Source organism: Phyllobates terribilis, unplaced genomic scaffold (assembly GCF_046119375.1).
Source record: "Phyllobates terribilis strain yellow unplaced genomic scaffold, ASM4611937v1 Scaffold_94__1_contigs__length_6153435, whole genome shotgun sequence".
In the NCBI taxonomy this organism is placed as follows: domain Eukaryota; kingdom Metazoa; phylum Chordata; class Amphibia; order Anura; family Dendrobatidae; genus Phyllobates; species Phyllobates terribilis.
The window spans coordinates 54,083-509,839 of NW_027362854.1; the positions used below are offsets into that span (position 1 = coordinate 54,083).

Below are 455,757 nucleotides of genomic sequence, written 5' to 3' on the forward strand. Positions count from 1 at the left end.
TGGACAGGTGAATGTGGCCAGGGACGGTATGGAGCCACTCCACAGCTTTTTTTGCTGAGAGTTGTATTTAGCTCGGTCAAAGGTCTGGCATAGAGGGAAACCATATCTATTCTGGGTGTCATTTCTCCGTCACCAGGTTCCGGACATTGACACACACGACCATGCCTGGCTGTATGTTCAGCGGTGAGAGCCACAGATCAGACTGCTGTGTTACAGCTTTCAACAACTCTGCAGCGCTGGGCGGTTTGTCAATTAAGTATTAAGCATGTTATCTTCAGCACAGCCTGTTGCTGCTTGGCCAAGACAGTGCTGCAGTGCTGTCAGCTTGTGACTGATGTGGTCATTTCGGAGATGGAGGAGGAGGTGCATGAGCTGAACAATGTGATTACATTGTTGCTAAATTGGTGACGCTGTTTTTTATACTAAAGAAAGATCCTATTGTTTTGGTTTTTTTTATGTATTTTTTTAAGACAAATGCATTCACCGGGAAATGTCATTTTAACATTTTACAACCTTAGCTGGTAATGTGGTGTGTGACACATCATCAGACACTTCCTGTTTTATTTATGATGGAGGGACTCTGAAAGTCATAAAGCCTATTTTTATAGGGACATCAGACGGCCCTTACTATTCTTAAAAGGCCAGCAGTCGGCCCTAGCTATTGTTAGAGAGCCATCAGCCGGCTATGCTTTGTTGTTCCCATTATTAACAAGTGGGTCTCCTATACTGTTATAGCTTATCCAGTGACTGCAAGGGCTGCCAGAAATTTGGATGCAACCCAGTACCCCTTTGAAGAGACATAGAGGAGGGTCTCAGTAAAAAAATGTTCCCATTATAAAGGATCGGGTCTCCTATAAGTGGTAATGCCCATGCTGTGACTGCAAGGGCTGCCAAAATTTGGGAAAAACCCCATTAAGAATTTAAAGACACATAGAGCAGGGCCACAGTAACAAGGTACGACATGTTCCCATTAGAAAGGAGAGGGTCTGCTATACAGTTATAGGGTATGCAATGAGTCCAATGGCTGACAATTTTAGGAAAAAACCCACTAAGAATTTAAAGACACACAGAGCAGGGCCACAGTAACAAGGTACGACTTGTTCCCATTAGAAAGGAGAGAGTCTGCTATACAGTTATAGGGTATGCAGTGAGTCCAACAGCTGACAATTTTAGGAAAAACCCCACTAAGAATTTAAAGACACATGGAGCAGGGCCACAGTAACAAGTACGACATGTTCCCATTAGAAAGGAGAGAGTCTGCTATACAGTTATAGGGTATGCAATGAGTCCAACGGCTGACAATTTTAGGAAAAACCCCACTAAGAATTTATAGACACATGGCCCCGGAGCTGGGCTCACTGAGTGACAGGACACCGCTCCTGAGCTCAGCTCCGGGGCCCGCTCGCTGGTGCGGCTCATTATCCCTGGCTCCTCAGCATCAGCGGTCAGAGAATTAAAGCTAGGGACACATAGGACATGTGAGTATAAGGATTTTATTATTTTATTCTTATTTTTACAGGTGGACACTGCGGGAGCAGACACTACTACCCTCATCATTGTCTCCTGCTGGTGCTGATCGCAGCACCGGTAGGAACCATGATGAGGGCAGTGTTCAGCACCCCGCGCATGGGAACAGTGCTAACTGTACAGTGATTCCCAGGCACCGTTCCGTGTGATCTTGATGCTGCTCAGGGGTGGCACATGGTTGCCACATGTGACACACAGGGAAACATGAGACACGGATATCTCTGGTACCGGTTTATACCGAAATATACGGACATGTGAAACCGGCCTAAATCGGCTGCGAAAAATCCTCCGAATAAACAAACTGCTCAATCGTCAGGTGAAATGATCTTTTGGGATGCACACAACATTATCATTCTTGGCACAAGACTTGTGCTGCCGAGAACAATGACAGCCAATGAACAATCGTCTAATACAGATCATTCAGAGTGTATCTGAAGCGCAGTATTCCTGTGTAAATTGTCTATTAACCCCTTAGTGACTGAGACAATTTGGACATTAATGACCAGGCCAAATTTTTGAATTCTGACCAGTGTCACTTCATGTGGTAATAACTCTGGAACGCTTCAATGGATCCCGCTGATTCTGAGACTGTTTTTAGTGACATATTGTATTTCATGATAGTGGTAAAAAATTTTGATATGACAATTTGGTGAAAATTTTGAAAATTTTGCAATTTTCAAACTTCTAATTCCTATGCCTTTAAACCAGAGAGTTATGTCACACAAAATAGTTAATAAATAACATTTCCCATATGTTTACTTTACAACAGCACAATTTTTAAAACATATTTTTTTTTTGTTAGGAAGTTAGAAGGTTTAAATGTTTTCCAGCGATTTCTAATTTTTCCAACAAAATTTACAAAACTAGTTTTATAGGGACCATATCACATTTGAAGTGACTTTGGGAGGCCGATATGACAGAAAATACCCAAAAGTGACACCATTCTAAAACCTGCACCCCTCCAAGTCCTCAAAACCGCATTCAAGAAGTTTATTAACCCTTCAGGTGCTTCACAGGAACTAAAGCAATGTGGAAGCAAAAATGAAAATTTTTTCATAAAAATTTTACTATAGCCCCAAATTTTTTATTTTCACAAGGGTAACAGGATAAAATGGACCACAAAATTTATTGTGCAATTTCTACTGAGCATGTTGATTCCCCATATGTGGGGGAAAACTATTGTTTGGGCACACAACAAGGCTTGGAAGGGAAGGAGCACCGTTTTGACTTTTTGAACGCAAAAAAGACTGAATCAAGAGTGGATGCCATGTCACATTTGGAGAGCCCCTGACATGAAAAACAGCAGAAACCCCCACAAGTGACAGCATTTTGGAAACTAGCCCCCTCAAGGAATAACACATTTAGATGTGAGAACAAATTTTTTTTTTTTTTTACAAAAACACTGTTTTAGCACCAAATTTGGACCCAACAATTTGTTCTGCAATTTCTCCCGCATGTGGCAGCATTCTATATGTGGATATACACTACTGTTTGAGCACCCGGCAGGGATCAGATGGGAAGGAGCGCTACTTGGCTTTTAGAGCGCAGATTTCTTTTGAATAGATTATGGGCTCCATTAGTTTAGCCCCTGAGGTGCCAAAACAGCAGAACCCCCACCCCCAGGTCACCCCATATTGGAAACTCCACTTCCTAAGTAGTGTTGAGCCACCCCCGTAGTGTTCGAGTTCGGTTCGGTTCGTCGAACACCCGTGTGTTCGCCGAACTGTTCGTCGAACTGTTCGTCGAACACCTTCGAACACCGTTAAAACCAATGGCAGGCAAACAAAAACACATAGAAACACATAGAAAACACCTTCAAAGGTGTCCAAAAGCTGACAAACTGCTCAGAAGACACAACTAACACATGGAAAAGTGACAAGTACATATAGTCATGCGAAAATAAAAGAGGTGGAGGAGTAAAAGGAGGGGGAGACACAGATATAGGCATGTCATGCCCTTCTAAAATCCAAAAAGTGAGAAGCCGACACGGCCAGTCCGCTCCTGCCCGTGCCACCTCCGTGTCGCCGGGTTTGTGCCAGAGCCGCGGTGAACCCTGATGGCCAGCCCCCCTCTCCCAATACTGGTGCCTGTCCGCTGGTGGGTCGAGCGAGCCCCCCTGTGGTGGAGGCAGCTCTAAGCTTTTTAATTTAAATTGTCTCTCTAATTTGAATGAATACACTTTAAATCCATTTACAAGGATCTATTGGAGGGCAAGTCTCATGCCAGCAGCCGCGTAATTCCAGCTCCAGTAGCGTCCACTAAAGCTGCTGCAGTTAAAAAGCTTTTATAAGGATCGAGCTCGGCTGTCCACCGCAAGGCATCCTACTGCCAGTCCCAGCCCCTATGCCTTGGGGTGCCTCCTGATGCTCTTCACTGAGTATCCCATGGTCCCGAAGCATTTCCTTTGAAAAAATTAAGTGTCTAAACTACAGGTGGTGTAGCTTGCTTAACAGCCGGGATAATCCGCTGACTAGCAGACACTGCTACTAGGCACAAAGTATTTCCTGGGCTAGATGCAGTTAAAAATTTGTAATTAGATACTCTCGTTGGATGCTGAGAAAGCATTCCATAGAGTCTCCTGGCACGCCATATATGATTCTCTTAAAAAGATTGGGGTAGGGGTCTAGGGGACCCTTTTATAGCCAAAATCACGGCCCTGTATCGCAATACGTCACCTAGGCTGAAGATAAATGGAACTGTAGCACCCTGAGGGCTCGGTTACTACAGAGGTATTGCACCTCACCCAGAGGTGTGATATCTCACTCTCAGGTAAGGATGGAGTGTGGATCAGGACCCGACACCTGCATGCATTACACCACATTGCCGTGGGGCAGGGCGACCAATATGCCCCTGAGATGGGCACGGCAGTCCCTGTCCCTGGCTGGAGTGGGGGGAGGGAACACTGAGGAAGGGGAACCCTGTAGTGCAGGAGCAGGGAGGAAGCAGTTCCTGGGTGCATTGAGAAGGGAGTATAAAAGGTGGGCACCATCTTAGTTCAGTGCAGAGAAGTCTGAGCAGAAGTGGCAGGGAGCAGGTGCTCTGCATGAGCTCTGCTCCGGAGGCGGGCCTAATAACAGAGGCCCAGGCCTGGAAGAGGGAGAAGGAAGGAAGAGGAGCGGAGAAGGCTCCAGGAACGAGGAATGAAGGGATCCCAGGGGTGCGGACGGGCGAGTCGCCACCGCACGCCCGAATCCACCTGCGTGGAGGGGTCAGGCCAAAGGGGGAGACCGGTCCCCGAACTAGTGGAGGCAGGAAACGACCCTCAGCTAGAAACCAGAGGCTCTGACATTTTATGTGGCGCAGCCCCTCGCTACACCCGCTAGGAAGGCACCACATAGGGTCAGGGAAACTGGCGCCAAGTTTACCAAGAGGAGGCCCGAGGCAGCCGGACAGAAGTGTTGGTAAGAAAGGCCAGACAAAGGACACACAAAGGGGTCCTGTGAAGTGCTCCAAAGTTATCTGGGAGTTGTCTGAGCCCCTCACCTGGTGAGCACAGTACGACGTGGGCAGCCGTTACCTGCAGACGTGGTCTGGATAATAAGAACTGTGAGTAAAGGCCCTGGACTGCATCACTGACTCCGTGTCGTTACTGCTGCTGCCCTGCACCATCACCCCCATCCCCCGCATACACTGCCCTGAGGCTATACTCCTCCCGTGGGGAGTTATGCTACGCTCTGCTGCACCCACAACACCAGCCTCAGCGGTCTGCCCTGTAGCGGCGGTTCACTCTGACCGCAATCCACAGGTGGCGTAGTCGGACATTTAAACATCAAAACCACATAAATAGTTCCGCCACTGGTTTGACCGCCCTGAGCCACGGAACCGGGTCGCCGCCACGAAGACTACAACCACCAGCATCCACCAAAAAGGGTCCGGCTCCGGGTGTCCCAAGGCCCAGGGGGTGCGTCAGAACATTTTCATCACCTTTCACAATCACCAATGGGACAAGGCAGGGATGTCCTCTGTCCCCTCTCTTATACATCCTAGTGACGGAGCACCTGCTCTCATCAATTCGCCATAACCCCAATATTAGGTGGATTGAGGTGGGAGGCACCGAGTACAAGTGCTCTCTATTTGCTGATGATGTCCTAGTATATATCACTCAATCACATATATCCATCCATGCTGTTATGGCTGAAATAGATCACTTTGTTACATGGTAAAATTTTAAAATCAATGCAGCGAAGTCTGAGGCCCTCGATGTCTCCCTCCCCAAATCCATATAGGATTCCATCCAGTCCAACTTTCCCTTTGCCTGGCCCTCACAGGGTATCAAATACTTAGGAATTCCTATTCATAGAGACCTCTCCCATCTATGTTATCTTAATTTTGGGCCCTTTATTGAACAATTCCATACAGCCCACGGTTGGCAAGTTAGAACTGTAAGATTCACTACGTGAACCGCTGGTGTTTTGTGGAAAAGCACATGTACACTGTGTTCCAAATTATTATGCAAAAAGTGTTTAGGAGTGATAAGGGAAGAATTTGTTTGTTTGTCAGTTAAACTCATTGATGGTGATGTGTGTCAGGGCTCTTTATATCACTGTAAGCAATTGCAAACACCTGTGCTAATTAGTTTGGCAGGTGTGTCCAATGAAAGGCAAGACTACTTAAGAAGGCTCTCTCACATTATTAAGCAGCCTACATTTTCTGCCAAAATGGGAAAGAAAAAGGATGTGTCGGCTGCTGAGAAGCAACAAATTGTGGAGTGTTTAGGTCAAGGCATGACTACAATCAACATTGTGCGATGAAGTGTCTTGGCAATCAAGAAGTATGTAGCTGATTCACAGTACACACGTGTGCGTGCTGATAAGGGCAAATTGAGGACTCTTTCCTACAGGCAATTACGTCAGGCTGAAAGAGCAGCGGCAAAAAAGCCTTGTCATAGCAGCAGACAAGTTTTTGAAGCTGCTTGTGCCTCCAACGTCCCCCGAACAACAAGATGCAGGGTCCTTCAGAGGTTTGCAGCTGTGCATACGCCATCCTGTCGACCTCCTCTATCCACTTCACACAAGCAGAAACGGCTCCAGTGGGCCAAACATTACATGAAGACTGATTTCAAAACTGTTTTGTTCACGGATGAGTGCCGTGCAGCGCTCGATGGTCCAGATGGATGGAGTGGAGGATGGCTGGTTGATGGACACCCCACGCAAACACGGCTACAGCGCCAACAAGGAGGAGGTGGAGTAATGTTTTGGGCTGGAATCATGGGGAGAGAGATTGTCGGCCCCTTTAGGATCCCTGAAGGCGCTAAAGATGAACTCCATAATGTATGTGGATTTTCTCAAACAGCACTTCCTGCCATGGTTCAAGAAGAAGAACCGTGTATTTCACAGCAAGATCATTTTTCTGCATGATAATGCACCATCTCATGCTGCACATAAAACATCTGCATCTCTGGCTGATATGGGCATAAAAGGGGACAAACTTATGGTGTGACCCCCATGCTCCCCTGACCTCTACCCCATTCAGAACCTTTGGAGCATCATTAAAAGGAGTGTCTATGATGGCGGGAGGCAGTTCACATCTAAGCAACAGCTCTGGGAGGGTATTCTGTCCTCATGCAAAACAATTGAAGCAGAAACCATCCAAAACCTGACAAATTCAATGGACGAGAGAGTTCAGAAGCTCCTTTCGAACAAGGGGTCCTATGTGAAAATGTAACATCACCTAGAATAAAGTTTTGAGTTGAAAACTGTTTGATTTCAGTTTCTAACAACCTGCTAATGCTTATAATTTCAAAAATGACCATTTTTTTGGTCTTTATTAAAATGAAAAGGTTGATCGAAAAGTTTGGGGGATCTAAGAGTGTGGCAACCCAGTAGTCATGATTACTTCGAATTCTGACAATATGAGGGTCATGCTGCAGGTAGTGCAGCAAGAAGGCACTTATGTGTCTTGCGCATCTCGGAGCCCCAAAATTATTTTCCGGGCTAGATGCAGCTAAAAATTATTTTTAATTTTAAATCTGGTGGAGCTTATTATAGATGGCCTAATAGGATCAGTGCTGCACACTGCTACAAAGCCCAAATTATTTTCCAGTCAAGATACAGATAAACATGATTAGTAATTTGAAAGCTTAAAACGTTTGGTAGGGTGATTTTAACCAATCATCAAGCTTTTACTCTCCCCAGGATGACACAGGGGTAGAAAAGTCGTTTCGGATCCATGATTTGTTCATCTTTATGAACGCGAGTCTGTCTACATTATCAGTGGAGAGCCCCGTGCGCTTATCTGTCAGCACACCACCAGCAGCGCTGAACACACGTTCAGACAGAACGCTGGCTGCGGGGCATGACAAGATCTCCAAGGCGTAAGTGGCTAGCTCCGGCCATTTATCCAGATTAGAAGCCCAAAAAGAGCAAGGGTCCAGTGACACAGTCGTGGCTTCAATGTTTACTTGGAGATACTCCTGTACCATCGTCTCTAGGCGTTGACTATGTGTCAGACTTCTTGTTTCCTGTGGCCTTGCAAAGGATGGGCTAAAAAAGTGGTGAAATGATTCCGCAAAATTGATGTTACCAGCAGATACTGTGGTTCTGTTACGGTTTGAGTGCTGAACACTTGACGGTCCCACGGTTGGCAAGTTGGAACTGTGAGATTCACTACGTGCACCACTGGTATTTTGTGGAAAAGCACATGTAAGATTCTGCAACAGTCTCTGCTGATACTCCTGCATGCGTGCATCCCTTTCTATGGCAGGAATAATTTCTGCAAATTTACTTTTGTACCGGGGATCTAACAGTGTGGCAACCCAGTAGTCAGGATTATTTCTAATTCTCACAATTCGAGGGTCATGTTGCAGGTAGTGCAGCAAGAAGGCACTCATGTGTGTTGCGCATCCAGGAGCACCAAGTCCCTGTTGTGTTGGTGGCGAGGTAACAATCATGCTTCCTTCCTCTGTCCTCTCCCCCCAACCTCGCACAACAGAAATGTGATCAAGGTCTCCCTCATCTGATGAGTCTTCCATCAGTTCGTCCTCCACTTCTTCCTGGGCTCCTGCACCTTCCTCACTAGTTTGGCTGCTACCATGCGCCCTGGTAAAACCATCTCCCCCACCCTCACATGCCTGCCGCCTTGGTGCTGCCGACCTTCTGGACCTTGCAGATGTTAGCCCTTCCGCATACAACTCCTCCTCCTCTACTTCCTCCACCTCCTCTTGTGCCACCACCTGACTCCGAATTCTGTTTAACATGTGCTCCAGCATGTAAATCACCGGAATAGTCATGCTGATAATGGCATCGTCAGCATTAAACATCTTCGTTGCCATTTCAAAACTGTGCAGAAGGGTGCATAGGTCCCTGATCTGAGACCACTCCTCCAGCGTGATTTGCCCCACCTCTGAATCTCGTTGGCCCAGGCTATACGTCAGAACGTATTGCACCAGGGCTTGTCGGTGCTGCCACAGTCGCTGCAACATGTGCAGAGTTGAATTCCACCGGGTAGGCACATCGCATTTTAGCCGGTGAAGTGGCAGGCCCAACGACTTCTGTAGAGATGTAAGTCGCTGAGCTGCGGGATGCAAACGGCGGAAGTGAGCACACAGCGACCGTGCCCTCTGCAGAAGGCCATCTAGTCTGGGATAGTGGGCTAAAAATTGCTGGACAACCAGGTTCAACACGTGAGCCATACAAGGCACGTGTGTGACATTGCCCCGGCGAAGGGCCGCACCCAGGTTTGCAGCATTGTCGCACACGGCCTTCCCTGGTTTCAGGTCCAGTGGAGACAACCATTCATGAAATTGGTTCTCCAGAGCTGACCACAACTCCTCAGCTGTGTGACTCACATTTCCCAGACATTTCAATGTAAAAACCGCCTGATGACGTTGAGCCCTACTGCCAGCATAGTAAGGAGGTGTGCAGGATCCCTTCTGCGCAGTTAGAAAGCTTGTGGCATGACCAGACAGGCTTTGGGTGCAGGTGGAAGACCGAGAGGAGGTTGAGGAGGCAGAAGCAGTGGAGGAACTTTGACATAAAGAGGATTGACGCACAACTCGTGGGGACGGCAAGACTTGGACAGCAGCCCCTTGTCCTGCTGTCACCATAGTTACCCAGTGCCCAGTCAGCGACATGTAACGCCCCTGTCCATGCCTACTCGTCCAAGTGTCTGTGGTGAAATGCACCCTGTCACACACAGAGTTTCTCAAAGAAGCGGTGATGCTGTGTGCGACATGCTGGTGGAGCGCAGGCACACCTTTCTTTGAGAAGTAGTGCCGACTGGGCATCTGGTACTGGGGCACTGCGACGGACATAAGGTCTCGAAAATCCTCTGTGTCCACCAGGCGGAAAGGCAGCATTTCTGTAGCCAAGAGCTTGCAGATGGTGAAATTCAACCTCTTAGCTTTCTCATGGCTAGGAGGAAATGGTCTTTTACTTGTCCACATCTGAGGGACCGAGGGCTGGCTATTGTGCTTAGACGGGGTTGATAAGGGTGTCCCCGGCAAACTGCCGGTCTGTGAGGAAGATGCAGGCGGACATGTTAGGTTGCCTTCATCCAAAGGTGGTGCTATCGATGTCGGACAGCGCTCAACACCAGCTGGTGTTACCACCTCCAAAGAAAATGATGACCTGCCAATCACGCTGGCTGTTACGGGTAAAGAGGTGGCAGGTCTGCGCCCCAAAACAGGTGTGACTGCTGTCCCCCCAGTCACAGAGGATGAAGAGGCCGCGGATGCACAAGATATGGCAGACGGTGGTTGGCCCGGCCGGCTAGGCCGCATTGTAGCACACTGAGCTTCCCACTGCAACTTATGCTTCATGTCCATGTGCCGGTTCATGCATGAAGTACTCAAACTATGTATTTTTTGGCCTCTACTTAGCTTTTGCTGACAAATGTTACAGATAACACGAGTTGGGTCATCTTTATCGATCTGAAAAAATGCCCAGGCTATGCAAGGCTTAGCACCCATGCGACCTGAAGAGCCACCACGACTTGTGGTGAGAGGCAGAGTTGTGTTTGAGGATGCAGTTGTTGACGTGCTTCCAGTACTACGTCTCTGTCCAGGAAGGCGCAACCTGACCTCGTCGTCACTAGCATCTTCCTCCACCTCCTCTGCTGACCTCATCTCTTGGCTGACTGTGGGTTGACAGTAAGTGGGATCTCCGACCTCATCATCATCACCCTGTGCGTTATCACACCCGTCGTCCTCAGAGCCAACCTGTTCCTGCCCTGACAAAAAACTAAAGTTGTCGCTCCAATCAGGTATTTGAGTCTTATCATCGTCTTCCTCATTGTCTCCACCAACAGGAGTTACAGTTTGGGAATGAGGGTCTACATTATGGTCAGAACCTTCTGCGTCTGGTCCTGGATCCGACTCATAAAGATTCTGGGCATCAGTGCAGATCATTTCCTTGTCTGGATTCACAGAAGCGCTGGAGTCGACCTCTGATTCCCAGGCTATAGTATGAGTAAACAGCTCTGCAGACTCAACCATCTGTTCTACCTCATACTCAGACGGGCAGCTGGAGATTTGGGAGCTGTGAGGAAGCAAGTGCGATTTGGGTGACACCTTTGAGGACTGGAGTATTTGTGATGTTGAAGTTGATGTGGAGGAGAGCCCACTTAAAGGAGCACTTGATATCCGTTGAAGCACCTGCTGTTTTTGTGCCTCATCTGGAATTTGTAGCGATTGGCGTGGCCGTAAGAAAGGGATCTTATCACATTGTCCGCTAAAAGAAGTAGACATTTTAGTTTGGCTGGAAGATGGTCTTTCTTCTGCAGATGTTACTGTTGCTTTAACACCTACCCCACAGACACAACCTTTTTTCCCCTTCCCAACACGCCTATTCCCCTTTCCACCAGCAGCAGGCCTTTTTCCACTCATTTTGGTGGTTAACTAATTCACAACTCTGGAGTTGTTTGCACAAAAAAAACAATGGATGGTAACCGAGCAGAGCTGAGTGGCCAAACTGTGGTATTAGGCCAAAACTATTGGCTGGGTTAGATGCAGAAAAAAATTATTTTGAATTTGCAACCTGATGGAGGTCAGTATAGATGGACTAATAGAGAAAGTCCGACACACTACTAGAAGGCCAAATATTTTTTCAGAGGTAGATGCAGAAAAAAATATATTCAGTTTGCAACCTCATGGAGGTCAGTATAGATGGATTAATAGAACAAGACCCACACACAGCTAGAAGCCCAATATTTTTTCAGAGGTAGATGCAGAAAAAAATATATTCAGTTTGCAACCTGATGGAGGTCAGTATAGATGGACTAATAGAACAAGTCCCACACACTGCTAGAAGCCCAAATATTTTTTCAGAGGTACTGTAGATGCAGATAAAAATTAGTTTTAATTTGCAACCTGATGGAGGTCAGTATAGATGGACTAATAGAGAAAGTCCGACACACTACTAGAAGGCCAAATATTTTTTCAGAGCTAGATGCAGAAAAAAATTATATTCAGTTTGCAACCTGATGGAGGTCAGTATAGATGGACTAATAGAGAAAGTCCGACACACTACTAGAAGGCCAAATATTTTTTCAGAGGTAGATGCAGAAAAAAATATATTCAGTTTGCAACCTGATGGAGGTCAGTATAGATGGACTAATACAACAAGTCCCACACACAGCTAGAAGCCCAAATATTTTTTCAGAGGTACTGTAGATGCAGATAAAAATTAGTTTTAATTTGCAACCTGATGGAGGTCAGTATAGATGGACTAATAGAGAAAGTCCGACACACTACTAGAAGGCCAAATATTTTTTCAGAGCTAGATGCAGAAAAAAATTATATTCAGTTTGCAACCTGATGGAGGTCAGTATAGATGGATTAATAGAACAAGACCCACACACAGCTAGAAGCCCAATATTTTTTCAGAGGTAGATGCAGAAAAAAATATATTCAGTTTGCAACCTGATGGAGGTCAGTATAGATGGACTAATACAACAAGTCCCACACACAGCTAGAAGCCCAAATATTTTTTCAGAGGTACTGTAGATGCAGATAAAAATTAGTTTTAATTTGCAACCTGATGGAGGTCAGTATAGATGGACTAATAGAGAAAGTCCGACACACTACTAAAGGCCAAATATTTTTTCAGAGCTAGATGCAGAAAAAAATTATATTCAGTTTGCAACCTGATGGAGGTCAGTATAGATGGATTAATAGAACAAGACCCACACACAGCTAGAAGCCCAATATTTTTTCAGAGGTAGATGCAGAAAAAAATATATTCAGTTTGCAACCTGATGGAGGTCAGTATAGATGGACTAATACAACAAGTCCCACACACAGCTAGAAGCCCAAATATTTTTTCAGAGGTACTGTAGATGCAGATAAAAATTAGTTTTAATTTGCAACCTGATGGAGGTCAGTATAGATGGACTAATAGAGAAAGTCCGACACACTACTAGAAGGCCAAATATTTTTTCAGAGCTAGATGCAGAAAAAAATTATATTCAGTTTGCAACCTGATGGAGGTCAGTATAGATGGATTAATAGAACAAGACCCACACACAGCTAGAAGCCCAATATTTTTTCAGAGGTAGATGCAGAAAAAAATATATTCAGTTTGCAACCTGATGGAGGTCAGTATAGATGGACTAATAGAACAAGTCCCACACACTGCTAGAAGCCCAAATATTTTTTCAGAGGTACTGTAGATGCAGATAAAAATTAATTTTAATTTGCAACCTGATGGAGGTCAGTATAGATGGACTAATAGAGAAAGTCCGACACACTACTAGAAGGCCAAATATTTTTTCAGAGCTAGATGCAGAAAAAAATTATATTCAGTTTGCAACCTGATGGAGGTCAGTATAGATGGACTAATAGAGAAAGTCCGACACACTACTAGAAGGCCAAATATTTTTTCAGAGGTAGATGCAGAAAAAAATATATTCAGTTTGCAACCTGATGGAGGTCAGTATAGATGGATTAATAGAACAAGACCCACACACAGCTAGAAGCCCAATATTTTTTCAGAGGTAGATGCAGAAAAAACTATATTCAGTTTGCAACCTGATGGAGGTCAGTATAGATGGACTAATAAAACAAGTCCCACACACTGCTAGAAGCCCAAATATTTTTTCAGAGGTACTGTAGATGCAGATAAAAATTAGTTTTAATTTGCAACCTGATGGAGGTCAGTATAGATGGACTAATAGAATGATGCTATGCCCAAAAGATTTTACTTCACTAGGTGCAGTAAAAAAATTGGTATTCTATACACAGGTGGTATATCTTGCAACACAGATAGGCTACTCCACTGACTAACACACTCTGCAATAGGCCAAAAAGGATTAGCTTTGCTAGATTCAGCCAAATGCTGTGAAAAAAACTTGCACAGCACTGGCACAGACCTGCCTGGCAAAAACTGATAGGAACTCATGTAACCTAGTCCTGAAAAGGACTGCAATTACAATTAGTCTTTACTCCCACAACCGATCTATTTAAGAGCACAGACCTCCCTGATAAAAGTCGTAGGAAATGCTGTAACCTAGTCCTTAAAAGGACTGCAATCACAACTATTCCCTACTCCCAAGCTATCTGTATATTTGTGCGAAAATTGGCTTGAAATTAACAAGGTATAGCGCACACAGCAACAGCGGTGCCGTCTAACACGCAGCTGCAGCAGTGAGAAAATGGTGGCGACGGGGAAAATGGCTTGGTCTTATAGGGCAAGGACATGTGACATACACTGCCAATGACACATGCCCTTGTTTGTGTGAAAAAAAGCACTTCGCTCCGTGTGTGCGCTGCTGATAGGCTGACAGATTGCACCTCCCCACTGTAAATGCGGGAAAGAGAAAAAAAAATGGAGATCTTCATTGTTCCTGCAGAGATCCATCCCCTGCCCCTCCCCCCGTCCCGCTGTACACTCAAACTGCGTATTAACATTAATTTTCATCATTACTGAGAAAAAATCCAGTTATGATTTTGGTGCACGAACAGTTATCGAACATAACCTCGAACAGCCGAATTTTTCTCAAATTGTTCGTGTTCGCCGAACGGCTCGAACACCGCCCAAAACAGCTCGAATTTGAGATTGGCGAACAGTTCGAGTAGAACAACGCTCATCTCTATTCCTAAGGAATTCATCTAGGGGTGTAGTGAGATTTTGAACCCATGGATGCCTCACAGAATTGTATAACATTGAGACATGGAAATTTGTTCTCAGTAGCGATCTGGGAGTCAGAGATGCTTCCAGGGGTCTTCTCCATGCTGTTCTCCTTCCATTCAGCACTTTTACCATCCATTTCATCATTTTCAGTGCCCCCCAGACCTCCTTGTAGGGTCTTCTGGAAAAATGCTTTGATTTCTCATTGACGCTCATTATACTCGTTACTTGAAATGAGCATCCAAGCATTAGAAATTGTTTAGGTCGAGTAACGAGCATCTGAGCATTTTAGTGCTCACTCATCTCTAATTTTTACCTGTGGATTTTCAGCATTTTATGCAATGCAATGCAATTCTGACTTTAAACTCTGAATGTCCACAAGAAAATTGACATGTTGAGGATTTCAAACACACACGGCTGGTCAGTTTACGCTATGTAAAAAAAATTAAACAGTGGACCCCAGGATGGGGGACATTATACAAGGAAGGGGCCTAGGATGGGGGTTATTATACCAGCAAGGAGCCCAGGATGGGGGACATTACACCAGGAAGGGGTTAAGGATCGGGATTATTATACCAAGATGGAGGTCATTATACCAGGAATGGGCACAGTATACCAGGAAGGGGTCCAGGATGGGAGAAATTATACTAGGAAGGGGCTGGGAATTCTGGGACATGGTTATACAATGGAGGACATTATAACAGGAAAGGGTCCATGATGGTGTCAGGATGGTGTACAATATTACAGTAAGGGGCCCAGTACAGGAGACATTACACCAGGAAGCCCCCATGATGGGGGACATTATACCAGGATGGGTGACATTGTTACCCGAAGGTACCAGAATGTGGAACATTATTACAATAAGGGGTCAAGGACAGGGGATATTATACCAGGAAGAGGCTCAGGATGGGGGACATTATTACTGGAAAGGGCTCAGGATGGAGGACATTTTACCAGAAAGAGTACAGGACAGGGGACATTATACAACCCCTGGCAAAAATTATGCTTGGTCTGAAAAAAATTACCCTTACTGAGTACCACATTTTTAATCTTGATTTCTTTTAGTGTTTCTTAAAGCCCTAAAGTTGCCATTTGAAATGACTTTAGTTTTGTGCCATGTCTGTGATCTGCTTTTTTTCAACAACATTAAACAACTGAATGAACATCCTCCGAGCCCGGTGATTCCATAATTTTTTCCAGGGGTTGTAATAGGAAGAGGCAAAGGATGGAGGAAATTATACCAGGAAGAGGTGTAGGTGGAGGTGACGCGCCCCCTGGGCCGTGGGGTACCAGGTGCTGGGCCTATGGATGCCGGTATGGGGGATATCACGGTGGCTGGCCCGGTCCGTGACCCAGGGTGGTCAGTAAAAGGGGGAATATGTATAGGGGATTTGGAAAGTTCTGGAGCCGTCCTCTGGAGCTGGTGTTACGGCAGCAGGGATGGTGTGGCTCTCCACAGGTAGAGCTAGCTCCAGGGCAGCGTGAGGTGTAATGGATAGTGGTGCAGGGAGAGACGGCAGGATGGTCCCGGAGGAAAGAAGGACACTCACACGGGGGTAAGCTTCTGTACCTTTACTGGTGATGTTGCAGGCACGGTCCAGGGTACTCCGGACAAGGGCGCACTTTTGGACTCTCCCTAGTGAGCGGGTATAGGGCCTCCTGATCCGTGGCTTTACTCGCTAAGCTTCTGACCTGCCTGGAGCTAGGCCTAGCTTGGTTGCTGTCTCTCTTTTGCACCTGCTGACCTGGTGGTAGGGCCTACTCTTGCAGATCACTCTCCCTGGATGCTGGGGCCTCCGTGACTCCTAGCCCTGGTACTGCAATCAGTATTTGGTGAACCTGGGACCTGTAGTCCTCCAGGGGTTCCAGTGGTTCCTACTGGGTATTGAGGGTCCCTGTAGGCGCGGACCCGGTGTCCGGTATATATCTCGGGGTGAGCCTGGTAAGCTCCTCTGCCCCCTTGGCTACTTCTTCCTTCTCCTCTATCCTTTGGCCACACTCAGGGCCCTCACTAGGCCTTCACACGTGCTGTAGGCCTTGGCTCGCTAAGCACAGCAGCCAGCTTGCTGCCTCTTCGCTGCTCTCTGAGCGTCAGCACGCTCTCTGCTCAACTCTGAGCTCTGTCCCTCTCTGTGTCTGAGAGACTCACTAACTAGACTGAGCTGCCTGGCTCCACCCTCCCTTTATATATCGCTGAAGGACTCCCTCTGGTGGTCTGAGGTGGTAGGGTGGAGGTGTGTGAATGTGTGAGGGCCTCTTGTGGAGAAGTCCATCCATGCACCCTTCTGGGTTCTGTGGCACCAGTGCACAGCAGGGCGCCACAGAGGGACATTATTACAGGATGGTGGTCAAGATGGGGGACAATATTAAAGAAAGCGGCCAGGATGGGGAATATTGCAAAATCATTGCAAAATGAGCAGAAATGCAGACATGCATTGCACACTTAGGTATAGTTGTGAGAAGAACCAAATTTGTTTATATTATGTGATGTATTGGAATTTATGAATGTGTCTATCATAATGCAATGGCAATCTGAACTGTGGGTACAGTATAGAAAGTATAGAGTAGTAAAGGCACAGACAAGTGATGCGAACAAAGGATGATTATTTCCTCCATCAACAGATGACTTATGAAATAATAATAATAATAATGAAACAATTTATATAACATAACCATTATATCCCTAAATGTATTACACTGTAGTAAAACAGATAACCTTTCCTAAGGCTAGGGTCAAACAAGCATATATGTCTCATTCATGGGAATTGGGTCGATTAGACAAATCACACTCTGATAAAACTCTAATTAGAGTTTTATCAGAGCATGATCATAGTGTGTTCCGATTCTGTTGGATGAGAAGATGGAGAACAAAATTTCTCCATCTTCTCCATTATGTCAGTCCATGAAAATCGGACTGCACTCAAATGTAATCTGAGTGCAGTCCAATATTTTCCTTCGACTCATAGACTCGCATTGCCAAGTGCGCTCCGAATTTTGGATCAAACTAGTACATGCTGCAATTGTTTTCCTCGGACCAGCTCTGTCTGAGAAAAAAATCTGACATTTGCACAGCCCTATACAATAATAATGATCTAAGTGCGATCCTATGTTTTGTTGGATCACACTAGGACTGATAATACGGTTGTCTGCTCAAGCCCTTAGAATAGGTCATCAATGTAAGAGTGATTGGGGTCTGACACACAGAAGCCCCACACAGGGCCAATTGTAGCTTTTCTGCAATCTAAAGGTCCGTTTACATGAACTGGCCAGTGGCACTATATGAACGCTGATCAATAAACTAAGTATCAATGGTTGTTTCAGTGGCAGTTTACGCAGGCAGACCAAAGCAAACGATGAAAACTGAGTGATCGATCATAGTTCTCGGCAGTGTGAGACCTGTTTATCCAGGACGATGCCAAGCTGAGAATGATGATCTTTTGTTTTGCACAAAATATAATTTCCCCCGATGAATGAGTGTTTTACTGATTTATGGAATGATTGGCAGCCTGATTACACGTCAAGATAACAGTGAAACCAGCGTTTTGAACAATGCTTGCTCCTTACTAAGTGGTTTGTCCCTCACTTAGGGGCATCTCCATTTAGAGTGTGATTGATTCTTATAATTGTTATTATTGTTTTTGCCGTTTTCATTTAAGGTATTTATTTCTATCATAATTCTGGATGATTACATCGATATGAAATGTTTTGCTGTAGTTTAATCATGGTTCTTTGAATTTCCCCATCATGTCTGGTGTAAGTAGTGACATTTGTTGTCCTATATTGCAGCCCTGTCTGCCTGTGAGATGGAAGCTGAGAGGAAGCTGCAGACGTGTCAGTTCTAAGCGCACACAGCTCTGCAGTGAGATCAGGAGAGCAGAGAGCGGCCATCACACATCACACTGGGAACTCCCCTTCATGTGAGATAAGGAGGCAGAGTTATCTTCCAGGCAGCGTCGTCCCCAGAGCCAGGAAGAGGTCATTTACATAAAGTGATAAAAGATGATTTATCAGCAACAAGGCATCAGATATGAGGCATACAGGCATCACTCTCCTCTGCAGTCCATAACCTATATGCCCATATTAATAGTTTACAGCAGGCCAGAATTGCTAATCTGGCGCACCGGGCATTTTCCCAGTGGTCCACGGATGTGTGCATCATAGTGGGCAGCAGGGCCCGCTGATCCGGCCACCGGCCCGCTCATCCGGCCACCGACCGGTTTTTCTGGCCGCTGGCCCCTTAAATCTGGAGGCACAGCCGGGATTGGGGCGCTCTGCGCCTGCACGCAGGGTTCAGTATTTGAACCGCTGCATGCGTCACATATAAGAACACATCAGCGTTCTCTGTGGGAGGAGAGCGCGATCCTCTCTCCCGCCTTTACAACACCGGCTGCAGCTGTTGGTGCAGCGCAGCCCGGTGCCGTACCGAATCAGGAAGCGGATCTCTGCAGCTCTGCTCCTACCTGGCGTGAGTACAGTGGCATGATGATGTATGCTGTTGTTTAGCCAGTAAAAAACATGTTTCTGGTACCCAGGGGTGGGGGATGATCTCTGGGGCTGGGGGCTTACATATGGGGCTAGGGGCTGACCTCTGGGGCTGGGGGATTACTTATGGGGCTGACCTCTGGGGCTGGGGGCTTACATATGGGGCTAGGGGCTGACCTCTGGGGCTGGGGGATTACTTATGGGTCTGGGGGCTGACCTCTGAGGCTGGGGGCTTACTTATGGGGCTAGGGGCTGACCTCTGGGGCTGGGGGATTACTTATGGGGCTGGAGGCTTACTTATGGGGCTGGGGGCTGACTACTAACTTCCGGGGCTGACTGATGTGTTTATGGATCTGTGATACATATTCAGCAGTTGCTGTGTGTCCTTTGTGATGTATATGTGTCTCCTGTGATGTGTGTTTCATAATATAGTATAATGTGGTCTTAATTATAATGTAAAGTTGTATATATACAGTACAGACCAAAAGTTTGGACACACCTTCTCATTTAAAGATCTTTCTGTATTTTCATGACTATGAAAATTGTACATTCACACTGAAGACATCAAAACTATGAATTAACACATGTGGAATTATATACTTAACAAAAAAGTGTGAAACAACTGAAAATATGTCTTATATTCTAGGTTCTTCAAAGTAGCCACCTTTTGCTTTGATGACTGCTTTGCACACTCTTGGCATTCTCTTGATGAGCTTCAAGAGGTAGTCACCGGAAATGGTTTTCACTTCACAGGTGTGCCCTGTCAGGTTTAATAAGTGGGATTTCTTGCCTTATAAATGGGATTGGGACCATCAGTTGTGTTGTGCAGAAGTCTGGTGGATATGTGTCACCCTGGCCTGGATGCCACAAGTGTAATTAAAGCTGTGTCTGAGAGCAAGGGGGAGGTTCTTTAGTCAGGGGAACATTAGCATGCAGTACCTCCTGTCTCAGGCCAGTAGGGGGAGCAGGCTGCCCCTATAAAAGCTGTTACTGGGGGCAGGGTTAGAGAGAACTGGATGGCCTGTCTCAGCACTGAGACTTGTCCCAGAGCAGAGCAGGGACAGAAAGTTGTATTGCACCTAAGAGGAAGTGTGGCAGGAGGAGAGCCACAAGCCAGAGACAAGAGGCGAAGAGAGCCTGTCTTGGCAGATAAAAGACTTACTTTACCAGACTTTGGTGTCTGAGGCTGGGAGGATTCTACATCCTCCAGCAGATAACCAGTCCGCAAGGGACTGTATATTCCTTGGCCTAAGAAGCTTGGAGGCCCTGCCACAACCGAAGGGACCAGTAAAGCCGTACAAGGCTGGGAGCAGAAAGGAACCCACGTCGCAGGCCAAACAGGTGAGAATACACGGAAAGCTCGGAAACGTGGGCTGTTACCCTATAACGAGGAGATAGCCAGAAGGAGCGCAGAAAGCACGGTAGGCCTACACCCTCACCCTGACCAGGGCCAATTTCCCCGTTGCTCTCAGACATCCAGGTCCCCTCCTAGCTGGGACTGTTTATGAGTCAGTTTACCTGTTTCAGTAAAGACCCTGGACTGCAACCTATTGTCTGTGTGCTCCTTCGCGCCTCCAGCACTACCGGTACTGGGACTCTCACCACCATCACTCCCGCCATCCACTACACTGCCCTGGGCCGCACTCTTCCCGTGGGGAGTCACACCACCCCAGCTGCACACATCATCAGCCCCAGCGGTCTGCCTTGCAGCGGCGGTTCCTAATGACCGCAAATCCACGGGTGGCGTAGTCGGACATAATCAACAACACATAACGGACTACCACTGGCCTGACCACCCTGAGCCACGGAACCGGGTTGCCACTACTACTCCCATCGTTCCCCCTATTGCCCGGATCCGAGTGCCCCACGGCCCAGGGGGCAAGTCAGATACACAGCTGATAGTCCTACTGAATAGACTGTTAGAATTTGTATTATGGCAAGAAAAAAGCAGCTAAGTAAAGAAAAACGAGTGGCCATCGTTACTTTAAGAAATGAAGGTCAGTCAGTCCGAAAAATTGGGAAAACTTTGAAAGTGTCCCCAAGTGCAGTTGCAAAAAACATCAAGCGCTACAAAGAAACTGGTTCATATGAGGACCGCCCCAGGAAAGGAAGACCAAGAGTCACCTCTGCTTCTGAGGATAAGTTTATCCGAGTCACCAGCCTCAGAAATCGCAGGTTAACAGCAGCTCAGATTAGAGACCAGTTCAATGCCACACAGAGTTCTAGCAGCAGACACATCTCTTCAACAACTGTTAAGAGGAGACTTTGTGCAGCAGGCCTTCATGGTAAAATAGCTGCTAGGAAACCACTGGTAATGACAGGCAACAAGCAGAATAGACTTGTTTGGGCTAAAGAACACAAGGAATGGACATTAGACCAGTGGAAATATGTGCTTTGGTCTGATGAGTCCAAATTTGAGATCTTTGGTTCCAACCACCGTGTCTTTGTGCGACGCAGAAAAGGTGAACGGATGGACTCTACATGCCTGGTTCCCACCGTGAAGCATGGAGGAGGAGGTGTGATGGTGTGGGGGTGCTTTGCTGGTGACACTGTTGGGGATTTATTCAAAATTGAAGGCATACTGAACCAGCATGGCTACCACAGCATCTTGCAGCGGCATGCTATTCCATCCGGTTTGCGTTTAGTTGGACCATCATTTATTTTTCAACAGGGCAATGACCCCAACACACCTCCAGGCTGTGTAAGGGCTATTTGACCAAGAAGGAGAGTGATGGGGTGCTACGCCAGATGACCTGGCCTCCACAGTCACCAGACCTGAACCCAATCGAGATGGTTTGGGGTGAGCTGGACCGCAGAGTGAAGGCAAAAGGGCCAACAAGTGCTAAGCATCTCTGGGAACTCCTTCAAGATTGTTGGAAGACCATTTCCGGTGACTTCCTCTTGAAGCTCATCAAGAGAATGCCAAGAGTGTGCAAAGCAGACATCAAAGCAAAAGATGGCTACTTTGAAGAACCTAGAATATAAAACATATTTTCAGTTGTTTCACACTTTTTTGTTAAGTATATAATTCCACATGTGTTAGTTCATAGTTTTGATGCCTTCAGTGTGAATGTACAATTTTCATAGTCATGAAAATACAGAAAAATCTTTAAATGAGGTGTGTCCAAACTTTTGGTCTGTACTGTATAGTGTAGAGATGTTTATATGGTATGGTGCTGTGTACATAGTGTAGTATATAGTTTGGAATCCACACTATATACACAGGCACATCCCTACACTATATAATATATATAGTATATAAACAGCTCCACTCTATATTCTTTTGCACAGTATATAGTGTGGAGCTGGGTATATAATTGATTGTAGAATATATTGTGGAGCTGTGTATGATTTGTATACTTCCCCTGCCCTGTATACATGGTGTCATTCTCAGTATCTGCTCTTATTATGTTTGCGTGTGTGTGTACATACATACACGCATAATATAATAATATATATATCTCAACAATCTGATTAATTGTCAAAAAAATGGAGGACTCTTCTTTATTAGCCCATGTGGTTATGTTTCGGATTCATGTTCTGTTATGGAACTGAATTGTCATCATAGAGGCTGGCATCTGCAGGGTACAAATGTATATATACAATGCACAGTACCACTCCTCCTGTCCTGTATATATACAATGCACAGTACCACTCCTCCTGTCCTGTATATATACACTGCACAGTACCACTCCTCCTGTCCTGTATATATACAATGCACAGCACCACTCCTCCTGTCCTGTATATATACACTGCACAGCACCACTCCTCCTGTCCTGTATATATACACTGCACAGTACCACTCCTCCTGTCCTGTACATATACACTGCACAGTACCACTCGTCCTGTCCTGTATATATACACTGCACAGTACCACTCCTCCTGTATATATACACTGCACAGTACCACTCCTCCTGTCCTGTATATATACACTGCACTGTACCACTCCGCCTGTCCTGTACATATACACTGCACAGTACCACTTCTCCTGTCCTGTATATATACACTGCACAGTACCACTCCTCCTGTATATATACACTGCACAGTACCACTCCTCCTGTCCTGTATATATACACTGCACAGTACCACTCCTCCTGTATATATACACTGCACAGTACCACTCCTCCTGTCCTGTATATATACACTGCACAGTACCACTCCTCCTTTATATATACACTGCACAGTACCACTCCTCCTGTCCTGTATATATACACTGCACAGTACCACTCCTCCTGTATATATACACTGCACAGTACCACTCCTCCTGTCCTGTATATATACACTGCACAGTACCACTCCTCCTGTCCTGTATATATACACTGCACAGTACCACTCCTCCTGTCCTGTATATATACACTGCACTGTACCACTCCGCCTGTCCTGTATATATACACTGCACAGTACCACTCCTCCTGTCCTGTATATATACACTGCACAGCACCACTCCTCCTGTCCTGTATATATACACTGCACAGTACCACTCCTCCTGTCCTGTATATATACACTGCACAGCACCACTCCTCCTGTCCTGTATATATACACTGCACAGTACCACTCCTCCTGTCCTGTATATATACACTGCACAGTACCACTCCTCCTGTCCTGTATATATACACTGCACAGCACCACTCCTCCTGTCCTGTATATATACACTGCACAGCACCACTTCTCCTGTCCTGTATATATACACTGCACAGTACCACTTCTCCTGTCCTGTATATATACACTGCACAGAACCACTCCTCCTGTCCTGTACATATACACTGCACAGTACCACTCCTCCTGTCCTGTATATATACAGTGCACAGTACCACTCCTCCTGTCCTGTATATATACACTGCACAGCACCACTCCTCCTGTCCTGTATATACACTGCACAGTACCACTCCTCCTGTCCTGTATATATACACTGCACAGCACCACTCCTCCTGTCCTGTATATATACACTGCACAGCACCACTCCTCCTGTCCTGTATATATACACAGCACAGCACCACTCCTCCTGTCCTGTGCATATACACTGCACAGCACCACTCCTCCTGTCCTGTATATATACACTGCACAGCACCACTCCTCCTGTCCTGTATATATACACAGCACAGCACCACTCCTCCTGTCCTGTGCATATACACTGCACAGCACCACTTCTCCTGTCCTGTATATATACACTGCAGGTCTTTTTTTTATTGATAGAATAAGTACAGTACATGTCAGAACAATAATACATTACAGGACACCAAACATATGAACAAAACAAGACGACAAATCACAGAAAATAGAAACAAAATAAATCCCCCCAGGAATATATACATATACAAGAAATAAATATTATAAAACCTATAAAACCTCCGGCCCAGCTTCATTCATACTACTATATACAATCCCACACAATGCTCACACTGTCCTATATACACATAAAACACCGTCCTATATACAAGATTATATACAATAAAACACTAAACCTAATATAACGTATATACAACCGGAAACTAACACTAACCTACTGGTCCCACTGCCTGACCTTACAGTCACACCCTTACCGCACCTCATTCACACCACAGAAAACCAAAAATAACAATATATACAATAGTGACATGAACAATTTTAAACCTTTTTTTGTTTTGTATATTTTTTTTTTTTGTATTTTTTTTTTAATATTTTTTTTGTAATTTTTTAATATATATATAAAACACACACCTACACTAACTATCCCGCCACCCCTGATCCAGCTCTGGCCACAAAGTTCAGGATTACTCCGAGCTAGGATCAGACCCCAAAGTTTTTCCCCAGGCGGGGCCTGGACCAGGCCAGATCAGTCCTCTTATCACCGCTGATGAAGAACTTCCCCAAATCCCCCACCCAACCTAACTAAAACCCCCTATTATACATTATATACAATATATACAGAACACAACCTACACACTCACCATCCAAGGCTCAAGTTCGATGCCGGCAAACCTTCTATTCAGGAGACAGAAATACAAAACTAAAATCTAGGGTGGAAAGACATCAGCCCACCACCAGGATATAGGAGTACTACCGGACTAAGGCACCCTGAAGGAAAAGCCCCTCCAGAGACGGGCCGCCCTCCGAGCACCCAGTCTTTCATACTCCAGAGAATGTACCTTCACCAGGTCACCTAGGATGTTCCTACAGACTTCATCTACATGGAGGATTTTACTCTGCGTCGAAACTAAAACTCGTGCGTTCCACGTGAAATACCTGACCACTGCGCTGACTATGAATAAAGTGTCTCGGTCCCTTCTCCCAAGGTCTCCGAACGCTCCATAGGCCCACCCGGGGTAGGACAGAGTAGCCAGCCACAGCCAACCAATGGAAGTCCCCACCCTGTTGTACACCTCTGTATTAAAGGGACAATGAAGCAGGAAGTGCTCCATGCTTTCCAGCACGTTAGCACAAGCCTCACAGGGGCAATTCCTGTCCTCGGAGCTCCTGTACTTCAAATTGTCCCTCACATACAGCTTACCATGGAAGCAGCGCCAAGTCAAGTCCCAGTACTTCTCGGGGATCCTGCTAGAATTTAACAAACTCAACCCAACCTCCAGATCCCGACTTGGGCAGTCTTTGAGGGCCAATGGACTCTGAAAATGAGAAAGCAAGACCCTCATATCGAGGAGTTTCCTCGGGAGGGACCTCACCTCCCACATTCCCAGACCCCACCGGCGGATTATTTTCAGAACCGGGGTAACATAAGCCGGGAGATGCCCGTGTGGTGTGCGAAGATCCTTCAATCTTCCCCCTGTCTCCCATTCCTGGAAGAAAGGCTGAAACCATCCCTTGCAGGAGAATACCCACGGAGGAGCCCTCTCTTTCCAGAGGTTTGACACGTTCACTTTCAAGAAGGTGTTCACTAGGAACACCACGGGGTTCACCATATTCAAACCCCCTAGTCTCCTCGTGTGGTAAGTGACCTCCCGCTTGACTAGGTTCAGTCTGTTACCCCATAACATCTGGAAGAACAGACTGTAGACCCGTGTCCAGAGAGGCTCTGGCAAGACACAGACGCTGCCCAGGTAGATTAGCAAGGGGAGCAGGAAAGCTTTGCACAGGCCAACCCTTTCCCTCAGGGTCAAAGAACATCCCCTCCATTGGTCCACTCTTTGGGCGACACCTTTGATTCTGCCTTCCCAGTTTTTCGTGGAGTAATCACCCTGGCCGAATTCGATGCCCAGGACTTTGGCATGTTCTTGGGGTTCGGGGAGGGTGTCCGGAAGATCAAACCCGGGATCTCCGCCTCCCAGCCAGAGACTCTCACACTTATCCTGGTTGACCTTGGACCCGGATGCTCCGAGTAGCGCTCCACTCGCTGCCTCCCCTTGCGAAGAAACAAATACGGTGACATCGTCCGCATAGGCCACCACCCTCAGGATAGCCTCCGGTGCCGCCCCGCCCATCCGCACCCCCGCCAACGGTCCACAATCGATCCTTCTGAGGAAGGGATCGATTGGAAACGCGTAAAGCAAAGGGCTAAGAGGACAGCCCTGACGGACATCGGATCCTACCCCGAAAGGTCGTCCAATCCACCCATTCACCAGAGGGAAAGTCTCAGCCCCTGCATATAAGGTCTTAAGCCTGTCCACAAACCCTCCAGGCAGACCATACCTCAAAAGAGTGGACCAGAGGTACTCGTGGTTAACCCGATCAAAGGCTTTTGCCTGATCCAAGGTCAGCAAGAACCCCTTCCAGAGGCCCGCCCTGCCTTGCTCCACGGCCTCTCGGACACCTAGAACAGCACTAAAAGTGCTACGGCCAGGAACGCAACAGTGCTGAACCTCCGAAAGGAGCCGGGGTGCAAACTTCACCAGCCTGTTGAAAAGTATCTTAGCCAAAATCTTCCTGTCCACATTGAGAAGTGCTATGGGACGCCAGTTCTCAATGCGTGACGGATCCTTACCCTTTGACAAAATGATCAAAGCTGACCTCCTTAACGATCTCGGCAGAGTGCCCGAGGAGAGACACTCGTTAAGCACCTGAGTCAAGAGGGGGACCAAAGAGTCCCTAAAGGTCCTAAAGAACTCGGATGTTAAGCCATCCGGACCTGGCGACTTTTTGGGCCTAAGCCCATCGATCGCCAGTCTCACTTCCTCTTCTTTGATCGCTTCTGCCAAATCGCCCAGCGAGAGGTCAGCCCCTGGCTCAGGAACAGATTCAGTCAGGAAAGCCGACATCCCGTCACGATCAAGCTCCCTCTTTCCCAAGAGGTGCGAGTAGTAGGAACTGACGACCTCCAAGATCACTGACCTGGACCTTCTCAGGGACCCCGTACTGTCCACCAGCCCCGTCACTATCTTACTATTCACTGACATCTTACAGTTTCTGTAAGGGTCGGGCGAGCAGTACTTCCCGTAGTCCCTCTCGAAAACCATAGATGCGTGCCTATCGTACTGACACCTCTTCAGCAAGGACTTCACTCTGGAGATCTCCTCGCGGCTACCTCCAGTCAAAACAAGATGCTCAAGTTTCCTCCTCAGGCTCTGATACAGGCGATCCCTGTTCAGGCTTCTGAAGTTCGAGAGCTGCCGGAAGAATCTCGCCACCCGATTTTTGAACATCTCCCACCACTCTGACTTAGTGTTACTTAGGCCCAGCAATGGTACCTGGCTCTGAAATAATTCCTCAAAAGAACGTCTTACAGCTTCTTCCTCAAGGAGTGATGAATTCAGCTTCCAATAACCTCTTCCCATCCGAGGAGTCTCTGTAACGTTCAGAGAAAACATAATCAAACAGTGATCGGAGAACTCCACCTCCACAACCGACAACAGTGAAGAGACGGCCTCCTCCTTCAAATAAAACCTGTCTAGCCTAGACCTGCACTGACTACCTCTAGAAAAGGTGAATCCCGTGTTGCCCGGGTTGTGCCGGATGTGGACATCCACCAGGCGAGCCTCACTCACTATCCTGTTTAACGCGACCCAGTCATAAGACAGCCGGTCTCCGGAACCTCCTCTATCACAGGATCTCGTGACATTGTTGAAATCCCCTCCGAAGACCACCTGCCGACTCGAAAATAAAAAAGGTTTGATCTTCAGGAAGAGACATTTGCGGTCCCACTTGGACTGGGGACCATAGATGTTAATGAGCCGAAGCTCTTGTCCCCCCATGGAGACATCTAGGATCAAGCATCTCCCCATTTCTAATTCGATCACTCGTCTGCATTCAACCGCTGCGGTCTTAAAAAGGACCGCCACCCCGCTATACGGCTCGGCCGCAAGAGACCAGTAGGAGGGCCCATGCCTCCACTCCCGCCTTGCTTTATGCAAGGTTGATATATCGGTCAACCTGGTCTCCTGCAAAAATAAAATGTCGGCGTCAAGTTGGCCGAGAAAATGAAAGGCCGTGTACCTTGCCGCATCTGACTTTATGCTGCAAACATTAATAGTTGCCAACGTCAAAGGGGTGGGTGCCGCCATCATGAATGGTTGAATTAGATAGCCTTTTTCTTCCCACCACTGACAGTCCCAACCTCTTCCTCCGATAATGACGGGTTTTTAGTGCGCTTAAGACAAACAGACTCGTCCATTCTCTCCTTACATACATTCTTTCCCCCGTCTGGTGGTCCTGGGTTAGTCGTCCCCCCAGAGGGCTTTGTATTTGCCCCCGAGAGGAAGACCCAGCCATCTCCTGTGCCCCAACCACCTTGTCCGCAACCTCCGGCCCCGGGTCCCCATTTCCCCCCTGCAGAGGGAGGTCCTGGAGAGCCCCAAACCGGTTGGAGAGATCCACCAGAGGGGGGGCGGCTGAACCCTCCAATGGCGCTTGGATCACGGCCAGAGAGTCAGAGGGGTCGCACTCCAAAGAGGCAGCTCGAGACCTGGTCCCCCTCCTACCTCTGGCCGTTTTCCTGTTACCCTTTTTCTTTTTCTGTGACCACTCCCCCTCTCCCTCATCTAGACTGTCACCAGAAGAGGGTTCCTGGGAAGACGTGGCGTCCTCTCGCTCTTCCCTTTCAAGTCTCTTGACCTCCTCGCTCAATTCACTGTCTTTAGGATCCTCAGCTGCAAGTGAAGTACCTGGGTCAGAGTTTAGGGACATTACTCCCTGCCCCCTGTCCCCACGGCGCTGCTCCTGCCGCCTGATGGTGGATGGCGGCAGCTTGCTCCTCACCGGTTCCCTGCCTCCCCGCCTCTACTGGTCCCTTCACCGGCAAGATTAGTCCTGGCTTTCGCCTGTCCCGCACTCGCCGCTTTCAGGACAGCATTGGTGAAGGAACGTGGAGAGCGACTGAACGGGTGACCGAGGTCACCACACAAGTTACACCTAATCCTGCGACAGGCAGCAGCAAGATGACCAAGGTCCCCACACAGTGCGCATTTCTGGGTGGTACACTGCGCACTGAAGTGTGTGGGGCTACCGCACCTGTGACAGACCTTAGGCTGCCCCCGGTAGAAAATCAAGATCCTATCCCTCCCCAAAAAGGTTGAGGAGGGGATATGGGTAATAGTGTTTCCAGAAACCTTCAATCTCACCATGAAGGTCCAGGCTCCTGACCAGATACTATGGCCATTCAGATTCTTTTCGGGAATATTGGTGACCTCTCCGTATCGACTCACCCAGGTCGTAATGTCCATACAGGAAAGCGACTCGTTACTAGTCAAAACGGTCACTTTCCTGACTGAATCTTGGCGGGTTACTGCCAGGGGAAAGAGACCATGCCATTCGGGGCGACTCCGAGCCAGCTCATGGCGAGACCAGAAAAGCTCAAGGCCCTCCGGTCTCACGAAGCTGACATCGAAGTAGGAGGTCCCGTAGGGATGGATCAAGGCAAAGATGTCATATGCCGCAAAGCCCATCCCCAGCAGGAGCTCAACCACCTTCCACCTATCAGGACAGGCATCCTTGCTTACCCACTGGAGACGGACCACGTTCCAATGTTACTCCTCTGCCCCGTTGTCGACAGAGACCAGACAGTCTCTGCCCCTCTATCTCGGAAGGCTGAAAGACCATGTCTCTCTATCCAGAAAGACAGATCAACCTCCCTCCCCTCTATAGTGATGGAGCTCTCCCCTCTCCTCAGGGCGTCCAGGAGCTGCTGTTGCAAGTCACCATCCCCAGGGCCACCAGACGAGGGCGCACTACTACCCCCAGCACTGACAGCTCCTGAATAGCTTTGGGCTGAAGCCCCCGCCAATGCTGGGGGGGCAGCGGGACCAGCACCTACTTTCCCCCCACCAACACCAATGCTGCTCCCACCATTCACTTCACTACTACTCCCACCATTCGCAGGACCATTACTCCCATCATTCACTCCACTACTTCTCCCACCATTTGCTGCATCACTACTCCCACCATTCATTCCACCACTACCCCCACCATTTGCTACACCACTACTCCCACCATTCCCACTACTCCCAGCATTCATTCCACCACTACCCCCACCATTTGCTACACCACTACTCCCACCATTCCCACTACTCCCACCATTCACTCCACCACTACTCCCACCATCTGCTCCACCATTACTCCCACCATCTGCTCCACCACTACTCCCATCATTCACTGCACCACTACTTCCATTCCCTTTACTTGTCACCCCATTACCTCTTCTGTTCTCTGCACCTTCCACAGTCACCTCCATTCCTTCCTCCCTTGTGTCTGGTGTCTCTGCACTCACACCTGCTGGGCCGGGGGAGGGGAGCACTTCCAGAGACTCCTTTCCCTGCAGCACCACACCCTTTTCCCTTTGGTTGCTGCTGGCTTTCTGCAGGTCGTCTCCTGGAGCGCCCTGCCCCCCTACTGCAGCATTTTGGTCCTTGTGCTGGGCAGACTGTTTGTTGGGCACCGCTGCCCGCCCTGCACCCACAGACTTTGGGGTCTTAGTGTCCTTTTTGGGCGCTGGGGCACACTGCCCCCCTGTCGCAGCAGTGTGCCCAGTGTTCCTCGCAGATGTGTTTTTCACATCCCTCCCGGCCCCCCCAGCCCCGGTGATAACTGGCTTAGCCGCAGAGGGCAGGGAGGGAAACTCCACAGAACTTCCTATGTCCGGCGCTGTGAGTACCTCCACAGCCTCGCCCTCTGCACTGTTCCCTGCACAGATGGCAGCATCGCCGGACATCCTTCTCCTCTCCCCACCTTGCCTCTGCCTCGAGCCCACTGCAGAGCCCGTGTCTTTAGGTTTGGTGGGGTTTAAACAGAAGGTGGCAGGCACAACATCAGACATTGGTACATACTTGTAACTCACAACCTCCTGTGCGGCTCCTCCGGTCTTCCTCTTCCTCCTCTTGGTCTCCTCCACTGGTTTGTTCTCACCGAAGGAAAACCGCGTCAGGTCCACTGGAAACTCCAGCAGTCGGATCTCCCTCAGCAATCCTCCTTCCTCCTCCTCCCCCAACACTCCAGCCTCTGCTGTCGGAGTCCTCTGCCCTGCAGGGAGACCACTTGGGCTCCGGCTCTGCCCCTCACTGGCTCCAGCAACTGAAACTCCAGTCACCTCTTCATCCTCCTCCTCCTCTTCACTAAGGACGCCGGTTGGCGGTTCTCCTGAGGTGTTTGTAACGGGTCTGGGAGGCGGAACCTCTGAGCTACTATACAAGGAGGCGGTCCTTGTAAGAGAGCGGGTGGCGACCAGAGTAGACGGGCAGACAGTCACAGCAGGTGACCGGGACAGTCTCTGAATGAACGGACAGGAGGTCACGGCAAGTCACCGGGGCAGTCTCTGAATGAACGGACAGGAGGTCACGGCAAGTGACCGGGGCAGTCTCTGGATGAACGGGCTGGAGGTCACGGCAAGTGACCGGGGCAGTCTCTGGGTAAAGGATTGGTACGACCTGTGGCGGCTGATGATAGACGTGAGCTCCCAGGTGAGTAGGCGAGAGTCTCTGGATAAACGGGTGGTCACAGCATGTGACGGCGGAGCCTCCAGGAAGACCAACAGACAGGTAGCAGATGAGCGCTCCCAGGTGAGCGGGCAGGAGTCTCTGGACAGGCGGGTGGTCACAGCACGTGACGGCAGAGCCTCCAGGAAGGCTAGCAGACAGGCAGCAGATGAGCGCTCCCAGGTGAGCGGGCAAGCTGGTCCATAGACAGACTGACAGGAGTTGGAAGGCAGACCGTCGGATCTCAGGCAAGCAGGCAGGTAGCAGATGAGCGCTCCCAGGTGAGCGGGCAAGCTGGTCCTTAGACAGACTGACAGGAGTTGGAAGGCAGACCGTCGGACCTCAGGCTAGCAGGCAGGTAGCAGGATATCAGGCAGGAATAAGACAGCAAGCTGACAGGAAACTGGCAGGTATCAGGCAGGTAACTGGCAACGGGACCTGAGGGCTGAAGCAGAGCAGTGAACAGTGCTACAACATTGCTCGGGCACCTCCATTTTGGAGGAGGTGCCTTTTATATGGGAGGTCCTCCGGCAATTGGCCGGGGACTCCTTAGGACGGCGCGCGCGGTCCCTTTAAGAGAGGGGGAGCGCGCGCGCCCTAAGCACACTGCCGGGGAAGGAGCGCGTGCCGGAAGCAGCGGGGAGAGAAGCGCAGGAGGACGCCGCGCCAGGAGCAGGGAGGTGAGAGGGACGGCGTCTCTGCCTAGAACGGGGCAGAGACGCCGATGCTACAGTACCCCCCCCTTTAGGCCCCCTCTTTTTTTGGCCAGAAAGAAATTTTTCAAGGAGAAGCGGGGCGTTGATGTTCTCCCTGGGTTCCCAAGTTCTCTCCTCAGGACCAAACCCCTTCCAATCTACCAGAAAAAAGGTTTTTCCTCTTACCCTCTTGGAGGCCAGAATACTCCCTACCTCAAAGATGTCATCAGCGGAAACCGGAGCAGGAGGGGCACCTGGATTTTTGGAAAAAAAGTTAAAGACAACGGGTTTGAGGAGAGATATGTGGAAAGAGTTGGGGATCCATAGGGTGGCCGGGAGTTTTAATTTGTAGGCCACAGGGTTAATTTGCCTGAGGATTTCGAAGGGGCCGATGAATCGAGGACCCAACTTGTAGGAGGGTACTTTGAGCCGCACATGTTTGGATGAGAGCCAAACCTTGTCTCCCGGACGGAATTGGGGCGGATCCAGACGTCTCTTATCAGCATATCTCTTCATCCGCTCAGAGGAGAGAAGAAGAGCGGACCTGGTGCTCTCCCAAATAGTAGAAAATTCGCTGACAAGAGACTCCGCAGCAGGGTTGTCCACAGAAACGGAGACAGGAAGTGGAATCCGGGGATGTTGGCCACCGACTATAAAGAACGGGGATTTGGAAGAGGATTCGCTCTCATGGTTGTTATAAGAGAACTCGGCCCATGGTAGGAGATCCACCCAGTCCGAGTGGTGAGCATCAACGAAGTGCCGGAGGTAGCTGGTCAAGATCTGATTGATCCGCTCCACTTGACCATTGGACTGAGGGTGGTAAGCGGAGGAGAAGTCCAGGGTAATGTCCAGCAGCTTACATGTGGCTCTCCAGAAGCGTGAGGTGAACTGAACCCCACGATCCGACACGATGTGGAGGGGCAGACCATGGAGACGGAAGATGTGGCGGATAAAGTCTTTAGCCAGCTCGGGTGCAGACGGGAGACCAAGCAGGGGAATGAAGTGGGCCATCTTAGAAAAACGGTCAGCGACAACCCAAATGACAGTACAACCGGCAGAAACAGGAAGGTCGGTGATAAAGTCCATAGCGATGTGTTGCCAAGGAGCACCAGGTACGGGAAGGGGCAGGAGATGGCCGGCTGGTAGATGTCGGGGAACTTTGTTACGGGCACAGGATGAACAGGCCGCGACGAAGTCTACCACGTCCTTACGCAGGGTAGGCCACCAGTAATGCCGGGTAATAAGTTGGAAGGACTTCTTTTGGCCAGCATGGCCAGCTAATTTAGAAGAATGTCCCCAGCGAAGAACCCTCTCCCGATCTGGCACAGCTACGAACGTCTTACCGGGTGGAAGACGAGTCAGATCCAAGGGGGCCACATTCATCACCTTGGAGGAGTCGATGATGTGCGTAGGTTCCTCCTCTTGATCGGAGGACAGGAAGGACCGGGACAAGGCATCAGCTTTGACGTTCTTGTCCGCCGGACGGAAATGAAGAATGAAGTCGAAGCGGACAAAAAATAACGACCACCGGGCCTGGCGAGGATTGAGTCTCTGGGCATTTTGGAGATATGCCAGGTTTTTGTGATCCGTGTAGATAATTACCGGGTAGAGAGCCCCTTCAAGCAGATAGCGCCACTCCCCCAGTGCCAATTTGATGGCTAGTGTCGGGGTCGTAGCGACATTCCACTCGTCCTCCAGTCACTCCAAATTAAGGCTATGAGCATGGGTCAACCATTCAAAGAATGAGTCAGACAACAAGCTGGTTCAAATTCAGAGCATGCTCAGAAGGCTACTGGCAAGCCACGATGTCAGCAATGTTCTGCTTTTATTTCCGCATGCACAAACCTAAATACACTACATAATGGGGAGGGGAAAGGGGTTGTTCGGGGCGGGGTAAGCCATAAATGGATTGTTCGGGGCGGGGTAAGCCATATATGTCTAGTATCCGGCCACTCCTGATTGGTCCACGTCTCCTTAACTCAGTCTCTGTTTTGGTTTCATTTCTCTGAAACAGGTGCTGGCTGATACCGGCGCCATCTCTGCATAAATTTCGATCTAAGTAACACGTAGCAAGGAAAGCTTATTGTTATAAGACACAAAATGGTGGTTAGTACATAAGCAAAGCGTATAAAAGTATAAAAGTAGAGAAAATATATATTCTTTCTTACCCTGACATTCCCCCCTAAACACTAAGCTTTCCCTTGCTTCGGGGCCTTTGAGACTGTCCATGTGTGGGGAGAGGGGAGGTGGATTTCTTCACCCAATTATCTTAGAAGCTGCCCCCTTATGGGACGCCCCCAAACAATTGAGCCCTACCCTAAATAACACATGGAGTTCTCCCAACTGACCCTAAACTAAATCTCTCAATTGGACTCTGTCATGGGGGGTCTGGTCAGGCTTGTTCAAAGGAGTGTATTTCTCCATATCTTCCTTACTGGTATCATCATGTAACAGATGTGGTTTCTTGATTCAAAAAGGTCCCGGAGGTTGGAACAGCATTGTTTATAGCTTTCCTGTATGAGGGGACTATGCAGCATACCATGTCATTCCTGCGCAATTCACTATGTCACAGTAATCAAATTGATACGTCTGGATTTTTGCGTGAGTATCTACCCAAAATGTGGTAGCTGTCCACCCTGGGACAGACAGTAAGCATATGGAAAGGATATAGAAGAAGGTAGTCATCTTTTATAGGCTCGTTTTGTCTCTCTTGCAGTGGGAGGCGTGAATCCAGGTGCTCCTGCCCTCAAGCTTCAGAGCTGTAGGAGTAGTCAGGATCACAGTGTAGGGGCCCTCAAATCTGGGTTGGAGACAGTCTTTCCGGACAAACTTCTTTACGTACACCAGGTCGCCTGGGGTGAAATCATGTACCGCATCACCTGTGGATTCTGGGAGAGAAGCACATACTGTAGAGCGGGTGTTAGTCAATTCTTTAGACAGAGCAATCACAAATTTTACTACTCTATCATGTGTTTCAGACAACTCTTGGGGCCTAATTTCTCCTATTTCAGGTGGGGTCCCAAACAAAATTTCATAGGGAGTTAGCCCATGTTTAGCTTGTGGGGTGTGTCTGATATGATGCAATACTATAGGGAGTAGGTCGGGCCAGGGGAGGGGATGATCTTAGGTCATTTTCAAGAGCTGGGTCTTGAGTGTGGAATTCATCCTTTCCACTTTGCCTGAACTGGCAGGATGGTATGGAGTGTGGAGGCCCAAATCTGTTCCCAACATGTTCCAAAGTTCTTTGTAGATATTTGCTGTGAAAGCTGGTCCTTGATCCGATTCTATGACTTGGGGAACTCCAAATCTGCAGGCAATTTCAGTGATCAGTTTCTTGGCTGTGACTTTAGCAGTCATGTTGACAACCGGGTAGGCCTCGGGCCAGGCTGAGAACATATCCACGGCTACCAAAACGTACTCATATTTTCCTGCTTTAGGCATTTGGATATGGTCGACTTGTATTCTCTGCCAAGGGTAGTCTGGTTTAGCCAGGTGTTGGAGAGGAACCCGTGCCGTACACGTTGGGTTGCAAGTAGCGCAGACAGAGCAGGATTTTGAGTATGCAGTCACAGTGGAAGAGATTCCGGGTGCAAAGTACAGTTTCTTGATACATGCCAAGGCTTGATTCTTTCCTCTGTGTGTAGGCCCGTGAGCCCATGCTGCCACGGCTGAGTACATGCGCGTGGGCAAGCAAGGTTTTCCGTCCACTTGATAAAGAGTTGAGTCGACCTTTAAATCTTTGCGACCTGCCAGCACGGCTCCCACCGCTTTCCATTGCTTGACTTCTTCAGTGGGGGTCTCCCTTTGTTCTTCACACAATTTTTCTTCAGGCATCCTGACTCCCCTGGATTCCACTCGTGTCTCCGCTGGACTTGTATGGTCTTCCGCCGGCTGTTCTTTGGCTCTTGCTCTAGTGAGCGCCACAGCTACGGTTTGCAGGGTCTCCCCCATCTCTTCTTCCTTTTCCTGCCACTTTGATGACACATTCTCCACTGCCGAAGTCTTGGCTGCTTGGTCAGCTAGGTGGTTGCCCCTGGCTTCCCTGGAATCTAGTCTTCCATGAGCCTTGACCTTGATAACAGCAACCTGAATGGGTAGTTCCAGGGCCTTCATTAGGGCCTTAATCCATGAGGCATGTTTCACTGGTGTACCTGCAGCTGTGATGAATCCTCTAGACTTCCACAAGAGTCCAAAATCATTGCGAATTCCATGTCCATACCTAGAATCGGTATATATGTTTGCCGTTGTTCCAGCTGCCAGGTGGCAGGCTTCTGTGAGAGCTACAAGTTCAGCTTCTTGTGCAGACATGTATGGTGGTAGAGCTTCAGCCTTGAGGACTGTTAGGTCTGTTGTGACAGCATATCCCGTGTGGAACTTCCCTTGAGGGTCTGTGAAACGGGATCCATCAGTCCATAGGTGCAAGGCAGGGTGTGCGAGCGGATGTGCCACCATATTCTCTGGAGCAGAAGTCTCTTCCTGCAAAATTTTTATACAATCATGAGATTCCACCAATGGACCTTCACCCTGTTCGTCTTCCCCCCTAGAAGGTGGAAGCAAAGTGGCAGGGTTGATAGTCAGACATCTGGTAAATGTTATATTGGAGGGCAACAATAGGGAACACTGCAGCCGCAGGTGTCTTTGGTTGGTTAGATGTTTCGGAGAGGTTTGTTGCAGAACAGCCGAGAGATCATGGCCAGCCTGTATAACTAGATCATGTCCAAGGACGATATCAGCTGACTTGTCAAGGAGGATGTGAGCAGCGTGGACCGCCTTAAGGCACGTGGGGGCAGTTCGAGCGACAGGGTCCAGGCGGGCTGAGTAGTAGCCTAAAGGCCGATACTTATGATCATAGCGTTGTGCTAGAACTCCAGAGGCATGACCTTCCGATTCAGAGACAAAGAGGTGAAATGGCTGAGTATAGTCTGGTAAGCCCAAGGCCGGGGCAGAAACAACAGCCTGTTTAAGGCGGTCAAAACATAGTCTGCGTTGGTGAGAAACTCGTGGATCTTCAGCATGAAGCCAGACGGAGCCTTCGTCCTTAAGACAGTCATACAGGGGTTGCATAAGCTTTGAGGCATCCGGGATCCATTGCCTGCAGTAAGTGATGAGGCCAAGGAAAGTCTGCATAGCGGAGTAGGTGGTTGGGAAGGTGATATCCATGATGGCTTGTTTTCTTTCTTCAGTCAGATGTCTAGCACCTTGTGATATACAATGTCCGAGGAAAATGACCTTGGGCAGACACCATTGGACTTTGCCTTTCGAGACTTTACAGTTAGCTGAGTGAAGAAACCAGAGAAGGGATGCTGACATCTCTGGCAAATTTTCTTCAGTGCCGCAGAGTAAAAAATCATCCACATATTGTAGAAGAGTGACCTGAGGGTTCTCTTGAACCCATGGCTCCAGAATAGACTTCATAGAATGAATGAATTGGTTAGGAGAGTCCTGGGCTCCTTGTGGAGTCCTGGTCCATGTAAGCTGTGCTCCTTGAAAGGTAAAGGCAAAAAGAAACCACGAATCTTCATGCAAGGGTATACTGAAGAAGGCGTTGGCCAGATCTAACACCGTAAACAAGGTGGCCGTTGGAGGCACCTGAGACAAGAGGGTGTTTGGGTTGGGTACCACTGGAGTTTCTAAAATGGTAGCTGCATTGACGGCTCTGAAATCCTGAACCAACCGGTATCTTGGAGGCTCTCCCGGAGCGGTTTTCTTTTTTTACAGGAAAGAGGGGTGTATTGCATGGAGATACACATCTGACAAGGACTTCTGACTCCAGGAGGGAAGCGATTTGGATACCCAAGCTTTGTTCTTGTGCCACCTTGATGGGGTATTGTGGCAACCGTGGGTACCTGTGTCCAGGCTTGAGGTGTACTTGGACCGGGGGAACCTGCAGGAGGCCAACATCCTCTGGCCCGCTGGACCACAGAGAGTGAGGGAACTGTGAGGTTTCAAGAAGAGTGTGAGGTTGTATGGTCATCATCATGAGAGGGAAGGCTTTGAGAACGCAGCGGTCTTCAGTGCCTTGTTCGGAATGAGGATCTCGCAGAAGAAGCTCCATACCATAGTTTCCGAAGGTAATAGTTGCCTTCATCCGCTCTAAGAGATCGGCTCCCAACAAATTAACGGGGCAAGTTTCTGAGACCAAGAATCTTGTGAGTACTCCAGTGAATGGTCCTGCAGACACAGGGACTGTGAGTGGAGAGGAAATATGTTGGCCTTCCACCCCAACATAGGTGAGGGTATCCGGTGATAGGGATACCGAGGGAGGGAGCTGTGTGGAAGAAATGACAGATGTGGTCGCCCCAGTGTCCACCAGAAACTTCAATGGTTGATGGTCCACTTGTAAAGTGACAGTCCCACAGGCGGCCGTGGGGTGCGTAGCCGGGAAAGTGGACACTGGTTGACCGGGCCGTCATTGGCGTGGGTGAGATGGTTCACGGGAAGGTCCATGGTTGTGTGGACCGTCATGAAACGAGCGGTCATGGTACTGTCTGCGGGTTGGACAGTCTCTGAGAATGTGATTAGGGCTACCACATTCCCAACACAGCATGCGTCTTTCAGAATCACGAGATTGTCTCTTGTCTCTAGGTGGCCCCCTGTCATTTCTTCTGTCTTGTTTTCTATATGTGGAAGGAGTATCATCACCTGTGCCTTTAACCATTGCCCACTTGATTCCATGTTGGTTGCCAGGGGGTGGGTAGCTTTCTTGAGCTTGATATACCATGGCAGGAGCGGCTTTCTTCTTTGGCTTAGTATCCTTTTCCATTGTCAAAGCTTTCCAAAAAGCCATGCTAAAAATGGAAAAGGATACTAAGCCAAAGAAGAAAGCCGCTCCTGCCATGGTATAGTCCTCACGTCAAGACGCAGGCCGCCCTGTTGGTTCAGCATTGTCCAAAACGCATGCTGAGTCTTGCAGCATATCTTTCCACAGATTCATCAGGGTCTTGTTGAACATCTTGTACAGACCCAGCTTGATCTGACAAGCGATCCTGAGCCCAGGCTTTTAACTGTTTCATGTATTCTAGGCCGGATTCATACGTACTAAGGGATCCTGCTTTTGTGGAATCCATGGCCTTTTGAAAGCTCTCCGTTTTCGGCTAAGTGAGCCTGGCATTCTGCAGCCAGAGTAGAACCAGCAGCAAGGGCAATTTTACGAGCCAATCCTCCAGCATGGCTCATACGGGTGTTTGCAGGGTTGACTATGGCCCCCACCCGATGTGTAAGGATGTCACCATAGCCTATTGACAGAGTGACGGTCGCGTCCTGATGGGTCTACTAGGTTCCGGGAGCAGCAGGGGTCCAAGACTTCTGAGGGACTGGGGGGTGGTGCTCTTTCAGCAGTTGCTTGGAGCAAGGGCCGGAGTATGGGTAATGAATGTGGGGTGGAGGATGCCATAGGAGACGTATGGAGTAAAGGGGGGGGGGGGGCTGGAGTATCTTGAGCCCATCCCTCATCTGGCTCCGTATCGTCTTGAGTAACAGTATGTTGGCGGAGGGAGAGCAGTCTGGCCTGAAATTCTGGGGAGTTGAGGAGGATATCCCCAGAGTTATGGGCGACCCCCATGGGGAACAGAGGGAGCGCCTCAGCATCGTGGACTGGAGCAGAGGGTATCACATTAGTTTCAGATGGGTGCTCTGGGACTGCGGGCTTTTCCACCCGTGCTGGCGGCTGGTAATAAGCACCGGACGGATCTAGTAGTGGATATAGGCCGGATTGGGGTTTCCCGGGCCGCCCACAACAAGTAAAAGGTGTAGTAAGATGGCTGTTGGAGGGAGGAGTTGGAGTGGGAGTGGGATTGTTCTTGGGGGCAGGGAAAGGTGTAGTAAGATGGCCATTGGAGGGAGGAGGGGGGAAGAGTTGGAGTGGGAGTGGGATTGTTCTTGGGGGCAGGCTGGGCATCGTGCCATGGGCGGCCCGCCCCACAGACACAGCAGAACTTCGCCCAGGGCGGGTTCTGCTCTCAGCACATACGACACGTCCATCCTTCCGATGAGTTAGCGTCGGCGCCATTATAGGGTGGTGGCTGAGGGCTCGGTGTAGTGACAGGCATCAACGGGGTTACGGCCAATTTAGGGTCACATAACAAATCACATTCTGCAGCTTTCATGTATCCGAACAAAGGCTCGGCATTCTCTGTCCCCCCTGCACCATCTACTCTTAGATGTGTCTGAGCCTGGTGCAGGTGTCCTTCATCACTCAACTTCCCTTATTTTGTATAACGCATTCCTTCTACACTGAAGGCTGAAGTCTGCCCGTACTGGGTAGTCTTATCATTTTATACAGATTCCTAACATTCTTAACAGCCTCCTTGCTTTCCCGTGACTCTAGTAGCTGGATAACTCCCACAGCACCATCCGGCAACTTGCCAGGTCTTTCAGATTTGAACATACGCAACATTTTCTTATAGAATGCAATGATCTGTCGCGACTCAGATCACTGATGCAGTCCACAGGTCGCCACCGGTCAGTGTAGAGCACTCCTCAATACACTGGTGAGATAGAGAGACACCTCAATCTATCCCCTTCTCTAACCTTGAATGGCGACTTTACAGTGCGACTCACCACGGCACCCTGATTACAGGTCACCACCCGTTAGTGTAGAGCACTCCTCAATACACTGGTGAGATAGAGAGACACCTCAATCTATCTCCTTTCCTAACCTTGACTTTGCAGCAGTCTCTGTGGTAGACGAAGAGCACTCCTCAATTCGTCACAGATTCTTTCTTCCTTACACTACAATCTAGGGATGGCTTGGAATCGACTATCAGTCACGGGAGGCAGCTATCTAAGAAAAGAACAGTGACCGGGGGAGGAGGAGGTGGTGTGCACACGAGCACGCGCAGGCATGCGACGTCACTCGGTCTCACAGTTGCTGGTACGGGACGTGGCGCGGGACGCCTGAGGTCTCACCACTCGACCGGTCACCCACCCAGATCCAACCTGACAACCCCACAGGAACCGCTGCGGCTGACACACAGGCAAGTGAGACATATAAAATACATCTCGACTTACCGTGTTCGATGGAGGTTGATCAGGCCTCAAATTCAGCCGTCGCGGTTACCACCAGGGAAGTCAGCAATATGGGTCCGGGAGGGCGGCGTACCGCTAGCCACGCCCCACGTTGGGCGCCATTTGTCGGGGTCGTAGCGACATTCCACTCGTCCTCCAGTCACTCCAAATTAAGGCTATGAGCATGGGTCAACCATTCAAAGAATGAGTCAGACAACAAGCTGGTTCAAATTCAGAGCATGCTCAGAAGGCTACTGGCAAGCCACGATCTCAGCAATGTTCTGCTTTTATTTCCGCATGCACAAACCTAAATACACTACATAATGGGGAGGGGAAAGGGGTTGTTCAGGGCGGGGTAAGCCATAAATGGATTGTTCGGGGCGGGGTAAGCCATATATGTCTAGTATCCGGCCACTCCTGATTGGTCCACGTCTCCTTAACTCAGTCTCTGGGCAGACAACAGTCAGTTGATGTTTTGGTTTCATTTCTCTGAAACAGGTGCTGGCTGATACCGGCGCCATCTCTGCATAAATTTCGATCTAAGTAACACGTAGCAAGGAAAGCTTATTGTTATAAGACACAAAATGGTGGTTAGTACATAAGCAAAGCATATAAAAGTATAAAAGTAGAGTAAATATATATTCTTTCTTACCCTGACACTAGCAATTCACGGTCTCCTATGGAGTAGTTGCGCTCCGACGAGGAGAAGATTTTGGAGAAGAAGCCGCATGTTACCATTCTCCCGGTAGAAGATTTTTGGGTGAGCACCGCTCCGGCTCCGGAGGAGGAGGCATCAACCTCCAAGTAGAATTGTTTATTACAGTCCGGACGGTGCAGGACGGGAGCAGAGGCGAAGGCTTTCTTTAGGGAAAGGAAGGCCTCCTCGGCTTCAGGCGACCATGTCCTGGGGTTAGCCCCCTTACGGGTAAGTGCAGATATGGGAGCAGTCCGAGACGAGAAGTGTGGGATGAAAAGACGATAGTAATTAGCGAAGCCCAGAAATCGCTGTATCGCCTTCAAACCTTCAGGACGAGGCCATTTTGGAACGGGAGAGAGCTTCTCGGGATCCATTTGCAGACCTGTTTGGGAGATGACGTAGCCCAAGAACGGAAGGGAGGTCTGATCGAAGAGGCACTTCTCGTATTTGGCATAAAGGTGGTTCTGCCGAAGCCTAAGCAGGACCTGACGAACATCCCTCCGGTGTGTGGGGAGATCCGGAGAGAAGACCAAGATATCGTCCAGGTATACCACTACGCAGGAGTACAAGAGGTCACGGAAGATGTCGTTGACTAGTTCCTGAAAGACCGCGGGAGCATTACAGAGACCGAAGGGCATCACAAGGTACTCGTAGTGACCGTCCCGGGTATTGAATGCCGTCTTCCACTCGTCTCCTTGACGGATACGGACCAGATTATACGCTCCTCGTAGATCCAGCTTGGAGAAGATCCTGGCACCCTTGAGACGGTCAAACAATTCGGAGATGAGTGGCAGGGGATATTTGTTTTTTACCGTGATGAGATTGAGTCCTCTGTAGTCAATACAGGGACGTAGCGAGCCGTCTTTCTTTTTGACAAAGAAGAATCCGGCTCCAGCCGGGGAGGTAGATTTTCGGATAAATCTCCTAGCCAGATTCTCTTCAATGTACTCAGACATGGCCCGGGTCTCGGCTGCAGACAACGGGTAGATACGCCCACGGGGAGGAGAGGTACCAGGTACCAGGTCGATCGGGCAATCGTATGGCCTATGGGGTGGCAACGTCTCAGCTTCCTTCTTACCGAAGACGTCCGCATAGGGCCAGTAGGGAGCAGGGAGACCAGGTAAGTTAGCTGGAGTAGGCTGAGGGCGAAGTGGACGGACCGGGACCAGGCAGGTCCTATGGCAGTCAGGACCCCATCGGAGTACTTCACCGGACCGCCAGTTCAATACGGGTTCATGTGTCTGGAGCCAAGGTAAACCTAGCAACAGGGAGTGAGAAAGTCCGGACAGCACATGGAATGAGATCTCCTCAGAGTGCAGCATTCCCACCTGCAGGGTTATGGGTTCAGTGTCGAGCAGGATGGTCTCCGAGAGAAGTCTTCCATCCACGGAGGCGACTGACAATGGTTCAGCCAGGGACTTGGTGGGAATATGGTATCTCTCTACCAGAGACTGGGAGATGAGGTTTCCAGCAGCTCCAGAATCCAGATGGGCGAGTTCAAAGAGACGGTTCTCTCCCCAAGCAATAGAGACCGGTAAGGTCAGAGACGGAGAGGGCTTACTCTTGTCTAGGACGACCTCTCCGAGTGGTCCTAGACACTGGCGTTTCCCGGCTTCTCCGGGCAGGAACGGATGAAGTGCTTCATACTGCCACAATAGAAACAGCTTCCCTCGGCTCGACGAGATTCTTGGCGAGAACCGACCATCTTGGTCTGGTCGACCTGCATAGGCTCAGGAGAGTGTACCTGAGGAGAGACGGAGGGAGTGACGGGTTTCTGAAAAGTAGGAGCTAGACGTGGAAACCTCCTCTCACGGGTGACCTCTTTGGCACGCTCCTGGAACCGTAGGTCAATCCGGGTGGCAAGAGTTATTAGGTCATCGAGAGTGGTAGGAATGTCCCGGCCGGCAAGTTCATCTTTAATACGGCCGGACAGACCCTCCCAGAAGACGGATACCAGAGCGTCATTATCCCAGGCCAGCTCCGAGGCAAGGGTACGGAACCGTATGGCATATTGGCCCACGGTGAGACTTCCCTGATGGAGGCGTAGCAGTGATGATGCGGATGAGGTCTTCCGTCCGGGTTCGTCGAAGACTTTCCGGAAAGCCGTGAGAAAGGCAGGCAAGTCGGACACCAGGGGGTCTCCTCTCTCCCATAGAGGATTTAGCCAGGCCAGGGCCTCCCCGGTGAGATGGGACATGATGAAGGCAATTTTGGCCCGGTCGGAGTTAAACTGGTGAGACAGGAGTTCAAAGTGCAGGGTGCACTGATTTATGAAGCCCCGAGCCTGGGCGGAGTCGCCTCCGAAGCGAGGGGGTGCAGAAAGCCGGGGTCCGGGGTAGGATACCATGTTATTAGTGGGCAGTGGAGCTGCCGGATTGCGAGTCATGGCGCTGGCGGTGGTTACAGGCGGAGCAGTCAGAGTGTCCAGGCGAGAATTGACATTCCGCAGGTGACCCAGGATGGACTCCTGTTGGGACCTCTGACGGGACAGTTCATGACACAGGTCCGAGAGCGAGGGAGCTTGGGTGCCACCGGGTTCCATGGCCCGAGCAAACTGTAACGGGTCTGGGAGGCGGAACCTCTGAGCTACTATACAAGGAGGCGGTCCTTGTAAGGGAGCGGGTGGCGACCAGGGTAGACGGGCAGACAGTCACAGCAGGTGACCGGGACAGTCTCTGAATGAACGGACAGGAGGTCACGGCAAGTGACCGGGGCAGTCTCTGAATGAACGGACAGGAGGTCACGGCAAGTGACCGGGGCAGTCTCTGGATGAACGGGCTGGAGGTCACGGCAAGTGACCGGGGCAGTCTCTGGGTAAAGGATTGGTACGACCTGTGGCGGCTGATGATAGACGTGAGCTCCCAGGTGAGTAGGCGAGAGTCTCGGGATAAACGGGTGGTCACAGCATGTGACGGCGGAGCCTCCAGGAAGACCAACAGACAGGTAGCAGATGAGCGCTCCCAGGTGAGCGGGCAGGAGTCTCTGGACAGGCGGGTGGTCACAGCACGTGACGGCAGAGCCTCCAGGTAGGCTAGCAGACAGGCAGCAGATGAGCGCTCCCAGGTGAGCGGGCAAGCTGGTCCATAGACAGACTGACAGGAGTTGGAAGGCAGACCGTCGGATCTCAGGCAAGCAGGCAGGTAGCAGATGTGTGCTCCCAGGTGAGCGGGCAAGCTGGTCCTTAGACAGACTGACAGGAGTTGGAAGGCAGACCGTCGGACCTCAGGCTAGCAGGCAGGTAGCAGGATATCAGGCAGGAATAAGACAGCAAGCTGACAGGAAACTGGCAGGTATCAGGCAGGTAACTGGCAACGGGACCTGAGGGCTGAAGCAGAGCAGTGAACAGTGCTACAACATTGCTCGGGCACCTCCATTTTGGAGGAGGTGCCTTTTATATGGGAGGTCCTCCGGCAATTGGCCGGGGACTCCTTAGGACGGCGCGCGCGGTCCCTTTAAGAGAGGGGGAGCGCGCGCGCGCCCTAAGCACACTGCCGGGGAAGGAGCGCGTGCCGGAAGCAGCGGGGAGAGAAGCGCAGGAGGACGCCGCGCCAGGAGCGGGGAGGTGAGAGGGACGGCGTCTCTGCCTAGAACGGGGCAGAGACGCCGATGCTACAGTGTTTAACCCCTTCATTTCTGAGAACCACCGCTGGTTCTTAAACCTTTCCAGGAAGGGACCTGCACTTTTCTCAATCCCCTCCCGGAGGAGCACTAACCTGACCACCTCGTCTCTGAGGGCTTTAAACCTCTGGGAGGTCGCGGGTCTTTCCTTGTTGGACGCCCGGGTGTTCAGGACCCAGGCCTCCCTCAGCTCCTCTTTCAGCTGGGTTAGTGCTTTGCCGGCGTCCTCGTACTCTCGCAACGTGGCGACCACTCGGGAGGAGAAGGAACTTGTGGACTCGCAAGAGCTCATCTCCCCCCAGGATCTTGCTGGGCTCTTGTTCCTGGGGCCTGGGGTGCCCCGGTCTCCCTCTCTGGGTGGGCGGTGAACAGTCTCGGGGTTGGAGTAGGTGGATGTACTCTTCCTCACCCTTCCCGATCTCCTCACTCCCTTCTGGGCCGGTTGTTGAGGCTCCTTCTCCCCCGCCGGCATAGACCGGGGGATAGGAGGCTGGGAAGCCATGCCGGCCTCCCAGTAGGCCTGCCTCTCCCTAGGGAGAAGAGAGGCAGACGACGACCCTCCTCCTGGAAGTGCTTGAGCTCAGGAGGCAGGTGCTACTCTCAGCACCACTCCTCCTGTCCTGTGTACTGTATATATACACTGCAAAGTACCAATTCTCCTGTATACAGTATATACACTGCAAAGTACCTGTATATATACATATATACAGTATAAATACAGTCCTGTATATATACAGTCCTGTATATATACCTGTATATATACAGTATATATAGACTGTATATATACAGTCCTGAATACAGTCCTGTATATATACACTGTACATATACACTATATATATACACAGTCCTGTATATATACACTGCACAGTCCCATTTCTCCTTTCCTGTATATACTGTATACTGCACAGTACCACTTTTCCTGTCCTGTGTATATATGACTCGCCCCCTGGGCCGTGGGGCACTCAGAACCGGGCAATAGGGAGACGATGGGGGTAGTAGTGGCGACCTGGTCCCGTGGCTCAGGGTGGTCAGACCAGTGGCAGTCTTTTAGATGTTTTAGATAATGTCCGACTACGCCACCCGTGGATTGCGGTTATTAGGAACCGCCGCTGCAGGGCAGACCGCTGGGGCCGATGATGTATGCAGCTGGGATGGTGTGACTCCCCACGGGAAGAGTGCGGCCCCAGGGCAGTGTAGTGGATGGTGGGAGTGATGGTGGTGAGAGTCCCAGTACCGGTAATGCCGGAGGAGTGAAAAAGCACACAGACAACGTACTGCAGTCCAGGGTCTTTACTCACGGTTAATATCCAAGTCACTTCTGCGGGGAATGACTGCCCGAGCCGTGCTGCGTCCACCAGGTGAGGGGCTCGGTCAACCCCCAGACAGCTCAGGAGTATGGCTCAAGACCCCCTTTTGTCCTTTCTCTGGCCTGCCTCACCAGTGACCCACTTTTGTCCAGCTACCGCGGACTTGTGCGGTTAAACGTGGGCCCCGTCCTCCGCTGTCCTATATGGTGCCTTCCTAGCAGGTTTGATGAGGTGTCGCACCAATAAATGATCACGACCTCCGGTCTTTGGCTGAGGGTTGTTTCTCCTCCACCAACTTGGGATCTGGTACCCTTAATCTGCCTGACCCTGCACCCTGGATTCTCGTGGGTTCTTAGGGTCCCTTCCACCTTCTTGTTCCTGAGCCCTTCTGTTTCTCTCTCTCTCTCTTCTTCTCCTTTTCTGTTCCTTTCTCGTGGAGCTGGGATGAGACGTAATCTCAGCTCCACTTCACCTCCTCTCTCTCTCTCTCCACTCTTCTCCTCGGCCTCTCACTAGGCCCACTCTGGAGTAGAGCTCCTACAGAGCCTCTACTCCCTGTCTTCTCTTCTCTGGACAGAACCTAGATCTAAGATGGTGCCCACCTTTTATACCTCCCTCTAGCCATGAGCCCAGGGGACCAGCAACCAATGAGCTCCTATCTACGCTCAGGAACCAACCCCTATCTGCCCCTACAGCACTGGGTGTTCCACCCCCCTCCCCACTCCAGACAGGGACATAGTTGGTCGTGCCTGCACTTCTGTCTAGTGGGAGCACCACTGAGCTGTCCCTCGGAAATGGGGTGTGTGTGCTGTATGCAGCTAACTGAGCCCTGGTCCATACTCCATCCTTACCCGGGAGTGGAATATCACACCTCTGGTCTGAGGTGCAATACCCCTGCAATACCGAACCCTCGGGGCGCTACATATACACTGCACAGTACCAATTCTCCTGTATATATACACTGCACAGTCCCACTTCTCCTGTCCTGTATATATATACTGCACAGTACCACTTCTCCTGTCGTGTAAATATACACTGCACAGTACCACTTCTTGTTTCCTGTATATATACACTGCACAGCACCACTCCTCCTGTCCTGTATATATACACTGCACAGTACCACTTCTCCTTTCCTGTATATATATACTGCACAGTACCACTTCTCCTGTCCTGTGTATATACACTGCACAGTACCACTTCTCCTGTATATATACACTGCACAGTCCCACTTCTCCTTTCCTGTATATATATACTGCACAGTACCACTTCTCCTGTCGTGTAAATATACACTGCACAGTACCACTTCTTGTTTCCTGTATATATACACTGCACAGCACCACTCCTCCTGTCCTGTATATATACACTGCACAGTACCACTTCTCCTTTCCTGTATATATATACTGCACAGTACCACTTCTCCTGTCCTGTGTATATACACTGCACAGTACCACTCCTCCTGTCCTGTATATATACACTGCACATTCCCACTTCTCCTTTCCTGTATATATATATACTGCACAGTACCACTTCTCCTGTCGTGTATATATACACTGCACAGTACCCCTTCTCCTGTCCTATATATATACACTGCACAGTACCACTTCTCCTGTCCTGTGTATATACACTGCACAGTACCACTTCTCCTGTATATATACACTGCACAGTCCCACTTCTCCTTTCCTGTATATATATATACTGCACAGTACCACTTCTCCTGTCGTGTATATATACACTGCACAGTACCCCTTCTCCTGTCCTGTATATATACACTGCACAGTACCACTTCTCCTGTCCTGTGTATATACACTGCACAGTACCACTTCTCCTGTATATATACGCTGCACAGTACCACTTCTCCTGTCGTGTATATATACACTGCACAGTACCACTTCTTGTTTCCTGTATATACATATACACTGCACAGTACCACTTTTTGTGTCCTGTTGTCGTGAGGCAACATTAGACTTTGGTTGGGTTAATATTGGTTTATTATTTTCAATATTCCTATGATAAAATAAGAATAAATATTGGAAAACTAATTTAAACATCCCAAGTATCCCCTATCCTGAGAACTTTCCAATCACTGGGGGTCCATCCACTGAGACCCCCATAATCCCGAGATCCAGAGCTCTGAAGAGCACCATGTTAGTGGGGCTATGGTGGATCATACACACTGCTGCACTATTCACATGTGGCTCATCAAATAACTCCTTAAAGGGAGTGATGAGGGGCACGACTAAGTAAAGCCAAATTTACTGATCTGGGGTAATGAGTGTTACAGTATGTGGGCTGGTGGTGTTTGTCTTGCAGAGCTGCTTTTTTGTCCCAGTCCGGCCCTGGTTTACAGAGATCAAATGGAGTTTTTTAAATTAATTTTCTCATTGTAATATTAATAGAATTCATATGAAATGAAGTGAAATATGTTGCAAAAGTTATTTTTATTATTGAAAAAAATATAAGATACTGATATTCAACTGTGAACTGGATACAAGGCACAAGATAAATACATGAATACAGTGCAGGTTGGATTACTTTGCCTTATTTCGGCTTTGTGGAATTAAGTTCATAAAATAAGCACCTAAAAGAAGAAATCACACTAACAAACATGTGATGGGGCATCTCCTTAATGTCCAAAAGTGATCTGGTTTCCCAATAGTATATATTTTCAACCATTTTATTTTTTAGAGAAAGAACTAATGCCTGATCCTTCTTCTGGAGGGATTGAAATGCCAGATCCTTCATTTTGATCAATTATTGTGTGCCAGATCCTTCTTCTGGAGGGATTGAAATGCCAGATTCTTCATTTTGATCAATTATTTTGTGCCAGATCCTTCTTCTGGAGGGATGACAATACCAGATCCTTCATCTTGACCGATTATAGTGCCAGATCCTTCTTCTGGAGTGATGATTATGCCAGATCCTTCATCTTGACCAATTGTTGCACCAGATCCTTCTTCTGGAGTGATGACAATGCCAGATCCTTCATCTTGACCAACTATTGCGCCAGATCCTTCTTCTGGAGTGATGACGATGCCAGATCCTTCATCTTGACTGATTATTGTGCCAGATCCTTCTTCTGGAGTGATGATAATGCCAGATCCTTCATCTTGACCGATTATGTCGCCAGATCCTTCTTCTGGAGTGATCACAATGCCAGATCCTCATCTTGACCGATTATAGCGCCAGATCCTTCTTCTGGAGTGATGACAATGCCAGATCCTTCATCTTGACCGATTACAGAGCCAGATCCTTATTCTGGAGTGATGACAATGCCAGATCCCTGATCTTGACCGATTACAGAGCCAGATCCTTCTGGAGTGATGACAATGCCAAATCCTTCATCTTGACCGATTATTGTGACAAATTCCTCGCCAGATCCTAATCCAGATCCTTCAAAAACTAAAAAATTCAATAGTTAGCAGCCATCAATTTCATAATTAGTTACTAAACAGCAAAAAAATATTAAAACTACAAAAGAACAAGCAGATTAGTATCCAAGAGCAACTTTGTGTGTTAAGGAACACAACGCGCTGGGGTTTATTCACGTGGGAAGAATTAGATTATAAAACAGCTCAATTGGGGATATTTATTAAAATTATCAGAGAGAGGGCATGAATTTACTAGTCTTTAAAAATGTCACTAATTGCAGCAAATGTATCACATTGGTGTATGTGCAACCATGGTAGAAATGCAAAAATTCAGCCATTTTGTTCCTTATGCCACTTCATAGATAGTGTGCACATGAACATCAAGTTAATATATATCACATTATAAATTTGTAATTACTTGTTAAATTATTACATTTGTTCTTAGCAGTAAACTATAATATATACAGTAATTATGTTTAGAATACTCTAAATATTATAATATATACTATTACGATTACAATACAGTTATATGAAAAAGTTTGGGCACCCCTATTAATCTTAAACTTAATGTTTTATAAAAATTTGTGTTTTTGCAACAGCTATTTCAGTTTGATATATGTAATAACTGTTGGACACAGTAATGTTTCTGCCTTGAAATGAGGTTTATTGTACTAACAGAAAATGTGCAATCTGCATTCAAACAAAATTTGACAGGTGCATAAGTATGGGCACCCTTATCATTTTCTTGTTTTAAATACTCCTACCTACATTTTACTGACTTACTAAAGCACTTTTTTTGGTTTTGTAACCTCATTGAGCTTTGAACTTCAAAGCCAGGTGTATGCAATCATGAGAAAAGCTACTTAAAGTGGCCACTTGCAAGTTGTTCTCCTGTTTGAATCTCCTCTGAAGAGTGGCATCATAGGCTCCTCAAAACAACTGTCAAATGATCTGAAAACAAAGATTATTCAACATAGTTGTTCAGGGGAAGGATACAAAAAGCAGTCTCTGAGATTTAACCTGTCAGTTTCCACTGTGAGGAACATAGTAAGGAAATGGAAGAACACAGGGACAGTTCTTGTTAAGGCCAGAAGTGGAAGGCCAAGAAAAACATCAGAAAGGCAGAGAAGAAGAATGGTGAGATCAGTCAAGGACAATCCTCAGACCACCTCCAGAGAGCTGCAGCATCAACTTGCTGCAGATGGTGTCACTGTGCATCGGTCAACTATACAACGCACTTTGCACAAGGAGAAGCTGTATGGGAGAGTGATGCGAAAGAAGCCGTTTCTGCAAGCACGCCACAAACAGAGTCGGCTGAGGTATGCAAAAGCACATTTGGAGAAGCCAATTTCTTTTTGGAAGAAGGTCCTGTGGACCGATGAAACCAAGATTGAGTTGTTTGGTCATACAAAAAGGCGTTATGCATGGCGGCAAAAAAACACAGCATTCCAAGAAAAACACTTGCTACCCACAGTAAAATTTGGTGGAGGTTCCATCATGTTCATTGAACATCTGTGGGATCATTTGAAGAGGGCTGTCCATGCTCGGCGACCATCAAACTTAACTGAACTGGAAATGTTTTGTAAAGAGGAATGGTCAAAAGTACCTTCATCCAGGATCCAGGAACTCATTAAAAGCTACAGGAAGCGACTAGAAGCTGTTATTTTTGCAAAAGGAGGATCTACTAAATATTAATGTCACTTTTCTGGTGAGGTGCCCATACTTATGCACCTGTCAAATTTTGTTTGAATGCAGATTGCACATTTTCTGTTAGTACAATAAACCTCATTTCAAGGCAGAAACATTACTGTGTCCAACAGTTATTCCATATATCAAACTGAAATAGCTGTTGCAAAAACATCAATTTTTATAAAACAATAAGCTTAAGATTAATAGGGGTGCCCAAACTTTTTCATATAACTGTATATACTATTACTATTACCTATGGTAATGACCAATAGAATTATTGGAAAATAAGTTACCCAATGTAAACTATCTACATTATGTGGAGGGCGACAATCGCAGAAGCCGTTCTTGTAGCAAGATTCATCAACAGATAGAAATATCTAACTGCTTGGTGTGTCCAAGAATGCTATCACACATAAAGACACATAATGCCGCCTAAGCTGTGCCCAAAGTAAGGTCTACCCAGGGATTCCCCATAGAAGAGTCTGTAATTAATAGTGGAATTAAATGAACACATTGATGTTGGATTTATATTCTTACAGGATTACAACAATAGAGCATAAGATATTACCATACAAATATTACATATAATAAGAAGCAGTAAGAAGTCAGACAATAGATACATATAATGGAACATTGTGCATTTGAGTGTTTAATTAATTGAAGACATTGATGTTGGATTTAGATTCTTACAGGATTAAACCACTAGAGCATAAGATATTATGATATAACTATTACATATACTAAGAAGCTGTAAGAAATCAGACAATAGATAAAGGAACTGGACTTACGAGGTGCAGAAAATATGGGGGTCACGCAGCAGAGGAGGAGAAGGTAAGTGGCCTGCATGGTGGTCCTCGCTTCTGTATGACTACAGGTAAGAAGTGAGGAGCAGATGGAAGAGGCCTCTTTATATAGGACTGGGACACTACATTTGGGGGAGGGGTCAGTGGTAATAGCTCCGCCCCCTTGTATCTAATGTAAATGACACTAATGGTTACATAGTAACATCAGATCTGGTGGTTACACTTCACATTACACATCGTCATAGATTATTTTATTTAAGTAGTAATTTATATTATTTATATTGTTGGTGACTTTTGTAAGTTTCTTCTGTTTTCTTCTGAATATACGGAGATGTATTGTGTAGCTCCAGCAATGTAATGATCTGTATAATTTGATTACTTTAACAAATATATATATTAGACTAAAAAGCATCAGGGCCCCTGCACACTATAGTATTACAGATCTGTACAATACAGCGACGTCCATAGAAAGTAATAACCAATCCTGAATCTGAAGCCTCATTCCTATATTACTATACACTGCAAAATACAATCCTATAACACTACAATCCTATACACTCCATAATGGATAATGTCTACTGTATATATCCCCTAAGACAGACAGATTTCCCCACTATGTATAACAATGCGGATAAGGTGAACGATACAAAATCCATGGAAAATAACAATCTTTATTAGAGCATAAAAATATATAGATATACAATTAGAAGTGATACTGCACAAAGATTAGGAGGAGGAGGAGGATTGCAGCCCAGTTATAGTATAACAGAAGTAATGTGCATTTTATCCATAGTGGGCATAAACCAAAGTGGGACTAAGTAACCAAAATCATAAGTGCCCACTAGGTACACAATGAGAAAGATCAATCAAATGTGATCAAGTGGAAATGATGGAGATCGGGCAGCCACCCACAGCTTGATGCGTGTTTCACCTATCGCTTCCTCAGGGGGGCGTTGTCATATACTGCAAAACAAAAGCCCAATAATTGCAAAATATCCTACTAATACTTCCATTCTATTAGTCCAAAAAGTAAAAAGCCTATTTGGTACAATACTTCTATTCAACAAACACTCAATCAGGTCAAAGAAGTATAGATGCACAAGTTTGATAAAAAGATTTGGAACTTTTATTGAATTATTTAAAAGAAATTTATAAAACACACATAAAGGGGAAGTGAACCAATGAAGGTGCCTGCAGTGCTAGTAACAAGGGTAGTCAATCATTTATTCTGTTTAACAAGACTTACAAAAGGAGATCATATCAATGAACCCAGTGATAAATACATGAAGAATTAAATAAATAAATAAGTAAAAGGATCAGTATCCAAAATTCATTCATCTAGTAAGCATTAGTGGATAACAAGTACATACCTTAAAGTATCCAGCATAGATAAATGTAGTCAAAATGCCATGAAAGTATATATCTATAAATATGTCAATAGGTCATATAGAGAGAAGCCATAAAGCCCACAAGTGGTAGACAAGTGTCAATATAGGGCAAAGTCAATCATGGCCCACAAAATACAGATGGTATCACCAAGCATAGAAATAAACAGATGGAATCATCAGGCATAGAGATAAACAGAATGTAAATAAAGACAATACAGCTGTCCTTACCTGCAGTTGAAAGGTTGTATTGTCTTTATTTACATTCTGTTTATCTCTATGCCTGATGATTCCATCTGTTTATTTCTATGCTTGGTGATACCATCTGTATTTTGTGGGCCATGATTGACTTTGCCCTATATTGACACTTGTCTACCACTTGTGGGCTTTATGGCTTCTCTCTATATGACCTATTGACATATTTATAGATATATACTTTCATGGCATTTTGACTACATTTATCTATGCTGGATACTTTAAGGTATGTACTTGTTATCCACTAATGCTTACTAGATGAATGAATTTTGGATACTGATCCTTTTACTTATTTATTTATTTAATTCTTCATGTATTTATCACTGGGTTCATTGATATGATCTCCTTTTGTAAGTCTTGTTAAACAGAATAAATGATTGACTACCCTTGTTACTAGCACTGCAGGCACCTTCATTGGTTCACTTCCCCTTTATGTGTGTTTTATAAATTTCTTTTAAATAATTCAATAAAAGTTCCAAATCTTTTTATCAAACTTGTGCATCTATACTTCTTTGACCTGATTGAGTGTTACTCCCATTCTAGTAGCCACAATAACAACGTACAACTGAAGCAATAAAAAAATGCCTTTATTAAAAATACATATAAAAACATAACAAAAGTAATTTCTAAAAATACCCATTAAATACCATGGGAAACAATTGAACTCCACAACAATAAATAAAGCTCATAGGATATGATGAAGGAGTCTATATATCATCTGATGTCTATACACATAGTATAGCACCTGCAGTATACAGGATAATATATGACTGGTATATGGTATACAGTGATTACAGAAGTCAGATATCATATACAGGATAATATGTGACTGTTATCTATTGTATAATTCCCAAATTTAACAGAAAGGAAAAAGGGACAAATTATTTGGCTTGCATAGTAGCAGAGTGCTTTGTGGAAAATTAATGACCATGCCTCGAACCATTTATTTCTATACAGATAAATGTACAAGGATGACCTGCATCTTCTAAAGCAGCAGAAGCCAAGGCATCCCGAAACAACTGCTGGGGTATCGGCCTGGGGGACATCCCTATACATAGCTAGTGTGACTGTGGATTAATTGATCTGTGATATACTGCAGTAACTGCACCTTAATCACAACATTTATTTAATCATCACACACTGGAATTACAAACCATGAGGGCTATGTCCTCATTAAAGAATACTGACACCTCGGATTGTTGTTGTTTTTTTTTTGTTGTTTAATACAAATCACAAATCTACAGAATCCAGAAATGTAAAATCAACTATCTACCTAAGACTAGCATCCTCTGTAATCAAAACCTTCTACCCCCATCTTCAGGACTTCTCTTGTGCTGCAGCAGTTCTCTGGAATGCACTATCCCACAGAATATGGTTAATCTAACTATGCCCTGTTCTCCCTTCCTTAATTTTCTCCAGAATCTGGTCCCTTCACTCATCTGTATCCACAGCCTCCATGCACTCTACAGCTCCTTGTATCTGTACTTATACAGATTCTGGCTGATGACTGGTTCATGTAATGGTATTTGAATTCCCCTGTTTATAATAATCATGGCCGGACCATACATGACAAGCACCTTTTTATCTTTTGTGTCACTCCTATATCTTCATAGACTGTAAGCTTGTTAGCAGGGCCTTCACTCCTCTTAGTATGTCATGAATTATGTGATAATCTGTATTGTCTTATTCAGTTTGTACATGTCTCTACTAAATATAGAAATTAAATAAAAAATATTATTATATATAACTCTCTTTGGCCCCCTGTAGTACAATGTCTCTCTTTTTGGTCCTCATTTAGAATAAAGTCCCCTTCTTTGGCCACCATTTATCATAATGTTCCCCTTTTGCTCCCATGGTATGATGCCCCCCTTTTTAGACAAAATTTACAATAATGTCCCCTCTTGGGGCCCCCATTTAAAATAATGTCCCCCTCCTTGGACCCCAATTAAAATAATGTCTCCCTCTGTGGCCCCTACTTAGGACAATGCCCCCTTCTTTGGCCTTTGGCTCCCATTAGGTGTCAAGTATTATACATATATATATATTTATATATATATGTATATATATATATATATATATATATATATATATATATATATAAAAGTATGTAGACCACTCTTCTTTTGCAAACTGTCCCAGGTCTCCCATATGTGAAGTGTGTCTCCTCCCAAGAGCAATTTTAAGAGCAATTTAGATCCGGACTAAGCAATGAGTCCGGATCTAAATCCACAGGTGTTCAAAAGGATTTAGATCCGGACTCATTGCTGCCACTTCAGAACTCTCCAGCACTTTGTTCCCATCCATTTCTTGGTGCTTCTTGAAATATGTTTGGGGTAATTGTCCTGCTCGAAGTCCCATGACCTAGGACGCAAACCCAGCTTTCTGACAATAGACACTACATTGTGACCCAAAATCCTTTGGGAATCTTCAGATTTCATGATGCTTTGCACGCAGTCAAAGCAATGAGTGCCAGAGGCAACAAAACAACCCCAAAACATCTTTGAACCTCCACCATATATGACTGTAGGTACTGTGTTCTTTTCTTTGCAGTCCTCATTCCATTTTTGGTAAACAGTAGAATGATGTGCTTCACCACAAAGCTCTATCTTGGTTTCATCTGTCCACAAGATGATTTCCCAAAAGGATTTAGGCTTACTCACGCACATATTGGTAAATTGTAGTCTAGCTTTTTTATGTATCTATGTCAGCAGTGGGGTCCTCCTGGGTCTCCTGCCATGGTGATTCATTTCATTCAAAAGACTACATATAGTTCACGCTGACACTGATGCACCCTGAGCATGCAGGACAGCTTGAATATCTTTGGAACTTGATTGGGGTTGCTTATCCACCATTTGGACTATCCTGCGTTGCAACCTTTCATCAATTTTTCTCGGCTGTCCACATCCAGAGAGATTAGCTACAGTGCCATGGGTTGTAAACTTCTTGATAATGTTGCGCACCATGGACAAAGGAACATCAAGATCTCTGGAGATTAATTTGTAACCTTGAGATTGTTGATATTTTTCAACAATTTTGGTTCTCAACTCCTCAGACAGTTCTCTTCTCCTCTTTGTGTTCTCCATGCTTAGTTTGGCACACACAGTCATACAATGCAAAGAATATGTAAATTTCTCAATTTTTTATCTGATTTCAGGTATGATTTCATATTGCTCAAACCTGTTACTTGCCACAGGTGAGTTTGAATGAGCATCATATGCTTGAAACAAAGTTGTTTACCTACAACTTTGGAAAAGTGCCAACATTTTGGTGTGGCCCATTTTGGGAGTTTTGTGTGAAATTATGTCCAATTTGCCTTTTTTGTTTGTTTTTTTGTGTTGTTCCATTACATACAAATGAAATAAACATATTGTAGCATCGACGTCTCTGCCCCGTTCTAGGCAGAGACGCCGTCCCTCTCACCTCCCCGCTCCTGGCGCGGCGTCCTCCAGCGCTGCTCTCCCCGCTGCTTCCGGCGCGCGCTCCTTCCCCGGCAGTGTGCTTAGGGCGCGCGCGCGCGCGCTCCCCCTCTCTTAAAGGGACCGCGCGCGCCGTCCTAAGGAGTCCCCGGCCAATTGCCGGAGGACCTCCCATATAAAGGGCACCTCCTCCAAAATGGAGGTGCCCGAGCAATGTTGTTTGCACCTGTGTCTCACCTGTGCTTCAGCCCTCAGGTCCCGTTGCCAGTTACCTGCCAGATTCCTGCCAGCTTGCTGCCTTTGTCCTGCCTGATATCCAGTCACCTGCCTGCTAGCCTGAGGTCCGACGGTCTGCCTTCCAACTCCTGTCAGTCTGTCTATGGACCAGCTTGCCCGCTCACCTGGGAGCGCACACCTGTTACCTGCCTGCTAGCCTACCTGGAGGCTCCGCCGTCACGTGCTGTGACCATCTGCCTTTCCAGAGACTCCTGCCCGCTCACCTGGGAGCGCACACCTGTTACCTGCCTGCTAGCCTACCTGGAGGCTCCGCCGACACGTGCTGTGACCATCTGCCTTTCCAGAGACTCCTGCCCGCTCACCTGGGAGCGCCCACCTGTTACCTGCCTGCTAGCCTACCTGGAGGCTTCGCCGTCACGTGCTGTGACCACCTACCATTCCAGAGACTCTTGCTTGCTCACCTGGGAGCACACATCTACCATCTGCCTGCTAGCCTACCCGGAGGCTCTGCCATCACAGGTCGTACCTACCCTTTACCCAGAGACTGCCCCGGTCACTTGCCGTAACTCCCTGCCCGTTCATCCAGAGACTGCCCCGGTCACTTGCCGTAACTTCCTGCCCGTTTATCCAGAGACTGCCCCGGTCACTTTCCGTGACCTCCAGCCCGTCCACTCAGAGACTGTCCCGGTCACCTGCTGTGACTGCCTGCCCGTCATCCCTGATTGCCACCCGCTCCCTTACAAGGACCGCCCCCTTGTATAGTAGCTCAGAGGTTCCGCCTCCCAGACCCGTTACACATATCTATACCAACACATGTGTAATTACATTAATTTTCCAGGAGCAATACTTCATTTTCTGGAACAAATTCAAGGGTGAAAAACACTATGAAAAAAGCTTGAAATCTATGACGCTTTTTAACAATGGATAAAAGATGTTAAGTGTGTAAAGTGAGGGATCCTTTAAGCTTGGGCATGGACCCCGGGGCCCCGGGCGGTAGCCCAGATTGCCCTCATTATAATCTGCCTATGGTCCTAAGTGTTCCCCGGATAGTGGCCCCGGAGCTGCGCTCACTGAGTAACAGGACACCGCTCCTGAGCTCAGCTTCGGGGCCCGCTCGCCGGAGCGGCTCATTCTCCTCGGCTCCTCAGCGTCAGCGGTCAGAGAATTACAGCTAGGGACACATAGGACATGTGAGTATAAGGATTTTATTATTTTCTTCTTATTTTACAATGGATCCCACTGATTCTGAGATTGTGTTTAGTGACATATTGTACTTCATGATAGTGGTAACCAATTTTGATACGACAATTTGGTGAAAATTTTGATAATTTTGCAATTTTCAAACTTTTAATTCCAGAGAGTTATGTCACACAAAATAGTTAATAAATAACATTTCTCATATGTTTACTTTACATCAACACAATTTTTAAAACATTTTTTTTGTTAGGAAGTTAGAAGGTTTAAAAGTTGACCAGCGATTTCTAATTTTTCCAACAAAATTTACAAAACCATTTTTTTAGGGACCACATCACATTTGAAGTGACTTTGAGGGGCCTTTATGACAGAAAATACCCAAAAGGAACTAAAGCAATGTGGAAAGAAAAATGAACATTTTACTTTTTTTCACAAAAATTTTACTATAGCCCCAATTTTTTTATTTTCACAAGGGTAACAAGATAAAATGAACCACAAAATTTGTTGTGTAATTTCTACTGAGCATGTTGATACCCCATATGTGGGGGAAAACTATTGTTTGGGCACATGACAGGGCTCGGAAGGGAAGGAGCACCGTTTCGACTTTTTGAACGCAAAAAAAGACTGAATGCCATATCACCATATTAAAATGAATGCCGTAATGCCATTATGAAAACAAAATGCCATATGAAAAAAGTGGATGCCATATCACATTTGGAGAGCGCCTGACATGCGAAAACAGCAGAAACCCCCCACAAGTGATAGCGTGACGTCTCTTACTCGAAAAAGCCCTTTTCTTTACCCTGGGAGATGGGGGACTCGGAGTCGGGTCCTGTGATGGAGAGATGGGGTGCAGCCGTGGCCCGGACCCGACCCGGACCCGACCCGTGCTCAGGGCCGTCACATTAAAAGAGATGGTGTGGGCTTATCCGGGTTGAGTGGCTGATTTACGACTACGCCACCTGTGGCACCTGGTGAAGGCCACCAGCGCCGCTGCAGTCCGCTGAGGCATAGTGTTACGGCGGCCAGAGTTATTACTACTCCCCACAGGCGGAGCAAGGCCTCAGGGCAGAGGGACAGGAAGGATGGAGGGGGTAGTAGTGGAGGAAGAACGGATGCCACGTCGCGCGGTGTAGCGCAGAATAAACAGTCCGGAGGCCATAGGGGTGAACTTCCAAGGCTTTACTCACATTAGAGATGGCAGAAGGAAGGCGACTCCCTGATCCCCACGGAGTCCTGCAGTCACCAGGGATGGGGGTCCGACAATCTCCGAGCAAGTCCAGCATTCAATCGGGACCCCGCACCAGAGTGTTCCTGAACTACAGACCGTATCCTCTCCTGTCTGTGTGTGTAGATAGGCCGGGTCTCCCTCTGAACTCCTCTCAGAACAAGGGCACGGGTGGCAGCTCCGCTCCTTCCGATACCCGATGGGATCCTCTGGGCCTACCGCGCTTTACCAACCAGGACATGGAGAAGCAAGGTCGGATGTCGGGGCCGGTACCCCTCTTGCAGCCGGACTCCCTCTGAATATATCAGATGGTGAGGACAGGTGGCGTACACTGCTCCGTCTGCATCCTCCCCGGGATCCATTAGCTGTGGAGCTACACTCTTAAGCTCCGGGCCTTCTTGGTCGTGGTCCTTGACCGGGTTGAGACATTCCTCGTCTGCAACCTGCCCCCCGTCCCAAGGCTGGGGTATGAGGGCTGTGTCTCCATCCACTGCAGGTCCACACAGGATCCACGTTCAGGGTGGGAGATCACAATACCTCACAGTAATTAACAGCACAAAGACCAAAACCAAAGATGGCTTTTTATTAAATATGAAATTTAAAGTGTCACTAAATTGTAAGTCCTCAACCCTCATCCACTAACTGGTTCCCCTCACTCTTGGTTCCCCAGTCTCCCTGTAACCAGGAGGGCAGCACCTGGTGCATACTAGCCCCCCTGGTGGAGAAATGTGGTGTTGGATGCAAAGGTTGGGTCCCGACCATCACGCTGTTCTTACCTCGGAGGAGGAACACTACACTCCATTACAGAAGTGCAGCATCCCTGTGGCGGTCGAACCTTCAGGGGCGCCACAGTTCTACAGTGGGATGTGCTACATAATGAAGTTTCTCTTAAGTGGCACTTGGAAGATGTCCTTATCACCCCGGTCAGTAAAATCTTTATAGTGGTGGCAGGATGAGCCTAACCTATCTCGAGGGGTTCCCTGGGTACCTAGGGTCACTAGAACAATTACCACAGATGCGAGTCCGAGAGGGTGGGGAGCCCATCTGGGAGATATGGTAGCCCAGGGGACCTGGTCAGATATTGAAAAGGGTCTCTCCTCCAATTCAAAAGAACTTCTGGCGGTAGACAAGGCGGTGAATAATTTCTTACCTTTCCTTCAGGGCCAGAATGTAAAGATCCTCTTGGATAATCTAGTTGCGGTAGCATATGTGAACCACCAGGGGGATACATGGTCAAGATCGCTGATGAGAGTGACAGATCATCTCTTCCAGATTACAGAAAGTCACCTCCTTTCCCTGATGGCCCTCCATATAATGGAAAAAGAAAACATGAGAGCAGATTTCCTAAGCTGCTATCCTCTGATGCAAGGGGAATGGGAACTAAATCAAGGAATTTTTACCCAAATAGCCGAAGATGGGGGGGCCTCCGGTCAGGTAGATCCGTTTGCCACAAAACTAAATCGGAAGACAAAGATCTTGTGTTCCCTAAATCCTCTAGCTGTGGACGCTTTCCTGATACGTTGGTATTTCAGCCTGGCGTATGACTCCTCCCCCCCTGGTTGGCTGTTCTTCTCATGGTAATAAGAAAGATCAGGGAGGAGAAGGCCAGGGTTCTGCTGATCGCACCCTTTTGGCCCAGGAGGCCCTGGCTCTCATGCCTGAGGAACATGTCCATCTCTGATCCTTGGGTTCTTCCAGAGATTCCATATCTCCTTCTCCGGGATCCGATATTCCATCCTCAAGCAACTGGCCTCCACTTGACGGTGTGGAACTTGAAAGGACACTGCCAAATCAGAAAGGTTTTTCCAAAGGTCTAGTAACCATCCTGCACAGCAGAAAACCTGTTACAACCCAGATTTATGCCACAAGTTGGAGAAAGTTTTTGTCTTTCTTTGGTTCTGGGGTTGATGGGGAAGGGGTGCCAATAGGACAAATCTTTGGAGTTTTTACAAAAAGGTCTTGAACTAGGGTTATTCACCAGCACCCTTAAAGTACAGATTTCTGCCTTGGGTGCCCTATATAGCTGTGATGTAGCTTGTAGCTACTGGGTTTCTCGGTTCATTAAGGCAGCTTTTAGATCTAGACTCATTATTAAAAGCAGCTTGGTTCCCTGGGATTTAAATTTGGTTCTAAAGGCCTTGACTAGCTCGCCGTTTGAGCTAATAGTCAGCAACCCTTAAATCCCTCTCTCTTAAGACCGCTTTAATATCTTTAACCTCGGCCAGGAGCATTAGTGACATCCAGACCCTGTCTATGGCCTCGCCGTTTACTCAAATTCTGGATGATAGGCAGGATCTGGTCTAAAAATCACTCTCTCTCCCTAAGGTAGCTACTCGTTTCCACAGACTTCAGGAAGTCCTCCTACCCTCCTTTTGTCCACATCCTAGTAACCAGAAAGAGGTGGAGTTACATACGTTAGAAGTGAGGAGATGTGTGGTTAGGTACAATTCAGTTACCAAAAGCTTTAGGAAAGATAACTCGTTGTTTATATCCTACCAAGGGGCTAGGAACGGTCTAAGGTCACGAAGTCCACCATAGCTAGATGGAATTAGGAGGCCATTTCTCTATCATATACAGTATAGACCAAAAGTTTGGACACACCTTCGCATTTAAAGATTTTTCTGTATTTTCTTGACTATGGAAATTGTACATTCACACTGAAGGCATCAAAACTATGAATTAACACATGTGGAATTATATATTTAACAAAAAAGTGTGAAACAACTGGGTTCAGGTCTGGTGACTGTGAAGGCCAGGTTATCTGGCGTAGCACCCCATCACTCTCCTTCTTGGTCAAATAGCCCTTACACAGCCTGGAGGTGTGTTTGGGGTCATTGTCCTGTTGAAAAATAAATGATGGTCCAACTAAACGCAAACCAGATGAAATAGCATGCCGCTGCAAGATGCTGTGGTAGCCATGCTGGTTCAGTATGCCTTCAATTTTGAATAAATCCCCAACCGTGTCACCAGCAAAGCACCCCCACACCATCACACCTCCTCCTCCATGCTTCACGGTGGGAACCAGGCATGTAGAGTCCATCCGTTCACCTTTTCTGCGTCGCACAAAGACACGGTGGTTGGAACCAAAGATCTCAAATTTGGACTCATCAGACCAAAGCACAGATTTCCACTGGTCTAATGTCCATTCCTTGTGTTCTTTAGCCCAAACAAGTCTCTTCTGCTTGTTGCCCGTCCTTAGCAGTGGTTTCCTAGCAGCTATTTTACCATGAAGGCCTGCTGCACAAAGTCTCCTCTTAACAGTTGTTGAAGAGATGTGTCTGCTGCTAGAACTCTGTGTGGCATTGAACTGGTCTCTAATCTGAGCTGCTGTTAAACTGCGATTTCTGAAGCTGGTGACTCGGATAAACTTATCCTCAGAAGCAGAGGTGACTCTTGGTCTTCCTTTCCTGGGGCGGTCCTCATGTGAGCCAGTTTCTTTGTAGCGCTTGATGGTTTTTGCAACTGCACTTGGGGACACTTTCAAAGTTTTCCCAATTTTTCGGACTGACTGACCTTCATTTCTTAAAGTAATGATGGCCACTCGTTTTTCTTTACTTAGCTGCTTTTTTCTTGCCATAATACAAATTCTAACAGTCTGTTCAGTAGGACTATCAGCTGTGTATCCACCAGACTTCTGCACAACACAACTGATGGTCCCAACCCCATTTATAAGGCAAGAAATCCCACTTAATAAACCTGACAAGGCATACCTGTGAAGTGAAAACAATTTCCGGTGACTACCTCTTGAAGCTCATCAAGAGAATGCTAAGAGTGTGCAAAGCAGTCATCAAAGCAAAAGGTGGCTACTTTGAAGAACCTAGAATATAAGACATATTTTCAGCTGTTTCACACTTTTTTGTTAAGTATATAATTCCACATGTGTTAATTCATAGTTTTGATATCTTCAGTGTGAATGTACAATTTTCATAGTCATGAAAATACAGAAGAATCTTTAAATGAGAAGATGTGTCCAAACTTTTGGTCTGTACATCTAGCGGCGAGGAAGTGCCAGAAGGGCTGAAGGCTCATTCCACCCCACCCCTCCTGGGCTGAGAAGACAGGTGTCTCGATAGAAGACATATTTAAGGCTGCTACCTGGTCCTGTCCCTCTACATTCCATAGACACGATAGGTTAGATATGGGTGTATCGGCTGACCTCACCTTTGGGAGAAGAGTGTTCCAGGCTGTGGTCCTTCAATAGATTACTTCATCTCTGTAATTCTCTCGTGGTGCTGTCATGGTCGACCGATAAAATCTTAAATTACATACCAGTAATGGAATTTTTCGGAGACCATGACAGCACCCTTATATTTCCTCCTTTCACGTTTGTGGGAACACTCCCCTTTTATTAATTATAATATCACACTCAATAGGTGTCGTCTGGTATGGCAATTTTGTGATTGTTTGCTGTGTTTATTAACCTGGCAGTCCTCTCAATGCTCTGTAATCCCAACTGAGGCGGGAGAGAGGTGGCGCCCTTTTAAGCCTGTAGGTTTCCTCTCCTTGGTGGGCGGATCCCCTCTCTCGTGGTGCTGTCTCTGAAAAATCCCGTTACCGGTAAGTAACTTACGACTATACATTTGATGGAGCAATCAAAAAGTTGTACCCCAAAATGGTATTAAAAACGGTCTTAGAAAATTGAAACACAAGCCAAACAATTTGTTTGCAAAGTTTAGAATTTTTTAAAAGCAGTAAAATGTTTTCGTTTTCTTCTGCACCATTTCACTTTATTTGGAATTCATTGCCCTTTTTTTTTCTATATGTTGCACAGTAAAGTGAATGGCGTCTTTCAAAAATGCTGTAATTTTGTCCCACAAAGTACACCTCAACCCTGCTGTATTGAATAGTGTCTGTGTTATTCACTATGTGATATGTGTTTTTTTATTGTATACTAATGTATAGTGACTAGTGATGATTGAGCGTGTTCTATGAACCCATTCAGCGAGCACGCTAACAGCCGTGACACTTGCAGGCACGGCGACCTTAAAAGAAATGCCGAGCATGCCAAAATACTCGGCGAGCACCTGAGCGTGCTCGCCGAAGGGGTTGATAGAACACGCTCGATCATCACTAATAGTGACCAGATGCCTCTAAGGAATCTTTTTTGGCCTCTGTTTTACTGGTGCTTGAAGTGCAAATTTTTGTAGCTCTAATGATTAAGTAATATGCAACTATGTGAACTGCAATTGCCAATTAACAATTTAAGGGTATCCATCAGATATACCCCTCCCTCCAATTCCCATTCATGACCATGCAGGATTTGGAAAGCTAAATCCATAGACACCTCTATATCTTTTATCTGTTGCTGCATTTCTGAGTGCTCTGGGTGTAACGGAGCACTAACCAAGCCTCAGCCTTCCAAGGTTGCTTCCCTGCCCAGCACCAGCCTCTTTATCTTGATTGATAGCTCACTGTCAGTTTTTTGGGACGTCAGGCACCAAGCAAGGAAAATCAGTGAGCTAGACACTAGCACTGGGAACTTTCCCTCCGTACATAAACAAAACATAAACCAAAAAAAAAGCAATTTGGCACGTTACTTAATTTATGTAGATTTATAGAATGAAATGTTGGATTTCGTACGAGCTCGATCCATGTTTTTTCACAGAGCTCATATCTATTATAGTCTAGGGCTGTTCACATATTTCTGTGGACCGCGTATTTTTCACCGAAACACGTTGACCTGTCGGACTTTGATCCAAATCAAAGTTTAGAGCTTCTCGGATGCAAAACAAAGCTGATGAAAGTCTGAATGAGGCCTTACTCTATTATTTATTTTTTAAGCAGCGTTCATTCCAGGCTGCTGTACACATGAAGAGGGTTTACACACCTAAAATACATATATAAAACACAGAAACAAGCTACCATTGACAGACTAGTATGGAGGGAGACACTGCCACTACGAGCTAACAGTGTGGATTCTGGTGTCTCGCTCCTTCCCTCAGGGTGTATTCCAAAAGCCTCCTCCAATAAGCAAGTTCTGGACAAGCTGCAGGTGGAGAGGGAGTGCGGGATTACGGTGAAGGCCCTGACTGCGTCTCTGTTTTACACTTACGAGGGAAAGAAGTATCTCCTGAACCTGATCAACACTCCGGTGAGTGTGACGTTTCTTCTTGATTTGTTTCTCTGTGGTCTTGTTGCGGATGTTCAACTGGTCACGGCGGTCGCGTGACCTGTCACATAACTAAATGATGTCATGGAAGGTCCTTTCACACCAACGCGAGCCGTACAAGAGACCTGACGCAGTGGAGAAGACCGGGGGCCATCAGAAGGTAAGTATAATGTTATTTTCTCCAATCCCCTCCATGACAGCACACCTGGAGGTAGCCTCCCCATCCTAACTAGGGACAGGAAAACAAGAGGTTAAATAGCCCCTTCCCGCTACAATCCCCAGTGTTTTCCTGTCCCTATGGGATGAAGAGGTTACCTGGGGTGCCTGCAGCCGGCAAGCAGGGCCCTATTAAATTTACCTGCCGGGCTGCAGCTCCCGTGTCTCCTTGAGAGCGGGACCCCCCACACACACACTCGCCTGCGTGTAAAGCCGAGTAGGGTTTTGGGGGCTGGGGGCCTCCTGTAGCTCCCCGGCCGGAGTCTCCTCTGTCCTCCATGGCGGCGTGCCGGAAGTCAGGCTTTTGGCCAGCGGGACGTCACTTCTGGTGCGTTCCACCGTGGAACGCATGGGGCCGCGGCGGGAAATTCAAAAGGAGAAGCCGCGGTTTGCCCTGAAAATGAGGATCCTTCACCAGATAGGTGAAAATTTGGCACTGGATCTCGGTCTCCCCTATAAAAGACCCAGATGAGAAGACTCCATTAAGGTAGGACAGAATATTCTGCTACTATGGAGGGTGCTGTTCCAAAGCCTGCGTCTGCAGAGCCCAGCGCTAACCCGGCCCCAGTAAGTACTAGGTCCTAGGTTATTCCCCACTCTCTTTTGAGCAGGATCCTAAATATATTTTAAATCTCCCCTTTTTTATTTTTAATTTAGGGAGACAAGGATCCGGCACCGATAGTGGGAGAAAGCACTACAGTTTGCAAATGTGCCATCTGTATAAAAAAGCTGGCTTCAGGGCACAAGAAACCCATATGCTGGAAATACACTGACAACATTGTGAAGGAAGAACAGCCTTCCCTTATGGAAGAAGTCAGGGGAATGGTTCGGCAGGAAATACAATCTTCCCTAGCCTCCTTCTCACAAGCCAGAGCTGAAGGTCCATCTCCCCCCAAAAGGAGAAAATATACGGTTAGGGAGACCTCTGATTCAGAATTACAGTCTATGGAGGAACCGGAAGAAGGGGTCCTAAGTGAAGATCATGAGGAAGATAGGAAATATTACTTTTCGTCTGAGAATATGGAGGAATTGTTGTCGCAGGTGAGAGACACGATGCAGGTGGAAGAGGAGAAGGAAACCCGTACAGTTCAGGATGAAATGTTTGGCGGTCTGAAATCCAAGAAGAAGGTAGTGTTCCCTGTGCATGACAACATTTGGAGTCTTATTTTGGATGAATGGGAGTCACCTGAGAAAAGGCTTAGTATGGCAGGAGAAATGAAGGTTAGATTCCCTCTAGATGAAAAGGCGGCTAAGCTATGGATGGAAGTCCCGAAGGTTGATGTACAGGTGGCAAGGGTTGCGAAGAAAACAACCCTTCCCTTTGAAGACTCGTCACAGCTCAAAAATCCTATGGATAGGAAGATGGACAGCCTTCTAAGGAAGGCATGGGAAACATCGGCGGCTTCACTGAAGACTAATATCGCTTCAACTTGTGTAGCTCGTTCCATGTTCCTCTGGCTCCAACAACTAGAGGAACATCTCTGGAAAGGTACCACTCAAGAGGACCTCCTAGCATCTCTTCCTTTTCTGCAGAAGGCCACTGGATTCCTAGCGGATGCCTTGGCGGAGTCGGTCAAGATTGCGGCAAGATCGGCAGCATTATCAAATTCTATGAGAAGAGCTCTGTGGTTGAAGATGTGGAGTGGGGACAACGCATCAAAATCTAAGCTTTGTTCCATTCCATTTAAAGGAGAGTATATGTTTGGGGCGGTGCTAGACGAGTTGTTGGAGAAAGCATCCGACAAGAAGAAGTCTCTGCCAGAGCCAAAGAATCCAAAAAGTTTCAGAAAGAGACCATTTCTTCTCCCTCAACAACAACAGCAGCAAGCATTTCAGTACAGAGGCAAGGGTAAAACTGGTCGCTGGAGTTACACAAAAGGGGGAAGAGGTAGGAATATCTTTCAAGGTTCTAGGCAGGACAGACAATGACGCCAAGAAGGTAGGAGGCAGAATTGCGAGCTTCCTTCCTCAATGGCAGCTTATTGATTGGAAAAGGATTTGTCGTGGCAACAGTAGACCAGCCAGAGGCTTACTACCACGTGCCAATTCATCAGGATTACAGAAAATTTCTCAGATTTGCTGTAACTCAGAACCGAGAGGTACTTCATTTTCAATTCAATGTACTCCCCTTCGGCATTTCGTCAGCACCCCGCCTGTTTACAAAGATCATGGCAGAGGTAGTAGGTTTATCTAAGGAAACTGAATATCTGCATCGTCCCATATTTAGACAATTTTTTGGTGATGGTTCCCTCGGTTTCAAGTTTGGAAAGAGACCTCCAGATGACCCTCCAGATCCTGGAATCCTTGGGATGGTTGATAAACTACCAAAAGTCAGATCTGATTCCCTCCACCAGGAAGACCTCCTTGGGAATTCTCCTGGATTCTCAGCAACAAGCCTCTTTTCTGCCAAAAGAGAAGCAGATTCAGTTGAGGTCGAAAGTTTATGCACTAAGAGAGGAGTGTCATTAAGATTCGCCATGTCCGTCCTCGGGTCCATGACCTCATTTATTTAGGCGGTACCTTGGGCTCAAGCGCATTCAAGGGTCCTTCAAAACTACATCCTTTCCTGTTGGGACAGATCTCCAAGTTCCCTCTCCAACAGAATTCATCTGCCAGAGAAGGTGAAAGCATCTTTAAATTGGTGGCTCTGTCCAGGAAATCTGGAGAAAAGTTCAGCATGGATTCAACTTCCCTTGTTATCCATCAAAACAGACGCAAGCAAAAGAGGATGGGGAGCAGTAGTCTCCCACATGGCCTTCCAAGGGGTCTGGTCGCAAGAAATAGCAGAGCAGTACTCAAACTTAAGAGAAATGAAAGTGGTGGAAGAAACCCTATGGGCAGCCACTACTGTGCTTCAGGGGTCGAATGTCAGAGTCTACTCGGACAATATGACAACTATAGCCCACTTGAGACATCAGGGAAGTACAAGAAACAGGAGGTTACAGATGATCTCCGAAAGGATCTTCCACTGGGCGGAGCATAATCTACTATCCTTATCGGCTCTGCATCTGAGGGGCTCCGACAACTATCATGCAGATCTTCTGAGCAGAAAATACATTCATCCAGGGGAGTGGAGCATGAACTCGAAGATATTTCAGATGATTGTTCAAAAGTGGGAATACCCAGATGTGGACCTGTTTGCGAACCAGGAAAACACAAAAGTAAGAGCCTTTTTCTCTTTGAAACCCGAGGATTCAGCAACAGGGATAGATGCATTCGCTCACCCTTGGAAAGTTGGGCTCGCTAATGCTTTTCCCCTGATTCTGTTAATACCAAGGACTTTACAAAAAATCAGGTCGGAAGGGCTCAAGACTATCCTAATAGCTCCAATGTGGCCAAAAAGAGCATGGTTCGGAACATTGAGCAGTCTAAGAATGGATGATCCATTGATGCTTCCTCGAATCCACGATCTGCTGCATTAGGGCCAGATTTTCCATCCGGCCCCTCAGAATTTGTCTCTAGCAGCTTGGCTTCTGAGACCACCCTCTGAAAAGCCAGAGGTTTCTCAGTACAGGTGATCCAAATGTGGCGCCCTGCTGTGCATTGGTGCCACAGAACCCAGAAGGGTGCATGGATGGATTTCTCCACAAGAGGCCCTCATTAGATACAAACACCTCTACCTTCCAACTCATACCAGCAGAGGGAGCCCAGATAGGGATATATATAGGGAAGGTGGAGCCAGGCAGCTCAGTTGATTAGTGAGTGCTCAGAGTCAGAGCAGAGCAGGCAGGCTGAGAGAGAGCCTGAGAGCGTGCCGACACTCAGATAGCGGTGAAGACGCAGCACGTCAGCTGCCTAGTAGTGAGGGCCCCGAGTTTGGCCGACGGCAAGGAGAAAAAGGGGAGTGAAACCAAGGGGGCAGAGGAGCACAATAAGCTCACCCCATTATATCTACCGGACACCGGATCCGCGCCTACAGGAGGACTACAAGTCCCTGACAAACCTGAAGGCTAGACACACACAGGATCAGGAACCACGAAGGCCCCGACGTCCAGGGAAAGTGGTTACCAACCAGAGGTCCTATTTCTGAGCATCTGGTGAAGTAAAAGCAGGACACATAAGCTAGGCCCAGTTGCAGGCTGGCCAGGAGCATACATAGGGACAGACACGGATCAGGAGGCCCTATACCTGCTCCCTGGGGAGAAGTCCAAAAGTGCGCCCTTCATCTGGAGTACCCTGGACCGTACCTAACAGCTGTACCAGTAAAGGAAATGAAGCAAATCCCCTGTCTCTGTCCGTTACTCCTGCTGAGCCATCGCTTTCCCTGCACCACAATGCTCAGCGCAACCTGCATCATTTATACTGCCCTGAGGCCTGCTCCACCTGTGGGGAGCCGTTCCATCTCAAGCTGTCCTGACATCTGCCTCAGAGGACTGTTGCAGCGCTGGTGATCCTCACCAGACACCACAGGTGGCGTCACAACAAATTCCCTACAAATAATTCCTTTTGGCACTGACCGCCCTGGGCCAGCCACCGCGATAATCCCCGCAGGCAGTCTTAGGCCCGGCTGCCGGGTGCCCCGCGACACCCCTGGGGGCGAGTCACATACACTGCAGAAAAGCAGAAAACCAGTCACAATTTCCATCTATGGAAAAATCTAGAAAGCTTTCAAGCTATGGTATGAGCCTCGTCCATTAGATCCCTTTCGGCCTGACGTGGCCAGAATCTTGGATTTCCTACAGAACGGTCTGTCTAAAGGATTAAGACCAAGCACGCTGAAGGTCCAAGTCTCGCCTTTAAGTTCCTATTTTGATGCTGATTTGGCCCAAAACAGATGGATTAAGAGGTTCATGATAGCTGCTTCTTGGATTAATCCAACAAGAGCTAAAATAGTTCCACCTTGGGATCTCAACGTAGTTCTTAGAGGCCTAACTATGCATCCTTTCGAGCCAATAGCCGAGGCACACATAGACAAATTGTCTTGGAAAGCGGCATTGCTTATAGCTCTGACTACAGCCAGAAGAGTGAGTGAAATCCAAGCCCTGTCTATCAGAGAGACTTATTGTCGTATTTTGGAGGACAGGATCATCCTCCAGTTGGATCCTTCTTTTCTACCTAAAGTGTCGTCTAATTTTCATATGTCTCAGCCAATAATTCTTCCGTCATTCTGTCAAAATCCATCAAATAGCAAGGAAGAAGAATTCCACGCGTTGGATGTAAGAAGGACTATAATCCGCTATTTGAGGCAGACTGAAACCTGGAGGAAGGATCAGAACCTATTTGTCCAATATGGAAGCCCCAATAAAGGAAAGAAAATTTCAAAAATATGCTAACAAATTGGATTAAGAAAGCAATTTGTGAAACATACATAGTTCAAGATTTGCCTCCTCTGAAATCTTTGAAAGCTCTTTCTACTAGAGCTATGTGGGTCTCCTGGGCGGAAAAAGCTAGTGCATCCATTGAGCAGATTTGCAGGGCAGCTACATGGTCGTCTGTCCATACCTTTGCTAAACATTATAGACTAGATGTAATATCTAATAGAGACTTAGCATTTGGAAGGAAAGTCCTTCAGGCTGTTGTCGCTCCCTAAAATTCATTCTTTGGTATTACTCCAGGTGTGCTGTCATGGAGGGGATTGGAGAAAATAGAATTAGACTTACCAGTAATTCGGTTTCTAAGACCCTCCACAACAGCATGGGTAGTTCCCTCCATTTCTTTGATTGGAAAAATCCTTAGTGTTAATACATATTTAGAGCATTCATACTGTGTGGTCCTTTGAAAACACTGGGGATTGTAGCAGGGAGGGGCTATTTAACATCTTGTTTTCCTGTCCCTAATTAGGATGGGGAGGCTACCTCCAGGTGTGCTGTCGTGGAGGGTCTTAGAAACAGAATTACCGGTAAGTCTAATTCTATTTTTTTTTTTTTACCATTTTTATTCTTTTTTTCAACTATTAACTTGTTCACACTATATAAATACATGCCGGTTGCAAGGATTTATATAGTGTGACCAAGTTGTCAAGCACTTTCCAAGTGATGCTAAAATCGCTTGGAAAGCGGTTGACAACCCGCATGCGGACATGCATGTGAAAAATGCTTCACTTACGTTTGTCCCTGGCAGGAAAAACGCATGTAAAATCTGCATGCGTTTTTTCTGCCAGGGAGATGCAGAAACACTCAGGAAAAATCCGGAGCATTTCTGCATCGTGGGCATGTGGCGCCCCTGAGGGTTCAGTCGCCACAGAGGTACTGCACCTCACCCAGAGGTGTGGTGTCTCCCTTCACTCAGGTAAGATGGGAGTGCTGCAGAGAACCCCCCAAAACACCTGCATCCAACATTACACTGCTTCAGACCGGCTGGAAGGGCAACATGCAGAGCGCAGCTGCTGAGCCCTGTCCCTGGCTGGAGTGGGGGAAACCCAAAGGTAGGGGGAACCAGTAGTGGGTGTGGGTGGAGGAAGCAGTTAGAAGGAGCACACAGTAGGTATATAATGGGAAGCAATCTTAGGGTGGCAGTTCAGAACAGAATGGTCAGTCAGTACAGTACAGACGGTCAGTGAGGACTGTCTGGGAGCAGAGGCTCAGCAGGAGCTCTGCTCCACAAGAAGGGCCCGGGATAGAGGCCCCGGAGGGGAGAAGGGAGTAGGCTCCATTCTAAGAAGGGATCCCAGGGGTACGGCGCGTGCAGGACAGCACCCATACGCCCCGCATCTGTCAGAAGACAGAGGGACCGGTTGCCCCATTCTAATCTCCAGGGGGTCAGGTTGGTCCCGGATCCGACGTACAGGAAGGACTTCAGCATACCCGAGCGGGATTGAGAGTGGGCAGCGCAGGGCAGCAGGGAGAAGGACCTAGTGTGAAGACGGTCAAAGTAGGAACACGAGAAAGTGGGGTTCTGCCAAGCATTCCTAAACTTCCTGAGGAAGGATTGAACCCCTGCCAGGGTGAACACGGCGCAACGTGGGAGGCCTTCACCTGTAACTTGCACTTTTGTGTTTCCTGAAGAACTGTGAATTAAAATCTTGGACGACTGCACTGAGTTGCCTCCGTCTATTCCTTCACTGGTGCCATTTCCCTCCCTGCACTACAACGCCCAGCGCACCCTCCATCTATTTACACTGCCCTGAGGCCCGCTCCACCTGTGGGGAGCCGTTCCATCTCTAGCTGCCCTAACATCTGCCTCAGAGGACTGTTGCAGCGCTGGTGATCCTCACCAGACACCACAGGTGGCTTCACGACAAATCCTATAAATAATCCCTTTTGCACTGACCGCCCCGGGCCAGCCACCGTGATATTCCCCAAAGCAGCCATACGGCCCGGCTGCCGTGTGCCCCGCGGCCCAGGGGGCAGCGAGTCACCACTTGGCGTCACGAACAGGATACGTGACCAGCCTGCCATCTGCGGGTAATGTGCGCCTAAAGAAGTGTTTTCTGCCTTGAATGTGGCGCCAGCCCCAGAAGAACGGGCGTCATTATGTGCGTGCTAAAGAACAACAGAAAGGAACCTCCCGTCGTGGGCCGGGTCTCAGAATGGCTCCAAAAGCAGGCCCTGCCCCTTGCAACAGTGACTGTCCGCATAGATGTGTCCGTCAAAGCGGGGAGGCCGACACAGGGAGTGACCGACAGCAAAGTGCCATGGGACCGCCCCCGAAAGAGGAGAGGTGGTGGAGAGAAGCTGCGTAAAGACCGGGAGGTGTCAGGCCGAGCTGACGCAGTCGCGGGAGCAGGTCGGAGTGATGTCCCTGTCCCAAATGCGGCTGGCGCTGCTCCATCCCTGGTCCCCCTGCAGCCTGAGGCTGATGACCAGGCTGGGTCAGCCTGCAGAAACCAGGGGTTCCCCCGGAGGGGGCCCCACTGTTAAACTGTTTTAGTTAACTGGACTGTACATAAGTTGCCCGGAAGGGTGCAGTTGACTTCATGTTTGCTACCCAGTTACCCATCAGGGTACAGAGACTGACAGGCTGAGGACTGTGAGAAGCCGGACGTTGACATTGTACATAGTTTAGCACTTCTTAAAGTGCATCCTATTGGTTTTATAATTACAAATATACCTCAGAACAAAAACCCGTTTGGCGTGGCGGAAGACGAGGTCCAGGATTGGATCGTCTATGCCCTGCAGCCATGCCTAGGGCCTACGTTGAGGGTTTGTGGACGGGTCCCTCATGCTGCTACTGTTGCACCCTGGTGCTGGAACTGTCTTGAAAATTGTTTTATATGACAATACTCTTATGATGTTTTATAATGTAACCAGTAACGTTAAAAGAAATGTGCCTCCCATAAAGGGAAGAAATGTTGTTTTATGGTCAAATATGCTGATGCATCTTAAAAATTTTGCATGTCAGTTATGACTGGTTTTGCTCTGTTCCAGCCCGCGGACGTGCTGTGTTTTACCGGGGGGGGGGAATGTGGCGCCCCTGAGTGTTCAGTCGCCACAGTGGTACTGCACCTCACCCAGAGGTGTGGTGTCTCCCTTCACTCAGGTAAGATGGGAGTGCTGCACAGAACCCCCCAAAACACCTGCATCCAACATGCAGAGTGCAGCTGCTGAGCCCTGTCCCTGGCTGGAGTGGGGGGAACCCAAAGGTAGGGGGAACCAGTAGTGGGTGTGGGTGGAGGAAGCCGTTAGAGGGAGCACTTATACAGTAGGTATATAATGGGAAGCCATCTTAGGGTGGCAGTTCAGAACAGAATGGTCAGTCAGTCTACCATTGGACCCTATAAGACGTTCTTCATCTCCCGTTGCAGTGGGGTTTTTATTTGTAAAAAAAAAAGACTGGGGGTTGCGCCCCCGCCTTGATTTTCGCGAGTTTAATCGGATCACGGTCTGGGATGCATATCCTCTCCCTCTCATCCCCGACCTCTTTAGAAAAAACTTTGGCTCCTACGATTTGATTAAACTAGACCTCAGGGGGGCTTATAATCTCATTCACATTGAGGAGATGAGTGGAAGATGGCCTTCAATACTCCTGAGGGGCACTATGAAAAGCTTGTGATGGCATTTGGGTTGACTAATGCTCCCGCTTTCTTTCAACACTGTTAGTGACATTTTTAGTCATCTGGCAGGTAGATCACAACAAACCAATCTTGATGACATATTAATTTACTTACCTCCAGTCACATCAGGTACATATCAGGCAGGTCTTACAGATACTCAAAGATAATAAATTATTTGTCAAACCAGAGAAATGTATGTTCTCCATTCAGGGTTAGTTCTTATCATTCACCGTTTTTGCATGGATCTGGCCAAAGTCCGGACGGTACTGGATTGGTATTATATTCAAGACTTAAAGGCATTACAAAGTTTTTTGGGTTTCGCCAGCTACTACTGTAAGTTCATCAAAAACTTTTCGGTAGTGGCCAAACCTCTGATGGACGATTTTGCCAAATAGAAAAAAAAAATTAAGATTTTATTATTTTACTTTCCATTCTTGTAGCTAAACACAATCCAGCTAAGTTTAAAATTGAAATGAAGCCCCTGTACCCCCCTCTCTAGGTGCTTCTGTACCAAGTCTTCCCTGGTCCAGGATGGTCTCTATATCACAGGCTCCAGCAATAACCTATTGACACATGATTGTGGCAGCCCTCACGTGCTGATATATCACAGTGCCAATAGAAGTGGGAAGCGGCACAGAAATCACAAAATAAAGGCAGTGTTTGTGGTAATGCAAGAATCCAGCAAGCAGAGTAATCCACACGTCATACAACAGCCCAACATGGATGATGAAAAGCTGCGTCTTCAGGCGTCTGTGTAAGAACATCATATTTTTGTTTTCCTTCCAGAATAAGCACCAAATGGAATAGCTGAATGCCAGGATACGGAGACCGGCGGGGGACAGGGAAGCGCTGTCCGCTGGATTTTGTGCTGGTTTCACAAGCGGTCACCCTGCAGTTTTCTCCGGATAATGCTGTGGAGACTTTTCACAACACATCTAATAATTGTGAACCTTCCACTCACATGTTTATTATCTTGTCCGCTGGTCAGACTGGGGGGGATGAAAGCTGGACAAGGGATGAAGAATGATCCTTATTACATATAATGGGTGCACTGAGCGATTGTGAAAAGTCGCAGAGGACTGAGAGCAGAAGGGCAGAGGGTTTCCTCTTCCTCACAGGGACCAGCACAGAAGCCGGAGCAGAAGGGCAGAGGGTTTCCTCTTCCTCACAAGGACCAGCACAGAAGCCGGAGCAGAAGGGGAGACAAGGGCTGAGCCACTTACACAGACAGAAAGCTGAGGAGAGGAGGGCATGTTATTACTCCAGGATCCGCTCCATTCATTCCCTATGTGGCATTCAAGCGCTGAGCTCGGCTTTTCCGGAGCCCCATAGAGAATGAATGGAGCAGCAGTTGATCCCTGACTTTCCACTCCTTCCCGATCAGACGATGGCTCGCAGCGGTCAGACCCCACGATCAGTAAGTGATCACCGAGCCTGTGGATAAGTGATAACTTGCTTTCTACAGACATCCCCTTTAAGTAATGGAGCATGCCAGCAGAGAAGGTGGGAGGAGGCGCTGGTTACAGGGGAAACTTTACCTCTGGAGGCCGCATTTAGGGCATGTGAGGGGCGGACACTTCCAATATTCATCATTACTGAACCCCCGCTCTGTGCGGCTCTTATCTGAGCTGCAGGGGACGCAGCAGTTACTAATCAGCCGCTCTCTGTTCACTTGCAGCCGTCCGAGCTCTGCTGTGCCTGTTAGGGGTGAAGTTCGGGTCCTTCGAGGCATCTACTATGCAGACTGCACAGCAGATCACAGCCCGAGCACAGCGTCTCCGGGTAAATCTCCACCTTGTGAGTTGCTTCTTGTGCAGCAGCCCCATGCAAGTTGCTCTGCTCTCCTCGGCCAGCTCCTGCTGAATACTGAGCTCCTCTGCCCAATCTAGGAGCTCAATAGCCCTGATCACGTCAGTGGCAGCCCAACGCTGCTGGATCAGATTTACAAATGGCAAACTAATCAGCCCTAGGTATTTCTAATAAGTGCAGAGCAGGCGCCATAAGTCTGACCGGTGTCCTCATAGACCTTTCCTCAGCCGGGGTCTAATAGGAGCAGTAAAATGGCCGTCATGGGGTCCATTGTTAGATCTCAGCTGCCATAGAAACTCATTGGCACCATGATCATGCCTCCCTCTCCTGTCTAAAGTGCCTAAATGCTGTGGAAGCCCCCTACTGTGTCATACAATGGATTAAGCTGCCAGGATCAAGGTTGGCTCCACTGTGGGCAGCTGAGGCAGGAGCAGGACTGTGTTACACAGCCACACTTCTGCCGCAGATCTTGTAAGGACCTGCCTGATGATAATGTGTCCTATAGAGCAGGTCTTGGTACCGGACTGCCCTGTACATATTTACCACTAGCTGGGAACCAGTTACTTACAAGGTCTAGTTTCGAATGTGTTTCCAGGATCTGTAGTTATCAGCATTTTATCCTTAAGGCCGAGTTATAATATCACTGTAACACTCTCGCCCTGTACCTGTATACCTGCCCTGTGTGCTGCACAAAAGTATATAACAAAATGTGTGTACACATATCTCCTGAATGGTATTACTGCTAGATCTCCTGTACATAGAAATATGAGGTTCTTAGCGCACATTTTGAGCAAATTGTGCGAGCCCATCTGCCAACGTCAAGGCGACCTCTTCAGATGGGTCCCTACACTAACATTACACTAACTTACTAACTGGGACTAGTTTTTTGTATTATTATTATTACCACCATTTTTACTATTTATTATTATTGCATTAATGCAATTAATTGTAACTGTTATAAAACGAATTAAAAAAATGTAATTCTAATTTTTTTTTATTAATCTTGTGATTCTAATAATGGTATTACTAAAATCCCTATGCCTAAAGCTGTTGATCCAGAAGAAGGCAAAAACCCCAGGACACCTTCAGCCAATTTGTGTCACAGGGGAAAAATTCCTTCTTGACCCCGGGAAAAGGCGATCAGTCCTAGGACCCTGGATCAAACCTAATAATGTTATTACAAGTTATATAATATTACACTAATTATTGTACTACTGGAGTTATTTTAATTTGTTTTTATAAATCTATTTGATATGGTTATTATTACATTGTGCTATCTTATTACAGTATTATTCTTCTTTCCTTTCACTACTAATACTGCCCTATACCTACAGTGTTGATCCAGAAGAAGGCAAAAACCCCAGGACACCTTCAGCCAATTTGTGTCACAGGGGAAAAATTCCTTCTTGACCCCGGGAAAAGGCGATCAGTCCTAGGACCCTGGATCAAACCTATTAATGTTATTACAAGTTATATAATATTACACTAATTATTGTACTACTGGAGTTATTTTAATTTGTTTTTATAAATCTATTTGATATGGTTATTATTACATTGTGCTATCTTATTACAGTATTATTCTTCTTTCCTATCACTACTAATACTGCCCTATACCTACAGTGTTGATCCAGAAGAAGGCAAAAACCCCAGGACACCTTCAGCCAATTTGTGTCACAGGGGAAAAATTCCTTCTTGACCCCGAGAAAAGGCGATCAGTCCTAGGACCCTGGATCACACTGCTATTCTACCTACTACTATTACTACTGTTATTTTATTACTTTCTTACTATTATCACTAGTATTATTACTCATATTACACTAATACGGATATACTACCACTATATTACTACCATCCCTTTCCCCCTAGGGATCTTAAGGTGCAGTTCTGTCCTCCTCCTCCTATTCTGTCCTCCTCCTCTTCCATCCTCCTCCACTTTCGTCCTCCTCCTCTTCCGTCCTCTTCCTCTTCCGTCCTCCTCCTCTTCTGTCCTCCTCCTCTTCTGTCCTCCTCATCTTCCGTCCTCCTTCTCTTCCGTCCTCCTCCTCTTCTGTCCTCCGCCTCTTCCGTCCTCCGCCTCTTCTGTCCTCCGCCTCTTCCGTCCTCCGCCTTTTCTGTCCTCCGCCTCTTTCGTCCTCTTCCTCTTCCGTCCTCTTCCTCTTACGTCCTCCTCCTCTTCGGTCCTCCTCATCTTCCGTCCTCCTCCTCTTCCGTCCTCCTTCTCTTCCGTCCTCCGCCTCTTCTGTCCTCCGCCTCTTCTGTCCTCTGCCTCTTCCATCCTCCGCCTCTTCCGTCCTCCGCCTCTTCCGTCCTCCTTCTCTTCCATCCTCCTCCTCTTCCGTCCTCCTCCTTTTCCGTCCTCCTCCTCTTCTGTCCTCCTCCTCTTCCGTCCTCCGCCTCTTCCGTCCTCCATCTCTTCCGTCCTCCGCCTCTTCCGTCCTCTTCCTCTTCCGTCCTCCTCCTGAGACGTAATAAATAGCATTAAAGCTGCAGTAATTATTTATATTATATATACACACTGCTCAAAAAAATAAAGGGAACACTCAAATAACACATCCTAGATCTGAATGAATGAAATATTCTCATTGAATACTTTGTTCTGTACAAAGTTGAATGTGTTGACAACAAAATCACACAAAAATCATCAATGGAAATCAAATTTATTAACCAATGGAGGCCTGGATTCGGAGTCACCCCCAAAATTAAAGTGGAAAAACACACTACAGGCTGATCCAACTTTGATGTAATGTCCTTAAAACAAGTCAAAATGAGGCTCAGTATTGTGTGTGGCCTCCACGTGCCTGTATAACCTCCCTACAACGCCTGGACATGCTCCTGATGAGGTTGCGGATGGTCTCCTGTGGGATCTCCTCCCAGACCTGGACTAAAGCATCCACCAACTCCTGGACAGTCTGTGGTGCTACGTGACGTTGGTGGATGGAGTGAGACATGATGTCCCAGATGTGCTCAATGGGATTCAGATCTGGGGAACGGGTGGGCTAGTCCATAGCTTCAATGCCTTCATCTTGCAGGAACTGCTGACATACTCCAGCCACATGAGGTCTGGCATTGGGCACAACCCCCATCTGTGGACGTCTGGCCCTCATCCCACTCTCATGGAGTCGGTTTCTAACCGTTTATGCAGACACATGCACATTTGTGGCCTGCTGGAGGTCATTTTGCATGGCTCTGGAAGTGCTCCTCCTGTTCCTCCTTGCACAAAGGCAGAGGTAGGGGTCCTGCTGCTGGGTTGTTGCCCTGCTATGGCCCCGTCCACGTCTCCTGGTGTACTGGCCTGTCTCCTGGTAGCGCCTCCAGCCTCTGGACACTACGCTGACAGACGCAGCAAACCTTCTTGCCACAGCTCGCAATGATGTGCCATCCTGGATGAGCTGCACTACCTGAGCAACTTCTGTGGGTTGTAGAGTCCGTCTCATGCTACCACGAGTGTGAAAGCACAACCAACATTCAAAAGTGACCAAAACATCAGCCAGAAAGAACTGGTACTGAGATGTGGTCTGTGGTCTCCACCTGCAGAACCACTCCTTTATTGAGTGTGTCTTGATAATTGCCAATAATTTCCATCTATTGTCTTCCATTTGCACAACAGCATGTGAAATTGATTGTCAATCAGTGTTGCTTCCTAAGTGGACAGTTTGATTTCACAGAAGTTTGATTTACTTGGAGTTATATTCTGTTGTTTAAGTGTTCCCTTTATTTTTTTGAGCAGTGTATATTTTCTCATGTCATGTATTTACTACTAAAAGTAATTTTTTACATTTAGGTTTCATTAAGTGTTTTACACCGACTATTACAGACTTATTGTTTCCCTGCACATTCAAGTTTTGTGTTTTCTTTGGGCATAGATCAGCTAATAGGCACTCAGGAAAAAAAAACAGATTAAAGATCTACAAACTCTCCCTTAAGACTAAGGAGCTCACTGATAGATTCTCAGTTAGCTAATTTTGCAGCCAGCAATAGACAGTGCAGCACAGAAGCTACAGAAGGCAACATTTTTAATGAAACTCAATTACAGAAATAGATTTTAGCCCCAAATACTTGCATTAAAGTAAAAAAAATGGCCCCAAAGCTGGACAACCGCTTTAACTCCTTACCAACATCTGCCGTACATGTATGGTATAAGTCAGTAGCGGGTGTATGGAGCAGGGTCAGCTCGCCCCGTACATGGCAGATAATGGCTGTGACAAACAACCAGGACCTGCCTCTAACAGCTGCGAGTGGAGCGAAGATCTGCCCACCACTGTTAACCTGTTCAGTGCTGCTGTCAATCTCTAACAGCAGCATTAACAGTGCGCCAGCATTGGGACGCGTCGTTCCATACGCCCACCGGCGCTCCTGTGACGCGATCATAGGGCGCCGATGGAATGCTATGACATCCGGGGGTCTGCTGAAGCCTCCGTGCCTGTCATCATAAAGCTTCATTTGGGCTGTAAAGAAGACCGTGGTTTTGCTATATGGAGCATTACTGTGGTATCGCTGTATATAGCACAAGCAATCAGATGACGTATACAAATACAGTGAAAAAAAGTATATATATATTTATTAAAACCCCACACGTTCAACTCACCTCCCACTAAAAATAAAGATAATAAAAATATACACATTTTGTGGTATGGTCTCTTTCAGAGAAATACAATCTATCAAAATATAAAAAAAAAACGATCAGTGAACACAGAAAAAAATTCAAAAAGACAAAATTGCATTTTTTCGTTCGCCTCAATACTGCAGAAAATCCTGTAAGAAGCGATGACCATGACATATGTGTCCCAAAATGTTATCAATAAAGTCCTCTTGCCCTTCAAAAAATAAGCCCCCACACAGCTCCATCAACCCGGAAACTGAAAATGTTTCGGGTCTCAGAAAAAATGGTGACAGCATCAAAAAAAAGTTTTTTTCTTTTGCCAAAACTATTGGAGAAGTTTGGTCTTGCTGTAATCACACTGAGGAGCAGGATCCTATTACCAGGTCATTTTTACCACACAATGTGCGCCGTTAAAACCGTTCCCAGAAAAACAATGTCAGGCTTTTTTTTTCGCACTTTTACTGCACTTGGAATGTTTTTCCCGTTTTCTAGGACTATGTGGTAAATGAATGGTGTCATTTATAAGGACAGCTCATCCTACAAAATAACAAGACCTCACACTATGTGGACAGATATCAAAAAGTTAGAAAAGTTGGAAAAAGCGGAGGAAAAAACAGAAAAAAAACATAAATTGGTTATGTCGGGAAGGGGTAAAGCTGAAGAAACGCATGTAAGAGCAGAATATGGAGGAAGGTCAGATATCACAGACTGGTGGATACTACCTGCTCCATCGCTGGCAGAATACTCCACCCCCATGGTGTCCGCTGATATCTTCTCTTGTAGCAACGTCTCCAAACTCTATAAAACATCGGGAACAGTCAGCAGAGGGTTTGATGATTGGCTCATATTGGCGATATACTCAGGGGCATTACTGGGGCCAGGGAAGATTGGGAATGAATAGCGTATTGACTGTTAGAGATGTGATCGCTTCCATTAAAGGGGATGTCTAGTTGGAACAAGTTATCACTGATCTCTGGATAGGTGATGACCTGTCCCAGTGGGAGCACCCCTTTATTATGTGGTATATATGGAGGATGTGATATCATGCAGAGTTCTAGCAGTATTACACTTCGGTCCGTTCTGCGTGCATCTGGGCCATTCCCTATGGAGGAGCGGAGCTGGGGGTAAATATCAGGATCTCGTCGCTGGATCCATCCAGATGGGAGATGTAACGAGTGCGGCACCCCCCACTGGTGTCTCAGCGTATTATGTGTTGGGGAATAATAACTTATTGTCTGGTAAATGTGCTGACTCCTGTCAGTTGTGGTCGCTGAGTGCGTGTGATGGGATGTGGCTCCGTCCGTTATATTATATCACGTCTTATACCTATAATCTCTCGCTGATCGCAGGTGTCTGTCTTCACACTCAGATGAGAAGGAACAAACTGACGATATAGGACTTTTTTTTTTTTCCCAAATTCAAACCGAGCAATCCTATTGGCTGAGTATGAATGCAGTTACCATGGTGACAGAAGTAGCAGCAGATTTAAAGGGACAAAACACTAATATTGTACTAAAGTGTATTTTATTATATATTTCACATAACTGACTGGGTACACCTTGGTGTGGGTGGGATGGCTTTTTTTAAATCAAAAACCATGTTTACTAAGTACCCTATATTATATATATTCACTATTGCTTTTTACTTACTTATAGCAGGGTATATGCTCATATTGTTTCTATCCTAAGTTTATCTATTTTCTAATAGAGACATGACCAGTCCTCTTTAGAATTTTATAGTGACCCCATTGAGGTCATGGACTGATATTGGGGATTGCAGAGTTGGGGCAAGGTGACAGGTGACAGTAAGTGACATCAAATGAAGGCTATGGTGCATACACAGTAAATCAGTCGTGTTATTCCACAGAAATGCTGTTCTATAAGGCTGTGTGCCCACGTAGCGTTTTTCAAGCGTTTATGCTGCGGAATTTCCGCAGCGGAAACGCTTGTAAAACGCTAGGTAATCCGCACCCCATGGTCCCCAAGGGGATTCCGCATGTTCTATGCACATGCTGCGGATTTTTCCGCAGCGTTTATGCTGCGTACAAAAATCCGCAGCATGTCATTTAATTTTGCGGAAGCGCAGCGGAATTCCCGCCATTGACTTGCATTGAGACGCACAGAAACCGCGACTGTACATTTTTACAAGCGGCTTCTATGCGTCTCTAAGTGCGGATGGTACCCAGTTCTGGAGGAGAGGAGACTCTGATCCAGACCTGGGTACCATTGTACCTGTAAAAAAAAGAATAAAATAACAAATAAAGTTTATATTCACCTGTCCGGCGTCTTCTCTCTGAATGCCAGCAGCGCTGAAGGACCTTCGGTGACGTCACAGTCATGTGACCGCAGGTCCTTCACCGCTCTGTCTCGCGATATGCCGGCAGCCGGGAACCAGCCAGGAAGCAGCGCTGCAGCCACGCCGGGGCCTCGGGGGTGAGTATAGCTTTATTTGTTTTAATTTTTACGGTTCACACTGTATAAATCCATGCTGTTTCCATGGATTTATACAGTGTGACCTAGTTGTCAAGCACTTTCCAAGTGATGCTAATCGCCTGGAAAGTGCTTGTCAATCTGCATGCGGAAATGCATGTGAATCCGCATGTGGATCCGCATGTATTCTGCAGGAAAAACGCATGCACAATCTGCATGCGTTTTTTTCTGCCAGGGAGATGCAGAAATGCTGCAGAAATTTTCTGCTTCATTTCTGCATCGTGGGCACATAGCCTAAAACACAAAATATCTTCATATGGTGAGGAGTTGTGTTGTGTTTTCATCATTTACATTCTAGCGTGGTGATCACATAAAATGTAAAATTCCTATTAAATAATTACTGAATGACAGTAGCCTGTATCCCTGGAGGACAAGTCATTTACCGCTTCACCAGGTTTGATGTTCTAATGCATTTAGATGTTTCAGTATTTGTATATATGTATATATATATTTTTTTCCCCCCTTAAGGGTATTCAAGCGCAGACAGTGACCAACTTCTTCCTCGCCTTTGAAGCACAGCTTTCAATTATTCCTGTCGTAAACAAGGTAAAAAGCTTAGAGCCGAACACTATCAGACTCCTTCAGTCCCACAGCAGGTAAATCTGTGAACATCGCCGGCACTCCTGCTGTTCCTAGTACCGATCCCTCTATGAGCGGCTGTGCAGTAATGAAGGCAGGATTCACCCCAAACTTGCTCGTCTTTTTTTTCGATTTCCAGTTCTGGTAATTAGTTATACACATGTATATATCCAGTGGTCAACTCAAAACCTGTGTATGGAAAATGAATTGTTTGCTGTATGCATCGCATTTGTAGGATGCACACTGTTCATTTCATTATGGAGCGGAGTAGGAGGAGACTTTCATTACTGTTCCCTTTACTTCCTCCCTGCTGATAGGAAATGCCATGCTGTTTGCTTGTGTCCTGTGATTACAGCAGCCTGCAACAGTTTTCAAGCGTGCACTTCCCGTCTCAGGCATCAAGCAGTAAATGATAAAATTAAAACGCTGCTATCCCTTTGTTAGTCACTTTTTTATCTTCTTCCCCCTTCTACGAATGCTGTAGTCCGTTATTCTAGAACTGCTCTAAAATGGTTCTCTCTGGAGTGTTGGGATTTGGGTTTAGGGTGGGTTAGGAAATTGAAGTTCAGATACTTTGTTCATGTTTTATACTATGGAATTACTATGTCATGTATGTTATTTGAAAGATGGAAAATTTGTATTTGGAGTTTTTCAATAAAAATTATTTGATTAAAAAAAAAATCATGAAATTAAAATTCCTCCCGTTCTTGAGAAAGAATAGGATTTTTACTAAGAGGTAAATTGCACGTTCCTTGTTTTACAGGCACTTTACATTTTTGCTAGTTTTGTGCGATTACACAATCCCTTTTAAAGGCCAGTGCCAGTTGTACATCTCTCCCTAAACTCTTGTTCAGCACTATATTTTATGCCAGTTTTATTATATGGTTTCTAGATTTTGTCCAGCTTTGATAAATAATTAGTATTTATACTTTTGCTTTTAGGCTGCGTGCCCACGTTGCGGATTACAAGCGTTTTTTATGCGGAATTTCCACAGCGGAAATGCTTGTAAAACGCATGGTAATCCGCACCCCATGGTCCCCAAGGGGATTCCGCAAGTTCTATGCACATGCTGCGGATTTTTCCGCAGCTTTTATGCTGCGTTCAAAAATCCGCAGCATGTCAATTAATTTTGCGTTTCCGCAAGCAAGCCTTGTGCAATGCATTAAAAACGCAAGGCAATTCCGCATGTGGAAAACGCGAGATAAACGCATGAAAAACGCGCGATAAACGCGTGCGGAATTCCGCATGCGTTTTTCCAGGAGAGGACTTGCAGAAATGAAGCAGAAATTTTCTGCTTCATTTCTGCAACGTGGGCACATAGCCTGAGGCTGAGTTCACACGATGCGTTTTTCATGCGTTTCCGCGGCGTTTTTGCAGTTGCGTAAACGCCACGGAAACGCATGAAAAACGCATGGTAGAAGGGCAGCAATGTTCCCCAATTGAAATCCGCATGTGCAGGTTTGCCTTGGTTAAAACTGCACAATCCTTTACTGGACTGGTCTACTAATGAGATTAAGTCTTGGAGTCCTAAGTGCTATGATAAATGTTGTAATGGTCGCATTGCGGCTGTGGAAAAAGGGGAATTATCTGTACCTATTCAGGATTTTTGGAAGGTTTTTTCAGAGGAGGAGTCGCAAGTTTTACCTCCTCATAGGGACTATGATTGCACCATTGAGTTTGTTTCTGGAGCTACTCTTCCCAAGAGTCGCTTATTAAATCTGACTATCCCTGAAAGAAAGGCCTTGGAGGAATACATACAGACGAGCTTGGCTGCTGGTCACATTAGACCTTCTAAGTCGCCTGTGGCCGTTGGATTTTTCTTTGTTAAAAAAAAAGACGGTGGTTTACGTCCATGTCTGGACTTTCGTGAAATTAATAAGATAACCGTACGCAATTCCTACCCATTGCCGTTAATTCCAGACTTGTTTAACCAGTTAGTGGGGACCAAGTGGTTCTATAAAATTGATCTCCGGGGGGCATACAATTTGTTACGAATGAAGGAGGGTGATGAATGGAAAACTGCTTTTAACACTCCGGTAGGTCATTTTGTGAATCTGGTGATGCCCTTCGGTCTTACCAATGCACCCGCGTTTTTTCAGAACCTTATTAATGACATCCTGAGACCTTTGATTGGCAAGAATGTGGTTGTGTATTTGGATGACATTCTGATTTATTCACCAGATCTGGATTCCCATTGGCAGAGCGTACGTGAGGTGTTGCAGTTATTGAGTGATAATTCACTTTTTGCTAAGCTGGAGAAATGTGAGTTCGCTGTGCAGAGAATTAGTTTTTTGGGCTACATTATCTCCAGCTAGGGCTTTGAGATGGACCCGGTGAAAGTTCAGGCTGTGCAGGAATGGCCTAGGCCTATTGGTTTGAAATCGATACAGAGATTTTTGGGTTTCGCCAATTATTACAGGAAATTCATTAAGAATTTTTCTATAATTGTTAAGCCACTGACTGATCTCACCAGGAAAGGTGCGAATACGGTCCAGTGGACTACTGAGGCCATTGAAGCTTTTGTGTATCTCAAGGAGAGGTTCAGTTCTGCCCCTATCCTTATGCAGCCTGATGAGACCAAGCCTTTTTTGGTCGAGGTTGATGCTTCTTCGGTGGGGGTCGGTGCAGTTTTGTCTCAGGAGAACAAGGATGGAGTACATCCCTGTGATTTTTTTTCAAAAAAATTTTCAGAAACCAAACTTAATTACGATGTTGGTAATCGGGAATTGTTGGCTATTAAACTTGCGTTTGAACATTGGCATCATTTCTTGGAAAGTGCTAAATTTCCTGTTCAGGTTTTCACAGATCATAAGAATTTGATCTATCTGGATGCTGCCAAACGCTTGAATGCCCGTCAAGCTAGGTGGGCACTTTTTTTTTCTCGGTTTAATTTTTCTGTTACCTATATCCCTGGTACTAGGAATGTTAAAGCCGATGCTTTATCTCGCAGCTTTTCCCCCATGGTTGGTACCGAGGAGGAGGAGAGCATTTTACAGGAAGGAGTTGTGGTAGCAGCATTAGACTCTGTTTTGGAAGAAGGGATTCTGAAAGCCCAAGAGGATGCCCCATCTAACACTCCTCATGGGAGATTGTTTGTGCCTAGAACCTCTAGGAGAGATTTGTTTGTGGGGTATCATGAGTCTCAGTTGGCAGGTCATCCAGGAATTTCTGGGACTAAGAGACTTATCAGTCGCAGTTTTTGGTGGCCCGGGTGGCAGAAGGAAGTCATCAAGTGGGTGTGTCAGTGTACGGTGTGTGCTAGGTCAAAAGCTTCCCATACCCCTGCTGCGGGGTTGCTTTGACCTCTGGAGGTTCCTAGTGCGCCTTGGACGCATTTGGCAATGGATTTTATTACTGACCTTCCTGTGTCCGAGGGTTTCACTGACATCTGGGTGGTCGTGGACCGTTTTAGCAAGATGTGTCATTTGGTTCCATTCATTAAGCTACCCTGCGCTAAGACACTCGCTAAGGCGTTTGTTAAGGAAATTGTCAGGCACCATGGCGTTCCCACCAACATTGTTTCTGATAGGAGACCTCAGTTTGTGGCTCGCTTTTGGCGTGCTTTTTGTGACAGGTTGGGAGTCCATTTGTCATTTTCGTCTGGTTATCATCCTGAGTCTAATGGACAGACTGAAAGAAAGAACCAGGATGTGGAACAGTTTTTGCGTTGATTTGTGGCAGACAATCAAGAGGGGTGGTCTGAGTTTCTGCCACTCGCAGAATTTGCTCTTAACAACCATACATCCTCCTCTGCTGGGTGTTCTTTTTTTGTTGTACTGGGAGACATCCGTCTTTTGGTTCTTTCTCCAAATTGCGGTCGGCGGTGCCGGAGGAGTAGAATTTTTCCGGTGACTTGGAGAGAGTTTGGACTAATGTACGTTGTAACCTTCAAGAGGCTAACAAAAAGTCCAAGAAGTATTTTAACAGGAAATGTAAAGAGGTTTTGTTTACTGTGGGTGACATGGTTTGGTTGTCCTCAAAGAATCTGCGATTGAGGATTTCCTCTAAAAAATTGGGTCCGAAGTTTGTGGGGCCTTTTAAGGTGCTTCAGGTGGTTAACCAGTCTGCTGTTAGGTTGGAGGTTCCCTCCTCCTGGAAGATTAATCCTGTGTTTCATGTTTCCTTGTTGAAAAAGGCTGATGTATCGGATAGGGAGGCCACTGTCACAGTTCCTCCGGTGGTGGAAGACGGCGAATATGAAATTTCTCGTATCCTGAATTCCAGAGAGGATAGAGGGAGATTGCAGTATCTCGTCGCTTGGAAAGGTTTCGGTCCCGAGGAATAACTCCTGGGTTAAGGCGGATGATGTCTCTGCCCCTAGACTTGTCAGAGCTTTCCACAGGAGATTTCCAGATAGGCCTGGGCCTGGAGGATCCGGAGGATCCTCATAAAAGAGGGGGTACTGTTAGAACCCTCCTGTTTGTTTTTGTTTCTATCTTGTGTTTTGCGGTCACGTGACCATCTTCCTATTTATTCCAGCTCCACCCTTCTGGCCTTGCTAGACTTCAGTGTTGTTTAGACTGTCTTTCTAGCCAGGTGCTTTTGTGCCTATCTATCTCTAGTTTGCTTGGTCCTCTGGACCTCTAGTACTTTTGTCAGTTTTTCTTTTGCTCTGCAACAACTTCTGTTAGGAGGTGTCCCATTTTTGTCCCAGTCCTTAGTTCTTTTAGAGACCCCTTCCTTTCTCTATAGGTCTCCGTTCAGACTAGCCGAGGACGAAGGCGGGTCTGTTCACAAGGAACAGGTTGCCTGCTACAACGTAGGGACTCAGCTTAGTCTTACTGTGGGGACAGCTCTCCCCTTCTTTCCCTAGTTTATGTTGCAGATCATAATAATCTTGGATCTACTCATACTTAACAGACAGAACCTTCAGTGTTTCTCACTCACACACCACCTCCTCATCTCGCATCCTATCTGTCAGTGTTCCCCAAGGTTAAGTCATAGGACCCCTGCTCTTCTCCATCTAAACCTTCGGCCTGGGACAGCTCATAGAGTCCCACGGCTTTCAGTATCATCTCTATGCTAACGACACACAGATTTACCTCTCTGGACCTGATATCACCTCCTTACTAACCAGAACCCCAAAATGTCTGTTCGCTATCTCATCCTTCTTCTCTGCTAGATTTCTAAAACTTAACATGGATAAAACAGAATTCATCATCTTTCCCCCATTTCACTCAGCCTCCCCATCTGACCTATCCATCAAAATCAATGGCTGTCCACTTTCCCCAGTCCCACAAGCTCGCTGCATCAGAGTAACCCTGGACTCTAACCTCTCCTTCAAGCCACATATCAAAGCCCTTTCCTCCTCCTGCCGACTCCAACTCAAAAACATGGATCCGCATATTCCTCAACCATGAATCTGCAAAAACACTAGTGCACGCCCTCATCATCTCCCGCCTCGACTACTACAACCTCCTGCTCTGTGGCCTCCCCGCTAACACTCCCGTACCCCTCCAATCTATCCTAAACTCTGCTGCCCGACTAATCCACCTGCCTTCCGCCTACTCCCCGGCCTCTCCTCTCTGTCAAATGCTTCACTGACTCCCCATTGCCCAGTGACTCCAGTTCAAAACCCTAACCGTGGCATACCAAGCCATCCACTACCTGTCTCCTCCATACATCTGTGACCTAGTCTCCCGGTACACACCTACACGCAACCTACGATCCTCACAAGATCTCCTTCTCTACTCCCCTCTTATCGTTTCTTCTCACAATTGCATACAAGATTTCTCCCGTGCATCCCCCCTACTCTAGAACTCTCTACCCCAAAACATCAGACTCTCGCCTACCGTGGAAACCTTCTAAAGGAACCTGAAAACCCACCTCTTCCAAAAAGCCTACAACCTGCAGTAATCATTGCTCCACCACACCGCTGCATGACCAGCTCTACCCTCACCTACTGTATCCTCACCCATCCCTTGAAGATTGTGAGACATCGCAGGTAGGGTTATCTCTCCTCCAGTACCAGTTTGCCATTGCGTTTTTGTTCAAGATTTTTGCAATTGTGTTTGCTATGTATAACCCCTTTTTCACATGTAAATCACCATGGAATAAATGGAGCTAGAATAATAAATAATAATAATAAAGTGCCACACACAGTGTCCTGGTATCTCATCCATGCTCTTTCTATTTTATCTTTCATTTGCAGAGATATTAGCAATGAAAGTATTTGGCACCTAATGAGTTAAAAAAAATTAAGTCCAAGTAGATGTTATCAGAGTTTTCACTGGGGGTGCGAAATTCTTCTCCCTGCATGATGCTGACCAATTATAAGCAGACGACAACACTGAAAAGAAAGATGATCACATCCCCACCATAGCTTAGAGCAGATTTCTCAGTGTCTAAGATGTAAGGATACAGACCTGGTCTCCTGGGCTAACCTCCTGCATGATTAGAGCACACAACTGACTAATACCTTTCAGTTAAGGTCTCTGTGGGTGAAGGGGCAGCACAAGAGAGTTTAGTTGTGCAACATTACAAACCTTTCTAACAGCTTTCCTCCTCTTATGGCACTCTCACCTCTGCTGTTCTGCGCCTATCCCAAACTGCCTGTCCAGAAATGAGAGCACAGTGTCAGTATCACACTTAGATCCGTTGTGCTCAACTTGTACTCATTCTGCAGTGAGATTAGAGCAGACTGTCATTGCATTTCACCATAGAAGTAACCCAGAACACACTGCTCCTGTGTGAGGTGTAATAACAGCCTAATATCACTGCAGAAAGAATACAAGTTGCTTGAGCACAGAAGACATAAGTGTGATACTGGCACACTCCATAATCAGGAGAGTCAATAAAAGGGTTTGTAATGTGACACAGAGAAACTCAGCTGTGCGGCTCCTTCCTTGTCTAAGAGCTGTTACCTCTGCTTTCTAATCATGCAGAAGGGTAGACCAGGAGATCAGGACTCTCCATCATTACACATCTTAGGCTAGGTTCCCACGATGAGCTTTTGGTGAGTTTTTGATGTTGCAGAATTTCTGCACCCATTAAGATAGGTTACTTGCATTATTTCTAAAATATGCAGCGTAAAAACTCACTGAAAACTCATAGTGAGAACGTAGCTTTATACCCTAAGAAACCCGCTTTGATCTATGGTGGGGGCGTGTTCTTCTTTTCTTTGAGTGTTGCTGCTTGCTTATGATTGGTCAGCATCATACAGGAGAAATCTGCTGCATATTTAAGGATTTCTCACAAGCCTCATTCGGGTAAGGCTGAGTGCCCACGTAGCGTTTTTCAAGCGTTTATGCTGCGGAATTTCGCTTGTGAAACGCTAGGTAATCCGCACCCCATGGTCCCCAAGGGGATTCCGCATGTTCTATGCAAAAATCCGCAGCATGTCATTTAATTTTGCAGAAGCGCAGCGGAACTCCCGCCATTGACTTGCATTGAGACGCATAGAAACCGCGACTGTACATTTTTACAAGCGGCTTCTATGCGTCTCTATGTGCGGATGGTACCCAGTTCTGGAGGAGAGAAGACAATCCTCCAGACCTGGGTACCATTGTACCTTTGTACCTGTAAAAAAAGAATAAAAAAACAAATAAAGTTTATATTCACCTGTCCGGCGGCTTCTCTCTGAATGCCGGCATCGCTTGAGGACCTGCGGTGACGTCACAGTCATGTGACCGCAGGCCCTTCACCGCTCTGTCTCGCGATATGCCGGCATCCAGGAACCAGACAGGAACGAGCGCTGCAGCCACGTCGGGCATCAGGGGTGAGTATAGCTTTATTTGTTTTCATTTTTACGGTTCACACTATATAAATCCATGCTGTTTGCATGGATTTATACAGTGTGACCTAGTTGTCAAGCACTTTCCATGTGATGCTAAAATCGCCTGGAAAGCGCTTGTCAATCTGCATGCGTTTTTTCTGCCAGGGAGATGCAGAAATGCTGCAGAAATTTTCTGCTTCATTTCTGCATCGTGGGCACATAGCCTAAATGCAAGAAGGTAAATAAAATTACCAAAATTTCCACAACAAAAGTGTAGCTCTACCTACAGCGTATTCACACCCAGACTATAAGATTATGGCAGGTCTCTGGGTGGATGTTTTTTTACACAGTAGTCAGAACCTACAACATTGTGGTGCCGTGCATTACATGAGCTATACTAAGGGAGCGCCTGTCAGCATAGAGCGAATACGTCCATATACCGACCAGCAGAAAGTGTAAGAGAAGAACTATAGAAGGATGGACCATAGTGGAGCATTCCGGACTGGAGCAACATAAGGAGCCAGAAGGCTTCCCCCCGGTATTCCATGCTATGTGCTCCTTATAAAGTGACATCTCTCCATAGACCCCTCTGTGAAGACCACCCCCTTATCCAGATGATACATTCTCACTTCCACCATATATAATGCAGACTGGACATTTTATTTTATTTTTTCAGAAAATCACCAATTTTGGGTCGTCAGCTGTAGAAGAAGAAATGCTTTACACCAGTGCTGGGAACCTATGGCAGCGTGCAGAGGGGGCAGCAGAGCCCTCCTGGGGGGCACCATGGCCGCAGCACTAGCGCTACTGGATCGGGCCGGCGGGGAGAACTCTGAGCCGCCGAGTGCCGGCACCAGCTCCGCTACTGCAGCTAGATGTGCGATCTCTCTCGGACGGAAACACATCGAGCTGAAGTGTATTGCAGCGCACGAACTAGCCAGGCCCGAGCGCTGCAATACACGCTGCCGGCCAATCAGAGGCCAGCGGCTGCCGGCCAATCAGATGCCAGCATGACGTCGGCCGGTCAATCAGAGGCCAGCATGACGTCGACCGGTCAATCAGAGGCCAGCGTCTGCCGGCCAATCAGAGGCCAGCATGACGTCAGCCGGCCAATCAGAGGCCAGCGGCTTCCTTCCAATCAGAGGCCAGCATGAATTCGGCCGGCCAATCAGAGGCCTGCGGCTTCTGGCCAATCAGAGACCAGCATGACGTTGGCCGGCCAATCAGAGGCTAGCGACTTCCGGACAATCAGAAGCGGCTGCCGGCGAATCAGAGGCCAGCATGACGTCGGCTGGCCAATCAGAGGCCATCGGCCGCTGGCCTCTGATTGGCCGGCAGCGTGTACTGCAGCGCGCACGGACCTGGCTAGTACGTGCGCAGCAATACACTTCAGCTAGATGTGCCGACTACAGGAGAGGACGCTGCGCGGGAGAAGAAGGAAGGTGAGGAGGAGGGTTTATTATGTGTTTTTTTGTTTTTTTAATATGGGATGCACAATGGCTGGGGGGGGGGGAGAGGAGCATATATACCAGGATTGAGGGGAGGGCCAGCATATATACCAGGATTGAGGGGAGGGCCAGCATATATACCAGGATTGAGGGGAGGGCCAGCATATATACCAGGATTGAGGGGAGGGCCAGCATATATACCAGGATTGAGGGGAGGGCAGCATATATACCAGGATTGAGAGGAGGGCAGCATATATACCAGGATTGAGGAGAGGGCCAGCATATATACCAGGATTGAGGGGAGGGCCAGCATATATACAAGGATTGAGGGGGGGAGCATATATACCAGGATTGAGGGGAGGGCCAGCATATATACGAGGATTGAGGGGAGGGCCAGCATATATACCAGGATTGAGGGGAGGGCCAGCATATATACCAGGATTGAGGGGAGGGCCAGCATATATACGAGGATTGAGGGGAGGGCCAGCATATATATGAGGATTGAGGGGAGGGCCAGAATATATACCAGGATTGAGGGGAGGGCCAGCATATATACCAGTATTGAGGGGAGGGCCAGCATATATACCAGGAATGAGGGGAGGGCCAGCATATATACCAGTATTGAGGGGAGGGCCAGCATATATACCAGGATTGAGGGGAGGGCCAGCATATATACCAGGATTGAGGGGAGGGCCAGCATATATACCAGGATTGAGGGGAGGGCAGCATATATACCAGGATTGAGGGGAGGGCCAGCATTTATACCAGGATTGAGGGGAGGGCCAGCATATATACCAGGATTGAGGGGAGGGCCAGCATATATACCAGGATTGAGGGGAGGGCCAGCATATATACCAGGATTGAAGGGAGTGCCAGCATATATACCAGGATTGAGGGGAGGGCCAGCATATATACCAGGATTGAGGGGAGGGCCAGCATATACACCAGGATTGAGGGGAGGGCCAGCATATATACCAGGATTGAGGGGAGGGCAGCATATATACCAGGATTGAGGGGAGGGCAGCATATATACCAGGATTGAGGGGAGGGCCAGCATATATACCAGGATTGAGGGGAGGGCCAGCATATATACCAGGATTGAGGGGAGGGCCAGCATTTATACCAGGATTGAGGGGAGGGCCAGCATATATACCAGGATTGAGGAGAGGGCCAGCATATATACCAGGATTGAAGGGAGGGCCAGCATATATACCAGGATTGAGGGGAGGGCCAGCATATATACCAGGATTGAGGGGAGGGCCAGCATATACACCAGGATTGAGGGGAGGGCCAGCATATATCCCAGGATTGAGGGGAGGGCAGCATATATACCAGGATTGAGGGGAGGGCCAGCATATATACCAGGATTGAGGAGAGGGCCAGCATATATACCAGGATTGAGGGGAGGGCAGCATATATACCAGGATTGAGGGGAGGGCCAGCATTTATACCAGGATTGAGGGGAGGGCCAGCATATATACCAGGATTGAGGGGAGGGCCAGCATATATTCCAGGATTAAGGAGAGGGCCAGCATATATACCAGGATTGAAGAGAGGGCCAGCATATATACCAGGATTGAAGGGAGGGCCAGCATATATACCAGGATTGAGGGGAGGGCAGCATATATACCAGGATTGAGAGGAGGGCAGCATATATACCAGGATTGAGGAGAGGGCCAGCATATATACCAGGATTGAGGGGAGGGCCAGCATATATACCAGGATTGAGGGGGGGGCAGCATATATACCAGGATTGAGGGGAGGGGCAGCATATATACCAGGATTGAGGAGAGGGCCAGCATATATACCAGGATTGAAGAGAGGGCCAGCATATATACCAGGATTGAAGAGAGGGCCAGCATATATACCAGGATTGAAGGGAGGGCCAGCATATATACCAGGATTGAGGGGAGGGCCAGCATATATACCAGGATTGAAGGGAGGGCCAGCATATATACCAGGATTCAGGGGAGGGCCAGCATATATACCAGGATTGAGGGGAGGGCCAGCATATATACCAGGATTGAAGGGAGGGCCGGCATATATACCAGGATTGAGGGGAGGCCCACCATATATACCAGGATTGAGGGAAGGGCCAGCATATATACCAGGATTGAGGGGGGGCAGCATATATACCAGGATTGAGGGGAGGGGCAGCATATATACCAGGATTGAGGGGAGGGGCAACATATATACCAGGATTGAAGGGAGGGCCAGCATATATATCAGGATTGAGGGGAGGGCCAGCATATATACCAGGATTGAGGGGAGGGCCAGCATATACACCAGGATTGAGGGGAGGGCCAGCATATATACCAGGATTGAGGAGAGGGCAGCATATATACCAGGATTGAGGGGAGGGCCAGCATATATACCAGGATTGAGGGGAGGGCCAGCATATATACCAGGATTGAGGGGAGGGCAGCATATATACCAGGATTGAGGGGAGGGCCAGCATTTATACCAGGATTGAGGGGAGGGCCAGCATATATACCAGGATTGAGGGGAGGGCCAGCATATATACCAGGATTGAGGAGAGGGCCAGCATATATACCAGGATTGAAGAGAGGACCAGCATATATACCAGGATTGAAGGGAGGGCCAGCATATATACCAGGATTGAGGGGAGGGCCAGCATATATACCAGGATTGAGGGGAGGACCAGCATATATACCAGGATTGAGGGGGGGGGGCATATATACCACGATTGAGGGGAGGGCCAGCATATATACCAGGATTGAGGGGGGGCAGCATATATACCAGGATTGAGGGGAGGGCCAGCACATATACCAGGATTGAGGGGAGGGCCAGCATATATACCAGGATTGAGGGGAGGGCCAGCATATATACCAGGATTGAGGGGAGGGCCAGCATATATACCAGGATTGAGGGGAGGGCCAGCATATATACCAGGATTGAGGGGAGGGCCAGCTTATACACCAGGATGTGGGTGAGCACATTCTCTATTTCTGCAGTCTCTTACCCCTGCTCCTGTCTGTGGCTGCTCTATGCTGCCCTCGCCTGCTCTTTGTATCAGTTGTTTGTATCAGTAAAACCTCAATATTTAGGATAAATTGCCGTGTTGGCACTTGGCGATAAATAAGTGGGTTTTGGATTGCAGTTTGGGCACTCGGTCTCTAAAAGATTCGCCATCACTGTTTTAAACCAATCAATGTGCAAATATCAACATTTTTGAGAAAATACAATACATTTGATCAGATGTCAAAAAATATTCCTGAAAAAAAAAATTGTGATCAGAAATCATAAAGAAAAATTAACTCTTTAATACCATTTTTACCAAAAATACATTGTAAAAAAAAAGAAGTGTAATTTTCTACAGTACAATATTTATTTCTATTTTTCTCAAATGAATTTTCATTTTAGGCCCCCCAAAAATTGAAAATCAATGTAAAAAGTGTATTTTAATACAATAAAAAAAATCAGGGTAATTGTTCAGTTGTATTGCCAGTTTTACAGCACGACCCGTAGCGATTTACGATCCCACAGGCCGATGAGCTACAATCTTCCTGAGAAAGGATTCATCAATGTATCAGATGCTTTCTTGCATGTTTCTACATGGAGCAATACACATATGTTCCATGTCCCTTCCTCTAAGAAACCTTCAATGAACCCTGATAGGATCTACAGAGAATAGACGTCCTTTACAGTGTTACACACTTACTCCATACTCAGTCTAATTTCATCATTCATTTTACTTTCTGCTTATAAATGCATTCATTAAAATAATGAATATCTGCATTGAGGACAGTAGAAGAACTAGTTTGTGTTTGTTCATCAAGATGCATTATCTTGGTCTCGTCTTGGCACTGTAACTGTTGGTAGGTAGGCAGAGTACTGGAGAGGTTGCTCCCGTCATTCAGAGAGTTGCTCCGATGCGGTGTTCTGTTGGTAGACTGACCGCTTTGTTGGTTTGCTATCAGGTGGTGAATCATATCGGTTATGAGATTGAGTTTATGATCCATTTGAGTTACCTACAAATATATAAAAAAAAATTCAAACAAAGAAAATAGCATAGATACAGACCACACTCCATACACATTTTACACTACCCATGAGCGCTGCCTGATATTGTAGCTTATCCCTAACCAAATCAATGGGGCACTGAGTTGCAATACCAGACACACCCCATGGACAAGAGAGGCACAGTTTTGGGGAGAAATAAAGTAGATAGATCCTTTAATGCAATATTGGTTAGCCATTTAGACATTGTTGTTTTAATTGAAAACTATAGTTGGTGCGATTCTTTTCGCAGCACTGGGTCCATCAGCCACGTCAGTAATCTTTGGATGCTGGACAGGAGCCTCAAGACCTGCCTTCTACCTTCCAAGATTCCCTGCTTCTCTTCTGATTAGCTGCATCTTTATGGTTACAGCATGATGCATATGTGACATTGCATCAGGCCGGCTAATCAGTAGAACAGCTGTGGATGCCGGGATGTAGGAGGTGGTTCTCAGGGCTCCGATGCAGCCGTCACAGATTATGGATGTGGCTGATGGACTGGGTCCTGCGAATTGACTCGCACCAACTCTATTGGAAACCTTTGTCAGATTGAACTACTTAATGAACTCAGAAAGAGCTTTCTGTCCACATCCATGAAAGTAGTAGCCAACACTTAAAGGGGTTTTCTACTACTCGGACATCTCCTTCTCCATATATATATTTTTGCCCTCAGTAAAATAATAACACCTATATTCCCTTCCAGTGTTCCAGCCGTGTCGGCATTGGCTCTCCTTGGGATCACGTGACATTGTTATGTCAAGTGATCCCTGCTGCCAATCAGCGCTGGCTTCACTCTTCCTGCCTCCAGTTATAGCACATACCTGTACATCCGGAGGAAGTAAGAGCAGCAACATCTCTCACTTCCTCTGGATGTATGCAAGTTGGCCAAAGGCGGGGAGAGTAAAGTCAGCATTGATTGCCCCTAGGAATCATGAGACATAATGTCATGCTGTCACGCAAGGTGTGGGAAAGACTAAGTGCAACACAAAGGGAAAACGGAAAGGGAACCCAGACTAGGGAAAGTGGGGAGTGGAGAACTCCTAGGCTGATCTAGTGTCACCCTGTCTCCACTAATGTCCCTTTATTGGTTCTTCACCAATCGCCGCACGCATACCTCAGCCTGTCTATCCCTGGCATTAGGCTCAGGCTAGGGAACAGAAAGGATGAGCACTAGTTGATCCCCACTGAACACTAAAGACAACAAGGGGGGATAAACAAGGGAAAATCGCTTAGCTTTACTCGACTCCAGACAAATGCGCACACGTTCTCTAGCACCAGAGAGATAGAAGTACTGCTCTTGCTCAAGCCTTCACAAGGGGCAATGAATATCGCTGGCACCTCCCTCTGGCTCACAACAGGTATTTATACATCCAGGCCAGGGTGTTAATTAGCCCGAGGAAGCTAGCCCCTGGGTCCTAGAGATACATATTCTAAGAAGTTGTCTGTAAGGCCAAATGAAGAGATCTCCTGCAACCAACTGCAGGATGACTGTCTGTCACTTCTGACACACCCATGACACACACAATCCCCAGGAGAGCCAGTGCAGACACCGCTGGAATAGTGCTGGCACTGGAGGTGAGTATAGGTGTTATTATTTTACTGGGGGACACACATATGGATTGAGAAGGAGTTGTCTGAGTAATGGAAAACCCCTTTAAGCCTCCATACACAATAGACTAAGCTAATAGTCTAAGGGGACATCCAGACTCTTCCCTGACAGATGAGGTCAGAGGAGGTAAAATTCAAACTGCCTGACCCTTAATGCCTGACCCTTTTGTTATTCAGGTGATAAGCTGCTGCCAGAGCCGTTTGGCAGTGATTTTCACAGTTCTCCACTTTGAAAACACATGAACATTTAACCAAGCCAAACCTTCTCGTGTATGAGAGTTGGGAGAGGTAGTGGACGGCCGAACCAGCAATCAACGTTCAGTTATTGTGTGTGGCCACCTTAACTTGTATGTGCAAGTCACAGATGACCACAGGTATTTAGACTCTCTGCAGTGTATGAGCAGCACTGTAGAATTGGTGTCTGGATGCACCATTATGTATTTTACACTTTTTCAGAGAGTGAGGAATATTCTGTATGTAGTATGTGGTAATTGTCTGTATATCCTGTACTCCATGTGTGTATGTGTAAGTAGTAGCTGTGCATAATATAAATATATATGGTTTTATCTTATTTTCTTACCTTGTCCTCGACACGGTTCAATCTTGACCCAATTGTATTAGAGCCTCGATCTTTCACTTTATCTGGAAATAAATAAAAGTAAAAAAAAGTCATTTTTAAATTTACTATTAGAAATTAGCATTTTTTGGGTCCACTGGCTTTCAACCAAATTTGTGAAACCGTTTATGATTTACAGTTCAGAGAATATAACATGAGAAACGATTTACCTATTCTTCCACAAAGCGATGAAATATGGCATCCTTATTCTGGACAACCTCTTAAAAAAGGCTTTCCCATTGTTACAAATGACGGCATGTTGCTTGGATTTGCTATCATATGGTGTCAGATTATTACCATTACTATTGTTAATTTCTCTAAAACATAGCATTTATTCCATTTCATAGTGGTAGGAAGTGGAATCTATCCAGAAAGAAACAGTGAGGGCTTCCCCAATGACTGGTCCAGTCTGTAAGAAACTAGAATCTCAATTTGCAGCCAGGGTGTTTCGGGGTGTTGCCCCTCAGCAGTGCAAAGCATGAGATCTGATTTAGCTGTGTGAGAGACTTCAGAAGGAAAAACTTTACCCCTTAGATCCTAGTGAGGAGAGTGAAATGCTAGAGTAAGGAGGCTTATAAACCATGCAATGGCTCCCCGGGGAGCTTACGAGCCTCCTTACACTGGCATTTTTTAGACAAATCATCTTACTTTTCCTCTAAGGATTCAATTTTCTTCCTTTTTTTCTATTATTTTATCACTGTTGATGACTCCCACTGATTTGCTATAGCAATGAGATGTGCACATATATACAGTACAGACCAAAAGTTTGGACACACCTTCTCATTTAAAGATTTTTCTGTATTTTCATGACTATGAAAATTGTACATTCACACTGAAGGCATCAAAACTATGAATTAACACATGTGGAATTATATACTTAACAAAAAAGTGTGAAACAACTGAAAATATGTCTTATATTCTAGGTTCTTCAAAGCAGCCACCTTTGCTTTGATGACTGCTTTGCACACTCTTGGCATTCTCTTGATGAGCTTCAAGAGGTAGTCACCGGAAATAGTTTTCACTTCACAGGTGTGCCCTGTCAGGTTTAATAAGTGGGATTTCTTGCCTTATAAATGGGGATGGGACCATCAGTTGTGTTGTGCAGAAGTCTGGTGGATGCACAGCTGATAGTCCTACTGAATAGACTGTTAGAATTTGTATTATGGCACGAAAAAAACAGCTAAGTAAAGAAAAACAAGGGGCCATCATTACTTTTAAGAAATGAAGGTCAGTCAGTGCGAAAAATTGGGCGAACTTTGATAGTGTCCCCAAGTGCGGTTGCAAAAACCATCAAGCGCTACAAAGAAACTGGCTCACATGAGGACCGCCCCAGGAAAGGAAGACCAAGAGTCACCTCTGCTTCTGAGGATAAGTTTATTCGAGTCACCACCCTCAGAAATCGCAGGTTAACAGCAGCTCAGATTAGAGACCAGGTCAATGCCACACAGAGTTCTAGCAGCAGACACATCTCTACAACAACTGTTAAGAGGAGACTTTGTGCAGCAGGCCTTCATGGTAAAATAGCTGCTAGGAAACCACTGCTAAGGACAGGCAACAAGCAGAAGAGACTTGTTTGGGCTAAAGAACACAAGGAATGGACATTAGACCAGTGGAAATCTGTGTTTTGGTCTAATGAGTCCAAATTTGAGATCTTTGGTTCCAACCACCGTGTCTTTCTGCGACGCAGAAAAGGTGAACGGATGGACTCTACATGCCTGGTTCCCACTGTGAAGCATGGAGGAGGAGGTGTGATGGAGTGGTGGTGCTTTGCTGGTGACACTGTTGGGGATTTATTCAAAACTGAAGGCATACTGAAACAGAATGGCTACCACAGCATCTTGCAGCGGCATGCTTTTCCATCCGGTTTGCGTTTAGTTGGACCATCATTTATTTTTCAACAGGACAATGACCCCAAACACACCTCCAGGCTGTGTAAGGGCTATTTGACCAAGATGGAGAGTGATGGAGTGCTACACCAGATGACCTGGCCTCCGCAGTCCCAATCGAGATGGTTTGGGGTGAGCTGGACCGCAGAGTGAAAGCAAAAGGGCCAACAAGTGCTAAGCATCTCTGGGAACTCCTTCAAGATTGTTGGAAGACCATTTCCGGTGACTACCTCTTGAAGCTCATCAAGAGAATGCCAAGAGTGTGCAAAGCAGTCATCAAAGCAAAAGGTGGCTACTTTGAAGAGCCTAGAATATAAGACATATATTCAGTTGTTTCACACTTTTTTGTTAAGTATATAATTCCACATGTGTTAATTCATAGTGTTGATGCCTTCAGTGTGAATGTACAATTTTCATAGTTATGAAAATACAGAAAAATCTTTAAATGAGACGGTGTGTCCAAACTTTTGGTCTGTACTGTACATATATACAGTTGAAACCAGAAGTTTACATACACTATATAAAAAGACACATATGCATGTTTTTCTCAAAATCTGACATGAAATAAGAATAAACCTTTCCCGTTTTAGGTCAATTAGGATTACCATAATTTTTAATATTTGCCAAATGTTAGAATAATAAGAAAGATAATGTTTTAACCACTTCGCTCCAGAGCCTGTTTTTGCCTTCGTGACCGGGCCAATTTTTTCAATTCTGACCACTGTCACTTTATGAAGTAATTACTCTGGAACGCTTCAACGGATTCCCCTGATTCTGAGATTGTTTTTTCGTGACATATTGTACTTCATGATAGTGGTAAAATTTCTTTGATATCACTTGCGTTAATTTGTGAAAAAATCGGAAATTTGGCAAAAATTTTGAAAATTTTGCAATTTTCAAACTTTGAATTTTCATGCCCTTAAATCAGAGAGATATGTCACACAAAATAGTTAATAAATAACATTTCCCACATGTCTACTTTAAATCAGCACAATTTTGGAACCAAAATTTTTTTTTTGTTAGGGAGCTATAAGGGTTAAACGTTGACCAGCGATTTCTCATTTTTCCAACAAAATTTACAAAAACATTTTTTTAGGGACCATATCATATTTGAAGTCACTTTGAGGGGTCTTTATGACAGAAAATACCCAAAAGTGACACCATTCTAAAAACTGCACCCCTCAAGGTGCTCAAAACCACATTCAAGAACTTTATTAACCCTTCAGGTGCTTCACAGGAATTTTTGGAATGTGGAAGAAAAAAATTAACATTTAACTTTTTTCACAAAAATGTTACTTTAGACCTAATTTTTTTTATTTTCACAGGGGTAACAGGAAAAAATGGACCCCAAAATTTTTTGTGCAATTTCTCTTGAGCGCGCTGATACCCCATATGTGAGGGAAAACCACTGTTTGGGCGCACTGCAGGGCTCGGAAGGGAAGGAGCGCCATTAGACTTTTTGAATGTAAAATTTGTCTGAATAATTAGCAGACGCCATGTTGCGTTTGGAGAGCCCCTGATGTTCCTAAACAGTGGAAACCTCCCACAAGTGACACCATTTTGGAAACTAGACCCCTTAGGGAACATATCTAGATGTGAGGTGAGCACCTTGAACCCCAAGGTGCTTCACAGAAGTTTATAATATTGAGCTGTAAAAATAAAATGTTCACATTTTTCCCACAAAAACGTTTTATATCCCTTAATTTTGCATTATCATAAGGGTAATAGGATAAATTGCACCATGAAATTTATTGTGCAGTTTCTCCTGAACACGCCGATACCCCATATGTGGAGGCAAACCACTGTTTGGGCGCACGGCAGGGTTTGAAAGGGAAGGAGCTCCATTTGACTTTTTGAATGTAAAATTTGTTTGAATAATTAGCGGACGCCATGTTGCATTTGGGGAGCCCCTGATGTGCCTAAACAGTGGAACCCCCCCACAAGTGACACCATTTTGGATACTAGACCCCTTAGGGAACTTATCTAGATGTGTGGTGAGCACCTTGAACCCCAAGGTGCTTCACAGAAGTTTATAATATTGAGCTGTAAAAATAACATTTTCACATTTTTCCCACAAAACCGTTTTTCATCCCTTAATTTTGCATTATCATAAGGGTAATAGGATAAATTGCACCATGAAATTTGTTGTGCAATTTCTCCTGAACACGCCGATACCCCATATGTGGAGGCAAATTACTGTTTGGGCGCATGGCAGGGTTTGAAAGGGAAGGAGCGCCATTTGACTTTTTGAATGGAAAATTTGTTTGAATAATTAGCAGACGCCATGTCGCATTTGGGGGGCCCCTAATGTGCCTAAACAGTGGAAACCCCCCACAAGTGCCACCATTTTGGAAACTAGACCCCTTAGGAAACTTATCTAGATGTGTGGTGAGCACCTTGCACCCCAAGTGCTTCACAGAAGTTTATAATATTGAGCCGTAAAAATACAATTTTCCCACAAAAAATGTTTTTCATTCCCTAATTTTGCATTATCATAAGGGTAACAGGATAAATTGCACCATGAAATTTGTTGTGCAATTTCTCCTGAGTACGCCGATACCCCATATGTGGGGGAAAAGCACTGCTTTGGTGTACGGCAGGGTTCGGAAGAGAAAGGAGCGCTATGTTGGCTGGGATAGGTGGCAGACACCATGTCACATTTGAAGAGTCGCTGACATGCCTAAACAGCAGAAACCCCCACAAGTGACCCCGTTTTGTAAACTACATCTCTCAAGGAATTCATCTAGGGAAGTAGTGAGTATTTTTTAATTTTTAAATTTATACCATTGGGCAGTGAAAAAAGCATAATTATATTTTTACCACAAAAAAATGTTTTACCCTCAGATTTTACATTTTCACACAGGGCAATGGGTAAAAATGGTGCCGAAATGTGTCACACAATTACTTCTAAAAGTGGCAATACCCCATATGTGGCTGTATTGTACCGCTCAGCCATACGGCGAGATCTGGGGGGACGGAGTGCTATTTGACAATTGGAGAACAAATTATTGTAGAATAGGCATTTGAATTTGGGAGCACAACATTTTCTGAATTTCTTTTGGGGGGCAAGGGCCATTTCGCTTTTCCAGAGCCTTTCTGCTACCAGTAACTTGGAAGTCCCTTATATTTTTAACAGATGACGGACCTGAGTGGGGACTAGCTTTTTTTGAGGACTGAGTTGAAGCTTTTATTGGGAACATTTTACGTAACATTTATCCGGCGCTCTAGGCTGAGCACTTACATCGGGGTTTCCATCTAAATTTCCAAGTGATGTAATTCAGATGAAACCCCTGCGGGATCCATTCACTATAATGAGGCAGCAGAGTTACTCTGGACTCCGTCTGGCCTCTGTTTAGCGGTGTCCTTTTTTTCAGAAGTGCACAAAACTGTGGCCAACCGCACTTTTATGCACGCCTAAAACAAATGACACCGTGGGATCCCAGGCCAGACGGCATCCACAGTGGCCTATATCTGCCTCATTAGAGGGAATCTTCCGTCATGGGTTTTGTCTGAATCACGTATTTCAGAGATTTACACGGAAACTCTTGTGTAAGCGCTCAGCGCAGAGCGCAGGATAAATGTGGGCAGAGCCTTACTGCGATCTTTGGGAGACATAATAAACAAATCAGTAGCCGGTGAAGAATTGGTTTTATTTATTTTTTACTCCTTTCCTCGTGTGATATAACTGATTAGATTACTTTATTCTTCGGGTCGGTGTGATTACAGCGATACCAGAATCATATCGGGTTTTTATGATTGACAGCTGTCACAGACTAAAAGACGCTTTTTTTTGCAAAATCTAGTTTTTGCATCACCATATTTTGAGAGCTATAATTTTTCCATATTTTGGCTGACAGAGTTATGTGATGGCTTGTTTTTTGCGGGACGAGTTGACATTTTTATTGGTACCATTTTTGGGTACGTGACATTTTTTGATCGCTTTCTATTCCGTTTTTTGGGAGGTAAAATTAACAAAAACCAACAATTCAGGAATTGTTTTTTGAGGTTTTTTTTTTATGCCGTTCTGCGTGTGGTAAAAGTGATCAGGCAGCGTTATTCTTCGGGTCAGTACATTTACAGCGATGCTACACTTACTGTATTTTTTTTATTTTTTGGCGCTTTTACACAATAAAACAATTTTATAGAAAAAAATATTTTTTTTGCATTGCTTTATTCTGAGCGCTATAACTTTTTTATTTTTCGGCTGATGGAGCTGTATGGCAGCTTTTTTTTTGCGGAACAAGATGACGTTTTCAGCGGTACCATTTTTATTTCTATTTTGCTTTTTGATCGCATTTTTTTCCACTTTTTGTTTGGCGATATGATGAAAAAGCATATTTTTTTGCCCCGTTTTTTATTTATTTTTATTACGGTGTGCACAGAAGGAGTTAATTAGTGTGACACTTTTATAGCTTGGGTTGTTTCGGACGCGGTGATACCAAATATGTGTACTTTTTTTGGTTTTGTAAAAATATACGGATTTATTGGTTTAATATTTTATTTATTTTGTGATTTTTTTTTAACAGTTTAAAAACTTTTTTTTAACTTTTTTTTACATTTTTACTTAGTCCCTGTATGGGACATTAATTTTTATTTTTCTGATCACTGATCTCATGTAATGTAATAGACATGTATTACATTACATGAGATCTTTGCTGACTGTTTCACACCGTGTCTCCTGCCAGGCTTCAGCTCCAGGCTGAGTCAGGCAGGACACCATATATGGCAGATCTGGAGTTGGTCATGTGACCTCCAGCTGCCATAGCTACCCCAGGTCCTGGAAGGTATCAGGGGTCGTCGGAGAGGTAAGTAAGACGACCCCCTCTCCTCTGTCTATCTTCTATATGCCGCGATCACTATAGATCGCGGCATATAGAACATAGCAAAGGGTTAACATCACTGGGACCTGATCCAATCAGGTCCCGATGATGTCCCCTGTCAGAGCTAACGCTCTGCACCGGAATCGCAGCGCTTGCAGGACCCTGGGGGTCCTGAGCGCTGCGAGACCACCCACCGTTTTTAAACGTCGGCGCTGCACAGAGCCCAGCAAGCGCCGACGTTTATCTACAGTGGGCGGTCGGGAACCGGTTAAATAATTTGCCTGCTCCAGTGGTTTTGGGGTTACCTTGGTTAAAATTGCACAATCCTGTACTGGACTGGTCTACCAATGAAATTAAGTCTTGGAGTCCTAAGTGTTATGATAGATGTTGTAACGGTCGCATTGCTGCTGTGGAAAGAGGGGAATTACCTGTACCTATTCAGGATTTTTGGAAGGTTTTTTCAGAGGAGGAGTTGCAAGTTTTGCCTCCTCATAGGGACTATGATTGTACTATTGAGTTTGTCCCTGGAGCAACTCTTCCCAAGAGTCGCTTATTTAATCTTACTATCCCTGAGAGAAAGGCCTTGGAGGAATACATACAGACAAGCTTGGCCGCCGGTCACATTAGACCTTCTAAGTCACCTGTGGTTGTTGGATTTTTTTTTGGAAAAAAAAAGGACGGTGGTTTAAGTCCATGTCTGGACTTTCGCGAAATTAATAAAATTACAGTACGCAATTCCTACCCACTGCCATTAATTCCTGACTTGTTCAACCAGTTAGTGGGGGCCAAGTGGTTCTCTAAGATTGATCTCCGGGGGGCATACAATTTGTTACGTATGAAGGAAGGTGATGAGTGGAAAACTGCTTTTAACACTCCAGTGGGTCATTTTGAGAATCTGGTTATGCCCTTTGGTCTTACCAACGCACCAGCTTTTTTTCAGAACCTTATTAATGACATCCTAAGACCGTTGATCGGTAAGAATGTGGTGTTGTATTTGGATGACATTTTGATTTTTGCGCCGGATCTGGAGTCTCATTGGCAGAGCGCACGTGAGGTATTGCAGTTGTTAAGCGACAATTCACTTTTTGCTAAGCTGGAGAAATGTGAGTTCGCTGTGCAGAGAATTAGTTTTTTGGGCTACATTATCTCCAGTGAGGGCTTTGAGATGGATCCGGTGAAGGTTCAGGCGGTGCAGGAATGGCCTAGACCTATTAGTTTGAAACCAATACAGAGATTTTTGGGTTTCGCCAATTATTGCAGAAAATTCATTAAGAATTTTTCTATAATTGTTAAGCCGCTGACCGATCTCACCAGGAAAGGTGCGAATACGGTTCAGTGGACTACTGAGGCCATTGAAGCTTTTGTGTATCTCAAGGAGAGGTTCAGTTCTGCCCCCATCCTTATGCAGCCTGATGAGACCAAGCCTTTTTTGGTCGAGGTTGATGCTTCTTCGGTGGGGGTCGGTGCTGTTTTGTCTCAGGAAAACAAGGATGGAGTACATCCCTGTGCTTTTTTTTTCAAAAAAATTTTCTGAGACCGAACTTAATTACGATGTCGGTAATCGGGAATTGCTGGCGATTAAACTCGCATTTGAACATTGGCGTCATCTCTTGGAAGGTGCTAAATTTACCATTCAGGTTTTTACTGATCGTAAGAATCTGATCTATCTTGATGCTGCCAAGCGCTTGAATGCCCGTCAAGCTAGGTGGGCACTTTTTTTTTCGCGGTTTAATTTTTCTGTTACTTACATCCCGTGTACCAAGAATGTAAAAGCTGATGCTTTATCTCGCAGTTTTTCTCCCATGGTTGGTACCGAGGAGGAGGAGAGCATTTTACAGGAAGGTGTTGTGATAGCAGCATTGGACTCCGTTTTGGAAGATGGGATTCTGAAAGCCCAGGAGGATGCCCCATCTAACACTCCCCATGGAAGGTTGTTTGTGCCTAGGAACTTTATGAGAGATTTGTTTGTGGAGTGTCATAAGTCTCGGTTGGCAGGTCATCCAGGAATTTCGGAGACTAAGAGACTTGTAGGTCGCAGTTTTTGGTGGCCTGGGTGGCAGAAGGAAGTCATTAAGTGGGTGCGTCAATGTACTGTGTGTGCTAGATCTAAGTCTTCACATGCTCCTGCTGCGGGGTTGCTTTGCCCTCTGGAGGTTCCTAGTGCTCCTTGGACGCATCTTGCTATGGATTTTATTACTGACCTTCCTGCCTCTGAGGGTTTCACTGTTATCTGGGTGGTCGTGGACCGTTTTAGCAAGATGTGTCACTTGGTTCCCTTCATCAAACTGCCCTGCGCCAGGACACTCGCTAAGGCTTTTGTTAAAGAAATTGTCAGGCTCCATGGCGTTCCTTCCGACATTGTTTCCGATAGGGGACCTCAGTTCGTGGCTCGTTTTTGGCGTGCCTTTTGTGACAGGTTGGGAGTCCATTTGTCATTTTCGTCTGGTTATCATCCTGAGTCTAATGGACAGACAGAAAGAAAGAACCAGGATGTTGAACAGTTTTTGCGTTGTTTTGTGGCTGACAATCAAGAGGGGTGGTCTGAGTTTCTGCCACTGGCTGAATTTGCTCTTAACAACCATACATCCTCTTCTGCTGGGTGTTCTCCTTTTTTTTGTTGTACTGGGAGACATCCGTCGTTTGGGTCATTCTCCAAATTGGTATCGGCTGTGCCGGAGGAGGAGAATTTTTCCGATGATTTGGAGAGAGTTTGGACTGATGTACGTCGTAACCTTCAAGAGGCCAACAAAAAATCCAAGAGGTACTTTGACAGGAAACGTCAAGAGGTTTTGTTTACTGTTGGTGACATGGTTTGGTTGTCCTCTAGGAATCTGCGGTTGAGGATTCCTTCTAAGAAATTGGGCCCGAAGTTTGTAGGTCCGTTTAAGGTGCTTCAGGTAGTTAACCAATCTGCTGTTAGGTTGGAGGTTCCTACCTCCTGGAAGATTAATCCGGTGTTTCATGTTTCCTTATTGAAAAAAGCTGATGTTTCTGATAGGGACGCCACTGTCTCTGTTCCTCCGGTGGAGGAAGAAGGTGAATATGAAATTTCTCGCATTCTTAATTCTAGATGGCATAGAGGGAGATTGCAGTATCTCGTCGCTTGGAAGGGTTTCGGTCCCGAGGATAACTCCTGGGTAAGGGCGGATGATGTCTCTGCTCCTAGACTTGTCGGAGCGTTTCACAGGAGGTTTCCTGATAGACCTGGGCCTGGAGGATCCGGAGGATCCTCATTGAAGAGGGGGTACTGTTAGAAAAAACTAACAGGAGGGTTCTATTTTGCTGGTCACATGACTTTTTGCCTATATTATCCAGCTCCGCCCTCCTGGCCTTGCAGGACTTCAGTGTTACATTTACTCTTAAGCTAGCCAGGTGCCTTGTACCTTACTCTGTATTTTGCTTGGTCTTTTGACCACTAGTACTTCTGTTTGTTTGTTTGTCTTTGCTCTGCTACAATTTCTGCTAGGAGGTGTCCAACTATATCCCAGTCCTTAGTTCTTGTAGGGACCCCTCCCTTATATCTATAGGTCAGCGTTCGGACTAGCCGAGGACTTAGGCGGGTCTGTTCACAAGGAACAGGTCCCCCGCTGCATCGTAGGGAATCAGCTTAGTCCTATGGTAGGGACAGTTTTCCTTTCTTTCCTTAGTGTTTGTAGCAGTTCATAACAGCTCCCTGCATTCCACCGGTATGGGGCCACTCAATATTCCCACCGCGTGAAGGAGGAAGACTTAACAACCATCATGATCAATCCCCTACCTCACCACAGCTGGGCCAAGACCCAAGATAGTGACCCTGCAGTCCGCATGGTGAAAGACCTGCTGACCCGAGAAGACGTCCGTCTAGATCCGGATGCCCCAGAGGAAGCCAAGCAGCTATGGAAAGAGAAGAGCAGGCTGTTCCTCTATGAAGGTAAGCTGTGCAGAAGACTCGTCAACCACCGGACGCACGAGCTGACCTGGCAAGTCGTCCCAAGGCGAGATGCAGCTGTGGTCCTGGAGGCTTACCATGACAGAGCGGGGCACTTCGGCTGGAAGAAACTGGAGTTCCTGCTAAGAGGACGGTTCTTCTGGATCAGCATGAGAGGGGCTGTAGAGAAGTGGTGCAGAGACTGTGGCCCTTGTAATCTAAGGAGGAAGGACCGCACCAGCCAGAAGACACCCTTGAGGCCCATCGTCACCAAGCAGCCTCTTGAGCTGGTAGCTCTGGACCACGTCAAATTGGCTCCAAGCCGGTCAGGATACGTTTATGCCCTGACAATCATGGACCACTATTCCCGATTTCTAGTGGTGGTCCCGGTAAAAGACTTGACAGCTCAAACGGCGGCCAGAGCCTTCCAGCAAACCTTCTGCCACCCACACGGGTATCCAGAACAGGTCCTGACAGACCAAGATCCTGCATTCGAGGCCAAAATCTTCCAAGAGTTCTGCAACCTCTATGGCTGTAAGAAGATTCGGACAACGCCTTACCACCCACAAACCAACGGGATGTGTAAGAAAATGAACAATATAGTCATTGATCTCATGAAGACGTTGCCCCTGGAGGAATGCAGCCTGTGGCCAGAAAAACTGCCGGACCTGATAGACTTATACAACCATATCCCGGTGAATGCTACAAACTGCACCCCGGCTTACCTGATGAGAGCCAGACCAGGTAAGCTGCCCATAGACCTGGAGATGGGAGTCCTAACACCCAAGGACACCTTCCCAGATGCGGACTGGGATACGGAAAGGCGACTGCAGTACAAGAAGGTACAGAAGAGTGTGGAGAAGAGCCTGGCCCAGGCGAGACAAAAGCAAGAGAGGCTCTTCAACCAACACGTCCCTGCTTGTCCCCTGGAACCTGGTGAGCAGGTTCTGAAGCGAAAGAGAAGGCTACACAAGCTGGATGACCAGTGGGAAAGGGAACCCTACACAGTACTGCAGTCTGATCACGACAACCCGAAGGTGTGCGTGGTCACTAAGGATGGAGGAGAAACCACTAGTACCGTCTCCAGAGACCACCTAAAAATGTGCCCCGAGCAACTCCGTAGTGCAGAAGAGGATCAAAGTGACCTTGAACCCGCAGAGGACAAGGAAGAAATGATCAGCACCATTCTCGGAGAATTCCCTCAGTCCTGGACTCGAATAAACGGTGCCATAGTGGTACCCGTCCTGCATTTCCTGCAACCGGCTCAGCAACAACCTACACCAGAGCAGGAAGGTGGAGAAGAACAAGCAGTTCCAGAGGCAGAAGGGCCTGTACCAGCAGCCCAGGAGAGTCAACCCTCTGCTGACAGTGAGCCTGCCATGCCTGCGGTAAGCCAGAGGACCCGCAGACAGCTGCCTGCCCTGCCTGTAAGTTTAGCCAGTGACTGCACCCCGAGCGCTAGTGAGAAAAACCAGGTTAGACCACCACCAGACAGTGGGTTACGTAGGTCAACCCGAAGCACTAAGGGGCAAATGCCAGCTCGCTGGAAGATCTAAGTGGATAATGTATGTATTTAATGTGTTATGTTGTACCCTGGTTATTAATTATGTTTTTCTAGTTTTTCTAGCTCATGGACTGACAGGTTATGGACGATGAATAACCGGAACTATCATGTAGATAGTTGCAGTTGGTGCCTCTTGCGAAGACGGCCACGGAAGAAAAACCTGTCTGGCGTGGCCCCGTGTGGTCCAAAGTAGGTAGTTTTGCCTTGCAGCCACGCCCAACGTTTGGGGTTTGCTTTGGACAGGTCCCCACATCGCTCAAAGACTTCGCCTTGTTGGGTGAAATGAATACCCGGTCGCGGAAGCGCCGTTTCCTTAAGGACAAAATGCACTTGTACATATGTTATGTTGTTGTTTATAACCTATATTTGTGTTTCCTGTTAGTCCCGGAGTACTAAGTTTTACTAGGGGGGAATGTGTCACCCTGGCCTGGATGCCACAAATGTATAATAAAGATGTGTCTGAGAGCAAGGGGGAGGTTCTCCGGTCAGGGACCATTAGCATGCAGCACCTCCTGTCCCAAGTCAGTAGGGGGAGCAGGCTGACCCTATAAAAGCTGGAACTGGGGGCAGGGTTAGAGAGTTCTGGATGACCTGTCTCTGGAGTGAGAGGTGTCCCAGAGAACGGAGAGCCAGTTCAGCTGAAGCTGAGGAGGTCGTGTGGCAGTAGAGGAGCCACGAGCCAGGGACGGAAGGCGAGGAGAGCCTGTCCTGGCTGAGAGAGAAACTGATCTACCGGACTTGGTGTCCGAGGCTGTTAGGAATCCAAGTCCTACAGCAAATAACCAGCCTGCAGGGGACTGTATGTTCCTTGGCCTAAGAAGCCCGGAGGTTCCGCCACAGCAGAAGGGACCAGCAAAGCTGCACCAGGCCAAGAGTAGAAAGGGACCCAAGTTGCAAGCCATACGGGCGAGAAGACACGGTGAGCTCAGGAACGTGGGCTGTTACACCACAAGGAGGGAAATAGCCAGAAAGAGCGCAGAGAGCATGGTAGGCCTTCACCCTCACCCTGACCAGGGCCAGCTTCCCACTTGTTCTCAGACATCCAGGCCCCCTCCTAGCCGGGACTGTTTTTGGGTCGTCTCACCTGTTCTAATAAAGACCCTGAACTGTTTAAGAGGCCTCCGTTTCCTGGCTATTGCGGTCAGAATCATCCCCTCCATCATCCATCTATATACTGCCCTGGGGCCACACTCCTCCCGTGGGGAGTTATACTACTTAGTGCTGCACACCTACATCTGCCCCAGCGGTCTGCACTGCAGCAGCGGTTAACCCTGACCGCAATCCACGGGTGGCGTAGTCGGACATTTAAAACCCTACAAATAGACTGCCACAACATTTGGTATGACCACCCTGAGCCATGGACCGGGTTGCCACTACTACCCCCATTATTGCCTTATTGCCCGGTTCCGGGTAACCCACGGCCCAGGGGGCGAGTCATATCCATAAGATAGGGCATCAATGTATGATCGGCCGGGGTCCTGCACGCAGCACCCCTGCCGATCAGAAGTTATCGGTGCTGGCGGCGGCGGCCACCGGCCGGAAGTACTTGCCTGCGGTGTTTGGCCATCCATCTGTAGTGGCCGCCGCGGGGTACTGCACATCCGCCTCCCATTCAATTGAATGGCAGTTTGATGTGCACTAACAAGTGCCGACCACTACAACATGGCGACCAGTCACCGGAAGGTAAGCACTTCCGGCCGGCGGCCACCGCCGGCACCGATAACAGCTGATGGCGGGGGTGCTGTGTGCGGGACCCCGGGCAAACATAAATTGATGCCCTATCCTATGGATATGGCATCAATGTGAAAGTAGTGGACAACCCCTTTAAAGCACAGTGGCCATGAGGTTTCTATAAAATCCCATCCACTTTGCTTGAACTGCAAAACACTCTGTTTTTGCCACAGCAAATAAATATTGTCAAAAACAAACCGAAAGCTCATTGTGGGAACATAACCCACAAGAGTACTATGGGGCCTGTGACTTCCTCCTCTATCATTCTTCCTCAGCGTCTGACGTCTCAGCACAGCGGGCCTGATGACATCACTACATGGCACCCACTGCCCTGAGATGTGCAGGCGCTTCAGAATGCTTGCTGCATAGACCGGAGCAGCGGGGAACAAGGAGGAGAGGTGAGTATTTTTTTTTTTTAAATCAATGAGCACATTTTGGTAGTCATAGTAATGTATAGAGGACCATGGGGAATTCATTATACTGTATGGAGGACGATGGAGGTGCATTATACTATATGGAGGACTATGGGGAGTGTATTATACTATATGGAGGACTATGGGTAGTGCATTATACTGTATGGAGGGCTATGGGTAGTGCATTATACAATATGGAGGACTATGGAAGTGCATTATACTACATTGAGGACTATGGGGAGTGCATTACACTACGTGGAGGACTATGGGAGTGCATTATACTATGTGGAGGACTATGGGGAGTGCATTATACTATATGGCGGAATATGGGGTGCATTATACTATATAGAGGTCTATGTGGAGTGCATTATACAGTATGGAGGACTATGTGGATTGCACTATACTATATGCAGGACTATGTATGTGCGTTTTTACCTGCAGATTTTCGGCATCTAATGAAAATCTATGGGGAAAATCCACACATAAAACTCAGCATACTCACAAGAGAAATTGACATGATGTGGATTTGATACACACACCGCAGCTCAGTTTACGCTGAATAAAATTAAAGCACAGTGGCCATGAGGTTTTTATAAATTCCATCCACTTTGCTTGAATTGTAAAACACTCAGTTTTTGCCACAGAAAACAATTAGTGTCAAAAGCAAACCAAAAGCTCATTGTTGGAACATAGGCCACGCGAGTACTATGGGGCCTGTGACTTCCTACTTCGTCATTCTTCCTCAGCATCTGACGTCTCAGTACAGCGGGCCCTATGACATCATTACATGGCATCCACTGCCCTGAGATGTGCAAGCACTTCAGAATGCTTGCTGCATAGACCTGAGCAGCGGAGAACATGGAGGAGAGGTGAGTATTTTTTTTTTAAATCAATGAACACATTGTGGTGGTCATAGTACTGTATAGAGGACTATGAGGAGTGCATTATACTGTATGGACTATATAGGACCATGGGGAGTGCATTATACTATATGGAGGACTATGGGGAGTGTGTTATACTATATGGAGGACTATGGGAGTGCATTATACTATATGGCGGATTATGGGGAGTGCATTATACTACATGGAGGACTATCGGCAGTGCCATATACTGTATGGAGGACTATGGGGAGTGTATTATACTATATGGAGGACTATGAGGAGTGCATCTTACTGTATGGAGCACTATGAGGAGTGCATTTTACTATATGGAGGAGTGCATTATGCTATATGGAGGACTATGGAGAGTGCATTATGCTATATGGAGAACAATGGGGAGTGCATTATACTATATGGAGGATTATGGGAAGTGCATTATAGTATATGGAGGAATATGGGGTGCATTATACTGTATGGAGGACTATGTGGATTGCATTATACTATATGCAGGACTATGGGGAGTGCATTATACTATATGGAAGACTATGGGGAGTGCATGATACTATATGGAGGACTATAGGGTTCAGCACACTATATAAAAGACTATGATTTTGCATTATACAATATGGAGGAATATGGGGCCCATTATAGTATATAGAGGGCTATGTGGGGGCTATTATAAAATTTCAAGGGCTATGTGGGAGCCTTTATACTTTGTGGAGGGCTATGTGAGGGCCAATATACTGTATGCAAGCAATTATACAGTGTGAAGGTTTGAGTGGGGACCATCATACCATGTGGAGGGCCGTGGGGGTCATTGCACTGTTTGGTTGTACTGTTTGGAGAGCTAGTGGGGGCCATTATACAGCATGGCGAGGTGTGGGGCCATTATACTGTATGATGACCTATTATACTTTATAGAGGGCTGTGTGGGGGCCAAAGCTGGGGGATCACACTGTGTCACGGTCACCATACTTTGCCGGGGGAGTTGAAGTCGAGTACAGTAGGGTCATCATTATGTGCATGTCCAGGGTACTGTGAAAGAATTCACATACTGTGTTTGTTGGGCACTTTTGTTGGTATCATACTTTAAACATGCAATGAAAGAGGAATCTGGGGCTTCAGTAGGAGGAAAATTACTTTCTAAAGGCTGGAAAGTTGTGAGATCTGCTCTTCTGTGACCCCGTCGAATGTTATTTTTTTTGTTGGGTGGGGGGCAATTAGCACTTCTGCTATGGGATCCCATGATTTCTATGTACACCCATGTCTATGGGCCTGTTTACATGCCAGTGTATTTTCACAGTCTTGGGGCTCATTCACCTGTTAGTTTCTGTGCTATTTTTTATTTTTTTCACAGGTAGCATGTGTACCTATGACAGTCTATGGGGATGCTCACATGCCCATGATTTTTCATTGAGATATGTTTTATATTGATTCAAGTGTCAGATCAAATTCATCAATGAAAGTGTCGGGGTCTGTTAAAAGATGGGCCAGAACTCGGATGAAGTTTGTCCGTTTTTGACTGACCGATGGGAAAAGTACTGATGTAATTCTGACCAACCTAAGGTAAAAATCACTGATTAAACTCGCTCCATTTTTCTCGTACATGAAAAAACCTGATGTCTGAATGAGGCCTAAGTGGTCCACACAAAATTATATACAGTATCACCAATGCAAGTCTATTAGGCCGCCAAAAATGTGGACAGCATTTGGATGTCATCTGTGTGCCAGTCATGAAATGGACTGTTGGTTATGAGAAGGGGGAGAAACATTCATCAGTTTTATTTTCAGCTGAGAAAAGCTAATGAACCCTGACCAAACTGTGATGAAACTGATCAAAAACACTCAGCATACTTACACCATTTTTGTGAGTAGAAGACATATCACTGTTGTATAATTCAGCACTTTACACACTACAGGGTTAACCCAACAGATTAGCTATGTAGCATCCAGAAGGCGGGAGGAGAAGAGTTAATATAAAGCTCAGTCCCAGGTTTGCCTTTAGAGTAATTAGCTTGGAGGAGCAGAGCAGCATGGAGCAGGGTGATGGCTCCACATTCCCTCTTATCCCTCAAGGAGGAGGATAGGAATTTGTCCTGATCCTCCTCCGCTGCAGCCGGCTGTGCAGGATGGGAAAGCATGAAGATGATGGGAATGTGCACTACACGGAAGGAAGATGTGTAAGGTAACTGGAACAATGAGGCCCACAGGGGAGTTACTGCCCTGTATGGAGGGGAACATACTATAGGTAAAACTGCCACCAATGGATAATGACCGATCAGTAAAGATGAGCAAGACTTTTGAAACTTACATTTGCAGAGTTTTCCCAGGAAATTCCATTCTCTGCAAATGTCTTCCAAAGCCTCTACTTGCCCTGAAAAACATGTATGACGCCATTCCCTTTTTTCCTTAACACACTAATCCCCTTCACTGCATTGATGTCGCCCTCTCTCTCTGTCTGTTTTCTATCATGTTTCATGGCTTTCTCTCCCTATTTCTATGGCTAGGCTGTGAGCTGTGATGTACTTTTCTCTATCCAGGTTCACCACAAAATGGCTGCTTCCTTTCCTGCTTCTGCTTTTATACTTGCTATAATAGTCCTTCTTAATTGTCTGAGCTATACTATGTTAGGCCTCATTCACATGTGCAGGGTTTAAACCTGTACGTGAAAAAATGGTACCGGTGTCCTCAGTTTTCGATCAGTGTTTTTCACCGATGGATAAAGAAATTACAAAGCTTCTCCTATACAATGTTAAACTTGTACAGGACACTGATGGCACACTGACAGACCCATAGACCACTATTGGACCTCTGTGTCATCCGTGCTGCCGGAAAAAAAATGGACATGGCTCTGTGTGTTCTGTATGGACCCAAGGGGTGTGTAAAAACACTGGTGTGTGAACAGCACCATACATTGAGTACACGTTCTATCCATTAAAACTGCTACAACTCGTGCGTGCAATGCAGATGAGACCTAATATGATGGCAGCAAGGCATTCTGGGAAAGCCCGTCTTCTCTGACTGATGCAATCTTCTGCAATGTCTCAAAAGGTGACATTCATTTTAGGCACAAAAATTCAACATGAATTTGATTCCCGTTGAATCGATTCGCTCAGATCTAGTCATCAGAAAATGTTTAAATTAGTTTGTTTTCCGTGTGTTTTTTTAATGTTTTCATACTTTCTTCTCACAATCTTGCAGTTCTCACACTGGCCACCAGGGCTATTTTAGACATTTACTTCTGTCCTTTCTGGAAGAATTTTCAGCAAAGCTTTTTATCAGAGGCCGGATTACAATGACCGGTAACATCCAGCTGATAACGCAGGTTCCACCAATCACAGTTGATGTCACACCTGACCTTACTCCCCTTCACCCAATGATCTTTGTACAAGCTCATTGGACGCTTCAATGCAAAACAGAGGCCCTGACTTCAGACCGGTGGTGTTCATGCTAATCTTGATGAGGTCGGTGTGCTAGAGTCATGCAGAGGTCAATGAATCAGGACTATCCGAGAACTAGCGAGCGCCTTGTGTGTCTCCATGTGTGCCTTGCCAATAATCTTACTCCAGTCAGTGACTGGAGTAAGATATGTCGCACAGAGAATGCCACAGCTTATAAAATTTTGCTGGTGCCCACTTTATCAGGGCTGGGTGAAAATGGAGTGTGAACGCTAAAAAGTCACAATTTCAGCCCAGCTTCGAGTTGCGCTAAAACTTCGTGACTTTTCAAAGCTTTTTACACTAGTATTCTGGCTTTGAATGAGGCCCATAGTGTCTAAGTGAGTTTATTGCTGTTAATGTAGATTTCCTGAAAGAACAGGACATATGAACATAGAATAGCCTCAGTGGTCAGTGTAAAAAATTCTAAGATTTCTAATTTTAAATATAAATTTTGATATGGGAAAATATTGCCAACTTTTTTGAATGCATTTAAACAAAACTTTTTTTATGATGCCTCCCCTTTAATTTTGCTTATGAAAATTTGGAGCTCTGAATCTGAAAAACTGAGCACCAACTACTATGAGGATTTACTGTTAGAAATGAATGAAAGGCAGATAAATTCAGAATAACATTTAATGTTTTATATGAATTTGACCCCTTTGCATATATGGGCGTAACTGTACGTCCGCGCTGAGGTGACTGCATGTGGAGGCGGCTCAGGAGCTGAACTCCTTCCACACGTGTCTGATGCAGACTGAAATAAAGGGGTTGTCCATTACTCAGACAACCCCTTCTTAATTACGGTTTCAATCATGTGAAATAGCAGCTATGCTCTCCTCTGGTGCGGGCGCCATTCCAGTGATGTCGGCGTCTGGTCTCCTGGAGCATGCATGACATATCACGGGAACCCTGCAGCCAACGCCATTCCAGTGATGTCTGTGTCTGGTCTCCTGGGGCATGTGTAGCACCCCGAGGGTTCGGTTGCTACAGGGGTATTGCACCTCAACCAGAGGTGTGATATTCCACTCCCAGGTAAGGATGGAGTGTGGACCAGGGCTCAGTTAGCTGCACACGCACACACTCCCCATTTCCGGGGGAAAGCTCGATGGTGCTCCCATTTTTGCAGGCACAACTGACCATGTCCCTGGCTGGAGTGGGGAGGGGGTAGAGAACCCAGTGGTGTAGGAGCAGAAGGGGACGGTTTCTGGAGCATAGGAAGGAGCGCATTGGGTGCAGGTCACCTGAGCTCAGCACAGAGAAGCAGATATAAGGTGGGAGCCATCTCAAGTCTAGGAGAATAGTAGGAGTAGTAAGAGAGAGAGCTGACAGGGAGCAGCAGCTCAGCCTGAGCTCAGCTCCATGAGGCAGGCCTAGAGAGAAGGCCGGGGCCAGAGAGAAGAAGAGAAGAAGGAAGGAAGGAGAAGAGACAGAGGAGTGGAAGGGCTCCAGAAACAAGAAGGCAGGAGGGATCCTAAGAGTGCAGAACGGCCAGCAACCATTGCAAACCCCATTATACCGGGTGAAAGGGTCAGGCCGTGGAAAGGTACCGGATCCCTAAGTTGGTGGAGGCGAATCTACCCTCAGCCAAGAACCGGAGGTTGTGACCATTTATTGGTGTGACCCCCCGCTAAACCTGCTAGGGAGGCACCATATAGGATAGCGGGAAGTGAAGGCCAATGCTTACCCGACACGGTCCGCGGTAGCCGGACAGAAGTCAGGACACTGGTGGGGCACGAGAGGCCAGAGAAAGGACAGAAGGGGGTCCTGTGCCATACTCCTGAATTGCCTGGGGGTTGACCGAGCTCCTCACCTGGTGGACACAGCACGGCTCGGGCAGTCCTTGCTGACAGAAGTGACTTGGATATCAACTGTGAGTAAAACACCCTGGACTGAATCATTGGACTCTGTGTGATTTATGCTGCGCCTGCACCATCACCCCCAGCATTCACTTTCACTGCCCTGAGGCTACACTTTTCCCATGGGGAGTTATCCTATCCCTGTGCTGCACACTAATACCAGCCTCAGCGGTCTGCCTCGCAGCGGCGGTTATCTCTGACCGCAATCCACGGGTGGCGTAGTTGGACATTCACAAAACTATAAATAGACTGCCACAGCATTTGGTCTGACCACCCTGAGCCATGGGATCGGGTTGCCACTACTACCCCCATCAGCACCGTACACTAGAAGGCCTAGTTCCGGGTACCCCACGGCTCAGGGGGCGAGTCACATGCATGACTAATCATTGGATCCCTGCAGCCAATCAGTGACTGTGACTCACCCCCTGGGCCGTGGGGCACTTGGAACCGGGCTTCAGTGTGATGATGGGGGTAGTAGTGGCAACCTGATCCCGTGGCTCAGGGTGGTCAGACCAAATGTTGTGACAATCTATTTGTAGGGTTTTGAATGTCAGACTACGCCACCTGTGGATTGCGGTCAGGGAGGACCGCCGCTGCAAGGCAGACCGCTGAGGCTGATGTAGATATGCAGCACAGGGATAGGATAACTCCCCACGGGAAGAGTGTAGCCTCAGAGCAGGTAATAGGATGCTGGGGGTGATGGTGCAGGCCGCAATAATAAAGGTCCAGAGTCTACTTCAAACAGTCCAGGGTCTTTATTGTAGGTGGTACTTATGACCCAACAGGAGTACAGGGTAGGAATGGGCCTGGGTGTCTGAGAACATTCAGGCGAGCCCCACTGGTCAGGGTGAGTGGGTAGGCCTACCGTTCTCTCTGCCCTTGCTGACTATCTCCCCCTTTAGTGGTGTGATAGCCCACGTCCCTGAGCTGGCCGTGTACTACGCCTGTATGGCTTGCAACTCGGGCCTTAGGTACCTGTTGCTTCTCTGTGCTGTACCAGTCCCTCTGTGTGGCGGAGCCTCCAGGCTTCTCAGGCCCAGGGATCTAAAATCCCTCGCAGGTAGGTTATCTGCTGCCGGGCTTGCAACCCTGACAGCCTCGGATCCCAGTGTCCGGTTATGTAGTTCTCTCTCTCAGGGTCCCTTCTGCCTTCTTGTTTCTGGAGCCTTTCTACTCCTCTTTCTCTCCACCTTCCTTCTCCTTCTCCTCTTCTCCTTCCTGGCCCCGGCCTCTTCTCTAGGCCTGCCTCGTGGAGCTGAGCCCAAGCTGAGCCTCAGCTCCCTGTCAGCCCTCTCTGGCTGAACTTCTTCCCTCTCTGAACTAACCGACTGAACACTCTCCTAAGATGGCCCCCACCTTTTATCTGCTTCACTGTGTCTGAGCTCAGGTGACCTGCAACCAATGAGCTCCTTCCTATGCTCCAGAAACCGTCCCCTTCTGCTCCTGCATCACCGGGTTCTCTCCCCCCTCCCCACTCCAGCCAGGGACATGGTCAGTTGTGCCCGCAATAAATGGGAGCATCTGCGAACTGTCCCCCGGAAATGAGGAGTGTGTGTATGCAGCTAACTGAGCCTTGGTCCATACTCCATCCTTACCTGGGAGTGGAATATCACACCTCTGGTTAAGGTGCAATACCCCTGTAGCGACCGAACCCTCTGGGCGCTACAACTGCATCACTCTCTCATCCTTTGAACAGAACTGACAGCCAGAGAGCAGCAGCAGATTACACTTCTTTAGGGTGTCCCTTTCGTCTGAAGGAAGTGAGAGTGAAATGGCTACTGACTGCGTGATATGAGGTCACTCGAGTCCTGGGAGACTAAGCGCAGACATGGGTAGAACAGCAACAGCACAAAAGGTGATTATAGCTGTTTTATATGTAGGAAATATTGTGATTGAGAGCTGTTTGAGTAGTGGACAACCCTTTCTATATAGCTGACATTTTATCTCTAACAGTCGCAGTCAGAGCTTCGTTTCGGCCGCAGCTCTTAACCATTTAAATGCCGCTGGCTCCCATTGGCGCTCTGGGATGAGGCCGATGAGTTAAAATGAAAGCTGGTGGCATGCTGAAGGTCCCTGTCTCGACTATATTTGAACTGATCTGAATCAGAGCTTTGAAGGAAACTGGTATTTTCACTATATAGCATAATAATGTGGTATTGCACCGTGTCATAGAAAATATTGCAATTTCTGAAGCCACTAGTAAAGGAGCATTCCTTCACCCCTCTCACCTCCTCTTCTGCAATAGGACAAAAGAGGGCAATCTAAGCAGCCCATATGCAGAATGCCCAGTTGACAAGTAGGAAAATTAGATGTAGCTGGATAGTGAACTATGGGGGAAGGCATCGGCGAGATCTTACAATATCCCACCGCTGCCACCAATTTGTCAGGGATTTGCACACACAGACTATCCTGATTACTCACTATGTAGTTACCGGCAAGCAAGCCGTGAGCGTATGGCGTACACGCCTCCGAATTTCAACGCATTGAATGTGTATATGCCCCCATACGATCATTGCCAGCTTCACGATAACCCAATTAATAGTATTCACTGCCACCACCGATCAGTTCTAAATACAGGCCTGATCGGACTCCTGCTTTCTGGTAGCATATGGCTTCGGGGGAGGAACGATTACAGAACAGAAGAAACAGGACTAATACATTTTATATTTAATCCAAAAGGAGGCAGGGTTTATGAAAAAATATACAAAGGATTTTACAAAGAGGGACAGTACAATACATATACAGTTACACAAAATAAAAGGTATTAATGGAAGAACTTACTAGACAGATCAGAGACTATTCAATTTACCTGGAGGAGAGGTGCTCCAATGGACTGTTATGGAGCAGGACCTGTGCTTACAAATATGTATCTCACGGCATGAGTATAGACCCATATTCAGCTGGATCTTTTATGCTGAAGGGGTGGCCCTGCCCACACACTCCCCTGTGATGACCTCACGTGGGCTCATCTCTGTCCATCATGGTTTTATGAAATCTATAATTTCTGCAATAACTTCTCACTGGTTGATCACAGAAGTTAGCAAGTGATGCCATCTTTTTTTAATGTGATTTTGCCTTGAGAAGAATATTGAAAATTTAACCCCATGTCAATCATTGTGCCCTGTTTGGCGGGATTATAGAGGTCTACAGCATACAGTTGTAACTGGACACTTCTGCAGCTAAGAAGGGAGGGGGCAGAGAGGCAGCGAGTGACAAATGTCTCACAGCAGCTCTCAGCCAAGAAGCTGCCACAGCAAGACCCCCTTTGGACCCCAGCCATGCAGCATGCCCTTTGTGTCAGATACAGTATTCCCATAACTCGGTATTGAATTATAGCATGTCCTAGTTATTCATAATCTAGATTTTCGAGATCCCAAGAGAATGGGAAATGTCACGGTCATAGAAATATTGAGAATCTCTTTCTCCCCCTCCGAAATCCCACTCACTCTTCCCTCCTCCCCTATCTACCATTTGTCAAAGGAGCAAGAGCTTACACTCTTCCCAATTGCCCATATGCAAATAGCGGGATCCACCAAGTGTTCAGGCTAATCACCATATAAAATGGAGACAGGAGTGATGAATTGACACCTGGTTGAAAAGGATACAGCTCCTAGAATTCCTTGGAAGCTTAGCTCATCTACATTTGCACATGTATTCAAGCTGCAGTCTGGTAGGCACTGAAATGAAATATGGAATATCAGAGTTTCTATAACACTGATTGTGATAGGATACATATTTTTAGTGGCAGGGTTAGCTAAGGAACAATATACATATTTTTCCTTATCTGAGAACAGTACGGGTGCGCTATGATGCAAGAAGGCAGGAATGACCAACCGAAGATATGTCATGTCTAGTCTCTAAAGAAAGGTAAATTTGTAATAAGAAATGTGATATTACATGGAAACTTCTGCGATCAACCAGCGAGGAGTTATTGTGGAAGTTAGAGATCTTAATAAAACCATGAAGTGGTGCCAAGCCCACAGTGAAGTCATGACAGGGGAATGTGTGGGCAGGGCCCCTTTCAGCATAAAAGTTCCAGCTGTAGTTGAGAATATAGTCATGCCGGGAATTATATATTTTATAAGCAGAGGTCCCATTGTCTGTGTAGAACTGTACCAATCTGACCTTACACGTCCTCGAGGGGGTGCGGAATGTCACAATGGTGCAAATGACAGATCCGTACCACGTGCTCCGTCTCACGTAATTGTGACGTCAGGCAGGTGGTGGGGTGTGGATTCATCAGTTCCGGCAGTGGTAGGATTCTGCGGGGTCCCTCCTGCTGCCAATTTCTTTGCATTGGTGGCAAGCGGTGGGATCAAGATAATAGTGTGTGTGTGTGTAACGCCTACTCAGACACTTAAGATCAGCTCAGCACTAGACAGTCCGAGTGCAAATACTGTAAGGTGTGTGTGGGTGCATCAGGTGGCAGTTCGGTGTCACTGACCATAGAGTGCAAGGATGGCCAGTGGCACCAGGGCCAAAACCACGGAGATGGCCAATGCACCATATGGTGTTGAGGAGGTGGAAGACCATGTTACTCTAAGAGAAGGGGAGTCCAACTTAGGCCCCCCAGAGAGAGATTCACCAGTGGTCGGTCCCGCAGTGGGCTACCCACCACCTGACCCCCTCATACAAGTTTCCCTAGCGAGTCTCCAGGTTGGAGACAGGGCCACCTATGAGACCCTCATGGCAGAACGTCAGCGGGAGCACGAGCACCAGAAAGATGTGTTCCAGCTCCAACTGCAGGCCCCAGCCAGTCGCAAGTCCCCTGAGATCCGAGTCCCGAAGCTATGGACGAATGACTTCTCCCTTCTGCACAAAGGAGGGGGCTTGGACACTTTCTTGCTGGCATTTGAAAAAAACTGCCATCAGTACCATCTGCCTGAGGAACAGTGGGTCCGGTTCCTAACCCCTCAGCTTAGGGGTAAGGCCCTGGAAATCTTTGGGTACTTGCACAGTGAGACCACCCTGAGCTATGAGGACTTCAAGCAGGCTCTGGTCTGGCAGTACAACTTGACTCCTGAGTCATACCGGAAGAAGCTCCAGAGTATGCAGTGGTGTCCTGCAGACTGCTGGGTCGATCACATGTGGGCCCTAATGAGAGCAGTTGATCCTCGTCCCAGAATCTGTCCACTGTTTTGTGTGTGAGTGGGGGTGGTGGGAGGTCCCTTGACAACTTTCAGACTGTTACCATAGGCCACGCCAGAGCAATGGGACTGTGAGACACTGGTGCTGAGATGACCCTTGTGCGGCCCGAACTGTTGTCACCCTAGGATTTGATACCTGATAAAACTTTTGCCGGCTCCGGGATTGGAGGCATCAAGCCGGCGCTGTCCATCGCCAAGGTGTATGTGATCAATGCTGTATGAAGTTGTATTCAAACGTTCAAGTAAAGTTCTTTTTTATAAAATGGAGTGGAAGTTCCCTAATGTGTGTGCGGTGGTTCCTGAGGTGGAAGAACCGAAGACAGCAGAGATCTGCGACCAAAACGTGAGTGTTACACACCACATACAGAGCACAGGAGAATTGGGACATGTGTCTTTATCAGGGAGCCAGAGTGTGGGAACACAGCAGCCCCTCACCACAACTACCACCCTGAGCCCCTAACACCTCTCTCCCCATGGGGGACGAGATCAATCAAGTCAGCTGTGATGAGGCCTCAGAATGTGGCCATACGGCAGGCTGGAGAAATTTGTCCTGTGAGGTTGTTGCAGAGGGGGCAGACAAGGGGCAAACAGCTGCAGAGGGGGAGCATGCCATGGAGGGCGGGGCAGTTCCAGGAGAGATAGGGCTCCCAGGTAAGGCCGCATGGTAGGGTTCCTCCACAACCAGGATGTTAGAGGGCCAGGGTAGTCCTTTTAGACCAGATGCTTGGTCAGAAGCAGAGGAGAAACGGGCGCTACCCGCGGTCTCAGCGGCCGTAGCCACTGTTGCTTGCAGTGGCGGCACCCGGGCCCTAGTGGCCCCTCGGGAGTCCGACTGCTTCTCCCCTTCCGACCAAGTGGCTGCCGGGTCAGACGGAGGCCAGGAGACGTGGCAGGTTTGTCTATTCTGGCCATGTCCAGTCAGGGGTTTCAGGTGGCGCTAGAGACTGACAGCCTGAAGCCTCGTGAGGAGCGGGCGGCACAGCCTCCCTCGAACTCGGTCCTCCAGTGGGTGGTCTGGGACCAAGGATGGCTATACCGGGTAGCAGTCCAGCGAGGCTCACCGGAGGCGTGGCCCAGGGATCGACAGTTAGTGGTACCCTATCCGTTCAGGGTGGAGTTTGTTGCAGATGGCACACGAAATTCCGATGGCTGGACATCTAGGGATCCATAAGACCAAGGCCAGGCTAGCCCAGCATTTCTAATGGCCAAGGTTGGGGGCTGAGGTAACTGTCTACTGCCGTTCGTGTTACACCTGTCAGAGGGTGGGGAAGGTGGGGCGGTGGCCCAAAGCCCCACTGGTAACTCTGCCCATCATCGAAGAGCCTTTCAGGAGGGTGGCTGTGGATTTGGCTGGCCCGATGGCCACTCCCAGCAGCTCAAGGAAACGCTTCATACTGATGGTAGTAGACTATGCCACCCGGTACCCGGAAGCGGTAGCCTTGTCATCCATTCGGGCAGACAAGGTGGCTATCGCCTTACTGAAGATGTTCTCCCGAGTGTGTTTTCCCCAGGAAATGCTCACCGACTGGGGAACCCAGTTCATGTCGCAGCTGATGGAGACCCTCTGTAAGCAAATACAGGTGCAAAATCTGGTGACCAGCCCATAGCACCCACAGACCAATGGCCTGTGCGAACTGGCACTCTGAAGCAGATGCTTAAGATGTTGGTTGACTCCTAGGGGCACGACTGGGCGCGGTACCTCCCACACCTGCTCCTTGCCTACCGGGAGGTTCCACGGGCCTCAACGGGGTTCTCCCTTTTGAGCTCCTGTACGACTGGCGTGCGCGGGGCGCCTGGCTCTGGTGAAGGAGGTCTGGGAAGGGGACTTGGCCTCCCCTGGAGTGTCAGTCATTGAATGTCTTACGCTTCCATGACAAAATGCAGGCCTTGGCACAGATGGTGCACGACAATGACGCGAGCCCAGGCCAACCAGAAGTGATAGTACGACCAAAATGCTTGTGAAAGGACCTACCAGCTCTCCATGTGCTCGCCAGAGGTAGCCTGACCGCCATTAGGTACCGAGATGAGATCCTCAGACCCCTTGTGAGACCTTATGCTGGTGCCCTGGGTGAAACCTAATGCAGGACAATGCCAGACCTCATGTGGCTGGAGTGTCAGCAGTTCCTGCAAGATGAAGGCATTGAAGCTATGGACTGGCCCGCTCATTCCCCAGACCGGAATCAGATTGAGCACATCTGGGACATCATGTCTGGCTCCATCCACCAACGTCACGTTGCACCACAGACTGTCCAGGAGTTGGAGGATGCTTTAGTCCAGGTCTGGGAGGAGATCCCACAGGAGACCATCCGCAACCTCATCAGTAGCATGCCCAGGCGTTGTAGGGAGGTCATACAGGCACGTGGAGGCCACACACAATACTGAGCCTCATTTTGACTTGTTTTAAGGACATTACATCAAAGTTGGATCAGCCTGTAGTGTGTTTTTCCACTTTAATTTTGGGGGTGACTCCATATCCAGGCCTCTATTGGTTAATAAATTTGATTTCCATTGATGAATTTTGTGTGATTTTGTTGTCAGCACATTCAACTTTGTACAGAACTAAGTATTCAATGAGAATATTTCATTCATTCAGATCTAGGAGGTTTTATTTGAGTGTCTCCTTTATTTTTTTGAGCAGTGTAGTATAAATATGCTCCAAGATAATTCTGCAGTATTTCACAGTCAAATCCAATGGGAGTAAAATATAAAAAATAACCTTTATTCAATATTTTAAAAAGATTTTAAGTGTCCAAAATCCGTCACAAATTTCCTAAAATTATCCTAAACATAGGACTATTGTGAATGGTTTTAATTTATCTCACCGGCTAACCATTTATATATATTGTCTTGTTGGGAGGCCAGGGATTAGTCAAAATTCCTAGGGGTATCTCTTTATTTATATGTATAACTCCCTTTTCAATTTGGCCTCTGGCTATTAGAAATCATGCCATCTCATTTCTCCTCATTGTGAGTCTGCAGTCTGATAATGGCATTAATAATATTCATTTTACCATGTCCTGTGCTATTCTCTTCAGAACGGCTTTATAGTGCTGCCGTCATATACCGGTGCGGTGCTTGTTTCTCCTTATCTAGGAGCTTTATATTGAGGTAGCCTGGCTAATCATCTCTTGTAGGACTTTCTATAGAAATGCTCAGCCCTACGCGTTTCATCATTCTTATGAGACTCTCATGGTCATCAGGGGCTCACAGTCTATGATCTTTTTTGGTTTGATAGTACGATAGTTTTGTAATAAACTTATCGGCAGGGTTGCCGGCAGCGTCTGGCGGCTAAACCAGCGTGACTTTATAGGAAAGTTGGTGCCACCTCTTGTGCGCCCCCCTTCTGTCATCCAATCGAGTGACTCGGGTGCGTTGCAGGCGTATCATGTTCCGATCATATAATCATGCAGGGACTCGTCTCATTCTTCCAGTAGGATCTTTTTCTCACAGAGATGTCTTGGCTGCACTGCGATCTCACAGTATTAATATGTCTTTTATATCTAGGGAAGGAGACTGGTATATTGCATTGCATCTTATAATGTCGTCTCTACGAGTTTGTTGCGATATGAGTTGTTAATAGTGTTTGTTCGTAGTTTGTCATTTGTTTTGTTTACAGACAGATCTGCCTGTTTCATGTGCTACCTCGTCCCACCTACACTTACATTGATGCAGAACTTCCTTTCATCGTGACAAATGCCATCTGGCCATGTCACTGCTTCCGCACCAGCAAACGCTTGCGGACGTCTATTTCCTCAAAGTTCATTTCATTTGATCGTATCAATATGTCCATAATAGAAATTGGGATGACTTTTATTCTGATTGTATCGATGTATCTGTATTATTAAGTCTTCAGATGAGTATTTTATAATATAAAAACAAAGGAAGAAATTCTGATGAAATTTGTCCTATTGTTATTGAACTTCAATTTGTTCAAGAGGTCATTTTTAGTGTTGAGCGAGCATGCTCGACACTGCTCAGTACTCGCCCGAGCATCTCACTACTCGGGATGTTCGGCGAGCACCGAGCATTTCCGGGTTACTCGGGCGGGAGCTCGGGTCTCCGCCCTGTATGTTTGGCGCTCTTTACAGAGCCAATGAACATGCAGGGATTGCCAGCCAGTCACTGTAATGCCGCAGCCATGTTGTTTGTGGGCATTACAGTGATTGGTTGGCCGCACAGCGTCACCTCGAGTATTTAAAACCGGGCGCCGCCATCTTGGACACAGTCGCTCCGGATCAGACAGTGTAGAGACAGCGCTGCTGATTTAGGGAGAGATATAAACTGCGAAATAGTTAGTGTAGGGTCTGTAAAGCCTGCAAAAGCAAACAAACAGTCCTTCTCAGGACTAATATCCATCCCAGATACCAGGCAGGCTGTATAGGAGACACAGTGGTTATACCAGCAAACGCTGCATTACAGTCCTGTGTGCTCCTGTTGCTGAAATTGCTGGACTTAGCTCCAGGTCTCAGGGGACAGGAAAAATCCTTTTTTTTTTTTTTTTTTCCTCCTTCACACTGTACAAATACCCATCTTATTAACCTTTTGTCCCCCCCCCCCCCCCAAAAAAAAAGCGTGTCTGATTTTTCAGACACAAATATATCTGTTGAAAATAGTCAGGTGTAGGCTAGAGAAACAGAAGTGGTGTTTTGCACTTCCACGGTTCAAACCTCTGTATTATCCACTTTGGCCCATTTGTATCTAAAAAAAAAACATGGTTTGAGTGTGTCGCTCACTGTTCAGCCGCAATTATATCTATTTAAAAAAGTCTGGTATACCCCAGTAAACAATAACTGTGGTTTTGCCATCCCACGGTAAAAAATCTCTATTATTCAGGTTTTAGTAGTTTTTACGTAAAGAAAAACAGTAATAGTTTCTCCCTGATTGTTCAGATTGTTTAAAAGAGTTGGGTGTAGGCCAGAGAAATAGAACTGTGGTTTTCCTCTTCCACGGATCTAATCTACTTTTTATTACCCTTTTTCCATTGATAGTGTGAGTGTAAGCTATTTTACTTCCTTTACAATGGGCAAGGCGCGTGGCAAGGGACGTGGAACTGGACATTCTGGTGATGGTTCGTGCAGAGGACGGGGCCGTTGCCAAGGTGAAAACGTGCCACAACCAACGCCACATCTTCTCGCTCCCACTTCTTGACCGAATTATTAATGAAGCACAGAACAACACCAGTATTGAGAACTGATCAGTGTGCACAGGTTATTAATTGGATAGCAGATAATACTTCCAGTTACATGGGCACCACCACCTCCGCTCTGTCTTCCACACGGTCAGCTCTTAGTAGCCGTGAGTCTCGACCGCATACTCCTCCTCACCCTGATGCTCCTTCCTCCCACCATGCTGAGTGTCGTCAGACAGCAATTGATCCCACACTTGGACACTCTGAAGAGCTGTTCACTGGTCCATTTCCATATTTGTGCCCCTCACCTGATACGCTTGTGGTGGAAGAGGAGATCCCATGTAGCGATGCCCAAATATTTGAACAGCCACGGCCAGAGGAAGTCGACGCTGCCAATTTGTCACAAGAGGTGGACGATGGCGAGACACAATTGCCAGAAAGTGAGGAGGAGCATCGTGGTGCGCAAGTGGAAGAGGAGGAGGTGGTGGATGATCTAGTAACTGACCCAACGTGGCAGGAGGACATGCAGAGTGAGGCCAGCAGCACACAGGAGGAGGGAGGCAGAGTACCTCAACAGGCAGGAAGAAGCAGTGTGGTGGCCGCAGACAGAAGGCAGGCAACCGTTCCCCGTAACACCAACACGAGGGACGTTGCCAGTACAAGCGGTAGGTCTTCCAGAGTCTGGAATTTTTTTAAAGACTCTGCTGATAGCCCCAAAAAGGTCATATGTTCCACCTGCCATGCCAGCATCAGCAGGGGTGACAAAACTACCAGCCTGACCACCACCAGCATGATCAGGCACATGGCAGCAAAGCACCCGACTTTGTGGGGCGAAACCCAGGGTCCACGACCAGTGTCAGCGGGTGTCACCACTGCTTCTTCTACTGTTGTGTGTGCAAGGCAATCCCTTGTCCATACTGCATGTAAAGATTCCCCCTCCTCTCAGTCTTCACTTGTTATGGCAGTTTCTCAAGAAACAGCATCCACGTCCACGTCCCACCGCACCGTTCAGTTGTCCATATCCCAGACCTTTGAACGAAAGCGGAAATTCGCAGCTAACGCCCCACAGGCCAAAGTCCTAAATTCGCACATTTCACGACTGCTTGCGTTGGAAATGCTGCCTTTTAGGCTGGTGGAGACGGAATCCTTCCGCAATCTTATGGCGGTGGCCGTCCCTCGGTACTCGGTCCCCAGCCGACACTATTTTGCCCGGTGTGCCATCCCCGCACTACACAAGCGCGTGTCCCAAAGCATCTGCCGTGCCCTCAACAACGCAGTTACTGGGAGAGTCCACCTGACAACAGACACATGAACAAGTGCTTGTGGCCAGGGACAGTACATCTCTCTGACGGCACACTGGGTAAACATAGTGGAAGCTGGGACCCAGTCGGACCTTGGGACGGATCACATCCTCCCCACACCGAGGATTGCGGGCCCTATGTCAGTCATAGTTGCCCCCATAGTGTATAGCTCCTCCTCCGCCTCCATCTCCTCCTCCATCTCCGCCTCCATCTCCTCCTCCATCTCCATCTCCTCCTCCTGTTCAGCCTCCTCCTCCATCTCCATCTCCTCCTCCTGTTCAGCCTCCTCCTCCATCTCCTCCTCCTCCATCTCCTCCTCCTGTTCAGCCTCCTCCTCCATCTCCTCCTCCTGTTCAGCCTCCTCCTCCATCTCCTCCTCCATCTCCTCCTCCTGTTCAGCCTCCTCCTCCATCTCCATCTCCTCCTCCTGTTCAGCCTCCTCCTCCATCTCCGCCTCCTCCTCCTTCTCCTCCTTCTCCTCCTCCTCCTCCTCCTGTTCAGCCTCCATCTCCTCCTCCTGTTCAGCCTCCATCTCCATCTCCTCCTCCTGTTCAGCCTCCATCTCCATCTCCATCTCCTCCTCCTGTTCAGTCTCCATCTCCATCTCCTTCTCCTGTTCAGCCTCCATCTCCATCTCCATCTCCTCCTTCTGTTCAGCCTCCATCTCCATCTCAGATATCACCACATCAGTTACAAGCTGGAAGCACTGCAGTACTGCCTCCGCCAAGTGGCAACAGGCTGTGCTGAAACTCATAAGCTCAGGTGATAAACCTCACACTGCTTGTGAGTTGTGGACAGCTGTGAAAGAGCAGGCAGATCTGTGGCTGAGACTGCTGAACCTACATCCCGGCATGGTCGTGTGTGACAATGGCCGTAACCTGGTGGCGGCTCTGAGGTGAGATCACACACGTACCATGCCTGGCTCATGTGCTTAACCTCGTGGTTCAGCGGTTTCTTAAATCATACCCCGAGTTGCCAGATCTGCTCGTGAAAGTACGCCGCCTGTCAGCTCATTTTCGCAAGTCTGCTACAGCTTCCGCCGCCCTTGCTGTGTTGCAGCAGCGTTTGCAGCTTCCAGCACACCGACTGGTGTGTGATGTCCCCACACGTTGGAACTCTACCCTCCACATGTTGCAAAGGATTTGTGAGCAGAAGAGAGCAGTTGTGGTGTACCAGATACAACAAGGCCGTCGATGTTCAGGTCAGACTCCACACATAAGACCTCAGGAGTGGACCTGGATGTCTGACATATGTACCATCCTGACAAACTTTGAGGAGGCCACCAAGATGGTGAGTGGCGATGACGCCATCATTAGTGTCAGCATCCCACTTGTCTGTCTTCTGCAACGCTCTCTGCAGAGAATTAAAGAGGAGGCATTGCAGCCAGAGTATGATGAGATGGATCAAGAAGCCGTAGTGGGCGATTACACACAGCCCAGCCTCATCTCATCCCAACGTGCATTGGGGGACAGAGGGAGAGGAGGAACAGGAGCTGCTATCAAGCGCTGTAGATGGTAGTACCTGTACAAGTGTTATACCGTTGGTTCAGCGTGGGTGGCCTGAGGACAGGGGGGAGGAGGAGAGCATGGTCCGTCGTCATCTTGGTGAGGACAAGGAAATCTTGCCCATTACCAGTCTAGCACGCATGGCTGACTTTATGTTGCGCTGCCTTAACTGTGACCCTCGCGTTGTCAAAATGTTGGGTGACAGTCATTACTGGTTGGTGACACTTGTAGACCCCCGCTACAAGGAGAACTTTCACTGTCTTATTTCTGAGGTGGAGAGGTCTACAAAAATGGGCCTGTACCAGAAGGCCCTTGCTGCAGAACTGTTAAAAAAAAAAAAAATTCCCATCTGAACACGCTAGCGGCAGAGGTCACAGTTCGTTGACCAACCAAAGCGTACAAGCGAGAGAGAGGCAACTCCAATCTAGTAGAGGCAGGGGAACACTGTCAACGTTCTGGGACAGTTTTCTCAGACCCTGAGGCGTGGGGTACTCTCACAAGGAGTGGAAAGTTTCAAAAGATGGTGAGGGAGTACCTTGCCGACCGTACCAGCGTCCTTCGTGCCTTTTAATTATTGGGTATCCAAGCTGGACACTTGGAATGAACTCGCTCTGTACGCCTTGGAGGTACTGGCCTGCCCTGCCGCTAGCATGTTATTGGAGCTTGTTTTTAGTGCCGCTGGGGGAATTATAACTGAGCACACTCTCCTGTCAACTAACAATGCTGACAAGCTGACCCTTATCAAAATGAACAAGATTGGGCCAGACTTCTCATCACCACCAAATGACAGCAGAGTAACATAAAGTCAAATCCATGGTGTTATTTCGGGAGGTGTATTCCCATGCACCACTTCACACCCACACATGGGTATACGCTTCCTCATTTCGGCTGTTTTATGTTCTCCTTATCCTCAGCCTCCACCACCACTATACCACCAGGGTGACCGTGGTCCGTGTTGCCATTATTGAAAGTTCCTCCGTCCTTATTTTTGTCAGCTTTTGCTTGGAAGGCATAAGCAAAGACTGTGGGAGACCCACTCCCCAATAATGGGAATACTATTTTTAAGATGCTGTACTGTCTGGCTCTTGTAAGGGGCATTAAAAGCATCTTGTTATACCACTCTAACCTCCACGTCTCTTCTGAGGGGCATTAACAGCGTCTTGTTATACCACTCTGACCTCCACGTCTCTTGTAAGGGGCATTAAAACCGTCTTGTTAAGCTACTGGGACCTCCACGAGTCTTTGAACGGGCTCTGCATTTCCTCCTAATTTTTTGAAGCTTTTGCTTGGAAGGCATAAGCAAATACTATGGGAGACCCACTCCCCAATAATGGGACTTATGTTTGTAATATGCTGTGCTGCATGGCTCTTGTAAGGGGCATTGCAAGTTCCTCATAATTTTTGGAAAGCCTTCCATTCACTGCTTAGGCTAACAGTGTACAGGAGACCCAGTTGGTATAAATGGAAAAAACTGTTTAGTTAAGGCCCTCTGACCTCCATGTCATTTCCAAGGGGCATTGGAGTGCCTCAAAATTTTTGGTAGGCATTGCACTCACTGTATGCCCTATAACTGTGTAGCCGAACTGCTCCTTTTTGTTACAGAAACATATCCTACAAGACATATGTGGTTGACTGGCCTGATATTGATGTGAATGGTCCCTGTTCCTCCTGCTCCTTCTCCTTTGCCACTACCTCATCCATCATTTATCACCTGAAGCTTTGTTTTAATGGGAGTCATAGAACTGTGATAGTAGCAGGAAAACATCCAGAAATCCTCGGAGGAGGTAGGATATGCGCCAAAACGCTGACCACCTCAGGCCTAGCCGCTACTACATACATGCGCTTGCATTCCAAGAAAACAAAGCAGATGCTAACTTGTATCATCATCATCATGGTCCTCACCTTGGCACTCTCAACTCCCCTGATGGAGAAGCCAGGGCCCACCAGAGGAGTCTGGTTCTCTGGTGGTCTCGTCCAATGCTGCCCTAAAGCAGGCCGGGCTAAGAAAAGTGTGTGGGGGGAAGTTGACAGGAGAAATAGGGGCGGCTGGGGACCGTTTATGCAAGCAAGCAGTATGGTATTGCAGCCTGGGGGTGGGTGGGTGGCAGGTTGCATACTTGCGCTTGCATTGCAAGGAATGGGAGAGGTACAATTGAACACTGCCCTGGGACAAGGACTTGAACGGGTATAGTTGCAAGTCTGCAACGACAGGTGCAGGGTGGGAGGCATCTTCGCATGTACCATGAACAGGGGTTTGGCATGCACACACTACAGCGGAATAGGCTGTCCTTCCCACTAAATGCACTGGGGAGGGCACAGGTAATGTTTTGGTATACGCGCTTAATCTTATGTATAAGGCACAGAGGGAAAAATAGGGGCGGCTGGGGACTGAGTTTGAATACCTTGCTGCCGAAGCAGCCATGAGGTAGTGGCCAGCTTCGGCCTCCTCCAAACTAAAAGGCCCCATTTCAAGTGCAAGCTAGCAGTATGGCATTGCAGCCTGGGGGTGGGTGGGTGGCAGGCTGCACACTTATGCTTGCATTCCAAGAAAACAAAGCAGATGCTAACTTTCATCATCATCCTGCTCCTCACCTTGGCACTCTCAACTCCCCTGATGGAGAAGCCAGGGCCTACCAGAGGAGTCTGGTTCTCTGGTGGTCTAGTCCAATGCTGCCCTAAAGCAGGCTGGGCTAAGAAAAGTGTGTGGGGGGAAGTTGACAGGAGAAATAGGGGCGGCTGGGGAACGTTTATGGACACCCGGCTGCCCCCAGGCGGCTGGGGACCGTGTGTGGACACCCGGCCGCGGGGCGGCTGGGGACCCAGTGTGGATGCCCGGCTACCTGGCGGCTGGGGACTGAGTATGGATTCCAGGCCGCCAACGCAGCCATGACGTGGTGGCCAGATTTCGCCTCCATATGCCTAAAAGGCCCAATTTCAAGTGAAATCAAGCAAGCAGTATGGTATTGCAGCCTGGGGGTGGGTGGGTGGCAGGCTGCATACTTGCGCTTGCATTGCAAGGAATGGGGGAGGTACAATTGAACAATACCCTGGGACAAGAACTTGCACGGCGATAGTTGCTAGTCTGCATCTTCTGACGCGGCAAGGATCATTTCTGATGGGCACACTTTTAGGCAGTGACCTGGGTGTCAGAGATGCTTCCAGGGGTATTCCCCATGCTGTTCCCATGTATTTTCAGCACTGTATGCATGTGTCACACAGCACATGGTCAGATAAGGTTGTAAAATGTTAAAATGACATTTCCCGGTGAATGCATTTGTCACGGTTGAAAGCAATACAAAAGTGCAAAAACGTCTAAAAAATGCTACTTGTTAACATAGCCCAAGGTGTGGAGGAGTATTTTTTTGGGGGGGTTATTTATTTTACCTTATACACAAGTCTTTACCCTGGAAAGGAAGTTCCTTAACATATTTCACAGTAAAGCAGTTTCAGTTTCATTTTTGAATGTTTTAAAAGACTGCCGTCAGTGCCGCGCCAAAAATGCTCAGGTCTCCCATAGACTAACATTGGGCTCGTTGCTCGGGTCGAGCACCCGAGTATCACGGCGAGCTCGGCCCGAGATTTGAGCACCCGAGCATTTTAGTGCTCGATCAACACTAGCGTGCACGGCTGCTGGTCCTCAAACCGGGTGGACCAATCGAAGCCTGGCGCGCCGTACACCCACTCAGGTGCCGGAGGTGGAGGCTCCGCGAGGGAACCCAGCAGAAGGTTCCTGACTTCAGTGCCCGGGAGTGGAGGTTCCGGGAGGGCAACAAGTGGAAGGTCCTCAGTCAGTGCCCGGGGGTGGAGGTTCCGGGCTGAGCAGCTGCTCCAGGGAGGGCATGGCGGGGTACGGAGAGTGTTGGTGTAGGAAGCCCAGGAGCAGGTCGGCGCTTGCAGCGCCCGAGACAGGGGATTTCTTCCCACCTGCTCCTGTGCTGCACACGGCCTCCTGGTATTCAGCGGGTTCCGCTGGGTTGCCGCTGCTGGCATCCTGTGCTGCTCTACACCGTGCTGCAAACTTCTCCAACAGCTCGCTCCTCCACTTGGTAACTGCTGCTTGCTGGGCCCGGTCCACTTGTTGGCTCAGCTCCAGAATCTCACTCTGGAGGAACTCCGCGTCCTCCGGGGATAACTTACTGGCTTCTCCCTCCAGGGTGAGGGGGGTCGCTTGCCACGGCAGCAGGCCAGAGGCGGAGGCTTGATCCTGACTTCCGTCCATGTTGTCTGCCGGGTGCGGTCTGTCTAGACTGGTTAAGACCACACCCTGTCTCCATTCCTTCTTTCCTCCTCCTCCTCCTCTTTCGGGGGCGGTCCCATGGCAATCTGCTGTCGGTCACTCCTTGTGACGGCCTCCCTGCCTTGACGGACACATCTATGTGGACAGTCACAGTTGCAAGGGGCAGGGTATGCTTTTGGCGCCATTCTGGGACCTGGCCCACGATGGGAGGTTCCATACTGCTGTCTTTGATCACGCACATAATGGCGCCCGTTCTTCTGGGGCGGGCACCACATTCAGTATCATTACACAGTTCTTTAGGCACACTTCACCCACCGATAACGGGTTGGTCACTTATCTTGTTCATGACTCCAGAGCTAACGCGCCCCCTGGCAGCTGGGCCTATGGATGCCGGTATAGGGGATATCACCGTGGCTGGCCCGGTCCGTGACCCAGGGCGGTCAGTAAAAAGGGGAAGATATTGGAGGATCTGGGGAAAGTGTTTGTGACGCCACCTGTGGAATGCAGCCAAAGGGAGCTGCCGCTGCGGAGCAGTCCTCTGGAGCTGATGTTACGGCAGCAGGGATGGTGTGGCTCTCCACAGGTAGAGCTTGCTCCTGGGCAGTGTAAGGCGGTGAAAGTTGCACTGGGCGTTGTAGTGCAGGGAGGGAAAGATGGCGCAGATAAAGAATGGACGGAGGCAGTGTGATGCAGTCATCCGAGTCTTTTCTCACAGTTCTTATGACAGTTCCATTGGTGCACTGTACAGTTGTCAGCCTCCCCACGTCGCGCTGCGTTCACCAGGCAGGGGTTCAGCACTTCCTCAGGTAGATTAGGAGCACCTGACAGAACTCCACTTTCTGTGTTCCTAGCTAGACAGTCTTCACACTGGGTCTGTCTCCCTCCTGCCCTGTGCTTCCCACTCTCAATCCCATTTGGGTGCTCTGAAGCCCCTCCTGTACGTTGGAGTTCCCGGACCTGCTTGTCCCTCACGGGGATTAGAATGAGGCTTCAGCAACTGACTATATAAGCCAGAAGCCTCCCAGCTAAGACCTGGAGTTACACGGCTGGACCAGGGGTCCGTCCCCTTCCTGCGGCTTACGATCCCTGTCTTCTGACAGATGCGGGGCATACGGGTGCCGTCCTGCACTCGCCGTACCCCCTAGGATCCCTTCCTTAGATCGGAGCCTACTCCTCTGCTCCCCTCCTGGGCCTCTAGCACTGGGCCCTGCTTGTGGAGCAGAGCTCCTAAAGAGACTCTGATCCCTGACTGTTCTCCACTGACTCCTCTACCGAACTCTCCTGCCACCCTAAAATGGCTCCCCTTTATATACCTACTACTATAGTGCTCCCTTAAACTACTTCCTCCACCCACACCCACTACTGGTTCCCCCTACCTCTGGGTTCCCCCTACTCCAGCCTGGGACAGGGCTCAGCAGTTGCGCTCATGCATGTTGCCCCTCCAGCCGGCCTGGAGCAGTGTAGTGTTGAATGCGGGTGTTGGGGTTCTGGGCAGCACTCCCTCCTTGTTATGTTCTGCTACCAGAGCTAAGGAAAGAGAGGAGATCTGTCCCTACGATAGAACTCAGCTGAATCCCTACGATGTAACAGGGAACCTGATCCTGCGATCAGACCTGCTAAAGTCCTAAGCTAGTCTGTACGGAGACCTATAGATGTGGGGAAGGAATCCCTACAAGTACTAAGGACTGGGAGGAAAATGGGACACCTCCTAACAGAAATAGTAGCAGACAGACGAACAAACAAAATATATAGAACATAGAGGTCCGTAGACCAAGCAAACTAACAGAGTTAGATACAGAGCACAGGCTAGCTAGAAAGTAGTTATACAATGAAGTCCAGCAAAGCCAGAAGGGCGGAGCAGGATAATATAGGCCAACAAGGTCATGTGACCAGCAAAGGAAAAAACCTAAGAGCAAGGTTCTAACACTCCTCACCTGAGAGAAGGAGACTCCACACCTCTGGGTGAGGTGCACTATCTCTGTGGTGACTGAACCATCAGGGGCACCACAATTACAAGTCCCATTGTTTTCTGTTTGATTAAAGTGGGCTAATATCTGGCTAATCTAGCTGCCCTAACAAATGTTCAGTTCAAATACCCGCTCCTTGTTCTCTAGGCACAAATTGCTTAGAGGCAGGCGATTACCCTCCTCCCCACAGAACACATGAGAACTCATCTGTATGTTGGGAGAGATGGCTGCTAGCCAAATAGTGTATGGCCAGGCCACAGCTATGCCACAAGGACTTGGCTGACTCCTTTTCAGTAGAGAGGAGCGGTGTTCGACTCGAACTGTTCGCCAATCTCAACTTCGAGCTGTTTTGGGCGGTGTTCGAGCCGTTCGGCGAACACGAACAATTTGAGAAAAATTCGGCTGTTCGAGGTTATGTTCGATAACTGTTCGTGCACCAAAATCATAACTGGATTTTTTCTCAGTAATGCTGAAAATTAATGTAAATACGCAGTTTGAGTGTACAGTGGGGTGGGGGGAGGGGCAGGGGATGGATCTCTGCATAAATAATGAAGATCTCCATTTTTTTTTCTCTTTCCCGCATTTACAGTAGGGAGGTGCAATCTGTCAGCCTATCAGCAGCGCACACACGGAGCGAACTGCTTTTTTTCACACAAGCAAGGGCATGTGTCATTGGCAGTGTATGTCACATGTCCTTGCCCTATAAGACCCAGCCATTTTCCCCGTCACCACCATTTTCTCACTGCTGCAGCTGCGTGTTAGACGGCACTGCTGTTGCTGTGTGCGCTATACTTTGTGTTAATTTCAAGCCAATTTTCGCACAAATCTACAGATAGCTTGGGAGTAGGGAATAGTTGTGATTGCAGTCCTTTTGAGGACTAGGTTACATCAGTTCCTATCACTTTTTGCCAGGCAGGTCTGTACTAGTGCTGTGCAAGTTTTTTTCACAGCATTTGGCTAAATCTAGCAAAGCAAATCCTTTTTGGCCTCTTGCAGTGTGTGTTAGTCAGTGGAGTAGCCTATCTGTGTTGCAAGCTACACCACCTGTGTATAGAATGCAAATTTTTTTACTGCACTTAGTGAAGGAAAACCTTTTGGGCATAGCATCATTCTATTAGTCCATCTATACTTACCTACACCAGGTTGGAAATTCAAAATAATTTTTATCTGCATCTAGCTCTGAAAAAAATGTTTGGCTTCGGCTTGTAGCAGTGTGTGGGACTTGTTCTATTAGTCCATCTATACTAACCTCCACCAGGTTGCAAATTCAAAATAATTTTTTTCTGCATCTAACCCAGTCAATACTTTTGGGCTAATACCACAGTTTGGCCACTCAGCTCTGCTCGGTTCCCATTCATTGTTTTTTGTGCAAACAACTCCAGAGTTGTCAATTAGTTCAGAGGTCCCCAACCGCCGGTCCGCGGACCAGGACCGGGCCGTTGGGGTTTTTCAGCCGGTCCGCGGGGAGAGGGGGCCCCTCCAGCCTCCAGCAGGGCCGCCATCAGGGCATGACTGCCCTGACTCCAGTATGGGGCCCGGCCGGTAGGAGCCCCCTCGGAGCCCCCCTCTTCTGCTTCTCTCTTGCTTATGGCGGTCTCTGTGAGCTTCTCAGCGACATTCAGCCAGCCAGGTATCCTGCCTGCAGTAGATGGAATGTGGCAATGGAACGCTGGCTGCGCGTGTCATAATAGGCTCTGAGCCTTTATATACCTGCGCACAGCAGCAGCCACCTTCAGTCTGCTGCTGGACAGCCAGCAGCAGCAGGAGAGGTAAGTAATCAGCAGCCCTCCTGCTAAGGGTAGACAGCTGCTCGTTCCACCCCACCCCCCGCCTTAATTGGTTCTCCTCCCTTCCAACGGTGTTGAGGCGGGTGGGAACAGCAGGGGGTGAGGGTGCTGTGTTTAAAGAGGTGGAGTTATGCAGATCTAAAACGCGTGGATTGCAGCAGCAGCAAGCCGAAAAGTGCAGGCATGTAAGGGATCTAGAGGTTGACAACATGTCTTCTTAACGGGAGTCCAGGAGCTCATCTCCACAAATGGACTCTTCAGGATCCTTGGGTGGCTCCGTAGTTCGAAACCAATTCTGGTTATCGCTTCTCGGCCTTTTGGCTAAGATCAAGTGTAGTATCTGTTCTTATCAGTTTAATATCTGATACGTCCCCTATCTGGGGACCATATATTAAATGGATTTTTAGAACAGGGAGATGGAAAAAGAGCTTGCTCTGTCCACTCCACGCATTGACCTGGTATTGCAGTATCTCCAGGACCGGTGCACCCCTTCTTTAATGCAGTTTCTAAAATCAGAAAGTATTGAATTCAATGTTTTTTGTTCATTTTGCTTGTTTGTCGGATTTTGGGATGGACTCTTTGGCTTTGCTTTTCTTCTCCTCATTGGATTTTTCATGTTCAAAGTTGCAGAAGCCAGATGACAAGCTCATTTTGGTTCAACTTCAGCAACTGTGCATTGCATTGCCATGTAATGTAACGCAATGCTATCTTTCTAGCTCTCCCTCTTTACTTCCTTTTGGATAAACAGACATATTAGGCAAGCATTTTGGAGCTTTCACCTAAATAACTACAGGTGGTGAGATAAGCTGCACAATATAATTGACCTTTCAGTATATTGTTGCACACACACCATCTATTTAGCAAATGCCCTTGTTATCAACAGCAGCCTTTTAAACTCACCTGAGCTAACAGGTATGTGCGCTGGTTACTCTGCTGCGCTTAAAATTTCTTTTTTGGTTTGCTACAATGCCTTTTCTGAAACGTTGTCTCCCTCTGCTGGAACACTGACTTCTTTCAATTAATGCCTGCAGACTATAAAAGAGAACCCAACCCAAAAAGTTTGGTTGATTAGTCTGTGGCATTCTGTTAAACTGTTGCTTATGGCGGTCTCTGTGAGCTTCTCAGCGACATTCAGCCAGCCAGGTATCCTGCCTGCAGTAGATGGAATGTGGCAATGGAACGCTGGCTGCGCGTGTCATAATAGGCTCTGAGCCTTTATATACCTGCGCACAGCAGCAGCCACCTTCAGTCTGCTGCTGGACAGCCAGCAGCAGCAGGAGAGGTAAGTAATCAGCAGCCCTCCTGCTAAGGGTAGACAGCTGTTCGTTCCACCCCACCCCCCGCCTTTATTGGTTCTCCTCCCTTCCAACGGTGTTGAGGCGGGTGGGAACAGCAGGGGGTGAGGGTGCTGTGTTTAAAGAGGTGGAGTTATGCAGATCTAAAACGCGTGGATTGCAGCAGCAGCAAGCCGAAAAGTGCAGGCATGTAAGGGATCTAGAGGTTGACAACATGTCTTCTTAACGGGAGTCCAGGAGCTCATCTCCACAAATGGACTCTTCAGGATCCTTGGGTGGCTCCGTAGTTCGAAACCAATTCTGGTTATCGCTTCTCGGCCTTTTGGCTAAGATCAAGTGTAGTATCTTTCGAAAAGGCGGTTTTGGATGTTGGCCGCCCTAGTAGATTGATACATTATGCACACTGGGGCTTAGGCGCTTGTTAGTACGCCAGTTGGCTAATATAGTCTTCTGGTGGAAAGCATGGCCCCCCAGGATCGACGCCATTGGGCCGGGGAAGATCGAAGTGTGAAGTGCCCCAGGAGTGGTGACCCTGGGGTGCCTTAACTCACTGGGATTGGGAACCCCACTTGAGTTTATGGCACATTTGCACTAGCACTTCAATATTTCTTTCTTCACACACACCCTTATTCCGGGCCTTCTGGCCTTAGGATGGGGAATTTTTCAATTCCCGGTCGAAGGTCCGGGCAGTATTATACTGTGAAACCTTCACTATTTATTTAATTTTTTTTGTCACTGTGTGTCCACTTTTTCACGTGTGTCCACGTCCTTACTAGGATTTTGTCGGGATGCGGTTCCCTTACGGGTTCCTCTCTTGGCAGGTCTAGGGGGGGAGTGTGTGGCCATCAGGTTCCGCTCCCCCCTGAACCCCCCTGGCTCTCCTCTTTCGGGAGAAGAGCATTGTTGGCTCCCCTCTTCCGGGAGGGGAGCACAGTCTTTGGCTCCCAGTGCCTTGCTCGGGTGAGAACTCGGGCAGGTATTGGGGGTAAGATTGGGTCGCCTCTGGCTCCGGCTGGAGGTGGCTATTTGTCCCTGTTCCTCGCTGTGGCCTTCTGGCTCGGAGGGACGGGGAATGGTTTGGGGGACCCTTCTCCTTTTGGAGAGGGTTTCAAGAAGATCAGCATCCTAGTGCACTTTTTTTGTGGCACTTGTCACTTTTTTAAGCGCACTCGGGTTTTGTACACGAATTCGGGCTTTCGATAAAAGAAAAAAATCTGTTCTTATCAGTTTAATATCTGATACGTCCCCTATCTGGGGACCATATATTAAATGGATTTTTAGAACAGGGAGATGGAAAAAGAGCTTGCTCTGTCCACTCCACGCATTGACCTGGTATTGCAGTATCTCCAGGACCGGTGCACCCCTTCTTTAATGCAGTTTCTAAAATCAGAAAGTATTGAATTCAATGTTTTTTGTTCATTTTGCTTGTTTGTCGGATTTTGGGATGGACTCTTTGGCTTTGCTTTTCTTCTCCTCATTGGATTTTTCATGTTCAAAGTTGCAGAAGCCAGATGACAAGCTCATTTTGGTTCAACTTCAGCAACTGTGCATTGCATTGCCATGTAATGTAACGCAATGCTATCTTTCTAGCTCTCCCTCTTTACTTCCTTTTGGATAAACAGACATATTAGGCAAGCATTTTGGAGCTTTCACCTAAATAACTACAGGTGGTGAGATAAGCTGCACAATATAATTGACCTTTCAGTATATTGTTGCACACACACCATCTATTTAGCAAATGCCCTTGTTATCAACAGCAGCCTTTTAAACTCACCTGAGCTAACAGGTATGTGCGCTGGTTACTCTGCTGCGCTTAAAATTTCTTTTTTGGTTTGCTACAATGCCTTTTCTGAAACGTTGTCTCCCTCTGCTGGAACACTGACTTCTTTCAATTAATGCCTGCAGACTATAAAAGAGAACCCAACCCAAAAAGTTTGGTTGATTAGTCTGTGGCATTCTGTTAAACTGTTGCTTATGGCGGTCTCTGTGAGCTTCTCAGCGACATTCAGCCAGCCAGGTATCCTGCCTGCAGTAGATGGAATGTGGCAATGGAACGCTGGCTGCGCGTGTCATAATAGGCTCTGAGCCTTTATATACCTGCGCACAGCAGCAGCCACCTTCAGTCTGCTGCTGGACAGCCAGCAGCAGCAGGAGAGGTAAGTAATCAGCAGCCCTCCTGCTAAGGGTAGACAGCTGCTCGTTCCACCCCACTCCCCGCCTTAATTGGTTCTCCTCCCTTCCAACGGTGTTGAGGCGGGTGGGAACAGCAGGGGGTGAGGGTGCTGTGTTTAAAGAGGTGGAGTTATGCAGATCTAAAACGCGTGGATTGCAGCAGCAGCAAGCCGAAAAGTGCAGGCATGTAAGGGATCTAGAGGTTGACAACATGTCTTCTTAACGGGAGTCCAGGAGCTCATCTCCACAAATGGACTCTTCAGGATCCTTGGGTGGCTCCGTAGTTCGAAACCAATTCTGGTTATCGCTTCTCTGCCTTTTGGCTAAGATCAAGTGTAGTATCTGTTCTTATCAGTTTAATATCTGATACGTCCCCTATCTGGGGACCATATATTAAATGGATTTTTAGAACAGGGAGATGGAAAAAGAGCTTGCTCTGTCCACTCCACGCACTGACCTGGTATTGCAGTATCTCCAGGACCGGTGCACCCCTTCTTTAATGCAGTTTCTAAAATCAGAAAGTATTGAGTTCAATGTTTTTTGTTCATTTTGCTTGTTTGTCGGATTTTGGGATGGACTCTTTGGCTTTGCTTTTCTTCTCCTCATTGGATTTTTCATGTTCAAAGTTGCAGAAGCCAGATGACAAGCTCATTTTGGTTCAACTTCAGCAACTGTGCATTGCATTGCCATGTAATGTAACGCAATGCTATCTTTCTAGCTCTCCCTCTTTACTTCCTTTTGGATAAACAGACATATTAGGCAAGCATTTTGGAGCTTTCACCTAAATAACTACAGGTGGTGAGATAAGCTGCACAATATAATTGACCTTTCAGTATATTGTTGCACACACACCATCTATTTAGCAAATGCCCTTGTTATCAACAGCAGCCTTTTAAACTCACCTGAGCTAACAGGTATGTGCGCTGGTTACTCTGCTGCGCTTAAAATTTCTTTTTTGGTTTGCTACAATGCCTTTTCTGAAACGTTGTCTCCCTCTGCTGGAACACTGACTTCTTTCAATTAATGCCTGCAGACTATAAAAGAGAACCCAACCCAAAAAGTTTGGTTGATTAGTCTGTGGCATTCTGTTAAACTGTTGCTTATGGCGGTCTCTGTGAGCTTCTCAGCGACATTCAGCCAGCCAGGTATCCTGCCTGCAGTAGATGGAATGTGGCAATGGAACGCTGGCTGCGCGTGTCATAATAGGCTCTGAGCCTTTATATACCTGCGCACAGCAGCAGCCACCTTCAGTCTGCTGCTGGACAGCCAGCAGCAGCAGGAGAGGTAAGTAATCAGCAGCCCTCCTGCTAAGGGTAGACAGCTGCTCATTCCACCCCACCCCCCGCCTTAATTGGTTCTCCTCCCTTCCAACGGTGTTGAGGCGGGTGGGAACAGCAGGGGGTGAGGGTGCTGTGTTTAAAGAGGTGGAGTTATGCAGATCTAAAACGCGTGGATTGCAGCAGCAGCAAGCCGAAAAGTGCAGGCATGTAAGGGATCTAGAGGTTGACAACATGTCTTCTTAACGGGAGTCCAGGAGCTCATCTCCACAAATGGACTCTTCAGGATCCTTGGGTGGCTCCGTAGTTCGAAACCAATTCTGGTTATCGCTTCTCGGCCTTTTGGCTAAGATCAAGTGTAGTATCTGTTCTTATCAGTTTAATATCTGATACGTCCCCTATCTGGGGACCATATATTAAATGGATTTTTAGAACAGGGAGATGGAAAAAGAGCTTGCTCTGTCCACTCCATGCATTGACCTGGTATTGCAGTATCTCCAGGACCGGTGCACCCCTTCTTTAATGCAGTTTCTAAAATCAGAAAGTATTGAATTCAATGTTTTTTGTTCATTTTGCTTGTTTGTCGGATTTTGGGATGGACTCTTTGGCTTTGCTTTTCTTCTCCTCATTGGATTTTTCATGTTCAAAGTTGCAGAAGCCAGATGACAAGCTCATTTTGGTTCAACTTCAGCAACTGTGCATTGCATTGCCATGTAATGTAACGCAATGCTATCTTTCTAGCTCTCCCTCTTTACTTCCTTTTGGATAAACAGACATATTAGGCAAGCATTTTGGAGCTTTCACCTAAATAACTACAGGTGGTGAGATAAGCTGCACAATATAATTGACCTTTCAGTATATTGTTGCACACACACCATCTATTTAGCAAATGCCCTTGTTATCAACAGCAGCCTTTTAAACTCACCTGAGCTAACAGGTATGTGCGCTGGTTACTCTGCTGCGCTTAAAATTTCTTTTTTGGTTTGCTACAATGCCTTTTCTGAAACGTTGTCTCCCTCTGCTGGAACACTGACTTCTTTCAATTAATGCCTGCAGACTATAAAAGAGAACCCAACCCAAAAAGTTTGGTTGATTAGTCTGTGGCATTCTGTTAAACTGTTGCTTATGGCGGTCTCTGTGAGCTTCTCAGCGACATTCAGCCAGCCAGGTATCCTGCCTGCAGTAGATGGAATGTGGCAATGGAACGCTGGCTGCGCGTGTCATAATAGGCTCTGAGCCTTTATATACCTGCGCACAGCAGCAGCCACCTTCAGTCTGCTGCTGGACAGCCAGCAGCAGCAGGAGAGGTAAGTAATCAGCAGCCCTCCTGCTAAGGGTAGACAGCTGCTCGTTCCACCCCACCCCCCGCCTTAATTGGTTCTCCTCCCTTCCAACGGTGTTGAGGTGGGTGGGAACAGCAAGGGGTGAGGGTGCTGTGTTTAAAGAGGTGGAGTTATGCAGATCTAAAACGCGTGGATTGCAGCAGCAGCAAGCCGAAAAGTGCAGGCATGTAAGGGATCTAGAGGTTGACAACATGTCTTCTTAACGGGAGTCCAGGAGCTCATCTCCACAAATGGACTCTTCAGGATCCTTGGGTGGCTCCGTAGTTCGAAACCAATTCTGGTTATCGCTTCTCGGCCTTTTGGCTAAGATCAAGTGTAGTATCTGTTCTTATCAGTTTAATATCTGATACGTCCCCTATCTGGGGACTATATATTAAATGGATTTTTAGAACAGGGAGATGGAAAAAGAGCTTGCTCTGTCCACTCCACGCATTGACCTGGTATTGCAGTATCTCCAGGACCGGTGCACCCCTTCTTTAATGCAGTTTCTAAAATCAGAAAGTATTGAATTCAATGTTTTTTGTTCATTTTGCTTGTTTGTCGGATTTTGGGATGGACTCTTTGGCTTTGCTTTTCTTCTCCTCATTGGATTTTTCATGTTCAAAGTTGCAGAAGCCAGATTACAAGCTCATTTTGGTTCAACTTCAGCAACTGTGCATTGCATTGCCATGTAATATGATGCAATGCTATCTCTTTAGCTCTCCCTTTTTACTTCCTTTTGGATAAACAGACATATTAGGCAAGCATTTTGGAGCTTTCACCTAAATAACTACAGGTGGTGAGATAAGCTGCACAATATAATTGACCTTTCAGTATATTGTTGCACACACACCATCTATTTAGCAAATGCCCTTGTTATCAACAGCAGCCTTTTAAACTCACCTGAGCTAACAGGTATGTGCGCTGGTTACTCTGCTGCGCTTAAAATTTCTTTTTTGGTTTGCTACAATGCCTTTTCTGAAACGTTGTCTCCTTCTGCTGGAACACTGACTTCTTTCATTTAATGCCTGCAGACTATAAAAGAGAACCCAACCCAAAAAGTTTGGTTGATTAGTCTGTGGCATTCTGTTAAATTGTTGCTTATGGCGGTCTCTGTGAGCTTCTCAGCGACATTCAGCCAGCCAGGTATCCTGCCTGCAGTAGATGGAATGTGGCAATGGAACGCTGGCTGCGCGTGTCATAATAGGCTCTGAGCCTTTATATACCTGTGCACAGCAGCAGCCACCTTCAGTCTGCTGCTGGACAGCCAGCAGCAGCAGCAGCAGGAGAGGTATGTAATCAGGAGCCCTCCTGCTAAGGGTAGACAGCTGCTCGTTCCACCCCACTCCCCGCCTTAATTGGTTCTCCTCCCTTCCAACGGTGTTGAGGCGGGTGGGAACAGCAGGGGGTGAAGGTGCTGTGTTTAAAGAGGTGGAGTTATGCAGATCTAAAACGCGTGGATTGCAGCAGCAGCAAGCCGAAAAGTGCAGGCATGTAAGGGATCTAGAGGTTGACAACATGTCTTCTTAACGGGAGTCCAGGAGCTCATCTCCACAAATGGACTTTTCAGGATCCTTGGGTGGCTCCGTAGTTTGAAACCAATTCTGGTTATCGCTTCTCGGCCTTTTGGCTAAGATCAAGTGTAGTATCTGTTCTTATCAGTTTAATATCTGATACGTCCCCTATCTGGGGACCATATATTAAATGGATTTTTAGAACAGGGAGATGGAAAAAGAGCTTGCTCTGTCCACTCCACGCATTGACCTGGTATTGCAGTATCTCCAGGACCGGTGCACCCCTTCTTTAATGCAGTTTCTAAAATCAGAAAGAATTGAATTCAATGTTTTTTGTTCATTTTGCTTGTTTGTCGGATTTTGGGATGGACTCTTTGGCTTTGCTTTTCTTCTCCTCATTGGATTTTTCATGTTCAAAGTTGCAGAAGCCAGATTACAAGCTCATTTTGGTTCAACTTCAGCAACTGTGCATTGCATTGCCATGTAATATGATGCAATGCTATCTCTTTAGCTCTCCCTTTTTACTTCCTTTTGGATAAACAGACATATTAGGCAAGCATTTTGGAGCTTTCACCTAAATAACTACAGGTGGTGAGATAAGCTGCACAATATAATTGACCTTTCAGTATATTGTTGCACACACACCATCTATTTAGCAAATGCCCTTGTTATCAACAGCAGCCTTTTAAACTCACCTGAGCTAACAGGTATGTGCGCTGGTTACTCTGCTGCGCTTAAAATTTCTTTTTTGGTTTGCTACAATGCCTTTTCTGAAACGTTGTCTCCTTCTGCTGGAACACTGACTTCTTTCATTTAATGCCTGCAGACTATAAAAGAGAACCCAACCCAAAAAGTTTGGTTGATTAGTCTGTGGCATTCTGTTAAACTGTTGCTTATGGCGGTCTCTGTGAGCTTCTCAGCGACATTCAGCCAGCCAGGTATCCTGCCTGCAGTAGATGGAATGTGGCAATGGAACGCTGGCTGCGCGTGTCATAATAGGCTCTGAGCCTTTATATACCTGTGCACAGCAGCAGCCACCTTCAGTCTGCTGCTGGACAGCCAGCAGCAGCAGCAGCAGGAGAGGTATGTAATCAGGAGCCCTCCTGCTAAGGGTAGACAGCTGCTCGTTCCACCCCACCCCCCGCCTTAATTGGTTCTCCTCCCTTCCAACGGTGTTGAGGCGGGTGGGAACAGCAGGGGGTGAAGGTGCTGTGTTTAAAGAGGTGGAGTTATGCAGATCTAAAACGCGTGGATTGCAGCAGCAGCAAGCCGAAAAGTGCAGGCATGTAAGTGATCTAGAGGTTGACAACATGTCTTCTTAACGGGAGTCCAGGAGCTCATCTCCACAAATGGACTTTTCAGGATCCTTGGGTGGCTCCGTAGTTTGAAACCAATTCTGGTTATCGCTTCTCGGCCTTTTGGCTAAGATCAAGTGTAGTATCTGTTCTTATCAGTTTAATATCTGATACGTCCCCTATCTGGGGACCATATATTAAATGGATTTTTAGAACAGGGAGATGGAAAAAGAGCTTGCTCTGTCCACTCCACGCATTGACCTGGTATTGCAGTATCTCCAGGACCGGTGCACCCCTTCTTTAATGCAGTTTCTAAAATCAGAAAGAATTGAATTCAATGTTTTTTGTTCATTTTGCTTGTTTGTCGGATTTTGGGATGGACTCTTTGGCTTTGCTTTTCTTCTCCTCATTGGATTTTTCATGTTCAAAGTTGCAGAAGCCAGATTACAAGCTCATTTTGGTTCAACTTCAGCAACTGTGCATTGCATTGCCATGTAATGTGATGCAATGCTATCTTTCTAGCTCTCCCTTTTTACTTCCTTTTGGATAAACAGACATATTAGGCAAGCATTTTGGAGCTTTCACCTAAATAACTACAGGTGGTGAGATAAGCTGCACAATATAATTGACCTTTCAGTATATTGTTGCACACACACCATCTATTTAGCAAATGCCCTTGTTATCAACAGCAGCCTTTTAAACTCACCTGAGCTAACAGGTATGTGCGCTAGTTACTCTGCTGCGCTTAAAATTTCTTTTTTGGTTTGCTACAATGCCTTTTCTGAAACGTTGTCTCCTTCTGCTGGAACACTGACTTCTTTCATTTAATGCCTGCAGACTATAAAAGAGAACCCAACCCAAAAAGTTTGGTTGATTAGTCTGTGGCATTCTGTTAAACTGTTGCTTATGGCGGTCTCTGTGAGCTTCTCAGCGACATTCAGCCAGCCAGGTATCCTGCCTGCAGTAGATGGAATGTGGCAATGGAACGCTGGCTGCGCGTGTCATAATAGGCTCTGAGCCTTTATATACCTGTGCACAGCAGCAGCCACCTTCAGTCTGCTGCTGGACAGCCAGCAGCAGCAGCAGCAGCAGGAGAGGTATGTAATCAGGAGCCCTCCTGCTAAGGGTAGACAGCTGCTCGTTCCACCCCACCCCCCGCCTTAATTGGTTCTCCTCCCTTCCAACGGTGTTGAGGCGGGTGGGAACAGCAGGGGGTGAAGGTGCTGTGTTTAAAGAGGTGGAGTTATGCAGATCTAAAACGCGTGGATTGCAGCAGCAGCAAGCCGAAAAGTGCAGGCATGTAAGGGATCTAGAGGTTGACAACATGTCTTCTTAACGGGAGTCCAGGAGCTCATCTCCACAAATGGACTTTTCAGGATCCTTGGGTGGCTCCGTAGTTTGAAACCAATTCTGGTTATCGCTTCTCGGCCTTTTGGCTAAGATCAAGTGTAGTATCTGTTCTTATCAGTTTAATATCTGATACGTCCCCTATCTGGGGACCATATATTAAATGGATTTTTAGAACAGGGAGATGGAAAAAGAGCTTGCTCTGTCCACTCCACGCATTGACCTGGTATTGCAGTATCTCCAGGACCGGTGCACCCCTTCTTTAATGCAGTTTCTAAAATCAGAAAGAATTGAATTCAATGTTTTTTGTTCATTTTGCTTGTTTGTCGGATTTTGGGATGGACTCTTTGGCTTTGCTTTTCTTCTCCTCATTGGATTTTTCATGTTCAAAGTTGCAGAAGCCAGATTACAAGCTCATTTTGGTTCAACTTCAGCAACTGTGCATTGCATTGCCATGTAATGTGATGCAATGCTATCTTTCTAGCTCTCCCTTTTTACTTCCTTTTGGATAAACAGACATATTAGGCAAGCATTTTGGAGCTTTCACCTAAATAACTACAGGTGGTGAGATAAGCTGCACAATATAATTGACCTTTCAGTATATTGTTGCACACACACCATCTATTTAGCAAATGCCCTTGTTATCAACAGCAGCCTTTTAAACTCACCTGAGCTAACAGGTATGTGCGCTGGTTACTCTGCTGCGCTTAAAATTTCTTTTTTGGTTTGCTACAATGCCTTTTCTGAAACGTTGTCTCCTTCTGCTGGAACACTGACTTCTTTCATTTAATGCCTGCAGACTATAAAAGAGAACCCAACCCAAAAAGTTTGGTTGATTAGTCTGTGGCATTCTGTTAAACTGTTGCTTATGGCGGTCTCTGTGAGCTTCTCAGCGACATTCAGCCAGCCAGGTATCCTGCCTGCAGTAGATGGAATGTGGCAATGGAACGCTGGCTGCGCGTGTCATAATAGGCTCTGAGCCTTTATATACCTGTGCACAGCAGCAGCCACCTTCAGTCTGCTGCTGGACAGCCAGCAGCAGCAGCAGCAGGAGAGGTATGTAATCAGGAGCCCTCCTGCTAAGGGTAGACAGCTGCTCGTTCCACCCCACCCCCCGCCTTAATTGGTTCTCCTCCCTTCCAACGGTGTTGAGGCGGGTGGGAACAGCAGGGGGTGAAGGTGCTGTGTTTAAAGAGGTGGAGTTATGCAGATCTAAAACGCGTGGATTGCAGCAGCAGCAAGCCGAAAAGTGCAGGCATGTAAGGGATCTAGAGGTTGACAACATGTCTTCTTAACGGGAGTCCAGGAGCTCATCTCCACAAATGGACTTTTCAGGATCCTTGGGTGGCTCCGTAGTTTGAAACCAATTCTGGTTATCGCTTCTCGGCCTTTTGGCTAAGATCAAGTGTAGTATCTGTTCTTATCAGTTTAATATCTGATACGTCCCCTATCTGGGGACCATATATTAAATGGATTTTTAGAACAGGGAGATGGTAAAAGAGCTTGCTCTGTCCACTCCACGCATTGACCTGGAATTGCAGTATCTCCAGGACCGGTGCACCCCTTCTTTAATGCAGTTTCTAAAATCAGAAAGAATTGAATTCAATGTTTTTTGTTCATTTTGCTTGTTTGTCGGATTTTGGGATGGACTCTTTGGCTTTGCTTTTCTTCTCCTCATTGGATTTTTCATGTTCAAAGTTGCAGAAGCCAGATTACAAGCTCATTTTGGTTCAACTTCAGCAACTGTGCATTGCATTGCCATGTAATGTGATGCAATGCTATCTTTCTAGCTCTCCCTTTTTACTTCCTTTTGGATAAACAGACATATTAGGCAAGCATTTTGGAGCTTTCACCTAAATAACTACAGGTGGTGAGATAAGCTGCACAATATAATTGACCTTTCAGTATATTGTTGCACACACACCATCTATTTAGCAAATGCCCTTGTTATCAACAGCAGCCTTTTAAACTCACCTGAGCTAACAGGTATGTGCGCTGGTTACTCTGCTGCGCTTAAAATTTCTTTTTTGGTTTGCTACAATGCCTTTTCTGAAACGTTGTCTCCTTCTGCTGGAACACTGACTTCTTTCATTTAATGCCTGCAGACTATAAAAGAGAACCCAACCCAAAAAGTTTGGTTGATTAGTCTGTGGCATTCTGTTAAACTGTTGCTTATGGCGGTCTCTGTGAGCTTCTCAGCGACATTCAGCCAGCCAGGTATCCTGCCTGCAGTAGATGGAATGTGGCAATGGAACGCTGGCTGCGCGTGTCATAATAGGCTCTGAGCCTTTATATACCTGTGCACAGCAGCAGCCACCTTCAGTCTGTTGCTGGACAGCCAGCAGCAGCAGCAGCAGGAGAGGTATGTAATCAGGAGCCCTCCTGCTAAGGGTAGACAGCTGCTCGTTCCACCCCACCCCCCGCCTTAATTGGTTCTCCTCCCTTCCAACGGTGTTGAGGCGGGTGGGAACAGCAGGGGGTGAAGGTGCTGTGTTTAAAGAGGTGGAGTTATGCAGATCTAAAACGCGTGGATTGCAGCAGCAGCAAGCCGAAAAGTGCAGGCATGTAAGGGATCTAGAGGTTGACAACATGTCTTCTTAACGGGAGTCCAGGAGCTCATCTCCACAAATGGACTTTTCAGGATCCTTGGGTGGCTCCGTAGTTTGAAACCAATTCTGGTTATCGCTTCTCGGCCTTTTGGCTAAGATCAAGTGTAGTATCTGTTCTTATCAGTTTAATATCTGATACGTCCCCTATCTGGGGACCATATATTAAATGGATTTTTAGAACAGGGAGATGGAAAAAGAGCTTGCTCTGTCCACTCCACGCATTGACCTGGTATTGCAGTATTTCCAGGACCGGTGCACCCCTTCTTTAATGCAGTTTCTAAAATCAGAAAGAATTGAATTCAATGTTTTTTGTTCATTTTGCTTGTTTGTCGGATTTTGGGATGGACTCTTTGGCTTTGCTTTTCTTCTCCTCATTGGATTTTTCATGTTCAAAGTTGCAGAAGCCAGATTACAAGCTCATTTTGGTTCAACTTCAGCAACTGTGCATTGCATTGCCATGTAATGTGATGCAATGCTATCTTTCTAGCTCTCCCTTTTTACTTCCTTTTGGATAAACAGACATATTAGGCAAGCATTTTGGAGCTTTCACCTAAATAACTACAGGTGGTGAGATAAGCTGCACAATATAATTGACCTTTCAGTATATTGTTGCACACACACCATCTATTTAGCAAATGCCCTTGTTATCAACAGCAGCCTTTTAAACTCACCTGAGCTAACAGGTATGTGCGCTGGTTACTCTGCTGCGCTTAAAATTTCTTTTTTGGTTTGCTACAATGCCTTTTCTGAAACGTTGTCTCCTTCTGCTGGAACACTGACTTCTTTCATTTAATGCCTGCAGACTATAAAAGAGAACCCAACCCAAAAAGTTTGGTTGATTAGTCTGTGGCATTCTGTTAAACTGTTGCTTATGGCGGTCTCTGTGAGCTTCTCAGCGACATTCAGCCAGCCAGGTATCCTGCCTGCAGTAGATGGAATGTGGCAATGGAACGCTGGCTGCGCGTGTCATAATAGGCTCTGAGCCTTTATATACCTGTGCACAGCAGCAGCCACCTTCAGTCTGCTGCTGGACAGCCAGCAGCAGCAGCAGCAGGAGAGGTATGTAATCAGGAGCCCTCCTGCTAAGGGTAGACAGCTGCTCGTTCCACCCCACCCCCCGCCTTAATTGGTTCTCCTCCCTTCCAACGGTGTTGAGGCGGGTGGGAACAGCAGGGGGTGAAGGTGCTGTGTTTAAAGAGGTGGAGTTATGCAGATCTAAAACGCGTGGATTGCAGCAGCAGCAAGCCGAAAAGTGCAGGCATGTAAGGGATCTAGAGGTTGACAACATGTCTTCTTAACGGGAGTCCAGGAGCTCATCTCCACAAATGGACTTTTCAGGATCCTTGGGTGGCTCCGTAGTTTGAAACCAATTCTGGTTATCGCTTCTCGGCCTTTTGGCTAAGATCAAGTGTAGTATCTGTTCTTATCAGTTTAATATCTGATACGTCCCCTATCTGGGGACCATATATTAAATGGATTTTTAGAACAGGGAGATGGAAAAAGAGCTTGCTCTGTCCACTCCACGCATTGACCTGGTATTGCAGTATCTCCAGGACCGGTGCACCCCTTCTTTAATGCAGTTTCTAAAATCAGAAAGAATTGAATTCAATGTTTTTTGTTCATTTTGCTTGTTTGTCGGATTTTGGGATGGACTCTTTGGCTTTGCTTTTCTTCTCCTCATTGGATTTTTCATGTTCAAAGTTGCAGAAGCCAGATTACAAGCTCATTTTGGTTCAACTTCAGCAACTGTGCATTGCATTGCCATGTAATGTGATGCAATGCTATCTTTCTAGCTCTCCCTTTTTACTTCCTTTTGGATAAACAGACATATTAGGCAAGCATTTTGGAGCTTTCACCTAAATAACTACAGGTGGTGAGATAAGCTGCACAATATAATTGACCTTTCAGTATATTGTTGCACACACACCATGTATTTAGCAAATGCCCTTGTTATCAACAGCAGCCTTTTAAACTCACCTGAGCTAACAGGTATGTGCGCTGGTTACTCTGCTGCGCTTAAAATTTCTTTTTTGGTTTGCTACAATGCCTTTTCTGAAACGTTGTCTCCTTCTGCTGGAACACTGACTTCTTTCATTTAATGCCTGCAGACTATAAAAGAGAACCCAACCCAAAAAGTTTGGTTGATTAGTCTGTGGCATTCTGTTAAACTGTTGCTTATGGCGGTCTCTGTGAGCTTCTCAGCGACATTCAGCCAGCCAGGTATCCTGCCTGCAGTAGATGGAATGTGGCAATGGAACGCTGGCTGCGCGTGTCATAATAGGCTCTGAGCCTTTATATACCTGTGCACAGCAGCAGCCACCTTCAGTCTGCTGCTGGACAGCCAGCAGCAGCAGCAGCAGGAGAGGTATGTAATCAGGAGCCCTCCTGCTAAGGGTAGACAGCTGCTCGTTCCACCCCACCCCCCGCCTTAATTGGTTCTCCTCCCTTCCAACGGTGTTGAGGCGGGTGGGAACAGCAGGGGGTGAAGGTGCTGTGTTTAAAGAGGTGGAGTTATGCAGATCTAAAACGCGTGGATTGCAGCAGCAGCAAGCCGAAAAGTGCAGGCATGTAAGGGATCTAGAGGTTGACAACATGTCTTCTTAACGGGAGTCCAGGAGCTCATCTCCACAAATGGACTTTTCAGGATCCTTGGGTGGCTCCGTAGTTTGAAACCAATTCTGGTTATCGCTTCTCGGCCTTTTGGCTAAGATCAAGTGTAGTATCTTTCGAAAAGGCGGTTTTGGATGTTGGCCGCCCTAGTAGATTGATACATTATGCACACTGGGGTTTAGGCGCTTGTTAGTACGCCAGGTGGCTAATATAGTCATCTGGTGGAAAGCATGGCCTCCCAGGATCGACGCCATTGGGCCGGGGAAGATCGAAAGCCCGAAGTGTGAAGTGCCCCAGGAGTGGTGACCCTGGGGTGCCTTAACTCACTGGGATTGGGAACCCCACTTGAGTTTATGGCACATTTGCACTAGCACTTCAATATTTCTTTCTTCACACACACCCTTATTCCGGGCCTTCTGGCCTTAGGATGGGGAATTTTTCAATTCCCGGTCGAAGGTCCGGGCAGTATTATACTGTGAAACCTTCACTATTTATTTAATTTTTTTGTCACTGTGTGTCCACTTTTTCACGTGTGTCCACGTCCTTACTAGGATTTTGTCGGGATGCGGTTCCCTTACGGGTTCCTCTCTTGGCAGGTCTAGGGGGGGAGTGTGTGGCCATCAGGTTCCGCTCCCCCCTGAACCCCCCTGGCTCTCCTCTTTCGGGAGGAGAGCGTTGTTGGCTCCCCTCTTCCGGGAGGGGAGCACAGTCTTTGGCTCCAGTGCCTTGCTCGGGTGAGAACTCGGGCAGGTGCTGGGGGTAAGATTGGGTCGCCTCTGGCTTTGGCTGGAGGTGGCTATTTGTCCCTGTTCCTCGCTGTGGCCTTCTGGCTCGGAGGGACGGGGAATGGTTTGTCGGACCCTTCTCCTTTTGGAGAGGGTTTCAAGAAGACCAGCATCCTAGTGCACTTTTTTTGTGGCACTTGTCACTTTTTTTAAGCGCACTCGGGTTTTGTACACGAATTCGGGCTTTCGAAAAAAAAAAAAAAAAAAAATCTGTTCTTATCAGTTTAATATCTGATACGTCCCCTATCTGGGGACCATATATTAAATGGATTTTTAGAACAGGGAGATGGAAAAAGAGCTTGCTCTGTCCACTCCACGCATTGACCTGGTATTGCAGTATCTCCAGGACCGGTGCACCCCTTCTTTAATGCAGTTTCTAAAATCAGAAAGAATTGAATTCAATGTTTTTTGTTCATTTTGCTTGTTTGTCGGATTTTGGGATGGACTCTTTGGCTTTGCTTTTCTTCTCCTCATTGGATTTTTCATGTTCAAAGTTGCAGAAGCCAGATTACAAGCTCATTTTGGTTCAACTTCAGGAACTGTGCATTGCATTGCCATGTAATGTGATGCAATGCTATCTTTCTAGCTCTCCCTTTTTACTTCCTTTTGGATAAACAGACATATTAGGCAAGCATTTTGGAGCTTTCACCTAAATAACTACAGGTGGTGAGATAAGCTGCACAATATAATTGAGCTTTCAGTATATTGTTGCACACACACCATCTATTTAGCAAATGCCCTTGTTATCAACAGCAGCCTTTTAAACTCACCTGAGCTAACAGGTATGTGCGCTGGTTACTCTGCTGCGCTTAAAATTTCTTTTTTGGTTTGCTACAATGCCTTTTCTGAAACGTTGTCTCCTTCTGCTGGAACACTGACTTCTTTCATTTAATGCCTGCAGACTATAAAAGAGAACCCAACCCAAAAAGTTTGGTTGATTAGTCTGTGGCATTCTGTTAAACTGTTGCTTATGGCGGTCTCTGTGAGCTTCTCAGCGACATTCAGCCAGCCAGGTATCCTGCCTGCAGTAGATGGAATGTGGCAATGGAACGCTGGCTGCGCGTGTCATAATAGGCTCTGAGCCTTTATATACCTGTGCACAGCAGCAGCCACCTTCAGTCTGCTGCTGGACAGCCAGCAGCAGCAGCAGCAGGAGAGGTATGTAATCAGGAGCCCTCCTGCTAAGGGTAGACAGCTGCTCGTTCCACCCCACCCCCCGCCTTAATTGGTTCTCCTCCCTTCCAACAGTGTTGAGGCGGGTGGGAACAGCAGGGGGTGAAGGTGCTGTGTTTAAAGAGGTGGAGTTATGCAGATCTAAAACGCGTGGATTGCAGCAGCAGCAAGCCGAAAAGTGCAGGCATGTAAGGGATCTAGAGGTTGACAACATGTCTTCTTAACGGGAGTCCAGGAGCTCATCTCCACAAATGGACTTTTCAGGATCCTTGGGTGGCTCCGTAGTTTGAAACCAATTCTGGTTATCGCTTCTCGGCCTTTTGGCTAAGATCAAGTGTAGTATCTTTCGAAAAGGCGGTTTTGGATGTTGGCCGCCCTAGTAGATTGATACATTATGCACACTGGGGTTTAGGCGCTTGTTAGTACGCCAGGTGGCTAATATAGTCATCTGGTGGAAAGCATGGCCTCCCAGGATCGACGCCATTGGGCCGGGGAAGATCGAAAGCCCGAAGTGTGAAGTGCCCCAGGAGTGGTGACCCTGGGGTGCCTTAACTCACTGGGATTGGGAACCCCACTTGAGTTTATGGCACATTTGCACTAGCACTTCAATATTTCTTTCTTCACACACACCCTTATTCCGGGCCTTCTGGCCTTAGGATGGGGAATTTTTCAATTCCCGGTCGAAGGTCCGGGCAGTATTATACTGTGAAACCTTCACTATTTATTTAATTTTTTTGTCACTGTGTGTCCACTTTTTCACGTGTGTCCACGTCCTTACTAGGATTTTGTCGGGATGCGGTTCCCTTACGGGTTCCTCTCTTGGCAGGTCTAGGGGGGGAGTGTGTGGCCATCAGGTTCCGCTCCCCCCTGAACCCCCCTGGCTCTCCTCTTTCGGGAGGAGAGCGTTGTTGGCTCCCCTCTTCCGGGAGGGGAGCACAGTCTTTGGCTCCAGTGCCTTGCTCGGGTGAGAACTCGGGCAGGTGCTGGGGGTAAGATTGGGTCGCCTCTGGCTTTGGCTGGAGGTGGCTATTTGTCCCTGTTCCTCGCTGTGGCCTTCTGGCTCGGAGGGACGGGGAATGGTTTGTCGGACCCTTCTCCTTTTGGAGAGGGTTTCAAGAAGACCAGCATCCTAGTGCACTTTTTTTGTGGCACTTGTCACTTTTTTTAAGCGCACTCGGGTTTTGTACACGAATTCGGGCTTTCGAAAAAAAAAAAAAAAAAAATCTGCTCTTATCAGTTTAATATCTGATACGTCCCCTATCTGGGGACCATATATTAAATGGATTTTTAGAACAGGGAGATGGAAAAAGAGCTTGCTCTGTCCACTCCACGCATTGACCTGGTATTGCAGTATCTCCAGGACCGGTGCACCCCTTCTTTAATGCAGTTTCTAAAATCAGAAAGAATTGAATTCAATGTTTTTTGTTCATTTTGCTTGTTTGTCGGATTTTGGGATGGACTCTTTGGCTTTGCTTTTCTTCTCCTCATTGGATTTTTCATGTTCAAAGTTGCAGAAGCCAGATTACAAGCTCATTTTGGTTCAACTTCAGCAACTGTGCATTGCATTGCCATGTAATGTGATGCAATGCTATCTTTCTAGCTCTCCCTTTTTACTTCCTTTTGGATAAACAGACATATTAGGCAAGCATTTTGGAGCTTTCACCTAAATAACTACAGGTGGTGAGATAAGCTGCACAATATAATTGACCTTTCAGTATATTGTTGCACACACACCATCTATTTAGCAAATGCCCTTGTTATCAACAGCAGCCTTTTAAACTCACCTGAGCTAACAGGTATGTGCGCTGGTTACTCTGCTGCGCTTAAAATTTCTTTTTTGGTTTGCTACAATGCCTTTTCTGAAACGTTGTCTCCTTCTGCTGGAACACTGACTTCTTTCATTTAATGCCTGCAGACTATAAAAGAGAACCCAACCCAAAAAGTTTGGTTGATTAGTCTGTGGCATTCTGTTAAACTGTTGCTTATGGCGGTCTCTGTGAGCTTCTCAGCGACATTCAGCCAGCCAGGTATCCTGCCTGCAGTAGATGGAATGTGGCAATGGAACGCTGGCTGCGCGTGTCATAATAGGCTCTGAGCCTTTATATACCTGTGCACAGCAGCAGCCACCTTCAGTCTGCTGCTGGACAGCCAGCAGCAGCAGCAGCAGGAGAGGTATGTAATCAGGAGCCCTCCTGCTAAGGGTAGACAGCTGCTCGTTCCACCCCACCCCCCGCCTTAATTGGTTCTCCTCCCTTCCAACGGTGTTGAGGCGGGTGGGAACAGCAGGGGGTGAAGGTGCTGTGTTTAAAGAGGTGGAGTTATGCAGATCTAAAACGCGTGGATTGCAGCAGCAGCAAGCCGAAAAGTGCAGGCATGTAAGGGATCTAGAGGTTGACAACATGTCTTCTTAACGGGAGTCCAGGAGCTCATCTCCACAAATGGACTTTTCAGGATCCTTGGGTGGCTCCGTAGTTTGAAACCAATTCTGGTTATCGCTTCTCGGCCTTTTGGCTAAGATCAAGTGTAGTATCTGTTCTTATCAGTTTAATATCTGATACGTCCCCTATCTGGGGACCATATATTAAATGGATTTTTAGAACAGGGAGATGGAAAAAGAGCTTGCTCTGTCCACTCCACGCATTGACCTGGTATTGCAGTATCTCCAGGACCGGTGCACCCCTTCTTTAATGCAGTTTCTAAAATCAGAAAGAATTGAATTCAATGTTTTTTGTTCATTTTGCTTGTTTGTCGGATTTTGGGATGGACTCTTTGGCTTTGCTTTTCTTCTCCTCATTGGATTTTTCATGTTCAAAGTTGCAGAAGCCAGATTACAAGCTCATTTTGGTTCAACTTCAGGAACTGTGCATTGCATTGCCATGTAATGTGATGCAATGCTATCTTTCTAGCTCTCCCTTTTTACTTCCTTTTGGATAAACAGACATATTAGGCAAGCATTTTGGAGCTTTCACCTAAATAACTACAGGTGGTGAGATAAGCTGCACAATATAATTGACCTTTCAGTATATTGTTGCACACACACCATCTATTTAGCAAATGCCCTTGTTATCAACAGCAGCCTTTTAAACTCACCTGAGCTAACAGGTATGTGCGCTGGTTACTCTGCTGCGCTTAAAATTTCTTTTTTGGTTTGCTACAATGCCTTTTCTGAAACGTTGTCTCCTTCTGCTGGAACACTGACTTCTTTCATTTAATGCCTGCAGACTATAAAAGAGAACCCAACCCAAAAAGTTTGGTTGATTAGTCTGTGGCATTCTGTTAAACTGTTGCTTATGGCGGTCTCTGTGAGCTTCTCAGCGACATTCAGCCAGCCAGGTATCCTGCCTGCAGTAGATGGAATGTGGCAATGGAACGCTGGCTGCGCGTGTCATAATAGGCTCTGAGCCTTTATATACCTGTGCACAGCAGCAGCCACCTTCAGTCTGCTGCTGGACAGCCAGCAGCAGCAGCAGCAGGAGAGGTATGTAATCAGGAGCCCTCCTGCTAAGGGTAGACAGCTGCTCGTTCCACCCCACCCCCCGCCTTAATTGGTTCTCCTCCCTTCCAACAGTGTTGAGGCGGGTGGGAACAGCAGGGGGTGAAGGTGCTGTGTTTAAAGAGGTGGAGTTATGCAGATCTAAAACGCGTGGATTGCAGCAGCAGCAAGCCGAAAAGTGCAGGCATGTAAGGGATCTAGAGGTTGACAACATGTCTTCTTAACGGGAGTCCAGGAGCTCATCTCCACAAATGGACTTTTCAGGATCCTTGGGTGGCTCCGTAGTTTGAAACCAATTCTGGTTATCGCTTCTCGGCCTTTTGGCTGAGATCAGGTGCAGTGATCTAACGGTTGCTGCCTTGGTCTTGGCTGAGAGGTGCCCGGGGTACCCGGCTCCTTGGCCTGGGGGGATCGTCTCACCTTTTGGTGGGACTTCACCCCCCTGCTGCTATTAGGGAGCTGGCTTAGTCCCCGGGCAACAAGTTGCGATCCCCAGGCGAAAGGCCGAGCCCGTAGTGACGGTAAGCCTTTGCCACTTTGGTGAGATGCCTTGTTCATTTCAATTTTCCACTGGCTCCGGCCAGATCAAGAACTCGGTGCGTATCGAGGTTCCAGCAAACCATGTCGGATATGACAACCCCCGTGAGTTCTATGTACAGATTTTGAGAGATCTGTTGAACGTGAAAGATCATGATGTTTACTGCCTGCAGGAGAAGGGGCAGAGTACATATATTCTCACGTTCTCGACCAAGGTTGCCTGCCAGCACTTTTACGAATGCGTTAAGGGGAACGTCAAAGGTCGGAGCGGTTTCTGGAATGGGAAACGACGCTTTATGGTACGCTTCAGACTTGACCCTGGGGGTGTAGAAGGCCTTATGCACCCCCCTCCACAGTGGTGCTGGGAAGAGACCATGGCTACCTCTTCTATGATGGACAACCATTCAGGTGTCGTAGGTGTGGTGACCTTGGTCACATACAGAGCGATTGTAAGAACGAGCGGATGAGTCAGTGCCACAATTGTGGACAATGGGGTCATGCCTCAAAGGACTGTAAGAACAGTAAGACCTGCAGTGGGTGCGGAATGTCTACTCACCTGTTCAGTAATTGTCCGATGCGGACAAGGTCTCGTGGTGGCTCTCGGGCGCCTGCGGCTAGTTCCGCAGGAGTTCCTGCTGATGCCAGCAGGGTCAGCCCGGGTGACCCCAGAAAAAGCTTTGTGGACATTACTAAAGGTCAAAAACAGTCTGACTCAGTCGATGCTCAGTCGGTACCTTTGCGGAAAAACCCGGCCTCTGTAGCCGAGGTCACGCCTTTGCCTACTCCTGCAGGGGTCCAGGTTTCACCTGGTGGGGAGATGGCACCTTCTCAGAGCGGAAATGAGAGGGAACCAAAAAAGAGGCGAAAATCTGGAGCTGTTGGTACCAATCCAGATGTCCATCCAGATACCCCTGCTGATGCCAGCACAGATGTTGGACCAGATGTCTGCCCTGATGCCAGTCCAGACGGATGCCCTGATGCCAATCCAGATGGATGCCCTGATGCCAATCCAGATGGATGCCCTGATGCCAATCCAGATGGATGTCCTGATGCCAACCCAGATGGATGCCCTGATGCCAGTCCAGATGGATGTCCTGATGCCAGTCCAGATGGATGTCCTGATGCCAGTCCAGATGGATGTCCTGGAACCATTCCTGATGGATGTCCTGTTGCCTGCCTGGATGATAGAGGTCGTGCAGTGGTTGGTGAACCTGTTGCTGGTCCTGATGGTCATCCTGCTCCGGAGATGATGTCCCTTGGTGCTCCTGGAGGGTCTGCGGGTATTCCACCTGCTGCAGTGCCTGGTGAGGATCGGGTGGATTCGGAGGATCGGATGGATCTCAGCGCCAGTGGTAAGAGAAGTCGTGAAGAGGCACAGGAGGAGCATAACCTGCCTCAGATGTCCCGTAAAGTCTTTCTATCTAGTGCTGCAAAAATTCTCAGCCCAGAGGGGACTAACTTAATTGAGGATTTCCTTCACCTTCTCTGTCACAAATTATTGATTCAGATTCAGAGTATAATGAATCAATAAAAAACACCTAACATGGCAGAAATCCGTGTTGCCTCACTAAATGTGAGAAGCCTAAAGAGCCCTGTTAGACGGGCTGCTTTGTTTGCTTGGTTACTGTCTCTGAACTTTGACATTTTTTTCCTGCAAGAATGCGGTATTGATCACGATTTGTCATACCCCAACTTAAAAATGGACTGGTCAGCAGGACCCTCTATTTGGTCAGGGTCCAATGAAAAATAAAGCTGCCGGGGTTGGGATTTTATTCAAATGTCAAAATGTTAATGTTTTATCCATCACTGAAATAGTTCCAGGTCGTGCCTTATCAACTCATGTTATTTTAAATGGTTTTACCTGTCGTCTTATTAATGTTTATGCATCCCCAGAGAAAAATGAGCGTGCTTCCCTTTTTAATGTCATCCCTTTGTTTTTATCAGGTCCGTCCCCTGTGATAGTGGGAGGGGATTTTAACTGTGTCATGTTGGGGGAGGGGAGGAGTGGAGGTGATACTAATGGAAGAACAGACAAAACATCCAGTCTGTTAAAACATTTGACAACGGACCTCAAATTATTAGATGCTTGGAGAAAGTCCTACCCTACTGACCCTGGGCATACATGGAGGGGTAGAGGGATGTCATCTTGTATTGATTTTATTTTTTCCTCTTCTGATGTTTTTAAACCTAGGAATGCTGGTCTAATAGAAAATATTTTTTCTGATCATGTATTACTATACAATGTATTGCAAACTCCACAGGAAGCAAAAGTTGGAAAAGGTATGTGGAAATTGAATGTGCTCTTATTAGAAGACGAACTGGTAAGGGCGGAGTTTTATGCAAAGTATGAGAGTTGGAGAAGACGGAAACACCCAAATCAGAGTATGTTGGGGTGGTGGGAGTGTGTTAAAACCCGTATTAAAGAATTTTTTATTAAAATTGGTAAAAGGAAGGCACGTGAAAAAAGGAAATGTTTTAAAGATTTTAATGTCAGGATGCAAACTCTCCATAAGCTTAAGGGGTGGGGAGTGCCTGGTGTGGATGGTGAGATTGCCAAGATCCAGACAGAAATCCAAAAATTCCTGGAACAAAAGGGTAAAGAAATTATATTTAATGCCCGTGTGAAATATTTGGAAGAGGGTGAGACCTGCTCAAGGTTCTTCTTTAAAAAAATGAGTGACAAAAAACAAGTGATTACTGAGCTAGAAGGACAATCTTCCACTGAGAGCATTTTAGAGCATACTGCTAATTTTTATAGAGATCTTTTTAGTATTAAAAATGTTGATGAACCTGCTTTTACAGAGAATCTTAATGTTTTATCCCAGTTTTTAAATAAAGATGACCAGATTTTTTTAGCTAAAGAACTTTTACCCAGTGAAATTGAAGAGACCCTTAAGAGTTTTAATAAAGGTAAGGCTCCTGGATCAGATGGCCTTCCTATTGAATTTTATCTTTGCTTTTGGGATCTAATTAAGGAGGATTTTATACAAGTAGTTTGTGAAGCCTCTAAGGCTGATTTATTACCATATTCATGGCGTAAAAGTATGATTACATTAATTTTTAAGAAAGGTGATAAATCAAAGTTGGAGAATTGGAGGCCTATTTCACTATTAAATACAGACTACAAGATTTTAGCTAAAGTTGTTGCTGGTCGTCTTAAAGCAGTTATTAAAAATGTAATTCATCCAGATCAGGTTTGTGGTGTCCCCGGGAGATCAATCTGGGAGCATCTAAACCTAATTCGTGATCTTATCTGGTTTCAAAAAGATAGAAAACAGCCACTAGCTATTTTATCTTTGGATTTTATGAAAGCGTTTGATAGGGTCTCCCACTTTTATCTTTTTAAAGTTATGGGAAAGATGGGGTTCCCTGATTCTTTTATTCAGAAAATTGCGCTTTTATACAAACAGTCATCTGCCCGGATTTTAGTCAATGGTTTTTTAACTAGAGAGGTGGAGCTTCTTTCCGGTGTTAAACAAGGTTGCCCCATGTCCCCACTTTTATTTGTCTGCTCCATTGAGCCACTGTTGTGCCTGCTGCGTCGGGACAAGGTGGTTAGGGGCATTTTTATTCCGGGTGGGGGTGGACAACAAGTTAAAGCCATTGGATATATGGATGACATATCTGTATATGGCACTAGCTCAGCATCTATTAACAGAGCAATTCTAATTACTGAAATTTTTAGTGCTGGGTCTGGGTTTAAGTTGAATATAAATAAATGTGACTGTATGATTATGGGTCAATGGGAGTCAGATCCGCCTAGGGTTCCCACACAAACAGTAGGAATCAAGATCCTGGGTGTCTTGTTTAATCCTGCTAATGATGGTATTGAAAACTGGGATTTGGTTTTGAATAAATTAAATCAGAAGATCTCTTTATGGCAAACTCGAAAACTAACAATGGAGGGCAAGATTCTTGTAATTAAAATGGTTTTGCTTCCTATCATTTTGTATGCCGCTATGGTTTTTCCCCCTAATTCTCTGTATCTTAAAAGACTTATGAAGCCCATGTTTTATTTTCTGTGGGGATCCAAAATGGAGAAATTGAGGAGGGAGGTGGTATGTAAAAGCAAGAAAAATGGGGGTAAAGGGTTCCCTGATTTAAAATTGTTTTTATTTATCAAGTTTTTTGTATTTTGTTGCAAAAGCTTGAATAATGTTGGGGCTTTCTCTTGTTTTCTTAGATATACAACTGGGTTTCTTTTCCGAAAGTTGAACTTCAGTATGACTGTTAATTGTCCTTTTCTCTTATCTCCCCCTAAGCATTACAAGATCTTGGAGAAGGTCATTTCAGAATATGATCTGACCCAAGTTGATCGTCAGCTTTTATTTGATCAACGTAAGTTAACAGTTATTTGTAAGGGACATGAGGAGATGGAGGATGTGTCTAATTTTTCCATCTCCAGGTGCCGCCTGGTGTGGAACAACGTGGCCTGTCCTGCACTTAGCAACTCACAAAAGGATTTAGCTTGGCAGGTTGTTCACCAATGTCTCCCTACGAGAGCTTTTCAGCATCATAGGGGGCTGGTGGCTAGTGCTAGATGTCCCAGAGAAAGATGCGCCCCAAACGAGTCAGTGTTTCATTTACTGTGGGATTACCCCTACGCACAAGAGCTATGGCAGACGGTGGGCACCCTCCTAAAATGGATATGTGGTATACAAACCCTAAATTGTGACATTATAATATATGGGATAATTAATTGCCCAACCATGAAACAAGCACGAGTCGCATGGCTTATAATAAACTGTTTAAAAGAAGCTTTATGGAAATTGCGCAATATATTATTGTTTAAACGTGAATTTATTCCTGTCAAAGATTGTATTGGGCTTGCTCTTTGTGAAATGTTTACATACTACCTGAGAGATTGTAAAAAGATGGGAATCAATGAAGCAAAAAAGCTATGGTGTTTGCAAATTTGGAATATGTATTTATTTATGTAAATTATATGCAAAACTGTGTTTTATGTTTTTTATGCTTTTAAGTGCATTTTAATTCTGACTCTGTATTAGTTTTATGTCATATTTTATTCCAGTATTTGTGATTTGTTTCAAATATTGTATCGGATATGTTCTTTGTGAAAAGTTTTCATACTACCTGATTGTAAAAAGATAAAGTTAAAAAGCTATGGTGTTTGCATTTGACATATGTATTTATTTATGCAAATTATATGCAAAACTGTGTTTTATGATTTTTATGCTTTTATGCGCTTTTTAAATCTGACCTTGTATTTGTTTTATGTCATATTTTATTCAAGTCTTTGTGATTTGTTTGTAATTTATGATGTATGTCTGATTTAAATAAAGCTTGTTTGAAAACGAAAAAAAAAAAAAAAAAAAAAAAATCTGTTCTTATCAGTTTAATATCTGATACGTCCCCTATCTGGGGACCATATATTAAATGGATTTTTAGAACAGGGAGATGGAAAAAGAGCTTGCTCTGTCCACTCCACGCATTGACCTGGTATTGCAGTATCTCCAGGACCGGTGCACCCCTTCTTTAATGCAGTTTCTAAAATCAGAAAGAATTGAATTCAATGTTTTTTGTTCATTTTGCTTGTTTGTCGGATTTTGGGATGGACTCTTTGGCTTTGCTTTTCTTCTCCTCATTGGATTTTTCATGTTCAAAGTTGCAGAAGCCAGATTACAAGCTCATTTTGGTTCAACTTCAGCAACTGTGCATTGCATTGCCATGTAATGTGATGCAATGCTATCTTTCTAGCTCTCCCTTTTTACTTCCTTTTGGATAAACAGACATATTAGGCAAGCATTTTGGAGCTTTCACCTAAATAACTACAGGTGGTGAGATAAGCTGCACAATATAATTGACCTTTCAGTATATTGTTGCACACACACCATCTATTTAGCAAATGCCCTTGTTATCAACAGCAGCCTTTTAAACTCACCTGAGCTAACAGGTATGTGCGCTGGTTACTCTGCTGCGCTTAAAATTTCTTTTTTGGTTTGCTACAATGCCTTTTCTGAAACGTTGTCTCCTTCTGCTGGAACACTGACTTCTTTCATTTAATGCCTGCAGACTATAAAAGAGAACCCAACCCAAAAAGTTTGGTTGATTAGTCTGTGGCATTCTGTTAAACTGTTGCTTATGGCGGTCTCTGTGAGCTTCTCAGCGACATTCAGCCAGCCAGGTATCCTGCCTGCAGTAGATGGAATGTGGCAATGGAACGCTGGCTGCGCGTGTCATAATAGGCTCTGAGCCTTTATATACCTGTGCACAGCAGCAGCCACCTTCAGTCTGCTGCTGGACAGCCAGCAGCAGCAGCAGGAGAGGTATGTAATCAGGAGCCCTCCTGCTAAGGGTAGACAGCTGCTCGTTCCACCCCACCCCCCGCCTTAATTGGTTCTCCTCCCTTCCAACGGTGTTGAGGCGGGTGGGAACAGCAGGGGGTGAAGGTGCTGTGTTTAAAGAGGTGGAGTTATGCAGATCTAAAACGCGTGGATTGCAGCAGCAGCAAGCCGAAAAGTGCAGGCATGTAAGGGATCTAGAGGTTGACAACATGTCTTCTTAACGGGAGTCCAGGAGCTCATCTCCACAAATGGACTTTTCAGGATCCTTGGGTGGCTCCGTAGTTTGAAACCAATTCTGGTTATCGCTTCTCGGCCTTTTGGCTAAGATCAAGTGTAGTATCTGTTCTTATCAGTTTAATATCTGATACGTCCCCTATCTGGGGACCATATATTAAATGGATTTTTAGAACAGGGAGATGGAAAAAGAGCTTGCTCTGTCCACTCCACGCATTGACCTGGTATTGCAGTATCTCCAGGACCGGTGCACCCCTTCTTTAATGCAGTTTCTAAAATCAGAAAGAATTGAATTCAATGTTTTTTGTTCATTTTGCTTGTTTGTCGGATTTTGGGATGGACTCTTTGGCTTTGCTTTTCTTCTCCTCATTGGATTTTTCATGTTCAAAGTTGCAGAAGCCAGATTACAAGCTCATTTTGGTTCAACTTCAGCAACTGTGCATTGCATTGCCATGTAATGTGATGCAATGCTATCTTTCTAGCTCTCCCTTTTTACTTCCTTTTGGATAAACAGACATATTAGGCAAGCATTTTGGAGCTTTCACCTAAATAACTACAGGTGGTGAGATAAGCTGCACAATATAATTGACCTTTCAGTATATTGTTGCACACACACCATCTATTTAGCAAATGCCCTTGTTATCAACAGCAGCCTTTTAAACTCACCTGAGCTAACAGGTATGTGCGCTGGTTACTCTGCTGCGCTTAAAATTTCTTTTTTTGTTTGCTACAATGCCTTTTCTGAAACGTTGTCTCCTTCTGCTGGAACACTGACTTCTTTCATTTAATGCCTGCAGACTATAAAAGAGAACCCAACCCAAAAAGTTTGGTTGATTAGTCTGTGGCATTCTGTTAAACTGTTGCTTATGGCGGTCTCTGTGAGCTTCTCAGCGACATTCAGCCAGCCAGGTATCCTGCCTGCAGTAGATGGAATGTGGCAATGGAATGCTGGCTGCGCGTGTCATAATAGGCTCTGAGCCTTTATATACCTGTGCACAGCAGCAGCCACCTTCAGTCTGCTGCTGGACAGCCAGCAGCAGCAGCAGCAGGAGAGGTATGTAATCAGGAGCCCTCCTGCTAAGGGTAGACAGCTGCTCGTTCCACCCCACCCTCCGCCTTAATTGGTTCTCCTCCCTTCCAACGGTGTTGAGGCGGGTGGGAACAGCAGGGGGTGAAGGTGCTGTGTTTAAAGAGGTGGAGTTATGCAGATCTAAAACGCGTGGATTGCAGCAGCAGCAAGCCGAAAAGTGCAGGCATGTAAGGGATCTAGAGGTTGACAACATGTCTTCTTAACGGGAGTCCAGGAGCTCATCTCCACAAATGGACTTTTCAGGATCCTTGGGTGGCTCCGTAGTTTGAAACCAATTCTGGTTATCGCTTCTCGGCCTTTTGGCTAAGATCAAGTGTAGTATCTGTTCTTATCAGTTTAATATCTGATACGTCCCCTATCTGGGGACCATATATTAAATGGATTTTTAGAACAGGGAGATGGAAAAAGAGCTTGCTCTGTCCACTCCACGCATTGACCTGGTATTGCAGTATCTCCAGGACCGGTGCACCCCTTCTTTAATGCAGTTTCTAAAATCAGAAAGAATTGAATTCAATGTTTTTTGTTCATTTTGCTTGTTTGTCGGATTTTGGGATGGACTCTTTGGCTTTGCTTTTCTTCTCCTCATTGGATTTTTCATGTTCAAAGTTGCAGAAGCCAGATTACAAGCTCATTTTGGTTCAACTTCAGCAACTGTGCATTGCATTGCCATGTAATGTGATGCAATGCTATCTTTCTAGCTCTCCCTTTTTACTTCCTTTTGGATAAACAGACATATTAGGCAAGCATTTTGGAGCTTTCACCTAAATAACTACAGGTGGTGAGATAAGCTGCACAATATAATTGACCTTTCAGTATATTGTTGCACACACACCATCTATTTAGCAAATGCCCTTGTTATCAACAGCAGCCTTTTAAACTCACCTGAGCTAACAGGTATGTGCGCTGGTTACTCTGCTGCGCTTAAAATTTCTTTTTTGGTTTGCTACAATGCCTTTTCTGAAACGTTGTCTCCTTCTGCTGGAACACTGACTTCTTTCATTTAATGCCTGCAGACTATAAAAGAGAACCCAACCCAAAAAGTTTGGTTGATTAGTCTGTGGCATTCTGTTAAACTGTTGCTTATGGCGGTCTCTGTGAGCTTCTCAGCGACATTCAGCCAGCCAGGTATCCTGCCTGCAGTAGATGGAATGTGGCAATGGAACGCTGGCTGCGCGTGTCATAATAGGCTCTGAGCCTTTATATACCTGTGCACAGCAGCAGCCACCTTCAGTCTGCTGCTGGACAGCCAGCAGCAGCAGCAGCAGGAGAGGTATGTAATCAGGAGCCCTCCTGCTAAGGGTAGACAGCTGCTCGTTCCACCCCACCCCCCGCCTTAATTGGTTCTCCTCCCTTCCAACGGTGTTGAGGCGGGTGGGAACAGCAGGGGGTGAAGGTGCTGTGTTTAAAGAGGTGGAGTTATGCAGATCTAAAACGCGTGGATTGCAGCAGCAGCAAGCCGAAAAGTGCAGGCATGTAAGGGATCTAGAGGTTGACAACATGTCTTCTTAACGGGAGTCCAGGAGCTCATCTCCACAAATGGACTTTTCAGGATCCTTGGGTGGCTCCGTAGTTTGAAACCAATTCTGGTTATCGCTTCTCGGCCTTTTGGCTAAGATCAAGTGTAGTATCTGTTCTTATCAGTTTAATATCTGATACGTCCCCTATCTGGGGACCATATATTAAATGGATTTTTAGAACAGGGAGATGGAAAAAGAGCTTGCTCTGTCCACTCCACGCATTGACCTGGTATTGAAGTATCTCCAGGACCGGTGCACCCCTTCTTTAATGCAGTTTCTAAAATCAGAAAGAATTGAATTCAATGTTTTTTGTTCATTTTGCTTGTTTGTCGGATTTTGGGATGGACTCTTTGGCTTTGCTTTTCTTCTCCTCATTGGATTTTTCATGTTCAAAGTTGCAGAAGCCAGATTACAAGCTCATTTTGGTTCAACTTCAGCAACTGTGCATTGCATTGCCATGTAATGTGATGCAATGCTATCTTTCTAGCTCTCCCTTTTTACTTCCTTTTGGATAAACAGACATATTAGGCAAGCATTTTGGAGCTTTCACCTAAATAACTACAGGTGGTGAGATAAGCTGCACAATATAATTGACCTTTCAGTATATTGTTGCACACACACCATCTATTTAGCAAATGCCCTTGTTATCAACAGCAGCCTTTTAAACTCACCTGAGCTAACAGGTATGTGCGCTGGTTACTCTGCTGCGCTTAAAATATCTTTTTTGGTTTGCTACAATGCCTTTTCTGAAACGTTGTCTCCTTCTGCTGGAACACTGACTTCTTTCATTTAATGCCTGCAGACTATAAAAGAGAACCCAACCCAAAAAGTTTGGTTGATTAGTCTGTGGCATTCTGTTAAACTGTTGCTTATGGCGGTCTCTGTGAGCTTCTCAGCGACATTCAGCCAGCCAGGTATCCTGCCTGCAGTAGATGGAATGTGGCAATGGAACGCTGGCTGCGCGTGTCATAATAGGCTCTGAGCCTTTATATACCTGTGCACAGCAGCAGCCACCTTCAGTCTGCTGCTGGACAGCCAGCAGCAGCAGCAGCAGGAGAGGTATGTAATCAGGAGCCCTCCTGCTAAGGGTAGACAGCTGCTCGTTCCACCCCACCCCCCGCCTTAATTGGTTCTCCTCCCTTCCAACGGTGTTGAGGCGGGTGGGAACAGCAGGGGGTGAAGGTGCTGTGTTTAAAGAGGTGGAGTTATGCAGATCTAAAACGCGTGGATTGCAGCAGCAGCAAGCCGAAAAGTGCAGGCATGTAAGGGATCTAGAGGTTGACAACATGTCTTCTTAACGGGAGTCCAGGAGCTCATCTCCACAAATGGACTTTTCAGGATCCTTGGGTGGCTCCGTAGTTTGAAACCAATTCTGGTTATCGCTTCTCGGCCTTTTGGCTAAGATCAAGTGTAGTATCTGTTCTTATCAGTTTAATATCTGATACGTCCCCTATCTGGGGACCATATATTAAATGGATTTTTAGAACAGGGAGATGGAAAAAGAGCTTGCTCTGTCCACTCCACGCATTGACCTGGTATTGCAGTATCTCCAGGACCGGTGCACCCCTTCTTTAATGCAGTTTCTAAAATCAGAAAGAATTGAATTCAATGTTTTTTGTTCATTTTGCTTGTTTGTCGGATTTTGGGATGGACTCTTTGGCTTTGCTTTTCTTCTCCTCATTGGATTTTTCATGTTCAAAGTTGCAGAAGCCAGATTACAAGCTCATTTTGGTTCAACTTCAGCAACTGTGCATTGCATTGCCATGTAATGTGATGCAATGCTATCTTTCTAGCTCTCCCTTTTTACTTCCTTTTGGATAAACAGACATATTAGGCAAGCATTTTGGAGCTTTCACCTAAATAACTACAGGTGGTGAGATAAGCTGCACAATATAATTGACCTTTCAGTATATTGTTGCACACACACCATCTATTTAGCAAATGCCCTTGTTATCAACAGCAGCCTTTTAAACTCACCTGAGCTAACAGGTATGTGCGCTGGTTACTCTGCTGCGCTTAAAATTTCTTTTTTGGTTTGCTACAATGCCTTTTCTGAAACGTTGTCTCCTTCTGCTGGAACACTGACTTCTTTCATTTAATGCCTGCAGACTATAAAAGAGAACCCAACCCAAAAAGTTTGGTTGATTAGTCTGTGGCATTCTGTTAAACTGTTGCTTATGGCGGTCTCTGTGAGCTTCTCAGCGACATTCAGCCAGCCAGGTATCCTGCCTGCAGTAGATGGAATGTGGCAATGGAACGCTGGCTGCGCGTGTCATAATAGGCTCTGAGCCTTTATATACCTGTGCACAGCAGCAGCCACCTTCAGTCTGCTGCTGGACAGCCAGCAGCAGCAGCAGCAGGAGAGGTATGTAATCAGGAGCCCTCCTGCTAAGGGTAGACAGCTGCTCGTTCCACCCCACCCCCCGCCTTAATTGGTTCTCCTCCCTTCCAACGGTGTTGAGACGGGTGGGAACAGCAGGGGGTGAAGGTGCTGTGTTTAAAGAGGTGGAGTTATGCAGATCTAAAACGCGTGGATTGCAGCAGCAGCAAGCCGAAAAGTGCAGGCATGTAAGGGATCTAGAGGTTGACAACATGTCTTCTTAACGGGAGTCCAGGAGCTCATCTCCACAAATGGACTTTTCAGGATCCTTGGGTGGCTCCGTAGTTTGAAACCAATTCTGGTTATCGCTTCTCGGCCTTTTGGCTAAGATCAAGTGTAGTATCTGTTCTTATCAGTTTAATATCTGATACGTCCCCTATCTGGGGACCATATATTAAATGGATTTTTAGAACAGGGAGATGGAAAAAGAGCTTGCTCTGTCCACTCCACGCATTGACCTGGTATTGCAGTATCTCCAGGACCGGTGCACCCCTTCTTTAATGCAGTTTCTAAAATCAGAAAGAATTGAATTCAATGTTTTTTGTTCATTTTGCTTGTTTGTCAGATTTTGGGATGGACTCTTTGGCTTTGCTTTTCTTCTCCTCATTGGATTTTTCATGTTCAAAGTTGCAGAAGCCAGATTACAAGCTCATTTTGGTTCAACTTCAGCAACTGTGCATTGCATTGCCATGTAATGTGATGCAATGCTATCTTTCTAGCTCTCCCTTTTTACTTCCTTTTGGATAAACAGACATATTAGGCAAGCATTTTGGAGCTTTCACCTAAATAACTACAGGTGGTGAGATAAGCTGCACAATATAATTGACCTTTCAGTATATTGTTGCACACACACCATCTATTTAGCAAATGCCCTTGTTATCAACAGCAGCCTTTTAAACTCACCTGAGCTAACAGGTATGTGCGCTGGTTACTCTGCTGCGCTTAAAATTTCTTTTTTGGTTTGCTACAATGCCTTTTCTGAAACGTAGTCTCCTTCTGCTGGAACACTGACTTCTTTCATTTAATGCCTGCAGACTATAAAAGAGAACCCAACCCAAAAAGTTTGGTTGATTAGTCTGTGGCATTCTGTTAAACTGTTGCTTATGGCGGTCTCTGTGAGCTTCTCAGCGACATTCAGCCAGCCAGGTATCCTGCCTGCAGTAGATGGAATGTGGCAATGGAACGCTGGCTGCGCGTGTCATAATAGGCTCTGAGCCTTTATATACCTGTGCACAGCAGCAGCCACCTTCAGTCTGCTGCTGGACAGCCAGCAGCAGCAGCAGCAGGAGAGGTATGTAATCAGGAGCCCTCCTGCTAAGGGTAGACAGCTGCTCGTTCCACCCCACCCCCCGCCTTAATTGGTTCTCCTCCCTTCCAACGGTGTTGAGGCGGGTGGGAACAGCAGGGGGTGAAGGTGCTGTGTTTAAAGAGGTGGAGTTATGCAGATCTAAAACGCGTGGATTGCAGCAGCAGCAAGCCGAAAAGTGCAGGCATGTAAGGGATCTAGAGGTTGACAACATGTCTTCTTAACGGGAGTCCAGGAGCTCATCTCCACAAATGGACTTTTCAGGATCCTTGGGTGGCTCCGTAGTTTGAAACCAATTCTGGTTATCGCTTCTCGGCCTTTTGGCTAAGATCAAGTGTAGTATCTGTTCTTATCAGTTTAATATCTGATACGTCCCCTATCTGGGGACCATATATTAAATGGATTTTTAGAACAGGGAGATGGAAAAAGAGCTTGCTCTGTCCACTCCACGCATTGACCTGGTATTGCAGTATCTCCAGGACCGGTGCACCCCTTCTTTAATGCAGTTTCTAAAATCAGAAAGAATTGAATTCAATGTTTTTTGTTCATTTTGCTTGTTTGTCGGATTTTGGGATGGACTCTTTGGCTTTGCTTTTCTTCTCCTCATTGGATTTTTCATGTTCAAAGTTGCAGAAGCCAGATTACAAGCTCATTTTGGTTCAACTTCAGCAACTGTGCATTGCATTGCCATGTAATGTGATGCAATGCTATCTTTCTAGCTCTCCCTTTTTACTTCCTTTTGGATAAACAGACATATTAGGCAAGCATTTTGGAGCTTTCACCTAAATAACTACAGGTGGTGAGATAAGCTGCACAATATAATTGACCTTTCAGTATATTGTTGCACACACACCATCTATTTAGCAAATGCCCTTGTTATCAACAGCAGCCTTTTAAACTCACCTGAGCTAACAGGTATGTGCGCTGGTTACTCTGCTGCGCTTAAAATTTCTTTTTTGGTTTGCTACAATGCCTTTTCTGAAACGTTGTCTCCTTCTGCTGGAACACTGACTTCTTTCATTTAATGCCTGCAGACTATAAAAGAGAACCCAACCCAAAAAGTTTGGTTGATTAGTCTGTGGCATTCTGTTAAACTGTTGCTTATGGCGGTCTCTGTGAGCTTCTCAGCGACATTCAGCCAGCCAGGTATCCTGCCTGCAGTAGATGGAATGTGGCAATGGAACGCTGGCTGCGCGTGTCATAATAGGCTCTGAGCCTTTATATACCTGTGCACAGCAGCAGCCACCTTCAGTCTGCTGCTGGACAGCCAGCAGCAGCAGCAGCAGGAGAGGTATGTAATCAGGAGCCCTCCTGCTAAGGGTAGACAGCTGCTCGTTCCACCCCACCCCCCGCCTTAATTGGTTCTCCTCCCTTCCAATGGTGTTGAGGCGGGAGGGAACAGCAGGGGGTGAAGGTGCTGTGTTTAAAGAGGTGGAGTTATGCAGATCTAAAACGCGTGGATTGCAGCAGCAGCAAGCCGAAAAGTGCAGGCATGTAAGGGATCTAGAGGTTGACAACATGTCTTCTTAACGGGAGTCCAGGAGCTCATCTCCACAAATGGACTTTTCAGGATCCTTGGGTGGCTCCGTAGTTTGAAACCAATTCTGGTTATCGCTTCTCGGCCTTTTGGCTAAGATCAAGTGTAGTATCTGTTCTTATCAGTTTAATATCTGATACGTCCCCTATCTGGGGACCATATATTAAATGGATTTTTAGAACAGGGAGATGGAAAAAGAGCTTGCTCTGTCCACTCCACGCATTGACCTGGTATTGCAGTATCTCCAGGACCGGTGCACCCCTTCTTTAATGCAGTTTCTAAAATCAGAAAGAATTGAATTCAATGTTTTTTGTTCATTTTGCTTGTTTGTCGGATTTTGGGATGGACTCTTTGGCTTTGCTTTTCTTCTCCTCATTGGATTTTTCATGTTCAAAGTTGCAGAAGCCAGATTACAAGCTCATTTTGGTTCAACTTCAGCAACTGTGCATTGCATTGCCATGTAATGTGATGCAATGCTATCTTTCTAGCTCTCCCTTTTTACTTCCTTTTGGATAAACAGACATATTAGGCAAGCATTTTGGAGCTTTCACCTAAATAACTACAGGTGGTGAGATAAGCTGCACAATATAATTGACCTTTCAGTATATTGTTGCACACACACCATCTATTTAGCAAATGCCCTTGTTATCAACAGCAGCCTTTTAAACTCACCTGAGCTAACAGGTATGTGCGCTGGTTACTCTGCTGCGCTTAAAATTTCTTTTTTGGTTTGCTACAATGCCTTTTCTGAAACGTTGTCTCCTTCTGCTGGAACACTGACTTCTTTCATTTAATGCCTGCAGACTATAAAAGAGAACCCAACCCAAAAAGTTTGGTTGATTAGTCTGTGGCATTCTGTTAAACTGTTGCTTATGGCGGTCTCTGTGAGCTTCTCAGCGACATTCAGCCAGCCAGGTATCCTGCCTGCAGTAGATGGAATGTGGCAATGGAACGCTGGCTGCGCGTGTCATAATAGGCTCTGAGCCTTTATATACCTGTGCACAGCAGCAGCCACCTTCAGTCTGCTGCTGGACAGCCAGCAGCAGCAGCAGCAGGAGAGGTATGTAATCAGGAGCCCTCCTGCTAAGGGTAGACAGCTGCTCGTTCCACCCCACCCCCCGCCTTAATTGGTTCTCCTCCCTTCCAACGGTGTTGAGGCGGGTGGGAACAGCAGGGGGTGAAGGTGCTGTGTTTAAAGAGGTGGAGTTATGCAGATCTAAAACGCGTGGATTGCAGCAGCAGCAAGCCGAAAAGTGCAGGCATGTAAGGGATCTAGAGGTTGACAACATGTCTTCTTAACGGGAGTCCAGGAGCTCATCTCCACAAATGGACTTTTCAGGATCCTTGGGTGGCTCCGTAGTTTGAAACCAATTCTGGTTATCGCTTCTCGGCCTTTTGGCTAAGATCAAGTGTAGTATCTGTTCTTATCAGTTTAATATCTGATACGTCCCCTATCTGGGGACCATATATTAAATGGATTTTTAGAACAGGGAGATGGAAAAAGAGCTTGCTCTGTCCACTCCACGCATTGACCTGGTATTGCAGTATCTCCAGGACCGGTGCACCCCTTCTTTAATGCAGTTTCTAAAATCAGAAAGAATTGAATTCAATGTTTTTTGTTCATTTTGCTTGTTTGTCGGATTTTGGGATGGACTCTTTGGCTTTGCTTTTCTTCTCCTCATTGGATTTTTCATGTTCAAAGTTGCAGAAGCCAGATTACAAGCTCATTTTGGTTCAACTTCAGCAACTGTGCATTGCATTGCCATGTAATGTGATGCAATGCTATCTTTCTAGCTCTCCCTTTTTACTTCCTTTTGGATAAACAGACATATTAGGCAAGCATTTTGGAGCTTTCACCTAAATAACTACAGGTGGTGAGATAAGCTGCACAATATAATTGACCTTTCAGTATATTGTTGCACACACACCATCTATTTAGCAAATGCCCTTGTTATCAACAGCAGCCTTTTAAACTCACCTGAGCTAACAGGTATGTGCGCTGGTTACTCTGCTGCGCTTAAAATTTCTTTTTTGGTTTGCTACAATGCCTTTTCTGAAACGTTGTCTCCTTCTGCTGGAACACTGACTTCTTTCATTTAATGCCTGCAGACTATAAAAGAGAACCCAACCCAAAAAGTTTGGTTGATTAGTCTGTGGCATTCTGTTAAACTGTTGCTTATGGCGGTCTCTGTGAGCTTCTCAGCGACATTCAGCCAGCCAGGTATCCTGCCTGCAGTAGATGGAATGTGGCAATGGAACGCTGGCTGCGCGTGTCATAATAGGCTCTGAGCCTTTATATACCTGTGCACAGCAGCAGCCACCTTCAGTCTGCTGCTGGACAGCCAGCAGCAGCAGCAGCAGGAGAGGTATGTAATCAGGAGCCCTCCTGCTAAGGGTAGACAGCTGCTCGTTCCACCCCACCCCCCGCCTTAATTGGTTCTCCTCCCTTCCAATGGTGTTGAGGCGGGAGGGAACAGCAGGGGGTGAAGGTGCTGTGTTTAAAGAGGTGGAGTTATGCAGATCTAAAACGCGTGGATTGCAGCAGCAGCAAGCCGAAAAGTGCAGGCATGTAAGGGATCTAGAGGTTGACAACATGTCTTCTTAACGGGAGTCCAGGAGCTCATCTCCACAAATGGACTTTTCAGGATCCTTGGGTGGCTCCGTAGTTTGAAACCAATTCTGGTTATCGCTTCTCGGCCTTTTGGCTAAGATCAAGTGTAGTATCTGTTCTTATCAGTTTAATATCTGATACGTCCCCTATCTGGGGACCATATATTAAATGGATTTTTAGAACAGGGAGATGGAAAAAGAGCTTGCTCTGTCCACTCCACGCATTGACCTGGTATTGCAGTATCTCCAGGACCGGTGCACCCCTTCTTTAATGCAGTTTCTAAAATCAGAAAGAATTGAATTCAATGTTTTTTGTTCATTTTGCTTGTTTGTCGGATTTTGGGATGGACTCTTTGGCTTTGCTTTTCTTCTCCTCATTGGATTTTTCATGTTCAAAGTTGCAGAAGCCAGATTACAAGCTCATTTTGGTTCAACTTCAGCAACTGTGCATTGCATTGCCATGTAATGTGATGCAATGCTATCTTTCTAGCTCTCCCTTTTTACTTCCTTTTGGATAAACAGACATATTAGGCAAGCATTTTGGAGCTTTCACCTAAATAACTACAGGTGGTGAGATAAGCTGCACAATATAATTGACCTTTCAGTATATTGTTGCACACACACCATCTATTTAGCAAATGCCCTTGTTATCAACAGCAGCCTTTTAAACTCACCTGAGCTAACAGGTATGTGCGCTGGTTACTCTGCTGCGCTTAAAATTTCTTTTTTGGTTTGCTACAATGCCTTTTCTGAAACGTTGTCTCCTTCTGCTGGAACACTGACTTCTTTCATTTAATGCCTGCAGACTATAAAAGAGAACCCAACCCAAAAAGTTTGGTTGATTAGTCTGTGGCATTCTGTTAAACTGTTGCTTATGGCGGTCTCTGTGAGCTTCTCAGCGACATTCAGCCAGCCAGGTATCCTGCCTGCAGTAGATGGAATGTGGCAATGGAACGCTGGCTGCGCGTGTCATAATAGGCTCTGAGCCTTTATATACCTGTGCACAGCAGCAGCCACCTTCAGTCTGCTGCTGGACAGCCAGCAGCAGCAGCAGCAGGAGAGGTATGTAATCAGGAGCCCTCCTGCTAAGGGTAGACAGCTGCTCGTTCCACCCCACCCCCCGCCTTAATTGGTTCTCCTCCCTTCCAACGGTGTTGAGGCGGGTGGGAACAGCAGGGGGTGAAGGTGCTGTGTTTAAAGAGGTGGAGTTATGCAGATCTAAAACGCGTGGATTGCAGCAGCAGCAAGCCGAAAAGTGCAGGCATGTAAGGGATCTAGAGGTTGACAACATGTCTTCTTAACGGGAGTCCAGGAGCTCATCTCCACAAATGGACTTTTCAGGATCCTTGGGTGGCTCCGTAGTTTGAAACCAATTCTGGTTATCGCTTCTCGGCCTTTTGGCTAAGATCAAGTGTAGTATCTGTTCTTATCAGTTTAATATCTGATACGTCCCCTATCTGGGGACCATATATTAAATGGATTTTTAGAACAGGGAGATGGAAAAAGAGCTTGCTCTGTCCACTCCACGCATTGACCTGGTATTGCAGTATCTCCAGGACCGGTGCACCCCTTCTTTAATGCAGTTTCTAAAATCAGAAAGAATTGAATTCAATGTTTTTTGTTCATTTTGCTTGTTTGTCGGATTTTGGGATGGACTCTTTGGCTTTGCTTTTCTTCTCCTCATTGGATTTTTCATGTTCAAAGTTGCAGAAGCCAGATTACAAGCTCATTTTGGTTCAACTTCAGCAACTGTGCATTGCATTGCCATGTAATGTGATGCAATGCTATCTTTCTAGCTCTCCCTTTTTACTTCCTTTTGGATAAACAGACATATTAGGCAAGCATTTTGGAGCTTTCACCTAAATAACTACAGGTGGTGAGATAAGCTGCACAATATAATTGACCTTTCAGTTTATTGTTGCACACACACCATCTATTTAGCAAATGCCCTTGTTATCAACAGCAGCCTTTTAAACTCACCTGAGCTAACAGGTATGTGCGCTGGTTACTCTGCTGCGCTTAAAATTTCTTTTTTGGTTTGCTACAATGCCTTTTCTGAAAGGTTGTCTCCTTCTGCTGGAACACTGACTTCTTTCATTTAATGCCTGCAGACTATAAAAGAGAACCCAACCCAAAAAGTTTGGTTGATTAGTCTGTGGCATTCTGTTAAACTGTTGCTTATGGCGGTCTCTGTGAGCTTCTCAGCGACATTCAGCCAGCCAGGTATCCTGCCTGCAGTAGATGGAATGTGGCAATGGAACGCTGGCTGCGCGTGTCATAATAGGCTCTGAGCCTTTATATACCTGTGCACAGCAGCAGCCACCTTCAGTCTGCTGCTGGACAGCCAGCAGCAGCAGCAGCAGGAGAGGTATGTAATCAGGAGCCCTCCTGCTAAGGGTAGACAGCTGCTCGTTCCACCCCACCCCCCGCCTTAATTGGTTCTCCTCCCTTCCAACGGTGTTGAGGCGGGTGGGAACAGCAGGGGGTGAAGGTGCTGTGTTTAAAGAGGTGGAGTTATGCAGATCTAAAACGCGTGGATTGCAGCAGCAGCAAGCCGAAAAGTGCAGGCATGTAAGGGATCTAGAGGTTGACAACATGTCTTCTTAACGGGAGTCCAGGAGCTCATCTCCACAAATGGACTTTTCAGGATCCTTGGGTGGCTCCGTAGTTTGAAACCAATTCTGGTTATCGCTTCTCGGCCTTTTGGCTAAGATCAAGTGTAGTATCTGTTCTTATCAGTTTAATATCTGATACGTCCCCTATCTGGGGACCATATATTAAATGGATTTTTAGAACAGGGAGATGGAAAAAGAGCTTGCTCTGTCCACTCCACGCATTGACCTGGTATTGCAGTATCTCCAGGACCGGTGCACCCCTTCTTTAATGCAGTTTCTAAAATCAGAAAGAATTGAATTCAATGTTTTTTGTTCATTTTGCTTGTTTGTCGGATTTTGGGATGGACTCTTTGGCTTTGCTTTTCTTCTCCTCATTGGATTTTTCATGTTCAAAGTTGCAGAAGCCAGATTACAAGCTCATTTTGGTTCAACTTCAGCAACTGTGCATTGCATTGCCATGTAATGTGATGCAATGCTATCTTTCTAGCTCTCCCTTTTTACTTCCTTTTGGATAAACAGACATATTAGGCAAGCATTTTGGAGCTTTCACCTAAATAACTACAGGTGGTGAGATAAGCTGCACAATATAATTGACCTTTCAGTATATTGTTGCACACACACCATCTATTTAGCAAATGCCCTTGTTATCAACAGCAGCCTTTTAAACTCACCTGAGCTAACAGGTATGTGCGCTGGTTACTCTGCTGCGCTTAAAATTTCTTTTTTGGTTTGCTACAATGCCTTTTCTGAAACGTTGTCTCCTTCTGCTGGAACACTGACTTCTTTCATTTAATGCCTGCAGACTATAAAAGAGAACCCAACCCAAAAAGTTTGGTTGATTAGTCTGTGGCATTCTGTTAAACTGTTGCTTATGGCGGTCTCTGTGAGCTTCTCAGCGACATTCAGCCAGCCAGGTATCCTGCCTGCAGTAGATGGAATGTGGCAATGGAACGCTGGCTGCGCGTGTCACAATAGGCTCTGAGCCTTTATATACCTGTGCACAGCAGCAGCCACCTTCAGTCTGCTGCTGGACAGCCAGCAGCAGCAGCAGCAGGAGAGGTATGTAATCAGGAGCCCTCCTGCTAAGGGTAGACAGCTGCTCGTTCCACCCCACCCCCCGCCTTAATTGGTTCTCCTCCCTTCCAATGGTGTTGAGGCGGGAGGGAACAGCAGGGGGTGAAGGTGCTGTGTTTAAAGAGGTGGAGTTATGCAGATCTAAAACGCGTGGATTGCAGCAGCAGCAAGCCGAAAAGTGCAGGCATGTAAGGGATCTAGAGGTTGACAACATGTCTTCTTAACGGGAGTCCAGGAGCTCATCTCCACAAATGGACTTTTCAGGATCCTTGGGTGGCTCCGTAGTTTGAAACCAATTCTGGTTATCGCTTCTCGGCCTTTTGGCTAAGATCAAGTGTAGTATCTGTTCTTATCAGTTTAATATCTGATACGTCCCCTATCTGGGGACCATATATTAAATGGATTTTTAGAACAGGGAGATGGAAAAAGAGCTTGCTCTGTCCACTCCACGCATTGACCTGGTATTGCAGTATCTCCAGGACCGGTGCACCCCTTCTTTAATGCAGTTTCTAAAATCAGAAAGAATTGAATTCAATGTTTTTTGTTCATTTTGCTTGTTTGTCGGATTTTGGGATGGACTCTTTGGCTTTGCTTTTCTTCTCCTCATTGGATTTTTCATGTTCAAAGTTGCAGAAGCCAGATTACAAGCTCATTTTGGTTCAACTTCAGCAACTGTGCATTGCATTGCCATGTAATGTGATGCAATGCTATCTTTCTAGCTCTCCCTTTTTACTTCCTTTTGGATAAACAGACATATTAGGCAAGCATTTTGGAGCTTTCACCTAAATAACTACAGGTGGTGAGATAAGCTGCACAATATAATTGACCTTTCAGTATATTGTTGCACACACACCATCTATTTAGCAAATGCCCTTGTTATCAACAGCAGCCTTTTAAACTCACCTGAGCTAACAGGTATGTGCGCTGGTTACTCTGCTGCGCTTAAAATTTCTTTTTTGGTTTGCTACAATGCCTTTTCTGAAACGTTGTCTCCTTCTGCTGGAACACTGACTTCTTTCATTTAATGCCTGCAGACTATAAAAGAGAACCCAACCCAAAAAGTTTGGTTGATTAGTCTGTGGCATTCTGTTAAACTGTTGCTTATGGCGGTCTCTGTGAGCTTCTCAGCGACATTCAGCCAGCCAGGTATCCTGCCTGCAGTAGATGGAATGTGGCAATGGAACGCTGGCTGCGCGTGTCATAATAGGCTCTGAGCCTTTATATACCTGTGCACAGCAGCAGCCACCTTCAGTCTGCTGCTGGACAGCCAGCAGCAGCAGCAGCAGGAGAGGTATGTAATCAGGAGCCCTCCTGCTAAGGGTAGACAGCTGCTCGTTCCACCCCACCCCCCGCCTTAATTGGTTCTCCTCCCTTCCAACGGTGTTGAGGCGGGTGGGAACAGCAGGGGGTGAAGGTGCTGTGTTTAAAGAGGTGGAGTTATGCAGATCTAAAACGCGTGGATTGCAGCAGCAGCAAGCCGAAAAGTGCAGGCATGTAAGGGATCTAGAGGTTGACAACATGTCTTCTTAACGGGAGTCCAGGAGCTCATCTCCACAAATGGACTTTTCAGGATCCTTGGGTGGCTCCGTAGTTTGAAACCAATTCTGGTTATCGCTTCTCGGCCTTTTGGCTAAGATCAAGTGTAGTATCTGTTCTTATCAGTTTAATATCTGATACGTCCCCTATCTGGGGACCATATATTAAATGGATTTTTAGAACAGGGAGATGGAAAAAGAGCTTGCTCTGTCCACTCCACGCATTGACCTGGTATTGCAGTATCTCCAGGACCGGTGCACCCCTTCTTTAATGCAGTTTCTAAAATCAGAAAGAATTGAATTCAATGTTTTTTGTTCATTTTGCTTGTTTGTCGGATTTTGGGATGGACTCTTTGGCTTTGCTTTTCTTCTCCTCATTGGATTTTTCATGTTCAAAGTTGCAGAAGCCAGATTACAAGCTCATTTTGGTTCAACTTCAGCAACTGTGCATTGCATTGCCATGTAATGTGATGCAATGCTATCTTTCTAGCTCTTCCTTTTTACTTCCTTTTGGATAAACAGACATATTAGGCAAGCATTTTGGAGCTTTCACCTAAATAACTACAGGTGGTGAGATAAGCTGCACAATATAATTGACCTTTCAGTATATTGTTGCACACACACCATCTATTTAGCAAATGCCCTTGTTATCAACAGCAGCCTTTTAAACTCACCTGAGCTAACAGGTATGTGCGCTGGTTACTCTGCTGCGCTTAAAATTTCTTTTTTGGTTTGCTACAATGCCTTTTCTGAAACGTTGTCTCCTTCTGCTGGAACACTGACTTCTTTCATTTAATGCCTGCAGACTATAAAAGAGAACCCAACCCAAAAAGTTTGGTTGATTAGTCTGTGGCATTCTGTTAAACTGTTGCTTATGGCGGTCTCTGTGAGCTTCTCAGCGACATTCAGCCAGCCAGGTATCCTGCCTGCAGTAGATGGAATGTGGCAATGGAACGCTGGCTGCGCGTGTCATAATAGGCTCTGAGCCTTTATATACCTGTGCACAGCAGCAGCCACCTTCAGTCTGCTGCTGGACAGCCAGCAGCAGCAGCAGCAGGAGAGGTATGTAATCAGGAGCCCTCCTGCTAAGGGTAGACAGCTGCTCGTTCCACCCCACCCCCCGCCTTAATTGGTTCTCCTCCCTTCCAACGGTGTTGAGGCGGGTGGGAACAGCAGGGGGTGAAGGTGCTGTGTTTAAAGAGGTGGAGTTATGCAGATCTAAAACGCGTGGATTGCAGCAGCAGCAAGCCGAAAAGTGCAGGCATGTAAGGGATCTAGAGGTTGACAACATGTCTTCTTAACGGGAGTCCAGGAGCTCATCTCCACAAATGGACTTTTCAGGATCCTTGGGTGGCTCCGTAGTTTGAAACCAATTCTGGTTATCGCTTCTCGGCCTTTTGGCTAAGATCAAGTGTAGTATCTGTTCTTATCAGTTTAATATTTGATACGTCCCCTATCTGGGGACCATATATTAAATGGATTTTTAGAACAGGGAGATGGAAAAAGAGCTTGCTCTGTCCACTCCACGCATTGACCTGGTATTGCAGTATCTCCAGGACCGGTGCACCCCTTCTTTAATGCAGTTTCTAAAATCAGAAAGAATTGAATTCAATGTTTTTTGTTCATTTTGCTTGTTTGTCGGATTTTGGGATGGACTCTTTGGCTTTGCTTTTCTTCTCCTCATTGGATTTTTCATGTTCAAAGTTGCAGAAGCCAGATTACAAGCTCATTTTGGTTCAACTTCAGCAACTGTGCATTGCATTGCCATGTAATGTGATGCAATGCTATCTTTCTAGCTCTCCCTTTTTACTTCCTTTTGGATAAACAGACATATTAGGCAAGCATTTTGGAGCTTTCACCTAAATAACTACAGGTGGTGAGATAAGCTGCACAATATAATTGACCTTTCAGTATATTGTTGCACACACACCATCTATTTAGCAAATGCCCTTGTTATCAACAGCAGCCTTTTAAACTCACCTGAGCTAACAGGTATGTGCGCTGGTTACTCTGCTGCGCTTAAAATTTCTTTTTTGGTTTGCTACAATGCCTTTTCTGAAACGTTGTCTCCTTCTGCTGGAACACTGACTTCTTTCATTTAATGCCTGCAGACTATAAAAGAGAACCCAACCCAAAAAGTTTGGTTGATTAGTCTGTGGCATTCTGTTAAACTGTTGCTTATGGCGGTCTCTGTGAGCTTCTCAGCGACATTCAGCCAGCCAGGTATCCTGCCTGCAGTAGATGGAATGTGGCAATGGAACGCTGGCTGCGCGTGTCATAATAGGCTCTGAGCCTTTATATACCTGTGCACAGCAGCAGCCACCTTCAGTCTGCTGCTGGACAGCCAGCAGCAGCAGCAGCAGGAGAGGTATGTAATCAGGAGCCCTCCTGCTAAGGGTAGACAGCTGCTCGTTCCACCCCACCCCCCGCCTTAATTGGTTCTCCTCCCTTCCAACGGTGTTGAGGCGGGTGGGAACAGCAGGGGGTGAAGGTGCTGTGTTTAAAGAGGTGGAGTTATGCAGATCTAAAACGCGTGGATTGCAGCAGCAGCAAGCCGAAAAGTGCAGGCATGTAAGGGATCTAGAGGTTGACAACATGTCTTCTTAACGGGAGTCCAGGAGCTCATCTCCACAAATGGACTTTTCAGGATCCTTGGGTGGCTCCGTAGTTTGAAACCAATTCTGGTTATCGCTTCTCGGCCTTTTGGCTAAGATCAAGTGTAGTATCTGTTCTTATCAGTTTAATATCTGATACGTCCCCTATCTGGGGACCATATATTAAATGGATTTTTAGAACAGGGAGATGGAAAAAGAGCTTGCTCTGTCCACTCCACGCATTGACCTGGTATTGCAGTATCTCCAGGACCGGTGCACCCCTTCTTTAATGCAGTTTCTAAAATCAGAAAGAATTGAATTCAATGTTTTTTGTTCATTTTGCTTGTTTGTCGGATTTTGGGATGGACTCTTTGGCTTTGCTTTTCTTCTCCTCATTGGATTTTTCATGTTCAAAGTTGCAGAAGCCAGATTACAAGCTCATTTTGGTTCAACTTCAGCAACTGTGCATTGCATTGCCATGTAATGTGATGCAATGCTATCTTTCTAGCTCTCCCTTTTTACTTCCTTTTGGATAAACAGACATATTAGGCAAGCATTTTGGAGCTTTCACCTAAATAACTACAGGTGGTGAGATAAGCTGCACAATATAATTGACCTTTCAGTATATTGTTGCACACACACCATCTATTTAGCAAATGCCCTTGTTATCAACAGCAGCCTTTTAAACTCACCTGAGCTAACAGGTATGTGCGCTGGTTACTCTGCTGCGCTTAAAATTTCTTTTTTGGTTTGCTACAATGCCTTTTCTGAAACGTTGTCTCCTTCTGCTGGAACACTGACTTCTTTCATTTAATGCCTGCAGACTATAAAAGAGAACCCAACCCAAAAAGTTTGGTTGATTAGTCTGTGGCATTCTGTTAAACTGTTGCTTATGGCGGTCTCTGTGAGCTTCTCAGCGACATTCAGCCAGCCAGGTATCCTGCCTGCAGTAGATGGAATGTGGCAATGGAACGCTGGCTGCGCGTGTCATAATAGGCTCTGAGCATTTATATACCTGTGCACAGCAGCAGCCACCTTCAGTCTGCTGCTGGACAGCCAGCAGCAGCAGCAGCAGGAGAGGTATGTAATCAGGAGCCCTCCTGCTAAGGGTAGACAGCTGCTCGTTCCACCCCACCCCCCGCCTTAATTGGTTCTCCTCCCTTCCAACGGTGTTGAGGCGGGTGGGAACAGCAGGGGGTGAAGGTGCTGTGTTTAAAGAGGTGGAGTTATGCAGATCTAAAACGCGTGGATTGCAGCAGCAGCAAGCCGAAAAGTGCAGGCATGTAAGGGATCTAGAGGTTGACAACATGTCTTCTTAACGGGAGTCCAGGAGCTCATCTCCACAAATGGACTTTTCAGGATCCTTGGGTGGCTCCGTAGTTTGAAACCAATTCTGGTTATCGCTTCTCGGCCTTTTGGCTACGACCAAGTGTTGTTGCTGGAAGACTCCAAAGCCTATCGCATCCTCGGCCTTGAGGCATCGGCAGTTCTACTGTCTTAAGCCTCCTGCTGCTATAGGGGGTGTGCGTGCTGAAGAGAACCAAGAAGGCGATCGACTTATCTGAATATGGCGATGGCGACATCGGCTACTCTCCGTTCTGCTGGAGCTGGCGACTTGAAGATCAAGAACTCTTTCAAGATTGAAGTTGAAGAGCGAGCCCGTGACAAGTTCTCCCTGTCTTTCTTCGTGAGGAAGGTCCTGCTTGAGATCCTGCAGGTGAAAAGGGAGAACATTCTGGCACTTCAAGATGCTCCTGGACGCTTTGTGCTTACCCTGACCTCTGAAGTGGCATCTCAGAATTTTTACCATCAGATCAAGCTGAGACTTCAGGAGGAAGATATTAAAGGACTGTGTTTTGTGACCCTCTGCCTGGCAGAAGAGAAGTCTGTGGTGGTTCATATGAGCAATCCGCATGTCTCTGAAAAGGATGTGGCTGCGTTTCTGCATAACTATTGCTCTGAGGTCCACTTTTCTCACAAAATCATGAACTCTGAGAGGTTGTGGACCGGAAAATACAAGTTCATCGTGAAGCTGAGAGAAGGTTTGGGAATTGGTGGACTCATTCATCCGCCTCAGAGCTTCCTGATTGGCAGAGAGAGAGGAAGACTCTTCTATCCAGGGATGCCTATCTTTTGCAGAAAATGTATGGACTTTGGGCATTCCTTTGAGAGCTGCAAGGAGGAGAACGCTCTTTGCAAGAAGTGCTATCAAAAAGGACATGTCACTCTGAACTGCCCAAATCAGATGATCTGTAATATCTGCCGTATCCCTGGGCACTCTTTTCGGGATTGTCCGTTGAGAAAAAAGACCTTCAGCTATGCAGATGCAGCTCGGGGGGGAGCCCCTCCGAAGCGGTCCAGTCCTGAAGAACAAACAGACAAATCCAAGGACCCTCCCGGGAACCCTTCTGGGGATCCGCCCAAGGACACTGCTGGGGACCCGCCTGGGGATAGCATTGTTCTCAAGGATTGGTCGGAGAGTCCAGATGGTCATGTGGTGGAGGAGAATCCAGCTGAGTCTGAAGTGGAGATGGGAGAGGAGTCTTCTAAGGAGGCTGGTGGTGAGGAGGAGGAGGAGGAGATTAACATTGACGTGGAGGTTTTGAGGAAAAGGAAAAAGGAGAAGTCGAGTTTGTTTAAGGGAGAGAGCGCCAGCAAAAGACCTGCTGGGCGTTTGAAAATAGTCCTCCCTAATTACTCACCTAAACCGATCATCTCAGTTCCTAAACCTGTAAACCCATCTGATCCGGTGAACATCGAGGAATTCTCAGACACGGACGTTTCTGCGGGTCCCTCTACCCCGGTCGGATTCATGTCAGATACGGACTCAAGCTCTGTTTAAATGATTTATGGCTACACTCAAAATTGCCTCACTAAATGTGAGGAGTTTAAAGGGCTCTGTCAAGAGAGCTGCTTTATTTTCTTACCTGATGACTTTAGATGCTGATATTTTTTTACTTCAAGAATGCGGCATTGACCATGACCCTAACTATAACAAACTAAGGGAAGATTGGGCGAACGGACCTTCCATCTGGTCCGGTGAAAATGGATCGCGTGCTACTGGTGTTGGCGTCCTGTTTAAAAACAAAGACTTTAAGGTTACCTCGTTCACTGAAGTTGAACCTGGACGTGCACTAGTTGTTAATGTGAGTTACTGTGGATCCGAGTTCAAGCTGATTAATGTTTATGCATCTCCGATTAAAGAGGAAAGATCCAGTTTATTAGATATCATCAAACTCTTTATACCTGGTCCTACACCAACTGTGGTTGGCGGTGACTTCAATTGTATCCGGTCTGATGAAAATAGGACATCAGGTACTAGAAGGAAAGACAAAACTGAGATGCAGTTAAAAAATCTAATCGACGATACTTGCCTGAATGATGTCTGGAGAGTAAAGAATACCTCTGAACCAGGATACACTTGGGAGAACAATCTTCTAAAATCAAGAATTGACTTTGTTCTGACATCACAGAGTTTTAAAGTGAATAAAGTGGATCTAACAGGTAACATCTTTTCTGACCACAAAACGTTAATTACTCACTTGGAATTGCCCAGTCTAGAGAAAGGGCGAGGTGTCTGGAAGTTGAACACTCTGCTGCTGGAAGATGAAAGTATAAAAGAGGAATTTTTGAAATTTTATAAAAAACTACAGGGGAAAAAACATTATTACAAAAGAATTCTAGAATGGTGGGAGTATGTGAAGTCTCAAATTAGACATTTTTTTCTCTTAGCTGGCAAAAGGAAGGCCAGACAGAATCAGAAATGGTTTAAAGACCTGAATACAAAACTGCAAACAGGTTACAAACTCAGAAATGCAGGGATAGATATGGAGGATGTTATTTTACAAGTCAAAGAAGACATTAAAAAAGCAATTGAACAGAAAGGCAAAGAAATAATTTTCAACGCCAAGGTAGAACATATGGAAAAAAATGAAACATGTTCCAGGTTCTTTTTCAAAAAATCTTTAGAACGCAAAGAATTAATTAAAGAACTTGATGGTGAAACAACTAAAGATGGACTGTTGGACAAAGCGCAAACTTTTTATCAAAATCTTTTTAGCGAAAAGAAAATTGACGCTGATTTTTTACCTGATGCTCTTAATTCATTGCAGAATCACCTTGAAAAGCAAGATCAAGAGTTGTTGATTGAAGATATCTGTGAAGAAGAACTGCTAAGTGCAATCAAAAGCTTTTCTAGAGGAAAAACACCGGGTACTGACGGACTACAAATTGAATTTTATCTTACTTTTTGGGAGATTTTAAAAGACGACCTGTTTGAGATTTTTAAAGCTGTCTTTTTATGTGACAAATTGCCTGAATCTTGGAGAAGTGGTGTGGTCACCCTGCTTTTTAAAAAAGGAGATAAGACTAATCTAGAGAACTGGAGACCAATCACGTTACTCAACGTAGATTATAAAATTATGGCAAAAATCATGGTGAACAGAATGAAGAAGGTGATAGAGAAGGTCGTGCATCCTGATCAGGTATGTGGTGTGCCTGGTCGTACAATTGCAGAAAACTTGAATATTATACGGGACGCAATTTGGTATCAGCAAGAGAGGAAGCAAAAGCTAGCTCTTCTGTCCCTTGATTTCCAGAAAGCGTACGACAGAGTCTCTCATAAGTACCTGTATTCTGTGTTAAAGAAAATGAAATTCCCGGATGTTTTTATTAAGCACATTGCACTTTTATATGATGGAAGTTTTAGCAGGATTTTAATTAATGGTTTTTTATCTTCAGAAGTTTTTCTAAAGTCGGGCGTCAAACAAGGATGCCCACTTTCGCCTCTGCTCTTTATCTGCGCAATCGAGCCTCTACTGGCAATGTTGAGGAAAGATAAGATGGTGAAAGGTGTACCCATACCAGGTGGAAATGGACTAAGTACTAAGTCACTGGGGTACATGGATGACATCACGATCCTGTGCGACTCAGAACAATCGCTGAGAAGAGCAGTAAGAACTACTGATTTTTTCTGTTTAGCATCTGCCTTCAAACTGAACTTGGAGAAGAGCGAATGTCTTGGATTCGGTGATTGGTCAGATGCGCAGATTCCTCAACTTAAAATAAGAAGTGATAAGATCAAAATTTTAGGTGTTGTGTTTACAAAAAAGAATGATGGAGAAGAAAGTTGGCAGTTGGTGAAGGAGAAAATGCAAAAGAAGATAAGTTTATGGAAACTCAGAAAATTATCAATGGAAGGTAAAAACTTGATCATTAAGTCTTTGTTGTTGCCGATAATGTTGTTTTTAAGTATGGTGTACCCCCCGAATGAGAACACAGTAAAGTTTCTCCAGAGACAAATTTTTCTTTTTCTGTGGGGATCAAAAATGGAGAAGGTTCGAAGAGAGACAATGTACAAGCAGCATAAATATGGTGGAAAGAATATCCCAAATATCAAAAATTTTTTGTACCTAAAGTTCTTTAGTTTTTGCTTCAAAATGACCAATCTAAGAACTCATTGGTCTTTCTACTTAAGATATGCAGCTGGAGATATCTTTAGGAAAAGAAAGTGGATAACATTGCCCCAAAATTCTCCTGTCCTAATTACACCGCCAAAACAATATGTCTTACTAGAAAAAACAATTAGACTTTATAACTTACCTGAAGTAGATGTGGAGATGCTGTCAAATTCAAGAAGACTGGCTCTAGAGACAAAGAGAAAAGAAACGATGACAGCAGTGGCAAACTTTACTTACACTAAAAGTGGAAGAATTTGGAGAATGACTTATGCACCTTATCTAACAAATGAATATAAAGACTTGGCATGGGCAATAGTGCAAGAATGTGTTCCTGTTAGATTTTTTCAACACAGAAGGGGATTGTGCAATACTGCAAGATGCCCTAGAACAGGCTGTGTTAGAGAGGAAACAGTTTTACACACCTTTTGGAACTGTTTTTATGCCCAAAATGTCTGGAAAGAAGTTGGAAGTCTCTTAAAGTTTGTTACTGGTCTTAAGTTTTTAAATCACGAAGTAGTTTTATATGGAAATTTTACATGTCAATCAAAAGAAAAAGAAAGAGTCATTTGGATAATGATAAATGGAATAAAGAATGCGCTATGGAAAGTCCGAAACATATTGCTTTTTAAAAGAGATTTTATAAGTGAAAGTGAATGCATAAAATTAGCACTAAGTGAAATATATATTTATTACCTGTTAGATCTGAAGAGAATTGGGAAAAAAAGAGCCAAGAGTCTATGGAACTTTCATCTGTGGAACCTTGTAGCATGAACAGATTATAAGGCAAGAGAAATATTAGAAGAGAAATAACAACTGAAATATAAGAACAAAATGAAAAAGAAAAAAATCTGTTCTTATCAGTTTAATATCTGATACGTCCCCTATCTGGGGACCATATATTAAATGGATTTTTAGAACAGGGAGATGGAAAAAGAGCTTGCTCTGTCCACTCCATGCATTGACCTGGTATTGCAGTATCTCCAGGACCGGTGCACCCCTTCTTTAATGCAGTTTCTAAAATCAGAAAGAATTGAATTCAATGTTTTTTGTTCATTTTGCTTGTTTGTCGGATTTTGGGATGGACTCTTTGGCTTCGCTTTTCTTCTCCTCATTGGATTTTTCATGTTCAAAGTTGCAGAAGCCAGATTACAAGCTCATTTTGGTTCAACTTCAGCAACTGTGCATTGCATTGCCATGTAATGTGATGCAATGCTATCTTTCTAGCTCTCCCTTTTTACTTCCTTTTGGATAAACAGACATATTAGGCAAGCATTTTGGAGCTTTCACCTAAATAACTACAGGTGGTGAGATAAGCTGCACAATATAATTGACCTTTCAGTATATTGTTGCACACACACCATCTATTTAGCAAATGCCCTTGTTATCAACAGCAGCCTTTTAAACTCACCTGAGCTAACAGGTATGTGCGCTGGTTACTCTGCTGCGCTTAAAATTTCTTTTTTGGTTTGCTACAATGCCTTTTCTGAAACGTTGTCTCCTTCTGCTGGAACACTGACTTCTTTCATTTAATGCCTGCAGACTATAAAAGAGAACCCAACCCAAAAAGTTTGGTTGATTAGTCTGTGGCATTCTGTTAAACTGTTGCTTATGGCGGTCTCTGTGAGCTTCTCAGCGACATTCAGCCAGCCAGGTATCCTGCCTGCAGTAGATGGAATGTGGCAATGGAACGCTGGCTGCGCGTGTCATAATAGGCTCTGAGCATTTATATACCTGTGCACAGCAGCAGCCACCTTCAGTCTGCTGCTGGACAGCCAGCAGCAGCAGCAGCAGGAGAGGTATATAATCAGGAGCCCTCCTGCTAAGGGTAGACAGCTGCTCGTTCCACCCCACCCCCCGCCTTAATTGGTTCTCCTCCCTTCCAACGGTGTTGAGGCGGGTGGGAACAGCAGGGGGTGAAGGTGCTGTGTTTAAAGAGGTGGAGTTATGCAGATCTAAAACGCGTGGATTGCAGCAGCAGCAAGCCGAAAAGTGCAGGCATGTAAGGGATCTAGAGGTTGACAACATGTCTTCTTAACGGGAGTCCAGGAGCTCATCTCCACAAATGGACTTTTCAGGATCCTTGGGTGGCTCCGTAGTTTGAAACCAATTCTGGTTATCGCTTCTCGGCCTTTTGGCTAAGATCAAGTGTAGTATCTTTCGAAAAGGCGGTTTTGGATGTTGGCCGCCCTAGTAGATTGATACATTATGCACACTGGGGTTTAGGCGCTTGTTAGTACGCCAGGTGGCTAATATAGTCATCTGGTGGAAAGCATGGCCCCCCAGGATCGACGCCATTTTCCGGGGAAGATCGAAAGCCCGAAGTGTGAAGTGCCCCAGGAGTGGTGACCCTGGGGTGCCTTAACTCACTGGGATTGGGAACCCCACTTGAGTTTATGGCACATTTGCACAAGCACTTCAAATTTTCTTTCTTCGCACACACCCTTATTCCGGGCCTTCTGGCCTTAGGATGGGGAATTTTTCAATTCCCGGTCGAAGGTCCGGGCAGTATTATACTGTGAAACCTTCACTATTTATTTAATTTCTTTGTCACTGTGTGTTCACTTATTCACGTGTGTCACGTCCTACTAGGATTTTGTCGGGATGCGGTTCCCTTACAGGTTCCTCTCTTGGCAGGTCTAGGGGGGGAGTGTGTGGCCATCAGGTTCCGCTCCCCTCTGAACCCCCCTGGCTCTCCTCTTTCGGGAGGAGAGCGTTGTTGGCTCCCCTCTTCCGGGAGGGGAGCACAGTCTTTGGCTCCCAGTGCCTTGCTCGGGTGAGAACTCGGGCAGGTGCTGGGGGTAAGATTGGGTCGCCTCTGGCTCCGGCTGGAGGTGGCTATTTGTCCCTGTTCCTCGCTGTGGCCTTCTGGCTCGGAGGGACGGGGAATGGTTTGGGGGACCCTTCTCCTTTTGGAGAGGGTTTCAAGAAGACCAGCATCCTAGTGCACTTTTTTTGTGGCACTTGTCACTTTTTTAAGCGCACTCGGGTTTTGTACACGAATTCGGGCTTTCGAAAAAAAAAAAAAAATCTGTTCTTATCAGTTTAATATCTGATACGTCCCCTATCTGGGGACCATATATTAAATGGATTTTTAGAACAGGGAGATGGAAAAAGAGCTTGCTCTGTCCACTCCACGCATTGACCTGGTATTGCAGTATCTCCAGGACCGGTGCACCCCTTCTTTAATGCAGTTTCTAAAATCAGAAAGAATTGAATTCAATGTTTTTTGTTCATTTTGCTTGTTTGTCGGATTTTGGGATGGACTCTTTGGCTTCGCTTTTCTTCTCCTCATTGGATTTTTCATGTTCAAAGTTGCAGAAGCCAGATTACAAGCTCATTTTGGTTCAACTTCAGCAACTGTGCATTGCATTGCCATGTAATGTGATGCAATGCTATCTTTCTAGCTCTCCCTTTTTACTTCCTTTTGGATAAACAGACATATTAGGCAAGCATTTTGGAGCTTTCACCTAAATAACTACAGGTGGTGAGATAAGCTGCACAATATAATTGACCTTTCAGTATATTGTTGCACACACACCATCTATTTAGCAAATGCCCTTGTTATCAACAGCAGCCTTTTAAACTCACCTGAGCTAACAGGTATGTGCGCTGGTTACTCTGCTGCGCTTAAAATTTCTTTTTTGGTTTGCTACAATGCCTTTTCTGAAACGTTGTCTCCTTCTGCTGGAACACTGACTTCTTTCATTTAATGCCTGCAGACTATAAAAGAGAACCCAACCCAAAAAGTTTGGTTGATTAGTCTGTGGCATTCTGTTAAACTGTTGCTTATGGCGGTCTCTGTGAGCTTCTCAGCGACATTCAGCCAGCCAGGTATCCTGCCTGCAGTAGATGGAATGTGGCAATGGAACGCTGGCTGCGCGTGTCATAATAGGCTCTGAGCCTTTATATACCTGTGCACAGCAGCAGCCACCTTCAGTCTGCTGCTGGACAGCCAGCAGCAGCAGCAGCAGGAGAGGTATGTAATCAGGAGCCCTCCTGCTAAGGGTAGACAGCTGCTCGTTCCACCCCACCCCCCGCCTTAATTGGTTTTCCTCCCTTCCAACGGTGTTGAGGCGGGTGGGAACAGCAGGGGGTGAAGGTGCTGTGTTTAAAGAGGTGGAGTTATGCAGATCTAAAACGCGTGGATTGCAGCAGCAGCAAGCCGAAAAGTGCAGGCATGTAAGGGATCTAGAGGTTGACAACATGTCTTCTTAACGGGAGTCCAGGAGCTCATCTCCACAAATGGACTTTTCAGGATCCTTGGGTGGCTCCGTAGTTTGAAACCAATTCTGGTTATCGCTTCTCGGCCTTTTGGCTAAGATCAAGTGCAGTGATCTACCGGTTGCTGCCTTGGTCTTGGCTGAGAGGTGCCTTGGGTACCCGGCTCCTTGGCCTCGGGGGATCGCTGCATGTAGCAGTGCGGCTTCACCCCCTTGCTGCTTTTGGGGAGCCGGATTAGTCCCGGGGCAACGAGGGGCGATCAGCCTGCCTGCTTTTTTTAAGTAGGCGAGGAGGATTTTTGCCACGTTTGGTGTGAAGATATGGACGGGAGAAGCCCAAATATGCTGACCTGTGAAGAGGTCCCAGTTTTTGCAAGATTGAAGAATGCAGTGCGGTTTATTTTTTTGGATCCAGAGAAGAAGAAGTCTGGCTTGTTTTTTTTGGTAGAGAAGATTTTGTTTGGACTATTGGAAGTTCAAATGAAACAAGTTTTGTCTATGTTGGAGTTCCCGAAGAGAGGGATATATGATGTTATTTTTTGTTCAGAAGATATCTTTTCTGACTTTTGGAAGAGAATGGATCTAGTGAAGGAAGATTCGATACTTGAAGGTGTTTTTTTTGTGTCGCATTTTCCTAGGAAGGAAAGGCTAATAGTAATAAGGATGTATAGTCCTTTCATATTGGAAGAAGAGATCATGACCTTTTTATCCCGGTACTGTGAGAAAGTGAGTTCTGCTGGCAAAATGTTTAACCGATATGGTTTTTGGACCACGAGGTGGAGGTTCCTGGTCAAGTTCAAGGAAAGTTCGGATGGTGTTGTGGTACTCCCACCAAGTAGATTCAAAATCGGGACAGTTAATGGAGATATGTTCTTTACAGGTATGCCGAAGTTTTGTAGGCGTTGTAAACAGTATGGCCATGAAAAGGATTCCTGTACATTACAGTGGTGTGCCAAGTGTGAAGAAGTGGGACATAAGGCAGAGAATTGTGAAAAAAGTAAGAAATGTAATCTATGTGGTGGCAGTGGTCATTTATATGATTGCTGTCCTGTCAATAAAAGGGAGGAGAAGTCAGTTGACAAGGAAGATGGAAAAGAAGAAGAGTCTGAAGCTGCCCCCCATGATGAAACGGAAGAGAACATATCTCAAAAGAAGGAGGAACAAATAAGAGATATAAGAAAAGAAGGTGATCATATGGAAGAAGATACTGAGAGTGATATCACAGACGTTGAGATTGAAAATACTAGCTTGGAAGAAGAAGTGGAGGTGGATAGGGAGTCAGAAGATCAGGAGGAAAGTGAGTCCTCCAGTCAGGATGAAAAGGAAGGTGCTGTAAGTAATATGGAAGAGGAGGAGGAGGGTGAAGAAACTAGTGAAGAAGAAAGAGAGGATGTCGCATGTGAAGCCAGAGAAGAAATTGAAGGAGTTTTGTCATCTGGGAAGGACTCTAGTAAAGCAAAGGATGTTTCAGAAAAAAATATGAGGGAGATGGAGGAGAGACAAGAAGTGTTGAAAATGCTAAAGAGTTGTGAAGGGGGGAGTCAGGCTAGTCTAAGGCGCAAAGTGTGGAATAACATTTATAGCGATATGCATCGTTTTTTTTCAACTTACAGAATACCTCAGTCGTTGGCTAAAGAGGTAGAAGAAGCTTGGGATGGTCGGTTTCTGGATGGAAGGCTTTTGAATGCCTTGGCAGCATATGGCCTGAAGAGAGGAATGTTGCCTTAAATCGTAATGGTAAAGATTGTAATGTTGTGATGTAAAGAATATGGAATAACTGTATTGTGATAATATAAACGTATATATATAAAATAAGATTGTAAAAATGGATATATGACCCACAATGATGGATAACAACCTAATACCATTTGGAAATCATTGCAAAGCATGAAATGGTAAATATGGGACTTGTAATCTGAGTGGAAAAAAAAAAAAAAAAAATCTGTTCTTATCAGTTTAATATCTGATACGTCCCCTATCTGGGGACCATATATTAAATGGATTTTTAGAACAGGGAGATGGAAAAAGAGCTTGCTCTGTCCACTCCACGCATTGACCTGGTATTGCAGTATCTCCAGGACCGGTGCACCCCTTCTTTAATGCAGTTTCTAAAATCAGAAAGAATTGAATTCAATGTTTTTTGTTCATTTTGCTTGTTTGTCGGATTTTGGGATGGACTCTTTGGCTTTGCTTTTCTTCTCCTCATTGGATTTTTCATGTTCAAAGTTGCAGAAGCCAGATTACAAGCTCATTTTGGTTCAACTTCAGCAACTGTGCATTGCATTGCCATGTAATGTGATGCAATGCTATCTTTCTAGCTCTCCCTTTTTACTTCCTTTTGGATAAACAGACATATTAGGCAAGCATTTTGGAGCTTTCACCTAAATAACTACAGGTGGTGAGATAAGCTGCACAATATAATTGACCTTTCAGTATATTGTTGCACACACACCATCTATTTAGCAAATGCCCTTGTTATCAACAGCAGCTTTTTAAACTCACCTGAGCTAACAGGTATGTGCGCTGGTTACTCTGCTGCGCTTAAAATTTCTTTTTTGGTTTGCTACAATGCCTTTTCTGAAACGTTGTCTCCTTCTGCTGGAACACTGACTTCTTTCATTTAATGCCTGCAGACTATAAAAGAGAACCCAACCCAAAAAGTTTGGTTGATTAGTCTGTGGCATTCTGTTAAACTGTTGCTTATGGCGGTCTCTGTGAGCTTCTCAGTGACATTCAGCCAGCCAGGTATCCTGCCTGCAGTAGATGGAATGTGGCAATGGAACGCTGGCTGCGCGTGTCATAATAGGCTCTGAGCCTTTATATACCTGTGCACAGCAGCAGCCACCTTCAGTCTGCTGCTGGACAGCCAGCAGCAGCAGCAGCAGGAGAGGTATGTAATCAGGAGCCCTCCTGCTAAGGGTAGACAGCTGCTCGTTCCACCCCACCCCCCGCCTTAATTGGTTCTCCTCCCTTCCAACGGTGTTGAGGCGGGTGGGAACAGCAGGGGGTGAAGGTGCTGTGTTTAAAGAGGTGGAGTTATGCAGATCTAAAACGCGTGGATTGCAGCAGCAGCAAGCCGAAAAGTGCAGGCATGTAAGGGATCTAGAGGTTGACAACATGTCTTCTTAACGGGAGTCCAGGAGCTCATCTCCACAAATGGACTTTTCAGGATCCTTGGGTGGCTCCGTAGTTTGAAACCAATTCTGGTTATCGCTTCTCGGCCTTTTGGCTAAGATCAAGTGTAGTATCTGTTCTTATCAGTTTAATATCTGATACGTCCCCTATCTGGGGACCATATATTAAATGGATTTTTAGAACAGGGAGATGGAAAAAGAGCTTGCTCTGTCCACTCCACGCATTGACCTGGTATTGCAGTATCTCCAGGACCGGTGCACCCCTTCTTTAATGCAGTTTCTAAAATCAGAAAGAATTGAATTCAATGTTTTTTGTTCATTTTGCTTGTTTGTCGGATTTTGGGATGGACTCTTTGGCTTTGCTTTTCTTCTCCTCATTGGATTTTTCATGTTCAAAGTTGCAGAAGCCAGATTACAAGCTCATTTTGGTTCAACTTCAGCAACTGTGCATTGCATTGCCATGTAATGTGATGCAATGCTATCTTTCTAGCTCTCCCTTTTTACTTCCTTTTGGATAAACAGACATATTAGGCAAGCATTTTTGAGCTTTCACCTAAATAACTACAGGTGGTGAGATAAGCTGCACAATATAATTGACCTTTCAGTATATTGTTGCACACACACCATCTATTTAGCAAATGCCCTTGTTATCAACAGCAGCCTTTTAAACTCACCTGAGCTAACAGGTATGTGCGCTGGTTACTCTGCTGCGCTTAAAATTTCTTTTTTGTTTTGCTACAATGCCTTTTCTGAAACGTTGTCTCCTTCTGCTGGAACACTGACTTCTTTCATTTAATGCCTGCAGACTATAAAAGAGAACCCAACCCAAAAAGTTTGGTTGATTAGTCTGTGGCATTCTGTTAAACTGTTGCTTATGGCGGTCTCTGTGAGCTTCTCAGCGACATTCAGCCAGCCAGGTATCCTGCCTGCAGTAGATGGAATGTGGCAATGGAACGCTGGCTGCGCGTGTCATAATAGGCTCTGAGCCTTTATATACCTGTGCACAGCAGCAGCCACCTTCAGTCTGCTGCTGGACAGCCAGCAGCAGCAGCAGCAGGAGAGGTATGTAATCAGGAGCCCTCCTGCTAAGGGTAGACAGCTGCTCGTTCCACCCCACCCCCCGCCTTAATTGGTTCTCCTCCCTTCCAACGGTGTTGAGGCGGGTGGGAACAGCAGGGGGTGAAGGTGCTGTGTTTAAAGAGGTGGAGTTATGCAGATCTAAAACGCGTGGATTGCAGCAGCAGCAAGCCGAAAAGTGCAGGCATGTAAGGGATCTAGAGGTTGACAACATGTCTTCTTAACGGGAGTCCAGGAGCTCATCTCCATAAATGGACTTTTCAGGATCCTTGGGTGGCTCCGTAGTTTGAAACCAATTCTGGTTATCGCTTCTCGGCCTTTTGGCTAAGATCAAGTGTAGTATCTGTTCTTATCAGTTTAATATCTCATACGTCCCCTATCTGGGGACCATATATTAAATGGATTTTTAGAACAGGGAGATGGAAAAAGAGCTTGCTCTGTCCACTCCACGCATTGACCTGGTATTGCAGTATCTCCAGGACCGGTGCACCCCTCCTTTAATGCAGTTTCTAAAATCAGAAAGAATTGAATTCAATGTTTTTTGTTCATTTTGCTTGTTTGTCGGATTTTGGGATGGACTCTTTGGCTTTGCTTTTCTTCTCCTCATTGGATTTTTCATGTTCAAAGTTGCAGAAGCCAGATTACAAGCTCATTTTGGTTCAACTTCAGCAACTGTGCATTGCATTGCCATGTAATGTGATGCAATGCTATCTTTCTAGCTCTCCCTTTTTACTTCCTTTTGGATAAACAGACATATTAGGCAAGCATTTTGGAGCTTTCACCTAAATAACTACAGGTGGTGAGATAAGCTGCACAATATAATTGACCTTTCAGTATATTGTTGCACACACACCATCTATTTAGCAAATGCCCTTGTTATCAACAGCAGCCTTTTAAACTCACCTGAGCTAACAGGTATGTGCGCTGGTTACTCTGCTGCACTTAAAATTTCTTTTTTGGTTTGCTACAATGCCTTTTCTGAAACGTTGTCTCCTTCTGCTGGAACACTGACTTCTTTCATTTAATGCCTGCAGACTATAAAAGAGAACCCAACCCAAAAAGTTTGGTTGATTAGTCTGTGGCATTCTGTTAAACTGTTGCTTATGGCGGTCTCTGTGAGCTTCTCAGCGACATTCAGCCAGCCAGGTATCCTGCCTGCAGTAGATGGAATGTAGCAATGGAACGCTGGCTGCGCGTGTCATAATAGGCTCTAAGCCTTTATATACCTGTGCACAGCAGCAGCCACCTTCAGTCTGCTGCTGGACAGCCAGCAGCAGCAGCAGCAGGAGAGGTATGTAATCAGGAGCCCTCCTGCTAAGGGTAGACAGCTGCTCGTTCCACCCCACCCCCGCCTTAATTGGTTCTCCTCCCTTCCAACGGTGTTGAGGCGGGTGGGAACAGCAGGGGGTGAAGGTGCTGTGTTTAAAGAGGTGGAGTTATGCAGATCTAAAACGCGTGGATTGCAGCAGCAGCAAGCCGAAAAGTGCAGGCATGTAAGGGATCTAGAGGTTGACAACATGTCTTCTTAACGGGAGTCCAGGAGCTCATCTCCACAAATGGACTTTTCAGGATCCTTGGGTGGCTCCGTAGTTTGAAACCAATTCTGGTTATCGCTTCTCGGCCTTTTGGCTAAGATCAAGTGTAGTATCTGTTCTTATCAGTTTAATATCTGATACGTCCCCTATCTGGGGACCATATATTAAATGGATTTTTAGAACAGGGAGATGGAAAAAGAGCTTGCTCTGTCCACTCCACGCATTGACCTGGTATTGCAGTATCTCCAGGACCGGTGCACCCCTTCTTTAATGCAGTTTCTAAAATCAGAAAGAATTGAATTCAATGTTTTTTGTTCATTTTGCTTGTTTGTCGGATTTTGGGATGGACTCTTTGGCTTTGCTTTTCTTCTCCTCATTGGATTTTTCATGTTCAAAGTTGCAGAAGCCAGATTACAAGCTCATTTTGGTTCAACTTCAGCAACTGTGCATTGCATTGCCATGTAATGTGATGCAATGCTATCTTTCTAGCTCTCCCTTTTTACTTCCTTTTGGATAAACAGACATATTAGGCAAGCATTTTGGAGCTTTCACCTAAATAACTACAGGTGGTGAGATAAGCTGCACAATATAATTGACCTTTCAGTATATTGTTGCACACACACCATCTATTTAGCAAATGCCCTTGTTATCAACAGCAGCCTTTTAAACTCACCTGAGCTAACAGGTATGTGCGCTGGTTACTCTGCTGCGCTTAAAATTTCTTTTTTGGTTTGCTACAATGCCTTTTCTGAAACGTTGTCTCCTTCTGCTGGAACACTGACTTCTTTCATTTAATGCCTGCAGACTATAAAAGAGAACCCAATCCAAAATGTTTGGTTGATTAGTCTGTGGCATTCTGTTAAACTGTTGCTTATGGCGGTCTCTGTGAGCTTCTCAGCGACATTCAGCCAGCCAGGTATCCTGCCTGCAGTAGATGGAATGTGGCAATGGAACGCTGGCTGCGCGTGTCATAATAGGCTCTGAGCCTTTATATACCTGTGCACAGCAGCAGCCACCTTCAGTCTGCTGCTGGACAGCCAGCAGCAGCAGCAGCAGGAGAGGTATGTAATCAGGAGCCCTCCTGCTAAGGGTAGACAGCTGCTCGTTCCACCCCACCCCCCGCCTTAATTGGTTCTCCTCCCTTCCAACGGTGTTGAGGCGGGTGGGAACAGCAGGGGGTGAAGGTGCTGTGTTTAAAGAGGTGGAGTTATGCAGATCTAAAACGCGTGGATTGCAGCAGCAGCAAGCCGAAAAGTGCAGGCATGTAAGGGATCTAGAGGTTGACAACATGTCTTCTTAACGGGAGTCCAGGAGCTCATCTCCACAAATGGACTTTTCAGGATCCTTGGGTGGCTCCGTAGTTTGAAACCAATTCTGGTTATCGCTTCTCGGCCTTTTGGCTAAGATCAAGTGTAGTATCTGTTCTTATCAGTTTAATATCTGATACGTCCCCTATCTGGGGACCATATATTAAATGGATTTTTAGAACAGGGAGATGGAAAAAGAGCTTGCTCTGTCCACTCCACGCATTGACCTGGTATTGCAGTATCTCCAGGACCGGTGCACCCCTTCTTTAATGCAGTTTCTAAAATCAGAAAGAATTGAATTCAATGTTTTTTGTTCATTTTGCTTGTTTGTCGGATTTTGGGATGGACTCTTTGGCTTTGCTTTTCTTCTCCTCATTGGATTTTTCATGTTCAAAGTTGCAGAAGCCAGATTACAAGCTCATTTTGGTTCAACTTCAGCAACTGTGCATTGCATTGCCATGTAATGTGATGCAATGCTATCTTTCTAGCTCTCCCTTTTTACTTCCTTTTGGATAAACAGACATATTAGGCAAGCATTTTGGAGCTTTCACCTAAATAACTACAGGTGGTGAGATAAGCTGCACAATATAATTGACCTTTCAGTATATTGTTGCACACACACCATCTATTTAGCAAATGCCCTTGTTATCAACAGCAGCCTTTTAAACTCACCTGAGCTAACAGGTATGTGCGCTGGTTACTCTGCTGCGCTTAAAATTTCTTTTTTGGTTTGCTACAATGCCTTTTCTGAAACGTTGTCTCCTTCTGCTGGAACACTGACTTCTTTCATTTAATGCCTGCAGACTATAAAAGAGAACCCAACCCAAAAAGTTTGGTTGATTAGTCTGTGGCATTCTGTTAAACTGTTGCTTATGGCGGTCTCTGTGAGCTTCTCAGCGACATTCAGCCAGCCAGGTATCATGCCTGCAGTAGATGGAATGTGGCAATGGAACGCTGGCTGCGCGTGTCATAATAGGCTCTGAGCCTTTATATACCTGTGCACAGCAGCAGCCACCTTCAGTCTGCTGCTGGACAGCCAGCAGCAGCAGCAGCAGGAGAGGTATGTAATCAGGAGCCCTCCTGCTAAGGGTAGACAGCTGCTCGTTCCACCCCACCCCCCGCCTTAATTGGTTCTCCTCCCTTCCAACGGTGTTGAGGCGGGTGGGAACAGCAGGGGGTGAAGGTGCTGTGTTTAAAGAGGTGGAGTTATGCAGATCTAAAACGCGTGGATTGCAGCAGCAGCAAGCCGAAAAGTGCAGGCATGTAAGGGATCTAGAGGTTGACAACATGTCTTCTTAACGGGAGTCCAGGAGCTCATCTCCACAAATGGACTTTTCAGGATCCTTGGGTGGCTCCGTAGTTTGAAACCAATTCTGGTTATCGCTTCTCGGCCTTTTGGCTAAGATCAAGTGCAGTGATCTACCGGTTGCTGCCTTGGTCTTGGCTGAGAGGTGCCTTGGGTACCCGGCTCCTTGGCCTCGGGGGATCGCTGCATGTAGCAGTGCGGCTTCACCCCCTTGCTGCTTTTGGGGAGCCGGATTAGTCCCGGGGCAACGAGGGGCGATCAGCCTGCCTGCTTTTTTTAAGTAGGCGAGGAGGATTTTTGCCACGTTTGGTGTGAAGATATGGACGGGAGAAGCCCAAATATGCTGACCTGTGAAGAGGTCCCAGTTTTTGCAAGATTGAAGAATGCAGTGCGGTTTATTTTTTTGGATCCAGAGAAGAAGAAGTCTGGCTTGTTTTTTTTGGTAGAGAAGATTTTGTTTGGACTATTGGAAGTTCAAATGGAACAAGTTTTGTCTATGTTGGAGTTCCCGAAGAGAGGGATATATGATGTTATTTTTTGTTCAGAAGATATCTTTTCTGACTTTTGGAAGAGAATGGATCTAGTGAAGGAAGATTCGATACTTGAAGGTGTTTTTTTTGTGTCGCATTTTCCTAGGAAGGAAAGGCTAATAGTAATAAGGATGTATAGTCCTTTCATATTGGAAGAAGAGATCATGACCTTTTTATCCCGGTACTGTGAGAAAGTGAGTTCTGCTGGCAAAATGTTTAACCGATATGGTTTTTGGACCACGAGGTGGAGGTTCCTGGTCAAGTTCAAGGAAAGTTCGGATGGTGTTGTGGTACTCCCACCAAGTAGATTCAAAATCGGGACAGTTAATGGAGATATGTTCTTTACAGGTATGCCGAAGTTTTGTAGGCGTTGTAAACAGTATGGCCATGAAAAGGATTCCTGTACATTACAGTGGTGTGCCAATTGTGAAGAAGTGGGACATAAGGCAGAGAATTGTGAAAAAAGTAAGAAATGTAATCTATGTGGTGGCAGTGGTCATTTATATGATTGCTGTCCTGTCAATAAAAGGGAGGAGAAGTCAGTTGACAAGGAAGATGGAAAAGAAGAAGAGTCTGAAGCTGCCCCCCATGATGAAACGGAAGAGAACATATCTCAAAAGAAGGAGGAACAAATAAGAGATATAAGAAAAGAAGGTGATCATATGGAAGAAGATACTGAGAGTGATATCACAGACGTTGAGATTGAAAATACTAGCTTGGAAGAAGAAGTGGAGGTGGATAGGGAGTCAGAAGATCAGGAGGAAAGTGAGTCCTCCAGTCAGGATGAAAAGGAAGGTGCTGTAAGTAATATGGAAGAGGAGGAGGAGGGTGAAGAAACTAGTGAAGAAGAAAGAGAGGATGTCGCATGTGAAGCCAGAGAAGAAATTGAAGGAGTTTTGTCATCTGGGAAGGACTCTAGTAAAGCAAAGGATGTTTCAGAAAAAAATATGAGGGAGATGGAGGAGAGACAAGAAGTGTTGAAAATGCTAAAGAGTTGTGAAGGGGGGAGTCAGGCTAGTCTAAGGCGCAAAGTGTGGAATAACATTTATAGCGATATGCATCGTTTTTTTTCAACTTACAGAATACCTCAGTCGTTGGCTAAAGAGGTAGAAGAAGCTTGGGATGGTCGGTTTCTGGATGGAAGGCTTTTGAATGCCTTGGCAGCATATGGCCTGAAGAGAGGAATGTTGCCTTAAATCGTAATGGTAAAGATTGTAATGTTGTGATGTAAAGAATATGGAATAACTGTATTGTGATAATATAAACGTATATATATAAAATAAGATTGTAAAAATGGATATATGACCCACAATGATGGATAACAACCTAATACCATTTGGAAATCATTGCAAAGCATGAAATGGTAAATATGGGACTTGTAATGTGAGTGGAAAAAAAAAAAAAAAAAAATCTGTTCTTATCAGTTTAATATCTGATACGTCCCCTATCTGGGGACCATATATTAAATGGATTTTTAGAACAGGGAGATGGAAAAAGAGCTTGCTCTGTCCACTCCACGCATTGACCTGGTATTGCAGTATCTCCAGGACCGGTGCACCCCTTCTTTAATGCAGTTTCTAAAATCAGAAAGAATTGAATTCAATGTTTTTTGTTCATTTTGCTTGTTTGTCGGATTTTGGGATGGACTATTTGGCTTTGCTTTTCTTCTCCTCATTGGATTTTTCATGTTCAAAGTTGCAGAAGCCAGATTACAAGCTCATTTTGGTTCAACTTCAGCAACTGTGCATTGCATTGCCATGTAATGTGATGCAATGCTATCTTTCTAGCTCTCCCTTTTTACTTCCTTTTGGATAAACAGACATATTAGGCAAGCATTTTGGAGCTTTCACCTAAATAACTACAGGTGGTGAGATAAGCTGCACAATATAATTGACCTTTCAGTATATTGTTGCACACACACCATCTATTTAGCAAATGCCCTTGTTATCAACAGCAGCCTTTTAAACTCACCTGAGCTAACAGGTATGTGCGCTGGTTACTCTGCTGCGCTTAAAATTTCTTTTTTGGTTTGCTACAATGCCTTTTCTGAAACGTTGTCTCCTTCTGCTGGAACACTGACTTCTTTCATTTAATGCCTGCAGACTATAAAAGAGAACCCAACCCAAAAAGTTTGGTTGATTAGTCTGTGGCATTCTGTTAAACTGTTGCTTATGGCGGTCTCTGTGAGCTTCTCAGCGACATTCAGCCAGCCAGGTATCCTGCCTGCAGTAGATGGAATGTGGCAATGGAATGCTGGCTGCGCGTGTCATAATAGGCTCTGAGCCTTTATATACCTGTGCACAGCAGCAGCCACCTTCAGTCTGCTGCTGGACAGCCAGCAGCAGCAGCAGCAGGAGAGGTATGTAATCAGGAGCCCTCCTGCTAAGGGTAGACAGCTGCTCGTTCCACCCCACCCCCCGCCTTAATTGGTTCTCCTCCCTTCCAACGGTGTTGAGGCGGGTGGGAACAGCAGGGGGTGAAGGTGCTGTGTTTAAAGAGGTGGAGTTATGCAGATCTAAAACGCGTGGATTGCAGCAGCAGCAAGCCGAAAAGTGCAGGCATGTAAGGGATCTAGAGGTTGACAACATGTCTTCTTAACGGGAGTCCAGGAGCTCATCTCCATAAATGGACTTTTCAGGATCCTTGGGTGGCTCCGTAGTTTGAAACCAATTCTGGTTATCGCTTCTCGGCCTTTTGGCTAAGATCAAGTGTAGTATCTGTTCTTATCAGTTTAATATCTGATACGTCCCCTATCTGGGGACCATATATTAAATGGATTTTTAGAACAGGGAGATGGAAAAAGAGCTTGCTCTGTCCACTCCACGCATTGACCTGGTATTGCAGTATCTCCAGGACCGGTGCACCCCTTCTTTAATGCAGTTTCTAAAATCAGAAAGAATTGAATTCAATGTTTTTTGTTCATTTTGCTTGTTTGTCGGATTTTGGGATGGACTCTTTGGCTTTGCTTTTCTTCTCCTCATTGGATTTTTCATGTTCAAAGTTGCAGAAGCCAGATTACAAGCTCATTTTGGTTCAACTTCAGCAACTGTGCATTGCATTGCCATGTAATGTGATGCAATGCTATCTTTCTAGCTCTCCCTTTTTACTTCCTTTTGGATAAACAGACATATTAGGCAAGCATTTTGGAGCTTTCACCTAAATAACTACAGGTGGTGAGATAAGCTGCACAATATAATTGACCTTTCAGTATATTGTTGCACACACACCATCTATTTAGCAAATGCCCTTGTTATCAACAGCAGCCTTTTAAACTCACCTGAGCTAACAGGTATGTGCGCTGGTTACTCTGCTGCACTTAAAATTTCTTTTTTGGTTTGCTACAATGCCTTTTCTGAAACGTTGTCTCCTTCTGCTGGAACACTGACTTCTTTCATTTAATGCCTGCAGACTATAAAAGAGAACCCAACCCAAAAAGTTTGGTTGATTAGTCTGTGGCATTCTGTTAAACTGTTGCTTATGGCGGTCTCTGTGAGCTTCTCAGCGACATTCAGCCAGCCAGGTATCCTGCCGGCAGTAGATGGAATGTGGCAATGGAACGCTGGCTGCGCGTGTCATAATAGGCTCTAAGCCTTTATATACCTGTGCACAGCAGCAGCCACCTTCAGTCTGCTGCTGGACAGCCAGCAGCAGCAGCAGCAGGAGAGGTATGTAATCAGGAGCCCTCCTGCTAAGGGTAGACAGCTGCTCGTTCCACCCCACCCCCGCCTTAATTGGTTCTCCTCCCTTCCAACGGTGTTGAGGCGGGTGGGAACAGCAGGGGGTGAAGGTGCTGTGTTTAAAGAGGTGGAGTTATGCAGATCTAAAACGCGTGGATTGCAGCAGCAGCAAGCCGAAAAGTGCAGGCATGTAAGGGATCTAGAGGTTGACAACATGTCTTCTTAACGGGAGTCCAGGAGCTCATCTCCACAAATGGACTTTTCAGGATCCTTGGGTGGCTCCGTAGTTTGAAACCAATTCTGGTTATCGCTTCTCGGCCTTTTGGCTAAGATCAAGTGTAGTATCTGTTCTTATCAGTTTAATATCTGATACGTCCCCTATCTGGGGACCATATATTAAATGGATTTTTAGAACAGGGAGATGGAAAAAGAGCTTGCTCTGTCCACTCCACGCATTGACCTGGTATTGCAGTATCTCCAGGACCGGTGCACCCCTTCTTTAATGCAGTTTCTAAAATCAGAAAGAATTGAATTCAATGTTTTTTGTTCATTTTGCTTGTTTGTCGGATTTTGGGATGGACTCTTTGGCTTTGCTTTTCTTCTCCTCATTGGATTTTTCATGTTCAAAGTTGCAGAAGCCAGATTACAAGCTCATTTTGGTTCAACTTCAGCAACTGTGCATTGCATTGCCATGTAATGTGATGCAATGCTATCTTTCTAGCTCTCCCTTTTTACTTCCTTTTGGATAAACAGACATATTAGGCAAGCATTTTGGAGCTTTCACCTAAATAACTACAGGTGGTGAGATAAGCTGCACAATATAATTGACCTTTCAGTATATTGTTGCACACACACCATCTATTTAGCAAATGCCCTTGTTATCAACAGCAGCCTTTTAAACTCACCTGAGCTAACAGGTATGTGCGCTGGTTACTCTGCTGCGCTTAAAATTTCTTTTTTGGTTTGCTACAATGCCTTTTCTGAAACGTTGTCTCCTTCTGCTGGAACACTGACTTCTTTCATTTAATGCCTGCAGACTATAAAAGAGAACCCAACCCAAAAAGTTTGGTTGATTAGTCTGTGGCATTCTGTTAAACTGTTGCTTATGGCGGTCTCTGTGAGCTTCTCAGCGACATTCAGCCAGCCAGGTATCCTGCCTGCAGTAGATGGAATGTGGCAATGGAACGCTGGCTGCGCGTGTCATAATAGGCTCTGAGCCTTTATATACCTGTGCACAGCAGCAGCCACCTTCAGTCTGCTGCTGGACAGCCAGCAGCAGCAGCAGCAGGAGAGGTATGTAATCAGGAGCCCTCCTGCTAAGGGTAGACAGCTGCTCGTTCCACCCCACCCCCCGCCTTAATTGGTTCTCCTCCCTTCCAACGGTGTTGAGGCGGGTGGGAACAGCAGGGGGTGAAGGTGCTGTGTTTAAAGAGGTGGAGTTATGCAGATCTAAAACGCGTGGATTGCAGCAGCAGCAAGCCGAAAAGTGCAGGCATGTAAGGGATCTAGAGGTTGACAACATGTCTTCTTAACGGGAGTCCAGGAGCTCATCTCCACAAATGGACTTTTCAGGATCCTTGGGTGGCTCCGTAGTTTGAAACCAATTCTGGTTATCGCTTCTCGGCCTTTTGGCTAAGATCAAGTGCAGTGATCTAGCGGTTGCTGCCTTGGTCTTGACTGGGAGGTGCTTGGGGTACCCGGCTCCTTGGCCTGGGGGGATCGCTACACTCATCGGTGGAGCTAAACCCCCCTGCTGCTATTAGGGAGTCCGATTAGTCCCTGGGCAACGAGAGGCGATCACCTTGTCACCACACATAGCTGTGGGGGGCAACTGTCGCCACACATAGCTGTGGTGGCAACATTTGGAGGATTAAAAGGAAAAACGGAAGGAAAACGGATTGTTGAGATGGAGTTTTGGAAAAAGAAGAGATGCTTACGTTTTTTTGTGAAACGGGAGACGGAAGAAACTTTTTTGGAAGAAAAATGGATTCTGGAAATTTTGAGGAAACATGAAGTTTTGGAGAAGGATATCTACTGTATGCAAGAAATAAAGCAAGGTAAAGTTTGTGATGTGACTCTAGTTTCTGAGGAAAAGTGCATTCATTTTTTCAAATGCTGGAGTGAAGAGGATTCTGGGAAAATTGGAGTAAGTGCATCATTCATGGGGAAACCGAAGAGTGTGATAATTTACATGGACAATCCGTTTGTGGAAATAGAGGAGATAATGTTTTTTTTGGAATCTAAATGTAAGATGGTAAAGTTTCAGAAATTATACAGGAACAAAGTTGGTATTTGGAACGGAAAGAGACGTTTTTTGGTGTGGACAACAGGAGAAGAAAATTTGCATAATGCGGTTAGAGCATGAGGAGGAAGAAAAGAAGTTAAGGGGTTTTGTTGGGAGGAAAGTAAAAGGGAAAAAGGGGATATTTAGTTTGGGAAACCGGGTGAAGTAATGTCAGTTGTGATTTGTTTGGAAACTGTTGAAACTGTAAAGGAATTGTTATGTTTAACTTTATATATATTAATTCAAATGGAAAAATATAAATATAATATCTAAACACGATGATGGAACTAAAATCTTGAGTTTAGTGATATATGATTTAAGATTATAAAACTTAATTTCTGAGTGTTTGGAAAAAAAAAAAAAAAATCTGTTCTTATCAGTTTAATATCTGATACGTCCCCTATCTGGGGACCATATATTAAATGGATTTTTAGAACAGGGAGATGGAAAAAGAGCTTGCTCTGTCCACTCCACGCATTGACCTGGTATTGCAGTATCTCCAGGACCGGTGCACCCCTTCTTTAATGCAGTTTCTAAAATCAGAAAGAATTGAATTCAATGTTTTTTGTTCATTTTGCTTGTTTGTCAGATTTTGGGATGGACTCTTTGGCTTTGCTTTTCTTCTCCTCATTGGATTTTTCATGTTCAAAGTTGCAGAAGCCAGATTACAAGCTCATTTTGGTTCAACTTCAGCAACTGTGCATTGCATTGCCATGTAATGTGATGCAATGCTATCTTTCTAGCTCTCCCTTTTTACTTCCTTTTGGATAAACAGACATATTAGGCAAGCATTTTGGAGCTTTCACCTAAATAACTACAGGTGGTGAGATAAGCTGCACAATATAATTGACCTTTCAGTATATTGTTGCACACACACCATCTATTTAGCAAATGCCCTTGTTATCAACAGCAGCCTTTTAAACTCACCTGAGCTAACAGGTATGTGCGCTGGTTACTCTGCTGCGCTTAAAATTTCTTTTTTGGTTTGCTACAATGCCTTTTCTGAAACGTTGTCTCCTTCTGCTGGAACACTGACTTCTTTCATTTAATGCCTGCAGACTATAAAAGAGAACCCAATCCAAAATGTTTGGTTGATTAGTCTGTGGCATTCTGTTAAACTGTTGCTTATGGCGGTCTCTGTGAGCTTCTCAGCGACATTCAGCCAGCCAGGTATCCTGCCTGCAGTAGATGGAATGTGGCAATGGAACGCTGGCTGCGCGTGTCATAATAGGCTCTGAGCCTTTATATACCTGTGCACAGCAGCAGCCACCTTCAGTCTGCTGCTGGACAGCCAGCAGCAGCAGCAGCAGGAGAGGTATGTAATCAGGAGCCCTCCTGCTAAGGGTAGACAGCTGCTCGTTCCACCCCACCCCCCGCCTTAATTGGTTCTCCTCCCTTCCAACGGTGTTGAGGCGGGTGGGAACAGCAGGGGGTGAAGGTGCTGTGTTTAAAGAGGTGGAGTTATGCAGATCTAAAACGCGTGGATTGCAGCAGCAGCAAGCCGAAAAGTGCAGGCATGTAAGGGATCTAGAGGTTGACAACATGTCTTCTTAACGGGAGTCCAGGAGCTCATCTCCACAAATGGACTTTTCAGGATCCTTGGGTGGCTCCCTAGTTTGAAACCAATTCTGGTTATCGCTTCTCGGCCTTTTGGCTAAGATCAAGTGTAGTATCTGTTCTTATCAGTTTAATATCTGATACGTCCCCTATCTGGGGACCATATATTAAATGGATTTTTAGAACAGGGAGATGGAAAAAGAGCTTGCTCTGTCCACTCCACGCATTGACCTGGTATTGCAGTATCTCCAGGACCGGTGCACCCCTTCTTTAATGCAGTTTCTAAAATCAGAAAGAATTGAATTCAATGTTTTTTGTTCATTTTGCTTGTTTGTCGGATTTTGGGATGGACTCTTTGGCTTTGCTTTTCTTCTCCTCATTGGATTTTTCATGTTCAAAGTTGCAGAAGCCAGATTACAAGCTCATTTTGGTTCAACTTCAGCAACTGTGCATTGCATTGCCATGTAATGTGATGCAATGCTATCTTTCTAGCTCTCCCTTTTTACTTCCTTTTGGATAAACAGACATATTAGGCAAGCATTTTGGAGCTTTCACCTAAATAACTACAGGTGGTGAGATAAGCTGCACAATATAATTGACCTTTCAGTATATTGTTGCACACACACCATCTATTTAGCAAATGCCCTTGTTATCAACAGCAGCCTTTTAAACTCACCTGAGCTAACAGGTATGTGCGCTGGTTACTCTGCTGCGCTTAAAATTTCTTTTTTGGTTTGCTACAATGCCTTTTCTGAAACGTTGTCTCCTTCTGCTGGAACACTGACTTCTTTCATTTAATGCCTGCAGACTATAAAAGAGAACCCAACCCAAAAAGTTTGGTTGATTAGTCTGTGGCATTCTGTTAAACTGTTGCTTATGGCGGTCTCTGTGAGCTTCTCAGCGACATTCAGCCAGCCAGGTATCCTGCCTGCAGTAGATGGAATGTGGCAATGGAACGCTGGCTGCGCGTGTCATAATAGGCTCTGAGCCTTTATATACCTGTGCACAGCAGCAGCCACCTTCAGTCTGCTGCTGGACAGCCAGCAGCAGCAGCAGCAGGAGAGGTATGTAATCAGGAGCCCTCCTGCTAAGGGTAGACAGCTGCTCGTTCCACCCCACCCCCCGCCTTAATTGGTTCTCCTCCCTTCCAACGGTGTTGAGGCGGGTGGGAACAGCAGGGGGTGAAGGTGCTGTGTTTAAAGAGGTGGAGTTATGCAGATCTAAAACGCGTGGATTGCAGCAGCAGCAAGCCGAAAAGTGCAGGCATGTAAGGGATCTAGAGGTTGACAACATGTCTTCTTAACGGGAGTCCAGGAGCTCATCTCCACAAATGGACTTTTCAGGATCCTTGGGTGGCTCCGTAGTTTGAAACCAATTCTGGTTATCGCTTCTCGGCCTTTTGGCTAAGATCAAGTGCAGTGATCTAGCGGTTGCTGCCTTGGTCTTGACTGGGAGGTGCTTGGGGTACCCGGCTCCTTGGCCTGGGGGGATCGCTACACTCATCGGTGGAGCTAAACCCCCCTGCTGCTATTAGGGAGTCGGATTAGTCCCTGGGCAACGAGAGGCGATCACCTTGTCACCACACATAGCTGTGGGGGGCAACTGTCGCCACACATAGCTGTGGTGGCAACATTTGGAGGATTAAAAGGAAAAACGGAAGGAAAACGGATTGTTGAGATGGAGTTTTGGAAAAAGAAGAGATGCTTACGTTTTTTTGTGAAACGGGAGACGGAAGAAACTTTTTTGGAAGAAAAATGGATTCTGGAAATTTTGAGGAAACATGAAGTTTTGGAGAAGGATATCTACTGTATGCAAGAAATAAAGCAAGGTAAAGTTTGTGATGTGACTCTAGTTTCTGAGGAAAAGTGCATTCATTTTTTCAAATGCTGGAGTGAAGAGGATTCTGGGAAAATTGGAGTAAGTGCATCATTCATGGGGAAACCGAAGAGTGTGATAATTTACATGGACAATCCGTTTGTGGAAATAGAGGAGATAATGTTTTTTTTGGAATCTAAATGTAAGATGGTAAAGTTTCAGAAATTATACAGGAACAAAGTTGGTATTTGGAACGGAAAGAGACGTTTTTTGGTGTGGACAACAGGAGAAGAAAATTTGCATAATGCGGTTAGAGCATGAGGAGGAAGAAAAGAAGTTAAGGGGTTTTGTTGGGAGGAAAGTAAAAGGGAAAAAGGGGATATTTAGTTTGGGAAACCGGGTGAAGTAATGTCAGTTGTGATTTGTTTGGAAACTGTTGAAACTGTAAAGGAATTGTTATGTTTAACTTTATATATATTAATTCAAATGGAAAAATATAAATATAATATCTAAACACGATGATGGAACTAAAATCTTGAGTTTAGTGATATATGATTTAAGATTATAAAACTTAATTTCTGAGTGTTTGGAAAAAAAAAAAAAAAAAAAAAAAAAAATCTGTTCTTATCAGTTTAATATCTGATACGTCCCCTATCTGGGGACCATATATTAAATGGATTTTTAGAACAGGGAGATGGAAAAAGAGCTTGCTCTGTCCACTCCACGCATTGACCTGGTATTGCAGTATCTCCAGGACCGGTGCACCCCTTCTTTAATGCAGTTTCTAAAATCAGAAAGAATTGAATTCAATGTTTTTTGTTCATTTTGCTTGTTTGTCGGATTTTGGGATGGACTCTTTGGCTTTGCTTTTCTTCTCCTCATTGGATTTTTCATGTTCAAAGTTGCAGAAGCCAGATTACAAGCTCATTTTGGTTCAACTTCAGCAACTGTGCATTGCATTGCCATGTAATGTGATGCAATGCTATCTTTCTAGCTCTCCCTTTTTACTTCCTTTTGGATAAACAGACATATTAGGCAAGCATTTTGGAGCTTTCACCTAAATAACTACAGGTGGTGAGATAAGCTGCACAATATAATTGACCTTTCAGTATATTGTTGCACACACACCATCTATTTAGCAAATGCCCTTGTTATCAACAGCAGCCTTTTAAACTCACCTGAGCTAACAGGTATGTGCGCTGGTTACTCTGCTGCGCTTAAAATTTCTTTTTTGGTTTGCTACAATGCCTTTTCTGAAACGTTGTCTCCTTCTGCTGGAACACTGACTTCTTTCATTTAATGCCTGCAGACTATAAAAGAGAACCCAACCCAAAAAGTTTGGTTGATTAGTCTGTGGCATTCTGTTAAACTGTTGCTTATGGCGGTCTCTGTGAGCTTCTCAGCGACATTCAGCCAGCCAGGTATCCTGCCTGCAGTAGATGGAATGTGGCAATGGAACGCTGGCTGCGCGTGTCATAATAGGCTCTGAGCCTTTATATACCTGTGCACAGCAGCAGCCACCTTCAGTCTGCTGCTGGACAGCCAGCAGCAGCAGCAGCAGGAGAGGTATGTAATCAGGAGCCCTCCTGCTAAGGGTAGACAGCTGCTCGTTCCACCCCACCCCCCGCCTTAATTGGTTCTCCTCCCTTCCAACGGTGTTGAGGTGGGTGGGAACAGCAGGGGGTGAAGGTGCTGTGTTTAAAGAGGTGGAGTTATGCAGATCTAAAACGCGTGGATCACAGCAGCAGCAAGCCGAAAAGTGCAGGCATGTAAGGGATCTAGAGGTTGACAACATGTCTTCTTAACGGGAGTCCAGGAGCTCATCTCCACAAATGGACTTTTCAGGATCCTTGGGTGGCTCCCTAGTTTGAAACCAATTCTGGTTATCGCTTCTCGGCCTTTTGGCTAAGATCAAGTGTAGTATCTGTTCTTATCAGTTTAATATCTGATACGTCCCCTATCTGGGGACCATATATTAAATGGATTTTTAGAACAGGGAGATGGAAAAAGAGCTTGCTCTGTCCACTCCACGCATTGACCTGGTATTGCAGTATCTCCAGGACCGGTGCACCCCTTCTTTAATGCAGTTTCTAAAATCAGAAAGAATTGAATTCAATGTTTTTTGTTCATTTTGCTTGTTTGTCGGATTTTGGGATGGACTCTTTGGCTTTGCTTTTCTTCTCCTCATTGGATTTTTCATGTTCAAAGTTGCAGAAGCCAGATTACAAGCTCATTTTGGTTCAACTTCAGCAACTGTGCATTGCATTGCCATGTAATGTGATGCAATGCTATCTTTCTAGCTCTCCCTTTTTACTTCCTTTTGGATAAACAGACATATTAGGCAAGCATTTTGGAGCTTTCACCTAAATAACTACAGGTGGTGAGATAAGCTGCACAATATAATTGACCTTTCAGTATATTGTTGCACACACACCATCTATTTAGCAAATGCCCTTGTTATCAACAGCAGCCTTTTAAACTCACCTGAGCTAACAGGTATGTGCGCTGGTTACTCTGCTGCACTTAAAATTTCTTTTTTGGTTTGCTACAATGCCTTTTCTGAAACGTTGTCTCCTTCTACTGGAACACTGACTTCTTTCATTTAATGCCTGCAGACTATAAAAGAGAACCCAACCCAAAAAGTTTGGTTGATTAGTCTGTGGCATTCTGTTAAACTGTTGCTTATGGCGGTCTCTGTGAGCTTCTCAGCGACATTCAGCCAGCCAGGTATCCTGCCTGCAGTAGATGGAATGTGGCAATGGAACGCTGGCTGCGCGTGTCATAATAGGCTCTGAGCCTTTATATACCTGTGCACAGCAGCAGCCACCTTCAGTCTGCTGCTGGACAGCCAGCAGCAGCAGCAGCAGGAGAGGTATGTAATCAGGAGCCCTCCTGCTAAGGGTAGACAGCTGCTCGTTCCACCCCACCCCCCGCCTTAATTGGTTCTCCTCCCTTCCAACGGTGTTGAGGCGGGTGGGAACAGCAGGGGGTGAAGGTGCTGTGTTTAAAGAGGTGGAGTTATGCAGATCTAAAACGCGTGGATCGCAGCAGCAGCAAGCCGAAAAGTGCAGGCATGTAAGGGATCTAGAGGTTGACAACATGTCTTCTTAACGGGAGTCCAGGAGCTCATCTCCACAAATGGACTTTTCAGGATCCTTGGGTGGCTCCGTAGTTTGAAACCAATTCTGGTTATCGCTTCTCGGCCTTTTGGCTAAGATCAAGTGTAGTATCTGTTCTTATCAGTTTAATATCTGATACGTCCCCTATCTGGGGACCATATATTAAATGGATTTTTAGAACAGGGAGATGGAAAAAGAGCTTGCTCTGTCCACTCCACGCATTGACCTGGTATTGCAGTATCTCCAGGACCGGTGCACCCCTTCTTTAATGCAGTTTCTAAAATCAGAAAGAATTGAATTCAATGTTTTTTGTTCATTTTGCTTGTTTGTCGGATTTTGGGATGGACTCTTTGGCTTTGCTTTTCTTCTCCTCATTGGATTTTTCATGTTCAAAGTTGCAGAAGCCAGATTACAAGCTCATTTTGGTTCAACTTCAGCAACTGTGCATTGCATTGCCATGTAATGTGATGCAATGCTATCTTTCTAGCTCTCCCTTTTTACTTCCTTTTGGATAAACAGACATATTAGGCAAGCATTTTGGAGCTTTCACCTAAATAACTACAGGTGGTGAGATAAGCTGCACAATATAATTGACCTTTCAGTATATTGTTGCACACACACCATCTATTTAGCAAATGCCCTTGTTATCAACAGCAGCCTTTTAAACTCACCTGAGCTAACAGGTATGTGCGCTGGTTACTCTGCTGCGCTTAAAATTTCTTTTTTGGTTTGCTACAATGCCTTTTCTGAAACGTTGTCTCCTTCTGCTGGAACACTGACTTCTTTCATTTAATGCCTGCAGACTATAAAAGAGAACCCAACCCAAAAAGTTTGGTTGATTAGTCTGTGGCATTCTGTTAAACTGTTGCTTATGGCGGTCTCTGTGAGCTTCTCAGCGACATTCAGCCAGCCAGGTATCCTGCCTGCAGTAGATGGAATGTGGCAATGGAACGCTGGCTGCGCGTGTCATAATAGGCTCTGAGCCTTTATATACCTGTGCACAGCAGCAGCCACCTTCAGTCTGCTGCTGGACAGCCAGCAGCAGCAGCAGCAGGAGAGGTATGTAATCAGGAGCCCTCCTGCTAAGGGTAGACAGCTGCTCGTTCCACCCCACCCCCCGCCTTAATTGGTTCTCCTCCCTTCCAACGGTGTTGAGGCGGGTGGGAACAGCAGGGGGTGAAGGTGCTGTGTTTAAAGAGGTGGAGTTATGCAGATCTAAAACGCGTGGATTGCAGCAGCAGCAAGCCGAAAAGTGCAGGCATGTAAGGGATCTAGAGGTTGACAACATGTCTTCTTAACGGGAGTCCAGGAGCTCATCTCCACAAATGGACTTTTCAGGATCCTTGGGTGGCTCCGTAGTTTGAAACCAATTCTGGTTATCGCTTCTCGGCCTTTTGGCTAAGATCAAGTGTAGTATCTGTTCTTATCAGTTTAATATCTGATACGTCCCCTATCTGGGGACCATATATTAAATGGATTTTTAGAACAGGGAGATGGAAAAAGAGCTTGCTCTGTCCACTCCACGCATTGACCTGGTATTGCAGTATCTCCAGGACCGGTGCACCCCTCCTTTAATGCAGTTTCTAAAATCAGAAAGAATTGAATTCAATGTTTTTTGTTCATTTTGCTTGTTTGTCGGATTTTGGGATGGACTCTTTGGCTTTGCTTTTCTTCTCCTCATTGGATTTTTCATGTTCAAAGTTGCAGAAGCCAGATTACAAGCTCATTTTGGTTCAACTTCAGCAACTGTGCATTGCATTGCCATGTAATGTGATGCAATGCTATCTTTCTAGCTCTCCCTTTTTACTTCCTTTTGGATAAACAGACATATTAGGCAAGCATTTTGGAGCTTTCACCTAAATAACTACAGGTGGTGAGATAAGCTGCACAATATAATTGACCTTTCAGTATATTGTTGCACACACACCATCTATTTAGCAAATGCCCTTGTTATCAACAGCAGCCTTTTAAACTCACCTGAGCTAACAGGTATGTGCGCTGGTTACTCTGCTGCGCTTAAAATTTCTTTTTTGGTTTGCTACAATGCCTTTTCTGAAACGTTGTCTCCTTCTACTGGAACACTGACTTCTTTCATTTAATGCCTGCAGACTATAAAAGAGAACCCAACCCAAAAAGTTTGGTTGATTAGTCTGTGGCATTCTGTTAAACTGTTGCTTATGGTGGTTTCTGTGAGCTTCTCAGCGACATTCAGCCAGCCAGGTATCCTGCCTGCAGTAGATGGAATGTGGCAATGGAACGCTGGCTGCGCGTGTCATAATAGGCTCTGAGCCTTTATATACCTGTGCACAGCAGCAGCCACCTTCAGTCTGCTGCTGGACAGCCAGCAGCAGCAGCAGCAGGAGAGGTATGTAATCAGGAGCCCTCCTGCTAAGGGTAGACAGCTGCTCGTTCCACCCCACCCCCCGCCTTAATTGGTTCTCCTCCCTTCCAACGGTGTTGAGGCGGGTGGGAACAGCAGGGGGTGAAGGTGCTGTGTTTAAAGAGGTGGAGTTATGCAGATCTAAAACGCGTGGATCGCAGCAGCAGCAAGCCGAAAAGTGCAGGCATGTAAGGGATCTAGAGGTTGACAACATGTCTTCTTAACGGGAGTCCAGGAGCTCATCTCCACAAATGGACTTTTCAGGATCCTTGGGTGGCTCCGTAGTTTGAAACCAATTCTGGTTATCGCTTCTCGGCCTTTTGGCTAAGATCAAGTGTAGTATCTGTTCTTATCAGTTTAATATCTGATACGTCCCCTATCTGGGGACCATATATTAAATGGATTTTTAGAACAGGGAGATGGAAAAAGAGCTTGCTCTGTCCACTCCACGCATTGACCTGGTATTGCAGTATCTCCAGGACCGGTGCACCCCTTCTTTAATGCAGTTTCTAAAATCAGAAAGAATTGAATTCAATGTTTTTTGTTCATTTTGCTTGTTTGTCGGATTTTGGGATGGACTCTTTGGCTTTGCTTTTCTTCTCCTCATTGGATTTTTCATGTTCAAAGTTGCAGAAGCCAGATTACAAGCTCATTTTGGTTCAACTTCAGCAACTGTGCATTGCATTGCCATGTAATGTGATGCAATGCTATCTTTCTAGCTCTCCCTTTTTACTTCCTTTTGGATAAACAGACATATTAGGCAAGCATTTTGGAGCTTTCACCTAAATAACTACAGGTGGTGAGATAAGCTGCACAATATAATTGACCTTTCAGTATATTGTTGCACACACACCATCTATTTAGCAAATGCCCTTGTTATCAACAGCAGCCTTTTAAACTCACCTGAGCTAACAGGTATGTGCGCTGGTTACTCTGCTGCGCTTAAAATTTCTTTTTTGGTTTGCTACAATGCCTTTTCTGAAACGTTGTCTCCTTCTGCTGGAACACTGACTTCTTTCATTTAATGCCTGCAGACTATAAAAGAGAACCCAACCCAAAAAGTTTGGTTGATTAGTCTGTGGCATTCTGTTAAACTGTTGCTTATGGCGGTCTCTGTGAGCTTCTCAGCGACATTCAGCCAGCCAGGTATCCTGCCTGCAGTAGATGGAATGTGGCAATGGAACGCTGGCTGCGCGTGTCATAATAGGCTCTGAGCCTTTATATACCTGTGCACAGCAGCAGCCACCTTCAGTCTGCTGCTGGACAGCCAGCAGCAGCAGCAGCAGGAGAGGTATGTAATCAGGAGCCCTCCTGCTAAGGGTAGACAGCTGCTCGTTCCACCCCACCCCCCGCCTTAATTGGTTCTCCTCCCTTCCAACGGTGTTGAGGCGGGTGGGAACAGCAGGGGGTGAAGGTGCTGTGTTTAAAGAGGTGGAGTTATGCAGATCTAAAACGCGTGGATTGCAGCAGCAGCAAGCCGAAAAGTGCAGGCATGTAAGGGATCTAGAGGTTGACAACATGTCTTCTTAACGGGAGTCCAGGAGCTCATCTCCACAAATGGACTTTTCAGGATCCTTGGGTGGCTCCGTAGTTTGAAACCAATTCTGGTTATCGCTTCTCGGCCTTTTGGCTAAGATCAAGTGTAGTATCTGTTCTTATCAGTTTAATATCTGATACGTCCCCTATCTGGGGAGCATATATTAAATGGATTTTTAGAACAGGGAGATGGAAAAAGAGCTTGCTCTGTCCACTCCACGCATTGACCTGGTATTGCAGTATCTCCAGGACCGGTGCACCCCTTCTTTAATGCAGTTTCTAAAATCAGAAAGAATTGAATTCAATGTTTTTTGTTCATTTTGCTTGTTTGTCGGATTTTGGGATGTACTCTTTGGCTTTGCTTTTCTTCTCCTCATTGGATTTTTCATGTTCAAAGTTGCAGAAGCCAGATTACAAGCTCATTTTGGTTCAACTTCAGCAACTGTGCATTGCATTGCCATGTAATGTGATGCAATGCTATCTTTCTAGCTCTCCCTTTTTACTTCCTTTTGGATAAACAGACATATTAGGCAAGCATTTTGGAGCTTTCACCTAAATAACTACAGGTGGTGAGATAAGCTGCACAATATAATTCACCTTTCAGTATATTGTTGCACACACACCATCTATTTAGCAAATGCCCTTGTTATCAACAGCAGCCTTTTAAACTCACCTGAGCTAACAGGTATGTGCGCTGGTTACTCTGCTGCGCTTAAAATTTCTTTTTTGGTTTGCTACAATGCCTTTTCTGAAACGTTGTCTCCTTCTGCTGGAACACTGACTTCTTTCATTTAATGCCTGCAGACTATAAAAGAGAACCCAACCCAAAAAGTTTGGTTGATTAGTCTGTGGCATTCTGTTAAACTGTTGCTTATGGCGGTCTCTGTGAGCTTCTCAGCGACATTCAGCCAGCCAGGTATCCTGCCTGCAGTAGATGGAATGTGGCAATGGAACGCTGGCTGCGCGTGTCATAATAGGCTCTGAGCCTTTATATACCTGTGCACAGCAGCAGCCACCTTCAGTCTGCTGCTGGACAGCCAGCAGCAGCAGCAGCAGGAGAGGTATGTAATCAGGAGCCCTCCTGCTAAGGGTAGACAGCTGCTCGTTCCACCCCACCCCCCGCCTTAATTGGTTCTCCTCCCTTCCAACGGTGTTGAGGCGGGTGGGAACAGCAGGGGGTGAAGGTGCTGTGTTTAAAGAGGTGGAGTTATGCAGATCTAAAACGCGTGGATTGCAGCAGCAGCAAGCCGAAAAGTGCAGGCATGTAAGGGATCTAGAGGTTGACAACATGTCTTCTTAACGGGAGTCCAGGAGCTCATCTCCACAAATGGACTTTTCAGGATCCTTGGGTGGCTCCGTAGTTTGAAACCAATTCTGGTTATCGCTTCTCGGCCTTTTGGCTAAGATCAAGTGTAGTATCTGTTCTTATCAGTTTAATATCTGATACGTCCCCTATCTGGGGACCATATATTAAATGGATTTTTAGAACAGGGAGATGGAAAAAGAGCTTGCTCTGTCCACTCCACGCATTGACCTGGTATTGCAGTATCTCCAGGACCGGTGCACCCCTTCTTTAATGCAGTTTCTAAAATCAGAAAGAATTGAATTCAATGTTTTTTGTTCATTTTGCTTGTTTGTCGGATTTTGGGATGGACTCTTTGGCTTTGCTTTTCTTCTCCTCATTGGATTTTTCATGTTCAAAGTTGCAGAAGCCAGATTACAAGCTCATTTTGGTTCAACTTCAGCAACTGTGCATTGCATTGCCATGTAATGTGATGCAATGCTATCTTTCTAGCTCTCCCTTTTTACTTCCTTTTGGATAAACAGACATATTAGGCAAGCATTTTGGAGCTTTCACCTAAATAACTACAGGTGGTGAGATAAGCTGCACAATATAATTGACCTTTCAGTATATTGTTGCACACACACCATCTATTTAGCAAATGCCCTTGTTATCAACAGCAGCCTTTTAAACTCACCTGAGCTAACAGGTATGTGCGCTGGTTACTCTGCTGCGCTTAAAATTTCTTTTTTGGTTTGCTACAATGCCTTTTCTGAAACGTTGTCTCCTTCTGCTGGAACACTGACTTCTTTCATTTAATGCCTGCAGACTATAAAAGAGAACCCAACCCAAAAAGTTTGGTTGATTAGTCTGTGGCATTCTGTTAAACTGTTGCTTATGGCGGTCTCTGTGAGCTTCTCAGCGACATTCAGCCAGCCAGGTATCCTGCCTGCAGTAGATGGAATGTGGCAATGGAACGCTGGCTGCGCGTGTCATAATAGGCTCTGAGCCTTTATATACCTGTGCACAGCAGCAGCCACCTTCAGTCTGCTGCTGGACAGCCAGCAGCAGCAGCAGCAGGAGAGGTATGTAATCAGGAGCCCTCCTGCTAAGGGTAGACAGCTGCTCGTTCCACCCCACCCCCCGCCTTAATTGGTTCTCCTCCCTTCCAACGGTGTTGAGGCGGGTGGGAACAGCAGGGGGTGAAGGTGCTGTGTTTAAAGAGGTGGAGTTATGCAGATCTAAAACGCGTGGATTGCAGCAGCAGCAAGCCGAAAAGTGCAGGCATGTAAGGGATCTAGAGGTTGACAACATGTCTTCTTAACGGGAGTCCAGGAGCTCATCTCCACAAATGGACTTTTCAGGATCCTTGGGTGGCTCCGTAGTTTGAAACCAATTCTGGTTATCGCTTCTCGGCCTTTTGGCTAAGATCAAGTGTAGTATCTGTTCTTATCAGTTTAATATCTGATACGTCCCCTATCTGGGGACCATATATTAAATGGATTTTTAGAACAGGGAGATGGAAAAAGAGCTTGCTCTGTCCACTCCACGCATTGACCTGGTATTGCAGTATCTCCAGGACCGGTGCACCCCTTCTTTAATGCAGTTTCTAAAATCAGAAAGAATTGAATTCAATGTTTTTTGTTCATTTTGCTTGTTTGTCGGATTTTGGGATGGACTCTTTGGCTTTGCTTTTCTTCTCCTCATTGGATTTTTCATGTTCAAAGTTGCAGAAGCCAGATTACAAGCTCATTTTGGTTCAACTTCAGCAACTGTGCATTGCATTGCCATGTAATGTGATGCAATGCTATCTTTCTAGCTCTCCCTTTTTACTTCCTTTTGGATAAACAGACATATTAGGCAAGCATTTTGGAGCTTTCACCTAAATAACTACAGGTGGTGAGATAAGCTGCACAATATAATTGACCTTTCAGTATATTGTTGCACACACACCATCTATTTAGCAAATGCCCTTGTTATCAACAGCAGCCTTTTAAACTCACCTGAGCTAACAGGTATGTGCGCTGGTTACTCTGCTGCGCTTAAAATTTCTTTTTTGGTTTGCTACAATGCCTTTTCTGAAACGTTGTCTCCTTCTGCTGGAACACTGACTTCTTTCATTTAATGCCTGCAGACTATAAAAGAGAACCCAACCCAAAAAGTTTGGTTGATTAGTCTGTGGCATTCTGTTAAACTGTTGCTTATGGCGGTCTCTGTGAGCTTCTCAGCGACATTCAGCCAGCCAGGTATCCTGCCTGCAGTAGATGGAATGTGGCAATGGAACGCTGGCTGCGCGTGTCATAATAGGCTCTGAGCCTTTATATACCTGTGCACAGCAGCAGCCACCTTCAGTCTGCTGCTGGACAGCCAGCAGCAGCAGCAGCAGGAGAGGTATGTAATCAGGAGCCCTCCTGCTAAGGGTAGACAGCTGCTCGTTCCACCCCACCCCCCGCCTTAATTGGTTCTCCTCCCTTCCAACGGTGTTGAGGCGGGTGGGAACAGCAGGGGGTGAAGGTGCTGTGTTTAAAGAGGTGGAGTTATGCAGATCTAAAACGCGTGGATTGCAGCAGCAGCAAGCCGAAAAGTGCAGGCATGTAAGGGATCTAGAGGTTGACAACATGTCTTCTTAACGGGAGTCCAGGAGCTCATCTCCACAAATGGACTTTTCAGGATCCTTGGGTGGCTCCGTAGTTTGAAACCAATTCTGGTTATCGCTTCTCGGCCTTTTGGCTAAGATCAAGTGTAGTATCTGTTCTTATCAGTTTAATATCTGATACGTCCCCTATCTGGGGACCATATATTAAATGGATTTTTAGAACAGGGAGATGGAAAAAGAGCTTGCTCTGTCCACTCCACGCATTGACCTGGTATTGCAGTATCTCCAGGACCGGTGCACCCCTTCTTTAATGCAGTTTCTAAAATCAGAAAGAATTGAATTCAATGTTTTTTGTTCATTTTGCTTGTTTGTCGGATTTTGGGATGGACTCTTTGGCTTTGCTTTTCTTCTCCTCATTGGATTTTTCATGTTCAAAGTTGCAGAAGCCAGATTACAAGCTCATTTTGGTTCAACTTCAGCAACTGTGCATTGCATTGCCATGTAATGTGATGCAATGCTATCTTTCTAGCTCTCCCTTTTTACTTCCTTTTGGATAAACAGACATATTAGGCAAGCATTTTGGAGCTTTCACCTAAATAACTACAGGTGGTGAGATAAGCTGCACAATATAATTGACCTTTCAGTATATTGTTGCACACACACCATCTATTTAGCAAATGCCCTTGTTATCAACAGCAGCCTTTTAAACTCACCTGAGCTAACAGGTATGTGCGCTGGTTACTCTGCTGCGCTTAAAATTTCTTTTTTGGTTTGCTACAATGCCTTTTCTGAAACGTTGTCTCCTTCTGCTGGAACACTGACTTCTTTCATTTAATGCCTGCAGACTATAAAAGAGAACCCAACCCAAAAAGTTTGGTTGATTAGTCTGTGGCATTCTGTTAAACTGTTGCTTATGGCGGTCTCTGTGAGCTTCTCAGCGACATTCAGCCAGCCAGGTATCCTGCCTGCAGTAGATGGAATGTGGCAATGGAACGCTGGCTGCGCGTGTCATAATAGGCTCTGAGCCTTTATATACCTGTGCACAGCAGCAGCCACCTTCAGTCTGCTGCTGGACAGCCAGCAGCAGCAGCAGCAGGAGAGGTATGTAATCAGGAGCCCTCCTGCTAAGGGTAGACAGCTGCTCGTTCCACCCCACCCCCCGCCTTAATTGGTTCTCCTCCCTTCCAACGGTGTTGAGGCGGGTGGGAACAGCAGGGGGTGAAGGTGCTGTGTTTAAAGAGGTGGAGTTATGCAGATCTAAAACGCGTGGATTGCAGCAGCAGCAAGCCGAAAAGTGCAGGCATGTAAGGGATCTAGAGGTTGACAACATGTCTTCTTAACGGGAGTCCAGGAGCTCATCTCCACAAATGGACTTTTCAGGATCCTTGGGTGGCTCCGTAGTTTGAAACCAATTCTGGTTATCGCTTCTCGGCCTTTTGGCTAAGATCAAGTGTAGTATCTGTTCTTATCAGTTTAATATCTGATACGTCCCCTATCTGGGGACCATATATTAAATGGATTTTTAGAACAGGGAGATGGAAAAAGAGCTTGCTCTGTCCACTCCACGCATTGACCTGGTATTGCAGTATCTCCAGGACCGGTGCACCCCTTCTTTAATGCAGTTTCTAAAATCAGAAAGAATTGAATTCAATGTTTTTTGTTCATTTTGCTTGTTTGTCGGATTTTGGGATGGACTCTTTGGCTTTGCTTTTCTTCTCCTCATTGGATTTTTCATGTTCAAAGTTGCAGAAGCCAGATTACAAGCTCATTTTGGTTCAACTTCAGCAACTGTGCATTGCATTGCCATGTAATGTGATGCAATGCTATCTTTCTAGCTCTCCCTTTTTACTTCCTTTTGGATAAACAGACATATTAGGCAAGCATTTTGGAGCTTTCACCTAAATAACTACAGGTGGTGAGATAAGCTGCACAATATAATTGACCTTTCAGTATATTGTTGCACACACACCATCTATTTAGCAAATGCCCTTGTTATCAACAGCAGCCTTTTAAACTCACCTGAGCTAACAGGTATGTGCGCTGGTTACTCTGCTGCGCTTAAAATTTCTTTTTTGGTTTGCTACAATGCCTTTTCTGAAACGTTGTCTCCTTCTGCTGGAACACTGACTTCTTTCATTTAATGCCTGCAGACTATAAAAGAGAACCCAACCCAAAAAGTTTGGTTGATTAGTCTGTGGCATTCTGTTAAACTGTTGCTTATGGCGGTCTCTGTGAGCTTCTCAGCGACATTCAGCCAGCCAGGTATCCTGCCTGCAGTAGATGGAATGTGGCAATGGAACGCTGGCTGCGCGTGTCATAATAGGCTCTGAGCCTTTATATACCTGTGCACAGCAGCAGCCACCTTCAGTCTGCTGCTGGACAGCCAGCAGCAGCAGCAGCAGGAGAGGTATGTAATCAGGAGCCCTCCTGCTAAGGGTAGATAGCTGCTCGTTCCACCCCACCCCCCGCCTTAATTGGTTCTCCTCCCTTCCAACGGTGTTGAGGCGGGTGGGAACAGCAGGGGGTGAAGGTGCTGTGTTTAAAGAGGTGGAGTTATGCAGATCTAAAACGCGTGAATTGCAGCAGCAGCAAGCCGAAAAGTGCAGGCATGTAAGGGATCTAGAGGTTGACAACATGTCTTCTTAACGGGAGTCCAGGAGCTCATCTCCACAAATGGACTTTTCAGGATCCTTGGGTGGCTCCGTAGTTTGAAACCAATTCTGGTTATCGCTTCTCGGCCTTTTGGCTAAGATCAAGTGTAGTATCTGTTCTTATCAGTTTAATATCTGATACGTCCCCTATCTGGGGACCATATATTAAATGGATTTTTAGAACAGGGAGATGGAAAAAGAGCTTGCTCTGTCCACTCCACGCATTGACCTGGTATTGCAGTATCTCCAGGACCGGTGCACCCCTTCTTTAATGCAGTTTCTAAAATCAGAAAGAATTGAATTCAATGTTTTTTGTTCATTTTGCTTGTTTGTCGGATTTTGGGATGGACTCTTTGGCTTTGCTTTTCTTCTCCTCATTGGATTTTTCATGTTCAAAGTTGCAGAAGCCAGATTACAAGCTCATTTTGGTTCAACTTCAGCAACTGTGCATTGCATTGCCATGTAATGTGATGCAATGCTATCTTTCTAGCTCTCCCTTTTTACTTCCTTTTGGATAAACAGACATATTAGGCAAGCATTTTGGAGCTTTCACCTAAATAACTACAGGTGGTGAGATAAGCTGCACAATATAATTGACCTTTCAGTATATTGTTGCACACACACCATCTATTTAGCAAATGCCCTTGTTATCAACAGCAGCCTTTTAAACTCACCTGAGCTAACAGGTATGTGCGCTGGTTACTCTGCTGCGCTTAAAATTTCTTTTTTGGTTTGCTACAATGCCTTTTCTGAAACGTCTCCTTCTGCTGGAACACTGACTTCTTTCATTTAATGCCTGCAGACTATAAAAGAGAACCCAACCCAAAAAGTTTGGTTGATTAGTCTGTGGCATTCTGTTAAACTGTTGCTTATGGCGGTCTCTGTGAGCTTCTCAGCGACATTCAGCCAGCCAGGTATCCTGCCTGCAGTAGATGGAATGTGGCAATGGAACGCTGGCTGCGCGTGTCATAATAGGCTCTGAGCCTTTATATACCTGTGCACAGCAGCAGCCACCTTCAGTCTGCTGCTGGACAGCCAGCAGCAGCAGCAGCAGGAGAGGTATGTAATCAGGAGCCCTCCTGCTAAGGGTAGACAGCTGCTCGTTCCACCCCACCCCCCGCCTTAATTGGTTCTCCTCCCTTCCAACGGTGTTGAGGCGGGTGGGAACAGCAGGGGGTGAAGGTGCTGTGTTTAAAGAGGTGGAGTTATGCAGATCTAAAACGCGTGGATTGCAGCAGCAAGCCGAAAAGTGCAGGCATGTAAGGGATCTAGAGGTTGACAACATGTCTTCTTAACGGGAGTCCAGGAGCTCATCTCCACAAATGGACTTTTCAGGATCCTTGGGTGGCTCCGTAGTTTGAAACCAATTCTGGTTATCGCTTCTCGGCCTTTTGGCTAAGATCAAGTGTAGTATCTGTTCTTATCAGTTTAATATCTGATACGTCCCCTATCTGGGGACCATATATTAAATGGATTTTTAGAACAGGGAGATGGAAAAAGAGCTTGCTCTGTCCACTCCACGCATTGACCTGGTATTGCAGTATCTCCAGGACCGGTGCACCCCTTCTTTAATGCAGTTTCTAAAATCAGAAAGAATTGAATTCAATGTTTTTTGTTCATTTTGCTTGTTTGTCGGATTTTGGGATGGACTCTTTGGCTTTGCTTTTCTTCTCCTCATTGGATTTTTCATGTTCAAAGTTGCAGAAGCCAGATTACAAGCTCATTTTGGTTCAACTTCAGCAACTGTGCATTGCATTGCCATGTAATGTGATGCAATGCTATCTTTCTAGCTCTCCCTTTTTACTTCCTTTTGGATAAACAGACATATTAGGCAAGCATTTTGGAGCTTTCACCTAAATAACTACAGGTGGTGAGATAAGCTGCACAATATAATTGACCTTTCAGTATATTGTTGCACACACACCATCTATTTAGCAAATGCCCTTGTTATCAACAGCAGCCTTTTAAACTCACCTGAGCTAACAGGTATGTGCGCTGGTTACTCTGCTGCGCTTAAAATTTCTTTTTTGGTTTGCTACAATGCCTTTTCTGAAACGTTGTCTCCTTCTGCTGGAACACTGACTTCTTTCATTTAATGCCTGCAGACTATAAAAGAGAACCCAACCCAAAAAGTTTGGTTGATTAGTCTGTGGCATTCTGTTAAACTGTTGCTTATGGCGGTCTCTGTGAGCTTCTCAGCGACATTCAGCCAGCCAGGTATCCTGCCTGCAGTAGATGGAATGTGGCAATGGAACGCTGGCTGCGCGTGTCATAATAGGCTCTGAGCCTTTATATACCTGTGCACAGCAGCAGCCACCTTCAGTCTGCTGCTGGACAGCCAGCAGCAGCAGCAGCAGGAGAGGTATGTAATCAGGAGCCCTCCTGCTAAGGGTAGACAGCTGCTCGTTCCACCCCACCCCCCGCCTTAATTGGTTCTCCTCCCTTCCAACGGTGTTGAGGCGGGTGGGAACAGCAGGGGGTGAAGGTGCTGTGTTTAAAGAGGTGGAGTTATGCAGATCTAAAACGCGTGGATTGCAGCAGCAGCAAGCCGAAAAGTGCAGGCATGTAAGGGATCTAGAGGTTGACAACATGTCTTCTTAACGGGAGTCCAGGAGCTCATCTCCACAAATGGACTTTTCAGGATCCTTGGGTGGCTCCGTAGTTTGAAACCAATTCTGGTTATCGCTTCTCGGCCTTTTGGCTAAGGTCAAGTGTAGTATCTGTTCTTATCAGTTTAATATCTGATACGTCCCCTATCTGGGGACCAAATGTAGCACCCTGAGGATTCGGCTGCTACAGGGGTATTGCACCTCAACCCAGAGGTGTGATATTCCACTCCCGGGTAAGGATGGAGTGTGGGACTGAGCTCGGTAGGCTGCATGCACTACACACATCCCATTTCCGGAGGGCAGACCAACGGTACTCCCACTTAGAAATGTGCAGGTACGACCGAGTCTGTCCTTGGCTGGAGTGGGAGGGGGGGTGGTACATCCCAAGTAGTGTAGGGGCAGATAGGGGGAGCAGCCTGGGTAAAGATAGGAGCTCATTGGGTGCTGGTCACCTGAGCTCACACATAGAGGGTGTATATAAGGTGGGCACCAACTAAGATCAGGGTCAGATGCAGAGAACAAGTCAGCGAGCAAAGGAGAAGAAAGACCCAGAGTGAGAGAGGAGAAGAGAGAGAGACCCAGAGGGGGAAACAGCAGAAAAGGACTCCAAGAACCCAACTTAAATCCCCGGGTGAAGAGTCGGCACAGGGTACCGGAACCCAAGCTGGTGGGGGCATAAAACACACCCTAGCCAGAGACCGGAGGCCGTGGGCAGCATCTGCCACGGCCACCCACCACATCCACCCCGAAGGCACACCACATGAAGGGTCAGGGAACCCAAGGCCAAGGGTGTCCCAACAGAAGGCCCGAGGGAGCTGGACCTAGGTGGATCACTGGTGGGGACGGCCAGAGAATGGGACAGAAGGAGAGCTCAGGGCCACGCTCTGGACTTGTTTGGGGGTTGGCTGGATCCAGGACCTGGTGGACGCAGCACGGCTCGGGTGGTCACTCGAAGCTGGAGTGACCAGTACAACATCTGCAGTAAGTAAACACCCTTAACTGCACAACCCGACTCTGTCTTCATTGCCGTCTGCACTGCACCACCACAACCCCCATCCTCTGCACCTGTCCCCCCTGAGGCTATACCCCTCCCGTTGGGGGTTATCCCACCAAGCTGCGCACCCACCATCAGCCTCAGCGGACCCTGCTGCAGCGGCGGCCACAGTGACCGCATCACAACGGGTGGCGTAGTCGACACAAAAGAACTCTTAATAACATCTGTAGGACTGCCACATAACACTGAGTTTGACGCCCTGGGCACGGGCCGGGTCACAGCCGCTCGGAGACTACAACCCCCCATCTGATCCGGTGCCGGGTATTCCCCTCAAAAAGGAATATGTCCCAGGGGGCGCGTCAACTTTGGCGTAGTCGGCAGGATTACGTGCCCGCAACACCCGGGTACTGCGTGCCTGAAGAAAAGTGCAAGTTTACCTCAGAAAGAAGTCTCCCGCCGGTTCCGGAGGGTCCACGCCATCGGACCCCATCACAGGTCGTTTCCCGCCGATTGTCCGCCATTTCCAGCTTGTTCCCGCCATCTGCAGAGTTTCCCGCCACTGGGCGACGCTTCCCGCCAAATCCGAAGATTTCCCGCCTTGGAAGAGCAGCGGACGCCATTATGGGCGTGCCAAAGGAGGGCAAGAGGCCGCCTCCCATCGTGGGCCAGGACAGAAAATGGCGCCAAAAGTGGAAACCGCCCCTACCAACAGAGACTGTGATGCTGGAGGTGTCTGTCAGCGTGAAAGAACTACCCCTGGAGCTGACAGTCACCGAGTTGCCCCGGGACCGCCCTCGAAGTGGGAGGAGACGAAAGAAAAGAACGAAGATGGGTGCCGCCTGGAGCAGTCTGGAGCGAGCGCACCCGGAGACAAGAAGTCTAACGAGCAGTCTGGAGAGAGCGCACCCGGAGACAAGAAGCCTGGAGAGGAGTAGCGGAGGAGCTTACCCGGAGATGGAGAGAAAGCAGAACAGCACCGGCCCGCTGGCCAGGAGTCTGCTAGAGACCGAGGAAGGAGAGCAGAGCAGCACCGGCCCGCTGGCCAGGAGCCTGCTGGAAGAAGAGCAGAGCAGCACCGACCCGTTGGTCAGGAGCCTGCTAGACACCACGACCCCACTAGGCCTAGTGGAGGTCCTTGCACAGCTCCCCCGAGACCGGGAGTGTGCACAGACTGCCCTGGAGGGCCTCGCACGGAGGATGGCCCGGGTACAGCGAGAGACATTGGCGAAGTGGAGCCGAGAGATGGCCCAGCAAACCAAGACCCGGAGCACGCCAACCAAGATGAGGAGACAGACCGCCTCTGAGGACGGCGCGGGAGGACCCAAGGCCGGAGACGGCGCCGAGAAGGGAGCCGGACGCAAGGAGGCAGGTAAAGGGGACGCCTATACCCCAAGCCGGGAAACCGCCCACCTGCCCCAGCTCCCCGTCGCAGAGCCCGAAAGTCCCCCTGCTGTGCCCGTAGCCGCCATGTCACCGCTATGGACTAGGCCCCGACCGGAAGCCGCCGCAGCGACCCCTGTGACGTCACGCGCCCCGACCCGGAGCGTGACAAAGCAGGAAATACCACCAGCCTGGTCGCAAGGCCTAGTACCCCCGGGCGCCGCATCACCAACAGCGCCCCCTACCTCCGCGGAGCCTCCGGCCTGGTCGCAAGGCCAGGTAGCCCAGGGCGCCGCCGTATTAACGGTGCCCTTCACCTTCCAGGTGCCCCAGGCCTGGCCGCAAGGCCTGGGCAACCCGGGCGCCACCACCACCGCGCCCGCGCCCGTAAAACCAAGGGTGCCACACCTGGGGGAGGACTTGTTCAGCCAGCTCACATGGCCGGACGGGCGGCCCTTCATCTGGCCCGAAGAATTCCATGAGCTGGAACGGCAGCAGAGACTAGGGCCCTTGTGTGAGCCCCTGATTCCGGCTCCGAAGCCCGTGGCACGGGTCTCGCCTCCTCTGGAAGAAGCCCAATTTGCGTGGGACCACACGGGAGAAGATCTAATGGGGTTCACCGGAGAAACCAGGGCAGCTGCAGCGGAGCGTGCTGAGTGTTGCCGACAGCAGCTCGAAGAGTTTGCGAGGGAGCGGAGAGAGAGGCGGGTCCGGGAACAACAGGCCCAAATAAAGAGCGCCGAGCAGAAGAGCCGGGCCAGGAGAGACCCCCGTGCAGCGCACAGTCCCCGTACCACCGGGACTGTAATAAAGTTTAACCTGCAGCATGGGTGGGGCTTCATCAGAGACAACAACACCCCCGGCGACGTCTTTGTCACGCGCAGAGACGTGGAGTCCCATCTGCCGGAGGGGCACAGAGGTCGTGACCTTTACAAGGGGGACGAGGTCACCTTTACCCGGCACAAGTGTGCCAAAGGACCTTACGCCCTCCACGTACACCGCCTGACGGAGGAGGAGTTGAGGTGCGAGGAGGAGGAGCAAGAGGACCCGGACGGGTCTGAAGTTACAACCAGCTACAAGCAAAGAGCAGGAGGAAGACGCCGTTGAGTGCGGCAGAGCAGTAGATGTAAATAGTTACCCGACCGGGTACCAAAGAAACTGTTGCTATGTGAACTGTTCACCCGTTTACCCTTAATCCCACAGGCTGAGGACTGTGAGCAGCCATTCCCTTCCCTTTACCTGGCCGAGGACTGAGAGCGGCCAACTTCCCCTGTATATAGTTGCGCTTCCTAAAGCGCCCCCTACTGGTTTTACAGGAAAACCAGTTTTCCAGAGAGACTGTCGCACTTTACCCGGTCACACGTTGCACAGTGACCGGAGGAGGAGCCAGAGGCGACGAGAAAGTTTTATATATATAATGTTTTATATATTTTATATGTTTATGAAAAATTTGTATGTTTTGGTGTTGTTTTATATCTTACAGCCCGAGGACGTGCTGTGATTTACCAGGGGGGAATGTAGCACCCTGAGGATTCGGCTGCTACAGGGGTATTGCACCTCAACCCAGAGGTGTGATATTCCACTCCCGGGTAAGGATGGAGTGTGGGACTGAGCTCGGTAGGCTGCATGCACTACACACATCCCATTTCCGGAGGGCAGACCAACGGTACTCCCACTTAGAAATGTGCAGGTACGACCGAGTCTGTCCTTGGCTGGAGTGGGAGGGGGGGTGGTACATCCCAAGTAGTGTAGGGGCAGATAGGGGGAGCAGCCTGGGTAAAGATAGGAGCTCATTGGGTGCTGGTCACCTGAGCTCACACATAGAGGGTGTATATAAGGTGGGCACCAACTAAGATCAGGGTCAGATGCAGAGAACAAGTCAGCGAGCAAAGGAGAAGAAAGACCCAGAGTGAGAGAGGAGAAGAGAGAGAGACCCAGAGGGGGAAACAGCAGAAAAGGACTCCAAGAACCCAACTTAAATCCCCGGGTGAAGAGTCGGCACAGGGTACCGGAACCCAAGCTGGTGGGGGCATAAAACACACCCTAGCCAGAGACCGGAGGCCGTGGGCAGCATCTGCCACGGCCACCCACCACATCCACCCCGAAGGCACACCACATGAAGGGTCAGGGAACCCAAGGCCAAGGGTGTCCCAACAGAAGGCCCGAGGGAGCTGGACCTAGGTGGATCACTGGTGGGGACGGCCAGAGAACGGGACAGAAGGAGAGCTCAGGGCCACGCTCCGGACTTGTTTGGGGGTTGGCTGGATCCAGGACCTGGTGGACGCAGCACGGCTCGGGTGGTCACTCGAAGCTGGAGTGACCAGTACAACATCTGCAGTAAGTAAACACCCTTAACTGCACAACCCGACTCTGTCTTCATTGCCGTCTGCACTGCACCACCACAACCCCCATCCTCTGCACCTGTCCCCCCTGAGGCTATACCCCTCCCGTTGGGGGTTATCCCACCAAGCTGCGCACCCACCATCAGCCTCAGCGGACCCTGCTGCAGCGGCGGCCACAGTGACCGCATCACAACGGGTGGCGTAGTCGACACAAAAGAACTCTTAATTACATCTGTAGGACTGCCACATAACACTGAGTTTGACGCCCTGGGCACGGGCCGGGTCACAGCCGCTCGGAGACTACAACCCCCCATCTGATCCGGTGCCGGGTATTCCCCTCAAAAAGGAATATGTCCCAGGGGGCGCGTCACATATATTAAATGGATTTTTAGAACAGGGAGATGGAAAAAGAGCTTGCTCTGTCCACTCCACGCATTGACCTGGTATTGCAGTATCTCCAGGACCGGTGCACCCCTTCTTTAATGCAGTTTCTAAAATCAGAAAGAATTGAATTCAATGTTTTTTGTTCATTTTGCTTGTTTGTCGGATTTTGGGATGGACTCTTTGGCTTTGCTTTTCTTCTCCTCATTGGATTTTTCATGTTCAAAGTTGCAGAAGCCAGATTACAAGCTCATTTTGGTTCAACTTCAGCAACTGTGCATTGCATTGCCATGTAATGTGATGCAATGCTATCTTTCTAGCTCTCCCTTTTTACTTCCTTTTGGATAAACAGACATATTAGGCAAGCATTTTGGAGCTTTCACCTAAATAACTACAGGTGGTGAGATAAGCTGCACAATATAATTGACCTTTCAGTATATTGTTGCACAAACACCATCTATTTAGCAAATGCCCTTGTTATCAACAGCAGCCTTTTAAACTCACCTGAGCTAACAGGTATGTGCGCTGGTTACTCTGCTGCGCTTAAAATTTCTTTTTTGGTTTGCTACAATGCCTTTTCTGAAACGTTGTCTCCTTCTGCTGGAACACTGACTTCTTTCATTTAATGCCTGCAGACTATAAAAGAGAACCCAACCCAAAAAGTTTGGTTGATTAGTCTGTGGCATTCTGTTAAACTGTTGCTTATGGCGGTCTCTGTGAGCTTCTCAGCGACATTCAGCCAGCCAGGTATCCTGCCTGCAGTAGATGGAATGTGGCAATGGAACGCTGGCTGCGCGTGTCATAATAGGCTCTGAGCCTTTATATACCTGTGCACAGCAGCAGCCACCTTCAGTCTGCTGCTGGACAGCCAGCAGCAGCAGCAGCAGGAGAGGTATGTAATCAGGAGCCCTCCTGCTAAGGGTAGACAGCTGCTCGTTCCACCCCACCCCCCGCCTTAATTGGTTCTCCTCCCTTCCAACGGTGTTGAGGCGGGTGGGAACAGCAGGGGGTGAAGGTGCTGTGTTTAAAGAGGTGGAGTTATGCAGATCTAAAACGCGTGGATTGCAGCAGCAGCAAGCCGAAAAGTGCAGGCATGTAAGGGATCTAGAGGTTGACAACATGTCTTCTTAACGGGAGTCCAGGAGCTCATCTCCACAAATGGACTTTTCAGGATCCTTGGGTGGCTCCGTAGTTTGAAACCAATTCTGGTTATCGCTTCTCGGCCTTTTGGCTAAGATCAAGTGTAGTATCTGTTCTTATCAGTTTAATATCTGATACGTCCCCTATCTGGGGACCATATATTAAATGGATTTTTAGAACAGGGAGATGGAAAAAGAGCTTGCTCTGTCCACTCCACGCATTGACCTGGTATTGCAGTATCTCCAGGACCGGTGCACCCCTTCTTTAATGCAGTTTCTAAAATCAGAAAGAATTGAATTCAATGTTTTTTGTTCATTTTGCTTGTTTGTCGGATTTTGGGATGGACTCTTTGGCTTTGCTTTTCTTCTCCTCATTGGATTTTTCATGTTCAAAGTTGCAGAAGCCAGATTACAAGCTCATTTTGGTTCAACTTCAGCAACTGTGCATTGCATTGCCATGTAATGTGATGCAATGCTATCTTTCTAGCTCTCCCTTTTTACTTCCTTTTGGATAAACAGACATATTAGGCAAGCATTTTGGAGCTTTCACCTAAATAACTACAGGTGGTGAGATAAGCTGCACAATATAATTGACCTTTCAGTATATTGTTGCACACACACCATCTATTTAGCAAATGCCCTTGTTATCAACAGCAGCCTTTTAAACTCACCTGAGCTAACAGGTATGTGCGCTGGTTACTCTGCTGCGCTTAAAATTTCTTTTTTGGTTTGCTACAATGCCTTTTCTGAAACGTTGTCTCCTTCTGCTGGAACACTGACTTCTTTCATTTAATGCCTGCAGACTATAAAAGAGAACCCAACCCAAAAAGTTTGGTTGATTAGTCTGTGGCATTCTGTTAAACTGTTGCTTATGGCGGTCTCTGTGAGCTTCTCAGCGACATTCAGCCAGCCAGGTATCCTGCCTGCAGTAGATGGAATGTGGCAATGGAACGCTGGCTGCGCGTGTCATAATAGGCTCTGAGCCTTTATATACCTGTGCACAGCAGCAGCCACCTTCAGTCTGCTGCTGGACAGCCAGCAGCAGCAGCAGCAGGAGAGGTATGTAATCAGGAGCCCTCCTGCTAAGGGTAGACAGCTGCTCGTTCCACCCCACCCCCCGCCTTAATTGGTTCTCCTCCCTTCCAACGGTGTTGAGGCGGGTGGGAACAGCAGGGGGTGAAGGTGCTGTGTTTAAAGAGGTGGAGTTATGCAGATCTAAAACGCGTGGATTGCAGCAGCAGCAAGCCGAAAAGTGCAGGCATGTAAGGGATCTAGAGGTTGACAACATGTCTTCTTAACGGGAGTCCAGGAGCTCATCTCCACAAATGGACTTTTCAGGATCCTTGGGTGGCTCCGTAGTTTGAAACCAATTCTGGTTATCGCTTCTCGGCCTTTTGGCTAAGATACCACATCTTGCCAGAAGGATTCTAAGCCAATCGTGCCCTTGGCCTTGAGGCATCGGCGGTGTAAAAGCCGTCTTAAGCCTCATGCTGCTTTAGGGGGCAGATACGCAAAGAAACCAAGAAGGCGATCGACCCTATCTACCTTTTGAAGATGGCATCAGCAGTAGCGGCCGCAGTGCGCTATGCCAGAGCTGGTGACCTTCGCATCAAGAACTCTTTCAAGATCGAAGTGGACGATGCATCCAAGGAGAAGATGACCTTGAAGTTTTTCGTGAGGAGAGTGCTGCTGGAGATCCTAGGAGTAAAGAGGGAAGACATCCTGGCCCTTCAAGATCGCCCCGGTTCCTTCACTTTGACTCTGGAGTCGGAGTATGCGTGCCAGAACCTCTTCCGCCAGATTCACCTGCACCTTTCAGATGAGGATCTTAAAGGACTCACCTTTGTCATCCTTTACTCCGGTGGAGAGAAGCCGCTCGTGGTTCAGATGAGCAACCCTCATGTTCCCTTAGTTAATATTATTTGCTTTCTTCAAAACTATTTCCCAGAACTGCGGTATTCCCACAAGGTCATGAATGAGGAAAACCTCTGGACGGGAAAGCATAAATTTTTTGTTAAATTTTGTGAAGATCCAAATGGCATTGGTGGTCAGCGTCATCCTCCGTCAAGTTTCCTGATCGGTAGGGAGCGGGGGCGCCTCTTCTACCCGGACATGCCCCTCTTCTGCCGGAAATGCATGTGTTTCGGTCACACTTATGAGAACTGCAAGGAGGAGGTGGCAATCTGTAAGAAGTGCTACAAGCATGGACATGCCACAATGGACTGTACCAATGAGATGGTGTGCAACATCTGCCGGGTCCCAGGTCACTCCTTCCGGGAGTGTCCTTTGAAGAAAAAGGCGGAAACCTATGCTGAAACGCTGGCAAAGCAACCTGCCCGTGTGCCTCCATCTGCTCCCGGGGGGCAGAGGCAACCCTCTGCTGTTCCTGCTCCTGCGGGTGCGTCTACAGCGCGGGGGCAGTCTTCTAGCTCTCCAGTACCTGCTCTACAGACCAAGCCTGCTAGTACATCAGGTGGTACGTCTGCACCTGCTGCACAGAGGAAGCCAACCAACCCTCCTGCTCCTGCTGCTAAGGGGGGTCCCACCGGTGCTCCTGTATCTACTGTGCGAACACAACCCCCTGTAGGCGGGTCCACAAGCACTTCAGTGCCTGCTGCACAGGGAAAACCTGCCAGTTCTCCTATTCCTGCTGCGCATAAGCCCACGTCTATGCAGAAACCTCCAGCTGAGAAACCTGTCCGTCCTGAGAGGAGGGAAGCTTCATCTAAGGACTGGGCTGCTGATTCTGATCCGGGTGATATGGTGGTGGAGGGGAGTCCCTCTGCTGAAATCGGGACATTTAGCTCGGAGGAAGAAGCAATGGAGCTGGAAACTCGTAGGAAAAGGAAAACAGATGATAGGTCTGATGAGAATGTGGCCAGGGAGACTTCCAAGAAGTGTCCATTAAAACCAAGTCTTCTGCAATACAAGCCAATGGCTCCCGCTGCCCCTCCTGAGGAGCCAAGGCCTTCAGACCCTATAAACATTTCTTTTTCGGACTCAGAAGTGCAGAGCCCGTTAACATCGGTGGGCTTTATGTCTGATTCTGACAGTAGTGTGACCTGAACTAACCTATCATGACCTCATCAATTAAAGTAGCCTCGCTCAATGTGAGGAGTATAAGGGGCTCTACAAGAAGGGCTGCTTTGTTTTCCTACCTGTCAACAGTGGACTGTGATGTCTTTTGTTTGCAAGAATGTAACATTGACTTTGATATGAATTATGCAGATTTAAGAAAAGATTGGCCTCATGGGCCCTCTATCTGGTCCGGAGATAATGAAAATCGTTCCTCTGGCATTGGAGTGCTGTTTAGGTCGCATGACTTTAAAATCAACTCTTTTGTGGACATTTCTTCTGGACGTGCTCTTTTCTTAAATATTAGTTTTAAAGGTGTGGACTTTAGACTTTTGAACATTTATGCTTCTCCGGTGAAGGAAGAGAGACATCAGTTGTTTGAAGATGTGCAATATTACCTACCTGGTTCATCGCCTCTGATGTTCTGTGGGGATTTCAATTGTGTCTTGCCTGGTGAAGGGAGAAGCGGGAGTTCCACCGTTCCTAAAAAAGACAAAACAGAGAAACAACTAAAGGATTTGTTAACTGATTTTTTTCTTAGAGACTCCTGGAAAGAGATCCGTAGTAATGATCCCGGTTATACTTGGGAGAACTCTTCTTCTAAATCTCGTATTGATTTTATTTTCATGTCCCAATATGTGAATGTCAAATCTGTTGTCTTAATCCCAAACATTTTTTCAGATCATAAGATGTTGCTATCAGAGTTAGAATTACCTGGGCTTGTCAAGGCAAGAGGAGTTTGGAGGCTAAATACAACATTGTTACAAGATCCTAAGGTAAGAACAGATTTTAAAGCGTTTTTTAATTATTTAAGAACAAAACAACAAAAATTTTTAACTCTGCTAGAATGGTGGGAATACAGCAAGATGAAGATAAAAAGTTTTTTTATCAAGGTCAGCATAGCCAATGCAAGAGAAAAGTCCGCTTGGCATAAAAGGCTTATTACTAAATTGCAGACCTGTTATCAACTAAGAGATGTGGGACTTGAAATGGACGATTTAATTGAAGCAACAAAAAAAGAAATTAAAAAGAGTATAGAGTCGAAGGGTAAGGAAATAATTTATAACTCAAAAATTGAAGTGATGGAGAAAAATGAAAAGTGCTCAAGATTTTTTTTTAAAAAAGTAGTTGCTGCTAAGGAAATGATAACAGAATTAGAGGGTGAAACTACAACTGAAGGTATGCTCAACCAAGCTCACCAGTTTTATCAGCAGCTTTTTAATGAGAAAACTATAGACCAGTCTTTTACTGAAGATGCCCTTAATTCATTAAAAAATAGTCTGAGCCGCGAAGACCAAGAATTGTTATGCACTGAAGTCACCTTGTCGGAAGTAGATGCTGCTATCAAAAGTTTTTCCTATGGGAAAACCCCTGGTTCTGACGGTTTGCCTGTTGAATTTTATCGTGAATTTTGGAATTTTTTAAAACCCGACTTGTTTTTAGTAATCAAAGAAGCTTTTAAGTGTGATATCCTGCCTATATCTTGGAGAAGTGGTCTGGTCTCCCTGATTTTTAAAAAAGGAGCCAAATCCCATCTGGCAAACTGGAGACCAATCACACTGTTGAATGTTGATTACAAGTTGATGTCCAAAATTTTAGTGAACCGTTTTAAAAAAGTTTTATCCAAAGTTATTTATGAAGACCAGGTATGTGGGGTGCCAGGAAGAGGAGTTGCGGAGCATCTCAATACCATCCGCGATGTCATATGGTACCAGCAATCCAGGAAGCAAGACTTAGCAATTTTATCGTTGGATTTTCAAAAGGCTTTTGATCGTGTCTCTCATTGTTTTTTATGGTTGGTTTTAAAAAAAATGGGCTTCCCTGAAATTTTTATCAAGCAAGTGGCACTTTTATATAAGAACTCTTTTAGTAAAATTTTAATCAATGGATTTTTGTCTAATGAAGTGTTTTTGCATTCAGGTGTGAAGCAAGGCTGCCCTTTGTCCCCAGTGCTATTTATATGTGCAATAGAGCCTCTTTTATCTATGCTACGAGAGGATAAAGTGATTAAAGGTGTCCCTATCCCTGGAGGACATGGAAGAGATGTGAAGGTAATGGGCTACATGGATGATATTACTATTTTTTGTTCATCACCTGCCGCTCTCAGGAGAGCTATAAGAACGACCAATTTTTTTTGTGAAGCCTCAGGTTTTAAGTTAAACATTGAGAAATGTGATTGTTTTGTCCGTGGCAATTGGGCGGATGTGTCCATCCCTGATCTCCCGATGCAGTCAGAGAAGATTAAAATTCTGGGCGTGATTTTTGATCGACAGAATGATGGAATGAAGAGCTGGGATGGAGTAAGGGACAAAATACAAAAGAAGATTGACTTTTGGAAATTAAGAAAATTAACAATCGAAGGTAAAGTTTTAATTATTAAGGCCCTTCTGCTTCCTGTCATGTTATATCTCAGTTATGTTTATCCCCCAAGTGACCTTACAGCGAGAAGATTACAGAGAATGCTGTTTGAATTTGTGTGGAACTCTAAGTTCGAAAAGGTGAAGAGAGAAACAATGTACAAGATGCACCACCTTGGTGGTAAGGATGTTCCCAACGTCAAACTGTTTTTATACTCCAAGTTTTTTAGCCTCTGTTTTAAATATATGTTTGCTTCAAGCCCTTGGGCACATTTTTTAAGATATGCAGCTGGCCACATTTTTAGGAGGCGAAAGTGGATATCCATTTCTTTAACAAGCCCAGTGTTGTTATCACCTCCACAACAATATGCCATCCTGGAGAAAGTTATCAGATTATATGGCCTAGATTCTTTTGAGATGGAGACATTGAAGAATGCAAGGAAGCTGCTGCAGCAATTAAAAAAGAAAGAAACTTTGACGCCCATAAGCCATTATTCATATAGCAGAGTCACTAAAATATGGAATTTAACAAATGCACCTTACCTGATGAATCAACATAAAGACTTAGCTTGGATGATTGTGCAGGAATGTTTACCGACTCGTGATTTCCAGTATAAAAGAAGACTTAGCACTATACAAACCTGCCCGAGGCATCAGTGCAATAATGATGAGACTACTATGCACCTTATTTGGAATTGTGATTTTGCACAGCAAGTGTGGAAAGACTGTGGTGAGCTTTTAAAATTTTTATCTGGTCTTAATTTTTTAAGCCATGAAGTGGTTTTATATGGGATTTTACCAAACATGACGAAAGAAAAAGAGAGAGTTTTATGGTGCACTTTGAGTTGTGTTAAAAGTGCTCTATGGAAGACCAGAAACATATTGTTGTTTAAAAGAGACTATATAGAAGTCAAGGATTGTATAAGACTGGCATTAAGTGAAATTTATATGTACTACCTAATGGATATGAAGAAGCTTGGAAAGAAAAGAGCCCTGAGTATATGGAACTATCACCTATGGAAGATGTTATTTTAAAGCTCTGAAGAAAAGATAAAGACTACGATATTTTAAATATAAACGCAAAATCTGTTCTTATCAGTTTAATATCTGATACGTCCCCTATCTGGGGACCATATATTAAATGGATTTTTAGAACAGGGAGATGGAAAAAGAGCTTGCTCTGTCCACTCAACGCATTGACCTGGTATTGCAGTATCTCCAGGACCGGTGCACCCCTTCTTTAATGCAGTTTCTAAAATCAGAAAGAATTGAATTCAATGTTTTTTGTTCATTTTGCTTGTTTGTCGGATTTTGGGATGGACTCTTTGGCTTTGCTTTTCTTCTCCTCATTGGATTTTTCATGTTCAAAGTTGCAGAAGCCAGATTACAAGCTCATTTTGGTTCAACTTCAGCAACTGTGCATTGCATTGCCATGTAATGTGATGCAATGCTATCTTTCTAGCTCTCCCTTTTTACTTCCTTTTGGATAAACAGACATATTAGGCAAGCATTTTGGAGCTTTCACCTAAATAACTACAGGTGGTGAGATAAGCTGCACAATATAATTGACCTTTCAGTATATTGTTGCACACACACCATCTATTTAGCAAATGCCCTTGTTATCAACAGCAGCCTTTTAAACTCACCTGAGCTAACAGGTATGTGCGCTGGTTACTCTGCTGCGCTTAAAATTTCTTTTTTGGTTTGCTACAATGCCTTTTCTGAAACGTTGTCTCCCTCTGCTGGAACACTGACTTCTTTCATTTAATGCCTGCAGACTATAAAAGAGAACCCAACCCAAAAAGTTTGGTTGATTAGTCTGTGGCATTCTGTTAAACTGTTGCTTATGGCGGTCTCTGTGAGCTTCTCAGCGACATTCAGCCAGCCAGGTATCCTGCCTGCAGTAGATGGAATGTGGCAATGGAACGCTGGCTGCGCGTGTCATAATAGGCTCTGAGCCTTTATATACCTGTGCACAGCAGCAGCCACCTTCAGTCTGCTGCTGGACAGCCAGCAGCAGCAGCAGCAGGAGAGGTATGTAATCAGGAGCCCTCCTGCTAAGGGTAGACAGCTGCTCGTTCCACCCCACCCCCCGCCTTAATTGGTTCTCCTCCCTTCCAACGGTGTTGAGGCGGGTGGGAACAGCAGGGGGTGAAGGTGCTGTGTTTAAAGAGGTGGAGTTATGCAGATCTAAAATGCGTGGATTGCAGCAGCAGCAAGCCGAAAAGTGCAGGCATGTAAGGGATCTAGAGGTTGACAACATGTCTTCTTAACGGGAGTCCAGGAGCTCATCTCCACAAATGGACTTTTCAGGATCCTTGGGTGGCTCCGTAGTTTGAAACCAATTCTGGTTATCGCTTCTCGGCCTTTTGGCTAAGATCAAGTGTAGTATCTGTTCTTATCAGTTTAATATCTGATACGTCCCCTATCTGGGGACCATATATTAAATGGATTTTTAGAACAGGGAGATGGAAAAAGAGCTTGCTCTGTCCACTCCACGCATTGACCTGGTATTGCAGTATCTCCAGGACCGGTGCACCCCTTCTTTAATGCAGTTTCTAAAATCAGAAAGAATTGAATTCAATGTTTTTTGTTCATTTTGCTTGTTTGTCGGATTTTGGGATGGACTCTTTGGCTTTGCTTTTCTTCTCCTCATTGGATTTTTCATGTTCAAAGTTGCAGAAGCCAGATTACAAGCTCATTTTGGTTCAACTTCAGCAACTGTGCATTGCATTGCCATGTAATGTGATGCAATGCTATCTTTCTAGCTCTCCCTTTTTACTTCCTTTTGGATAAACAGACATATTAGGCAAGCATTTTGGAGCTTTCACCTAAATAACTACAGGTGGTGAGATAAGCTGCACAATATAATTGACCTTTCAGTATATTGTTGCACACACACCATCTATTTAGCAAATGCCCTTGTTATCAACAGCAGCCTTTTTAACTCAACTGAGCTAACAGGTATGTGCGCTGGTTACTCTGCTGCGCTTAAAATTTCTTTTTTGGTTTGCTACAATGCCTTTTCTGAAACGTTGTCTCCTTCTGCTGGAACACTGACTTCTTTCATTTAATGCCTGCAGACTATAAAAGAGAACCCAACCCAAAAAGTTTGGTTGATTAGTCTGTGGCATTCTGTTAAACTGTTGCTTATGGCGGTCTCTGTGAGCTTCTCAGCGACATTCAGCCAGCCAGGTATCCTGCCTGCAGTAGATGGAATGTGGCAATGGAACGCTGGCTGCGCGTGTCATAATAGGCTCTGAGCCTTTATATACCTGTGCACAGCAGCAGCCACCTTCAGTCTGCTGCTGGACAGCCAGCAGCAGCAGCAGCAGGAGAGGTATGTAATCAGGAGCCCTCCTGCTAAGGGTAGACAGCTGCTCGTTCCACCCCACCCCCCGCCTTAATTGGTTCTCCTCCCTTCCAACGGTGTTGAGGCGGGTTGGAACAGCAGGGGGTGAAGGTGCTGTGTTTAAAGAGGTGGAGTTATGCAGATCTAAAACGCGTGGATTGCAGCAGCAGCAAGCCGAAAAGTGCAGGCATGTAAGGGATCTAGAGGTTGACAACATGTCTTCTTAACGGGAGTCCAGGAGCTCATCTCCACAAATGGACTTTTCAGGATCCTTGGGTGGCTCCGTAGTTTGAAACCAATTCTGGTTATCGCTTCTCGGCCTTTTGGCTAAGATCAAGTGTAGTATCTGTTCTTATCAGTTTAATATCTGATACGTCCCCTATCTGGGGACCATATATTAAATGGATTTTTAGAACAGGGAGATGGAAAAAGAGCTTGCTCTGTCCACTCAACGCATTGACCTGGTATTGCAGTATCTCCAGGACCGGTGCACCCCTTCTTTAATGCAGTTTCTAAAATCAGAAAGAATTGAATTCAATGTTTTTTGTTCATTTTGCTTGTTTGTCGGATTTTGGGATGGACTCTTTGGCTTTGCTTTTCTTCTCCTCATTGGATTTTTCATGTTCAAAGTTGCAGAAGCCAGATTACAAGCTCATTTTGGTTCAACTTCAGCAACTGTGCATTGCATTGCCATGTAATGTGATGCAATGCTATCTTTCTAGCTCTCCCTTTTTACTTCCTTTTGGATAAACAGACATATTAGGCAAGCATTTTGGAGCTTTCACCTAAATAACTACAGGTGGTGAGATAAGCTGCACAATATAATTGACCTTTCAGTATATTGTTGCACACACACCATCTATTTAGCAAATGCCCTTGTTATCAACAGCAGCCTTTTAAACTCACCTGAGCTAACAGGTATGTGCGCTGGTTACTCTGCTGCGCTTAAAATTTCTTTTTTGGTTTGCTACAATGCCTTTTCTGAAACGTTGTCTCCCTCTGCTGGAACACTGACTTCTTTCATTTAATGCCTGCAGACTATAAAAGAGAACCCAACCCAAAAAGTTTGGTTGATTAGTCTGTGGCATTCTGTTAAACTGTTGCTTATGGCGGTCTCTGTGAGCTTCTCAGCGACATTCAGCCAGCCAGGTATCCTGCCTGCAGTAGATGGAATGTGGCAATGGAACGCTGGCTGCGCGTGTCATAATAGGCTCTGAGCCTTTATATACCTGTGCACAGCAGCAGCCACCTTCAGTCTGCTGCTGGACAGCCAGCAGCAGCAGCAGCAGGAGAGGTATGTAATCAGGAGCCCTCCTGCTAAGGGTAGACAGCTGCTCGTTCCACCCCACCCCCCGCCTTAATTGGTTCTCCTCCCTTCCAACGGTGTTGAGGCGGGTGGGAACAGCAGGGGGTGAAGGTGCTGTGTTTAAAGAGGTGGAGTTATGCAGATCTAAAACGCGTGGATTGCAGCAGCAGCAAGCCGAAAAGTGCAGGCATGTAAGGGATCTAGAGGTTGACAACATGTCTTCTTAACGGGAGTCCAGGAGCTCATCTCCACAAATGGACTTTTCAGGATCCTTGGGTGGCTCCGTAGTTTGAAACCAATTCTGGTTATCGCTTCTCGGCCTTTTGGCTAAGATCAAGTGTAGTATCTGTTCTTATCAGTTTAATATCTGATACGTCCCCTATCTGGGGACCATATATTAAATGGATTTTTAGAACAGGGAGATGGAAAAAGAGCTTGCTCTGTCCACTCCACGCATTGACCTGGTATTGCAGTATCTCCAGGACCGGTGCACCCCTTCTTTAATGCAGTTTCTAAAATCAGAAAGAATTGAATTCAATGTTTTTTGTTAATTTTGCTTGTTTGTCGGATTTTGGGATGGACTCTTTGGCTTTGCTTTTCTTCTCCTCATTGGATTTTTCATGTTCAAAGTTGCAGAAGCCAGATTACAAGCTCATTTTGGTTCAACTTCAGCAACTGTGCATTGCATTGCCATGTAATGTGATGCAATGCTATCTTTCTAGCTCTCCCTTTTTACTTCCTTTTGGATAAACAGACATATTAGGCAAGCATTTTGGAGCTTTCACCTAAATAACTACAGGTGGTGAGATAAGCTGCACAATATAATTGACCTTTCAGTATATTGTTGCACACACACCATCTATTTAGCAAATGCCCTTGTTATCAACAGCAGCCTTTTAAACTCACCTGAGCTAACAGGTATGTGCGCTGGTTACTCTGCTGCGCTTAAAATTTCTTTTTTGGTTTGCTACAATGCCTTTTCTGAAACGTTGTCTCCTTCTGCTGGAACACTGACTTCTTTCATTTAATGCCTGCAGACTATAAAAGAGAACCCAACCCAAAAAGTTTGGTTGATTAGTCTGTGGCATTCTGTTAAACTGTTGCTTATGGCGGTCTCTGTGAGCTTCTCAGCGACATTCAGCCAGCCAGGTATCCTGCCTGCAGTAGATGGAATGTGGCAATGGAACGCTGGCTGCGCGTGTCATAATAGGCTCTGAGCCTTTATATACCTGTGCACAGCAGCAGCCACCTTCAGTCTGCTGCTGGACAGCCAGCAGCAGCAGGAGAGGTATGTAATCAGGAGCCCTCCTGCTAAGGGTAGACAGCTGCTCGTTCCACCCCACCCCCCGCCTTAATTGGTTCTCCTCCCTTCCAACGGTGTTGAGGCGGGTGGGAACAGCAGGGGGTGAAGGTGCTGTGTTTAAAGAGGTGGAGTTATGCAGATCTAAAACGCGTGGATTGCAGCAGCAGCAAGCCGAAAAGTGCAGGCATGTAAGGGATCTAGAGGTTGACAACATGTCTTCTTAACGGGAGTCCAGGAGCTCATCTCCACAAATGGACTTTTCAGGATCCTTGGGTGGCTCCGTAGTTTGAAACCAATTCTGGTTATCGCTTCTCGGCCTTTTGGCTAAGATCAAGTGTAGTATCTGTTCTTATCAGTTTAATATCTGATACGTCCCCTATCTGGGGACCATATATTAAATGGATTTTTAGAACAGGGAGATGGAAAAAGAGCTTGCTCTGTCCACTCCACGCATTGACCTGGTATTGCAGTATCTCCAGGACCGGTGCACCCCTTCTTTAATGCAGTTTCTAAAATCAGAAAGAATTGAATTCAATGTTTTTTGTTCATTTTGCTTGTTTGTCGGATTTTGGGATGGACTCTTTGGCTTTGCTTTTCTTCTCCTCATTGGATTTTTCATGTTCAAAGTTGCAGAAGCCAGATTACAAGCTCATTTTGGTTCAACTTCAGCAACTGTGCATTGCATTGCCATGTAATGTGATGCAATGCTATCTTTCTAGCTCTCCCTTTTTACTTCCTTTTGGATAAACAGACATATTAGGCAAGCATTTTGGAGCTTTCACCTAAATAACTACAGGTGGTGAGATAAGCTGCACAATATAATTGACCTTTCAGTATATTGTTGCACACACACCATCTATTTAGCAAATGCCCTTGTTATCAACAGCAGCCTTTTAAACTCACCTGAGCTAACAGGTATGTGCGCTGGTTACTCTGCTGCGCTTAAAATTTCTTTTTTGGTTTGCTACAATGCCTTTTCTGAAACGTTGTCTCCTTCTGCTGGAACACTGACTTCTTTCATTTAATGCCTGCAGACTATAAAAGAGAACCCAACCCAAAAAGTTTGGTTGATTAGTCTGTGGCATTCTGTTAAACTGTTGCTTATGGCGGTCTCTGTGAGCTTCTCAGCGACATTCAGCCAGCCAGGTATCCTGCCTGCAGTAGATGGAATGTGGCAATGGAACGCTGGCTGCGCGTGTCATAATAGGCTCTGAGCCTTTATATACCTGTGCACAGCAGCAGCCACCTTCAGTCTGCTGCTGGACAGCCAGCAGCAGCAGCAGCAGGAGAGGTATGTAATCAGGAGCCCTCCTGCTAAGGGTAGACAGCTGCTCGTTCCACCCCACCCCCCGCCTTAATTGGTTCTCCTCCCTTCCAACGGTGTTGAGGCGGGTGGGAACAGCAGGGGGTGAAGGTGCTGTGTTTAAAGAGGTGGAGTTATGCAGATCTAAAACGCGTGGATTGCAGCAGCAGCAAGCCGAAAAGTGCAGGCATGTAAGGGATCTAGAGGTTGACAACATGTCTTCTTAACGGGAGTCCAGGAGCTCATCTCCACAAATGGACTTTTCAGGATCCTTGGGTGGCTCCGTAGTTTGAAACCAATTCTGGTTATCGCTTCTCGGCCTTTTGGCTAAGATCAAGTGTAGTATCTGTTCTTATCAGTTTAATATCTGATACGTCCCCTATCTGGGGACCATATATTAAATGGATTTTTAGAACAGGGAGATGGAAAAAGAGCTTGCTCTGTCCACTCCACGCATTGACCTGGTATTGCAGTATCTCCAGGACCGGTGCACCCCTTCTTTAATGCAGTTTCTAAAATCAGAAAGAATTGAATTCAATGTTTTTTGTTCATTTTGCTTGTTTGTCGGATTTTGGGATGGACTCTTTGGCTTTGCTTTTCTTCTCCTCATTGGATTTTTCATGTTCAAAGTTGCAGAAGCCAGATTACAAGCTCATTTTGGTTCAACTTCAGCAACTGTGCATTGCATTGCCATGTAATGTGATGCAATGCTATCTTTCTAGCTCTCCCTTTTTACTTCCTTTTGGATAAACAGACATATTAGGCAAGCATTTTGGAGCTTTCACCTAAATAACTACAGGTGGTGAGATAAGCTGCACAATATAATTGACCTTTCAGTATATTGTTGCACACACACCATCTATTTAGCAAATGCCCTTGTTATCAACAGCAGCCTTTTAAACTCACCTGAGCTAACAGGTATGTGCGCTGGTTACTCTGCTGCGCTTAAAATTTCTTTTTTGGTTTGCTACAATGCCTTTTCTGAAACGTTGTCTCCTTCTGCTGGAACACTGACTTCTTTCATTTAATGCCTGCAGACTATAAAAGAGAACCCAACCCAAAAAGTTTGGTTGATTAGTCTGTGGCATTCTGTTAAACTGTTGCTTATGGCGGTCTCTGTGAGCTTCTCAGCGACATTCAGCCAGCCAGGTATCCTGCCTGCAGTAGATGGAATGTGGCAATGGAACGCTGGCTGCGCGTGTCATAATAGGCTCTGAGCCTTTATATACCTGTGCACAGCAGCAGCCACCTTCAGTCTGCTGCTGGACAGCCAGCAGCAGCAGCAGCAGGAGAGGTATGTAATCAGGAGCCCTCCTGCTAAGGGTAGACAGCTGCTCGTTCCACCCCACCCCCCGCCTTAATTGGTTCTCCTCCCTTCCAACGGTGTTGAGGCGGGTGGGAACAGCAGGGGGTGAAGGTGCTGTGTTTAAAGAGGTGGAGTTATGCAGATCTAAAACGCGTGGATTGCAGCAGCAGCAAGCCGAAAAGTGCAGGCATGTAAGGGATCTAGAGGTTGACAACATGTCTTCTTAACGGGAGTCCAGGAGCTCATCTCCACAAATGGACTTTTCAGGATCCTTGGGTGGCTCCGTAGTTTGAAACCAATTCTGGTTATCGCTTCTCGGCCTTTTGGCTAAGATCAAGTGTAGTATCTGTTCTTATCAGTTTAATATCTGATACGTCCCCTATCTGGGGACCATATATTAAATGGATTTTTAGAACAGGGAGATGGAAAAAGAGCTTGCTCTGTCCACTCCACGCATTGACCTGGTATTGCAGTATCTCCAGGACCGGTGCACCCCTTCTTTAATGCAGTTTCTAAAATCAGAAAGAATTGAATTCAATGTTTTTTGTTCATTTTGCTTGTTTGTCGGATTTTGGGATGGACTCTTTGGCTTTGCTTTTCTTCTCCTCATTGGATTTTTCATGTTCAAAGTTGCAGAAGCCAGATTACAAGCTCATTTTGGTTCAACTTCAGCAACTGTGCATTGCATTGCCATGTAATGTGATGCAATGCTATCTTTCTAGCTCTCCCTTTTTACTTCCTTTTGGATAAACAGACATATTAGGCAAGCATTTTGGAGCTTTCACCTAAATAACTACAGGTGGTGAGATAAGCTGCACAATATAATTGACCTTTCAGTATATTGTTGCACACACACCATCTATTTAGCAAATGCCCTTGTTATCAACAGCAGCCTTTTAAACTCACCTGAGCTAACAGGTATGTGCGCTGGTTACTCTGCTGCGCTTAAAATTTCTTTTTTGGTTTGCTACAATGCCTTTTCTGAAACGTTGTCTCCTTCTGCTGGAACACTGACTTCTTTCATTTAATGCCTGCAGACTATAAAAGAGAACCCAACCCAAAAAGTTTGGTTGATTAGTCTGTGGCATTCTGTTAAACTGTTGCTTATGGCGGTCTCTGTGAGCTTCTCAGCGACATTCAGCCAGCCAGGTATCCTGCCTGCAGTAGATGGAATGTGGCAATGGAACGCTGGCTGCGCGTGTCATAATAGGCTCTGAGCCTTTATATACCTGTGCACAGCAGCAGCCACCTTCAGTCTGCTGCTGGACAGCCAGCAGCAGCAGCAGCAGGAGAGGTATGTAATCAGGAGCCCTCCTGCTAAGGGTAGACAGCTGCTCGTTCCACCCCACCCCCCGCCTTAATTGGTTCTCCTCCCTTCCAACGGTGTTGAGGCGGGTGGGAACAGCAGGGGGTGAAGGTGCTGTGTTTAAAGAGGTGGAGTTATGCAGATCTAAAACGCGTGGATTGCAGCAGCAGCAAGCCGAAAAGTGCAGGCATGTAAGGGATCTAGAGGTTGACAACATGTCTTCTTAACGGGAGTCCAGGAGCTCATCTCCACAAATGGACTTTTCAGGATCCTTGGGTGGCTCCGTAGTTTGAAACCAATTCTGGTTATCGCTTCTCGGCCTTTTGGCTAAGATCAAGTGTAGTATCTTTTGAAAAGGCAGTTTTGTCCTTGGGCTGCCCTAGTAAATTGATGCATATTACACACTGGTTTGGTGCACTTGTTAGTACGCCAGGTGGCTCATAGAGTTATCTGATGGAAAACATGGCCCTCCAGGATCGAAGTCACTAGGCTGGGTAAGTGTGAGGGCTTTGGAGCAATGTGCCCCAGGAGTAGGCGCCCTGGTGGGAGTCCAAGCTTACTGGGACTGGGAACCCCAGAAAGACTTGGCTTCGTAGCACGCCGCACCTTTGCCAATCATACTTTCTGAGCAACCCCCCCTATTCCTGGCCTCCGGGCTAGGAAGGGGAATTTTTATAAACCCGGTCGGAGGTCCGGTCAGCTTTGGGCTGAGAAACCAACACAGGCTCCAGCTCCACTAGGGTGGCAGCCTAGATGGAAGCTGGGAGCACGAAAACGGCTCTTCTCCGGCTTCGGCTAGGGAGAGCATCGGAGATCCCTGACCCTCGCTGTGGCCTTCTGGCTCGGAGGGATGGGGATGGTTTATTGGGGACCCTCTCCTCCGGGAAGGGTCCACATGAATCCTCGCCTCGTGCGCTGTTTTGGTGTGACTTCGGTCACATTTTTCAGTGCCTTGGATGCAGCTTCAATCAAAAAAATCTGTTCTTATCAGTTTAATATCTGATATGTCCCCTATCTGGGGACCATATATTAAATGGATTTTTAGAACAGGGAGATGGAAAAAGAGCTTGCTCTGTCCACTCCGCGCATTGACCTGGTATTGCAGTATCTCCAGGACCGGTGCACCCCTTCTTTAATGCAGTTTCTAAAATCAGAAAGAATTGAATTCAATGTTTTTTGTTCATTTTGCTTGTTTGTCGGATTTTGGGATGGACTCTTTGGCTTTGCTTTTCTTCTCCTCATTGGATTTTTCATGTTCAAAGTTGCAGAAGCCAGATTACAAGCTCATTTTGGTTCAACTTCAGCAACTGTGCATTGCATTGCCATGTAATGTGATGCAATGCTATCTTTCTAGCTCTCCCTTTTTACTTCCTTTTGGATAAACAGACATATTAGGCAAGCATTTTGGAGCTTTCACCTAAATAACTACAGGTGGTGAGATAAGCTGCACAATATAATTGACCTTTCAGTATATTGTTGCACACACACCATCTATTTAGCAAATGCCCTTGTTATCAACAGCAGCCTTTTAAACTCACCTGAGCTAACAGGTATGTGCGCTGGTTACTCTGCTGCGCTTAAAATTTCTTTTTTGGTTTGCTACAATGCCTTTTCTGAAACGTTGTCTCCTTCTGCTGGAACACTGACTTCTTTCATTTAATGCCTGCAGACTATAAAAGAGAACCCAACCCAAAAAGTTTGGTTGATTAGTCTGTGGCATTCTGTTAAACTGTTGCTTATGGCGGTCTCTGTGAGCTTCTCAGCGACATTCAGCCAGCCAGGTATCCTGCCTGCAGTAGATGGAATGTGGCAATGGAACGCTGGCTGCGCGTGTCATAATAGGCTCTGAGCCTTTATATACCTGTGCACAGCAGCAGCCACCTTCAGTCTGCTGCTGGACAGCCAGCAGCAGCAGCAGCAGGAGAGGTATGTAATCAGGAGCCCTCCTGCTAAGGGTAGACAGCTGCTCGTTCCACCCCACCCCCCGCCTTAATTGGTTCTCCTCCCTTCCAACGGTGTTGAGGCGGGTGGGAACAGCAGGGGGTGAAGGTGCTGTGTTTAAAGAGGTGGAGTTATGCAGATCTAAAACGCGTGGATTGCAGCAGCAGCAAGCCGAAAAGTGCAGGCATGTAAGGGATCTAGAGGTTGACAACATGTCTTCTTAATGGGAGTCCAGGAGCTCATCTCCACAAATGGACTTTTCAGGATCCTTGGGTGGCTCCGTAGTTTGAAACCAATTCTGGTTATCGCTTCTCGGCCTTTTGGCTAAGATCAAGTGTAGTATCTTTCGAAAAGGCGGTTTTGGATGTTGGCCGCCCTAGTAGATTGATACATTATGCACACTGGGGTTTAGGCGCTTGTTAGTACGCCAGGTGGCTAATATAGTCATCTGGTGGAAAGCATGGCCCCCCAGGATCGACGCCATTGGGCCGGGGAAGATCGAAAGCCCGAAGTGTGAAGTGCCCCAGGAGTGGTGACCCTGGGGTGCCTCAAATCACTGGGATTGGGAACCCCACTTGAGTTTATGGCACATTTGCACTAGCACTTCAATATTTCTTTCTTCACACACACCCTTATTCCGGGCCTTCTGGCCTTAGGATGGGGAATTTTTCAATTCCCGGTCGAAGGTCCGGGCAGTATTATACTGTGAAACCTTCACTATTTATTTAATTTTTTTGTCACTGTGTGTCCACTTTTTCACGTGTGTCCACGTCCTTACTAGGATTTTGTCGGGATGCGGTTCCCTTACGGGTTCCTCTCTTGGCAGGTCTAGGGGGGGAGTGTGTGGCCATCAGGTTCCGCTCCCCCCTGAACCCCCCTGGCTCTCCTCTTTCTGGAGGAGAGCGTTGTTGGCTCCCCTCTTCCGGGAGGGGAGCACAGTCTTTGGCTCCCAGTGCCTTGCTCGGGTGAGAACTCGGGCAGGTGCTGGGGGTAAGATTGGGTCGCCTCTGGCTCCGGCTGGAGGTGGCTATTTGTCCCTGTTCCTCGCTGTGGCCTTCTGGCTCGGAGGGACGGGGAATGGTTTGGGGGACTCTTCTCCTTTTGGAGAGGGTTTCAAGAAGACCAGCATCCTAGTGCACTTTTTTTGTGGCACTTGTCACTTTTTTAAGCGCACTCGGGTTTTGTACACGAATTCGGGCTTTCGAAAAAAAAAAAAAAAAAATCTGTTCTTATCAGTTTAATATCTGATACGTCCCCTATCTGGGGACCATATATTAAATGGATTTTTAGAACAGGGAGATGGAAAAAGAGCTTGCTCTGTCCACTCCACGCATTGACTTGGTATTGCAGTATCTCCAGGACCGGTGCACCCCTTCTTTAATGCAGTTTCTAAAATCAGAAAGAATTGAATTCAATGTTTTTTGTTCATTTTGCTTGTTTGTCGGATTTTGGGATGGACTCTTTGGCTTTGCTTTTCTTCTCCTCATTGGATTTTTCATGTTCAAAGTTGCAGAAGCCAGATTACAAGCTCATTTTGGTTCAACTTCAGCAACTGTGCATTGCATTGCCATGTAATGTGATGCAATGCTATCTTTCTAGCTCTCCCTTTTTACTTCCTTTTGGATAAACAGACATATTAGGCAAGCATTTTGGAGCTTTCAACTAAACAACTACAGGTGGTGAGATAAGCTGCACAATATAATTGACCTTTCAGTATATTGTTGCACACACACCATCTATTTAGCAAATGCCCTTGTTATCAACAGCAGCCTTTTAACCACTTCGCGCCAGAGCCTGTTTTTGCCTTCGTGACCGGGCCAATTTTTTCAATTCTGACCACTGTCACTTTATGAGGTAATTACTCTGGAACGCTTCAACGGATCCCCCTGATTCTGAGATTGTTTTTTTGTGACATATTGTACTTCATGATAGTGGTAAAATTTCTTCGATATCACTTGCGTTTATTTGTGAAAAAATCGGAAATTTGGCGAAAATTTTGAAAATTTTGCAATTTTCAAACTTTGAATTTTCATGCCCTTTAATCAGAGAGATATGTCACACAAAATAGTTAATGAATAACATTTCCCACATGTCTACTTCACATCAGCACAATTTTGGAACCAAAATTTTTTTCTGTTAGGAAGCTATAAGGGTTAAAAGTTGACCAGCGATTTCTCATTTTTACAACAAAATTTACAAAAACATTTTTTTAGGGACCACATCTTATTTGAAGTGACTTTGAGGAGCCTTTATGACAGAAAATACCCAAAAGTGATACCATTCTAAAAACTGCACCCCTCAAGGTGCTCAAAACCACATTCAAGAAGTTTATTAACCCTTCAGGTGCTTCACAGGAATTTTTGGAATGTGGAAGAAAACAATGAACATTTAACTTTTTTTCACAAAACTGCTACTTTAGCCTCAAATTTTTAATTTTCACAAGGGCAGCCAGAAAAAATGGACCCCAAAATGTGTTGTGCAATTTCTCCTGAGCACGCTGATACCCCATATGTGGTGCAAAGCCACTGTTTGGGCACACGGCATGGCTCGGAAGGTAAGGAGCGCCATTTGACTTTTGGAATGGAAATTTGACTGGAATCGATAGCGGACGCCATGTTGCATTTGGAGAGCCCCTGAGGTGCCTAAACAGAGGAAACCCCCAACAAGTCACCCCATTTTGGAAACTAGACCCCTCAAGGAACTTATCTAGATGTGTGGTGAGCACCTTGAACCCCCAGGGGCTTCACACAATTTTATAATGTTGAAGGGTGAAAATAAAAAAACACATTTTTATCACAAAACTGCTACTTTAGCCTCAAATTTTTAATTTTCACAAGGGCAGCCAGAAAAAATGGACCCCAAAATGTGTTGTGCAATTTCTCCTGAGCACGCTGATACCCCATATGTGGTGCAAAGCCACTGTTTGGGCGCACGGCATGGCTCGGAAGGTAAGGAGCGCCATTTGACTTTTGGAATGGAAATTTGACTGGAATCGATAGCGGACGCCATGTTGCATTTGGAGAGCCCCTGAGGTGCCTAAACAGAGGAAACCCCCAACAAGTCACCCCATTTTGGAAACTAGACCCCTCAAGGAACTTATCTAGATGTGTGGTGAGCACCTTGAACCCCCAGGGGCTTCACACAATTTTATAATGTTGAAGGGTGAAAATAAAAAAACACATTTTTATCACAAAACTGCTACTTTAGCCTCAAATTTTTAATTTTCACAAGGGCAGCCAGAAAAAATGGACCCCAAAATGTGTTGTGCAATTTCTCCTGAGCACGCTGATACCCCATATGTGGTGCAAAGCCACTGTTTGGGCGCACGGCATGGCTCGGAAGGTAAGGAGCGCCATTTGACTTTTGGAATGGAAATTTGACTGGAATCGATAGCGGACGCCATGTTGCATTTGGAGAGCCCCTGAGGTGCCTAAACAGAGGAAACCCCCAACAAGTCACCCCATTTTGGAAACTAGACCCCTCAAGGAACTTATCTAGATGTGTGGTGAGCACCTTGAACCCCCAGGGGCTTCACACAATTTTATAATGTTGAAGGGTGAAAATAAAAAAACACATTTTTATCACAAAACTGCTACTTTAGCCTCAAATTTTTAATTTTCACAAGGGCAGCCAGAAAAAATGGACCCCAAAATGTGTTGTGCAATTTCTCCTGAGCACGCTGATACCCCATATGTGGTGGAAAGCCACTGTTTGGGTGCACAGCATGGCTCGGAAGGTAAGGAGCGCCATTTGACTTTTGGAATGGAAATTTGACTGGAATCGATAGCGGACGCCATGTTGCATTTGGAGAGCCCCTGAGGTGCCTAAACAGAGGAAACCCCCAACAAGTCACCCCATTTTGGAAACTAGACCCCTCAAGGAACTTATCTAGATGTGTGGTGAGCACCTTGAACCCCCAGGGGCTTCACACAATTTTATAATGTTGAAGGGTGAAAATAAAAAAACACATTTTTATCACAAAACTGCTACTTTAGCCTCAAATTTTTAATTTTCACAAGGGCAGCCAGAAAAAATGGACCCCAAAATGTGTTGTGCAATTTCTCCTGAGCACGCTGATACCCCATATGTGGTGCAAAGCCACTGTTTGGGCGCACGGCATGGCTCGGAAGGTAAGGAGCGCCATTTGACTTTTGGAATGGAAATTTGACTGGAATCGATAGCGGACGCCATGTTGCATTTGGAGAGCCCCTGAGGTGCCTAAACAGAGGAAACCCCCAACAAGTCACCCCATTTTGGAAACTAGACCCCTCAAGGAACTTATCTAGATGTGTGGTGAGCACCTTGAACCCCCAGGGGCTTCACACAATTTTATAATGTTGAAGGGTGAAAATAAAAAAACACATTTTTATCACAAAACTGCTACTTTAGCCTCAAATTTTTAATTTTCACAAGGGCAGCCAGAAAAAATGGACCCCAAAATGTGTTGTGCAATTTCTCCTGAGCACGCTGATACCCCATATGTGGTGCAAAGCCACTGTTTGGGTGCACGGCATGGCTCGGAAGGTAAGGAGCGCCATTTGACTTTTGGAATGGAAATTTGACTGGAATCGATAGCGGACGCCATGTTGCATTTGGAGAGCCCCTGAGGTGCCTAAACAGAGGAAACCCCCAACAAGTCACCCCATTTTGGAAACTAGACCCCTCAAGGAACTTATCTAGATGTGTGGTGAGCACCTTGAACCCCCAGGGGCTTCACACAATTTTATAATGTTGAAGGGTGAAAATAAAAAAACACATTTTTATCACAAAACTGCTACTTTAGCCTCAAATTTTTAATTTTCACAAGGGCAGCCAGAAAAAATGGACCCCAAAATGTGTTGTGCAATTTCTCCTGAGCACGCTGATACCCCATATGTGGTGCAAAGCCACTGTTTGGGCGCACGGCATGGCTCGGAAGGTAAGGAGCGCCATTTGACTTTTGGAATGGAAATTTGACTGGAATCGATAGCGGACGCCATGTTGCATTTGGAGAGCCCCTGAGGTGCCTAAACAGAGGAAACCCCCAACAAGTCACCCCATTTTGGAAACTAGACCCCTCAAGGAACTTATCTAGATGTGTGGTGAGCACCTTGAACCCCCAGGGGCTTCACACAATTTTATAATGTTGAAGGGTGAAAATAAAAAAACACATTTTTATCACAAAACTGCTACTTTAGCCTCAAATTTTTAATTTTCACAAGGGCAGCCAGAAAAAATGGACCCCAAAATGTGTTGTGCAATTTCTCCTGAGCACGCTGATACCCCATATGTGGTGCAAAGCCACTGTTTGGGCGCACGGCATGGCTCGGAAGGTAAGGAGCGCCATTTGACTTTTGGAATGGAAATTTGACTGGAATCGATAGCGGACGCCATGTTGCATTTGGAGAGCCCCTGAGGTGCCTAAACAGAGGAAACCCCCAACAAGTCACCCCATTTTGGAAACTAGACCCCTCAAGGAACTTATCTAGATGTGTGGTGAGCACCTTGAACCCCCAGGGGCTTCACACAATTTTATAATGTTGAAGGGTGAAAATAAAAAAACACATTTTTATCACAAAACTGCTACTTTAGCCTCAAATTTTTAATTTTCACAAGGGCAGCCAGAAAAAATGGACCCCAAAATGTGTTGTGCAATTTCTCCTGAGCACGCTGATACCCCATATGTGGTGCAAAGCCACTGTTTGGGTGCACGGCATGGCTCGGAAGGTAAGGAGCGCCATTTGACTTTTGGAATGGAAATTTGACTGGAATCGATAGCGGACGCCATGTTGCATTTGGAGAGCCCCTGAGGTGCCTAAACAGAGGAAACCCCCAACAAGTCACCCCATTTTGGAAACTAGACCCCTCAAGGAACTTATCTAGATGTGTGGTGAGCACCTTGAACCCCCAGGGGCTTCACACAATTTTATAATGTTGAAGGGTGAAAATAAAAAAACACATTTTTATCACAAAACTGCTACTTTAGCCTCAAATTTTTAATTTTCACAAGGGCAGCCAGAAAAAATGGACCCCAAAATGTGTTGTGCAATTTCTCCTGAGCACGCTGATACCCCATATGTGGTGCAAAGCCACTGTTTGGGCGCACGGCATGGCTCGGAAGGTAAGGAGCGCCATTTGACTTTTGGAATGGAAATTTGACTGGAATCGATAGCGGACGCCATGTTGCATTTGGAGAGGCCCTGAGGTGCCTAAACAGAGGAAACCCCCAACAAGTCACCCCATTTTGGAAACTAGACCCCTCAAGGAACTTATCTAGATGTGTGGTGAGCACCTTGAACCCCCAGGGGCTTCACACAATTTTATAATGTTGAAGGGTGAAAATAAAAAAACACATTTTTATCACAAAACTGCTACTTTAGCCTCAAATTTTTAATTTTCACAAGGGCAGCCAGAAAAAATGGACCCCAAAATGTGTTGTGCAATTTCTCCTGAGCACGCTGATACCCCATATGTGGTGCAAAGCCACTGTTTGGGTGCACGGCATGGCTCGGAAGGTAAGGAGCGCCATTTGACTTTTGGAATGGAAATTTGACTGGAATCGATAGCGGACGCCATGTTGCATTTGGAGAGCCCCTGAGGTGCCTAAACAGAGGAAACCCCCAACAAGTCACCCCATTTTGGAAACTAGACCCCTCAAGGAACTTATCTAGATGTGTGGTGAGCACCTTGAACCCCCAGGGGCTTCTCACAATTTTATAATGTTGAAGGGTGAAAATAAAAAAACACATTTTTAACACAAAACTGCTACTTTAGCCTCAAATTTTTAATTTTCACAAGGGCAGTCAGAAAAAATGGACCCCAAAATGTGTTGTGCAATTTCTCCTGAGCACGCTGATACCCCATATGTGGTGCAAAGCCACTGTTTGGGCGCACGGCATGGCTCGGAAGGTAAGGAGCGCCATTTGACTTTTGGAATGGAAATTTGACTGGAATGGATAGCGGACGCCATGTTGCATTTGGAGAGCCCCTGAGGTGCCTAAACAGAGGAAACCCACAACAAGTGACCGAATTTTACAATCTACTCCTCTGTATAAATTAATCTAGTGGTGGGAAAATAAGTAGGTAAATGGTCACTAAACCCATAGATGAATTCCCACAGAGGTGTCATTTCCATAATGGGGTCACTTCAGGGGGGATTATGCTGTTCTGGCACTTTTCAGAGTACCAGAGCTAAAGAATCCCCCCTGAAGTGACCCCATTTTGGAAATGACACCCCTCTGGGAATTCATCTATGGGTTTAGTGACCATTTTAACTCGATGGATGATTTCCAGAAACAAGCACGCAATGGAAGGTTTAGATTCTGGAGAACCCCCCCTGGAAATTAAGTGAGCTCTACTCGAATATGTCATTCACTAAATGAACCAAATGTTTGAATGACAAATTGGGATACATTTTTACAGTTTAAAAACGTGGTTCTGTGTGGTAGATTTTAAAGCAGTCAGTGACGCATAAGGCTGGCAATGATGGGCATTGTGGGCAATAGTAGCGGGTATCACGCCTCATTCCTCTCTTAGTACATACACGACATCTTTTCTGGGGGTTCCTTCTTGTTTCCGTTGCTGGAATAAGTGCAATAAAATGTCGCTCAGTGAGTCTTTTCACATCCTCAGATTCTAATGGATGAGCGGGGCTAACACTTTGAAAGACAAGATTTTCAATGACCTTTTCTTGATAATCAAGAAAAGGATCTGAATTTCCTGCTTTTTTGTACAACACAAAAGAATTGTATGTGGCCACCTGAAACAAATAGATAACCAACTTTTTATACCAGGTATAGGACTTTCTTGATACCTGGTATGGCTGTAGAACCTGGTCTGCAAGGTCCACACCCCCCATGTGTTTGTTGTAGTCAATGACTGACACAGGTTTTTGCTTCGGAGTGGTGGATCCTAGTTCTACAGTGGCCCTTGTGGCATCTGTGTGGATCGAGCTGAGGACAAAAATATCCCTCTTATCCCTATATTTCAGGGCAAGCAGCTCTCCGTTGCGTACAGCCCCTGACTGCCCCTTTTGGAACTTTTGGTTGACCAATGGTTGTGGAAACCCCTGACGGTTTTTACGGATGGTCCCACAAGCCCCGATGTTGTGTTCAACCAGACTTTTAAATAGGGGTATGCTGGTGTAATAATTGTCCACATATAGATTGTAGCCTTTTTGAAAAAATGGACTTATCAGCTCCCAAACAATTTTTCCAGATGTCCCCAGATAAGTAGGGCATCCTGGTGGGTTTAGTTGGCTGTCTTTCCCCTCATATATGCGGAAAGCGGATGTGTATCCGGTTGAACTTTCGCACATTTTATAGATCTTTATTCCAAACCTTGCCCTTTTAGATGGGATAAATTGCTTGAGGTGCAGTCTTCCTTTGAATTTTACAAGGGACTCATCTATAGAAATATTTTGTGTTGGGGTGTAGAGGCTTAAGAATTTTTCTGACAAATTTTCAATGATGGGTCTAATTTTATATAACCTGTCATGTTCTGGGGCATTTCTGGGCAGGCATTGACTATTGTCGTTAAAATGCCAAAACCGCATGAGCATTTCATAACGGGTCCTAGGCAGAATGACTGAAAACATAGGGGTGGCTTGAACAGGGTGGTTGGACCAGTAGGATCGAATGCTCGGTTTTTTAACAAGCCCCATGGCAAATGTAAGTCCTAAAAATTTTTTTATTTCCGGGACATTAGTTGGTGTCCATAAATTTGCCCTAGCATAGTAAGATCGGGGATTCTGGCTTATGAATTGGGATGCATATAAATTTGTTTGCACGACAATATGCTCTAGCAAGCTGTCTGTAAAAAACAAATTAAAAAAATGAATTGGTCCAAAATCTTCCACCTCCACATTTATACCAGGAATGGCGTTGAAATCAGGGCTGAATGGAGCAGCCGAATCCGAAGCCTCCCATCTGGGAAATGCTAGATCATGTGGCAAAGCCCCTTGTACACTGGCGTGCGCCAATTCACTAGTAGCAGGGACAGCGCTTGTACTGGGCAGTGTTCCCTGATTTGGAGACGTTTCTCCAGTAGCGCTATTTGCCCCTATTGTTGTACTGGTCCTTGGGCTTGAGGATGGACCAGAATCACTGCTCATTTCTGAGCTCTCAGTGTCGCCGCTACTAAAGCCCTCAAAATCCACATCGCCATCTGAGATTGCGCTGTCATCAGTGTCAGAACACAGCAGGGCATACACCTCCTCTGCGGTATAAGTCTGACGGGCCATTTTATTTTTAGATTTTTTGACTGGACTGAACGGACCGGACTGAACGGACGGGACTGATCTGACAGGACTGACTGACCTGACAGGACTGACTGATCTGACAGGACTGACTGACTGATCTGACAGGACTGACTGACTGACAGATCTGACAGGACTGACTGACTGACAGATCTGACAGGACTGACTGACTGGACTGATCTGACAGGACTGACTGACAGGACTGACTGACTGACAGATCTGACAGGACTGACTGACTGACAGATCTGACAGGACTGACTGACTGACAGATCTGACAGGACTGACTGACTGACAGATCTGACAGGACTGACTGACTGACAGATCTGACAGGACTGACTGACTGACAGATCTGACAGGACTGACTGATCTGACAGGACTGACTGATAGATCTGACAGGACTGACTGACTGATCTGACAGGACTGACTGACTGATCTGACAGGACTGACTGATAGATCTGACAGGACTGACTGACTGATCTGACAGGACTGACTGACTGATCTGACAGGACTGACTGACTGACAGATCTGACAGGACTGATCTGACAGGACTGACTGATCTGACAGACGCACTAACCCTAACTCTTACTTTCTTTTTTATTTATTTTTTTTTACTTTCACAGTGGCAAGGCTGACACAGCTCTTGTCACACTGTTTCTCCTCTGCTCTCTCACTGAGATCGGAGGAGAAACAGTGTATTTATCAGGCAGATCGCCCGGGAAAGTTTGTTGCTAAAACAAACTTCCCTGGTGATCTCTCTGATTGGCTGGTGTGACGCTGACATCATCGAGACCTGAGCCAATCAGGTCTCAATGATGTCAGAGGTCACAGCACCGGGATCCCCGCCGCTCCTGAGGTATGTGGGGGGTCCCGATCGCCGACCACCAGCTGTTGCTATCTTTTAAATGCCGCGATCGCTATGGATCGCGGCATCTAGAAGATAGGAACAGGTTAACATCATGGGGACCTGATCCATTCAGGTCCCCATGATGCCACATGTCAGAGCTATCGCTCTGAACCGGTACCGCAGCGCTAGCAGGACCCTGGGGGTCCTGAGCGCTGCGGGACCACCCACCGTTTTTAAACGTCGGCGCTGCACAGAGCCCGGGCAGCGCCGACGTTTATGTACAGTGGGCGGTCCTGAACCGGTTAAACTCACCTGAGCTAACAGGTATGTGCGCTGGTTACTCTGCTGCGCTTAAAATTTCTTTTTTGGTTTGCTACAATGCCTTTTCTGAAACGTTGTCTCCTTCTGCTGGAACACTGACTTCTTTCATTTAATGCCTGCAGACTATAAAAGAGAACCCAACCCAAAAAGTTTGGTTGATTAGTCTGTGGCATTCTGTTAAACTGTTGCTTATGGCGGTCTCTGTGAGCTTCTCAGCGACATTCAGCCAGCCAGGTATCCTGCCTGCAGTAGATGGAATGTGGCAATGGAACGCTGGCTGCGCGTGTCATAATAGGCTCTGAGCCTTTATATACCTGCGCACAGCAGCAGCCACCTTCAGTCTGCTGCTGGACAGCCAGCAGCAGCAGCAGCAGGAGAGGTATGTAATCAGGAGCCCTCCTGCTAAGGGTAGACAGCTGCTCGTTCCACCCCACCCCCCGCCTTAATTGGTTCTCCTCCCTTCCAACGGTGTTGAGGCGGGTGGGAACAGCAGGGGGTGAAGGTGCTGTGTTTAAAGAGGTGGAGTTATGCAGATCTAAAACGCGTGGATCGCAGCAGCAGCAAGCCGAAAAGTGCAGGCATGTAAGGGATCTAGAGGTTGACAACATGTCTTCTTAACGGGAGTCCAGGAGCTCATCTCCACAAATGGACTTTTCAGGATCTTTGGGTGGCTCCGTAGTTTGAAACCAATTCTGGTTATCGCTTCTCGGCCTTTTGGCTAAGATCAAGTGTAGTATCTGTTCTTATCAGTTTAATATCTGATACGTCCCCTATCTGGGGACCATATATTAAATGGATTTTTAGAACAGGGAGATGGAAAAAGAGCTTGCTCTGTCCACTCCACGCATTGACCTGGTATTGCAGTATCTCCAGGACCGGTGCACCCCTTCTTTAATGCAGTTTCTAAAATCAGAAAGAATTGAATTCAATGTTTTTTGTTCATTTTGCTTGTTTGTCGGATTTTGGGATGGACTCTTTGGCTTTGCTTTTCTTCTCCTCATTGGATTTTTCATGTTCAAAGTTGCAGAAGCCAGATTACAAGCTCATTTTGGTTCAACTTCAGCAACTGTGCATTGCATTGCCATGTAATGTGATGCAATGCTATCTTTCTAGCTCTCCCTTTTTACTTCCTTTTGGATAAACAGACATATTAGGCAAGCATTTTGGAGCTTTCACCTAAATAACTACAGGTGGTGAGATAAGCTGCACAATATAATTGACCTTTCAGTATATCGTTGCACACACACCATCTATTTAGCAAATGCCCTTGTTATCAACAGCAGCCTTTTAAACTCACCTGAGCTAACAGGTATGTGCGCTGGTTACTCTGCTGCGCTTAAAATTTCTTTTTTGGTTTGCTACAATGCCTTTTCTGAAACATTGTCTCCTTCTGCTGGAACACTGACTTCTTTCATTTAATGCCTGCAGACTATAAAAGAGAACCCAACCCAAAAAGTTTGGTTGATTAGTCTGTGGCATTCTGTTAAACTGTTGCTTATGGCGGTCTCTGTGAGCTTCTCAGCGACATTCAGCCAGCCAGGTATCCTGCCTGCAGTAGATGGAATGTGGCAATGGAACGCTGGCTGCGCGTGTCATAATAGGCTCTGAGCCTTTATATACCTGTGCACAGCAGCAGCCACCTTCAGTCTGCTGCTGGACAGCCAGCAGCAGCAGCAGCAGGAGAGGTATGTAATCAGGAGCCCTCCTGCTAAGGGTAGACAGCTGCTCGTTCCACCCCACCCCCCGCCTTAATTGGTTCTCCTCCCTTCCAACGGTGTTGAGGCGGGTGGGAACAGCAGGGGGTGAAGGTGCTGTGTTTAAAGAGGTGGAGTTATGCAGATCTAAAACGCGTGGATTGCAGCAGCAGCAAGCCGAAAAGTGCAGGCATGTAAGGGATCTAGAGGTTGACAACATGTCTTCTTAACGGGAGTCCAGGAGCTCATCTCCACAAATGGACTTTTCAGGATCCTTGGGTGGCTCCGTAGTTTGAAACCAATTCTGGTTATCGCTTCTCGGCCTTTTGGCTAAGATCAAGTGTAGTATCTGTTCTTATCAGTTTAATATCTGATACGTCCCCTATCTGGGGACCATATATTAAATGGATTTTTAGAACAGGGAGATGGAAAAAGAGCTTGCTCTGTCCACTCCACGCATTGACCTGGTATTGCAGTATCTCCAGGACCGGTGCACCCCTTCTTTAATGCAGTTTCTAAAATCAGAAAGAATTGAATTCAATGTTTTTTGTTCATTTTGCTTGTTTGTCGGATTTTGGGATGGACTCTTTGGCTTTGCTTTTCTTCTCCTCATTGGATTTTTCATGTTCAAAGTTGCAGAAGCCAGATTACAAGCTCATTTTGGTTCAACTTCAGCAACTGTGCATTGCATTGCCATGTAATGTGATGCAATGCTATCTTTCTAGCTCTCCCTTTTTACTTCCTTTTGGATAAACAGACATATTAGGCAAGCATTTTGGAGCTTTCACCTAAATAACTACAGGTGGTGAGATAAGCTGCACAATATAATTGACCTTTCAGTATATTGTTGCACACACACCATCTATTTAGCAAATGCCCTTGTTATCAACAGCAGCCTTTTAAACTCACCTGAGCTAACAGGTATGTGCGCTGGTTACTCTGCTGCGCTTAAAATTTCTTTTTTGGTTTGCTACAATGCCTTTTCTGAAACGTTGTCTCCTTCTGCTGGAACACTGACTTCTTTCATTTAATGCCTGCAGACTATAAAAGAGAACCCAACCCAAAAAGTTTGGTTGATTAGTCTGTGGCATTCTGTTAAACTGTTGCTTATGGCGGTCTCTGTGAGCTTCTCAGCGACATTCAGCCAGCCAGGTATCCTGCCTGCAGTAGATGGAATGTGGCAATGGAACGCTGGCTGCGCGTGTCATAATAGGCTCTGAGCCTTTATATACCTGTGCACAGCAGCAGCCACCTTCAGTCTGCTGCTGGACAGCCAGCAGCAGCAGCAGCAGGAGAGGTATGTAATCAGGAGCCCTCCTGCTAAGGGTAGACAGCTGCTCGTTCCACCCCACCCCCCGCCTTAATTGGTTCTCCTCCCTTCCAACGGTGTTGAGGCGGGTGGGAACAGCAGGGGGTGAAGGTGCTGTGTTTAAAGAGGTGGAGTTATGCAGATCTAAAACGCGTGGATTGCAGCAGCAGCAAGCCGAAAAGTGCAGGCATGTAAGGGATCTAGAGGTTGACAACATGTCTTCTTAACGGGAGTCCAGGAGCTCATCTCCACAAATGGACTTTTCAGGATCCTTGGGTGGCTCCGTAGTTTGAAACCAATTCTGGTTATCGCTTCTCGGCCTTTTGGCTAAGATCAAGTGTAGTATCTGTTCTTATCAGTTTAATATCTGATACGTCCCCTATCTGGGGACCATATATTAAATGGATTTTTAGAACAGGGAGATGGAAAAAGAGCTTGCTCTGTCCACTCCACGCATTGACCTGGTATTGCAGTATCTCCAGGACCGGTGCACCCCTTCTTTAATGCAGTTTCTAAAATCAGAAAGAATTGAATTCAATGTTTTTTGTTCATTTTGCTTGTTTGTCGGATTTTGGGATGGACTCTTTGGCTTTGCTTTTCTTCTCCTCATTGGATTTTTCATGTTCAAAGTTGCAGAAGCCAGATTACAAGCTCATTTTGGTTCAACTTCAGCAACTGTGCATTGCATTGCCATGTAATGTGATGCAATGCTATCTTTCTAGCTCTCCCTTTTTACTTCCTTTTGGATAAACAGACATATTAGGCAAGCATTTTGGAGCTTTCACCTAAATAACTACAGGTGGTGAGATAAGCTGCACAATATAATTGACCTTTCAGTATATTGTTGCACACACACCATCTATTTAGCAAATGCCCTTGTTATCAACAGCAGCCTTTTAAACTCACCTGAGCTAACAGGTATGTGCGCTGGTTACTCTGCTGTGCTTAAAATTTCTTTTTTGGTTTGCTACAATGCCTTTTCTGAAACGTTGTCTCCTTCTGCTGGAACACTGACTTCTTTCATTTAATGCCTGCAGACTATAAAAGAGAACCCAACCCAAAAAGTTTGGTTGATTAGTCTGTGGCATTCTGTTAAACTGTTGCTTATGGCGGTCTCTGTGAGCTTCTCAGCGACATTCAGCCAGCCAGGTATCCTGCCTGCAGTAGATGGAATGTGGCAATGGAACGCTGGCTGCGCGTGTCATAATAGGCTCTGAGCCTTTATATACCTGTGCACAGCAGCAGCCACCTTCAGTCTGCTGCTGGACAGCCAGCAGCAGCAGCAGCAGGAGAGGTATGTAATCAGGAGCCCTCCTGCTAAGGGTAGACAGCTGCTCGTTCCACCCCACCCCCCGCCTTAATTGGTTCTCCTCCCTTCCAACGGTGTTGAGGCGGGTGGGAACAGCAGGGGGTGAAGGTGCTGTGTTTAAAGAGGTGGAGTTATGCAGATCTAAAACGCGTGGATTGCAGCAGCAGCAAGCCGAAAAGTGCAGGCATGTAAGGGATCTAGAGGTTGACAACATGTCTTCTTAACGGGAGTCCAGGAGCTCATCTCCACAAATGGACTTTTCAGGATCCTTGGGTGGCTCCGTAGTTTGAAACCAATTCTGGTTATCGCTTCTCGGCCTTTTGGCTAAGATTAAGTGTAGTATCTGTTCTTATCAGTTTAATATCTGATACGTCCCCTATCTGGGGACCATATATTAAATGGATTTTTAGAACAGGGAGATGGAAAAAGAGCTTGCTCTGTCCACTCCACGCATTGACCTGGTATTGCAGTATCTCCAGGACCGGTGCACCCCTTCTTTAATGCAGTTTCTAAAATCAGAAAGAATTGAATTCAATGTTTTTTGTTCATTTTGCTTGTTTGTCGGATTTTGGGATGGACTCTTTGGCTTTGCTTTTCTTCTCCTCATTGGATTTTTCATGTTCAAAGTTGCAGAAGCCAGATTACAAGCTCATTTTGGTTCAACTTCAGCAACTGTGCATTGCATTGCCATGTAATGTGATGCAATGCTATCTTTCTAGCTCTCCCTTTTTACTTCCTTTTGGATAAACAGACATATTAGGCAAGCATTTTGGAGCTTTCACCTAAATAACTACAGGTGGTGAGATAAGCTGCACAATATAATTGACCTTTCAGTATATTGTTGCACACACACCATCTATTTAGCAAATGCCCTTGTTATCAACAGCAGCCTTTTAAACTCACCTGAGCTAACAGGTATGTGCGCTGGTTACTCTGCTGCGCTTAAAATTTCTTTTTTGGTTTGCTACAATGCCTTTTCTGAAACGTTGTCTCCTTCTGCTGGAACACTGACTTCTTTCATTTAATGCCTGCAGACTATAAAAGAGAACCCAACCCAAAAAGTTTGGTTGATTAGTCTGTGGCATTCTGTTAAACTGTTGCTTATGGCGGTCTCTGTGAGCTTCTCAGCGACATTCAGCCAGCCAGGTATCCTGCCTGCAGTAGATGGAATGTGGCAATGGAACGCTGGCTGCGCGTGTCATAATAGGCTCTGAGCCTTTATATACCTGTGCACAGCAGCAGCCACCTTCAGTCTGCTGCTGGACAGCCAGCAGCAGCAGGAGAGGTATGTAATCAGGAGCCCTCCTGCTAAGGGTAGACAGCTGCTCGTTCCACCCCACCCCCCGCCTTAATTGGTTCTCCTCCCTTCCAACGGTGTTGAGGCGGGTGGGAACAGCAGGGGGTGAAGGTGCTGTGTTTAAAGAGGTGGAGTTATGCAGATCTAAAACGCGTGGATTGCAGCAGCAGCAAGCCGAAAAGTGCAGGCATGTAAGGGATCTAGAGGTTGACAACATGTCTTCTTAACGGGAGTCCAGGAGCTCATCTCCACAAATGGACTTTTCAGGATCCTTGGGTGGCTCCGTAGTTTGAAACCAATTCTGGTTATCGCTTCTCGGCCTTTTGGCTAAGATCAAGTGTAGTATCTGTTCTTATCAGTTTAATATCTGATACGTCCCCTATCTGGGGACCATATATTAAATGGATTTTTAGAACAGGGAGATGGAAAAAGAGCTTGCTCTGTCCACTCCACGCATTGACCTGGTATTGCAGTATCTCCAGGACCGGTGCACCCCTTCTTTAATGCAGTTTCTAAAATCAGAAAGAATTGAATTCAATGTTTTTTGTTCATTTTGCTTGTTTGTCGGATTTTGGGATGGACTCTTTGGCTTTGCTTTTCTTCTCCTCATTGGATTTTTCATGTTCAAAGTTGCAGAAGCCAGATTACAAGCTCATTTTGGTTCAACTTCAGCAACTGTGCATTGCATTGCCATGTAATGTGATGCAATGCTATCTTTCTAGCTCTTCCTTTTTACTTCCTTTTGGATAAACAGACATATTAGGCAAGCATTTTGGAGCTTTCACCTAAATAACTACAGGTGGTGAGATAAGCTGCACAATATAATTGACCTTTCAGTATATTGTTGCACACACACCATCTATTTAGCAAATGCCCTTGTTATCAACAGCAGCCTTTTAAACTCACCTGAGCTAACAGGTATGTGCGCTGGTTACTCTGCTGCGCTTAAAATTTCTTTTTTGGTTTGCTACAATGCCTTTTCTGAAACGTTGTCTCCTTCTGCTGGAACACTGACTTCTTTCATTTAATGCCTGCAGACTATAAAAGAGAACCCAACCCAAAAAGTTTGGTTGATTAGTCTGTGGCATTCTGTTAAACTGTTGCTTATGGCGGTCTCTGTGAGCTTCTCAGCGACATTCAGCCAGCCAGGTATCCTGCCTGCAGTAGATGGAATGTGGCAATGGAACGCTGGCTGCGCGTGTCATAATAGGCTCTGAGCCTTTATATACCTGTGCACAGCAGCAGCCACCTTCAGTCTGCTGCTGGACAGCCAGCAGCAGCAGCAGCAGGAGAGGTATGTAATCAGGAGCCCTCCTGCTAAGGGTAGACAGCTGCTCGTTCCACCCCACCCCCCGCCTTAATTGGTTCTCCTCCCTTCCAACGGTGTTGAGGCGGGTGGGAACAGCAGGGGGTGAAGGTGCTGTGTTTAAAGAGGTGGAGTTATGCAGATCTAAAACGCGTGGATTGCAGCAGCAGCAAGCCGAAAAGTGCAGGCATGTAAGGGATCTAGAGGTTGACAACATGTCTTCTTAACGGGAGTCCAGGAGCTCATCTCCACAAATGGACTTTTCAGGATCCTTGGGTGGCTCCGTAGTTTGAAACCAATTCTGGTTATCGCTTCTCGGCCTTTTGGCTAAGATCAAGTGTAGTATCTGTTCTTATCAGTTTAATATCTGATACGTCCCCTATCTGGGGACCATATATTAAATGGATTTTTAGAACAGGGAGATGGAAAAAGAGCTTGCTCTGTCCACTCCACGCATTGACCTGGTATTGCAGTATCTCCAGGACCGGTGCACCCCTTCTTTAATGCAGTTTCTAAAATCAGAAAGAATTGAATTCAATGTTTTTTGTTCATTTTGCTTGTTTGTCGGATTTTGGGATGGACTCTTTGGCTTTGCTTTTCTTCTCCTCATTGGATTTTTCATGTTCAAAGTTGCAGAAGCCAGATTACAAGCTCATTTTGGTTCAACTTCAGCAACTGTGCATTGCATTGCCATGTAATGTGATGCAATGCTATCTTTCTAGCTCTCCCTTTTTACTTCCTTTTGGATAAACAGACATATTAGGCAAGCATTTTGGAGCTTTCACCTAAATAACTACAGGTGGTGAGATAAGCTGCACAATATAATTGACCTTTCAGTATATTGTTGCACACACACCATCTATTTAGCAAATGCCCTTGTTATCAACAGCAGCCTTTTAAACTCACCTGAGCTAACAGGTATGTGCGCTGGTTACTCTGCTGCGCTTAAAATTTCTTTTTTGGTTTGCTACAATGCCTTTTCTGAAACGTTGTCTCCTTCTGCTAGAACACTGACTTCTTTCATTTAATGCCCGCAGACTATAAAAGAGAACCCAACCCAAAAAGTTTGGTTGATTAGTCTGTGGCATTCTGTTAAACTGTTGCTTATGGCGGTCTCTGTGAGCTTCTCAGCGACATTCAGCCAGCCAGGTATCCTGCCTGCAGTAGATGGAATGTGGCAATGGAACGCTGGCTGCGCGTGTCATAATAGGCTCTGAGCCTTTATATACCTGTGCACAGCAGCAGCCACCTTCAGTCTGCTGCTGGACAGCCAGCAGCAGCAGCAGCAGGAGAGGTATGTAATCAGGAGCCCTCCTGCTAAGGGTAGACAGCTGCTCGTTCCACCCCACCCCCCGCCTTAATTGGTTCTCCTCCCTTCCAACGGTGTTGAGGCGGGTGGGAACAGCAGGGGGTGAAGGTGCTGTGCTTAAAGAGGTGGAGTTATGCAGATCTAAAACGCGTGGATTGCAGCAGCAGCAAGCCGAAAAGTGCAGGCATGTAAGGGATCTAGAGGTTGACAACATGTCTTCTTAACGGGAGTCCTGGAGCTCATCTCCACAAATGGACTTTTCAGGATCCTTGGGTGGCTCCGTAGTTTGAAACCAATTCTGGTTATCGCTTCTCGGCCTTTTGGCTAAGATCAAGTGTAGTATCTGTTCTTATCAGTTTAATATCTGATACGTCCCCTATCTGGGGACCATATATTAAATGGATTTTTAGAACAGGGAGATGGAAAAAGAGCTTGCTCTGTCCACTCCACGCATTGACCTGGTATTGCAGTATCTCCAGGACCGGTGCACCCCTTCTTTAACCCCTTAATAACATCTGACGTACTAATACGCGTCTGTGCCCTGGGACTTAAGAGCCAGACCCGTATTAGTACGTCATCGCGATCGCGCCCGCACACAGGCTGTGCGGGCGCGATCGCCGCCGGGTGTCAGCTGATTGTCACAGCTGACACCCGGTACTATGTGCAGGGAGCGGTCACGCACCGCTCCCAGCACATTAACCCCCGCGATGCTGCGATCGAAGTCGATCGAAGTCGATCGCGGCATTGTGGGGGCAAGGGGAGGTGATCGGCGATACTCACCTCCTCTTCCGGCTTCCAGCGCAGTCTGCAAAGGCTTCCCGGGTGTTGCCATGACGACCCGATGTCGTCATGACAACATCCGGGTCACCAGAGAGCAGGAAGATTGCTTGGACATGTGCAGTGCATCTCCAAGCAATCTTCACACTGTGCACTTCTGACAGCCTTCATGGCATAGGGATGGTGCTCCATTCCTGTGCCATGCAGGCGATCAGAAAAAAAAAAGTGAAAGTCCCAGAGTGGGACAAAGTAATAAAGTGTATAAACTGTGTGAAAGTGGAAAAAAAAAAAAAAAAAAAATGTGCAAAAATATTATAAAAAAATAAAAAAAATAATACACCAAAAATAAAAATATAATGTACCCATCAATAAATATTATTATAAAAAAAATAAAAAAAAAACAATAAAAGTACACATATTTGGTATCGCCGCGTCCGGAACAACCTGACCTATAAAACTGTCCCACTAGTCAACCCCTTCAGTGAACACGGTAAAAAAAAAAAAAAAAAAACCAAGCAAAAAACAATGCTTTATCACCATACCGCCAAACAAAAAGTGGAATAACACGCGATCAAAAAGACGTATATAAATAGAAATGATACCGCTGAAAACGTCATCTCGTCCCGCAAAAAACAAGCTGCCATATAGCTCCATCAGCCGAAAAATAAAAAGTTATAGCTCTCAGAATAAAGCGATACTAAAAAATATTTATTTCTATAAAATAGCTTTTATTGTGTATAAGCGCCAAAACATAGAAAAATGATACAAATGTGGTACCGCTGTAAACGTACTGACCCGAAGAGTAAAGCTGCCTTATCAATTTTACCACACGCGGAACAGAATAAAAAAAAAAAAAAAAAACAATTCCTGAATTGTTGGTTTTTGTTTATTCTGCCTCCCAAAAATCGGAATAGAAAGCGATCAAAAAATGTCACGTGCCTGAAAATGGCACCAATAACAACGTCAAGTCATCCCGCAAAAAACGAGCCGTCACATGACTGTCTGCCAAAATCTGGAAAAATTATAGCTCTCAAAATATGGCGATGCAAAAACTAGATTTTACAAAAAATGCGTCTTTTAGTGTGTGACAGCTGTCAGTCATAAAAACCCCATATGATTCTGGCATTGCTGTAATCACACCGACCCGAAGAATAAAGTCGTCTAATCACTTATACCGCACAAGGAACGGCGTCAAAAATAAACTCTTGAGTTAGGATTGGGCTAGGGTTAGGGCTGGGTTTGGGGCTAGGGCTGTGCTGGGGCTAGGGTTGTGCTGGGGCTAGGGTTGTGCTGGGGCTAGGGTTGTGCTAGGGTTAGGGCTGGGGTTGGGATTTTTTTCAAAAGTAAGAAAAAAAGATGACGAAATGGCGACTAGTGTTGAGAGCAAGTGCTCGCTACTTGAGTTTGCATCGGGTGCTCTGGTATGCATTTAGTATCGTGGGTATTTGAGTGACATGCTCGAGTCTCTGCCCCATATGCTTCGCGGCCAAAAAACTTTACGGGGATTGCCTGCCATGCACGAGCGATCCCCGCATGTTTTTTTTTGGGTGTCTAATAACCGTGAAACATGCGGAGCAGGGACTCGAGCATGTCACTCGAGCACACGCTGTACATGGTGCATACCTGAGTACCCGATGCAAACTCAAGTAGCGAGCACTTGCGCTCAAGAATAATGAAAACTTATTCAATATGATGACCTAATGTAAACAAATAATGTGCCGTACCTCTGGGTTCAAAATGTTCACTATACACCTTAATAAAATCTTTGAGGGGTATAGTTTCCAAAATGGGGACACTTGTGGGGGAGCTCCACTGTTTAGGCACATCACGGGCTCTCCAAACGCGACATGGTGTCCGCTAACAAATTGAATGGAAAATCGGCTCAAATTGTTAGCGGACGCCATGTTGCGTTTGGAGAGCCCCTGTGTGTCCAAACATTGGAGCTCCCCCACAAGTGACCCCATTTTGGAAACTAGACCCCCCAAGGCACCTATCTAGATGCATAGTGAGCACTTAGAACCCCCAGGTGCTTCACAAATTGATTCGTAAAAATGAAAAAGTGAAAATAAAACACTTTTTCATTTTTATGAATCAATTTGTGAAGCACCTGGGGTTCCAAGTGCTCACTATGAATCTAGATAGGTGCCTTGGGGGGTCTAGTTTCCAAAATGGGGTCACTTGTGGGGGAGCTCCAATGTTTGGGCACACAGGGACTCTCTAAATGCAACATGGTATCCGCTAACAAATTGAATGGAAAATCGGCTCAAATTGTTAGCGGACACCACATTGCGTTTGGAGAGCCCCTCTGTGCCCAAACTTTGGAGCTCCCCCACAAGTGACCCCATTTTGGAAACTAGACCCCCCAAGGCACCTTTCTAGATGCATAGTGAGCACTTGGAACCCCCAGGTGCTTCACAAATTGATTCATAAAAATGAAAAAGTGAAAAAAAAAACACTTTTTCATTTTTATGAATCAATTTGTGAAGCACCTGGGGTTCCAAGTGCTCACTATGAATCTAGAAAGGTGCCTTGGGGGGTCTAGTTTCCAAAATGGGGTCACTTGTGGGGGAGCTCCAATGTTTGGGCACACAGGGACTCTCTAAATGCAACATGGTATCCGCTAACAAATTGAATGGAAAATCGGCTCAAATTGTTAGCGGACACCACATTGCGTTTGGAGAGCCCCTCTGTGCCCAAACTTTGGAGCTCCCCCACAAGTGACCCCATTTTGGAAACTAGACCCCCCAAGGCACCTTTCTAGATGCATAGTGAGCACTTGGAACCCCCAGGTGCTTCACAAATTGATTCGTAAAAATGAAAAAGTGAAAAAAAAAACACTTTTTCATTTTTATGAATCAATTTGTGAAGCACCTGGGGTTCCAAGTGCTCACTATGAATCTAGATAGGTGCCTTGGGGGGTCTAGTTTCCAAAATGGGGTCACTTGTGGGGGAGATCCAATGTTTGGGCACACAGGGACTCTCTAAATGCAACATGGTATCCGCTAACAAATTGAATGGAAAATCGGCTCAAATTGTTAGCGGACACCACATTGCGTTTGGAAAGCCCCTCTGTGCCCAAACTTTGGAGCTCCCCCACAAGTGACCCCATTTTGGAAACTAGACCCCCCAAGGCACCTTTCTAGATGCATAGTGAGCACTTGGAACCCCCAGGTGCTTCACAAATTAATTCGTAAAAATGAAAAAGTGAAAAAAAAAACACTTTTTCATTTTTATGAATCAATTTGTGAAGCACCTGGGGTTCCAAGTGCTCACTATGAATCTAGATAGGTGCCTTGGAGGGTCTAGTTTCCAAAATGGGGTCACTTGTGGGGGAGCTCCAATGTTTGGGCACACAGGGACTCTCCAAATGCAACATGATATCCGCTAACAAATTGTCGGCTCAAATTGTTAGCGGATATCATGTTGCATTTGGAGAGTCCCTGTGTGCCCAAACATTGGAGCTCCTCCACAAGTGACCCCATTTTGGAAACTAGACCCCCCAAGGCACCTATCTAGATGCATAGTGAGCACTTGGAACCCCTAGGTGCTTCACAAATTAATTCGTAAAAATGAAAAAGTGTTTTTTTTTTCACTTTTTCATTATTACGAATCAATTTGTGAAGCACCTGGGGGTTCCAAGTGCTCACTATGCATCTAGAAAGGTGCCTTGGGGGGTCTAGTTTCCAAAATGGGGTCACTTGTGGGGGAGCTCCAAAGTTTGGGCACAGAGGGGCTCTCCAAACGCAATGTGGCGTCCGCTAACAATTTGAGCCGATTTTCCATTCAATTTGTTAGCGGATACCATGTTGCATTTAGAGAGTCCCTGTGTGCCCAAACATTGGAGCTCCCCCACAAGTGACCCCATTTTGGAAACTAGACCCCCCAAGGCACCTATCTAGATGCATAGTAAGCACTTGGAACCCCTAGGTGCTTCACAAATTGATTCGTAAAAATGAAAAAGTGTTTTTTTTTTCACTTTTTCATTATTACGAATCAATTTGTGAAGCACCTGGGGGTTCCAAGTGCTCACTATGCATCTAGAAAGGTGCCTTGGGGGGTTTAGTTTCCAAAATGGGGTCACTTGTGGGGGAGCTCCAAAGTTTGGGCACAGAGGGGCTCTCCAAACGCAATGTGGCGTCCGCTAACAATTTGAGCCGATTTTCCATTCAATTTGTTAGCGGATACCATGTTGCATTTAGAGAGTCCCTGTGTGCCCAAACATTGGAGCTCCCCCACAAGTGACCCCATTTTGGAAACTAGACCCCCCAAGGCACCTATCTAGATGCATAGTGAGCACTTGGAACCCCTAGGTGCTTCACAAATTGATTCGTAAAAATGAAAAAGTGTTTTTTTTTTCACTTTTTCATTATTACGAATCAATTTGTGAAGCACCTGGGGGTTCCAAGTGCTCACTATGCATCTAGAAAGGTGCCTTGGGGGGTCTAGTTTCCAAAATGGGGTCACTTGTGGGGGAGCTCCAAAGTTTGGGCACAGAGAAGCTCTCCAAACGCAATGTGGTGTCCGCTAACAATTTGAGCAGATTTTCCATTCAATTTGTTAGCGGACACCATGTTGCATTTAGAGAGCCGCTGTGTGCCCAAATATTGGAGCTCCCCCACAAGTAACCCCATTTTGGAAACTAGACCACCCAAGGCACCTATCTAGATGCATAGTGAGCACTTGGAACCCTCAGGTGCTTCACAAATTGATTCATACAAATGAAAAAGTTTTTTTTTTTTCACTTTTTCATTGTTACGAATCAATTTGTGAAGCACCTGGGGGTTCCAAGTGCTCACTATGCATCTAGATAGGTGCCTTGGGGGGTCTAGTTTCCAAAATGGGGTCACTTGTGGGGGAGCTCCAATGTTTGGGCACACAGGGACTCTCTAAATGCAACATGGTGTCCTCTAACAAATTTAACGGAAAATCGGCTCAAATTGTTAGCGACACCATGTTGCGTTTGGAGAGCCGCTGTGTGCCCAAACATTGGAGCTGCCCCACAAGTGACCCCATTTTGGAAACTAGACCCCCCAAGGCACCTATCTAGATGCATTGTGAGCACTTGGAACACTCAGGTGCTTCACAAATTGATTCATAAAAATGAAAAAGTGTTTTTTTTTTTCACTTTTTCATTGTTACGAATCAATTTGTGAAGCACCTGGGGGTTGCAAGTGCTCACTATGCATCTAGAAAGGTGCCTTGGGGGGTCTAGTTTCCAAAATGGGGTCACTTGTGGGGGAGCTCCAAAGTTTGGGCACACATGGGCTCTCCAAACACAACATGGCGTCCGCTAATTATTCAAGCAAATTTTACAATCAAAAAGTCAAATAGCGCTCCTTCCCTTCCGAGCCCTGCCGTGCGCCCAAACAGTATTTTTTCCCCAAATATTGGGTATCTGCGTGCCCAGGGGAAATTGCACAACAAATTTTGGGGTCCATTTTTTCTTGTTACCCCTGTGAAAATAAAAAAAATTGGGTCTAAATTAACATTTTTGTGAAAAAAGTTAAATGTTCATTTTTTTCTTCCACATTCAAAAAATTCCTGTGAAGCACCTGAAGGGTTAATAAAGTTCTTGAATGTGGTTTTGAGCACCTTGAGGGGTGCAGTTTTTAGAATGGTGTCACTTTTGGGTATTTTCTGTCATAAAGACCTCTCAAAGTGACTTCAAATGTGATGTGGTCCCTAAAAAAATGGTTTTGTAAATTTTGTTGGAAAAATGAGAAATCGCTGGTCAACTTTTAACCCTTATAGCTCCCTAACAAAAAAAAATTTTGGTTCCAAAATTGTGCTGATGTAAAGTAGACATGTGGGAAATGTTATTTATTAACTCTTTTGTGTGACATATCGCTCTGATTTCAGGGCTTAAAAATTCAAATTTTGAAAATTGCAAAATTTTCAAAATTTTCGCCAAATTTCCGTTTTTTTCACAAATAAACGCAAGTGATATCGAAGAAATTTTTCCACAATCATGAAGTACAATATGTCACTAAAAAACAATCTCAGAATCAGGGGGATCCGTTGAAGCGTTCGAGAGTAATTACCTCATAAAGTGACAGTGGTCAGAATTGTAAAAATTGGCCCGGTCATTAACGTGCAACCACCCGCGGGGCTTAAGGGGTTAATGCAGTTTCTAAAATCAGAAAGAATTGAATTCAATGTTTTTTGTTCATTTTGCTTGTTTGTCGGATTTTGGGATGGACTCTTTGGCTTTGCTTTTCTTCTCCTCATTGGATTTTTCATGTTCAAAGTTGCAGAAGCCAGATTACAAGCTCATTTTGGTTCAACTTCAGCAACTGTGCATTGCATTGCCATGTAATGTGATGCAATGCTATCTTTCTAGCTCTCCCTTTTTACTTCCTTTTGGATAAACAGACATATTAGGCAAGCATTTTGGAGCTTTCACCTAAATAACTACAGGTGGTGAGATAAGCTGCACAATATAATTGACCTTTCAGTATATTGTTGCACACACACCATCTATTTAGCAAATGCCCTTGTTATCAACAGCAGCCTTTTAAACTCACCTGAGCTAACAGGTATGTGCGCTGGTTACTCTGCTGCGCTTAAAATTTCTTTTTTGGTTTGCTACAATGCCTTTTCTGAAACGTTGTCTCCTTCTGCTGGAACACTGACTTCTTTCATTTAATGCCTGCAGACTATAAAAGAGAACCCAACCCAAAAAGTTTGGTTGATTAGTCTGTGGCATTCTGTTAAACTGTTGCTTATGGCGGTCTCTGTGAGCTTCTCAGCGACATTCAGCCAGCCAGGTATCCTGCCTGCAGTAGATGGAATGTGGCAATGGAACGCTGGCTGCGCGTGTCATAATAGGCTCTGAGCCTTTATATACCTGTGCACAGCAGCAGCCACCTTCAGTCTGCTGCTGGACAGCCAGCAGCAGCAGCAGCAGGAGAGGTATGTAATCAGGAGCCCTCCTGCTAAGGGTAGACAGCTGCTCGTTCCACCCCACCCCCCGCCTTAATTGGTTCTCCTCCCTTCCAACGGTGTTGAGGCGGGTGGGAACAGCAGGGGGTGAAGGTGCTGTGTTTAAAGAGGTGGAGCTATGCAGATCTAAAATGCGTGGATTGCAGCAGCAGCAAGCCGAAAAGTGCAGGCATGTAAGGGATCTAGAGGTTGACAACATGTCTTCTTAACGGGAGTCCAGGAGCTCATCTCCATAAATGGACTTTTCAGGATCCTTGGGTGGCTCCGTAGTTTGAAACCAATTCTGGTTATCGCTTCTCGGCCTTTTGGCTAAGATCAAGTGTAGTATCTGTTCTTATCAGTTTAATATCTGATACGTCCCCTATCTGGGGACCATATATTAAATGGATTTTTAGAACAGGGAGATGGAAAAAGAGCTTGCTCTGTCCACTCCACGCATTGACCTGGTATTGCAGTATCTCCAGGACCGGTGCACCCCTTCTTTAATGCAGTTTCTAAAATCAGAAAGAATTGAATTCAATGTTTTTTGTTCATTTTGCTTGTTTGTCGGATTTTGGGATGGACTCTTTGGCTTTGCTTTTCTTCTCCTCATTGGATTTTTCATGTTCAAAGTTGCAGAAGCCAGATTACAAGCTCATTTTGGTTCAACTTCAGCAACTGTGCATTGCATTGCCATGTAATGTGATGCAATGCTATCTTTCTAGCTCTCCCTTTTTACTTCCTTTTGGATAAACAGACATATTAGGCAAGCATTTTGGAGCTTTCACCTAAATAACTACAGGTGGTGAGATAAGCTGCACAATATAATTGACCTTTCAGTATATTGTTGCACACACACCATCTATTTAGCAAATGCCCTTGTTATCAACAGCAGCCTTTTAAACTCACCTGAGCTAACAGGTATGTGCGCTGGTTACTCTGCTGCGCTTAAAATTTCTTTTTTGGTTTGCTACAATGCCTTTTCTGAAACGTTGTCTCCTTCTGCTGGAACACTGACTTCTTTCATTTAATGCCTGCAGACTATAAAAGAGAACCCAACCCAAAAAGTTTGGTTGATTAGTCTGTGGCATTCTGTTAAACTGTTGCTTATGGCGGTCTCTGTGAGCTTCTCAGCGACATTCAGCCAGCCAGGTATCCTGCCTGCAGTAGATGGAATGTGGCAATGGAACGCTGGCTGCGCGTGTCATAATAGGCTCTGAGCCTTTATATACCTGTGCACAGCAGCAGCCACCTTCAGTCTGCTGCTGGACAGCCAGCAGCAGCAGCAGCAGGAGAGGTATGTAATCAGGAGCCCTCCTGCTAAGGGTAGACAGCTGCTCGTTCCACCCCACCCCCCGCCTTAATTGGTTCTCCTCCCTTCCAACGGTGTTGAGGCGGGTGGGAACAGCAGGGGGTGAAGGTGCTGTGTTTAAAGAGGTGGAGTTATGCAGATCTAAAACGCGTGGATTGCAGCAGCAGCAAGCCGAAAAGTGCAGGCATGTAAGGGATCTAGAGGTTGACAACATGTCTTCTTAACGGGAGTCCAGGAGCTCATCTCCACAAATGGACTTTTCAGGATCCTTGGGTGGCTCCGTAGTTTGAAACCAATTCTGGTTATCGCTTCTCGGCCTTTTGGCTAAGATCAAGTGTAGTATCTGTTCTTATCAGTTTAATATCTGATACGTCCCCTATCTGGGGACCATATATTAAATGGATTTTTAGAACAGGGAGATGGAAAAAGAGCTTGCTCTGTCCACTCCACGCATTGACCTGGTATTGCAGTATCTCCAGGACCGGTGCACCCCTTCTTTAATGCAGTTTCTAAAATCAGAAAGAATTGAATTCAATGTTTTTTGTTCATTTTGCTTGTTTGTCGGATTTTGGGATGGACTCTTTGGCTTTGCTTTTCTTCTCCTCATTGGATTTTTCATGTTCAAAGTTGCAGAAGCCAGATTACAAGCTCATTTTGGTTCAACTTCAGCAACTGTGCATTGCATTGCCATGTAATGTGATGCAATGCTATCTTTCTAGCTCTCCCTTTTTACTTCCTTTTGGATAAACAGACATATTAGGCAAGCATTTTGGAGCTTTCACCTAAATAACTACAGGTGGTGAGATAAGCTGCACAATATAATTGACCTTTCAGTATATTGTTGCACACACACCATCTATTTAGCAAATGCCCTTGTTATCAACAGCAGCCTTTTAAACTCACCCGAGCTAACAGGTATGTGCGCTGGTTACTCTGCTGCGCTTAAAATTTCTTTTTTGGTTTGCTACAATGCCTTTTCTGAAACGTTGTCTCCTTCTGCTGGAACACTGACTTCTTTCATTTAATGCCTGCAGACTATAAAAGAGAACCCAACCCAAAAAGTTTGGTTGATTAGTCTGTGGCATTCTGTTAAACTGTTGCTTATGGCGGTCTCTGTGAGCTTCTCAGCGACATTCAGCCAGCCAGGTATCCTGCCTGCAGTAGATGGAATGTGGCAATGGAACGCTGGCTGCGCGTGTCATAATAGGCTCTGAGCCTTTATATACCTGTGCACAGCAGCAGCCACCTTCAGTCTGCTGCTGGACAGCCAGCAGCAGCAGCAGGAGAGGTATGTAATCAGGAGCCCTCCTGCTAAGGGTAGACAGCTGCTCGTTCCACCCCACCCCCCGCCTTAATTGGTTCTCCTCCCTTCCAACGGTGTTGAGGCGGGTGGGAACAGCAGGGGGTGAAGGTGCTGTGTTTAAAGAGGTGGAGTTATGCAGATCTAAAACGCGTGGATTGCAGCAGCAGCAAGCCGAAAAGTGCAGGCATGTAAGGGATCTAGAGGTTGACAACATGTCTTCTTAACGGGAGTCCAGGAGCTCATCTCCACAAATGGACTTTTCAGGATCCTTGGGTGGCTCCGTAGTTTGAAACCAATTCTGGTTATCGCTTCTCGGCCTTTTGGCTAAGATCAAGTGTAGTATCTGTTCTTATCAGTTTAATATCTGATACGTCCCCTATCTGGGGACCATATATTAAATGGATTTTTAGAACAGGGAGATGGAAAAAGAGCTTGCTCTGTCCACTCCACGCATTGACCTGGTATTGCAGTATCTCCAGGACCGGTGCACCCCTTCTTTAATGCAGTTTCTAAAATCAGAAAGAATTGAATTCAATGTTTTTTGTTCATTTTGCTTGTTTGTCGGATTTTGGGATGGACTCTTTGGCTTTGCTTTTCTTCTCCTCATTGGATTTTTCATGTTCAAAGTTGCAGAAGCCAGATTACAAGCTCATTTTGGTTCAACTTCAGCAACTGTGCATTGCATTGCCATGTAATGTGATGCAATGCTATCTTTCTAGCTCTCCCTTTTTACTTCCTTTTGGATAAACAGACATATTAGGCAAGCATTTTGGAGCTTTCACCTAAATAACTACAGGTGGTGAGATAAGCTGCACAATATAATTGACCTTTCAGTATATTGTTGCACACACACCATCTATTTAGCAAATGCCCTTGTTATCAACAGCAGCCTTTTAAACTCACCTGAGCTAACAGGTATGTGCGCTGGTTACTCTGCTGCGCTTAAAATTTCTTTTTTGGTTTGCTACAATGCCTTTTCTGAAACGTTGTCTCCTTCTGCTGGAACACTGACTTCTTTCATTTAATGCCTGCAGACTATAAAAGAGAACCCAACCCAAAAAGTTTGGTTGATTAGTCTGTGGCATTCTGTTAAACTGTTGCTTATGGCGGTCTCTGTGAGCTTCTCAGCGACATTCAGCCAGCCAGGTATCCTGCCTGCAGTAGATGGAATGTGGCAATGGAACGCTGGCTGCGCGTGTCATAATAGGCTCTGAGCCTTTATATACCTGTGCACAGCAGCAGCCACCTTCAGTCTGCTGCTGGACAGCCAGCAGCAGCAGCAGCAGGAGAGGTATGTAATCAGGAGCCCTCCTGCTAAGGGTAGACAGCTGCTCGTTCCACCCCACCCCCCGCCTTAATTGGTTCTCCTCCCTTCCAACGGTGTTGAGGCGGGTGGGAACAGCAGGGGGTGAAGGTGCTGTGTTTAAAGAGGTGGAGTTATGCAGATCTAAAACGCGTGGATTGCAGCAGCAGCAAGCCGAAAAGGCAGGCATGTAAGGGATCTAGAGGTTGACAACATGTCTTCTTAACGGGAGTCCAGGAGCTCATCTCCACAAATGGACTTTTCAGGATCCTTGGGTGGCTCCGTAGTTTGAAACCAATTCTGGTTATCGCTTCTCGGCCTTTTGGCTAAGATCAAGTGTAGTATCTGTTCTTATCAGTTTAATATCTGATACGTCCCCTATCTGGGACCATATATTAAATGGATTTTTAGAACAGGGAGATGGAAAAAGAGCTTGCTCTGTCCACTCCACGCATTGACCTGGTATTGCAGTATCTCCAGGACCGGTGCACCCCTTCTTTAATGCAGTTTCTAAAATCAGAAAGAATTGAATTCAATGTTTTTTGTTCATTTTGCTTGTTTGTCGGATTTTGGGATGGACTCTTTGGCTTTGCTTTTCTTCTCCTCATTGGATTTTTCATGTTCAAAGTTGCAGAAGCCAGATTACAAGCTCATTTTGGTTCAACTTCAGCAACTGTGCATTGCATTGCCATGTAATGTGATGCAATGCTATCTTTCTAGCTCTCCCTTTTTACTTCCTTTTGGATAAACAGACATATTAGGCAAGCATTTTGGAGCTTTCACCTAAATAACTACAGGTGGTGAGATAAGCTGCACAATATAATTGACCTTTCAGTATATTGTTGCACACACACCATCTATTTAGCAAATGCCCTTGTTATCAACAGCAGCCTTTTAAACTCACCTGAGCTAACAGGTATGTGCGCTGGTTACTCTGCTGCGCTTAAAATTTCTTTTTTGGTTTGCTACAATGCCTTTTCTGAAACGTTGTCTCCTTCTGCTGGAACACTGACTTCTTTCATTTAATGCCTGCAGACTATAAAAGAGAACCCAACCCAAAAAGTTTGGTTGATTAGTCTGTGGCATTCTGTTAAACTGTTGCTTATGGCGGTCTCTGTGAGCTTCTCAGCGACATTCAGCCAGCCAGGTATCCTGCCTGCAGTAGATGGAATGTGGCAATGGAACGCTGGCTGCGCGTGTCATAATAGGCTCTGAGCCTTTATATACCTGTGCACAGCAGCAGCCACCTTCAGTCTGCTGCTGGACAGCCAGCAGCAGCAGCAGCAGGAGAGGTATGTAATCAGGAGCCCTCCTGCTAAGGGTAGACAGCTGCTCGTTCCACCCCACCCCCCGCCTTAATTGGTTCTCCTCCCTTCCAACGGTGTTGAGGCGGGTGGGAACAGCAGGGGGTGAAGGTGCTGTGTTTAAAGAGGTGGAGTTATGCAGATCTAAAACGCGTGGATTGCAGCAGCAGCAAGCCGAAAAGTGCAGGCATGTAAGGGATCTAGAGGTTGACAACATGTCTTCTTAACGGGAGTCCAGAAGCTCATCTCCACAAATGGACTTTTCAGGATCCTTGGGTGGCTCCGTAGTTTGAAACCAATTCTGGTTATCGCTTCTCGGCCTTTTGGCTAAGATCAAGTGTAGTATCTGTTCTTATCAGTTTAATATCTGATACGTCCCCTATCTGGGGACCATATATTAAATGGATTTTTAGAACAGGGAGATGGAAAAAGAGCTTGCTCTGTCCACTCCACGCATTGACCTGGTATTGCAGTATCTCCAGGACCGGTGCACCCCTTCTTTAATGCAGTTTCTAAAATCAGAAAGAATTGAATTCAATGTTTTTTGTTCATTTTGCTTGTTTGTCGGATTTTGGGATGGACTCTTTGGCTTTGCTTTTCTTCTCCTCATTGGATTTTTCATGTTCAAAGTTGCAGAAGCCAGATTACAAGCTCATTTTGGTTCAACTTCAGCAACTGTGCATTGCATTGCCATGTAATGTGATGCAATGCTATCTTTCTAGCTCTCCCTTTTTACTTCCTTTTGGATAAACAGACATATTAGGCAAGCATTTTGGAGCTTTCACCTAAATAACTACAGGTGGTGAGATAAGCTGCACAATATAATTGACCTTTCAGTATATTGTTGCACACACACCATCTATTTAGCAAATGCCCTTGTTATCAACAGCAGCCTTTTAAACTCACCTGAGCTAACAGGTATGTGCGCTGGTTACTCTGCTGCGCTTAAAATTTCTTTTTTGGTTTGCTACAATGCCTTTTCTGAAACGTTGTCTCCTTCTGCTGGAACACTGACTTCTTTCATTTAATGCCTGCAGACTACAAAAGAGAACCCAACCCAAAAAGTTTGGTTGATTAGTCTGTGGCATTCTGTTAAACTGTTGCTTATGGCGGTCTCTGTGAGCTTCTCAGCGACATTCAGCCAGCCAGGTATCCTGCCTGCAGTAGATGGAATGTGGCAATGGAACGCTGGCTGCGCGTGTCATAATAGGCTCTGAGCCTTTATATACCTGTGCACAGCAGCAGCCACCTTCAGTCTGCTGCTGGACAGCCCCCAGCAGCAGCAGCAGGAGAGGTATGTAATCAGGAGCCCTCCTGCTAAGGGTAGACAGCTGCTCGTTCCACCCCACCCCCCGCCTTAATTGGTTCTCCTCCCTTCCAACGGTGTTGAGGCGGGTGGGAACAGCAGGGGGTGAAGGTGCTGTGTTTAAAGAGGTGGAGTTATGCAGATCTAAAACGCGTGGATTGCAGCAGCAGCAAGCCGAAAAGTGCAGGCATGTAAGGGATCTAGAGGTTGACAACATGTCTTCTTAACGGGAGTCCAGGAGCTCATCTCCACAAATGGACTTTTCAGGATCCTTGGGTGGCTCCGTAGTTTGAAACCAATTCTGGTTATCGCTTCTCGGCCTTTTGGCTAAGATCAAGTGTAGTATCTGTTCTTATCAGTTTAATATCTGATACGTCCCCTATCTGGGGACCATATATTAAATGGATTTTTAGAACAGGGAGATGGAAAAAGAGCTTGCTCTGTCCACTCCACGCATTGACCTGGTATTGCAGTATCTCCAGGACCGGTGCACCCCTTCTTTAATGCAGTTTCTAAAATCAGAAAGAATTGAATTCAATGTTTTTTGTTCATTTTGCTTGTTTGTCGGATTTTGGGATGGACTCTTTGGCTTTGCTTTTCTTCTCCTCATTGGATTTTTCATGTTCAAAGTTGCAGAAGCCAGATTACAAGCTCATTTTGGTTCAACTTCAGCAACTGTGCATTGCATTGCCATGTAATGTGATGCAATGCTATCTTTCTAGCTCTCCCTTTTTACTTCCTTTTGGATAAACAGACATATTAGGCAAGCATTTTGGAGCTTTCACCTAAATAACTACAGGTGGTGAGATAAGCTGCACAATATAATTGACCTTTCAGTATATTGTTGCACACACACCATCTATTTAGCAAATGCCCTTGTTATCAACAGCAGCCTTTTAAACTCACCTGAGCTAACAGGTATGTGCGCTGGTTACTCTGCTGCGCTTAAAATTTCTTTTTTGGTTTGCTACAATGCCTTTTCTGAAACGTTGTCTCCTTCTGCTGGAACACTGACTTCTTTCATTTAATGCCTGCAGACTATAAAAGAGAACCCAACCCAAAAAGTTTGGTTGATTAGTCTGTGGCATTCTGTTAAACTGTTGCTTATGGCGGTCTCTGTGAGCTTCTCAGCGACATTCAGCCAGCCAGGTATCCTGCCTGCAGTAGATGGAATGTGGCAATGGAACGCTGGCTGCGCGTGTCATAATAGGCTCTGAGCCTTTATATACCTGTGCACAGCAGCAGCCACCTTCAGTCTGCTGCTGGACAGCCAGCAGCAGCAGCAGCAGGAGAGGTATGTAATCAGGAGCCCTCCTGCTAAGGGTAGACAGCTGCTCGTTCCACCCCACCCCCCGCCTTAATTGGTTCTCCTCCCTTCCAACGGTGTTGAGGCGGGTGGGAACAGCAGGGGGTGAAGGTGCTGTGTTTAAAGAGGTGGAGTTATGCAGATCTAAAACGCGTGGATTGCAGCAGCAGCAAGCCGAAAAGTGCAGGCATGTAAGGGATCTAGAGGTTGACAACATGTCTTCTTAACGGGAGTCCAGGAGCTCATCTCCACAAATGGACTTTTCAGGATCCTTGGGTGGCTCCGTAGTTTGAAACCAATTCTGGTTATCGCTTCTCGGCCTTTTGGCTAAGATCAAGTGTAGTATCTGTTCTTATCAGTTTAATATCTGATACGTCCCCTATCTGGGGACCATATATTAAATGGATTTTTAGAACAGGGAGATGGAAAAAGAGCTTGCTCTGTCCACTCCACGCATTGACCTGGTATTGCAGTATCTCCAGGACCGGTGCACCCCTTCTTTAATGCAGTTTCTAAAATCAGAAAGAATTGAATTCAATGCTTTTTGTTCATTTTGCTTGTTTGTCAGATTTTGGGATGGACTCTTTGGCTTTGCTTTTCTTCTCCTCATTGGATTTTTCATGTTCAAAGTTGCAGAAGCCAGATTACAAGCTCATTTTGGTTCAACTTCAGCAACTGTGCATTGCATTGCCATGTAATGTGATGCAATGCTATCTTTCTAGCTCTCCCTTTTTACTTCCTTTTGGATAAACAGACATATTAGGCAAGCATTTTGGAGCTTTCACCTAAATAACTACAGGTGGTGAGATAAGCTGCACAATATAATTGACCTTTCAGTATATTGTTGCACACACACCATCTATTTAGCAAATGCCCTTGTTATCAACAGCAGCCTTTTAAACTCACCTGAGCTAACAGGTATGTGCGCTGGTTACTCTGCTGCGCTTAAAATTTCTTTTTTGGTTTGCTACAATGCCTTTTCTGAAACGTTGTCTCCTTCTGCTGGAACACTGACTTCTTTCATTTAATGCCTGCAGACTATAAAAGAGAACCCAACCCAAAAAGTTTGGTTGATTAGTCTGTGGCATTCTGTTAAACTGTTGCTTATGGCGGTCTCTGTGAGCTTCTCAGCGACATTCAGCCAGCCAGGTATCCTGCCTGCAGTAGATGGAATGTGGCAATGGAACGCTGGCTGCGCGTGTCATAATAGGCTCTGAGCCTTTATATACCTGTGCACAGCAGCAGCCACCTTCAGTCTGCTGCTGGACAGCCAGCAGCAGCAGCAGCAGGAGAGGTATGTAATCAGGAGCCCTCCTGCTAAGGGTAGACAGCTGCTCGTTCCACCCCACCCCCCGCCTTAATTGGTTCTCCTCCCTTCCAACGGTGTTGAGGCGGGTGGGAACAGCAGGGGGTGAAGGTGCTGTGTTTAAAGAGGTGGAGTTATGCAGATCTAAAACGCGTGGATTGCAGCAGCAGCAAGCCGAAAAGTGCAGGCATGTAAGGGATCTAGAGGTTGACAACATGTCTTCTTAACGGGAGTCCAGGAGCTCATCTCCACAAATGGACTTTTCAGGATCCTTGGGTGGCTCCGTAGTTTGAAACCAATTCTGGTTATCGCTTCTCGGCCTTTTGGCTAAGATCAAGTGTAGTATCTGTTCTTATCAGTTTAATATCTGATACGTCCCCTATCTGGGGACCATATATTAAATGGATTTTTAGAACAGGGAGATGGAAAAAGAGCTTGCTCTGTCCACTCCACGCATTGACCTGGTATTGCAGTATCTCCAGGACCGGTGCACCCCTTCTTTAATGCAGTTTCTAAAATCAGAAAGAATTGAATTCAATGTTTTTTGTTCATTTTGCTTGTTTGTCGGATTTTGGGATGGACTCTTTGGCTTTGCTTTTCTTCTCCTCATTGGATTTTTCATGTTCAAAGTTGCAGAAGCCAGATTACAAGCTCATTTTGGTTCAACTTCAGCAACTGTGCATTGCATTGCCATGTAATGTGATGCAATGCTATCTTTCTAGCTCTCCCTTTTTACTTCCTTTTGGATAAACAGACATATTAGGCAAGCATTTTGGAGCTTTCACCTAAATAACTACAGGTGGTGAGATAAGCTGCACAATATAATTGACCTTTCAGTATATTGTTGCACACACACCATCTATTTAGCAAATGCCCTTGTTATCAACAGCAGCCTTTTAAACTCACCTGAGCTAACAGGTATGTGCGCTGGTTACTCTGCTGCGCTTAAAATTTCTTTTTTGGTTTGCTACAATGCCTTTTCTGAAACGTTGTCTCCTTCTGCTGGAACACTGACTTCTTTCATTTAATGCCTGCAGACTATAAAAGAGAACCCAACCCAAAAAGTTTGGTTGATTAGTCTGTGGCATTCTGTTAAACTGTTGCTTATGGCGGTCTCTGTGAGCTTCTCAGCGACATTCAGCCAGCCAGGTATCCTGCCTGCAGTAGATGGAATGTGGCAATGGAACGCTGGCTGCGCGTGTCATAATAGGCTCTGAGCCTTTATATACCTGTGCACAGCAGCAGCCACCTTCAGTCTGCTGCTGGACAGCCAGCAGCAGCAGCAGCAGGAGAGGTATGTAATCAGGAGCCCTCCTGCTAAGGGTAGACAGCTGCTCGTTCCACCCCACCCCCCGCCTTAATTGGTTCTCCTCCCTTCCAACGGTGTTGAGGCGGGTGGGAACAGCAGGGGGTGAAGGTGCTGTGTTTAAAGAGGTGGAGTTATGCAGATCTAAAACGCGTGGATTGCAGCAGCAGCAAGCCGAAAAGTGCAGGCATGTAAGGGATCTAGAGGTTGACAACATGTCTTCTTAACGGGAGTCCAGGAGCTCATCTCCACAAATGGACTTTTCAGGATCCTTGGGTGGCTCCGAAGTTTGAAACCAATTCTGGTTATCGCTTCTCGGCCTTTTGGCTAAGATCAAGTGTAGTATCTGTTCTTATCAGTTTAATATCTGATACGTACCCTATCTGGGGACCATATATTAAATGGATTTTTAGAACAGGGAGATGGAAAAAGAGCTTGCTCTGTCCACTCCACGCATTGACCTGGTATTGCAGTATCTCCAGGACCGGTGCACCCCTTCTTTAATGCAGTTTCTAAAATCAGAAAGAATTGAATTCAATGTTTTTTGTTCATTTTGCTTGTTTGTCGGATTTTGGGATGGACTCTTTGGCTTTGCTTTTCTTCTCCTCATTGGATTTTTCATGTTCAAAGTTGCAGAAGCCAGATTACAAGCTCATTTTGGTTCAACTTCAGCAACTGTGCATTGCATTGCCATGTAATGTGATGCAATGCTATCTTTCTAGCTCTCCCTTTTTACTTCCTTTTGGATAAACAGACATATTAGGCAAGCATTTTGGAGCTTTCACCTAAATAACTACAGGTGGTGAGATAAGCTGCACAATATAATTGACCTTTCAGTATATTGTTGCACACACACCATCTATTTAGCAAATGCCCTTGTTATCAACAGCAGCCTTTTAAACTCACCTGAGCTAACAGGTATGTGCGCTGGTTACTCTGCTGCGCTTAAAATTTCTTTTTTGGTTTGCTACAATGCCTTTTCTGAAACGTTGTCTCCTTCTGCTGGAACACTGACTTCTTTCATTTAATGCCTGCAGACTATAAAAGAGAACCCAACCCAAAAAGTTTGGTTGATTAGTCTGTGGCATTCTGTTAAACTGTTGCTTATGGCGGTCTCTGTGAGCTTCTCAGCGACATTCAGCCAGCCAGGTATCCTGCCTGCAGTAGATGGAATGTGGCAATGGAACGCTGGCTGCGCGTGTCATAATAGGCTCTGAGCCTTTATATACCTGTGCACAGCAGCAGCCACCTTCAGTCTGCTGCTGGACAGCCAGCAGCAGCAGCAGCAGGAGAGGTATGTAATCAGGAGCCCTCCTGCTAAGGGTAGACAGCTGCTCGTTCCACCCCACCCCCCGCCTTAATTGGTTCTCCTCCCTTCCAACGGTGTTGAGGCGGGTGGGAACAGCAGGGGGTGAAGGTGCTGTGTTTAAAGAGGTGGAGTTATGCAGATCTAAAACGCGTGGATTGCAGCAGCAGCAAGCCGAAAAGTGCAGGCATGTAAGGGATCTAGAGGTTGACAACATGTCTTCTTAACGGGAGTCCAGGAGCTCATCTCCACAAATGGACTTTTCAGGATCCTTGGGTGGCTCCGTAGTTTGAAACCAATTCTGGTTATCGCTTCTCGGCCTTTTGGCTAAGATCAAGTGTAGTATCTGTTCTTATCAGTTTAATATCTGATACGTCCCCTATCTGGGGACCATATATTAAATGGATTTTTAGAACAGGGAGATGGAAAAAGAGCTTGCTCTGTCCACTCCACGCATTGACCTGGTATTGCAGTATCTCCAGGACCGGTGCACCCCTTCTTTAATGCAGTTTCTAAAATCAGAAAGAATTGAATTCAATGTTTTTTGTTCATTTTGCTTGTTTGTCGGATTTTGGGATGGACTCTTTGGCTTTGCTTTTCTTCTCCTCATTGGATTTTTCATGTTCAAAGTTGCAGAAGCCAGATTACAAGCTCATTTTGGTTCAACTTCAGCAACTGTGCATTGCATTGCCATGTAATGTGATGCAATGCTATCTTTCTAGCTCTCCCTTTTTACTTCCTTTTGGATAAACAGACATATTAGGCAAGCATTTTGGAGCTTTCACCTAAATAACTACAGGTGGTGAGATAAGCTGCACAATATAATTGACCTTTCAGTATATTGTTGCACACACACCATCTATTTAGCAAATGCCCTTGTTATCAACAGCAGCCTTTTAAACTCACCTGAGCTAACAGGTATGTGCGCTGGTTACTCTGCTGCGCTTAAAATTTCTTTTTTGGTTTGCTACAATGCCTTTTCTGAAACGTTGTCTCCTTCTGCTGGAACACTGACTTCTTTCATTTAATGCCTGCAGACTATAAAAGAGAACCCAACCCAAAAAGTTTGGTTGATTAGTCTGTGGCATTCTGTTAAACTGTTGCTTATGGCGGTCTCTGTGAGCTTCTCAGCGACATTCAGCCAGCCAGGTATCCTGCCTGCAGTAGATGGAATGTGGCAATGGAACGCTGGCTGCGCGTGTCATAATAGGCTCTGAGCCTTTATATACCTGTGCACAGCAGCAGCCACCTTCAGTCTGCTGCTGGACAGCCAGCAGCAGCAGCAGCAGGAGAGGTATGTAATCAGGAGCCCTCCTGCTAAGGGTAGACAGCTGCTCGTTCCACCCCACCCCCCGCCTTAATTGGTTCTCCTCCCTTCCAACGGTGTTGAGGCGGGTGGGAACAGCAGGGGGTGAAGGTGCTGTGTTTAAAGAGGTGGAGTTATGCAGATCTAAAACGCGTGGATTGCAGCAGCAGCAAGCCGAAAAGTGCAGGCATGTAAGGGATCTAGAGGTTGACAACATGTCTTCTTAACGGGAGTCCAGGAGCTCATCTCCACAAATGGACTTTTCAGGATCCTTGGGTGGCTCCGTAGTTTGAAACCAATTCTGGTTATCGCTTCTCGGCCTTTTGGCTAAGATCAAGTGTAGTATCTGTTCTTATCAGTTTAATATCTGATACGTACCCTATCTGGGGACCATATATTAAATGGATTTTTAGAACAGGGAGATGGAAAAAGAGCTTGCTCTGTCCACTCCACGCATTGACCTGGTATTGCAGTATCTCCAGGACCGGTGCACCCCTTCTTTAATGCAGTTTCTAAAATCAGAAAGAATTGAATTCAATGTTTTTTGTTCATTTTGCTTGTTTGTCGGATTTTGGGATGGACTCTTTGGCTTTGCTTTTCTTCTCCTCATTGGATTTTTCATGTTCAAAGTTGCAGAAGCCAGATTACAAGCTCATTTTGGTTCAACTTCAGCAACTGTGCATTGCATTGCCATGTAATGTGATGCAATGCTATCTTTCTAGCTCTCCCTTTTTACTTCCTTTTGGATAAACAGACATATTAGGCAAGCATTTTGGAGCTTTCACCTAAATAACTACAGGTGGTGAGATAAGCTGCACAATATAATTGACCTTTCAGTATATTGTTGCACACACACCATCTATTTAGCAAATGCCCTTGTTATCAACAGCAGCCTTTTAAACTCACCTGAGCTAACAGGTATGTGCGCTGGTTACTCTGCTGCGCTTAAAATTTCTTTTTTGGTTTGCTACAATGCCTTTTCTGAAACGTTGTCTCCTTCTGCTGGAACACTGACTTCTTTCATTTAATGCCTGCAGACTATAAAAGAGAACCCAACCCAAAAAGTTTGGTTGATTAGTCTGTGGCATTCTGTTAAACTGTTGCTTATGGCGGTCTCTGTGAGCTTCTCAGCGACATTCAGCCAGCCAGGTATCCTGCCTGCAGTAGATGGAATGTGGCAATGGAACGCTGGCTGCGCGTGTCATAATAGGCTCTGAGCCTTTATATACCTGTGCACAGCAGCAGCCACCTTCAGTCTGCTGCTGGACAGCCAGCAGCAGCAGCAGCAGGAGAGGTATGTAATCAGGAGCCCTCCTGCTAAGGGTAGACAGCTGCTCGTTCCACCCCACCCCCCGCCTTAATTGGTTCTCCTCCCTTCCAACGGTGTTGAGGCGGGTGGGAACAGCAGGGGGTGAAGGTGCTGTGTTTAAAGAGGTGGAGTTATGCAGATCTAAAACGCGTGGATTGCAGCAGCAGCAAGCCGAAAAGTGCAGGCATGTAAGGGATCTAGAGGTTGACAACATGTCTTCTTAACGGGAGTCCAGGAGCTCATCTCCACAAATGGACTTTTCAGGATCCTTGGGTGGCTCCGTAGTTTGAAACCAATTCTGGTTATCGCTTCTCGGCCTTTTGGCTAAGATCAAGTGTAGTATCTGTTCTTATCAGTTTAATATCTGATACGTACCCTATCTGGGGACCATATATTAAATGGATTTTTAGAACAGGGAGATGGAAAAAGAGCTTGCTCTGTCCACTCCACGCATTGACCTGGTATTGCAGTATCTCCAGGACCGGTGCACCCCTTCTTTAATGCAGTTTCTAAAATCAGAAAGAATTGAATTCAATGTTTTTTGTTCATTTTGCTTGTTTGTCGGATTTTGGGATGGACTCTTTGGCTTTGCTTTTCTTCTCCTCATTGGATTTTTCATGTTCAAAGTTGCAGAAGCCAGATTACAAGCTCATTTTGGTTCAACTTCAGCAACTGTGCATTGCATTGCCATGTAATGTGATGCAATGCTATCTTTCTAGCTCTCCCTTTTTACTTCCTTTTGGATAAACAGACATATTAGGCAAGCATTTTGGAGCTTTCACCTAAATAACTACAGGTGGTGAGATAAGCTGCACAATATAATTGACCTTTCAGTATATTGTTGCACACACACCATCTATTTAGCAAATGCCCTTGTTATCAACAGCAGCCTTTTAAACTCACCTGAGCTAACAGGTATGTGCGCTGGTTACTCTGCTGCGCTTAAAATTTCTTTTTTGGTTTGCTACAATGCCTTTTCTGAAACGTTGTCTCCTTCTGCTGGAACACTGACTTCTTTCATTTAATGCCTGCAGACTATAAAAGAGAACCCAACCCAAAAAGTTTGGTTGATTAGTCTGTGGCATTCTGTTAAACTGTTGCTTATGGCGGTCTCTGTGAGCTTCTCAGCGACATTCAGCCAGCCAGGTATCCTGCCTGCAGTAGATGGAATGTGGCAATGGAACGCTGGCTGCGCGTGTCATAATAGGCTCTGAGCCTTTATATACCTGTGCACAGCAGCAGCCACCTTCAGTCTGCTGCTGGACAGCCAGCAGCAGCAGCAGCAGGAGAGGTATGTAATCAGGAGCCCTCCTGCTAAGGGTAGACAGCTGCTCGTTCCACCCCACCCCCCGCCTTAATTGGTTCTCCTCCCTTCCAACGGTGTTGAGGCGGGTGGGAACAGCAGGGGGTGAAGGTGCTGTGTTTAAAGAGGTGGAGTTATGCAGATCTAAAACGCGTGGATTGCAGCAGCAGCAAGCCGAAAAGTGCAGGCATGTAAGGGATCTAGAGGTTGACAACATGTCTTCTTAACGGGAGTCCAGGAGCTCATCTCCACAAATGGACTTTTCAGGATCCTTGGGTGGCTCCGTAGTTTGAAACCAATTCTGGTTATCGCTTCTCGGCCTTTTGGCTAAGATCAAGTGTAGTATCTGTTCTTATCAGTTTAATATCTGATACGTCCCCTATCTGGGGACCATATATTAAATGGATTTTTAGAACAGGGAGATGGAAAAAGAGCTTGCTCTGTCCACTCCACGCATTGACCTGGTATTGCAGTATCTCCAGGACCGGTGCACCCCTTCTTTAATGCAGTTTCTAAAATCAGAAAGAATTGAATTCAATGTTTTTTGTTCATTTTGCTTGTTTGTCGGATTTTGGGATGGACTCTTTGGCTTTGCTTTTCTTCTCCTCATTGGATTTTTCATGTTCAAAGTTGCAGAAGCCAGATTACAAGCTCATTTTGGTTCAACTTCAGCAACTGTGCATTGCATTGCCATGTAATGTGATGCAATGCTATCTTTCTAGCTCTCCCTTTTTACTTCCTTTTGGATAAACAGACATATTAGGCAAGCATTTTGGAGCTTTCACCTAAATAACTACAGGTGGTGAGATAAGCTGCACAATATAATTGACCTTTCAGTATATTGTTGCACACACACCATCTATTTAGCAAATGCCCTTGTTATCAACAGCAGCCTTTTAAACTCACCTGAGCTAACAGGTATGTGCGCTGGTTACTCTGCTGCGCTTAAAATTTCTTTTTTGGTTTGCTACAATGCCTTTTCTGAAACGTTGTCTCCTTCTGCTGGAACACTGACTTCTTTCATTTAATGCCTGCAGACTATAAAAGAGAACCCAACCCAAAAAGTTTGGTTGATTAGTCTGTGGCATTCTGTTAAACTGTTGCTTATGGCGGTCTCTGTGAGCTTCTCAGCGACATTCAGCCAGCCAGGTATCCTGCCTGCAGTAGATGGAATGTGGCAATGGAACGCTGGCTGCGCGTGTCATAATAGGCTCTGAGCCTTTATATACCTGTGCACAGCAGCAGCCACCTTCAGTCTGCTGCTGGACAGCCAGCAGCAGCAGCAGCAGGAGAGGTATGTAATCAGGAGCCCTCCTGCTAAGGGTAGACAGCTGCTCGTTCCACCCCACCCCCCGCCTTAATTGGTTCTCCTCCCTTCCAACGGTGTTGAGGCGGGTGGGAACAGCAGGGGGTGAAGGTGCTGTGTTTAAAGAGGTGGAGTTATGCAGATCTAAAACGCGTGGATTGCAGCAGCAGCAAGCCGAAAAGTGCAGGCATGTAAGGGATCTAGAGGTTGACAACATGTCTTCTTAACGGGAGTCCAGGAGCTCATCTCCACAAATGGACTTTTCAGGATCCTTGGGTGGCTCCGTAGTTTGAAACCAATTCTGGTTATCGCTTCTCGGCCTTTTGGCTAAGATCAAGTGTAGTATCTGTTCTTATCAGTTTAATATCTGATACGTACCCTATCTGGGGACCATATATTAAATGGATTTTTAGAACAGGGAGATGGAAAAAGAGCTTGCTCTGTCCACTCCACGCATTGACCTGGTATTGCAGTATCTCCAGGACCGGTGCACCCCTTCTTTAATGCAGTTTCTAAAATCAGAAAGAATTGAATTCAATGTTTTTTGTTCATTTTGCTTGTTTGTCGGATTTTGGGATGGACTCTTTGGCTTTGCTTTTCTTCTCCTCATTGGATTTTTCATGTTCAAAGTTGCAGAAGCCAGATTACAAGCTCATTTTGGTTCAACTTCAGCAACTGTGCATTGCATTGCCATGTAATGTGATGCAATGCTATCTTTCTAGCTCTCCCTTTTTACTTCCTTTTGGATAAACAGACATATTAGGCAAGCATTTTGGAGCTTTCACCTAAATAACTACAGGTGGTGAGATAAGCTGCACAATATAATTGACCTTTCAGTATATTGTTGCACACACACCATCTATTTAGCAAATGCCCTTGTTATCAACAGCAGCCTTTTAAACTCACCTGAGCTAACAGGTATGTGCGCTGGTTACTCTGCTGCGCTTAAAATTTCTTTTTTGGTTTGCTACAATGCCTTTTCTGAAACGTTGTCTCCTTCTGCTGGAACACTGACTTCTTTCATTTAATGCCTGCAGACTATAAAAGAGAACCCAACCCAAAAAGTTTGGTTGATTAGTCTGTGGCATTCTGTTAAACTGTTGCTTATGGCGGTCTCTGTGAGCTTCTCAGCGACATTCAGCCAGCCAGGTATCCTGCCTGCAGTAGATGGAATGTGGCAATGGAACGCTGGCTGCGCGTGTCATAATAGGCTCTGAGCCTTTATATACCTGTGCACAGCAGCAGCCACCTTCAGTCTGCTGCTGGACAGCCAGCAGCAGCAGCAGCAGGAGAGGTATGTAATCAGGAGCCCTCCTGCTAAGGGTAGACAGCTGCTCGTTCCACCCCACCCCCCGCCTTAATTGGTTCTCCTCCCTTCCAACGGTGTTGAGGCGGGTGGGAACAGCAGGGGGTGAAGGTGCTGTGTTTAAAGAGGTGGAGTTATGCAGATCTAAAACGCGTGGATTGCAGCAGCAGCAAGCCGAAAAGTGCAGGCATGTAAGGGATCTAGAGGTTGACAACATGTCTTCTTAACGGGAGTCCAGGAGCTCATCTCCACAAATGGACTTTTCAGGATCCTTGGGTGGCTCCGTAGTTTGAAACCAATTCTGGTTATCGCTTCTCGGCCTTTTGGCTAAGATCAAGTGTAGTATCTGTTCTTATCAGTTTAATATCTGATACGTCCCCTATCTGGGACCATATATTAAATGGATTTTTAGAACAGGGAGATGGAAAAAGAGCTTGCTCTGTCCACTCCACGCATTGACCTGGTATTGCAGTATCTCCAGGACCGGTGCACCCCTTCTTTAATGCAGTTTCTAAAATCAGAAAGAATTGAATTCAATGTTTTTTGTTCATTTTGCTTGTTTGTCGGATTTTGGGATGGACTCTTTGGCTTTGCTTTTCTTCTCCTCATTGGATTTTTCATGTTCAAAGTTGCAGAAGCCAGATTACAAGCTCATTTTGGTTCAACTTCAGCAACTGTGCATTGCATTGCCATGTAATGTGATGCAATGCTATCTTTCTAGCTCTCCCTTTTTACTTCCTTTTGGATAAACAGACATATTAGGCAAGCATTTTGGAGCTTTCACCTAAATAACTACAGGTGGTGAGATAAGCTGCACAATATAATTGACCTTTCAGTATATTGTTGCACACACACCATCTATTTAGCAAATGCCCTTGTTATCAACAGCAGCCTTTTAAACTCACCTGAGCTAACAGGTATGTGCGCTGGTTACTCTGCTGCGCTTAAAATTTCTTTTTTGGTTTGCTACAATGCCTTTTCTGAAACGTTGTCTCCTTCTGCTGGAACACTGACTTCTTTCATTTAATGCCTGCAGACTATAAAAGAGAACCCAACCCAAAAAGTTTGGTTGATTAGTCTGTGGCATTCTGTTAAACTGTTGCTTATGGCGGTCTCTGTGAGCTTCTCAGCGACATTCAGCCAGCCAGGTATCCTGCCTGCAGTAGATGGAATGTGGCAATGGAACGCTGGCTGCGCGTGTCATAATAGGCTCTGAGCCTTTATATACCTGTGCACAGCAGCAGCCACCTTCAGTCTGCTGCTGGACAGCCAGCAGCAGCAGCAGCAGGAGAGGTATGTAATCAGGAGCCCTCCTGCTAAGGGTAGACAGCTGCTCGTTCCACCCCACCCCCCGCCCTAATTGGTTCTCCTCCCTTCCAACGGTGTTGAGGCGGGTGGGAACAGCAGGGGGTGAAGGTGCTGTGTTTAAAGAGGTGGAGTTATGCAGATCTAAAACGCGTGGATTGCAGCAGCAGCAAGCCGAAAAGTGCAGGCATGTAAGGGATCTATAGGTTGACAACATGTCTTCTTAACGGGAGTCCAGGAGCTCATCTCCACAAATGGACTTTTCAGGATCGTTGGGTGGCTCCGTAGTTTGAAACCAATTCTGGTTATCGCTTCTCGGCCTTTTGGCTAAGATCAAGTGTAGTATCTGTTCTTATCAGTTTAATATCTGATACGTCCCCTATCTGGGGACCATATATTAAATGGATTTTTAGAACAGGGAGATGGAAAAAGAGCTTGCTCTGTCCACTCCACGCATTGACCTGGTATTGCAGTATCTCCAGGACCGGTGCACCCCTTCTTTAATGCAGTTTCTAAAATCAGAAAGAATTGAATTCAATGTTTTTTGTTCATTTTGCTTGTTTGTCGGATTTTGCGATGGACTCTTTGGCTTTGCTTTTCTTCTCCTCCTTGGATTTTTCATGTTCAAAGTTGCAGAAGCCAGATTACAAGCTCATTTTGGTTCAACTTCAGCAACTGTGCATTGCATTGCCATGTAATGTGATGCAATGCTATCTTTCTAGCTCTCCCTTTTTACTTCCTTTTGGATAAACAGACATATTAGGCAAGCATTTTGGAGCTTTCACCTAAATAACTACAGGTGGTGAGATAAGCTGCACAATATAATTGACCTTTCAGTATATTGTTGCACACACACCATCTATTTAGCAAATGCCCTTGTTATCAACAGCAGCCTTTTAAACTCACCTGAGCTAACAGGTATGTGCGCTGGTTACTCTGCTGCGCTTAAAATTTCTTTTTTGGTTTGCTACAATGCCTTTTCTGAAACGTTGTCTCCTTCTGCTGGAACACTGACTTCTTTCATTTAATGCCTGCAGACTATAAAAGAGAACCCAACCCAAAAAGTTTGGTTGATTAGTCTGTGGCATTCTGTTAAACTGTTGCTTATGGCGGTCTCTGTGAGCTTCTCAGCGACATTCAGCCAGCCAGGTATCCTGCCTGCAGTAGATGGAATGTGGCAATGGAACGCTGGCTGCGCGTGTCATAATAGGCTCTGAGCCTTTATATACCTGTGCACAGCAGCAGCCACCTTCAGTCTGCTGCTGGACAGCCAGCAGCAGCAGCAGCAGCAGCAGGAGAGGTATGTAATCAGGAGCCCTCCTGCTAAGGGTAGACAGCTGCTCGTTCCACCCCACCCCCCGCCTTAATTGGTTCTCCTCCCTTCCAACGGTGTTGAGGCGGGTGGGAACAGCAGGGGGTGAAGGTGCTGTGTTTAAAGAGGTGGAGTTATGCAGATCTAAAACGCGTGGATTGCAGCAGCAGCAAGCCGAAAAGTGCAGGCATGTAAGGGATCTAGAGGTTGACAACATGTCTTCTTAACGGGAGTCCAGGAGCTCATCTCCACAAATGGACTTTTCAGGATCCTTGGGTGGCTCCGTAGTTTGAAACCAATTCTGGTTATCGCTTCTCGGCCTTTTGGCTTAGATCAAGTGTAGTATCTGTTCTTATCAGTTTAATATCTGATACGTCCCCTATCTGGGGACCATATATTAAATGGATTTTTAGAACAGGGAGATGGAAAAAGAGCTTGCTCTGTCCACTCCACGCATTGACCTGGTATTGCAGTATCTCCAGGACCGGTGCACCCCTTCTTTAATGCAGTTTCTAAAATCAGAAAGAATTGAATTCAATGTTTTTTGTTCATTTTGCTTGTTTGTCGGATTTTGGGATGGACTCTTTGGCTTTGCTTTTCTTCTCCTCATTGGATTTTTCATGTTCAAAGTTGCAGAAGCCAGATTACAAGCTCATTTTGGTTCAACTTCAGCAACTGTGCATTGCATTGCCATGTAATGTGATGCAATGCTATCTTTCTAGCTCTCCCTTTTTACTTCCTTTTGGATAAACAGACATATTAGGCAAGCATTTTGGAGCTTTCACCTAAATAACTACAGGTGGTGAGATAAGCTGCACAATATAATTGACCTTTCAGTATATTGTTGCACACACACCATCTATTTAGCAAATGCCCTTGTTATCAACAGCAGCCTTTTAAACTCACCTGAGCTAACAGGTATGTGCGCTGGTTACTCTGCTGCGCTTAAAATTTCTTTTTTGGTTTGCTACAATGCCTTTTCTGAAACGTTGTCTCCTTCTGCTGGAACACTGACTTCTTTCATTTAATGCCTGCAGACTATAAAAGAGAACCCAACCCAAAAAGTTTGGTTGATTAGTCTGTGGCATTCTGTTAAACTGTTGCTTATGGCGGTCTCTGTGAGCTTCTCAGCGACATTCAGCCAGCCAGGTATCCTGCCTGCAGTAGATGGAATGTGGCAATGGAACGCTGGCTGCGCGTGTCATAATAGGCTCTGAGCCTTTATATACCTGTGCACAGCAGCAGCCACCTTCAGTCTGCTGCTGGACAGCCAGCAGCAGCAGCAGCAGGAGAGGTATGTAATCAGGAGCCCTCCTGCTAAGGGTAGACAGCTGCTCGTTCCACCCCACCCCCCGCCCTAATTGGTTCTCCTCCCTTCCAACGGTGTTGAGGCGGGTGGGAACAGCAGGGGGTGAAGGTGCTGTGTTTAAAGAGGTGGAGTTATGCAGATCTAAAACGCGTGGATTGCAGCAGCAGCAAGCCGAAAAGTGCAGGCATGTAAGGGATCTATAGGTTGACAACATGTCTTCTTAACGGGAGTCCAGGAGCTCATCTCCACAAATGGACTTTTTAGGATCGTTGGGTGGCTCCGTAGTTTGAAACCAATTCTGGTTATCGCTTCTCGGCCTTTTGGCTAAGATCAAGTGTAGTATCTGTTCTTATCAGTTTAATATCTGATACGTCCCCTATCTGGGGACCATATATTAAATGGATTTTTAGAACAGGGAGATGGAAAAAGAGCTTGCTCTGTCCACTCCACGCATTGACCTGGTATTGCAGTATCTCCAGGACCGGTGCACCCCTTCTTTAATGCAGTTTCTAAAATCAGAAAGAATTGAATTCAATGTTTTTTGTTCATTTTGCTTGTTTGTCGGATTTTGGGATGGACTCTTTGGCTTTGCTTTTCTTCTCCTCATTGGATTTTTCATGTTCAAAGTTGCAGAAGCCAGATTACAAGCTCATTTTGGTTCAACTTCAGCAACTGTGCATTGCATTGCCATGTAATGTGATGCAATGCTATCTTTCTAGCTCTCCCTTTTTACTTCCTTTTGGATAAACAGACATATTAGGCAAGCATTTTGGAGCTTTCACCTAAATAACTACAGGTGGTGAGATAAGCTGCACAATATAATTGACCTTTCAGTATATTGTTGCACACACACCATCTATTTAGCAAATGCCCTTGTTATCAACAGCAGCCTTTTAAACTCACCTGAGCTAACAGGTATGTGCGCTGGTTACTCTGCTGCGCTTAAAATTTCTTTTTTGGTTTGCTACAATGCCTTTTCTGAAACGTTGTCTCCTTCTGCTGGAACACTGACTTCTTTCATTTAATGCCTGCAGACTATAAAAGAGAACCCAACCCAAAAAGTTTGGTTGATTAGTCTGTGGCATTCTGTTAAACTGTTGCTTATGGCGGTCTCTGTGAGCTTCTCAGCGACATTCAGCCAGCCAGGTATCCTGCCTGCAGTAGATGGAATGTGGCAATGGAACGCTGGCTGCGCGTGTCATAATAGGCTCTGAGCCTTTATATACCTGTGCACAGCAGCAGCCACCTTCAGTCTGCTGCTGGACAGCCAGCAGCAGCAGCAGCAGGAGAGGTATGTAATCAGGAGCCCTCCTGCTAAGGGTAGACAGCTGCTCGTTCCACCCCACCCCCCGCCTTAATTGGTTCTCCTCCCTTCCAACGGTGTTGAGGCGGGTGGGAACAGCAGGGGGTGAAGGTGCTGTGTTTAAAGAGGTGGAGTTATGCAGATCTAAAACGCGTGGATTGCAGCAGCAGCAAGCCGAAAAGTGCAGGCATGTAAGGGATCTAGAGGTTGACAACATGTCTTCTTAACGGGAGTCCAGGAGCTCATCTCCACAAATGGACTTTTCAGGATCCTTGGGTGGCTCCGTAGTTTGAAACCAATTCTGGTTATCGCTTCTCGGCCTTTTGGCTAAGATCAAGTGTAGTATCTGTTCTTATCAGTTTAATATCTGATACGTACCCTATCTGGGGACCATATATTAAATGGATTTTTAGAACAGGGAGATGGAAAAAGAGCTTGCTCTGTCCACTCCACGCATTGACCTGGTATTGCAGTATCTCCAGGACCGGTGCACCCCTTCTTTAATGCAGTTTCTAAAATCAGAAAGAATTGAATTCAATGTTTTTTGTTCATTTTGCTTGTTTGTCGGATTTTGGGATGGACTCTTTGGCTTTGCTTTTCTTCTCCTCATTGGATTTTTCATGTTCAAAGTTGCAGAAGCCAGATTACAAGCTCATTTTGGTTCAACTTCAGCAACTGTGCATTGCATTGCCATGTAATGTGATGCAATGCTATCTTTCTAGCTCTCCCTTTTTACTTCCTTTTGGATAAACAGACATATTAGGCAAGCATTTTGGAGCTTTCACCTAAATAACTACAGGTGGTGAGATAAGCTGCACAATATAATTGACCTTTCAGTATATTGTTGCACACACACCATCTATTTAGCAAATGCCCTTGTTATCAACAGCAGCCTTTTAAACTCACCTGAGCTAACAGGTATGTGCGCTGGTTACTCTGCTGCGCTTAAAATTTCTTTTTTGGTTTGCTACAATGCCTTTTCTGAAACGTTGTCTCCTTCTGCTGGAACACTGACTTCTTTCATTTAATGCCTGCAGACTATAAAAGAGAACCCAACCCAAAAAGTTTGGTTGATTAGTCTGTGGCATTCTGTTAAACTGTTGCTTATGGCGGTCTCTGTGAGCTTCTCAGCGACATTCAGCCAGCCAGGTATCCTGCCTGCAGTAGATGGAATGTGGCAATGGAACGCTGGCTGCGCGTGTCATAATAGGCTCTGAGCCTTTATATACCTGTGCACAGCAGCAGCCACCTTCAGTTTGCTGCTGGACAGCCAGCAGCAGCAGCAGCAGGAGAGGTATGTAATCAGGAGCCCTCCTGCTAAGGGTAGACAGCTGCTCGTTCCACCCCACCCCCCGCCTTAATTGGTTCTCCTCCCTTCCAACGGTGTTGAGGCGGGTGGGAACAGCAGGGGGTGAAGGTGCTGTGTTTAAAGAGGTGGAGTTATGCAGATCTAAAACGCGTGGATTGCAGCAGCAGCAAGCCGAAAAGTGCAGGCATGTAAGGGATCTAGAGGTTGACAACATGTCTTCTTAACGGGAGTCCAGGAGCTCATCTCCACAAATGGACTTTTCAGGATCCTTGGGTGGCTCCGTAGTTTGAAACCAATTCTGGTTATCGCTTCTCGGCCTTTTGGCTAAGATCAAGTGTAGTATCTGTTCTTATCAGTTTAATATCTGATACGTCCCCTATCTGGGGACCATATATTAAATGGATTTTTAGAACAGGGAGATGGAAAAAGAGCTTGCTCTGTCCACTCCACGCATTGACCTGGTATTGCAGTATCTCCAGGACCGGTGCACCCCTTCTTTAATGCAGTTTCTAAAATCAGAAAGAATTTAATTCAATGTTTTTTGTTCATTTTGCTTGTTTGTCAGATTTTGGGATGGACTCTTTGGCTTTGCTTTTCTTCTCCTCATTGGATTTTTCATGTTCAAAGTTGCAGAAGCCAGATTACAAGCTCATTTTGGTTCAACTTCAGCAACTGTGCATTGCATTGCCATGTAATGTGATGCAATGCTATCTTTCTAGCTCTCCCTTTTTACTTCCTTTTGGATAAACAGACATATTAGGCAAGCATTTTGGAGCTTTCACCTAAATAACTACAGGTGGTGAGATAAGCTGCACAATATAATTGACCTTTCAGTATATTGTTGCACACACACCATCTATTTAGCAAATGCCCTTGTTATCAACAGCAGCCTTTTAAACTCACCTGAGCTAACAGGTATGTGCGCTGGTTACTCTGCTGCGCTTAAAATTTCTTTTTTGGTTTGCTACAATGCCTTTTCTGAAACGTTGTCTCCTTCTGCTGGAACACTGACTTCTTTCATTTAATGCCTGCAGACTATAAAAGAGAACCCAACCCAAAAAGTTTGGTTGATTAGTCTGTGGCATTCTGTTAAACTGTTGCTTATGGCGGTCTCTGTGAGCTTCTCAGCGACATTCAGCCAGCCAGGTATCCTGCCTGCAGTAGATGGAATGTGGCAATGGAACGCTGGCTGCGCGTGTCATAATAGGCTCTGAGCCTTTATATACCTGTGCACAGCAGCAGCCACCTTCAGTCTGCTGCTGGACAGCCAGCAGCAGCAGCAGCAGGAGAGGTATGTAATCAGGAGCCCTCCTGCTAAGGGTAGACAGCTGCTCGTTCCACCCCACCCCCCGCCTTAATTGGTTCTCCTCCCTTCCAACGGTGTTGAGGCGGGTGGGAACAGCAGGGGGTGAAGGTGCTGTGTTTAAAGAGGTGGAGTTATGCAGATCTAAAACGCGTGGATTGCAGCAGCAGCAAGCCGAAAAGTGCAGGCATGTAAGGGATCTAGAGGTTGACAACATGTCTTCTTAACGGGAGTCCAGGAGCTCATCTCCACAAATGGACTTTTCAGGATCCTTGGGTGGCTCCGTAGTTTGAAACCAATTCTGGTTATCGCTTCTCGGCCTTTTGGCTAAGATCCAGTGTAGTATCTGTTCTTATCAGTTTAATATCTGATACGTCCCCTATCTGGGGACCATATATTAAATGGATTTTTAGAACAGGGAGATGGAAAAAGAGCTTGCTTTGTCCACTCCACGCATTGACCTGGTATTGCAGTATCTCCAGGACCGGTGCACCCCTTCTTTAATGCAGTTTCTAAAATCAGAAAGAATTGAATTCAATGTTTTTTGTTCATTTTGCTTGTTTGTCGGATTTTGGGATGGACTCTTTGGCTTTGCTTTTCTTCTCCTCATTGGATTTTTCATGTTCAAAGTTGCAGAAGCCAGATTACAAGCTCATTTTGGTTCAACTTCAGCAACTGTGCCTTGCATTGCCATGTAATGTGATGCAATGCTATCTTTCTAGCTCTCCCTTTTTACTTCCTTTTGGATAAACAGACATATTAGGCAAGCATTTTGGAGCTTTCACCTAAATAACTACAGGTGGTGAGATAAGCTGCACAATATAATTGACCTTTCAGTATATTGTTGCACACACACCATCTATTTAGCAAATGCCCTTGTTATCAACAGCAGCCTTTTAAACTCACCTGAGCTAACAGGTATGTGCGCTGGTTACTCTGCTGCGCTTAAAATTTCTTTTTTGGTTTGCTACAATGCCTTTTCTGAAACGTTGTCTCCTTCTGCTGGAACACTGACTTCTTTCATTTAATGCCTGCAGACTATAAAAGAGAACCCAACCCAAAAAGTTTGGTTGATTAGTCTGTGGCATTCTGTTAAACTGTTGCTTATGGCGGTCTCTGTGAGCTTCTCAGCGACATTCAGCCAGCCAGGTATCCTGCCTGCAGTAGATGGAATGTGGCAATGGAACGCTGGCTGCGCGTGTCATAATAGGCTCTGAGCCTTTATATACCTGTGCACAGCAGCAGCCACCTTCAGTCTGCTGCTGGACAGCCAGCAGCAGCAGCAGCAGGAGAGGTATGTAATCAGGAGCCCTCCTGCTAAGGGTAGACAGCTGCTCGTTCCACCCCACCCCCCGCCTTAATTGGTTCTCCTCCCTTCCAACGGTGTTGAGGCGGGTGGGAACAGCAGGGGGTGAAGGTGCTGTGTTTAAAGAGGTGGAGTTATGCAGATCTAAATCGCGTGGATTGCAGCAGCAGCAAGCCGAAAAGTGCAGGCATGTAAGGGATCTAGAGGTTGACAACATGTCTTCTTAACGGGAGTCCAGGAGCTCATCTCCACAAATGGACTTTTCAGGATCCTTGGGTGGCTCCGTAGTTTGAAACCAATTCTGGTTATCGCTTCTCGGCCTTTTGGCTACGATCAAGTGCTTTATTGCAGGAGATTGTGGTTGAAGGGCACTCGGGTACCCCTCTCCTTGGCCTGGCAGGATCGTCCACTTTGGTGGACTTAACCTGCTTGCTGCTATTAGGGAGAGGGCTTAGTCCCAGGGTAACGAGTTGCGATCCCCCAGCTTCCAGGTGTTTTTCGCTGCAAGAACACTGGGAGCGCAGATTGCAAGCGGCTGCAATTTGCAACCTTGTTGCGTTTTTCCATGGAGGTTGACCCTAACCTCGTGCCTCTTTATGCGAGGCTAAAAAACTCTATCCGAGTTCACTTCACGGCGGGTGGCTCGGATATGAGGAAATTAGGGTATGTAGTCCAGGACGTGCTCAGGAACCTTCTTGGCGTACAAAGGAATGAAATTCTCTCCATCCAGGATTATCCCAGAAGAGGTGACTATGACATCACATTCACCGGAGAAGGTATTTTTAGAGATGTACTAGAAAAGTTAAAAAAAGTTGAAAATAGTCCTGTTTTGAAAGGGATACAAATTGTTGAGCACGTCCTGGATGAGGTAAGACTGGTTATTGTAAAAATATTTTCGCCCTTTGTTTCTGCTCCAGAAGTAATGTCATTTCTAGCAATTTATTTTAAAAGTGTTAAATGTATTGGGAAGATATTAAACGAATATAACATATGGACATCTAAGTGGAAATTCCTTGTGAAGTGTACAAGAGATCCAAATACACCAGGTGGTATACGGCTCCCCCCTGCCCGTTTCAAAATTGGGCAAACAAATGGGGATTTCTTCTTTTCTGGGATGCCAGTATATTGCAGAAATTGTGGGCGCTATGGTCATTCAAAAGAAAACTGTCATGTATCATGTAGAAATTGTGCTAGTGAAGAACATGAGACAAAAGAATGCCCTAAGGAAAAGAAATGCAGTTTTTGCCAGACTCCAGGTCACTTTTATTTTTCTTGCCCTCACAGATTTCGGGAAGATGAGCAAAAGGGGAAGTCCAAGACGTCCGACCAAGGACCAAAAGATCAGACCACCCCTCAGGAGGAGGAACAACAACCTGGAGCCTCTGGAGATAATAAGGGCGTACCAAATAGTGAAGTGTCTCCAGAGTCTATGACAGGTAAAATACCAAATCCCAAAACCTGGCTGCAGGACCTGCGGGAGTCCAAAAGGAGGGCTGAGAAGGAGCAGAAGGGCACTACTGGTAAGGTCAAAAGGGACCGGCAAAAGGCCGACACAGAAGCCCATGCCCAGTCTGGGTCTCCTAGTGCTGAGGGTGCTGAGTGGATAAAGGTGGGTCCTAAGAAAAAGAAAAAGGGTGGTTCGGAGGAGGCAGCAGGAGGTGAACAGATGGACACTTCTCCAGAAGGGGACGTGGACGCTGGACCCTCAGGGGTTTCGGTCTCCGCTGCTACAGGTGGGGACCGGGATCTTGCTGCCTCTGAAGAGTCAGAGGCTCTGCCTTGTGCGCAACCTCCTCCTATAGGACGACCTTCTACAGGTCAAACAGGGGCGGCGGAACCCCTCGGGGACCCACCTGATGAGGAACTGCATGGCCAGCCAATGGAGACCCAGCGGGTTCTGCCAGCCAGCCCTCCGAGCTATGCCAGTGTAGCGTCGGGTTTATATAAATGTGGTAATCTTTCCTCCTCCACGGAGACTCTCGTGACGATACTATCAGATGAGGAGGGAGGCGCAAGCCCAGTGGTCTGATCAGGTTCATCGGACAGGTAAATCCGTTGCTCTTAGTTACCTAAGTAAAATTTCTACATTTTCTAATGATGGCTGAACTCAAAGGTATTTCCCTCAACGTGAGAGGCATAAAATCTAACACGAGAAGAACTGCTCTTTTTAATTTTTTTACGTGTTTTACTGCATCTGTATTTTTTCTGCAAGAATGTAATATCCCACATGAAATGTCATATCAAAAATATAAAGATGAGTGGATGTGTGGGCCATCTGTCTGGTCCGGATCGAATGCTGCAGGATCAGCGGGTGTAGCCATACTTTTTAAAGGGAACGTTTTAATTGATTTTATTCAGGAAATTTTACCAGGTCGTATTTTATTAGTGAAAGCTTTTATTGATGGTATTAGATGGCAGTTTTTAAATTTTTATGGATCCCCAGAGAAAAATGAAAGAGCCGAAATGCTTGATCTTTTACCATTATTTATTAATAACTCTGAACCTTTTATCTTAGCAGGGGATTTTAATTGTGTTTTAAAAGGTGAAAACCGGCGCTCCAGCTCTGTAAGCAGGAACTACGATAAAACCTCAGGTATGCTACATGATATAGTCAAAGATGCTAAATTGATAGACATATATAAAGAGTGTCATAGTGACAGCCCAGAGGACGCCGGTTTCACTTGGAGCAATTCTAATTGTAGCTCTAGGATTGATTTTATTTTTGGTTCAGATAAAACAATACCTGCCAAATGTGAAGTTTTAACTAATATATTTTCAGACCATAAACTTTTATCCTTTACCATAAAAGTAAATGACAACAAAAAATGTGGTAAGAAAAGCTGGAAAATGAACGTATCCCTTTTAACCGACCCGCAGATTTTATCAGATTTTATTGAGTTTTATAGGAAATGTAGAAAAGGGAAAAAAACAAATGAGACTATGAGTGTATGGTGGGATAGAATGAAAGTAAAAATAAAAGACTTTTTTACTAAAAAGAGTATATGTAGAGCCAAAGAAAAATATGAAGAATATAGAATTTTAAATACCCGCCTACAAACATTATTTAAGCTCAGAGACAATGGGATAGATGTACAACTTGATATTTCAAACTTAAAAGAAGAGATTTCAAAATGGCTAGAACAAAAAGGAAAAGAGATAATTTTTCGTTCTAGAGTACAACATATAGAAGAAAATGAAAGGTGTTCCAGATATTTTTTTAGGAAAAATAAAAAAGAAAAAGTGATAATTGACCATATAGATGGTGAGAATAATCTAAAAAATATGCTGGGTAAAGTTGAGGTTTTTTTTTCTAATCTTTTTAATGGAAAAAATATAGATAATAAATTAATGGATGATTCGCTGCAAGGACTAACAGCTGTTTTAGATCCCGCATCCCAAGAGTTTTTATCCCAAGTTTTAACGGAACAAGAAGTGTTAAAAACTATTAAAAGTTTTAAAACTGGAAAGGTCCCTGGTCCTGATGGCATCCCAATAGAATTTTATGTATGTTTTTATGATATTTTAAAAGATGATTTGTTTTATTTGTTTACTGAGGTTTTTAATAATAAGGTTTTATTAAATTCCTGGAAGAAAGGTGAAGTCTCCCTCCTATACAAAAAAGGCGATAAATCAAAATTAGAAAACTGGAGACCAATAACACTTTTAAATTGTGACTATAAAATAATGGCTAAAATTTGTGCAAATCGTCTAAAAGAAGTCATCAGCAAAGTTATTCATTCTAATCAAGTGTGTGGGGTGCCAGGGCGCAGTATATGGGACAATCTGAATTTAGTGAAAGACTGTATTGAGGATGTGAAAGACAGAAAGGGGAAAATGGCGATTTTATCTATTGATTTTGAAAAAGCATTTGACCGTGTCTCACACTTTTATCTTTTTAAAGTTTTAGAGAAAATGGGCATACCAGAAGGGTTTTTACTATCGCTTAAAGCATTTTACAAGGATTGTACAAGTAAGATTTTAGTGAATGGTTTTAAGACACAAGAGGTATTTTTACGGTCAGGGGTGAAACAGGGATGCCCTCTGTCCCCCCTACTGTTTATCTGTGCACTGGAACCAATGTTATGTGCAATACGCCAAAATAAACAGATATGCGGTGTCCCTCTGCCTGGAAGCGGTGGTTTGGAGGCCAAGGTTGTAGGCTACATGGATGACGTGGCGGTCTTGTGTACAGATGCACCATCACTTAAGGCCACTCTCCATCAAGTGCAATCCTTTTGTCTAGCTTCTGGTTTTAAAATCAATTTTAATAAGTGTAACATTTTAAGTGTTGGGGGGATGATTTTACGTGATGTACCAATTAATGTCTCCGAATCCATTTCCATTTTAGGTATATCATTCACTGAAAATAATGATGGTTATAATAGTTGGGAAACAGTTACACAGAAAGTAAATACGAAAATATGTATGTGGAACATGAGGAGACTTACAATGGAGGGTAAAGTATTGGTTTTAAAGATGGTGATTTTACCTCTTTTATTGTATCTTAGCATGGTTTTCCCCCCGCCTGTTAATGTTTTAAAAAAGATAACCAAAACCTGTTTTACCTTCTTTTGGAACTCAAAAATGGAAAAGCTGAAAAGAGAAATCGTGATGAAATCAAAAGTAAAAGGTGGTAAAGATTTTCCAGATTTTAATAGGTTTCTTTTAATCCATCTGTTCGTTTACTGTTTTAATGCCCTTTTTAAGAATCACTATTGGTCCTTTTTTATGCGTTTTAATACAGGATTTTTTATGAGAAAGTTTGGATGGTATGAAGTTAATATATCTGTGCCCCATGCTTTTAATTTGTCGACGCATTATGAGATTTTAAGGAAAATAGTGTCCGATTTTAATTTAGGGACTAAAAAAATAGAGGAATTAAGAAATAGTAAGAAACTAATTAAAGAAATACGTAAAAGTGAGGAAATATGTAATGTTGACAGATATGATGATGACAAATCTATGTCTATCTGGAAAATGATTAACGTTTTTTATCTTTTTAATGAACAGAGAGATCTGGCTTGGAGTTGCATGCACCGCTGTCTTCCTTGCCGGGCATTCCAATACAGAAGAGGATTTGTGAGGTCTGCCATCTGCCCAAGAGCCGGATGCCAAGACGAGGAAACGGTGGAACATCTATTATGGACATGTAATTTTGCAAAGGATTTCTGGAGAAGACTGCTCCCCCTACTGGAAAGGGTGGCAGACCTCAAGGACTTTACATATAAAACTGTGCTATACGGACTTATGGAATGCCCCACAATGGACCAGTACACAATGGCTTGGAAGACAGTGAACTGCGCCAAGTCATCTCTCTGGAAAGCGCGCAACATTGCTATTTTTAAACAAGATGTTTTATCAGTGAATGATGTTTTAAGTTTATGTTTATGTGAAATGTATACTTATTACTTAATTGACAAAAAGAAGAATGTACATATTTCCAAAAAATGGCTTGTTGACCAATGGAACCTAATTATTTAAAATCTTTGTATTTTTTTGTTTTGTAAATTTCATTTGTCTTTTAACGTTTGGTATTTGTGTAATTATGCTTGTAATTTGTTAAAGTTTTAATAAACGGTTTTATCCCTCTGCAGGGGATAGCCAAATTAAAAAAAAAAATCTGTTCTTATCAGTTTAATATCTGATACGTCCCCTATCTGGGGACCATATATTAAATGGATTTTTAGAACAGGGAGATGGAAAAAGAGCTTGCTCTGTCCACTCCACGCATTGACCTGGTATTGCAGTATCTCCAGGACCGGTGCACCCCTTCTTTAATGCAGTTTTTAAAATCAGAAAGAATTGAATTCAATGTTTTTTGTTCATTTTGCTTGTTTGTCGGATTTTGGGATGGACTCTTTGGCTTTGCTTTTCTTCTCCTCATTGGATTTTTCATGTTCAAAGTTGCAGAAGCCAGATTACAAGCTCATTTTGGTTCAACTTCAGCAACTGTGCATTGCATTGCCATGTAATGTGATGCAATGCTATCTTTCTAGCTCTCCCTTTTTACTTCCTTTTGGATAAACAGACATATTAGGCAAGCATTTTGGAGCTTTCACCTAAATAACTACAGGTGGTGAGATAAGCTGCACAATATAATTGACCTTTCAGTATATTGTTGCACACACACCATCTATTTAGCAAATGCCCTTGTTATCAACAGCAGCCTTTTAAACTCACCTGAGCTAACAGGTATGTGCGCTGGTTACTCTGCTGCGCTTAAAATTTCTTTTTTGGTTTGCTACAATGCCTTTTCTGAAACGTTGTCTCCTTCTGCTGGAACACTGACTTCTTTCATTTAATGCCTGCAGACTATAAAAGAGAACCCAACCCAAAAAGTTTGGTTGATTAGTCTGTGGCATTCTGTTAAACTGTTGCTTATGGCGGTCTCTGTGAGCTTCTCAGCGACATTCAGCCAGCCAGGTATCCTGCCTGCAGTAGATGGAATGTGGCAATGGAACGCTGGCTGCGCGTGTCATAATAGGCTCTGAGCCTTTATATACCTGTGCACAGCAGCAGCCACCTTCAGTCTGCTGCTGGACAGCCAGCAGCAGCAGCAGCAGGAGAGGTATGTAATCAGGAGCCCTCCTGCTAAGGGTAGACAGCTGCTCGTTCCACCCCACCCCCCGCCTTAATTGGTTCTCCTCCCTTCCAACGGTGTTGAGGCGGGTGGGAACAGCAGGGGGTGAAGGTGCTGTGTTTAAAGAGGTGGAGTTATGCAGATCTAAAACGCGTGGATTGCAGCAGCAGCAAGCCGAAAAGTGCAGGCATGTAAGGGATCTAGAGGTTGACAACATGTCTTCTTAACGGGAGTCCAGGAGCTCATCTCCACAAATGGACTTTTCAGGATCCTTGGGTGGCTCCGTAGTTTGAAACCAATTCTGGTTATCGCTTCTCGGCCTTTTGGCTAAGATCAAGTGTAGTATCTGTTCTTATCAGTTTAATATCTGATACGTCCCCTATCTGGGGACCATATATTAAATGGATTTTTAGAACAGGGAGATGGAAAAAGAGCTTGCTCTGTCCACTCCACGCATTGACCTGGTATTGCAGTATCTCCAGGACCGGTGCACCCCTTCTTTAATGCAGTTTCTAAAATCAGAAAGAATTGAATTCAATGTTTTTTGTTCATTTTGCTTGTTTGTCGGATTTTGGGATGGACTCTTTGGCTTTGCTTTTCTTCTCCTCATTGGATTTTTCATGTTCAAAGTTGCAGAAGCCAGATTACAAGCTCATTTTGGTTCAACTTCAGCAACTGTGCATTGCATTGCCATGTAATGTGATGCAATGCTATCTTTCTAGCTCTCCCTTTTTACTTCCTTTTGGATAAACAGACATATTAGGCAAGCATTTTGGAGCTTTCACCTAAATAACTACAGGTGGTGAGATAAGCTGCACAATATAATTGACCTTTCAGTATATTGTTGCACACACACCATCTATTTAGCAAATGCCCTTGTTATCAACAGCAGCCTTTTAAACTCACCTGAGCTAACAGGTATGTGCGCTGGTTACTCTGCTGCGCTTAAAATTTCTTTTTTGGTTTGCTACAATGCCTTTTCTGAAACGTTGTCTCCTTCTGCTGGAACACTGACTTCTTTCATTTAATGCCTGCAGACTATAAAAGAGAACCCAACCCAAAAAGTTTGGTTGATTAGTCTGTGGCATTCTGTTAAACTGTTGCTTATGGCGGTCTCTGTGAGCTTCTCAGCGACATTCAGCCAGCCAGGTATCCTGCCTGCAGTAGATGGAATGTGGCAATGGAACGCTGGCTGCGCGTGTCATAATAGGCTCTGAGCCTTTATATACCTGTGCACAGCAGCAGCCACCTTCAGTCTGCTGCTGGACAGCCAGCAGCAGCAGCAGAAGGAGAGGTATGTAATCAGGAGCCCTCCTGCTAAGGGTAGACAGCTGCTCGTTCCACCCCACCCCCCGCCTTAATTGGTTCTCCTCCCTTCCAACGGTGTTGAGGCGGGTGGGAACAGCAGGGGGTGAAGGTGCTGTGTTTAAAGAGGTGGAGTTATGCAGATCTAAAACGCGTGGATTGCAGCAGCAGCAAGCCGAAAAGTGCAGGCATGTAAGGGATCTAGAGGTTGACAACATGTCTTCTTAACGGGAGTCCAGGAGCTCATCTCCACAAATGGACTTTTCAGGATCCTTGGGTGGCTCCGTAGTTTGAAACCAATTCTGGTTATCGCTTCTCGGCCTTTTGGCTAAGATCAAGTGTAGTATCTGTTCTTATCAGTTTAATATCTGATACGTCCCCTATCTGGGGACCATATATTAAATGGATTTTTAGAACAGGGAGATGGAAAAAGAGCTTGCTCTGTCCACTCCACGCATTGACCTGGTATTGCAGTATCTCCAGGACCGGTGCACCCCTTCTTTAATGCAGTTTCTAAAATCAGAAAGAATTGAATTCAATGTTTTTTGTTCATTTTGCTTGTTTGTCGGATTTTGGGATGGACTCTTTGGCTTTGCTTTTCTTCTCCTCATTGGATTTTTCATGTTCAAAGTTGCAGAAGCCAGATTACAAGCTCATTTTGGTTCAACTTCAGCAACTGTGCATTGCATTGCCATGTAATGTGATGCAATGCTATCTTTCTAGCTCTCCCTTTTTACTTCCTTTTGGATAAACAGACATATTAGGCAAGCATTTTGGAGCTTTCACCTAAATAACTACAGGTGGTGAGATAAGCTGCACAATATAATTGACCTTTCAGTATATTGTTGCACACACACCATCTATTTAGCAAATGCCCTTGTTATCAACAGCAGCCTTTTAAACTCACCTGAGCTAACAGGTATGTGCGCTGGTTACTCTGCTGCGCTTAAAATTTCTTTTTTGGTTTGCTACAATGCCTTTTCTGAAACGTTGTCTCCTTCTGCTGGAACACTGACTTCTTTCATTTAATGCCTGCAGACTATAAAAGAGAACCCAACCCAAAAAGTTTGGTTGATTAGTCTGTGGCATTCTGTTAAACTGTTGCTTATGGCGGTCTCTGTGAGCTTCTCAGCGACATTCAGCCAGCCAGGTATCCTGCCTGCAGTAGATGGAATGTGGCAATGGAACGCTGGCTGCGCGTGTCATAATAGGCTCTGAGCCTTTATATACCTGTGCACAGCAGCAGCCACCTTCAGTCTGCTGCTGGACAGCCAGCAGCAGCAGCAGCAGGAGAGGTATGTAATCAGGAGCCCTCCTGCTAAGGGTAGACAGCTGCTCGTTCCACCCCACCCCCCGCCTTAATTGGTTCTCCTCCCTTCCAACGGTGTTGAGGCGGGTGGGAACAGCAGGGGGTGAAGGTGCTGTGTTTAAAGAGGTGGAGTTATGCAGATCTAAAACGCGTGGATTGCAGCAGCAGCAAGCCGAAAAGTGCAGGCATGTAAGGGATCTAGAGGTTGACAACATGTCTTCTTAACGGGAGTCCAGGAGCTCATCTCCACAAATGGACTTTTCAGGATCCTTGGGTGGCTCCGTAGTTTGAAACCAATTCTGGTTATCGCTTCTCGGCCTTTTGGCTAAGATCAAGTGTAGTATCTGTTCTTATCAGTTTAATATCTGATACGTCCCCTATCTGGGGACCATATATTAAATGGATTTTTAGAACAGGGAGATGGAAAAAGAGCTTGCTCTGTCCACTCCACGCATTGACCTGGTATTGCAGTATCTCCAGGACCGGTGCACCCCTTCTTTAATGCAGTTTCTAAAATCAGAAAGAATTGAATTCAATGTTTTTTGTTCATTTTGCTTGTTTGTCGGATTTTGGGATGGACTCTTTGGCTTTGCTTTTCTTCTCCTCATTGGATTTTTCATGTTCAAAGTTGCAGAAGCCAGATTACAAGCTCATTTTGGTTCAACTTCAGCAACTGTGCATTGCATTGCCATGTAATGTGATGCAATGCTATCTTTCTAGCTCTCCCTTTTTACTTCCTTTTGGATAAACAGACATATTAGGCAAGCATTTTGGAGCTTTCACCTAAATAACTACAGGTGGTGAGATAAGCTGCACAATATAATTGACCTTTCAGTATATTGTTGCACACACACCATCTATTTAGCAAATGCCCTTGTTATCAACAGCAGCCTTTTAAACTCACCTGAGCTAACAGGTATGTGCGCTGGTTACTCTGCTGCGCTTAAAATTTCTTTTTTGGTTTGCTACAATGCCTTTTCTGAAACGTTGTCTCCTTCTGCTGGAACACTGACTTCTTTCATTTAATGCCTGCAGACTATAAAAGAGAACCCAACCCAAAAAGTTTGGTTGATTAGTCTGTGGCATTCTGTTAAACTGTTGCTTATGGCGGTCTCTGTGAGCTTCTCAGCGACATTCAGCCAGCCAGGTATCCTGCCTGCAGTAGATGGAATGTGGCAATGGAACGCTGGCTGCGCGTGTCATAATAGGCTCTGAGCCTTTATATACCTGTGCACAGCAGCAGCCACCTTCAGTCTGCTGCTGGACAGCCAGCAGCAGCAGCAGCAGGAGAGGTATGTAATCAGGAGCCCTCCTGCTAAGGGTAGACAGCTGCTCGTTCCACCCCACCCCCCGCCTTAATTGGTTCTCCTCCCTTCCAACGGTGTTGAGGCGGGTGGGAACAGCAGGGGGTGAAGGTGCTGTGTTTAAAGAGGTGGAGTTATGCAGATCTAAAACGCGTGGATTGCAGCAGCAGCAAGCCGAAAAGTGCAGGCATGTAAGGGATCTAGAGGTTGACAACATGTCTTCTTAACGGGAGTCCAGGAGCTCATCTCCACAAATGGACTTTTCAGGATCCTTGGGTGGCTCCGTAGTTTGAAACCAATTCTGGTTATCGCTTCTCGGCCTTTTGGCTAAGATCAAGTGTAGTATCTGTTCTTATCAGTTTAATATCTGATACGTCCCCTATCTGGGGACCATATATTAAATGGATTTTTAGAACAGGGAGATGGAAAAAGAGCTTGCTCTGTCCACTCCACGCATTGACCTGGTATTGCAGTATCTCCAGGACCGGTGCACCCCTTCTTTAATGCAGTTTCTAAAATCAGAAAGAATTGAATTCAATGTTTTTTGTTCATTTTGCTTGTTTGTCGGATTTTGGGATGGACTCTTTGGCTTTGCTTTTCTTCTCCTCATTGGATTTTTCATGTTCAAAGTTGCAGAAGCCAGATTACAAGCTCATTTTGGTTCAACTTCAGCAACTGTGCATTGCATTGCCATGTAATGTGATGCAATGCTATCTTTCTAGCTCTCCCTTTTTACTTCCTTTTGGATAAACAGACATATTAGGCAAGCATTTTGGAGCTTTCACCTAAATAACTACAGGTGGTGAGATAAGCTGCACAATATAATTGACCTTTCAGTATATTGTTGCACACACACCATCTATTTAGCAAATGCCCTTGTTATCAACAGCAGCCTTTTAAACTCACCTGAGCTAACAGGTATGTGCGCTGGTTACTCTGCTGCGCTTAAAATTTCTTTTTTGGTTTGCTACAATGCCTTTTCTGAAACGTTGTCTCCTTCTGCTGGAACACTGACTTCTTTCATTTAATGCCTGCAGACTATAAAAGAGAACCCAACCCAAAAAGTTTGGTTGATTAGTCTGTGGCATTCTGTTAAACTGTTGCTTATGGCGGTCTCTGTGAGCTTCTCAGCGACATTCAGCCAGCCAGGTATCCTGCCTGCAGTAGATGGAATGTGGCAATGGAACGCTGGCTGCGCGTGTCATAATAGGCTCTGAGCCTTTATATACCTGTGCACAGCAGCAGCCACCTTCAGTCTGCTGCTGGACAGCCAGCAGCAGCAGCAGCAGGAGAGGTATGTAATCAGGAGCCCTCCTGCTAAGGGTAGACAGCTGCTCGTTCCACCCCACCCCCCGCCTTAATTGGTTCTCCTCCCTTCCAACGGTGTTGAGGCGGGTGGGAACAGCAGGGGGTGAAGGTGCTGTGTTTAAAGAGGTGGAGTTATGCAGATCTAAAACGCGTGGATTGCAGCAGCAGCAAGCCGAAAAGTGCAGGCATGTAAGGGATCTAGAGGTTGACAACATGTCTTCTTAACGGGAGTCCAGGAGCTCATCTCCACAAATGGACTTTTCAGGATCCTTGGGTGGCTCCGTAGTTTGAAACCAATTCTGGTTATCGCTTCTCGGCCTTTTGGCTAAGATCAAGTGTAGTATCTGTTCTTATCAGTTTAATATCTGATACGTCCCCTATCTGGGGACCATATATTAAATGGATTTTTAGAACAGGGAGATGGAAAAAGAGCTTGCTCTGTCCACTCCACGCATTGACCTGGTATTGCAGTATCTCCAGGACCGGTGCACCCCTTCTTTAATGCAGTTTCTAAAATCAGAAAGAATTGAATTCAATGTTTTTTGTTCATTTTGCTTGTTTGTCGGATTTTGGGATGGACTCTTTGGCTTTGCTTTTCTTCTCCTCATTGGATTTTTCATGTTCAAAGTTGCAGAAGCCAGATTACAAGCTCATTTTGGTTCAACTTCAGCAACTGTGCATTGCATTGCCATGTAATGTGATGCAATGCTATCTTTCTAGCTCTCCCTTTTTACTTCCTTTTGGATAAACAGACATATTAGGCAAGCATTTTGGAGCTTTCACCTAAATAACTACAGGTGGTGAGATAAGCTGCACAATATAATTGACCTTTCAGTATATTGTTGCACACACACCATCTATTTAGCAAATGCCCTTGTTATCAACAGCAGCCTTTTAAACTCACCTGAGCTAACAGGTATGTGCGCTGGTTACTCTGCTGCGCTTAAAATTTCTTTTTTGGTTTGCTACAATGCCTTTTCTGAAACGTTGTCTCCTTCTGCTGGAACACTGACTTCTTTCATTTAATGCCTGCAGACTATGAAAGAGAACCCAACCCAAAAAGTTTGGTTGATTAGTCTGTGGCATTCTGTTAAACTGTTGCTTATGGCGGTCTCTGTGAGCTTCTCAGCGACATTCAGCCAGCCAGGTATCCTGCCTGCAGTAGATGGAATGTGGCAATGGAACGCTGGCTGCGCGTGTCATAATAGGCTCTGAGCCTTTATATACCTGTGCACAGCAGCAGCCACCTTCAGTCTGCTGCTGGACAGCCAGCAGCAGCAGCAGGAGAGGTATGTAATCAGGAGCCCTCCTGCTAAGGGTAGACAGCTGCTCGTTCCACCCCACCCCCCGCCTTAATTGGTTCTCCTCCCTTCCAACGGTGTTGAGGCGGGTGGGAACAGCAGGGGGTGAAGGTGCTGTGTTTAAAGAGGTGGAGTTATGCAGATCTAAAACGCGTGGATTGCAGCAGCAGCAAGCCGAAAAGTGCAGGCATGTAAGGGATCTAGAGGTTGACAACATGTCTTCTTAACGGGAGTCCAGGAGCTCATCTCCACAAATGGACTTTTCAGGATCCTTGGGTGGCTCCGTAGTTTGAAACCAATTCTGGTTATCGCTTCTCGGCCTTTTGGCTAAGATCAAGTGTAGTATCTGTTCTTATCAGTTTAATATCTGATACGTCCCCTATCTGGGGACCATATATTAAATGGATTTTTAGAACAGGGAGATGGAAAAAGAGCTTGCTCTGTCCACTCCACGCATTGACCTGGTATTGCAGTATCTCCAGGACCGGTGCACCCCTTCTTTAATGCAGTTTCTAAAATCAGAAAGAATTGAATTCAATGTTTTTTGTTCATTTTGCTTGTTTGTCGGATTTTGGGATGGACTCTTTGGCTTTGCTTTTCTTCTCCTCATTGGATTTTTCATGTTCAAAGTTGCAGAAGCCAGATTACAAGCTCATTTTGGTTCAACTTCAGCAACTGTGCATTGCATTGCCATGTAATGTGATGCAATGCTATCTTTCTAGCTCTCCCTTTTTACTTCCTTTTGGATAAACAGACATATTAGGCAAGCATTTTGGAGCTTTCACCTAAATAACTACAGGTGGTGAGATAAGCTGCACAATATAATTGACCTTTCAGTATATTGTTGCACACACACCATCTATTTAGCAAATGCCATTGTTATCAACAGCAGCCTTTTAAACTCACCTGAGCTAACAGGTATGTGCGCTGGTTACTCTGCTGCGCTTAAAATTTCTTTTTTGGTTTGCTACAATGCCTTTTCTGAAACGTTGTCTCCTTCTGCTGGAACACTGACTTCTTTCATTTAATGCCTGCAGACTATAAAAGAGAACCCAACCCAAAAAGTTTGGTTGATTAGTCTGTGGCATTCTGTTAAACTGTTGCTTATGGCGGTCTCTGTGAGCTTCTCAGCGACATTCAGCCAGCCAGGTATCCTGCCTGCAGTAGATGGAATGTGGCAATGGAACGCTGGCTGCGCGTGTCATAATAGGCTCTGAGCCTTTATATACCTGTGCACAGCAGCAGCCACCTTCAGTCTGCTGCTGGACAGCCAGCAGCAGCAGCAGCAGGAGAGGTATGTAATCAGGAGCCCTCCTGCTAAGGGTAGACAGCTGCTCGTTCCACCCCACCCCCCGCCTTAATTGGTTCTCCTCCCTTCCAACGGTGTTGAGGCGGGTGGGAACAGCAGGGGGTGAAGGTGCTGTGTTTAAAGAGGTGGAGTTATGCAGATCTAAAACGCGTGGATTGCAGCAGCAGCAAGCCGAAAAGTGCAGGCATGTAAGGGATCTAGAGGTTGACAACATGTCTTCTTAACGGGAGTCCAGGAGCTCATCTCCACAAATGGACTTTTCAGGATCCTTGGGTGGCTCCGTAGTTTGAAACCAATTCTGGTTATCGCTTCTCGGCCTTTTGGCTAAGATCAAGTGTAGTATCTGTTCTTATCAGTTTAATATCTGATACGTCCCCTATCTGGGGACCATATATTAAATGGATTTTTAGAACAGGGAGATGGAAAAAGAGCTTGCTCTGTCCACTCCACGCATTGACCTGGTATTGCAGTATCTCCAGGACCGGTGCACCCCTTCTTTAATGCAGTTTCTAAAATCAGAAAGAATTGAATTCAATGTTTTTTGTTCATTTTGCTTGTTTGTCGGATTTTGGGATGGACTCTTTGGCTTTGCTTTTCTTCTCCTCATTGGATTTTTCATGTTCAAAGTTGCAGAAGCCAGATTACAAGCTCATTTTGGTTCAACTTCAGCAACTGTGCATTGCATTGCCATGTAATGTGATGCAATACTATCTTTCTAGCTCTCCCTTTTTACTTCCTTTTGGATAAACAGACATATTAGGCAAGCATTTTGGAGCTTTCACCTAAATAACTACAGGTGGTGAGATAAGCTGCACAATATAATTGACCTTTCAGTATATTGTTGCACACACACCATCTATTTAGCAAATGCCCTTGTTATCAACAGCAGCCTTTTAAACTCACCTGAGCTAACAGGTATGTGCGCTGGTTACTCTGCTGCGCTTAAAATTTCTGTTTTGGTTTGCTACAATGCCTTTTCTGAAACGTTGTCTCCTTCTGCTGGAACACTGACTTCTTTCATTTAATGCCTGCAGACTATAAAAGAGAACCCAACCCAAAAAGTTTGGTTGATTAGTCTGTGGCATTCTGTTAAACTGTTGCTTATGGCGGTCTCTGTGAGCTTCTCAGCGACATTCAGCCAGCCAGGTATCCTGCCTGCAGTAGATGGAAAGTGGCAATGGAACGCTGGCTGCGCGTGTCATAATAGGCTCTGAGCCTTTATATACCTGTGCACAGCAGCAGCCACCTTCAGTCTGCTGCTGGACAGCCAGCAGCAGCAGCAGCAGGAGAGGTATGTAATCAGGAGCCCTCCTGCTAAGGGTAGACAGCTGCTCGTTCCACCCCACCCCCCGCCTTAATTGGTTCTCCTCCCTTCCAACGGTGTTGAGGCGGGTGGGAACAGCAGGGGGTGAAGGTGCTGTGTTTAAAGAGGTGGAGTTATGCAGATCTAAAACGCGTGGATTGCAGCAGCAGCAAGCCGAAAAGTGCAGGCATGTAAGGGATCTAGAGGTTGACAACATGTCTTCTTAACGGGAGTCCAGGAGCTCATCTCCACAAATGGACTTTTCAGGATCCTTGGGTGGCTCCGTAGTTTGAAACCAATTCTGGTTATCGCTTCTCGGCCTTTTGGCTAAGATCAAGTGTAGTATCTGTTCTTATCAGTTTAATATCTGATACGTCCCCTATCTGGGGACCATATATTAAATGGATTTTTAGAACAGGGAGATGGAAAAAGAGCTTGCTCTGTCCACTCCACGCATTGACCTGGTATTGCAGTATCTCCAGGACCGGTGCACCCCTTCTTTAATGCAGTTTCTAAAATCAGAAAGAATTGAATTCAATGTTTTTTGTTCATTTTGCTTGTTTGTCGGATTTTGGGATGGACTCTTTGGCTTTGCTTTTCTTCTCCTCATTGGATTTTTCATGTTCAAAGTTGCAGAAGCCAGATTACAAGCTCATTTTGGTTCAACTTCAGCAACTGTGCATTGCATTGCCATGTAATGTGATGCAATGCTATCTTTCTAGCTCTCCCTTTTTACTTCCTTTTGGATAAACAGACATATTAGGCAAGCATTTTGGAGCTTTCACCTAAATAACTACAGGTGGTGAGATAAGCTGCACAATATAATTGACCTTTCAGTATATTGTTGCACACACACCATCTATTTAGCAAATGCCCTTGTTATCAACAGCAGCCTTTTAAACTCACCTGAGCTAACAGGTATGTGCGCTGGTTACTCTGCTGCGCTTAAAATTTCTTTTTTGGTTTGCTACAATGCCTTTTCTGAAACGTTGTCTCCTTCTGCTGGAACACTGACTTCTTTCATTTAATGCCTGCAGACTATAAAAGAGAACCCAACCCAAAAAGTTTGGTTGATTAGTCTGTGGCATTCTGTTAAACTGTTGCTTATGGCGGTCTCTGTGAGCTTCTCAGCGACATTCAGCCAGCCAGGTATCCTGCCTGCAGTAGATGGAATGTGGCAATGGAACGCTGGCTGCGCGTGTCATAATAGGCTCTGAGCCTTTATATACCTGTGCACAGCAGCAGCCACCTTCAGTCTGCTGCTGGACAGCCAGCAGCAGCAGCAGCAGGAGAGGTATGTAATCAGGAGCCCTCCTGCTAAGGGTAGACAGCTGCTCGTTCCACCCCACCCCCCGCCTTAATTGGTTCTCCTCCCTTCCAACGGTGTTGAGGCGGGTGGGAACAGCAGGGGGTGAAGGTGCTGTGTTTAAAGAGGTGGAGTTATGCAGATCTAAAACACGTGGATTGCAGCAGCAGCAAGCCGAAAAGTGCAGGCATGTAAGGGATCTAGAGGTTGACAACATGTCTTCTTAACGGGAGTCCAGGAGCTCATCTCCACAAATGGACTTTTCAGGATCCTTGGGTGGCTCCGTAGTTTGAAACCAATTCTGGTTATCGCTTCTCGGCCTTTTGGCTAAGATCAAGTGTAGTATCTGTTCTTATCAGTTTAATATCTGATACGTCCCCTATCTGGGGACCATATATTAAATGGATTTTTAGAACAGGGAGATGGAAAAAGAGCTTGCTCTGTCCACTCCACGCATTGACCTGGTATTGCAGTATCTCCAGGACCGGTGCACCCCTTCTTTAATGCAGTTTCTAAAATCAGAAAGAATTGAATTCAATGTTTTTTGTTCATTTTGCTTGTTTGTCGGATTTTGGGATGGACTCTTTGGCTTTGCTTTTCTTCTCCTCATTGGATTTTTCATGTTCAAAGTTGCAGAAGCCAGATTACAAGCTCATTTTGGTTCAACTTCAGCAACTGTGCATTGCATTGCCATGTAATGTGATGTAATGCTATCTTTCTAGCTCTCCCTTTTTACTTCCTTTTGGATAAACAGACATATTAGGCAAGCATTTTGGAGCTTTCACCTAAATAACTACAGGTGGTGAGATAAGCTGCACAATATAATTGACCTTTCAGTATATTGTTGCACACACACCATCTATTTAGCAAATGCCCTTGTTATCAACAGCAGCCTTTTAAACTCACCTGAGCTAACAGGTATGTGCGCTGGTTACTCTGCTGCGCTTAAAATTTCTTTTTTGGTTTGCTACAATGCCTTTTCTGAAACGTTGTCTCCTTCTGCTGGAACACTGACTTCTTTCATTTAATGCCTGCAGACTATAAAAGAGAACCCAACCCAAAAAGTTTGGTTGATTAGTCTGTGGCATTCTGTTAAACTGTTGCTTATGGCGGTCTCTGTGAGCTTCTCAGCGACATTCAGCCAGCCAGGTATCCTGCCTGCAGTAGATGGAATGTGGCAATGGAACGCTGGCTGCGCGTGTCATAATAGGCTCTGAGCCTTTATATACCTGTGCACAGCAGCAGCCACCTTCAGTCTGCTGCTGGACAGCCAGCAGCAGCAGCAGCAGGAGAGGTATGTAATCAGGAGCCCTCCTGCTAAGGGTAGACAGCTGCTCGTTCCACCCCACCCCCCGCCTTAATTGGTTCTCCTCCCTTCCAACGGTGTTGAGGCGGGTGGGAACAGCAGGGGGTGAAGGTGCTGTGTTTAAAGAGGTGGAGTTATGCAGATCTAAAACGCGTGGATTGCAGCAGCAGCAAGCCGAAAAGTGCAGGCATGTAAGGGATCTAGAGGTTGACACCATGTCTTCTTAACGGGAGTCCAGGAGCTCATCTCCACAAATGGACTTTTCAGGATCCTTGGGTGGCTCCGTAGTTTGAAACCAATTCTGGTTATCGCTTCTCGGCCTTTTGGCTAAGATCAAGTGTAGTATCTGTTCTTATCAGTTTAATATCTGATACGTCCCCTATCTGGGGACCATATATTAAATGGATTTTTAGAACAGGGAGATGGAAAAAGAGCTTGCTCTGTCCACTCCACGCATTGACCTGGTATTGCAGTATCTCCAGGACCGGTGCACCCCTTCTTTAATGCAGTTTCTAAAATCAGAAAGAATTGAATTCAATGTTTTTTGTTCATTTTGCTTGTTTGTCGGATTTTGGGATGGACTCTTTGGCTTTGCTTTTCTTCTCCTCATTGGATTTTTCATGTTCAAAGTTGCAGAAGCCAGATTACAAGCTCATTTTGGTTCAACTTCAGCAACTGTGCATTGCATTGCCATGTAATGTGATGCAATGCTATCTTTCTAGCTCTCCCTTTTTACTTCCTTTTGGATAAACAGACATATTAGGCAAGCATTTTGGAGCTTTCACCTAAATAACTACAGGTGGTGAGATAAGCTGCACAATATAATTGACCTTTCAGTATATTGTTGCACACACACCATCTATTTAGCAAATGCCCTTGTTATCAACAGCAGCCTTTTAAACTCACCTGAGCTAACAGGTATGTGCGCTGGTTACTCTGCTGCGCTTAAAATTTCTTTTTTGGTTTGCTACAATGCCTTTTCTGAAACGTTGTCTCCTTCTGCTGGAACACTGACTTCTTTCATTTAATGCCTGCAGACTATAAAAGAGAACCCAACCCAAAAAGTTTGGTTGATTAGTCTGTGGCATTCTGTTAAACTGTTGCTTATGGCGGTCTCTGTGAGCTTCTCAGCGACATTCAGCCAGCCAGGTATCCTGCCTGCAGTAGATGGAATGTGGCAATGGAACGCTGGCTGCGCGTGTCATAATAGGCTCTGAGCCTTTATATACCTGTGCACAGCAGCAGCCACCTTCAGTCTGCTGCTGGACAGCCAGCAGCAGCAGCAGCAGGAGAGGTATGTAATCAGGAGCCCTCCTGCTAAGGGTAGACAGCTGCTCGTTCCACCCCACCCCCCGCCTTAATTGGTTCTCCTCCCTTCCAACGGTGTTGAGGCGGGTGGGAACAGCAGGGGGTGAAGGTGCTGTGTTTAAAGAGGTGGAGTTATGCAGATCTAAAACGCGTGGATTGCAGCAGCAGCAAGCCGAAAAGTGCAGGCATGTAAGGGATCTAGAGGTTGACACCATGTCTTCTTAACGGGAGTCCAGGAGCTCATCTCCACAAATGGACTTTTCAGGATCCTTGGGTGGCTCCGTAGTTTGAAACCAATTCTGGTTATCGCTTCTCGGCCTTTTGGCTAAGATCAAGTGTAGTATCTGTTCTTATCAGTTTAATATCTGATACGTCCCCTATCTGGGGACCATATATTAAATGGATTTTTAGAACAGGGAGATGGAAAAAGAGCTTGCTCTGTCCACTCCACGCATTGACCTGGTATTGCAGTATCTCCAGGACCGGTGCACCCCTTCTTTAATGCAGTTTCTAAAATCAGAAAGAATTGAATTCAATGTTTTTTGTTCATTTTGCTTGTTTGTCGGATTTTGGGATGGACTCTTTGGCTTTGCTTTTCTTCTCCTCATTGGATTTTTCATGTTCAAAGTTGCAGAAGCCAGATTACAAGCTCATTTTGGTTCAACTTCAGCAACTGTGCATTGCATTGCCATGTAATGTGATGCAATGCTATCTTTCTAGCTCTCCCTTTTTACTTCCTTTTGGATAAACAGACATATTAGGCAAGCATTTTGGAGCTTTCACCTAAATAACTACAGGTGGTGAGATAAGCTGCACAATATAATTGACCTTTCAGTATATTGTTGCACACACACCATCTATTTAGCAAATGCCCTTGTTATCAACAGCAGCCTTTTAAACTCACCTGAGCTAACAGGTATGTGCGCTGGTTACTCTGCTGCGCTTAAAATTTCTTTTTTGGTTTGCTACAATGCCTTTTCTGAAACGTTGTCTCCTTCTGCTGGAACACTGACTTCTTTCATTTAATGCCTGCAGACTATAAAAGAGAACCCAACCCAAAAAGTTTGGTTGATTAGTCTGTGGCATTCTGTTAAACTGTTGCTTATGGCGGTCTCTGTGAGCTTCTCAGCGACATTCAGCCAGCCAGGTATCCTGCCTGCAGTAGATGGAATGTGGCAATGGAACGCTGGCTGCGCGTGTCATAATAGGCTCTGAGCCTTTATATACCTGTGCACAGCAGCAGCCACCTTCAGTCTGCTGCTGGACAGCCAGCAGCAGCAGCAGCAGGAGAGGTATGTAATCAGGAGCCCTCCTGCTAAGGGTAGACAGCTGCTCGTTCCACCCCACCCCCCGCCTTAATTGGTTCTCCTCCCTTCCAACGGTGTTGAGGCGGGTGGGAACAGCAGGGGGTGAAGGTGCTGTGTTTAAAGAGGTGGAGTTATGCAGATCTAAAACGCGTGGATTGCAGCAGCAGCAAGCCGAAAAGTGCAGGCATGTAAGGGATCTAGAGGTTGACAACATGTCTTCTTAACGGGAGTCCAGGAGCTCATCTCCACAAATGGACTTTTCAGGATCCTTGGGTGGCTCCGTAGTTTGAAACCAATTCTGGTTATCGCTTCTCGGCCTTTTGGCTAAGATCAAGTGTAGTATCTGTTCTTATCAGTTTAATATCTGATACGTCCCCTATCTGGGGACCATATATTAAATGGATTTTTAGAACAGGGAGATGGAAAAAGAGCTTGCTCTGTCCACTCCACGCATTGACCTGGTATTGCAGTATCTCCAGGACCGGTGCACCCCTTCTTTAATGCAGTTTCTAAAATCAGAAAGAATTGAATTCAATGTTTTTTGTTCATTTTGCTTGTTTGTCGGATTTTGGGATGGACTCTTTGGCTTTGCTTTTCTTCTCCTCATTGGATTTTTCATGTTCAAAGTTGCAGAAGCCAGATTACAAGCTCATTTTGGTTCAACTTCAGCAACTGTGCATTGCATTGCCATGTAATGTGATGTAATGCTATCTTTCTAGCTCTCCCTTTTTACTTCCTTTTGGATAAACAGACATATTAGGCAAGCATTTTGGAGCTTTCACCTAAATAACTACAGGTGGTGAGATAAGCTGCACAATATAATTGACCTTTCAGTATATTGTTGCACACACACCATCTATTTAGCAAATGCCCTTGTTATCAACAGCAGCCTTTTAAACTCACCTGAGCTAACAGGTATGTGCGCTGGTTACTCTGCTGCGCTTAAAATTTCTTTTTTGGTTTGCTACAATGCCTTTTCTGAAACGTTGTCTCCTTCTGCTGGAACACTGACTTCTTTCATTTAATGCCTGCAGACTATAAAAGAGAACCCAACCCAAAAAGTTTGGTTGATTAGTCTGTGGCATTCTGTTAAACTGTTGCTTATGGCGGTCTCTGTGAGCTTCTCAGCGACATTCAGCCAGCCAGGTATCCTGCCTGCAGTAGATGGAATGTGGCAATGGAACGCTGGCTGCGCGTGTCATAATAGGCTCTGAGCCTTTATATACCTGTGCACAGCAGCAGCCACCTTCAGTCTGCTGCTGGACAGCCAGCAGCAGCAGCAGCAGGAGAGGTATGTAATCAGGAGCCCTCCTGCTAAGGGTAGACAGCTGCTCGTTCCACCCCACCCCCCGCCTTAATTGGTTCTCCTCCCTTCCAACGGTGTTGAGGCGGGTGGGAACAGCAGGGGGTGAAGGTGCTGTGTTTAAAGAGGTGGAGTTATGCAGATCTAAAACGCGTGGATTGCAGCAGCAGCAAGCCGAAAAGTGCAGGCATGTAAGGGATCTAGAGGTTGACAACATGTCTTCTTAACGGGAGTCCAGGAGCTCATCTCCACAAATGGACTTTTCAGGATCCTTGGGTGGCTCCGTAGTTTGAAACCAATTCTGGTTATCGCTTCTCGGCCTTTTGGCTAAGATCAAGTGTAGTATCTGTTCTTATCAGTTTAATATCTGATACGTCCCCTATCTGGGGACCATATATTAAATGGATTTTTAGAACAGGGAGATGGAAAAAGAGCTTGCTCTGTCCACTCCACGCATTGACCTGGTATTGCAGTATCTCCAGGACCGGTGCACCCCTTCTTTAATGCAGTTTCTAAAATCAGAAAGAATTGAATTCAATGTTTTTTGTTCATTTTGCTTGTTTGTCGGATTTTGGGATGGACTCTTTGGCTTTGCTTTTCTTCTCCTCATTGGATTTTTCATGTTCAAAGTTGCAGAAGCCAGATTACAAGCTCATTTTGGTTCAACTTCAGCAACTGTGCATTGCATTGCCATGTAATGTGATGCAATGCTATCTTTCTAGCTCTCCCTTTTTACTTCCTTTTGGATAAACAGACATATTAGGCAAGCATTTTGGAGCTTTCACCTAAATAACTACAGGTGGTGAGATAAGCTGCACAATATAATTGACCTTTCAGTATATTGTTGCACACACACCATCTATTTAGCAAATGCCCTTGTTATCAACAGCAGCCTTTTAAACTCACCTGAGCTAACAGGTATGTGCGCTGGTTACTCTGCTGCGCTTAAAATTTCTTTTTTGGTTTGCTACAATGCCTTTTCTGAAACGTTGTCTCCTTCTGCTGGAACACTGACTTCTTTCATTTAATGCCTGCAGACTATAAAAGAGAACCCAACCCAAAAAGTTTGGTTGATTAGTCTGTGGCATTCTGTTAAACTGTTGCTTATGGCGGTCTCTGTGAGCTTCTCAGCGACATTCAGCCAGCCAGGTATCCTGCCTGCAGTAGATGGAATGTGGCAATGGAACGCTGGCTGCGCGTGTCATAATAGGCTCTGAGCCTTTATATACCTGTGCACAGCAGCAGCCACCTTCAGTCTGCTGCTGGACAGCCAGCAGCAGCAGCAGCAGGAGAGGTATGTAATCAGGAGCCCTCCTGCTAAGGGTAGACAGCTGCTCGTTCCACCCCACCCCCCGCCTTAATTGGTTCTCCTCCCTTCCAACGGTGTTGAGGCGGGTGGGAACAGCAGGGGGTGAAGGTGCTGTGTTTAAAGAGGTGGAGTTATGCAGATCTAAAACGCGTGGATTGCAGCAGCAGCAAGCCGAAAAGTGCAGGCATGTAAGGGATCTAGAGGTTGACAACATGTCTTCTTAACGGGAGTCCAGGAGCTCATCTCCACAAATGGACTTTTCAGGATCCTTGGGTGGCTCCGTAGTTTGAAACCAATTCTGGTTATCGCTTCTCGGCCTTTTGGCTAAGATCAAGTGTAGTATCTGTTCTTATCAGTTTAATATCTGATACGTCCCCTATCTGGGGACCATATATTAAATGGATTTTTAGAACAGGGAGATGGAAAAAGAGCTTGCTCTGTCCACTCCACGCATTGACCTGGTATTGCAGTATCTCCAGGACCGGTGCACCCCTTCTTTAATGCAGTTTCTAAAATCAGAAAGAATTGAATTCAATGTTTTTTGTTCATTTTGCTTGTTTGTCGGATTTTGGGATGGACTCTTTGGCTTTGCTTTTCTTCTCCTCATTGGATTTTTCATGTTCAAAGTTGCAGAAGCCAGATTACAAGCTCATTTTGGTTCAACTTCAGCAACTGTGCATTGCATTGCCATGTAATGTGATGTAATGCTATCTTTCTAGCTCTCCCTTTTTACTTCCTTTTGGATAAACAGACATATTAGGCAAGCATTTTGGAGCTTTCACCTAAATAACTACAGGTGGTGAGATAAGCTGCACAATATAATTGACCTTTCAGTATATTGTTGCACACACACCATCTATTTAGCAAATGCCCTTGTTATCAACAGCAGCCTTTTAAACTCACCTGAGCTAACAGGTATGTGCGCTGGTTACTCTGCTGCGCTTAAAATTTCTTTTTTGGTTTGCTACAATGCCTTTTCTGAAACGTTGTCTCCTTCTGCTGGAACACTGACTTCTTTCATTTAATGCCTGCAGACTATAAAAGAGAACCCAACCCAAAAAGTTTGGTTGATTAGTCTGTGGCATTCTGTTAAACTGTTGCTTATGGCGGTCTCTGTGAGCTTCTCAGCGACATTCAGCCAGCCAGGTATCCTGCCTGCAGTAGATGGAATGTGGCAATGGAACGCTGGCTGCGCGTGTCATAATAGGCTCTGAGCCTTTATATACCTGTGCACAGCAGCAGCCACCTTCAGTCTGCTGCTGGACAGCCAGCAGCAGCAGCAGCAGGAGAGGTATGTAATCAGGAGCCCTCCTGCTAAGGGTAGACAGCTGCTCGTTCCACCCCACCCCCCGCCTTAATTGGTTCTCCTCCCTTCCAACGGTGTTGAGGCGGGTGGGAACAGCAGGGGGTGAAGGTGCTGTGTTTAAAGAGGTGGAGTTATGCAGATCTAAAACGCGTGGATTGCAGCAGCAGCAAGCCGAAAAGTGCAGGCATGTAAGGGATCTAGAGGTTGACAACATGTCTTCTTAACGGGAGTCCAGGAGCTCATCTCCACAAATGGACTTTTCAGGATCCTTGGGTGGCTCCGTAGTTTGAAACCAATTCTGGTTATCGCTTCTCGGCCTTTTGGCTAAGATCAAGTGTAGTATCTGTTCTTATCAGTTTAATATCTGATACGTCCCCTATCTGGGGACCATATATTAAATGGATTTTTAGAACAGGGAGATGGAAAAAGAGCTTGCTCTGTCCACTCCACGCATTGACCTGGTATTGCAGTATCTCCAGGACCGGTGCACCCCTTCTTTAATGCAGTTTCTAAAATCAGAAAGAATTGAATTCAATGTTTTTTGTTCATTTTGCTTGTTTGTCGGATTTTGGGATGGACTCTTTGGCTTTGCTTTTCTTCTCCTCATTGGATTTTTCATGTTCAAAGTTGCAGAAGCCAGATTACAAGCTCATTTTGGTTCAACTTCAGCAACTGTGCATTGCATTGCCATGTAATGTGATGCAATGCTATCTTTCTAGCTCTCCCTTTTTACTTCCTTTTGGATAAACAGACATATTAGGCAAGCATTTTGGAGCTTTCACCTAAATAACTACAGGTGGTGAGATAAGCTGCACAATATAATTGACCTTTCAGTATATTGTTGCACACACACCATCTATTTAGCAAATGCCCTTGTTATCAACAGCAGCCTTTTAAACTCACCTGAGCTAACAGGTATGTGCGCTGGTTACTCTGCTGCGCTTAAAATTTCTTTTTTGGTTTGCTACAATGCCTTTTCTGAAACGTTGTCTCCTTCTGCTGGAACACTGACTTCTTTCATTTAATGCCTGCAGACTATAAAAGAGAACCCAACCCAAAAAGTTTGGTTGATTAGTCTGTGGCATTCTGTTAAACTGTTGCTTATGGCGGTCTCTGTGAGCTTCTCAGCGACATTCAGCCAGCCAGGTATCCTGCCTGCAGTAGATGGAATGTGGCAATGGAACGCTGGCTGCGCGTGTCATAATAGGCTCTGAGCCTTTATATACCTGTGCACAGCAGCAGCCACCTTCAGTCTGCTGCTGGACAGCCAGCAGCAGCAGCAGCAGGAGAGGTATGTAATCAGGAGCCCTCCTGCTAAGGGTAGACAGCTGCTCGTTCCACCCCACCCCCCGCCTTAATTGGTTCTCCTCCCTTCCAACGGTGTTGAGGCGGGTGGGAACAGCAGGGGGTGAAGGTGCTGTGTTTAAAGAGGTGGAGTTATGCAGATCTAAAACGCGTGGATTGCAGCAGCAGCAAGCCGAAAAGTGCAGGCATGTAAGGGATCTAGAGGTTGACAACATGTCTTCTTAACGGGAGTCCAGGAGCTCATCTCCACAAATGGACTTTTCAGGATCCTTGGGTGGCTCCGTAGTTTGAAACCAATTCTGGTTATCGCTTCTCGGCCTTTTGGCACGATCTATCAGGTTTACCTGTGTGGTCTTGCCTGTGAGGTGCTCTTGGTACCCTTTCTCTCGGCCTGGGGGGATCGTTCCTCTTCGGAGGGACTTAACCCCCCTGCTGCTATTGGGAGGAAGGATTAGTCCGGGAGCAACGGGAAGGGATCCCATGAAGGCTTGCGCCTTTCAGAGAGAAGAGTCGGTACGTTCCTGAGTGAAGGATGCCGGCAACGCTCACATATTCATCGGGTGATGCCCGGATGCGGAACACCGTGAGGATTGAAGTTGGAGCAGCATCGAGGATGGAGAAGAATTTGGACTACATCTGCCATAGGATTCTTCTTGGAGTTCTGGAGTTTCGGCGGGAAGACATATTCTGCTTCCAGGACAACGAGTACAAGGGGACATACACCATCACCTTCAAGAGCCAGGGATGCTGTCAGCAACTCGTACAAAAGGTAAACGAGAAAAACTACTTAGATGAATTGGATGGACTAACCTTTTGTCTCTTGTATGCTTATGACGAGATCCCCATCGTGGTGCATTTCCCGAACCCCTTTGTGGAAGCTGCAGACATCTCGACCTACCTTACCCGCTATTGTGATGATCTGAGATACCTGGGTACTGTGAAGAACGCGGTAGGCTTCTGGTGCGGCAAGAGAAGGTATATGGCCCGTCTAAAGAGGGACCTTAGTGGAGTGGGAGGAATGCTACACCCTCCCTCAACCTTCGTAATCGGTAAGAGCAGAGGCTACTTATTTTATCCTGGAATGCCAGTATGTTGCAGGAACTGTGGACAAATGGGTCATACCCAAACGTCCTGCACGGGCAGGAAAGTAGACCGCTGCAATAATTGCAGCTGTTACGGACATTTAATGAAGGACTGTCCCGCTGGGAGGAAATGTAATCTCTGCGGTGAGGCGGGGCACATGTTCCGAGGATGCCCCAACAGGACCAGGACCAGGACCTACGCAGAAGCTGCATCTTCTGAAGCTGAGCCGATGCGCCCACCGGTCTTCACTGGCAGGCCGGCGTCGGAGGGCGGTTCGAAGGGCGAGAAGGCTGGGATGGAGCAGGGAGCCGGAGGCCCCTCAGGGGCGGCACCTGCATCGAAGTCCCTTAACGATGGGCGGACCTCGCATGGACCGGAGCGGGGGGGTCCTCCTTCTGGGAGGGTATCCTCCGTATCGATGGTTCCCGATACCGATCCTGTTGGGCTGGAGGGTGGTGCCCCTGTGCGGTTGGCTACAGGGGACCACGCAGCGATGGCCTCAGGATCTTCCAGGGCGATTAGCCAGCCAGATGAGGGGGCTTTGCTTCTAGGTGGCGAACATCAGGAAATCTGTGTTGCTGATCTTGTCCTGATGGACCAGTCTCCCCCCCTGGAGGAGGTGGAGGAAGAGGAGGACTGCACCAGTGACCTAGTGGAGTCTGCCCCGAAAAAGAGACGGAATGTCGAAGCCCCAGCGTCTCCTGGAATGTGGCTGGGAACCGTGACCTACGAGGGGGCAACCGCCGGCTCACAGAATATCGAGTCGTTTGGGTCCTCTAGCCCGGATGTCCTGGAGCAATTTGATATACAGGGCTTTGAGTCAGGTGTCCTCATGGAAGATCCACCACCCTGACCTATGAATGCCCACATTAAGACTTGTCTCACTGAATGTGAGGTCATTAAAGAGCCCAGTTCGTAGGGCTGCTCTATTCAAGTATTTAGAAACCACTGACTTTGACATATGTTTATTACAGGAATGCGGAATACAACATGCACTAAATTATAATGATATCAAGACAGATTGGAGACTGGGGCCCTCCATCTGGTCTGGCTCCAATGACAACAAGTCAGCGGGGGTGGGCTTCCTCTGTCGTGGGAGAAATATTACTATAAATGCTGTCACAGAAATAGTACCAGGCAGAGTGGTTTTAGTGCATTTTAAATTTAATGGTTTTACCCTACGTGTAATGAATATTTATGCTCCCCCTGATAAGCAAGAGAGAATTAATTTATTTGGGATATTGCCATTGTACTGTACTGGGTCATCTCCCCTGATCGTAGGGGGTGATTTTAATTGTCTTTGTGCTAGTGAACAACGAGCAGGGGGTGACCCTTTACGCAAATTGGATAAGTCATGTCATCTATTGAAAGATTTTATAACTGATTTTAAATTATGCGATGCGTGGAGGTCACTCCTGCCGACGGACCCTGGTTATACGTGGTCCGGAAGAGGGGTGTCCTCCAGGATCGATTTTATTTTCCTATCAGATGATTTTAACCCTGTAAAATGTGTTTTAACATCAAATATATTTTCTGACCATAAGGGCTTGGAGGTGCATCTAGAATATCGGGATGAACAGAGGGTCAACAGGGGCCTCTGGCGTCTAAGTACATACCTGCTGGAGGACCCTCTGATTCGACAAGACTTTGGTAAAGCCTATCAAGCCTGGCGGCGACAAAAACCTTCTGATGCCCCTATGGCAACCTGGTGGGAAAATTTGAAAAAAAAAGTCAGAATGTTTTTTATAAAAGCAGGGAGACGTAAAGCTAGAGAGAAAAAAAGATGTTTTAGTGATCTTAACACCAAACTACAAACACTTTTTAAATTCAAAGAGCTAGGGGTGGAGGTGGGAGATGATATTGCTAGCCTAAAAATTGAAATTCAGAACTGCATAGACACAAAGGGGAAAGAGATTATTTTTAACTCTAGAGTGCAGCACTTGGAGGAGGGGGAGAAGTGCTCTCGCTTCTTCTTCAAAAAAGTCATGGATAAAAGAGAAGTGATCACAAATCTAGAGGGTGAAACATCTATGCAGGGAATGTTGAATGCTACTTTTAACTTTTATAAGCATCTTTTTAGTAAAAAGTGTATAGATGAGTCCTTTTTATCTGATGCTCTTAATGATCTCGATTTTAAGTTAAATTTTACAGACCAGGAGTTTTTAGAACGCGATATTGTTTTAGAGGAATTATTTTATGTTTTTAAAAGTTTCTCTAAGGGTAAAGCACCTGGGTGTGACGGACTACCTGTAGAGTTTTACCTTACTTTTTGGGACATTTTAAAAGAGGACCTTTTTATGCTTTTTAAAGAAGTTTTTATTTGTGAACAGTTGCCATTTTCGTGGAGGAGAGGAGTGGTGTCTTTGATATATAAAAAAGGTGACCGCAGTACTCTAGCGAATTGGAGACCCATAACTCTCCTAAATGTTGATTACAAGGTACTTGCTAAGGTGGTTGCAGACCGGCTCAGGAGTGTCATTGCCAAACTAATCCAGCCTGAGCAGGTTTGTAGTGTACCAGGCAGAAGTATTTCAGAGGTTTTAAACGTATTAAGGGATGTAATTTGGTATTCCAGAGACCGGGGTCAAAATGTAGCTCTTTTAGCCCTAGATTTTGAAAAAGCTTTCGATAGAGTCTCTCATAGATTTCTTTTTAGAGTTTTAAAAAGAATGGGTATCCCTAATATGCTTTTAAATTGTATTAAGATTTTATATAAAAATTGTTTTAGTCAAATTTCTCTTAATGGCTTTTTAACAGATGGAGTTCCCCTTGAGTCCGGAGTGAAGCAGGGATGCCCCTTGTTGCCCATCCTGTTCATCTGCGCCATGGAGCCCCTGCTGAGCGCAATAAGGAAAGACAAAGTGATTAGAGGGGTTCCTGTTCCAGGCGGAGGTGGCAGTGATGTGAGAGTCTTTGGCTACATGGATGACGTGACGGTTGTGTGCGTGGACCCTGCTTCCCTCCGGAGGGCGGTGTTGCGCATTGATTTTTTTTCCCAGGCATCCGGTTTTAAACTTAATTTAAATAAATCTGAATGTCTGACTTTGGGATCCTGGGACACCGCCCAACTCCCGCAGCTCACTATAAAACGAGACAATGTAAAAATTCTTGGAGTTGTTTTTAACGAGGAGAATGTGGGAACTCAAAGCTGGGAGAATGTCATAGAAAAAATGTCAAAGAAAATATCATTTTGGGGTTTGAGGTCCCTAACAATGGAGGGGAAAATTTTAATTATAAAATCAGTGTTGTTACCCCTCATACTGTATATAGCTATGGTGTACCCCCCCTCTGATGTTTTAATTAAAAAAATGACTAGGATGATCTTTATGTTTTTATGGAACTCCAAAATGGAAAAATTAAGGCGAGAAATAATGAGGAAGAATAAAATGAAAGGCGGAAGGGATGTCCCCGATTTACATATTTATTTGCATTTAAATTATTTCTGCTTTTGTTTCAAACATTTTAATGGTAATAGTGCGCTAAGTTATTTTTTAAAATATACTTGTGGGATGATTTTTAAAAGATGGTTTAAGTTGTCGTTGAATTCCCCTGTTTTACTATGCCCCCCCAAACACCAAGCAATCTTAGAAAAGACTGTTCGATTTTATAGCCTTGGTGATTTTAATATGGACATTTTTAAAGACCGCAAGAAGCTTTTATCTTTTCTGAGGAGGAATGAAGATGTGACCCGCATAGTAAATTTCTCAGAAGAGAGATCGAAGCAAGTTTGGAAGAATGTCTTCGGGAAATTCTTAGCAAATGGACATAAGGACATCGCATGGATGGTGGTCCACCAGTGCCTCCCCACCAGAGAGTTTCAACACAGGAGAGGCCTGGTGGCCAGAGCCAAATGCCCCAGAGACTCATGTATTAATGACGAAACCACCTTGCACCTTATGTGGAATTGCCCATTTGCACAGGAACTTTGGCACAAAGTTGGGATTCTTTTAAAATGGACTTGCGGTTTAAGAGATTTTAACCATGAATATGTTTTATATGGCCTTTTTAAATGTCCGACCCCTCAACAGTATTGTATATGTTGGTGTATGATTAACTGTTTTAAAGACGCCCTTTGGAAGGCACGCAATATTTTACTTTTTAAACGTGATGCTATTTCTGTGAAGGATTGTCTTAAAATTGCTTTTAGCCAGATGTATATTTATTACTTGAGGGATGTCAAATGTATTGGGAGGAGGGATGCTAATCGTATATGGGGTTTTTATGGGTGGAATTCTGTGTTTTAATAATGTACTGTTTGTGTTGTTGTTTTTGATTGTAAACCATCTTTTACGCACTTAATAAATTATGTTGAAACCTGATCTGTTCTTATCAGTTTAATATCTGATACGTCCCCTATCTGGGGACCATATATTAAATGGATTTTTAGAACAGGGAGATGGAAAAAGAGCTTGCTCTGTCCACTCCACGCATTGACCTGGTATTGCAGTATCTCCAGGACCGGTGCACCCCTTCTTTAATGCAGTTTCTAAAATCAGAAAGAATTGAATTCAATGTTTTTTGTTCATTTTGCTTGTTTGTCGGATTTTGGGATGGACTCTTTGGCTTTGCTTTTCTTCTCCTCATTGGATTTTTCATGTTCAAAGTTGCAGAAGCCAGATTACAAGCTCATTTTGGTTCAACTTCAGCAACTGTGCATTGCATTGCCATGTAATGTGATGCAATGCTATCTTTCTAGCTCTCCCTTTTTACTTCCTTTTGGATAAACAGACATATTAGGCAAGCATTTTGGAGCTTTCACCTAAATAACTACAGGTGGTGAGATAAGCTGCACAATATAATTGACCTTTCAGTATATTGTTGCACACACACCATCTATTTAGAAAATGCCCTTGTTATCAACAGCAGCCTTTTAAACTCACCTGAGCTAACAGGTATATGCGCTGGTTACTCTGCTGCGCTTAAAATTTCTTTTTTGGTTTGCTACAATGCCTTTTCTGAAACGTTGTCTCCTTCTGCTGGAACACTGACTTCTTTCATTTAATGCCTGCAGACTATAAAAGAGAACCCAACCCAAAAAGTTTGGTTGATTAGTCTGTGGCATTCTGTTAAACTGTTGCTTATGGCGGTCTCTGTGAGCTTCTCAGCGACATTCAGCCAGCCAGGTATCCTGCCTGCAGTAGATGGAATGTGGCAATGGAACGCTGGCTGCGCGTGTCATAATAGGCTCTGAGCCTTTATATACCTGTGCACAGCAGCAGCCACCTTCAGTCTGCTGCTGGACAGCCAGCAGCAGCAGCAGCAGGAGAGGTATGTAATCAGGAGCCCTCCTGCTAAGGGTAGACAGCTGCTCGTTCCACCCCACCCCCCGCCTTAATTGGTTCTCCTCCCTTCCAACAGTGTTGAGGCGGGTGGGAACAGCAGGGGGTGAAGGTGCTGTGTTTAAAGAGGTGGAGTTATGCAGATCTAAAACGCGTGGATTGCAGCAGCAGCAAGCCGAAAAGTGCAGGCATGTAAGGGATCTAGAGGTTGACAACATGTCTTCTTAACGGGAGTCCAGGAGCTCATCTCCACAAATGGACTTTTCAGGATCCTTGGGTGGCTCCGTAGTTTGAAACCAATTCTGGTTATCGCTTCTCGGCCTTTTGGCTACGATCAAGTGCTTTATTGCAGGAGATTGTGGTTGAAGGGCACTCGGGTACCCCTCTCCTTGGCCTGGCAGGATCGTCCACTTTGGTGGACTTAACCTGCTTGCTGCTATTAGGGAGAGGGCTTAGTCCCAGGGTAACGAGTTGCGATCCCCCAGCTTCCAGGTGTTTTTCGCTGCAAGAACACTGGGAGCGCAGATTGCAAGCGGCTGCAATTTGCAACCTTGTTGCGTTTTTCCATGGAGGTTGACCCTAACCTCGTGCCTCTTTATGCGAGGCTAAAAAACTCTATCCGAGTTCACTTCACGGCGGGTGGCTCGGATATGAGGAAATTAGGGTATGTAGTCCAGGACGTGCTCAGGAACCTTCTTGGCGTACAAAGGAATGAAATTCTCTCCATCCAGGATTATCCCAGAAGAGGTGACTATGACATCACATTCACCGGAGAAGGTATTTTTAGAGATGTACTAGAAAAGTTAAAAAAAGTTGAAAATAGTCCTGTTTTGAAAGGGATACAAATTGTTGAGCACGTCCTGGATGAGGTAAGACTGGTTATTGTAAAAATATTTTCGCCCTTTGTTTCTGCTCCAGAAGTAATGTCATTTCTAGCAATTTATTTTAAAAGTGTTAAATGTATTGGGAAGATATTAAACGAATATAACATATGGACATCTAAGTGGAAATTCCTTGTGAAGTGTACAAGAGATCCAAATACACCAGGTGGTATACGGCTCCCCCCTGCCCGTTTCAAAATTGGGCAAACAAATGGGGATTTCTTCTTTTCTGGGATGCCAGTATATTGCAGAAATTGTGGGCGCTATGGTCATTCAAAAGAAAACTGTCATGTATCATGTAGAAATTGTGCTAGTGAAGAACATGAGACAAAAGAATGCCCTAAGGAAAAGAAATGCAGTTTTTGCCAGACTCCAGGTCACTTTTATTTTTCTTGCCCTCACAGATTTCGGGAAGATGAGCAAAAGGGGAAGTCCAAGACGTCCGACCAAGGACCAAAAGATCAGACCACCCCTCAGGAGGAGGAACAACAACCTGGAGCCTCTGGAGACAATAAGGGAGTACCAAATAGTGAAGTGTCTCCAGAGTCTATGACAGGTAAAATACCAAATCCCAAAACCTGGCTGCAGGACCTGCGGGAGTCCAAAAGGAGGGCTGAGAAGGAGCAGAAGGGCACTACTGGTAAGGTCAAAAGGGACCGGCAAAAGGCCGACACAGAAGCCCATGCCCAGTCTGGGTCTCCTAGTGCTGAGGGCGCTGAGTGGATAAAGGTGGGTCCTAAGAAAAAGAAAAAGGGTGGTTCGGAGGAGGCAGCAGGAGGTGAACAGATGGACACTTCTCCAGAAGGGGACGTGGACGCTGGACCCTCAGGGGTTTCGGTCTCCGCTGCTACAGGTGGGGACCGGGATCTTGCTGCCTCTGAAGAGTCAGAGGCTCTGCCTTGTGCGCAACCTCCTCCTATAGGACGACCTTCTACAGGTCAAACAGGGGCGGCGGAACCCCTCGGGGACCCACCTGATGAGGAACTGCATGGCCAGCCAATGGAGACCCAGCGGATTCTGCCAGCCAGCCCTCCGAGCTATGCCAGTGTAGCGTCGGGTTTATATAAATGTGGTAATCTTTCCTCCTCCACGGAGACTCTCGTGACGATACTATCAGATGAGGAGGGAGGCGCAAGCCCAGTGGTCTGATCAGGTTCATCGGACAGGTAAATCCGTTGCTCTTAGTTACCTAATTAAAATTTCTACATTTTCTAATGATGGCTGAACTCAAAGGTATTTCCCTCAACGTGAGAGGCATAAAATCTAACACGAGAAGAACTGCTCTTTTTAATTTTTTTACGTGTTTTACTGCATCTGTATTTTTTCTGCAAGAATGTAATATCCCACATGAAATGTCATATCAAAAATATAAAGATGAGTGGAAGTGTGGGCCATCTGTCTGGTCCGGATCGAATGCTGCAGGATCAGCGGGTGTAGCCATACTTTTTAAAGGGAACGTTTTAATTGATTTTATTCAGGAAATTTTACCAGGTCGTATTTTATTAGTGAAAGCTTTTATTGATGGTATTAGATGGCAGTTTTTAAATTTTTATGGATCCCCAGAGAAAAATGAAAGAGCCGAAATGCTTGATCTTTTACCATTATTTATTAATAACTCTGAACCTTTTATCTTAGCAGGGGATTTTAATTGTGTTTTAAAAGGTGAAAACCGGCGCTCCAGCTCTGTAAGCAGGAACTACGATAAAACCTCAGGTATGCTACATGATATAGTCAAAGATGCTAAATTGATAGACATATATAAAGAGTGTCATAGTGACAGCCCAGAGGACGCCGGTTTCACTTGGAGCAATGCTAATTGTAGCTCTAGGATTGATTTTATTTTTGGTTCAGATAAAACAATACCTGCCAAATGTGAAGTTTTAACTAATATATTTTCAGACCATAAACTTTTATCCTTTACCATAAAAGTAAATGACAACAAAAAATGTGGTAAGAAAAGCTGGAAAATGAACGTATCCCTTTTAACCGACCCGCAGATTTTATCAGATTTTATTGAGTTTTATAGGAAATGTAGAAAAGGGAAAAAAACAAATGAGACTATGAGTGTATGGTGGGATAGAATGAAAGTAAAAATAAAAGACTTTTTTATTAAAAAGAGTATATGTAGAGCCAAAGAAAAATATGAAGAATATAGAATTTTAAATACCCGCCTACAAACATTATTTAAGCTCAGAGACAATGGGATAGATGTACAAGTTGATATTTCAAACTTAAAAGAAAAGATTTCAAAATGGCTAGAACAAAAAGGAAAAGAGATAATTTTTCGTTCTAGAGTACAACATATAGAAGAAAATGAAAAGTGTTCCAGATATTTTTTTAGGAAAAATAAAAAAGAAAAAGTGATAATTGACCATATAGATGGTGAGAATAATCTAAAAAATATGCTGGGTAAAGTTGAGTTTTTTTTTTCTAATCTTTTTAATGGAAAAAATATAGATAATAAATTAATGGATGATTCGCTGCAAGGACTAACAGCTGTTTTAGATCCCGCATCCCAAGAGTTTTTATCCCAAGTTTTAACGGAACAAGAAGTGTTAAAAACTATTAAAAGTTTTAAAACTGGAAAGGTCCCTGGTCCTGATGGCATCCCAATAGAATTTTATGTATGTTTTTATGATATTTTAAAAGATGATTTGTTTTATTTGTTTACTGAGGTTTTTAATAATAAGGTTTTATTAAATTCCTGGAAGAAAGGTGAAGTCTCCCTCCTATACAAAAAAGGTGATAAATCAAAATTAGAAAACTGGAGACCAATAACACTTTTAAATTGTGACTATAAAATAATGGCTAAAATTTGTGCAAATCGTCTAAAAGAAGTCATCAGCAAAGTTATTCATTCTAATCAAGTGTGTGGGGTGCCGGGGCGCAGTATATGGGACAATCTGAATTTAGTGAAAGACTGTATTGAGGATGTGAAAGACAGAAAGGGGAAAATGGCGATTTTATCTATTGATTTTGAAAAAGCATTTGACCGTGTCTCACACTTTTATCTTTTTAAAGTTTTAGAGAAAATGGGCATACCAGAAGGGTTTTTACTATCGCTTAAAGCATTTTACAAGGATTGTACAAGTAAGATTTTAGTGAATGATTTTAAGACACAAGAGGTATTTTTACGGTCAGGGGTGAAACAGGGATGCCCTCTGTCCCCCCTACTGTTTATCTGTGCACTGGAACCAATGTTATGTGCAATACGCCAAAATAAACAGATATGCGGTGTCCCTCTGCCTGGAAGCGGTGGTTTGGAGGCCAAGGTTGTAGGCTACATGGATGACGTGGCGGTCTTGTGTACAGATGCACCATCACTTACGGCCACTCTCCATCAAGTGCAATCCTTTTGTCTAGCTTCTGGTTTTAAAATCAATTTTAATAAGTGTAACATTTTAAGTGTTGGGGGGATGATTTTACGTGATGTACCAATTAATGTCTCCGAATCCATTTCCATTTTAGGTATATCATTCACTGAAAATAATGATGGTTATAATAGTTGGGAAACAGTTACACAGAAAGTAAATACGAAAATATGTATGTGGAACATGAGGAGACTTACAATGGAGGGTAAAGTATTGGTTTTAAAGATGGTGATTTTACCTCTTTTATTGTATCTTAGCATGGTTTTCCCCCCGCCTGTTAATGTTTTAAAAAAGATAACCAAAACCTGTTTTACCTTCTTTTGGAACTCAAAAATGGAAAAGCTGAAAAGAGAAATCGTGATGAAATCAAAAGTAAAAGGTGGTAAAGATTTTCCAGATTTTAATAGGTTTCTTTTAATCCATCTGTTCGTTTACTGTTTTAATGCCCTTTTTAAGAATCACTATTGGTCCTTTTTTATGCGTTTTAATACAGGATTTTTTATGAGAAAGTTTGGATGGTATGAAGTTAATATATCTGTGCCCCATGCTTTTAATTTGTCGACGCATTATGAGATTTTAAGGAAAATAGTGTCCGATTTTAATTTAGGGACTAAAAAAATAGAGGAATTAAGAAATAGTAAGAAACTAATTAAAGAAATACGTAAAAGTGAGGAAATATGTAATGTTGACAGATATGATGATGACAAATCTATGTCTATCTGGAAAATGATTAACGTTTTTTATCTTTTTAATGAACAGAGAGATCTGGCTTGGAGTTGCATGCACCGCTGTCTTCCTTGCCGGGCATTCCAATACAGAAGAGGATTTGTGAGGTCTGCCATCTGCCCAAGAGCCGGATGCCAAGACGAGGAAACGGTGGAACATCTATTATGGACATGTAATTTTGCAAAGGATTTCTGGAGAAGACTGCTCCCCCTACTGGAAAGGGTGGCAGACCTCAAGGACTTTACATATAAAACTGTGCTATACGGACTTATGGAATGCCCCACAATGGACCAGTACACAATGGCTTGGAAGACAGTGAACTGCGCCAAGTCATCTCTCTGGAAAGCGCGCAACATTGCTATTTTTAAACAAGATGTTTTATCAGTGAATGATGTTTTAAGTTTATGTTTATGTGAAATGTATACTTATTACTTAATTGACAAAAAGAAGAATGTACATATTTCCAAAAAATGGCTTGTTGACCAATGGAACCTAATTATTTAAAATCTTTGTATTTTTTTGTTTTGTAAATTTCATTTGTCTTTTAACGTTTGGTATTTGTGTAATTATGCTTGTAATTTGTTAAAGTTTTAATAAACGGTTTTATCCCTCTGCAGGGGATAGCCAAATTAAAAAAAAAAATCTGTTCTTATCAGTTTAATATCTGATACGTCCCCTATCTGGGGACCATATATTAAATGGATTTTTAGAACAGGGAGATGGAAAAAGAGCTTGCTCTGTCCACTCCACGCATTGACCTGGTATTGCAGTATCTCCAGGACCGGTGCACCCCTTCTTTAATGCAGTTTTTAAAATCAGAAAGAATTGAATTCAATGTTTTTTGTTCATTTTGCTTGTTTGTCGGATTTTGGGATGGACTCTTTGGCTTTGCTTTTCTTCTCCTCATTGGATTTTTCATGTTCAAAGTTGCAGAAGCCAGATTACAAGCTCATTTTGGTTCAACTTCAGCAACTGTGCATTGCATTGCCATGTAATGTGATGCAATGCTATCTTTCTAGCTCTCCCTTTTTACTTCCTTTTGGATAAACAGACATATTAGGCAAGCATTTTGGAGCTTTCACCTAAATAACTACAGGTGGTGAGATAAGCTGCACAATATAATTGACCTTTCAGTATATTGTTGCACACACACCATCTATTTAGCAAATGCCCTTGTTATCAACAGCAGCCTTTTAAACTCACCTGAGCTAACAGGTATGTGCGCTGGTTACTCTGCTGCGCTTAAAATTTCTTTTTTGGTTTGCTACAATGCCTTTTCTGAAACGTTGTCTCCTTCTGCTGGAACACTGACTTCTTTCATTTAATGCCTGCAGACTATAAAAGAGAACCCAACCCAAAAAGTTTGGTTGATTAGTCTGTGGCATTCTGTTAAACTGTTGCTTATGGCGGTCTCTGTGAGCTTCTCAGCGACATTCAGCCAGCCAGGTATCCTGCCTGCAGTAGATGGAATGTGGCAATGGAACGCTGGCTGCGCGTGTCATAATAGGCTCTGAGCCTTTATATACCTGTGCACAGCAGCAGCCACCTTCAGTCTGCTGCTGGACAGCCAGCAGCAGCAGCAGCAGGAGAGGTATGTAATCAGGAGCCCTCCTGCTAAGGGTAGACAGCTGCTCGTTCCACCCCACCCCCCGCCTTAATTGGTTCTCCTCCCTTCCAACGGTGTTGAGGCGGGTGGGAACAGCAGGGGGTGAAGGTGCTGTGTTTAAAGAGGTGGAGTTATGCAGATCTAAAACGCGTGGATTGCAGCAGCAGCAAGCCGAAAAGTGCAGGCATGTAAGGGATCTAGAGGTTGACAACATGTCTTCTTAACGGGAGTCCAGGAGCTCATCTCCACAAATGGACTTTTTAGGATCCTTGGGTGGCTCCGTAGTTTGAAACCAATTCTGGTTATCGCTTCTCGGCCTTTTGGCTAAGATCAAGTGTAGTATCTGTTCTTATCAGTTTAATATCTGATACGTCCCCTATCTGGGGACCATATATTAAATGGATTTTTAGAACAGGGAGATGGAAAAAGAGCTTGCTCTGTCCACTCCACGCATTGACCTGGTATTGCAGTATCTCCAGGACCGGTGCACCCCTTCTTTAATGCAGTTTCTAAAATCAGAAAGAATTGAATTCAATGTTTTTTGTTCATTTTGCTTGTTTGTCAGATTTTGGGATGGACTCTTTGGCTCTGCTTTTCTTCTCCTCATTGGATTTTTCATGTTCAAAGTTGCAGAAGCCAGATTACAAGCTCATTTTGGTTCAACTTCAGCAACTGTGCATTGCATTGCCATGTAATGTGATGCAATGCTATCTTTCTAGCTCTCCCTTTTTACTTCCTTTTGGATAAACAGACATATTAGGCAAGCATTTTGGAGCTTTCACCTAAATAACTACAGGTGGTGAGATAAGCTGCACAATATAATTGACCTTTCAGTATATTGTTGCACACACACCATCTATTTAGCAAATGCCCTTGTTATCAACAGCAGCCTTTTAAACTCACCTGAGCTAACAGGTATGTGCGCTGGTTACTCTGCTGCGCTTAAAATTTCTTTTTTGGTTTGCTACAATGCCTTTTCTGAAACGTTGTCTCCTTCTGCTGGAACACTGACTTCTTTCATTTAATGCCTGCAGACTATAAAAGAGAACCCAACCCAAAAAGTTTGGTTGATTAGTCTGTGGCATTCTGTTAAACTGTTGCTTATGGCGGTCTCTGTGAGCTTCTCAGCGACATTCAGCCAGCCAGGTATCCTGCCTGCAGTAGATGGAATGTGGCAATGGAACGCTGGCTGCGCGTGTCATAATAGGCTCTGAGCCTTTATATACCTGTGCACAGCAGCAGCCACCTTCAGTCTGCTGCTGGACAGCCAGCAGCAGCAGCAGCAGGAGAGGTATGTAATCAGGAGCCCTCCTGCTAAGGGTAGACAGCTGCTCGTTCCACCCCACCCCCCGCCTTAATTGGTTCTCCTCCCTTCCAACGGTGTTGAGGCGGGCGGGAACAGCAGGGGGTGAAGGTGCTGTGTTTAAAGAGGTGGAGTTATGCAGATCTAAAACGCGTGGATTGCAGCAGCAGCAAGCCGAAAAGTGCAGGCATGTAAGGGATGTAGAGGTTGACAACATGTCTTCTTAACGGGGGTCCAGGAGCTCATCTCCACAAATGGACTTTTCAGGATCCTTGGGTGGCTCCGTAGTTTGAAACCAATTCTGGTTATCGCTTCTCGGCCTTTTGGCTAAGATCAAGTGTAGTATCTGTTCTTATCAGTTTAATATCTGATACGTCCCCTATCTGGGGACCATATATTAAATGGATTTTTAGAACAGGGAGATGGAAAAAGAGCTTGCTCTGTCCACTCCACGCATTGACCTGGTATTGCAGTATCTCCAGGACCGGTGCACCCCTTCTTTAATGCAGTTTCTAAAATCAGAAAGAATTGAATTCAATGTTTTTTGTTCATTTTGCTTGTTTGTCGGATTTTGGGATGGACTCTTTGGCTTTGCTTTTCTTCTCCTCATTGGATTTTTCATGTTCAAAGTTGCAGAAGCCAGATTACAAGCTCATTTTGGTTCAACTTCAGCAACTGTGCATTGCATTGCCATGTAATGTGATGCAATGCTATCTTTCTAGCTCTCCCTTTTTACTTCCTTTTGGATAAACAGACATATTAGGCAAGCATTTTGGAGCTTTCACCTAAATAACTACAGGTGGTGAGATAAGCTGCACAATATAATTGACCTTTCAGTATATTGTTGCACACACACCATCTATTTAGCAAATGCCCTTGTTATCAACAGCAGCCTTTTAAACTCACCTGAGCTAACAGGTATGTGCGCTGGTTACTCTGCTGCGCTTAAAATTTCTTTTTTGGTTTGCTACAATGCCTTTTCTGAAACGTTGTCTCCTTCTGCTGGAACACTGACTTCTTTCATTTAATGCCTGCAGACTATAAAAGAGAACCCAACCCAAAAAGTTTGGTTGATTAGTCTGTGGCATTCTGTTAAACTGTTGCTTATGGCGGTCTCTGTGAGCTTCTCAGCGACATTCAGCCAGCCAGGTATCCTGCCTGCAGTAGATGGAATGTGGCAATGGAACGCTGGCTGCGCGTGTCATAATAGGCTCTGAGCCTTTATATACCTGTGCACAGCAGCAGCCACCTTCAGTCTGCTGCTGGACAGCCAGCAGCAGCAGCAGCAGGAGAGGTATGTAATCAGGAGCCCTCCTGCTAAGGGTAGACAGCTGCTCGTTCCACCCCACCCCCCGCCTTAATTGGTTCTCCTCCCTTCCAACGGTGTTGAGGCGGGTGGGAACAGCAGGGGGTGAAGGTGCTGTGTTTAAAGAGGTGGAGTTATGCAGATCTAAAACGCGTGGATTGCAGCAGCAGCAAGCCGAAAAGTGCAGGCATGTAAGGGATCTAGAGGTTGACAACATGTCTTCTTAACGGGAGTCCAGGAGCTCATCTCCACAAATGGACTTTTCAGGATCCTTGGGTGGCTCCGTAGTTTGAAACCAATTCTGGTTATCGCTTCTCGGCCTTTTGGCTAAGATCAAGTGTAGTATCTGTTCTTATCAGTTTAATATCTGATACGTCCCCTATCTGGGGACCATATATTAAATGGATTTTTAGAACAGGGAGATGGAAAAAGAGCTTGCTCTGTCCACTCCACGCATTGACCTGGTATTGCAGTATCTCCAGGACCGGTGCACCCCTTCTTTAATGCAGTTTCTAAAATCAGAAAGAATTGAATTCAATGTTTTTTGTTCATTTTGCTTGTTTGTCGGATTTTGGGATGGACTCTTTGGCTTTGCTTTTCTTCTCCTCATTGGATTTTTCATGTTCAAAGTTGCAGAAGCCAGATTACAAGCTCATTTTGGTTCAACTTCAGCAACTGTGCATTGCATTGCCATGTAATGTGATGCAATGCTATCTTTCTAGCTCTCCCTTTTTACTTCCTTTTGGATAAACAGACATATTAGGCAAGCATTTTGGAGCTTTCACCTAAATAACTACAGGTGGTGAGATAAGCTGCACAATATAATTGACCTTTCAGTATATTGTTGCACACACACCATCTATTTAGCAAATGCCCTTGTTATCAACAGCAGCCTTTTAAACTCACCTGAGCTAACAGGTATGTGCGCTGGTTACTCTGCTGCGCTTAAAATTTCTTTTTTGGTTTGCTACAATGCCTTTTCTGAAACGTTGTCTCCTTCTGCTGGAACACTGACTTCTTTCATTTAATGCCTGCAGACTATAAAAGAGAACCCAACCCAAAAAGTTTGGTTGATTAGTCTGTGGCATTCTGTTAAACTGTTGCTTATAGCGGTCTCTGTGAGCTTCTCAGCGACATTCAGCCAGCCAGGTATCCTGCCTGCAGTAGATGGAATGTGGCAATGGAACGCTGGCTGCGCGTGTCATAATAGGCTCTGAGCCTTTATATACCTGTGCACAGCAGCAGCCACCTTCAGTCTGCTGCTGGACAGCCAGCAGCAGCAGCAGCAGGAGAGGTATGTAATCAGGAGCCCTCCTGCTAAGGGTAGACAGCTGCTCGTTCCACCCCACCCCCCGCCTTAATTGGTTCTCCTCCCTTCCAACGGTGTTGAGGCGGGTGGGAACAGCAGGGGGTGAAGGTGCTGTGTTTAAAGAGGTGGAGTTATGCAGATCTAAAACGCGTGGATTGCAGCAGCAGCAAGCCGAAAAGTGCAGGCATGTAAGGGATCTAGAGGTTGACAACATGTCTTCTTAACGGGAGTCCAGGAGCTCATCTCCACAAATGGACTTTTCAGGATCCTTGGGTGGCTCCGTAGTTTGAAACCAATTCTGGTTATCGCTTCTCGGCCTTTTGGCTAAGATCAAGTGTAGTATCTGTTCTTATCAGTTTAATATCTGATACGTCCCCTATCTGGGGACCATATATTAAATGGATTTTTAGAACAGGGAGATGGAAAAAGAGCTTGCTCTGTCCACTCCACGCATTGACCTGGTATTGCAGTATCTCCAGGACCGGTGCACCCCTTCTTTAATGCAGTTTCTAAAATCAGAAAGAATTGAATTCAATGTTTTTTGTTCATTTTGCTTGTTTGTCGGATTTTGGGATGGACTCTTTGGCTTTGCTTTTCTTCTCCTCATTGGATTTTTCATGTTCAAAGTTGCAGAAGCCAGATTACAAGCTCATTTTGGTTCAACTTCAGCAACTGTGCATTGCATTGCCATGTAATGTGATGCAATGCTATCTTTCTAGCTCTCCCTTTTTACTTCCTTTTGGATAAACAGACATATTAGGCAAGCATTTTGGAGCTTTCACCTAAATAACTACAGGTGGTGAGATAAGCTGCACAATATAATTGACCTTTCAGTATATTGTTGCACACACACCATCTATTTAGCAAATGCCCTTGTTATCAACAGCAGCCTTTTAAACTCACCTGAGCTAACAGGTATGTGCGCTGGTTACTCTGCTGCGCTTAAAATTTCTTTTTTGGTTTGCTACAATGCCTTTTCTGAAACGTTGTCTCCTTCTGCTGGAACACTGACTTCTTTCATTTAATGCCTGCAGACTATAAAAGAGAACCCAACCCAAAAAGTTTGGTTGATTAGTCTGTGGCATTCTGTTAAACTGTTGCTTATGGCGGTCTCTGTGAGCTTCTCAGCGACATTCAGCCAGCCAGGTATCCTGCCTGCAGTAGATGGAATGTGGCAATGGAACGCTGGCTGCGCGTGTCATAATAGGCTCTGAGCCTTTATATACCTGTGCACAGCAGCAGCCACCTTCAGTCTGCTGCTGGACAGCCAGCAGCAGCAGCAGCAGGAGAGGTATGTAATCAGGAGCCCTCCTGCTAAGGGTAGACAGCTGCTCGTTCCACCCCACCCCCCGCCTTAATTGGTTCTCCTCCCTTCCAACGGTGTTGAGGCGGGTGGGAACAGCAGGGGGTGAAGGTGCTGTGTTTAAAGAGGTGGAGTTATGCAGATCTAAAACGCGTGGATTGCAGCAGCAGCAAGCCGAAAAGTGCAGGCATGTAAGGGATCTAGAGGTTGACAACATGTCTTCTTAACGGGAGTCCAGGAGCTCATCTCCACAAATGGACTTTTCAGGATCCTTGGGTGGCTCCGTAGTTTGAAACCAATTCTGGTTATCGCTTCTCGGCCTTTTGGCTAAGATCAAGTGTAGTATCTGTTCTTATCAGTTTAATATCTGATACGTCCCCTATCTGGGGACCATATATTAAATGGATTTTTAGAACAGGGAGATGGAAAAAGAGCTTGCTCTGTCCACTCCATGCATTGACCTGGTATTGCAGTATCTCCAGGACCGGTGCACCCCTTCTTTAATGCAGTTTCTAAAATCAGAAAGAATTGAATTCAATGTTTTTTGTTCATTTTGCTTGTTTGTCGGATTTTGGGATGGACTCTTTGGCTTTGCTTTTCTTCTCCTCATTGGATTTTTCATGTTCAAAGTTGCAGAAGCCAGATTACAAGCTCATTTTGGTTCAACTTCAGCAACTGTGCATTGCATTGCCATGTAATGTGATGCAATGCTATCTTTCTAGCTCTCCCTTTTTACTTCCTTTTGGATAAACAGACATATTAGGCAAGCATTTTGGAGCTTTCACCTAAATAACTACAGGTGGTGAGATAAGCTGCACAATATAATTGACCTTTCAGTATATTGTTGCACACACACCATCTATTTAGCAAATGCCCTTGTTATCAACAGCAGCCTTTTAAACTCACCTGAGCTAACAGGTATGTGCGCTGGTTACTCTGCTGCGCTTAAAATTTCTTTTTTGGTTTGCTACAATGCCTTTTCTGAAACGTTGTCTCCTTCTGCTGGAACACTGACTTCTTTCATTTAATGCCTGCAGACTATAAAAGAGAACCCAACCCAAAAAGTTTGGTTGATTAGTCTGTGGCATTCTGTTAAACTGTTGCTTATGGCGGTCTCTGTGAGCTTCTCAGCGACATTCAGCCAGCCAGGTATCCTGCCTGCAGTAGATGGAATGTGGCAATGGAACGCTGGCTGCGCGTGTCATAATAGGCTCTGAGCCTTTATATACCTGTGCACAGCAGCAGCCACCTTCAGTCTGCTGCTGGACAGCCAGCAGCAGCAGCAGCAGGAGAGGTATGTAATCAGGAGCCCTCCTGCTAAGGGTAGACAGCTGCTCGTTCCACCCCACCCCCCGCCTTAATTGGTTCTCCTCCCTTCCAACGGTGTTGAGGCGGGTGGGAACAGCAGGGGGTGAAGGTGCTGTGTTTAAAGAGGTGGAGTTATGCAGATCTAAAACGCGTGGATTGCAGCAGCAGCAAGCCGAAAAGTGCAGGCATGTAAGGGATCTAGAGGTTGACAACATGTCTTCTTAACGGGAGTCCAGGAGCTCATCTCCACAAATGGACTTTTCAGGATCCTTGGGTGGCTCCGTAGTTTGAAACCAATTCTGGTTATCGCTTCTCGGCCTTTTGGCTAAGATCAAGTGTAGTATCTGTTCTTATCAGTTTAATATCTGATACGTCCCCTATCTGGGGACCATATATTAAATGGATTTTTAGAACAGGGAGATGGAAAAAGAGCTTGCTCTGTCCACTCCACGCATTGACCTGGTATTGCAGTATCTCCAGGACCGGTGCACCCCTTCTTTAATGCAGTTTCTAAAATCAGAAAGAATTGAATTCAATGTTTTTTGTTCATTTTGCTTGTTTGTCGGATTTTGGGATGGACTCTTTGGCTTTGCTTTTCTTCTCCTCATTGGATTTTTCATGTTCAAAGTTGCAGAAGCCAGATTACAAGCTCATTTTGGTTCAACTTCAGCAACTGTGCATTGCATTGCCATGTAATGTGATGCAATGCTATCTTTCTAGCTCTCCCTTTTTACTTCCTTTTGGATAAACAGACATATTAGGCAAGCATTTTGGAGCTTTCACCTAAATAACTACAGGTGGTGAGATAAGCTGCACAATATAATTGACCTTTCAGTATATTGTTGCACACACACCATCTATTTAGCAAATGCCCTTGTTATCAACAGCAGCCTTTTAAACTCACCTGAGCTAACAGGTATGTGCGCTGGTTACTCTGCTGCGCTTAAAATTTCTTTTTTGGTTTGCTACAATGCCTTTTCTGAAACGTTGTCTCCTTCTGCTGGAACACTGACTTCTTTCATTTAATGCCTGCAGACTATAAAAGAGAACCCAACCCAAAAAGTTTGGTTGATTAGTCTGTGGCATTCTGTTAAACTGTTGCTTATGGCGGTCTCTGTGAGCTTCTCAGCGACATTCAGCCAGCCAGGTATCCTGCCTGCAGTAGATGGAATGTGGCAATGGAACGCTGGCTGCGCGTGTCATAATAGGCTCTGAGCCTTTATATACCTGTGCACAGCAGCAGCCACCTTCAGTCTGCTGCTGGACAGCCAGCAGCAGCAGCAGCAGGAGAGGTATGTAATCAGGAGCCCTCCTGCTAAGGGTAGACAGCTGCTCGTTCCACCCCACCCCCCGCCTTAATTGGTTCTCCTCCCTTCCAACGGTGTTGAGGCGGGTGGGAACAGCAGGGGGTGAAGGTGCTGTGTTTAAAGAGGTGGAGTTATGCAGATCTAAAACGCGTGGATTGCAGCAGCAGCAAGCCGAAAAGTGCAGGCATGTAAGGGATCTAGAGGTTGACAACATGTCTTCTTAATGGGAGTCCAGGAGCTCATCTCCACAAATGGACTTTTCAGGATCCTTGGGTGGCTCCGTAGTTTGAAACCAATTCTGGTTATCGCTTCTCGGCCTTTTGGCTAAGATCAAGTGTAGTATCTGTTCTTATCAGTTTAATATCTGATACGTCCCCTATCTGGGGACCATATATTAAATGGATTTTTAGAACAGGGAGATGGAAAAAGAGCTTGCTCTGTCCACTCCACGCATTGACCTGGTATTGCAGTATCTCCAGGACCGGTGCACCCCTTCTTTAATGCAGTTTCTAAAATCAGAAAGAATTGAATTCAATGTTTTTTGTTCATTTTGCTTGTTTGTCGGATTTTGGGATGGACTCTTTGGCTTTGCTTTTCTTCTCCTCATTGGATTTTTCATGTTCAAAGTTGCAGAAGCCAGATTACAAGCTCATTTTGGTTCAACTTCAGCAACTGTGCATTGCATTGCCATGTAATGTGATGCAATGCTATCTTTCTAGCTCTCCCTTTTTACTTCCTTTTGGATAAACAGACATATTAGGCAAGCATTTTGGAGCTTTCACCTAAATAACTACAGGTGGTGAGATAAGCTGCACAATATAATTGACCTTTCAGTATATTGTTGCACACACACCATCTATTTAGCAAATGCCCTTGTTATCAACAGCAGCCTTTTAAACTCACCTGAGCTAACAGGTATGTGCGCTGGTTACTCTGCTGCGCTTAAAATTTCTTTTTTGGTTTGCTACAATGCCTTTTCTGAAACGTTGTCTCCTTCTGCTGGAACACTGACTTCTTTCATTTAATGCCTGCAGACTATAAAAGAGAACCCAACCCAAAAAGTTTGGTTGATTAGTCTGTGGCATTCTGTTAAACTGTTGCTTATGGCGGTCTCTGTGAGCTTCTCAGCGACATTCAGCCAGCCAGGTATCCTGCCTGCAGTAGATGGAATGTGGCAATGGAACGCTGGCTGCGCGTGTCATAATAGGCTCTGAGCCTTTATATACCTGTGCACAGCAGCAGCCACCTTCAGTCTGCTGCTGGACAGCCAGCAGCAGCAGCAGCAGGAGAGGTATGTAATCAGGAGCCCTCCTGCTAAGGGTAGACAGCTGCTCGTTCCACCCCACCCCCCGCCTTAATTGGTTCTCCTCCCTTCCAACGGTGTTGAGGCGGGTGGGAACAGCAGGGGGTGAAGGTGCTGTGTTTAAAGAGGTGGAGTTATGCAGATCTAAAACGCGTGGATTGCAGCAGCAGCAAGCCGAAAAGTGCAGGCATGTAAGGGATCTAGAGGTTGACAACATGTCTTCTTAACGGGAGTCCAGGAGCTCATCTCCACAAATGGACTTTTCAGGATCCTTGGGTGGCTCCGTAGTTTGAAACCAATTCTGGTTATCGCTTCTCGGCCTTTTGGCTAAGATCAAGTGTAGTATCTGTTCTTATCAGTTTAATATCTGATACGTCCCCTATCTGGGGACCATATATTAAATGGATTTTTAGAACAGGGAGATGGAAAAAGAGCTTGCTCTGTCCACTCCACGCATTGACCTGGTATTGCAGTATCTCCAGGACCGGTGCACCCCTTCTTTAATGCAGTTTCTAAAATCAGAAAGAATTGAATTCAATGTTTTTTGTTCATTTTGCTTGTTTGTCGGATTTTGGGATGGACTCTTTGGCTTTGCTTTTCTTCTCCTCATTGGATTTTTCATGTTCAAAGTTGCAGAAGCCAGATTACAAGCTCATTTTGGTTCAACTTCAGCAACTGTGCATTGCATTGCCATGTAATGTGATGCAATGCTATCTTTCTAGCTCTCCCTTTTTACTTCCTTTTGGATAAACAGACATATTAGGCAAGCATTTTGGAGCTTTCACCTAAATAACTACAGGTGGTGAGATAAGCTGCACAATATAATTGACCTTTCAGTATATTGTTGCACACACACCATCTATTTAGCAAATGCCCTTGTTATCAACAGCAGCCTTTTAAACTCACCTGAGCTAACAGGTATGTGCGCTGGTTACTCTGCTGCGCTTAAAATTTCTTTTTTGGTTTGCTACAATGCCTTTTCTGAAACGTTGTCTCCTTCTGCTGGAACACTGACTTCTTTCATTTAATGCCTGCAGACTATAAAAGAGAACCCAACCCAAAAAGTTTGGTTGATTAGTCTGTGGCATTCTGTTAAACTGTTGCTTATGGCGGTCTCTGTGAGCTTCTCAGCGACATTCAGCCAGCCAGGTATCCTGCCTGCAGTAGATGGAATGTGGCAATGGAACGCTGGCTGCGCGTGTCATAATAGGCTCTGAGCCTTTATATACCTGTGCACAGCAGCAGCCACCTTCAGTCTGCTGCTGGACAGCCAGCAGCAGCAGCAGCAGGAGAGGTATGTAATCAGGAGCCCTCCTGCTAAGGGTAGACAGCTGCTCGTTCCACCCCACCCCCCGCCTTAATTGGTTCTCCTCCCTTCCAACGGTGTTGAGGCGGGTGGGAACAGCAGGGGGTGAAGGTGCTGTGTTTAAAGAGGTGGAGTTATGCAGATCTAAAACGCGTGGATTGCAGCAGCAGCAAGCCGAAAAGTGCAGGCATGTAAGGGATCTAGAGGTTGACAACATGTCTTCTTAATGGGAGTCCAGGAGCTCATCTCCACAAATGGACTTTTCAGGATCCTTGGGTGGCTCCGTAGTTTGAAACCAATTCTGGTTATCGCTTCTCGGCCTTTTGGCTAAGATCAAGTGTAGTATCTGTTCTTATCAGTTTAATATCTGATACGTCCCCTATCTGGGGACCATATATTAAATGGATTTTTAGAACAGGGAGATGGAAAAAGAGCTTGCTCTGTCCACTCCACGCATTGACCTGGTATTGCAGTATCTCCAGGACCGGTGCACCCCTTCTTTAATGCAGTTTCTAAAATCAGAAAGAATTGAATTCAATGTTTTTTGTTCATTTTGCTTGTTTGTCGGATTTTGGGATGGACTCTTTGGCTTTGCTTTTCTTCTCCTCATTGGATTTTTCATGTTCAAAGTTGCAGAAGCCAGATTACAAGCTCATTTTGGTTCAACTTCAGCAACTGTGCATTGCATTGCCATGTAATGTGATGCAATGCTATCTTTCTAGCTCTCCCTTTTTACTTCCTTTTGGATAAACAGACATATTAGGCAAGCATTTTGGAGCTTTCACCTAAATAACTACAGGTGGTGAGATAAGCTGCACAATATAATTGACCTTTCAGTATATTGTTGCACACACACCATCTATTTAGCAAATGCCCTTGTTATCAACAGCAGCCTTTTAAACTCACCTGAGCTAACAGGTATGTGCGCTGGTTACTCTGCTGCGCTTAAAATTTCTTTTTTGGTTTGCTACAATGCCTTTTCTGAAACGTTGTCTCCTTCTGCTGGAACACTGACTTCTTTCATTTAATGCCTGCAGACTATAAAAGAGAACCCAACCCAAAAAGTTTGGTTGATTAGTCTGTGGCATTCTGTTAAACTGTTGCTTATGGCGGTCTCTGTGAGCTTCTCAGCGACATTCAGCCAGCCAGGTATCCTGCCTGCAGTAGATGGAATGTGGCAATGGAACGCTGGCTGCGCGTGTCATAATAGGCTCTGAGCCTTTATATACCTGTGCACAGCAGCAGCCACCTTCAGTCTGCTGCTGGACAGCCAGCAGCAGCAGCAGCAGGAGAGGTATGTAATCAGGAGCCCTCCTGCTAAGGGTAGACAGCTGCTCGTTCCACCCCACCCCCCGCCTTAATTGGTTCTCCTCCCTTCCAACGGTGTTGAGGCGGGTGGGAACAGCAGGGGGTGAAGGTGCTGTGTTTAAAGAGGTGGAGTTATGCAGATCTAAAACGCGTGGATTGCAGCAGCAGCAAGCCGAAAAGTGCAGGCATGTAAGGGATCTAGAGGTTGACAACATGTCTTCTTAACGGGAGTCCAGGAGCTCATCTCCACAAATGGACTTTTCAGGATCCTTGGGTGGCTCCGTAGTTTGAAACCAATTCTGGTTATCGCTTCTCGGCCTTTTGGCTAAGATCAAGTGTAGTATCTGTTCTTATCAGTTTAATATCTGATACGTCCCCTATCTGGGGACCATATATTAAATGGATTTTTAGAACAGGGAGATGGAAAAAGAGCTTGCTCTGTCCACTCCACGCATTGACCTGGTATTGCAGTATCTCCAGGACCGGTGCACCCCTTCTTTAATGCAGTTTCTAAAATCAGAAAGAATTGAATTCAATGTTTTTTGTTCATTTTGCTTGTTTGTCGGATTTTGGGATGGACTCTTTGGCTTTGCTTTTCTTCTCCTCATTGGATTTTTCATGTTCAAAGTTGCAGAAGCCAGATTACAAGCTCATTTTGGTTCAACTTCAGCAACTGTGCATTGCATTGCCATGTAATGTGATGCAATGCTATCTTTCTAGCTCTCCCTTTTTACTTCCTTTTGGATAAACAGACATATTAGGCAAGCATTTTGGAGCTTTCACCTAAATAACTACAGGTGGTGAGATAAGCTGCACAATATAATTGACCTTTCAGTATATTGTTGCACACACACCATCTATTTAGCAAATGCCCTTGTTATCAACAGCAGCCTTTTAAACTCACCTGAGCTAACAGGTATGTGCGCTGGTTACTCTGCTGCGCTTAAAATTTCTTTTTTGGTTTGCTACAATGCCTTTTCTGAAACGTTGTCTCCTTCTGCTGGAACACTGACTTCTTTCATTTAATGCCTGCAGACTATAAAAGAGAACCCAACCCAAAAAGTTTGGTTGATTAGTCTGTGGCATTCTGTTAAACTGTTGCTTATGGCGGTCTCTGTGAGCTTCTCAGCGACATTCAGCCAGCCAGGTATCCTGCCTGCAGTAGATGGAATGTGGCAATGGAACGCTGGCTGCGCGTGTCATAATAGGCTCTGAGCCTTTATATACCTGTGCACAGCAGCAGCCACCTTCAGTCTGCTGCTGGACAGCCAGCAGCAGCAGCAGCAGGAGAGGTATGTAATCAGGAGCCCTCCTGCTAAGGGTAGACAGCTGCTCGTTCCACCCCACCCCCCGCCTTAATTGGTTCTCCTCCCTTCCAACGGTGTTGAGGCGGGTGGGAACAGCAGGGGGTGAAGGTGCTGTGTTTAAAGAGGTGGAGCTATGCAGATCTAAAACGCGTGGATTGCAGCAGCAGCAAGCCGAAAAGTGCAGGCATGTAAGGGATCTAGAGGTTGACAACATGTCTTCTTAACGGGAGTCCAGGAGCTCATCTCCACAAATGGACTTTTCAGGATCCTTGGGTGGCTCCGTAGTTTGAAACCAATTCTGGTTATCGCTTCTCGGCCTTTTGGCTAAGATCAAGTGTAGTATCTGTTCTTATCAGTTTAATATCTGATACGTCCCCTATCTGGGGACCATATATTAAATGGATTTTTAGAACAGGGAGATGGAAAAAGAGCTTGCTCTGTCCACTCCACGCATTGACCTGGTATTGCAGTATCTCCAGGACCGGTGCACCCCTTCTTTAATGCAGTTTCTAAAATCAGAAAGAATTGAATTCAAAGTTTTTTGTTCATTTTGCTTGTTTGTCGGATTTTGGGATGGACTCTTTGGCTTTGCTTTTCTTCTCCTCATTGGATTTTTCATGTTCAAAGTTGCAGAAGCCAGATTACAAGCTCATTTTGGTTCAACTTCAGCAACTGTGCATTGCATTGCCATGTAATGTGATGCAATGCTATCTTTCTAGCTCTCCCTTTTTACTTCCTTTTGGATAAACAGACATATTAGGCAAGCATTTTGGAGCTTTCACCTAAATAACTACAGGTGGTGAGATAAGCTGCACAATATAATTGACCTTTCAGTATATTGTTGCACACACACCATCTATTTAGCAAATGCCCTTGTTATCAACAGCAGCCTTTTAAACTCACCTGAGCTAACAGGTATGTGCGCTGGTTACTCTGCTGCGCTTAAAATTTCTTTTTTGGTTTGCTACAATGCCTTTTCTGAAACGTTGTCTCCTTCTGCTGGAACACTGACTTCTTTCATTTAATGCCTGCAGACTATAAAAGAGAACCCAACCCAAAAAGTTTGGTTGATTAGTCTGTGGCATTCTGTTAAACTGTTGCTTATGGCGGTCTCTGTGAGCTTCTCAGCGACATTCAGCCAGCCAGGTATCCTGCCTGCAGTAGATGGAATGTGGCAATGGAACGCTGGCTGCGCGTGTCATAATAGGCTCTGAGCCTTTATATACCTGTGCACAGCAGCAGCCACCTTCAGTCTGCTGCTGGACAGCCAGCAGCAGCAGCAGCAGGAGAGGTATGTAATCAGGAGCCCTCCTGCTAAGGGTAGACAGCTGCTCGTTCCACCCCACCCCCCGCCTTAATTGGTTCTCCTCCCTTCCAACGGTGTTGAGGCGGGTGGGAACAGCAGGGGGTGAAGGTGCTGTGTTTAAAGAGGTGGAGTTATGCAGATCTAAAACGCGTGGATTGCAGCAGCAGCAAGCCGAAAAGTGCAGGCATGTAAGGGATCTAGAGGTTGACAACATGTCTTCTTAACGGGAGTCCAGGAGCTCATCTCCACAAATGGACTTTTCAGGATCCTTGGGTGGCTCCGTAGTTTGAAACCAATTCTGGTTATCGCTTCTCGGCCTTTTGGCTAAGATCAAGTGTAGTATCTGTTCTTATCAGTTTAATATCTGATATGTCCCCTATCTGGGGACCATATATTAAATGGATTTTTAGAACAGGGAGATGGAAAAAGAGCTTGCTCTGTCCACTCCACGCATTGACCTGGTATTGCAGTATCTCCAGGACCGGTGCACCCCTTCTTTAATGCAGTTTCTAAAATCAGAAAGAATTGAATTCAATGTTTTTTGTTCATTTTGCTTGTTTGTCGGATTTTGGGATGGACTCTTTGGCTTTGCTTTTCTTCTCCTCATTGGATTTTTCATGTTCAAAGTTGCAGAAGCCAGATTACAAGCTCATTTTGGTTCAACTTCAGCAACTGTGCATTGCATTGCCATGTAATGTGATGCAATGCTATCTTTCTAGCTCTCCCTTTTTACTTCCTTTTGGATAAACAGACATATTAGGCAAGCATTTTGGAGCTTTCACCTAAATAACTACAGGTGGTGAGATAAGCTGCACAATATAATTGACCTTTCAGTATATTGTTGCACACACACCATCTATTTAGCAAATGCCCTTGTTATCAACAGCAGCCTTTTAAACTCACCTGAGCTAACAGGTATGTGCGCTGGTTACTCTGCTGCGCTTAAAATTTCTTTTTTGGTTTGCTACAATGCCTTTTCTGAAACGTTGTCTCCTTCTGCTGGAACACTGACTTCTTTCATTTAATGCCTGCAGACTATAAAAGAGAACCCAACCCAAAAAGTTTGGTTGATTAGTCTGTGGCATTCTGTTAAACTGTTGCTTATGGCGGTCTCTGTGAGCTTCTCAGCGACATTCAGCCAGCCAGGTATCCTGCCTGCAGTAGATGGAATGTGGCAATGGAACGCTGGCTGCGCGTGTCATAATAGGCTCTGAGCCTTTATATACCTGTGCACAGCAGCAGCCACCTTCAGTCTGCTGCTGGACAGCCAGCAGCAGCAGCAGCAGGAGAGGTATGTAATCAGGAGCCCTCCTGCTAAGGGTAGACAGCTGCTCGTTCCACCCCACCCCCCGCCTTAATTGGTTCTCCTCCCTTCCAACGGTGTTGAGGCGGGTGGGAACAGCAGGGGGTGAAGGTGCTGTGTTTAAAGAGGTGGAGTTATGCAGATCTAAAACGCGTGGATTGCAGCAGCAGCAAGCCGAAAAGTGCAGGCATGTAAGGGATCTAGAGGTTGACAACATGTCTTCTTAACGGGAGTCCAGGAGCTCATCTCCACAAATGGACTTTTCAGGATCCTTGGGTGGCTCCGTAGTTTGAAACCAATTCTGGTTATCGCTTCTCGGCCTTTTGGCTAAGATCAAGTGTAGTATCTGTTCTTATCAGTTTAATAGCTGATACGTCCCCTATCTGGGGACCATATATTAAATGGATTTTTAGAACAGGGAGATGGAAAAAGAGCTTGCTCTGTCCACTCCACGCATTGACCTGGTATTGCAGTATCTCCAGGACCGGTGCACCCCTTCTTTAATGCAGTTTCTAAAATCAGAAAGAATTGAATTCAATGTTTTTTGTTCATTTTGCTTGTTTGTCGGATTTTGGGATGGACTCTTTGGCTTTGCTTTTCTTCTCCTCATTGGATTTTTCATGTTCAAAGTTGCAGAAGCCAGATTACAAGCTCATTTTGGTTCAACTTCAGCAACTGTGCATTGCATTGCCATGTAATGTGATGCAATGCTATCTTTCTAGCTCTCCCTTTTTACTTCCTTTTGGATAAACAGACATATTAGGCAAGCATTTTGGAGCTTTCACCTAAATAACTACAGGTGGTGAGATAAGCTGCACAATATAATTGACCTTTCAGTATATTGTTGCACACACACCATCTATTTAGCAAATGCCCTTGTTATCAACAGCAGCCTTTTAAACTCACCTGAGCTAACAGGTATGTGCGCTGGTTACTCTGCTGCGCTTAAAATTTCTTTTTTGGTTTGCTACAATGCCTTTTCTGAAACGTTGTCTCCTTCTGCTGGAACACTGACTTCTTTCATTTAATGCCTGCAGACTATAAAAGAGAACCCAACCCAAAAAGTTTGGTTGATTAGTCTGTGGCATTCTGTTAAACTGTTGCTTATGGCGGTCTCTGTGAGCTTCTCAGCGACATTCAGCCAGCCAGGTATCCTGCCTGCAGTAGATGGAATGTGGCAATGGAACGCTGGCTGCGCGTGTCATAATAGGCTCTGAGCCTTTATATACCTGTGCACAGCAGCAGCCACCTTCAGTCTGCTGCTGGACAGCCAGCAGCAGCAGCAGCAGGAGAGGTATGTAATCAGGAGCCCTCCTGCTAAGGGTAGACAGCTGCTCGTTCCACCCCACCCCCCGCCTTAATTGGTTCTCCTCCCTTCCAACGGTGTTGAGGCGGGTGGAAACAGCAGGGGGTGAAGGTGCTGTGTTTAAAGAGGTGGAGTTATGCAGATCTAAAACGCGTGGATTGCAGCAGCAGCAAGCCGAAAAGTGCAGGCATGTAAGGGATCTAGAGGTTGACAACATGTCTTCTTAACGGGAGTCCAGGAGCTCATCTCCACAAATGGACTTTTCAGGATCCTTGGGTGGCTCCGTAGTTTGAAACCAATTCTGGTTATCGCTTCTCGGCCTTTTGGCTAAGATCAAGTGTAGTATCTGTTCTTATCAGTTTAATATCTGATACGTCCCCTATCTGGGGACCATATATTAAATGGATTTTTAGAACAGGGAGATGGAAAAAGAGCTTGCTCTGTCCACTCCACGCATTGACCTGGTATTGCAGTATCTCCAGGACCGGTGCACCCCTTCTTTAATGCAGTTTCTAAAATCAGAAAGAATTGAATTCAATGTTTTTTGTTCATTTTGCTTGTTTGTCGGATTTTGGGATGGACTCTTTGGCTTTGCTTTTCTTCTCCTCATTGGATTTTTCATGTTCAAAGTTGCAGAAGCCAGATTACAAGCTCATTTTGGTTCAACTTCAGCAACTGTGCATTGCATTGCCATGTAATGTGATGCAATGCTATCTTTCTAGCTCTCCCTTTTTACTTCCTTTTGGATAAACAGACATATTAGGCAAGCATTTTGGAGCTTTCACCTAAATAATTACAGGTGGTGAGATAAGCTGCACAATATAATTGACCTTTCAGTATATTGTTGCACACACACCATCTATTTAGCAAATGCCCTTGTTATCAACAGCAGCCTTTTAAACTCACCTGAGCTAACAGGTATGTGCGCTGGTTACTCTGCTGCGCTTAAAATTTCTTTTTTGGTTTGCTACAATGCCTTTTCTGAAACGTTGTCTCCTTCTGCTGGAACACTGACTTCTTTCATTTAATGCCTGCAGACTATAAAAGAGAACCCAACCCAAAAAGTTTGGTTGATTAGTCTGTGGCATTCTGTTAAACTGTTGCTTATGGCGGTCTCTGTGAGCTTCTCAGCGACATTCAGCCAGCCAGGTATCCTGCCTGCAGTAGATGGAATGTGGCAATGGAACGCTGGCTGCGCGTGTCATAATAGGCTCTGAGCCTTTATATACCTGTGCACAGCAGCAGCCACCTTCAGTCTGCTGCTGGACAGCCAGCAGCAGCAGCAGCAGGAGAGGTATGTAATCAGGAGCCCTCCTGCTAAGGGTAGACAGCTGCTCGTTCCACCCCACCCCCCGCCTTAATTGGTTCTCCTCCCTTCCAACGGTGTTGAGGCGGGTGGGAACAGCAGGGGGTGAAGGTGCTGTGTTTAAAGAGGTGGAGTTATGCAGATCTAAAACGCGTGGATTGCAGCAGCAGCAAGCCGAAAAGTGCAGGCATGTAAGGGATCTAGAGGTTGACAACATGTCTTCTTAACGGGAGTCCAGGAGCTCATCTCCACAAATGGACTTTTCAGGATCCTTGGGTGGCTCCGTAGTTTGAAACCAATTCTGGTTATCGCTTCTCGGCCTTTTGGCTAAGATCAAGTGTAGTATCTGTTCTTATCAGTTTAATATCTGATACGTCCCCTATCTGGGGACCATATATTAAATGGATTTTTAGAACAGGGAGATGGAAAAAGAGCTTGCTCTGTCCACTCCATGCATTGACCTGGTATTGCAGTATCTCCAGGACCGGTGCACCCCTTCTTTAATGCAGTTTCTAAAATCAGAAAGAATTGAATTCAATGTTTTTTGTTCATTTTGCTTGTTTGTCGGATTTTGGGATGGACTCTTTGGCTTTGCTTTTCTTCTCCTCATTGGATTTTTCATGTTCAAAGTTGCAGAAGCCAGATTACAAGCTCATTTTGGTTCAACTTCAGCAACTGTGCATTGCATTGCCATGTAATGTGATGCAATGCTATCTTTCTAGCTCTCCCTTTTTACTTCCTTTTGGATAAACAGACATATTAGGCAAGCATTTTGGAGCTTTCACCTAAATAACTACAGGTGGTGAGATAAGCTGCACAATATAATTGACCTTTCAGTATATTGTTGCACACACACCATCTATTTAGCAAATGCCCTTGTTATCAACAGCAGCCTTTTAAACTCACCTGAGCTAACAGGTATGTGCGCTGGTTACTCTGCTGCGCTTAAAATTTCTTTTTTGGTTTGCTACAATGCCTTTTCTGAAACGTTGTCTCCTTCTGCTGGAACACTGACTTCTTTCATTTAATGCCTGCAGACTATAAAAGAGAACCCAACCCAAAAAGTTTGGTTGATTAGTCTGTGGCATTCTGTTAAACTTTTGCTTATGGCGGTCTCTGTGAGCTTCTCAGCGACATTCAGCCAGCCAGGTATCCTGCCTGCAGTAGATGGAATGTGGCAATGGAACGCTGGCTGCGCGTGTCATAATAGGCTCTGAGCCTTTATATACCTGTGCACAGCAGCAGCCACCTTCAGTCTGCTGCTGGACAGCCAGCAGCAGCAGCAGCAGGAGAGGTATGTAATCAGGAGCCCTCCTGCTAAGGGTAGACAGCTGCTCGTTCCACCCCACCCCCCGCCTTAATTGGTTCTCCTCCCTTCCAACGGTGTTGAGGCGGGTGGGAACAGCAGGGGGTGAAGGTGCTGTGTTTAAAGAGGTGGAGTTATGCAGATCTAAAACGCGTGGATTGCAGCAGCAGCAAGCCGAAAAGTGCAGGCATGTAAGGGATCTAGAGGTTGACAACATGTCTTCTTAACGGGAGTCCAGGAGCTCATCTCCACAAATGGACTTTTCAGGATCCTTGGGTGGCTCCGTAGTTTGAAACCAATTCTGGTTATCGCTTCTCGGCCTTTTGGCTCAGATCTGTAATGGGTCTAGTCATTTGGCTGTCTGTGCGTTAACTCTTGGCCCTGTGGCATCGCCATTTTATGGCTTAAGCCACTTGCTGCTATAAGGAGTTGGCCAGTAGACACGACTAGCGATAATGGGACGCATTCGATACGCTGGGCCCGGTGAGGCTCGAGTGAAGTTTGGAATCCAGATTGATGTGGAAGAAGGCAAAGAAGGAATCTTTACCCTCAGCTTCGTGGTGAAGGAGATTTTGTTTGGACTCCTTGAAGTGAAGAAGGAAGAAATCTTGTGCCTCCAGCAATTCAAAAGCAAGTATAATCTTGTATTTACTTCTATGGCTGTTTGCAACAATTTCTATGATTGTTTGAAAAAGAATCTGGACAATCAATATTTGGATGGGCTGACTTTTGTCATCTTGTATTGCTCCAAAGAGGTACCTCTGACTGTTTTCATGTACAACCCACATGTGGACTTGGCTTTGATTTATGCCTTTCTAAATAGGCACTGCTATATTACCAAGGTGGCAGTAAAAGTCATGAATGAGGAGGAACTATGGACCGGTAAATATCGTTTCATGGTCAAGTTCCGGGAAAGTCCTGATGAACCAGGGGGTATACATTATCCTCCATCAAATTTTTCCATTGGGAGTGAGCGGGGTTACCTGTTCTTCCCCAATGCGCCCAGGTTTTGTCGTCATTGTAGGAGGTATGGCCATACTCAGGAAGCATGCGACATCAGACAGATTACTTGCAGGAAGTGCAATGAGGTGGGTCATTCTTCCAATAATTGCAAAAATGAAATAGTCTGTAATCTCTGCGGAGAGAAGGGGCATGCCTTCAGAGACTGTATATTCCATCCTGGTTCATATGCGGGGGCAGCGGGAAGGGGAAGGAGAAGAAATGAATCTCCTGCACCCACAGCTACAACTCCGACTGCTCCAACTCCGACTGCTCCGATATCTACTCTGGCTTTCCTGGATGAGGAGGAGGCTCGGGTTGCTTTTCCAGAACTGGTTCGTGTGAATGTAAGAGGAAATATGGAGCTGGCACCTGAGCCACCGGTGCAGAGGGCCGCGTCTGTGGCTTCAGATGTCAGTGAGTCTGAGACGATAACTGATGATCACATAGGCATGGAAGTGGCCCCGGTGGAGGATCTGGAGGCTGAAATTCCAGACATGATGGTTACATTGCAGGGGGAAGAGGAGTCTGATCTGACCAGAACACCGCATGTGGCCTGGAGCGATGTCGTTTCTGACCTTGAGGAGGAGGGATGTCAGGGGGACTTTGACCCCCAGCGGCGGGATTATAGTTCAGATGAAGATGGAGGCGCTTCAGTGAAGAAAAAGAAGAAAACTGAACCATCCTTTTCCCCTTTAAGTGACTGCAGTGTGAGTCCAGCCCGGGTGTACCCTACTGCATCCGATCCCCAAGATGTGTCTTTTTTGGGGGAAGGCACAAACTACGATATCTGCACGTCCAGCGTCCTACCCCCAGAAGGGTTAGGATGATGTACAGGTGGGCATGTTGTCGTGACCTGCCACATCAAATTAATAGATGGGTGCCCAAGTTGCTCTCAGCATCTTGTCGCTAAATGTTCGGCTGATTAAATCTGAGTCGAGAAGAGTGGCAATTTTGGACTACTTGAGCAACTTGGATGCGGACGTATACTGTGTGCAGGAGTGTGGGATCTCCGATCCCTTAAGTGAAAATGCATGGCCTTTAGGTCAAAGTGTGTGGTCTGGTTCTGTATGTAATAAAAATTGTGGGGTAGGTGTTTTGGTGAAGGGTTATAGTGTTAAGATAGAAAGTTACATGGTGGTGGAGGCGGGGAGGTGTGTAATATGTGAGTTAAATTGTAGGGGGTGGAGGGTTAGGGTGGTAAATATGTATGCACCAATAGATAAAGGGGAGAGGCTGGAAATTTTTGAGAAATTATGTTTTTTTTTATCTGGCAAAATGCCAATAATTTTTGTTGGAGATTTCAATTGTGTGACGGAGGGGGATAAGATGGATGTTACAGGTAAAAGACTCAAGAGTCTTGTGGCGGATTTTTCCTTACAGGATGCTGCGGAAGTTTTTTTAGGTAATCCACCTCCTGCGACCTATAAGGCCGACAGGGGAGGCATAGAGTCTAGAATAGACCGTATCTTCTTTTCTTCACAAAATGTTATTTGTAGGAATTTCCAGCAGGAAGATGTTCCCTTCTCTGACCATGTGTGTTTGAGGGCACGTCTAGAAGGTAAGATTTCCTTTGTATATGGTGGTGGCGTGTGGAAACTTAATGTGCGTTTGCTGGAAGATAATAGGATCATGCGTGATTTTAGGCGAATGTATGTTAGGTGGAGGGATAAAAAAAGGGATTACAGGAATGTGCTTGAGTGGTGGGACTGGATGAAGAGTGAGATTGGTTTTTTCTTTAGAAAAAGGGGCAGGAGGAAAGCAGCAATGAATAGAGCAAAATTTAATGATTTAAGCTCTAGACTGGAGTGGCTGAGGAAGTTAAGGATGATTGGAGTGGATGTGGATGTTTTGATGTGTCAAGTGAAAGAAGAGATTAAGAAATATATTGAGGGTAAAGGGAAAGAAATTATTTACCGTTCTAAGATTGAACATTTGGAGAAAAATGAGAAATGCACAAGGTTTTTTTTCAAAAAAGTTTTTGGGAAGAAAGTAGATATGGATGAGGTGGTGAATGGCGATGGGGTGTGTGTGAGTGGGAAGGATGTGATGCAGGAGGTGGTGTTGTTTTATAAGGAGTTGTATGGGGAAAAATGGGTTGATGATAGGATGTTGACTGATGCTTTGGGGTGTTTAGAAGGTTGTTTGGGTGAGGATGAACGTGAAATATTGGATGATGTAATTGTGTTGGATGAAGTTAAAAAAGTGGTGATGTCTGCGAGTAAGAATAAAACACCTGGGAAGGATGGACTGCCCGTGGAGTTATATGTTAAGGAATGGGACACGATGGGAAATGACTTATTGGAGGTGTGCCAGTATATGTTCACGGAGAATATGTTGAGTGAATCTATGAGAGATGGGGTGGTGGTTTTGGTTCATAAGAAAGGTGATAAAAAGGATTTGGGGAATTGGAGGCCAATCACCCTTTTGAATGCAGACTATAAGGTGTTTAGTAAATTGTTGGCTAGCCGGATGCGGGAAGTGATTGGCGGTGTGGTGGATGAAGATCAAGTGTGTGCAGTGCCTGGGAGAAGTATGACTGAAAATTTGGTGTTGTTGCGTGATGTGATTGGGGATTGTATGAGTCGTAAGCAGAAATGTTTGTTGTTTTCGGTTGATTTTGAAAAAGCTTTTGACCGTGTGTCACATAGCTTTATGTTTAAGGTTTTGTCTAAGATGGGTTATTCCAGGAATTTTGTAAACTGTGTTAGGAGTTTGTATTGTAATGTTTCAAGTGAATTTTTGGTGAATGGGTGGTTGAGTGAGAAAGTGAGAATTAAATCAGGAGTGCGTCAGGGGTGCCCTATGTCCCCTTTTTTGTTTATTAGTGTGATTGAAGTGTTGATGTGTATGGTTAGGAAGGATAAGGTTATGAGAGGTGTGATGATTCCTGGGAGTAATGGAAAGGATGTGAGAATTCTAGGTTACATGGATGATGTAGTGATTGTGAGTGGGAATATGGCTGCGATGAGTAGGGCAAGGTTGATATTAAGTTTGTTTTGTAGTGTCTCAGCTTTTAAGGTCAATTGGACTAAGAGTTCCTTTAAATGTTTTGGTGAGAGGAATGTACGGATGGATGGTGTGAGGTGTGAGGATGGTGCAATAAAGGTGCTTGGGATTAAGTTTAATGATGATTTGAAAGGAAATGAGAGTTGGGAACATTGTGGGGTGAGAGTGGTGCGCAAGTTGAATTTTTGGCGAATGAGAGAATTAACTCTGACTGGGAAAGTTCTGATTATTAAGGCGGTTATTTTGCCTATTTTGTTGTTTGTTGCGAATGTATATCCTGCTGCTTTTAAGAAAATTAGGAAAACTGAGAAATTCATCTTTAATTTTCTTTGGGGAAGTCGCATGGAGAAATTGAAACGGGAATATGTCTATAAGTTATGTGTAAATGGTGGTTTGGATTTTCCAAATATTGATTTCTTTTTAGGGATTAGTTACGTGAAAATGGTGGTGGTGGTTCTAGGGAAAAGTAATAAGTGTGCTTATATGATGAAGTATTCGGCTGGATGGATGCTTTATGGCTTAAAGTGGGTCAAAAGGGATGCTAGAGTGCCTGTTGCTTTTAAGTGTCCTGTATGGTATGGTTGTGTTGAGAAATTTGTAAGGAAGTATGATTTGTTGTCCGTTAACATGAGTGATTTTAGGCAAAAGAAGAAAGTCATTAGGATGGTGCGTGAGCGTGAGGTGGTATGTAATATCAATGGGTTGAGAGGGGAGGAAGTAACCGAGATGTGGAGAAAATTAAGTATAGATGGTTTGACTAACAGACAGAGAGATATCGCTTGGATGATATTGCATGACATTTTGCCTGTTAGAGATGTGCAAAAGAAGAGGGATTTAGTTAAATCTGAGGTATGCCCGAGGGATGGATGTGGTTTGAGAGAGCATGTTAGACATATGGTATGGGATTGTGATTTTGCATATGATGTATGGAAGGGTATAGGGGGACTTTGCAAGGAATTGGTGGGTGTAAAGTATGTAAATTGGAAACTTGCTATGTTTGGGATGGGTGCATGTAGTAGAATTAAGGATAGGATTTTATGGTTGTTGGTGGTGTGTGTAATTGAAAGTTTGTGGGATGCGAGGAATTTGTTAGTTTTTAAAAGGAAGAAAATGTCAGTTAATGAATGTTTGAGATTGATTCTGTCACGTATGTATGTAATATACCTCTGGGATCAGGAACGTGGAAGTATTATAGATGCTGAAGGGATCTGGAAGTTTAAAAAGTGGAGGTTTTTGGTAAAGTTTAATTAGTAGTGTATAATGTACCTGATGATAAGGTTTGGTTTTATTTTTGATTATATACCAAGTGTGATGAAAGGCTAAGTGTCAATGAAAGGCTTTTGTAAGTCGATTTGATTGAGCTTATGCTCCGGCCTATCTGATTTGGAAAAAAAAAAAAAAAAATCTGTTCTTATCAGTTTAATATCTGATACGTCCCCTATCTGGGGACCATATATTAAATGGATTTTTAGAACAGGGAGATGGAAAAAGAGCTTGCTCTGTCCACTCCACGCATTGACCTGGTATTGCAGTATCTCCAGGACCGGTGCACCCCTTCTTTAATGCAGTTTCTAAAATCAGAAAGAATTGAATTCAATGTTTTTTGTTCATTTTGCTTGTTTGTCGGATTTGGGGATGGACTCTTTGGCTTTGCTTTTCTTCTCCTCATTGGATTTTTCATGTTCAAAGTTGCAGAAGCCAGATTACAAGCTCATTTTGGTTCAACTTCAGCAACTGTGCATTGCATTGCCATGTAATGTGATGCAATGCTATCTTTCTAGCTCTCCCTTTTTACTTCCTTTTGGATAAACAGACATATTAGGCAAGCATTTTGGAGCTTTCACCTAAATAACTACAGGTGGTGAGATAAGCTGCACAATATAATTGACCTTTCAGTATATTGTTGCACACACACCATCTATTTAGCAAATGCCCTTGTTATCAACAGCAGCCTTTTAAACTCACCTGAGCTAACAGGTATGTGCGCTGGTTACTCTGCTGCGCTTAAAATTTATTTTTTGGTTTGCTACAATGCCTTTTCTGAAACGTTGTCTCCTTCTGCTGGAACACTGACTTCTTTCATTTAATGCCTGCAGACTATAAAAGAGAACCCAACCCAAAAAGTTTGGTTGATTAGTCTGTGGCATTCTGTTAAACTGTTGCTTATGGCGGTCTCTGTGAGCTTCTCAGCGACATTCAGCCAGCCAGGTATCCTGCCTGCAGTAGATGGAATGTGGCAATGGAACGCTGGCTGCGCGTGTCATAATAGGCTCTGAGCCTTTATATACCTGTGCACAGCAGCAGCCACCTTCAGTCTGCTGCTGGACAGCCAGCAGCAGCAGCAGCAGGAGAGGTATGTAATCAGGAGCCCTCCTGCTAAGGGTAGACAGCTGCTCGTTCCACCCCACCCCCCGCCTTAATTGGTTCTCCTCCCTTCCAACGGTGTTGAGGCGGGTGGGAACAGCAGGGGGTGAAGGTGCTGTGTTTAAAGAGGTGGAGTTATGCAGATCTAAAACGCGTGGATTGCAGCAGCAGCAAGCCGAAAAGTGCAGGCATGTAAGGGATCTAGAGGTTGACAACATGTCTTCTTAACGGGAGTCCAGGAGCTCATCTCCACAAATGGACTTTTCAGGATCCTTGGGTGGCTCCGTAGTTTGAAACCAATTCTGGTTATCGCTTCTCGGCCTTTTGGCTAAGATCAAGTGTAGTATCTGTTCTTATCAGTTTAATATCTGATACGTCCCCTATCTGGGGACCATATATTAAATGGATTTTTAGAACAGGGAGATGGAAAAAGAGCTTGCTCTGTCCACTCCACGCATTGACCTGGTATTGCAGTATCTCCAGGACCGGTGCACCCCTTCTTTAATGCAGTTTCTAAAATCAGAAAGAATTGAATTCAATGTTTTTTGTTCATTTTGCTTGTTTGTCGGATTTTGGGATGGACTCTTTGGCTTTGCTTTTCTTCTCCTCATTGGATTTTTCATGTTCAAAGTTGCAGAAGCCAGATTACAAGCTCATTTTGGTTCAACTTCAGCAACTGTGCATTGCATTGCCATGTAATGTGATGCAATGCTATCTTTCTAGCTCTCCCTTTTTACTTCCTTTTGGATAAACAGACATATTAGGCAAGCATTTTGGAGCTTTCACCTAAATAACTACAGGTGGTGAGATAAGCTGCACAATATAATTGACCTTTCAGTATATTGTTGCACACACACCATCTATTTAGCAAATGCCCTTGTTATCAACAGCAGCCTTTTAAACTCACCTGAGCTAACAGGTATGTGCGCTGGTTACTCTGCTGCGCTTAAAATTTCTTTTTTGGTTTGCTACAATGCCTTTTCTGAAACGTTGTCTCCTTCTGCTGGAACACTGACTTCTTTCATTTAATGCCTGCAGACTATAAAAGAGAACCCAACCCAAAAAGTTTGGTTGATTAGTCTGTGGCATTCTGTTAAACTGTTGCTTATGGCGGTCTCTGTGAGCTTCTCAGCGACATTCAGCCAGCCAGGTATCCTGCCTGCAGTAGATGGAATGTGGCAATGGAACGCTGGCTGCGCGTGTCATAATAGGCTCTGAGCCTTTATATACCTGTGCACAGCAGCAGCCACCTTCAGTCTGCTGCTGGACAGCCAGCAGCAGCAGCAGCAGGAGAGGTATGTAATCAGGAGCCCTCCTGCTAAGGGTAGACAGCTGCTCGTTCCACCCCACCCCCCGCCTTAATTGGTTCTCCTCCCTTCCAACGGTGTTGAGGCGGGTGGGAACAGCAGGGGGTGAAGGTGCTGTGTTTAAAGAGGTGGAGTTATGCAGATCTAAAACGCGTGGATTGCAGCAGCAGCAAGCCGAAAAGTGCAGGCATGTAAGGGATCTAGAGGTTGACAACATGTCTTCTTAACGGGAGTCCAGGAGCTCATCTCCACAAATGGACTTTTCAGGATCCTTGGGTGGCTCCGTAGTTTGAAACCAATTCTGGTTATCGCTTCTCGGCCTTTTGGCTAAGATCAAGTGTAGTATCTGTTCTTATCAGTTTAATATCTGATACGTCCCCTATCTGGGGACCATATATTAAATGGATTTTTAGAACAGGGAGATGGAAAAAGAGCTTGCTCTGTCCACTCCACGCATTGACCTGGTATTGCAGTATCTCCAGGACCGGTGCACCCCTTCTTTAATGCAGTTTCTAAAATCAGAAAGAATTGAATTCAATGTTTTTTGTTCATTTTGCTTGTTTGTCGGATTTTGGGATGGACTCTTTGGCTTTGCTTTTCTTCTCCTCATTGGATTTTTCATGTTCAAAGTTGCAGAAGCCAGATTACAAGCTCATTTTGGTTCAACTTCAGCAACTGTGCATTGCATTGCCATGTAATGTGATGCAATGCTATCTTTCTAGCTCTCCCTTTTTACTTCCTTTTGGATAAACAGACATATTAGGCAAGCATTTTGGAGCTTTCACCTAAATAACTACAGGTGGTGAGATAAGCTGCACAATATAATTGACCTTTCAGTATATTGTTGCACACACACCATCTATTTAGCAAATGCCCTTGTTATCAACAGCAGCCTTTTAAACTCACCTGAGCTAACAGGTATGTGCGCTGGTTACTCTGCTGCGCTTAAAATTTCTTTTTTGGTTTGCTACAATGCCTTTTCTGAAACGTTGTCTCCTTCTGCTGGAACACTGACTTCTTTCATTTAATGCCTGCAGACTATAAAAGAGAACCCAACCCAAAAAGTTTGGTTGATTAGTCTGTGGCATTCTGTTAAACTGTTGCTTATGGCGGTCTCTGTGAGCTTCTCAGCGACATTCAGCCAGCCAGGTATCCTGCCTGCAGTAGATGGAATGTGGCAATGGAACGCTGGCTGCGCGTGTCATAATAGGCTCTGAGCCTTTATATACCTGTGCACAGCAGCAGCCACCTTCAGTCTGCTGCTGGACAGCCAGCAGCAGCAGCAGCAGGAGAGGTATGTAATCAGGAGCCCTCCTGCTAAGGGTAGACAGCTGCTCGTTCCACCCCACCCCCCGCCTTAATTGGTTCTCCTCCCTTCCAACGGTGTTGAGGCGGGTGGGAACAGCAGGGGGTGAAGGTGCTGTGTTTAAAGAGGTGGAGTTATGCAGATCTAAAACGCGTGGATTGCAGCAGCAGCAAGCCGAAAAGTGCAGGCATGTAAGGGATCTAGAGGTTGACAACATGTCTTCTTAACGGGAGTCCAGGAGCTCATCTCCACAAATGGACTTTTCAGGATCCTTGGGTGGCTCCGTAGTTTGAAACCAATTCTGGTTATCGCTTCTCGGCCTTTTGGCTAAGATCAAGTGTAGTATCTGTTCTTATCAGTTTAATATCTGATACGTCCCCTATCTGGGGACCATATATTAAATGGATTTTTAGAACAGGGAGATGGAAAAAGAGCTTGCTCTGTCCACTCCACGCATTGACCTGGTATTGCAGTATCTCCAGGACCGGTGCACCCCTTCTTTAATGCAGTTTCTAAAATCAGAAAGAATTGAATTCAATGTTTTTTGTTCATTTTGCTTGTTTGTCGGATTTTGGGATGGACTCTTTGGCTTTGCTTTTCTTCTCCTCATTGGATTTTTCATGTTCAAAGTTGCAGAAGCCAGATTACAAGCTCATTTTGGTTCAACTTCAGCAACTGTGCATTGCATTGCCATGTAATGTGATGCAATGCTATCTTTCTAGCTCTCCCTTTTTACTTCCTTTTGGATAAACAGACATATTAGGCAAGCATTTTGGAGCTTTCACATAAATAACTACAGGTGGTGAGATAAGCTGCACAATATAATTGACCTTTCAGTATATTGTTGCACACACACCATCTATTTAGCAAATGCCCTTGTTATCAACAGCAGCCTTTTAAACTCACCTGAGCTAACAGGTATGTGCGCTGGTTACTCTGCTGCGCTTAAAATTTCTTTTTTGGTTTGCTACAATGCCTTTTCTGAAACGTTGTCTCCTTCTGCTGGAACACTGACTTCTTTCATTTAATGCCTGCAGACTATAAAAGAGAACCCAACCCAAAAAGTTTGGTTGATTAGTCTGTGGCATTCTGTTAAACTGTTGCTTATGGCGGTCTCTGTGAGCTTCTCAGCGACATTCAGCCAGCCAGGTATCCTGCCTGCAGTAGATGGAATGTGGCAATGGAACGCTGGCTGCGCGTGTCATAATAGGCTCTGAGCCTTTATATACCTGTGCACAGCAGCAGCCACCTTCAGTCTGCTGCTGGACAGCCAGCAGCAGCAGCAGGAGAGGTATGTAATCAGGAGCCTTCCTGCTAAGGGTAGACAGTTGCTCGTTCCACCCCACCCCCGCCTTAATTGGTTCTCCTCCCTTCCAACGGTGTTGAGGCGGGTGGGAACAGCAGGGGGTGAAGGTGCTGTGTTTAAAGAGGTGGAGTTATGCAGATCTAAAACGCGTGGATTGCAGCAGCAGCAAGCCGAAAAGTGCAGGCATGTAAGGGATCTAGAGGTTGACAACATGTCTTCTTAACGGGAGTCCAGGAGCTCATCTCCACAAATGGACTTTTCAGGATCCTTGGGTGGCTCCGTAGTTTGAAACCAATTCTGGTTATCGCTTCTCGGCCTTTTGGCTAAGATCAAGTGTAGTATCTGTTCTTATCAGTTTAATATCTGATACGTCCCCTATCTGGGGACCATATATTAAATGGATTTTTAGAACAGGGAGATGGAAAAAGAGCTTGCTCTGTCCACTCCACGCATTGACCTGGTATTGCAGTATCTCCAGGACCGGTGCACCCCTTCTTTAATGCAGTTTCTAAAATCAGAAAGAATTGAATTCAATGTTTTTTGTTCATTTTGCTTGTTTGTCGGATTTTGGGATGGACTCTTTGGCTTTGCTTTTCTTCTCCTCATTGGATTTTTCATGTTCAAAGTTGCAGAAGCCAGATTACAAGCTCATTTTGGTTCAACTTCAGCAACTGTGCATTGCATTGCCATGTAATGTGATGCAATGCTATCTTTCTAGCTCTCCCTTTTTACTTCCTTTTGGATAAACAGACATATTAGGCAAGCATTTTGGAGCTTTCACCTAAATAACTACAGGTGGTGAGATAAGCTGCACAATATAATTGACCTTTCAGTATATTGTTGCACACACACCATCTATTTAGCAAATGCCCTTGTTATCAACAGCAGCCTTTTAAACTCACCTGAGCTAACAGGTATGTGCGCTGGTTACTCTGCTGCGCTTAAAATTTCTTTTTTGGTTTGCTACAATGCCTTTTCTGAAACGTTGTCTCCTTCTGCTGGAACACTGACTTCTTTCATTTAATGCCTGCAGACTATAAAAGAGAACCCAACCCAAAAAGTTTGGTTGATTAGTCTGTGGCATTCTGTTAAACTGTTGCTTATGGCGGTCTCTGTGAGCTTCTCAGCGACATTCAGCCAGCCAGGTATCCTGCCTGCAGTAGATGGAATGTGGCAATGGAACGCTGGCTGCGCGTGTCATAATAGGCTCTGAGCCTTTATATACCTGTGCACAGCAGCAGCCACCTTCAGTCTGCTGCTGGACAGCCAGCAGCAGCAGCAGGAGAGGTATGTAATCAGGAGCCTTCCTGCTAAGGGTAGACAGTTGCTCGTTCCACCCCACCCCCGCCTTAATTGGTTCTCCTCCCTTCCAACGGTGTTGAGGCGGGTGGGAACAGCAGGGGGTGAAGGTGCTGTGTTTAAAGAGGTGGAGTTATGCAGATCTAAAACGCGTGGATTGCAGCAGCAGCAAGCCGAAAAGTGCAGGCATGTAAGGGATCTAGAGGTTGACAACATGTCTTCTTAACGGGAGTCCAGGAGCTCATCTCCACAAATGGACTTTTCAGGATCCTTGGGTGGCTCCGTAGTTTGAAACCAATTCTGGTTATCGCTTCTCGGCCTTTTGGCTAAGATCAAGTGTAGTATCTGTTCTTATCAGTTTAATATCTGATACGTCCCCTATCTGGGGACCATATATTAAATGGATTTTTAGAACAGGGAGATGGAAAAAGAGCTTGCTCTGTCCACTCCACGCATTGACCTGGTATTGCAGTATCTCCAGGACCGGTGCACCCCTTCTTTAATGCAGTTTCTAAAATCAGAAAGAATTGAATTCAATGTTTTTTGTTCATTTTGCTTGTTTGTCGGATTTTGGGATGGACTCTTTGGCTTTGCTTTTCTTCTCCTCATTGGATTTTTCATGTTCAAAGTTGCAGAAGCCAGATTACAAGCTCATTTTGGTTCAACTTCAGCAACTGTGCATTGCATTGCCATGTAATGTGATGCAATGCTATCTTTCTAGCTCTCCCTTTTTACTTCCTTTTGGATAAACAGACATATTAGGCAAGCATTTTGGAGCTTTCACCTAAATAACTACAGGTGGTGAGATAAGCTGCACAATATAATTGACCTTTCAGTATATTGTTGCACACACACCATCTATTTAGCAAATGCCCTTGTTATCAACAGCAGCCTTTTAAACTCACCTGAGCTAACAGGTATGTGCGCTGGTTACTCTGCTGCGCTTAAAATTTCTTTTTTGGTTTGCTACAATGCCTTTTCTGAAACGTTGTCTCCTTCTGCTGGAACACTGACTTCTTTCATTTAATGCCTGCAGACTATAAAAGAGAACCCAACCCAAAAAGTTTGGTTGATTAGTCTGTGGCATTCTGTTAAACTGTTGCTTATGGCGGTCTCTGTGAGCTTCTCAGCGACATTCAGCCAGCCAGGTATCCTGCCTGCAGTAGATGGAATGTGGCAATGGAACGCTGGCTGCGCGTGTCATAATAGGCTCTGAGCCTTTATATACCTGTGCACAGCAGCAGCCACCTTCAGTCTGCTGCTGGACAGCCAGCAGCAGCAGCAGCAGGAGAGGTATGTAATCAGGAGCCCTCCTGCTAAGGGTAGACAGCTGCTCGTTCCACCCCACCCCCCGCCTTAATTGGTTCTCCTCCCTTCCAACGGTGTTGAGGCGGGTGGGAACAGCAGGGGGTGAAGGTGCTGTGTTTAAAGAGGTGGAGTTATGCAGATCTAAAACGCGTGGATTGCAGCAGCAGCAAGCCGAAAAGTGCAGGCATGTAAGGGATCTAGAGGTTGACAACATGTCTTCTTAACGGGAGTCCAGGAGCTCATCTCCACAAATGGACTTTTCAGGATCCTTGGGTGGCTCCGTAGTTTGAAACCAATTCTGGTTATCGCTTCTCGGCCTTTTGGCTAAGATCAAGTGTAGTATCTGTTCTTATCAGTTTAATATCTGATACGTCCCCTATCTGGGGACCATATATTAAATGGATTTTTAGAACAGGGAGATGGAAAAAGAGCTTGCTCTGTCCACTCCACGCATTGACCTGGTATTGCAGTATCTCCAGGACCGGTGCACCCCTTCTTTAATGCAGTTTCTAAAATCAGAAAGAATTGAATTCAATGTTTTTTGTTCATTTTGCTTGTTTGTCGGATTTTGGGATGGACTCTTTGGCTTTGCTTTTCTTCTCCTCATTGGATTTTTCATGTTCAAAGTTGCAGAAGCCAGATTACAAGCTCATTTTGGTTCAACTTCAGCAACTGTGCATTGCATTGCCATGTAATGTGATGCAATGCTATCTTTCTAGCTCTCCCTTTTTACTTCCTTTTGGATAAACAGACATATTAGGCAAGCATTTTGGAGCTTTCACCTAAATAACTACAGGTGGTGAGATAAGCTGCACAATATAATTGACCTTTCAGTATATTGTTGCACACACACCATCTATTTAGCAAATGCCCTTGTTATCAACAGCAGCCTTTTAAACTCACCTGAGCTAACAGGTATGTGCGCTGGTTACTCTGCTGCGCTTAAAATTTCTTTTTTGGTTTGCTACAATGCCTTTTCTGAAACGTTGTCTCCTTCTGCTGGAACACTGACTTCTTTCATTTAATGCCTGCAGACTATAAAAGAGAACCCAACCCAAAAAGTTTGGTTGATTAGTCTGTGGCATTCTGTTAAACTGTTGCTTATGGCGGTCTCTGTGAGCTTCTCAGCGACATTCAGCCAGCCAGGTATCCTGCCTGCAGTAGATGGAATGTGGCAATGGAACGCTGGCTGCGCGTGTCATAATAGGCTCTGAGCCTTTATATACCTGTGCACAGCAGCAGCCACCTTCAGTCTGCTGCTGGACAGCCAGCAGCAGCAGCAGGAGAGGTATGTAATCAGGAGCCTTCCTGCTAAGGGTAGACAGCTGCTCGTTCCACCCCACCCCCGCCTTAATTGGTTCTCCTCCCTTCCAACGGTGTTGAGGCGGGTGGGAACAGCAGGGGGTGAAGGTGCTGTGTTTAAAGAGGTGGAGTTATGCAGATCTAAAACGCGTGGATTGCAGCAGCAGCAAGCCGAAAAGTGCAGGCATGTAAGGGATCTAGAGGTGGACAACATGTCTTCTTAACGGGAGTCCAGGAGCTCATCTCCACAAATGGACTTTTCAGGATCCTTGGGTGGCTCCGTAGTTTGAAACCAATTCTGGTTATCGCTTCTCGGCCTTTTGGCTAAGATCAAGTGTAGTATCTGTTCTTATCAGTTTAATATCTGATACGTCCCCTATCTGGGGACCATATATTAAATGGATTTTTAGAACAGGGAGATGGAAAAAGAGCTTGCTCTGTCCACTCCACGCATTGACCTGGTATTGCAGTATCTCCAGGACCGGTGCACCCCTTCTTTAATGCAGTTTCTAAAATCAGAAAGAATTGAATTCAATGTTTTTTGTTCATTTTGCTTGTTTGTCGGATTTTGGGATGGACTCTTTGGCTTTGCTTTTCTTCTCCTCATTGGATTTTTCATGTTCAAAGTTGCAGAAGCCAGATTACAAGCTCATTTTGGTTCAACTTCAGCAACTGTGCATTGCATTGCCATGTAATGTGATGCAATGCTATCTTTCTAGCTCTCCCTTTTTACTTCCTTTTGGATAAACAGACATATTAGGCAAGCATTTTGGAGCTTTCACCTAAATAACTACAGGTGGTGAGATAAGCTGCACAATATAATTGACCTTTCAGTATATTGTTGCACACACACCATCTATTTAGCAAATGCCCTTGTTATCAACAGCAGCCTTTTAAACTCACCTGAGCTAACAGGTATGTGCGCTGGTTACTCTGCTGCGCTTAAAATTTCTTTTTTGGTTTGCTACAATGCCTTTTCTGAAACGTTGTCTCCTTCTGCTGGAACACTGACTTCTTTCATTTAATGCCTGCAGACTATAAAAGAGAACCCAACCCAAAAAGTTTGGTTGATTAGTCTGTGGCATTCTGTTAAACTGTTGCTTATGGCGGTCTCTGTGAGCTTCTCAGCGACATTCAGCCAGCCAGGTATCCTGCCTGCAGTAGATGGAATGTGGCAATGGAACGCTGGCTGCGCGTGTCATAATAGGCTCTGAGCCTTTATATACCTGTGCACAGCAGCAGCCACCTTCAGTCTGCTGCTGGACAGCCAGCAGCAGCAGCAGCAGGAGAGGTATGTAATCAGGAGCCCTCCTGCTAAGGGTAGACAGCTGCTCGTTCCACCCCACCCCCCGCCTTAATTGGTTCTCCTCCCTTCCAACGGTGTTGAGGCGGGTGGGAACAGCAGGGGGTGAAGGTGCTGTGTTTAAAGAGGTGGAGTTATGCAGATCTAAAACGCGTGGATTGCAGCAGCAGCAAGCCGAAAAGTGCAGGCATGTAAGGGATCTAGAGGTTGACAACATGTCTTCTTAACGGGAGTCCAGGAGCTCATCTCCACAAATGGACTTTTCAGGATCCTTGGGTGGCTCCGTAGTTTGAAACCAATTCTGGTTATCGCTTCTCGGCCTTTTGGCTAAGATCAAGTGTAGTATCTGTTCTTATCAGTTTAATATCTGATACGTCCCCTATCTGGGGACCATATATTAAATGGATTTTTAGAACAGGGAGATGGAAAAAGAGCTTGCTCTGTCCACTCCACGCATTGACCTGGTATTGCAGTATCTCCAGGACCGGTGCACCCCTTCTTTAATGCAGTTTCTAAAATCAGAAAGAATTGAATTCAATGTTTTTTGTTCATTTTGCTTGTTTGTCGGATTTTGGGATGGACTCTTTGGCTTTGCTTTTCTTCTCCTCATTGGATTTTTCATGTTCAAAGTTGCAGAAGCCAGATTACAAGCTCATTTTGGTTCAACTTCAGCAACTGTGCATTGCATTGCCATGTAATGTGATGCAATGCTATCTTTCTAGCTCTCCCTTTTTACTTCCTTTTGGATAAACAGACATATTAGGCAAGCATTTTGGAGCTTTCACCTAAATAACTACAGGTGGTGAGATAAGCTGCACAATATAATTGACCTTTCAGTATATTGTTGCACACACACCATCTATTTAGCAAATGCCCTTGTTATCAACAGCAGCCTTTTAAACTCACCTGAGCTAACAGGTATGTGCGCTGGTTACTCTGCTGCGCTTAAAATTTCTTTTTTGGTTTGCTACAATGCCTTTTCTGAAACGTTGTCTCCTTCTGCTGGAACACTGACTTCTTTCATTTAATGCCTGCAGACTATAAAAGAGAACCCAACCCAAAAAGTTTGGTTGATTAGTCTGTGGCATTCTGTTAAACTGTTGCTTATGGCGGTCTCTGTGAGCTTCTCAGCGACATTCAGCCAGCCAGGTATCCTGCCTGCAGTAGATGGAATGTGGCAATGGAACGCTGGCTGCGCGTGTCATAATAGGCTCTGAGCCTTTATATACCTGTGCACAGCAGCAGCCACCTTCAGTCTGCTGCTGGACAGCCAGCAGCAGCAGCAGCAGGAGAGGTATGTAATCAGGAGCCCTCCTGCTAAGGGTAGACAGCTGCTCGTTCCACCCCACCCCCCGCCTTAATTGGTTCTCCTCCCTTCCAACGGTGTTGAGGCGGGTGGGAACAGCAGGGGGTGAAGGTGCTGTGTTTAAAGAGGTGGAGTTATGCAGATCTAAAACGCGTGGATTGCAGCAGCAGCAAGCCGAAAAGTGCAGGCATGTAAGGGATCTAGAGGTTGACAACATGTCTTCTTAACGGGAGTCCAGGAGCTCATCTCCACAAATGGACTTTTCAGGATCCTTGGGTGGCTCCGTAGTTTGAAACCAATTCTGGTTATCGCTTCTCGGCCTTTTGGCTAAGATCAAGTGTAGTATCTGTTCTTATCAGTTTAATATCTGATACGTCCCCTATCTGGGGACCATATATTAAATGGATTTTTAGAACAGGGAGATGGAAAAAGAGCTTGCTCTGTCCACTCCACGCATTGACCTGGTATTGCAGTATCTCCAGGACCGGTGCACCCCTTCTTTAATGCAGTTTCTAAAATCAGAAAGAATTGAATTCAATGTTTTTTGTTCATTTTGCTTGTTTGTCGGATTTTGGGATGGACTCTTTGGCTTTGCTTTTCTTCTCCTCATTGGATTTTTCATGTTCAAAGTTGCAGAAGCCAGATTACAAGCTCATTTTGGTTCAACTTCAGCAACTGTGCATTGCATTGCCATGTAATGTGATGCAATGCTATCTTTCTAGCTCTCCCTTTTTACTTCCTTTTGGATAAACAGACATATTAGGCAAGCATTTTGGAGCTTTCACCTAAATAACTACAGGTGGTGAGATAAGCTGCACAATATAATTGACCTTTCAGTATATTGTTGCACACACACCATCTATTTAGCAAATGCCCTTGTTATCAACAGCAGCCTTTTAAACTCACCTGAGCTAACAGGTATGTGCGCTGGTTACTCTGCTGCGCTTAAAATTTCTTTTTTGGTTTGCTACAATGCCTTTTCTGAAACGTTGTCTCCTTCTGCTGGAACACTGACTTCTTTCATTTAATGCCTGCAGACTATAAAAGAGAACCCAACCCAAAAAGTTTGGTTGATTAGTCTGTGGCATTCTGTTAAACTGTTGCTTATGGCGGTCTCTGTGAGCTTCTCAGCGACATTCAGCCAGCCAGGTATCCTGCCTGCAGTAGATGGAATGTGGCAATGGAACGCTGGCTGCGCGTGTCATAATAGGCTCTGAGCCTTTATATACCTGTGCACAGCAGCAGCCACCTTCAGTCTGCTGCTGGACAGCCAGCAGCAGCAGCAGCAGGAGAGGTATGTAATCAGGAGCCCTCCTGCTAAGGGTAGACAGCTGCTCGTTCCACCCCACCCCCCGCCTTAATTGGTTCTCCTCCCTTCCAACGGTGTTGAGGCGGGTGGGAACAGCAGGGGGTGAAGGTGCTGTGTTTAAAGAGGTGGAGTTATGCAGATCTAAAACGCGTGGATTGCAGCAGCAGCAAGCCGAAAAGTGCAGGCATGTAAGGGATCTAGAGGTTGACAACATGTCTTCTTAACGGGAGTCCAGGAGCTCATCTCCACAAATGGACTTTTCAGGATCCTTGGGTGGCTCCGTAGTTTGAAACCAATTCTGGTTATCGCTTCTCGGCCTTTTGGCTAAGATCAAGTGTAGTATCTGTTCTTATCAGTTTAATATCTGATACGTCCCCTATCTGGGGACCATATATTAAATGGATTTTTAGAACAGGGAGATGGAAAAAGAGCTTGCTCTGTCCACTCCACGCATTGACCTGGTATTGCAGTATCTCCAGGACCGGTGCACCCCTTCTTTAATGCAGTTTCTAAAATCAGAAAGAATTGAATTCAATGCTTTTTGTTCATTTTGCTTGTTTGTCGGATTTTGGGATGGACTCTTTGGCTTTGCTTTTCTTCTCCTCATTGGATTTTTCATGTTCAAAGTTGCAGAAGCCAGATTACAAGCTCATTTTGGTTCAACTTCAGCAACTGTGCATTGCATTGCCATGTAATGTGATGCAATGCTATCTTTCTAGCTCTCCCTTTTTACTTCCTTTTGGATAAACAGACATATTAGGCAAGCATTTTGGAGCTTTCACCTAAATAACTACAGGTGGTGAGATAAGCTGCACAATATAATTGACCTTTCAGTATATTGTTGCACACACACCATCTATTTAGCAAATGCCCTTGTTATCAACAGCAGCCTTTTAAACTCACCTGAGCTAACAGGTATGTGCGCTGGTTACTCTGCTGCGCTTAAAATTTCTTTTTTGGTTTGCTACAATGCCTTTTCTGAAACGTTGTCTCCTTCTGCTGGAACACTGACTTCTTTCATTTAATGACTGCAGACTATAAAAGAGAACCCAACCCAAAAAGTTTGGTTGATTATTCTGTGGCATTCTGTTAAACTGTTGCTTATGGCGGTCTCTGTGAGCTTCTCAGCGACATTCAGCCAGCCAGGTATCCTGCCTGCAGTAGATGGAATGTGGCAATGGAACGCTGGCTGCGCGTGTCATAATAGGCTCTGAGCCTTTATATACCTGTGCACAGCAGCAGCCACCTTCAGTCTGCTGCTGGACAGCCAGCAGCAGCAGCAGCAGGAGAGGTATGTAATCAGGAGCCCTCCTGCTAAGGGTAGACAGCTGCTCGTTCCACCCCACCCCCCGCCTTAATTGGTTCTCCTCCCTTCCAACGGTGTTGAGGCGGGTGGGAACAGCAGGGGGTGAAGGTGCTGTGTTTAAAGAGGTGGAGTTATGCAGATCTAAAACGCGTGGATTGCAGCAGCAGCAAGCCGAAAAGTGCAGGCATGTAAGGGATCTAGAGGTTGACAACATGTCTTCTTAACGGGAGTCCAGGAGCTCATCTCCACAAATGGACTTTTCAGGATCCTTGGGTGGCTCCGTAGTTTGAAACCAATTCTGGTTATCGCTTCTCGGCCTTTTGGCTAAGATCAAGTGTAGTATCTGTTCTTATCAGTTTAATATCTGATACGTCCCCTATCTGGGGACCATATATTAAATGGATTTTTAGAACAGGGAGATGGAAAAAGAGCTTGCTCTGTCCACTCCACGCATTGACCTGGTATTGCAGTATCTCCAGGACCGGTGCACCCCTTCTTTAATGCAGTTTCTAAAATCAGAAAGAATTGAATTCAATGTTTTTTGTTCATTTTGCTTGTTTGTCGGATTTTGGGATGGACTCTTTGGCTTTGCTTTTCTTCTCCTCATTGGATTTTTCATGTTCAAAGTTGCAGAAGCCAGATTACAAGCTCATTTTGGTTCAACTTCAGCAACTGTGCATTGCATTGCCATGTAATGTGATGCAATGCTATCTTTCTAGCTCTCCCTTTTTACTTCCTTTTGGATAAACAGACATATTAGGCAAGCATTTTGGAGCTTTCACCTAAATAACTACAGGTGGTGAGATAAGCTGCACAATATAATTGACCTTTCAGTATATTGTTGCACACACACCATCTATTTAGCAAATGCCCTTGTTATCAACAGCAGCCTTTTAAACTCACCTGAGCTAACAGGTATGTGCGCTGGTTACTCTGCTGCGCTTAAAATTTCTTTTTTGGTTTGCTACAATGCCTTTTCTGAAACGTTGTCTCCTTCTGCTGGAACACTGACTTCTTTCATTTAATGCCTGCAGACTATAAAAGAGAACCCAACCCAAAAAGTTTGGTTGATTAGTCTGTGGCATTCTGTTAAACTGTTGCTTATGGCGGTCTCTGTGAGCTTCTCAGCGACATTCAGCCAGCCAGGTATCCTGCCTGCAGTAGATGGAATGTGGCAATGGAACGCTGGCTGCGCGTGTCATAATAGGCTCTGAGCCTTTATATACCTGTGCACAGCAGCAGCCACCTTCAGTCTGCTGCTGGACAGCCAGCAGCAGCAGCAGGAGAGGTATGTAATCAGGAGCCTTCCTGCTAAGGGTAGACAGCTGCTCGTTCCACCCCACCCCCGCCTTAATTGGTTCTCCTCCCTTCCAACGGTGTTGAGGCGGGTGGGAACAGCAGGGGGTGAAGGTGCTGTGTTTAAAGAGGTGGAGTTATGCAGATCTAAAACGCGTGGATTGCAGCAGCAGCAAGCCGAAAAGTGCAGGCATGTAAGGGATCTAGAGGTTGACAACATGTCTTCTTAACGGGAGTCCAGGAGCTCATCTCCACAAATGGACTTTTCAGGATCCTTGGGTGGCTCCGTAGTTTGAAACCAATTCTGGTTATCGCTTCTCGGCCTTTTGGCTAAGATCAAGTGTAGTATCTGTTCTTATCAGTTTAATATCTGATACGTCCCCTATCTGGGGACCATATATTAAATGGATTTTTAGAACAGGGAGATGGAAAAAGAGCTTGCTCTGTCCACTCCACGCATTGACCTGGTATTGCAGTATCTCCAGGACCGGTGCACCCCTTCTTTAATGCAGTTTCTAAAATCAGAAAGAATTGAATTCAATGTTTTTTGTTCATTTTGCTTGTTTGTCGGATTTTGGGATGGACTCTTTGGCTTTGCTTTTCTTCTCCTCATTGGATTTTTCATGTTCAAAGTTGCAGAAGCCAGATTACAAGCTCATTTTGGTTCAACTTCAGCAACTGTGCATTGCATTGCCATGTAATGTGATGCAATGCTATCTTTCTAGCTCTCCCTTTTTACTTCCTTTTGGATAAACAGACATATTAGGCAAGCATTTTGGAGCTTTCACCTAAATAACTACAGGTGGTGAGATAAGCTGCACAATATAATTGACCTTTCAGTATATTGTTGCACACACACCATCTATTTAGCAAATGCCCTTGTTATCAACAGCAGCCTTTTAAACTCACCTGAGCTAACAGGTATGTGCGCTGGTTACTCTGCTGCGCTTAAAATTTCTTTTTTGGTTTGCTACAATGCCTTTTCTGAAACGTTGTCTCCTTCTGCTGGAACACTGACTTCTTTCATTTAATGCCTGCAGACTATAAAAGAGAACCCAACCCAAAAAGTTTGGTTGATTAGTCTGTGGCATTCTGTTAAACTGTTGCTTATGGCGGTCTCTGTGAGCTTCTCAGCGACATTCAGCCAGCCAGGTATCCTGCCTGCAGTAGATGGAATGTGGCAATGGAACGCTGGCTGCGCGTGTCATAATAGGCTCTGAGCCTTTATATACCTGTGCACAGCAGCAGCCACCTTCAGTCTGCTGCTGGACAGCCAGCAGCAGCAGCAGCAGGAGAGGTATGTAATCAGGAGCCCTCCTGCTAAGGGTAGACAGCTGCTCGTTCCACCCCACCCCCCGCCTTAATTGGTTCTCCTCCCTTCCAACGGTGTTGAGGCGGGTGGGAACAGCAGGGGGTGAAGGTGCTGTGTTTAAAGAGGTGGAGTTATGCAGATCTAAAACGCGTGGATTGCAGCAGCAGCAAGCCGAAAAGTGCAGGCATGTAAGGGATCTAGAGGTTGACAACATGTCTTCTTAACGGGAGTCCAGGAGCTCATCTCCACAAATGGACTTTTCAGGATCCTTGGGTGGCTCCGTAGTTTGAAACCAATTCTGGTTATCGCTTCTCGGCCTTTTGGCTAAGATCAAGTGCAGTGATCTACCGGTTGCTGCCTTGGTCTTGGCTGAGAGGTGCCTTGGGTACCCGGCTCCTTGGCCTCGGGGGATCGCTGCATGTAGCAGTGCGGCTTCACCCCCTTGCTGCTTTTGGGGAGCCGGATTAGTCCCGGGGCAACGAGGGGCGATCAGCCTGCCTGCTTTTTTTAAGTAGGCGAGGAGGATTTTTGCCACCTTTGGTGTGAAGATATGGACGGGAGAAGCCCAAATATGCTGACCTGTGAAGAGGTCCCAGTTTTTGCAAGATTGAAGAATGCAGTGCGGTTTATTTTTTTGGATCCAGAGAAGAAGAAGTCTGGCTTGTTTTTTTTGGTAGAGAAGATTTTGTTTGGACTATTGGAAGTTCAAATGGAACAAGTTTTGTCTATGTTGGAGTTCCCGAAGAGAGGGATATATGATGTTATTTTTTGTTCAGAAGATATCTTTTCTGACTTTTGGAAGAGAATGGATCTAGTGAAGGAAGATTCGATACTTGAAGGTGTTTTTTTTGTGTCGCATTTTCCTAGGAAGGAAAGGCTAATAGTAATAAGGATGTATAGTCCTTTCATATTGGAAGAAGAGATCATGACCTTTTTATCCCGGTACTGTGAGAAAGTGAGTTCTGCTGGCAAAATGTTTAACCGATATGGTTTTTGGACCACGAGGTGGAGGTTCCTGGTCAAGTTCAAGGAAAGTTCGGATGGTGTTGTGGTACTCCCACCAAGTAGATTCAAAATCGGGACAGTTAATGGAGATATGTTCTTTACAGGTATGCCGAAGTTTTGTAGGCGTTGTAAACAGTATGGCCATGAAAAGGATTCCTGTACATTACAGTGGTGTGCCAAGTGTGAAGAAGTGGGACATAAGGCAGAGAATTGTGAAAAAAGTAAGAAATGTAATCTATGTGGTGGCAGTGGTCATTTATATGATTGCTGTCCTGTCAATAAAAGGGAGGAGAAGTCAGTTGACAAGGAAGATGGAAAAGAAGAAGAGTCTGAAGCTGCCCCCCATGATGAAACGGAAGAGAACATATCTCAAAAGAAGGAGGAACAAATAAGAGATATAAGAAAAGAAGGTGATCATATGGAAGAAGATACTGAGAGTGATATCACAGACGTTGAGATTGAAAATACTAGCTTGGAAGAAGAAGTGGAGGTGGATAGGGAGTCAGAAGATCAGGAGGAAAGTGAGTCCTCCAGTCAGGATGAAAAGGAAGGTGCTGTAAGTAATATGGAAGAGGAGGAGGAGGGTGAAGAAACTAGTGAAGAAGAAAGAGAGGATGTCGCATGTGAAGCCAGAGAAGAAATTGAAGGAGTTTTGTCATCTGGGAAGGACTCTAGTAAAGCAAAGGATGTTTCAGAAAAAAATATGAGGGAGATGGAGGAGAGACAAGAAGTGTTGAAAATGCTAAAGAGTTGTGAAGGGGGGAGTCAGGCTAGTCTAAGGCGCAAAGTGTGGAATAACATTTATAGCGATATGCATCGTTTTTTTTCAACTTACAGAATACCTCAGTCGTTGGCTAAAGAGGTAGAAGAAGCTTGGGATAGTCGGTTTCTGGATGGAAGGCTTTTGAATGCCTTGGCAGCATATGGCCTGAAGAGAGGAATGTTGCCTTAAATCGTAATGGTAAAGATTGTAATGTTGTGATGTAAAGAATATGGAATAACTGTATTGTGATAATATAAACGTATATATATAAAATAAGATTGGAAAAATGGATATATGACCCACAATGATGGATAACAACCTAATACCATTTGGAAATCATTGCAAAGCATGAAATGGTAAATATGGGACTTGTAATCTGAGTGGAAAAAAAAAAAAAAAAAAAAAAAAAAAATCTGTTCTTATCAGTTTAATATCTGATACGTCCCCTATCTGGGGACCATATATTAAATGGATTTTTAGAACAGGGAGATGGAAAAAGAGCTTGCTCTGTCCACTCCACGCATTGACCTGGTATTGCAGTATCTCCAGGACCGGTGCACCCCTTCTTTAATGCAGTTTCTAAAATCAGAAAGAATTGAATTCAATGTTTTTTGTTCATTTTGCTTGTTTGTCGGATTTTGGGATGGACTCTTTGGCTTTGCTTTTCTTCTCCTCATTGGATTTTTCATGTTCAAAGTTGCAGAAGCCAGATTACAAGCTCATTTTGGTTCAACTTCAGCAACTGTGCATTGCATTGCCATGTAATGTGATGCAATGCTATCTTTTTAGCTCTCCTTTTTACTTCCTTTTGGATAAACAGACATATTAGGCAAGCATTTTGGAGCTTTCACCTAAATAACTACAGGTGGTGAGATAAGCTGCACAATATAATTGACCTTTCAGTATATTGTTGCACACACACCATCTATTTAGCAAATGCCCTTGTTATCAACAGCAGCCTTTTAAACTCACCTGAGCTAACAGGTATGTGCGCTGGTTACTCTGCTGCGCTTAAAATTTCTTTTTTGGTTTGCTACAATGCCTTTTCTGAAACGTTGTCTCCTTCTGCTGGAACACTGACTTCTTTCATTTAATGCCTGCAGACTATAAAAGAGAACCCAACCCAAAAAGTTTGGTTGATTAGTCTGTGGCATTCTGTTAAACTGTTGCTTATGGCGGTCTCTGTGAGCTTCTCAGCGACATTCAGCCAGCCAGGTATCCTGCCTGCAGTAGATGGAATGTGGCAATGGAACGCTGGCTGCGCGTGTCATAATAGGCTCTGAGCCTTTATATACCTGTGCACAGCAGCAGCCACCTTCAGTCTGCTGCTGGACAGCCAGCAGCAGCAGCAGAAGGAGAGGTATGTAATCAGGAGCCCTCCTGCTAAGGGTAGACAGCTGCTCGTTCCACCCCACCCCCCGCCTTAATTGGTTCTCCTCCCTTCCAATGGTGTTGAGGCGGGTGGGAACAGCAGGGGGTGAAGGTGCTGTGTTTAAAGAGGTGGAGTTATGCAGATCTAAAACGCGTGGATTGCAGCAGCAGCAAGCCGAAAAGTGCAGGCATGTAAGGGATCTAGAGGTTGACAACATGTCTTCTTAACGGGAGTCCAGGAGCTCATCTCCACAAATGGACTTTTCAGGATCCTTGGGTGGCTCCGTAGTTTGAAACCAATTCTGGTTATCGCTTCTCGGCCTTTTGGCTAAGATCAAGTGTAGTATCTGTTCTTATCAGTTTAATATCTGATACGTCCCCTATCTGGGGACCATATATTAAATGGATTTTTAGAACAGGGAGATGGAAAAAGAGCTTGCTCTGTCCACTCCACGCATTGACCTGGTATTGCAGTATCTCCAGGACCGGTGCACCCCTTCTTTAATGCAGTTTCTAAAATCAGAAAGAATTGAATTCAATGTTTTTTGTTCATTTTGCTTGTTTGTCGGATTTTGGGATGGACTCTTTGGCTTTGCTTTTCTTCTCCTCATTGGATTTTTCATGTTCAAAGTTGCAGAAGCCAGATTACAAGCTCATTTTGGTTCAACTTCAGCAACTGTGCATTGCATTGCCATGTAATGTGATGCAATGCTATCTTTCTAGCTCTCCCTTTTTACTTCCTTTTGGATAAACAGACATATTAGGCAAGCATTTTGGAGCTTTCACCTAAATAACTACAGGTGGTGAGATAAGCTGCACAATATAATTGACCTTTCAGTATATTGTTGCACACACACCATCTATTTAGCAAATGCCCTTGTTATCAACAGCAGCCTTTTAAACTCACCTGAGCTAACAGGTATGTGCGCTGGTTACTCTGCTGCGCTTAAAATTTCTTTTTTGGTTTGCTACAATGCCTTTTCTGAAACGTTGTCTCCTTCTGCTGGAACACTGACTTCTTTCATTTAATGCCTGCAGACTATAAAAGAGAACCCAACCCAAAAAGTTTGGTTGATTAGTCTGTGGCATTCTGTTAAACTGTTGCTTATGGCGGTCTCTGTGAGCTTCTCAGCGACATTCAGCCAGCCAGGTATCCTGCCTGCAGTAGATGGAATGTGGCAATGGAACGCTGGCTGCGCGTGTCATAATAGGCTCTGAGCCTTTATATACCTGTGCACAGCAGCAGCCACCTTCAGTCTGCTGCTGGACAGCCAGCAGCAGCAGCAGCAGGAGAGGTATGTAATCAGGAGCCCTCCTGCTAAGGGTAGACAGCTGCTCGTTCCACCCCACCCCCCGCCTTAATTGGTTCTCCTCCCTTCCAACGGTGTTGAGGCGGGTGGGAACAGCAGGGGGTGAAGGTGCTGTGTTTAAAGAGGTGGAGTTATGCAGATCTAAAACGCGTGGATTGCAGCAGCAGCAAGCCGAAAAGTGCAGGCATGTAAGGGATCTAGAGGTTGACAACATGTCTTCTTAACGGGAGTCCAGGAGCTCATCTCCACAAATGGACTTTTCAGGATCCTTGGGTGGCTCCGTAGTTTGAAACCAATTCTGGTTATCGCTTCTCGGCCTTTTGGCTAAGATCAAGTGTAGTATCTGTTCTTATCAGTTTAATATCTGATACGTCCCCTATCTGGGGACCATATATTAAATGGATTTTTAGAACAGGGAGATGGAAAAAGAGCTTGCTCTGTCCACTCCACGCATTGACCTGGTATTGCAGTATCTCCATGACCGGTGCACCCCTTCTTTAATGCAGTTTCTAAAATCAGAAAGAATTGAATTCAATGTTTTTTGTTCATTTTGCTTGTTTGTCGGATTTTGGGATGGACTCTTTGGCTTTGCTTTTCTTCTCCTCATTGGATTTTTCATGTTCAAAGTTGCAGAAGCCAGATTACAAGCTCATTTTGGTTCAACTTCAGCAACTGTGCATTGCATTGCCATGTAATGTGATGCAATGCTATCTTTCTAGCTCTCCCTTTTTACTTCCTTTTGGATAAACAGACATATTAGGCAAGCATTTTGGAGCTTTCACCTAAATAACTACAGGTGGTGAGATAAGCTGCACAATATAATTGACCTTTCAGTATATTGTTGCACACACACCATCTATTTAGCAAATGCCCTTGTTATCAACAGCAGCCTTTTAAACTCACCTGAGCTAACAGGTATGTGCGCTGGTTACTCTGCTGCGCTTAAAATTTCTTTTTTGGTTTGCTACAATGCCTTTTCTGAAACGTTGTCTCCTTCTGCTGGAACACTGACTTCTTTCATTTAATGCCTGCAGACTATAAAAGAGAACCCAACCCAAAAAGTTTGGTTGATTAGTCTGTGGCATTCTGTTAAACTGTTGCTTATGGCGGTCTCTGTGAGCTTCTCAGCGACATTCAGCCAGCCAGGTATCCTGCCTGCAGTAGATGGAATGTGGCAATGGAACGCTGGCTGCGCGTGTCATAATAGGCTCTGAGCCTTTATATACCTGTGCACAGCAGCAGCCACCTTCAGTCTGCTGCTGGACAGCCAGCAGCAGCAGCAGCAGGAGAGGTATGTAATCAGGAGCCCTCCTGCTAAGGGTAGACAGCTGCTCGTTCCACCCCACCCCCCGCCTTAATTGGTTCTCCTCCCTTCCAACGGTGTTGAGGCGGGTGGGAACAGCAGGGGGTGAAGGTGCTGTGTTTAAAGAGGTGGAGTTATGCAGATCTAAAACGCGTGGATTGCAGCAGCAGCAAGCCTAAAAGTGCAGGCATGTAAGGGATCTAGAGGTTGACAACATGTCTTCTTAACGGGAGTCCAGGAGCTCATCTCCACAAATGGACTTTTCAGGATCCTTGGGTGGCTCCGTAGTTTGAAACCAATTCTGGTTATCGCTTCTCGGCCTTTTGGCTAAGATCAAGTGTAGTATCTGTTCTTAGTTTAATATCTGATACGTCCCCTATCTGGGGACCATATATTAAATGGATTTTTAGAACAGGGAGATGGAAAAAGAGCTTGCTCTGTCCACTCCACGCATTGACCTGGTATTGCAGTATCTCCAGGACCGGTGCACCCCTTCTTTAATGCAGTTTCTAAAATCAGAAAGAATTGAATTCAATGTTTTTTGTTCATTTTGCTTGTTTGTCGGATTTTGGGATGGACTCTTTGGCTTTGCTTTTCTTCTCCTCATTGGATTTTTCATGTTCAAAGTTGCAGAAGCCAGATTACAAGCTCATTTTGGTTCAACTTCAGCAACTGTGCATTGCATTGCCATGTAATGTGATGCAATGCTATCTTTCTAGCTCTCCCTTTTTACTTCCTTTTGGATAAACAGACATATTAGGCAAGCATTTTGGAGCTTTCACCTAAATAACTACAGGTGGTGAGATAAGCTGCACAATATAATTGACCTTTCAGTATATTGTTGCACACACACCATCTATTTAGCAAATGCCCTTGTTATCAACAGCAGCCTTTTAAACTCACCTGAGCTAACAGGTATGTGCGCTGGTTACTCTGCTGCGCTTAAAATTTCTTTTTTGGTTTGCTACAATGCCTTTTCTGAAACGTTGTCTCCTTCTGCTGGAACACTGACTTCTTTCATTTAATGCCTGCAGACTATAAAAGAGAACCCAACCCAAAAAGTTTGGTTGATTAGTCTGTGGCATTCTGTTAAACTGTTGCTTATGGCGGTCTCTGTGAGCTTCTCAGCGACATTCAGCCAGCCAGGTATCCTGCCTGCAGTAGATGGAATGTGGCAATGGAACGCTGGCTGCGCGTGTCATAATAGGCTCTGAGCCTTTATATACCTGTGCACAGCAGCAGCCACCTTCAGTCTGCTGCTGGACAGCCAGCAGCAGCAGCAGAAGGAGAGGTATGTAATCAGGAGCCCTCCTGCTAAGGGTAGACAGCTGCTCGTTCCACCCCACCCCCCGCCTTAATTGGTTCTCCTCCCTTCCAACGGTGTTGAGGCGGGTGGGAACAGCAGGGGGTGAAGGTGCTGTGTTTAAAGAGGTGGAGTTATGCAGATCTAAAACGCGTGGATTGCAGCAGCAGCAAGCCGAAAAGTGCAGGCATGTAAGGGATCTAGAGGTTGACAACATGTCTTCTTAACGGGAGTCCAGGAGCTCATCTCCACAAATGGACTTTTCAGGATCCTTGGGTGGCTCCGTAGTTTGAAACCAATTCTGGTTATCGCTTCTCGGCCTTTTGGCTAAGATCAAGTGTAGTATCTGTTCTTATCAGTTTAATATCTGATACGTCCCCTATCTGGGGACCATATATTAAATGGATTTTTAGAACAGGGAGATGGAAAAAGAGCTTGCTCTGTCCACTCCACGCATTGACCTGGTATTGCAGTATCTCCAGGACCGGTGCACCCCTTCTTTAATGCAGTTTCTAAAATCAGAAAGAATTGAATTCAATGTTTTTTGTTCATTTTGCTTGTTTGTCGGATTTTGGGATGGACTCTTTGGCTTTGCTTTTCTTCTCCTCATTGGATTTTTCATGTTCAAAGTTGCAGAAGCCAGATTACAAGCTCATTTTGGTTGAACTTCAGCAACTGTGCATTGCATTGCCATGTAATGTGATGCAATGCTATCTTTCTAGCTCTCCCTTTTTACTTCCTTTTGGATAAACAGACATATTAGGCAAGCATTTTGGAGCTTTCACCTAAATAACTACAGGTGGTGAGATAAGCTGCACAATATAATTGACCTTTCAGTATATTGTTGCACACACACCATCTATTTAGCAAATGCCCTTGTTATCAACAGCAGCCTTTTAAACTCACCTGAGCTAACAGGTATGTGCGCTGGTTACTCTGCTGCGCTTAAAATTTCTTTTTTGGTTTGCTACAATGCCTTTTCTGAAACGTTGTCTCCTTCTGCTGGAACACTGACTTCTTTCATTTAATGCCTGCAGACTATAAAAGAGAACCCAACCCAAAAAGTTTGGTTGATTAGTCTGTGGCATTCTGTTAAACTGTTGCTTATGGCGGTCTCTGTGAGCTTCTCAGCGACATTCAGCCAGCCAGGTATCCTGCCTGCAGTAGATGGAATGTGGCAATGGAACGCTGGCTGCGCGTGTCATAATAGGCTCTGAGCCTTTATATACCTGTGCACAGCAGCAGCCACCTTCAGTCTGCTGCTGGACAGCCAGCAGCAGCAGCAGCAGGAGAGGTATGTAATCAGGAGCCCTCCTGCTAAGGGTAGACAGCTGCTCGTTCCACCCCACCCCCCGCCTTAATTGGTTCTCCTCCCTTCCAACGGTGTTGAGGCGGGTGGGAACAGCAGGGGGTGAAGGTGCTGTGTTTAAAGAGGTGGAGTTATGCAGATCTAAAACGCGTGGATTGCAGCAGCAGCAAGCCGAAAAGTGCAGGCATGTAAGGGATCTAGAGGTTGACAACATGTCTTCTTAACGGGAGTCCAGGAGCTCATCTCCACAAATGGACTTTTCAGGATCCTTGGGTGGCTCCGTAGTTTGAAACCAATTCTGGTTATCGCTTCTCGGCCTTTTGGCTAAGATCAAGTGTAGTATCTGTTCTTATCAGTTTAATATCTGATACGTCCCCTATCTGGGGACCATATATTAAATGGATTTTTAGAACAGGGAGATGGAAAAAGAGCTTGCTCTGTCCACTCCACGCATTGACCTGGTATTGCAGTATCTCCAGGACCGGTGCACCCCTTCTTTAATGCAGTTTCTAAAATCAGAAAGAATTGAATTCAATGCTTTTTGTTCATTTTGCTTGTTTGTCGGATTTTGGGATGGACTCTTTGGCTTTGCTTTTCTTCTCCTCATTGGATTTTTCATGTTCAAAGTTGCAGAAGCCAGATTACAAGCTCATTTTGGTTCAACTTCAGCAACTGTGCATTGCATTGCCATGTAATGTGATGCAATGCTATCTTTCTAGCTCTCCCTTTTTATTTCCTTTTGGATAAACAGACATATTAGGCAAGCATTTTGGAGCTTTCACCTAAATAACTACAGGTGGTGAGATAAGCTGCACAATATAATTGACCTTTCAGTATATTGTTGCACACACACCATCTATTTAGCAAATGCCCTTGTTATCAACAGCAGCCTTTTAAACTCACCTGAGCTAACAGGTATGTGCGCTGGTTACTCTGCTGCGCTTAAAATTTCTTTTTTGGTTTGCTACAATGCCTTTTCTGAAACGTTGTCTCCTTCTGCTGGAACACTGACTTCTTTCATTTAATGCCTGCAGACTATAAAAGAGAACCCAACCCAAAAAGTTTGGTTGATTATTCTGTGGCATTCTGTTAAATTGTTGCTTATGGCGGTCTCTGTGAGCTTCTCAGCGACATTCAGCCAGCCAGGTATCCTGCCTGCAGTAGATGGAATGTGGCAATGGAACGCTGGCTGCGCGTGTCATAATAGGCTCTGAGCCTTTATATACCTGTGCACAGCAGCAGCCACCTTCAGTCTGCTGCTGGACAGCCAGCAGCAGCAGCAGCAGGAGAGGTATGTAATCAGGAGCCCTCCTGCTAAGGGTAGACAGCTGCTCGTTCCACCCCACCCCCCGCCTTAATTGGTTCTCCTCCCTTCCAACGGTGTTGAGGCGGGTGGGAACAGCAGGGGGTGAAGGTGCTGTGTTTAAAGAGGTGGAGTTATGCAGATCTAAAACGCGTGGATTGCAGCAGCAGCAAGCCGAAAAGTGCAGGCATGTAAGGGATCTAGAGGTTGACAACATGTCTTCTTAACGGGAGTCCAGGAGCTCATCTCCACAAATGGACTTTTCAGGATCCTTGGGTGGCTCCGTAGTTTGAAACCAATTCTGGTTATCGCTTCTCGGCCTTTTGGCTAAGATCAAGTGTAGTATCTGTTCTTATCAGTTTAATATCTGATACGTCCCCTATCTGGGGACCATATATTAAATGGATTTTTAGAACAGGGAGATGGAAAAAGAGCTTGCTCTGTCCACTCCACGCATTGACCTGGTATTGCAGTATCTCCAGGACCGGTGCACCCCTTCTTTAATGCAGTTTCTAAAATCAGAAAGAATTGAATTCAATGTTTTTTGTTCATTTTGCTTGTTTGTCGGATTTTGGGATGGACTCTTTGGCTTTGCTTTTCTTCTCCTCATTGGATTTTTCATGTTCAAAGTTGCAGAAGCCAGATTACAAGCTCATTTTGGTTCAACTTCAGCAACTGTGCATTGCATTGCCATGTAATGTGATGCAATGCTATCTTTCTAGCTCTCCCTTTTTACTTCCTTTTGGATAAACAGACATATTAGGCAAGCATTTTGGAGCTTTCACCTAAATAACTACAGGTGGTGAGATAAGCTGCACAATATAATTGACCTTTCAGTATATTGTTGCACACACACCATCTATTTAGCAAATGCCCTTGTTATCAACAGCAGCCTTTTAAACTCACCTGAGCTAACAGGTATGTGCGCTGGTTACTCTGCTGCGCTTAAAATTTCTTTTTTGGTTTGCTACAATGCCTTTTCTGAAACGTTGTCTCCTTCTGCTGGAACACTGACTTCTTTCATTTAATGCCTGCAGACTATAAAAGAGAACCCAACCCAAAAAGTTTGGTTGATTAGTCTGTGGCATTCTGTTAAACTGTTGCTTATGGCGGTCTCTGTGAGCTTCTCAGCGACATTCAGCCAGCCAGGTATCCTGCCTGCAGTAGATGGAATGTGGCAATGGAACGCTGGCTGCGCGTGTCATAATAGGCTCTGAGCCTTTATATACCTGTGCACAGCAGCAGCCACCTTCAGTCTGCTGCTGGACAGCCAGCAGCAGCAGCAGCAGGAGAGGTATGTAATCAGGAGCCCTCCTGCTAAGGGTAGACAGCTGCTCGTTCCACCCCACCCCCCGCCTTAATTGGTTCTCCTCCCTTCCAACGGTGTTGAGGCGGGTGGGAACAGCAGGGGGTGAAGGTGCTGTGTTTAAAGAGGTGGAGTTATGCAGATCTAAAACGCGTGGATTGCAGCAGCAGCAAGCCGAAAAGTGCAGGCATGTAAGGGATCTAGAGGTTGACAACATGTCTTCTTAACGGGAGTCCAGGAGCTCATCTCCACAAATGGACTTTTCAGGATCCTTGGGTGGCTCCGTAGTTTGAAACCAATTCTGGTTATCGCTTCTCGGCCTTTTGGCTAAGATCAAGTGCAGTGATCTACCGGTTGCTGCCTTGGTCTTGGCTGAGAGGTGCCTTGGGTACCCGGCTCCTTGGCCTCGGGGGATCGCTGCATGTAGCAGTGCGGCTTCACCCCCTTGCTGCTTTTGGGGAGCCGGATTAGTCCCGGGGCAACGAGGGGCGATCAGCCTGCCTGCTTTTTTTAAGTAGGCGAGGAGGATTTTTGCCACCTTTGGTGTGAAGATATGGACGGGAGAAGCCCAAATATGCTGACCTGTGAAGAGGTCCCAGTTTTTGCAAGATTGAAGAATGCAGTGCGGTTTATTTTTTTGGATCCAGAGAAGAAGAAGTCTGGCTTGTTTTTTTTGGTAGAGAAGATTTTGTTTGGACTATTGGAAGTTCAAATGGAACAAGTTTTGTCTATGTTGGAGTTCCCGAAGAGAGGGATATATGATGTTATTTTTTGTTCAGAAGATATCTTTTCTGACTTTTGGAAGAGAATGGATCTAGTGAAGGAAGATTCGATACTTGAAGGTGTTTTTTTTGTGTCGCATTTTCCTAGGAAGGAAAGGCTAATAGTAATAAGGATGTATAGTCCTTTCATATTGGAAGAAGAGATCATGACCTTTTTATCCCGGTACTGTGAGAAAGTGAGTTCTGCTGGCAAAATGTTTAACCGATATGGTTTTTGGACCACGAGGTGGAGGTTCCTGGTCAAGTTCAAGGAAAGTTCGGATGGTGTTGTGGTACTCCCACCAAGTAGATTCAAAATCGGGACAGTTAATGGAGATATGTTCTTTACAGGTATGCCGAAGTTTTGTAGGCGTTGTAAACAGTATGGCCATGAAAAGGATTCCTGTACATTACAGTGGTGTGCCAAGTGTGAAGAAGTGGGACATAAGGCAGAGAATTGTGAAAAAAGTAAGAAATGTAATCTATGTGGTGGCAGTGGTCATTTATATGATTGCTGTCCTGTCAATAAAAGGGAGGAGAAGTCAGTTGACAAGGAAGATGGAAAAGAAGAAGAGTCTGAAGCTGCCCCCCATGATGAAACGGAAGAGAACATATCTCAAAAGAAGGAGGAACAAATAAGAGATATAAGAAAAGAAGGTGATCATATGGAAGAAGATACTGAGAGTGATATCACAGACGTTGAGATTGAAAATACTAGCTTGGAAGAAGAAGTGGAGGTGGATAGGGAGTCAGAAGATCAGGAGGAAAGTGAGTCCTCCAGTCAGGATGAAAAGGAAGGTGCTGTAAGTAATATGGAAGAGGAGGAGGAGGGTGAAGAAACTAGTGAAGAAGAAAGAGAGGATGTCGCATGTGAAGCCAGAGAAGAAATTGAAGGAGTTTTGTCATCTGGGAAGGACTCTAGTAAAGCAAAGGATGTTTCAGAAAAAAATATGAGGGAGATGGAGGAGAGACAAGAAGTGTTGAAAATGCTAAAGAGTTGTGAAGGGGGGAGTCAGGCTAGTCTAAGGCGCAAAGTGTGGAATAACATTTATAGCGATATGCATCGTTTTTTTTCAACTTACAGAATACCTCAGTCGTTGGCTAAAGAGGTAGAAGAAGCTTGGGATGGTCGGTTTCTGGATGGAAGGCTTTTGAATGCCTTGGCAGCATATGGCCTGAAGAGAGGAATGTTGCCTTAAATCGTAATGGTAAAGATTGTAATGTTGTGATGTAAAGAATATGGAATAACTGTATTGTGATAATATAAACGTATATATATAAAATAAGATTGGAAAAATGGATATATGACCCACAATGATGGATAACAACCTAATACCATTTGGAAATCATTGCAAAGCATGAAATGGTAAATATGGGACTTGTAATCTGAGTGGAAAAAAAAAAAAAAAAAAAAAAAAAAAATCTGTTCTTATCAGTTTAATATCTGATACGTCCCCTATCTGGGGACCATATATTAAATGGATTTTTAGAACAGGGAGATGGAAAAAGAGCTTGCTCTGTCCACTCCACGCATTGACCTGGTATTGCAGTATCTCCAGGACCGGTGCACCCCTTCTTTAATGCAGTTTCTAAAATCAGAAAGAATTGAATTCAATGTTTTTTGTTCATTTTGCTTGTTTGTCGGATTTTGGGATGGACTCTTTGGCTTTGCTTTTCTTCTCCTCATTGGATTTTTCATGTTCAAAGTTGCAGAAGCCAGATTACAAGCTCATTTTGGTTCAACTTCAGCAACTGTGCATTGCATTGCCATGTAATGTGATGCAATGCTATCTTTCTAGCTCTCCCTTTTTACTTCCTTTTGGATAAACAGACATATTAGGCAAGCATTTTGGAGCTTTCACCTAAATAACTACAGGTGGTGAGATAAGCTGCACAATATAATTGACCTTTCAGTATATTGTTGCACACACACCATCTATTTAGCAAATGCCCTTGTTATCAACAGCAGCCTTTTAAACTCACCTGAGCTAACAGGTATGTGCGCTGGTTACTCTGCTGCGCTTAAAATTTCTTTTTTGGTTTGCTACAATGCCTTTTCTGAAACGTTGTCTCCTTCTGCTGGAACACTGACTTTTTTCATTTAATGCCTGCAGACTATAAAAGAGAACCCAACCCAAAAAGTTTGGTTGATTAGTCTGTGGCATTCTGTTAAACTGTTGCTTATGGCGGTCTCTGTGAGCTTCTCAGCGACATTCAGCCAGCCAGGTATCCTGCCTGCAGTAGATGGAATGTGGCAATGGAACGCTGGCTGCGCGTGTCATAATAGGCTCTGAGCCTTTATATACCTGTGCACAGCAGCAGCCACCTTCAGTCTGCTGCTGGACAGCCAGCAGCAGCAGCAGCAGGAGAGGTATGTAATCAGGAGCCCTCCTGCTAAGGGTAGACAGCTGCTCGTTCCACCCCACCCCCCGCCTTAATTGGTTCTCCTCCCTTCCAACGGTGTTGAGGCGGGTGGGAACAGCAGGGGGTGAAGGTGCTGTGTTTAAAGAGGTGGAGTTATGCAGATCTAAAACGCGTGGATTGCAGCAGCAGCAAGCCGAAAAGTGCAGGCATGTAAGGGATCTAGAGGTTGACAACATGTCTTCTTAACGGGAGTCCAGGAGCTCATCTCCACAAATGGACTTTTCAGGATCCTTGGGTGGCTCCGTAGTTTGAAACCAATTCTGGTTATCGCTTCTCGGCCTTTTGGCTAAGATCAAGTGTAGTATCTGTTCTTATCAGTTTAATATCTGATACGTCCCCTGTCTGGGGACCATATATTAAATGGATTTTTAGAACAGGGAGATGGAAAAAGAGCTTGCTCTGTCCACTCCACGCATTGACCTGGTATTGCAGTATCTCCAGGACCGGTGCACCCCTTCTTTAATGCAGTTTCTAAAATCAGAAAGAATTGAATTCAATGTTTTTTGTTCATTTTGCTTGTTTGTCGGATTTTGGGATGGACTCTTTGGCTTTGCTTTTCTTCTCCTCATTGGATTTTTCATGTTCAAAGTTGCAGAAGCCAGATTACAAGCTCATTTTGGTTCAACTTCAGCAACTGTGCATTGCATTGCCATGTAATGTGATGCAATGCTATCTTTCTAGCTCTCCCTTTTTACTTCCTTTTGGATAAACAGACATATTAGGCAAGCATTTTGGAGCTTTCACCTAAATAACTACAGGTGGTGAGATAAGCTGCACAATATAATTGACCTTTCAGTATATTGTTGCACACACACCATCTATTTAGCAAATGCCCTTGTTATCAACAGCAGCCTTTTAAACTCACCTGAGCTAACAGGTATGTGTGCTGGTTACTCTGCTGCGCTTAAAATTTCTTTTTTGGTTTGCTACAATGCCTTTTCTGAAACGTTGTCTCCTTCTGCTGGAACACTGACTTCTTTCATTTAATGCCTGCAGACTATAAAAGAGAACCCAACCCAAAAAGTTTGGTTGATTAGTCTGTGGCATTCTGTTAAACTGTTGCTTATGGCGGTCTCTGTGAGCTTCTCAGCGACATTCAGCCAGCCAGGTATCCTGCCTGCAGTAGATGGAATGTGGCAATGGAACGCTGGCTGCGCGTGTCATAATAGGCTCTGAGCCTTTATATACCTGTGCACAGCAGCAGCCACCTTCAGTCTGCTGCTGGACAGCCAGCAGCAGCAGCAGCAGGAGAGGTATGTAATCAGGAGCCCTCCTGCTAAGGGTAGACAGCTGCTCGTTCCACCGCACCCCCCGCCTTAATTGGTTCTCCTCCCTTCCAACGGTGTTGAGGCGGGTGGGAACAGCAGGGGGTGAAGGTGCTGTGTTTAAAGAGGTGGAGTTATGCAGATCTAAAACGCGTGGATTGCAGCAGCAGCAAGCCGAAAAGTGCAGGCATGTAAGGGATCTAGAGGTTGACAACATGTCTTCTTAACGGGAGTCCAGGAGCTCATCTCCACAAATGGACTTTTCAGGATCCTTGGGTGGCTCCGTAGTTTGAAACCAATTCTGGTTATCGCTTCTCGGCCTTTTGGCTAAGATCAAGTGTAGTATCTGTTCTTTTAAGAACACAAGAGCTACGATCTACACTTGACGAGAGCGATCGAACTCGGAAGGAGAAGAGCTTCGGAGCCCAGCTGACATCGGAGAAAGAAGGCGGATATCGGTGGGAGGAAGAAGCTCTAAAGAATCCAGAAGAAGACGAAGACTCGGAGAAGAATCGGGCTGTCCTGTGGAATCTTCGAGGAAGAAAATCATCGAGACAAAGACCTTTCGGGGAATTTGTCCAGAACACGACGGGAGAAGAATCTGCATAGCTCCACCCATTCCGGGAAGAGTTCCAGATCCAGCTCCAAGAAGTAACTGCAGGAGGAAAGCCATGGCAAGCGCTGCGAGAAAGGCCGAAAAGAAGAGCCTGGAGCTGGGGACAGCCAGGAGGGCCCAGCCAGGAGCCTATTCTGACCCCAAGGACTCTGCCTCCACGACTGGCCAGCAGAAGGGACCCCAGAAGCCCCGCCACGAAGCTCCAGCCCTGGAGCCATGGATGCGGCAGACGGTGGCCCTGAAGCTGAAGGAAGTGGATGGGAGGGTGCCGGACATGTCCTCGGACGTGTTCTGCCAGAAGATGCTGCTGGATCGAGGCTTCTCCAGGTCGGACACCCTCAGCATCCAGACCTTCTTGACGGGGATCTTCTTCGTCACCTTCGCCACTGTGAACACCTGCAGGAGGTTCTGGGAAATGGTAAGCGCAAAAGGACCGGATAATTCTTTCTCTGCCTTTACAGGTAGCTGCCCTATCCAGAGGGATGAAAGGAGGATCACGGTCTCCATGCGCAACCCGCACACCCCAGGCCAAGACATCTGTACCTTCCTGAGACGCTTCTGTTTGGTTGTGAAGGAACCCTCTCACATCCTGAATGGACTCGGCTTCTGGACAGGTAAGTGGTCGGTGACCGTTAGACTTCACAGGGACCTGGCGTACTCAGACGGACTTCGGCACCTGCCCCCGACATTCTCCCTGGGCAACTCCTACGGCCTCATCTATTACCCGGACATGCCGCGGAACTGCAGGAGATGCGGCAAGAACGGCCACGAGATGAAGGACTGCAAGGAGGATGCCTGCAGGATTTGTCGAGTGACGGGACACAGCTCGAAGGACTGCCCGAAGAAGACGTCCTGCAACCTGTGTGGGCTGGCGGCTCATCTGTACAAGGATTGCCCCAGGCGTGAGAGATCCTGGGCATCGGTGGTTGCGACGACCCCAGCTACGGAGGACAAGGCCCCGACGACCAGGCCTGTGAAGGTCAAAGACGCGACGACCAAGGCCCCAGCGGCCAAGGCCGAGACGACCAAGGCCAAAGCGGTCAAGGAGTCGGTGGCCAAAGCCCCAGCGACGGTCCCAGCAGCTCCGAAGCAGAAGAAAAAGTCAAAGGAGGGTAAGAGTTCTGTCACCCCTCTCTCGATCCCTTCCCCTGCCACCCCCGTCCAATCCCCCCCCACCCCGGCCACCCCTGCTGAGGATTCCACTTCCTCTTCCTCCTTCCCCTACTCCTCAGCAGGTGTCCTTTCCCCTGCCCGGGCAGCCACTCTCCCTCCCCAGACCATGGTAGCGGTGGAATTAACCTTTCCTCCACCCGCCGCTATCTATTCCGAGGAGGATTTTCCCCTTCTTGTCTCCCCAGTTCCAACCCGGGGAAAGAGGAAGGTGGAGGACAGCCCTGCTACTGAATCCTCCAAAAAGAAGATTCTGGATTTCGTAGGCGAAAAGGAGGATACCCTCCCTGAGCCAGAAGAGATGGAGCACATGGTTGAGACCCTGGTGGCCGAGCCAGAAGAGGAGGAACTGGTGGTCGCCGAGATCGAGGCCGCGCTGCTTGACCAGATGGAGGAAGAGGGCCTGCTGGTGATCCCGTCACCAGCAGTCAACACCGACGAGGGACCACCCGACCGGAGTGGTAACTAAGGTGTATTGCCTGCGCTAACTTTTTCTTTTTTCCCTACATGATGGCTAATATTAACTTATTTTCCATTAATGTCAGGAGCATCAAGGACAAGTTCAGACGTCAGACTATTTATGCCTTCCTTACTTCCCAGTTGTGTGATGTTTATATGTTGCAGGAATGTTCCCTTCCCTCCTCTAGGTCCTTCAAACATCTGGCCAGGGAGTGGTCCCACGGTCCATCCTACTGGTCCGGTGGGGGTGACTGCAAGTCTGCGGGGGTCGCAATTCTGATCGGGGGGGCGCATTCACGCTTGAGTCCGTCCAGGAGCTCATCTGCGGCAGGGCTCTTGTTGTAGATGGCAACTGGGCGGGAGAACCTGTCAGGTTCATCAACGTGTATGCGTCCCCACTGAAGAATGAGCGTTTGGAGCTTTTCCAGACCCTGCGGCTTCAGCTTGCCACCACCAGGACCTTAGTGATGGCCGGGGATTTCAACTGCCCCATCGAGGAGGACGGTCGTAGTTCTGGCACATCTGCCAAGTTGGACATCACGTCCAAGCTGCTCATCGAGATGGTAACCGAGGCCTCTCTTCAGGACGTGGTGGGCTCCATGGGGAGAGGCTCCACGAACTATTCGTGGAGCCGACCTGATGGCTCACTCCGCTCCAGGATTGACTTTGTGTTCACCTCTCGGGCAGTCAGGCAGAGTAGGCACTCGATGGTCTCCTGCTTCTTCTCCGACCACAGAGCCATTCACTTACAAGGTGTCCTCGGCGACGGTTTTCCGTCCGGCCCCGGCTCCTGGAAGCTGAATTGTGCTCTGCTGGCTCAGGATGAAGTCGTGGAGGAGCTGAGAGCAGCCTACGCAATGTGGCAGTCCTACAAGGGTAGCTTCCAAACAGTCTCTGATTGGTGGGAATATGTTAAACTTGAGTTTCGCTGTTTCTTTCAGGCCAAGGGTCGACAACAGGCGTGTGAGAAGAGGAGGGACTTCAGAGGGCTGCAGCGCGAGCTGCGGTCGCTGCAGGACCTTCTTCACTGCGGCTGGGACGTGAGGGAGGAGCTGGAGGAGACCAAGAAGAGCCTGAAAACGCACTTTGAGGAGGAGTCCAAGCGAATCATCTTCCGTTCCAAAGTGGAGAATCTGGAGAAGGGTGAGAAATGTAACTCATTCTTTTTCAGGAAACTTCATGCCGGTCACACGCCCCTGAACGAGCTGCGAGACGAGAGCGGAAACATGCGACGTGGGAAGGAGGACGTGATGAGGGTCGTCAGCGACTTCTACAGCGAACTCTACTCCCACAAGACTACCGACCCCGACGCTGCTGATAAGTTCCTGTCAGGTATCACTAACCATCTTGATCCTGCAGGCACGGCAGCCTTGGACAAACCTCTGATGGTGGGCGAATTGCTCTCTGCCGCTAAATCCTTTAGGACCGGCAGGACCCCGGGCAGTGATGGTCTTCCAGCGGAGCTCTATGTAGCGCTGGGAGACCTCATCTGTCCGGACCTGTTGGACCTGTACGAGGAGATGGTGGTGGAGGGTAGAATGCCTCCATCTTTGAGGGAAGGAATGGTCACGATCCTGTACAAGCGGAAGGGAGAGAGGTGCGACCTGAGGAATTGGCGTCCCATCACTCTGCTCAACATGGACTACAAGATCCTGGCCAAGACGATGGCGACACGACTTAAGACGGTCATCGGACGGATCATCCAACCGGACCAGACCTGCGGCATCCCTGGACGTCGCATCGCAGACAGCCTCGCTCTCGTGCGGGACACGGTCGAGTACATCAAGGTCCGCCGCGCACACGCGGCCCTGGTCTCCTTGGATCAGGAGAAGGCCTTCGACCGGGTTTCCCACGAGTTCATGGGCCGAGCTCTGCACCGGTTAGGTTTGGGTAACATGTTTTGTTCGTATGTCCGTCTGATGTATTTTGATATCCACAGCTCGGTGTTGGTGAACGGCTGGAAGACTGACCCCTTCCCTGTCCTCTCTGGGGTCAGACAAGGCTGCCCTCTATCACCTCTTCTTTTTGTTTGTGTTATAGAACTCTTCGCAGAGGCTATCCGGCAGAATGGAGAGATCAGAGGGATCACCGCACCGGGTCCGGGACGACACGAGGTCAAGTGCTCGCTCTACATGGACGACGTCACCGTCTTCTGCGCTGATCGTGGTTCAGTCGACGCCCTCGTCCAGACGTGTGAGAGGTTCGGCCGGGCTTCAGGGGCCAAAGTCAACTGCAGGAAGTCGGAAGCCATGCTCTTCGGGGATTGGCAGCCGGCCTCCTCCGCCCCCTTCCCCTTCAACATTCAACCGGATTTCCTCAAGGTGCTGGGAGTCTGGTTCGGGAAGGAAGGAGCGGCCCTCAAGTCCTGGCAAGAACGCTTGGCCAAGGTGAAGCAACGGATCGGACTCTGGAGCCTCAGACACCTCACTTGTGAGGGTAAGGCACTCGTCCTGCGTAATGAGGTCCTGCCCGTCTTGCAGTACACGGCGCAGGCCTGGCCCCCACACGTCACTGTGTGCAGGGCCATTACCAGGACAGTGTTTCACTTTGTCTGGGGATCCAAGATGGACAGAGTCAGGCGGGCTGTCATGTACAAGGAGCCTCGCAAGGGTGGGAAGGGCGTTCCAGATATCCCCACCCTCCTGCGATCCTCTTTTGTGTGTGATTGTGTCCGCCGGACTTTGCAAGTCAAGAATGGCTCCGCGGGCAGGTCCATGTCTCGCTTCTTCCTGCTTCCTCTTTGGAGGCGACTCGGCTGGGACAAGTGGGACAGCTCCTTCCCCTACAACTGGACGATGCCATGGTTCTACGGAGACGTCGTTCGATTTGTGGGGGAGCATCAACTGGAGGGACTCAAGCCCGACTTGTGGAAGCCCAAAACTATCCACAAGCTAATCAGAGCCAAGGATGACGTGGAGAACATCACAGGACTTCACCAGGACACGCTGGAGACTGTGTGGACAAATGTGTCGTCTGACAGGCTGACCAACGGGCACAAGGACTTGTCGTGGATGGCGATTCAGGGCGGACTGCCCGTCCGGTCATTCATGCATGCCCGGAACCTGTGCAAGACCCGGTACTGCCCAAGGTGCCCCTTCGTGGAGGAAACATCTTTGCACACTTTTTGGGACTGCGGATTTGCACAGCGCCTATTGACTGCACTTGAGGACGACCTGAGGAACTCTGTCCCCAGGGCGAGCCTATCGCACCATTCTGTGCTTTACGGACTCTTCCCTGGGGTTCATACCGTCGGAGCCATCCAGGAGGCTTGGCGCCTTATGAACTGCTTCAAGGATGCCGTTTGGGTCGCCAGGAACCGGCTCATCTTGAGGAGGGAGAGGATGTCCATCCAGGACTGCCGCAGGCTGATCCACAGCCTGCTCAGAGACTATTCCATCATGGACGGTCCGGAGGACGAGGACGAGGACTAAACCCCTCCTCCCCCTCTCCCCTTATGTGTCTTGTCTTTCAATAAAGCTTCGGGCCTGTGATTTTCCCCTCCCCATCCCCTTTTTCCCAATCCCCATCCCTTATCACGGTTCGTCGTACTATATTGATTGACATGCTTTTTCTTTCAGATTGAGTGTTTTGTGTAGCATAGGGGTGTGATGTGTCTAGTTAGTGCGTCGTATCCTCATGCTATGTAAATATGATGTAGAATTCTGTGTGTACTGGGCTGCGGCACTGTACACTGTCTGTTAACTTATTTTTTGTGCTAATAAAAGATATATTCAATCAAAAAAATCTGTTCTTATCAGTTTAATATCTGATACGTCCCCTATCTGGGGACCATATATTAAATGGATTTTTAGAACAGGGAGATGGAAAAAGAGCTTGCTCTGTCCACTCCACGCATTGACCTGGTATTGCAGTATCTCCAGGACCGGTGCACCCCTTCTTTAATGCAGTTTCTAAAATCAGAAAGAATTGAATTCAATGTTTTTTGTTCATTTTGCTTGTTTGTCGGATTTTGGGATGGACTCCTTGGCTTTGCTTTTCTTCTCCTCATTGGATTTTTCATGTTCAAAGTTGCAGAAGCCAGATTACAAGCTCATTTTGGTTCAACTTCAGCAACTGTGCATTGCATTGCCATGTAATGTGATGCAATGCTATCTTTCTAGCTCTCCCTTTTTACTTCCTTTTGGATAAACAGACATATTAGGCAAGCATTTTGGAGCTTTCACCTAAATAACTACAGGTGGTGAGATAAGCTGCACAATATAATTGACCTTTCAGTATATTGTTGCACACACACCATCTATTTAGCAAATGCCCTTGTTATCAACAGCAGCCTTTTAAACTCACCTGAGCTAACAGGTATGTGCGCTGGTTACTCTGCTGCGCTTAAAATTTCTTTTTTGGTTTGCTACAATGCCTTTTCTGAAACGTTGTCTCCTTCTGCTGGAACACTGACTTCTTTCATTTAATGCCTGCAGACTATAAAAGAGAACCCAACCCAAAAAGTTTGGTTGATTAGTCTGTGGCATTCTGTTAAACTGTTGCTTATGGCGGTCTCTGTGAGCTTCTCAGCGACATTCAGCCAGCCAGGTATCCTGCCTGCAGTAGATGGAATATGGCAATGGAACGCTGGCTGCGCGTGTCATAATAGGCTCTGAGCCTTTATATACCTGTGCACAGCAGCAGCCACCTTCAGTCTGCTGCTGGACAGCCAGCAGCAGCAGCAGCAGGAGAGGTATGTAATCAGGAGCCCTCCTGCTAAGGGTAGACAGCTGCTCGTTCCACCCCACCCCCCGCCTTAATTGGTTCTCCTCCCTTCCAACGGTGTTGAGGCGGGTGGGAACAGCAGGGGGTGAAGGTGCTGTGTTTAAAGAGGTGGAGTTATGCAGATCTAAAACGCGTGGATTGCAGCAGCAGCAAGCCGAAAAGTGCAGGCATGTAAGGGATCTAGAGGTTGACAACATGTCTTCTTAACGGGAGTCCAGGAGCTCATCTCCACAAATGGACTTTTCAGGATCCTTGGGTGGCTCCGTAGTTTGAAACCAATTCTGGTTATCGCTTCTCGGCCTTTTGGCTAAGATCAAGTGTAGTATCTGTTCTTATCAGTTTAATATCTGATACGTCCCCTATCTGGGGACCATATATTAAATGGATTTTTAGAACAGGGAGATGGAAAAAGAGCTTGCTCTGTCCACTCCACGCATTGACCTGGTATTGCAGTATCTCCAGGACCGGTGCACCCCTTCTTTAATGCAGTTTCTAAAATCAGAAAGAATTGAATTCAATGTTTTTTGTTCATTTTGCTTGTTTGTCGGATTTTGGGATGGACTCTTTGGCTTTGCTTTTCTTCTCCTCATTGGATTTTTCATGTTCAAAGTTGCAGAAGCCAGATTACAAGCTCATTTTGGTTCAACTTCAGCAACTGTGCATTGCATTGCCATGTAATGTGATGCAATGCTATCTTTCTAGCTCTCCCTTTTTACTTCCTTTTGGATAAACAGACATATTAGGCAAGCATTTTGGAGCTTTCACCTAAATAACTACAGGTGGTGAGATAAGCTGCACAATATAATTGACCTTTCAGTATATTGTTGCACACACACCATCTATTTAGCAAATGCCCTTGTTATCAACAGCAGCCTTTTAAACTCACCTGAGCTAACAGGTATGTGCGCTGGTTACTCTGCTGCGCTTAAAATTTCTTTTTTGGTTTGCTACAATGCCTTTTCTGAAACGTTGTCTCCTTCTGCTGGAACACTGACTTCTTTCATTTAATGCCTGCAGACTATAAAAGAGAACCCAACCCAAAAAGTTTGGTTGATTAGTCTGTGGCATTCTGTTAAACTGTTGCTTATGGCGGTCTCTGTGAGCTTCTCAGCGACATTCAGCCAGCCAGGTATCCTGCCTGCAGTAGATGGAATGTGGCAATGGAACGCTGGCTGCGCGTGTCATAATAGGCTCTGAGCCTTTATATACCTGTGCACAGCAGCAGCCACCTTCAGTCTGCTGCTGGACAGCCAGCAGCAGCAGCAGCAGGAGAGGTATGTAATCAGGAGCCCTCCTGCTAAGGGTAGACAGCTGCTCGTTCCACCCCACCCCCCGCCTTAATTGGTTCTCCTCCCTTCCAACGGTGTTGAGGCGGGTGGGAACAGCAGGGGGTGAAGGTGCTGTGTTTAAAGAGGTGGAGTTATGCAGATCTAAAACGCGTGGATTGCAGCAGCAGCAAGCCGAAAAGTGCAGGCATGTAAGGGATCTAGAGGTTGACAACATGTCTTCTTAACGGGAGTCCAGGAGCTCATCTCCACAAATGGACTTTTCAGGATCCTTGGGTGGCTCCGTAGTTTGAAACCAATTCTGGTTATCGCTTCTCGGCCTTTTGGCTAAGATCAAGTGTAGTATCTGCTCTTATCAGTTTAATATCTGATACGTCCCCTATCTGGGGACCATATATTAAATGGATTTTTAGAACAGGGAGATGGAAAAAGAGCTTGCTCTGTCCACTCCACGCATTGACCTGGTATTGCAGTATCTCCAGGACCGGTGCACCCCTTCTTTAATGCAGTTTCTAAAATCAGAAAGAATTGAATTCAATGTTTTTTGTTCATTTTGCTTGTTTGTCGGATTTTGGGATGGACTCTTTGGCTTTGCTTTTCTTCTCCTCATTGGATTTTTCATGTTCAAAGTTGCAGAAGCCAGATTACAAGCTCATTTTGGTTCAACTTCAGCAACTGTGCATTGCATTGCCATGTAATGTGATGCAATGCTATCTTTCTAGCTCTCCCTTTTTACTTCCTTTTGGATAAACAGACATATTAGGCAAGCATTTTGGAGCTTTCACCTAAATAACTACAGGTGGTGAGATAAGCTGCACAATATAATTGACCTTTCAGTATATTGTTGCACACACACCATCTATTTAGCAAATGCCCTTGTTATCAACAGCAGCCTTTTAAACTCACCTGAGCTAACAGGTATGTGCGCTGGTTACTCTGCTGCGCTTAAAATTTCTTTTTTGGTTTGCTACAATGCCTTTTCTGAAACGTTGTCTCCTTCTGCTGGAACACTGACTTCTTTCATTTAATGCCTGCAGACTATAAAAGAGAACCCAACCCAAAAAGTTTGGTTGATTAGTCTGTGGCATTCTGTTAAACTGTTGCTTATGGCGGTCTCTGTGAGCTTCTCAGCGACATTCAGCCAGCCAGGTATCCTGCCTGCAGTAGATGGAATGTGGCAATGGAACGCTGGCTGCGCGTGTCATAATAGGCTCTGAGCCTTTATATACCTGTGCACAGCAGCAGCCACCTTCAGTCTGCTGCTGGACAGCCAGCAGCAGCAGCAGCAGGAGAGGTATGTAATCAGGAGCCCTCCTGCTAAGGGTAGACAGCTGCTCGTTCCACCCCACCCCCCGCCTTAATTGGTTCTCCTCCCTTCCAACGGTGTTGAGGCAGGTGGGAACAGCAGGGGGTGAAGGTGCTGTGTTTAAAGAGGTGGAGTTATGCAGATCTAAAACGCGTGGATTGCAGCAGCAGCAAGCCGAAAAGTGCAGGCATGTAAGGGATCTAGAGGTTGACAACATGTCTTCTTAACGGGAGTCCAGGAGCTCATCTCCACAAATGGACTTTTCAGGATCCTTGGGTGGCTCCGTAGTTTGAAACCAATTCTGGTTATCGCTTCTCGGCCTTTTGGCTAAGATCAAGTGTAGTATCTGTTCTTATCAGTTTAATATCTGATACGTCCCCTATCTGGGGACCATATATTAAATGGATTTTTAGAACAGGGAGATGGAAAAAGAGCTTGCTCTGTCCACTCCACGCATTGACCTGGTATTGCAGTATCTCCAGGACCGGTGCACCCCTTCTTTAATGCAGTTTCTAAAATCAGAAAGAATTGAATTCAATGTTTTTTGTTCATTTTGCTTGTTTGTCGGATTTTGGGATGGACTCTTTGGCTTTGCTTTTCTTCTCCTCATTGGATTTTTCATGTTCAAAGTTGCAGAAGCCAGATTACAAGCTCATTTTGGTTCAACTTCAGCAACTGTGCATTGCATTGCCATGTAATGTGATGCAATGCTATCTTTCTAGCTCTCCCTTTTTACTTCCTTTTGGATAAACAGACATATTAGGCAAGCATTTTGGAGCTTTCACCTAAATAACTACAGGTGGTGAGATAAGCTGCACAATATAATTGACCTTTCAGTATATTGTTGCACACACACCATCTATTTAGCAAATGCCCTTGTTATCAACAGCAGCCTTTTAAACTCACCTGAGCTAACAGGTATGTGCGCTGGTTACTCTGCTGCGCTTAAAATTTCTTTTTTGGTTTGCTACAATGCCTTTTCTGAAACGTTGTCTCCTTCTGCTGGAACACTGACTTCTTTCATTTAATGCCTGCAGACTATAAAAGAGAACCCAACCCAAAAAGTTTGGTTGATTAGTCTGTGGCATTCTGTTAAACTGTTGCTTATGGCGGTCTCTGTGAGCTTCTCAGCGACATTCAGCCAGCCAGGTATCCTGCCTGCAGTAGATGGAATGTGGCAATGGAACGCTGGCTGCGCGTGTCATAATAGGCTCTGAGCCTTTATATACCTGTGCACAGCAGCAGCCACCTTCAGTCTGCTGCTGGACAGCCAGCAGCAGCAGCAGCAGGAGAGGTATGTAATCAGGAGCCCTCCTGCTAAGGGTAGACAGCTGCTCGTTCCACCCCACCCCCCGCCTTAATTGGTTCTCCTCCCTTCCAACGGTGTTGAGGCGGGTGGGAACAGCAGGGGGTGAAGGTGCTGTGTTTAAAGAGGTGGAGTTATGCAGATCTAAAACGCGTGGATTGCAGCAGCAGCAAGCCGAAAAGTGCAGGCATGTAAGGGATCTAGAGGTTGACAACATGTCTTCTTAACGGGAGTCCAGGAGCTCATCTCCACAAATGGACTTTTCAGGATCCTTGGGTGGCTCCGTAGTTTGAAACCAATTCTGGTTATCGCTTCTCGGCCTTTTGGCTAAGATCAAGTGTAGTATCTTTCGAAAAGGCGGTTTTGGATGTTGGCCGCCCTAGTAGATTGATACATTATGCACACTGAGGTTTAGGCGCTTGTTAGTACGCCAGGTGGCTAATATAGTCATCTGGTGGAAAGCATGGCCCCCCAGGATCGACGCCATTGGGCCGGGGAAGATCGAAAGCCCGAAGTGTGAAGTGCCCCAGGAGTGGTGACCCTGGGGTGCCTTAACTCACTGGGATTGGGAACCCCACTTGAGTTTATGGCACATTTGCACAAGCACTTCAAATTTTCTTTCTTCGCACACACCCTTATTCCGGGCCTTCAGGCCTTAGGATGGGGAATTTTTCAATTCCCGGTCGAAGGTCCGGGCAGTATTATACTGTGAAACCTTCACTATTTATTTAATTTCTTTGTCACTGTGTGTCCACTTATTCACGTGTGTCACGTCCTACTAGGATTTTGTCGGGATGCGGTTCCCTTACGGGTTCCTCTCTTGGCAGGTCTAGGGGGGGAGTGTGTGGCCATCAGGTTCCGCTCCCCCCTGAACCCCCCTGGCTCTCCTCTTTCGGGAGGAGAGCGTTGTTGGCTCCCCTCTTCTGGGAGGGGAGCACAGTCTTTGGCTCCCAGTGCCTTGCTCGGGTGAGAACTCGGGCAGGTGCTGGGGGTAAGATTGGGTCGCCTCTGGCTTCGGCTGGAGGTGGCTTTTTGTCCCTGTTCCTCGCTGTGGCCTTTTGGCTCGGAGGGACGGGGAATGGTTTGGGGGACCCTTCTCCTTTTGGAGAGGGTTTCAAGAAGACCAGCATCCTAGTGCACTTTTTTTGTGGCACTTGTCACTTTTTAAAGCGCACTCGGGTTTTGTACACGAATTCGGGCTTTCGATAAAAAAAAAAAAAAAAAATCTGTTCTTATCAGTTTAATATCTGATACGTCCCCTATCTGGGGACCATATATTAAATGGATTTTTAGAACAGGGAGATGGAAAAAGAGCTTGCTCTGTCCACTCCACGCATTGACCTGGTATTGCAGTATCTCCAGGACCGGTGCACCCCTTCTTTAATGCAGTTTCTAAAATCAGAAAGAATTGAATTCAATGTTTTTTGTTCATTTTGCTTGTTTGTCGGATTTTGGGATGGACTCTTTGGCTTTGCTTTTCTTCTCCTCATTGGATTTTTCATGTTAAAAGTTGCAGAAGCCAGATTACAAGCTCATTTTGGTTCAACTTCAGCAACTGTGCATTGCATTGCCATGTAATGTGATGCAATGCTATCTTTCTAGCTCTCCCTTTTTACTTCCTTTTGGATAAACAGACATATTAGGCAAGCATTTTGGAGCTTTCACCTAAATAACTACAGGTGGTGAGATAAGCTGCACAATATAATTGACCTTTCAGTATATTGTTGCACACACACCATCTATTTAGCAAATGCCCTTGTTATCAACAGCAGCCTTTTAAACTCACCTGAGCTAACAGGTATGTGCGCTGGTTACTCTGCTGCGCTTAAAATTTCTTTTTTGGTTTGCTACAATGCCTTTTCTGAAACATTGTCTCCTTCTGCTGGAACACTGACTTCTTTCATTTAATGCCTGCAGACTATAAAAGAGAACCCAACCCAAAAAGTTTGGTTGATTAGTCTGTGGCATTCTGTTAAACTGTTGCTTATGGCGGTCTCTGTGAGCTTCTCAGCGACATTCAGCCAGCCAGGTATCCTGCCTGCAGTAGATGGAATGTGGCAATGGAACGCTGGCTGCGCGTGTCATAATAGGCTCTGAGCCTTTATATACCTGTGCACAGCAGCAGCCACCTTCAGTCTGCTGCTGGACAGCCAGCAGCAGCAGCAGCAGGAGAGGTATGTAATCAAGAGCCCTCCTGCTAAGGGTAGACAGCTGCTCGTTCCACCCCACCCCCCGCCTTAATTGGTTCTCCTCCCTTCCAACGGTGTTGAGGCGGGTGGGAACAGCAGGGGGTGAAGGTGCTGTGTTTAAAGAGGTGGAGTTATGCAGATCTAAAACGCGTGGATTGCAGCAGCAGCAAGCCGAAAAGTGCAGGCATGTAAGGGATCTAGAGGTTGACAACATGTCTTCTTAACGGGAGTCCAGGAGCTCATCTCCACAAATGGACTTTTCAGGATCCTTGGGTGGCTCCGTAGTTTGAAACCAATTCTGGTTATCGCTTCTCGGCCTTTTGGCTAAGATCAAGTGTAGTATCTGTTCTTATCAGTTTAATATCTGATACGTCCCCTATCTGGGGACCATATATTAAATGGATTTTTAGAACAGGGAGATGGAAAAAGAGCTTGCTCTGTCCACTCCACGCATTGACCTGGTATTGCAGTATCTCCAGGACCGGTGCACCCCTTCTTTAATGCAGTTTCTAAAATCAGAAAGAATTGAATTCAATGTTTTTTGTTCATTTTGCTTGTTTGTCGGATTTTGGGATGGACTCTTTGGCTTTGCTTTTCTTCTCCTCATTGGATTTTTCATGTTCAAAGTTGCAGAAGCCAGATTACAAGCTCATTTTCGTTCAACTTCAGCAACTGTGCATTGCATTGCCATGTAATGTGATGCAATGCTATCTTTCTAGCTCTCCCTTTTTACTTCCTTTTGGATAAACAGACATATTAGGCAAGCATTTTGGAGCTTTCACCTAAATAACTACAGGTGGTGAGATAAGCTGCACAATATAATTGACCTTTCAGTATATTGTTGCACACACACCATCTATTTAGCAAATGCCCTTGTTATCAACAGCAGCCTTTTAAACTCACCTGAGCTAACAGGTATGTGCGCTGGTTACTCTGCTGCGCTTAAAATTTCTTTTTTGGTTTGCTACAATGCCTTTTCTGAAACGTTGTCTCCTTCTGCTGGAACACTGACTTCTTTCATTTAATGCCTGCAGACTATAAAAGAGAACCCAACCCAAAAAGTTTGGTTGATTAGTCTGTGGCATTCTGTTAAACTGTTGCTTATGGCGGTCTCTGTGAGCTTCTCAGCGACATTCAGCCAGCCAGGTATCCTGCCTGCAGTAGATGGAATGTGGCAATGGAACGCTGGCTGCGCGTGTCATAATAGGCTCTGAGCCTTTATATACCTGTGCACAGCAGCAGCCACCTTCAGTCTGCTGCTGGACAGCCAGCAGCAGCAGCAGCAGGAGAGGTATGTAATCAGGAGCCCTCCTGCTAAGGGTAGACAGCTGCTCGTTCCACCCCACCCCCCGCCTTAATTGGTTCTCCTCCCTTCCAACGGTGTTGAGGCGGGTGGGAACAGCAGGGGGTGAAGGTGCTGTGTTTAAAGAGGTGGAGTTATGCAGATCTAAAACGCGTGGATTGCAGCAGCAGCAAGCCGAAAAGTGCAGGCATGTAAGGGATCTAGAGGTTGACAACATGTCTTCTTAACGGGAGTCCAGGAGCTCATCTCCACAAATGGACTTTTCAGGATCCTTGGGTGGCTCCATAGTTTGAAACCAATTCTGGTTATCGCTTCTCGGCCTTTTGGCTAAGATCAAGTGTAGTATCTGTTCTTATCAGTTTAATATCTGATACGTCCCCTATCTGGGGACCATATATTAAATGGATTTTTAGAACAGGGAGATGGAAAAAGAGCTTGCTCTGTCCACTCCACGCATTGACCTGGTATTGCAGTATCTCCAGGACCGGTGCACCCCTTCTTTAATGCAGTTTCTAAAATCAGAAAGAATTGAATTCAATGTTTATTGTTCATTTTGCTTGTTTGTCGGATTTTGGGATGGACTCTTTGGCTTTGCTTTTCTTCTCCTCATTGGATTTTTCATGTTCAAAGTTGCAGAAGCCAGATTACAAGCTCATTTTGGTTCAACTTCAGCAACTGTGCATTGCATTGCCATGTAATGTGATGCAATGCTATCTTTCTAGCTCTCCCTTTTTACTTCCTTTTGGATAAACAGACATATTAGGCAAGCATTTTGGAGCTTTCACCTAAATAACTACAGGTGGTGAGATAAGCTGCACAATATAATTGACCTTTCAGTATATTGTTGCACACACACCATCTATTTAGCAAATGCCCTTGTTATCAACAGCAGCCTTTTAAACTCACCTGAGCTAACAGGTATGTGCGCTGGTTACTCTGCTGCGCTTAAAATTTATTTTTTGGTTTGCTACAATGCCTTTTCTGAAACGTTGTCTCCTTCTGCTGGAACACTGACTTCTTTCATTTAATGCCTGCAGACTATAAAAGAGAACCCAACCCAAAAAGTTTGGTTGATTAGTCTGTGGCATTCTGTTAAACTGTTGCTTATGGCGGTCTCTGTGAGCTTCTCAGCGACATTCAGCCAGCCAGGTATCCTGCCTGCAGTAGATGGAATGTGGCAATGGAACGCTGGCTGTGCGTGTCATAATAGGCTCTGAGCCTTTATATACCTGTGCACAGCAGCAGCCACCTTCAGTCTGCTGCTGGACAGCCAGCAGCAGCAGCAGCAGGAGAGGTATGTAATCAGGAGCCCTCCTGCTAAGGGTAGACAGCTGCTCGTTCCACCCCACCCCCCGCCTTAATTGGTTCTCCTCCCTTCCAACGGTGTTGAGGCGGGTGGGAACAGCAGGGGGTGAAGGTGCTGTGTTTAAAGAGGTGGAGTTATGCAGATCTAAAACGCGTGGATTGCAGCAGCAGCAAGCCGAAAAGTGCAGGCATGTAAGGGATCTAGAGGTTGAAAACATGTCTTCTTAACGGGAGTCCAGGAGCTCATCTCCACAAATGGACTTTTCAGGATCCTTGGGTGGCTCCGTAGTTTGAAACCAATTCTGGTTATCGCTTCTCGGCCTTTTGGCTAAGATCAAGTGTAGTATCTGTTCTTATCAGTTTAATATCTGATACGTCCCCTATCTGGGGACCATATATTAAATGGATTTTTAGAACAGGGAGATGGAAAAAGAGCTTGCTCTGTCCACTCCACGCATTGACCTGGTATTGCAGTATCTCCAGGACCGGTGCACCCCTTCTTTAATGCAGTTTCTAAAATCAGAAAGAATTGAATTCAATGTTTTTTGTTCATTTTGCTTGTTTGTCGGATTTTGGGATGGACTCTTTGGCTTTGCTTTTCTTCTCCTCATTGGATTTTTCATGTTCAAAGTTGCAGAAGCCAGATTACAAGCTCATTTTCGTTCAACTTCAGCAACTGTGCATTGCATTGCCATGTAATGTGATGCAATGCTATCTTTCTAGCTCTCCCTTTTTACTTCCTTTTGGATAAACAGACATATTAGGCAAGCATTTTGGAGCTTTCACCTAAATAACTACAGGTGGTGAGATAAGCTGCACAATATAATTGACCTTTCAGTATATTGTTGCACACACACCATCTATTTAGCAAATGCCCTTGTTATCAACAGCAGCCTTTTAAACTCACCTGAGCTAACAGGTATGTGCGCTGGTTACTCTGCTGCGCTTAAAATTTCTTTTTTGGTTTGCTACAATGCCTTTTCTGAAACGTTGTCTCCTTCTGCTGGAACACTGACTTCTTTCATTTAATGCCTGCAGACTATAAAAGAGAACCCAACCCAAAAAGTTTGGTTGATTAGTCTGTGGCATTCTGTTAAACTGTTGCTTATGGCGGTCTCTGTGAGCTTCTCAGCGACATTCAGCCAGCCAGGTATCCTGCCTGCAGTAGATGGAATGTGGCAATGGAACGCTGGCTGCGCGTGTCATAATAGGCTCTGAGCCTTTATATACCTGTGCACAGCAGCAGCCACCTTCAGTCTGCTGCTGGACAGCCAGCAGCAGCAGCAGCAGGAGAGGTATGTAATCAGGAGCCCTCCTGCTAAGGGTAGACAGCTGCTCGTTCCACCCCACCCCCCGCCTTAATTGGTTCTCCTCCCTTCCAACGGTGTTGAGGCGGGTGGGAACAGCAGGGGGTGAAGGTGCTGTGTTTAAAGAGGTGGAGTTATGCAGATCTAAAACGCGTGGATTGCAGCAGCAGCAAGCCGAAAAGTGCAGGCATGTAAGGGATCTAGAGGTTGACAACATGTCTTCTTAACGGGAGTCCAGGAGCTCATCTCCACAAATGGACTTTTCAGGATCCTTGGGTGGCTCCATAGTTTGAAACCAATTCTGGTTATCGCTTCTCGGCCTTTTGGCTAAGATCAAGTGTAGTATCTGTTCTTATCAGTTTAATATCTGATACGTCCCCTATCTGGGGACCATATATTAAATGGATTTTTAGAACAGGGAGATGGAAAAAGAGCTTGCTCTGTCCACTCCACGCATTGACCTGGTATTGCAGTATCTCCAGGACCGGTGCACCCCTTCTTTAATGCAGTTTCTAAAATCAGAAAGAATTGAATTCAATGTTTATTGTTCATTTTGCTTGTTTGTCGGATTTTGGGATGGACTCTTTGGCTTTGCTTTTCTTCTCCTCATTGGATTTTTCATGTTCAAAGTTGCAGAAGCCAGATTACAAGCTCATTTTGGTTCAACTTCAGCAACTGTGCATTGCATTGCCATGTAATGTGATGCAATGCTATCTTTCTAGCTCTCCCTTTTTACTTCCTTTTGGATAAACAGACATATTAGGCAAGCATTTTGGAGCTTTCACCTAAATAACTACAGGTGGTGAGATAAGCTGCACAATATAATTGACCTTTCAGTATATTGTTGCACACACACCATCTATTTAGCAAATGCCCTTGTTATCAACAGCAGCCTTTTAAACTCACCTGAGCTAACAGGTATGTGCGCTGGTTACTCTGCTGCGCTTAAAATTTATTTTTTGGTTTGCTACAATGCCTTTTCTGAAACGTTGTCTCCTTCTGCTGGAACACTGACTTCTTTCATTTAATGCCTGCAGACTATAAAAGAGAACCCAACCCAAAAAGTTTGGTTGATTAGTCTGTGGCATTCTGTTAAACTGTTGCTTATGGCGGTCTCTGTGAGCTTCTCAGCGACATTCAGCCAGCCAGGTATCCTGCCTGCAGTAGATGGAATGTGGCAATGGAACGCTGGCTGTGCGTGTCATAATAGGCTCTGAGCCTTTATATACCTGTGCACAGCAGCAGCCACCTTCAGTCTGCTGCTGGACAGCCAGCAGCAGCAGCAGCAGGAGAGGTATGTAATCAGGAGCCCTCCTGCTAAGGGTAGACAGCTGCTCGTTCCACCCCACCCCCCGCCTTAATTGGTTCTCCTCCCTTCCAACGGTGTTGAGGCGGGTGGGAACAGCAGGGGGTGAAGGTGCTGTGTTTAAAGAGGTGGAGTTATGCAGATCTAAAACGCGTGGATTGCAGCAGCAGCAAGCCGAAAAGTGCAGGCATGTAAGGGATCTAGAGGTTGACAACATGTCTTCTTAACGGGAGTCCAGGAGCTCATCTCCACAAATGGACTTTTCAGGATCCTTGGGTGGCTCCGTAGTTTGAAACCAATTCTGGTTATCGCTTCTCGGCCTTTTGGCTAAGATCAAGTGTAGTATCTGTTCTTATCAGTTTAATATCTGATACGTCCCCTATCTGGGGACCATATATTAAATGGATTTTTAGAACAGGGAGATGGAAAAAGAGCTTGCTCTGTCCACTCCACGCATTGACCTGGTATTGCAGTATCTCCAGGACCGGTGCACCCCTTCTTTAATGCAGTTTCTAAAATCAGAAAGAATTGAATTCAATGTTTTTTGTTCATTTTGCTTGTTTGTCGGATTTTGGGATGGACTCTTTGGCTTTGCTTTTCTTCTCCTCATTGGATTCTTCATGTTCAAAGTTGCAGAAGCCAGATTACAAGCTCATTTTGGTTCAACTTCAGCAACTGTGCATTGCATTGCCATGTAATGTGATGCAATGCTATCTTTCTAGCTCTCCCTTTTTACTTCCTTTTGGATAAACAGACATATTAGGCAAGCATTTTGGAGCTTTCACCTAAATAACTACAGGTGGTGAGATAAGCTGCACAATATAATTGACCTTTCAGTATATTGTTGCACACACACCATCTATTTAGCAAATGCCCTTGTTATCAACAGCAGCCTTTTAAATTCACCTGAGCTAACAGGTATGTGCGCTGGTTACTCTGCTGCGCTTAAAATTTCTTTTTTGGTTTGCTACAATGCCTTTTCTGAAACGTTGTCTCCTTCTGCTGGAACACTGACTTCTTTCATTTAATGCCTGCAGACTATAAAAGAGAACCCAACCCAAAAAGTTTGGTTGATTAGTCTGTGGCATTCTGTTAAACTGTTGCTTATGGCGGTCTCTGTGAGCTTCTCAGCGACATTCAGCCAGCCAGGTATCCTGCCTGCAGTAGATGGAATGTGGCAATGGAACGCTGGCTGCGCGTGTCATAATAGGCTCTGAGCCTTTATATACCTGTGCACAGCAGCAGCCACCTTCAGTCTGCTGCTGGACAGCCAGCAGCAGCAGCAGCAGGAGAGGTATGTAATCAGGAGCCCTCCTGCTAAGGGTAGACAGCTGCTCGTTCCACCCCACCCCCCGCCTTAATTGGTTCTCCTCCCTTCCAACGGTGTTGAGGCGGGTGGGAACAGCAGGGGGTGAAGGTGCTGTGTTTAAAGAGGTGGAGTTATGCAGATCTAAAACGCGTGGATTGCAGCAGCAGCAAGCCGAAAAGTGCAGGCATGTAAGGGATCTAGAGGTTGACAACATGTCTTCTTAACGGGAGTCCAGGAGCTCATCTCCACAAATGGACTTTTCAGGATCCTTGGGTGGCTCCGTAGTTTGAAACCAATTCTGGTTATCGCTTCTCGGCCTTTTGGCTAAGATCAAGTGTAGTATCTGTTCTTATCAGTTTAATATCTGATACGTCCCCTATCTGGGGACCATATATTAAATGGATTTTTAGAACAGGGAGATGGAAAAAGAGCTTGCTCTGTCCACTCCACGCATTGACCTGGTATTGCAGTATCTCCAGGACCGGTGCACCCCTTCTTTAATGCAGTTTCTAAAATCAGAAAGAATTGAATTCAATGTTTTTTGTTCATTTTGCTTGTTTGTCGGATTTTGGGATGGACTCTTTGGCTTTGCTTTTCTTCTCCTCATTGGATTTTTCATGTTCAAAGTTGCAGAAGCCAGATTACAAGCTCATTTTGGTTCAACTTCAGCAACTGTGCATTGCATTGCCATGTAATGTGATGCAATGCTATCTTTCTAGCTCTCCCTTTTTACTTCCTTTTGGATAAACAGACATATTAGGCAAGCATTTTGGAGCTTTCACCTAAATAACTACAGGTGGTGAGATAAGCTGCACAATATAATTGACCTTTCAGTATATTGTTGCACACACACCATCTATTTAGCAAATGCCCTTGTTATCAACAGCAGCCTTTTAAACTCACCTGAGCTAACAGGTATGTGCGCTGGTTACTCTGCTGCGCTTAAAATTTCTTTTTTGGTTTGCTACAATGCCTTTTCTGAAACGTTGTCTCCTTCTGCTGGAACACTGACTTCTTTCATTTAATGCCTGCAGACTATAAAAGAGAACCCAACCCAAAAAGTTTGGTTGATTAGTCTGTGGCATTCTGTTAAACTGTTGCTTATGGCGGTCTCTGTGAGCTTCTCAGCGACATTCAGCCAGCCAGGTATCCTGCCTGCAGTAGATGGAATGTGGCAATGGAACGCTGGCTGCGCGTGTCATAATAGGCTCTGAGCCTTTATATACCTGTGCACAGCAGCAGCCACCTTCAGTCTGCTGCTGGACAGCCAGCAGCAGCAGCAGCAGGAGAGGTATGTAATCAGGAGCCCTCCTGCTAAGGGTAGACAGCTGCTCGTTCCACCCCACCCCCCGCCTTAATTGGTTCTCCTCCCTTCCAACGGTGTTGAGGCGGGTGGGAACAGCAGGGGGTGAAGGTGCTGTGTTTAAAGAGGTGGAGTTATGCAGATCTAAAACGCGTGGATTGCAGCAGCAGCAAGCCGAAAAGTGCAGGCATGTAAGGGATCTAGAGGTTGACAACATGTCTTCTTAACGGGAGTCCAGGAGCTCATCTCCACAAATGGACTTTTCAGGATCCTTGGGTGGCTCCGTAGTTTGAAACCAATTCTGGTTATCGCTTCTCGGCCTTTTGGCTAAGATCAAGTGTAGTATCTGTTCTTATCAGTTTAATATCTGATACGTCCCCTATCTGGGGACCATATATTAAATGGATTTTTAGAACAGGGAGATGGAAAAAGAGCTTGCTCTGTCCACTCCACGCATTGACCTGGTATTGCAGTATCTCCAGGACCGGTGCACCCCTTCTTTAATGCAGTTTCTAAAATCAGAAAGAATTGAATTCAATGTTTTTTGTTCATTTTGCTTGTTTGTCGGATTTTGGGATGGACTCTTTGGCTTTGCTTTTCTTCTCCTCATTGGATTTTTCATGTTCAAAGTTGCAGAAGCCAGATTACAAGCTCATTTTGGTTCAACTTCAGCAACTGTGCATTGCATTGCCATGTAATGTGATGCAATGCTATCTTTCTAGCTCTCCCTTTTTACTTCCTTTTGGATAAACAGACATATTAGGCAAGCATTTTGGAGCTTTCACCTAAATAACTACAGGTGGTGAGATAAGCTGCACAATATAATTGACCTTTCAGTATATTGTTGCACACACACCATCTATTTAGCAAATGCCCTTGTTATCAACAGCAGCCTTTTAAACTCACCTGAGCTAACAGGTATGTGCGCTGGTTACTCTGCTGCGCTTAAAATTTCTTTTTTGGTTTGCTACAATGCCTTTTCTGAAACGTTGTCTCCTTCTGCTGGAACACTGACTTCTTTCATTTAATGCCTGCAGACTATAAAAGAGAACCCAACCCAAAAAGTTTGGTTGATTAGTCTGTGGCATTCTGTTAAACTGTTGCTTATGGCGGTCTCTGTGAGCTTCTCAGCGACATTCAGCCAGCCAGGTATCCTGCCTGCAGTAGATGGAATGTGGCAATGGAACGCTGGCTGCGCGTGTCATAATAGGCTCTGAGCCTTTACATACCTGTGCACAGCAGCAGCCACCTTCAGTCTGCTGCTGGACAGCCAGCAGCAGCAGCAGCAGGAGAGGTATGTAATCAGGAGCCCTCCTGCTAAGGGTAGACAGCTGCTCGTTCCACCCCACCCCCCGCCTTAATTGGTTCTCCTCCCTTCCAACGGTGTTGAGGCGGGTGGGAACAGCAGGGGGTGAAGGTGCTGTGTTTAAAGAGGTGGAGTTATGCAGATCTAAAACGCGTGGATTGCAGCAGCAGCAAGCCGAAAAGTGCAGGCATGTAAGGGATCTAGAGGTTGACAACATGTCTTCTTAACGGGAGTCCAGGAGCTCATCTCCACAAATGGACTTTTCAGGATCCTTGGGTGGCTCCGTAGTTTGAAACCAATTCTGGTTATCGCTTCTCGGCCTTTTGGCTAAGATCAAGTGTAGTATCTGTTCTTATCAGTTTAATATCTGATACGTCCCCTATCTGGGGACCATATATTAAATGGATTTTTAGAACAGGGAGATGGAAAAAGAGCTTGCTCTGTCCACTCCACGCATTGACCTGGTATTGCAGTATCTCCAGGACCGGTGCACCCCTTCTTTAATGCAGTTTCTAAAATCAGAAAGAATTGAATTCAATGTTTTTTGTTCATTTTGCTTGTTTGTCGGATTTTGGGATGGACTCTTTGGCTTTGCTTTTCTTCTCCTCATTGGATTTTTCATGTTCAAAGTTGCAGAAGCCAGATTACAAGCTCATTTTGGTTCAACTTCAGCAACTGTGCATTGCATTGCCATGTAATGTGATGCAATGCTATCTTTCTAGCTCTCCCTTTTTACTTCCTTTTGGATAAACAGACATATTAGGCAAGCATTTTGGAGCTTTCACCTAAATAACTACAGGTGGTGAGATAAGCTGCACAATATAATTGACCTTTCAGTATATTGTTGCACACACACCATCTATTTAGCAAATGCCCTTGTTATCAACAGCAGCCTTTTAAACTCACCTGAGCTAACAGGTATGTGCGCTGGTTACTCTGCTGCGCTTAAAATTTCTTTTTTGGTTTGCTACAATGCCTTTTCTGAAACGTTGTCTCCTTCTGCTGGAACACTGACTTCTTTCATTTAATGCCTGCAGACTATAAAAGAGAACCCAACCCAAAAAGTTTGGTTGATTAGTCTGTGGCATTCTGTTAAACTGTTGCTTATGGCGGTCTCTGTGAGCTTCTCAGCGACATTCAGCCAGCCAGGTATCCTGCCTGCAGTAGATGGAATGTGGCAATGGAACGCTGGCTGCGTGTGTCATAATAGGCTCTGAGCCTTTATATACCTGTGCACAGCAGCAGCCACCTTCAGTCTGCTGCTGGACAGCCAGCAGCAGCAGCAGCAGGAGAGGTATGTAATCAGGAGCCCTCCTGCTAAGGGTAGACAGCTGCTCGTTCCACCGCACCCCCCGCCTTAATTGGTTCTCCTCCCTTCCAACGGTGTTGAGGCGGGTGGGAACAGCAGGGGGTGAAGGTGCTGTGTTTAAAGAGGTGGAGTTATGCAGATCTAAAACGCGTGGATTGCAGCAGCAGCAAGCCGAAAAGTGCAGGCATGTAAGGGATCTAGAGGTTGACAACATGTCTTCTTAACGGGAGTCCAGGAGCTCATCTCCACAAATGGACTTTTCAGGATCCTTGGGTGGCTCCGTAGTTTGAAACCAATTCTGGTTATCGCTTCTCGGCCTTTTGGCTAAGATCAAGTGTAGTATCTGTTCTTATCAGTTTAATATCTGATACGTCCCCTATCTGGGGACCATATATTAAATGGATTTTTAGAACAGGGAGATGGAAAAAGAGCTTGCTCTGTCCACTCCACGCATTGACCTGGTATTGCAGTATCTCCAGGACCGGTGCACCCCTTCTTTAATGCAGTTTCTAAAATCAGAAAGAATTGAATTCAATGTTTTTTGTTCATTTTGCTTGTTTGTCGGATTTTGGGATGGACTCTTTGGCTTTGCTTTTCTTCTCCTCATTGGATTTTTCATGTTCAAAGTTGCAGAAGCCAGATTACAAGCTCATTTTGGTTCAACTTCAGCAACTGTGCATTGCATTGCCATGTAATGTGATGCAATGCTATCTTTCTAGCTCTCCCTTTTTACTTCCTTTTGGATAAACAGACATATTAGGCAAGCATTTTGGAGCTTTCACCTAAATAACTACAGGTGGTGAGATAAGCTGCACAATATAATTGACCTTTCAGTATATTGTTGCACACACACCATCTATTTAGCAAATGCCCTTGTTATCAACAGCAGCCTTTTAAACTCACCTGAGCTAACAGGTATGTGCGCTGGTTACTCTGCTGCGCTTAAAATTTCTTTTTTGGTTTGCTACAATGCCTTTTCTGAAACGTTGTCTCCTTCTGCTGGAACACTGACTTCTTTCATTTAATGCCTGCAGACTATAAAAGAGAACCCAACCCAAAAAGTTTGGTTGATTAGTCTGTGGCATTCTGTTAAACTGTTGCTTATGGCGGTCTCTGTGAGCTTCTCAGCGACATTCAGCCAGCCAGGTATCCTGCCTGCAGTAGATGGAATGTGGCAATGGAACGCTGGCTGCGCGTGTCATAATAGGCTCTGAGCCTTTATATACCTGTGCACAGCAGCAGCCACCTTCAGTCTGCTGCTGGACAGCCAGCAGCAGCAGCAGGAGAGGTATGTAATCAGGAGCCCTCCTGCTAAGGGTAGACAGCTGCTCGTTCCACCCCACCCCCCGCCTTAATTGGTTCTCCTCCCTTCCAACGGTGTTGAGGCGGGTGGGAACAGCAGAGGGTGAAGGTGCTGTGTTTAAAGAGGTGGAGTTATGCAGATCTAAAACGCGTGGATTGCAGCAGCAGCAAGCCGAAAAGTGCAGGCATGTAAGGGATCTAGAGGTTGACAACATGTCTTCTTAACGGGAGTCCAGGAGCTCATCTCCACAAATGGACTTTTCAGGATCCTTGGGTGGCTCCGTAGTTTGAAACCAATTCTGGTTATCGCTTCTCGGCCTTTTGGCTAAGATCAAGTGTAGTATCTGTTCTTATCAGTTTAATATCTGATACGTCCCCTATCTGGGGACCATATATTAAATGGATTTTTAGAACAGGGAGATGGAAAAAGAGCTTGCTCTGTCCACTCCACGCATTGACCTGGTATTGCAGTATCTCCAGGACCGGTGCACCCCTTCTTTAATGCAGTTTCTAAAATCAGAAAGAATTGAATTCAATGTTTTTTGTTCATTTTGCTTGTTTGTCGGATTTTGGGATGGACTCTTTGGCTTTGCTTTTCTTCTCCTCATTGGATTTTTCATGTTCAAAGTTGCAGAAGCCAGATTACAAGCTCATTTTGGTTCAACTTCAGCAACTGTGCATTGCATTGCCATGTAATGTGATGCAATGCTATCTTTCTAGCTCTCCCTTTTTACTTCCTTTTGGATAAACAGACATATTAGGCAAGCATTTTGGAGCTTTCACCTAAATAACTACAGGTGGTGAGATAAGCTGCACAATATAATTGACCTTTCAGTATATTGTTGCACACACACCATCTATTTAGCAAATGCCCTTGTTATCAACAGCAGCCTTTTAAACTCACCTGAGCTAACAGGTATGTGCGCTGGTTACTCTGCTGCGCTTAAAATTTCTTTTTTGGTTTGCTACAATGCCTTTTCTGAAACGTTGTCTCCTTCTGCTGGAACACTGACTTCTTTCATTTAATGCCTGCAGACTATAAAAGAGAACCCAACCCAAAAAGTTTGGTTGATTAGTCTGTGGCATTCTGTTAAACTGTTGCTTATGGCGGTCTCTGTGAGCTTCTCAGCGACATTCAGCCAGCCAGGTATCCTGCCTGCAGTAGATGGAATGTGGCAATGGAACGCTGGCTGCGCGTGTCATAATAGGCTCTGAGCCTTTATATACCTGTGCACAGCAGCAGCCACCTTCAGTCTGCTGCTGGACAGCCAGCAGCAGCAGCAGCAGGAGAGGTATGTAATCAGGAGCCCTCCTGCTAAGGGTAGACAGCTGCTCGTTCCACCCCACCCCCCGCCTTAATTGGTTCTCCTCCCTTCCAACGGTGTTGAGGCGGGTGGGAACAGCAGGGGGTGAAGGTGCTGTGTTTAAAGAGGTGGAGTTATGCAGATCTAAAACGCGTGGATTGCAGCAGCAGCAAGCCGAAAAGTGCAGGCATGTAAGGGATCTAGAGGTTGACAACATGTCTTCTTAACGGGAGTCCAGGAGCTCATCTCCACAAATGGACTTTTCAGGATCCTTGGGTGGCTCCGTAGTTTGAAACCAATTCTGGTTATCGCTTCTCGGCCTTTTGGCTAAGATCAAGTGTAGTATCTGTTCTTATCAGTTTAATATCTGATACGTCCCCTATCTGGGGACCATATATTAAATGGATTTTTAGAACAGGGAGATGGAAAAAGAGCTTGCTCTGTCCACTCCACGCATTGACCTGGTATTGCAGTATCTCCAGGACCGGTGCACCCCTTCTTTAATGCAGTTTCTAAAATCAGAAAGAATTGAATTCAATGTTTTTTGTTCATTTTGCTTGTTTGTCGGATTTTGGGATGGACTCTTTGGCTTTGCTTTTCTTCTCCTCATTGGATTTTTCATGTTCAAAGTTGCAGAAGCCAGATTACAAGCTCATTTTGGTTCAACTTCAGCAACTGTGCATTGCATTGCCATGTAATGTGATGCAATGCTATCTTTCTAGCTCTCCCTTTTTACTTCCTTTTGGATAAACAGACATATTAGGCAAGCATTTTGGAGCTTTCACCTAAATAACTACAGGTGGTGAGATAAGCTGCACAATATAATTGACCTTTCAGTATATTGTTGCACACACACCATCTATTTAGCAAATGCCCTTGTTATCAACAGCAGCCTTTTAAACTCACCTGAGCTAACAGGTATGTGCGCTGGTTACTCTGCTGCGCTTAAAATTTCTTTTTTGGTTTGCTACAATGCCTTTTCTGAAACGTTGTCTCCTTCTGCTGGAACACTGACTTCTTTCATTTAATGCCTGCAGACTATAAAAGAGAACCCAACCCAAAAAGTTTGGTTGATTAGTCTGTGGCATTCTGTTAAACTGTTGCTTATGGCGGTCTCTGTGAGCTTCTCAGCGACATTCAGCCAGCCAGGTATCCTGCCTGCAGTAGATGGAATGTGGCAATGGAACGCTGGCTGCGCGTGTCATAATAGGCTCTGAGCCTTTATATACCTGTGCACAGCAGCAGCCACCTTCAGTCTGCTGCTGGACAGCCAGCAGCAGCAGCAGCAGGAGAGGTATGTAATCAGGAGCCCTCCTGCTAAGGGTAGACAGCTGCTCGTTCCACCCCACCCCCCGCCTTAATTGGTTCTCCTCCCTTCCAACGGTGTTGAGGCGGGTGGGAACAGCAGGGGGTGAAGGTGCTGTGTTTAAAGAGGTGGAGTTATGCAGATCTAAAACGCGTGGATTGCAGCAGCAGCAAGCCGAAAAGTGCAGGCATGTAAGGGATCTAGAGGTTGACAACATGTCTTCTTAACGGGAGTCCAGGAGCTCATCTCCACAAATGGACTTTTCAGGATCCTTGGGTGGCTCCGTAGTTTGAAACCAATTCTGGTTATCGCTTCTCGGCCTTTTGGCTAAGATCAAGTGTAGTATCTGTTCTTATCAGTTTAATATCTGATACGTCCCCTATCTGGGGACCATATATTAAATGGATTTTTAGAACAGGGAGATGGAAAAAGAGCTTGCTCTGTCCACTCCACGCATTGACCTGGTATTGCAGTATCTCCAGGACCGGTGCACCCCTTCTTTAATGCAGTTTCTAAAATCAGAAAGAATTGAATTCAATGTTTTTTGTTCATTTTGCTTGTTTGTCGGATTTTGGGATGGACTCTTTGGCTTTGCTTTTCTTCTCCTCATTGGATTTTTCATGTTCAAAGTTGCAGAAGCCAGATTACAAGCTCATTTTGGTTCAACTTCAGCAACTGTGCATTGCATTGCCATGTAATGTGATGCAATGCTATCTTTCTAGCTCTCCCTTTTTACTTCCTTTTGGATAAACAGACATATTAGGCAAGCATTTTGGAGCTTTCACCTAAATAACTACAGGTGGTGAGATAAGCTGCACAATATAATTGACCTTTCAGTATATTGTTGCACACACACCATCTATTTAGCAAATGCCCTTGTTATCAACAGCAGCCTTTTAAACTCACCTGAGCTAACAGGTATGTGCGCTGGTTACTCTGCTGCGCTTAAAATTTCTTTTTTGGTTTGCTACAATGCCTTTTCTGAAACGTTGTCTCCTTCTGCTGGAACACTGACTTCTTTCATTTAATGCCTGCAGACTATAAAAGAGAACCCAACCCAAAAAGTTTGGTTGATTAGTCTGTGGCATTCTGTTAAACTGTTGCTTTTGGCGGTCTCTGTGAGCTTCTCAGCGACATTCAGCCAGCCAGGTATCCTGCCTGCAGTAGATGGAATGTGGCAATGGAACGCTGGCTGCGCGTGTCATAATAGGCTCTGAGCCTTTATATACCTGTGCACAGCAGCAGCCACCTTCAGTCTGCTGCTGGACAGCCAGCAGCAGCAGCAGCAGGAGAGGTATGTAATCAGGAGCCCTCCTGCTAAGGGTAGACAGCTGCTCGTTCCACCCCACCCCCCGCCTTAATTGGTTCTCCTCCCTTCCAACGGTGTTGAGGCGGGTGGGAACAGCAGGGGGTGAAGGTGCTGTGTTTAAAGAGGTGGAGTTATGCAGATCTAAAACGCGTGGATTGCAGCAGCAGCAAGCCGAAAAGTGCAGGCATGTAAGGGATCTAGAGGTTGACAACATGTCTTCTTAACGGGAGTCCAGGAGCTCATCTCCACAAATGGACTTTTCAGGATCCTTGGGTGGCTCCGTAGTTTGAAACCAATTCTGGTTATCGCTTCTCGGCCTTTTGGCTAAGATCAAGTGTAGTATCTGTTCTTATCAGTTTAATATCTGATACGTCCCCTATCTGGGGACCATATATTAAATGGATTTTTAGAACAGGGAGATGGAAAAAGAGCTTGCTCTGTCCACTCCACGCATTGACCTGGTATTGCAGTATCTCCAGGACCGGTGCACCCCTTCTTTAATGCAGTTTCTAAAATCAGAAAGAATTGAATTCAATGTTTTTTGTTCATTTTGCTTGTTTGTCGGATTTTGGGATGGACTCTTTGGCTTTGCTTTTCTTCTCCTCATTGGATTTTTCATGTTCAAAGTTGCAGAAGCCAGATTACAAGCTCATTTTGGTTCAACTTCAGCAACTGTGCATTGCATTGCCATGTAATGTGATGCAATGCTATCTTTCTAGCTCTCCCTTTTTACTTCCTTTTGGATAAACAGACATATTAGGCAAGCATTTTGGAGCTTTCACCTAAATAACTACAGGTGGTGAGATAAGCTGCACAATATAATTGACCTTTCAGTATATTGTTGCACACACACCATCTATTTAGCAAATGCCCTTGTTATCAACAGCAGCCTTTTAAACTCACCTGAGCTAACAGGTATGTGCGCTGGTTACTCTGCTGCGCTTAAAATTTCTTTTTTGGTTTGCTACAATGCCTTTTCTGAAACGTTGTCTCCTTCTGCTGGAACACTGACTTCTTTCATTTAATGCCTGCAGACTATAAAAGAGAACCCAACCCAAAAAGTTTGGTTGATTAGTCTGTGGCATTCTGTTAAACTGTTGCTTATGGCGGTCTCTGTGAGCTTCTCAGCGACATTCAGCCAGCCAGGTATCCTGCCTGCAGTAGATGGAATGTGGCAATGGAACGCTGGCTGCGCGTGTCATAATAGGCTCTGAGCCTTTATATACCTGTGCACAGCAGCAGCCACCTTCAGTCTGCTGCTGGACAGCCAGCAGCAGCAGCAGCAGGAGAGGTATGTAATCAGGAGCCCTCCTGCTAAGGGTAGACAGCTGCTCGTTCCACCCCACCCCCCGCCTTAATTGGTTCTCCTCCCTTCCAACGGTGTTGAGGCGGGTGGGAACAGCAGGGGGTGAAGGTGCTGTGTTTAAAGAGGTGGAGTTATGCAGATCTAAAACGCGTGGATTGCAGCAGCAGCAAGCCGAAAAGTGCAGGCATGTAAGGGATCTAGAGGTTGACAACATGTCTTCTTAACGGGAGTCCAGGAGCTCATCTCCACAAATGGACTTTTCAGGATCCTTGGGTGGCTCCGTAGTTTGAAACCAATTCTGGTTATCGCTTCTCAGCCTTTTGGCACGATCTGTAGTGGGTTGTGACATTGGGCTGAAGGTTACTGTGGTGGCAGAACCGATTCTTGGCCTTTGGAGATATCCAGTGCTGCTTTTGGGAATCGGTGCTAAAGCTGCAGTGCCTTTTCTTTACGGAGGACGGTGTGTTGGAGGGAGGACGAACTTCGTGGAGGCTGCGATCCGTGTGTGATATTTTCCTTGGTATCTGGAAAAGAAGAGGAAAATCATGGAGACAAGGAGAAACCCTGGAGGAAGGAAGGAGAATCAAGCAAGCAACCCGAATGATTATTTCTCGGAGGAGCATCCGCTGAAGGACACCATCAGGTTCGTGGTTGCTCCTGACCACCGGCAGGTGAAAGATTCTCAATTTATTTTCAATGTTATTTGTAAGCTCTTGAAGATCGACAAGGAGCATCTTTTTTGCTTTCAATCTTTTTTTTCTCGAGGACTTTATGATGTTACGCTTAATAAAGCCTCGCAGTGTGAAAGTGCCTACGCTCTTTATGAAGTAAATAAAGAGAAGGTAGAGCTGGAGGGGGTGAAAGTAATCCCCTCTTTTCAGTTTTCAATGAAAGTACTGACGATTCATTTGTTTAGTCCATTTATTACAGACTCTGAGGTTGAAAGTTACCTATCAATGTATTGTGACAAAATCATCCCTAAGAGACGCGGGGAAACACAGTTTGGAGTGTGGAACGGGAAACGTGTGTATGTGGTATCATTTAGGAAGAACCCGAATGAGGAGGGGGGCGTGTCCAGACCTCCGCCGCAGGTTTATATCAACCATAGCCGCGGTTATTTATTCTTCCCAGGGATGCCACACTACTGCCGTGTGTGTAAAAAATATGGACATCTGGATGCAGAATGTAACAAGTGTTTTAGTTGCATGGGTACTCCTCACCAGATGGATGAGTGCCCTAAAAATAAGAAAAAGGAGGTAGAGGAGATGGACACATCGCCTGAAGAACAGCAACAAGAAGCTAAAGACGATGTGGAAGCAGGCATTGCTGCTGAAGAGGAAAAAGGGGAAGAGGAGAAAGAAAGGAGTGAGAAGGAGGAGACAGAAAGAAAGAGAAAAGAGGAAGAGGAGGGACGGGCAATGAAGGAGAAGAAGAAGGAGGAACGGGTTAAAAAATCACAAGAAGAAGAGGAAAGGAAGTTGGAAGAAAGGAAGAGAAAGAAGGAAGAGGAAAAACAGAAGAGGATAGAGGACATAGAAAAAAGGGCCATGGAGATAAAGAAACAGATGGAAAGGAAAAAGAGAGAAGAGCAGAAGAAAGAAGATAAGAAGAAAGAAGATAAGAATGAAAAGAAGAAGATAGAAGAACAGAAGAAAGAAGATCAGAAGAGAGAAGAGAAGAGTCAAATGTTGCAAGAAATTTCTCCACTAAGTAAAGGGAGTAGTTGTGCAGGGGAAAGTGATATTCCAGAAGTAGTGGAGTCCACTCCTACTAATTCCCTGTCGCAGAGCTTACCTTGCGCGCAGGTACAAATGGACTGCACAGAAAAATCTCTAAAAAGAAGTGTGGATAGAAGTGATAATGAAGGAATACCATGTGGTGGGAAAGTAAAGGCTTTAGAAGCAACAAGTCTGCTGGGGAGTGTGTCATCTTCGGATGTATCAGATCTGGAGGTAGACCCATCTTCTCCGGCAGTAGAGAATGAGGGCGGAGGGAAGAGCCCTGCACTAAATGTTAGAAGATGATCCGCTCAATGTCCCTGAATGTTCAGGGGTTTAACGACCTATATAAGAGAACTGCTTTATATGATTTTTTAAATAATGAAAATATTGATTTTATCTTTCTACAAGAATGTAATTTGACAAAAAAAATAAGCTATGAATATTTACAGGGTATATGGAAGGGTAACTTATGCTTTTCTGGTGGGAACGAGTCAAAAAGTGATGGTGTGGGGTTTTTATGCTCTAAAGATTGGGAGATTGTAAATTATGAAGAGATATACCCTGGGAGGATTTTAAGAATTGATGTGCAGAAAAATGGGAAGAAAGTGAGGTGTTTTAATGTGTATGCAAATGCAGAAAAAGCCTTGAGATTACATTTGTTTGAACTGTTGCAGCTGTTTTTACCTGGAGTAGATCCATTAGTTTTAGGTGGGGATTTTAATTGTCATTTAAAAAATGTAAAAGATGGGTCAGCTTCATGTCTTAGAAATATTTTAGCAGCTTTTAATCTTAAAGATACATGGGCATTAGATGGACAAAAAAAGGAGCATGAAGTCACTTGGGTGGGGAGAGGTGTTTCATCCAGAATAGATTATATTTTTATATCTCAAGCCCTAACATGCTCAGGTTTTAAAACGCATTCAACACCTTTTTCAGATCATAAAATAATAGAATGTAGTTTTAAAATAGAATCCGACGTGGATAAAAGACCGTCACACTGGAAATTAAATGTATCCCTACTACAAGGCGAGGTGGTTATGGAAGGTTTTAAAAAGCTGTATGAAAAACTGAAGCTAAAAAAAACGTTTTTTAAATCTATTTTTAATTGGTGGGATTTTGTCAAGAAGGAGGTAAAAATATTTTTTATTAAAGAAGGAAAGAAGAAAGCTGCTGCAAAACGTATTTTTTATAATGATCTTAATGCTAAACTGCAATGTTTTTTTCACCTCGAAAATAACGGATGTGATCTGCAGGAGGCGATCCGAACAACAAAAGAAAAGATCCAAAACTGCCTGAAAGAAAAAGGTAAAGAAATTATTTTTAATTCCCGAGTAAAAGTTTTAGACGAGGATGAAAAATGCACAAAATTCTTTTTTAAAAAAATATGTGACAAGAAGGATTATATGAAGGTTTTGGAAGGAGAAACAAGTTTGGAGGGGAAGAAGATGAAAGCAAAAGAATTTTATGATGATTTATTTTCTGTTAAAAACACGGATGTGTCTCTAAAAAAACATTTTTTAGAAGGACTGGAAAAAAATTTTAATGCGGAAGATAAATCTTTTTTAATAGGGAATTTTACTAAAGAGGAAGTTTTTAATACAATTAATACGCTACAAAATAACAAAACGCCGGGAGCAGATGGACTACCTGTTGAATTTTACAAGTGTTTATGGGAGATCATGGGTGAGGATTTTTATGAAGTAATTTTAGAAGCAGAAGCATCTTTTAGTGTCCCAGAGTCGTGGTGGGAGGGTCTTATTGTTTTATTATTTAAGAAAGGAAATAAAGAACTGATTAAAAATTGGAGACCAATAACCCTTTTAAATACGGACTGTAAGGTATATGCAAAGTTACTAGCAAATAGATTAAAAAAGGTAATCGGCTCAGTAATAGAAGTGGATCAGACGTGTGCAGTGCCAAATCGGAGAATCAGCGACTCATTGATTTTAATCAGGGATGTTTTATGGGATGTTTTAGACAGAAAACAAAAGCTTGCTCTAATTACTTTGGATTTTGAAAAAGCGTACGATAGAGTTGCCCATGATTTTTTATTTGCAGTTTTAGAGAAAATGGGATGCCCGGATGTTTTTAGCAAACGTATTAAATCTCTTTACAAATCATGTTTTAGCAAAATATCTATTAATGGTTTTTTATCTGATAATGTAAAAATAAACTGTGGCGTTAAACAGGGGTGTCCCTTATCCCCTATTCTTTTTATTTGTGCAATTGAACCACTTTTAGCAGCTTTTAGGAGAGATAAGGTAATCAATGGTTTTTTTATTCCCGGGAGTTGCAATGAACAAGTTAAAGTGGTGGCATATATATGGATGATGTGACGGTTTTAGTTAAAGACACTAGAAGCATGAACAGAGCCATAAGAACAGTGGATTGGTTTGGGGGCGCATCGGGTTTTAAAATTAACATGGAAAAATCTGGTATTTTAACTGTTGGTGATTTTATTGTAGATTCTGAGTGTAAATTAACAAGAATGAATGAAGTAAAAATTTTAGGTATTTATTTCTCAGAGTCAGGTGGTAATGTAAGAAATTGGGAGTCTCTGCTGGAAAGAGTTAAGAAAAAGATTACTTTCTGGCAGTTGAGAGATCTTACCCTGGAAGGAAAAATTTTAATTATTAGACAGGTTTTACTCCCAATGTTTTTATATGTCTCAACAGTTTTTATCCCCCAAAATAATATCATGAAGAGAGTTATTAAGGTATGTTTTAATTTTTTATGGAGATCCAAGATGGAAAGAGTAAAGAGAGAGGAGATATATAAATCAAAGAAAAAAGGTGGGAAAGGTTTTCCGGATATTAGGTCCTTTTTATATGCAAAGTATGTAGCGAACTGTGTATGCACTTTATTAGGACCAGGCTCTAAGCTAAAGTTGTTTTCTATATATAATTTAGGTTTCTATATTAGAAATTATAAATGGTTGGAGATGTCTCTAAATAGGCCTTATAGGTTTTTACCTCCAGGAAATTATATTGTTTTAGAAAAAATTTTAAGAGATTTTAAACTTAAGATGGTCGAAATAAATGTTCTTAAATGCCATAAAAAAATCCTAAAAATCCTGGAAGAGAGAATAGGTATCAGTCCTGTGGAACTTTTTTCATTCAAAATTGTGGAAAGAATCTGGATGAATGTAAATTATAGTGTGTTATCTAATGAACACAGGGATTTACTCTGGTGTATAGTAAAAGACTGCCTGCCAACCCGTGAGTTCCAACACAGGCGTGGGTTGGTAAGATCTGAAGTGTGCCCAAGATCCAGGTGTGGGAATAGTGAAACACCCATGCACATCTTCTGGAATTGTAATTTTGCACAGACAATATGGAGGAAAGTGTGCAATATAGTGAGAGCTGTGAGTACTGTTAATTTTTTGGATTTTAACAGAGTATTTTATGGGATGGGGATAAGAGAGGAGGATTTTAAAATTGTATGGATTATTATTGCATGTGTGAAGGCGGCATTGTGGAAAGCAAGGAACATTTTAGTGTTTAAACATAAGGAAGTAACAGTCGACCAGTGTATTAAATTATGTCTAAGTTATTTGTACATGTATTTCTGGAGGGACAAAATGACGCTTGGCAAGGTGAAAGCAAATGAGAAATGGAAACAATGTAAATGGAATGAACTTACCTTGTAAGATTTGATTTTTTGAAAACCTGTGGAAAAACAAAAAAAGAAGAACAAAAACAAACAAAAAAAAATAGCCAAAACTATATAATTTTTAAAAAAAAAAAAAAAAAGAGGGAAAAAATAAATAAATATATATATATAAAAGAAAAAGAAAATAAAAGATTTGGAGAAGTATTAAAATTGGTAGAATGCACGATGATGGATTTGAGTCTTCTTATCTTTTTGTTGATTCCAAGACTTTGTAATCTGAGTGTTAAAAAAAAAAAAAATCTTTTGAAAAGGCAGTTTTTTCCTTGGGCTGCCCTAGTAAATTGATGCATATTACACACTGGTTTGGTGCACTTGTTAGTACGCCAGGTGGCTCATAGAGTTATCTGATGGAAAACATGGCCCTCCAGGATTGAAGTCACTAGGCTGGGTAAGTGTGAGGGCTTTGGAGCAATGTGCCCCAGGAGTAGGTGCCCTGGTGGGAGTCCAAGCTTACTGGGACTGGGAACCCCAGAAAGACTTGGCTTCGTAGCACGCCGCACCTTTGCCAATCATACTTTCTGAGCAACCCCCCCTATTCCTGGCCTCCGGGCTAGGAAGGGGAATTTTTATAAACCCGGTCGGAGGTCCGGTCAGCTTTGGGCTGAGAAACCAACACAGGCTCCAGCTCCACTAGGGTGGCAGCCTAGATGGAAGCTGGGAGCACGAAAACGGCTCTTCTCCGGCTTCGGCTAGGGAGAGCATCGGAGATCCCTGACCCTCGCTGTGGCCTTCTGGCTCGGAGGGATGGGGATGGTTTATTGGGGACCCTCTCTTCCGGGAAGGGTCCACATGAATCCTCGCCTCGTGCGCTGTTTTGGTGTGACTTCGGTCACATTTTTCAGTGCCTTGGATGCAGCTTCAATCAAAAAAAAATCTGTTCTTATCAGTTTAATATCTGATACGTCCCCTATCTGGGGACCATATATTAAACGGATTTTTAGAACAGGGAGATGGAAAAAGAGCTTGCTCTGTCCACTCCACGCATTGACCTGGTATTGCAGTATCTCCAGGACCGGTGCACCCCTTCTTTAATGCAGTTTCTAAAATCAGAAAGAATTGAATTCAATGTTTTTTGTTCATTTTGCTTGTTTGTCGGATTTTGGGATGGACTCTTTGGCTTTGCTTTTCTTCTCCTCATTGGATTTTTCATGTTCAAAGTTGCAGAAGCCAGATTACAAGCTCATTTTGGTTCAACTTCAGCAACTGTGCATTGCATTGCCATGTAATGTGATGCAATGCTATCTTTCTAGCTCTCCCTTTTTACTTCCTTTTGGATAAACAGACATATTAGGCAAGCATTTTGGAGCTTTCACCTAAATATCTACAGGTGGTGAGATAAGCTGCACAATATAATTGACCTTTCAGTATATTGTTGCACACACACCATCTATTTAGCAAATGCCCTTGTTATCAACAGCAGCCTTTTAAACTCACCTGAGCTAACAGGTATGTGCGCTGGTTACTCTGCTGCGCTTAAAATTTCTTTTTTGGTTTGCTACAATGCCTTTTCTGAAACGTTGTCTCCTTCTGCTGGAACACTGACTTCTTTCATTTAATGCCTGCAGACTATAAAAGAGAACCCAACCCAAAAAGTTTGGTTGATTAGTCTGTGGCATTCTGTTAAACTGTTGCTTATGGCGGTCTCTGTGAGCTTCTCAGCGACATTCAGCCAGCCAGGTATCCTGCCTGCAGTAGATGGAATGTGGCAATGGAACGCTGGCTGCGCGTGTCATAATAGGCTCTGAGCCTTTATATACCTGTGCACAGCAGCAGCCACCTTCAGTCTGCTGCTGGACAGCCAGCAGCAGCAGCAGCAGGAGAGGTATGTAATCAGGAGCCCTCCTGCTAAGGGTAGACAGCTGCTCGTTCCACCCCACCCCCCGCCTTAATTGGTTCTCCTTCCTTCCAACGGTGTTGAGGCGGGTGGGAACAGCAGGGGGTGAAGGTGCTGTGTTTAAAGAGGTGGAGTTATGCAGATCTAAAACGCGTGGATTGCAGCAGCAGCAAGCCGAAAAGTGCAGGCATGTAAGGGATCTAGAGGTTGACAACATGTCTTCTTAACGGGAGTCCAGGAGCTCATCTCCACAAATGGACTTTTCAGGATCCTTGGGTGGCTCCGTAGTTTGAAACCAATTCTGGTTATCGCTTCTCGGCCTTTTGGCTAAGATCAAGTGTAGTAACTGTTCTTATCAGTTTAATATCTGATACGTCCCCTATCTGGGGACCATATATTAAATGGATTTTTAGAACAGGGAGATGGAAAAAGAGCTTGCTCTGTCCACTCCACGCATTGACCTGGTATTGCAGTATCTCCAGGACCGGTGCACCCCTTCTTTAATGCAGTTTCTAAAATCAGAAAGAATTGAATTCAATGTTTTTTGTTCATTTTGCTTGTTTGTCGGATTTTGGGATGGACTCTTTGGCTTTGCTTTTCTTCTCCTCATTGGATTTTTCATGTTCAAAGTTGCAGAAGCCAGATTACAAGCTCATTTTGGTTCAACTTCAGCAACTGTGCATTGCATTGCCATGTAATGTGATGCAATGCTATCTTTCTAGCTCTCCCTTTTTACTTCCTTTTGGATAAACAGACATATTAGGCAAGCATTTTGGAGCTTTCACCTAAATAACTACAGGTGGTGAGATAAGCTGCACAATATAAATGACCTTTCAGTATATTGTTGCACACACACCATCTATTTAGCAAATGCCCTTGTTATCAACAGCAGCCTTTTAAACTCACCTGAGCTAACAGGTATGTGCGCTGGTTACTCTGCTGCGCTTAAAATTTCTTTTTTGGTTTGCTACAATGCCTTTTCTGAAACGTTGTCTCCTTCTGCTGGAACACTGACTTCTTTCATTTAATGCCTGCAGACTATAAAAGAGAACCCAACCCAAAAAGTTTGGTTGATTAGTCTGTGGCATTCTGTTAAACTGTTGCTTATGGCGGTCTCTGTGAGCTTCTCAGCGACATTCAGCCAGCCAGGTATCCTGCCTGCAGTAGATGGAATGTGGCAATGGAACGCTGGCTGCGCGTGTCATAATAGGCTCTGAGCCTTTATATACCTGTGCACAGCAGCAGCCACCTTCAGTCTGCTGCTGGACAGCCAGCAGCAGCAGCAGCAGGAGAGGTATGTAATCAGGAGCCCTCCTGCTAAGGGTAGACAGCTGCTCGTTCCACCCCACCCCCCGCCTTAATTGGTTCTCCTCCCTTCCAACGGTGTTGAGGCGGGTGGGAACAGCAGGGGGTGAAGGTGCTGTGTTTAAAGAGGTGGAGTTATGCAGATCTAAAACGCGTGGATTGCAGCAGCAGCAAGCCGAAAAGTGCAGGCATGTAAGGGATCTAGAGGTTGACAACATGTCTTCTTAACGGGAGTCCAGGAGCTCATCTCCACAAATGGACTTTTCAGGATCCTTGGGTGGCTCCGTAGTTTGAAACCAATTCTGGTTATCGCTTCTCGGCCTTTTGGCTAAGATCAAGTGTAGTATCTGTTCTTATCAGTTTAATATCTGATACGTCCCCTATCTGGGGACCATATATTAAATGGATTTTTAGAACAGGGAGATGGAAAAAGAGCTTGCTCTGTCCACTCCACGCATTGACCTGGTATTGCAGTATCTCCAGGACCGGTGCACCCCTTCTTTAATGCAGTTTCTAAAATCAGAAAGAATTGAATTCAATGTTTTTTGTTCATTTTGCTTGTTTGTCGGATTTTGGGATGGACTCTTTGGCTTTGCTTTTCTTCTCCTCATTGGATTTTTCATGTTCAAAGTTGCAGAAGCCAGATTACAAGCTCATTTTGGTTCAACTTCAGCAACTGTGCATTGCATTGCCATGTAATGTGATGCAATGCTATCTTTCTAGCTCTCCCTTTTTACTTCCTTTTGGATAAACAGACATATTAGGCAAGCATTTTGGAGCTTTCACCTAAATAACTACAGGTGGTGAGATAAGCTGCACAATATAATTGACCTTTCAGTATATTGTTGCACACACACCATCTATTTAGCAAATGCCCTTGTTATCAACAGCAGCCTTTTAAACTCACCTGAGCTAACAGGTATGTGCGCTGGTTACTCTGCTGCGCTTAAAATTTCTTTTTTGGTTTGCTACAATGCCTTTTCTGAAACGTTGTCTCCTTCTGCTGGAACACTGACTTCTTTCATTTAATGCCTGCAGACTATAAAAGAGAACCCAACCCAAAAAGTTTGGTTGATTAGTCTGTGGCATTCTGTTAAACTGTTGCTTATGGCGGTCTCTGTGAGCTTCTCAGCGACATTCAGCCAGCCAGGTATCCTGCCTGCAGTAGATGGAATGTGGCAATGGAACGCTGGCTGCGCGTGTCATAATAGGCTCTGAGCCTTTATATACCTGTGCACAGCAGCAGCCACCTTCAGTCTGCTGCTGGACAGCCAGCAGCAGCAGCAGCAGGAGAGGTATGTAATCAGGAGCCCTCCTGCTAAGGGTAGACAGCTGCTCGTTCCACCCCACCCCCCGCCTTAATTGGTTCTCCTCCCTTCCAACGGTGTTGAGGCGGGTGGGAACAGCAGGGGGTGAAGGTGCTGTGTTTAAAGAGGTGGAGTTATGCAGATCTAAAACGCGTGGATTGCAGCAGCAGCAAGCCGAAAAGTGCAGGCATGTAAGGGATCTAGAGGTTGACAACATGTCTTCTTAACGGGAGTCCAGGAGCTCCTCTCCACAAATGGACTTTTCAGGATCCTTGGGTGGCTCCGTAGTTTGAAACCAATTCTGGTTATCGCTTCTCGGCCTTTTGGCTAAGATCAAGTGTAGTATCTGTTCTTATCAGTTTAATATCTGATACGTCCCCTATCTGGGGACCATATATTAAATGGATTTTTAGAACAGGGAGATGGAAAAAGAGCTTGCTCTGTCCACTCCACGCATTGACCTGGTATTGCAGTATCTCCAGGACCGGTGCACCCCTTCTTTAATGCAGTTTCTAAAATCAGAAAGAATTGAATTCAATGTTTTTTGTTCATTTTGCTTGTTTGTCGGATTTTGGGATGGACTCTTTGGCTTTGCTTTTCTTCTCCTCATTGGATTTTTCATGTTCAAAGTTGCAGAAGCCAGATTACAAGCTCATTTTGGTTCAACTTCAGCAACTGTGCATTGCATTGCCATGTAATGTGATGCAATGCTATCTTTCTAGCTCTCCCTTTTTACTTCCTTTTGGATAAACAGACATATTAGGCAAGCATTTTGGAGCTTTCACCTAAATAACTACAGGTGGTGAGATAAGCTGCACAATATAATTGACCTTTCAGTATATTGTTGCACACACACCATCTATTTAGCAAATGCCCTTGTTATCAACAGCAGCCTTTTAAACTCACCTGAGCTAACAGGTATGTGCGCTGGTTACTCTGCTGCGCTTAAAATTTCTTTTTTGGTTTGCTACAATGCCTTTTCTGAAACGTTGTCTCCTTCTGCTGGAACACTGACTTCTTTCATTTAATGCCTGCAGACTATAAAAGAGAACCCAACCCAAAAAGTTTGGTTGATTAGTCTGTGGCATTCTGTTAAACTGTTGCTTATGGCGGTCTCTGTGAGCTTCTCAGCGACATTCAGCCAGCCAGGTATCCTGCCTGCAGTAGATGGAATGTGGCAATGGAACGCTGGCTGCGCGTGTCATAATAGGCTCTGAGCCTTTATATACCTGTGCACAGCAGCAGCCACCTTCAGTCTGCTGCTGGACAGCCAGCAGCAGCAGCAGCAGGAGAGGTATGTAATCAGGAGCCCTCCTGCTAAGGGTAGACAGCTGCTCGTTCCAACCCACCCCCCGCCTTAATTGGTTCTCCTCCCTTCCAACGGTGTTGAGGCGGGTGGGAACAGCAGGGGGTGAAGGTGCTGTGTTTAAAGAGGTGGAGTTATGCAGATCTAAAACGCGTGGATTGCAGCAGCAGCAAGCCGAAAAGTGCAGGCATGTAAGGGATCTAGAGGTTGACAACATGTCTTCTTAACGGGAGTCCAGGAGCTCATCTCCACAAATGGACTTTTCAGGATCCTTGGGTGGCTCCGTAGTTTGAAACCAATTCTGGTTATCGCTTCTCGGCCTTTTGGCTAAGATCAAGTGTAGTATCTGTTCTTATCAGTTTAATATCTGATACGTCCCCTATCTGGGGACCATATATTAAATGGATTTTTAGAACAGGGAGATGGAAAAAGAGCTTGCTCTGTCCACTCCACGCATTGACCTGGTATTGCAGTATCTCCAGGACCGGTGCACCCCTTCTTTAATGCAGTTTCTAAAATCAGAAAGAATTGAATTCAATGTTTTTTGTTCATTTTGCTTGTTTGTCGGATTTTGGGATGGACTCTTTGGCTTTGCTTTTCTTCTCCTCATTGGATTTTTCATGTTCAAAGTTGCAGAAGCCAGATTACAAGCTCATTTTGGTTCAACTTCAGCAACTGTGCATTGCATTGCCATGTAATGTGATGCAATGCTATCTTTCTAGCTCTCCCTTTTTACTTCCTTTTGGATAAACAGACATATTAGGCAAGCATTTTGGAGCTTTCACCTAAATAACTACAGGTGGTGAGATAAGCTGCACAATATAATTGACCTTTCAGTATATTGTTGCACACACACCATCTATTTAGCAAATGCCCTTGTTATCAACAGCAGCCTTTTAAACTCACCTGAGCTAACAGGTATGTGCGCTGGTTACTCTGCTGCGCTTAAAATTTCTTTTTTGGTTTGCTACAATGCCTTATCTGAAACGTTGTCTCCTTCTGCTGGAACACTGACTTCTTTCATTTAATGCCTGCAGACTATAAAAGAGAACCCAACCCAAAAAGTTTGGTTGATTAGTCTGTGGCATTCTGTTAAACTGTTGCTTATGGCGGTCTCTGTGAGCTTCTCAGCGACATTCAGCCAGCCAGGTATCCTGCCTGCAGTAGATGGAATGTGGCAATGGAACGCTGGCTGCGCGTGTCATAATAGGCTCTGAGCCTTTATATACCTGTGCACAGCAGCAGCCACCTTCAGTCTGCTGCTGGACAGCCAGCAGCAGCAGCAGCAGGAGAGGTATGTAATCAGGAGCCCTCCTGCTAAGGGTAGACAGCTGCTCGTTCCACCCCACCCCCCGCCTTAATTGGTTCTCCTCCCTTCCAACGGTGTTGAGGCGGGTGGGAACAGCAGGGGGTGAAGGTGCTGTGTTTAAAGAGGTGGAGTTATGCAGATCTAAAACGCGTGGATTGCAGCAGCAGCAAGCCGAAAAGTGCAGGCATGTAAGGGATCTAGAGGTTGACAACATGTCTTCTTAACGGGAGTCCAGGAGCTCATCTCCACAAATGGACTTTTCAGGATCCTTGGGTGGCTCCGTAGTTTGAAACCAATTCTGGTTATCGCTTCTCGGCCTTTTGGCTAAGATCAAGTGTAGTATCTGTTCTTATCAGTTTAATATCTGATACGTCCCCTATCTGGGGACCATATATTAAATGGATTTTTAGAACAGGGAGATGGAAAAAGAGCTTGCTCTGTCCACTCCACGCATTGACCTGGTATTGCAGTATCTCCAGGACCGGTGCACCCCTTCTTTAATGCAGTTTCTAAAATCAGAAAGAATTGAATTCAATGTTTTTTGTTCATTTTGCTTGTTTGTCGGATTTTGGGATGGACTCTTTGGCTTTGCTTTTCTTCTCCTCATTGGATTTTTCATGTTCAAAGTTGCAGAAGCCAGATTACAAGCTCATTTTGGTTCAACTTCAGCAACTGTGCATTGCATTGCCATGTAATGTGATGCAATGCTATCTTTCTAGCTCTCCCTTTTTACTTCCTTTTGGATAAACAGACATATTAGGCAAGCATTTTGGAGCTTTCACCTAAATAACTACAGGTGGTGAGATAAGCTGCACAATATAATTGACCTTTCAGTATATTGTTGCACACACACCATCTATTTAGCAAATGCCCTTGTTATCAACAGCAGCCTTTTAAACTCACCTGAGCTAACAGGTATGTGCGCTGGTTACTCTGCTGCGCTTAAAATTTCTTTTTTGGTTTGCTACAATGCCTTTTCTGAAACGTTGTCTCCTTCTGCTGGAACACTGACTTCTTTCATTTAATGCCTGCAGACTATAAAAGAGAACCCAACCCAAAAAGTTTGGTTGAGTAGTCTGTGGCATTCTGTTAAACTGTTGCTTATGGCGGTCTCTGTGAGCTTCTCAGCGACATTCAGCCAGCCAGGTATCCTGCCTGCAGTAGATGGAATGTGGCAATGGAACGCTGGCTGCGCGTGTCATAATAGGCTCTGAGCCTTTATATACCTGTGCACAGCAGCAGCCACCTTCAGTCTGCTGCTGGACAGCCAGCAGCAGCAGCAGCAGGAGAGGTATGTAATCAGGAGCCCTCCTGCTAAGGGTAGACAGCTGCTCGTTCCACCCCACCCCCCGCCTTAATTGGTTCTCCTCCCTTCCAACGGTGTTGAGGCGGGTGGGAACAGCAGGGGGTGAAGGTGCTGTGTTTAAAGAGGTGGAGTTATGCAGATCTAAAACGCGTGGATTGCAGCAGCAGCAAGCCGAAAAGTGCAGGCATGTAAGGGATCTAGAGGTTGACAACATGTCTTCTTAACGGGAGTCCAGGAGCTCATCTCCACAAATGGACTTTTCAGGATCCTTGGGTGGCTCCGTAGTTTGAAACCAATTCTGGTTATCGCTTCTCGGCCTTTTGGCTAAGATCAAGTGTAGTATCTGTTCTTATCAGTTTAATATCTGATACGTCCCCTATCTGGGGACCATATATTAAATGGATTTTTAGAACAGGGAGATGGAAAAAGAGCTTGCTCTGTCCACTCCACGCATTGACCTGGTATTGCAGTAACTCCAGGACCGGTGCACCCCTTCTTTAATGCAGTTTCTAAAATCAGAAAGAATTGAATTCAATGTTTTTTGTTCATTTTGCTTGTTTGTCGGATTTTGGGATGGACTCTTTGGCTTTGCTTTTCTTCTCCTCATTGGATTTTTCATGTTCAAAGTTGCAGAAGCCAGATTACAAGCTCATTTTGGTTCAACTTCAGCAACTGTGCATTGCATTGCCATGTAATGTGATGCAATGCTATCTTTCTAGCTCTCCCTTTTTACTTCCTTTTGGATAAACAGACATATTAGGCAAGCATTTTGGAGCTTTCACCTAAATAACTACAGGTGGTGAGATAAGCTGCACAATATAATTGACCTTTCAGTATATTGTTGCACACACACCATCTATTTAGCAAATGCCCTTGTTATCAACAGCAGCCTTTTAAACTCACCTGAGCTAACAGGTATGTGCGCTGGTTACTCTGCTGCGCTTAAAATTTCTTTTTTGGTTTGCTACAATGCCTTTTCTGAAACGTTGTCTCCTTCTGCTGGAACACTGACTTCTTTCATTTAATGCCTGCAGACTATAAAAGAGAACCCAACCCAAAAATTTTGGCTGATTAGTCTGTGGCATTCTGTTAAACTGTTGCTTATGGCGGTCTCTGTGAGCTTCTCAGCGACATTCAGCCAGCCAGGTATCCTGCCTGCAGTAGATGGAATGTGGCAATGGAACGCTGGCTGCGCGTGTCATAATAGGCTCTGAGCCTTTATATACCTGTGCACAGCAGCAGCCACCTTCAGTCTGCTGCTGGACAGCCAGCAGCAGCAGGAGAGGTATGTAATCAGGAGCCCTCCTGCTAAGGGTAGACAGCTGCTCGTTCCACCCCACCCCCCGCCTTAATTGGTTCTCCTCCCTTCCAACGGTGTTGAGGCGGGTGGGAACAGCAGGGGGTGAAGGTGCTGTGTTTAAAGAGGTGGAGTTATGCAGATCTAAAACGCGTGGATTGCAGCAGCAGCAAGCCGAAAAGTGCAGGCATGTAAGGGATCTAGAGGTTGACAACATGTCTTCTTAACGGGAGTCCAGGAGCTCATCTCCACAAATGGACTTTTCAGGATCCTTGGGTGGCTCCGTAGTTTGAAACCAATTCTGGTTATCGCTTCTCGGCCTTTTGGCTAGGATCAAGTGTAGTATCTGTTCTTATCAGTTTAATATCTGATACGTCCCCTATCTGGGGACCATATATTAAATGGATTTTTAGAACAGGGAGATGGAAAAAGAGCTTGCTCTGTCCACTCCACGCATTGACCTGGTATTGGAGTAACTCCAGGACCGGTGCACCCCTTCTTTAATGCAGTTTCTAAAATCAGAAAGAATTGAATTCAATGTTTTTTGTTCATTTTCCTTGTTTGTCGGATTTTGGGATGGACTCTTTGGCTTTGCTTTTCTTCTCCTCATTGGATTTTTCATGTTCAAAGTTGCAGAAGCCAGATTACAAGCTCATTTTGGTTCAACTTCAGCAACTGTGCATTGCATTGCCATGTAATGTGATGCAATGCTATCTTTCTAGCTCTCCCTTTTTACTTCCTTTTGGATAAACAGACATATTAGGCAAGCATTTTGGAGCTTTCACCTAAATAACTACAGGTGGTGAGATAAGCTGCACAATATAATTGACCTTTCAGTATATTGTTGCACACACACCATCTATTTAGCAAATGCCCTTGTTATCAACAGCAGCCTTTTAAACTCACCTGAGCTAACAGGTATGTGTGCTGGTTACTCTGCTGCGCTTAAAATTTCTTTTTTGGTTTGCTACAATGCCTTTTCTGAAACGTTGTCTCCTTCTGCTGGAACACTGACTTCTTTCATTTAATGCCTGCAGACTATAAAAGAGAACCCAACCCAAAAAGTTTGGTTGATTAGTCTGTGGCATTCTGTTAAACTGTTGCTTATGGCGGTCTCTGTGAGCTTCTCAGCGACATTCAGCCAGCCAGGTATCCTGCCTGCAGTAGATGGAATGTGGCAATGGAACGCTGGCTGCGCGTGTCATAATAGGCTCTGAGCCTTTATATACCTGTGCACAGCAGCAGCCACCTTCAGTCTGCTGCTGGACAGCCAGCAGCAGCAGCAGCAGGAGAGGTATGTAATCAGGAGCCCTCCTGCTAAGGGTAGACAGCTGCTCGTTCCACCCCACCCCCCGCCTTAATTGGTTCTCCTCCCTTCCAACGGTGTTGAGGCGGGTGGGAACAGCAGGGGGTGAAGGTGCTGTGTTTAAAGAGGTGGAGTTATGCAGATCTAAAACGCGTGGATTGCAGCAGCAGCAAGCCGAAAAGTGCAGGCATGTAAGGGATCTAGAGGTTGACAACATGTCTTCTTAACGGGAGTCCAGGAGCTTATCTCCACAAATGGACTTTTCAGGATCCTTGGGTGGCTCCGTAGTTTGAAACCAATTCTGGTTATCGCTTCTCGGCCTTTTGGCTAAGATCAAGTGTAGTATCTGTTCTTATCAGTTTAATATCTGATACGTCCCCTATCTGGGGACCATATATTAAATGGATTTTTAGAACAGGGAGATGGAAAAAGAGCTTGCTCTGTCCACTCCACGCATTGACCTGGTATTGCAGTATCTCCAGGACCGGTGCACCCCTTCTTTAATGCAGTTTCTAAAATCAGAAAGAATTGAATTCAATGTTTTTTGTTCATTTTGCTTGTTTGTCGGATTTTGGGATGGACTCTTTGGCTTTGCTTTTCTTCTCCTCATTGGATTTTTCATGTTCAAAGTTGCAGAAGCCAGATTACAAGCTCATTTTGGTTCAACTTCAGCAACTGTGCATTGCATTGCCATGTAATGTGATGCAATGCTATCTTTCTAGCTCTCCCTTTTTACTTCCTTTTGGATAAACAGACATATTAGGCAAGTATTTTGGAGCTTTCACCTAAATAACTACAGGTGGTGAGATAAGCTGCACAATATAATTGACCTTTCAGTATATTGTTGCACACACACCATCTATTTAGCAAATGCCCTTGTTATCAACAGCAGCCTTTTAAACTCACCTGAGCTAACAGGTATGTGCGCTGGTTACTCTGCTGCGCTTAAAATTTCTTTTTTGGTTTGCTACAATGCCTTTTCTGAAACGTTGTCTCCTTCTGCTGGAACACTGACTTCTTTCATTTAATGCCTGCAGACTATAAAAGAGAACCCAACCCAAAAAGTTTGGTTGATTAGTCTGTGGCATTCTGTTAAACTGTTGCTTATGGCGGTCTCTGTGAGCTTCTCAGCGACATTCAGCCAGCCAGGTATCCTGCCTGCAGTAGATGGAATGTGGCAATGGAACGCTGGCTGCGCGTGTCATAATAGGCTCTGAGCCTTTATATACCTGTGCACAGCAGCAGCCACCTTCAGTCTGCTGCTGGACAGCCAGCAGCAGCAGCAGCAGGAGAGGTATGTAATCAGGAGCCCTCCTGCTAAGGGTAGACAGCTGCTCGTTCCACCCCACCCCCCGCCTTAATTGGTTCTCCTCCCTTCCAACGGTGTTGAGGCGGGTGGGAACAGCAGGGGGTGAAGGTGCTGTGTTTAAAGAGGTGGAGTTATGCAGATCTAAAACGCGTGGATTGCAGCAGCAGCAAGCCGAAAAGTGCAGGCATGTAAGGGATCTAGAGGTTGACAACATGTCTTCTTAACGGGAGTCCAGGAGCTCATCTCCACAAATGGACTTTTCAGGATCCTTGGGTGGCTCCGTAGTTTGAAACCAATTCTGGTTATCGCTTCTCGGCCTTTTGGCTGCGATCGTATGACTGTACCTTGATTGGTGCGAGTCTCCTGGAGGAATCCGGACCCTTTTGTGGAGGATTTTCTGCTTTTTCCTGTGGTATTCCATACCGACAGAATCCAAGATGTCTTTTGTGAAGAACACCATCCGTTTGTCCGTGGATCCATCTGACCAGAACAAGAACAACGTGGTTTTCATTGTCCAAGACATCGTTGAAGGCAAAGCTGGAGCAAGACGTTCTGAGATCTTCAGTGTCAACGAATTTTCACGTCAAGGTAATTATGACGTTACCTTTATGGACCAGGATGTTTGCCTTAATGTCTTTGAATGGCTCCGTGGTCACTCTAGTGACCCCTGCTTGGAAGGAGTTAGATGGGAACCTTTGTTTGGTCTGCAAGAAAAGGAGGTGACTGTGACTGTCTATAACCCTTTTACAGACCCTGAGCTGCTGGAGTGCTTCCTCTCTCGCTACTGTGAATATGTGCGGAAGGGAGTGAAGCAAGTCAATTGTCTAGGAATCTTTAACTGTCAGTATAAATTCCGTGTGAAATTGAAAAGGGATCCTGACAGTGTGGGGGGCTTTAGACACCCTCCATCAAATTTTTCCGTTGCAGGCCATAGAGGTTTCCTCTTTTACCCAGGCCAGCCCATGTTTTGCCGTAGATGCTTTTCTTTCGGACATACCATGGTAACATGCCTTAAAGGGCAGTGTTGCCGAAATTGCAGAAAGGAGGGGCATATGGCCAACCAGTGTCCAGAGGCCAAGTCCTGTGATGTCTGTGGGAGTAGTGATCACATGTATAAGGACTGTCCTATGAGTGCACCTAGACGTTCTGATAAAGAACAGAAGGAGGAGGAGCTGGAGAGGAGGCAGATGGCAAGCGCACTGAAAGTGCTGGAAAGATTGGAGAGGGAGGAGAGAGAGGGAAGGAGGCGGGAAACTGGTAGAGCCTCTCCCTCTACGGCGCCAGAGGAGGTGTCCCTGAGACCATGTTCTTCTTCTGCTGAAGAAATGAGGAAGAAGCGGAGGGAAGAAAAGGAGTTCTGGAGGGAAGTGGCAAAGGTGGAGAAAAAGGCAGTGTCTGCGAGAATATCTAGGAAAGTGGTGGAAGCAGAGCTGCCTGAGATGATGACTTTTGGAGAGGCAATGGACGCAACAGGATGTGAAGTGCAAATCTCGGAACCCGACAGTCCTGAACACCCTTCGGGTCCTGAAAACATTGAAGATTTTTCTTCGGAGGATGATAGGGGTGCAAAGAAGAGTCGTAGGGAGGATGGTGGGGGCAGTGATGATGCAGATTTTAGTGAGCCTCAGAGGAAGATCAGAACTGCCAGAATGAGGAGTGTGGCTGGTGAAGCCAGCGGGTCGGAAACCAGCTGTTCTGTTCTGATGGCGGAGGAGGATAGTGGTGGTGCTGGATAGTGTCACCATATAATATTGTAAATGTTTTTTCTTTTTGTCCTCTTGTGAGCTTTGGTTTAGGCCAAAGGCTATTTCTTTGTGTAATTGGTGAAGGAGTAGAAGTATTATGGGAT

General features: G+C 45.6%; 172 non-coding genes and 12 pseudogenes across 172 annotated transcripts; all 184 read left to right on the forward strand.

The window, feature by feature from the left end:
* The first annotated feature begins 142,812 nt into the window (after nucleotides 1-142,812).
* On the forward strand, nucleotides 142,813-143,003 carry LOC141198073 (U2 spliceosomal RNA). Its single transcript, XR_012270038.1, has one exon. It is a non-coding gene; the product is annotated as a U2 spliceosomal RNA (small nuclear RNA).
* A 1,109-nt stretch (nucleotides 143,004-144,112) lies between these two features.
* On the forward strand, nucleotides 144,113-144,204 carry LOC141198015 (U2 spliceosomal RNA; annotated as a pseudogene).
* Nucleotides 144,205-144,988: 784 nt separating this feature from the next.
* Nucleotides 144,989-145,172, forward strand: LOC141197880 (U2 spliceosomal RNA). Its single transcript, XR_012269906.1, has one exon. It is a non-coding gene; the product is annotated as a U2 spliceosomal RNA (small nuclear RNA).
* A 1,109-nt stretch (nucleotides 145,173-146,281) lies between these two features.
* On the forward strand, nucleotides 146,282-146,472 carry LOC141198448 (U2 spliceosomal RNA). The gene has a single exon (XR_012270398.1). It is a non-coding gene; the product is annotated as a U2 spliceosomal RNA (small nuclear RNA).
* A 1,109-nt stretch (nucleotides 146,473-147,581) lies between these two features.
* Nucleotides 147,582-147,772, forward strand: LOC141198434 (U2 spliceosomal RNA). The gene has a single exon (XR_012270385.1). It is a non-coding gene; the product is annotated as a U2 spliceosomal RNA (small nuclear RNA).
* A 1,109-nt stretch (nucleotides 147,773-148,881) lies between these two features.
* On the forward strand, nucleotides 148,882-149,072 carry LOC141198473 (U2 spliceosomal RNA). The gene has a single exon (XR_012270422.1). It is a non-coding gene; the product is annotated as a U2 spliceosomal RNA (small nuclear RNA).
* Nucleotides 149,073-150,187: 1,115 nt separating this feature from the next.
* On the forward strand, nucleotides 150,188-150,378 carry LOC141198085 (U2 spliceosomal RNA). Its single transcript, XR_012270049.1, has one exon. It is a non-coding gene; the product is annotated as a U2 spliceosomal RNA (small nuclear RNA).
* A 1,115-nt stretch (nucleotides 150,379-151,493) lies between these two features.
* On the forward strand, nucleotides 151,494-151,684 carry LOC141198096 (U2 spliceosomal RNA). Its single transcript, XR_012270060.1, has one exon. It is a non-coding gene; the product is annotated as a U2 spliceosomal RNA (small nuclear RNA).
* Nucleotides 151,685-152,802: 1,118 nt separating this feature from the next.
* Nucleotides 152,803-152,993, forward strand: LOC141198108 (U2 spliceosomal RNA). Its single transcript, XR_012270071.1, has one exon. It is a non-coding gene; the product is annotated as a U2 spliceosomal RNA (small nuclear RNA).
* Nucleotides 152,994-154,108: 1,115 nt separating this feature from the next.
* LOC141198051 (U2 spliceosomal RNA) lies at nucleotides 154,109-154,299 on the forward strand. Its single transcript, XR_012270016.1, has one exon. It is a non-coding gene; the product is annotated as a U2 spliceosomal RNA (small nuclear RNA).
* A 1,115-nt stretch (nucleotides 154,300-155,414) lies between these two features.
* On the forward strand, nucleotides 155,415-155,605 carry LOC141198426 (U2 spliceosomal RNA). Its single transcript, XR_012270377.1, has one exon. It is a non-coding gene; the product is annotated as a U2 spliceosomal RNA (small nuclear RNA).
* A 1,115-nt stretch (nucleotides 155,606-156,720) lies between these two features.
* On the forward strand, nucleotides 156,721-156,911 carry LOC141198119 (U2 spliceosomal RNA). The gene has a single exon (XR_012270082.1). It is a non-coding gene; the product is annotated as a U2 spliceosomal RNA (small nuclear RNA).
* A 1,115-nt stretch (nucleotides 156,912-158,026) lies between these two features.
* Nucleotides 158,027-158,118, forward strand: LOC141198016 (U2 spliceosomal RNA; annotated as a pseudogene).
* A 796-nt stretch (nucleotides 158,119-158,914) lies between these two features.
* LOC141197966 (U2 spliceosomal RNA) lies at nucleotides 158,915-159,099 on the forward strand. Its single transcript, XR_012269968.1, has one exon. It is a non-coding gene; the product is annotated as a U2 spliceosomal RNA (small nuclear RNA).
* Nucleotides 159,100-160,214: 1,115 nt separating this feature from the next.
* Nucleotides 160,215-160,306, forward strand: LOC141198017 (U2 spliceosomal RNA; annotated as a pseudogene).
* Nucleotides 160,307-161,102: 796 nt separating this feature from the next.
* LOC141197989 (U2 spliceosomal RNA) lies at nucleotides 161,103-161,286 on the forward strand. The gene has a single exon (XR_012269987.1). It is a non-coding gene; the product is annotated as a U2 spliceosomal RNA (small nuclear RNA).
* A 1,115-nt stretch (nucleotides 161,287-162,401) lies between these two features.
* Nucleotides 162,402-162,592, forward strand: LOC141198133 (U2 spliceosomal RNA). The gene has a single exon (XR_012270094.1). It is a non-coding gene; the product is annotated as a U2 spliceosomal RNA (small nuclear RNA).
* Nucleotides 162,593-169,239: 6,647 nt separating this feature from the next.
* On the forward strand, nucleotides 169,240-169,434 carry LOC141197926 (U2 spliceosomal RNA). Its single transcript, XR_012269941.1, has one exon. It is a non-coding gene; the product is annotated as a U2 spliceosomal RNA (small nuclear RNA).
* Nucleotides 169,435-170,546: 1,112 nt separating this feature from the next.
* LOC141198144 (U2 spliceosomal RNA) lies at nucleotides 170,547-170,737 on the forward strand. The gene has a single exon (XR_012270105.1). It is a non-coding gene; the product is annotated as a U2 spliceosomal RNA (small nuclear RNA).
* A 1,115-nt stretch (nucleotides 170,738-171,852) lies between these two features.
* Nucleotides 171,853-172,043, forward strand: LOC141198156 (U2 spliceosomal RNA). Its single transcript, XR_012270116.1, has one exon. It is a non-coding gene; the product is annotated as a U2 spliceosomal RNA (small nuclear RNA).
* Nucleotides 172,044-173,158: 1,115 nt separating this feature from the next.
* Nucleotides 173,159-173,349, forward strand: LOC141198474 (U2 spliceosomal RNA). The gene has a single exon (XR_012270423.1). It is a non-coding gene; the product is annotated as a U2 spliceosomal RNA (small nuclear RNA).
* Nucleotides 173,350-174,464: 1,115 nt separating this feature from the next.
* LOC141198167 (U2 spliceosomal RNA) lies at nucleotides 174,465-174,655 on the forward strand. The gene has a single exon (XR_012270127.1). It is a non-coding gene; the product is annotated as a U2 spliceosomal RNA (small nuclear RNA).
* A 1,115-nt stretch (nucleotides 174,656-175,770) lies between these two features.
* LOC141198178 (U2 spliceosomal RNA) lies at nucleotides 175,771-175,961 on the forward strand. The gene has a single exon (XR_012270138.1). It is a non-coding gene; the product is annotated as a U2 spliceosomal RNA (small nuclear RNA).
* A 1,115-nt stretch (nucleotides 175,962-177,076) lies between these two features.
* LOC141198189 (U2 spliceosomal RNA) lies at nucleotides 177,077-177,267 on the forward strand. The gene has a single exon (XR_012270149.1). It is a non-coding gene; the product is annotated as a U2 spliceosomal RNA (small nuclear RNA).
* A 1,115-nt stretch (nucleotides 177,268-178,382) lies between these two features.
* LOC141198201 (U2 spliceosomal RNA) lies at nucleotides 178,383-178,573 on the forward strand. Its single transcript, XR_012270160.1, has one exon. It is a non-coding gene; the product is annotated as a U2 spliceosomal RNA (small nuclear RNA).
* A 1,115-nt stretch (nucleotides 178,574-179,688) lies between these two features.
* LOC141198212 (U2 spliceosomal RNA) lies at nucleotides 179,689-179,879 on the forward strand. Its single transcript, XR_012270171.1, has one exon. It is a non-coding gene; the product is annotated as a U2 spliceosomal RNA (small nuclear RNA).
* Nucleotides 179,880-180,994: 1,115 nt separating this feature from the next.
* LOC141198223 (U2 spliceosomal RNA) lies at nucleotides 180,995-181,185 on the forward strand. The gene has a single exon (XR_012270182.1). It is a non-coding gene; the product is annotated as a U2 spliceosomal RNA (small nuclear RNA).
* A 1,115-nt stretch (nucleotides 181,186-182,300) lies between these two features.
* LOC141198235 (U2 spliceosomal RNA) lies at nucleotides 182,301-182,491 on the forward strand. Its single transcript, XR_012270193.1, has one exon. It is a non-coding gene; the product is annotated as a U2 spliceosomal RNA (small nuclear RNA).
* A 1,115-nt stretch (nucleotides 182,492-183,606) lies between these two features.
* Nucleotides 183,607-183,797, forward strand: LOC141198248 (U2 spliceosomal RNA). The gene has a single exon (XR_012270205.1). It is a non-coding gene; the product is annotated as a U2 spliceosomal RNA (small nuclear RNA).
* A 1,115-nt stretch (nucleotides 183,798-184,912) lies between these two features.
* LOC141198260 (U2 spliceosomal RNA) lies at nucleotides 184,913-185,103 on the forward strand. Its single transcript, XR_012270216.1, has one exon. It is a non-coding gene; the product is annotated as a U2 spliceosomal RNA (small nuclear RNA).
* A 1,115-nt stretch (nucleotides 185,104-186,218) lies between these two features.
* LOC141198271 (U2 spliceosomal RNA) lies at nucleotides 186,219-186,409 on the forward strand. The gene has a single exon (XR_012270227.1). It is a non-coding gene; the product is annotated as a U2 spliceosomal RNA (small nuclear RNA).
* A 1,115-nt stretch (nucleotides 186,410-187,524) lies between these two features.
* On the forward strand, nucleotides 187,525-187,715 carry LOC141198478 (U2 spliceosomal RNA). Its single transcript, XR_012270427.1, has one exon. It is a non-coding gene; the product is annotated as a U2 spliceosomal RNA (small nuclear RNA).
* Nucleotides 187,716-188,830: 1,115 nt separating this feature from the next.
* Nucleotides 188,831-189,021, forward strand: LOC141198283 (U2 spliceosomal RNA). The gene has a single exon (XR_012270238.1). It is a non-coding gene; the product is annotated as a U2 spliceosomal RNA (small nuclear RNA).
* A 5,993-nt stretch (nucleotides 189,022-195,014) lies between these two features.
* Nucleotides 195,015-195,196, forward strand: LOC141197942 (U2 spliceosomal RNA). Its single transcript, XR_012269950.1, has one exon. It is a non-coding gene; the product is annotated as a U2 spliceosomal RNA (small nuclear RNA).
* Nucleotides 195,197-196,311: 1,115 nt separating this feature from the next.
* Nucleotides 196,312-196,403, forward strand: LOC141198027 (U2 spliceosomal RNA; annotated as a pseudogene).
* A 788-nt stretch (nucleotides 196,404-197,191) lies between these two features.
* Nucleotides 197,192-197,376, forward strand: LOC141197954 (U2 spliceosomal RNA). Its single transcript, XR_012269959.1, has one exon. It is a non-coding gene; the product is annotated as a U2 spliceosomal RNA (small nuclear RNA).
* Nucleotides 197,377-200,322: 2,946 nt separating this feature from the next.
* On the forward strand, nucleotides 200,323-200,510 carry LOC141197968 (U2 spliceosomal RNA). Its single transcript, XR_012269970.1, has one exon. It is a non-coding gene; the product is annotated as a U2 spliceosomal RNA (small nuclear RNA).
* Nucleotides 200,511-201,625: 1,115 nt separating this feature from the next.
* LOC141198296 (U2 spliceosomal RNA) lies at nucleotides 201,626-201,816 on the forward strand. The gene has a single exon (XR_012270249.1). It is a non-coding gene; the product is annotated as a U2 spliceosomal RNA (small nuclear RNA).
* A 1,115-nt stretch (nucleotides 201,817-202,931) lies between these two features.
* Nucleotides 202,932-203,122, forward strand: LOC141197858 (U2 spliceosomal RNA). The gene has a single exon (XR_012269885.1). It is a non-coding gene; the product is annotated as a U2 spliceosomal RNA (small nuclear RNA).
* Nucleotides 203,123-204,236: 1,114 nt separating this feature from the next.
* LOC141198307 (U2 spliceosomal RNA) lies at nucleotides 204,237-204,427 on the forward strand. The gene has a single exon (XR_012270260.1). It is a non-coding gene; the product is annotated as a U2 spliceosomal RNA (small nuclear RNA).
* A 1,115-nt stretch (nucleotides 204,428-205,542) lies between these two features.
* Nucleotides 205,543-205,733, forward strand: LOC141198319 (U2 spliceosomal RNA). The gene has a single exon (XR_012270271.1). It is a non-coding gene; the product is annotated as a U2 spliceosomal RNA (small nuclear RNA).
* Nucleotides 205,734-208,672: 2,939 nt separating this feature from the next.
* Nucleotides 208,673-208,868, forward strand: LOC141197983 (U2 spliceosomal RNA). The gene has a single exon (XR_012269982.1). It is a non-coding gene; the product is annotated as a U2 spliceosomal RNA (small nuclear RNA).
* Nucleotides 208,869-209,983: 1,115 nt separating this feature from the next.
* Nucleotides 209,984-210,174, forward strand: LOC141198330 (U2 spliceosomal RNA). Its single transcript, XR_012270282.1, has one exon. It is a non-coding gene; the product is annotated as a U2 spliceosomal RNA (small nuclear RNA).
* Nucleotides 210,175-211,288: 1,114 nt separating this feature from the next.
* Nucleotides 211,289-211,479, forward strand: LOC141198341 (U2 spliceosomal RNA). The gene has a single exon (XR_012270293.1). It is a non-coding gene; the product is annotated as a U2 spliceosomal RNA (small nuclear RNA).
* Nucleotides 211,480-213,597: 2,118 nt separating this feature from the next.
* LOC141197921 (U2 spliceosomal RNA) lies at nucleotides 213,598-213,785 on the forward strand. The gene has a single exon (XR_012269938.1). It is a non-coding gene; the product is annotated as a U2 spliceosomal RNA (small nuclear RNA).
* Nucleotides 213,786-214,900: 1,115 nt separating this feature from the next.
* LOC141198352 (U2 spliceosomal RNA) lies at nucleotides 214,901-215,091 on the forward strand. The gene has a single exon (XR_012270304.1). It is a non-coding gene; the product is annotated as a U2 spliceosomal RNA (small nuclear RNA).
* Nucleotides 215,092-217,209: 2,118 nt separating this feature from the next.
* On the forward strand, nucleotides 217,210-217,408 carry LOC141197948 (U2 spliceosomal RNA). Its single transcript, XR_012269955.1, has one exon. It is a non-coding gene; the product is annotated as a U2 spliceosomal RNA (small nuclear RNA).
* Nucleotides 217,409-218,523: 1,115 nt separating this feature from the next.
* On the forward strand, nucleotides 218,524-218,714 carry LOC141198364 (U2 spliceosomal RNA). Its single transcript, XR_012270316.1, has one exon. It is a non-coding gene; the product is annotated as a U2 spliceosomal RNA (small nuclear RNA).
* A 1,115-nt stretch (nucleotides 218,715-219,829) lies between these two features.
* Nucleotides 219,830-220,020, forward strand: LOC141198375 (U2 spliceosomal RNA). Its single transcript, XR_012270327.1, has one exon. It is a non-coding gene; the product is annotated as a U2 spliceosomal RNA (small nuclear RNA).
* A 1,115-nt stretch (nucleotides 220,021-221,135) lies between these two features.
* LOC141198440 (U2 spliceosomal RNA) lies at nucleotides 221,136-221,326 on the forward strand. The gene has a single exon (XR_012270390.1). It is a non-coding gene; the product is annotated as a U2 spliceosomal RNA (small nuclear RNA).
* A 1,115-nt stretch (nucleotides 221,327-222,441) lies between these two features.
* LOC141198387 (U2 spliceosomal RNA) lies at nucleotides 222,442-222,632 on the forward strand. The gene has a single exon (XR_012270338.1). It is a non-coding gene; the product is annotated as a U2 spliceosomal RNA (small nuclear RNA).
* Nucleotides 222,633-223,747: 1,115 nt separating this feature from the next.
* LOC141198485 (U2 spliceosomal RNA) lies at nucleotides 223,748-223,938 on the forward strand. The gene has a single exon (XR_012270434.1). It is a non-coding gene; the product is annotated as a U2 spliceosomal RNA (small nuclear RNA).
* A 1,115-nt stretch (nucleotides 223,939-225,053) lies between these two features.
* LOC141198398 (U2 spliceosomal RNA) lies at nucleotides 225,054-225,244 on the forward strand. Its single transcript, XR_012270349.1, has one exon. It is a non-coding gene; the product is annotated as a U2 spliceosomal RNA (small nuclear RNA).
* A 1,115-nt stretch (nucleotides 225,245-226,359) lies between these two features.
* On the forward strand, nucleotides 226,360-226,550 carry LOC141198409 (U2 spliceosomal RNA). Its single transcript, XR_012270360.1, has one exon. It is a non-coding gene; the product is annotated as a U2 spliceosomal RNA (small nuclear RNA).
* Nucleotides 226,551-227,665: 1,115 nt separating this feature from the next.
* On the forward strand, nucleotides 227,666-227,856 carry LOC141198420 (U2 spliceosomal RNA). The gene has a single exon (XR_012270371.1). It is a non-coding gene; the product is annotated as a U2 spliceosomal RNA (small nuclear RNA).
* Nucleotides 227,857-228,971: 1,115 nt separating this feature from the next.
* Nucleotides 228,972-229,162, forward strand: LOC141198431 (U2 spliceosomal RNA). The gene has a single exon (XR_012270383.1). It is a non-coding gene; the product is annotated as a U2 spliceosomal RNA (small nuclear RNA).
* Nucleotides 229,163-230,277: 1,115 nt separating this feature from the next.
* LOC141198444 (U2 spliceosomal RNA) lies at nucleotides 230,278-230,468 on the forward strand. The gene has a single exon (XR_012270394.1). It is a non-coding gene; the product is annotated as a U2 spliceosomal RNA (small nuclear RNA).
* A 1,109-nt stretch (nucleotides 230,469-231,577) lies between these two features.
* LOC141198455 (U2 spliceosomal RNA) lies at nucleotides 231,578-231,768 on the forward strand. The gene has a single exon (XR_012270405.1). It is a non-coding gene; the product is annotated as a U2 spliceosomal RNA (small nuclear RNA).
* Nucleotides 231,769-232,883: 1,115 nt separating this feature from the next.
* On the forward strand, nucleotides 232,884-232,984 carry LOC141197995 (U2 spliceosomal RNA; annotated as a pseudogene).
* Nucleotides 232,985-237,875: 4,891 nt separating this feature from the next.
* On the forward strand, nucleotides 237,876-238,004 carry LOC141197996 (U2 spliceosomal RNA; annotated as a pseudogene).
* A 1,115-nt stretch (nucleotides 238,005-239,119) lies between these two features.
* On the forward strand, nucleotides 239,120-239,310 carry LOC141198466 (U2 spliceosomal RNA). Its single transcript, XR_012270416.1, has one exon. It is a non-coding gene; the product is annotated as a U2 spliceosomal RNA (small nuclear RNA).
* A 6,231-nt stretch (nucleotides 239,311-245,541) lies between these two features.
* On the forward strand, nucleotides 245,542-245,717 carry LOC141197963 (U2 spliceosomal RNA; annotated as a pseudogene).
* A 1,115-nt stretch (nucleotides 245,718-246,832) lies between these two features.
* LOC141198479 (U2 spliceosomal RNA) lies at nucleotides 246,833-247,023 on the forward strand. The gene has a single exon (XR_012270428.1). It is a non-coding gene; the product is annotated as a U2 spliceosomal RNA (small nuclear RNA).
* Nucleotides 247,024-248,138: 1,115 nt separating this feature from the next.
* Nucleotides 248,139-248,329, forward strand: LOC141198521 (U2 spliceosomal RNA). The gene has a single exon (XR_012270468.1). It is a non-coding gene; the product is annotated as a U2 spliceosomal RNA (small nuclear RNA).
* Nucleotides 248,330-249,444: 1,115 nt separating this feature from the next.
* LOC141198490 (U2 spliceosomal RNA) lies at nucleotides 249,445-249,635 on the forward strand. Its single transcript, XR_012270439.1, has one exon. It is a non-coding gene; the product is annotated as a U2 spliceosomal RNA (small nuclear RNA).
* Nucleotides 249,636-250,744: 1,109 nt separating this feature from the next.
* On the forward strand, nucleotides 250,745-250,935 carry LOC141198502 (U2 spliceosomal RNA). The gene has a single exon (XR_012270450.1). It is a non-coding gene; the product is annotated as a U2 spliceosomal RNA (small nuclear RNA).
* A 1,115-nt stretch (nucleotides 250,936-252,050) lies between these two features.
* On the forward strand, nucleotides 252,051-252,241 carry LOC141198514 (U2 spliceosomal RNA). Its single transcript, XR_012270461.1, has one exon. It is a non-coding gene; the product is annotated as a U2 spliceosomal RNA (small nuclear RNA).
* Nucleotides 252,242-253,356: 1,115 nt separating this feature from the next.
* LOC141198525 (U2 spliceosomal RNA) lies at nucleotides 253,357-253,547 on the forward strand. The gene has a single exon (XR_012270472.1). It is a non-coding gene; the product is annotated as a U2 spliceosomal RNA (small nuclear RNA).
* Nucleotides 253,548-254,662: 1,115 nt separating this feature from the next.
* On the forward strand, nucleotides 254,663-254,778 carry LOC141198006 (U2 spliceosomal RNA; annotated as a pseudogene).
* A 524-nt stretch (nucleotides 254,779-255,302) lies between these two features.
* On the forward strand, nucleotides 255,303-255,485 carry LOC141197869 (U2 spliceosomal RNA). Its single transcript, XR_012269896.1, has one exon. It is a non-coding gene; the product is annotated as a U2 spliceosomal RNA (small nuclear RNA).
* Nucleotides 255,486-256,600: 1,115 nt separating this feature from the next.
* On the forward strand, nucleotides 256,601-256,692 carry LOC141198018 (U2 spliceosomal RNA; annotated as a pseudogene).
* A 796-nt stretch (nucleotides 256,693-257,488) lies between these two features.
* On the forward strand, nucleotides 257,489-257,671 carry LOC141197978 (U2 spliceosomal RNA). The gene has a single exon (XR_012269977.1). It is a non-coding gene; the product is annotated as a U2 spliceosomal RNA (small nuclear RNA).
* A 9,723-nt stretch (nucleotides 257,672-267,394) lies between these two features.
* On the forward strand, nucleotides 267,395-267,585 carry LOC141197856 (U2 spliceosomal RNA). Its single transcript, XR_012269883.1, has one exon. It is a non-coding gene; the product is annotated as a U2 spliceosomal RNA (small nuclear RNA).
* Nucleotides 267,586-268,700: 1,115 nt separating this feature from the next.
* LOC141197867 (U2 spliceosomal RNA) lies at nucleotides 268,701-268,891 on the forward strand. The gene has a single exon (XR_012269894.1). It is a non-coding gene; the product is annotated as a U2 spliceosomal RNA (small nuclear RNA).
* A 1,115-nt stretch (nucleotides 268,892-270,006) lies between these two features.
* On the forward strand, nucleotides 270,007-270,197 carry LOC141197879 (U2 spliceosomal RNA). Its single transcript, XR_012269905.1, has one exon. It is a non-coding gene; the product is annotated as a U2 spliceosomal RNA (small nuclear RNA).
* Nucleotides 270,198-271,312: 1,115 nt separating this feature from the next.
* LOC141198481 (U2 spliceosomal RNA) lies at nucleotides 271,313-271,503 on the forward strand. Its single transcript, XR_012270430.1, has one exon. It is a non-coding gene; the product is annotated as a U2 spliceosomal RNA (small nuclear RNA).
* Nucleotides 271,504-272,612: 1,109 nt separating this feature from the next.
* LOC141197891 (U2 spliceosomal RNA) lies at nucleotides 272,613-272,803 on the forward strand. Its single transcript, XR_012269913.1, has one exon. It is a non-coding gene; the product is annotated as a U2 spliceosomal RNA (small nuclear RNA).
* A 1,115-nt stretch (nucleotides 272,804-273,918) lies between these two features.
* Nucleotides 273,919-274,109, forward strand: LOC141197903 (U2 spliceosomal RNA). Its single transcript, XR_012269923.1, has one exon. It is a non-coding gene; the product is annotated as a U2 spliceosomal RNA (small nuclear RNA).
* Nucleotides 274,110-275,224: 1,115 nt separating this feature from the next.
* On the forward strand, nucleotides 275,225-275,415 carry LOC141197915 (U2 spliceosomal RNA). Its single transcript, XR_012269934.1, has one exon. It is a non-coding gene; the product is annotated as a U2 spliceosomal RNA (small nuclear RNA).
* A 7,513-nt stretch (nucleotides 275,416-282,928) lies between these two features.
* LOC141197927 (U2 spliceosomal RNA) lies at nucleotides 282,929-283,119 on the forward strand. The gene has a single exon (XR_012269942.1). It is a non-coding gene; the product is annotated as a U2 spliceosomal RNA (small nuclear RNA).
* Nucleotides 283,120-284,234: 1,115 nt separating this feature from the next.
* Nucleotides 284,235-284,425, forward strand: LOC141197938 (U2 spliceosomal RNA). Its single transcript, XR_012269947.1, has one exon. It is a non-coding gene; the product is annotated as a U2 spliceosomal RNA (small nuclear RNA).
* A 1,112-nt stretch (nucleotides 284,426-285,537) lies between these two features.
* LOC141197950 (U2 spliceosomal RNA) lies at nucleotides 285,538-285,728 on the forward strand. Its single transcript, XR_012269956.1, has one exon. It is a non-coding gene; the product is annotated as a U2 spliceosomal RNA (small nuclear RNA).
* A 1,114-nt stretch (nucleotides 285,729-286,842) lies between these two features.
* LOC141197852 (U2 spliceosomal RNA) lies at nucleotides 286,843-287,032 on the forward strand. Its single transcript, XR_012269879.1, has one exon. It is a non-coding gene; the product is annotated as a U2 spliceosomal RNA (small nuclear RNA).
* A 1,115-nt stretch (nucleotides 287,033-288,147) lies between these two features.
* On the forward strand, nucleotides 288,148-288,338 carry LOC141197961 (U2 spliceosomal RNA). The gene has a single exon (XR_012269965.1). It is a non-coding gene; the product is annotated as a U2 spliceosomal RNA (small nuclear RNA).
* Nucleotides 288,339-289,453: 1,115 nt separating this feature from the next.
* LOC141197974 (U2 spliceosomal RNA) lies at nucleotides 289,454-289,644 on the forward strand. The gene has a single exon (XR_012269974.1). It is a non-coding gene; the product is annotated as a U2 spliceosomal RNA (small nuclear RNA).
* A 1,115-nt stretch (nucleotides 289,645-290,759) lies between these two features.
* Nucleotides 290,760-290,950, forward strand: LOC141197985 (U2 spliceosomal RNA). Its single transcript, XR_012269984.1, has one exon. It is a non-coding gene; the product is annotated as a U2 spliceosomal RNA (small nuclear RNA).
* Nucleotides 290,951-292,065: 1,115 nt separating this feature from the next.
* Nucleotides 292,066-292,256, forward strand: LOC141197997 (U2 spliceosomal RNA). The gene has a single exon (XR_012269991.1). It is a non-coding gene; the product is annotated as a U2 spliceosomal RNA (small nuclear RNA).
* Nucleotides 292,257-293,371: 1,115 nt separating this feature from the next.
* LOC141198505 (U2 spliceosomal RNA) lies at nucleotides 293,372-293,562 on the forward strand. Its single transcript, XR_012270453.1, has one exon. It is a non-coding gene; the product is annotated as a U2 spliceosomal RNA (small nuclear RNA).
* A 1,115-nt stretch (nucleotides 293,563-294,677) lies between these two features.
* On the forward strand, nucleotides 294,678-294,868 carry LOC141198008 (U2 spliceosomal RNA). The gene has a single exon (XR_012269992.1). It is a non-coding gene; the product is annotated as a U2 spliceosomal RNA (small nuclear RNA).
* A 1,115-nt stretch (nucleotides 294,869-295,983) lies between these two features.
* LOC141198506 (U2 spliceosomal RNA) lies at nucleotides 295,984-296,174 on the forward strand. The gene has a single exon (XR_012270454.1). It is a non-coding gene; the product is annotated as a U2 spliceosomal RNA (small nuclear RNA).
* Nucleotides 296,175-297,289: 1,115 nt separating this feature from the next.
* Nucleotides 297,290-297,480, forward strand: LOC141198508 (U2 spliceosomal RNA). The gene has a single exon (XR_012270455.1). It is a non-coding gene; the product is annotated as a U2 spliceosomal RNA (small nuclear RNA).
* A 1,115-nt stretch (nucleotides 297,481-298,595) lies between these two features.
* Nucleotides 298,596-298,786, forward strand: LOC141198019 (U2 spliceosomal RNA). The gene has a single exon (XR_012269993.1). It is a non-coding gene; the product is annotated as a U2 spliceosomal RNA (small nuclear RNA).
* Nucleotides 298,787-299,901: 1,115 nt separating this feature from the next.
* On the forward strand, nucleotides 299,902-300,092 carry LOC141198509 (U2 spliceosomal RNA). Its single transcript, XR_012270456.1, has one exon. It is a non-coding gene; the product is annotated as a U2 spliceosomal RNA (small nuclear RNA).
* A 1,115-nt stretch (nucleotides 300,093-301,207) lies between these two features.
* Nucleotides 301,208-301,397, forward strand: LOC141197853 (U2 spliceosomal RNA). Its single transcript, XR_012269880.1, has one exon. It is a non-coding gene; the product is annotated as a U2 spliceosomal RNA (small nuclear RNA).
* Nucleotides 301,398-302,512: 1,115 nt separating this feature from the next.
* On the forward strand, nucleotides 302,513-302,703 carry LOC141198029 (U2 spliceosomal RNA). Its single transcript, XR_012269995.1, has one exon. It is a non-coding gene; the product is annotated as a U2 spliceosomal RNA (small nuclear RNA).
* Nucleotides 302,704-303,824: 1,121 nt separating this feature from the next.
* Nucleotides 303,825-304,015, forward strand: LOC141198425 (U2 spliceosomal RNA). The gene has a single exon (XR_012270376.1). It is a non-coding gene; the product is annotated as a U2 spliceosomal RNA (small nuclear RNA).
* Nucleotides 304,016-305,130: 1,115 nt separating this feature from the next.
* Nucleotides 305,131-305,321, forward strand: LOC141198030 (U2 spliceosomal RNA). Its single transcript, XR_012269996.1, has one exon. It is a non-coding gene; the product is annotated as a U2 spliceosomal RNA (small nuclear RNA).
* Nucleotides 305,322-306,436: 1,115 nt separating this feature from the next.
* LOC141198510 (U2 spliceosomal RNA) lies at nucleotides 306,437-306,627 on the forward strand. Its single transcript, XR_012270457.1, has one exon. It is a non-coding gene; the product is annotated as a U2 spliceosomal RNA (small nuclear RNA).
* A 1,115-nt stretch (nucleotides 306,628-307,742) lies between these two features.
* LOC141198031 (U2 spliceosomal RNA) lies at nucleotides 307,743-307,933 on the forward strand. Its single transcript, XR_012269997.1, has one exon. It is a non-coding gene; the product is annotated as a U2 spliceosomal RNA (small nuclear RNA).
* A 1,115-nt stretch (nucleotides 307,934-309,048) lies between these two features.
* On the forward strand, nucleotides 309,049-309,239 carry LOC141198515 (U2 spliceosomal RNA). The gene has a single exon (XR_012270462.1). It is a non-coding gene; the product is annotated as a U2 spliceosomal RNA (small nuclear RNA).
* Nucleotides 309,240-315,629: 6,390 nt separating this feature from the next.
* Nucleotides 315,630-315,819, forward strand: LOC141197895 (U2 spliceosomal RNA). The gene has a single exon (XR_012269916.1). It is a non-coding gene; the product is annotated as a U2 spliceosomal RNA (small nuclear RNA).
* A 1,115-nt stretch (nucleotides 315,820-316,934) lies between these two features.
* Nucleotides 316,935-317,125, forward strand: LOC141198032 (U2 spliceosomal RNA). Its single transcript, XR_012269998.1, has one exon. It is a non-coding gene; the product is annotated as a U2 spliceosomal RNA (small nuclear RNA).
* A 1,115-nt stretch (nucleotides 317,126-318,240) lies between these two features.
* Nucleotides 318,241-318,431, forward strand: LOC141198033 (U2 spliceosomal RNA). Its single transcript, XR_012269999.1, has one exon. It is a non-coding gene; the product is annotated as a U2 spliceosomal RNA (small nuclear RNA).
* A 1,115-nt stretch (nucleotides 318,432-319,546) lies between these two features.
* On the forward strand, nucleotides 319,547-319,737 carry LOC141198034 (U2 spliceosomal RNA). The gene has a single exon (XR_012270000.1). It is a non-coding gene; the product is annotated as a U2 spliceosomal RNA (small nuclear RNA).
* A 1,115-nt stretch (nucleotides 319,738-320,852) lies between these two features.
* On the forward strand, nucleotides 320,853-321,043 carry LOC141198035 (U2 spliceosomal RNA). The gene has a single exon (XR_012270001.1). It is a non-coding gene; the product is annotated as a U2 spliceosomal RNA (small nuclear RNA).
* Nucleotides 321,044-322,158: 1,115 nt separating this feature from the next.
* On the forward strand, nucleotides 322,159-322,349 carry LOC141198036 (U2 spliceosomal RNA). The gene has a single exon (XR_012270002.1). It is a non-coding gene; the product is annotated as a U2 spliceosomal RNA (small nuclear RNA).
* A 1,112-nt stretch (nucleotides 322,350-323,461) lies between these two features.
* Nucleotides 323,462-323,652, forward strand: LOC141198037 (U2 spliceosomal RNA). The gene has a single exon (XR_012270003.1). It is a non-coding gene; the product is annotated as a U2 spliceosomal RNA (small nuclear RNA).
* A 1,115-nt stretch (nucleotides 323,653-324,767) lies between these two features.
* Nucleotides 324,768-324,958, forward strand: LOC141198038 (U2 spliceosomal RNA). The gene has a single exon (XR_012270004.1). It is a non-coding gene; the product is annotated as a U2 spliceosomal RNA (small nuclear RNA).
* A 1,115-nt stretch (nucleotides 324,959-326,073) lies between these two features.
* LOC141198040 (U2 spliceosomal RNA) lies at nucleotides 326,074-326,264 on the forward strand. The gene has a single exon (XR_012270006.1). It is a non-coding gene; the product is annotated as a U2 spliceosomal RNA (small nuclear RNA).
* Nucleotides 326,265-327,379: 1,115 nt separating this feature from the next.
* Nucleotides 327,380-327,570, forward strand: LOC141198041 (U2 spliceosomal RNA). Its single transcript, XR_012270007.1, has one exon. It is a non-coding gene; the product is annotated as a U2 spliceosomal RNA (small nuclear RNA).
* A 1,115-nt stretch (nucleotides 327,571-328,685) lies between these two features.
* LOC141198042 (U2 spliceosomal RNA) lies at nucleotides 328,686-328,876 on the forward strand. The gene has a single exon (XR_012270008.1). It is a non-coding gene; the product is annotated as a U2 spliceosomal RNA (small nuclear RNA).
* A 1,115-nt stretch (nucleotides 328,877-329,991) lies between these two features.
* On the forward strand, nucleotides 329,992-330,182 carry LOC141198043 (U2 spliceosomal RNA). The gene has a single exon (XR_012270009.1). It is a non-coding gene; the product is annotated as a U2 spliceosomal RNA (small nuclear RNA).
* A 1,115-nt stretch (nucleotides 330,183-331,297) lies between these two features.
* Nucleotides 331,298-331,488, forward strand: LOC141198044 (U2 spliceosomal RNA). Its single transcript, XR_012270010.1, has one exon. It is a non-coding gene; the product is annotated as a U2 spliceosomal RNA (small nuclear RNA).
* A 1,115-nt stretch (nucleotides 331,489-332,603) lies between these two features.
* LOC141198045 (U2 spliceosomal RNA) lies at nucleotides 332,604-332,794 on the forward strand. Its single transcript, XR_012270011.1, has one exon. It is a non-coding gene; the product is annotated as a U2 spliceosomal RNA (small nuclear RNA).
* Nucleotides 332,795-333,909: 1,115 nt separating this feature from the next.
* On the forward strand, nucleotides 333,910-334,100 carry LOC141198046 (U2 spliceosomal RNA). Its single transcript, XR_012270012.1, has one exon. It is a non-coding gene; the product is annotated as a U2 spliceosomal RNA (small nuclear RNA).
* A 1,115-nt stretch (nucleotides 334,101-335,215) lies between these two features.
* Nucleotides 335,216-335,406, forward strand: LOC141198047 (U2 spliceosomal RNA). Its single transcript, XR_012270013.1, has one exon. It is a non-coding gene; the product is annotated as a U2 spliceosomal RNA (small nuclear RNA).
* Nucleotides 335,407-341,581: 6,175 nt separating this feature from the next.
* Nucleotides 341,582-341,771, forward strand: LOC141197905 (U2 spliceosomal RNA). The gene has a single exon (XR_012269925.1). It is a non-coding gene; the product is annotated as a U2 spliceosomal RNA (small nuclear RNA).
* Nucleotides 341,772-348,161: 6,390 nt separating this feature from the next.
* LOC141197896 (U2 spliceosomal RNA) lies at nucleotides 348,162-348,351 on the forward strand. The gene has a single exon (XR_012269917.1). It is a non-coding gene; the product is annotated as a U2 spliceosomal RNA (small nuclear RNA).
* A 1,115-nt stretch (nucleotides 348,352-349,466) lies between these two features.
* Nucleotides 349,467-349,657, forward strand: LOC141198049 (U2 spliceosomal RNA). Its single transcript, XR_012270014.1, has one exon. It is a non-coding gene; the product is annotated as a U2 spliceosomal RNA (small nuclear RNA).
* Nucleotides 349,658-350,772: 1,115 nt separating this feature from the next.
* On the forward strand, nucleotides 350,773-350,963 carry LOC141198050 (U2 spliceosomal RNA). Its single transcript, XR_012270015.1, has one exon. It is a non-coding gene; the product is annotated as a U2 spliceosomal RNA (small nuclear RNA).
* Nucleotides 350,964-352,078: 1,115 nt separating this feature from the next.
* LOC141198052 (U2 spliceosomal RNA) lies at nucleotides 352,079-352,269 on the forward strand. The gene has a single exon (XR_012270017.1). It is a non-coding gene; the product is annotated as a U2 spliceosomal RNA (small nuclear RNA).
* A 1,115-nt stretch (nucleotides 352,270-353,384) lies between these two features.
* Nucleotides 353,385-353,575, forward strand: LOC141198053 (U2 spliceosomal RNA). Its single transcript, XR_012270018.1, has one exon. It is a non-coding gene; the product is annotated as a U2 spliceosomal RNA (small nuclear RNA).
* A 1,115-nt stretch (nucleotides 353,576-354,690) lies between these two features.
* On the forward strand, nucleotides 354,691-354,881 carry LOC141198435 (U2 spliceosomal RNA). Its single transcript, XR_012270386.1, has one exon. It is a non-coding gene; the product is annotated as a U2 spliceosomal RNA (small nuclear RNA).
* Nucleotides 354,882-355,996: 1,115 nt separating this feature from the next.
* On the forward strand, nucleotides 355,997-356,187 carry LOC141198054 (U2 spliceosomal RNA). The gene has a single exon (XR_012270019.1). It is a non-coding gene; the product is annotated as a U2 spliceosomal RNA (small nuclear RNA).
* Nucleotides 356,188-357,302: 1,115 nt separating this feature from the next.
* On the forward strand, nucleotides 357,303-357,493 carry LOC141198055 (U2 spliceosomal RNA). Its single transcript, XR_012270020.1, has one exon. It is a non-coding gene; the product is annotated as a U2 spliceosomal RNA (small nuclear RNA).
* Nucleotides 357,494-358,608: 1,115 nt separating this feature from the next.
* On the forward strand, nucleotides 358,609-358,799 carry LOC141198056 (U2 spliceosomal RNA). Its single transcript, XR_012270021.1, has one exon. It is a non-coding gene; the product is annotated as a U2 spliceosomal RNA (small nuclear RNA).
* Nucleotides 358,800-359,914: 1,115 nt separating this feature from the next.
* LOC141198057 (U2 spliceosomal RNA) lies at nucleotides 359,915-360,105 on the forward strand. The gene has a single exon (XR_012270022.1). It is a non-coding gene; the product is annotated as a U2 spliceosomal RNA (small nuclear RNA).
* Nucleotides 360,106-361,220: 1,115 nt separating this feature from the next.
* On the forward strand, nucleotides 361,221-361,411 carry LOC141198058 (U2 spliceosomal RNA). Its single transcript, XR_012270023.1, has one exon. It is a non-coding gene; the product is annotated as a U2 spliceosomal RNA (small nuclear RNA).
* Nucleotides 361,412-362,526: 1,115 nt separating this feature from the next.
* Nucleotides 362,527-362,717, forward strand: LOC141198059 (U2 spliceosomal RNA). Its single transcript, XR_012270024.1, has one exon. It is a non-coding gene; the product is annotated as a U2 spliceosomal RNA (small nuclear RNA).
* Nucleotides 362,718-363,832: 1,115 nt separating this feature from the next.
* Nucleotides 363,833-364,023, forward strand: LOC141198039 (U2 spliceosomal RNA). The gene has a single exon (XR_012270005.1). It is a non-coding gene; the product is annotated as a U2 spliceosomal RNA (small nuclear RNA).
* A 1,115-nt stretch (nucleotides 364,024-365,138) lies between these two features.
* Nucleotides 365,139-365,329, forward strand: LOC141198446 (U2 spliceosomal RNA). Its single transcript, XR_012270396.1, has one exon. It is a non-coding gene; the product is annotated as a U2 spliceosomal RNA (small nuclear RNA).
* Nucleotides 365,330-366,444: 1,115 nt separating this feature from the next.
* On the forward strand, nucleotides 366,445-366,635 carry LOC141198060 (U2 spliceosomal RNA). The gene has a single exon (XR_012270025.1). It is a non-coding gene; the product is annotated as a U2 spliceosomal RNA (small nuclear RNA).
* Nucleotides 366,636-367,750: 1,115 nt separating this feature from the next.
* Nucleotides 367,751-367,941, forward strand: LOC141198436 (U2 spliceosomal RNA). The gene has a single exon (XR_012270387.1). It is a non-coding gene; the product is annotated as a U2 spliceosomal RNA (small nuclear RNA).
* Nucleotides 367,942-374,133: 6,192 nt separating this feature from the next.
* On the forward strand, nucleotides 374,134-374,314 carry LOC141197920 (U2 spliceosomal RNA; annotated as a pseudogene).
* A 1,115-nt stretch (nucleotides 374,315-375,429) lies between these two features.
* Nucleotides 375,430-375,620, forward strand: LOC141198061 (U2 spliceosomal RNA). The gene has a single exon (XR_012270026.1). It is a non-coding gene; the product is annotated as a U2 spliceosomal RNA (small nuclear RNA).
* A 1,115-nt stretch (nucleotides 375,621-376,735) lies between these two features.
* LOC141198063 (U2 spliceosomal RNA) lies at nucleotides 376,736-376,926 on the forward strand. The gene has a single exon (XR_012270028.1). It is a non-coding gene; the product is annotated as a U2 spliceosomal RNA (small nuclear RNA).
* Nucleotides 376,927-378,041: 1,115 nt separating this feature from the next.
* On the forward strand, nucleotides 378,042-378,232 carry LOC141198064 (U2 spliceosomal RNA). The gene has a single exon (XR_012270029.1). It is a non-coding gene; the product is annotated as a U2 spliceosomal RNA (small nuclear RNA).
* A 1,111-nt stretch (nucleotides 378,233-379,343) lies between these two features.
* LOC141198065 (U2 spliceosomal RNA) lies at nucleotides 379,344-379,534 on the forward strand. The gene has a single exon (XR_012270030.1). It is a non-coding gene; the product is annotated as a U2 spliceosomal RNA (small nuclear RNA).
* Nucleotides 379,535-380,645: 1,111 nt separating this feature from the next.
* LOC141198066 (U2 spliceosomal RNA) lies at nucleotides 380,646-380,836 on the forward strand. Its single transcript, XR_012270031.1, has one exon. It is a non-coding gene; the product is annotated as a U2 spliceosomal RNA (small nuclear RNA).
* A 1,115-nt stretch (nucleotides 380,837-381,951) lies between these two features.
* LOC141198067 (U2 spliceosomal RNA) lies at nucleotides 381,952-382,142 on the forward strand. Its single transcript, XR_012270032.1, has one exon. It is a non-coding gene; the product is annotated as a U2 spliceosomal RNA (small nuclear RNA).
* A 1,111-nt stretch (nucleotides 382,143-383,253) lies between these two features.
* Nucleotides 383,254-383,444, forward strand: LOC141198068 (U2 spliceosomal RNA). Its single transcript, XR_012270033.1, has one exon. It is a non-coding gene; the product is annotated as a U2 spliceosomal RNA (small nuclear RNA).
* Nucleotides 383,445-384,559: 1,115 nt separating this feature from the next.
* On the forward strand, nucleotides 384,560-384,750 carry LOC141198069 (U2 spliceosomal RNA). Its single transcript, XR_012270034.1, has one exon. It is a non-coding gene; the product is annotated as a U2 spliceosomal RNA (small nuclear RNA).
* Nucleotides 384,751-385,865: 1,115 nt separating this feature from the next.
* On the forward strand, nucleotides 385,866-386,056 carry LOC141198070 (U2 spliceosomal RNA). Its single transcript, XR_012270035.1, has one exon. It is a non-coding gene; the product is annotated as a U2 spliceosomal RNA (small nuclear RNA).
* A 1,115-nt stretch (nucleotides 386,057-387,171) lies between these two features.
* On the forward strand, nucleotides 387,172-387,362 carry LOC141198071 (U2 spliceosomal RNA). The gene has a single exon (XR_012270036.1). It is a non-coding gene; the product is annotated as a U2 spliceosomal RNA (small nuclear RNA).
* A 1,115-nt stretch (nucleotides 387,363-388,477) lies between these two features.
* Nucleotides 388,478-388,668, forward strand: LOC141198072 (U2 spliceosomal RNA). Its single transcript, XR_012270037.1, has one exon. It is a non-coding gene; the product is annotated as a U2 spliceosomal RNA (small nuclear RNA).
* Nucleotides 388,669-389,779: 1,111 nt separating this feature from the next.
* On the forward strand, nucleotides 389,780-389,970 carry LOC141198075 (U2 spliceosomal RNA). The gene has a single exon (XR_012270039.1). It is a non-coding gene; the product is annotated as a U2 spliceosomal RNA (small nuclear RNA).
* A 2,953-nt stretch (nucleotides 389,971-392,923) lies between these two features.
* Nucleotides 392,924-393,114, forward strand: LOC141197976 (U2 spliceosomal RNA). The gene has a single exon (XR_012269975.1). It is a non-coding gene; the product is annotated as a U2 spliceosomal RNA (small nuclear RNA).
* Nucleotides 393,115-394,228: 1,114 nt separating this feature from the next.
* LOC141198076 (U2 spliceosomal RNA) lies at nucleotides 394,229-394,419 on the forward strand. Its single transcript, XR_012270040.1, has one exon. It is a non-coding gene; the product is annotated as a U2 spliceosomal RNA (small nuclear RNA).
* A 1,115-nt stretch (nucleotides 394,420-395,534) lies between these two features.
* LOC141198471 (U2 spliceosomal RNA) lies at nucleotides 395,535-395,725 on the forward strand. The gene has a single exon (XR_012270420.1). It is a non-coding gene; the product is annotated as a U2 spliceosomal RNA (small nuclear RNA).
* Nucleotides 395,726-396,840: 1,115 nt separating this feature from the next.
* LOC141197864 (U2 spliceosomal RNA) lies at nucleotides 396,841-397,028 on the forward strand. Its single transcript, XR_012269891.1, has one exon. It is a non-coding gene; the product is annotated as a U2 spliceosomal RNA (small nuclear RNA).
* Nucleotides 397,029-398,143: 1,115 nt separating this feature from the next.
* On the forward strand, nucleotides 398,144-398,334 carry LOC141198077 (U2 spliceosomal RNA). Its single transcript, XR_012270041.1, has one exon. It is a non-coding gene; the product is annotated as a U2 spliceosomal RNA (small nuclear RNA).
* Nucleotides 398,335-399,449: 1,115 nt separating this feature from the next.
* Nucleotides 399,450-399,640, forward strand: LOC141198078 (U2 spliceosomal RNA). The gene has a single exon (XR_012270042.1). It is a non-coding gene; the product is annotated as a U2 spliceosomal RNA (small nuclear RNA).
* A 1,115-nt stretch (nucleotides 399,641-400,755) lies between these two features.
* LOC141198079 (U2 spliceosomal RNA) lies at nucleotides 400,756-400,946 on the forward strand. Its single transcript, XR_012270043.1, has one exon. It is a non-coding gene; the product is annotated as a U2 spliceosomal RNA (small nuclear RNA).
* A 2,953-nt stretch (nucleotides 400,947-403,899) lies between these two features.
* On the forward strand, nucleotides 403,900-404,090 carry LOC141197977 (U2 spliceosomal RNA). Its single transcript, XR_012269976.1, has one exon. It is a non-coding gene; the product is annotated as a U2 spliceosomal RNA (small nuclear RNA).
* Nucleotides 404,091-405,205: 1,115 nt separating this feature from the next.
* LOC141198459 (U2 spliceosomal RNA) lies at nucleotides 405,206-405,396 on the forward strand. The gene has a single exon (XR_012270409.1). It is a non-coding gene; the product is annotated as a U2 spliceosomal RNA (small nuclear RNA).
* Nucleotides 405,397-406,511: 1,115 nt separating this feature from the next.
* Nucleotides 406,512-406,589, forward strand: LOC141198002 (U2 spliceosomal RNA; annotated as a pseudogene).
* Nucleotides 406,590-412,152: 5,563 nt separating this feature from the next.
* LOC141197877 (U2 spliceosomal RNA) lies at nucleotides 412,153-412,346 on the forward strand. Its single transcript, XR_012269903.1, has one exon. It is a non-coding gene; the product is annotated as a U2 spliceosomal RNA (small nuclear RNA).
* Nucleotides 412,347-413,461: 1,115 nt separating this feature from the next.
* LOC141198080 (U2 spliceosomal RNA) lies at nucleotides 413,462-413,652 on the forward strand. The gene has a single exon (XR_012270044.1). It is a non-coding gene; the product is annotated as a U2 spliceosomal RNA (small nuclear RNA).
* A 1,115-nt stretch (nucleotides 413,653-414,767) lies between these two features.
* LOC141198488 (U2 spliceosomal RNA) lies at nucleotides 414,768-414,958 on the forward strand. Its single transcript, XR_012270437.1, has one exon. It is a non-coding gene; the product is annotated as a U2 spliceosomal RNA (small nuclear RNA).
* Nucleotides 414,959-416,073: 1,115 nt separating this feature from the next.
* Nucleotides 416,074-416,264, forward strand: LOC141198081 (U2 spliceosomal RNA). The gene has a single exon (XR_012270045.1). It is a non-coding gene; the product is annotated as a U2 spliceosomal RNA (small nuclear RNA).
* A 1,115-nt stretch (nucleotides 416,265-417,379) lies between these two features.
* LOC141198014 (U2 spliceosomal RNA) lies at nucleotides 417,380-417,471 on the forward strand (annotated as a pseudogene).
* A 794-nt stretch (nucleotides 417,472-418,265) lies between these two features.
* LOC141197960 (U2 spliceosomal RNA) lies at nucleotides 418,266-418,450 on the forward strand. The gene has a single exon (XR_012269964.1). It is a non-coding gene; the product is annotated as a U2 spliceosomal RNA (small nuclear RNA).
* Nucleotides 418,451-419,565: 1,115 nt separating this feature from the next.
* LOC141198082 (U2 spliceosomal RNA) lies at nucleotides 419,566-419,756 on the forward strand. The gene has a single exon (XR_012270046.1). It is a non-coding gene; the product is annotated as a U2 spliceosomal RNA (small nuclear RNA).
* A 1,115-nt stretch (nucleotides 419,757-420,871) lies between these two features.
* LOC141198083 (U2 spliceosomal RNA) lies at nucleotides 420,872-421,062 on the forward strand. The gene has a single exon (XR_012270047.1). It is a non-coding gene; the product is annotated as a U2 spliceosomal RNA (small nuclear RNA).
* Nucleotides 421,063-422,177: 1,115 nt separating this feature from the next.
* On the forward strand, nucleotides 422,178-422,368 carry LOC141198084 (U2 spliceosomal RNA). Its single transcript, XR_012270048.1, has one exon. It is a non-coding gene; the product is annotated as a U2 spliceosomal RNA (small nuclear RNA).
* Nucleotides 422,369-423,483: 1,115 nt separating this feature from the next.
* Nucleotides 423,484-423,674, forward strand: LOC141198086 (U2 spliceosomal RNA). The gene has a single exon (XR_012270050.1). It is a non-coding gene; the product is annotated as a U2 spliceosomal RNA (small nuclear RNA).
* A 1,115-nt stretch (nucleotides 423,675-424,789) lies between these two features.
* On the forward strand, nucleotides 424,790-424,980 carry LOC141198087 (U2 spliceosomal RNA). The gene has a single exon (XR_012270051.1). It is a non-coding gene; the product is annotated as a U2 spliceosomal RNA (small nuclear RNA).
* Nucleotides 424,981-426,095: 1,115 nt separating this feature from the next.
* LOC141198088 (U2 spliceosomal RNA) lies at nucleotides 426,096-426,286 on the forward strand. The gene has a single exon (XR_012270052.1). It is a non-coding gene; the product is annotated as a U2 spliceosomal RNA (small nuclear RNA).
* A 1,115-nt stretch (nucleotides 426,287-427,401) lies between these two features.
* LOC141198089 (U2 spliceosomal RNA) lies at nucleotides 427,402-427,592 on the forward strand. The gene has a single exon (XR_012270053.1). It is a non-coding gene; the product is annotated as a U2 spliceosomal RNA (small nuclear RNA).
* Nucleotides 427,593-428,707: 1,115 nt separating this feature from the next.
* Nucleotides 428,708-428,898, forward strand: LOC141198090 (U2 spliceosomal RNA). The gene has a single exon (XR_012270054.1). It is a non-coding gene; the product is annotated as a U2 spliceosomal RNA (small nuclear RNA).
* Nucleotides 428,899-430,013: 1,115 nt separating this feature from the next.
* LOC141198091 (U2 spliceosomal RNA) lies at nucleotides 430,014-430,204 on the forward strand. Its single transcript, XR_012270055.1, has one exon. It is a non-coding gene; the product is annotated as a U2 spliceosomal RNA (small nuclear RNA).
* A 1,112-nt stretch (nucleotides 430,205-431,316) lies between these two features.
* On the forward strand, nucleotides 431,317-431,507 carry LOC141198092 (U2 spliceosomal RNA). Its single transcript, XR_012270056.1, has one exon. It is a non-coding gene; the product is annotated as a U2 spliceosomal RNA (small nuclear RNA).
* A 1,115-nt stretch (nucleotides 431,508-432,622) lies between these two features.
* On the forward strand, nucleotides 432,623-432,813 carry LOC141198093 (U2 spliceosomal RNA). Its single transcript, XR_012270057.1, has one exon. It is a non-coding gene; the product is annotated as a U2 spliceosomal RNA (small nuclear RNA).
* A 1,115-nt stretch (nucleotides 432,814-433,928) lies between these two features.
* Nucleotides 433,929-434,119, forward strand: LOC141198094 (U2 spliceosomal RNA). Its single transcript, XR_012270058.1, has one exon. It is a non-coding gene; the product is annotated as a U2 spliceosomal RNA (small nuclear RNA).
* A 1,115-nt stretch (nucleotides 434,120-435,234) lies between these two features.
* On the forward strand, nucleotides 435,235-435,425 carry LOC141198095 (U2 spliceosomal RNA). The gene has a single exon (XR_012270059.1). It is a non-coding gene; the product is annotated as a U2 spliceosomal RNA (small nuclear RNA).
* Nucleotides 435,426-442,470: 7,045 nt separating this feature from the next.
* LOC141197873 (U2 spliceosomal RNA) lies at nucleotides 442,471-442,655 on the forward strand. The gene has a single exon (XR_012269899.1). It is a non-coding gene; the product is annotated as a U2 spliceosomal RNA (small nuclear RNA).
* A 1,115-nt stretch (nucleotides 442,656-443,770) lies between these two features.
* LOC141198457 (U2 spliceosomal RNA) lies at nucleotides 443,771-443,961 on the forward strand. Its single transcript, XR_012270407.1, has one exon. It is a non-coding gene; the product is annotated as a U2 spliceosomal RNA (small nuclear RNA).
* Nucleotides 443,962-445,076: 1,115 nt separating this feature from the next.
* LOC141198097 (U2 spliceosomal RNA) lies at nucleotides 445,077-445,267 on the forward strand. The gene has a single exon (XR_012270061.1). It is a non-coding gene; the product is annotated as a U2 spliceosomal RNA (small nuclear RNA).
* A 1,115-nt stretch (nucleotides 445,268-446,382) lies between these two features.
* On the forward strand, nucleotides 446,383-446,573 carry LOC141198098 (U2 spliceosomal RNA). Its single transcript, XR_012270062.1, has one exon. It is a non-coding gene; the product is annotated as a U2 spliceosomal RNA (small nuclear RNA).
* Nucleotides 446,574-447,688: 1,115 nt separating this feature from the next.
* On the forward strand, nucleotides 447,689-447,879 carry LOC141198099 (U2 spliceosomal RNA). Its single transcript, XR_012270063.1, has one exon. It is a non-coding gene; the product is annotated as a U2 spliceosomal RNA (small nuclear RNA).
* A 1,115-nt stretch (nucleotides 447,880-448,994) lies between these two features.
* LOC141198101 (U2 spliceosomal RNA) lies at nucleotides 448,995-449,185 on the forward strand. The gene has a single exon (XR_012270064.1). It is a non-coding gene; the product is annotated as a U2 spliceosomal RNA (small nuclear RNA).
* Nucleotides 449,186-450,300: 1,115 nt separating this feature from the next.
* Nucleotides 450,301-450,491, forward strand: LOC141198443 (U2 spliceosomal RNA). The gene has a single exon (XR_012270393.1). It is a non-coding gene; the product is annotated as a U2 spliceosomal RNA (small nuclear RNA).
* A 1,109-nt stretch (nucleotides 450,492-451,600) lies between these two features.
* On the forward strand, nucleotides 451,601-451,791 carry LOC141198527 (U2 spliceosomal RNA). The gene has a single exon (XR_012270474.1). It is a non-coding gene; the product is annotated as a U2 spliceosomal RNA (small nuclear RNA).
* Nucleotides 451,792-452,906: 1,115 nt separating this feature from the next.
* On the forward strand, nucleotides 452,907-453,097 carry LOC141198102 (U2 spliceosomal RNA). Its single transcript, XR_012270065.1, has one exon. It is a non-coding gene; the product is annotated as a U2 spliceosomal RNA (small nuclear RNA).
* The last annotated feature ends 2,660 nt before the right edge of the window (nucleotides 453,098-455,757 follow it).